Source organism: Nothobranchius furzeri, chromosome 12 (assembly GCF_043380555.1).
Source record: "Nothobranchius furzeri strain GRZ-AD chromosome 12, NfurGRZ-RIMD1, whole genome shotgun sequence".
Classification (NCBI taxonomy): domain Eukaryota; kingdom Metazoa; phylum Chordata; class Actinopteri; order Cyprinodontiformes; family Nothobranchiidae; genus Nothobranchius; species Nothobranchius furzeri.
Window position 1 is genome coordinate 46,601,532 of NC_091752.1, and position 552,634 is coordinate 47,154,165.

At 43.3% G+C, this 552,634-nt stretch overlaps 10 protein-coding genes and 3 long non-coding RNA genes across 25 annotated transcripts in view; 8 read left to right on the forward strand and 5 right to left on the reverse strand.

The window, feature by feature from the left end:
* Positions 1-23,012: 23,012 nt before the first annotated feature.
* On the reverse strand, positions 23,013-150,116 carry hectd2 (HECT domain containing 2). Of its 2 annotated transcripts, XM_054734781.2 has the most exons (22): positions 149,367-150,116; positions 141,957-142,098; positions 124,463-124,601; positions 124,265-124,367; positions 124,082-124,171; positions 121,982-122,046; positions 121,220-121,265; positions 117,982-118,091; positions 104,802-104,950; positions 104,605-104,728; positions 103,594-103,690; positions 103,345-103,452; positions 102,237-102,369; positions 96,323-96,411; positions 92,560-92,624; positions 91,836-91,929; positions 89,820-89,894; positions 76,254-76,341; positions 75,389-75,495; positions 31,062-31,177; positions 30,053-30,196; positions 23,013-23,825 (listed from the first exon to the last, which is right to left on the reverse strand). In XM_054734781.2, the coding sequence occupies exons 1-22, from the start codon at positions 149,448-149,450 to the stop codon at positions 23,705-23,707; spliced, it is 2,289 nt and encodes a 762-aa protein (XP_054590756.2). In that variant the 5' UTR covers positions 149,451-150,116; the 3' UTR covers positions 23,013-23,704. The 2 variants fall into 2 exon arrangements, with proteins under 2 accessions (XP_054590756.2, XP_070398746.1); XM_070542645.1 differs by lacking the exons at positions 23,013-23,825; positions 30,053-30,196; positions 31,062-31,177 and adding an exon at positions 57,898-64,535.
* On the reverse strand, positions 65,239-75,374 carry LOC107396985 (uncharacterized). 3 transcript variants are annotated; one of them, XR_001574433.3, is made up of 4 exons: positions 72,072-75,374; positions 71,736-71,893; positions 67,426-67,669; positions 65,239-67,332 (listed from the first exon to the last, which is right to left on the reverse strand). It is a non-coding gene; the product is annotated as an uncharacterized lncRNA (long non-coding RNA). The 3 variants fall into 3 exon arrangements; XR_008559963.2 differs by having other exon boundaries at positions 65,239-65,816; positions 65,980-67,332; positions 71,736-75,374; XR_001574432.3 differs by having other exon boundaries at positions 71,736-75,374.
* A 17,932-nt stretch (positions 150,117-168,048) lies between the features above and the next one.
* Positions 168,049-203,700, reverse strand: pcgf5b (polycomb group ring finger 5b). The gene is made up of 9 exons (XM_054734776.2): positions 203,546-203,700; positions 187,024-187,553; positions 185,132-185,228; positions 180,174-180,229; positions 179,750-179,809; positions 179,467-179,636; positions 179,278-179,376; positions 176,863-176,952; positions 168,049-168,449 (listed from the first exon to the last, which is right to left on the reverse strand). Exons 2-9 carry the CDS (start codon positions 187,139-187,141, stop codon positions 168,402-168,404), a joined length of 738 nt encoding a protein of 245 aa, XP_054590751.1. The 5' UTR covers positions 187,142-187,553; positions 203,546-203,700; the 3' UTR covers positions 168,049-168,401.
* On the forward strand, positions 170,604-176,866 carry LOC129154711 (uncharacterized). 2 transcript variants are annotated; one of them, XR_011515735.1, is made up of 4 exons: positions 170,604-174,575; positions 174,792-175,348; positions 175,453-175,570; positions 176,317-176,866. It is a non-coding gene; the product is annotated as an uncharacterized lncRNA (long non-coding RNA). The 2 variants fall into 2 exon arrangements; XR_008559962.2 differs by having other exon boundaries at positions 175,453-176,866.
* An 11,378-nt stretch (positions 203,701-215,078) lies between the features above and the next one.
* On the reverse strand, positions 215,079-226,640 carry LOC139062147 (brain acid soluble protein 1-like). The gene is made up of 2 exons (XM_070542646.1): positions 224,300-226,640; positions 215,079-223,602 (listed from the first exon to the last, which is right to left on the reverse strand). The coding sequence occupies exon 2, from the start codon at positions 216,042-216,044 to the stop codon at positions 215,169-215,171; it is 876 nt and encodes a 291-aa protein (XP_070398747.1). The 5' UTR covers positions 216,045-223,602; positions 224,300-226,640; the 3' UTR covers positions 215,079-215,168.
* Positions 226,641-237,211: 10,571 nt separating this feature from the next.
* LOC139062148 (uncharacterized) lies at positions 237,212-276,142 on the forward strand. The gene is made up of 2 exons (XM_070542647.1): positions 237,212-237,665; positions 272,705-276,142. The coding sequence occupies exon 2, from the start codon at positions 275,369-275,371 to the stop codon at positions 276,140-276,142; it is 774 nt and encodes a 257-aa protein (XP_070398748.1). The 5' UTR covers positions 237,212-237,665; positions 272,705-275,368.
* LOC129162779 (uncharacterized) lies at positions 252,079-257,240 on the forward strand. The gene is made up of 2 exons (XM_054738888.2): positions 252,079-254,508; positions 256,182-257,240. Exons 1-2 carry the CDS (start codon positions 254,189-254,191, stop codon positions 257,077-257,079), a joined length of 1,218 nt encoding a protein of 405 aa, XP_054594863.2. The 5' UTR covers positions 252,079-254,188; the 3' UTR covers positions 257,080-257,240.
* A 3,488-nt stretch (positions 276,143-279,630) lies between the features above and the next one.
* On the forward strand, positions 279,631-286,147 carry ankrd1a (ankyrin repeat domain 1a (cardiac muscle)). Its single transcript, XM_015945997.3, has 9 exons — positions 279,631-281,411; positions 282,174-282,359; positions 282,749-282,871; positions 283,219-283,326; positions 283,406-283,504; positions 283,587-283,685; positions 283,780-283,878; positions 284,361-284,459; positions 285,411-286,147. Exons 1-9 carry the CDS (start codon positions 281,385-281,387, stop codon positions 285,510-285,512), a joined length of 942 nt encoding a protein of 313 aa, XP_015801483.3. The 5' UTR covers positions 279,631-281,384; the 3' UTR covers positions 285,513-286,147.
* Positions 286,148-293,559: 7,412 nt separating this feature from the next.
* kif20ba (kinesin family member 20Ba) lies at positions 293,560-387,369 on the forward strand. Of its 2 annotated transcripts, XM_070542643.1 has the most exons (34): positions 293,560-294,133; positions 294,571-294,664; positions 302,742-302,831; positions 305,897-306,019; positions 306,148-306,286; positions 312,110-312,294; positions 318,375-318,426; positions 318,504-318,710; positions 318,898-319,009; positions 319,322-319,393; positions 321,558-321,704; positions 321,780-321,942; positions 322,052-322,183; positions 322,266-322,382; positions 327,756-327,895; positions 333,637-333,757; positions 337,698-337,854; positions 338,013-338,167; positions 338,726-339,115; positions 341,437-342,500; positions 343,291-343,429; positions 343,658-343,780; positions 343,880-343,937; positions 345,377-345,502; positions 349,006-349,109; positions 352,748-352,903; positions 362,422-362,583; positions 365,024-365,152; positions 367,783-367,887; positions 369,520-369,729; positions 372,150-372,224; positions 381,243-381,348; positions 382,623-382,768; positions 387,270-387,369. In XM_070542643.1, exons 2-34 carry the CDS (start codon positions 294,575-294,577, stop codon positions 387,348-387,350), a joined length of 5,376 nt encoding a protein of 1,791 aa, XP_070398744.1. In that variant the 5' UTR covers positions 293,560-294,133; positions 294,571-294,574; the 3' UTR covers positions 387,351-387,369. The 2 variants fall into 2 exon arrangements, with proteins under 2 accessions (XP_070398744.1, XP_070398745.1); XM_070542644.1 differs by lacking the exons at positions 293,560-294,133; positions 294,571-294,664; positions 302,742-302,831 and adding an exon at positions 302,894-303,486.
* Positions 387,370-394,555: 7,186 nt separating this feature from the next.
* Positions 394,556-486,822, forward strand: arfgef3 (ARFGEF family member 3). 2 transcript variants are annotated; one of them, XM_070542642.1, is made up of 42 exons: positions 394,556-395,117; positions 398,633-398,684; positions 403,050-403,131; positions 404,221-404,361; positions 406,722-406,790; positions 408,638-408,754; positions 414,981-415,026; positions 415,761-415,845; positions 415,917-416,021; positions 424,090-424,214; positions 424,301-424,548; positions 427,596-427,708; positions 427,817-427,949; positions 428,040-428,620; positions 429,533-429,885; positions 435,200-435,366; positions 435,442-435,607; positions 436,239-436,346; positions 442,211-442,426; positions 443,120-443,227; positions 444,285-444,423; positions 444,534-444,848; positions 454,549-454,682; positions 454,938-455,083; positions 455,797-455,976; positions 456,041-456,182; positions 456,898-457,020; positions 457,178-457,281; positions 457,361-457,496; positions 457,575-457,703; positions 460,422-460,598; positions 465,444-465,558; positions 465,782-465,884; positions 466,346-466,477; positions 468,477-468,533; positions 472,521-472,651; positions 476,677-476,895; positions 476,972-477,143; positions 478,283-478,381; positions 482,201-482,574; positions 482,654-483,101; positions 485,703-486,822. In XM_070542642.1, exons 1-42 carry the CDS (start codon positions 395,030-395,032, stop codon positions 485,892-485,894), a joined length of 6,870 nt encoding a protein of 2,289 aa, XP_070398743.1. In that variant the 5' UTR covers positions 394,556-395,029; the 3' UTR covers positions 485,895-486,822. The 2 variants fall into 2 exon arrangements, with proteins under 2 accessions (XP_070398743.1, XP_054606409.2); XM_054750434.2 differs by lacking the exon at positions 468,477-468,533 and having other exon boundaries at positions 394,565-395,117.
* Positions 395,125-397,001, forward strand: LOC139062149 (uncharacterized). Its single transcript, XR_011515736.1, has 2 exons — positions 395,125-395,394; positions 395,444-397,001. It is a non-coding gene; the product is annotated as an uncharacterized lncRNA (long non-coding RNA).
* Positions 486,823-503,730: 16,908 nt separating the features above from the next.
* LOC139062001 (uncharacterized) lies at positions 503,731-519,745 on the forward strand. The gene is made up of 2 exons (XM_070542032.1): positions 503,731-503,846; positions 518,599-519,745. Exons 1-2 carry the CDS (start codon positions 503,736-503,738, stop codon positions 519,046-519,048), a joined length of 561 nt encoding a protein of 186 aa, XP_070398133.1. The 5' UTR covers positions 503,731-503,735; the 3' UTR covers positions 519,049-519,745.
* Positions 519,746-530,035: 10,290 nt separating this feature from the next.
* Positions 530,036-552,634, reverse strand: part of nfkb2 (nuclear factor of kappa light polypeptide gene enhancer in B-cells 2 (p49/p100)) — a 53,144-nt gene continuing 30,545 nt past the window's right edge. For all 7 annotated transcript variants that reach the window (XM_054750436.2, XM_054750438.2, XM_015945992.3 and 4 more), the window contains 16 exons: positions 549,323-549,481; positions 549,020-549,124; positions 548,855-548,943; positions 548,446-548,584; positions 548,233-548,364; positions 546,946-547,137; positions 546,738-546,879; positions 546,547-546,661; positions 544,079-544,286; positions 543,838-544,007; positions 543,656-543,758; positions 543,235-543,413; positions 543,037-543,118; positions 540,933-541,108; positions 540,035-540,146; positions 530,036-530,313 (listed from right to left, as the gene is read on the reverse strand). In XM_054750436.2, coding sequence (XP_054606411.2) covers positions 530,237-530,313; positions 540,035-540,146; positions 540,933-541,108; positions 543,037-543,118; positions 543,235-543,413; positions 543,656-543,758; positions 543,838-544,007; positions 544,079-544,286; positions 546,547-546,661; positions 546,738-546,879; positions 546,946-547,137; positions 548,233-548,364; positions 548,446-548,584; positions 548,855-548,943; positions 549,020-549,124; positions 549,323-549,481 — 2,180 coding nt within the window. In that variant the 3' untranslated portion in view covers positions 530,036-530,236. The remainder of the gene's footprint in view (positions 530,314-540,034; positions 540,147-540,932; positions 541,109-543,036; positions 543,119-543,234; positions 543,414-543,655; positions 543,759-543,837; positions 544,008-544,078; positions 544,287-546,546; positions 546,662-546,737; positions 546,880-546,945; positions 547,138-548,232; positions 548,365-548,445; positions 548,585-548,854; positions 548,944-549,019; positions 549,125-549,322; positions 549,482-552,634) is intronic.

Here is a 552,634-nt window from a genome sequence, read left to right on the forward strand (position 1 = left end):
ATGCATACCAAAGTTCCACAATATTAGCCCGGCTTGATGACATTTCTGTGGTCATTTATTTAGAAAGATCTCAATAGAAATGCATGTATGTTTGAGCCAGGTACTGATGATGATCATCATTAGCAGCCGCTGCATTATAGTCAGCAGCATATAGGCGTGTGTTCACACAGTACTAAAAAAGAACAGAAAGCTAGCAGGAAATCCAAAAGGGTTCAAATGAATGCAACTGGACTTCTTTGGTTCCTCCAAGTCTCCAAGTCCAGTTGCCTTCATTTGAACCATTTTGAATTATCATGACCTAGATGACTGAGAACCTTCACTAGCATAAAGCAAGCAGGAGTTGGTGTCTTAGCAGGTTCATCCTAGGGTTAGAGGTCAGTGTAAATCAGAAAACACAGACAGCTCCATCTCAGACCTTCAGTTAGCAGGTCAAACAGGCCCAGAGACTCAAGGTCAGCAGGAGAAAGTTGCTGCTCTGTAGAAGAACTGAAACATCAGCTTGTGTTGGTAAAGCTTCATCTGAAGGAACCACAAGCCTTCAGCAAAAGTTGAACCAAAGTGGAGATCTTTACCCACAATGCACTGCAGCACAAACACCTTAAACCAACTGCGCGGCTGAGGAGCATGCGCTGACGCTGACGGCCGAGCACCGGACACACGGCAGCGTTTGAAGCAGATGGCAGCTCGTTAACAAACATCCACACTTAAGACGCATTTTCGCCTAAATTATCTACTGACAACTCAAAAAATAATCTGGTAATTATAACTCACTCAACCTGGAGGTAAGTGAAGATAATTTAGAAAGTTTACAAAACTATATTGATGGAGTTTTTGAGTTTTTCGTTATGGGTCCGAAGAAATCAGCAGCTGAGCCTGAAACACGTGGGACCAAGAGGAGCCGTCCTCAGGACTCGCCTGAGGCCTCATCTCCCCGTAAGGACATATTAGAATTATTTGATTCTATAGATAAACGACTTGTGGGAATTGAGGGACGACTTCATCTGCTTGAGGTTCTACACCAGGAGTTTCAGAACCTCCGTCAGTCTCTGGAGTTCAGCCAGGAGCAGGTGGAGCGGCTCGCTGCTGAGAACGCGTCTCTGCGGGAGTCCGTTTCTTCCCTGGAAGAGGGAATGACGCAGATCACCCAGGACAACAAGATTCCGAAGGAGACGGTTTTGGACCTTCAAGCCCGTAGCATGAGGGATAATCTGGTGTTCGCAGGCCTACTGTGATAATGTGTTGATTCCTTGCATTATCAGTCAGGTTAGGCATTACACCTTTAGTTCATGTGCACTTGTAACAGGGGTGATGGCTGGGAGTCAGAGCATATGAGGATGTCTCTGTTTACTCAAGATGGATATCAGCTGGGTTTATTCTGAAGCTCAGGCATGCTTCTGCAGCCAGAGGAGTTGAGCTGAGGACAGCAGCACCCTGCAGAAAGATTGTGTGTGTGTGTGTGTGTGTGTGTGTGTGTGTGTGTGTGTGTGTGTGTGTGTGTGTGTGTGTGTGTGTGTGTGTGTGTGTGTGTGTGTGTGTGTGTGTGTGTGTGTGTGTGTGTGTGTGTGTGTGTGTGTTGGTGTGTGTGTAATAGTATCTTCATGTGTCTGGTTGGTAGTTGGTTTCATTTACTCATCTCTTGAACAGTTGCAGTTTAACAATCTAAAGCTCTACTTTGAATCTCTAAGAAGCAGAATAAAATTTCTTTACAGTTTCATCTGTTCCAGGAGCCCTGATACAGGACATTCTAACCCCCTAAATTAGCCTTGCTGTAAAAAGAGCTGTTTACCCCTCCCACTTGGCCAGGACATGAATATGCTAATTCAATTCAATTCAATTCAATTCAAAAATACTTTATTTAATCCCAGAGGGAAATTGATTGCTGTAGTAGCTCAAAATAATGATAACCAAGTCATCAAAGAGTTATTGTATATTACAATGGCTGTTGGCAGAAAGGATCTCCAGCAGCGGTCAGTGTTGCAGCGAAACTGAAGAAGCCTCTGACTGAAGACACTCTTCCGTTGTCGGACAGTCTTGTGAAGAGAATGCTCAGGGTTGTCCATAATTTTCTTGATTCGCTGGAGAATCCTTCTCTGCATTATCTCCTCCAGTGGTTCCACAGTCATTCCCAGAACAGAACCAGCCTTTGTTATTAGGCTGTTGAGCCTTTTCAGGTCCCTGCTTCTGATGCTGCTACCCCAACAGACGATGGCTGAAGAGATTACACTCTCAACAACAGACTTGTAGAAGATCTGCAGCATCTTGCTACAGACATTGAAGGACCTAAGTGTCCTCAAGAAGTGCAGTCTGCTGTGTCCCTTCTTGTAAACGCTTTGCTGTTCTTTCTCCAGTCCAGTCTGTTGTCCAGGTAAACTCCAAGGTATTTGTATTCCTCAACCACCTCCACTTCTTCTCCCATGACGGAAACAGTGTTTGACTCCACCCTGTTTCTTCTGAAGTCTAAAATCATCACCTTTGTTTTGTTCACATTCAAGGTCAGATGATTGTTTCCACACCATGCCACAAAGCACTCCACCAGCTCTCTGTACTCAGCTTCCTGTCCATCTCTGATACACCCGACAACTGCAGAGTCATCTGAGTATTTCTGTAGATGACAGGTCTCTGATTTGTACTGGAAGTCTGAGGTGTACAGGGTGAAAGGAATGGTGAGAGTACAGTCCCCTGTGGTGCTCCAATGTCACTGATCGCCTGGTTTGATGTGCAGTTCTTCAGCCTCCCAAACTATGGTCTGTTTGTCAGGTAGTCTTTAATCCAGGCGATAGTTGAGGCCCCCACCTGTGTCTTCTTGAGTTTCTGGCAAAGTATCTCAGGCTGGATTGTGTTAAATGCCCTGGAGAAATCAGAGAACATGACCCTGACAGTGCTGCCTGCTTTGTCCAGATGACAGTGGGTTGGCTGAAGCAGCTGGATGATGGCATCTTCAACTCCAACTCCATGGCGATAAGCAAACTGCAGCGGGTCCTGATATGTTCTAGTTTGCTTATTCAATTGGACCAACAGGAGTCTCTCCAGGACCTTCATGATGTGGGATGTCAGGGCAACCGGTCTGTAGTCGTCATTGACTGATGGGCGAGTTTTCTTTGGAACTGGAACAAGGCAGGATGTCTTCCACAGGACTGGAACCTTCTCCTGGGCCAGGCTGGGGTTGAAGAGGTGCTGCAGAATCCCACAGAGCTGCTCTGCACAAGCCTTCAGTACTCTGGGGCTGACACCATCTGGACCTGCAGCCTTGTTCCTGTTCAGTCTCTCCAGCTGCTTCTTCACCTGACTTCTAGAGACAGATAGGTGGGAGGGGGAGGTAATTGGGAAGCAGTATCTCCTGACTTGGTTGAAGACGGATTTATAGAACCAGAAGAGTCCATGACTGTGTTAGAGGACAAAAGAGCTGGCGTGTGACAGGAAAATGTTGGATCAGAGGAGGATGGGATGTCTGATTGGCTGGGGACAGGTGAGGAGGATGCTGGGTTTGTTCCTGAACTGAACCTATTGAAGAACTTGTTCAGTTCATTGGCTGTGTCCAGGCTGCCATCTGCGCAATCCTTCTTCTGCTTGAAGCCTGTGATCTTCTTCATTCCTGACCAGACATCTCTAATATTGTTCCTCTGTAGTTTGTTCTCCAGCTTTTTCCTGTATGCCTCCTTGCTGTCTCTGATCTTGATTCAGTTCAATTCATTTCAATTCAAGTTTATTTATATAGCGCCAAATCACGACAAGAGTCGTCTCAAGGCACTTCACATAATAAACATTCCAATTCAGGTCAGTTCATTAAGCCAATCAGAAATAATGTTTCCCATATAAGGAACCCAGCAAATTGCATCAAGTCACTGACAAGTGTCAGTGACTATACAGCAATCCTCATAACAAGCAAGCATAAAGCGACAGTGGAGAGGAAAACTCCCTTTTAACAGGAAGAAACCTCCAGAGAATCCTGGCTCGGTATAAGCAGCCATCCTCCACGACTCACTGGGGATCGAGAAGACAGAACAGACACAGACACACACACACACACACACACACACACACACACACACACACACACACACACACACACACACACACACACACACACACACGGACAAGTAATGTGTCTACAGTTATATTGTGATGTCTTAGTAAATATTCTATTTGGTGAAAGATAAACTTTGTTGTATTTATCCTGGTGGATCTATAATTCAACGGATGAACTAGTATTAGCACATCAAAAGTCAAGGAAACCAAAAAGTTATTATCAGGAGAGAGAGAATGTTTAAGTGGTTAGCAGCAGTGTGCTAGTCGATGGCCCCCTCCATGAAGCCACCACAGCTCAGCAGAACGTCATTGTCGCTTCTTCTGGGGAGAAAAACACTTACAGAGAAAATAAAGTTAACAGCTGAAATTGCACAAAATAGTACAGTTAAAGAGCAGACTGTAGAAGAAAGCAGTAGAGTGTGAGAAGTGGTCAGTGTATCCTCCAGCAGTCTAAGCCTATAGCAGCATAACTACAGAGATAACTCTGGATAATCTATCCTATTTAGATGTAGGCATGTTGGAGGCAGGGCAAGGGAGAGCCGTCTTTACCGACTGTACACTCCACCTCCCTGTACTCCCCCACTTGTCCAGATTTAGGCTAACATCAGATTTTAACCATAAGCCCTATCAAATAAAAATGTTTTAAGCCTATTCTTAAAAGTAGACAAAGTGTCTGCCTCACGGACTAAGGCTGGGAGCTGGTTCCACAGGAGAGGAGCCTGATAGCTAAAAGATCTGCCTCCCATCCTAATTTTAGATATTCTTGGAACCACCAGTAGACCTGCAGTCTGAGAGCGAAGTGCTCGGTTAGGAACATATGCAACAATCAGATTCCTAATGTTTGATTGACCTTGATTATTAAGAGCTTTATATGTGAGAAGAAGGATCTTAAAATCTATTCTGAATTAAACAGGTAGCCAATGTAGGGAAGCTAAGACAGGAGAGATGTGATCTCTCTTTTTAATTCTCATCAGAACTCTAGCTGCAGCATTTTGGACAAGCTGAAGACTTTGAATTACATTCTGTGGACTTCCTGAGAGTAATGAATTACAGTAATCCAGTCTTGATGTAATAAATGCATGAACTAGTTTTTCAGCATCACTCCTGGAAAGTATGCTTCTAATCTTAGCAATATTCCGAAGGTGGAAAAAGGAAATCCTACAAACTTGTGAAACCTGGGATTTGAATGACATGTCCTGGTCAAAGATAACACCAAGGTTCCTTGCTTTGTTCGCGGAGATTAATGTAATGCCATTAAGGTCAGACGATTGGCTAAGCAATTTCCTTTTCTGGATTTCTGGTCCAAAGATGAGAACTTCCGTCTTGTCTTGATTTAAAAGCAAAAAGTTTAGAGTCATCCAATTTTTTATGTCCTCAAGACAAGTCTGTAATGTACCTAACCGATTAGGTTAATCGGGGTTAATGGATAAATATAAATGAGTATCGTCAGCATAACAGTGGAAGTTTATCCCATGCTGTCTAATGATTTTACCAATTGGGAGCATATATATAGTAAAAAGAATTGGTCCAAGCACTGAACCCTGTGGTACTCCACAAGTAACCCTGGAGTATGAAGATGATTTGTCATGTATGTTTACAAAATGAAATCTGTCAGACAGGTAGGATTTAAACCAGCCTAACGCTGCTCCTTTGATCCCTACAACATGTTCAAGTCTTTCTAAAAGAACATTGTGATCAACTGTGTCAAGGGCAGCACTGAGATCTAACAAGACTAGAACAGACACAAGATTCTTATCTGAGGCCATGAGAATATCATTTGTAACTCTCACTAATGCAGTTTCAGTGCTGTGATACTCTCTAAAACCAGACTGAAATTCCTCAAACAGAGCATTAGTGTTTAAATGCTGACATACTTGGATGGCCACTATTTTCTCCAGGACTTTGGATAAAAATGGAAGGTTAGATATTGGTCTATAATTCATTGGGTCATCTGGATCCAGAGAAGGCTTCTTAAGTGAAGGTTTGATTACAGCAACCTTAAAATCATGCGGTACATATCCATTTACTAAGGATAGATTGATTGTATCTAGAATGGGGGCAGTAACCAAAGGAAATGCATCTTTAAATAATTTGGTTGGGATTGGATCCAAAATGCAAGTTGAAGGTTTAGATGAAGCTAATATTTTTGATAACTCTGAAAGCTCAACTGGATCAAAACGGCTCAAGCACAGATGAGGCTCCAAAGTCACCCCCGATGCCGCCTCACTCACCGAGGAAGAAGAAATCGCATTAGGGAGAATGCTAAAGATTTTGTTTCTAATAGAATTAATTTTACTTGTAAAAAAATCCCATGAAGTCATTGCTGCTGAGGGCTAAGGGAATAGATGGCTCAGAGCTATGATTCTGTGTAAGTTTAGCAACTGTACTGAAAAGAAATTTAGTATTATGCTCATTCTCCTCAATTAATGCTGAGAAATAAGCAGTTCTAGTTTGTCTAAGCTTTTTATAAAGCACAAGAGTATTTTTCCAGGATAGGTAGGCCTCCTCATGGTGCGTAGAGCACCATGTTCTCTCCAATTTCCTAGAGTTTTGTTTTAAGGCTCGTAAATGAGAATTAAACCAGGGAGCCAACTTCCTGTCCCTAATTACCTTCTTTTTTAAAGGGGCAACATCATCTAATGCCACACGTAAAGAGGAATTAACATGATGAACTAAGGCATCAATTTGTGAGGGGTTAGAACTAAAAATATTGCCCTTTGCTACGTTCCTCTGAGATGCTGAGGACAGAAAAGATGGAACAGTTGATTTAAAAGATGCAACTGCATTGTCAGATAGAGACCGACTATAGTGAAATTTACTTTCATGTCTCGAAAACTCAGTTATAAAAAACTCAAAGGTTATCAGAAAGTGGTCCGAGAGGACTGGATTATGTGGAAAGATCGTTATTTCCTCACACTCTATGCCATAAGTCAGCACAAGGTCTAAGGTATGATGGCAGGAGTGGGTGGAGCTATGTATTCTTTGAGTAAAACCAATTGAGTCCAAGATATTACTAAAGGCTACATTGAGGCTATCATTTTCAATGTCCACATGAATATTAAAATCCCCCACTACAATGACCTTATCAGTATTTAGCACCAAATCTGATAAAAAAAATCCGAGATTTGATCCAAAAACTCAGAGTATTATGACATGGAGCATTATCCTGCTGGTGTAGCCATCAGAAAATGGGTACTCTGTGGTCATAAAGGGATGGACATGGACAGCAACAATACTCAAGTAGACTGTGGCGTTGCAACAATGTTCAATTGGCACTAATGGGCCCAAAGTGTTCAAAGAAAATGTTCCCCACACCATGACTCCACCAGCCTGAACCGTTGACACAAGGCAGGATGGATCCATGCTTTCATGTTGTTGACGCCAAATTCTGACCCTACCATCCAAATGCTGTAGCAGAAATCGAAACTCATCAGACAAGGTAACATTTTTCGAATCTTCTATTGTCCAGTTTTGGTGAGTCAGAGGGATTTGTAGCCTCAGTGTTCTATTAGCTGGCAGGGTAGTCTTCTGCTGCTGTAGCCCACCTGCCTCAAGGTTCCACATGTTGTTGATGCTCTTCTGTACACCATGGTTGCAAAGCATGGGGAACAAGTTCTATATTGGAGGGGGGGTTGACACGGGCCCGTTATTGACATAACTGCTGATGGTGTTTGTGTCATGTCTCCCAAGCTGCCATCCTCTGCTTCCTCTGCCAGGCCCTCATCAACCTAATTCACCTCACCTGCACCTGTAATCATGTCATCCTGTTCACCTCTCTCAACAGCTATATATTCCCCAGCCAGCCAACAATTCTTGCCAGATTATTGAACACCACAGCAAGTAGCTTCTCCAGCCTTCTCATTGTTACTTGACTCGGACATCGACCCTGTTCTGGATCCTGGATTTCTGCCTTGCCTTGCCCTTGTTTGGATCCCTGCCTCGTTATTGGATTTCCTGAATTTTTTACCTCAGACCTGTCTTCTGACTTCAAGCCTCTTGCCTGCCTCCTCTTATCCCTCGCTGCTTTCTCCAGTTCTGACCCACGATTCTACGTAACCATGCCCCTAACTTCTTTCTGGATTTTGGGTAGTAAATACCTGATAAATTTCTTACTGTGTTTAGTGGTCCTTACGGGTCTTCCATCCAAGATCTTTACAGTTTGAGCACATGCTGAGGGGGGTCTAATTGGTTGATGCACCCCTGGTCACTTGGTGTCCTACACTGAGTGATGTGCACAGACTGAACACCGGATTTAATGACTTGAACAAAACTTTGTCTTAAATTAACAACATTGGAGAAAAATCACCAATTTACTTATCCTACAAGAAATATGCAATTGTAAAGGGGAAAAAAAACCTTTTGAACGCATTCATTAATTTGAGTGCCATGTGGGGTTTTTTTGTTCAGTGTTCCTCTTCTTCTTTGTGTGTGTGGATGTGTTGGTGTGAACTTTGTCACCATCAGGGGACTCCATTGTCCTGCCGGGGGACTTCAATCCTCATGTGGGCAATGACAGCTTGACCTGGAGGGGTGTGATTGGGAGTAACGGCCCGCCTGATCTCAACTCGAGTGGTGTTTCGTTATTGGACTTCTGTGCAAGCCGCAGTTTGGCCATAGCGAACACGATGTTTGAACATAAGGATGCTCATCGGTACACTTGGTACCAGGGCAACCTAGGTCGCAGGTCGATGATAGACTTTCTAGTCATATCATCTGACCTGCGGCCTTACAGTATGTTTTGGACACCTGAGTGAAGAGAGGAGCGGAGCTGTCAACTGATCACCACCTGGTGGTGAGTTGGATCAGATGGCAGGGGAAGATGCCGCATAGACCAGGCAGACCCGAACGCATAGTGAGGATCTGCTGGGAACGCCTGGCAGAAGAACCTGTCAAGATAGTCTTCAACTCCCACCTCCGGCAGAGCTTTGACCGCATCCTGAGAGCAGTGAGGGACATTGACTCCGAGTGGGCCTTGTTCCACTCTGCGATTGTTGAGGCGGCTGTTGCTAGCTGTGGTCGCAAGGTGGCAGGTGCCAGTTGTGGTGGCAAGGCCCGTACCCGCTGTTGGACACCAGAGGTTCGGGGAGCCGTCAGGCTGAAGAAGGAGGCCTACAGGGCGTGGCTGGTCTGTGGGTCTCCGGAGGCAGCAGACAGGTACTGGATAGCCAAGCGGGGTGCAGCAGTGACAGTTGCAGAGGCAAAATCTCAGGCATGGGAGGAGTTTGGTGAGGCCATGGAGAAAGACTATCAATCAGCTCCAAAGAGATTCAGGTAAACTGTCCGGCGCCTCGGGAGAGGAAGGCAGCAACTCGCTCACACTGTTTGCTGTGGGGATGGGGAGCTGCTGACGTCAAATGGGGCTATAGTCGGACGGTGGAAGGAATACTTTGAGGAGCTTCTCAATCCCACCTATGCGCATTCCGAGAAGGAACCAGAGCCGGGAGACTTGGGGATGGACTGTCCAATCTCAGGGGCAGAAGTTGCTGAGGTAGTCAAACAACTGCACAGCGGCGGAGCCCCAGGGGCGGATGAGATTCGTCCTGGGTATCTCAAGGCTATGGATGTTGTAGGGCTTTCATGGTTGACACGTCTCTGCAACATTGCGTGGTCACTGGGGGCAGTTCCTGTGGAGTGGCAGACCGGGGTGGTGGTCCCCATCTTTAAGAAGGGTGACCTGAGGGTGTGTTCCAACTATAGGGGGATCACACTCCTCAGCCTGCCTGGAAAGGTCTACTCCAAGGTACTGGAGAGGAGGGTCCAATCGATAGTTGAATCTCAGATTGAGGAGGAGCAATGTGGTTTTCGTCCTGGTCGTGGAACTGTGGACCAGCTCTATACCCTTGCAAGGGTGATGGAGGGGGCATGGGAGTTTGCCCAACCAATCCACATGTATTTTGTGGATTTGGAGAAGGCTTATGACCGTTTCCCCACGGGCACCCTGTGGGGGAGGCTCCAGAAGTATGGGGTGAGTGGCTTTCTGTTAAGGGCCATTCAGTCCTTTACCAGAGGAGCATGAGTTTAGACTGCATAGTAAGTCAGACCTGTTCCCGGTGAGGGTTGGACTCAGCCAGGGCTGCCCTTTGTCACTGGTTCTGTTCATAACCTTTATGGAAAGAATTTCTAGGCATAGCCATGGTGTGGAGTGTGTCGACTTTGGTGGCAGGAGAATCTCATCTCTGCTTTTTGCGGATGATGTGGTCCTCCTAGCTTCATCCAGCTCTGACCTTCAGCTCTTGCTGGGTAGGTTCGCGGCCGAGTGTGAAGCGGCTGGGATGAGGATCAGCACCTCCAAATCTGAGACCATGGTTCTCAACCGGAAAAGGGTGGTTTGCAAACTCCGGGTTGGGGGAGAGGTCCTACCTCAAGTGGAGGAGTTTAAGTATCTCGGGATCTTGTTCAAGAGTGAGGGTAGGAGGAATCGGGAGATCGACAGGTGGATTGGTTCAGCATCTGCAGTGATGCGGACCCTGAGCCGAACTGTCGTGGTGAAGAGGGAGCTGAGCCAGAAAGCCAGGCTCTCGATTTACCGGTCGATCTACGTCCCAATCCTCACCTATGGTCATGAGCTTTGGGTAATGACCAAAAGAATGAGATCGCGGATACAAGCGGCCAAAATGAGTTTCCTCCGTAGGGTGGCCGGGCTCAGCCTTAGAGATAGGGTGATGAGCTCGGACATTCGGGAGAGACTCGGAGTAGAACCGCTGCTCCTCCGGATCGAAAGGAGTCAGCTGAGGTGGTTTGGGCATCTGGTCAGGATGCCCCCTGGACGCCTCCCTGGGGAGGTGTTTCAGGCATGCCCTGCCAGCAGGAGTTCCCCGGGTCGACCCAGGACACGTTGGAGAGGTTACATCTCCAATCTGGTCCAGGAATGCCTTGGGGTCCTGCCGGAGGAGCTGGTGGAGGTGGCCGGGGAGAGGATGGTCTGGCGCTCCCTAGTTGGGATGCTGCCCCCGCGACCTGGACCCGGATAAGCGGAGGAAGACGACGATGACGACCTTTCTATTATACTGACAATTTTTTAAAGTAACCACTAACAAAATATTACAATGTTGATATTTGTTAAATATGATTATGTTAATAATTGCAGCCCCATTTGACACCAAATTGAGTCAAACACTGCCAGAATCACTTTTAGTACATCCTTAAATGCTATTTTGTTCTCTTATCCTAATGTACTCACAAATGATTTAGTAAAGACTTTGTTCTGGGTCTTGCATTTAGGAATCTAAAACAAATTAGGAGTGCTCTGAAATTACATGGGTTCTCTATTTTAGTTCCCATAATAAAAAAATCCCTCCTTCACTCCTGGATTGAATGATCCTACCTACAAACAATGGTTTGACGTTGGTCTGCATACTATTAAGGACCTTTATATTAATAATGGTTTTGCTTAATTCTCTCAGTTATAATCTAAATAGAATCTTCCCTCCACTCATTTTTTTGTTACTTGCAGGTTTCATTAATACAATTCATAGATTTATATAGCACCAAATCATAACAAGAGTCGTCTCAAGACACTTCACACAGTTAACATTCCAATACAGTTCATTAAGCCAATCAGAAAAAAAAGTTTCCTTTATAAGGAACCCAGCAAATTCGGACTCTACTTATCCTCATACTAAGCATTTAGCGACAGTAGCGACGGTGGAGAGGAAGACTCCCCTTCAACAGGAAGAAACCTCCAGAGGATCCTGGCTCATTATAATCAGCCATCCACCATGACTCACTGGGAATCGAGAAGACAGAGCAGACACACGCACACACCAACACCCAGCACACACACACACACACACACACACACACACACACACACACACACACACACACACACCATATATACCAAGTAGTGTTTCTATGGTTACATTGTGATTTCTTAGTAATTATTCTTTTTGGTGAGAGATAAACTTTATTGTATTTATTCTAGTGAATCTAAAATTAAATGGATAAACTAGTAGTAGCACATTCAATGTCAAAGAAAGTAAAATGTTATCATCAGGAGAGGGAGAATGTTTAAGTGGTTAGCAGTAATGTGCTAGACGATGGCCCCCTCCATGAGGCCACCACAGCTCAGCAGAACATCATTGTAGCTTCTTCTGGGGAGAAAAACACTTAGAAAAAAATAAAGTTAGCATAACTACAGAGATAACTCTGGATAACGTAGCCTTTTAGATGGAGGCAGGGCAAGGGAGAGCCATCTTTACCAACTGTACTCTACTCCTCCACTTGTCCGGATCCGACAACATCCATCCTCCTGCCTGGATCAGCCCCCAGAGCATAATGATTTTTTTTTTCGATTACTTAAGAAAAATCCCCATGACTGATGGAGACCTGGAACTTGACTTTGTTGCTCAATGTGAATGGGTAAAAGACTGATTGTGTTGTGAGCACCTTGGGGGATATAGAACCTTGAGAAGGTGCTATACAAATGTATTTACCATTTTGATGAAGTAATTAATAACTATAACTAACTACTTTTTACAAATAACATTCCCAAAACTGCTCCCAGATGACCAAGCTTCTCACCATTTCTCCAAGGGAGAGCCCAGCCACCCTGTGGAGAAAACACTTTTCCAGCCGCTTGAATCCACAATCTCGGGACATGTCACTAAACCCAAAAAAAACCTCTGCAGCATTGGTCACCAAAGCCTCAACCAGAAAAGTCAAAAATTTTCTCTTATCCCTCACAACCACTACACACTTGCACGTTTGCCCTCATGGTCACCCCCGCGCCACCAACACCACACATCCACCACACAGGCATTGGCCACATGACCAAAGCCCTGACACTCTGAAAGCACCTCAAAGGAGGCTCCCCATATGCACTGGCCAAGAATCTAAAGTAACCTAACAGGACTTGAGTAGGGAGCTCCACCGCATACTCAACAGCAGAGAGGATCCATGTGCGTCAAACCCCAGATGTGGAACAGCCACCACTGCTACCCCAAGATACCGTACACCACCCCCTTAGCCAAACAATCAGAACACAACTCAGTAACCACCACTTCCATCCCCAAAAACTCCTCAAGCCTCAGCTCCTTGAGGCACTGGGCCTTCGTCCAACACACCACCGACAACAGTCCACTAAACACAACAGTAGCGTCAAGCACATCCCCTATTGCCTTACTCAGTTTCCTGGACATGGCAAACAGGTTAGATGTAGCAAATCACACACCACCCACTGCCCTGTTATGGACCACAAAGCTGCCCTCCTCAATCCTCTGCTGCTTCTCCTGTGCATCCCAATCATTATCTGATGCGTCACTGCCACCCCCACTGCCCCCTTTTAGCAGCCTCTGTCTCAGCCGACGGTACGACCGCACCGGCCTTATCCGCTCCTTTCTTGCCCATCCTCCTCTGCAAACGAGGTGGACTCAAAGCAAAGCTGGATCGACCACCGGAACAACCCCTAAAGCCAACCTAAACTGAGCAGCCTCCAACGGACATCAAAGAAGCACGACCTATGCTGAGGTCTTCTCTTCTTTACATCTAGGTCAAAGTTCCTTTGAGAGCCTGAAATAAACAGAAACAGCAAATATGTGTCATGGTTCTGCTGTCTTCTGCTGTGGTTTGTCCTTCATTGTTTGCAGGTGAGTGTGTTGGGGAGTTGCAGCTGAAGCCACTTAACTCCAGCTTGGCCAGAGGATTTAAGGAACAGCGCTCCCACATCTCAATACTCAATTGTTGGGTAGATCCTGTCCAATCCTGTCCTAAATCAGAGATACCTGAAAATTAGTTTGTCTGTTCTAACCTGATCTGCGTTTTTGTCTGCCCCAGTCCTGGATACTCTCCGCCTGCCTGAGGTGTGTGTTTTTTCATCTCGGCGGTGTTCAGTCCTCTGGCCTCTGCTCTCCACCGCTCACCTGCCTTCCTGGATCCAACCCTTCTCCTTCGACAACCTCCACCCTGCATCTGCCTGACTTGCCTCTCCCTCCAGCTCGTACCCTGCTCATCTCAGTAAGCCCGTTCCTCTAATCTTATACTTTCCTGGTTCTCGGTTTCTGCCACTCACACCATTGTGTTTTTTCTTATAGTCAGAGTCGTCCCGTTTTCCTGTCCCTTTGGATCAGCGCTCTTATTTATTATTCTTTGGTTTCTTTGTTTTCCTTCATAATAAAGACATTTATGTCATCGCTCACCTTATCCGTGTGTGATTCTCTCATGTGGGTTAAGAGACTTCAGCCCATCATGACAATATGTGCTTGGGGTATACCACGTAGCGAGGTGAGAACATCAGCGACTTCCTGATAAAACTCTGCTTCACAAATCACACCTGTTCACTCAAGGAATTGTTAATACTGCCAACAATGCTCAGGTGGATTCAATCTTCTAATTAAGCGAAGCAAGGATTGGCAAGTGAGGCTCACGCGGGTCCGTAGGCAGCCCCATTAATCGATGCTAGATAAATGATAAAGGAGAGAAAGGACAGTGTCCCGTTCTATCAAGCGGAACAAGAATTAATATTCCATGACTACAAGGACTAGAAATGTCCAGGAGAAGACATCAACAGGCCATGTTTTTATAAGTCCAGATGTTCTTTTTACCTTTTCTCTTGTTGACACCTGGTTTCAACACCTCGTCTGTGATGAAACAGATGGTTACTGTCGATCAGAACTAAACACAGTTTGCATGGTTAAACATTGCAGATGTGCAGGATTCAGATGAAAGGTGAGAGGTCCCGATGTGCCAAGATTTCATCAGTTTTAGTAACTTTCCACATGTATCCACCATATCAGCTGTTTGTAGACCACCTGGTTTTGTAAGGCCAAAGTCACACTTAAAACAGCCAAAGATCGCACAGTGGAGGGGGAGGGGCCAACGGTAAACATAATGAATACAGATGTAGAAAAAATACGTAAAAATGATGGTGTTTATGCTAATTGCATCACCATGGTAATGCCAAATGCCAAGATTAGTGCTAGCACACCTCTCCAGACTGAGCATGTGCGTGAGAACGCTTGAGCTGCTTTCAGTTTGTTGGAGGAATAATAAATAAACTGCTATAGAGATGGAGAACAGTCAGGTGCCTGTGTTAGTGCAGGACACTAATTAAAAGATGCTTTAAAAATCTGAGCTGATAATTTTAGAAATGTCTAAGTTGTTCAGACCAATCTTCACCTGTTTGATAAATTATTTCCTTTTATTTAACATCTTTGGTGCCAGACTGAAGCATGCAGCGCTGCATTAACACCATGGTTCATAGTGACTTTTGTTGTGCTGATAAAACATTTTTGTCGCCAGACAAACAAAAAAGAAAAAAGTTGAGTCTCTTTTTGTTTCTTTAACCCTCCTGCATTTTTAACGGGGTCAGATGGGCCTCATGTGCTTTTTTGAGGAGAGTGCACCACTACACCCTTGCCAAGGGATAAACTATCAACCATGTTTAACCTCCTGCTTTCCTGGAGGGGTCACCTAATAGGACAGTGGAAGGGTTAAAAAACTAAAGCAACAAAAACAAGCTAGCTGATTTGACCAAGAGGCCTCCTCCTCCTCCCTTATGGCTCTGACTCAGACACAGAAGCTCTGTGTTTGATTTGATGAAAGGCTGAGCGATGATCCAAAAGGGGCCAACTTCAGGTCTCGGCCCCAGCATTTGGCACTAATGTGTGATTATTTTTGACAATAAAGGAACTAAAATCTGTCAGTCAGCACGTCTCCAGTCTTGTTAAAAGGATAATGGTGGCCTGTTGGCTGACTGGCAGAGCAGAGCTAGTTATGGCGGATGTTTTTGCTGGATGATGAGATCTAGTCGTAAATGTAGGAAATCTACAGAGATGAAAAATGAGACAAAGCACTAAAATACAAAGTGTGTACATGATGCATCCACTACTGTATATGCAGTATTGTATATGGGCTGGTGGATATAAGCAGGGCCATCGTGGTCAACAGTATGGGAATCAGAATCATCAGGTTCTCATGGGGCTCCTATAAGCACACAGCAGCAATAAAAAGAATCCTACATAGTTTGTGAACTCATCGTGGTTAAGCGCTAATTCATGCTAGCTACAGATCTTTTAGGTGAAGGTTTTTACTGACAGAATCATAATTATATATATATATATATATATATATATATATATATATATATATAAATATATAAATATGTGTGTGTGTGTGTGTGTCATTTATATACAACATACATAAAATGTGGGCTGTTACTCAACAATATAACTGACCATTTACCAGTCTTTGTGTCTTATAATTGCCATCATAAAGTGAACAATGATGGGCACAAGATTATGTACAAAAGAATAAGAACAGTGAGGACATTAAACTGTCTTAGGAATGAACTCTTAAAACAAGATTGGAAAATGTTATATGAACAAACAGAAGTTAACGAAGTGTATTAAGTGTTTTTAAGAACATTTAACACATTACTTGATAAAAACTGGCCAATAATTGAAATCAACAGGAAACACAACTATGCAGGAAGACCGTGGATGACTAAAGGACTACAAAATGCCAGCAAATAAAGAATACCCTATATCGAGAATTCATGAAAAAGAGAACAATAGAAACTGAAAGGAAGTATAAAAATTATAAAAATAAATGTAACGTGATGACGGAGCTATTCCACCGAAGGTTATTTACCCTCTCTCCTCAGATGTCTCTGACACAGAACTAATCTGCATGAGATATGGCTCAAGGTCATGCAGTTGCTTCTAAAACTGCCTTCCTTCCAGCTCAAGAGAAGAATGAAGACAAAGAAATCTTTCTTTTAAAAAATCAGAAGAACTCTTATTTTTAATAAAGCTAATCAAACAAAGTGTTAGCCAATAATAAGATGTGAACCAATCTGTGAAATGAAAATATTAATTACTTGATATTATAATCCTATAGAATATAATAAGTAATATACCTTTAAATATTCCCACTAGAGACTAATCACACGTAATGTAAGAAGTCACATACTGATCGATTCAGAACCTTCCAGGTCTGATGCGAGGCGTGGTTTTGGTGGTGCTTGGTAAATCTGTCCTTTTTTGATTCGACCGTAAATCAAAACATCCAAATTATAAAACTATGCCCATGTCATCTTTAACTCCAGTTCAAAGCTTTCTAGAGAAGTTGTCGGAGTGGCCAATCCGTAACTTTCCTCTTCAGCCGAAAGAACCTGACGATAAACTGGATTAAATCTGTTGCTGTTCTACCTGCTGCAACAGTTCCTTTCAGAATAAAAGCTGAACCATCGACCCCTTTTTGGGTCTTGCTAGATGCCGATAGAACTGTCGAAGTATCTCAAGACTGGTCTGGTCAGCAACCGTTGCTTTTCCTACTGGCTTCGGTTCCAGAAAAGATCAAGCTGGACCTCGACATTCCTGATCTAACGGGGACTTCCGCAAAGGGTATGTAGGCTGGCAGAATAGCGTCTCAATGTGTGTTATAAATCTCCAAACCAAGCCTAGGGCGAAACATCAAGTCTTCACTCCCATCAGAACTAATCGTTTCTCCGGATCTGCTGGTTCTGAAATATTCACACATACACCATTCTCAGTCTTACCTCACCTTAGTTACACCATATACCTAGTGTTAAAGTTAGTCTAGTTTAATCTGTTTAGTAATAAATCTTTAAACTTTTAAAACTTGACTCACTCTCTTTTCTTGAAGTTAATACAAAGTGTTGCTCAATCCTTGCAATAAAAAGATCCGATCTTCTGATTAAATTTACTTAAAGATCCATTAAGGTGATATTTCATACTTCGTGATTTTTCACATTTTATGGTTTCTAATTAAATACAGGAACATCTTCGCTACATAAATTAACTAATATAATGAGATCTTGTGAAAGAGAGTATTTCATTAAAAGGTTACAACATAATAAAGATAACACAAGAGATACATGAAAGGTATTATGGAAAGGACAAGAAGCATTAATAATAGGAAGGAGATAGTAAATGGTTTTAATGAATTCTTTGTAAACAAAGGGCCAAACCTGGCAGAAGAAATAAAGGTTGAAGGAATAGAAAGGGACTTCGGTGAAAATATTGAAAGGAATAGAAGCTCAATGTTTTTGAGAGCAGTGGAAGAGAAAGAGATCTATGACATAGTTAGAGGACTTAAGAACAAAACCAGCACAGATTGGAATGATATTGATATGGTAACAGTAAAAACAGTCATTGATGGTGTTGTAAAACCATTAACATATATATTCAATTTGTCATATCAAAAAGGGATTTTCCACAAGATATGAAAGTTGCTAAAGTTATTCCCATTTACAAAACCGGTGAAAGGCATCATTTTACAAACTGTAGACCAGTGTCGAAACTCTCCCAGTTCTCTAAGATACTGGAAAAACTGTTCATAAAAAGATTTGACAGTTTTGTGGAAAAATATGAATTACTGACATATAGTCAATTTGGGTTCAGAAGCAACAGATCAACAGCTTTCGCATTGATAGATTTAATGGAAAAGATAACTGACTGTATGGATAATAAGAGGTATGCACTCTGAGTTTTTTAGACCTTAAAAAGGCGTTTGATACTGTTAATCATGAAATTCTATTTAAAAAATGGAAAGGTACGGGTTTCGGGGAATTGTTGGGGACTGGTTAAAAAGCTATAGGGAATGGGAAACAATATAGCCTGGCAAGCCAGACTAAATAAATGTATTATTTAGTCTGGCCACGCTCCATTGACGGCTCTCGGTTGTGGGGCGTGTTCTACCGTTGTCTTTCAAATGATCTCCGCATTCCACTGGACAATGAATGTGACATACTCTTGTTTCACTCTGTTGCATCATCCCACCCACCAGGCATATAGAGTGCCCTGATTGGCCCACAAAGCGGATAAAGCTCTGTGATTTGTTCACTAAGCAGATAGAGCACTATGATTGGCCCACCATTATGGACCAATCACAGCTCTTTATGTGTTTGAAACCCCTCTAGAGAGCTGTGATTGGCTAGCCAGAGTCCTGGTAGGAGCTGCTGAGGTTCCAATGGAGCATGCCTAGACCATTCTTTGCAAAGCAAGAATTTGGTCTAGTTCACTAGGCTAGAAACAATATGTACAAATAAATGAATACAAATCTGATTTGATGGATATAGCTTGTGGAGTACCTCAAGGTTCAGTACTGGGACCAAAATTGTTTATTATGTACTTAAATGATATCTGCAGAGTATCAAAAATTTTAAAGTTTGTAATATTTGCAGATGACACAAATATACTGTGTTCAGGGGTGGAATTGCCACAGGTCTTGGAGTTGATCACACAGGAATTAACGATATTAAAAAAGTGGTTTGATATAAATAAAATATCATTGAATCTTGATAAAACCAGATTTATGTTATTTGGTAACCAAAATAAAAACATCAAAATAGAAATTTGTGTGGATAATGTATATTTAGAAAGAGTAAATGAAATAAAATTTCTTGGTGTGATCATTGACCATAAGCTCTGTTGGAAGCCACACATTACTTATTTTCGGGGGAAATTGGCACGGGTCGTTGCCATCCTGGGGAAAGCTAAGAATATGCTGGATCAGAAAGCACTGCACATATTATACTGTGCTGTACTACTGCCATATATGAGTTACTGTGTAGAGGTCTGGGGAAACACATACAAAAGTAACATACAGAAGATAACTATAATACAGAAAAAGGCCATTAGAATAATAAATAATGTGGGGTACAGGGACCATACAAATGCACTCTTTGTCGAAATGCAAGCTATTAAATTCCAAGACTTGGTGAAGCTCAAAACAGCACAAATAATGTATAAAGTAAGAAATAAATTGCTTCCTAAAGAAATCTGTTTATTGTTCAAAGAAAGAGAAGGTGGGTATAACTTAAGAGGGAAATGGAATTTAAAAATACAAAGTGCTAGAACAACTTTAAAAACAATGCCAATCGCAAGTTAAATTATGGAACAGTCTAATAGAAGAGATAAAATAAAGTAAAAACATAAACCAGTTTGAAGTAAAATATAAAAACCTAATTTTAAATAAGTATAAGAATGAAGAAAACAGGGTTAACCCAGGACGGTAATGCGGCTGGTTATGTATGCTGTTGTGCTTCTTTTTGGGTGTTTTTTTTTTTGGTTTGTTTGATTTTCCTTTTTTTCTCTTTAACTGGTGAATCTGCAAATTTACACATTCCCTGTTTTCCATATATTGTTTTGTTATTTTACACACACACACACACACACACACACACACACACACACACACACACACACACACACACACACACACACACACACACACACACACATATATATATATACATATACATATATATATATATATATAGTAGTTTCCCTTCTCTTTGAAATTTCTCTGAAGAGTGACCTGAATTAATGCTTACTGTGAGAAGTGCCTAGAGACGACTCATGCTGTGATTTGGTGCTATATAAATAAACTTGAATTGAATTGAATTGATACCTGCCCTGTAAACAAAAGCTGTTCTCCATCATGGTCTAGGGGAAGGATCCAGAAAGCCGTCTCAGAGATTTCAGCTGTCTGGTTCCACAGTTAGGAACATAGTGAGGAAATGGGGGACCACAGGCACAGTTCAAGCTAAGGCTCCAAGTGGCAGACCAAGGAAGATCCCTGATAAACAGAAGTGAAGAATGGTGAGACCAGCCAGAGTCAACCCACAGACCAGCACCAAAGACCTACTACAAGGAGTGTTATGCATGGAGGAAGAAGAGCACAGATTTCCAAGAAAAACACCTGCTACCTGCAGTAAAACATGGTGGTGGTTCCTTCATGCTGTGGGCTGTGTGGCTAGTATAGGGACTGAGAATATTGTTAAAGTTGAGGGACGTATGGATTCCATTCAGTATCAGCAGATTCTAGACACCAAGGTCCAGGAATCTGTGACATAACTGAAGCTGCACTGGGGCTGGATCTGTCAACAAGACAACAACTCCAAACATTGCTCAACATCAACAAAGGCATTCATGCAGAGGAACAGGTAGAACGTTCTGGAATGGCTATCTCAGTCCCCAGACCTGATTATTACTGAACATCTGTGGTGTGAGTTAAAGAGCAAGTCACCCCCAAATAAACTTTTTTTTTGCTGATAAACTAAATAAACGAGTGTCTAATCGTGCTGCAGACACGTGTAGTCAACAATTTGTTACTTCAGTGCATCTTAGTTAAATTTAAATATTCTGCCTAAAACTGTCAGTGTTGTGCCGTTGTCAGGTAAAAACTTTGCACTGTATTTGAATTTAAATCTGCCACCGCTATTGGCTAACAGGTATGCTATGATGTAAACTGGTACATTATGATGTCACAATGCTGTCGTGAGCCTGTGTGTGTGTGTGTGTGTGTGTATTTGTTAGTGGCTGCGCCCTCTCGGTCTGCCTGGCTACAGCATTTGTTGCATTTTTCAAACATGAAGTGGGAGTGGAGTTAGACTCTGGTAGGGGTTGACTTGCTCTTTAAAGAGAGCTGTTCATGCTCAGGAGCATCAGACCTGAATGAACTAGAGATGTTTTGTAAAGAAGAATGGTCCAAAACACCTTCAACCAGAATCCAGACTCTCATTGGAAGCTACAGGAAGAGTTTAGAGGCTGTTATTTCAGCAAAAGGAGGATCGACAAAATATTTAGTTTATTTTTTTTGTGGTGCCCACATTCATGCACCATAAATGCACCTCTTGATGGTTTATCCCTTGAGGTCCACGTGGCAGGGGTGAGGTGGTGCTCACTCTTCACCCCTGCCACATGGACCCAGGGGATAAACCATCAACCCTGCTCAGTGGTCACCTTTCCTGGAGGGGTCACCCGATAGGACAGTGGAAGGGTTAAACTATTATTGCGCACTTTCTGTGAATCCTATAAACTTTGCTTCACATCTCAGATACCCCTGTGTGTGTCTCCTATGTCATATATGTAACTGAAATGTTTTATCTTAACAACAATGATTTATACAAGGTGCAGAGGTTTATACAAGGTTTATGAAGGTGGTTTTGTAGCAGAAGCAGCTCGTGGTTCCTGCTGCTGGAGCCATCATTACATTACATAAAGGATTCATTGTTGAGCGTCTGATTTTTTTTGGACAGCACCGACACTCGGGCCGAGTGAATGAGAGACCCGGATTAAACCCGTGTAAATTTGGACAGAGAAGCTGCTCGTCTGTTGCTGGGTGACTTTAATTTGCTCTGCAGGACTTTAAACAAGACAGCAGCTCTGTGGGTTTCAAACCATCACCTAAAAAAAGAGATATGAGGGTGAGAGTAAAATCAGCTGAATGAGTTCTGCTCTGGGGCAGACTGAAGGACTTACACTGTTTCTGGGTTTGGACCCGTAAAACCGAGTGAAAGCCTGCTTTGTTCTCGACGAGCAGTTTGAGTCCTCAGACAGTCGCTTGGCGGCCTGCATTACAGACATTTCTGGGGTGTTACTTGGTTACCTCAGTTTTCATCATGTTTTCCTCTGGAAACTTCCATAAGATAGAAAGGGTTAAATCCCAGCTGACTGGTTTGGTTTTAAAGCTGCAGCTGGTGTTTATTTCTCGTGAGCAGCCGAGCTGGACCAAAACCATTTTCTACAACTTAAACATTTAATCAGATCATTCCCTGCAGGGAGAAGCTGGTGACACCGCTTGATTAGGCTAAAACATTCCTGAAGAAACTCTGATGGGGCCACTGGCAGCAGGTATGGAGACAGTCTTAGCCAATTAGAGAGCTGGGATTTTCCCGCCTTGTGAGGAGCAGACAGCAGGACGTGTGAGACGAACTAAAGGAAACCAACTCATGAATTAGTCAGTTAATCAGTTTGACTTCTTCAGCAGAATTATCAGAGCTCTGATGTCATAGAGGCAAAGGGGAGGAGCCAGTTAGCCTTATTAAATTGTTCAAACAAAAAATAAAATTGGAATGTTTAGCTAGCTAGTTTTCCATGACGACTGGAAAGAACAGTAACAGCACCCCGCCACATGTGAGGAGAGGAAGCGGAGAACCTTCGTAAACATTTGGAGGCGTTTTCAAAGCTCCCTCTGAGGGAGGGATTCATCCGTGACAGGAAGTAAAGAGCATTTGCAAGTTTGTGTTTATTCATTTATTTGGGTTGTGGAGAACACTACAGCATAGTCATGACAGCACAGCAGCGTGTGAAGCAGGGCGTAATAATTTAAAAAAGCATTTAACACACATCTCTCAGCACCTCTAAACCCCCTGAGGACGGCCCCTCTGACCATCCCGAGTCACCTTCAGAAACAAAACCACTCCAGTAAGACCAGATACCCTCACCCAAACTGCTCTGCTGCTGCAGCCTGGTTCCACCAAACGGGCAGCAATGTCAAACACCAAAAAACTATGTAACCCAACCCTAACGCAGACCCGAGCATTGCAGGACGTGCACTTCATCCCAAACCTGTTAATAACGAACTGAGCCAGTTACCTGAGAAACAAACAACATTTAACATCTTTAACTGATTTAGAAGACTTGTAGAGCTTTTTACAAACTAAAAGCAGCAGAGTTTGTGTTTAATGATCTAAGGAAGCAGCTTCCGTACTCAGAACCTTCAGAAGGAATTACACTGTGCTGTATTTACAATCAGAACCTCTTCATCTAGTGTCCATCTGCTTGGGTTGTCCAGTAGCAGAACCAGACTGGGTGAGTTCTGGCGCTGATGTTGGGTCAGAACTCCCATTTGTTCTGCAGCTGAGAGACGATGGCATGGATCGGTTCCATCTCAGATCTGGTATCGGTGCTGGTTCTGGGAGCAGGTTTGCTTACTCCAGACCAAAGCCTTCAGCGTTGGAGATGGCGATGGTGAGTTTGTGTTTGAGCTCCTTCCGGGTTCGATATGGAGGCAGACAGATCTGATTAAAGCAGGTGTGGGAGATGGGCAGCCTGTGGAGACAGAACCAGGGAGGATGAGTTAAACCAGGCTCACACCAGCTGTTCCCCCTCTGCGCTCCAGCACAAAAACAACCACAAGACCAGGAATGTTCGAAGTTCTGATAGGAGCGTTGGGTTATGGTTTCTGGTCCCAGAAAGTGTGAAACGTTCCTCAGGAGGTTCTACAAACAATAACATGTAGGAAACAATAACATTCAGGATTTTGCAAATTTCATGTTCTTCAAAAATAAATAAATAAATTAATGAGATAAAAACCAGAAAATGAAATAAGGCCTGAAATCCTTCATCACTGTCTCCTCATCATCAGAACGTATGTTAGAGTAGGAGGATAGAAGGATAATAATAATAATAATAATTTTTTAATCCTTTATTTTTAGTTCCACAACCAACACATGCAATAAATGTATTAATACTTTGAGATGTAGCATTGCAGCATGACCTACACTACCCACAATGCCCTATGGTATGTATGTATGAACTACGATGACTATACTTTTAATACATAAGAAACCCTCACATGACATGAATGTGGGTCTGAACACAACATCTCAGCTGGGTTGCTGCTGTTTGAGACTCACTGAAGATCTTCAGGTCTAAAATGTTTCATTTTGAGTTGAGAAAACTTTGAATGAGGTGCTAAATATTTTTCAAAAAAGAGAAGCCATCCTTATCGAACATTAGGTCCTGGGAAGATGAAGCTCCAGTAGAACTTGAAATCATGTTAGGAGAGTTTACAGAAGCTTCTCTTATTATTTCTGTTTTTCTCAGCGTGGACACAAAGGTCAAAACTCATTTTCCTGCCCCACATTCCCAAACACACCCTCCTCATCCCTCCATGGACCGGAGCTGATAAGAGTGTGACAGGAAGCAGCTTGAGTTTAATAATAGCTTTAAAGATTTCCTTGTCTAAAGTGCAAATATGCCCAGAGCTGGTCTGACTGACCATGATGGGCTACTGGCCGTCCTCTCCACAGTGGAGGTGTTTACCTATAATGCACACCAGCACAAATAACAGATTCCAGCTCTAAGCATGGTGGTGAGGCATTGATGATTTGGGCTGGGCTCTGGGAAAATATCTGTTCTGTTGTGTTTGGGATTAAAAACTTCCATTGAAGAAATGGGTCAAAGTGTTTCTGGGGAATGGAGCCTGGAGCTGTCAACAGCTGGGTTAGTGAGTTCAAGGCCGCCCACTTTAGCCATGAACCCACTGAACATAGTTCTCTTTAGATTTGACACAATGGCCCTGCCCATCCCCCTCCTGTTTCCCAAACACCAGACTCTACTGGCCCCTCTCAGATCAGGTCATGTGAGGGCCCCTAAAAGCGAGCTCACGTGAGGGGGTTGTGAAGCTTTTCCACTAGAAACAACCACTTTGCTGCAGCTTCAAGTATCAACAGAAAACATTGCAGGAAAACATGATCTACCCCCCCCCCCCCCCCCCCCCACCACCACCACCAACAACACACACACAAAAAAAAACTCTATCCAACCTAGCCCTACTGTTGACTGTTTGTCAAGTCTGTGTGAAAATCAAGCTGTTGTTTGTGAATGTGGTGTGTGTGAGAAAGTGTTGAACCCAAGTAACCCAGCAAAGTAGAAACACACACACACACACACACACACACACACACACACACACATTTCACAGCCCCTCACAGCTGAAATAATACCAGCCTGGGCCCTGGTGGGGCCCCTAGAGCTCAGGGGCCCAAACTATTCCGTCTGTTTAATTCAAATGAACTAATTAGGCATGGGAAACATAGGGTGGCAAACCAGCAGTGACAGAAAAAAGTCAAAAATTCTTTATTCCAGCTTTTTTGTCCAATTCAGAGAAGTAGAAAAACATTGTACACGTAAAAGGCAATGAGCACAATATGACACGCTTAAGAGACCAAATAATCACAAGAGCAAGAACAAGAGACAATAATAAAAGCAGTGTGAAAATAAAATATAAATACAGTTACCCACTAGTCTAAAAAAGAAAACAACTGTTATTCCAGTGTTTCCACATCTGCACAGGCACTGGTTAGGTTTAAAACAACCACGAAAGATTTAGCCTACACATTAAATTCTGTTCTTTAGACAGCTTGTAGGGTGCTCACCCTCCCATTTACAAAAGTCTTACTGCACTTGTCCATCTAGGCTTCTTTGGAGTTAAACGCAGAGCACCATTATAGGCGACCTGCAGCCTAGCATACCACACTAGTCCATAGGTGGGCCATGGACAGCGACAGGCCTTAAACAGGATTATCTTTACCTTTGCATGAATGCCCCCCCTCCCCTACCTCACCCTCTGCATCATTCTTACCTCACCACCTTTTACCCTTTAGTTTAATCAATGCTTTCACATACTCAGTAATGCCAGATACTTTTGTTATCTACTCCGTGCCTCAAACACTTAGTAGCTCCTGGTTAGCCTTCCTACCTACTCGAAGTACGGAATCTCTGTTAGTTTGCTAATCTATTCTACCCCTAGCTTATTCAGTGTTTTAACCATCGACATAGAAATATATGGACAATGGGTTTCCATAGACTCCAATGACATGTTTTTGAGGAGAAACGGGAGGTGGCCACCACTGCAATTTTAACCGTGTCACAGGTTCCGTCAAGCCCAGACAATTCCACAAAAGGGAAGAGAGGTGGAGATGAGGGTGGGGCTGTAAGGCTGGGATCAACTGACGACACCCGGTCGAACTAGCTACAAGCTAACCTGAAGCTAATCCAAAGCTAACACGGAGGTGGGAGCTAAGCTAATGGAGGTAGCTACCTAGCTACATCCGGAGCTAACTCTGTGGAAGAACAGCGACCTGAAGCTCACACGGATTTTGTGTGGAGGTTTGCGGCGCTTTTCCATGAAAACTATCTTTCTGTGAATATAAAAGAATTAAATTGGTAAGTTTATAAGTTATTTCCCTAATGAAAATTAATTTTCCTTTGAGCAAGTTTTCAATATTTTTAACGTACTGTATTTTGCGGACTATAAGTCACTCCGGAGTATAAGTCGCACCAGACATAAAATGTTTCATGAAGAAGAAAAAAACATATATAAGTCGCACTGGACGTCACATTTTGGGGGGAAATTTTATTATTTTTCTTACAAAATCTGAGACCAAGCATTTCACATTGCAAGACAAGTACCAGTAACAATAACAGAATAAACAACGCGGGCGCAGCAGCGCGCCACGGTCTCCAGTAGAGGATGGCGGTGTTTGAAACCCTCCCAGCGGGCCAGGGGAGCTCATTCCTGGGTCGGAGCCGGCCCGCAGCAGCGCACCACAGGCTGCAGCAGGTGATGGCGGGGTGGAGGAGCTGAAAACTGGGCCGGATCCAGTGTGCAACAGGCTCCAGCAGGTGATGGCTGTGTGTTTTTAATTCCCAGCGGGGCAGGGGAGCTCATTCCTGGTCCGGAGCCGGCCCGCAGAAGCATCCATCGACATATACCCTATTAATTATTTTACCGTATTACATTTAAATTTCATGGTTAAACAGTACATGTTAAAATGGTACTTAGCTAGCTACTTTGATAAGCTCAGCTAGTGCAAAAGCGGCAATGACCTAAAATACATAAAATTAATTTTACTTACCGAAAATAATGGAGTGGAGACTCCTTGGACGCTCTATTAGTGCAATTAATGCCACAGCAAGTCATTTTGTCCAACAATTGCACAAATAATATCCAAAAAAGAATACACAAATGCTACAACTACTGGTCTAATTTCAGAGACTAAAAATTGCTGAACAGTTTACAGGCGAGACCGAGGCTCTACTGAGGCCTTTCCAAGGAGCTAGCTCTGCGGTCACATGGGTCTGAGGCGGCGATCACGTGGGTCGGATGCTCATTAATTATACATTTTTAGGCTTTTAATACACTTAAACAGAAGAGTGAGAAAAAAATTCACCCCCCTCAGAGTTGTCATGAGTATAAACTAGATCTATTAAACCAAAAACATGTTTTGGTACCAGGCTGTAAACATGTTTATTTCTGCTGTGAAATTGGTATTTTTAACATGGGAGTCAATGAGGATTTGCTTGTTTCTGACACCAGCCCCCAGCGGATGAGGGTGGAACTGCAATTTATTTCACTTCTGCGTTGGCCTCAATTTCTGTCCCGCATTGTGGGGGCTTGGTTTTAAAGTCACTTAGAAATTCCAGGCTCCCCACATTTAGATTTCTACTCAATGTTTATCACACAAGTTCTGCTGTTTGGTTTATACTTTTCTGTTTTGCCCAGTCTGGACACCTACGCCCTCCCCAAACAGGTTATAACTCACCTTTAATCTCCTAGCTCTAGTTTAGGCTGTCTTTTCCATAATCCCTCCCCACCAATAGTTTCCTAACATTTATAGTTTATTGTTTTTCCATAATCCACTAGTCACCTACCACTTTTATTGAAAATGGATAATTTATTGTAATGCTCATCTTTCTTATGTTCATACTGTGTTTGTTATCCAATTTTCTTCTGTTCTTTATTAAACACAGAGTTATGAGAGTTTGCTGACATGTTTCAACATTTCATTGCCGCTGTCGTCAGAGCAACCGCCGGATGTTGGTGGCGTCACTTCGATATCGATATCGTCCTCTGCTGTCCTCGCCTTCTCCGCTGATCACTGTGTCCCACGAGCAAAGTTAACAACAAACCCTTCTAGCTCTGTGTATAATGAAGAACAAAGGAAAATGTTACTGTAATGTTTTAGTTAAAGAGCAAGTCACCCCCAAATCTACTTTTTTTTCTGATAAACTATATAAACGAGGGTCTAATTGAGCTGTACACACGTGTAGTCATAAGAAACAAAGCCAGATGGAGTCAGAGAGAGCTTCATTATGTCTTTTTAAGAAGCAGTAATAGGTCAGACAAACAGGAAGTTTCTTCCTGGCACTCGCGGAGTACAGACGCTTTTCTTTTCGCTCCCTTTTGTTTTTTTTTTCCCAAGGCTCTTTGTCCTGTCTGCCCACAGAGTGCTTCTCTGCATTTCTTCTGAAAAACCCTATTTTAACCATGGATTTGATAAATTGGTCATTCAACGGGATTGATAAGATTTTTTCAACAATGAGAACGGAGCAGGGGGCTCCCACATGCCCACAGGGGACACACCCGGTGGGGTATATGCTGGATTCCTGGAAGGAATGGAAGATCATATGCCTCTCCCAGCTGTCCATTGAGGATATCGAAGACATGTGGATATTCGGTCTGATGATCACTGGATTTCTCCTGATTGGAGTGGGAGGATATCTGGTTTTCTGGAAATTTGGGAAGACGGGAGTGATTGGAGGGCGACCTGCACCCAGGGAAAGCACCGTCCGTGTGGAGGCTTCACAGACTGGGATGTTACTCGAGGTGAATCGTAAGCTGGACAATGTTCTAGCTGCGATACCGGTATTAGTGCGCAAAATGGATGTCATCTCGGAGAGAGTCACTGGATGGTATGGACAGGTTTAAAAACCCAAAATTAGCTTCACTGAAGGACTGGAATGATCAGTTTAAAGACTGAAGGCAGAGAGGAAAATGATCTCAGCTTGACCCAAACAAAGTCTCGTTATCCGAATCTGACGCCCTGGTAGCCTTGAGCGGCAACAAACCCCTATGAAGGAATGCAGACAGATACTTTGAAAGGGAAATGGAGGAAAAGGTAGCGATGTCTGTCATTCTGCTCAGTCTGTTGCTTTTTCGGTTGGCACCACAGCAAAGGTTGTTCTAAAAAAGTGGCTGCAACCTGGTACTGGTTCCTTATGGAAAAGCTTTGGAACCGTGTAGAACGGAGTGGAGCCATGCTGGGTAGGTGCTAGTGGAAAAGGGCCATAAGTGGCCCTTGTTTTGGCTCCATTCTAACAAACTTCCATCTAGTCATGTCATGTTGTTTCATAATATTTATGTTATTGAATTTTGACATTTACATCTGTGTTTAGATTGTGAAGTTGTCAACATGAACATCTGTGGTGATTTTCCAGCAGCAGCAAACTAAAATTCGTAGCTAATCCAGGTGTCAAGGGTACACAGCTGCTTAGGCCACAATGTAAGAATAATAAATACAGAGGTGCTTCAGAGGTGGAGAACAACAAAGAGCCTGATAACAAAATTGATATGAAGGCTAATCAAAGCAAAGTCATATTTAATCAGCAAAATTAGGAATCTTCTCCAGATGTTTTTAGTTTCTCTGAAAACTACACATTAACCTGCTGCTGGTGACACCTGGAATCCAGGATCAGAGTTCTGGACCTACCAGTCAGCTGGAACATCGATCTTAGAGATTTTAAAGTTGAGGTCGGCCATTCCTCCAACGGGAACACGGTCGCTTCCTGTGGCGAAGTGGAGGAGTTTCTTCTGCAGCTCCAGAGGGAAGGCTAACACCACATCCCAGAAACACCTGGAAGATCACAGAGATGCAGCGTTAATGAGAAACACACAGATCTGCTGTCCTCTCCAAACAGGTCAGCTGCATCCATGGTCATTTTTACAGCATTCTAAATCAGGTCAAAGTAAGTTTATTTGTAGCACTTTCCCGTTACACGAGTAAAGAACAGAATAAGAATCAGCATAAAAACAAACTGTCCAGTATAGTAAAACAGATAAAAACACAAAACATAATAGTGCAACAAACCAAAACCATTAATAGTAAAAGCTTTCAACTCAAATTTACCCTGCCATCAAAGCCAGTTCATGTAAGCATGTCTTAAGGAAGGATTTGAAATCTTCCAAACTCTGTGCAGTTTTTACCTGCCACTGAAAACTCTCCATCTCCCCTAGTTTTCTAAATACTCTTAGAAATTTCTAAGAGGAATTGAGAGCTAGACCTTGTATTCTTTGCCTGAGTATAGGGGTTTACAGTTCATCAATATACAGAGAAGCCAACCCATTTTAAATCAGGTTAGCTCCCTGTGCTTTTCCCTCCTTTTGTAGGTCAGCTGTTTGAGGAGAAACCACCTGTGGAAGAGAGCAATCATGAGCCATAGCCCCGTTGTCCTCATGTAGGTCCATAAGGAGCTGAAACCTCAACAGGAAGCAACTGAGACGTCAAAAATCTTATTCAAATGCAAGGCAGAGGTTATTAATTCCAGACATGTTTAATCCCAGATATTTGAAGATCTAAAATGAATCAGAAAAATCAGGACCAACTGGATTCAGACCAATCGTAAAGCTCTTCCCCACATGTAAACAGATAAAAAATCATTCATGGGCTTTATTTCTGTCTGACTGCTCCATCCAGAGAGGATGTTAGGGAGACATCTTGCCTGACGGGGGTGTCCGTCTTGCTGTATCCTTCATACTGAGCCGCTTTCTGCATCGCCACCATGTCGAGCTCTGGACTCCCACAAACCAACATCTCCACCTCTTCTGGCCGCAGCAACTACAACAACAAGGAATTACTGAGTTACTGACCTTTTCATTACTTTAGCTCACACAGCAGATATATGGGATGGTTCATGGCATTGTTTCACATCACCCTCAGCATGGTATTCTGAGTGACTGTGGTGTGATGTCAGAGAGAGGAGGCATTCTCAGGACAAGCATAGACAAGGAGAGAAAACTGAAAAAGGAAAGCAGCATAAATGGTGAGAAGATGTCAAAGAAGGCCAGGCTCTGTTATTTTTAGGAGAAGAAGCTGATTAAAGATGAAATTACAGAAAGGCATGAAGATTTACAACAAGGACCACAAATTCATCTTCAACATGAGAGTGAGTGTAAACAGAAAATGAGTTTGATTTAAACAGGGTTCTGGTTCTGTGCTCCTCTTCAGTCATGTAGGGAATCTACGTGGGCGTCACAAGCAACGAAAGACTCAAAACAAAAATACAATTATGTGGTCAGTCCACAGGTATGGGTGAACCAGAGGATGGCAGATGTTTCGATCCAGGGGACTGTCAGGATGCGCTGGGAATCGTTTGTCAGGAAACAGATTATTGGTAAGAATCAAGAAACAGGAGAAGCTTTTGATATCCATCATGGATAATGAAGCAGCAATGACTCTAGAACAAGCTCCATCGTACATCAGTCATCTGATTTTTCCATGTTCCTAACCGAGCACTTCATTCTCAGACTGCAGGGTTACTGATGGTTCCCAGAATATCTGAAAATAGGATGGGAGGCAGATCTTTTAGCTATCAGGCTCCTCTCCCGTGGAACCAGCTCTCAGTTGGAGTATTGAGGCTAACCCTAACCCAGCTTTTTTATTTGATAGGGCCTATGGTTAAAATCTGATGTTAGCCTAGATCTGGACAAGTGGGGGAGTAGAGGGAGGTGGAGTGTACAGTCGGTAAAGACGGCTCTCCCTTGTCCTGCCTCCAACATGCCACCATCTAAAAGGCTAGGTTATCCAGAGTTATCTCTGCAGTTATGCTGCTATAGGCTTAGACTGCTGGAGGACACACTGACCACTTTCCACTCTCGACTACTTTCTTTTACAATTTCTCTCTTAATTGTATTATTTCCTGTTATTTCAGCTGTTACCTTTATTTTCTGCCTAAGTGTTTTTCTCCCCAGAAGAAGCTACAATGATGTTCTGCTGAGCTGTGGTAGCCTCATGGAGTGGGCCATCGGCTTGAACACTGTTGCTAACCACTTAAACATTCTCCCTCTCCTGATATTAAAACTTTACTTTTTTGACATTGAATGTGCTACTACTAGTTTACCTGTTTATTAGGCCCGAGCAGTGAAGCTGCGAAGGCCTATTGTATCTGCTCCGTTTATTATTACGCTTTCTTTCTTTCTTTTTTCTTCCGCGTCTTTGACTGGCCTTTAGGGGGTCTTAGCATATCCAAAAAGTCACCAAATTCTGGCCCAATATTGAAAGTGCGTGAAATTTACGTATTTCACTGGCAATGTGAAAGTTCATAAAAGAATGGCTGAACAGCGCCCCCTAGAAAGTGAAAAATACCCCTCTCCATAAAGCTTAGTTTATCGTACAGTTATGAAATTTGGTACACTTGTAGAACTCAACAATACGCACAGAAAAGCCTCTTGCATCCATGGTCAATATCAAACAGGAAGTCGGCCATTTTGGACTAAAGTGGCCATTTTGACCCTGTTTCGGCCATTTCTTGGGTCTATATTTGGTTGAACAGTTTGGTCATTTTTCGCACGATCGTCTCAAAAATAGTGTGCGATCGAACAGAAGCGACGGACGATTAAAATGAGACAATAAAATTGACTTTTCGTAAATACTGAAGGGGCGGGACCAGGCCTCAAAGTTCGAGCACTCGCCAAAAAAATTCAAATTGCTATAATTTCATAAATGAAAGAATTACAGTTAAAGTAACTTTCTATGGACAATCATCATCGCCCCCCGAAGACAAATGAATGGTCAATTGATGATGTCACATAAGCCCCGCCCCTTCAGGACTTAAAAGGTCAAGTTTTACTGGGAAATTTTCCAAAATTTGCCCTTTCAAATAATCATCCCAAATTTGTATCAGGTAACTGAAGACAAGTTGGGGTTGCTTGGCGTCACTTTATGGGAGTTTTCTGCAGAAGGCGGGGCTGTGGCGGCGCGGCGAACTCAGGCGTACCACTTAGGCCTTACGTTTGCCTCCCATTTCGTCATTTCTAGAGATATCGCCACGAAACTTCTTGTGAGTGATGCTAGTCCGGCCCCCCAAAAAATCTGATGTGACATTCCGGTGGGCGTGGTCTATTTGTTGAAATAGCGCCCCCTAGGACCATTAAAACTGACAGCCCCAAGCCATGCTTTGACTGAGGATTACGAAATGTGGTACACTAATGTGGTGTCTCAGGACCTACAAAAAAGTCTCTTGGAGCCAAGTGCAAAGTCGCACAGGAAGTCGGCCATTTTGGTCCAAGTGCGTGATTTAGTGGTTTTCGCACACGTTGTTTGGAGAGTGATGCTCCGTCGCCCTTTTCACCAATCGCCTTCACACTTCTGCTATATACTCTTAAGACATAGATGAAAAAATTCAACCGTCGGATTTTAAATAAGTATAAAGGTGTGGGCGTGGCTAAGCCTCAAACTCTGACTTGTCGCCACGCCACTCTTTTTTTCACAGTTCCCTATTGGACTCCTTTTATCCAATCACCACCAAACAGTGGCAAATAGCAGCAGACAAGTTGAGGTCACTAGGTCTATAGTACTGGCAGGTTTCGAATAAAGGCGGGGCTTTGGGAGCATGGCGAAATTCGCCATCACGCCATGGAAATACGTTTGTCTCTCATTTCTTCAATCATTGTGACATTGCCACACAATTTCTGATGAGTGATCCTACTCTGACCCCTAATATAATTGGACAGCTGAAGTTTGTGGGCGTGGCCTATTTTCCAAAACAGTGCCCCCTAGGACCATTAAAACAGTCAGCCCCAAGCCATGCTTTGACTGAGGATCACAAAATTTGGCACACTAATGTAGTGTCTCAGGACCTACAAAAAAGTCTCTTGGAGCCAAGCGCAATGTCGCACAGGAGGTCGGCCATTTTGGTGCAATTACTCAATTAAGTGGTTTTCGCACACGTTATAAGGAGAATGATATCTCCTCGCCCTTTCCACCGATCACCTTCAAACTCCTGCTATATACTCTTAAGACATAGAGGAAAAAATTCAACCGTCGGATTTTAAATAAGTATAAAGGTATGGGCGTGGCTAAGCCTCAAACTTTGACCAGTCGCCATTACTTTATTTGACTTAATAACTCCCATGTGCATGATCAGATCAATTTCATACTTTGTCTGTGTGATCACTGACCACATCTGAAGACAGTGACAATGTGGACAGCTGACATCACCTAAGCCCCGCCCCCTGACTAAAGGAAGTCTATTGTTTTATGGTGAACTGCCCATATTTGTCCCCTCTAATTTAGTCAAGATGACACTAAGGTCATGCACTGTCTTCATGATGTTGTAATGACCATTCAGATCTGATAGCTTTTCAGAAAGTGAGGGGCTTTGATGCCATGGCGATTTCTGGCGTGACGCTGTGACCTTACGTTTGACTGTAACTTCCACAAACAGCCTCCGATTTGCCCGAGACTGAACATCACATCACCAGTGTGGTAAAGATAGAGTATCTCCTAGGGGTGAGACATGTAATGGTGGGCTCAGAAGGGATGCTGAGTCAGGGTGAGGTGTGGACGAGGAGGCCTTTCACGGTTTCCGGTGTTGGGGTGGCTGACTTTCTGTTCCGACAGGCATGCCCTGATGCCCTCGGCTGCCGGCCAGGATGGAGAAGCGCGGAGCCGGGTTTGGAGAGCGTCGGGGATGGAGCGGAGGGGGTGCTGAAGGAGGGCGAGCAGCTTCGCTGCGAGGGCCGAACGACGCTGCTTGCAGCTTTAATTAGGCCCGAGCAGTGAAGCTGCGAAGGCCTATTGTATCTGCTCCGTTTATTATTTTTTTTCTTTTTTTTTTTCTTTCTTTTTTTTTCTTCCGCGTCTTTGGATGGCCTTTAGGGGGTCTTAGCATATCCAAAAACTCACCAAATTCTGGCCCAATATAGAAAGTGCGTGAAATTTACGTATTTCACTGGCAACGTGAAAGTTGGTAAAAAATTGTTTCAACAGCGCCCCCTGGAAAATTAAAAATACCCCTCCGCTTTGACCTCTTTTCATAGTAGAGTGATGAAAATTGGTATACTTGTAGAACTCAACAATACGCACAGAAAAGCCTCTTGCACCCATGGTCAATATCAAACAGGAAGTCGGCCATTTTGGACTAAAGTGGCCATTTTGACCCCATTTTGGCCATTTCTAGGGTCTATATTTGGTTGAACAGTTTGGTCATTTTTCGCACGATCGTCTCAAAAATAGTGTGCGATCGAACAGAAGCGATGGACGATTAAAATGAGACAATAAAATTGACTTTTCGTAAATACTGAAGGGGCGGGACCAGGCCTCAAAGTTCGAGCACTCGCCAAAAAAATTCAAATTGCTATAGATTCATAAATGAAAGAATTACAGTTAAAGAAATGTTCTATGGACAATTGTCGTCGCCCTCCGAAGACAAATGAATGGTCGATTGATGATGTCACATAAGCCCCGCCCTCTCAGGACTTAAAAGGTCAAGTTTTACTAGGAAATTTCCCAAAATTCGCCCTTTCAAATAATCACCCCAAATTTGTAGCAGGTAACTGAAGACAAGTTGGGGTTGCTTGGCGTCACTTTATGGGAGTTTTCTGCAGAAGGCGGGGCTGTGGCGGCGCGGCGAAGTCAGGCGTACCGACGTGGCCTTACGTTTGCCTCCCATTTCGTCATTTCTAGAGATATCGCCACGAAACGTCTTGGGAGTAATCCTAGTCCGGCCCCCCCAAAAATGTGATGTGAACATCTGGTGGGCGTGGCCTATTTTATGAAATAGCGCCCTCTAGGACCATTAAAACTGCCAGCCCCAAGCCATGCTTTGACTGACTAGTACAAAATTTGGTACACTAATGTGGTGTCTCAGGACCTACAAAAAAGTCTCTTGGAGCCAAGTGCAATGTCGCACAGGAAGTCAGCCATTTTGGTCCAAGTGCGCGATTTAGTGGTTTTCGCACACGTTGTTTGGAGAGTGATGCTCCATCGCCCTTTTCACCAATTGCCTTCACACTTCTGCTATATACTCTTAAGACATAGATGAAAAAATTCAGCCGTCGGATTTTAAATAAGTATAAAGGTGTGGGCGTGGCTAAGCCTCAAACTTTGACCTGTCGCCACACCACTCTTTTTTTCACAACTCCCTATTGGACTCCTTTTAACCTATCACCAGCAATCTCTGGCAAATAGCAGCAGACAAGTTGAGGTCACTTGGTCTATAGTACTGGCAGGTTTAGAATAAAGGCGGGGCTTTGGGAGCATGGCGAAATTCGCCATCACGCCATGGAAATACGTTTGTCTCTCATTTCTTCAATCATTGTGACATCGCCACACAATTTCTGATGAGTGATCTTACTCTGACCCCTAATAGAATTGGACAGTTGAAGTTTGTGGGCGTGGCCGATTTTCTGAAATAGCGCCCCCTAGGACCATTAAAACTATCAGCCCCAAGCAATGCTTTGACTGAGGATCACGAAATTTGGCACACTAATGTAGTGTCTCAGGACCTACAAAAAAGTCTCTTGGAGCCAAGTACAATGTCGCACAGGAGGTCGGCCATTTTGGTCAGAGTACTCGATTTAGTGGTTTTCGCACACGTTATTAGGAGAATGATGTCTTGTCGTCCTTTCCACCGATCACCTTCAAACTCCTGCTATATACTCTTAAGACATAGAGGAAAAAATTCAACCGTCGGATTTTAAATAAGTATAAAGGTGTGGGCGTGGCTAAGCCTCAAACTTTGACCAGTCGCCATTACGTTACTTGACTTAATAACTCCCATGTGCATGATCAGATCAATTTCAAACTTTGTCTGTGTGATCACTGACCACATCTGAAGACAGTGACAATGTGGACAGCTGACATCACCTAAGCCCCGCCCCCTGACTACAGGAAGTCTATTTTTTTATGGTGAAATGCCCATATTTGTCCCCTCTAATTTAGTCAACATGACACTAAGGTCATACACTGTCTTCATAATGTTGTAATGACCATTCAGATCTGCTAGCTTTTCAGAAAGGGAGGGGCTTTGATGCCATGGCGAATTCTGGCGTGACGCCGTGACCTTACGTTTGACTGTAACTTCCACAAACAGCCTCCGATTTGCCCGAGACTGAACATCACATCACCAGTGTGGTAAAGATAGAGTATCTCCTAGTGGTGAGACGCGTAATGCTGGGCTCAGAGGGGATGCTGAGTCAGGGTGAGGTGTGGACGAGGAGGCCGTTCACGGTTTCTGGTGTCGGGGTGGTTGACGTTTCTGTTCTGGCAGACGTGCCCTGGTGCCCCCGGCTGCCGACCAGGATGGAGCGGCGCGGAGCTGGGTTTGGAGAGCGTCGGGGATGGAGCGGAGGGGGTGCGGACGGAGGGCGAGCAGCTTCGCTGCGAGGGCCGAACGACGCTGCTTGCAGCTTTAATTAGGCCCGAGCAGTGAAGCTGCGAAGGCCTATTGTATCTGCTCCGTTTCTTCTTATTATTATTCTTTTTTCTTCCGCGTCTTTGAATGGCCTTTAGGGGGTCTTAGCATATCCAAAAAGTCACCAAATTCTGGCCCAATATAGAAAGTGCGTGAAATTTACGTATTTCACTGGCGATGTGAAAGTTCGTCAAAAAGTGACTGAACAGCGCCCCCTAGAAAGTGAAAAATACCCCTCTCCATAAAGCTTAGTTTATCGTACAGTTATGAAATTTGGTATACTTGTAGTACTCAACAGTCCGCACAGAAAAGTCTCTTGCAACCATGGTCAATATCAAACAGGAAGTCGGCCATTTTGGAGTAAAGTGGCCATTTTGACCCCGTTTTGGCCATTTCTAGGGTCTATATTTGGTTGAACAGTTTGGTCATTTTTCGCACCATCGTCTCAAAAATTGTGCGAGATCGAACAGAAGCGATGGACGATTCAAATGAGACAATAAAATTGACTTTTCGTAAATACTGAAGGGGCGGGGCCAGGCCTCAAAGTTCGAGCACTCGCCAAAAAAATTCAAATTGCTATAATTTCATAAATGAAAGAATTACAGTTAAAGAAATGTTCTGTGGACAATTGTCATCGCCCTCCGAAGACAAATGAATGGTCGATTGATGATGTCACATAAGCCCCGCCCCCTCAGGACTTAAAAGGTCAAGTTTTACTGGGAAATTTTCCAAAATTCGCCCTTTCCAATAATCACCCCAAATTTGTAGTGGGTAACTGAAGACAAGTTGGGGTTGCTTGGCTTCACTTTATGGGAGTTTTCTGCAGAAGGCGGGGCTGTGGCGGCACGGCGAATTCAGGCGTACCGCTTAGGCCTTACGTTTGCCTCCCATTTCGTCATTTCTAGAGATATCGCCACGAAGCTTCTTGTGAGTGATCCTAGTCTGGCCCCCCAAAAGATCTGATGTGAAATTCCGGTGGGCGTGGTCTATTTTCTGAAATAGCGCCCCCTAGGACCATTAAAACTGACAGCCCCAAGCCATGCTTTGACTGAGGATTACGAAATTTGGTACACTAATGTGGTGTCTCAGGACCTATAAAAAAGTCTCTTGGAGCCAAGTGCATTGTCGCACAGGAAGTTGGCCATTTTGGTCCAAGTGCGCAATTTAGTGGTTTTCGCACACGTTGTTTGGAGAGTGATGCTCCGTCGCCCTTTTCACCAATTGCCTTCACACTTCGGCTACATACTCTTAAGACATAGATGAAAAAATTCAACCGTCGGATTTTAAATAAGTATAAAGGTGTGGGCGTGGCTAAGCCTCAAACTTTGACCTGTCGCCACGCCACTCTTTTTTTCACAGCTCCCTATTGGACTCCTTTTAACCAATCACCACCAAACAGTGGCGAATAGCAGCAGACAAGTTGAGGTCACTTGGTCTATAGTACTGGCAGGTTTCGAATAAAGGCGGGGCTTTGGGAGAATGGCGAAATTCGCCATCACGACATGGAAATACGTTTGTCTCTCATTTCTTCAGTCATTGTGACATCGCCATACAAGTTCTGATGAGTGATCCTACTCTGACCCCTAATAGAATTGGACAGCTGAAGTTTGTGGGCGTGGCCTATTTTCTGAAACAGCGCCCCCTAGGACCATTAAAACAGTCAGCCCCAAGCCATGCTTTGACTGAGGATCACAAAATTTGGCACACTAATGTAGTGCACCAGGACCTACAAAAAAGTCTCTTGGAGCCAAGCACAATGTCGCACAGGAGGTCGGCCATTTTGGTCCAAGTACTCAATTTAGTGGTTTTCGCACACGTTATTAGGAGAATGATATCTCCTCGCCCTTTCCACCGATCACCTTCAAACCTCTGCTATATACTCTTAAGACATAGAGGAAAAAATTCAACCGTCGGATTTTAAATAAGTATAAAGGTGTGGGCGTGGCTAAGCCTCAAACTTTGACCAGTCGCCATTACCTTATTTGACTTAACTCCCATGTGCATGATCAGATCAATTTCATACTTTGTCTGTGTGATCACTGACCACATCTGAAGACAGTGACAATGTGGACAGCTGACATCACCTAAGCCCCGCCCCCTGACTACAGGAAGTCAACTGTTTTATGGTGAAATGCCCATATTTGTTCCCTCTAATTTAGTCAAGATGACACTAAGGTCATGTACTGTCTTCCTGATGTTGTAATGACCATTCAGATCTGATAGCTTTTCAGAAAGGCAGGGGCATGGCGATTTCTGGCATGACGCTGTGACCTTACGTTTGACTGTAACTTCCACAAACAGCCTCCGACTTGCCCGAGACTGAACATCACATCACCAGTGTGGTAAAGATAGAGTATGCCCTAGTAGTGAGACGTTTCTGAGTGCTGTGCGAATGCAATGTGAAAATGTTCTTACTGGAGGGATGGTTCTAGGAACTTATGCAGTTGGTAAGCGCCTATAAATGCAGCCTCTAACTGAACTATGTGAAAATTGTTAAAGCATGTGATCCATTTTCTCTAGAGTGCTACCTACAAACTTTTAAAAGTGTAATAATTTGTACAGACAATTGGCTTTGAGCAGTGAAGCTGCGAAGGCCTATTGTATCTGCTCCGTTTCTTCTTATTATTAGGCCCGAGCAGCGAAAGCGCTGCGAAGGCCTCTTGTTTTTGCTCTGATTAGGCCCGAGCAGCGAAAGCGCTGCGAAGGCCTCTTGTTTTTGCTCTGATTATTATTAGGCCCGAGCAGCGAAAGCGCTGCGAAGGCCTCTTGTTTTTGCTCTGATTATTAGGCCCGAGCAGCGAAAGCGCTGCGAAGGCCTCTTGTTTTTGCTCTGATTATTATTAGGCCCGAGCAGCGAAAGCGCTGCGAAGGCCTCTTGTTTTTGCTCTGATTATTATTATTTTTTGTTATTCCGTGCCCCCTTTGAACAGCTTTTTGGGGACCTTAACATACCCCAAAACTCACAATATTTTGCACACTTGTCAGGCCTGGTGAAAAATTTGATATTTTAAAGGTCCCAAAAAAATCGCAAAGAAAATGGCTGAACAGCGCCCCCTACAAAGTGAAAAAAACCCCTCTCCATAAAGCTTAGTTTATCGTACAGTTATGAAATTTGGTACACTTGTAGTACTCAACAGTCCGCACAGAAAAGTCTCTTGCAACCATGGTCAATATCAAACAGGAAGTCGGCCATTTTGGGTTGAAATGGCGATTTTTTGCCGTTTTTGCCGTTTTTAGGGTCCGTTTCTGATTGGATTGCTCGATCATTTTTCGCACGATCGTCTCAAAAATTGTGTAAAATTGCTCAGAAGGGATGGGCGAACAAAATGAGATAAGGATTCTGAGTTTTCGTATATGTTGAAGGGGCGGAGCCAGGCCTCGAAGTTTGACTACTCGCCAAAAATATTTAAATTGCTATAACTTCATAACTGAATGGAATAGAGTTACCAAACTTTCTGTGGTCATTCGTCATCCACCCACAAAGTAAATTGAAAGGTCGGATGATGACATCACACAAGCCCCGCCCCCTCAGGACCAAAAAGATCAAGTTTTACTGTGAAAGGTCCCAAATTGCCCCATTTCACTTAATCACCACAAATTTGTAGCTGGTAACTCAAGACAAGTGGGGGTTGCTTGGCGTCACTTTATGGGAGTTTTCGGCAGAGGGCGGGGCTGTGGTGGCGCGGCGAATTCAGGCGTACCGCCTTGGCCTTACGTTTGCCTCCCATTTCGTCATTTCCAAAGATATCGTCACGAAACTTCTTGTGAGTGATCCTAGTCCGGCCCCCCAAAAGATCTGATGTGAACATCTGGTGGGCGTGGCCTATTTTCTGAAATAGCGCCCCCTAGGACCATTAAAACTATTAGCCCCAAGCCATGCTTTGACTGAGGATTACGAAATTTGGTACACTAATGTGGTGTCTCAGGACCTACAAAAAAGTCTCTTGGAGTCAAGTTCAAAGTCGCACAGGAAGTCGGCCATTTTGGATCAAGTACGCGATTTAGTGGTTTTCGCACACGTTGTTTGGAGAGTGATGCTCCGTCGCCCTTTTCACCAATCTCCTTCAAACTTCTGCTATATACCCTTAAGACATAGGGGAAAAAATTCAACCGTCGGATTTTTCAAAAGTTGAAAGGTGTGGGCGTGGCTAAGCCTCAAACTTTGACCTGTCGCCACGCTACTCTTTTTTTCACAGCTCCCTACTGGACTCCTTTTACCCAATCACCAGGATTCTGTGGCAAACAGCAGTAGACAAGTTGAGGTTACTTGGTCTCCAGTACTGGCAGGTTTTGAAAAAAGGCGGGGCTTTGGGACCATGGCGAAAATCGCCATCACGCCATGGAAATACGTTTGTCTCTCATTTCTTCAGTTATCGTGATATTGCTACGAAACTTCTGGTGAGTGATCCTAGTCTGAGCTCCAAGAGAAATAGACAGCTGAATTTTGTGGGCGTGGCCTATGTTTTGAAATAGCGCCCCCTAGGACCATTTAAACTATTAGCCCCAAGCCATGCTTTGACTGAGGATTACGAAATTTGGTACACTAATGTGGTGTCTCAGGACCTACAAAAAAGTCTCTTGGAGTCAAGTTCAAAGTCGCACAGGAAGTCGGCCATTTTGGATCAAGTACGCGATTTAGTGGTTTTCGCACACGTTGTTTGGAGAGTGATGCTCCGTCGCCCTTTTCACCAATCTCCTTCAAACTTCTGCTATATACCCTTAAGACATAGGGGAAAAAATTTAACCGTCGGATTTTTCAAAAGTTGAAAGGTGTGGGCGTGGCTAAGCCTCAAACTTTGACCTGTCGCCACGCTACTCTTTTTTTCACAGCTCCCTACTGGACTCCTTTTACCCAATCACCAGGATTCTGTGGCAAACAGCAGTAGACAAGTTGAGGTTACTTGGTCTCCAGTACTGGCAGGTTTTGAAAAAAGGCGGGGCTTTGGGACCATGGCGAAAATCGCCATCACGCCATGGAAATACGTTTGTCTCATTTCTTCAGTTATCGTGATATTGCTACGAAACTTCTGGTGAGTGATCCTAGTCTGAGCTCCAAGAGAAATAGACAGCTGAAGTTTGTGGGCGTGGCCTATATTCTTAAATAGCGCCCCCTAGAGCCATTAAAACTTTCAGCCCCAAGCCATGCTTTGACTGAGGATTACGAAATTTGGTACACTAATGTGGGGTCTCAGGACCTACAAAAAAGTCTCTTGGAGCCAAGCGTAAAGTCGCACAGGAAGTCGGCCATTTTGGTGCAAGTACGTGATTTAGTGGTTTTCGCACACATTGTTTGGAGAGTGATGCTCCGTCGCCCTTTTCACCAATCACCTTCAAACTTCTGCAATACACTCTTAAGACATAGGGGAAAAAATTCAACCGTCGGATTTTTCAAAAGTTGAAAGGTGTGGGCGTGGCTAAGCCTCAAACGTTGACCTTTCGCCATTACTTTACTTGACTTAATAACTCCCATGTGCATGATCAGATCTTTTTCGAACTTTGTCTGTGTGATCATTGACCATATCTGTAAACAATGACAATGTGGACAGCTGACATCACCTAAGCCCCGCCCCCTGACTACAGGAATTTATTTTTTATGCTGAAATGCCCATATTTGTCCCCTCTAATTTAGTCAACATGACCCTAAGGTCATGCACTGTCTTCATGATGCTGTAATGACCATTCAGATCTGATAGCTTTCCAGAAAGGGAGGGGCTTTGATGCCATGGCGAATTCTGGCGTAACGCCGTAATCTTAATATTCAATTTAATGGTGAGCTCAGAGGGGATGCTGAGTCAGGGTGAGGTGCAGACTAGGAGGCCATTCGCGGTTTCTGGTGTCGGGGTGGTTGACGTTTCTGTTCTGTCAGACGTGCACTGGTGCGACGGCAGACCGGAGCGGCGCGGAGCTGCGAGGGCCGAACGACGCTGCTTGCAGCTTTAATTAGGCCCGAGCAGCGAAAGCGCTGCGAAGGCCTCTTGTTTTTGCTCTGATTATTATTATTTTTTGTTATTCCGTGCCCCCTTTGAACAGCTTTTTGGGGACCTTAACATACCCCAAAACTCACAATATTTTGCACACTTGTCAGGCCTGGTGAAAAATTTGATATTTTAAAGGTCCCAAAAAAATCGCAAAGAAAATGGCTGAACAGCGCCCCCTACAAAGTGAAAAAAACCCCTCTCCATAAAGCTTAGTTTATCGTACAGTTATGAAATTTGGTACACTTGTAGTACTCAACAGTCCGCACAGAAAAGTCTCTTGCAACCATGGTCAATATCAAACAGGAAGTCGGCCATTTTGGGTTGAAATGGCGATTTTTTGCCGTTTTTGCCGTTTTTAGGGTCCGTTTCTGATTGGATTGCTCGATCATTTTTCGCACGATCGTCTCAAAAATTGTGTAAAATTGCTCAGAAGGGATGGGCGAACAAAATGAGATAAGGATTCTGAGTTTTCGTATATGTTGAAGGGGCGGAGCCAGGCCTCGAAGTTTGACTACTCGCCAAAAATATTTAAATTGCTATAACTTCATAACTGAATGGAATAGAGTTACCAAACTTTCTGTGGTCATTCGTCATCCACCCACAAAGTAAATTGAAAGGTCGGATGATGACATCACACAAGCCCCGCCCCCTCAGGACCAAAAAGATCAAGTTTTACTGTGAAAGGTCCCAAATTGCCCCATTTCACTTAATCACCACAAATTTGTAGCTGGTAACTCAAGACAAGTGGGGGTTGCTTGGCGTCACTTTATGGGAGTTTTCGGCAGAGGGCGGGGCTGTGGCGGCGCGGCGAATTCAGGCGTACCGCCTTGGCCTTACGTTTGCCTCCCATTTCGTCATTTCCAAAGATATCGTCACGAAACTTCTTGTGAGTGATCCTAGTCCGGCCCCCCAAAAGATCTGATGTGAACATCTGGTGGGCGTGGCCTATTTTCTGAAATAGCGCCCCCTAGGACCATTAAAACTGTCAGCCCCAAGCCATGCTTTAACTGAGGATTACGAAATTTGGTACACTAATGTGGTGTCTCAGGACCTACAAAAAAGTCTCTTGAAGCCAAGTGCAAAGTCGCACAGGAAGTCGGCCATTTTGGTCCAAGTGCGCGATTTAGTGGTTTTCACACACGTTGTTTGGAGAGTGATACTCCGTCGCCCTTTTCACCAATCACTTTCAAACTTCTGCTATATAGTCTTAAGACATAGAGGAAAAAATTCAACCGTCGGATTTTAAATAAGTATAAAGGTGTGGGCGTGGCTAAGCCTCAAACTTTGACCAGTCGCCATTATGTTACTTGACTTAATCACTTCCATGTGCATGATCAGATCAAATTCAAACTTTGTCTGTGTGATCACTGACTACATCTGAAGACAGCGACAATGTGGACAGCTGACATCACCTAAGCCCCGCCCCCTGACTACAGGAAGTCTACTGTTTTATGGTGAACTGCCCATATTTGTCCCCTCTAATTTAGTCAACATGACACTAAGGTCATGCATTGTCTTCATGATGTTGTAATGACCATTCAGATCTGCTAGCTTTTCAGAAAGGGAGGGGCTTTGATGCCATGGCAAATTCTGGCGTGACGCTGTGACCTTACGTTTGACTGTAACTTCCACAAACAGCCTCCGATTTGCCCGAGACTGAACATCACATCACCAGTGTGGTAAAGATAGAGTATCTCCTAGTGGTGAGACGTGTAATGCTGGGCTCAAAGGGGATGCTGAGTCAGGGTGAGGTGTGGACGAGGAGGCCGTTCACGGTTTCTGGTGTCGGGGTGGTTGATGTTTTTGTTCCGCCAGACGTGCCCTGGTGCCCCCGGCTGCCGGCCAGAACGGAGCGGCGCGGAGCTGGGTTTGGAGAGCATCGGGGATGGAGCGGAGGGGGTGCGGACAGAGGGCGAGCAGCTTCACTGCGAGGGCCGAACGACGCTGCTTGCAGCTTTAATTATTTTTTGTTATTCCGTGCCCCCTTTGAACAGCTTTTTGGGGACCTTAACATACCCCAAAACTCACAATATTTTGCACACTTGTCAGGCCTGGTGAAAAATTTGATATTTTAAAGGTCCCAAAAAAATCGCAAAGAAAATGGCTGAACAGCGCCCCCTACAAAGTGAAAAAAACCCCTCTCCATAAAGCTTAGTTTATCGTACAGTTATGAAATTTGGTACACTTGTAGTACTCAACAGTCCGCACAGAAAAGTCTCTTGCAACCATGGTCAATATCAAACAGGAAGTCGGCCATTTTGGGTTGAAATGGCGATTTTTTGCCGTTTTTGCCGTTTTTAGGGTCCGTTTCTGATTGGATTGCTCGATCATTTTTCGCACGATCGTCTCAAAAATTGTGTAAAATTGCTCAGAAGGGATGGGCGAACAAAATGAGATAAGGATTCTGAGTTTTCGTATATGTTGAAGGGGCGGAGCCAGGCCTCGAAGTTTGACTACTCGCCAAAAATATTTAAATTGCTATAACTTCATAACTGAATGGAATAGAGTTACCAAACTTTCTGTGGTCATTCGTCATCCACCCACAAAGTAAATTGAAAGGTCGGATGATGACATCACACAAGCCCCGCCCCCTCAGGACCAAAAAGATCAAGTTTTACTGTGAAAGGTCCCAAATTGCCCCATTTCACTTAATCACCACAAATTTGTAGCTGGTAACTCAAGACAAGTGGGGGTTGCTTGGCGTCACTTTATGGGAGTTTTCGGCAGAGGGCGGGGCTGTGGTGGCGCGGCGAATTCAGGCGTACCGCCTTGGCCTTACGTTTGCCTCCCATTTCGTCATTTCCAAAGATATCGTCACGAAACTTCTTGTGAGTGATCCTAGTCCGGCCCCCCAAAAGATCTGATGTGAACATCTGGTGGGCGTGGCCTATTTTCTGAAATAGCGCCCCCTAGGACCATTAAAACTATTAGCCCCAAGCCATGCTTTGACTGAGGATTACGAAATTTGGTACACTAATGTGGTGTCTCAGGACCTACAAAAAAGTCTCTTGGAGTCAAGTTCAAAGTCGCACAGGAAGTCGGCCATTTTGGATCAAGTACGCGATTTAGTGGTTTTCGCACACGTTGTTTGGAGAGTGATGCTCCGTCGCCCTTTTCACCAATCTCCTTCAAACTTCTGCTATATACCCTTAAGACATAGGGGAAAAAATTCAACCGTCGGATTTTTCAAAAGTTGAAAGGTGTGGGCGTGGCTAAGCCTCAAACTTTGACCTGTCGCCACGCTACTCTTTTTTTCACAGCTCCCTACTGGACTCCTTTTACCCAATCACCAGGATTCTGTGGCAAACAGCAGTAGACAAGTTGAGGTTACTTGGTCTCCAGTACTGGCAGGTTTTGAAAAAAGGCGGGGCTTTGGGACCATGGCGAAAATCGCCATCACGCCATGGAAATACGTTTGTCTCTCATTTCTTCAGTTATCGTGATATTGCTACGAAACTTCTGGTGAGTGATCCTAGTCTGAGCTCCAAGAGAAATAGACAGCTGAATTTTGTGGGCGTGGCCTATGTTTTGAAATAGCGCCCCCTAGGACCATTTAAACTATTAGCCCCAAGCCATGCTTTGACTGAGGATTACGAAATTTGGTACACTAATGTGGTGTCTCAGGACCTACAAAAAAGTCTCTTGGAGTCAAGTTCAAAGTCGCACAGGAAGTCGGCCATTTTGGATCAAGTACGCGATTTAGTGGTTTTCGCACACGTTGTTTGGAGAGTGATGCTCCGTCGCCCTTTTCACCAATCTCCTTCAAACTTCTGCTATATACCCTTAAGACATAGGGGAAAAAATTTAACCGTCGGATTTTTCAAAAGTTGAAAGGTGTGGGCGTGGCTAAGCCTCAAACTTTGACCTGTCGCCACGCTACTCTTTTTTTCACAGCTCCCTACTGGACTCCTTTTACCCAATCACCAGGATTCTGTGGCAAACAGCAGTAGACAAGTTGAGGTTACTTGGTCTCCAGTACTGGCAGGTTTTGAAAAAAGGCGGGGCTTTGGGACCATGGCGAAAATCGCCATCACGCCATGGAAATACGTTTGTCTCATTTCTTCAGTTATCGTGATATTGCTACGAAACTTCTGGTGAGTGATCCTAGTCTGAGCTCCAAGAGAAATAGACAGCTGAAGTTTGTGGGCGTGGCCTATATTCTTAAATAGCGCCCCCTAGAGCCATTAAAACTTTCAGCCCCAAGCCATGCTTTGACTGAGGATTACGAAATTTGGTACACTAATGTGGGGTCTCAGGACCTACAAAAAAGTCTCTTGGAGCCAAGCGTAAAGTCGCACAGGAAGTCGGCCATTTTGGTGCAAGTACGTGATTTAGTGGTTTTCGCACACATTGTTTGGAGAGTGATGCTCCGTCGCCCTTTTCACCAATCACCTTCAAACTTCTGCAATACACTCTTAAGACATAGGGGAAAAAATTCAACCGTCGGATTTTTCAAAAGTTGAAAGGTGTGGGCGTGGCTAAGCCTCAAACGTTGACCTTTCGCCATTACTTTACTTGACTTAATAACTCCCATGTGCATGATCAGATCTTTTTCGAACTTTGTCTGTGTGATCATTGACCATATCTGTAAACAATGACAATGTGGACAGCTGACATCACCTAAGCCCCGCCCCCTGACTACAGGAATTTATTTTTTATGCTGAAATGCCCATATTTGTCCCCTCTAATTTAGTCAACATGACCCTAAGGTCATGCACTGTCTTCATGATGCTGTAATGACCATTCAGATCTGATAGCTTTCCAGAAAGGGAGGGGCTTTGATGCCATGGCGAATTCTGGCGTAACGCCGTAATCTTAATATTCAATTTAATGGTGAGCTCAGAGGGGATGCTGAGTCAGGGTGAGGTGCAGACTAGGAGGCCATTCGCGGTTTCTGGTGTCGGGGTGGTTGACGTTTCTGTTCTGTCAGACGTGCACTGGTGCGACGGCAGACCGGAGCGGCGCGGAGCTGCGAGGGCCGAACGACGCTGCTTGCAGCTTTAATTAGGCCCGAGCAGCGAAAGCGCTGCGAAGGCCTCTTGTTTTTGCTCTGATTATTATTATTTTTTGTTATTCCGTGCCCCCTTTGAACAGCTTTTTGGGGACCTTAACATACCCCAAAACTCACAATATTTTGCACACTTGTCAGGCCTGGTGAAAAATTTGATATTTTAAAGGTCCCAAAAAAATCGCAAAGAAAATGGCTGAACAGCGCCCCCTACAAAGTGAAAAAAAACCCTCTCCATAAAGCTTAGTTTATCGTACAGTTATGAAATTTGGTACACTTGTAGTACTCAACAGTCCGCACAGAAAAGTCTCTTGCAACCATGGTCAATATCAAACAGGAAGTCGGCCATTTTGGGTTGAAATGGCGATTTTTTGCCGTTTTTGCCGTTTTTAGGGTCCGTTTCTGATTGGATTGCTCGATCATTTTTCGCACGATCGTCTCAAAAATTGTGTAAAATTGCTCAGAAGGGATGGGCGAACAAAATGAGATAAGGATTCTGAGTTTTCGTATATGTTGAAGGGGCGGAGCCAGGCCTCGAAGTTTGACTACTCGCCAAAAATATTTAAATTGCTATAACTTCATAACTGAATGGAATAGAGTTACCAAACTTTCTGTGGTCATTCGTCATCCACCCACAAAGTAAATTGAAAGGTCGGATGATGACATCACACAAGCCCCGCCCCCTCAGGACCAAAAAGATCAAGTTTTACTGTGAAAGGTCCCAAATTGCCCCATTTCACTTAATCACCACAAATTTGTAGCTGGTAACTCAAGACAAGTGGGGGTTGCTTGGCGTCACTTTATGGGAGTTTTCGGCAGAGGGCGGGGCTGTGGTGGCGCGGCGAATTCAGGCGTACCGCCTTGGCCTTACGTTTGCCTCCCATTTCGTCATTTCCAAAGATATCGTCACGAAACTTCTTGTGAGTGATCCTAGTCCGGCCCCCCAAAAGATCTGATGTGAACATCTGGTGGGCGTGGCCTATTTTCTGAAATAGCGCCCCCTAGGACCATTAAAACTATTAGCCCCAAGCCATGCTTTGACTGAGGATTACGAAATTTGGTACACTAATGTGGTGTCTCAGGACCTACAAAAAAGTCTCTTGGAGTCAAGTTCAAAGTCGCACAGGAAGTCGGCCATTTTGGATCAAGTACGCGATTTAGTGGTTTTCGCACACGTTGTTTGGAGAGTGATGCTCCGTCGCCCTTTTCACCAATCTCCTTCAAACTTCTGCTATATACCCTTAAGACATAGGGGAAAAAATTCAACCGTCGGATTTTTCAAAAGTTGAAAGGTGTGGGCGTGGCTAAGCCTCAAACTTTGACCTGTCGCCACGCTACTCTTTTTTTCACAGCTCCCTACTGGACTCCTTTTACCCAATCACCAGGATTCTGTGGCAAACAGCAGTAGACAAGTTGAGGTTACTTGGTCTCCAGTACTGGCAGGTTTTGAAAAAAGGCGGGGCTTTGGGACCATGGCGAAAATCGCCATCACGCCATGGAAATACGTTTGTCTCTCATTTCTTCAGTTATCGTGATATTGCTACGAAACTTCTGGTGAGTGATCCTAGTCTGAGCTCCAAGAGAAATAGACAGCTGAATTTTGTGGGCGTGGCCTATGTTTTGAAATAGCGCCCCCTAGGACCATTTAAACTATTAGCCCCAAGCCATGCTTTGACTGAGGATTACGAAATTTGGTACACTAATGTGGTGTCTCAGGACCTACAAAAAAGTCTCTTGGAGTCAAGTTCAAAGTCGCACAGGAAGTCGGCCATTTTGGATCAAGTACGCGATTTAGTGGTTTTCGCACACGTTGTTTGGAGAGTGATGCTCCGTCGCCCTTTTCACCAATCTCCTTCAAACTTCTGCTATATACCCTTAAGACATAGGGGAAAAAATTTAACCGTCGGATTTTTCAAAAGTTGAAAGGTGTGGGCGTGGCTAAGCCTCAAACTTTGACCTGTCGCCACGCTACTCTTTTTTTCACAGCTCCCTACTGGACTCCTTTTACCCAATCACCAGGATTCTGTGGCAAACAGCAGTAGACAAGTTGAGGTTACTTGGTCTCCAGTACTGGCAGGTTTTGAAAAAAGGCGGGGCTTTGGGACCATGGCGAAAATCGCCATCACGCCATGGAAATACGTTTGTCTCATTTCTTCAGTTATCGTGATATTGCTACGAAACTTCTGGTGAGTGATCCTAGTCTGAGCTCCAAGAGAAATAGACAGCTGAAGTTTGTGGGCGTGGCCTATATTCTTAAATAGCGCCCCCTAGAGCCATTAAAACTTTCAGCCCCAAGCCATGCTTTGACTGAGGATTACGAAATTTGGTACACTAATGTGGGGTCTCAGGACCTACAAAAAAGTCTCTTGGAGCCAAGCGTAAAGTCGCACAGGAAGTCGGCCATTTTGGTGCAAGTACGTGATTTAGTGGTTTTCGCACACATTGTTTGGAGAGTGATGCTCCGTCGCCCTTTTCACCAATCACCTTCAAACTTCTGCAATACACTCTTAAGACATAGGGGAAAAAATTCAACCGTCGGATTTTTCAAAAGTTGAAAGGTGTGGGCGTGGCTAAGCCTCAAACGTTGACCTTTCGCCATTACTTTACTTGACTTAATAACTCCCATGTGCATGATCAGATCTTTTTCGAACTTTGTCTGTGTGATCATTGACCATATCTGTAAACAATGACAATGTGGACAGCTGACATCACCTAAGCCCCGCCCCCTGACTACAGGAATTTATTTTTTATGCTGAAATGCCCATATTTGTCCCCTCTAATTTAGTCAACATGACCCTAAGGTCATGCACTGTCTTCATGATGCTGTAATGACCATTCAGATCTGATAGCTTTCCAGAAAGGGAGGGGCTTTGATGCCATGGCGAATTCTGGCGTAACGCCGTAATCTTAATATTCAATTTAATGGTGAGCTCAGAGGGGATGCTGAGTCAGGGTGAGGTGCAGACTAGGAGGCCATTCGCGGTTTCTGGTGTCGGGGTGGTTGACGTTTCTGTTCTGTCAGACGTGCACTGGTGCCCCGGGCTGCCGTCCAGACCGGAGCGGCGCGGAGCTGCGAGGGCCGAACGACGCTGCTTGCAGCTTTAATTAGGCCCGAGCAGCGAAAGCGCTGCGAAGGCCTCTTGTTTTTGCTCTGATTATTATTATTTTTTGTTATTCCGTGCCCCCTTTGAACAGCTTTTTGGGGACCTTAACATACCCCAAAACTCACAATATTTTGCACACTTGTCAGGCCTGGTGAAAAATTTGATATTTTAAAGGTCCCAAAAAAATCGCAAAGAAAATGGCTGAACAGCGCCCCCTACAAAGTGAAAAAAAACCCTCTCCATAAAGCTTAGTTTATCGTACAGTTATGAAATTTGGTACACTTGTAGTACTCAACAGTCCGCACAGAAAAGTCTCTTGCAACCATGGTCAATATCAAACAGGAAGTCGGCCATTTTGGGTTGAAATGGCGATTTTTTGCCGTTTTTGCCGTTTTTAGGGTCCGTTTCTGATTGGATTGCTCGATCATTTTTCGCACGATCGTCTCAAAAATTGTGTAAAATTGCTCAGAAGGGATGGGCGAACAAAATGAGATAAGGATTCTGAGTTTTCGTATATGTTGAAGGGGCGGAGCCAGGCCTCGAAGTTTGACTACTCGCCAAAAATATTTAAATTGCTATAACTTCATAACTGAATGGAATAGAGTTACCAAACTTTCTGTGGTCATTCGTCATCCACCCACAAAGTAAATTGAAAGGTCGGATGATGACATCACACAAGCCCCGCCCCCTCAGGACCAAAAAGATCAAGTTTTACTGTGAAAGGTCCCAAATTGCCCCATTTCACTTAATCACCACAAATTTGTAGCTGGTAACTCAAGACAAGTGGGGGTTGCTTGGCGTCACTTTATGGGAGTTTTCGGCAGAGGGCGGGGCTGTGGTGGCGCGGCGAATTCAGGCGTACCGCCTTGGCCTTACGTTTGCCTCCCATTTCGTCATTTCCAAAGATATCGTCACGAAACTTCTTGTGAGTGATCCTAGTCCGGCCCCCCAAAAGATCTGATGTGAACATCTGGTGGGCGTGGCCTATTTTCTGAAATAGCGCCCCCTAGGACCATTAAAACTATTAGCCCCAAGCCATGCTTTGACTGAGGATTACGAAATTTGGTACACTAATGTGGTGTCTCAGGACCTACAAAAAAGTCTCTTGGAGTCAAGTTCAAAGTCGCACAGGAAGTCGGCCATTTTGGATCAAGTACGCGATTTAGTGGTTTTCGCACACGTTGTTTGGAGAGTGATGCTCCGTCGCCCTTTTCACCAATCTCCTTCAAACTTCTGCTATATACCCTTAAGACATAGGGGAAAAAATTCAACCGTCGGATTTTTCAAAAGTTGAAAGGTGTGGGCGTGGCTAAGCCTCAAACTTTGACCTGTCGCCACGCTACTCTTTTTTTCACAGCTCCCTACTGGACTCCTTTTACCCAATCACCAGGATTCTGTGGCAAACAGCAGTAGACAAGTTGAGGTTACTTGGTCTCCAGTACTGGCAGGTTTTGAAAAAAGGCGGGGCTTTGGGACCATGGCGAAAATCGCCATCACGCTATGGAAATACGTTTGTCTCTCATTTCTTCAGTTATCGTGATATTGCTACGAAACTTCTGGTGAGTGATCCTAGTCTGAGCTCCAAGAGAAATAGACAGCTGAATTTTGTGGGCGTGGCCTATGTTTTGAAATAGCGCCCCCTAGGACCATTTAAACTATTAGCCCCAAGCCATGCTTTGACTGAGGATTACGAAATTTGGTACACTAATGTGGTGTCTCAGGACCTACAAAAAAGTCTCTTGGAGTCAAGTTCAAAGTCGCACAGGAAGTCGGCCATTTTGGATCAAGTACGCGATTTAGTGGTTTTCGCACACGTTGTTTGGAGAGTGATGCTCCGTCGCCCTTTTCACCAATCTCCTTCAAACTTCTGCTATATACCCTTAAGACATAGGGGAAAAAATTTAACCGTCGGATTTTTCAAAAGTTGAAAGGTGTGGGCGTGGCTAAGCCTCAAACTTTGACCTGTCGCCACGCTACTCTTTTTTTCACAGCTCCCTACTGGACTCCTTTTACCCAATCACCAGGATTCTGTGGCAAACAGCAGTAGACAAGTTGAGGTTACTTGGTCTCCAGTACTGGCAGGTTTTGAAAAAAGGCGGGGCTTTGGGACCATGGCGAAAATCGCCATCACGCCATGGAAATACGTTTGTCTCATTTCTTCAGTTATCGTGATATTGCTACGAAACTTCTGGTGAGTGATCCTAGTCTGAGCTCCAAGAGAAATAGACAGCTGAAGTTTGTGGGCGTGGCCTATATTCTTAAATAGCGCCCCCTAGAGCCATTAAAACTTTCAGCCCCAAGCCATGCTTTGACTGAGGATTACGAAATTTGGTACACTAATGTGGGGTCTCAGGACCTACAAAAAAGTATCTTGGAGCCAAGCGTAAAGTCGCACAGGAAGTCGGCCATTTTGGTGCAAGTACGTGATTTAGTGGTTTTCGCACACATTGTTTGGAGAGTGATGCTCCGTCGCCCTTTTCACCAATCACCTTCAAACTTCTGCAATACACTCTTAAGACATAGGGGAAAAAATTCAACCGTCGGATTTTTCAAAAGTTGAAAGGTGTGGGCGTGGCTAAGCCTCAAACGTTGACCTTTCGCCATTACTTTACTTGACTTAATAACTCCCATGTGCATGATCAGATCTTTTTCGAACTTTGTCTGTGTGATCATTGACCATATCTGTAAACAATGACAATGTGGACAGCTGACATCACCTAAGCCCCGCCCCCTGACTACAGGAATTTATTTTTTATGCTGAAATGCCCATATTTGTCCCCTCTAATTTAGTCAACATGACCCTAAGGTCATGCACTGTCTTCATGATGCTGTAATGACCATTCAGATCTGATAGCTTTCCAGAAAGGGAGGGGCTTTGATGCCATGGCGAATTCTGGCGTAACGCCGTAATCTTAATATTCAATTTAATGGTGAGCTCAGAGGGGATGCTGAGTCAGGGTGAGGTGCAGACTAGGAGGCCATTCGCGGTTTCTGGTGTCGGGGTGGTTGACGTTTCTGTTCTGTCAGACGTGCACTGGTGCGACGGCAGACCGGAGCGGCGCGGAGCTGCGAGGGCCGAACGACGCTGCTTGCAGCTTTAATTATTTTTTGTTATTCCGTGCCCCCTTTGAACAGCTTTTTGGGGACCTTAACATACCCCAAAACTCACAATATTTTGCAAACTTGTCAGGCCTGGTGAAAAATTTGATATTTTAAAGGTCACAAAAAAATCGCAAAGAAAATGGCTGAACAGCGCCCCCTACAAAGTGAAAAAAACCCCTCTCCATAAAGCTTAGTTTATCGTACAGTTATGAAATTTGGTACATTTATAGTACTAAACTGTCCGCACAGAAAAGTCTCTTGCATGCATGGTCAATATCAAACAGGAAGTCGGCCATTTTGGGTTGAAATGGCGATTTTTTGCCGTTTTGGCCCTTTTTAGGGTCCGTTTCTGATTGGATTGCTCGATCATTTTTTGCACGATCGTCTCAAAAATTGTGTAAAATTGCTCAGAAGGGATGGGCGAACAAAATGAGACAAAGATTCTGACTTTTCGTACATGTTGAAGGGGCGGGGCCAGGCCTCGAAGTTTGACTACTCGCCAAAAAATTTTAAATTGCTATAACTTCATAACTGAAAGGAATAGAATTACCAAACTTTCTGTGGTCATTCGTCATCCAGCCACAAAGTAAATTGAATGGTCGGATGATGACATCACACAAGCCCCGCCCCCTCAGGACCAAAAAGGTCAAGTTTTACTGTGAAAGGTCCCAAATTGCCCCATTTCACTTAATCACCACAAACTTGTAGCTGTTAACTCAAGACAAGTGGAGGTTGCTTGGCGTCACTTTATGGGAGTTTTCGGCAGAAGGTGGGGCTGTGGCGGCGCGGCGAAGTCAGGCGTACCGCCATGGCCTTACGTTTGCCTTCCATTTCGTCATTTCTAAAGATATCGTCACGAAACTTGTTGTGAGTGATCCTAGTCCGGCCCCTCAAAAGATCTGATGTGAACATCCGGTGGGCGTGGCCTATTTTCTGAAATAGCGCCCCCTAGGACCATTAAAACTGTCAGCCCCAAGCCATGCTTTGACTGAGGAGTACGAAATTTGGTACACTAATGTGGTGTCTCAGGACCTACAAAAAAGTCTCTTGGAGCCAAGTGCAAAGTTGCACAGGAAGTCGGCCATTTTGGTCCAAGTACGCAATTTAGTGGTTTTCGCACACGTTGTTTGGAGAGTGATGCTCCGTCGCCATTTTCACCAATCTCCTTCAAACTTCTGCCATCTGCTCTTAAGACATAGAGGAAAAAATTCAACCGTCGGATTTTTCAAAAGTTGAAAGGTGTGGGCGTGGCTAAGCCTCAAACTTTGACCTGTCGCCGCGCCACTCTTTTTTTCACAGCTCCCTACTGGACTCCTTTTACCCAATCAGCAGGAGTCTCTGGCAAATAGCAGTAGACAACTTGAGGTCACTTGGTCTCCAGTACTGGAAGGTTTCAAAAAAAGGCAGGGCTTTGGGAGCATGGCGAAAATCGCCATCACGCCATGGAAATACGTTTGCCTCTCATTTCTTCATTTATCGTGATATCATTACGAAACTTCTGGTGAGTGATCCTAGTCTGACCCCAAAGAGACATAGACAGCTGAAATATGTGGGCGTGGCCTAATTTCTGAAATAGCGCCCCCTAGGACCATTTAAACTAATAGCCCCAAGCCATGCTTTGACTGAGGATTACGAAATTTGGTACACTAATGTGGTGTCCCAGGGCCTACAAAAAAGTCTCTTGGAGCCAAGCACAAAATTGCACAGGAAGTCGGCCATTTTGGTCCAAGTACGCGATTTAGTGGTTTTCGCACACGTTGTTTGGAGAGTGATGCTCCGTCGCCCTTTTCACCAATCGCCTTCAAACTTCTGCTATATACTCTTAAGGCATAGGGGAAAAAATTCAACCGTCGGATTTTTCAAAAGTTGAAAGGTGTGGGCGTGGCTAAGCCTCAAACTTTGACCTGTCGCCGCGCCACTCTTTTTTTCACAGCTCCCTACTGGACTCCTTTTACCCAATCAGCAGGAGTCTCTGGCAAATAGCAGTAGACAACTTGAGGTCACTTGGTATCCAGTACTGGAAGGTTTCAAAAAAAGGCGGGGCTTTGGGAGCATGGCGAAAATCGCCATCACGCCATGGAAATACGTTTGCCTCTCATTTCTTCATTTATCGTGATATCGTTACGAAACTTCTGGTGAGTGATCCTAGTCTGACCCCAAAGAGACATAGACAGCTGAAATATGTGGGCGTGGCCTAATTTCTGAAATAGCGCCCCCTAGGACCATTTAAACTAATAGCCCCAAGCCATGCTTTCACTGAGGATTACGAAATTTGGTACACTAATGTGGTGTCCCAGGACCTACAAAAAAGTCTCTTGGAGCCAAGCACAAAATTGCACAGGAAGTCGGCCATTTTGGTCCAAGTACGCGATTTAGTGGTTTTCGCACACGTTGTTTGGAGAGTGATGCTCCGTCGCCCTTTTCACCAATCGCCTTCAAACTTCTGCTATATACTCTTAAGGCATAGGGGAAAAAATTCAACCGTCGGATTTTTCAAAAGTTGAAAGGTGTGGGCGTGGCTAAGCCTCAAACTTTGACCTTTCGCCATTACTTGACTTAATAACTCCCATGTGCATGATCAGATCTTTTTCGAACTTTGTCTGTGTGATCATTGACCATATCTGTAAACAATGACAATGTGGACAGCTGACATCATCTAAGCCCCGCCCCCTGACTAAAGGAAGTTATTATTTTATGCTGAAATGCCCATATTTGTCCACTCTAATTTAGTCAACATGACACCTAGGTCATGCACTGTCTTCATGATGCTGTAATGGCCATTCAAATCTGATAGCTTTCCAGAAAGGGAGGGGCTTTGATGCCATGGCGAATTCTTGCGTATGCCGTAACCTTACAATTCAATTTAATGGTGAGCTCAGAGGGGATGCTTAGTCAGGGTGAGGTGCGGACTAGGAGGCCATTTGCTGTTTCCGGTGACGGGATGATTGACGTTTCTGTTCTGCCAGACATGCCCTGGTGCCCCGGGCTGCCGGCCAGGCCGGAGCGGCGCGGAGCTGCGAGGGCCGAACGACGCTGCTTGCAGCTTTAATTTTTCTTTCTTTCTTCTTTTTTTTTCTTTTTTTTTCTTCCGCGTCTTTGGACGGCCTTTAGGGGGTCTTAGCATATCCAAAAACTCACCAAATTCTGGCCCAATATAGAAAGTGCGTGAAATTTACGTATTTCACTGGCAATGTGAAAGTTGGTATAAAAGTGTTTCAACAGCGCCCCCTGGAAAATTAAAAATACCCCTCCGCATTGACCTTTTTTCATAGTAGAGTGATAAAATTTGGTACACCTGTAGAATTCAACAATACGCACAGAAAAGCCTCTTGCACCCATGGTCAATATCAAACAGGAAGTCGGCCATTTTGGACTAAAGTGGCCATTTTTACCCCATTTTGGCCATTTCTAGGCTCTATATTTGGTTAAACAGTTTGGTCATTTTTCGCACGATTGTCTCAAAAATAATGTGCGATTGAACAGAAGCGATGGACGAATCAAATGAGAAAATAAAACTGACTTTTCGTAAATACTGAAGAGGCGGGGCCAGGCCTCAAAGTTCGAGCACTCGCCAAAAAAATTCAAATTGCTATAATTTCATAAATGAAAGAATTACAGTTAAAGTAATTTTCTATGGACAATCGTCATCGCCCCCCGAAGACAAATGAATGGTTGATTGATGATGTCACATAAGCCCCGCCCCCTCACGCCTTAAAAGGTCAAGTTTTACTGGGAAATTGTCCAAAATTCGCCCTTTCAACTAATCACCCCATATTTCTAGCAGGAAACTGAAGACAAGTTGGGGTTGCTTGGCGTCACTTTATGGGAGTTTTCTCCAGAAGGCGGGGCTGTGGCGGCGCGGCGAAGTCAGGCGTACCGACGTGGCCTTACGTTTGCCTACCATTTCGTCATTTCTAGAGATATCGCCACAAAACCTCTTGTGAGTGATCCTAGTCCAGCCTCCAAAAAAAATTGATGTGAACATCCGGTGGGCGTGGCCTATTTTCTGAAATAGCGCCCCCTAGGACCATTAAAACTGTCAGCCCCAAGCCATGCTTTGACTGAGGATTTCGAAATTTGGTACACTAATGTGGTGTCTCAGGACCTACAAAAAAGTCTCTTGGAGCCAAGTGCAAAGTTGCACAGGAAGTCAGCCATTTTGGTCCAAGTACTCGATTTACTGGTTTTCGCACACGTTGTTTGGAGAGTGATGCTCCATCGCCCTTTTCACCAATCGCCTTCAAGCTTCTGCTATATACTCTTAAGACATAAAGGAAAATTTTCAACCGTCGGATTTTAAATAAGTATAAAGGTGTGGGCGTGGCTAAGCCTCAAACTTTGACCTGTCGCCACGCCACTCTTTTTTTCACAGCTCCCTATTGGATTCCTTTTACCCAATCAACAGCAATCTCTGGCAAATAGCAGCTGACAAGTTGAGGTCACTTGGTCTGCAGTACTGGCAGGTTTCGAAAAAAGGCAGGGCTTTGGGAGCATGGCGAAATTTGCCATCACGCCATGGCAATACGTTTGCCTCTCATTTCTTCAATTATCGTAACATCGCCACAAAATGTCTGGTGAGTGATCTGAGTCTGACCCCCAATAGAACTGGACAGCTGAAGTTTGTGGGCGTGGCCTATTTTCTGAAATAGCGCCCCCTAGGACCATTAAAACTGTCAGCCCCAAGCCAAGCTTTGACTGAGGATCACGAAATTTGGTACACTAATGTAGTGTCTCAGGACCTACAAAAAAGTCTCTTGGAGCCAAGTGCAAAGTCGCACAGGAGGTCGGCCATTTTGGTCCAAGTACTTGATTTAGTGGTTTTCGCACATGTTGTTTGGACCTTGATGCCCCGTCGCCCTTTTCACCGATCACCTTCAAACATCTGCTATGTGCTCTTAAGACAAAGGGGAAAAAATTCAACCGTCGGATTTTAAATAAGTATCAAGGTGTGGGCGTGGCTAAGCCTCAAACTTTGACCTTTCGCCATTACATTACTTGACTTAACTCCCATGTGCATGATCAGATCGTATATCAAACGTTGTCTGTGTGATCACTGACCACATCTGAAGACAATGATAATGTGGACAGCTGACATCACCTATGCCCCGCCCCCTGACTATTGGAAGTCTAGTTTTATGGTGAAATGCCCATATTTGTCCCCTCTAATTTAGTCAACATGACACTAAGGTCATGCACTGTCTTCATGATGTTGTAATGACCATTCAGATCTGCTAGCTTTTCAGAAAGGGAGGGGCTTTGATGCCATGGCGAATTCTGGCATGACGCCGTGACCTTACAATTCAATTTAATGGTGAGCTCAGAGGGGATGCTGAGTCAGGGTGAGGTGCGGACTAGGAGGCCATTTGCGGTTTCTGGTGTCGGGGTGGTTGACGTTTCTGTTCTGCCAGACGTGCCCTGGTGCCCCGGGCTGCCGGCCAGGCCGGAGCGGCGCGGAGCTGCGAGGGCCGAACGACGCTGCTTGCAGCTTTAATTTTCTTTGTATCTGCTGTCTCTTCTCAAAACCCTGAGGAGTCATGACAGATGGCTGCTAATACTGCTCCAGGTTCTGTTGGAGGTTTCTTAGTTACTCTGTTAGAGGGGAGTCTTCCTGCCCACTGACAATACATGCTTGCTTAGTATGGAGACTGTTGTAAAGTCATGAATAAGGTGGGCTCAGAAACAAAAGAAGAGCAGATTACGACATAAAGATTATTCTGAACTTCTGACCCTGACTGGCCCTTTTCTCAGCTCATTGTGTAAAACAGACAAAGAGGAAGAGTTTAATCCAACAGCTGGGAAGCTGCAACACTCGCCTGTCTGCTAAAGTTCCACTAAAACACAACTTCAGTTCAATGCAACAACTGCTTCCCCTGATCAGATGGTAAAGTCAAGCACCACCAGTAGACAAGGAGGAAGAGGAGGTACAGTCTCTTCTCACATCATTTGTCAGAACAAAAATTCTAATTCTCAGGAATTTAGTAAAAATCAAGGTCACCATACCAAAATAAGTAAACAAAAAAAACCCTCATATAAATAATGAAAAGAAATGTGATGCTATTGTCTAACACCACAGTGACTAAATAACCTAAATTTCCCACCATACGCAACACACACACACACACACACACACACACACACACACACACACACACACACACATGACCAAAAACCTGCCTTATCACATCCTGGAGACATCATCATGTGGACGTGCTGGATTGGCTGTACGAACACACACCTGCACACACACACGTTTTATTTTTTCAAGAAAATCGTCTGAAACATTTTCCTGTCCAAACAGGAGGGATGAGTCTGATCCAGGGCTGCCGCTTGTTTTTCAGCTCATTTCATTTTTATTTCTCCAAACCAAACCAACTGCTGGAAAGCATCATAGTATGAGACTGTCTGATTGTGGATTTCTTATTCTGAAACTGCTTTTAATCTTGGGTTGTTTGTGTTTGTAGGTGTTGGAGGCAGGTTGACCCATGTGTGTTCTGACCCACAGCCAGGCTCAGGACCAGACTTTTAACTCCAGGGAGATTCGATGTGCTGCGAAGCAGAAATCCAACTCCCAACATCTCTGAACAAAGGCTGAAAGCTATTCATAAAGTGACAGTTGTGACGTTTAACCTTAAGCTATAAAGAGAGTAGGTCATGACCCAGAGGGTCAAGGGTCAAACATGATAACTTCTTAGACTATTTGCATTAGGATTCATTTAGCTCATTTTCTCTCCTTCTCTGTTTGATTTCCTTGGCTGTGGTCAGGTCAGCTTTAATGTCTGTGAAGAAACAAAAATTGGATATAAATATTGTTTTTGTCAGAAACTGTTGCTACACAGGAAGTGGTTCTGAAACACTGACATGACTGCTGTGTTGGAGCAGGAAGTGACTGTCAGGAGATTGTGAAACAGCCAATGGGAGGGTGACGGAAGTCAGTCACTAACTGTTGCTTAACTCCTACAAGTCAAACCTGTGAAAAATCTCACTTCAGTGACATAACTACTGAAACTATTAGCCTCATCAGTATAATGCCGTAGGAATGTGTTTGAGACTAATGAGCCTTAGTGAAGCAAGACTGTCTCTAGGGACTCATGCGGACAGACTGATGTCATAATCTAGACTCTGCTCCACATATTTAACAAAACAAGAAGAAACAAAATCTGCAAATTAAAACGGGCGACCAGAAGAAATATGCTGTGAGTTCTGCTCGTGGGTGAAGCTCTCCAGTTCAGGTGGACTTCCCACCAGAAACGGGTCTCAGTCTGGTGTTTGACGTCTTAGATGGTTTTTACACCATGATGGTTTAGTGGGGGTGGGGGTGATGCCATTCCAGATATTTTCATAACTCTCTTCTTCCACACCTTTTCTTTAGTTTGAATACAAAATCAAAATGAAAACCTCATTGCTGTTCTCTCCTTCCACCTGCTGTCTCACTGCTGCAGGGCTGAGGCCTCTGATGTTCTCCTCCAAACAGGAAGTAAAAGGTGCTTTTAACTCCTCCATAAAGCATTCACATTTGCCCACCACAGCTTCTCGGGGAGACGGTAGCTCAGGGGTCGGGTGTTTACTCTGATGTTGGGTCGCCGTAACAAACCCAGTCCGTGTCAGTCGTTGTGCCCTTAGGAAAGACACTTCACCCTCCCTATCTCCTAGTGGTGGTCAGAGGGTGGCGCTAGTGGTCAGCATGCTCCAGAGCAGCTGCAGCTACGATATAGCTCATCACCATTAGTGTGAATGATTGAAAAGGCCAGGCCATGAAAACAGATAAATGTATGAATTTTATGACAATAAGATGTGTTTCTAGTTTTCTCTCCCATTATGATCAATATTGAACCCACTGAATGTTTCTAAAGTCTATCCATGTCTGTTTTACTCAGTCAACACAGGCACGTGGACACACACACACAAACAATCGCATGCGCAGGCACGCACACACACATTCTCGTCTAGCATTTGTTGTGAGGACCGTCACTGACTTCCATTCATTTCGCTTGTGACTGGATTGTGCCTAACCCTTAACTTAAAGGCTATTTTCTACCTTAAACCCATCTAAGCATTTTTTAATAGCTTGACCTATAAGAAGTGTTTTGAATGTAATTATGACTGAGTTCTAATTATAAAAGCATGTTTTGGTGCCTCCTAGTGGGTTTCTCATGACCTGCTAGAAGCACCTACTGGTAAAAAACTTGAAGTGACGTAGGAGGGAGAAGACGTTCGCTTCATTAGTGGCAGTTTACACGGAGCTTTACTGGGAGATGTCGCCAGAGTCGGAGCAAGAAATCGCCCACAATTTCAGTGCTGAAGGACCACAAACATAATTTTGGGCCAGCAGCGACACCTAGTGCTGGCAGTCAAGAGAGCGATTATTTAAACATGTTAGAGGGGAAATTAAGTCGTGGGAAAGTCAAAATGCACACAGACTGGGTACCGTGAACTGGTAGGTGAATTTCCAAAACATAGTTTTATTTAGAAGTAAGTAGTTGCCTAATGTCATTAAATATGTATAAACACTGCTAAATAAAGCATGGGGACAGGGAAGTTTATTAAGTTAGGCAGCTGAAGAGCTTACTGTTTTAATAATCGTACAACCGAGTTGTTTTATTTTAGCTAGATGCTACTCAATTAAGTTCAAGTGTTGGTCAAAAACCGCTTTCCCAGTAATTAGACAGGTCCATCCTAACCTAAAGAAGATTCCAACAGACAAGGTGCTGCGGTTGTTGTTTCAGGTGCATACAGGCTAAACCCTTTAGGCACGTCTTCCCTACGTTACATAAGAGATTTGAAATCAAGAAGAAAAACTTGCAAAACAGTATGGATCTGTTCTTAATGAGATGTTATTAGTGGAGAATAAACATAAATAGCCTCTCCCTGGGCTGCCACCTTACCGTGGTGGAGGGGTTTGAGTGTCTCAATGATCCTAGGAGCTAAGTTGTCTGAGGCTTTCTGCCTCTGGTAGGGTCACCCATGGCAAACAGGTCCTAGGTGAGGGATCAGACAAAGAGCAGCCCGAAGACCTCTTATGATGAATTATATAAATGGAAACTGTGTTCCCTCACCCTGAATTTGGTCACCAGGCCCCCCTCTGGAGCCAGGCCTGGAGGTGGGGCATGTTGGCGAGTGCCTGGTGGCCGGGCTTTCACCCATGGAGCCCGTCCGGGCACAGCCCGAAGAGGAAAAGTGGGCCCCCCTTCCCATGGGCTCACCACTCATGGGAGGGGCCAAAGGGGTCAGGTGCAGTGTGTGATGGTTGGTAGTCGAGGGCGGAGACCTTGGCGGTCTGATCCTCGGCTACAGAAGCTGGCTCTTGGCACATGGAATGTCACCTCTCTGATGGGGAAGGAGCCTGGTTGGTGTGTGAGGTTGAGAGGTTCCGACTAGATATAGTCGGACTGACTTCAATGCATGGCTCTGGCTCTGGAACCAGTTTCCTTGAGAGGGGTGGGACTTTCTACCACTCTGGAGTTGCTCCCACTGAGGCGCCGAGAAGGGGTGGGCATACTAGTTGCCCCCCATCTTGGTGTCTGTACGTTGGAGCTGACAGCACACACTATGAATGATGTTGTCCATTGCTCCACTGCTGCCACACTAACACCTAAACAAGAGAGATAACATAAATTGGAAAGTAAAGTTATGAAAAGCTAGGTGATGATTACTGAGCATTAGCGTATAGCTAATATAGCTAATAGCTAAATATAGCTGTAACATCACGAAATGGCCTGATTTTGAGACCCACAGGTCAAGTCCACAGCCGGGTCATTTTTCCCTGGCTACGACTACAACCTACAATATTTTACCTCACAGGACACTAAAAGCCGGACGCCCTGAAAGAGATAATAAAATCACACAATAACATTCTCTCCTACCAAGGTCCCTTTGCAGAGGAACTCATTAAATGACCTCCTCGATTCACAGAAAAAAAGAAGGAAAAAAAAAGATTTTAAAATTAAACATAATCGTTAAATAAACTTTTTTTTGCAACTCATAATAATTATAAAACTATGAAACGCTTCATTAATCTGTGCTTAATGATATATGTTTAGCAACCCTTCAGGCATCTGCTGACTGCAGCCACCTGTAGCTCATATCCAGAGTGTAACAGGCCACCCTGGATTTGAGGGCTGCTGTTTGAACCCCTTTATTCTAAGGCTGACATACCACATGTTTAAACAGCAACATGGGCCCATAAATCTGCAGTTTACTGAGTAAGGACACATTATTTATGAAAATGAAATGTGTTGTAATTTGTATACCGGTAATTTGTAAAAAAAAATAAAAATAAAACTGGACAACAAATCTTTGGTTTTCATAGAACAGATTTAATGTCTCAAACGATAAATTTAGTGTCAAGGATAACTAGCAATATTACTTCACTAGTAATTCTTCCATTTTTGTTATGAAGTTTTAAAACATTTTAATATCATGCTTTGTTTACACAATCACACATTCTTACAAACCTGGTCTACAATAATACATCAATTAAAGGAGTAAAGCTCCAGCACCTCTGAACTTTTACTATCAAAGGTAGGGGTGAGACACAACATTAGTGAAATTAATACATACATAAACAGCATAGTATAATATAGTACACAATAAATGTATAAATATATATGGAACAGAATATATAAAAGTAACAGAAATAATTTTGAAAAGTAATAAGCTTTTCAGGTGAGATCATCTTTTTATAATGTTTACATAGCAGGCGGTATCTCTATGTAGCCTACAGGCAGATGATCCGATGGGCACATGACATCATTGGGCGACTCATCCACAAGCCTCCACCATCATGTGTGGTGAACGCCATCAGAGCAGCCTTTCCAGGTGAAGATGACCAGTACAGAGGCTTCCACTGGCCTGATCTGAACTAGTGTGGTGTCTGTAAAAAAATGTAAATCAATGTTTGCATGAACTGATAAAAATGTATTAAAATTGTGAAAGAACTTGTTGTTTGGTTTTTAATGATTATTAAATATTATTCCACACAAAAAGGTGACTACCGAAAAATCTACCCAGTGTAAATAAAAGCTACAGAAATGTACTTGTGCTGAAAACCGTGACTTTCTGACATGCTGTGCAATGGCGTCATTCTGGCCCACTCGGTCATACATGGCTGTCACTGGTTCAGGATCAGCTGATTTGATTCCAGATGTTGCTCTGTTTAGTCCTGTTGGGTTGTTGGCGTAGGCGTCCCGCACCCGGCTGAGAAGTGCTGTGGCATAATCTGCTATTGTAGTCATTTCAATATGATGAACATGCATGTAAAAGTATGCATCCACACACATATTAAGAAATGCATTTACCATATGTTGGTTCCACTTTGACAGGGTGCACGGACCAGCCACCTTCCTTAAAATGAGGGTAACACACAACATACCCTCCTTGGTTCTGGCCAGTTCCTGTACCTGTTGCTGTTGTAATGAACGGCTGATAGCAACAGTCTGAAATATTTAACAGTTTTAGAAACAGTTTGAAACTGCAGAATACAAATATGTTTTAATTGATTAAATAATGACTTGTGTGGAGGTTCCTCCAGCCATTTCTCAGTGTTAGTATTTAAATATTTTTTTCCACACGCTGGTTTATTATTTCATTTTGTTGCAATATTGTAAGATGTTTACTAATGGGTGCACACATTTAGTAATTTATCTTATACATAGTTTATTTGATCATTAACTATTTTCATTTGTTCTGCTGAGATTGGATGAACTAGCAGAGAGAGAGAGGACACGCCCAGTGTAACTCCAGGCAGGAAGTGGAACATTCCATCTGGCTGCTGGAAGCAGGGGACTTGATACTGAAGAAACTAGAAACCAGATGTTCTGAAGCTCTAATTGAGTTTACCAGATTTTGTTAGGATGTATTAGTAAAACTTTTGTGGTAGTTATATTTTGTTGACTTAGTTTCCTAGGTTTATTTACTGTTTGTCTTAGTGTTTCCCCGTCTCTCCCCTCCTCGTTGTCTGTAGGCTAGCCTGTGTGTATAAATTCCCCGGTGTGTCTCAGTTTTAGAGACAGTCTTGCTTGTTACTTTTAGTTAAGGTTATTTTTGTTGCCATTTTTTCCTTTGGGCCCATTTTTGTTTTGATTTTGGTTAATTATTTTTGAAATAAATGGAGAAGATATTCTTTTTAAACCATTGTCCTGGAGTTTTACTGCTCAGTCCCTGACAACTTGCAATATAACCCCTTTGAGTAATATATAACAAAATGAAATTCTAGCTGAATAAAACTTGCCTGGTGTTCATACCAAGGTATGAGAACCTGTATGCTTAGGAGTAAATGTCAGGATGAGGGAGTGGAACACCTCTAGTGAGTGTGTTTGGTGCTGAGGGTACAGCTGCCTCACATCCTAGCTGAAATGTTGCCTTCTCCAACTTGACTGCTGAAGTTGATCCTGTAGACAAACAAGACATATAAACTACACATTAAATTTACTTCCAGGAAAATTAAAGTGTAGTTCAAACACCCACGAGACTTCCATAATTACCTGGAACCAGACACTGCTTGTTCCTGCTTCCAGTGGAGGATGGAGACAAATGGGAAATTCAGGTGTCTCATGTTCATGGATGTCCTGAACATGATTAATTTCCATTTTGCCTCCAACATGTCATCGTTGCCATCAGGCGTGGAAGCAGCGGCCCAGTACAGATAGTTCACTATGGACTGCATCCACAGAGCCACATCATCCCAATGCCGCTCTCAGATGACTGTGTCAAGTTTCTTGGACAGACCTGGACAAGAGGAAATGGAATATTGAGTACTCCAGAAAAAAACTGCATAAACAAATAATAGCATTTAAAATATTACTTTTCCACAGTGCCAGAGTCATAGAAGTGTTTTGTACCCTGTGGTACAAGATGGCCTTTGGCCCACTTTACCACCTGACGACTGCAATCAGTCACTAGAACATCCACCTTCACTTCTGCGTCCGTAAAGCCCGGATCACACTGTGTGATTTCCAGCCGTCTTAGTCATATCCCTCACCCGAAGCAAAATTGTGTAAAGAAATGATGAACGTGAGGGTGATTTGCATATCTGTGGTCGTCCAGTCTGACTGGTTCTGCGACAGCTTTCTGAGCCATTTCACGACCAGAGACAGCCTCCGACCGTCTACAGGCATGCTTGAAAACCTACAACTCCTGTCTGCAACCGACCAATGAAAACAAACCTTTGGGACGCCGCAGCAGCAAGACTCCGCCTCTCTGAGCTTCGGCTTCAATTTATGTTTAAAATGTGCATCATAAACTACAGTTTATATTTCAGTTAACAGCCCAAGTTAAACCTGAATTATACAAAAATAATTACCACATTTTAGACCATCAGCTGAATTGTGAAAACCTTGTTTACAGAATCAAGATTTTCACAACAACAACAAAAAAAAACAGTTTTCACAGATCACAGAATCCGTGAGAGCTGAGAGGAGATGTGCTCATGAACATAGAACATTGAGATCCCTTTTCTGTAGGTGGAAACCCATAATGATGGTTCAGTAGCGTTTTGCTGCAGGGGGACAGAGGAAGCTGTATGGCGTTTAAAGCGTGCCACAACCCGTGCACGCGCATTGGGTCCACAGCGCGCGTGTGAACGGGACTCGCGAGCGAAAATATACATGGCAGCGCGCGTGTGAACGGGACTCGCGAGCGGAAATATACATGGCGAGAGGTCATTTGTGCACTGAGAGGGAGCAAACTGTGTCTGTGAGCGCACAAGGATGTGCACAAGTGACAAACCTGCGTGCGCGCGTTGCCAACGAGCACACGGCAGAGGAAAACGTGCGCGCGCGGCAGCCTCTCTGCGCGCTCGGCAGCCTCTGCGCGCTCGGTTTCTAATTCCGCTCGCTCGGCTGTGAGGGCTTTTGGCACTCTGGAGGCGCGGCCTGTGGCAGATCTTCCCTGTCCTCTGATGCGTTAGTTTACCCCGCACTTTACTCTCTACCTATCTATATAAAAAAATCTGAGATTCAGCAGTTGCTGTCATGGCTCAGCTGGGAGAGCGGGTGACTCTCACTCTGGAGGATCCAGGTTCGAGTCCGGCCAAGGAACATAGAGTTGATGTCATATTATTCTTTCCTAATTCCTGTGATATTATTTTACAGTTGTGACCGTTCAACTGTCATTAAACGTCCGAATGTTTGCTGGGCAGTGTTTTAAAAAGTGCACATAAGCTAGATGGTTTTAACCAGGTAAAAATAGACTTGTGGGTGTAGGTATGCTCAAGTTTAAAAAGTTCTTGCCTCATTAATGTATTGTTTATTTTTTTCAGCATTTAATTGACAAATTATCCTTTCAAATAATTAATTGATGAGTTACATAATTGTTCATTTAGAATTGTTGAATGGACTGAGTCAAGTTTGGTGCACTTTATATATTTCAAAACATGTTTTTTTATTTTAATTATGCATATAAATAATTTTAATGTTAATTTATTGAAATATTTCTATTTTTTCATTACCTCACCCTTGTTTTGACAAAAACAAGACCTTGCTGGATAATATCACGGAGAAACTATTTGTTCACAGTACATGGCTCAGTGAGGATCTGTATACCAAAGGAGGAGATACTCAGAAATCTGTCTGCAGATTGTTACAACCCAGACTGGAAGTGGTGGGCTGTAATAAGAAAGGAGACCAAACAGAGGAGTGAAGAAAAACACAATTAAACACAAATGAAAACCCAATGAGACGGTGGGGGCATCACAACACGTTCAGGACCATTCATCTGGTCCAAGAGCACTAGGTTTTTGATTGTTATTCCCCTCCTTGCATTTGTAAACAATCAGCTATATGCTGTGGTTTTTCTCCTTACCAACTTTTAAAATAGCCCACTAGTGAAGGCCTGGGCAAAGAAGCCTGATGTCTGAGAACCTCAACATATGTACGGCAACCACACTGTATCATAAAGAAGCTGCATATCAAGCTTTCATTCAGATGACCTTCAACAGTGCTGCACCCTGCTGAGGGACAACTGAGTAAAACCTTGAGATGGCCATTTTCTGTTCACTAACTTGCTTTAGTAAATCCTTACTTTGGTTAAATAAATCAGTTGTTGAACCCCCCACTCCTCTGTTTGGTCTCCTTTCTTATTACAGCCCACCACTTCCAGTCCCGTTCACACGCGCGCTGTGGACCCAATGCGCGTGCACGGGTTGTGGCACGGGTCTGACGCGATAAAGCTGCGCTCCGTGACAGTGAGTGTGATGAGATTAGGGTTGTCACGATACTAAAATTTCAAACTCGATTCGATACTGGGGGAAAAAACTCGATACTCGATTTCGATACTATTTAAATACACTAATTTATTGAAAAAGTTTATTCAAAAAATAACATTCATCAATTTATATTGCAAAAATTAAATGTTAAGAATTAAGTGTATAAAGTGCTTAAACCTTTCAAGTATCAGCATTTTTTTAAACGCGCATACAAAAACTGGTGAAAGTTAACACTTTAAATCATGAATTGTCTCACTATATATACACTATTTGCAGAGTGATGTTTTGCTGCTTAAACTCTGTTTAAGGTGCATTTTTGTCATAAGATGTAATGCCATATGTTTTGTTCTGTACTTTTGAACAACTCTGTTGGTCAATAAAGGGAGAAAACAAATTTCTCCACAGTAGGACAAAGGTACATCTACCGGTAATCTGAATAAAAACAGATTGGCGCACGGCAGTGACGTCATTAAAAGCGCCGGTTAGATTAGCCACGGCTAGTCTGTTCACGCCTAGAAATCCCAGACTCACTCCAAACAAGCAGGGGAATCACGTTAATGATTCCTAACAAAACCTTTCGACATGAAGATGTTTTGGTGCAGATAATGTCTTACTTCGAGGCTGCACCATGGGTGCCCGTCCGCACCCGTTATATGGATATACACTGATGGCGATTCGCCGATGGATCTAAATACCCCGGGGAATCCAAGTAGCACCAAAGTTGTCAGTGTGAGTAAACAAACGTACTGCATGCTAGAAATTAAGTCCGGGTTGCAATAAACGGGAGTTTTCCTTTAAGCACATAAGCGTGAATATACGTGTCGGACACGGTATGCTAATTAATTTGGGCTGCGAAGCGCCTCCCAAATTCGCTGTTTATGTTTTTGTTTATTTATTTGGCAGACAAAACTTGGATCGGAGACAACTCGCGTGGGAAATTGTAATGTAGCCATGCGGCGTCTTCTTCTTCTGTTTGTCTGGGAGGCGGAGGCTGCTTTACGGCATCTGGCTGTCGTGCGTGTCGGTGTACTTGAAGAAGGCTGTGTATAATAGTCCATAATATCGATACCACAGGGATGGAATATCTAATTTAGATACCACTTTTAGCATCGATTTATATCTAGGTATCGATTTTTTGGCAACACTAGATGAGATGTCACAGAGCCGCAGAGTAAATAGTGGGACAGATATTGCAGCGATCAGTGACAGATTGTTACTTCTCTGTAGTTTAAAAGGAGACCCATAGCCAGAGTCTGACGCCAAAGAGAGGGTTTTAAAAATAATCCTTTCTCTTTGAGGAAGATGAGCTGGGTCATGACCCACAGAAGATGAGCTGGGTTCCTGAGAAAATCAGGTCTTCTTTTAATAATATAAAAAAATAATTTATGAACATTTTCCTTTATTTTTCAGGAAAACTTTGAAAACACTTATTCGCTGATTCTCATGACAGAAAATACACATATGAGAATAAATAAATAAAAATATAAACTAGATTGGTACAATCTGTTAAACAAGCAGGATGACTGGTTCAGTCCCTCTGTCCATGTATGGTCCTATAACCTAGTTTGTGTTATGATGGTTGAAATTTACCTGATGATCGGAGACTAATGAGTTGCCTCTAGTTGCACAGTTCACCGAGGTCAGCTGGGGTCATCTGCAGACAGACTCTGTTCTGTCACATCCTCATGAGCTTCAGCAGCATCAGGAATGAGCTCTGCTTCCACTTGTGACGTTACATCTGCCATTATCTATAAAACACAAGTACAAATGTATATGGAAGAGTTATTTTCAAAATCTGAACATGTCAGCGAACATTATATAACAGTTTATAATGTTTCTAGCTGAGAAAAAAAGACCAACTACAACTATAGCAACAGAAAAAGACCTAGCTCTGTATGCACATTTACATGTGTAGGACCAGCTTACCAGGCCTTATCGGTCCTTGTCAGGTGACGTATCAGGTGCTGTAGCATGTTGCATGATGGGATAGCTAGGTGTATAAACAATGGAAGCACTGTTCACTTTGTGTTGTTGTGAGCTTCTTAAACTGCAGAAAATGGTACACTCCTGTTGTGAAGGGCTGCCATGCTGTCATCACATGAAGTTAAATGTAGGCTGGAGTTGCATTAACCAATGGCGCTAAGGGGGTGTGGTTGACATGCAGGTCACTTGTCTGACAAGGACCATTGTCAAAGATGCCATGCACTGTGTCCTCTGTTTTATTTCCCTTTTGGGCGCTAACCTGTTGTCTTTATTCACCAGTAGGGTTGTCACGGTAACCGGTATAGCGGTAAACCCCGGTAAAAAAGTTGACAATAAAAATAACCGTCCAGTTTTTAAAAAACTATATTATCTTGGTGGGTTTACCGTGGCCGCGGTTTCGGCGCGATGACCCTTACCAGCCACCGTCGCTTCAGCTGAAGTTCCCGCGGCGCGCACACGCGCTTTTTAGTTTGCAACGGCACCAAAACTTTGAAGCTGAAATAACGGCCGAAGGAGGAGACGGCAGCGCCCAGGACATCCATCCGCCCTCAAAGAAGACTAAATCGGAAGTATGGGCATATTTTGGATTTCTGAAAAATGCTGAGGGACAGTTAATAGAAGACGGCTATCCCGTTTGCAGAACGTGCAGGAAACAAGTGTCTGCAAAAGGCAGCAACACTTCGAATCTAAAGGCACATCTGCGTGACCATCACCCACGTCTCTACAGCCAGTGCAAGGTAGGTTAACATTAGCATTTTAGCTTAAATGCATGACGCGAGGACTTTTGGTTGAGGGAGAATGCAACGAGTCACTATATACTGCAGCCGCAGCGTCCTCTGGCAGCATTTAAACCGTGTCACGGACACCCTGTTGCTGGATGAAGCATCTTATTTGTTGATGAAGAGAAATATACAATTAGTTCCTTGTCATTGATTTGTTTACTTATTCAATGCCATTTATACTTGAACATTTGGATTTGATTACATAGTGTAGTAGTTATTTTAGTAATTTGTTTAAAGTGGCTGTTTGTTTTAAATACATATTTTTTTAAGGTTGACTTGTACAGTGCTCAAGTCAAGTGTGGACTGGAGTTTTAGATTTTCATTTTGATAATGAAGAAAACAAGTGTATGAGAAAACAAGTGGTGTTTATTTGATTTGTTTACATATTGTTTATGTTTCGAATGTTTGGATTTGTATAATTTAAACCTGCACTGACTACTGTAACATGTTCCAGAAAGAGAAGCTATTTGTTCCTTTACTTGTGAAAAGTTGCACTTTTGCTAAGGCTTTGTGTTATTTTAGGTTTAATAAACACTGTTAAACCTTTTCAGAACTATTTCAGTTTGTGTAGAACAGGACTATCAATGCTTTCTGAACATATGCAACACCGCTTAAAAAATACCGCGATAATACCGAAAACCGTGATAATTTTGGCCACAATAACCGTGAGGTTAAATTTTCATACCGTGACAACCCTATTCACCAGCCATGTCCTACAGGCTACAGCTACACAAACATTAGCCCTTAGCTGCTCACCCAGATGCTAATGAGCTTCTCTTCTGAGTAAACAGTAATAAACAGAGAGATTTCAAATTAAACTCATTGGAAAATCACACTTCTATGTTACTACAAAATCTCAGATGTGTAGATGTAAAAGTCATAATTACCAAACAAACTTCAAGTTTCCAAGCAGCAGTTCCTCGTGGAGTCTTGAATCTGCTGCGGCTCTACCCTGGAGTAGCCATTGTTGTGGACGCCATCTCACCTCCTTGTTGTGCCTCCCGCTGTCGACTGCCTCTGCTGTGTACTGATGATAATGCGGTGGGCTTCAGCCCGACCTTATCCTTGCTTTTGAAACCCATCTTCTGCTCACTCAAGTCACTTTCATTATAGTCCTCGCAAAAATGCTCGCCACACACTACAGAGCTAGAAGATGCACTCCTTGTGGTGAAATCTTGCCGTCCAACTTGAACAAACCTCACCCACGCTCGAAATAGAAATCGATGAACTCATGTCCAGACAGCCAGGGTTGGAATAACCTCCACATAAATAAACTTTTACCATTTATACTTTTGAGAACTTTGTGCTAACGCTGTGGTGAGTGATAGTCCCTGCTGTCTTGCCCCTCCTGCGTCACAACATCAAGTGACAGAAATGTTCTTAATTTTTGTTGAAGCAGCCTTTTTCCACAAGTAAAGACAAACTATAACATCTGAGTTATTCAGCACTGAAGTGTGATCAACTTTATTTTTTCACCAAATAAAAACATGTTTATGAAGATGGACTTTAACTAAATGTCCTCACTTCGCTACTAATGTCCTTAGTTTGCATGTAAAGCTTGTCATTGGTCCTCACTTTGATGTATAGACGAGTACACACACACACACACACACGTCTGTTTTTCTATCACAGTGAGGACCCTACATTGACTTCCATTCATTTTTGTGATTCCACTGTGCCTAAGTAAGTAAGTAAGTAAGTAAGTAAGTAAGTACGTGTTTATTTATAGAGCGCCTTTCACAGATATAAATCACAAAGCGCTGTACAAAATGATAAAGATCAGGACAAATACCTCTAACCAATAGAAACATCAGAAAAACAATAGCAGTGATAAAGTAGAAAATTAAATCATGAGTATAAACAAAGTGAAGGTGTGAACCCAAACAAAACCATCTTTTTGAAACATTTAGGGAGGGAACGCCTGGATGAAAAGGTGAGTTTTTGGATGATTTTTAAAAGACCTCTACAGTGTTGGAGAGACGGAGATTTGAAGGTAGACTGTTCCAAAGTCTGGGTGCAATAGTCTGAAAGGCCCTGTCCCCTTTGGTTTTCAGTCTGGTTCGAGGAACAGCCAGGAGGTTTTCAGATGTGGATCTAAGGTTCAGAGAGGTGGTGTGTGGGGATAAAAGCTCAGATAGGTAGCTTGGAGCCTGGTTGTTAAGAGCTCTATAGGTCAGGACTAAAACTTTAAACTGAATTCTATATTCTACCGGGAGCCAGCGGAGGGACTGTAAAACTGGAGTGATGTGAGCTCGTCTGCTGGATCCTAACCCTAACCAATGCTGACCTATGACTAACCCTAACCTAAACTAAAACGTAATTCACACCATACCTCTAACTAGTATAGTAAGCTTCTAAAAAAAAGTGAGGGCCAAAAAAAAAAGTCCTCACTTAGAAAATGTCCTGACATTGTAGGGAAAATGTTATGTAAACTAACACACACATGCACACACATTCACACACACCCTGCAGACTCACCATGAGGGCATCAGAGGCACACACGCTGTGGAAGCCATGATAGAAGGCAGCAAACTGCGTGTAAATGGATTTATTCAGCAGGAAGTCGATGTAGAGCTGGACATACTCTGTGGAAAGAACACAGTATCACTGTCAACATTCCACTTTTACCCACGAGCCTCCTGTGCTGGTGGAGAGTTGGACCCAACAGAAACTGTGTTGATGGATCTTCTCCAGCTGGGAGCAACACAACTTCTCACCAGAAGCAGGTTTGATTTGAGCTGCACACGTGGAGGAAAGGAAGTAACCATGTAAGCCATAAAGCCATGACCACAAATCCTTCTTTCTTCACAATCTCGGGTTTTTACACGTTTGTTTAGGTTTTCTTTGAAGAAGCAGAGCAACTGAGTTTGGAGAATAAGATGAAATCACTCCAAACTTTCCTGGCAGTTGGACTGTACGTTTAACACCTCGTCGTGTTTGGAGGAGAAGGTTGGCTCCGCAGGATTTTCTCTCCCAGCAGCACAGATGATTCCGACGACTCATTAGGCCTTCACACAGGCTGTTCTGTTTGCTGCTGATGGTGTCACACCACGAGAAACATAATAACCACAGTCTCCACATTTTATATAATAAAACACTATTTATGGAAACTATTTATCATCATTTAACATCTTTGCCTCTGTTGTTTGTTTCTTTTCATCTTCAGTGATCAATCCTGAGAAAGTAAAGCTTGTTAGAAACCAAACGCACTTTTAAGATGTGGCTGAAAAAGTCTTGATTCCTTTTTGAGACGAGGACTTTTGTTTCATGAGCCCGGATTGTCTATGAGGTCGCTCGGAGCTGACCTTCAACATTCCAGCCACAGTTCTGTGAGTTGACTCACCCTTCCGGTTCTGCTTGGTCACAGGGATTTTGTCTCCTCCAGCTTTCAGGTTGTAGGATTTGACCACGCCCATCTCCTCCTGGAACACCTGAAAAAACACAAAAACAGTAAAACCTACATTTATATGAATAAACACACTGATCTTTCCTGTGGAAACTCTGATGGGGTCACTTGCAGCATCATCTCTCTGTGGAGACAGTCTTAGCCAATCAGAGAGCTGGGATGGGAGCCTTGGGGGAAGCAGACAGGTTGAGAGACAGGCTGTGACAGCAGGACAGGTGAGACAACCAGTTGAAATCATCAACTAAGTACTTATTTTGAATGATTGGGCCAAATGCTTTGACCTCTTCTGACATAGAAGTGAGGAGGAGAAGCCAAAGCTATTTTTAGTTACTTTGCCATGGTAACTTGAAATGTCTGTATTGACATCTCCCCAGAACAACACGATGACAAGCGAGGAGAAAGATGGCAGTATGTATCCAGACGATTTGTGGTTAGTTTCCTGTTTGGTTTACTTCAGCCAAGGCAGCAATATAGTTAATCAGTAGGAAATCTGCACGCCTTTAATTTAGAAAGTTTCTGAACGCTTTACTCACTTCCATATCTGATTTGCTGTCTCGCTGGATCTGAACTGCTGAGCTTGATGCATTCAGGAAGGTGAGCACGTAAAACACAGAGCATAAATTTAGCAGAGTTCAGGCTTCTGAGACGCGTGAAACACACTGGTGACTAGAACGTAACTATTATCTGCACATTGCTCTTCTCAGATGTTAAGGGACACTGCTAGTGGAAAGCTGAGGTCTCTCCTCACCTGTCTGCTCACCTGAGCTTTGCCTCTTACGTTTAGGTTCTTGTGACCTGCCTGGTGAGTTTCAAACAAGCAGCTTTTAACAGCTCAGTGAAACGAGGACAGGAATGCAGCAGGTGGTTGTGACTGGACCAAAAGCGTCTGTATTTCTAAATGAAGTTGGTCTGTGACACCAAACACATAAATAACCCTAAGCCTAGAACACAAAACCATCACTAAGATACCGATTATGTGAGGGATTTTATGTGTGAGTGCAGAAATCTGAGTTTGTCCTGTCTTCATCCTGTCTAGCTGCTGTTCATTAAGGACACCATGTTTTCTAACCACTAAACCAGGGGCGTGTCCAGAGAGTGGGCCTGGGGGTCGGCATAGGCGCCACCCCAAAACCCGAGACAGTAAAACATCTAGAACACATATTTAATAAAAACATCAAATCTAAAACAAAAACAATAACATCAAATGTAAGATGGCACTTGGAAGTTTATTATTATTTTTTAATGTTTGTATTTTCAGCAATAAACTGAGCTTGGTTCATGCTCTAAAACCTTTCTGAAATTCAGATGAGACTATTGGGTTCGAAGAAAACAACAATCAGAGCCAGACATTTCTTTTCATGTTGATATTGTTTGATTGTTTTTTTTTTCCATTGATATTAGGTTTTAAAGTACATCTATTTCTGTTGTTAGTTGAAAAATATTTGAATAATTATAAATTAGGAACTCCTCCTTGAACCGTCACCTTATCGTGGTGGAGGAGTTTGAGTGCCCTAATGATCCTAGGAGCTATGTTGTCTGGGGCACTTGGTGCCCCTGGTAGGGTCTCCCATGACAAATTGGTCTTAGGTGAAGGGTGAGACAAAGAACGGTTCGAAGGATCTTTCATGGCGGTTAAAACGAAGAGTCGGAGTACCCGGCCCGGAGGGTTACCGGGGTCCCACCCTGGAGCCAGGCCTGGGGTTGGGGCCCGTGAGCGAGCGCCTGGTGGCCGGGCTTTCGCCCATGGGGCCCGGCCGGGCCCAGCCCGAACCGGATACATGGGCTCGTCCAACTGTGGACCCACCACCCGCAGGAGGAACATGAAGGGTCCGGTGCAATGCGAATCGGGTGGCAGACCAAGGCGGGAGCCTTGGCGGTCCAATCCCCGGACAAGAAAACTAGTTTTTGGGACATGGAACGTCACCTCGCTGGCGGGGAAGGAGCCGGAGCTTGTGGCAGAGGTTGAGCGGTACCGGCTAGATATAGTCGGACTCACCTCGACACATTGCATTGGCTCTGGAACCCGAGACCTGGAGAGGGGTTGGACACTCTACTTTGCTGGAGTTGCTCCGGGTGAGAGGCGGAGGGCTGGGGTTGGCTTTTTGTTAGCCCCGAGACTCTCTGCCTGTGTGCTGGGGTTTACCCCGGGGGACAAGAGGGTAGCTTCCTTGCGCCTTCGGGTCGGGGAACGGGTCCTGACTGTTGTTTGTGCTTATGGGCCAAATATCAGTTCAGAGTACCCACCCTTTTTGGAGTCCCTGGGACGAGTGCTAGATAGTGCTCCATCAGGGGACTCCATTGTCCTGCTGGGGGACTTCAATGCTCACGTGGGCAATGACAGCTTGACCTGGAGGGGTGTGATTGGGAGGAACGGCCCACCTAATCTGAACTCGAGCGGTGTTTTGTTATTGGACTTCTGTGCAAGCCGCAGTTTGGCCATAACGAACACCATGTTCGAACATAAGGATGCCCACCGGTACACTTGGTACCAGGGCAGCCTAGGTCACAGGTCGATGATAGATTTTGTAGTCGTATCATCTGACCTGCGGCCGTATGTTTTGGACACCCGAGTGAAGAGAGGGGCGGAGCTGTCAACTGATCACCACCTGGTGGTGAGTTGGATCAGATGGCAAGGGAACATGCCGCGTAGACCTGGCAGACCCAAACGCATAGTGAGGGTCTGCTGGGAACGCCTGGCAGAAGAACCTGTCAAGACGGTCTTCAACTCCCACCTCCGGCAGAGCTTTGACCACGTCCCGAGAGCAGTGGGGGACATTGAGTCCGAGTGGGCCTTGTTCCACTCTGCGATTGTCGAGGCGGCTGTTGCTAGCTGTGGTCGTAAGGTGGCCGGTGCCAGTCGTGGTGGCAACCCCCGTACCCGCTGGTGGACACCAGAGGTTCGGGGAGCCGTCAGGCTGAAGAAGGAGGCCTACAGGGCGTGGCTGGTCTGTGGGTCTCCGGAGGCAGCAGACAGGTACCGGATAGCCAAGCGGGGTGCAGCAGTGGCAGTTGCCGAGGCAAAATCTCGGGCGTGGGAGGAGTTTGGTGAGGCCATGGAGAAAGACTATCAATCGGCTCCAAAGAGGTTCTGGCAAACTGTCCGGCGCCTCAGGAGAGGAAGGCAGCAACTCGCTCACACTGTTTACAGTGGGGATGGGGAGCTGCTGACGTCAACTGGGGCTATAGTCGGACGGTGGAAGGAATACTTTGAGGAGCTCCTCAATCCCACCAATGCGCATTCCGAGGAGGAACCAGAGCTGGGAGGCCTGGGGATGGACTGTCCGATCTCGGGGGCAGAAGTTGCTGAGGTAGTCAAACAACTACACAGCGGCGGAGCCCCGGGGGCGGATGAGGTTCGTCCTGGGTATCTCAAGGCTATGGATGTTGTAGGGCTGTCATGGTTGACACGTCTCTACAACATTGCGTGGTCATCGGGGGCAGTTCCTAGGGAGTGGCAGACCGGGGTGGTGGTCCCCATCTTTAAGAAGGGTGACCTGAGGGTGTGTTCCAACTATAGGGGGATCACACTCCTCAGCCTCCCTGGAAAGGTCTACTCCAAGGTACTGGAGAGGAGGGTCCGATCGATAGTTGAATCTCAGATAGAGGAGGAGCAATGTGGTTTTCGTCCTGGCCGTGGAACTGTGGACCAGCTCTATACCCTTGCAAGGGTGATGGAGGGGGCATGGGAGTTTGCCCAACCAATCCACATGTGCTTTGTGGATTTGGAGAAGGCTTATGACCGTGTCCCCAGGGGCACCCTGTGGGGGACGCTCCAGGAGTATGGGGTGGGTGGCTTTCTGTTAAGGGCCATTCAGTCCCTTTACCAGAGCAGCGTGAGTTTGGTCCGCATAGCCGGTAGTAAGTCGGACCTGTTCCCAGTGAGGGTTGGACTCCGCCAGGGCTGCCCTTTGTCACCGGTTCTGTTCATCACTTTTATGGACAGAATTTCTAGACGCAGCCGTGGTGTGGAGTGTGTCGAGTTTGGTGGCAGGAGAATCTCGTCTCTGCTGTTTGCGGATGATGTGGTCCTCCTAGCTTCATCCAGCTCTGACCTTCAGCTCTTGCTGGGTAGGTTCGCGGCCGAATGTGAAGCGGCTGGGATGAGGATAAGCACCTCCAAATCTGAGACCATGGTTCTCGACCGGAAAAGGGTGGCTTGCCACCTCCGGGTCGGGGGAGAGGTCCTACCTCAAGTGGAGGAGTTTAAGTATCTCGGGGTCTTGTTCACGAGTGAGGGTAGGAGGGATCGGGAGATTGACAGGCGGATTGGTTCGGCGTCTGCAGTGATGCGGACGCTGAGCCGATCTGTCGTGGGGAAGAGGGAGCTGAGCCAGAAAGCCAGGCTCTCGATTTACCGGTCGATCTACGTCCCAATCCTCACCTATGGTCATGAGCTTTGGGTAATGACCGAAAGAACGAGATCGCGGATACAAGCGGCCGAAATGAGTTTCCTCCTTAGGGTGGCCGGGCTCAGCCTTAGAGATAGGGTGAGGAGCTCGGACATTCGGGAGGGGCTCGGAGTAGAACCGCTGCTCCTCCGGATCGAAAGGAGCCAGTTGAGGTGGTTTGGGCATCTGGTCAGGATGCCTCCTGGACGCCTCCCCGGGGAGGTGTTTCGGGCATGTCCTGCCGGCAGAAGGCCCCCGGGTCGACCCAGGACACGTTGGAGAGGTTACATCTCCAATCTGGTCCGGGAACGCCTTGGGGTCCTGCCGGAGGAGCTGGTGGACAAGGCCGGGGAGAGGACGGCCTGGAGCTCCCTAGTTGGGATGCTGCCCCCGCGACCCGGACCCGGATAAGCGGAGGAAGACGAGACGAGAGACGAGACGATAAATTAGGAAAAAAGTCCATCCATTTTCGGCCGCTTATCTGGAGTCAGGTCATGGGGGCAACAGCCTAAGCAGGGAGGCCCAGACTTCCCTCTCCCCAACCACATGGGCCAGCTCCTCCGGGTGAATCCTAAGGTGTTCCCTGGCTAGCCGAGAGACGTAGTCCCTCCAGTGTGTCCTGGGTCTTCCTTTAGACCTTCTCCTGGTTGAATATTTACCTCTTCACTCATGGCCAGTAATGAAAGGGAGTCAGATATGCTCGTCATTTTGCCGGAGGTTGCACTCCCAGGGATTTTTGACCCTAATGGCCATCCGTTGGTAAGGTCTTACTCAAACACAAAAATACAGCTTGCTTGCAACAATTTAGGTATGCACTGTCTGTCATGACTCCCATCCTTTACCCTCATCTGCCTTATCATTTCCTCCTCATTCAGCTCACCTTGTCCATGACACTGTCAGCGACCATGCTCCGGTTTCTTTAACTCTGGTAAACAAGAAGACAATCCCACCAAGCAAAAACTGGAGGTTTAATACATCACTGCTTCAAGACGAAGGTTTTATAGAATTTTTTTTAAAAAGGAGTGGGCTTTATATTTAGAACTTAATGACCTGCCTGGAACATCAGCATCTATTCTCTGGGAGGCAGGAAAGGCAGTGATGAGAGGTAAAATAATCTCTTTCTCGTCACATAAGAAAAAAAACGGAAAACAAACGTATTCAGGAGTTAGAGAAAATCATTAAGTCTTTAGAGGCATCCACAGAAGAAGAGTTACTGAGCAAATTACGTAAAGCTAAATTAGAACTTCATGGAATTATTGACAAAAAGACACAATTTTTAGCACAAAGACTGCGAATAGAAAACTTTGAACATAGTAATAAATCAGGTAAATTTTTACCTAACCAGTTAAAAATAAATAAAGAGAAAACTACCATATCTGCTGTTAAAGACTCAACCAAGAATATAGTATACGATCCTGAAAGAATAAACAACACTTTCAGAGACTTTTACCAAATTTTGTACTCACCACAGATAAACCCATCAGATCATGAGATCAATGAGTTCCTTGACAGGATAACACTTCCTAAATTATCAGACAGCCAAGTTACAGTCCTGGACTCGCCACTAACATCAGCTGAGCTCCACAAAGCCCTTAAATCCATGACTAATAGGAAAGCTCCAGGTCCAGATGGGTTTCCAGCAGAGTTCTACAAAGAATTCTGGTTCATTCTGGGTCCAGTATTTTTCAGAATGGTGAGGGAAATCGAAGAGAACGTCAGATTACAGCCAAACATGAACTCAGCCAATATTAGTCTTTTGTTAAAACCAGGCAAAGACCCAGCATTTCCTACCAGCTATCGCCCAATTTCCCTTATTAATGTTGATCTCAAAATAATTTGTAAAGCCCTGGCCAAAAGATTAGAGAAGGTAACCCCCTTCATAATACACCCTGACCAAACTGGTTTCATTAAGGGTAGACAGTCATCCACAAACTCACGTAGATTACTTAATTTGATAGATTTCTCTTACAGTAGAAACATAGAAACTAGTATATTATCTCTAGATGCAGAAAAAGCTTTTGATAGAGTTAACTGGAAGTTCTTATTTGCAGCTTTACATAAATTTGGTTTTGGGAACTTCTTCATAAACTGGCTAGAAACATTATACAGTTCACCAACTGCACATGCACGGTAGGGGGTGACTTGCTTTTTAAAGAAAGTGGAAGATGATCTTGCAAGATGGAAATCCTTGCCGATATCACTCAGGGAAAGGGTTGCAACAATTGAAATGATGATCTTACCCAGAATTAATTAATTATTTTCAGTTATCCCAAACAAGTCACCGTCTGACTGGTTTAGATCTCTGGACTTCTTAATCACTTAATTCCTTTGGCAGGATAAACCTTCACGAATTAGCTTAAAAACGCTTCAGAAGACCAAAGATGGAGAAGGACTGGATCTACACAACTTTTATTATTTCTTAGCCAACAGGCTGCAATTTATACCAAGATGGTTGCAACATAACCCACCAGATGAGTCCTGGTTAGATATAGAACAGACACTTTGCAATATGATAGAGCTTTCAGACTTACCATTTGTTAGCTCAAGCATAAGAAAAGATGAAGGCTTTAAAAGTACCTCTCTGACAGCATGGTGGGAGTATCTAAAAAGAGTCTTCACTAATACCATGCAGACGCATACCTATGAGGAATAATCTTGATATTTTGCAAAGTAACAAAATGATTAACCTTCCAGACTGGAAAAGTCAGGGAATCCTATACCTGGAACACATATATGAAGGATTGGACTTAATTCCATTTAACAGAATAGTGTCCCAATTTGGAATAGATAAGAATAGCTTTTTAGAAATCACCAAATTAAATCTGCAGTTAAACAAAAATTTAAGCTCAATAAAATAGAATTGCAAACACCACCAAGGCTATTAGGCTTCTGTAATCTCAACCCCCCCAACCTACTGTCTAAAGCAACGATACTTAATTGGCAGCCCATGGGCCATGTCCGGCCCGCGAGCCCTCTCTTTGTGGCCTCCAAACCCCGCGCGCACCCCCCACCCCCTTTCCTGACGACCGACTGGGAGGTGTAGGATAGATAGAGCTGAGAAAAATAATCAAATAATCAATGCATCGAGATGCGGGCATAAACGATACTGTATCCTAGAAGAGTACACCATAATCAATTATCGTGGAGTGTAGTTTTGTTATTTTAATGGCGGCACCAGCGTAGCATCCAAGTCTGTCAGAGCGTTTTTCTCCACATTTACCGGGTAGGAAACTTTGGTCTGCCTTTATGTGGTACGCAGGGTTGAGCGCTGGAGTTGTAACCTGAGACCGAACCGGAACCGAATCAGCCCGATCTGTTCTGTTGGATTTGGGCCGTTAATTATGTTAATTGAGCGGGTTGTCACGTGGCACACTCCTCTCGCTCGATCAGCGACTGAGAGAGAGAGAGCGGGAGATTGTCTGCTCACACAAGAGAGGATCGGAGGACGCTCCTCCAAACATGCATTATATTGTTTCTCCTGGAAGCGCTCAGTCAGACCGAGTGCTGTGATGTCGGGAGGACCGGTCTTGGGGAGGGAGTGGGGTGAGTGATGGCGGCTGCAGCATGATTATCCGTCTCTTTTATTTAGGGACACAGAGAAGTTAAAAGGAGAGAGAAATAGAAGATAGAAGTGTTTGTTCCACTTTATTCTTTTGTTTCATGATGATAAACAGATGTTAAATTCACCTTAAAGAGAAACTGGGAGGAAGCTTTGGTTCATTATAAGTTACAGGAGATCTTGTTTCCTATCTGCTCCTCCAGAGACAGCATGGACATGAGGGTTACATGGTGAGGGTCCCACAGGACAGGTTAGTGCAGTCACACAGCCGAGCTGGAGGGGGACATGTGTTGTCCTTCTTTATATTGCAAGCTTGTGTGATATGTGCATTACAGCCTGCGATCCAAACAGCAGCAGCAGCACTGTGCAAAATAGATGATAGAACAGCAATCCCTATTGAAAAATGGGAGGTGGATCTATCAGTCAGCGTTGACCAGAACTTCTGGTCCCAAACTGTTTAAAAGTTTTTAAAATGATCAGACACCCCAATTTACAACTAATTCTGTAAAAATTCTGCACAGAGTACACTATACAGGTCAGGATGGGGTTTGTGTCGTCTGACACCTGCACACACTGCACAAACAACATTCCTGACAATTACATCCACACATTGTGGTCCTGTCCACCTCTCCAGGAATTTTGGGGTAGAGTATGTGAAGAACTGTCAAAGTGTCTGAAATGTCATATCCCAAATTCCCCCTCTTTGTTTGCGGGATACCTGGATGATGTCCCGATTGTAACACCATTGGTTCACGTGGTTCTGACTGCCATATGCATCGCTAATGCCAGGCGGAAACTGTGCGACTTTTTCACTCGTAGCACTCAGCTTCAGCTCAAACTGTACGACTTCCTCGCAGGGCAGATCTCACGAGTCATGCGCTCACACTGTACGACCCAGTTCTCGGATGCGACCTGACTGCTCACACATTACGTCTGGTAGCAACACGTCGGACCTAAAAATATGCTAAAAATAGCAGTTTTTACACAACACGTCAGACTTTTTTTTGTCTTGTTTTGCCTGTTGTCCTTCAGGAGTGCTGCAGGAGGACACACAGGGATTTATGGGGGTTGGATGGCGAAAACGAAATAAAGAAAGTAAATCTGTGTTTTGTGATCAGTTGAATTTGACATGAACACGACAAACACGCTTTCTTGACAATCCTTGCCACTGTGTGTAAAAAAATGTGAAGAAATAGCGGGCGAGCGGTGTTGATGAATGATTGCGCATGCGCCGTGAGCGGTTCTGATACATTTTGGGTCGCAGCTGCTCGCAGCGCCGCTTCAACAGTGCAATACCCTCACGAGGCACGAGCAAAATATCAAACACGTCAGAAGTCTGTGCGAGCTCACGATTGCTGATCGGTAGCTGGTCACGTGGCGTTAATCACCTCTCGTAACCCCCTGTACATTACACAACGCTCAGCGCAAAACTCGCCCCTATCTTGTTGATTCTCGCAGGAGTGGAAAATCGGCTCAAAAAAGGGAAAAAGTCACACAGTGTACGCCCGGCTTAAGAAAACTATCCTCATGAATTGGAAAAATAGAGATACTCTTCACATTAACCAATATAGAAATCTTTTGTTAGATCATATTACAACCTCTGCTTCCACTTCAAGTCAATCTTTCTGGGCTCCTTTGATCGGTTCCATCACATAGCGATGATAGGGGGTTGCTGATATTGTTCTGCAGGATGATGTGGGTGATGGGGCGGAGGGTCTAAGTTTAGAGTATCCAGACGTTCCCTGGAGGTGGGTTCACTGGGGGTGTCTGGGGCTGGGGCGCTGCTGCCCCCCTCTGGAGGTGCTTGGGTTGCCTCGGGGGGTGGACTACTGGTGGTTGTGAGTGGTTGTGAGTGGGGCGCCTTGAAGGGTCTCGGCGGCGGCCATGGGTTGCTGCCTGGCGGCTGCATCGCCCCTGAGTAGGTCTGGGTGGGGGCCTGGGGGCTCGGGGTGTGGGGGCGGCGGGCCACTTGGGGATGGGGTCGTGACTCGTATGCTGCCAGAAAGAAGGCAGGAACAAGCGTCAGTACATGGCGCAGGCTCAGGGGTCTCAGGTGGACCTTGGCTCCTCTGAAATAATAACAACTCTGTCCCATCATGGGGGAGGGGGATGTCCTGGAGGGGGAGGGCCCAACCACCTGGATGTCTCATGTCTTACATGTTCTAGAAGTTGTGCTCCTGTATTGGATCAGGCAGAGGGAGACTAGGGGCCTTAGCATACCTCTGTTGTTGCTTGGCTTCCCGAGGCTGGAGGCTAGGAGGGGGAGCTGGACGTCTTGTTGGGGTCTGGGGTGGTGGGTTGCTTTGCTCAGCGTTGGGTGGGGGTGCCTGCTCATCAGCACCCCAGCAGAAAGGGGTGAACTCTGGGAACTGGTGATGGATGTACCCCTTGTGCAGCATTACTGGGACCAGAGTGAATGGGGTGTGTATGGGGAGCATGAGTGGGTGTCTGGTGTTCATTTTTGTAAGTCTTAGGTTGTATGTGTGAGCATGAGGGAGGGAGTGTGTGACTGTGTCTGTATATGACTGTATATGTCAGGTGGGGTCTTGGCCTCCTCCCCTCTCCTGGGACTTCTTGTGCTGCTACACATCTTCGCCTCCCCTTCCCTTGCCACATTTGGTGTGGAGTGTGGTGCCTTGGTCTGCCTGAGTGTTCGCGGCTCTCGGGTCAGGGGATTTAAATTTTTTGGCGTCTGCCTGATTGATCCCGGTGGCTGCCTGGTGGGATCTGAGTCACTGGGCTCTGTTGGGTCCTTGGCGAGGCTGGTCGCCCCTGCGTCCCGGGTCGCCGGGTTCAGTGCTCGGGGGTGGGGGGGTTGGGGGTGGGGAGGGTCGCTACCCGGCCCTACGCTACCCGGCCCGGGCCGACCCGGTACAGATGGGAATGGCCCATTATTATCAAGTGATTGTTCAATAAAACAATGTTGATTTTATATTTCTTCATCAAGTTGACGCAGTGATAGCTTGCTCTAGTTGTATTGTTGTGTGTCCTCTTTTTTTGGTTTGTTTCTCTCTTTCTCTTGTTCATTATTGATTGTTTATTTTTGTGGAAAATAAAGAAAGAGAGAGAGAGAGGCTTCTTAGTCGGGTTTTATTACTAAATGGGACAACTGGCTGAAATAACTGAGAGATGTGTGTTGAAACTAAATCACAGGAGATGTCCACAAAGTTTGGAAGCCTGTGTTCATCATGTGTTCATAAGCAAACTGCATTTTGATGTTAGGTGGGATGGCTCACTGGTTTCTTCCTGGCGAGTAACTTTCAGGTGCGCCAGGAGTGCGAGCGATGTACTGGAGACCCCTGCTTTACAGGGTAAATGAATCATCTCTCAGCCCTCTCTGCCACCTGTGGGCAGATTAATACGTTTGCACCTTTAGCCACCAGGCTGCTCTCCAGCAGTTCTCACTAAAAGCAGTAACCCATGTTTACACTTCAGGAAGGACGAGCTAGAGATGGTTGGTGTTGTTTGTATCGTGTGTTCATCACAAACTGTTATCTGATGAAGCTAAAAAGAAAAAATGGAGAGTTTTCTGAATAACACATGGATACTCTCTTAAGTACAACTTTAAAATGTTCTGTTTGTACACGATTTGCCGGTGTCTGCAAATATTCCTAAATATGTTTGTCAGGCGGATCACGTCCTGCTTTGTTACAATCATCCACACACATAAGTGTTTTTCTCTCACTCTGACACTTTTTGGTCTCTAATCGGGCTCCTCGAATTCTCACACAGCATCGATTCACGGCGAGCTGTGCTGCCAGCCGGTATTGTCTGTGAGCCGCGACCCAGCGACTTTGATGTCTGGGTTTATCGACATGCTACAGCATTTTCCTGCAGTCGCATGATTCCTCCTCTCAGGATCTTTCTTCAGTGTTGACTATTTTATTCACCAGTAACTCTGTTAGTCAATAATAAAGTGGTGAGCCCACAGACATGATTAAGTAAAGGGCCTATTACACGCAGGATCACTCTCCAGCTCGTGATAAGTTGTCTACGCATGTCTGTGGGCTGGAGACTGCTTCCAGCACATTTCATGTTTTAGATCCTGAACATGGCTGATTTGTTTAATTTAGTGACAAATCCCTCCTGTAGACACTAATGGAGGCTTGGAGATGTTTCAGCTGTTAGATTAAGGTTTTAAAAACACAAACACAAAGCAAGAAGATACCTTTTGCTTTGGTTCTACAAACAGACACTAGAGGGTGCTAAAAGCAAGCCAAACGTTTCTGGTTCCTCTGTTAAAAACACAAATGCAGTGAGGAGGAGAGGACAGCAGTTTGTTTTTACCAAGCCCCCACAATGCGGCTCAAAAATTGAGCCCAACCCGGAAGTACCAAAAATTGCAGTTCCACCCTCATCCACTGGGGGCTGGTGCCAGAAGCGAGCAAATCCTCATTGACTCCCATGTTAAAAATACCAATTTCACAGCAGAAATTTACAGTTTACAGCCTGGTACCAAAACATGTTTTTGGTTTAAATTATCTAGTTCACACTCATGACAACTCTGAGGGGGGTGAATTTTTTTTCTTACTCTTCTGTTTAAGTGTATTAAAAGCCTAAAATTCTGTGTAATAAATGAGCATCAGACCCACGTGACCACAGAGCTAGCTCCGTGGAAAGGCCTCAGTAGAGCCTCGGTCTGGCCTGGAAACTGTTCCAGGATTTTGAGTCTCTATGTGTGTGCATTATTTTTTGGATATTATTTGTGCAATTGTTGGACAAAATGACTTGCTGTGGCATTAATTGCACTAATAGAGCGTCCAAGGAGTCTCCACTTCATTTTTTTCGGTAAGTAAAATTATATTTATGTATTTTAGGTCACTGCCGAGCTGAGCTTAGATTTAAACATGCACTGTTTAACCATGAAATTTAAATGTAATAGGGTAAAACCCAGTGCATTTAACGTAATGCTGCACTTTAGAAAATGGGTTGAAATATAACATGTTGGTGGAGCTGGGTTCCAACTATCGGCTTGTGGAGCTCTCGGGAGACCTCTGTTTTCCACCCGGTTCTCCCCTCCCCGCAGCTCGGCGCATCTCTGTCTGATCGCGGCTTCTGTCTGCTGCGTGGGCTGCCGGCTTTCAGCAGCTTTCGGGAGACCTCTGTGTTCCACCCAGTTTTACCCAGCGGTCAGCCCAGCGTATCTCGGACTCAGAAGCTCTGGTGTTGTGCACAGTTAACTTTGGTTGTAGCTAGGTTGCTACCTCTGTTAGCTTAGCTCCCACCTCTGCGTTAGCTTTGGGTTAGCTTGTAGCTAGTTCGACCAGGTGTCGTCAGTTGATCCCAGCCTTACAGCCCCACCCTCAGCTCCACCTCTCTTCCCTTTTATGGAATTGTCTGGGTTTGACGGAACCTGTGACATGGTCAAAATGGCGGTGGTGGCCACCTCCCATTTTAGCACAAAAACGTGTTATTGGAGCCTATGGAAATGAATTGTCCAGTACATATGTCGATGGTTTTTACACTATACTCAGAGGACTAATACTATTTCTAAAACAACAAGTAAACAATGGTTTCTCAGTGAACTTGGCCTTTAAGTGAAGTGAAGCGTCTTACCTGGAAGGTGAGGTGGAAATCCTCCTCCACGTTTCCCTGGTAACTCAGCAGCTCTGATAAACCATGAGCCAGATCCTACAGACAGACACGTGGATGTTTTCATTTTGGTAAATAAAAGTTTTGATCTTTTTTTCATTTATTGGGTTGAAACTGTATGATCCTCCAGAGTCTGAGGTGCTGCATTGCCATCTCGGCTTAAACTACAGATGTGTTGGGTCCAGTTCAAACGGCAGGATTTAAAAGTTGTTGGACAATTTTCAAAACATAAGAAACCACAAGTAAGACAGTTGGAATGGAGTCAAAATCCATCATAAGTATCCCGTTGTGTGAACCGGGCCTTACTTGAAGAGACCGACTAATTTATTTTAAAGGAAAAATCATGACAAAGTCATTTTTAAAGTTTCTGATCAGAGCAAAAGTTCTGGTTCCACTTGGAGGACCTGTTAAAGCTAGCATTACAGGGATATTTTACAACAAATCATTTTCTTCAGCCAGTATGTGCTAAAACGACCCTTTACAGGGTTAATGAAAGGCCACCTGGCCCCTGTCGCCCCCTGTGGTCAGAATATCGCACTTGCAGCAGCTTCACAGTTGCCGGTCTGCTCTGTTGGACTTAGAAAACACTAAGCAGACCTATCTGACGCTGCTGTCTGGCGTCAGCACGCTTCCTGCATGTTTTAGATCATGAAGAGCTGATTTGTTGAATTTAGTGATGAATGACTCCGGTAGACACTTAGGAACGCTGGGAGACGTTTCAGCTGATAAGGTGTTAAAAAGACGAACGCACAGCAAGCAGATTATTTCGCTTCTACAAACAGACACTAGGGGGTGCTAAAAGCAAGCAAAACTGCCTAGTATCCCTTTAAGTGGTGCTTGGTCATGGTGTGTTCATGGAACAAAAAATAAATCTGACTTTCATGTTTTAGTTTAATCCATTAAACTGAGTCCGATCACCAGATGAATTCATGTCACCATTTTAAACTGTCAGAGCACCCTTGAGCTCTGTACCTGCACATCAATACATCATTTCCTTCCTTGACCTTCATAAGAGGCTTTCTGCAGGACAACAACCAAACCACACCTGCTGACTGTGACTTCAGTTGGGATCTTTCTGCAGAGTCACCAGCTGTACGCCCCACTTTTGATTCCCTGTAGTTACACAACAACATGGCTCATTATAGCTCCCCTCAGTGAGTCAGACTGTGTGTGTGTGTGTGTGTGTGTGTGTGTGTGTGTGTGTGTGTGTGTGTGTGTGTGTGTGTGTGTGTGTGTGTGTGTGTGTGTGTGTGTGTGTGTGTGTGCTCAGGTCCTTGACCTTCATATTCAGGACAGTGCTTACTGTGACACAGCAAGTAACTCAACAGTTCCTGATCTTTCTCTTAGTTTGTTCCTAAACTAGTTAAAACATAAAGTCAGTGTAAATTATTCTCTAGTTAAAAGCCTTAATCCTCCTGATAAAGAGCAAACTGCTTGATTGTGTTTGAATCAGGTCAGATTAATTGTTAGTTTCCTGTTCTTCTTTTGAAAGTTGCTAAAATATAAATCTGTGCATTAAATCAATGTTAAATACAGCTCAAAGGTCCAAAACGGACAAGAACATTTTAGTTATCTTTGCTTTTAATTAGCTTCATATTTGTGTTAATGGACATAAAATATGACTAAAGGAAGTTGTCTTATATTGACGAGTGTGTAACAAAACTTAATATAAAGACAAACAGAAAAAAATCTGTTTTGATTCAGTAAAATCCTTTTGCAGCCTGATCTTTGTTTATATCTGCTGATATAAAACCAGAATATTCTTATAACTGAGGTTTTTGGTCATATGGTCTATGTGCAATGAGTTAAACCAGAAGCTTCTGAGCAACAGATGAAGTAAAACTGATTATTGGAAGAGACGGTTCAGAAGAAGCAAAAGTTTCATTTTGCCTCCCTCTAGTGGGCTGAGACTGACAAGCAGCTAACCCTCACCTCTACAAAACAGTCTGAGTGGCTCCATCCCCAGGCTGAGATACTTACAGGCATGACCTGCTGCAGGTCATCCAAGGTGGCTGTTGCCATGCCAACCAGCACATTCTGGTCACATGGGACAGTAGGCGGAGTCAGGAGCTTCCTGTCTCGACAAAATAGAGTTAAAGTTACACTTTATTTTTCTAAAACCAACAAACAAAAGATTAGAGGCGGTGCAGCCCTCAAGGCCCAGGAGGAAAGGAGTGACACTGGTACCATGATGGACAGCAGGATTATCAGGATTAACAACCCCGTGAGTTGACAGTTCCTATGCACAGATGTACTTCAGCCAATCAAAACTATAAATGTATTTAAATCTAGCAGCAGCAGGAAGTGTTTTTCTTTCTTTTTTTTCTTTGAAAAGATCTGTGAGATTTTCTCAAGAGATATAATAATAACTAGAAAGTTCCTGCTGAAACCTTCTTTGAGTCACTTTCCACATAATTCCTCACAGACAAAAGACAGCAGAAGTTTAGAGACAGTCAACCAATCAGGGAGCTGGGGTTTTCACACCTTGCAGGGAGCAGACAGGTTGAGATGCAGAACATGACACAATATACGTACGACGTGTGGGGGTTCAGGCTGCATTACCTTTGTAATAAGTACTACAGAGACACTATAGAAATAAATAAGGTGGCTGCATCACTGCAAGGCAGTTCTGGAGCCTGGAGGCCTGGGGCTTCAAGTCTGCAAGGCCATGTGCACAAATGTTATGAGTGAAATGCAGTCTTACCTGTAACAGTAGAGAGGGAAGTGGATATCCAGAGCGATGCTGTTGTAAACAGCTAAGCCCATCAGCTGACACGGCATGTTAAGAAGAAAACATGCTTAAAGAGACAACGTGTAACTTTTACCATTAATCTCTACAAATATTGGTTGAAATGTTGTTGAAAATGAATTAAATGATGCCAATTGTTGAAAAATATATTGGCTGCTTCTAACATTAAACTATTGAAATTGGGTCTAAAAGACATGAGAGCGGGTCTAAGTCTCTGGACGACGCCATGTTAGACACCATGCTTCCTTCTATGGAAGCCCGTGAGGACAAAACACATTTACTGATTTGTAACAAATGGTTACAAAACTTTCACCAGTCATGAATGTTGTTGTTTTACACGTTTACCTCTTTGGTCATTGCCAGTGATGAAATGGAGTCTTGTGTGCTTGTCCCTTTTGCTGGAGGTTGCACTCCCAGGGCTTTTTGACCCTAATGGCCATTAGTTGGTAAGGTGTCACTCAAACACAAAAAAACTGCTTGCTGGCAACGATTTAGGTATGTACTGCCCCTATCGCTAGGGAAAATAGACATTGTCACTTAAAGGAAATCTCAAAGTCAGTAAAAAATTCTGTTTGCTACAAAAAATTACTGATTATCACCCATCCAGCTAATATGCACTACAATAACCATGGAAATGCAAACACACCAGTCGCAATCTTAACATGTGAAAAACAGTGATGCTATCAGACTACATATAATAACGAACAGAAATATTTGAACACTCAGCAATTTTACTGCCACAGAGAAATCATGGAGGGTCCTGAAATTCACATTTTTGGTGCATTCCCACCGTAAGAGATAGTATTTTAAAAATCAGGAATTCAGATTGTATGATTTGAAAAGTATTTGTTTATACTGCACTGTTGCACATACGTATCTGAAAACCAAATACTTACTACATTTCTGTTGTTTTTGGGAATAGTTCTTACTAAATTAAACATGTGGTAAATGTCCTTCTTTAAGACACAAAAGTCTAAGCTTTGGACTTCAGACCTGCAAACTTCCACATCTGCATGATCATTTATTTTCAATTAATAAAAAATTCCTCCTAAAATGTCATGCCACCTGCATCGACCTCCGACTGCTGGAAAGACGGAGAGACAGGTCTAGGAGACCCGCTCCACCTACCAGTCCCCGCTCTGCGCCCTCTGGCCCTGCAACTCCACCTGAACATTCAACTGTGAGTAACCACAACACGCCACAGTCCTCTCATGAAGAACCCATGCAAATTGGAAAGAGTAAGCTCTCAGAAAAAGAGAGAACTAGACAGTGGTTACTCAACCTATGTTTTTATTGTGGGGGCTCGGAAATAGCTTACGTAACTGCACTTTAAAAGGTCAGGCCCAATAGAGAAGAGGAGGGCTCAGTTGGGTCAGGTGGTCCCTAACACCCCACCACCACCACCACCACCCCCGTACGACCTTTTACCCCTGCTATGTTTTTGCATGCCAAACAGGAGCACAGATGTCCTGTGTTTATTGACTCTGGAGCTGACACAAACTTTATGGACATTTCTTTGCTAAGTCTATTGGCCTGCCCCTGCATCCCATCACCCAGACTCAAGAAGTGCAGGCCATCGATGGACACATCATCCACCAGGCCACCCATGAAACTGTCCTCATCACCATGAGGCTTGGGGGGAACCGTGTTGAAACCCTAAGTTTCCTGGCCATCCCCTCTCCTGACAACCCTGTCATCCTGGGGATCACGTGGTTGTGCACTCACAAACCACAGCTGGATTGGCTTAAGGGGGAGATTTTGGGATGGTCTGACCTATGTGTGTCCCGATGTTTGTCAAACGCCTCTCCTTGCGAAAAAATTAGAACAGACGCCGAAACGATTGCTGCACGGCGTGGGCTGGAGCGCCAGCGCGCGGCGCTTCGGCGGTCCATGTGGTCTATACAATAGAATAACAAGGGCGCCGAATGAAGGCGGTCCCCGTTTCGCGGTGCTTCGGTGGCCGGTGTGTCCCTGGCGTTAGGTGGAAAAAGTGGGCTGATCATTTTTAAAGCTGATATGTGGAAAATTGAAATATTTTAAGATGGTATGAGAAATACTGAACTGCTCTTAAGGTGGTATGATCTGATTTTTTAAGGTGCAAAAAAATCTCTCATGATCCACACATCATTTTTAGGGTGGTGAACTCATTACTGGATTTTTCTGACTTTGACTCTGGTTCCTTGCCCCCAACAATTAAAAACTGTGAAGACTTTCTCCATTTTTATTGATACAGTCACCACTATTGGAACTGCTATTGTGAATTCCCCTTCTGTTTCCATGGCCTCAGTGCTGCCGTGGGCCACACTGACAACATTTGAGACTCACTCAGAGCATCACAAGTCCTCCATAACCCGGTCACCTCCTACCTCCCTGACCTGCTCCACCACTGTGCCCCATACCACTTTCTCCTCTCCCTCCCCCACCTATGACCAAGTTCTGAACCTGGGGAGACACAGCTTTCTCCATTGCTGCCCCCACCCTCTGGAACTCACTCCTACAGCCCCTCCACAACTGCTGACCTCTCCACCTTCACTACTCTTCTCAAGACTCATTCTAAAACAGTTTAAAGTCTACTTCTGATTGCTGCATAATCTGTTTGTTTTATCTGGATTCTTACAGCATCTCTGAGTGTTTAGAAAAGAAATCAATTAATAAATGTGTTATTGTTCTATATAATGACCCTAAGACCCGTTCTACGGTGGTGTCCCACCTGAAGGCTGAGCTTCTGCTGCTGCAGCTCTCAGAGTCACTGGGGCATGTAAAAAAAAACTACAAATAAAATATTTCTCATCAGGTTTTAGCAATTAGAAACATGCAGACTCACACATGTGCTGTGCTTATTTTGTTTCAAATTTGAAATAATCATCTTCTGCACAAAAACACCACAGGACATCAGCAGGTAAATAAAGCAGCCGATCTCCAGCTGCTTTAGAGCAGGAATAAAGTAAAAAAAAAAAAAAAAAAAAAAAAAGCTAAATATAAAATTTGCCAGAACACTAAGTTGCTGTGTAGGTCCATAAGTGCATATACAAAGTTGCTCATGCACACACACACACACACACACACACACACACACACACACACAGACACACACACACACACACACACACACACACACCACAACACTGAGTTTCTCATAAACAACAAAGACTAAGCGGATTTCATTGCGGCTCTTTGTTCTAAATGACTTGAACACATATTTAAAACCACAACAAGGAGAAGCGCTAAAAGCCTTTCTTCTAAAAAAGATGTTTGCACCATCACCAGACGCTGTTTTTGACTACGTCGAAAAACTACAGCATTTCACGATACAGTCAGCATTTCCACCTTTTTTTGATTGGTTATTTTTGAGCTAGCTAGCCCCGCCCCTCATGTGCCTTTCTGCTTATGAGTGACCAGACTAGTTCTTTGTGTGGAATTAAACTGAGGACGAGACTGGCAGGCCAGGCTATCTTTTCTGCACAACGCCTGTTAAATTGCACCCCTCCAAAAAAATAAATAAATAAATGACCAGCCGCCACTGAGACGTCATTTTTTAAGTCAGGCCATCTAAATGATGGCCAGATGGCTCGCTGGCTATTACTATGCTTAGTGCTAACTTTGTGCAAAATGACATGTTTACTCTTCTGTTTGGCTGCAGCTAAGGCACAAACAATGAAAGAAACTAAACAGATATACATTTGCATACAAACCCTGGTTCTGATGTGGGGAAGGATACAGTCCCGACCATCTGAAACTCTGAATAGTTGTCAGACTTCCAGCTGCTGAACCAGTGGCAGTGCGAGTCCTTCATGTAGGTGAACATTCCTACAAGAGAAAACACTAACCTTAGATGTTTCACTGACAACTGGCAGGGCCGGATTATCATTGCAGGGGCCCCTGGGCACAATGTGCTTAGGGCCCCTTAATACTTAGGGCTTGTTGATCTTTATAATGCTGGTAGAAATGTAGCTACAGTTGTGATGAATGTTTATATTTATTTAAGGACCATGTACAATATTAAGCATAAATATTGAAATTTTATGCATTGTACCAGATTTAGCTTGAAGCTAATTCACATGTGCAGTCCTGAATGAGTGAGTATTACCTTATGTTTATTTTACTCCATGCTATTCTCTGAACTAGAGCATATACCTACCTGTGGTCACTGACAGGGCTGCAGTCAGGAATTTAGAAAATAGAAACCGTCATAAACAGGTCAACATGAGGCAGGGTTCACGCTTTGCAACACAGTTCAGAGTTTAAATTGTTCATTTGAAATGAGTCCTTTTGAAGTTCCTTTTTAGTAATAAATGTAAAAAAGGGAGCTAGACTTCCGTACAGCTTCGAGGAGATTCTGGTCCACCATCCGGCGCATCAGGGGGGGAAAGCAGTCCGCTACCAACACTATCTATAGTGGGGACGGTGTGCTGCTGACCTCTACTCAGGGCGTTGTGGATCGGTGGGCAGAATACTTCGAAGACCTCCTCAATCCCACCGACACGTCTTCCAGTGAGGAAGCAGAGTCTGGGGACTTTGAGTTTGCCTCTCAAATCTCTGGTGTTGAGGTCACTGAGGTGGTCAAAAAGCTCCTCTGTGGCAAGGCTCCAGGGGTGGATGAGATCTGCCCGGAGTTCCTTAAGGCTCTGGATGTTGTGGGGCTGTGTTGGCTGACACAACTCTGCAATATCACATGGACATCGGGGGCAGTCCCACTGGACTGGCAGGCCGGGGTGGTGGTCCACTTATTTACAAAGGGGGGCCGCAGGGTGTGCTCCAACTACAGGGGGATCACACTCCTGAGCTTTCCTGGTAAGGTCTATTCAGGGGTTCTGGAGAGGAGGGTCCAGCAGATTGTTGAACCTCAGATTCAGGAGGAGCAATGTGGTTTTCTTCCTGGCCATGGAACGCTGGACCAGCTCTATACCCTTAGGGGGATCCTGGAGGGTGCGTGGGAATTTGCCCAACCAGTCTACGTGTGTTTTGTGGATTTGGAGAAGGCGTTTGACCGCGTCTCTCGGGGGGCCCTGTAGGGGTGTACTCCGGGAATATGGGGTACCAGGCCCTCTGATACGGGCTGTTAGGTCACTGTATGACCGGTGTCAGAGCTTGGTCCGCATTGCCGGCACTAATTCGGGCTCGTTCCCAGTGAGAGTTGGACTCTGCCAAGGCTGCCCTTTGTCACCGATTCTGTTCATAACCTTTATGGACAGGATTTCTAGGCGCAGCCAAGGTGTGGAGGGCATCCGTTTTGGTGGCCTGAGGATCAGGTCTCTGCTTTTTGCAGATGATGTGGTCCTGTTGGCTTCATCAGAACGTGATCTTCAGCTTTCGCTGGAGCGGTTCGCAGCCGAGTGTGAAGCAGCTGGGATGAGAATCAGCTCCTCTAAATCTGAGACCATGGCCTTGATTCGGAAAAGGGTAGATTGCCTTCTCCGGGTCAAGGATGAAGTCCTGCCCCAAGTGGAGGAGTTTAAGTATCTCAGGGTCTTGTTCATGAGTGAGGGAAAACTGGAGCATGAGATCGATTGGCGGATTTGTGCTGCATCTGCAGTGATGCGGGCGTTGTACCGGTCTGTCGTGGTGAAGAGGGAGCTGTGCCAGAAGGCGAAGCTCTCGATTTACCGGTCGATCTGCGTTCCTACCCTCACCTATGGTCATGAGCTTTGGGTAGTGACCGAAAGAACGAGATTGCAGATACAAGCAGCCGAAATTAGTTTTCTCCGAAGAGTGGCTGGGCTCTCCCTCAGATATAGGGTGAGAAGTACGGTCATCCAGGAGGGGCTCGGAGTAGACACGCTGCTCCTCCACATCGAGGGGAGCCAGTTGAGGTGGCTCGGGCATCTGGTCAGGATGCCTCCTGGACGCCTCCCTGGTGAGGTTTTCCGTGCACGTCCATCCAGGAGGAAACCTAAAGGTAGACCCTGGACACGGTGGAGGGACTATGTCTCTCACCTGGCCAGGGAACACCTTGGGATTCCCCTGAAGGAGCTGGCCCAAGTAGCTGGGGAGAGGGAAGTCTGGGTCTCTCGCCTTAGGCTACTGCTCCCGTGACCCGACTCCGGATAAGCAGATGAAAATGAATGGATGGATGGATGTAAAAAAAAAAAAAAGAAGAAAATCTGTTTAATTTTTTTCCATTTAAGATGCATTTTTAAAGAGTTACAAACATTTAGCACTTTTTACTGCATTTTTACAGCCAAAGAACAAAAAAAAAAACAGGCAGCCCAGTTATATGGTCATAGAGGGTTAAACATGTGATGAGTGTTCTGCCACCCACGAAGACACGGTTCAAAGTGAATGAGAGAATAAATACATATGTTTTATTACTTTATTATGTATTTTTATTATTAACTATTACATTATTATTATAACACTAGAAATTAATAATGAGGGAAATCAGCACCATGAAGAAAACCTATGATTGTAGTATGTGCAGTATTCTGGAAATGGTATGAAATGTAACTCTGAGTGAATGTGTGTGTGTACTTGTTTTTTATGCTTACGTGGACAATTATTTACTGTAACATGTGGACAATTTTACATTGTGGGGACATTTTGCTGGTCCACACAATGCCAACTGTTCCAAAACTTGTTTTAGAGGTATGATGTGAATTAACCTTTAGTTTAGATTAGTTTAAGTTAGGGTTAGGAGTAGAACTCCATCAGTTAGAGTTAGGGTATGAGTTAGTGCAGTCACTAAAATGAATGGAAGTTAAAAGTGTGTGTGTGTGTGTGTGTGCGTGCGTGCGTGCGTGCGTGCGTGCGTGCGTGTGTGTGTGTGTGTGTGTGTGTGTGTGTGTGAAGGGGGATGCCATGGACAGGGTGCCAGTTCATCACACTCATTCACACCTAGAGACCATTTAGAGAAATGGTTTTGGTCAGTGGGAGGAAACTGCATAAGTCGGAGAATATCTGCACATGCATGTGGAGTATGTTCTAACCACACATTTCTGGGGAGAAAATGCTAGCTCCACACGTGTATGAGCAAAACATGCTAACTCCATAAAAGTATGGGCAGAATATGCTAGCTCGTCACTAGGGGTTGTATCAACTAGTCGACTAGTTGACTTCACTGCTCTATAGTGACTTTTTATGCCTTTCATAGACTAGTCGCTGTCACGTGATAATGACCGACAAGATGCAGTCCTCGGAAAAGTCAGCAGGTGATGAGCCCCTGCGTGTTGGGAGGCGACGCGCTGGTAAACGCCCGCGGTAAAATGGGCATTTGACCGAATTGTGACCTTTACCCTCTTGCAATTTAACCTTCCCCTCACCCCATCCTAATCTTAACCAGCTTGCACAAGCAAAGCTCTGATTGTTGATGTGCTCCAGACATCTGCATCCTGAGCACGGCCACAAGTAACATTATCAAATTAGGAGTCGCCACCTCAAAAACAAATTTAACACGCGATTGTTTATGTCGCCACATTTCCTTTTATGTTTTCTGTCTTTTATTTGTGCCTGATGCTTTTCGCTGCTGTGGAGCCAGGCGCATCACCTGTTTTGTCCTTCGGCGACTTCAACTCTCCGGTGCGGCCGGCGAGCAGCGGCACTCCACTGTTTTTGCGGTCGGTAAATCTTTTAGAAATGCAGTTCAAAGGTAACTCATAAGGTGAATATAAATGAACCCAGGTAGCAGTTTTTCTTTAGGATTGAGAGGAGATGCAGGAAGATAATAAACAGACAGGACAGAAAAATAGTCAAATAAAAACAAGTTAGTTTTTGTACCTGGTTGTTGCAACAAACAGAAACCATAGAAGGTAATCAGAAGTGAGGAACAGAAAACTAAATAATTATTTTAATGTTTAGAGCAGCAGGAACTCTGAGAGGCTGCAGGCGCATCAGTGAGTTTGCGGCCGCTGGGCAGGGGGAGGGGGAGAGGGCTGAAGCAGAAACTACCGTTGTTAAAAGAGATGTGTTTAACTTTGAAAGTGTGGGCGCAATTTTAATTGTCAAAAACTCCAGCGAACCAACCCGCTTCAGATGTATGACGTCATCAACGACTAGTCAAAGTCAACTCGATTTTCATTACTTGACTGTCGACTTTAAAAAAAATTAAGTCATGCAACCCCTACTCCTCACATGGACAAGCAGAACAAGCTAAAGCCACACATCTATGATCAAAACAAGCTAACTCAATACAAGTATGGGTAGAACAAAGTGGGTATGCAGTGTATGCAACACATGGGGCGTCAAGCTGGAGGGGCGCTAAAGCGACAATGCAAAAATATTTTTAGTCTGCATTTCCTGTGTTTAATAACAGTTGTGTTTTTGTCCACTTGTATATCCGCACATTATAAAACTAATAACAGAAACACATAAGTGATTAGCTGCCCCCTCCTGATCCCCTGGGACGTTACTCGAGGTGAATCATAAGCTGGACAATGTTCTAGCTGCGATACCGATATTAGTGCACAAAATGGATGTCATCTCGGAGGGAGTCACCGGACGGTATGGACAGGTTTAAAAACCCAAAATTGGCTTCACTAAAGGACTGGAATGATCAGTTTAAAGACTGAAGGCAGAGAGGAAAATTATCTCAGCCTGACCCAATCAAAGTCTTGTTATCCGAATCTGACGCCCTGGTAGCCTTGAGCGGCTAGCAACAGACCCCCTCGAAGGAATGCAGACAGATGCTGTGAAAACCCGACCTACTCCCCCACCCCCACCCCCCCCCAAAACACCCCACCCCCCGCCCCCGCCTTCAGATTGGTGAACTTCAGCCTGGCAAGGTCATCAATCTGCAGGAGTCAATGTGCTCTTTGCTTCTCCCAAGATCTCCCTCCCACCTGTGAATGTACAGTGACTGAGCGCCGTAGATGGCTGCTCTCGCTGGGGGAAACAGGAAGTCTGCTGCATATTTGTTGAGGTTTTTTTTGCAGAGCAAAGCTGCCCTCCGGACGAGAGGGTAACTCTGAAGAGGCTTTTTTCCCTCCACCTGATCCAACCCTCATGTAACCCTCTTATCTCTATTAAGGTAGCGCGACTTGGGTTGCGAATGACCACAGTCACCAATTCTTGTCACGTGTCTTGCCCATGTATGTCTGATCTCTGAACTGTGTGTACTGAAACTCTAATTTCCCTCTGGGATTAATATAGTATTGCTTGATTGATTGATTGATTGATTGATTGATTGATTTAAACTTCAATTCAGTGGTAAAAGGCAGATTTTCATGAATACATGTATTTTTATCACAGTTAACAGTGATGCCATCCAGCCTTTCTGTGAAGCAAGAAAATGTTTTATATTTTTTATTATCAAAAACAAGTGAGAGCAGGCTGTAAAGGTAACAGAAACACAAAAATCTGTTTCTAAAACCAACTGTGTCTACTTTCCCTCCTTACCAGAACTTCTTCTTTCTGCAGCATCACTGACCTGAGAACTGAGAGCACCTCCACAAGGCCTTCTAATAAAAAAGGACTTTCCACTTTCAGCCAGTACAAACACTCTTTTCTTTCCTCTTGTTTTCAATAAATCATCAGTTTCACTCTCCTCTGCATCAGGGAGGATTTGGCTTCCAGATTTCAGCACCACCACTAACTCCCTGAAACCCAGCAGGGCTCCTTTGGTCCAGCTGCTACATTAAACAGCTCATCACCAGTGATCAGAGCCAGGTGTGCAGGTCAGCCACCTGAGGGGAACCTCTCACCATAATCTGTATGGAAGATCTGCCGGACGAGCAGCAGGAACCACTCCTTCGTCAGGCCGCCCATGTCAAGCCCTGCCTCCCCAACAAAAGTCACCCGCAGCTTCTTTTTCAGGTCGCACCTCTTCCTCGTCAGCTACAGACAAACAACACAGATGAAGTTCAGTGTGGAATCCCAGAAGTGTAACTCATCAAGCTGTTTTCAAAGAAACAACCGGAGTGGAGCGGTCAGACGCTCACTGCACGAGAAGATTTCAGGGTTCACGTCAGATTTATGATCCGCTCTAGGGAGGATGCAGCGTCGGGGTTGATGCATGAATGAAGAACATTAAAGACATTCTCACACCCACAGTTCCCACACCACTAATTAGTCTGCTTCCCTTCAACAAAAACTCATTACAGTACATTTTTTGGATGTCATCAGACTCGAACAGTGCTAAATTCCAGCTGACACCCAGGACAGCCATCTGCATCGCTAAGATTCATTTCCTCCCCACTCCAAGTCTCATTTCTGGACTCTTGGTCTACGGTGCGTTTAAATCCAGAGCGGAGGTGATCAGGACCACGGAGCAAACCAACTCTGTGATTTGCGTGTTTATTAATGGAACTTTATTTTGTTCAGGACTTGTGTGAATGTTCAACTCTCAACTGTTTCTGCAGGTTGCATTCATAACTGTTCTCTTTAAGAGACTGATGATTGACAGTTAAGACCTACCTGATATATTAAAGAACGAGTTCACATTTTAAACAGAAATGGTCAGATTTCAGTTCTACGTTCATTCGTGTTTATAATGTAAACATCCCTTTATTAAAAACAGGATGTGTGGTTGATGACGTCATGTTCAACAGCAGGACAAGTGAGACACAGACTGAAGGAACCATAAACGCGAAGTTAGAAGTTAACGGTGCATTTCCAACAAAGAAAACGTTGGAAGGAGCAATTAATGAAGCTACAAAGTAACGGCTGGAGGTCATTTATGGGGTTGAGGAGCATCTGGTTAGGTTTCAGATGGTTTAAGGTCTAAAAGGGAGAAGATGAAACTGTTGATGGTGCTTTAAACTCAGTGGAGAGCGATTTGAATCCCCGTCTGTCATGAGTTTGTGCTCTGACCTCATCCAGCGAGTCGCTGAGGAGTTGTGCTCGTCGAACTTTAATGTTGAGAAACAGAAGATTCATGTCTACTCTCTGTCTCCGGGACACTTTACTGACCAGGCTTAGCTGTGAAACACACACACACACACACACACACACACACACACACACACACACACACACACACACACACACACACACACACACACACACACGGGTTAAAGATGTGTTTGAACCTGTTCAGCTCTCCGTGTATCCAAGCCTCACCCTGGCCTGACTGATCATCTGCTGCTCCGAGTCCTTCTGGATGATGGCTTTCTTCACCACGATTGGTAGGATGAATGGAAACTGGCAGAAAGAAAACCTGAAAGAGAAAAAACAACAAAAGCAGCAGTTAATCGTGCATCTCTTCAAAGACAACAGTGAGCTCTCTTCTCTTCTAGAGATGACTGACTGTGATCTACATGAGCTAACCCCTGAAGCAGCAGCCAAAGCGGGACGTTTGAGCTGCAGACTCTGGATCGTGTTCCTCTCTCCCACACTAACGAGGCATGACGCAGCCTGGAGCAGACTTCAAGGCTTCTGAGAGTCTTTTCACGGTTCTGAATAAACGGCAGCTGTGGGAACGTTTCCTCTGGAGGAAATGATCTGTCTGACTTCCAGACATCTTAAAAGGAGAGAGCATCTCTGTGGTCACGGAGCTGCAGTGAGCTAGTGATAATATTTAGATCTGCCACGATTTAATGAACAGAATCTGTCTGGACGGTCAAAGAAAATCAACCAACGAGGTGACCAGATGGCTCTGGGTGTGTGTGTGTGTGTGTGTGTGTGTGTGTGTGTGTGTGTGTGTGTGTGTGTGTGTGTGTGTGTGTGTGTGTGTGTGTGTGTGTGTCAATCTTCATCCTAATGCTCATCTCAGGTCATGAGCTGTGGGAAGTGACCAAAAGAACAAAAACAGGAACACGAGTGGCCAAAATGAGTGTCCTTCCCAAGGTGGCCGGGCTCGGCTTCAAAGTGTTCAGAAATCCAGGGAAGAGCCGCTGCTCTTTCTCATCAAGAGGAACAAGCTGAGGTGGTTAGGGGATGTGGTCAGATTGCCCCTTAAATATCCTCTCTGCCTATGTTTTGAGGCATAACCTGCTGGAAAAAGACACACGGGTCTCCTCAAGACACGCTGAAGCTGTTGTATTTCCAGGCTGGTCTTGGGATCTCAGCCTTGGCTGTCACCCCTCTAACCTCATGCTAGATGTGCCGATGAGATGAAACAACATTTCTGACCTATTTGAGTTGCCATAGTTCTGCCAGGTTCTGTAGTCCTCCATGAAGTCTATGTGCTCTAGAGTGATGTTGTAGAAGTCAGTGAAAGGCATGATGGGAGGACAGGAGACACTGTTGGCTGCATCTGAAAGACGATGAAGAGGAGGTGCAACATTCTGCAGCATGAACTCATCAAATCATTAGTCTGCTTGACTTACTGAACAGGCTCAGAACTTTGGTGGCAGAAGGAACCCACCAGGAGCACTTGGCTGAAGGAGGAAGTTCGTCTGTTTCTGCAGGAAACAGGCGGGTGGAGATGAATTGCAGGAGGCGCTCCACCAGCTGCCGGAACCGCCTCGCTGACAGCCTGCAGACAAAATCAACACAACGTCCCAGAGGAGTCAGACCTGAACAACGTGAACGTCCATGAGCACCAAAATAGACACTTCATAGGAAAAAGGAGAAAAAGCAGCGTCAGCTGGAAAAAGTGGCTTTCTGGATCTGAGCAGAACCAAACAGAACCTCTAATTTTCAGCAGCTGGCTAGTAAATCATCACCACAAAGAAAGAGCCTGTTTTCTAAAGTTCCTGACTCATGCTGAGTGACACAAACAGAAGCTGACTCACATCTGGACTCACAGGCTGCTTTAGGCATAAAAACCTAAAATCAAGCCAAGACCCGAGTCCTCCTCTTACAGACAGAAGAAACATTCTCATAAATATACACTTTTAAAGAGCAGCAATAATAAACGGTTTCTCCCCGAAGGGCAGTGAGTGTTTTCAACCAGACCATGTGAGTGGATTTGTATCCTTAACCCCGTTCTGGGGATTAAACATACACAAATGTTTCCTCATCCCAGGAAAACCTGGAGATAAAGACGTTAACATCCCTGGGTCAACAGCAGTGGAACTGAAACAAATTATAATAGCTGCTGTAACACAGTAACAGTAACGGCCTAAAAAAGTCTCCCCCCGCCTCGAGGGGTGGACTACTGGCGGTTGTGAGTGGGGCCGGGGGTCTTGGCGGCTGCAATGCCCCTGGGTAGGTCTGGGTGGGAGCCTGGGGGCTCGGGGTGTGGGGTTGGCTGGCCCCGTGTGGGGATCTAGGCGGGGCCTTGGGGGTCGGGTCCTGAAATGTATGCTGCCGGGAAGAAGGCGGAAACATGCGGCAGAGACTGGCCCGGGCTCAGGGATCTCGGGCAGACCTTGGCTCCTCTGCTGTCCATCATGGGGAGGGGGATGTCCAGGAGGGGGAGGACCCAACCTTACCTGGATGTCCTATGTCATATATAGTCTGGAAGCTCTGCAAATGCAGTGATGGGAGTAGATATTCTGCTGGGGTGGGGCTGTGTTGGTTCCCTTGGGCTCTGTGGAAATCTGCAATGCTGCTGCTTTGGGCCCTGGCAAGATGGGCTGGGGTCTCCATGCCCTGGGTGGCATTTTGGCAACGGAGGTGCCTATTGGGGACAGTGGGGGAGCTGGCTCCCTGGAGGGCTTCGGCCAACCAGCCATTCCTCCCCATCCCCACACATTTTTCTCCTCCTGTTCTCTCACATCATCACACAAACATGCACATAGGACTTTGGGGGGTGGACAAGTCAGAAGGTGCGGGTATGGACCCCATTTCCGCATTCCTGTGGCAGCCTGCCCCCCAATTTTATTTGCACATTAAACACTTCCACCAACGACATTCCACGCAAACATACCCTTAGGGCCTTGGGAGTGTGCACAAACAACGGCATTTGGCAAGGGGATCTTTCAGCCTCTTCCCAGGTGCCGGTGCCCACTTCCAATTTTAATCTGCACTTAGACACAGAGGGCTGTGGGGGGAAGAGGGGTAGGCTGGTGGCATCAGCTGGCATAGGCCAGACGATGCCTGCACTGCCCACTCACCACAGCCACGAATACACCTCATCAACACACCCTAACACTGCATTGGAGCAGGCGGAGGGTGACTAGGGGTCTTAGCACACCTCTGTTGTCGCTTGGCTTCCCGGGGCTGGAGGCTAGATGGGGGATCTGGCCGTCTGGCTGGGGTCTGGGTGGTGGGTCGCTTTGCTCGGCATTGGGCAGGGGAGCCTGCTCATCAGCACCCCAGCAGAAAGGGTCGAACTCTGGTAACCGGTGACGGTTGTACCCTTTGTGCAGCAGTACTGCAACCAGAGTGAATAGGGTGTGTATGGGGAGTATGAGTGAGTGTCTGCTGTGCATTTTTGTGAGTCTTAGGTTGTATGTGTATGTGTGTGCATGAGGGAGGAAGTGTGTGACTGTGTTTGTGTATGACTGTAAATGTCAGGTGGGGTCTTGGACTCCTCCCCTCTCCTGGGACTTCTTTTGCTGCTATACATCTTCACCTGCCCTCCCCCGTCACACTTGGTGTGGAGTGTTGTGCCTTGGTCTTTCTGAGTGTTCGCAGCTCCCGGGTAAGGGGGTTTAAGATTTTTAGCGTCTGCCTGATTAATCCCGATGGCTGCCTGGTGGGATCTGAGTCCCTGGGCTCTGTTGGGTCCTCGGCGGGGCTGGTTGCCCCTGGGTCCCAGGACACTGGGTTCCGGCCTCGGCCGGCTTGGGGGTGGGAGGCTGCGGGCGAGCCTGTGGGTTTGCCGCTGATATCCCCGGGACTCTGCCAGCTGCTAGTTGTGGCCCCCCAGGGCAATCCTCTGAGCCTCTCAAGGGGGGCAGGGGCTTTTCTGGTCGCGGTCTCCCTGGGGTCCCTGCGCTCTGGGGCAGCTCCTGGATCTCTGAGACTTGGAGCTCCTTCCATCTCCTACGCATCTTTGGGGGCAGATCTGTGGCCCCTCACACTCTCTATTGGACGCTCCTACAGAGAAAACGTACATATACAAGCGCGGGTATGCACACAGGTGCTCACGTGGTGCTCTCATAAGTATGGACTTGGGCACGTTCAACACATGTCAGCTGTGGTTGGCACTTAACGCACTGTGATTTATTATCGTGATTGTTCAGTAAAACAATGTTTTTATATTTCCTCATCAGGTTGACAAAGTGATAGCTTGCTCCTGTTGTATTGCTGTGTGTCCCTTTTCTTCTTTTTTTCTCTCTCCTTCTGCAGGTCTCGAAGCAGACTCTTGTTCATCATTGATTGTTTATTTGTTTCTAAAGTTATAGATAAACATGCACCATGGACTATAATTACAGTTAAGGGAAGACACCTTCCATGGATAAATGGTAATTTAATAAATTTATTTAAAAATTGAGATAATGCATGGAAAATATATCGTTTAACAACCAGTCTTCAGACTGGACCATTTATAAGAAATTAAGGAATGCATATTCAACTGAAATGCGAAATGCAAAAGCAAATTATTTTCAGGACTGCTTAGCAGCAGATTTTAAGAATCCAAAAGCATTTTGGAGTAGAATTAATAACTTAACAAATTTTTCCCCTGGGAAACAAAATACCTTTATACGAGTAGACAATGAAATTGTTAATTACTGCTCTAAAATTGCTGAAGCATTTAATCAACATTTTACTAAATGTGTTCCTTTATCCTCTGATTTTATAGATCCTAATATTAACTTTGACATTCTCAATCCTATTTGTGAAAATTCCATCTCCTTTAGACCTTTTAGTCCTATTGAAGCTCAACAAGTTATTGATAATCTAAATTCTGATTGCAGTGCTGGTCCAGATGGTTTAGAAATTACGTTTTTCAAAATGGCTTCATACGTCTTGGCATTTCCTTTTTCAGATTGATTTAATTTATCACTGACAACATGTAATGTTCCATTATCTCGGAAATGTACTAGAGTTATCCCACTTTATAAAAATGGTGACCAGTATGACATTAATAATTATAGACCAATTTCAATAATTAATAGCATGGTAAAAATATTAGAAAAACTTATCTTTAAACAATTATCTAATTATATTACTGATTCTAATATTCTATCTCCTTTTCAGTCTGGCTTTCACCCAAATTTTTCTACTACAATTGCACTTTTAAAATTTAGTAATGTTATGTCTTCTTTTGATTCAAATAAGTTAACTGGTGCCATATTTATTGATTTAATTAAAGCTTTTGACTTAGCTGACCATTGCCTTCTTTTAGATAATCTTCATGCTATTGGTTTTTCAAGAACCTCTTTACTTTGGTTTAACTCATATTTACACCATAGACAACAGTGTGTTCTTTATCAGGGAAGTTACTCAGATTTTACAATGGTCATCAGAGGAATACCACAAGGTTCATCTCTGGGGCCACTATTGTTTTCCATTTTTATAAATAATCTGTCTCAGGTATGCTCTAATTCTCAAATTAATTTATATGCGGATGATACAGTTCTTTATTTTTCTAGAAATAATACCTCTCATATTCAGTGCTCATTACAGTCTGACTGATCAAGTTCAAAATTGGTTTACATATAATAAACTTCTTTTAAACAAAAGTAAGTCTTATTATATGTTATTTAGTACAAAACAAAGTTCTTTACCAACTGATCATGTGATTACATTTACAGACGGCGCACCAGTGTTAACTGTAAATGAGTTTAAATATTTAGGACTTCTTTTAGATCCACAATTGTCATTTAGATCACATATTGACTTAGTGGTCAAGAAAATCTCATACCGACTTAAAATACTATACTCTTCTATCAATTGTTTTACTTTTCAGGTCAGACAAAGAATTATTACTCAGTTAATATTACCAATTCTTGACTACGCTGATATAGTTTATCAGAACACTCCCAACACAAATCTTCATTCTCTTAATGTTGTTTATAACAGTCTTTGCAGATTTATTTTGAGGTGTCCATACAAAACCCACCATTGTCATATGTATGAATCTTTAAACTGGCTATCGTTAAACTCAAAAAGGCATTTTCATTGGTTAGAGTTTATTTTTAAATGCCATTTCTTAAATTATCCTTATTATTTGAAACATTACTTAATCCTATTTAGTTCATCCTTTAGCTTAAGGCATACTGAACACTTATTTTTTTATGTTCCCAAAATGAATAAGGAAGTTGGTTGATGGGCATTTGAGTTTAAAGCACCGTCAGATTGGAATAAGTGACCTAATACAATTAGATCTATATTTTAATTCTTTTAAGGCTTATATATGTGATTATCAACAGAATGCATGTCAAAGTTTTTGATTTGACTCTGTAACTGTCTAATTCTTATTTTTACTTTTTATTTTTTGCATCAGTACATCTTGAGGGATTGTATTTGGAATACAGGTAAAGAGAGCAGTATGAATGTTTGTGTATGATTTTTTGTGTTGTATATTGTAACCTGAAGTTAGTTGTCTGTATCATCATTGTTATGCTTTTTCTCTTTAAGGACCCCCTTGAAAATGAGATGTTGCATCTCAAGGGGTTATTCTTTAAACAAATAAATACATTTCAAATACATATAGTAAAAAGAAAGGGTCCAAGCACTTAACCCTGTGGTCCTCCACAAGTAACCCTGGAGTATGATGAAGATTTGTCATGTGCATTTACAAAATGAAATCTAAAAGAGCATTGTGATAAACTGTGTCAAATGCAGCACTGAGATCTAACAAGACTAGAACAGACGCAAGATTCTTATCTGAGGCCGTGAGAAAATCATTTGTAACTTTCACCAATGCAGTTTCAGTGCTATGATACTCTAAAACCAGACTGAAATTCCCCAAACAGATCATTAGTGTTTAAATGCTCATGTATCTGCAAGCAAAAATCAAAGCAAGATTATTTGCCAAAAGCAGAGACCTGGGGTCTCATTTATCAAACATTGGGTAGAATTCTTACTAAAACCGTACTTAAGCTTAGCAAAAAAAAATACTTACGCCAAGAAGGTTTGTGATCTATCAAACAGGGAGTACGCACAGCTGCATGCAATTTCCGCTTCATAAATCAGAAACTATCTAGAAAGCTTCTCAGCTGCTTTTTAGTCACATTCCGCCCCCACCACGCCCACTTACTGCCATAAATAGTCAATGTGAAGTGTCTTGTGGATCTCAAGCATATACATAAGCCGGGTGTTGCAGCACTCCGCCAATGACGATGGCGACCGTAGATCAAGGCAGATCAAGGAAGCGCAATTTCATAGAAGCAGAAATTCAGGTACTTGTAGATGAGGTGGAGAAATGAAACTAAGTGCTTTTGCAAAACAAATAAGAGAAAATCCATGGAGTGGCACAGCGTTGCTGAAGCCGTCAATGTTGTGAGTTCTTCAGAGAGATCTGTGGCGGATATAAAAAAATGGTCCATTTGGGATTCTATTCCCAGACTCCCAGGTGAAAGTCACACGCACTAACCAGTCACCCAAATAGAGATCTCCCTTGTCCAAGTAGCCAGGGCGCATGATCAATTGGGTCACAGTGACAGGACGCTTAACTCATACTTACACCATAGACAACAGTGTGTTCTTTTTCAGGGAAGTTGCTTACACTGTCACTGATGCATGACATTCTGTCTCTATCTGTCCCCCTGCTGATATTCTGCGCTTCAAGCTGTGTGTGTGTGTGTGTGTGTGTGTGTGTGTGTGTGTGTGTGTGTGTGTGTGTGTGTGTGTGTGTGTGTGTGTGTGTGTGTGTGTGTGTGTGTGTGTGTGTGTGTGTGTGTGTGTGTGTGTGTGTGCGTGCGTGCGTGTGGGGGGTCTTGTTCTGTGTGAAAATGAAGCAGTACAAGTGATAATGCTGCAGGATATCATAATTTTATCCTTCTCAGCAGCAGCAGCACTGAATGTACTCTCCATGTCCAAAATGTGCGTAGGCCAGGTCCTTAGTCAACTTAAAGTTGCACACATTTTTCCGCTAAGTTTTCTTTCATAAATCCTAAAGTTTGCATGGAAAGTTGCTTACGCAGTTTTCCGACCCTGTTTTGTGCGTAAGCAAGCTTGATAAATGAGGTCCCTCACCCTTAGGCCGCCAAAACAGGTCCCTTCAACACAGTGACTGCTCCAAGAAATCCTGTCCATAAAAGTTCTGAACAGAATCGGTGATTGGGCAGCCTTGGCTGAGACAAACTCACCGGCAATGAGCTCAACTTACTGCCAGCAATGCAGACCAAGCTTTGACACTGGTCGTACAGGAACCTAACAGCCCGTATCAAACCACTGGTACGCCATACTCCCGAAGTACCGCCAGGGGGACGCGGTCAAACGCCTTCTCCAAATCCATAAAACGCATATAGATTGGTTTTGCAAACTCCCACGCACCCTTCAGGACCCCCTAAGGGTACAGAGCTGGTCCAGTGTTCCACAGCCAGGACGAAAACCACATTGCTCCTCCTGAAACCAATGTTCGACCATCCTCTGCAGAACCCCTGAATAGGCCTTAACAGGGAGGCTCAGAACACACTCTGCAGTCCCCCTTTTCAAATAGGGGGACCACTACCCCGGTATGACAGTCCAGTGGAACTGCCTCCGATGTCCATGCAATATTGCAGAGCCACATCAACCAATGCAACCCCACAACATTCAGAGTCTTAAGGTACTCTGGCCGGATCTCATCCATCCCGGAGTCTTGCTGCCGCAGAGTGTTTTAACCATTTCAGTGACCTCGGCTCCAGAGATTGGAGAATCCAACTCAAACTTCCCAGACTCTGCTTCGTCACTGGAAGACGTGCCGGTGGCATTGAGGAGGTCTTCAAAGTATTGCGCCCACTGATCCACAACATCCCGAGTAGAGATGAGCAGAAAATCATTACCGCTGTAAACAGTGTTGGTAGTGCATTGCTTTCCCCTCCTTAGACGCCGGATGGTGGACCAGAATCTCCTCAAAGCCATACGGAAGTCTTGCGCCATAGTCTCACCAAACTTCTACGACAGAGTTTTCGCCTCCACGATGACCTGAGCTGCATTCCGCTTGGACTGCTGGTACCCATCATCTCTGGAGTCCCACGGGCCAAAAAGACCCGATAGGACTCTTTCGACAGCATCCCTTCACATATTGGGTGACATAAGCCTTGAGTGACATAAGCCTTTTCAAAGTGTCTGACAAAAGGGGACGTCTGAGGACTCTTTGTTAACACCTCAAACATTCTGGATTCTCGTTGGTCCAAACTTAGAAAAAACGGACAATTAAAACAACAGAAATGAAACTGAAACTTCAGTTCAGTGAAAGGTTCAGCCTTTGCTAAATAATCTCTCCTTGGAGGATCAAATAGGAAAGAGCCACAGCAAACTCCACTTCAGATGGTATCTTTTTTTTTTTTTTTTAATCTTTTATTTCATTCACAATGTATAAAATAAACACAAACAAATACAACATACATTAACATATTGAAAAAAAAACATTTGAATGAAAAGGAGCAGATAGAAGAAAAAATCTTATGATTTCTGCCCCTTTTTACGAAATAAAATTATCCGCCAAACAAACACAGTGTAACCTCAGTCACTTTCTAATATTTTCACATCTAATCTTTGACATTATAATTCTCCTTTTCATAATTACTAAATACATTAGATTTTATACATTTTTTAAATATTGCAAGTGTAGTTGATTCTTTAAATTCCTTGTTAATGGCATTCCACAATCTTACACCATTTACACAAATGTTACATTCCCTCACTTTGGTTCTGAATCTAGGTTTCTCAAAGACATCAGTTCCTTTTAAAATGTACCCACTTACTCTCTTATGAAACATTTTCTGAATATTAGTTGGTAGATTACTCGTATTCGCTCTGTACATTATTTGCAATATTTTCCACTCTACCAAGTCAGGAAATTTCAGTATTTTGTATCTAATGAATAATTGATTAGTGTGAGCTCTATAGTTACTGTTATTAATGATTCTCAATGCTCTTTTTTGAAAAATGAACAATGGTTGTGTAAAAGTTTTGCAAGTGGCTCCCCAAATTTCTAAACAATAAAATAAATATGGTTCAATCAGTGAGTGATACAATGTTAACAACCCCGACAAATTTAGTAGAAACTTGACTCTATATAATACACCTATGGCTTTGGCGATTTTCCCCTTTATATAACCTACATGTGATTTCCACGTGAGACTCTCATCGAACATGACTCCAAGAAATTTGGTTTCTTTTACCCTTTGAATTTCCATTCCATCTATCATTAAAGATACATCACAGCTTCTTTTGTTATTAAACAGTATATAGTTTGTTTTGTTCAGGTTCAGTGACAGTCTATTTATATCAAACCATTTTTTAACTTTAATCAATTCACTGTTTATCACTTGAGTTACTTCATGTATATTTAATCCTGAATAAAACAATGTAGTATCATCCGCAAATAAAACTGTGCCAAGTAATTTCGACACATTTACCAGGTCATTAATAAACAATATGAACAGTTTAGATCCGAGGACTGACCCTTGTGGCACACCATAATAAATATCTTTTAATTCAGATTTAGCATTATTTATTTGAACAAACTGTTTTCTATTGCATAAATAACTATTAACCCATTGATGCGCCACCCCTCTTATTCCATAGCGTTGTAATTTAAGAAGTAACCTAGAATGATCAATGACATCAAATGCCTTTTTTAAGTCAATAAAAACACTAATGAAATGGTTTTTATTGTCAATTGCTGATGAAATTTTATCTACTAAATCCATAACTGCCATTGCTGTCGAATGTTTGGTCCTAAAGCCATACTGTTCATGATTTAAAATTGAATTTTCATCAATGAATTTGTCCAACCTTAATGCAAACACTTTTTCTAATATTTTGGAAAACTGTGGAAGCAGTGACACCGGCCTGTAATTAGTGAAACTCTGTTCATCACCGCTCTTAAATAATGGAACCACCTTGGCAATTTTCATTAAATCAGGGAAGACTCCTGTAGATAGTGACAGATTACAGATGTAAGTGAATGGTTCAATAACAGATTCAATTATAGCTTTTACAGTCACCATGTCCAGATCATCACAATCAGTTGATCTTTTGCTTCCCCAGTTTTTTACAATGTTTTTTATTTCTTGTTGATCTACTTTGTCAAGGAGAATACTATTGACATTTCTAGGTATTGTATTCATTGTATCGTGAATTATTGGTTTGCTTTCCACCAGACTCCTTCCTACATTTATAAAAAAATCATTGAATTCATTAGAAATTTCTTTAACTTCATAAATGTCTTTATTGTCCTTTACAAAGTAGTTTGGGAGCCTTGCATTTGTATTATCTCTGTTAATCACATTATTTATTATTCCCCAAGTAGTCTTGATGTTGTCTTTGTTCTTATTCAATAGCTCACCATAGTACTCTTTCTTCTGTTTTCTAATTATTGTTACTAATTTATTTTTATATTTTTTATATCTGTCTTCGGCTTCCTTTGTTTGTAACTTTAAGAATCTCATATACAGACTATTTTTTTTTGCACATGCATTTTTAATTCCATTAGTCATCCATGGTTGGTTGTCCCTTTTACCTGTTATTTTAATTAATTTACAACTACTGTTAAACGATTTCAGCAGTATTTTCATGAAGGATGTATATGCATTGTTCACATCACTGACATAGACTTCCGTCCAGTTCTGCATTTTAAGATCTTTATTTAGGTCCTCCAGGGCTTTAACTGATTTATTTCTTTTATAATTAATAAAATTATGTTTTATGATATTTTTATTGTTATTGTGATATTTAGACACTACGAAAATAGGTAAATGATCACTAATATCTGTCATCAATATCCCAGTTTTAACAACGTCCTGCTTTCTATTAGTGAATATATTATCAATTATTGTTGCACTTTGGGTTGTGATACTGGTAGGTTTGTTTATCAAAGGAACCAACCCTAAACTATAGATCATATCAAAAAAATCACTTGATGTTCTCAGAGCCACAGGATGTTCTAAGTTAATGTTAAAGTCCCCACACATAAACAATGTTTTGTTTTTAATATGATCCACAAACTCATTTATTTTATCTGTAAATGACCTGATGCAAGAACCGGGTGCTCTATATACACAACTGATTATTATATTTTTTGATGTGTCATTGATAATTTCCACTGTTACCATTTCCATAACATTATCTTCCATCATAGTCATTTTCTTATCTAATTTACATTTTAAATCATTGTTAATGTACAGGGCAACACCACCACCCCTTTTATTTATTCTATTTACAAAATGAAGTTCATACCCTTCTATTTGTACTTCAGTCATCCTTTCGTCATAAAGCCAAGTCTCAGTAATGGCAATGACTTTGAATTTACTTTTAAATTTACCTAAATAGTCCTTTATTGTTGACATCTTGGAAACTAAGCTTCTACTGTTTATGTGTATGATTGATAATGAGTCATTGTTAGTTAACCCACTATTTAGCTGATCTTCTGCATAATAATTACTATTTATATTTAACTCAAATAAACTTTCGTCTATTTTACTGTCAAGTTCATATATTTTCTCATGGGAATCCATTTATTTCTTTATGAATTCATTTGTACTTCCATATCCATTGTTAAACTGTTTCCACTATCCCTTATTTAGTCAGTGCTACACAATAAATCATCTTTTACCCTGCAACACTTCCAGATCTTTCAACTCTTTGATCATTTTTGCATTCAGACCTTCTTGCTCTCTAATCCATACAACACCATTTCTTGTCCACGTGGCTGTGATTTTTTTTTTTTTGTTTTCTCAGCACCCTTGCTTCTTTGGCTATTGTTTCATTCTTTTTCGTCAGGTGTTCATTTATGTACACATTTGTACCTTTCAGTTTTTTTGCTTGCCTCAACAACTCATTTCTTTACTTCCTACTGGTAAATCGCAATATGATGACTGGTTTTAATTTGTCTGCCTTTCTCGGAAGGGTATGACAGATTGATATTGCATCACTTTGGATATGAATGTTCTTACTGTGCAAGAAGCTCAACACTTGTTGTTCTAGTGACTGGAGTTCTTCCTGTGGAGCATCCTCAGTTGTGTTTCTATCTCCAGTAACTCTGGCATAAGTCCTATGTCTTGTTTCCAAACCAGTTATCACCAAGTCATCTCTTCTGGTATACTGCTCCAGTTCATCCACCCTCTGTTCCAATACCATGATCTTCTTGTCCTTTTCTGCAAGCTTGAATTTCAGTGTCTTGACCTCATCCATTAATGACAGTAGTTGATCCTGTTGTACTGTTAGCTTAGACAGCTCGGCTGACATAAAATTCAATGATTTTTTAATTTCCTCCATATCTTCCTCGAGTTTCTCTGTTTTTCTAGGAGGGGCCATTGCATTAGGCTTACCTCTCTCTCAGTCCTGGTTGCCGGTGAATCTGGAGCCTGGAGCCCCAGGCTGAGCCTGATTGTTGGATCAGGTGGCTGGTATTGAGGTGATGGTGGAACCTGGCTACTGTGCCTGGAGGCTGTTGGTGGAGCCTGGCTGCTGGGCGTGGAGGCTACTGGTGAGCCTGGCTGCTGGGCGTGGAGGCTACTGGTGAGCCTGGCTGCTGGGCCCGGAGGCTGTTGGTGGAGCCTGGCTGCTGGGCCTGGAGGCTACTGGTAGAGCCTGGCTGCTGGGCGTGGAGGCTACTGGTGGAGCCTGGCTGCTGGGCGTGGAGGCTACTGGTGGAGCCTGGCTGCTGGGCCTTGAGGCTGCTGGTGAGCCTGGCTGCTGGGCGTGGAGGCTGCTGGTGGAGCCTGGTTGATGAGCCTGGAGGCTGTGGTGGAGCCTGGCTGCTGGGCCTGAAGGCTGCTGGTGAAGCCTGGCTGCTGGGCCAGGAGGCTGCTGGTGGAGCCTGGCTGCTGGGCCAGGAAGCTGCTGGTAGAGCCTGGCTGCTGGGCCTGAAGGCTGCTGGTGAAGCCTGGCTGCTGGGCCAGGAGGCTGCTGGTGGAGCCTGGCTGCTGGGCCAGGAGGCTGCTGGTGGAGCCTGGCTGCTGGGCCAGGAAGCTGCTGGTAGAGCCTGGCTGCTGGGCCTGAAGGCTGCTGGTGAAGCCTGGCTGCTGGGCCAGGAGGCTGCTGGTGGAGCCTGGCTGCTGGGCCAGGAAGCTGCTGGTAGAGCCTGGCTGCTGGGCCTGAAGGCTGCTGGTGAAGCCTGGCTGCTGGGCCAGGAGGCTGCTGGTGGAGCCTTGATTTTATTTGCAGTTCAGTTCTCCACAGGGACTTGTCGGATCACCAGATTTTGCACATCACACATCTCGTATTCCTACATGAGATTACAGTGAAGTCCACTCGAAAACTGCAGAACTTTGTGCTGAAGTGCACAAATAAATAATAAATAAATAAATAAATAAATCTTCATTATTTATGAGAAAGTGAGCGTTGCTGTGTGTGACATATACTACTCAGCACTGACTGGCTTGGTTAGTATTCTCATGGGGTGGAGTTACTTGAATGGGAGTGTTACCAGGCTTCCCATAAGAAAGCACTGGCATGTCTGGCCAGGATTTTAGATCTGAGCAATAAACTCTGTGGAGGGACCCATTTGGTTCAGAAGAACATCAGAAGACAATAAAACATAACAGAAAGCAGATCACACCCATGAGGACTCACCTCTTGAGCCAGTGAACCAGGAAGTGGTGGTCGGCCTCAGACAGAGCTGCAATTTGCCTCAGCAAGTGGGCAAAGATGACATAGATGCTGCTGCTGGAGTACTGTGGGTTCTACAAGACAGAACCAGAACATTATCACATCAGCCACTGGCACATGTGGAACATGGAGCTCCATTGACCAGGACCTGTTGGCTCTATTTGTGGGCTTTCCTCTCAGACAAAATGATTGAATGAGAACTAAAATTAGCTGAGTGTGTTTTCTGATTGATGTGAGGATGAAGAACAGCAGGAAGAAGACGAACTGGGAGGAACCATCTGAGAACACCTATTAGTTTAGTTTAACTAAGTGTTTGATTCAGGAATGACCCGACTACACAGAAATGTTCTGAGTCCAAAAATCATAAGAGGTGTGTGTCTGCATGCGTGTTTGTGTGCGTGCGTGCATGTGTGTGTGTGTTTGTGTGTGTGCATGTGTGTGTATGTGTCTGTGTGTGTGTGTGTGTGCAAATTCTGATTCTGGAGGATTAGGTAAACTTCCACATGGAAACTTTCTTTATTGCTAGCCTTGAGTTCAGTGTCATGGAAATTTGTCAGGTTTTTATAAATGGTGCTTAAAGCAACTTTCCGGAGTTTTCCCCTGTGAGATATTATGTATGATCAGTCAGAAATCTGTAAAAGTTATTATCTTATAATGTACTGTGATTAAATGTAAGCAATACATCTTTTTTTTCTATTTTTGATAAGCACGCCCCCTGCCCCACAGAGCTCCGTGCAATAGGAAACTGGGTGCTGACCAGAACTAACCAACAGCGTTAGACTACCGCTTACTTGCTTTAAATTTAAGGAATACCTCGATTGATGTGGAGTTGATGAACTTTTCACGGACAAGTAAGTCTCTAAAATATAAATATATGAAAACGCAACATGACATGAGAATAATACTCGTAAAACAGCATGTTTTAGCAGTTTGTTGGCTACAGAAGCACATTTATAAACAGAAACGTGAAGTCGTCGTCTTAAAAAAAACAGAGCAACAGAGTTTTTGTGTGATATGCTTGTCAGTCACTAGATGATGCCATCGGATAAGAGGAATACTCCGGAAGGAAGCTTTAATTATTGTATGCTTGGGCCAGAGGCCTTTTTTTTTTTTGAGAAAGCTTAGCGAAAATTACATGCTGACACTTTATTGAATATGTATCTGTAACAACAAAGTCTAATTGATTATTTTTGGTCTCATTTTATATGGAACTCTTGGTATATTTATATGTGATTAAGGGTAAATTGACATGGAACTTTGTAATAAAGCAGTTTTTTTTTCTTTGCCGCCTGAAAAAATTTGATTCCAGGATGAATACCTCTTTGGAAAAAGGCAGCAGACGCTTCAAACATCAATTATTTCTAAGTATTCTTGACATTAACTATACAAAATTTGACTTTTGATCAAATAAAGAACAACAATTGTACAGAGGCTTATACACTTTAGGCGGGGTCTCCAATGTAACAGAAACAATATTACTCCTTTCATGGAATAGTTTTTTGTTGTCCAATCTTTTAGCTATCTTTGTTAAGATTGAAAAACGTTATTTGTCACTGAATTACTTTACAAATAGCAACTTTATGTGATGCTTCGTGACCAAGTTGGAACAACAGGTTCTCAGACCTGAAGCCAACACAGAAGTGGCAAAATGTGCAGTTCCACTCTTATCCACTAGGCGATGGCACCAGAAGTGAGCAAATCCTCAATGACTCCCATGTTAAAAAAGCCAATTTCACAGCAGAAATCAACATCCTGTTTACAGCCTAGCTAAAAAAAAAACATTTTAGGTTTAATAGATTGTTATGGAAATTTTATGTTTATTAATTCTTGATCATTGACCCAATCAACTGAATGTAATATGTATTGCTCTATGCCTCTTTGCATGCCCGCTTATTCAGACACACCCACACAAGTCTCACACACACACATTTTTGACTTCCCACACACACGCAATCTCTCTGTCTCATTCCCATCTCTCTATAAATAAACTCTGTGAACAGATGTTCGAGGCATTTTGCCTCGTGCATTATGCCACAGTTATAACTGTTTGACTTGTCTGCTCATTGTCTCCTTCTCTCTTCACTATAGGAAATGGGTTATTGATAAACATATTGATAAAATCCATGACATAGATCAAGTTTACATTCATGACAACTCTAAGGGGGTCAATTTCTTTTGTAACTCCTGTTTAAGTGGAATTACATGCTAAAAATTCTGAATAATTATTGAGCATCACTGTGGGAGCTAGTTCCAGGGAAAGGCTTCAGCCTGGGCCTCACATTAATAGATATTCGGCCACTGTGACTCTCTGAACTTTAGCTGTGTTCTCTGTGTGTTTGTGTTTGGATGTTAATCATGGAATTATTTGGGCACAGAGGGCAAGCTGTGGTTACTAACATACCATCCAAGCAATTTGTGTTTCTTTTTTATCAGTAAGTAAAATTATATTTCTGTACTTTTTTCCGCAGGTTGAATGGGGGTGGGGTGGGGGGTGGGGGGGTCTGTCATTGAACTGCTTGGTCAAACATGTTAGTGGGGATGCATCCAATCAACCATTTATCCATCAATCATCCATCTGTCCAACCATCCATCCATCCATCCATCCATCCATCGAAACCACAATCAATCCATCCAGCAATCATCCATCTTTCCAACTATCCATCCACACATCCATACAATCAACCATCCATCGATCATCGTCCATCCAGCCAGCCAGCCATCCATCCCATCCAACCATCCATCTATCTATGCATTCAACCAACCATCCATTTAACCATTCATCCATCAATCCTCCAGCCATCCATGCAATCAACCATCCATCAATTGTCCATCCAGCCAGCCATCCATCCATCTAATCAACCATCCATCAATCATCCATCCATCTATACATCCAACCAACCATCCATTTAACCATCCATCCATCTATGTAATCAACCATCCATCAATCAACCGTCCATCCAACCATCCATCCATCTATGCATCCAACCAACCATCCATTTAACCATTCATCCATCCATGCAATCAATCATCCATCCATACATTCGTCCAACCATCCGATAAACCTTTCGTCTGTCAATCATCTAGCCATCCAACCATCCAACTATCAATCATCCTTCTGTCCAACTATCCAACTATTCATCCATCCATCACCCATCCATCCATCCATTAATCTATCACCCATTCATCCAATAATGTATCTCACCTGGATGAGAATAAAATAAGCTCTCAGGTCGTTTTTCGTCCGAGGCCTGAAGACAAATCACAGAATAAAAAGCAGAAACTGCTGATGTTTAAACATTTTTGCATCAATAAGTTAGACCTTGCACACACGTAGACGGGTCTTCTACAAAACAACAAAAAATTATTTCAAAAACTTGGACCAAAGTGAAGATTTGTGAATTATTTGTTTCCGGCCTGTTCTTGTGGATGTAAATAACTGGGGTTTTATGTTTGGCAACATCGCTATCCATGACAAGAATGTTCTGACATCATAGGAGCGACTTGTGTTTACACTCACTAGCTCGTTTTTATAATTTAGTTACTGCTCCATGTAAAAGCCCTCAAGCGAATGACGTTAGAGACAGTTATTGTCCACCACCTATTTATTCCACATCCAAGGTATGTTTTTGAGCAAAGACTCGGATTTGGGGAACTACTGCCACCTGCTTGGCATGCCTATAAATGTCTTTCACAATGGACTGGACTGTTTATTTTTATTTTTTTTGCCAAAAAAAAAAAGGTGGTGAGGACCCAAGTATTTTTCCTAGATGGGCAGAGAGGATTTTAGGTTTTTCAGAAACCTGGCTACGTGTGTACATGTCCTCAGTGTCTCACTGAGAAGAACAAAAGTCACAATTAAGGTCGGTTAATGAGCTTATGCTGCTCTTCATGTCAAAAGGAGGATATCAGAGATGGGATCAGAAGTTTTATTGATCTTAAACACAGAGATGTGAAGTGTTCTCACCCTTTCCACTCCCTCAGCAGACTGTTGATGATCCCTTTCAGAACCGACTTCTGGATGTCCTGAGGCTGAACACACAATCAGAACCTTAGCTTTAACCAGAGACTACAGTTATTTTTTTTTAAATCAGGCATTTTCATAAAGTTTATTATTACAGTGTAAACACCAGTACTAAAAGTAACATTTTACCACCCTTCTGATCAGTAATAAAAATTATGGTGTTTTGTTTTTGTTTTTAACATTCAGTTACTTTATTTTTTTTACTCAGCTGTTGCACATCAAATCTGTGCACATTTAAGAATAAAAGCCCACTGAGGAAAAGGAGTGTTTTTATGCAGACACATTCAGTCAGATGATGGAAGTCTGCAGTAAGCATCTGAATGTGGTCAGTTTAACGCCTCCTCAGAAACAAGTTACATGCATCGGGTGCGGAAAGTAGTCAGACCCCCATCCATTTTTTACTCTTTGTTATGTTGCAGCCATTTGCTAAAATCAATTAAATTCCTTTTCTCCTCGTTAATATACACACAGCACCCCCTTTTGACAGAAAAACACAGAATTTGAGAAATGTATGCAGAGTTCTTAGAGAAGAAAAACTGAAATATCACATGGTCCTGAGTATTCAGACCCTTTGTTCAGTATTTAGTGGAAGCACGTTTTTGAGCTAATACAGCCATGCGTCTTCTTGGTAAAGATGCAACAAGTTCATAACACCTGGATTTGGGATCTTCTGTCATTCCTCCTTGCAGATTCTCTCCAGTTCTGTCAGCTTGGATGGTGAACGTTGGTGAAGCCATTTTTAGGTCTCTCCAGAGATGTTCAATTGGGTTTAAGTCAGGGCTCTGGCTGGGCCATTCAGGAACAGTCACAGAGTTTCAGTGAAGCCACTCCTTTGTTATTGTAGATGTGCTCTTAGGGTCATTGTCATGTTGGAACCGTTGGCCCAGTCTGAGGTCCTAAGCACTCTGGAGAAGGGTTTTGTCCAGGATATCCCTGTACTTGACTGCATTCATCATTGCCTCAATTGCAATCACCTTGCAGCTTAAAAACACCCCCACAGCATGATGCTGCCACTGCCATGCTTCACTGTGGGGACTGTATTGGACAAGTGATGAACAGTTCCTGGTTTTCTCCACACACATCACTTAGAATTAAGGCAAAAAATTCTATCTTGGTCTCATCAGACCAGAGAATCTTATTTCTCACCATCTCTGGGTCCTTCAGGTGTCTTTTGGCAAACTCCATGAGGGCTTTCAAGAGTCTTGCACTGAATAGAGGCTTCCGACAGGCCACTCTGCTATTAGGCCCTGACTGGTGGAGGGCTGCAGTGATAATTGACTTTCTACAACTTTCTCCCATCTCCTGACTGCATCTCTGGAGCTCAGCCACAGTGGTCTATGGGTTCTTCTTGTCCTCCCTCACAAAGGCTCTTCTCCCCTGGTAGCTCAGTTTGGTCAGACGGCCTGCTCTAGGAAGGGTTCTGGTTGTCCCAAATGTTTACCATTGAAGGATTATGGAGGTCACTGTGCCATTAGGAACCTTAAGTGCAGCAGAGATCTTTTGTAACCTTGGCCAGATCTGTTTCTTGCCACACTTCTGTCTCTGAGCTCTTCAGGCAGTTCCTTTGACCTCATCATTCTCATCTGCACCTGCATTGTGAGCTGTGAGGTCTTACATAGACAGGTGTGTGGCTTTCCTAATCAAGTCCAGTCGGTATAATCAAACACAGCTGGACTCCAGTGAAGGTGTAGGACCATCTCAAGAATTATCAGAAGAAATGGAAAGCACCTGAGTTACATATGTGAGTGTCACAGCAAAAGGTCTGAATACTTAGGCCCATGTAATATTTCAATTTGTCTTTTTAATAAATCTGCAGAAATTTCTATTATTTATATTATTATAATTCTGTATTTTCCCGTCGACATGGGGTGCTATGTGTACATTAATATGGACAAAAATGTATTTAATTGATTTTTGCAAAGGGCTGCAAAATAACAAAGAGTGAAAAAATAGGGATCTGAATACTTTCTGTACCCGCTGTGTCATGTGCACCACTTCCTGCTTGGAAGCTAAAATGTGTGTTTATGAGTTTATTTCTCTCACTGTGCTAAGCAGAGCGTCGTAAACGGTGCTGACGAATTTGGCATTAACTCCCGAGTCCTCAGTCGTGTTAAACAAGCCATTGGCCTCTCGCTGGACAGAAGACAGCAGCCATGTTAATGAGACAAGTAAACAGCTTTTCCATCAATGATCAGCAGATCAACTCCAGAGCTGCTCTGACTTTACCTTAAAGGCCGCGTTGATTTCTATGAAGGAGTTGAAGGTGGTCAGGTAAAACTCTCGGATCTCCCTCCAGTCACCGGATTGGATGGCGTGCTCCATGTCCCCCCTGTTACACAACACCAACAAAAGGTAAAACCTCCAGGAAGTTGTTCTCCTGTGACATTTAATGAGATCTATTTTCGGCACTTTCGTTGGACTCACTGGAACTCCTTGGTGGTTTTGGAACGAAGAGGGATGATGGGGTCACAAGGGAAAGGAGCTTTGACTTCCAGGGGCAGAGTGTCAATGGAGAGACGCTGCTTATGACGAATGTCGCTGCTGATTGGAGGCAACTCTCTCACTGGTGAAACACATACAAAAAACATCCAGCAGCCGGAAACAAGAAAGCGTAGTCAGACTGCTCTCCTCGTGGTCCTCAATGAGGCAAGTGACATGTGTGACGCTGTTGTTTTGTTGCTGCTGGATCTGTCTGTGGCCTTTGATACAGTCGATCATGACATCCTTCTGGATCGATGGCAGAGCTGTGTGGTGATCACTGACCAAGCCCTGTTTGCACAGGTTTGACTCCCAGTCTGAGCTGCAACTTTTTTCTTCGTTTTTTAGCTGCACTTGCCAATATTATATTTTCAACCCTTAATTGGTAAACAGTTTAAAAAATATGAGGATAATCTGTTTATTTATTATTTATTTTTTTCTACTTTCTTTGTGTTTTTAGCCAGTGTGAGTCCATGTGAGGTGAGCAGAGTAAATCAACTAAAATGCTTCTTGGAATTCAAAGACACAAAATATTTTGCTGAATATAATTTATCGTGTGCCCGTCCCATTTACCGGTTCCTTTAAAACCCAGTTCCGTTAGAACTTATGAGACGGTGCATCCATCAGGGTTCGATGGGGATGTCGGTGAGTATTATGGTATTAGATCCTGGTTTGGGCGTCCTAAGTTAGAATCATATCTTTTATTTTAAAGGTGAAATAATATGTAAGACCTTTCCTTCTGTAGTAGCTCACTTCTTTTTAAGCAATCCCGTTATCTTAAGGTTTCTTTATATTAATCTGTCACAAACCGTAAAGTAAGTCCTGATAATTCCAGAACCCATAATTAATGTGCTTACCTCTGTGCAATTAATGATCAGAGCCCCCCACTCGTGAAGCTTTAGAGAAAACCTGAAAGAATCAGGATTATGTTTCTTTTTCAAAAAAGGTTTATTACAAAATCAAAATACAAAAATTGGTAGATGAAAAAACAACCGCTATCCCCCACGGAGGAATTAGTTCAAAATGATTAAATAAGAGTTAGTTTACACCAACTCTTGTCTTCTCAGAATCTCCCCAAGAACTCTTTCTAGTCTCTCTCTCTCAGTCATCCCCCATCCAGGTTTGGACGGGGGATGACCCCTCCCCATCTGCTCTCCTCTCTGTCCTCTGCCCCAACTGCTGTCGAATCTCTCAAAAATCCCCCTCTGCTGTTCAGAGCTGTTCTTATATACCCTTCCTGGACCAGCTTAAGGTCAAGGGGTCATTTACCAGATACACACTTTGTAGCTCAACACAAAACATTTGGTGTCATTTTCCTTCTTAACACAGGTCATTGCATCATCTTTTGCAGCATTCTTCAGTTTCTCTCCAATGTTCCCGAGAGGGCTTCTGGATCTGATGGGCTTGTCTTCATTCTGTTCTCCTCCAATCCCATCTTTCCAAGCCAGGGGTGGGGCAAAGAGGTGGGGTCAGTCTCCTGACCCTTCGCCCAGTTCTGTCCTCTTGTCCCTGTGACCCTTGTGTGACCCTTGTTTCTGACCACAGTTTTTTTGACCTGCAGCCCAGCTCCTGTCGACTGGCTGATTTTGCTCGCACAAGCCAGTCCAGTATGGCTCACCTTTTGACCCCGTACTTGCCACTGTCTTTGGCACGTGGGACTCGCAACATCCCCCATGCGAGAAAAATCTAGCCAGGGGACTGCAACAGCCTTCTTTGGGGTGGGGCTGCCTCCTCCTCTGGATCATCTTCATCTCCAGTCTCAGACCCAGAGTCTGACTAGCTCAGAGTCCAGATACACACCATCATCATCATCATCATCACTCACTTCAGTCTCTGAAGAACCAGATGTTTGTTCATGAGGGTTCAGAACTGGGTTCCTGCTTCTCCACCAGTTTCTACTGCCATCTGGTCAGCTGAGCTGCTGGTTGGAACATCTCAGTCTCCACCTTCAAGCAGAGACTCTCTCCCTCCAGACTGAAGACATCTTTTACTGCAGAGCTTCAAATATTCTCCTCACACACCTGAACAGCAACAAGCTAACTCTGCTAGCAGCTGCAGGTGGGAAGCTTACGCTAAAAACTATAAAGTGTGGCAAGGTGGATTAATGAGGGCCCGGGCGGGATTCGATCCCAAGACACCCGGGGTGGGAGTCATACGCTCTAACCACTCAGCCAAAGGGACATCCCCTTAGCCAAATGGCCAGTATGCATTATCAATCAAGACATTGTGACAGAACGCTCACACTGTCACACCTTCCCCCCTCTTTCCACCAGCGCGTCCTCGTACTCCCGCGCAGGGTGCCACAAACTTCACATCCATGGACCTACTTGACAGCACTACATGGATCCTGCCTACAACACCATATGTAGCGAGGTTAAAAATGCTTACGCATTATTAGTGTAGCTGTCTGTCAGGTCAGAATCATACGGAGCTGTTAGTTCAGGACTCTCCCTTCTCAACAGAACTAGTAGGGGGAGGGGTGATGTCACCACATCCTGCTTGTCTGTTGTTGCTCAGCTGACTGGGTGCTTTTTCTCTGTTCAGCTGTGGCTTCTCATATCTGCAGGCTGCCGAGAGCGGAAGCTAGGTGCTTGTTTCAAGCAGATCCTCTAAAAACAAAGTTTAATTGGAGCAGAGTTCCAATGCTCCCAGTTATAAGTCCGTCCTTTACAGGCGGCACGGTTTCTCCCCTCACGGAGCCCTTAAGCACAGAGGTTCACACATTATACATGTTCCCGGCTTCTAGCCTCCATTGCGCGTGACGATGCCCGACATGAGATTCTATGAAGCTAGGAAACATGATTACTTTACAGTTCGTGACAAATACCTCCCCGTGTTACCAGAAACGAGGCCCAAGTCACACAGATTCTTACATATCAGTCCTTCACTAGATTTTGATCCAGCCATGACGTTTAATCGCATCTCACTTGTGCCTCAGCACCCGGACAGCGCCCCGCCGCAGCTCCATACTAGCTTTTCCAGCCTCATTCTGAAAGCTCCGGTTACAGGATTTTGAAAGATCTATCTGCCATGGCTGGTTAAAAGTTTTTCTTATTTTTATTTATTTTATTTTTATTCGTTTTCACGTTTTATTTTTTATTCTTATTCTTTATTTATTTTTATTTTTTGCCTAGCTTTTATCCTTGGCTTTTCTTGCGTCGGAATGCCGTATTTTCTTTATACCTTTTTAAGTTGATCGTCCGTTCTCCCAGATTTCTTTCTTTTTCGAGAAACTGGTGCGGTTTTCACTCCAAGGTTATAAGCTTAATAGGTCCTTAGCGCGCAAGCTTTTATCAGCCTAAAAGACAGTTCTACGTCGGATAGCCCGGTATCTAATATTTAGACCTTCACTCCGTAGCCCCACGTTTGGCGCGCCATATCGCGTGCCCGTCCCATTTACCGGTTCCTTTAAAACCCAGTTCCGTTAGAACTTATGAGACGGTGCATCCATCAGGGTTCGATGGGGATGTCGGTGAGTATTATGGTATTAGATCCTGGTTTGGGCGTCCAAAGTTAGAATCATATCTTTTATTTTAAAGGTGAAATAATATGTAAGACCTTTCCTTCTGTAGTAGCTCACTTCTTTTTAAGCAATCCCGTTGTCTTAAGGTTTCTTTATATTAATCTGTCACAAACCGTAAAGTAAGTCCTGATAATTCCAGAACCCATAATTAATGTGCTTACCTCTGTGCAATTAATGATCAGAGCCCCCCACTCGTGAAGCTTTAGAGAAAACCTGAAAGAATCAGGATTATGTTTCTTTTTCAAAAAAGGTTTATTACAAAATCAAAATACAAAAATTGGTAGATGAAAAAACAACCGCTATCCCCCATGGAGGAATTAGTTCAAAATGATTAAATAAGAGTTAGTTTACACCAACTCTTGTCTTCTCAGAATCTCCCCAAGAACTCTTTCTAGTCTCTCTCTCTCTGTCATCCCCCATCCAGGTTTGGACGGGGGATGACCCCTCCCCATCTGCTCTCCTCTCTGTCCTCTGCCCCAACTGCTGTCGAATCTCTCAAAAATCCCCCTCTGCTGTTCAGAGCTGTTCTTATATACCCTTCCTGGACCAGCTTAAGGTCAAGGGATCATTTACCAGATACACACTTTGTAGCTCAACACAAAACATTTGGTGTCATTTTCCTTCTTAACACAGGTCATTGCATCATCTTTTGCAGCATTCTTCAGTTTCTCTCCAATGTTCCCGAGAGGGCTTCTGGATCTGATGGGCTTGTCTTCATTCTGTTCTCCTCCAATCCCATCTTTCCAAGCCAGGGGTGGGGCAAAGAGGTGGGGTCAGTCTCCTGACCCTTCGCCCAGTTCTGTCCTCTTGTCCCTGTGACCCTTGTGTGACCCTTGTTTCTGACCACAGTTTTTTTGACCTGCAGCCCAGCTCCTGTCGACTGGCTGATTTTGCTCGCACAAGCCAGTCCAGTATGGCTCACCTTTTGACCCCGTACTTGCCACTGTCTTTGGCATGTGGGACTCGCAACAAATTAATAAAACTAAAATATAATTAAATCTGCTTCACCTGGTTTAATAAATTACTGCCGACATGGGGAGTCAAACCAGAGTCAGCACGTGGTAAAACAAGATGAAAGGCAGGCATTTAAACCACATTTGGGGTCTCGGAGGGGGCAGAGCCCCCCGGCCCAGGGCTTTGGAGGGGCCCACCCTTGGAATGAGGCTTTCTTTTTACTCTCACATGTAGCTTTATCACCTGCAAATACGGACCTTTTCAGACAAGCTGGACATCTTTACGAAAGGCCGCCCAATATCGACTTAGTCTTGGCCTACATGGCATATATGAGGACTTACTGATGGAACTACAACACCGAGACAGCTCTATGACAAAGTTACTGAAGTCTTCCTGCAGAGAGGAGGATGGTTTTCATCCATAAATAATCAGCAACTTTGGTGAAAGCCTTTTTACATATAAAACAAAATTATTAAATAAATGTTTTAGCTATTAATCATGAACTGTGGCCGGTAGTGGGGCAGTTACAGCTGTAATGCAGAAGGTCGTAACGGGTTTCTTATTGTCACATGGGTATTCCCTCACACAATCTGCTGCTACGTGATGATAAATGTGTGAAAAAAATAAATAAAACCTTACTGAAACCCCCTGAAGACAGTATTTCAACAGCCTCCTCTCTTTTTTTGTATAAAACACGATTAGTGAGTCCACATGAAGACAGAATTATCCTCTTTTCTGTCTCATGATCAGCAGCAGCTAGGATGTTTGTGACCACAAAGTTTTCTATGTTTTCAACATGCTCACTTTCAAATGAAGTACACTCCTCATTTTATTTCTTGTGCTTGCTCACATTTCCGTTTGGGTGCCATCTATCAAGCTCCGCCTGCCTATCGGTACATTTAACCACCGGTTGGTCAGATGCTGCTGTTGTCAGTCACTGCAGAAACAACACTTTCTGTCTATCTCTGCTACTTCCAAAAATGTCCAGCAGAAGACAGGATCAGGTTTAGCAAACCACAAAATTATTTACATATATACATATATTTACAAAGAAAGTGTCATGACAAAAGCCATGTGTGCCAAGCCTCAAAGGGGGAACACATGGGAACATCAGAGGCTATTCAAATCTGGGTGTTCATTCTGACTTTGTCCAACTGGAGGCAGCATCGAGCTCACTCTGTGAAGCAGAAAGTTTTCCCTGCCTGGCCTGCACCAAGGAAAGATTTCCGCATGATTTTGTGATTGGGTGAATTAATTATGAGTGCTTTTGTGATTGGGTAACTGGATTCGTATCTCAGCCTATAGGAAGAGCTTGGTCTTGTTTTTCTTCCTGACTCCAGAGTCCTATAGTGATTATCAATGCCAAGGAACCTTGCCTTGATGTCTTGGTCCCGCCCCGGTTTCCTAGGAGATGCATCATCAGGAACTGCGAAGGCGTGTTCCAATGCTCACGTTCTACCGAGACGTCTGTTCTCCGTTTGTTGGCCCTATAGCTAGCTGAGCAAGGATACATGGGAGGTGTTTTGTAGCCTAGCCTTGGTCAAAAATTCCCCAGAATACACCGCTGGATTTTCAAAAGGATGGCGGATCAGAAGCTGGCAGCTACAAGTTTAAATGTAAGTCAACTAATTGTAGCTATCAGGGTGATATCTGAAATGTTTTTTTTTTAGATCCAAAGAAGTTATCTATGGTTGGTTAGTTGCTTATTGGTTGCAGCTTTGGTAGCTAACAGGTACAGTAGTAACTCACTTATATATTTAATTTAACAAATATATACACAATTTAAACAAAAGGCTCGTTATCCATTTATATTGAAACTAATACGCATAAAATATAACGTTACCATGTGAAACAAAATAGGAGTTGAAAACTGTAGCCAATGCTTTTATCATCTCTAGGCTAGAGTACTGCAACTCCCTGTATGCTGGCTTGAGCCAGTCCTTAATGACTCGGCTCCAGCTGGTCCAAAACGCTGTTGCCAGACTTCTGTATGGAGCACGTAAGTGGGAGCATGTCACTCCCCTCCTGACAGCTTTGACTGGCTACCGGTGAGGAGTTGCATCTAGTTCAAAATCCCGGTCCTTGTTTTTCAATCCCTGTCTGGATCAGTGCCACCTTATTTATCCTCCCTGCTGACCCGTTACGCCCCTGCAGGTTCGCTACGTTCAGGTCAGAGTGGCCTTTTGTTGGTACCGCGATCAAAGCTAAGTCTAAGGGTGATCGTGCCTTTGCAGTTCTGGGTCCACGGCTTTGGAACCAACTCCCACAAAAAATCAAACAGTCCACATCGCTTCCCACTTTTAAAGCAAGGCTTAAAGGCCTCATGTGTGAAATCCATTGAAATCATGATGAAAAAATGTGACTTTAGCGCTGTGCAGTCCAGAGAAAGTATTGCAGCTACGGTGGCCCACTCATGAGTTTAACTGTATAATCAATTTCCAACCTGTGTAGCCTAACCCACACAAAGCTTAAAACAAGCTACTCGACCTCTTTAAAAAAGCATTTATAATCATGACTGTTTATCAACCTACCAGTTCTGAAGGAGGCAAGCTAGTTCTGTTAGATCTTGAAGCTGTCATCATTCACACACGGAGGAGGGGTGACGTCAGCCGGGAGGTCAGGTGTTGTGAGAAATTGTGTTCCCCTGAAATATTCTGTCCCCTCGTGTCGGGAGATCACACTTCTGGCTATCTTCACAACATTTGTGATCAACTTTTACGGGAAAATAATGTAATGTAATAATGTTATACTTGTGATTTTTTATCTATACGTCATCCTAAAAACAATAAAACAGATACAGTAAAAACATTCTTGTTAACTCTTTTGCAGCAAGCTTATGTATCATTTTTGAAAGTTATGTAAAAGGATGTAATCTCACTCAGTTTAACCATCTTTTATTTGAGGTAGTTTAGTCCTCATAATGGACAATAAGTTCTGTGGATTTGGAAATATTTGCTCTCGACTGTCTAAGGGAAACTGAATATTTCAGGGGAACATAATTTCCCACAACACCCGTTTCACGTGAATCACGGTGCCTCGATGTAAACAAACATGCTGCCGCTACAATCTATGGAGCGATCACTGGCTACTCGTTAGCTACGGCTGGTGAAGGAGTGTTGGTGAGCTGGGGACACGCTGTGGCGATCAAGTAAACAATGATGACTAGCTAATCGTGGCTCACGGCTGGCGTGGTGGAGATGGTCATCACGAGCTACTAGTAAGCCATGGCTAGAGCCGGGGGAGACGCTGTGTACGCTTTGTGTAAACTCCCACGGATTACCAGCAAAAAGGAGACCAAAGTCTAAATGTAATGTTTAAGAAGAAGTCCTCTGTGTCGGAGCATCTCTGTAACGTGTGGAGAACTACATCGCCATTAGTAAAGTGTTGTGAAGTTAAAGTAAACAATGCCGATTTAGCCACTGGCTAGCGGACGAGCGCTGGAGCATGTTGGGAGAGACGGCAGGCTGCAGGAAGAGAGGAGACTTGAGTACAAGTACTTTGGAACGGACACGTAGGGACCGGATCAGGAGTTCTGGTACTAGGAAAAGACGGATGAACAACTTGAGGTGAGTTTAGGAGTCAGAGACACTTATCGGAGGCTGGCGTCCGGATAATAGCGGGCGGGGATCGGAACACATGCCTCTTCATTGTGTTGGACATGATGACACACCCTTAGCTTACAGTGAAAAGCAGCAAAAGAGCTGATGGAGCAGACAGAGAGCTCCGTTGGTAGGATTTCGCTTTGCATCTGCCACAAATCGAATGTGCAAAAGCACCTTTATCTTGGCATGAATTATTTACCTTAAATGTTTTCCTTTTACTTCGAGAAACATGTTACATCTCAACGTGTATTTAGTTTTAATCCACCTTAGTCAAAACAATCTGTAATCATGACGCTAAGTGGTTTCCTGGTTGCATAATAACGGGAGTAATGCGACCAATGCTCCATCACTCACCACCGTGTGAATTGACTCCAGAGGGTTAAAGGGCCTGTCCATTTGCTCCACCCCCAGCCCGGCTCTGATTTGTTCCGCTAGTCCAATAGACTACCAAGGCCAATACCACAGCCGACTCACCTAACCCCGGTTTTACACAGAAAGCGCCAGCAGCGCGGAACGTCAGCGGAACATCACTGCTTCAAATAGAATCCATCATATTCTATGGATTGTTTCAAACCTGCAGCAACACTGCAATTTCCACACGCATCCTGGAAGCAGCACGCCACGCCACTAAAGATGGGATCAGGTTCTACTTTTGCCACAAGCCAATTTTGGGGCACGTCAATTTCTGCAGATAGCATAGGGCTAAAGTTAGCAAGTAGACCGGTCTGCTGCCGTTTCGCTCCGCTGATGCTTCCTGTGTGAAACCGGGGTAAGACGCTATTGTAGGATCGTTTTGTCCGAGCAGGAGTGGGTGGAGCTTCACTGAAACAGACCATCTTATTTGTAGGTATAAATTCAGGCTGATAAAAATAACTCGTATTTAAGATAAATTACATCTTAGTAGTGCCAGCGGTAATATTTTATCACATACTGTGCCCACATTTCCTCCCGAAGGTTAAAAAATAGCATGATACATTTAAAATAAACCTAAAAGATCAATATTTTAATCAAATGGTAAGAATTGTCATTTTTGCAATTACCTTATTATTACAATGAAATTAACACTTGCATTAATAAAAAATGGTTTTACTGGTTTCTCCAAAGTAACAAGGAGAGGGTTTAACAGTGACAGCTGCAAATTGTTGTCAGACGTACTTTTTTTACTGACTGTCTGTTGGGACAGAGACATCAGATCCAGCGATTAAAGGCCCTAAATAAGCAGATAAAAGCTGCTAGCTCTGAAGCTGTTAGCAGCTTCGACAAGAAACACAAAGGAACCACCTCAGATCATTTAATCAGAGTTCTTCAGGAACATGTCCTGAAACAACAGTCAAAGACCCAGAGCTGAGAGGAGGCATCATTCATCTACATTTTAAAAAGGGTTTTCCATTCATTTGTTTATTATTATTTTGTTATCAAAACAAACAAAAGCTTTTATTCAGGTTGTGATGACTGAGACACACTCATCCCTCCCCCACCCTTCCTCTCTCTGATGAGCCTCTTATTGTCTGTCTCCACGGTAACAGTGGTCACCAGGACACCTGTCCAGGTGCATTGTGGGTGCCTATTCTGAGACTCAAACAGGCTGCACAAGCAGATGACGAAAGGAGCAGAGATGCAGACTCAGTCAACAGAGAAGGGTCAAAGGTCACATGATTTTTCACATTAAAACAACTGCTTCATCAAAGTATGTTTTTGAGAGAGAATAATATTGTCCTAAAAATTAAAAGATCCTATATAATTTACGTCAATTTTTTTTTGTTTTTCACAGTTATATGAGACATATTATTGCTTATTAAAAGCTATGTATTTATTTGGTAGATAAAAAACATGTTATTAAAGTTTTTGTTGCACAAAATCCCTCTCACATAAAGTTATTTCAGTTGCTTATTCAGTTTCAGTCCCGTCCAGAATGAGTCATTTTAAGATCACTTTCCAAAAGAACAAGCAGCTGCTGGCCACGCCCACCTTTCCCCTGAATGGCTGCTGTGAGGTGAGAAGCTTGGATATTTGGGAGAGGGTCAAAGTAGAGCCGCTGCTCCATCATTTAAGTCATGCACACCATTGGAGAGGAGGACAATAGTGAGCTGGAAGCGCAACACTGCATAGCTGTGGATCTGTAGTGATCATTTAGAGTAAAGCTGCTACAAAAAGGGTTGGTCAGTGCAGAGGTTGGATCCAACAGATGATCTACGTTTTCCAACATTTCCTACAAGGACTGGTAAAACTACTGGACGTTAAGGCTGGAGAAGAAGCGGGGTGATGTGGGTGTGTTTGGAGGACTTGGTCAGAAGCCGAGCACAGACATCCTGAACCTCCATGTAGGGAAGTTTTGATCAGACACGTGACAAGAGAGTTCCAGTAGTCTAAGCGTGAGGAGAAGAAGGTGTAGAGGACAGTCTCAAGTTCAGAGCTGGACAGAATGGGACTCCATTTAGCAATGTTCCTGAGATGGAAGAAGGAAGAGCGAACAAAAGAACTGACATGAGAATCCAAGAAAGCTGACCAAGAGAGTCTCTGACTTTGGGAACCAACTTGTCTGGGGCACAGATGAGGATCTCAGTCTTCATTCACCTGTAGAAAGTTCCCAGCCATCCATGTTTTAATAGTCTAAGCAGGAGTGTAACAGCTGCAGCTTAGATATCGCATGGGGCTTAAAGGATATGTACAGTTGGATGTCATCTGCATAAAGATGGTAGGATATTCCTAAAAAGGAGCTCAGGGTGTGCTGAAGAGGAAGCAGATAGAGGAGGAAGAGTAGGGGCCCCAGGACAGAACCTTGTGGGACACCATGGGTGAGGGATGTGGTGGAGTGGCATGGTTTGGGGAATGCGTTTAACCCAAGACATGCAGAATCACACACTCACAGATCTCATGGTAAAAAAAAAGAATCTTTATTTTAAAACGGGAACTGAAGGTGCACTGGAAAAGCCCAGTGGAGATCAAGAATGGGAGCGCAGCGTTGGGAGTAGGGGAGCGTAGGAATGAGGGAGGGTAGGTTGGGTGCCGGGGTGAATCCAAGTGGGATGTCCAGGAGAGGGAGCGAGAGGAGAGCAGGAGAGCGGGCCGGCCGGGAGGAATGGAGAATGGTGAGAGCTGCGTCCGGAAATCCTATGGGGCACAGGTGAGTAATCCTGAGGAGTCGCAGAAAACCAGAGATGTAATCCAGAGAAGTCACAGAAGTCCAAAAATGTTCCAAAACCTGGTAACGAGTAAGCACAGGGAAAAGATCCAAAGGTTCACAAAAAAATCCTAGAAACACTAGAGCACAAAATCCGAGTCGCAAGACGGCAGGAAACTACCAAGCTGTAGTAATTATCCAGCGTCTAGGAGTGTTCTTTTGTAGCCAGACCCACTGATTACAAATTAGCTGCAGCTGGAGCCTCCCTCTCCTGAAACACACAACTCAAAGATGGGAAAATGAGAGGAGTACTCACCCCGGCACATGACATGGAGGACCAAAACTTGCAAACGGCCACAAAAAAGGAACACTCAGAAAGATAAGAGGAGAACCACTCCAGAGCAGATCCTGATAGGCCTACCCAGTCTCTCAGCCTTTCCAGTAGCAGGTGATGGTCAACAATGTTAAAGGCTGCAGTCAGGTCCAGCAGGACCAGAACAGAACAGTCCTCTGCATCACTGTGGATCAGGAGGTCATTAGAGACCCTAAGAAGAGCTGTTTCAATTTCAAACATCTTAATCATCACAGTCAGAAGAACACACATTCCCCCAAGACGTAATTTCTTAAACTGCTTCTTGTGAGCATTTTGGGGTTGATGAAACCAAGACGAAGCTTGCAGGTGACCTTTCTGGAACCGCTTATTGTTGAGCTCCCGGGGATGGTGCTGCAGCGGCAGCTGGAGGTTGGTTCCAAGGAGCCAGGCTCTTCTGGTCATTTGAAATAGCTCTGCTGACTGCAATGGTCATCCCTACCTCTGAAGGGATGGCTAATATGAGAAGAAGGTTGAGGTCGAACCAGGTCATGAACTGTGGCAGACAATTCTACTGCTTTCTGTGCTCTCTCAAAGGCGCTCCTGAAATGAGGACCAAATAGAACATCAAGGCTAATTGGACCTTCCAGCATGTTTTTCTGCAGGTGTACAGGAACAGAAGGTAGGGCTTTGAGCCACAAAGCACATTGGATGAGTGTCTGCAAAGAGGCAATGCGGGTAGACCCAACCAAAACAGCAAAGATTAAGGACGGCGTCGGCAGACTTGCAGATTATGCATTTAGACTTGTCGGGCACATCGAGCTCATCCACTTTTTCGGAGATGCTGAAAGTGAGGAGGGCAAGGTTGTTACCTGCTATGCCTGTCTGGAGAGCACATTGGTGTGAGCAGTCAGTGAGCCCCATCAGGAGATGGTCACGCTTGGCAGGAGCAGCATGCTGACAAGCTAGCTGATTCTTCGCCATAAAAAGCGACTCCAGGTCCGATTCCAGAGGTGGAATGTGAGGATAGCCCCAGTTAGAAAACCCTTCCACCTTCATTATGGCAGGTGGAGATTGGAGCCTTGAGCTTAGGAGGTTCAATCAAGGCATTTGACCAACAGTTCATGGCGGCTGGGAACCATGGCTAAATAGGATGTGAACCATGGACCTGTGTGGCACCAAATGTGGCACCAAACCTTCCTGCCAAGTTGTCTGACTGAAGCAGAGCCTGTTTGGGGACAATTAAGCCTTTGCGGTCAGCCGTTGCAAAGCTGATGGTTGGTAGCTCCTGAAGGAGCACTCTGAGAACTGGAACAAAGGAGGAGCAAGGATGGCTCGGAGAGGAGGCACCTGCTGGGAGTGGCTCATTGACCTCCACTGTCAAGGAGGTATGTGTTAGCAGGGCTGTGGCAGCCAGCCTCGTCATCATCATCATATTTGGTTTGAACAGAGTCACCCAACTCCTGACTAACACAGAAAAATTGAAGTGCCTTGTCCAACAAAAAGTTGTTGTCGGCCGTGGAGGTAAAGAACTCGACACGGCAGAGGTTTTCAGCCAAAGGCAGAGCGGCAAGGAAAGGCAGGGTGGCATGGTGTCAGGGCAAGGCCTGCATGGTGAGACCTGAGGCAGACCTCACATTTGGCGTAAAGGTTGTAATTTAACCCGTCTGACAGGAAGAGCAAATCCACACTGCGTTGCTGGACATAGTGAGTTTTCTTCCAGATAATTTACTCTTTGAAGGATTCTTTTAGCTTCTAGCATGAAGAGAAATTGGGAGACAAATGATGGGCGTATGCCCCTTATATACCAGAGCGGGCATATATTGAAAGCTCCTCAGTGGTTGTCTAATTGAGAGACCACTTAACCAATGGAATCCCTCAAAGGGAAAAGAATCTACAAAATACAACACGACTGACCATGAAGGAAAAGGATTTTGTGTTTTCATTTGTTTGGGAAATGGACAAAAACCAAAAAAAATAATAATAATCCACCAGAATGTGTAAACATATAGGCACAACTGTGAAAATGAAACTGTGATTACATGTCAAGGTGTGACCTGTAACTTCACAGACATAGGTTATATTCAGCTGGTATTTAGGCTACTGAAGCCTAACAAACATCACTATCAAATCCACATAAGTGGGTGGGGCTTTCACCGCATACTCTGCAAGACAATCTAGTGGCCAAGAGCTCCATCTCAGCCTCTACAGGCCACAGTTAGAAGGTCCAAAGTTAACAGCTGGATTTACATTTATGTCTGTTTTCACGTCTTCCTTCATTCTAGATATCTTTGAACTCTCGTGAACTCTTGTTCAGACTGCAGCTGCACACAGATGAAGTCAGCTGAGGGTTTAGTGGATTCAGGGTGGAGTCTGGGATGGGCTCGTCTCTGCTTCATGCAGTTTGGTCCAACAGCAATGCGCCTTGTTTCCATGACAGCTTTTATCATGAGTCACTTCCCCTCTGTTACCTCACCTCTTATCTGTCTAAGCTCTGATCATTTCTGAAACAGTACTTTACCCAAATAATCCCTGCTTTTTTTCCAGCTGAGCTTAAAGGAAACAAATCAGCAAGAGACTAGAGATCTCTGATTAATGAGAACACAAAAAGATAAACAGATTAGTGGATCAACATGAATGTAAGTGACTGAACAGCAGAAAACTCTCATTTAGAGTTGAAGGTCTTAGCAGCTGGTTGGGTGTAAAGCCCGAGTCATGCTTCTGCGTCAGTGCGGAGAGACACAACGCCATTATCCGTCCTTGCGGGTCTGTTGAGCCCCGCAAGGATGGACGGAGTCGAGCTCTCTTTTCTAAACTTCCGTCCGTCGATACAGAGAACGCAAGTTTGTAGTTGGTCATGGCACCGCTGTCGTCTGCACTGCCGCCATTGCGCCCTCAAAAACGTAGAGAGAGCCGAAGATAACTAGCGGCAGACACGGAGAAGCTTGAAGAATACCTCGCGAAAAAACTCTAAAAACATGAACGTTTATTTCCCCGTGACTGGAGGAGTGAAAAGATGTGCAGCAAGCGTTTTATTTGTGGACGGAAATGACAGGAAACGTGGGTTTAGAGGTGGGGAGCGCATGAAGAGGTGGAGGAGAATGAGAGACAAACATGTCCGTGTTAAAAGTCTCTTATATACACAAAACACAATATGAACACACGATCTTGAACCGATACATGACAGGATACCACAGAACAGCGCTACGCCCTCTGTTGTCCTGGCGGGGAATTGCTTTGCAACGCTCTCCAGGAGACTAAGTATGAGAGCAAAATGTCTCCGTCCGTGCGTGTGTGTCTCTCCCTTTTGGAGCTGACGGAGAAGATGACTCAGGCTTAACTCTTCAGATATCCCACAAAACAACTGGCATTTGTTAAGGTGAAAGCGTTGCTGGTGAAGAGGAATGGAAGGAAAATCAAATAAGCACCATTCACACGACTTTCAAATCGCTGTTACTAAACTCTCAACACCCCAAAATGCAGCAGAAATCCTCCAAAACAACGTAATTCACAGAGCTTTGTTTAAGATGAAGGTCATCGTCACCAGCATCCTCCTTTCACACGACTCCTCAACTGAATCTAGTTGGCAGACCAGAACCAAGCTAGCTTTTAACTAGCTTGTTCAGTCTTTTCTAGTCTCGGTCAGAGCTGCCTGCACCCCAACAGACCACAGCAGACTGGATAACAGAGCCAACAACTGAGCGCTTAAAGCCTTTTAGCAGATGTGAAAAAACTCAGAAGGACCTCAGCCTCCTCAGGAGGTGGAGGCAGCATTGGCCCTTCTTATGCAGAGTATCTGTGCTGTTGGACCGGTTCAGTTTGCTGTTGAACACCCAAGTACTTAAAGGTATCCACTATCTCAATGTCTGCTTCCTGGATGTTTACTGGTGAGTGAGGAGGAGTGTTTCTCTGGAAGTCAATCACCACTTCCTTTGTCTTACAGGTGTTCAAGCGAAGGTGCTTACACTCACACCAGTCAACATAGTCCACGATGGCTGTCCTGTACTCCAGGTCATTCCATTCAGACACACAGCAGACAATGTCTGAGTCATCTGAAAACGTCTGCAGGTGACAGCTGCTGGTGTTGCGGGTGAAGACCGAGCTGTAGAAGGTGAATGGAAAAGGTAAGAGCACCATACCCCACGGAGCTCCAGGACTGCACACAACCACTTCAGACATTCAGTTGTATGTACAGTTGAACTGTTGGTCAGCCAGACGTACTATGGCCTGCTGGTGAGGTAGTTGATGGTCCATGCAGTCCGATGATCATCCACTTCTGCACACCTCATCTGCTGCTGCAGTAGACACAGCTGGATGTGTTGAAAGCACTTAAGAAGTCGAAGAACATCATTCTCACAGTGTAGGATCAATGGGGCACTCAAACTCCTCCACCACGGCAAGGGGAAGATTCAAGGAGGAGAGGCCCAAAGTACTCAGATAAAATCTTCTTTTATATCATTTCAATCAATAAAACTGTGAGTTGCTGTCCCATGACTAGATTTTTAAACTTTTCCTGGGACTGCTTCTTTAATTAGAGAAGATTTGTGCTCTAGACCTTAGCATGTTTGCCTGCTGCTCTCACACGGATGTGTGTGAGAGCTTTCTGAACCAAACAGCGGATCCAACCAGCCTCACAACATAAAATCAGTAAATGAAATACTGCAGGCAGCAGGGAAGGCTGCAGTGTGTGCGTGTGCGTGTGCGTACACGTGTGCTTCCTTTTGCATGGTTTTCATTTTGGGTGGAGGTTTGCACAATAATTATGGCATCCCAAGCCGTGGTGACAATCCTGGCTGGCGAGCGCTGCACTGGCCTTCTTTCTCATGGCAGACAGAAATAACCTCACCTTTTGCTAGAACCAACATCCTCCTGGTCATTAAATCATCTTCAGTTAGAACATCATGTTAGTTTTCTGACTGAAATCGAGCAAACAAAGTGAAAACTTTTCTTCCACTTCCTCCATGGTAAAACGTTTTCTGCTCCACAGAAGTGAGTTGCATCGTTGTCTGCTGCAGCTCAGACTGAACAGAGACCGAGAGAACATATCACACATATGGTAAACACAGGAAGTAACACATCATTACATCCCAGATGAGATGCAGATTGGATCATCCTTGAGAACAAAGGCCTGAACAGATGGAGGTGAGCTGCTTTACAGCAAACAGCTGCTTTTACATCAGCAGATAGAAATCATAAAAGTGATGCTTTTTTCTGCATTTTAACAAGTCCTGGGGCTGAAAACAGCAGACCAGAGAGTTGGGTTTCTTCTTGAAACCTGTCAAAAGTAAACCTGTGCTGGGAGCCTTTTATAGCGGTACTTTAACAAAAACCTGGTTTTCAGTACAACTATCTGAACAATGCTTTTATCTGTACCTTCATTTTTAACTCTAACTTTAAGAGAGAAGTACTTAAGTGTTTATTTATACATATCACAGGATGGTTCATGTCTGCTCATATTCTCTGGTTCTTTCATTCGTGCTGGCGTGCTGCTCTGCTGTGGAGCTCATCACCTGTGCTTCAATGACGTCACCTTCAAAATTCTGTCACCCCCCCACCACACTCCACCCCACCCACCCCCACCGCCGGTCGCACACAGACTGTGTGAGTGAGCGTCCCCCAGTCAAGTGATGTGCAGCAGCAGGAAGAAAGAAGCTGTTTACTTTTTATTGGGAAAGCACCAACATTCGGTGATTTAGTGTTTTTGATCGGTACTGAAGAGGTACTAATTTTCAGTACCAATCCCTAAAGGCCCCAGATTCATATCAAATCAAATTCGCATGCACAAAGAGTGGCAAGGTATCTGGAGAAAATTAAACCAAGGACAGTGGTGCTGTATTCGGCCCACTAAAGATTTAATATTAAAAAAAAAAAGCTGAGGTGCAAGATTTGGAAAACTGTCACACATATATATGTGTCAAAGTCAAACTCACCATGTTTAAGCCCAGCGGGGTTTGTCAGGGACCCGGTGAAGCTGTCAGAGAAGCCCCGCCCCCCAGCTTCCCTCCTCTGGCTGAGCAAGGAGATGAAGGAACCCAGAGATGGGAACGGCTGCTTGGTTCCTCTACCCAGAACCTGCAACAGAAAGAACACCAATAAGAAGGATTTGTGAATGCTGAAAATGTTTTCTTTTTAATTTGACAAAACTAACATGACTCACTATTTTAAAAATTGTAAGAAAGAAATTCAGTCAGACACCAGAGTTCAGTTTTATAAACCAAGAATAGAACCTTAGGCTGCTAGCACTCAGCTTAACCCTCCCACTGTCTTTATGGGTGACCCCGCGAGGAAAGTTGACCATTGAGCAGGGTTGATGGTTTATCCCTTGAGGTCCACGTGGCAGGGGTGAGGTGGTGCTCACTTCTCACCCCTGCCACATGGACCCAAGGGATAAACCATCAACCCTGCTCAACAATCAACTTTCCTTGCGGGGTCACACCCATTAGGACAGTGGGAGGTTTAAGGCTCAGATAATCCCACAAGCAGATAGAACAGTTATTTGATACCTTATAATCACTTTTGAGTATTTTATAATTACTTAACCTCTTAAGCCCTAGGTCCTTTTACAGAGATTTTCTTGAAAAACACATGCCCAGAATGAATTTGAGTATATCTCATAAACTACAAGATTTATTAGAGCTGAGGTTAGACTCTAAAGTTTACTCTAAAATTCTAAAAAGCAGCACTTATGTCAAAGATTGAGAGTAACAAGATCTGGAACATAGCAGAAAGGAGAAAATAATCTGTTCCGCCTAAAAAAATTCCACTACCTAGTTGTAGCCTAAAACATCTAAAAATCTACAGAATAGGATCTGAACATTTGCTGATCCCAAATTCATGAAAAAGAAATTAAGTGTAGAGAAGTTAGAGAGGTTTTAGTTGATAGAAATCTAGGCGGACCTCAGCTTGGACCAATTTGGACATATTTGTACTGAATTAATTGTAAATTGGGGTGTCTGGTCATTTTTAAAGTTTTTAAACAAGTTTGGGACCAGAAGTTCTGGTCAAAGCTGACTGATAGATCCACCTCCCATTTTTCAATAGGGATTACTATTCTAATGTCTATTTTGGACATTGTCTTATATACTTTAGACAGTAGTTTGGGGGGTTTGAGATTATAAAAGTCTAATACCCTTGGTGGTGTTTTTAATTCTACTTTATTGAGCTTAATTTTTTGTTTAACTACAGATTTAATTTGGTGATATTCTAAAAAGCTATTCTTATCCATTCCAAATTGAGAGACTATTCTATTAAATGGGATGAAGTCCAATCCTTCATATATTTGTTCCAGGTATAGGATTCCTTTACTTTCCCAGTCCGGAAGGTTCATCATTTTGTTATTTTGCAAAATATCAGGATTCTTCCAGATGGGTGTGCGTCTGCATGGTACTAGTGAAGACTCTGTCATTTTTAGATACTCCCACCATGCTGTCAGAGAGGTGCTGATACTAATACTTTTGAAGCCTTCTTATTTTATTATGCTGAAGCTAATAAATGGTAAGTCTGAAAGATGTATCGTATTGTAAAGTGTCTGTTATATATATATATATATATATATATATATATATATATATATATATATATATATATATATATATATATATATATATATATATATATAACCAAGACTCATCTAGTGGGTTATCATTCATACTTCCCTGCTCCGTGTGTATTTCTTATATTTTTCTGTCGAACTGTGAATAGTTTTGCAATTGTTTTGTACTTTTACGTAAACGCTTATATAATTGTCAGTATGAATGAGGAGTCAGATTTGAAAGGTTTGAAGGCTGGTGGGCTCTGATGAGACCACAATTGTCCTTCTCTTTTTCTGTTAAAGAAAGAGTACATCAGCCCAGACTAGTGGGGGGTTTGTGGCGTAAGTGGAAGACAGAGAGCTTCATCCCTAAGAATGATAAGTTGTGTGATATGAACCTGGCTATGTTTGAGTTTGAAATGCCTCTGAGGGACAAACACAACCAGGTTGTAGTGGACGCAGTGAATAAGTTGAGTTTTGTGGCAAAGAGAAAGAATGAGAATAAGCTTCAGGAGTTAGATGATGAGAGACTGCATGTGCATTTAATCACAACAGCCGCAAAACTTGTTTCTGATGGCATCCGCAGTAAAAAACAAAATCACACAGAATCTGTTGATTATGTACACAGTACACACAGCTGAAAGTAAAGCCCTGCTGCTGCTAGACACACACTGGAGGGGTCTGCAACTCCTTCTGCTCCACCGTATCCCCTTCCCCCTCCCTACAGTCATGACAGCTCTGCAGGACGTGAGCCTGCACAAGCTCCTGTGTTCCAGGTCACTGGAGGCCTAACTGAGGCTCAACAGGTCGTTTCACCCACACCTGAGCAGTACCAAGTGTTAATTGACTTCAAATTGAGCCTTTAGAAACTTACTTAATTTTATTGGTAGATCCTCCTAGTGATTTAGACTATTTGGATTGTGGGCCCCGAAAGTAATTGATTTCTATCATTTGCTTGTTAAGGCCCATTCTAGAACCGCATAAAAATCCATTCATGATTGTCGATTATGGTTAAATTTAATTTCTTTTTCATATTAACATATTGGAAGAATGTTTCATCTATTTGGGGCTTGATTATAAATTTGACTCACAAGTTATATTATGATTGACTCATGCGTATTGTGTCAGTTTTCTCCTCAGTTCCCTTCAATTGGACCTGTATCAAAGGAAGACTGTCCTCCTACAGATGGAGACACCAAATGGTCCTTCTAAAGGTCATCAGAGGAAAGTGGGCAGAGCCGAGGTGGAGAGGACTAGTGTTTTCTGTTTTCATCTCTCTCTTGTTAGTCTGCTCTATTCTTGTTTTCTGTGGCTGTTGCTGTCTTCCTCTTGTCAGGTCCCGTTGCATGAGGTACATAACCACCACCGTGGAGGGTTTGTCTCAAGTCTCAATGGCTCTGATACCTGATGAATTGTTGGATGATGAATTTCTTTCTGTTTCAGCTTCTGTTTATCCTTCCTTGGACCCAGAGGGGTTCATCTCAACTAATGATGAGTATATGGAGATGATGGAGTCACGCTGATTTCATCACCTTTTGTTGGTCCCTAGTGTAATAGTGACCAAAATGGTAATTGTTAGGCTATAGCTCCTGCTAGCACTCAGCTTAAGGCTCAGATAATAACACAAGGAGATAAAATAGTTATTTGATATTTTATAGTTATTTAAGATTGATAAGTTTGGCTGATTTCGTATTTACACAATGCAATAAGGAATGCTGACTCTGTGACTCAATCATTTAATCAAAGTATTAAAGGCCTTTTATTCTGGAGTCTCCTATTTTATATAAGTGAATAGAGAATGCCTATTCTTGCATGCTATATAATGAAACCACCATTATTTACTCACCATGATTAGACAACTAATGCTTCACATAAGCATCCGTTAAAACACCTTTGACATATTATTATTAAAGCTGCTAATATGGTCACACCTTAAGGTTAAAGAAAAATACATGTTTAAAGGCTGCATGAGAAGTTACACTCTTGAACTCAGCAGCAAGGACCACTAGAGCATTACATGAGTTAATGGTGAGGTCAAAGTGCACAAAGAGATGGGCACCAGACCCCAGAAGGGACTGAGAGCCCCGATTAGGGCCGAGTGTCTCAGTTGGAAAAGAGCAATAAATAAAAGTAAGTGTGTTTTTTGTGCTGACATGATATTTGGCAGACTGCCTGGAAATTAGGTGATTTTCATCCTATAGAGAGACGGACACCAGCGGACCAATGGGAAGAGACCACATTTGCATAGTTCCTTAGTGATTGTAATAAAGCCCTGGGTCAGGAGACAGGCTTCAGTCGAACTCCCAAAGAGTCCTCTGAAGGTGATGTACTGTGGTCAGGGACTTAGACGGTGATCGACCCAGGATCCTGTAAACTGTTATCATTTTCTGTGGCTTAGAAATAAATTGTCAGGATTTAACTTTGAACAACTGTTTTCATTGTTGTTCATTGTTTTTTATTATTCACTACTCTGCCCAATCTTTTCCAGCTCAGCCTTGTTATTCACAGAGCTTCACAATAATTACATGGGCATACAAAGAACAAAACCAGTTCCTCATGGGTTTACACAGAACAGGACCAGTTCTACGTGATGCTTGTGCAGATAGAGTTTATCAGTGTGGAAGACCCAGCAGGTTTCATCACCACACATCAGGCTATGTTCTTCTTGTGGGAATTGTCTTGAAGTTGAAGAATTCCAACCCAGGAAGTGAGTCTTAAATAGCTATTAAGATGTTGGATAGCTGAAACAGTCAAAGAAGGGAAATTCCCAACACCCTATTACTTAGTAAACATAATGATAAAATACAAACTGTAGAAATAGTAATTAAAATAAACTAAAAAATAAGTGTCCAACACTCGCAGAGATAATTATGATTTTACATAAAATATAATCCACTGAACAGCAAAAAGAGAAAAATTGTGTTAAACGCTACATGGTTCTGTTCAGGCTGCAATAAGTTTAATGGAGGAATGGTAACTGAAGAATCGCTTTAGAGGTGGGTAACAATAAGGTGCCTGCAAGGCCCTAATTATAAACAAGAGTGAGTTTTAGTTTTGTCTCTGATACCAGGCATCTCCAGGCTCCTGAGGGGACTAAAACTGCCTCTCCAAACTTTCACATATTGTTTTCTGAGCAGACACTGATCCAGACTCTCGGCTGCATGAACAGACAGTGACAACATCACCAAAACTACACACACAACCTCAACATTCACTAAAGCATTTACCAGCCTCAACATCAGCAGTTCACAGCTTGTGTCTCAGTGAGCTGCGGGACGAGAAGGAGGAGGAGAGGAAGGATGGACAGAAAGAAGATTTCAGGATATATAGAGGGAAAGAAGGGGGGTTGGCAATGAAAAGTTGGAGAAAGAGAGGAAAATAGCAGGAGGACAAGAAGATCAGGGAGGAAAAGAAGGATCTGGAAAAGAGAAGATGAATTCAGATTAAAAAAAGGGGGGAAGTGAGAAAAAAACACAGAGGAAAATATAAAAGACATGAAGAACTGGAAATGAAAGAAAATCTGGATGAAGGGGAGATGAGAAGTGGAGGGAGAACAGCCGCTGCTTCCACCAGACTTGAACACAGAGACACAAAATGAGCAAAGTTGTGTTCAGGAGCCAAACATCACCAAGAAAAATCATGATAAACCTTCAAAGACATCTAGAAAGTATACCAATAAATTAGTGTAGAAAACCCAATTATCACGATGAAACACCTGAAATATTACGATGGTGAAAATGGTTAATGGCTTGTGATTATCTGGGGTTCTTCAGTACCACAAGTTCCAGCTAGGGTCCTAAAACTCCCAACACAGTCTTCCACACACACACACCGAACCACCGGGAAGTGTCACGCCCAAGGACACGATGTCCATGACAGACTGAGCCGTTATGAGATGGGTCTTCCCACCATAAAATATTGAGATGAATTGTGGAAAGTGTCAATATGAAACACCCATCGAGATAAAACATCAAAATATCAAGCTAAAGCACCAGAAATAACAAGATTAAAAACCAAAAATGTAAAAGAATTCAGCAACAACATGGGCCCAGACCATGGTGCCAGATGTCTTCCTGAAAATCCAGGATGAGCAGGTTATAGGGAGCAAAGGTCACGCCCATCTACTTCCAAACCACGGGTCCCGGGAAATAAGGAAAAATGAATGCATGTCCGTAGGGCTGTAAAAGCTCTTTTCTGTTCCCATTTGTTAAATGCAATGGATTTAACACAATCGTGAATTATAAAGGCACATTCTGATGCCAAAAACGCTTATTTTTGAACAGGGGCAAAAGTTATTTTAGTTTTGGTGTGAAAAGACGTCCAGGACTACAAATTGACATCATCAAACCAGACACGGGAAGAGGAGAAAATGAGGTTAGCGAGCTTCACATCCTTCTTCCATCAATGGGCTTTTCCTTCCCTGATGGCACAGGAATATTCCAAGATGACAATGCCAGGATTTATCAACCTCATAGAGTGAAAGCTGGGATCTGGTCACCCTGTTTGCATGTTTGACCCCGACGTAGCTGCACCGTTACAGCTTCCTAATGCACAAAATGAGCATTTTCGGGAGGGGTGGGACAGCACGCTGGGGGGACTGTGGATGGCTGATGTTTATTAGAAGACAGGCAGATGGTTTTTCAGAAATCTTGGAGATTTCGACTAATAAAGGACAAGAAAAACTGCCAGTACTCATTGTACCCTGGGAAAAGTCCCGGCACTAAAGAACTGGACGTCACAAAAGATTGGGTGTGAATGGGTGAATGACTGATTGTGTTGTAAAGTGCCTTGGGGGGTTATGAGACTTTAGAAAGCACTATATCAAATACAGGCCATTTACCATTTTACCCAAGGATTTAATCACCGGAGGGAGGGCCATCAAAAGCAGAGGGGGGGGATCCCCCCCCCCCCCCCCCATGGCTCACCCTGGGGATGTGTATGACTAGCTCTGGAGGAGAAAATGTAAATTTCTTGTATTTATAAATATAATTTGTCATGTTTTGACACTTGAAAATAAAAAGAGCCAAAACTGGAAAAACTAATAAACCGACCACATTAAAACTCCTAAAGTTTTGTGGTTTTATCAAAATGACATATATTATGAGAGTGGAATGGTTCTGGAATCAGATGATGAAGCACCAGATTTCCTTCTGGTTGTGCAGGTTTTCAGCTCGTTCTCCAGAACCTCCTCCAGACCACATTCAGCCTGAAGATTCTGCAGAAGGATGAAAACCAGACTGAAGCTCCAGAAGAGGTCCTGCGGCTTGTTTACGGCCTTTCCAGGCCTGAGCAGGGTGACAGACTGTGTATCGGTCAGAACCATCTGATGTGCACATTCCTGCTCCCTGACACAACGGAGATGACATCATCCGACCACCTCTCTGCTCTGAGGTGACACGGGCAACCAGAGTGAAGCTGGGATTACGTCAGCAGCTCCACTTGAGTCATTATGTAAAACAAAAACTTCACTTTCTCCAAAAGGAGAGAAAACAACTGGCTCTCTGCCAGAACTCAACCAAAAGCAGCAAATAACCCAGTCCAAACAGCAAGATCTGAGCTCAGATGGAGGAGTCTTCTGTCCTCCACAGGCTCGTGTAATTATGTGTTGCATTTTGGGTTTCTGTGGATCAAATCAGCAGGAAAAAAAACGTGAGGAAGATAACCCAGAAACAAAATTATAAACGATGGGGCTCACATTCTAATCACGGGGCTGCTGGTTGGAAAACAAGAACTTTCATTATTTTATGAAGCTTTTTTATTTCTAACTGGTGCTTTCTGCCCATCAGATCAGCAGGATTCATTTACTCACAGCTGGAGGGGAGCTGTTGTGGATGGGTGGAAGTCTGGCTCGCTCCCTCTCAACTCCTGACAGAGCAGAATGTTCTCCATCCATCCTCCCGGTGAAAGAGTGGAAAACTTGTTCTTTTTTTCTTTCTGAGGACTCACTCGTCCACCTCCTCCGTGCTCCTGCTGCTCATGTTCTCACAGCTGCTGCCAGACTTCCTGCTTCACTTTTAGAGATCAATCAGGGAGATTCACATCCTTAAAGTAACGGACTGAACTCTGCCTTCGTCGTCGGACAGGTGGGTTCTCCGTTACGCACACTTCGTGACGCACAAACGTCTCCAAAAGCTGCGCGTTAAAGTCTTCTTCGGACGCGTGCGGAGAGTGCGGAGTTGCGCTGGTTCCAGGAGTTTACGCGCTTCTTCTGCGCTTCTTTCTCTGCTTCTCTGCGTAGTCTGATGGGGAGGCAGCGCTGCTACGGGCCGGCGCCATGTTTGGAAGGAGAACTGGAGGAGAAGGAGGAGGAGGAGGCGCCTGGAAAATAAAGCGTCACACTCGAACGCGCACACGCACGTTAGAACAAGGAAGAGATGTCAGACAGGTCAATACGGAAAAAAATACAACATCTGGATGGAACTGAAGGTCCTTCAATTTTGTGTTGGACGATAAATTATTAAAGCTCATAAAATTACCAACATCCCATAATGATAATAAACAATAAATCGGTACAGGTGATGATTATAAAGCACCAACTTTATTACTATACAGTTATTCACAGTTAGCTCCCCCTAAAAATAGAGCACAGACATCCTCACATCATTTTTCTGAAAAATCAATCTTATTATTGAATATTTTAACATAAATTAAAACATTAATGTCTGTAGATATGGAAGCTTAACAGGCAGTGGCCTACCAAAATAAAAGCAGGGTGAAGGGATCCTTTCTAAAGCTTATTCAGTTGGTGGCGTACATATCTGGATTTCACCTGCAGCAAATGTGAGGATAGGTATCTTCTTATTTTTCTTGGAGTAAATAAACCCTGAGGCGTTGTTTCACCATGGGAGACAGAAAGTAGGGAGTAATGGCAGCTTTATTTGCTCGGCTCAATTTATACACAGAGGCAACTTCTTGTAGGCCCTACATCACGCTTCAGTCTAAGATCTGGGCAGCGGACCAACTTCCAGAGCGATAGATAGATAGATAGATAGATAGATAGATAGATAGATAGATAGATAGATGATAGATGATAGATAGATAGATAGATAGAGAGAGAGAGAGAGAGAGAGAGAGAGAGAGAGAGAGAGAGAGAGAGAGAGAGAGAGAGAGAGAGAGAGAGAGAGAGAGAGAGAGAGAGAGAGAGAGAGAGAGAGAGCGTGCGTGTGTGTGTGACTGAGCTTTTAGTTCGGGTGAGTTTAGGTTAGGGTTAGGCACAGTGGAGTCATTAAAATTAATGAGAGTCAATGGATGTCCACACATACATATTGCTGGGTTTCACATGATGTTGCATCTACGTCACAAAATGCAGATGGGGGTCCGGAAGTAGACAGTGCTGCACAAAACCCCATTTACTTTGGTGACTGGACATTAAAATGCTGAAATTCTATGCGATCTAAGGTTATTAGCCACCAATCTCTTATCAAGACAAAGACAAGTCCCAAATGTAGCAAAGGGACATAGGACTTAATTTTAAAAAATGTACTGAAAGAAGACAGCAGATGTGGATCAATAACCTATGGCTTAAAACAGGAGCTTAAACAGACAGTGCTGGAGTTTGCAGCAATCGCTTTCTAACAGGTATGAGGTGATTGAGTGTTTTATTAAACAGTTGCTTAGAAACAGCCATAAAAACATCAGGTTAACAGTTTTATATTGTTTTCACGTGTCCTCACTGCAAATAGCTGTCAGAGTGCTAATGTTTTTAGCAGTTAGCTTATTGTTGTAACATGGCGTTTATACCGTATTAAAATCAAACAAACAGAAATTTGTATTTAAAAGGCATAAAAGTTAGGTACAAGTAGACACACTGATTGTTAGCATTAGCAATAGCATTATCATCATGAGTAGTTAATGTAAAAATAGCACAACTCACTACTTACCTGAGCAAAAACAAGATGATCATAATTTAAAGCTTCTCCGGATCACCAAAAGGTTAACCAACCTAGGCTTCCAGGCTTGTAAAAGACTTTCGTTTGATTTGCAGTGTAATATGAGGCATACCAACACATTCTCAATCCAGCGCATCAAAAACAAACACTTGGTCAGCCACCCTCCGCGTCAGACCCCTGACTCCAAAAGTGCCCTTTTTCGTCACTTATGTGCGAAAAGGGTTTTTTCCCTTTTCTGACAGCAGATCCCAATGCAGCGTAAAGCTTGGTTTACGCTTGACGCATTTACTTAACGCTTGGTGATGCGGCTCGTTCATGCGGCTTGTCTCTGCGCTGAGCCAATATTCTCCTAAACTGTAGGGGGCAGCATGGAGCTCTACGGCATGCATCCAACACTACACCATAGTAGAAGTAGAAATTACTGTTGTTTATAACAGTTGTTAATGAAAGTTGAGAGCCAACTCAGCTCTTTTAGAATTGGTGGAGTGTTCTTGTTTAAACCAGGATCACCACTTGCTCCCCTTCCTTGCCTTCACATATCGGTCCCTCATGTTTTTCCAGCATTTTTTAACAGTGTCCTCATCTTTTCCAACAGTGAAAGCTATTTCTCTCCAAGAATTATTAACAAGATGTTGATCACAGTGATCTTTGAGAGCTGAGTCATACAAATGTCTGTATTTACGAACTCTGCCATAACTAGTTCTTGCCAGTCCGCCATGTTTTTCCATGTTTGAACGTCCGCGTGGTTAGAAAATTTCCTAGGTGCGCGGTGCGAAAATTTTGGGCCATGCGGAGGCCAGGTGGAGGGGTGTGGTTGTTAAAATGATGCAATTTTGCCGCGCGGAGCTGTGCGAACCTCGCGGACGCGTCAAGCATTAACCAACCTTAAAACTGACGTGATGGGATACCCGCTACTGTTGCACCCCCAATGCAGCGTAAAACTGACGCAACGGGATGTCCGCAGCCAGGGCACCAAACAAGCTCATTGTACCTCACCCTAACCTTATCCTCTTGTTATTTAACCTTCCCCTCACCCCTATCCTAACCTTAACCATCTTGCTAGCTAACACGTTAGTGATGTGTCGGTGGCTCTAAAAGCCGGCTCTACGAAGTGAGCAGCGGGATCCGCCTCGTCATTGGTCAGGTTTGGACCGAGGCAAGGAGAGGGGGAGGTTTCAACTACCAAGGTGGAGGTTAAAGGTAGAAGGTATTTGTAACCTCCCCCTCGCCAGATGTATGTTCTATCGTTCCCCTTGGGTGGCAGATACGAAAATTCAGTCAGAATGCAGTGAGAGTAACATTTTAGGTAGCAAGAGGGTTACGGTTAGGATGAGGGTGAGGGGAAGGTTATAAATAGCAAACCGTTAAGGTTTAGGTGCAGTTAAATGAGCTGGTTCGGCGCTGCATCAGCGGACATCCCATCGTGTCAGTTTTACGCTGCATTGGGATCTGCAGTCAGAAAAGATAAAAACTCCTTTTCGCACTTAAGTGACGAAAAAGGGCCCTTTTGGAGTCAGGGGTCTGACGCGGAGGGTGGCTGATCAAGCGTTTGTTTTTGACGCGCTGGGAGTGAGAATATGTTGGGCATACAGCAAGAACTTGCTTTGCCGATCGCTTCAGCGCTGTCAGACTGCTAATGTTTGTAGCAGTTAGCTTAGTGTTGTAACGTGGCATTTATACCTAATTAAAATCAAACAAAAATACCAGAAATTTAGATTTAAAAATGCATAAAAAGTTAGTTACAAGTAGGTCCCAGCACATACTGATCGTTAGCGTTAGCGATAGCATTAATATCATGAGTAATGTACCTGGGCAAAAACAAGACGATCATCATTTAAAGTTTCTCCGGATCACTAAAAGGTTAACCAACCTGAAAATAAGTAGATGTTAGCTTCCAGGCTTGTGAATGCTTTAGTTTGGTTTGCAGTGTAATATGAGGGAGGCAGCACAAGGTAGTTTGTTGTCGATCGCTTCAGCGCTGGTTAAATCCTTCAGTGTATGAAGATGTCGCGTCTGTGCTAGCTCATTTAAAGCCATTGTAAACTCCTTTTGATCCATCGCGCTGTGTTGTATGTCTGTGTTTCGTTGCAGAGCGAAACAATTCCTGTCCCTCATTTGAATTTTGCGCGGCTGCAGACGTCACATGAGTGAACCCCAACTATACACATACATACGTGTGTGCGTGTGTGTGTGTGTGTGTGTGTGTACTTGTACAGCTACCCTACCTAAGACCAGAAATGGCATATTCACTAATCTTCGGAAGACCGTTGGTCCGTGTTTGGACCAAAACCCGGTTCTAACACGGTGCACTCCCTCTTTTGGGCATAGGAGTGAGGTTTATACATAAGATGTGAATTGAGTTATTGTTACTTAACTTTAGAAACACACTGGTTAGGGTTTAGGTTAGGTATAAGTGCAGTTACTAAAATGAATGGAAGTCAATACAAAGTCCTAATAAGGATAGAAATACAAGATTGTGTGTGTGTGTGTGTGTGTGTGTGTGTGTGTGTGTGTGTGTGTGTGTGTGTGTGTGTGTGTGTGTGTGTGTGTGCCTAACCCTAAAAAGTTCATCATGTCCCCCTGAAGATAACCTCTGCTTCTCTTCTCCAGCTGGATGTTAAAGCTGAAGTTTCAACATAATCATCTCTGATTTAGATTTCACCAGAATAAAGTAAAACGTATTGAAGTTAAACAAAAAATCTAAACCAGCGTTACCTTTATTCGACTTGAATTGATTTTCCCATCTGAAGGTGTTAAAAGCAGCAGCTGTGAGCCGGTTCTGTCCGGCTGGGTGTGTTTTGGAGCTGAAGCTGGGTTCAGCAGGAGAAAACTGGTGTTGTTGGAATCCAGATGTGTTTTGCATCAGTTCAGAGGTTTTTACAGCTTCTGGGTCTCAAACATTGTCTCTGGTCTCACTGCAGTTTCTGACACTTTGTGTAAAAACACCAGAACAGTTCTACCAGAACCAAGAGGTTATGATTTAAATCTTCTTGTTTTTTTGGCTCCTTGGACGATGGAGGGACTGTTGCATTACAGGAGAGTTATGTAACAGCAGATGTGGCTGAATGGTGACTATTGAGCCAGATTTAGTTTTCACCTTTAACCTCCATAAAGTTCTCTTTCAGACTCAGAAAACAAACACCCTCTGTTCTAATGAACCCACATTCCAGGGAAATTGGCACAATATTTTTTAAAAATGTCACAATAGTTTAAATGTTCTTTTTAATGTTTATTTAGCAATCAAAGTGCTGCATTAAGATAAGTGTGATGGTTGGAATAATCCCTGGTTCAGATCACCTGTTTATATTTGTAATCTGAAGATTATATACAAATCAACTAATATTGACACAACAGCTATATCTATCCAAATGTGGATATTTCTGATGCTAAACCTTGTAAACAATGACTTGTAAAGAAAAGGGACAGAAACTGAGAATGAAACAAGAAAGAAAAAGTAGAAAAAATGTGTTTATCTAACGCATCTCAGGCTAACTTCCAAAGCCTTTCACAAGGACAAGTATATAATATAATAAAATGAAATAAAAATAACACTGATTAATTAAAAATGATTAAAACATCATAAAAATGGGATTGTGATTACAAAAAACACGACAACCATTCTACAATGTCAGATTCCTGTTGGGTGTTGTAGTACCAGTTATGTGACTCAGCTGTTTTTCCACAGAAATAATTATTTAATGGGTAAAATAATTTGTGGATGAGGAACATGTGTGGGTAACTGAGATCGTCAATGTTGCAGTTCCCCCGTTCTACCACTAGATGCTGTTCCCACACATGGTCTGAAGTTTTCTTACAGTACTTGGGAACATTTCCAGTTACAAAATGATGAATATACACAATGAGTAAATTATTTCCTACACACAATAAACACACGGATCTGTTCATAAGTACAGCTGATGAATGAGGCCCCAGATCTGATTTCATCTGAAGCACCGGAGCTGTAGTTTCACCCTCCTGTCTGCATGAAGAAAGCTACAATAATGATGCTGGTAGGCTAAAACCACCCACTGATGGGGGCTGACAGATGGAATAGAACCAACATCTGGAAGAGCCACAATCCTCTTCTACACACACAAACACACACGCGCACACACACACACACACGCACGCGCACGACTTTCCTCGGAAACCAAGAACGAAGTGGGGGAAAGGTTATTATAGTTCAGCTGAGATCCAGAGAGAGACAGGAAGGGGGTGGGCATTGCACACACACTCTTCCTACACATGATGGTGGACTCGTCCTGAACACCTTAGTTCTGATGTGTGAGCAGAACTGAGAAATGATTTCAACTTCTAAAGCTGCTGCAAGAAAGATAAACAGAATAAATGAGCAATTTTCTCTTTTTGTTGGGAAGTTAAGGAGGAAAAAAGATGCTGTTTACAGTTTTTCCACAACACAGTTCCTCATTCGTGTCGTCTGACACAATGTCTGCAACATGTAACTGATGCACCAACTTCCTGAACCAATTCTGCTAAACAACCACGATCTCTGCTTCACACCTACATTGCAGTTGAAAAACACACCTTAATCATAAAACTACACACAGTTCTTTGCTTTTGGCACAATTGTCATGAAGAAAATCTCTTGTTTTCACAACAAACACAGTCATTAAAACTGTAAAGTCAGTGGCCCTACTTTACAAATTAATTTATCAAAAGGGAAAAAACCTGTCACACATAATTACAATTAAGAAATAAGAGCGGCAATTTCCAACCATGGTGTCATCCATCACCATACTACCCCTGGCCCCTACAACACCACCCATCTGATCACATTCCCGGACATCCTACACACACTCCTTCCACCAGATCAGATAGATGGCCCAGAGCAGCTCTGGTTTGTGATTGGTTCACTGCCCACCCACGATTTTTAGTTGTTTATCTCTATTCATATTCTCGATTCCTCAACCCTATTGAGGAATTTTTATCTGAATGGAGATGGAAGTGTATGACTCAAATCCACACACCCCTTCTCCAAGCTATGGAAGAAACATGTGGAGATATAACAGTTGATGTTATTCATGGCTGGATTGGCCAAACGAAGAAAAATTTCTCCCGCTGCAGTCCCAGACCTTAACAGCCCAGGAACTTCAGTAACTCAAATGATTTAATTGTTTTACTGTAAGCATCAGATGGTGTGTTTTTACTGTGTGTATATTTACAGTCTTAGAATGTTTTACTGTTTTATGTGAGTGTGAACGATGATGTTGAACTCTGCCGAGTTTTGGTGTCAGACAAATAAAATGTTCTATTTAATTTTACATGGTAAGGAAGCACATTGCTTATGATGTAGATGAGGCGCAGTGGCCAGATGGAAACAGGAGAGAGGATGCAGCATATCTATTTATTTTGTTTGCTTGTTTAGACTAAACTGTCTGTATTCAGTAAATTCCTCTGTATATGTAAAATACATTTGGTAACAGGTATTTGTGTGTTTGCTATAGAACCATTCTGAAATCTTTCATGTACAATGCACTTATGTAGGCCTATGTCTGTAGTACAGTAAGTGTAACACTGAACACAAAAAGGCTGACAGTAAGTCATTATGATGACTAAAGAAGAAGAGGTCATAGTTTTTTTTACATTAAATGGTAAATGGCCTGTATTTGATATAGCGTCTTCTAGAGTCCTGGAACCCCACAATGTGCTTTAACACAATCAGTCATTCACCCATTCACACACACATTCCCACCCTGGTGGGGATTTTCTACGATGTAGGCAGAGCACAACACAGGGCACTTCAATGTAGACACAACAAAATGGCGTCTAATGTAAATCAATAAAGAAAAAGAAACCTATCAGTATGAGTACCTGCATGTACTATGTGAAGAAACTATGTGAATAGCCTTTAAGTGAAGAAATGGATGCAATACGCTACGTTTACTGGGAAAAAAAGTGGCGCGAAAAGAATAAATTTAATAAAACCCTATACTGCCTATGGGAGAGAAACAGAATCACTTTAATAAGCAAAACTATAATCAAAATGGAGGGCAAAAATGGTTGTAGCCCATAATGGTAAATTAGCAAAGTTAATCATAAAGTTTTCAAACTTAATCACTGTAGTAAAATTCTATAAAAAGATTGATATATGAGTGTCAAAGAGCACTAACAATGTAAATCAGTGAAGTTAGTAATCAACCTACATGTGATTGTACCCATAAGGAATTAAGATTAGTGAAAATAAAACTAATTTGGATAACAGTAATATGTGGACTAAACCCATCTACTGTTAACTAACTGATTACCTGACTTCAGGAACCCACAGCATGTTCATCTCAAATCACTCAAGTCTGCACGTCATGTATAAACAGGAAAGACAACCATGCACACACACAAACATGGACAAACTTGTGTAACTCGAGACAGAGAACCATGGAACCGACGTGGCGCAAAATCACCCCCCTTGTCAGCCACCTAGACAAGGGAACCTGTTTGTTGAGTAGGTGCTGTTGCAGGGTCGGATGATCCCTTTAGCCAAGAGGCTTTCAATGATTTCCTGGACTGGTCCGTGGGACGCCAGGGGAATCTTGTACTGACGCACAAAAGTCACCGCAGCGTGTGGCAGTGTAGGAATCCTGACTTCATGGATAGTGGTTAGACCACAGTCCAAGCAGTCAAGTGAAAGAAAATCTTTGTATTTCAACAAAAGTTGTCGTAGTTTGTCTCGCTCAACATCGTTGATAAGAGCATCTGCTTGGTCCACGACCTGTTCAATCTGAGAGAAAACATCAGTGGGAATCTCTGATGGCGTTGAGCCCGGCAGTGAGCATGCGGTTCCCCCACGCTCAGGACCACTTACCACAAGGCAGTGTGAGTCGGGGAAAGACGGTGGAATGAACGGTCGAGGTTTTCTAACACCTGCCCTCAGTTCCCCTTCTCCAAGATCGATAAAAGCTTCAAAGCGCTTCAAAAGATTGACGCCAATGAGCAAAGGCATGGTTCCACTCTCACAGATGTACACGGGGTGTGACAAACTCATAGGACTGATCGTGAATTGGAGCAGAGTCTTAGAAGACAAGAGCACTGTAGAGGGAGAGAAGACACGGATAGTTAATGCACAAGGGATCAGTTCTGGAGGGCGTACGCCTCCACCTACATCCAGGCAGACGCAGTCGAAAAGAGACTTGCTCATGATTGTAAAATCTGAACCAGTATCTAAAAGTGCATTGCAGGGATGTCCGTGTTGCAATATGACAGATACTGTGGGCTTACCACCCCTCCCCTGAGGCAGGAGAGGTCCCAACAGTAGTTTGTCAGGCTCGACACCAGGGGGCGCCGGGCCACTGTCCGTGGAGGTTGTACTTATTATCAGTGTGGATGGAGCGATATGGGACATGTTGTGTGTTTCCTGTAGTTCAGAGCCAATTAGTGCATCTGGTTGCAGCACTTCCATCTTATCTGGAGGCAAATCAGCAGAGCACAGGGTTAGAGCCCCTCCCACATGGGGGGCACGCTTGTGTACGTACGATTTCTCTATAGGAGCATCCAATAATGAGTGTGAGGGGCCACAGGTCTGCCCCAAAAGATGTGTAGAAGATGGAGTGACTTCCAAGCCCCAGAGATCCAGAAGCTGCCCCAGAGTGCAGGGACCCCAGGGAGACTGTAACCAGAGAAGCACCAATCACCTCTCGAGAGGCACAGAGGATTGCCCTGGGGGCCACAACCGGCAGCCGGCAGAGTCCCGGGGAGATATCAATGGCAAGCCCATAGGCCCCCACCCCAAGTGACCCCCCCCCCCCCCCCAACTTCCCCCCACAGCCCTCTGTGTCTTAGTGCAGTTTAAAATTGGAAGTGGGCACCGGCACTTGGGATGAGGCTGAAAGATCCCCTTGTCAAATGGCGTTGAGTGTGCTCACTCCCAAGGCCCAAAGTGTGTGTTTGCGTGGAATGTCATGGGTGGAAGTGTTTAATGTGCAAATAAAAATGGGGGGCAGGCTGCCAAAAGTGTTTCAATTGGGACATCATCCAGGTTTCCCAGCAAACAAAAAGTGGGGGAAGTCGGGATATGTTTATATTTGGGATATTTTAATTATTTTAAAAATATTTTTATAATAACATTTTTGGTTTTTGTGAAGCGCCTTGTGATTTCTATCTTGAGAGGCGCCATATAAAAGATTGTTTTCTTTCTTTCTTTCTTGTTTTCTTTCTTTCTTCTTTCTTTCTGATTTCCAGGCTGAAACTGGTGAAAGATCTTCAGACTCAAGGTCCCACTCGACCTAGGGGCAGTATGGATGTTGAGCAGTGGCTGCTGAGTTTGTTTGCAGCGGGTTGGCTCTTGCTAAAGATGATTTACTCACCAGACAAGCCGATCACTCTGAGATGTAATTCTAAGGAGGCCAGGGCATCTACGTATTTGTACTTCAGTTGAGGGCTTTGGATGCTATGTAGGCGGGTACCACCGACCCAGTATGATTGTGTTGGTGATTGTTAGAAAGAAGTCGGGGATCTAAGGATCTGCAGTGATTTCCACTGGATTAATACCCACAGTGTTAAAGATGCTTACCCGCTCCCGCATCCAGCAGGTGCGCTGACGGCCCTGGGTGGCAGTGCCCTCTTCTCAACAATGGTCTTGACCTCCGGCTACTACAATTTTCAGGTGAAGGAGGCTGACTGTGAGTACACTGCCTTTTTATCACTGTTTGGATTGTATGAGTACAATAGAATGCCTCAAGGACTTTATTACAGCCCAGCAACATTCTTGAGGATGATGTTGAACATCTTCGGTGATCAGAATTTCACGAGCTTGCTATGTCATCTGGATGATTTCTTGGTGTTTGCTCCGACTGAGGACTTGATGCTTGAGCAGTTACACATGGTCTTCCAAAGGCTCCAACCTTATGTTTGTGCCAAAAAAATGCCACTTTCTGAGAAGGTCAGTAAAGTTCCTTGGCCATATCATTTGCGCTGATGGTATTCAGTCTGACCCAAACAAGGTGGCTGCCCTCAATTTACGAAATTAGATGGATCTCACGGAGAATGGCACAAATATCCCTTCACAGCAGAAGATTCACTCCTTTCCAGGGATGGTTGTTTATTAGCAACAGTTTATCGAAAACTGCTCTACTACAGCCAGACCACTATTCCAGTTAACCTCAGACTCCAAGTGCCCTCATGGAGTTGGGAAGAAACATTGTCAGGCTCGTAGACGACTCTGTGCTGAGGATTGGACTCCTGAATGTAGTGAAGCTTGTGCTAGCCCACCCAAACTTTAGTGAGCCCTATTTGCAGTCAGTGGATGTTACTTGCCTCTATGGGTTCGTATTTTTTGTGAGGAGACTTGTTTTTAGCTCGCCCACTCCAGAAGACACCATCATTCATCCTCTGGGGACCTGGACGGATATTGGGAGCCCACATCTCTTCCTGTTGGATCCGCCTGGGTTGCTACGCAACAGACTCACAACTTCCTGTTGGGCCGCCGAGTTTGGCCGCCACTTCAGCTGTGGACAATCGGGATGATTATGCTTCTGGATTAAAAGGGACGCTTCATCCAGCAGTACGGGGGGAGCTGCTTTGAACAGTGAGCTGTCTCTCCCTTGCTGGGTCTGTGTTTTGTCTTGGCTCTGTACGCTGTCTCTCCCTTGCTGGGTTTTGGTGCCTTGACTTGGCATTTGTGTTTGGGTTAGAACAACCGTAAGCTAAGCTGTTAGTGACCTGATGTTAAGCTGAGAGTTGCTCGGACCAGTGAGCTGTTTTTCCTTACTGGGTTTTGTGTTTTGCCTTGGCTCTGAGTTTGTGTGCGTGACCAACCGTCAGCAAATGTTGTCAGCTTAGGCTGCGTAGTTTAGCCACAGTAGCTCCCTGAGTGGTAACCCACTTACTTACTGTAACTTTTAGCGTTTCCGCTATCCTTGTGGTATCGAGACAGGCATGTATTCGATGGACCTTTATTATTAGTCACCTCTTTTCTTTTCCTCCCCAAAGCTGTGTTAGTTTGGTTTTGTTAGATTCCCCGGCTTTTGGACGATAGGTTTGTAGTCTTTAATTTTATTTCAAATAAACCTGAGCATTCCTGCACTTGAAAATCTGGTTTTTAAGACTGTGTTATTTCCCCATCTTTCTCCTCGAGTTCTCCATCCTTAAGATAGGTTGTAACAGTGGATGCTTCCACTAACGAGTTAGGGGCGGTGTTGTCCCAGGTGCCTGTTGGTGGCTCGACAGCCAGACCGATCAGCTTTGCTAGCAAATTACTCAGTTATGCCCAATCAAAGTATCCAGCACACAGGCTGGAGTTTTTTCCTTGAAGTGGGCAGTTTGTGACAAATTCCATCACTGGTTGAGAGGTCAACAGTTCACTTTGTGGCTGGACAATAATCATTTGATCGACTTGTCTAAAGCTCAGTTGGATCTAAAAGATGATCCCCATAGTTCAACAATAGAACCTTCTGGGACAGATAGAACCTCCGTTCCATTCTGGATTAATAACTGGATACGAGCCAAGCTAGCAAGTTACTCCAGAAACTTGAAAATTTATTCTGGTAAGCTATCAGTTAAACATGATCCAGAGTTATGTAAAAAAAAAAAACACAGGCAGCGGTAAAACTGGTAGCAAATTATTTTATTTATCTATAGATTATTGAATTATATTGGGACAAATGATGGAGCTAAGACCAGCTGAGAACCTGTTGGCGTACAAGCTCGAGCACAGAAATTAAATATATAACAAAAGTTAAAAGTTTGGTTCTGAAGACGAACAGAATCCTCCTCTATGTCCAATCAGTTCATGGGTCTTCTAAGCCAAATGGTCTAAACCATGTCTGCACCTCCGTTACTAACATCGCGCGAGCGGGTTCGGAGTTCAGTTGAACTTCTCCAGTAATCCAATATCCGTTCTCGTCGCCGTATCCCAGAGAAAAAAACAAATGAGACCGACTAGCAGAGGCTTCAGAAGCTACATCTGATTGATGACAAATTGTTCTCTGCTATAACGCGGAAACACTGGAGTCGTAGGTTGTTTACTATCGCTGTTTCAGCAGATCTCTAGGTGAAACGTCACCAGCTGCCCAGGGCTAGACCAGAAGCTAGTTTATTTTTTTCCCACACCAGTACATTGCTAAGCTGAGTCCCATTCTGTCCCACTCTGAACTTGAGACAGTTCTCCACACCTTCATCTCCTCATGCTTAGACAACTGTAACTCTCTTTTCACGTGTCTGAGCAGAACCTCCCTGAACCATCTACAGGTGGTTCAGAACGCCTGTGCTCGGCTTCTGACCAAGTCCTCCAAACACACCCACATCACCCCGCTTCTCCTCCAGCTTCACTGGCTGCCAGTCAACTTCAGGGTTCATTTCAAGATCCTGGTTCTGGTCTATAGGGCCTTACATGGACAAGCACCATCTTACATTGGTGATCTTTGTCCCTACACCCCCAGCAGGTCCCTGAGGTCCAGTGATCAAAGCCTACTGGTTGTGCAGCACCAGGCTAAAGGTCAAAGGTGACAGATCATTTGCTGCTGTGGCCCCCAGACTCTGGAACTCACTCCCCCTGAGCCTGAGATCAGTGGACTCAGTGGTCTCCTTTAAAAAGCAGCTGAAGACTCACTTGTTCAAGCTGGCTTTTGTATGACCATCTTCACCACTCTCTCTTTATTCTGCTCTCCCCACTTATTCCACCTTCCTCAGGATCCACTGATTTCCCTCTTTCCTATTCACTCTCTCTCTCTTTCTTAACATTTTTTAAATCACAATTGCCTATTTTTGCTCATTTTAAATATATAGGTCACAAAAACATATTTTAGGTTTAATAAATCTCATGACAACTCTGAGGGGGATACATTTTTTCTTAGTCTTCTGTTTAAGTGTATTCAATGCCGAAAAATCTGAATGAGCATCCACCCGACTTCAGAGCTAACTCCGAAGAAAGGCTTCAGTCTCACGTTAATAGATGTTCGGCTATTTCGACTCTCAGAATTTTAGTTTTGTCTGTGTGTTTGTGTTCTTGTTTGGATGTTAATCATGGGATTAGTTGCACAAAAGGGCAAGCAGTGGTTACTAACAGACCATCCAAGCAGTTTCTGCTTCTTTTTATCAGAAAGTAGAATAATATTTCTTAATAGTTGATGTAATATTCCTTTAGTTTCTTTGATTTATTCAGGGAACACACACACACTTCATATTAATTCAGAGTCAAGAATATAGTTTATAAAAATGATTTTAATTCTTTTTTCCAAAACTAAATGATTATACATGACAAAGTGTGAATGAAATGAAAGTTGTAAAGATGACAGACAATGGATGGAATGAAGGAATGTGAGCTAGATGTTTTAGCAAAACCTTTCTTGAGTATCTGATAGATTGTGGAATTTGGGTGGTAAAATCAGTTTGGCTGTATGGTTTGATAAGCTAGAGATTGTTTTTAAAAACCATCCGACGCCATTTGTGCTGAGTCTATGGACCCTTGTGTGGCGATCCCCTGGCGATCCAGGCGGTAGAGTGAACCTCTAGCTATGGAACTCGTAGACAGCTTCGATACAACCCGTCTAGGCTGACATACCTCCAGGTGAGGGTAGGAAGCTGGAATGCTTATTTTGCATCTAAGGCTGTTCGGTGGCTCTTAAAAGAGCCATTGTGTCTGAAATCACTCGCAAGTGTTGCAGAGAGGCTTTGACCTTGAGGTCAAAAATAGAATGGTCTTAAATACTTGCTCACCAGTTTGGCAGTACCAGGAGGCAGCTGGAGAACTGCTTGATCAGGAAGAGATTCTTGTATGTACTAAATTTTGTTTACAAATTCTAGACAAATCAGAACTTGACACGTTTAAAAGGGCGTCAACAAAGATACCTCATAAATGACGCCTTCACTCAGATATTCAGAGGTTAACTTAGTGTGAGGTGGAAAAGTTTTTACACATTTATGTGAAGAGAATGTTAAACATTAATAATAATTTTATTATAGTGTGTATGAGTATACTGATATATTAACTTGTTAAGTCAACAAATGCTGATCTGGTGTAATTTAAGATCTGACATGAATCATTGCAGGAAAAATATAAATTTTAACACATCGTTGATTAGTGCACAAATTATTCAAACACTTTGGGATTTAAACATCTTGTTCAATCAACACAATTGATTATATCAACCTATAAAGTTGTAAAGTCATTTATAATTCAAGGAAGATGAACTTTATTCAGAGCGAAAGTGCAGAAAGTCTCTTCTTCCACATGAGACCATGAGCAAAGATATTATGGCTTCCTTGTTCGGTAACTAGGTCTTGTACAGTGCTTTCTTGTTTGGAGGCCAGAAAAATGGGGTGACTGTGTCTGTAAATTAAAAAGTTAATTTCTGGTCATTTTGATGAAAACTTCACCTTTGGGCATGCTACACCTGTAACTACGAGTGGCTATTTCATTTAGCAGCAAACCGTCTTCCCATGCAAAGTGCAGACTGTTCTCCTGCCATCACCACAAACAGAAAGCTGTGTTGGGGAGTTTTGTAAAGAAAATGTGAACTTAGCGCTTTCCTGGGTGCTCACTCCTCACCCCTGCTACATGGACCTCAAGGGATAAAGCATCAACCCTGCTCAAAGGTCACCATTCCAGTAGGGGTCAACTGATAAGACAGTGGGAGGGTTAAGTAAGTTAAATCAAGTGGGGAACCTGTTTTGTCCATTCTTTAATGAAAAAAAGTAACAAAATAGTTATTTTTCTTGGTAATTCTTTACTTTTATAATCTTGTAACTCGGTAAGTAAGTGAGATACTTTTTTGACAAAGTAATCAGTAATTACTTTTTAAAAGTATCATTCCAAATACTGGTCACATGTAAGCTTAATTTATATGAAATAGCATCACTGCAATACTTTCATTTTGAAAATTACCAGGGATTTTACACTGAAACCACGTGTGATTTCCTGTCTAACTCTATGTCGATTGCGGTAATTGATGCATCCCAGAAGCGGCTCATGAAAAAAAATAGAACCTGATCCTATACTTAGTGGCGTGGTGTGCCGCTTCTGAAAACTGCCGCGTCACGGCTGGTTTGTTACACTCCATAGACTATAATGGATTCTATATGGAGCGGTGCAGTTTCGCTGTCGTTCCGCACCACTTTTGTTTCCAGTGTGCAGTAGAGGTAAGTAGAGCCCAGACACCCTCCAGAGAAAACTCAGTTCAGCTGCTTGATCTGTGATCTCATTGTTTTGGTGGTTAGGTGAGGATAAACTCACTAAACTCCTGAAGGAAAGAACTGTTTGGACCAGGTGGATGATAAACCACAACACAGTAGGATTGGAACTTACACCCGACTTTATTCAGCTGCAGCTCAAAGGAAGAACAGTGACCAGAGGCTGTGGAGCTACAAGAAAGATGGTCCTTACAGACAATAACTAGGTCTCCACCTCGACCAGAACCACAGGGCTGGCTAAGGAAGGAAGAACCACTCAGGCAGCGTTCGATCAGATCAGAATAATGAGAGGTTTGCTGATCAGAGTGGTTTATGATCCACTGTGGTTCTGGTCTATCCTAGACCGAGTCTAGAGAAGCTGCTGCAGCCTCTTGAACCAGTCAATATCTATATCTAACTCTTTTTTGTAGGAAGTAAGTCCTGGTCCATGTGGTTCTGCCAGGTGGTGATGAAGTTCTGGTTCTGGTGCCATCTGGCCTGTTCCTACAGATTTGTTATAAAATGTTCTGAATCAGAGTTCATTTGGTTCCCATCTGGTAGGGCTGGGCAATAAATCGAAAATTTATCGTTATCAAAATTTCTGACTCTTATTGTGATAATTTTTCCCATGTCAAAAAATTTGATGGTAAAATTTTTAAAAGATGTGTGTAGGTTGGCAAGGATCATGTCCCTTTAAGAAGCTGTACCACCTTGAGTCAGGTAGAAATTTGACTCGTGATACATGTGACAGCCCCATCTAGTGGACAACTTTTGTTTCTGTACCTGTAGTTATCTATTAATCGTTATCAAGGTGAAATCGTCAATATATTGTGATATTGATTTTAGGCCATATCGCCCAGCCCTTCCACCTAGAGATCCTTAGAACATATCCGACCATTAAATCTGAGTCCTGAGGGTGAAGCTGAAGAATGTTGACCTCACGATTCTTATATTAATGCTAGTAACAAATAGAAATGACTATTATGTCAGTTCATGGAAATGTAGAATTTGAATGTTCACCAAGGACATATTGTTTAATCTGATTATTATTTAGTGATATGAGAGTATTTTCTGATTTGAAATGAGTTAAGAGGCTCAGTATTGTGTAACCTTTAAAAACTTCATTACCCATGAGACTTAGCGTGTTTCCCAGAAGGCTTAGCAAGAAAACGAGAAAGTGAGAAAAACTGGCGCTAAGTGCAGACATGTGATTTTCCTGTAAGGTGTTCTAATTCACTAAAGTTTGAGTTCAACTGCAAGAAAAGGTCTCATTCTTTATTTTGAAGAAGCTCTGCTGAGCTACAATAGATTCAGACCCCACCTGGTGCTGCTGATCCACAATCCGGTCATCAGCAGAACATTTCATAAACACGTGGACTGTCCCTGTTTCTATTGGCTGGGCTTTCCCCAACCTCTAAAGGCATTTTTACTCCTCCAGAGAGCAAAAGCAGAACCTGGAGATGTGGAGGTCTTCAATATTTACAGCTCAAAAGTCAGACTGCTAAGGCCTGATCATTTCAGCGCTGCACATCATCAGATCAGAAAGTGTAAAAACAATATGTACTGTATTTGTAATAGTAAGTTACAAAAGTACTTTTTTACAAAGTGAAGAAGTTGCATGTGACACTGTTCTCAAGTTCTCAGCATGACTTTCAGCTTTAAGCTTTAACTTTAACCAAATCTAAGTTAGTCAGGTCAGTGCTGTGGTCAAATCAAGCTTCTTTCATCTGAGGCAGTTAGCGAAGGTAAAAAACATTTTATCTACAGAGGATTTTGAAACTGTAGTCCATGCCTTTAGTACAACTAGACTGGATTACTGTAATTCTTTGTATTTTGCCATTAGCCAGTCCTTACTGTCTCAACTTCAGCTAGCGCAAAACACAGCTGCTCAGCTCTTCACTGGCACACATACAAAGAACCCTCCTGTTTTATCCTCACTGCACTGGCTGCATGTCCATTTTAAACAGTCCTTCCCCACCCTATCTCTCCAAGCGAATACACATTCCTTCTTCTTCTCGGTTAATCAGGTCATCTGACCGCTTGGTCCTGGACGTACAGATAACACAACATTAGCTCAGAGGGAACGGGGCCTTCGCTTTCGCTGCTCCTGAAATGTGGAACTCGTTGCCGGCACAGATTAGGCAGGCCCCCTCGCTGGAAACGTTTAAATCTCTTTTAAAGACCCATCTCTTTAGCTTGGCCTTTGACCCAGTATGAGTGTAGTCATGGTACTGTTTTTACTTGTATTTTTTATTTTTTTTTACATTGTATTCTGTTTATTACTTTTATGTTCAGCGCTTTGGTCAGCGTGGCTTTAATATTCCTGCCTCTTACCTGTTCACTAAGCTGAAATGATCAAATATGAGGTCTGACTTACAAGCACAAAATAATTGAATGTGTGCCTGTACAGCTGGAACTCCAACATCTGTCTAACATCAGCCAGCTGCTGCAGCAAAAATCAGACACACATAAAACAAGATAACATCCAAGTAGAAAATCAACATTTAATCTACAGTTAGCGAAACAGGCAGATCGGAGATAGGGCTCATCTGAGCCAAACAGGTTTTAGGCACAGGGACAGACATTTAAAAATATTATATATTACAGCATATATTATTACTATTATTATTATTCTATAGAGCAGAAAAGCTTCTTACCGCAACAACAAATGCACTTCGTCATTGGCTGTACAAAAATACATCTGAATCTTTCTTTATCTGCACATTTTAGGCCTTTCTGATTGTGTGTGTGTGTGTGTGTGTGTGTGTGTGTGTGTGTGTGTGTGTGTGTGTGTGTGTGTGTGTGTGTGTGTGTGTGTGTGCTCTTTCTTTTGTAGCTCAGCCGAAGTCGATGCGTGGCCGATACTCGAGAACCATGGGATATGTCTGAGGGAGACAGAAAAAGGAGAGAAATCCGTTTTCAGGTTTAAAATCCAAACGGCACAGAGAAACCACATGGCTGCTCTAGTAATAATAATAATAATGCAGTGAACTTATATAGCGCTTTTCAAGTGTGGGAACATTACACACTGGACCACCGCAGCAGAAGGCTCTGTGTTCAGCTCACATCAGTTTATTCAGTAGAAACTCAGATCTAAACTTTAGTTTGAACCAAAGCAAAATGTGTGCTGCAGTTTGACTGGCAAAGATGAAACTGTTAAATATTAGGATATAGTGCAACAGTTCATTTATGTCAGTAAATCAACCTAAAAGGTGGAACTAATCTATGAGACAGACTCATGCATGCAAACCCAGATACTTCCGCCCTTATTTGTTGTAATTGTGATGATTAAGGCTTAGTTTATGAAAACCCCACTTTCAAAATCTCAGACAATTAGAATATTGTGAAAAGGTTCAAAATTCTAGACTCAAAGTGTCACATTCTAATCAGCTAATGAATCCAGAAGGGTTCCTGAGCTTTTAGGTGGTCTCTCAGTCTGAGCTGGATTACTGGCATTAATGGACTTTTGCTCCATATTCTCACTTTTACTGTTACACCTGTAAGCTGCTGTTAGTTAGCTCAGCCCACCACCTTTATATGACATAAAGCAATGGTTTGGTTGGTTGGACAACCCGTCTACTACCCAGTGGGTAAAAAATAATCCAGAGACCTATGAGGGACCCTGGACCGGTTGTTGGGGACCACTGAATTAAAGGTGAGCAGCAATTTATTTGTGAAAACTCAAACTGATTTGGTCAACCCCAATCCGTGTATAGTTTGTTCTATTTTTGATTGAAAAATAAAAGGAAAATTTAAATTTTTTTGTTTGTTTCATCAACAGATTTTTTTTTAATCGTGTTTTTCGTATTTTCTATTTTAGCCTCTGATCAAAAAGGAAAAATGGCTGTAGGACCGAATTTGGTTTTAATATTTAATTTCTTGGGTTCATGTAGGGCTGGGCGATATGGACCAAAAAGTATATCTCGATATCTTTTAGCTGAATTTCCGATATATATATATATCTCGATATTCTTCCTCCTGTAAAATATTTACAAGTTAACTCACTTCAAGCTGTCTTGAGAAATTATAAACATAAATCAGTAGATTAAATGCATAAAAATGTATTGATTCTTGCCAAACTTTAACCTTAGTACCTATTCTCAACCAGTCTGAGCTTTAGAAACACTGGTAGAGCTGTCTGCTAACACACACACACACACACACACACACACACACACACACACACACACACACACACACACACACACACACACACACACACACACACACACACACACACACACACACACACACACACAGTAGAGAGCTAGAGGTGTATCAAATGTCCCACAGGCACTTTTAAAATATGTATTTATAATTAATGTAAAATTATTAAAATTTCATCTACAGGTTGGCCGTTTCCATAATTTCTTGTCCCAAGAAAAATATCAATCATGTTAAACTAAATTTATGATGATGTAATTGCATCTACTGAAGATCCCATGGGTCATGCACTGTGGAGTTATCAGGGCAAACATGGCTGGAGTTTAACAGTGTTGGCTCATATCAGCGATTATACTGTAATGACTCAGAGTCTCTGGTTGCTCTTTTATCAGTATTATTTTTGGGCTACTGTCGCCGTAACCCACGCCTTACAAACTCTTAACTTTTTCAACAGAATTGCTCGTAACGGAGTATTTACTAGCATAGCAAACCAGAGCGGAAAATAATGGAACATTTCTCACCTGTTGAACTAGTCTTCAAAATGATTAGTTAACCCTATAGTTTACTATGCAAACCCTTACTATATGTCTGAGGTAATTTGGCCATTCCGGCAACACATTCTCACACCCAAAGTGTCGAAAAATTATGCGTGTGACCAAGCGTCAAAATATGACGATTCAGGGTGCCCCAGCGCGTCAGGAGAGGACGCGCTGTCCCAGAGCGTTGGTGTCCGACACTTGCGGTTACACAGACATTTGACCGAGTTGTGACCTACTTAACCTTCCCCTCACCCCCATTCTAACCTTAACCAGCTTATGCATGCAAAGCTTAATTGAAAATTACTGAGTTAAGGTTAGGATGGGGGTGAGGGGAAGGTTAAATCGCTAGACGTTCGAGGTGAAATGTCCGTGTCACAGCGGGCGTCTAACCCTAACCCTAACGCACAGCCAAAAAATCACGTGTGATCTCGTGAGAAAACATCCTTTACAAAAAACAGGTCAGAAAGCACTAGCATGGCCTAAAACACTATGTATGTATGTATGTATGGTAGTAACAGGTGATGACTCCTTTAATTGTGAAGAATCAGAAAATGGCGGAATGTAGCGTCTTAGACAAAACAGTCAGGAATCAGCTCAGTGTGACACTGGGACAATGGATTACACAAACTAAGAGTTTTTTAAACTATAAAACAGATTATTATGACCATAAACCAGTAAATGTAAGACTGAATTTAAGCTTTTAACTTCATGAAACTAGCTTTGTTTGTTTTGCTGCTGAGTTCCTTGAGTTTTGCAAGTAGAGTAATGGTACTTTTCTATTTGTAAAGAGGAGAGTCTGGGCTTTAATTTAAATGGCTGCTTCTGTGGAAAGGATAATGTTGCATTGGTGCTACTGTGTTTTTCTCGATTTTTTATTGTCCTTATTGTCAGTGGGAGTTGTAGAGGTAGAAAGGGTGCATTTTATGGTGTAGATGAGCCTCTTCCCATTAAGTACATGTGCAGTTTGCATATATCATTGGTTAACATTAAGAATGTTTTTGACACAACTTTGTTGCCGGAAGTGCTCACTGACCCGGTACAGGGCCTGTCAAGTTCAAGTTGTGTGACGCATAATGGTAATTTGATGTCCCCTAGTGGTGATATGTGGTTAGTGCATCTGAAAACAAATGGCAAAAAAAAATTTGAATGTGATCTCAGGAGTTATATCCTTGACATTTTTAATACCTTCCGGAATGAGTTGTTTTAGGGCTCTGTCACTTTAATGCTAAAAAACTGTTTGTTATGGAAATTTTATGTTTATCATTTCTTGATCATTGATTCATGTAATATGTATTTCTCTATGCCTAAATGCATGCTCATTTATTCAGACACACCCACACTCACACAGACATTTCCACACACACACACATTTTCTTATCTCATGTTATAAATAAACTGAGAATTCAGGAGCTCGGGGCAGTAGCCTTGTAGCTTCTGCCTCCTCATTGCAATCTGGATACTTGTCTGTCATTTGTTTATTTTTCTCTGGTTGCAGGCACTGGGTTGTTGATAAAATCCTTGACATTATTTGGTCCTTCGAGCCGAGGCCCCGGTTTCCTCTCGATGCCAAAAACCACCACCGGATACCTGCCGCGACACCTCCAAAAGCCTCCAGTGCTGGCTTTCACTGGAGGTCGGTGCTTGGATCTTGACGTAGCTGCAGGGAACCATATGGATCAACGAACTCAAGGCCTGCGCCGAGAGATCTGGTGAGACAAGTTGTTTGTTGTTTGTTTTGTGGTGCTGAGAGAAATCCTCGGTGACTAAAGATTCAAATTTTGATGACGTCCGCCGTGAATAGGGTGGTTTTGACAGGTTCTTTGAATGCTGTCTGTATTGGCTTGGTTTTCTGCATTTTAGCCGAAATTAGAAATGCAACTCTGGTGTAAGAAATGAAGTAGACCGGTGTGGTAACTATGAGATTATAAAGTGTTGCATTGATTCTGCTGAAAACCTACCCTTTCTGACACACAATAGACATCTCACGTATGTTTCTACATTTTTGTCGCAGTCACATGTTGAAATAGTGCGCTGTGGTAGCTTGAAACCTGCTTCGCTCTTACCTACTGACATAGATGGAGAACAACATTGCTGCAAAACACTCACCAATGAAATGACAAAACCATGTGTTGACATTTTAGACATTCCTTAGCCTGACTGCATCTCTCTTTATGTTGATGGGTCGGCTACTAAAGATGCTTCTGGAAAAAACCTGGTTGGTTATGCAGTGACCACTCAAACATCAGTTATGGAGGCTAAACCATTGCCCTCTCATTGCTCTGCCCAGGTAGCTGAACTGGTGGCTGTGACTAGAGCCTGCCAGCTGCTCTCAGGACAAGACATAAGCATTTTCACTGATAGTATGTGTATGCTTCAGTGCACCACTTTGTCCAGATTTGGAAAAACAAGGGCATGGTCACATCCACTGGTAAACAGCTGACTCACGCTTCAAGGCTCTTGGAGCTGTTGGAAGCTGTACAACTCCCATGCAAATTGTCTCTGTGCAAATGCCCTGCACATCAGACAGACGACTCTGACATCACAAGAGGCAATAATTTTGCAGATAAAGCAGCTAAATCTGCGGCCCTCATGCCGCCCACCCTTGGAGCTTCATGCTACTGCTCTGACACAATCTCACGTGACATCCTACATGAGGCTCAGACTTCTGTGCCCGATCAGGAACAGCGGTCCTGGCTTAGATTTAAACCTGTGAATATTGATATGTCTTGCATGTAAATAACAAACCTATTTTGCCTAAGTCTTTGTTTCCCACTGCTGTCCTTATGAGTCATGGGTTGACCCATGTCTCAAAGGGGGGGATGTCTCAGTTAATCAATATTAATATTCCACAATATTAATTTTTCTACTTTTGCTAATTACGTTTGCTGAAAATGTTTAATCTGCATGAAAAACAACACTCAAGGGCATTTAAGACCAAAACGGGGACAATTTCCAACACCTGCTTATCCATTTCACACAATACACATGGACTTTATTGAACTATCACAGATGCAAGGAACAAGATATTGCTTGGTGGTAATAGATGCTTTATCCAAGTGGCCAGAAATATATCCTACAAAGAAAAACGATGCTTTAACAGTGGCAAAGGTGTTGTTTTTTCCCCACTTATGGAATCCCATCGTTTATTAGATGAGATAATGGGATATATTTTGTGAATGAGGTATTGACCAGGTGCTCTGAAACCTTAGGGTTTGAGCTGAAACATTGTTCTTATCACCCATCTTCAGCTGGCTTAGTTGAACGTACGAACGGGACAATTAAAAATAGGCTGGCTAAAACAGTGGCTGAGACAGGACGTCCATGGCCAGAGAGCCTATCATTAGTAAAACTGTGGATGAGGGTAACGGCTCCCTCTGGTGGACCAACACCATTTGAGTGGTTTATGGAAGAAGATTCCTTTTTCCCTACATCACGGATCCTGTGGTTCACAGTGACAGAGAAAATACTTTGGCAGATTGGATGGTTTAACTGTTTACTGATAAACAAGTCAAGATAAACAATGATCTCCCAGAACCCTCTTGTGCTTTTTCGCCCACACAGGTCGTGAAACCAGGAAATTGGGTTCTGATCAAGGTGCTGAAACGAGACAACTGGCGCTGCCCGAGGTGGGAAGGCCCGTTCCAAGTTCTCCTAACCACCCCCACTGCCGTGAAAATTGCTGAGAGGCCATCTTGGATTCATCTATCCTACTGCAAGCTCATCGATGTCAACTAACTGCATTTAGGGCACAATGAAGTCCGGCTGCAAAGGGGTGGGCCACCACTAGGGTGCCACGTCTCAAACCCGGTGAAGATGTAGGTCCGCTTCAAGATCATTGGTTTCACCACATTGTTGATGTTGGTGGTCGCAGTGAACCCTGCCATCGGAACATCAAGCACGCTTCAAAAATCGTTTGGATCGCCTGCGGCGCTTCAGGCAGAGGTGCTCTGGTGTCTGAACACTGCCGTGCAGCACCACTCCTACGCATCCAATGAAGGTGTTTCGGAGTTGTTCCAGGCAATGTTTTCGGATACTGAAATAGCTAAATCTTTCAACTGAGGAAAGGACAAGACAAGCTACGTTTTAAAGTTTGGACTCGCCCCACATGTCAAAAAAGAACTGATTTCTGCAGCTAACAACGCTGGACCATTTGTGCTGATGTTTGATGAAAGCTTCAACCAGTCCACAAAAAATAAACAACTAGACGTCCATATTCGATTTTGGGAGGCGGGTGCTGTCCAGTCACGTTATCTTGGATCACAGTTTATGGGCCATTCAAAGGCTAAAGATTTGCTGCACCATTTCAAAGTGAATATATTTGTACTTTTTGTTTATGAAGTGGTATTCAGATGAATTAAAGAGACAAGATGTGTTCATTTTATTGAGGCTTTTTGCTTTTAGATAGTTTTAATAAGCTTATTTTTAAATTACTATAAGCAAATTTCAAATCAAACATGTTGGTGTAATGTTTTCAGGTTTTCTTTTTCATATCAGATAATAACATTTATTTTATTGTATTCATAGGATTGTGTGTGTCTGCTAGACATGAAGAACCTCCTTTCCATCAGTATGGATGGGCCAAATGTGAACTTAAAGTTTTTAAATGATTTCCAGCAAGAGCATGCTGAACTACATGGAGGCCGCCAATTAATTAATGTTGGAAGCTGTGGACTGCACACTCTGCACAATTCATTCAAGACTGGCTTCTCCACATGGAATATTGAGAAACTGTTAAGAGCAATGTCCCTGCGAGAAGAGAAGATTTTACTAAACTTACAGGCTCATCTCTTTTTCCACTCCCATTCTGTGGACACAGATGGGTGGAAAATCTTCCTGTTGCAGAGAGAGCTATTGAAGTATGGCCAAAGCTTAAAGATGTGAAGGCAGTCCATAGAAAATAACTCCCAAACCCTGGAACCTCTTCTTTTGACACTATTCAAGCAGCAAATGAAGATCCCCTGATTTCAGCCAAACTTCCGTTTTTCATGGCAATCTCCAGAACGTTTAGTCCATTTAAGAAATACCAAACAGATGAGCCAGTCCTGCCATTCCTGTGCAGCGACTTGACAGAGTTGTTGATGGTAATAATCTGCTTCATTTATTGAAATTTCTCAGTTTTAAAGTGGGTAATCTACAAATATCTGTTTTCATTTGATAAGAGTCTAATGAGACGTTTCATCCAAAGGGAGCTGCTACAAGACGTCATCCCCTTTCAGTTGGCCAAACTGGACACCAATGACCAGAGAAACTGGGTCAATGCGAGCCGTGTTGACATTGGTTTGGGTGCTGAGTCTGCCATTAAGGTATTGTTTATTTTTTATATGTATATTTAAAAAAAACTTAAAACACACTGCATTAATTCCCTATGTATTAATTACTTGATGCTATCCCTCCTTGGTAGGCTCTCCAGAGCAAACCTAACAACAGAGTAGGTGACCTCACTGCCCTCGAATTTAGAAAGGACTGCATAAGATGCCTCTCAAGCATTGTTAATAAAGTGCAAAAGAGCCCTTTGAAATACCCCACTGTCAGGCAGGTTGCATGCTTGGACCGCTCCATCATGAGCAGAGACCCAGAATGGTGCAAGGGAAAGATGAAGTCTCTAGTTCAGAGATTTCTGCAGGACAAGCAGTTGACAGGAGGGATCCCTTGTGGACAAAATACTCATTTGCCTAATAATTCTGCACTCCCTGTATATCCATGGATTCTCACGTGTGTTTGTTTATGGCATTAAAAAGGTTAAAAATGCCATTAAAAAGCATTAAATTTGTTTTGTTGATTTCTGCAGAAACCCTGGCTCCCTTCATGGTGGGAAAATCCCAGCTCTCTGATTAGCTAGGACTATCTTTAAATGGCTGCTGCAGTTTTTCTGTAGGAGATGATGCTGCTGTTGATGATGGGTCATCTGAGTTTCTGCAGAAACTTTCTAGAAGTTCTGTGCTTGTCCAACCGTTGTGTTTGACTTAATTTTTAATCTATTTTCTGTTTGGACAACAGGCACCATTTCCAGAAACCAGAATCATTTAGGTGACAGTGTCTTCATTCACAGGAAACAGGATCAGAAACTCCCTGGACTACAGCTGCAAACAGCCTTCAAGGAGATGGCTTTCTAAGGTGCCTCTAAGGTGGCTGGCTGGCCATTTCTAAAGCTACAGGCCTGTCAGGCTGATTCTCTACTGCTCTACTCTGATATGCGATGATTTAAGATAATAAATAAAAAAAATAATACATGGTTTCAACCAAAATAAAAGTAACTTTGATTTAAGTATCTTATTTTGGAAATCCAGGTAGAAGAACATGTTGAGGAAGCTCAGCTGCATCTCACCAGCAACACTGTGAGACGTTTCTTATCACCAGATCTTCTCTCAGCAGAGCAGCACCTGAAATGCTCAGCCTGAAAACTGAACAACTTCCTGTTGGCACACCAGTTTCTGTGTCACACCACTCAGAATCAACCCTACAAACATTTGTTTAACTTTCTGGCCCTGCAACACAACCTCAGTCACAGCCAGGAGGCTGTTTGGGGTTTTTACTCGCCTCTGCAGCAACACACACGCAAACACATAAACAGAAACGGGAAGTGTGACAGCCTCACGTTCTCTCCATGGAGTCTCCATCGGGTCATGTAGATGAACTCCAGCGTGTGATCCCTGCCCATGATCTCCCCGTTACAGAGAACGTCCAGCTGGGAGAGGGACAGAAACCAGATGTAAAGTGACTTTACAGTAACCCCCGTACTAATTGAGCATGTAGCGACAGTGAAGAGCAAAACTCCCTTTAACAGGAAGTAACCTCCAACAGAACCTGGCTCTGTTCAAGCAGCCATCTGCCGCAGCTCATTGGGGGTTTGAGAAGACAGAGTAGACACCATCGACATATATACAGACACACATAAAAAACTATGAACTAGTAGTAGCACATTCTATAGTAAAAAAAAGTACAACCTAAGTACATTAATAGCTCTGGTGTATCAAAATATCTGAGAATGTGTGTGTGTGTGTCAGTGCATGTGTGTGTGTGTGTGCGTGCGTGCGTGCGTGCGTGCGTGCGTGCGTGTGTGTGTGTGTGTGTGTGTGTGTGTGTGTGTGTGTGTGTGCTTTTCAATAAAAAGCAGTGTGCCGGTAGTCTGGGGGCCAAGAGGGGGCTTGCGGGCCACCTACTGAGTACCACGGCTCTAGCATGTACTGTTTTCCCTCATCTCCTCACCTTTCTGAAGTGCTGTTTGTTCTTTCTTCCTTTTATTAATTTGTCTCCACCAATATTTACAGATCCCATAACATTAACGTAATAATTGTCCCAGTCATTTTGCCCACGCCAACCCCCTCCCTTCTTTCATGGTGATCAGAGACAAGTGTGCACACAGCACACACTCGTCTCTGATCTGCAAACAAACACCCTAATGTGTTCGGTGCTGTGTTCAATTTTTGCCATTTTTAACACTGGCTTGAGATAGGATGAGGGGGTGCAGGTACAGCCAGTGTCACTCTCTCCGGCCAGCACATGTCAGACAGCCTGACAACCGTTGTGCTTCATTCAACCACATCATACTAACACACCACTTTATATGCCCAGTAACAGAGTTGCAGCGATGAGAAACAATTAATTAGATTAAACTATTACCTAAAAAATAATGCTGTTAATAATGGCGTTATACCTAAATGCTGTTACTCCCAACACTGCTTGTGTTATGCTCCACTACAGATGAGTGTTTCCATCACCATGACAACAGCTCCTTTCATGGTTTTGTGTTTTTACTGATCATCCTGTTGGATCTCGTTTTACTTGCGGCTTTTAACTCCTCTGGTTTGACCTTTGACCTAAAGAGGAGTGACCAGTAACATGTCAAGGGATGGGTACAGTACCTTTCACATTTGGATTGATTCGGTACCAATTCCTGGTACCTAGAAATCGATACTGGTACTTAATGGTACCAATTTGCAATACTTTTGAGTGTTTAATAATTAATTAATCCTCTTTTTTAATTTATATATATATATATATAACTATATAACCATATTTGATAAATATAATGATAAATAACATACAAACTGTATTTTATCATCTTAGTGTTGTACAAACTTCTTCACTATGGAAACCTTTAACCACAACCATTTCTAAATGATACAAAAACTAAACCCAGCTCCATGTATTCCTTTTCCTCTCCTGTCACCTCTGGACAAACTGTTTGATGGTGGGTTCTTGTAGTTTTATGAACTGCAAATTAAACTGAAGCAAACATCTTTGCTGTGAACTAAATTAATTGTGTATCTTCATTCCTTTGGCTGTTCATTTTCAAACAGTTGACTTTTTCCCTACTCGGAAGTCGGAATTTCCAAGTACTGATCAGAAAGCGAACGCACCATTAGCTGCTAGCAACGAAAGCTAAAGTATCGAGCTAATGTAATCTTAAACTGTATATTTACCTGCTGGAGCTGCTGAAGATGATGATGGCTCATTTAGATCGTTGTAGATAGCATCACCCATCGCATTTAGTAAAGTGGGCCCAAACTAGAGCGCGTTCTTTCCACCATACTGCTTGCTCTGTTGACATCTCGCCCACAGCGACTGACAACATAACACTCTTGCACTGCTGCCTATCTTGATAAATCAGGTACCGAACGCTAGTGTGTACATGGCAAAAAGCACTGTTTCATATCACGTGAATCAGTCCTTGGTCTGTACCACGGAATTAGGTCTGTGCCTTAAAAAGTACCAAATACGGTACCCATCCTTAAACGAGTCTGCACGATGGTTATTTCTAATTCATATAAAATAATAGAATTTGCAAAAACAAATGAAAAAATTAATTGCTTTGAATGACTGCACTGATCAGTAGGTTCAGCTGGAATGTTGACTTTGTGAAGTGCCTTGAGACAGACGTCTCTAGTTGTGATTTGGTGCTTTCTTTATGAACTGAATTGAACTAAATCAAATCTTTCTTTAGTTCTGTGAAACATCTGTGAAAGTTTCTGTTTTATTTTCAAACCTGAGATCTAGCAACTTCTCTGACCTCATAAGAGCTTGGCAGCTTCAGTTTGAGACTGAGAAACTTCTTAATGGTTCCCACGGTGACCCTACTGGAGCAGCGGATAAACCTCTTCATCAGGTCCTGAGGGAAACATCAAAGATTCACAGAGAAGCCTCACAGAGCTGAACGGCTAGCAGATCTTTAAAGTTTTGTTTTTCCTTGGAGCTTCACCGTTACAGAGCTATCTGCAGACTGTCCCGTGTTCTGGAGGCAGTCCAAGCAGACAGCGATCTGAGGGTCACTCCTGTGGTAGTCTCTATCTTCACAATTGTGGCCTCCATCCTCAGCACCAACATCCCCATAACCACCTCCGTCAGGAAGCCGCTGATGCCGCAGGCTTTCTGTCAGGAAAACAAACAATGCCCCGACAGTGATCTCAAACAAAAACAACAGAATTTGGATGAAGTCAGATCCTAGATCATCCTGACCGGGAAGTCTGGGACGAACAGCTCACCTTGGCCGTATTCTTTGGGCTGGTTCTTTCTCCAGAACTCCAGCTCCTGCTGCTCCTCTTCTAGTTCCCATCAACACACAAAAAAGACCCCTTCAGACTAAATAAAACAGACTTCATGTTGGGATTTAAGTTTTAGTCCTTCTGTTGCTTCCTGTTCTAATGTCTTCTTCATTTCCTGCTTTTTGTAAAAGACAGTGTTCTCTCAGTTAAGCTACAAATATCCCAGAAGGTTTTCTCCCTAAAACGTTTCAGAGGTCCGTGATAGGGTCATCAGCATGAGCCAATGTTGATCATTATTTTAAAACTAGGCCGATATCAACAACCTGTGTTTATTTCCACCATGTTGTAGTTTGTGTCACTGTTTCAGGAGAGGTCAGTCAGGCTGCTCATGTGACTGATGTCATCAACTTATAAATAAACTCACTTTCTCTGAGTCCAGGCACCAGCTTGAAAATAATCTCCTCCAATGTATTGTCCAGTCTGGAGGTACGATGGAGGAGGCGGCGAGAAAAGGGAGGGATCAGGAAAAGAAGATGTCAAACAGTCAAAATACACATTACACAGATAAAACAGACAACCAGTTATGTTTATCAGGCCCTCCTAAAGAGGCTTCTCCACTACAACGCCCTGAATCTTAGCAGCAGCACTAGCGGTGAGTTTGATAGCTGGCATTCTGACCATTGGAATGTGAGGCTGGTGATGACATTGTGGAGTAAAATGATTCTAGTGTACTATAACTCATTGTGGATATGTAAACCCAATAAAACAGTAAGAAAATATCATTGTAATCCAAATCTTGCTTTGTATGTCGTATCTATATGTTTATCCATCCGTCCATTCTTATCCGCTTATCCAGGGTCGGGTCACGGGGGCAGCAGCCTAATCAGGGAGGCCCAGACTTCCCTCTCCCCAGCGACTTGGGCCAGCTCCTCAAGGGGAATCCGTTCCCTGGCCAGCCGATAAAACATAGTCTTTCAGCTTGTCCTGGGTCTTGCTTAAGGTTTCCTCCTGGCTGGACGTGCCCAGAAAACCTCACCAGTAAGGTGTCCAAGAGGCATCCTAAGCAGCTACCAGCACTGGCTCCTCGCCATGTGGAGGAGCAGCAGGTCTTCTCCAAGCCCCTCTCGGATGACTGAGCTTCTCGCCCCATCTCTAAGGGAGAGCCCAGACACCCTGCAGAGAAAACTCATTTCGGCCTCTTGTATCCACAATCTCGTTCTTTCGGTCACTACCCAAAGCTCGTGACCATAGGTGAGGGTAGGAACATAGCTCTATCGGTAAATCGAGAGCTTTACTATCCGGCTCAGCTATTTCTTCACCAAGACAGACCAGTACAATGCTCTAAAAACTGCAGACGCAGCACCAATCTGTCTATCGATCTCGTGCTCCATCTTTCCCTCAGTAGTGAACAAGACCCCAAGATACTTAAACTCCTCCACTTGAGGCAGGACCTCATCTCTGACCTAGAGAAGGCATTCTACCCTTTTCCAATTCAAGACCATGATCTTAGATTTAGAGGAGTTGATTCTCATCCCAGCTGTTTCACACTCAGCTTAGAACCACTCCAGCGAAAGCCGGAGATCATGGTCTGATGAAGCCAACAGGACCACATCATCTGCAAAAAAGTAGAGACCTGATCCTCAGGCCACCGAAACTGATCCCTCACCACCTTGGCTGCACCTAGAACTCCTGTCCATAAGAGTTAAGAACAGAATCGGTGACAAAGTGCTAGGGTTGCAGGGATAAACCATTTTGACTATTAACCCTGGTTAACCCAACATAAAGATGTCTCCAATGTCGCCTTTAAAAGGTGAAAGGATAATAGTGCGACCCACACAGAACCAGTGACAACAACCATCAGGACTGCTTCATTTCCACCTAGAAAGCAGTTGAAGTCTCCTGTGTGGGAATATGTCTAATATATCTAAAATTCCCACACAGGAGAGTTCATCCGCTTCCTAGGTGGGAATGGAGCAGTCCCGATGGTTGTTGCTCACACCACAGATTTTCAATAATATTCAGGTCTGGTGTCTGAGATGGTCATTCCAATACTTGTTCCTCTGCATGTTTAGGGTCGTTGTCTTGTTGACAGATCCAGCCCCAGTGCAGCTTCACCTTTGTCACGGATTCCTGGACCTTGGTGTCCAGAATCTGCTGATACTGAGTGGAATCCACACGTCCCTCAACTTTAACAAGATTCCCAGTCCCTGCACTGGCCACAGCCCCACAGCATGATGGAACCACCACCATGTTTTACTGCAGGTAGCAGGTGTTATTTATTTATTTATTTGGAATGCTGTGTAACTTTTTTTAAGTGGGGTTCTTTTTCCTCCGTGCATAACGCCCATGTCTGTCCAAAATTTTGCTTCCCACTATATACCAAGAAGTTTTTCTATGGCTGTTCCTGTGGAGTGGCAGACCGGGGTGGTGGTCCAAATTTTTAAAAAGGGGACCAGAGGGTGTGTTCCAACTATAGGGGGATCACACTCCTCAGCCGCCCGGAAAAGGTCTACTCCAGGGTACTGGAGAGAAGGGTCGTGTCGATAGTTGAATCTCAGATAAAAGAGGAGCAATGTGGTTTTCGTCCTGGCCATGGAACTGAGGACCAACTCTTTACCCTTGCTAGGGTGATGGAGGGGTCATTGGAGTTTGTACAACCAATCCACGTGTTTCTCGGGGTCTTGTTCACGAGTGAGGGAAGGAGGGAGCGGGAGATCAACAGGTGGATTGGGGCAGCATCTGCAGTGATGCAGACGCTGAACCGGTCTGTTGTGGTGAAGAAGGAGCTGAGCCAGAAAGCAAGGTTCTCGATTTACCAGTTGATCTACCGCCCAGTCCTCACCTATGGTCATGAGCTGTGGGTGATGACCGAAAGAACAAGATCGTGGATACGAGCGGCCGAAATGAGTTTTCTCTGCGGGGTGGCTGGGCTCAGCCTTAGGTATATGGTGAGGAGCTCGGACATTCAGGAGAGACTCGGAGTACAGCCGCTGCTCCTCCATATCGAGAAGAGTCAGTTGAGGTGGTTTGGGCATCTTGGTAGGATGTTTCCTGGATGCCTCCCCAGGGAGGTGTTTCAGGCATGTCCTGCAGGAAGGAGGCCCCCTGTTCGACCCAGGACACGTTGGAGAAAGTACATCTCCAATCTGGCCCAGGAACACCTTGGGGTCCTGCCAGAGAAGCTAGTAAAGGTGGCCGGGGAGAGGATGGTCTGGAGCTCCCTAGTTGGGATGCTGCCCCGGTGACCCGGACCCGGATAGGTGGAAGAAGACGAGATGAGACGATAAACTGTGCCCGGCGGGGCTTCATGGGTAAAAGCCTGGCCACCAGGCCTGGCTCCAGAGTGGGGCCCAGGTGACCCGCATCTGGGCGAGGTAACAACATTTCCATTTATGTCTGTCGTCATGGTGGTCTTTGAGCTGCAATTTGTCTGATCTCTCACCTAGTACCTGTTTGATATGGGTCACCCTATCAGAGGCATAAAGCCTCAGACAACTTAGCTCCTAGGACCACTGGGACGCCCAAATCCCTCCACCATGGTAAGGTGGCAGCCCTATGTGTTTGTTGCTTTTTACTATTTTATAGCCAATGTCTGTCCAGACTGTTCTAATCTAACTAAAAACAAATTAAGAGTTAATTCATTCATTCTTTCATCGGTGTGAATCTGCAGAAAGTAGAAAAGGTAAAAGTAGAACTTAACAACTTAAAGCAGACCTGCCAACCTTGTCAAAAAAAATTTCACAGCCAGACAGGACACACAAAAAAACATAATAAATAAATAAATAAAATTTTTGAGTACCACTTGTGCGGTGTTTTTTGCGGACTTTTGCAACTCCATTGCTTTTCACGCTGTAATCTCCTTATTCACTGGATGGAAAATTTTACACACACACACATACTTGTTCATAGTTCTTATTTTGACTAGTAAGGTTATAGACATTTTTACAGTTTGACCTGACTCCAAAGTATCGTGTATTTTAATATTAAACAGTAAAACTCTAAAGTTTCCTTATATAATAGTTGTGCTTAAACAAGTTACTTGCATTAAATTATTTCAATACAAATTAATAAAAAATACATTTATATGTATTTAATGGAAATTATTTATTTTGTAAATTGCAATAGGTGTTTCTGTTCTCAAGAATGTAAGATTGAATTGGCTTAAAGCACATATACACATCACCAGGGCTGATTTACTAATTACCTGCAGCTCCCTGGTGGCTTACCGTATGTCCACATCATAATTGCAGATTGTGCAAAACGCATGGTGAGGTTGTTTAGAGGGTCGCAAGCATGGCCACTGTTCTTGATATTTGGACAAAAACTTCTGAGACACATGGACCCTCTTCTTTTTGGCAGATCTGCTAACAAATCCCTCCCTGTCTGCTTCTCCCTCATCTGCCATAGAATGAGTTGCAAAACGAGCTGCGAAAAAAAATAATGGCTGCATGTTTGAACTGTATAAATAATCACATTCCTCCTTATATACTGGCCAAATCTATCTGTAATGGATAGGCAAAAATACACACACACACACACACACACACACACACACACACACACACACACACACACACACACAGCTGCCTTTCTCTTTAGTCTCTTTGTTTTTTATTTTTTTACTCAGATTTCGGCTTGAATATTCAACAGTGAAAGTAACGTTACGCGTTCACATTCACCAAAAGACGGCCGGTCCGGCCCGCTGACACACACACACATTTACCTTACCAGAACAGCAGCGAGTGGCGACCTGGAGGGAGAGAGGAGCAGCAGGCAGGATGAAGCAGGGAGGAGGGGGGCGGGGTGTTACGCTATAGGTTAGGCAGGATAGTTTTACTCTGCTTTTCTACGATTGGCTTAAACTTCTTCACCAAGCTGCTGAGTCGTGTTGTCTGACATGTGTACCACACACGCATATTTGCCACAGAACTCAACTCACGTATCCGCAGTTTTTTGCGTAGTTTAGAGGGGTGAGTCGTACCAGCGTAAATAGATGCCAAATTACGTATTAGCTACGCAAAATGCATACAGGTTGGCAGGTCTGTTAACCCTCCCACTGTCTTTATGGTGACCCCGCAAGGAAAGTTGACCATTGAGCAGGAATGATGGTTTATCCCTTGAGGTCCATGTGGCAGGGGTGAGGTGGTGGTGCTTACTCCTCACCCCTGCCATATGGACCCAAAGGATAAACCACCAACCCTGCTCAATGGTCAATTTTCCTCGCGGGGTCACCCATAAAGACAGTGGTAGGGTTAAAGGTTTAAAACTCTGATTTTACCCAAAGAAAGGGAATCAAGAAGAAAGAGAGAAGAAAATTATAAGACAAGTGTGACTGATGACCAGTTTAAAGAAACTCATTAGGGAGAGAAGAGCTGATGTTACCTGAGCATCTCCAGAGGGTTGGTCTCATGAACCTGGATGCCACATTTAGGACAGTCATTACTCTCCTCAAAGTGCTGCACAATGCAGCTCTTGCAGACTGCAAGGAAAAACCAGGTGAGACCATTTTAGTCACCCCATAGACGCAAAACATCCCATTACATCCAGGACTTAATAAACCCTGATCCTGAGTGGAACCATGACCAACGGTAGCTGGACTTTTACCGTCCTCTGAGTCTCCAACTTGTCCCACAACAATCTGCAATATGAAAACTCCAGATAAAGTCACATAAAAATAGAAATTAGAGCATAAAGATTAGCATTAGCCTATGGTGGCCTGGTAGGGTTAGGCTTCAGCACTAGTCTGACATGTTTAACTTTCCATAAATGTTTAATTATGAATCCACATCTTCCCATAAGGGTCCTGCAATGTTGCAGGCACCTCTGAAGTTTATCTTTATTTATTATTCCTCTGATAAACTTAATGCCCAAAGAGATGCATGAAGTGCACACACACACACACACACACACACACACACACACACACACACACACACACACATTTCAAATCAGCTTGGTGGGCTCTGACTGCTCTTGGTGTTTTGAGTTTCAACAGTGAGATAATTAGCAGAAAATTAGCAAAACATTTCTATTCATTTTCTGTGTATTCAGATAAATGTATTTACTTCTAAAGTTGGCTCCTCCGCCTTGCATCTATTACATCAGAGTTGTGAGCATCTTGCCTAAGAATAAAATTATCATTATTTAATACATTTGTGTTTTTCTGGTTCAATCAGGTCATGTCTCACATGTCCTGCTGTTGCAGCCTGCCTCCCAAGCAGGCGGGAAAATTCCAGCTCTCTGATTGGCTAAGACTGTAAGAAATTCCAGGAGAAGTTTTGCAATTATCAGTTTGTGGTGTTAAAATATGGAACGGATTTGAGCAAGAATTAAAACGTTGTAGAAATTATTTTCAGTTCAAATCTCTTTTTAAAATACACGTTTGGTCACAATACAAAAATATAGGTGGCTAAACACATAATACATTATTCTGTTTGCTGCAGGTTACTATAATTCAATTAAATTCAATTCAATTCAAAAATACTTTATTAATCCCAGAGGGAAATTGATAGCTGCAGTCGCTCAGAATAACAATAATAATCGAGTCATCAAACAGTTATTGTATATTACAATAGTTGTTGGCAGGAAGGATCTCCAGTAGCGGTCATTTCTTTCTAAGTGTAGTATAATTATTGTTACCTATTTAATAAGCTATATTTGTATGTAAGCATGGGCATATGCACAAATGTTTACCAATCATTTTGCTGAAGTACCTTAAGTTGAAAAATATTTAGAAGGACTGTTAATATTTTGATTTGAATGTATTGATTTTGGATAAACTGGGGTGAGGTTTAATAAGGTTATTTCCTTCTCCTGACTCCATTTCGAGTGTTAATGTAATACATTACTTGTTGTAAAGCATGATTTAAGTTCAACTATAGTTGGCTGTGTGGAAGCCAAATTGTGTGATTTTGGTTTTAACTGTTGTTGTAGTTGTTCAAAATAAACTTTTGATTTGACTGTCTCCACACGCTATTTTCTGTAAAACATTAGTGTCATGCCCACACCCCATTAAAGTTTTTTTTAACATGTAGGGCAAAACAAAATCAGCATCCTGCAGTTTTATTGTCAGCAAATCTAAAACATATGAATAATTAGACCAGGGTTAGGATTAGTTTCAAATAATTAAACATTTTTGGAGGAAGAATTAGCTTTGTTTTTTTAGCAGAAGTCGGTAACAGGTGATTTGTTTCCCTTCTCTGTCTGTCTGTACTCTATAAAGAAAGAGGATTGATGACTTTTTGTGCGTGTGTGCCTAGTTGGGTTCCACTCACATGTGTGCAGGCACTCGGTGACTGTGGTGGGTTTGATCAGGTAGCCTCTGCACAGGTAGCAGGTTATAAAATGGTTGAAATCTCTCACTGGGAGGTGTTTCCTCCCTGTAGCAGCCATGTTTGGGATAATTTTGCAGTAAGAATCCAAAGCTGAAGGGAGCGAGCGTTCCCTTTGAGCTTCAGGAGCGCTGGAACTTCATTCACAGCAGGATAAAGTCTCTGAATGCAGAATCGGGAGCCTGGACGGTCCTACTGTGTGAAATCCTGCTCCATTCTCAGCTTTAGTTTTTAATCACTTCTTCTGAGTAAAAGTCTCCTGCATGGGATTGAATCCAACTTCATTAAACCCCATTTAGTCAAAGATAAAACCAAACTTGTCTCAAACCAAATCCTGATGAGGAGTCTCAGAGGGAAAAGGGATGTATCCACTTCCTTTCTGTCTCTGCCTAAGTGCCATTTTTATTCCATAAAGAATTAAAGTTCAGTAGCAGGTTCCTCCCAGATGACCTTTAATCTCAAAGTGATGTCACCTAGAGAGAATTGAAACAGAAAAAAAAGTCAGCTAAAGCAGGAAGTAAACACAAAAAGCATCAGAGACTGTTTTTCACTCGAACAAACCAACAGGCTCACTCGGAACCCAACCAGAGTCCCGGGTGGATGATGCAGACCAACTAGATCACAATATAAACTGTTCTAGAGCAGGAAAAACATTAAACTTGCTGCACAACAAGGGTAATAAATAAGCACATTCAGGTGACTTCATACCCCAGATGTGATGAGAAGCTGTTTATTTTACCCCACCAATAGTGAAATATTATATTCAGCATCCTGCTGGGTTTTTAGGAAGTAGGCCGAAACAGGCCATCAGGTAAAACCTGTTTTCATTTCATCTCGCTCCGTCCTCATGTGGCTACTTGCTCTTTACTTCATAGTAATCATGCATTCGTACTGATTTTGAAAGTAACGTTTTTTTCCCCTTTTAGTAATGCCGTTTTATTACGGTCGCTGGAAGATTCATATCAATTATGTGATGCACTTTTTACTTTCAGTTTTGTGCTGACCGCGTCTGCCCTGTGTTTTTTTTCCCTTCTTTTACATTCCCATTATTAGCTAGGGATGGACAATATATCGGCATCAATATCGGTATCCGCCGATGTTAGTCCTTTTTTAATATATCGGTTTCGGTTTGATAAATGAAACCGGGCCAATGTTACCAACCGATATTTTTTCCATCTCGTCTCCATTGTTTGCCTGTTTCAGAGGGTGGGTAGGTGGGGGGTCTGGGGGTGATGTTTAATTGTTCAGTCATGTGAACTGTGAATGAAATCATCTCAGAATCTCAGAAATGTGTGTGTTGTGTGTACAAAACATAAATTCAGCTTTAATTATTTTCATCCTACACAAAATCTTTTGAATTTAGAAGCATTAATCTCAGTATATCTGTATCGGCAAATATCGGTTATCAGCCATAACAGTGATCTCAATATCGGATATCGGCATCAGCCAAAAAAATTCATATAGGTGCATCACTAAAATTAGCGGTTGTTACGGCCCTGTTTTTGTCATCTTTCTACATCCACGACGAGGAAATAAGCTTTGGATCATGTTTTGACTAGAGGCCGATATATTCAACTTTTTCTATATCGGCCATCGGCCGAAATTCTTTTAACAGCAGATGAAATAATAAAATAAAAATTAGGCACCTGTGTGGCCAACTGCTGCCACTACTAAACTGAAGATAGGACCCGAAGGACCCCAACATACCTGAGCTGATAAAGGATAGAAAGATTCTAGAACCTTCCTTTTACTTACATTAGTCACATTTACATGCGACAAATTTCCCCGACCCGATTCAAATCTTGGTTGATCGGAAATCCAGAATCTCTGTTTTATATGGACACTAACTAAAATGATCCGATCATGCCGTGAGTTTATATGCACCAAGTATTCAATAGGATTAAATAGGCTGAGCATGCACAGAGCTGTCTTTCCTGGAAAAAATAAGTAAACAAATATCATGAAATGAAATGAAAAATGTAAAAACGTCCTGCTTTCCTAATTCATTTAATCATTTTAATGATTTTATTTTGCTCATAGAAGTTACGTTGTCTTCAGTAAATTACTGCAGGTTTATGCTTAGCTGTGTTTTATTGTTGACAATATTAAAATAAGGGAGGGTTATGTCTCTGCTTCTTGATCAGCTGGTCCGCAGCTCTGACGTGACGCCTGGGCGCAGCGCTGCGCGGAGCGGGAGTGGGGGGGTTCAGACTTATGTTTTATTACTGAGCTCTGTTGTGACTTATTATTAATAAAATGTGACAATCAGCTGAATCTGTTGAGAAAATGTGGTTCAAACTAAATAACAGGAGACGTTAAGAAAGTCTGGAAGCCTGTGTTCATCATGTGTTAATAGACGAACCCATCTCATCTCATCTGTGTTAACGTGTTTTTCAACAGATAGTTGGATTTAACTGAAGATATTTTTCTACTCAACATTAGCCTCCTTAAACTCAAACCAGGTCTATGTAACCGATGTTACCCTGTCTTCTTTACGAGCACGTCTCCATCCATCTGCTGCAGAAACAGCTGCTGCATTCACAGAAACAGGGATCTGTGCTGCAAACCCGAAATGAATGTGCATGTTTCCAGTACAGACTTGGACATGTTAGTTAATAGTTTGTGCAATAATCAGATTTTTATTTTACTGCCACAAAATGCAGGTTCTGGATTAGATATTACTGAAACAGGGATGGCCTGCCATCATATTTAAAAAACGGCCCTCGTTAATTAGGCCGTCATTTATTTAACTCAGGCAGTCTAAAAGATGGTGGGGAGGCTTGCTAGCTGTTTTACACATGCGCAGTGTGTGCACGTTATTTTGCTCCAACAATCCGAATGGCTGTGTACAAGCACATCAATCGGAATGATGATCGGACAAAACCACCTCTCTCAGTTGGATTGAAATTTCATTCCGATCGGCCGAATCGGAACATTCCCATTGACGTGTTAACATGCTGAATTTTTTATCTGATTGGGCGTTCAATCCGATTAAATGTGCACATGTAAATGTGGCTATGGTTTTCTGTGAAGCTAAAGCAAAACTTACTGCTTCCAGATCAGGAGAGTGACTGAGCTTGTTAGCTACAAATTCCTTTTTCTCACTTGCCTAACTCTGGAAAATCTAACAGACAAAATTATGTCTGAGTAAAATATCCCTTTAAGTTTGGTTAATGTTTGCTCTATTTCACTGTATAGTTTAGATTTAATTTTTTTTTACCACAACGTGTTAGTGCACTTTACTTTTTTTTATTTTAAGATTCTACGTCGACCAGCCAGTTTTACACCATTATACTGGGTCCTGTTTGATTTTCTTTATTTAAAACACAAAAATAAATAAACTTGAATCTGTTTTATTTTCTATTGTTCTGAAACAGTTTGCACATTGTTAATGTTTTGAGTTTGTTTTATATTTGAAGTTCAATATATATTAAGAGATTTACTGACTTATTTAATTTATATTAAACACAGTGAATGTTCAGTTGTCTTTCACAATCAATGTACTGCTTGCACGTATATATTGGCCTTAATACTTAGCTTTACATATTGGCCATCGACAACATAATTCTTTTAAGGAATTGTCAAGCCTGCCTCAGAGTCCTTCTCCACCCACATATCAATTTTGAAAAGTGCAACATTAGTTGGCGTTGCCTGGCGGACCGAGAGGGTGGAGCCGCGGCAGTGACGAAGATGGATGGGTAACAAGACGAAGCTAGCTTTTTTTTCCACTCTGAGCAGTCATAAGAAGTGGAGGACATTTCTCACCCTCCTTACCCAGACAATCAAGAAGAATGGGACCAAGTCTATTTGGAGGAGACAAGTGGACCTGAGCCTTATTGTTTTGAGCTTGTGAGTTGCCTGAAACCACCGGAGCTGACTCAACAGAACCAGCTCTGAATGGTAAGTAGCCATAGCATTTGCTTAGCTGCAGGGTTCGGCTACACGGCCCTAGAGTGCTATTATTCAGCATGTTTTAGAGGTTTGTCTGCTTAAACACACCTGGTTTTAATCAGCAGCAAATTGCTGAGCTGCTGAACAGCTAATCCAACATGTTAAAGCAGGAAAACCACTGAAACGTGCTGGATAGCAGCTCTCTAGGACATGGCCACATACCCTGAGCTGAAGTTACTGTCTGCTGCAGAGAAAATAATAAAACTACCCCATGAGAAAATTATTCTGTAATGTATTCATTTATGTTACACAATCACAAACATCCCACTAAAACTGCCCTGATTTCATTATTTAGTTACTGATTCCAGCTGTTCTCTTGGTCGTAGGTGATCCTCTGGTGTCAGCAGCTCTTGTGCTGTCGTGAAGAGCTTCCAGAAGAATGTGCCTACATTTTATTTCAACAGCGCCTTTCTAAACACTCAAGGACACTTTACAGACAGAGATAAAATACACACCAAAAAAAGACAGAACAGCATAAAACAAACAGACAGATTGGAGCAAAGAGAGTAATTATTGGAATGCTATAGGAACAGGTGGGTTTTGAGTCTGGTTTTAAAGAGAGTGAGGGTGTCAATGTTAGGGAGGTCAGGAGGGAGTGAGTTCCAGAGCTGGGGAGCAGAGCGACTGAAGGCCCTGCTCCCCGTAGTGACCAGACGGAAAGGTGGGACAGAGAGGTGGATGGAGGAGGAGGACTTGAGGGAACGGGTGGAGGTTGAGGGATGAAGGAGGTCTGAGAGGTACGGGGGAGCTAGGTTATGGATGGCTTTGAATGTATATAGCAGAATTTTTAATTGGATTCTGTAAGTGACTGGGAGCCAGTGGAGCTGCTGAAGAACAGGGGTGATGTGGTGGAAGGAGGGAGTTCTGGTAATTATGCGGGCTGCCGAGTTCTGGAGAAGTTGGAGTTTATGGAGGGATTTGTGAGGAAGACCAAAGAGAAGAGAGTTGCAGTAGTCAATACGGGAAGTGATGAGGCTTTTGACAAGGATGGCGACCGAGTGAGTAGTGAGGGAGGGGCGTAGGCAGTTAATGTTGCGTAGATGGAAGTAGGCAGACCGGGTAATATTGTTTATGTGGGACTGGAAGGATAGTGAGGAGTCGAGGATGACACCCAGAGTCTTGACCAGAGGGGAGGGGAAAACTAAGTAGTTGTCTACAGGAAGTGTAAAGCTGTGGATTTTGGATAGTAAGGATTTAGTGCCGACAAGTAACATTTCTGTTTTATCACTGTTGAGTTTGAGAAAGTTTGATGTGAACCAGTCTTTGATTTCAGATAAACAGTTGGTGAGGGAGGAAGGAGGGAGTGAAGAGGAGGGTTTGGAGGATACATAGAGCTGGGTGTCATCTGCATAACAATGAAAATGGATGTCAAATTTACAGAAAATATTTCCCAGGGGAAGAAGGTAAGTGATGAAAAGAAGTGGACCGAGAACTGAGCCTTGGGGGATGCCGGTAGTGACAGGGAAGGGATGGGAAGTGAATGATTTGAGTTGAATAAACTGAGTACAGCCAGAGAGATATGAATGGAACCAATCAAGCGGGGTATGAGAAATGTCAAGGGAAGACAATCTATGGAGGAGGATGGTGTGAGAGATGGTATCGAAGGCCGAACTCAAGTTGAGGAGGATGAGGATGGGGAGCAGTCCAGCATCGGCAGCAGTGAGGAGGTCATTAATGATTTTTATGAGTGCAGTTTCTGTACTGTGGCCAGGGCGAAAACCAGACTGGAAGGGCTCATAGAGGCTATTGAGGGTGAGATGAGCATGGAGTTGAACAGATTATTGTTTCTAGTATTTTTGAAAGAAAGGGAAGATTTGAGATGGGACGAAGATTATGGAAATTATTGGGCTCAGTGCTGGGTTTTTTTAATATTGGAGTAATAGATGCAGTTTTGAAAAGTGAGGGAACAACACTGGTAGAGAGGGAGGAGTGGATTATGGCGGTTATGAGTGGGAGAAGGGAGGTGAGACATGTTTTAACCAAAACTGTAGGGAGGGGGTCGAGAGAACAGGTGGAGGGCTGCCTGAAGAGGGCGCTAGACTGACATTTTTAGACAGAATTTAGAGTTTTCAAAGAAAATACATCAAAATGCAAAAATAATGACTACATGTCTAACAACACTATTAGACACCATTAGGGCCAGACAGGATGTCAAACAAGAAATTAGTGTAAAACATCCTGAAAACTTTTCAAAATAAGTCGTGCTGTATATCATTTCCTGTGAAACCTCCATAGCCACTGTTAACAGAACAGAAAAAAAATATGTCCCTTTTGGATAAATGCAGCTGTCTTTCTCCTTGCTTGTTATTGTGTGGACATCTGAAATGGTGTTGCAATTCTCCGATGAAGTATTTGGTCCCGTTTTGCTTCAGAATCGCTCCCGGCTGGAAGAGAGCTTGCAAGTAAACGCCACTATTTCGTTACCTGCCGCTTTCACAGCCAGTGGAAAGAAGGGGCCAGTGTCAAGTCAGCTGAGAGATGTAAGAATGTAAAGGTGTTTCTATCACAGTGAACTAGCTTTGCTCGAGTTTTTTCAGGGTATATGCAGGAATCTCAAAATTAAATTTAAGACTTTTTCAAGACTTTTTAAAGACCTTGTAAAAATAAAATTAAGACTATCGCAAAGAACTTATCAACTGTTAAACACTCATATTGTTTTTAAATACTGCATCGCGTGGTTTTCCACTTCATGTTGGGTTACGTTGTAACGTCCAGCAATGGTCGGTTTTTAGGCACAGTTTGACCATTCAACATCTGGTCAAAAAGGAGACACAAGACTTCATGTGTCCCCTCTAAATCAGCCTGCCTTCATCCCACCAGCTGGAGCTCAGAGCCTGCAGCTCTTAACACAGATAATGAAAAGTCAACAATAACATTTTCTCCTCAAGGTCCAATCTTTCAGGACTCTTCATGCCTCCATATATGGAACACTCGCAGCCCGGATTTCCTAAATCAGATATGAACTTCTGCAACTTATAAGCTAGATAATCATTAAATAAATGTTTGTTTATTGCTACTTATAATAATTATAATATAATGAAATGTTTCATTAATCTGTGCTCAATGATTGAACTTTGAAATGAATGTTATGTTATGATTACAGTGATTGAAATACGCTTCAGCATGTTAATTTGACAAGGTCATAACCATTTGCACTCACACAAGAACAAGTAAGGGAAAGTTAAACTTATGACACATAGATAGTCCTTTACCCAGATCAGAGCATCCGGTATCAAAGAAGGCGTGTGTTTCTGAGATTCTTGGTAATATTCTTCAAACTTGCCAACCTCTGGTTGGCTACACAATCATAACATGAGAACATTAAAACCAGATTACTCGGGTTTCTCCTCAGTTCTAGAGAAAGCTTCAGACTGGCCACCTGAAGCAAAATCCTCTGTGTTTTCCTTACATAGGGGTAGCCGAGGCAGCCCGCCACGGCTGAAATCCCTACAAGATCCCAAGTTTTATTGATTTTTTTTTTGCGCCGTTTCCCAAAGAAGCCGCGGGAACTACTCTGTTGTTGCTTGTGATCACAGCTGGCAGGCAGCAAGGAGGAGGAGGCAGGGCAGGGTGGTTGCAGCTAGGGATGAGCCGGATACTCATTTCAGACTAGTTTATATTTATGTTTATTTATTTGGCAGACACTTTTATCCAAAGCGACTTACAATTTATAACCTAAAGGGCATGTTGTGATCTGTGGGGGAAACCGGAGTACCCGGAGGAAACCCACGCATGCATGGGGAGAACACGCAACTCCACGCAGAAAGGCCGCAGCTAAGTTTCGAACCAGAAACCTTTGTGCTGCGAGGCAACAGTGCTAATAACTGCGCCACCATGCAGCCCAGTATCCGGTACAGATAAAGCATTTTTGAAGACTACGAGCATGAAACGAGTAAAACTTGTACCGTATTTTCACGACCATAGGGCGCACCGTATTATAGGGCGCAGCTTCAGTTATGGGTGTCTTTTGGTATTTAACACATACAAAAGGCGCACCGGGTTACAGGGCACGGGCAAATGTACCGGTAAAACATATGTGCGGGCTCGGGACTCGGAACATATCAGTGCAAACCAGACATTGTGAAAATTATAAACAGCCAAAAGCATGTTTCACTTTACTGGTTTAGTCCTGGTTCAGACCTGGTTTAGAGCGCACGTGCACTTCCTCATTGCGTGCGCTGACAGCTTGTGCTCTTCTTAAGTGCTGATGCGCTGTGTTGTTCAGAATGTGTTTACCGGTAGTTGGTAGATTTAACCACATAAACTTTTCACATGAACAAAATCATATGTGTGTTATTAATAGGCCTAAGAAAGTAATGTGATTTAAATTGTGTTTTATCAAAAAAGGCAGCGGGAGCAAATATGAGTTTGGTTGTGCTTGATTTGAGTGCTATTATTTAATCATCAAATCCATCAAAGTCATCTTCTGTATCTGATAAGAACAGCTGGGCTAGAGTACAGTCAAACACGCCAGGTTCTCTCTCGTCACAGTCAGTGTCTGTCTCGTTGCCGTCCGTCTCCTCGTGAATGATGCCGGCTTTTGCAAAAACCCGAACAACAGTACAAGTAGACACATTAGCCCAAGCATTTACAATCCATTCACAAACTGCGGCGTAACTCGCCCGGCGTTGCCTCCCAGTCTTCGTAAACGTGTGTTCGCCATCTGTCATCCATCGCTCCCACGCCGTTCGCAGCCTTACTTTGAATGTCCTGTTCACGCCAATGTCCAGCGGTTGGAGTTCCTTTGTCAAGCCTCCCGGAATGACAGCGAGCTCCGAGTTCATTTGCTTCACCTGTTTTTTCACACCGTCCGTGAGATGAGCGCGCATGGAGTCACAGATCAACAGGGACGGTGACGAGTAGAGTTGTCAAAAAAATTGATACCTAGATATAAATCGATGCTAAAAGTGGTATCTAAATTAGATATTCCATCCCTGTGGTATCGATATTATGGACTATTATACACAGCCTTCTTCAAGTACACCGACACGCACGACAGCCAGATACCGTAAAGCAAACTCCGCCTCCCAGACAAACAGAAGAAGACGTCGCATGGCTACATTGCAATTTCCCATGCGAGTTGTCTCCGATCCAAGTTTTGTCTGCCAAATAAATAAACAAAAACATAAACAGCGAATTTGGGAGGCGCTTCACAGCCCAACTTAATTAGCATACCAAGTCCGACACGTAGTTGTATATTCAAGCTTATGTGCTTATAGGAAAACTCCCGTTTATTGCAACCCGGACTTCATTTCTAGCATGCAGTACGTTTGTTTACTCACGCTGACAACTTTGGTGCTACTTGGATTCCCCGGGGTATTCCGATCCATCGGCGAATCGCCATCAGTGTATATCCATATAATGGGTGCGGATGGGCACCCATGGTGCAGCCTCGAAATAAGACATTATGTGCACCAAAACATCTCAATGTCGAAAAGTTTTGTTAGGAATCATTAACGTGATTCCTGTCATAATCCGCCCCAGCCTCCCTGACTGTGTCTCTCCTGCCCTGATTTGCCTGATTGTTCTCACCTGTCCCTGATTACTCTGCCCATGCGTTCCTGATTCCCTTGTGTATTTAAACCTCCCTCCTGGTTGTTGTCTTTGTCGGTTCATTGTCGTTGTGCATGTTCGTTCGTCCTGTTGCTCCCGTCCTACAATAAACATCTTTTTATTTTTTCATCCGTCTGCCTGATCTTCTTCCTCCTGGAACCCACCACCACACATGATCTGCCACCTCCACCCGCAGAACATGACAGAATGAACCGACCAAACCTGAACCTGTGGTGAGCTAACACATCTGTTCCTGGAGGATTATTTTTTCTTTTTTGCCCCTTTCAGCTGTGGGAGATTTCTGGCCTGGAGTTTGTGTGTTCGGCGCATCCTACCTGTTCTCAGGGTGGTCAAAGTTCCTCTGGGAGATCCTGGCGCATCCTATTTATCTTCGGGGTGGCCAGGGTCATTCTCCTCCAGCTGTTTTTGTCCCGTCCCATTCTTCTCCTGAAGCTGCGGATCCTGGAGCCTCAAGGGAATTACACCCCCTACGCACGCCATTATTCTCCGGTGTGGTAGGGCTGGTCTCCCCGCTCTTTTCCGGTGGATCCTGGAGCCTCAAGGGAGCTACAACCCCTGCGCACGCCATTGTTCTCCGGTGTGGTAGGGCTGGTCTCCCCGCTCTTCTCCGGCTTCCCTTCACCCGAGCCTCCGCCGATGGACCCAGCAGATCGGGATGTGCACCTGCTCTGATTGGGATGTCGAGTACCTGCCGCCGAGCTGGGCTTCCACGCGTCGCTCCCGCTGCTCTACCACTTCCTGGTCCATGCCTGCAGGTTCTGTGCCTGCAGGTTCTCCACGCAGCAGTTCCTGCTGGGGCCTATGCCTGCTGCTGCAGTTCCTGCTGGGTCCCACGCCTGCTGCTGCAGTTCGTCTCTGTGTTCCTGGTGTCCTGTATTCCTGGAGTCAAGTGTTCGTGTCTAGTCTACTCAAGTCTGCGTGTCAAGTCCAGTCTACTCAAGTCTGCGTGTTAAGTCTACTCAAGTCTGCGTGTCAAGTCAAGTCTACTCAAGTCTGCATGTCAAGTCAAGTCAAGTCTACGTGTCGTGTCAAGTCAAGTCATCGTGTCAAGTCAAGTCTGCGTGTCAAGTCAAGTCTACTCAGGTCTGCGTGTCAAGTCAAGTCTACGTGTTGTGTCAAGTCAAGTCATCGTGTCAAGTCAAGTCATCGTGTCAAGTCAAGTCTGCGTGTCAAGTCAAGTCATCGTGTCTACTCAAGTCTGCGTGTCAAGTCAAGTCAAGTCATCGTGTCAAGTCAAGTCTGCGTGTCAAGTCAAGTCTGCGTGTCAAGTCAAGTCAAGTCTACGTGTCGTGTCAAGTCAAGTCATCGTGTCAAGTCCAAGTCATCGTGTCAAGTCCAAGTCATCGTGTCAAGTCCAAGTCATCGTGTTCGAGTGCCCAAGTCATCGTGTTCGAGTGCCCAAGTCATCGTGTTCGAGTCCCTGTGCCCAAGTCCAAGTGTTCGAGTCCCTGTGCCCAGTCCTTGAGTCCCAAGTCTTCTGGTCCAAGTTTCCCTGGTCTAAGTTCTTGGACACATCTGTTTGGTCGTAAGACGGAGTGCCGCCTGAACCGAGAGGCCCCTGCTCCGCAGCCCTGGATGGTGTTCCTTGTTCCCTGGTCTCGTCTTCTGTGTTCCCTTGTCGTGTGTGCCCTGGTCTGGTCTTCGTTCATGCCCGTGTCTCCTGTGTTTTGTGGCTTGTGGGCGTCTGGTATCCGCCCCTTGAGGGGGGGGTACTGTCATGATCCGCCCCAGCCTCCCTGACTGTGTCTCTCCTGCCCTGATTTGCCTGATTGTTCTCACCTGTCCCTGATTACTCTGCCCATGCGTTCCTGATTCCCTTGTGTATTTAAACCTCCCTCCTGGTTGTTCTCTTTGTCGGTTCATTGTCGTTGTGCATGTTCTTTCGTCCTGTTGCTCCCGTCCTACAATAAACATCTTTTTATTTTTTCATCCGTCTGCCTGATCGTCTGCCTCCTGGAACCCACCACCACACATGGTCTGCCACCTCCACCCGCAGAACATGACAATTCCCCTGTTCGTTTGGAGCGAGTCTGGGATTTCTAGGCGTGAACAGACTAGCCGCTGCTAATCTAACCGGCGCTTTTAATGGCATCACTGCCGTGCGCCAATCTGTTTTTATTAAGATTACCGGTAGATATACCTTTGTCCTACTGTGGAGAAATTCGTTTTCTCCCTTTAATGACCAACAGAGTTTTTCAAAAGTACAGAACAAAACATATGGCATTACATCTTATGACAAAAATGCACCTTTAACAGAGTTTAAGCAGCAAAACATCACTCTGCAAATAGTGTATATATAGTGAGACAATTCATGATTTAAAGTGTTAACTTTCGCCAGTTTTTGTATGCACGTTTTAAAAAATGCTGATACTTGAAAGGTTTAAGCACTTTACACACTTAATTCTTAACATTTAATTTTTGCAATATAAATTGAGGAATTTTTTTTAATAAACTTGTTCAATAAATTGGTGTTTTTAAATAGTATCGAAATCGAGCATCGAGTTTTTTTTCCAGTATCGAATCGAGTTTGAAATTTTAGTATCGTGACAACCCTAGTGACGAGTGGAAAAAACCGCATGGTCTCTTCACATACACCTCATTCAGCCACTCTTTCATTCTGTCCTCATCCATCCAGCCCTTTTCGTTAGCCTTAACGATGACTCCAGCTGGAAATTTCTCTTTAGACAGTGTCTTCCTCTTAAAAATCACCATAGGTGGCAGTTTCTGTCCATTAGCATGGCAGCCAAGCACAACAGTAAAAGCAGATTTTTCGTGTCCCGTTGTGCGTATCGCTACCATGCTAGTCCCCTTCTTCTCAACAGTGTGATTCACTGGGATGCAGGGACGTAATTTTCACTTTAGAAGTGGGGGGGCCACGTGTGTGTGTGTGTGTGTGTTGGGGGGGGGTCTTTACAGTATGTTCTAATGGGAAACAGGCTTCGACACAAATGGTTGTTTTCTGCTTGGTCCTAGAGCTCAACCAGTGCCAATTTAATATAAAGTATTGGTAAAAAAGTGCAGAGGTGAAAACTTGACTTTGGAGAAAGTGGGAGGGACATGTCCCCCCGTCCCCCCCCAAAATTACGTCCATGCCGGGATGTCAAAAGTGAGCGGCACTTCGTCCATGTTGGTTATGTGGCTGGGCTGAATGTGTTTGTCGGCAATCTTCTTACTGCAGTAGGAGCGGAAGATGGACAGCTTTTCTTTGTAATCCACTGGAAGTTGCTGCACCACTGTAGTCCTTGCCCGGATGGAGAGATGGCGGCGTTTCATAAAACGAAAGCACCAAGATGCACCTCCTTGAAAATGTTCAATGTTCATTTCTTGTGCGAGCGTTACTGCTCTCAGACGAATGGTGACATAGAGACGCTTCTCCCAGCTGTCCTCTGCTCGTTAACCCATTGCTCGAGGCGGTCTTCCAGCTCAGGCCACCTGGCTTTGTGCCCGCGGAAACACAGCTGCGTCTTCTTTACTTGTCGGAGTTCGTTTTCCAACTTCCTCCACTTGCAAACCATGGACTCATTAATGCTGAATTCTCTCGCTGCTGCTCTATTCCCGTGTTTCTCCGCGTAGCTGATCACTTGCAGTTTAAACTGTGCTTCATAGGCGTGTCTCTTAGCAGGTGCCATTCTCAGGGTTGTCAGAACAATGTTCAGCATACTGCGCAGTGTTTCCCCTAGGAATTTTTCCAGTTGTGGCTGTGGGGCCTGGGGGGGGGGGGGTCCTTGGGGAGAAATTATGACACGTCTCTAAATAAAGTAAAATTTTCTAGCGCAGAGAGGACACAATCCATAGAAGCACTGATTTGATCTCATTTCAGAGAAAAATAGAACAGGTTAGATGCACCTAATAAATAAAATGGGCAAACTCAGGCATCTGTTTCTTTCCTTCATTGTTTTGGTGCTGAAAATATCACTAATGCGGATCGAAGTAGATACACAGATAAATGCACCTCTTATTTATTATTTGGAGACTACATTTACTGCAGCTGGCAGAGGCAGAGATTTTTTCTATTGATACACGGAATTTACAGAATCATTTTAAATTTTAATAGGGGAAGACTGCAGGAGGGAGCGGTAAAATACTGGGGGTCCCCAGCAAAAACAAGAAACTTTACGAGTCTGATGAAACCCGCTGGTTTTCCATCAGGCGGTCACGGGGCAGCTCCAACGACCCAGTGGCTGTGCTGGGTCAATGTTATCGAGCTCAGTCCGGCTCGGCAGAGGGTGAACGAGCCGAGGTGACGTTGTGCTCTGCTTAAGAAGTGTTATTTTCCCGCTTCAGAAGAAGCGTCCAACGTGTTTTTACGCTTTCTCCGAGACATGTCACGTCGCTAAGTTGTTAGCACCGAGCGCTAACACATCAATAGTGCAACGTAGCCTGCTGGAGGTTTTAAGGGTTCAGATGAAAACACCCGGCCTCTCAGGCTGCTCACACATCGATCTTAAGTTGTCGCTGTTGCGCTCATGCCGTAATACAGTATTAGATGCGGTTAAAGTCAGACATGAAAAAATAAATAAATTTTACATGAATAAGTGATGCTTAGCCTGGTGGGGGAGGAAAACCTGGCCTAATAAGTACTGGAGGAAACCCTGTCAAGATTATCAACACATGTTTATCTTAATGCTATTGAAACATGTAAACCAAAAAGCATTATATCCACTGCTACCTTTCTAATTTTAAACTCAGTAACTTATGCTGTAACTTCACCTTGCCCTGCCTGCTCCTCCTTGCTGCCGCCGGCTGTGATCACAAGCGACAAGATAGTAGTTTCCGCTGCTTCTTCAGGAAACTGCGCAAAAAAAAAAATAATACAAAACAAAACTTGGGATCTTGTAGGCGTGGCGGTGGGATTTCAGCCGTGGCGGCCCGCCAAGGCTACGCCTATGTAAGGGAAACCCTGCGCTTCCTATTCACATCAGTGTGTTTCCTTCTTTTCATTTCATCCACAATGATGGAGAAAAAGAAACAGATTACATGATGCCATCGGATTTTCACATGAACTGTAAGAACTTTAGTTGCAACAGCAAAATTACTGAGCACTGTGTGGCTTAAGACTGAGATAGCTAACATGTTATGCTAATTATTATTATCTGACTAAATGTTGTAACATGTAGTGATACTATAGTAGTATGGTACAGGAAAGTACTGGTACCATTTAGTTACGTTGTTGCAGACTTTTAACACATTACTATTAACCTGAAGCATTCTGTGGGTCGTTAAAAAATATTAAGAGAAGTGGTGAAACTGCTCTTTCAGTTGTAAATGAAGCAGACCCCTTCTCTGTTTTCCCTACCACCCAAGAGGCGTGTGCTCATTATAGTGCCTGACGTGCTCTGCTCATAACACAGAACCAGCGCTGCTTTTATTCACACCGAATCCCTCGCGTAACTCGTCGTTGTCTCGTCCATTTCTCAAAACCACAGTTTAACGTTTGGTTCATCCTCTTGACAATCATTTTTGTTTTGTGCCACCTGCTGAACAGCAGGAATGTAAAGCTACGCTGCTAATGTTGCTGTTCAGATCTTCTTCAAACAGAAATGTGTTGCTGCCCCCGTCAGGTCAGCTGCATAAACAACTCTGCTTTATCTTCACATTTGAGACCCACCACTGTGGCGTGTGTGTTGTGCCAATTTGTGAATTCAGCTGCATATGTCCAGTGTTGGGTGATAATTTCCACCCCGGTGTGTGTGTGTGTGTGTGTGTGTGGATATAGGACAAAACTAATTATTTATGGATTTGAATAATTTGGATGTGACACTATGCTTTATAACGCTGTTATGTGTGATAAACACCCAGCCAATCAGGGGATGGGTGGGTGTGGCCAACAACAGCTTGTTTTGTCTTGTAACTGAGCCCTGAAACGGCTAATTTTGTAAGGTACTGAAATAGCTAAGAATAATGCTATTGAGAAGGCTTTTAAACATAAAATTCATTAACATGTTTTGAACCGGGGATACCCAACCCTGGTCTTCATGGGCTTCCATCCAGCATGAGATGTTTCGCTACCCCTGATTTCAATCACCAGGTGATTAACGAGACTCTGCAAACCTTGATGAGTTGCTGCTTGATGAACAGGTGATGCAACCATTAAATCAGTTGTATTGGAACAGGGAAACAACTGCAACAGAGGACCCTCCAGGACTGGAGTTGGACACTCCTGAGACCATAACATTATTAAAACAAAATGGTCCCTTTAAATTGGCACAAAATAACTTTATTCTCTTATAAAGTTCAGAATTTAGGGCTGTGTGTGCGCGTGCGTGTGAGTAAGGAGTTACATTGCAAAGTATGTGTGAGCGAGAGAGAGTTAAAAGGAGGCATTTACTGTCAGGTGTGTGTGTGTGTGTGTGTGTGTGTGTGTGTGTGTGTGTGTGTGTGTGTGTGTGTGTGTGTGTGCTGTCCTTCCGTTGATCTGGATCCAGCCGGTTCTCCTACCGGTCAGACGAATCTCAGTTATTTTATTTATTTTTTCTAGAAGAATCTTAAGTGCGTAGATCAAAAATCCTACGTGTCCCGTACTAACACGCGCGCGCAGAGCAGAACCGCTAATCTCATCGAGGTGCGTCACGGTCTACGTCACCAGAGTCAAAACAACATCAACGGACGTTACACTCACATTTGTGACACGCGCTAGTGTGAGTGCGCGCGCCCGCGGCGGCTCTCCTACTGTATCACTATCACTGTAGCTTACATGCGCACACGCGCACGCAGCCCATGTCGTAGGTAAAAGTTCCGGAGCTCCGCGTCCCGGCCTCGGGCCGGAACCATAGCGCAGCGCACATTTTATGTTGCATGAGCTTATCGTGATCAGCGTATTTGCGAGGGCGCACTTTGCGTTTCGATTGGGGGGGGGGGGGGGGGGGGGAGGGGGGGATCCAGCAGCGTGAAAGTTTGACCGAAACGCAGCGAATTCAGCTGAACCGAAAAACGTTCTCACCTCTGTCTGGACCGGAAGGTCTTTCGTGACGCTGCCTGTTCCTCCCGTTCAGTCCGGCCCGAGTTCTGCTTGAGGAGGCAACGCGGAACTAGTCGGTTCGGATCTGCCCCAGTCCGCCCAGCAGCCAGGCAACAAGAAAGCGGCAGTGGGCGGGGAGCCACCAGGCAGTCAGGCTGGGCTTGAAACTGAAAGCGATTGTGTAACACAATGACTATTGGCCCGCAACACACGCGTGCACACACATACACACACACCGCCTGTCGGTTTATTAGGTTGTTCTCGCTGCTGTTGATTTTCTGCAATCTGATGTCAAATCGATTATACACCACCTAATGACATCACAGCTGATCAAGTGTCATGCTCGTGACGTCACTGGAGATTGAAAAAAAAACCGATTCTATTTCTCTTGGGTATGTGTAGGCCATACAGCAGTTGTGTGTGTTGTCTCTGTCACACAGGTATGTCTTTATCAGTGAGGACCAGCACTGACTTCCATCCATTTTTGTGGCTGTATTATGCCAAACCCATACCACAGTCAATGTTGATCTAATCCTAACGTCAACAAAAAAATGATAATTAAATTTTTATTTTGTAAGCACCTTTCAAGACTCTCAAGGTACCTCTAAAACCAACTGGTGTGTTTTTTTAAGTGAGGACCAGAAAAAATGCCCTTACATAGGGGGGGGGGGGGGGGGGGGGGTCCTCAGTACATAAAAGTATACACACACACACACACACACACACACGGATCGATAAACACTGGCTAATGAATGTCGAGACGCATCTCACTCCTCAGCTGTTACATGAACTTCCAGACTAAAGTAAAATGACAAATTTTGAAAATGAAAAGTTAGGAATGCTGCAAGGAGAGTCAGCTCCTCCAAGACTGAGGTTCTCGTTCTGACCCAGCTAGTAAAAGAGCTCCATCACCTAGAGTAAGCTATGTGCTAATGACATCTGATCAAAAAGCCTCCTGAAAATGTTCTGGGCACTAGGAGAATACACTGGGGCAGAACCAGAATGACCTGGATGGATTATCCATGTTTCCACTTTAGGAATTGTGGGAAATTTCTGGCAGGGGGGAAAGTTACAAGGAGATTGGATGACTTGGCTCTCGCAGACTTTAAGATATTAGCATATCGCCACTGCCCTGGCAATGAGTGATGTCACTGATGAACGCCAAAAGACATTCATAGTAACATTGAAAGTTTATGCTGTCAAAATACGCAGTAATCAAATCCATTCAGGGGGCAGGAGAGCTGCTGTGTGATGTAAAAAGTGGTATTTAAAGGCAGGACACTTAAGTCTTTCATTTTTTAAATTTTCTCATAAGTCCCGCTCCTGTATGGAAGCCCATTCCCGCCACTCAAATAAAAAAAATAATTATTATCTCATAATTATGACTTAGCTATCTCATAATAACATACTATCTCATTATTATGAGATACTATCTCATAATTATGAGATACTAAGTCATAATAATGATAGTATCTCATAATAATGAGATACTAAGTCATAATTATGAGATAGCTAAGTCAAAATAATGAGATAGTATCTCATAATTATGAGATACTAAGTCATAATTATGAGATAGCTAAGTCAAAATAATGAGATAGTATCTCATTATTATGAGATAGCTAAGTCATAATTATGAGATAATAATTTTTTTTTTATCTGAGTGGCGGGGATGGGCTTCCATACACCTGGCCTCTCCTGCTGAACAAATTTTTCTGCGAGCCTTGCGCATTGGCAAATGGCACTGCGTTTACACCAGGGGGAGCTGTCAGTTAACGAGACCGTGCCTTAGCAGTGTTCACAATGGTCTCACGCGCATCAGTCGGCTTATCATCCAGCAGGACCGAGCGCAATTTGTGGCAGCGGCAGCGCGAGTGGCACTTGCGGTGGCAGCTCTGACATTTTCGGGTGGTGCCAAGGCTTTTAGTGACACCTGCCACAGCTGCCACGGCCTCTGCCACTGCTGCCACAGCTGTCATGGTACCTGCCACGACCCCTGCCACTGCTGCCACAGCGGCAACGGCCCCTGCCACTGCTGCCACAGCTGCCATGGTACCTGCCATGGCTGCCACAGCCCCTGCCACGGCTGTTATGGTACCTGCCACAGCTGCCACGGTTGCCAAAGCCCCTGCCCCTGCTGCAACAGCCACAGCTGCCACTGTACCTGCCACAGCTGCCACGGCTTACAGTGGCACCTGCCATGGCTGCCACAGACTGTAGTGACACCTGCCAGAGAAACGATTGGCTCTACCAGCCTGGAGCGGCACCTCTGGCAGATCGGAGTGTCATCTCCTTGCCAGACAGAGCTGCAGTTACAGATAACACAATAATTGCAGCACTTATTGCATCATCGGCCTCATTGTGCCAATGTTTTTTTTTTACTTTATTAGCAAAACCAAAACAAACAAGGCTGTCACCGAAAATATTTGAAATATTATGCGGTGTGCAGAAAGGATTATTGGAGGTGAGCTTCCCTTCCTCCAAGACATCTACAGGAAGCGGTGCCTGAGGAAAGCGGGGAGGATCATCAAGGACTCAAGTCACCCCAGCCATAAACTGTTCAGACTACTTCCATCAGGAAGGAGGTTCTGCAGCATCCGGTCCAGAACCAGCAGACTGAGGGACAGCTTTTTCCATCAGGCCATCAGACTGCTGAACACTTCACAGACACCTCACCCTCACTACTGAAACTCCAACATTACACACTCCATACTGTACATTAATGCCACTGTTTTGCACATACCAACCACTGTATATTTTATATCTCTTATTTTATTGTTTATTTTATTCATTTGTTAAATATGTATATACGCATTATACACACACTCACATGCACACACGTAGAAAAATAAAGAATAAAACTGTTAGCACACACATTTAGGAATGTATATACCTTACATACTATATATATTATTACTTAGATTAGCCATTTTTATATTTTGCTTGTTTTTACGTTATTGTATTTTGCACAACTGTTGCTGTGAAGCTCGCACACAAGAATTTCACTCGCATGTACTGTACCAATGTACCTGCACATGTGACATGACAATAAAAGTGATTTGATTTGATAATATTTGAAATATTTTGAGCGGTTTACAAATACCTTACCTTACCTTTATTGTTGTAAAACCACAATATCTATTAACTTTAGACTACATCACCAAATCTGTTGTAGTGACACACTGCCTTTTTACTTCCAAGCTGTTTAAAATTTACTGTAATACCCATTTTAAGCCAAAAGATAGCGCTATATGCACCGATTGCAATGACAATATAGAGAAAACTAACAGTTTATCTCTTTTTATTCCACAATCCACATTGGTAGCAGTTGTCATAAATTATTTCAGAAATTGAGAACTGCTCTGGCGCTCTCCATCTGCCTCTGGTGCTCCACTTGCAGCCTGACTCCGTACCAGAGCCCGGTGACCCAACGCCGGGCCTTCAACCCGGAAGTGTCGGTGGATCTGCCACTAGAGCTGCCACGGATTTGTCTGGGGGAGCAATAAAAATGATGGAAAAAATATATGCATTAACGCTTCTGATTGCATTACACTGTATATGCATGGAGTGACTGGGAAAGGTATTTGTAAACCGCTCGAAATATTTCAAATATTTTCGGTGTCAGCCTTGCTTGTTTTGATTTTGTTAATAAAGTTTTTAAAAATAAATGTTGGCACGATGAGGCCAATGATGCAATAAGTGCTGCAATTATTGTGTTATGGGCTCGACACACAGGAGGCAACAAACGACCGCGATCAGTGAAATTTGTCGCCGTCGCTTTTATTATCTGACACACGGGAGGCGATCCGCGCCAGCGGCAAAGCCGTCTACGCGTTCTGCTCGATGGCGAAATCAAAACTTCCGTTGTTTTGTTTGGCTGTGTCAGGTTGGAGGGAATTAAGGTTATTTAAGCGGTTCAGAGTTAAAAAAGCGGTAGATATGATGTTTCACAGGGTGCTGCTAGAGTTATGTGAAATCTTACGTCTGATTTTACTATATAAAACATAATAATAATCAACTTCTCCTTCATGTTTGCTCGGAGATGTACGGAGCATCCTGTCCGCTCATTGGACAGTGAATGAAACATCCGTTGATTGGTCCTCGTCCGAGCGACAGCGATGAAAAGTTGAAAATGTTTCAACTTTCTGGGATCGCGTCGCTGGGTCGCCTGTGCACGACACGTGCACGAGCGCAAAATTTCACACGCACATTTTTCGCGTTTCGCTTAGTAGGAGGGAGACCCGCGATTATCGCTTTGTCGCGCATGTCTCATTGAAAATGAATGGAGGAGAGGCGATGTCGCCTCCCGTGTGTCGAGCCCATTATCCATAGCGGCAGCTCTGTCTGGCAAGGATCTCCGATCTGCCAGAGGTGCTGCTCCAGGCTGGTAGAGTCAATCATTTCACTGGCAGGTGTCACTACAGTCTGTGGCAGCCATGGCTGTCACGGGATGAGTAGGAGATGGTTAGGACCCAAAATGCAGATACCCCAGGATGACATGAGGTAGGAGATGATATCAAGAAAAATCCTTTATTTTGAAGGATGAACAAAAATAAATCCAAAAGCAGGGAGCCAAAAATCCAAAAACCCTGAATCAGGAGAACAAAAGCTCACTTAGAGCACAAACTGGGGACAAGACACCAAGCTCACACAGAGCACCAAAAACAACGCTGACAACAACAATGAACCGACAAGACAGTGAGACAAGACAGGGCTTATATACACTGGGACTGGAGTGATAGGAGACGAGGAGCAGGTGTGTGGGGACCAGGCACAGGTGAAATCAATAATTAGAGGAGGAGCAGAGAAGGACACCAGACCTGACTAGGGAAGGACTCTCTCTCTCTCTCTCACACACACACACACACACACACACACACACACACACACACACACACACACACACACACACACACACACACACACACGCACACACACACACACACACACACACACTGAAATAAAAGACCTATATAAACTGAGGTGGGGAGACTGAGACATGAAGAGAACCAGGAGGGAGCTGGGGACAAAAAGGCTGGAGCTACAAGAGAAGACACATACATGAGATGCAGACAAAGGACACCTAAGGGTGCTTATTAGAGGTGGGAAAATGTTTATGTTTATGTTTATGTATTTAGCAGACGCTTTTGTCCAAAGCGACTTACAAGTGATAATCGACATTTTGCCCTTGAGGCTAACAACAATAGTAACAACAACAAATTGACATCAGTCATAGAGAGGAGGGAACAAGGAGTGGACAGTAGAGAGGGGGGACGGGTGCAGGCAAGGTGCTAGTTAAGAAGATGCTCTCTGAAGAGCAGGGTCTTCAGGAGTTTCTTGAAAATTGAAAAGGAAGCCGCTGTTCTGGTAGTGCTAGGAAGGTCATTCCACATTTGTGGAACGATGCATGAGAAGAGTCTGGATTGTCCTGAGCATGGTGTAGGCACTGCTAGTCGACGATCCTGTGATGACCGGAGCGGCCGGGCCGAGACGTAAGCCTTTGCAAGAGGATTCAGGTAGATGGGAGCCGTACTGTCTCGGACTTTGTATGCTAATGTTAGCAATTTGAATTTGATGCGTGCTGCTAGCGGTAGCCAGTGGAGCTCAATGAACAGAGGGGTGACGTGTGCTCTTTTAGGCTGATTGAAGACCAGACGCGCCGCTGCGTTCTGGACCATTTGAAGAGGTTTCACAGTACAGCCTGGAAGACCAGTTAGAAGAGCATGACAGTAGTCGAGGCGGGAGATGACAGTAGATTGCTCCAGGAGCTGGGTGGCATGTTGTGTTAGGTATGGCCTGATCTTACGTATGTTGTACAGCGCAAAGCGGCATGAACGGGCAACAGAGGCAACATGATCTTTAAAGGCCAGGTGTTCATCAATCACAACACCCAGATTTTGAACTGCCTTTGAAGGAGCCAGAGATAGGAAGTCATTCTGGATTGAGATATTGTGCTGTATGGATGGTTTTGCTGGGATGACAAGCAGTTCACTTTTAGAGAGGTTGAGTTGGAGATAGTGGGATTTCATCCATTTTGAGATGTCAGAGAGACAGTTTGATATTCGTGCTGAGATAGTGTGGTCGTCCGGTGGAAATGACAGATAGAGCTGGGTGTCGTCTGCATAGCAGTGGTAGGAGAAGCCATGTGATCGAATGATCTCACCCAGTGAGGTGGTGTATATGGCAAAGAGAAGAGGTCCCAGTACAGAGCCCTGGGGGACTCCTGTGGCAAGGTGGTGCACGGTAGAGGACTGTCCAAGCCAAGATACGCTGAATGATTGTCCTGTGAGGTAAGATTCAAACCAGGCGTGTGCTTTCTCTGTGATGCCCATGCTAGAGAGTGTGGACAAAAGGAAGCCATGGTTGACAGTGTCAAATGCAGCCGATAAGTCGAGCAGAATAAGCGCTGAGGATTTGCCAGTCGCTCTAGCTTCTTTTAAGGATTCAGTCACTGCTAACAGAGCAGTTTCAGTGGAGTGGCCCTTTTTGAACCCAGATTGGTAAGGGTCAAGCAGACAGTTTTGTGAGAGGTATTCTGTAATCTGCTTGAAAGCCACCCTTTCAATGATTTTGGACAGAAAAGGGAGGAGAGAGAAAGGTCGGTAGTTCTCCACATGATTTGGAGGAAGAGATGGGTTTTTTTTAGCAGCGGTTTAACCTGAGCATGCTTGAGAGAGAAGGGAAATGTACCGGATGTCAGTGATGCATTGATCACATGTGTGACTGCTGCGGCTACTATGGGAGCAATAGCTTGGAGCAGCTTAGTTGGAATAGGGCCAAGTGGGCATGTAGTAGGGCGGCTGCACGTGAGAAGCTTGGACACACAGTTCTCAGTGATGGGGAAAAAGAGGAAAATGAAGCAGTAGGGCCTGAGATGGTTGGGCTTGAAGGAGATTGTGGTAGCGAATGTTCAGGAAAAATGATCGATTCTAAGATGCATCGCGATTCAGCCGTGCATGATTCTGCATCGATGCAGCAACGTGACATAATGAGATTCTCTCCCTATGTCTATGTCGGGGGTCGGCAACCGCGGCTTTGGAGCCGCATGCGGCTCTTCCATCCATCTGATGCGGCCCCCTGTGCTTGTAAAATAATGAATGGATATTTCAATAAAATGCTTTATATTTTACTGCATTAATTTTACATCTGTAAGCTAATTCTAAATGTAAAGACTGTCTGCGTAAACCTGAACAGTTCCAACCCGGTCTTACTGTGAGACCGGGTTGACGCGTCACGCTTGTGCGTAATCATAGGCGCATTCTGAGCTGACGAGGATGTGAGATTCTGGGATTCTCCTCAGCTCCTGGATGTGTCGCCACATTGGAGACAGGAACAAGCGCTATTCAGCCAAAGTTTCATAATCAGGGAACATTTTCTAAGTGACAAGTCTCGCTTCAGTCGGAGGAATGTTCCTGCATGCGCTCTGGTTCTGCGACGTGCTCCAAGCCCCTCTCCACAACTTCAGCTCGCTGTGCGCCATACGTACGCGCTGACAGCGAGCTGCGCTGAGCTCAGTGTCAAGCTCAGATGGGAATCATTTCTTAAGTGATTTAGCTACACCTGCGCGAAACGAATAAAGTGTCAGTTCGTCTGCTTGCATCTTTCTATTCTTTCTCCGTCAAAATAAACGGTTAAATACGGGAACTATCCGGTCAACACAAGCCCTGCTTTTAACTGTTCTGTTTTCTGGCGAAAATTGTTGCAAAGAGATCAAATTTAACTTGATTAACACCAGAGCCAGGCGCACTGCGCCGTTATCTCCGTCACTGTAAATGAGGGAAAAACAAATTGATCGGATCCTTTTCTGACCTTCCCCACCTACAAAGTTTAATTACAACAATCAAACGTGACAGAGCCTGGATTTGTATTCTGAACAGTCTAAACATGTTTTTAAAAGAAACGTATGACAAAAGTGGCACCTGCTCAGTAAAACCACCAACAGGGTGAAAAATATCAAAATATTGCAGGCAGAGACGGGCTACAACTTCTGGATCCACTTTATATAAATCGTTTTATTGATTATCGTCTTATGAAAGATAACTTTGACGTACACGAGCGACCGGTACCGGCTGCTGTCACCTGTTGTGATTGGTTAAAGCAGCGCTCTGCTGTCTGAGGGTAGGCCCCGCCCACAACGCCGCGGCTGCTGCGGTGTTTTCTTTACTGTAGGAAACGGGTAATAATGGCTCTTTGATGGGAACAGGTTGCCGACTCCTGGTCTATGTCTATGCAGGACAATAAAGTTTTGAGGTTTTATAATTACTTCTGGGGGCAGAGTTGCAATGACATGCGCACTGTGTTGCCCTAGCGCCAATTTAAAACAGAAAAGGCGGACAGGGATACAGGGCCAACATTACCAGTAATCAAAGATGTACCCGTTACATTTAAATTGGATGTCTGGGCTAATCTCTGTTTTGGGATCCTGGATGTGAAAGAATCACTTAACACAGTATTTGTTTACTATTTTAAAGTTCAGTAATATTCTATCTTAAAGCTGCTCTACCGAAAACATTATTTCTTATATTATTTAAGTAATTATAGGCAGCACACTTTAAAAATTATTGCTCACTATAGTGAATAGATGAATGTTCTGTTTTTCAGGGATTTCGAAATCAAAAAGAAATTGAAAACTATTCTACTGCTTTTATTAAGTAATGAAAATTTTTGTGTGAAGAATCGTGATGCATTTCAGACTCAAATCGAATCGTTAGGCAGATAATCGGAATTGGATCGAATCGTGAGGCAGGTAGAGGTGCACACCACTAGTGCTTATGAGACCCAAAATGGGAACCTAGAGGATGAGAACACGAGGGGAGACGCAGACGTGACACATGACAGTGGCAGCTGTGGCAGCCATGGCAGGTGCCACTGTAAGCCATGGCAGGGTCCGTGGCAGCAGTGGCAGGTGCCGTGGGAGCAGTGGCAGGGTCTGTGGCAGCAGTGGCAGGTGCCACTAAAAGTCGTGGCAGCTGTGGCAGGTCCTGTGGCAGTTGTGGCAGGTGCCACTAAAAGCCGTGGCACTACCCGGAAGTGTCGGCGGCTGCCACCGGAAGTGCCACTTGCACTGCCGCTGCCACAAATCGCTCCTGCTGTCTCTCTTATCACCCCAACAGAGCAAGAAATACTATTATATGTTCCTGAACTAGCTTAACTTCTGAAAAAATTTTAAAAGTTTAAACATGCTTTTTAAAAATTCCCCATGAAATGTTCTTGATGGTGAAGTAGAGTTTATTTTGTAGACACTTTCAAAAGAAGAAATCTTTGTGATCTACAAGGCCTCAAAACTGATGAACAGTTGGCAAAACAGCTTTTGGACAGGTAAATACTAAGTAAGCGATTGTATTTTAGAGAACTGTAACTGACTATTTTTTAATAAAATAAAAACATTTGAGTTTTGATGTGTTGGATGGTGCTAGCTAGAATGCTAACATAGCACCAAAGTTATGTCAGTCTGTAAAATAAAAGATAACTGTGGAAGAGGAGAGTTGAACGAAAGGGGACTTTCTAGTTTGGGTATTTGAGCCAGGAGTTAGTGTAGGGTTTAACCTTACGCCATATCATACTATTGGGTTAGCGGTTTGCATTGCCGTTGTTGCTTTATTTCCATTTTTAGACGTTCCGCAGTTAAAACGCTACAGATTTGATTAAACGAGTGATAAGCATGTCCTGTAGAGTTTTATAAAGACAGCTATTAGAATCGTTTGTTTGAGAAACGCATCATATACATCAGCTGTTTGTTAGTACCTCAATGCTATATCGGCCTTCTGTTAGCTTTTAGTTCTGGCTTGTGTCTGAGGTTTTTGCTGTTTAAACACTACAGATTTGATTAAAATGACTAGTCAGCAGCTCCTGCAGAGTTTAATGAAGACTTAGGAAGGCTGCTCAAGTATCGCCACCACAGAGATTAGCCAGTCATAGTTTATTATAAACAAAGTGTGTATCTGCTTAAAAAATAAAAAGTAAAACTGTCACGGCGTGTGGGCGAGGTGAGCGGAGGTGATGTGAGGATCCACATGTGGGGAGGAAGACAGGCAGACAGGTAAAAACTCTTAATCTTGGTTTATTAGAACACACGCTGGACAATGAAACAATGGACCGACACAAGACACAGAACAGAAGGGGCTTAAATACACAAGGGCAAGGAGCTAAGGTGATTGGGAAACGAGAGGCAGGTGGGAGCAATTAACGAGACACAAGGCTGAACCAAAATGGGGAGACAGGACAGGGTGTGACAGTAAAGCCCCCCCCCCCCCCCAAAAAAAATGGGCGGATCCCAGACGCCCACAGGAACAAGGAGCAGGGCGGGAGGAGGGGGACCCGGAGGGAAGGCCAAGAGGAACCGAGGGACCAACGGAGTCCGGGGGCCTGCGCCTGGGGCAGAGGAGGAGGCGACGGGCCCTTGGAGGCCTGCATCTGCGGCAGAGGAGGAGGCAACGGGCCCTTGGAGGCCTGCGTCTGCGGCAGAGGAGGAGGCAACGGGCCCTTTGAGGCCTGCGCCTGCGGCAGAGGAGGAGGCGACGGGTTCTTGGGGGCCTGCGCCTGCGGCAGAGAAGGCACAAACGATGGGCTCTTGGGGGCCTGCGTCTGCGGTAGAGGAGGCGGCGGCGGCGGCGACGGGCTCTTGGGGGCCTGCGTTTACGGTAGAGGGGCTCTGCAGGCTGGGCCGGTGGCAAAGTCTCTGCAGGCTGGGCTGGGGACACAGTCTCTGCAGGCTGGGCCGGGGACAAAGTCTCTGCAGGCTGGGCCGGGGACACAGTCTCTGCAGGCTGGACTGGGGATGAAGTCTGCAGGCTGGACCGGGGACAAAGTCTCTGCAGGCTGGACCGGGGACAAGGTCTCTTGGACGGGCTGGATCAGAGCCTCGTGGAAGGGCTGGACCAGATACGGTGCAACCTCCAGAACCACCACAGGAACCGGAGACGGCGTCAACCACGGCACTTGAGACGGCGGAGACGTCGGACCAGAAGGGATGTCGGCATCTGGAGTGGAACGAGCATCGACCTCTGGAGTGGAACGAGCGTCAACTTCAGATGAGGCGTCGACTTCAGATGAGGCGTCGACTTCAGATGAGGCTTCGACTTCAGATGAGGCTTCGACTTCAGATGAGGCATCGACTTCAGATGAGGCGTCGACCCTTGGACAGGAAGAGGCGTCGACCCTTAGACAGGACGAGGCGTCAACCCTTGGACAGGAAGAGGCGTCGACCCTTGGACTGGAAGAGGCGTCGACCCTTGGACAGGAAGAGGCGTCGACCCTTGGACAGGAAGAGGCGTCGACCCTTGGACTGGAAGAGGCGTCGACCCTTGGACTGGAAGAGGCGTCGACCTCAGAACACGAGGAGGCGTCGACCTCAGAACACGAGGAGGCGTCGACCTCAGAACACGAGGAGGCATCGACCTCAGAACACGAGGAGGAGTCGACTTCAGAACACGAGGAGGAGTCGACTTCAGAACACGAGGAGGAGTCGACTTCAGAACACGAGAAGGAGTCGACTTCAGAACACGAAGAGGCGTCGACTTCAGAACATTAAGAGGCGTCGACTTCAGAACTGGAAGAGGCGTCGACGTCAGAACTGGAAGAGACGTCGACCACAGGACAGGACAGGGCGTCAACCACCATCGACTTCTGGTTCGGGGGCGTCGGCTTCTGGTCCGGGAGCGTCGACTTCTGGTCCTTCGACTTCTGGACCGTCGACCTCTTGACCGCTGGCCTCTGGACCGGAACCGGAACCGTCTGCTTCTGGTCCGGGGGCGTCTGCTTCTGGTCCTTCGACTTCTGGACCGTCGACCTCTGGACCGGAACCGTCTGCTTCTGGTCCGGGGGTGTCGGATTCTGGTCCGGGGGAGTCGGCTTCTGGTCCGGGGGTGTCGACTTCTGGTCCGGGGGTGTCGACTTCTGGCCCTTCAACTTCTGGACCGTCGACTTCTGGACCGCCGACTTTTGGACCGGCGACTTTTGGACCGGAACCAAAACCGTCTGATTCTGGGCCGGTCCCGTCTGCTTCTGGGCCGGTACCATCTGCTTCTGGGCCCGAACCGTCTGCTTCTGGGCCCGAACTGTCTGCTTCTGGGCCCGAACCGTCTGCTTCTGGGCCCGACCCGTCTGCTTCTGGGCCGGATCCGTTGACGTCTGGAGTGGAGGCGGAGCAGCTGCGGGAGGGGCTGCCTGGACAGGCTGCATGTGATCTGGCGGTGCTTGGAACGGAGAGAGCAGGGAGGACAAACCGTCCAGCTGAAGCTCCCGAAGGCTGAGAGCCCGATGGAGCTGGGCCAGCCCAGAGACTGGTGAACTCCGCTGGGTGAGGTGAGGAGGATAGGGTGTCCAGGCGGGATTCCTGGGAGTTGATGAGCTGGCGGAACCGGCCAAGCTCCGCCGGGAGACTGACAAGCTCGGTCAGCTGGGCTGCGGCCAACGCTCCTCCCCCTGTAGATGACGGAGGCGCTGATTCGGCAGGAGACGGGACTGCTGGTCTGGCCGGGGGCATGTCCAAACTGCTGCGCCGGGCAGGGGCAGCGGCGAGCTCACAGCTCCGTCCGGCCAAAACATAGACCCAACACCGACACAGTACTCACATAGCAGTTTAGCCAACTTTCAATCTGACCTGTCATGGATCCAGCAGTGAAGTATCTCACGCTTCTTGAATTTATGGAGCTGGAAAAGGAACAGGAGTCACCGTTCTGGGGAACGCATCTGGCAATCAGGCCACTGCCACGCAGAGGTTCCACCCTACCGTCCAGGCCTGCTGCGGCCGTCTTGCGCATGCGGGCTCCTGACAATGCAACAGTGGCGGCCCCGGAGACCCTCTACTAATTCATGGCCTTCACAGATCCAAGGTTTAGCAGTCACGCCACTCAAGCCTCAAGTTCCTCCCTTCATGCTGTAACGTGAGGAAATATGGGTTTTCTGTCACAATGGTGGTGCTGGACGCAGCGAGGTCAAAGCTGGGTCATTGAGAACTTTCACCCACAGATTAAGACCTGAACGCCAGCGAGTCTGGGAGGAAACCATAACATCTGCCACCTGCGGTACCAGAAGAAGGAGTTCTCATGGACAAGTAGTCATAACAAATCAAAACTTAAAGTTTAAACTTCTTTTTCTTGATTTTAATGTTAAAGTAACCATTATCATTTTGCTCATTATAAATGTGTTTAATCAAATGAATGGTTCTTATGCTTTGGGGTAATTATAATGGTTTAATGAATCCATTCTTAAATAATGTTGAGAATGTTTGTTACTGACCTTCACACACACTCAAGCACAAACATTCACACACACCCACACACACCTGCTCACAGTAAACTCCAGACACATTTGATGACGCACGTTTGCTTTGAGAAGAGAAAGGTTTTTGGTAAGTTTCAGTCTTATGTTTATCAGTTCGTGCTTGACTACGAAAGAGAGAGGACGTGTAGACAATCACCAGGGGAACAGAGCCCATGGGCTCAATCCCCCCCCCCCCTCTCACGCTGTTTCTGCCAAGCCAGGCAGAATAGCTGAATCGCAACTTCTAACGCAGACTCATTACCGAGTCTTTTGATTTCTGAGTGAATTAACTTAAGAAAGCGCGTCGACAAAACGCTTTACCATCAACGTGTACCGAGGGCAACTCTGGACCGGTTCCGTTCGACACCTACGTCTCCTGTCAGCCGCCGGTGTCATCTGGATGAATCACAACATCCTCCACGGCCCGGATCCGAAAGAGGGTCCACAAGAATTCGGAGAGACAGAACACGGTGTTTAGCGTTTGGATGCATCTTTTCCAACTAAACCTAAGTTTATTCAAACCATCACTTCTCACTCAGACACCTGTTTCTTCCTGAAGCAAAATCAGATGCACACACGCATCCATCTCACCTCATATCACTCTCACAACTCACAACATTCTCAATCTTCATAAATTCACCAGAAGGTCTATTTGAGCAAGAACAGCATATAAACTGTTAAAAGATTGTCCCACAAAGTTGCCAATGTGATTGTTATTTCCTGTTCGTCAATTTTCAAAATCATTAGTTTAATTTGAAGAATTAAAACTTTTAATCCTTCAAACTGGTTTCCTCATTGAACTGAAACACAGACACTCAGATATTATCGGCAGTTTATCGATGAAAACAACCTTTGAGTCTTCTTTTGGTTATTGATTTATTAAAAATTAAAATTCCGAATTAATACGTAGCATGGTTCCTCTTTCATAAAAGAGCATAAAACCACTACGCTACAATGCCAAGTCCAGCGGTGGTCCCAGGAGTCGCGCCGCATCCACATCCTGCGGTGGTCCCAGGAGTCGCACCGTGTCCACGTCCTGCGGTGGTCCCAGGAGTCGCACCGCGTTCACGTCCAGCAGTGGCCCAGGAGTCGCACTGCATCCACGCTCAGCGGGGTTCCCACTTTTGCCTTTCCAAGAGGCTCCGCCTGTCCACGTCCAGCGGTGGTCCCATGGGTTGCACCGCATCCATGTCCCGCGGTGGTTCCAGGGGACGCATCGCATCCATGTCCAGTGGTGGTCCCAGAGGCCGCACCACATCCACGTCCAGCAGAGATTCCACCTTCGTCTTTCCAAGAGACAGAATGGACCGACCACACCTCAAACCAGCAGAAACCTGGACTCCACCAAAAACACTTCACTACAGGTACTGTGGAGACCCAGAGACTTGCCGTACCTACATCGAAGCCTGCGTTCGTTACATGGACCTGGCTTCCTCGGAGCATGACAAAGTCTCCTTCATGTCTAATTTGGGTGGTAGCGCCCTGGTGTGGGCCATGGACTATCTTGCTGTATGTCCATCCAGATAGGTGTCCTTCTGGGAGTTTGCCAGGCGTCTGCAGGAGACCTTTGGCCTTGCTTCATCTCCTGTTCATGCCTCCGACCCCACACCCCTGGGACACCAAGTCACCTCCGTGACACGCCCATGAGTCACGGGTGAGCACAGGTGAACGCCAAGCTCTGACAAATTTGTCAAATATTGTGGTGCTGGATTGAGATAAATGTTTTTCAGTAGGTGAAATCAACATATGTGGCAGTTGGCAGTATTATGCCCCCCAGGAAGGTGAAGCAGCAATCCAAACAAAACGAAAACGACGACGAGCTTCAGTACGTGGGACAAGGAGACATGGCAGGTGCGCATGGTGACAGAAAAGAAATATCAGAGTTGATACGCTCTGTCATAAAGGAAGAGATCAGCGTTGTGGTTAATAAACTGAACGCGATTATGGATGATATTTCTACTTGTGTGAGAAGACTGGGTGATGTGGAGGAGACTTTACCTAAACTGGACAGTCGGATGTCAAAGTTGGAGTCGGACAATGCAAGGCTGAACAAATCCAACGCCGAGCTGAGAGAGAGGACGGAGCGGCTTGAAATGCAGAGCCGCAAAAACAACCTTCGTGTGTTCGGATTATCTGGTGACATTGGAAAAACCGACCTGACTACTTATATGGACAAGCTGTTTAAAGATTTGTTTAGAGGAAAACTTCTGCGGGAGCCAGAAGTGGAGATGGCGCACTGGATTGGACCTAGGAGAGACGCAGGAAGAGCGATGATGGTGCGGCTGCGGAGGCTTACAACAAAGGAGGAGATTATAAAGATAGCCAGAGAAGAACGTGTTTTCCAACTGCATGGTATGAAGCTGAAGATTTTTCCAGATCTGACCAGTGAAATGGCGAAAAAACGAGCTGGCTTCTGGGAAATAAGGAGTAAGCTGAAGAAGGCTCAGGTGAGACATGGCCTAATTCATCCCGCTACCCTGATTCTGACTTTTAAAAATGAGACAAAAAGGTTCAATGAACCGAGTGAGGCTGAAGCCTACTACAAGACTGTGATTGAACCAGGGAAGAAGGATGGAGATTGAACCAGGGAAGAAGGATGGAGAATAATATGGACCAATTAAAAACGGTTTAATGAGTGTGAAGATGGACTGTGAGATTACTGTTTAGGTTATGTGAGGATTATGTTTAATTTTTATATAAGCATTAAATAACATCGCAAGATGGAAATGATAGCCCGCACAATAAGAGTTATATAATTTGGTTATTTATGTGTCTAGAGCTGGTGTGTAAAAATGTTTTATTTCATTACAGTGTTTGAGTTTGAGATGAATGACAGTATGAATGTGTTTGGTAAAATTATAAAAATGTTACAGGAAGCTCAGTATGATTTTTGCAGGCAGGAATTTATTCTAGATTTTGGATGACAGATCATGTTTGGTTGCGGGAAAAGGGGTTTAAAATAGCTCATTTGAATGTGTGCAGTTTGAGAAATAAGGTGGCGGATGTTCAAGAAATTTTGCTAAATTATAATTTACACGTGTTAGCAATATCAGAAACACATTTAGATGACACAATTAATAATGAAGTAGTAGAGGTTAGGGGCTATAATATTTATAGACTATATAGGAACTTGTATGGTGGAGGTGTGGCCTGTTATGTTCAAAATCACATACCAGTTAGAGTAAGAACAGATTTCATGGTAACTGAAGTTGAGACACTATGGTTAGAATTGCAGATTCCTCATTTAAAAGCTGTCATTATTGGATGTTGTTACAGACCACCAAATGCTCCTATATACCACTTGGATCAGATAGGAGGTATGTTGGATAAGGCATGTGATCTGAGAAAAGAAATTTTTTTCCTAGGTGACTTTAATATTGACTGGAAATCAGGAAATTGTCCATTGAGGAATAAATTGTTTTCATTTACCAACATTTGTAATTTATCACAACTCGTGCAGGCTGATACTAGAATTCAAATGAAAAGTAATGGCAAACTTTCTACAACTTTGATTGACTTAATTTTTACCAATATGACAAATTTATGTTCTAAAGCCGTTTCGATTCCAGTGGGCTGTAGCGACCATAATTTAATTGCGGTAACAAGGAAAACAAAGATGCCTAAAAAAGGCCAATTATTTGTGTGCAGACGGATGTTTAAAAACTTCAGTGAAGATGACTTCATAGAAGATGTGAGGAAAATAAGTTGGACACAGGTTTTAAGTGAAGATGATCCAGGCCAAGCAGTAGCAGTTTTCAATGAATTGTTCACAAAGGTGTTAGACAGACATGTTCCTGTGAGAAGGGTATCTGCTCCATGGTTGGATGAAGAATTAAAAGAATATATGAGGCAGAGGGATAAACTTAAAAATGAAGCAGTAAAAACTAATAGTCCAGATAAATGGAAAGAGTATCGTAGATCACGAAACTTTGTAACTAAATTAAATAATCATAAAAAACGGTTGTATTATCAAAAAAGACTAACTGATGCAAAATCGGATAGTGCAAGATTATGGGGTACATTGAATGAAATAATGGGTAGGCATAATAGGTCAGCTCCAACTTTTTTGGATGTAGGGGGAACTTATCTCACTAAACCAACAGAAATTGCTAATTATTTAAACCAGTTTTTAACTAATAAAATTAAGTTGTTACGAGATTCTATGGAAAATAGTCAAACCAAAAATATTTCCTATCAACTAATTAAACAAAAAATAATGTTAAATAAAAACTGCCAATTTCTATTTGATAAAGTGACTGAAGACAAGGTTAAGGAGATAATATTAAAAAGTAAAAATAAACCATCTGGCATAGATAATATTGATATAAAATGGTTAAAGTTAGTAGTAGATTTTATTTCATGTCCTATTGTTCATATAATAAATGGAAGTTTTAAAGAAGGTATTTTCCCATCTCAATGGAAAACAGCAAAAATAATACCTTTAATTAAGAACAATAGAGAACCACTGTCTGGTCAAAACAGTCGACCAATAAGTTTGCTACCAGCGTTAAGTAAAATCATGGAAAAAATTGCATATGATCAAATTCAAGATTATTTTGAGGTAAATGAATTGAACACAAAATATCAACATGCTTACAAAACAAATCACTCAACCACTACTGCACTTATTCAAATAACTGATTATTGCTTAGAGAATATCGATAATAATAAGCTACTTGGTTCTATATTTCTTGATTTAAGTGCGGCTTTTGATGTTTTATATCATGATATTTTATTACAAAAACTTAAACACTATGGATTTCATACATCTGCTCTTAACTGGACTAAAAGTTATCTTACTGACAGAGAATATCAATTTTATTTCAATGGCAGTTTTTCTGAAAAGGGTCTGATGGAATGTGGTGTTCCACAGGGAAGTTGTTTGGGACCACTTTTGTTTTCTATTTTTTTGAATGATTTTCCGTGGGTGCTGCAACATGCGACTACAGCAGTATATGCAGATGATATTACTGTTTTAGCTTCAGCACATACGGAGAGTGCATTGAATGAAATATTAAATGAAGAGTTAAGAACAGTCGAGCAGTGGATAACTGCTAACAAATTAGTGATTAATGCAGGAAAAACTAAATGCATGGTAGTTGGCTCCAAACATACTTTACAGACGATGCCAAAGTTACATTTAACCCTGAGTAACAACATAATAGAACAACTAGAAGAAGTAAAATTACTAGGAGTTATAGTTGATTGTAAATTATCATGGACAAGCCAGATTAATTATGTTTTACGCAAAATGGGGAGAGGTATGGGCATAATAAAATTTTGTTGCAAATTTATACCACAATATTTACTTAAATGCCTTGTTCAATCATTAGTGCTTTCTTGTGTAGATCAAGCATCTGTTATTTGGTCCAGTACAAGTGAAAATAATTTGCATAAGCTACAAGTTGCACAAAATAAAGCTGCTCGTATTGTTTTAGGCTGCCCTTACAGAACAAATGTGGGAACGATGCATGAAAAACTTGCTTGGCTTGATGTGAAGAGTAGATTAAAGTATTTCGTGGTAACAACTGTGAGGAAAATAATAATTACAAAAACACCAAAAATTATACATAGCAAATTAATGTTTTTTTCAGATAATCATACTTATAATACACGACAGATAAATGAGATGAAATGTATTTTACCACGCAGTAGAACAAATCAAATTCAACGATCTTTTCACTATAAAGCTATGCTTGCATGGAATGCATTACCTAGATTTTTAATTTTTGAAAGTAATAACATTTCTTTTCATAAGAAACTGAAAATTTTTTTGTTTACACACCTAATTGTATAGTGACTATGAACTCTGCAACGAAGGATTGAAAATCTGTGTTTGAGGTCGAGTACTGGATATCGATGAACTATGATACGAAACAATGGACATGATGTCACCATTCTGTTAAATTTTATTTTCAATCTTTATTGGTGTGATTAACTCCTTTCCCGATATTAGTTTATATATGTAATTTTGTTCTAGATATGTGATTTCATCTTGAGCTACTGGTATTATGGGAATTAGGGATGTGTGTGCGTGAATGTGTGTGTGTGTTTGTGTGTAAAGGGTATTATCTCATGTAAACAACTGTATGAAAATGTATGAGACCCCAGGAAGACTAGCATCTGCACTTAGGCAGAAGCTAATGAGGATCTCAATAAAACGAAACGAAACGAAACCTCTTCCAGACTCCGACTCTGTCGGCCCCGAGTCATCATTACCCTCCTGCTACCATCAGATCCGGTTTCCTCTCCTCTTCCCCTGTTCCTGTTGACGCTGACTCAACCTCCACATGACGACGATGCCGTAACTGTTGCCAACGACCTCAGTCCAAGCTCCACCCGCCCGCTCTACACCCAGGTCCCGCGGTGGTCCCAGAGGACGCTCCACATCCAGTTCCGGTGGGGGTCCCAGAGGACACTCTGGATCCCGTTCTGGTGGTGGTCCCAGAGGACACTCCGCATCCCGTTCCGTTGGTGGTCCCAGAGAATGCTCCACATCCCGTTCCGGTGGTGGTCCCAAAGGATGCTCCGCATCCTGTCACAGTCTGCCCTGCTCACTATTCATTTCACTTAATACACTGCAGTTGTCCCAGTTCTGTGTTAACAGGTGGGCGTGTCGGAGAGCCAGCTGTTCCTGATCTCCCTGATCAGAGGGCCAGGGGTACTCATTCTACCAGAGGCGAGATAAGAGGATGGAGAAACTGCTCAAAGCTTCAAGTTGTAGCGTCCAGCAATGGTCAGTTTAGGTACAGCCTGACCATCCACCATCTATTCAACACCTGGTCAGAGAGGAGACACAACATTGCATGTGTTCCCGTTAAACAAGTCTGCCCTCACACAAGCTGGGATTCAGACTCCACAAGTCTAAATCATAACATTAGCTTCCTTTCCTCAAGGTCTCAGCTGCAGAAGACAGAAGATCCAGCTCAAATCAGTGCTAATGTCAATAATGATTTTAATAAATCAATATGAACTCCTTCTATGACTTATAATCTAGATAATCATTAAATAAACATTTGCTTACTATAATGGTGATAATTATAGTATTATGAAATGAAATGATTCATTAATTGTGCTCATTGAGTGGATGTTGTCAATCCACTAGACTGCAATGTGTTCCCCATGTTTTGACGACAAGGTCCACACACCTGCACATCCACCATGACAAGTACGACTAAGTTAAAGTCCCATACACATAGCTAAAACCTTTTACCCAGATCAGGACTTCCATATTAAAGAAGGCGTGTTTCTGAGAGTTGCTTCGTAACATCTTCCTTTCTGTCAGCCTCTGACTGGCTGTGAAAACCATAACAAATAAACTTTAAAACTAAAGCCAGACAGAGATTCTTCAGTACTGGAGAGTTCCGAAAAATAGCTCAGATTGGCCACCTGTTGCAAGACTAAAACGTTTTGTGCACCTGCAAAGCTGATGAAAAACACTTCCTGCAGAACAAAGCTGAACTGTTCACTCCTTACGAGTTATCTCTGAGACGCAAGCTGATTCCATCCTGTGATGCCCGGTGACATCTCTTGAGACTGGAGAAAGTCGGTGCTTACGGTCAATCTACTGGTGCCCTGGGGTCTTCTCCGGATCCGGACGAGGGTCATCCAAAGGGTGAGAGTAGAACACAGAGAGACTGCGTCTGAATGTGCTTTGATAACAACCAACCTCATAGTTTATTGCAAACCAAATTCTTTTTCATCTGGAGACGTCGTTCTCTGAGATTACAGAAGTTCTGACCAACACCTCATTTACACATTAGCCTACATCACCTTTAGACCCATCCATTCACGGTAAATGCTTAGTTCACTTGTCGTGTTTTTCTTGTAATAAAATCATTTTTATTACAAACCTGACTCTTTCATGAATCAAAACGAAGTGTGTATAACTGCTTAATAAAGCAAATAATCTTAGATTCTTCTGATTAAGCCCTATAATTTTCTGATATTTACAATAAAGATCAAGCAAGGTAATATTGTATATGTATTCAGAATATCAAATAAATGATACACATTTGCCACCGCTACAAAGTCAAGCTGGAATTTTTATCTGATCTAGTTCATTGAGAAATCTTGTGGCGTTGTGGTGAACTGGAAGATAAAGGTGTTTTGAATATGCTCATGGAATCGTGGCAGCCTTCTGTATTTTAAAAGCTAGAATTTAGTCAATAGCTTAGCTACGAGAAAAGGATGTGGCGATATGCGCGCACTCAGACTCTGTCCAGTCAGACGGAATACCTGCATCAGACACGGGACGTATCTGGACAATTCACACCGTGAAAATGGAATGTGTCAGCCAGAATTAAAACACCGATCAGATCTGTTAAGATTAGCTCAGTTAATGTAAGCGTCCAAGTGTCCCTGGTCACAACCAGAGGTGGAAAGAGTACTAAAATGTTGTACTTAAGTACAAGTATAATTACTTTCATGAAATTTTACTCAATTACAAGTAAAATTACCTGCCTCAAAATGTACTCAAGTAAAAGTAAAAAGTAGCTTATTTCAAATGTAGTCAGAGTAAAAGTTACATAGTTACTTTTTTGACTGCGCAAGGACGGGCTCTTCTGAATAGTTAAAAAAAGACAATGGGGTATAAATGTCAAAGTGGCCATTTTTTTTTAAATGAAGAAATATGCATATTGAAGTACAAAGGCAGTTACACTGCAAACTAGTAACATAAATTAGGTTATAGTCACAAGCCCATGACTTTTCCCTGAACGACCCCCCCCCCGCCAGATCCTGATAGGCCTACCCAGTCTCTCAGCCTCTCCAGTAGCAGGTGATGGTCAACAGTGTCAAAGGCTGCAGTCAGGTCCAGCAGGACCAGAACAGAACAGTCCCCTGCATCACTGTGAGTCAGAAGGTCATTAGAGACCCTAAGAAGAGCTGTTTCAGTAGAATGAGCTCTACGAAAACCTGACTGGAAGCTATCATAGATGTTATGTTCATCAAGAGCAGCTGTGAGTTGTTTAGCCACAACCTTTTCCAAGATCTTGGAGATGAACGGAAGTTTAGAGATGGGTCTGAAACTGCTATGGAGAGAGGGGTCGAGACTCGTTTTTTTAAGAAGCGGGTGGATTACAGCATTCTTAAAGTAAGCAGGGACCTGACCAGAAACCAGAGAAGCATTAATTATAGAGAGCACGCTGGGACCGATGGACTGAAAAGCACTTTTAAACAAAGATGAGGGTAAGATGTGATGACTGTTGCTTGACTTAGTCCGCCCCAGCCTCTGCCATCTGGTCAAGATGTCTTCTCATATTGATCAAACCTGTTGAATGACAAATACATAACACATATTTAATATATCTGGCAATTAAGTTTTGATAGAAGATGCAAGAAGAATTGTTTTTCGTAATACATGCCTTACAAATACTATAATTTGTGTCGACAGACTCGTATAATTGAACTTTAAGTGTGTTGACAGGACTGAAATGAATAAGAAACAGATTAAAAACGTCGTCGTCGTCTTCCTCCGCTTATCCGGGTCCGGGTCGCGGGGGCAGCATCCCAACTAGGGAGCTCCAGGCCGTCCTCTCCCCGGCCTTGTCCACCAGCTCCTCCGGCAGGACCCCAAGGCGTTCCCGGACCAGATTGGAGATGTAACCTCTCCAACGTGTCCTGGGTCGACCCGGGGGCCTTCTGCCGGCAGGACATGCCCGAAATACCTCCCCGGGGAGGCGTCCAGGAGGCATCCTGACCAGATGCCCAAACCACCTCAACTGGCTCCTTTCGATCCGGAGGAGCAGCGGTTCTACTCCGAGTCCCTCCCGAATGTCCGAGCTCCTCACCCTATCTCTAAGGCTGAGCCCGGCCACCCTACGGAGGAAACTCATTTCGGCCGCTTGTATCCGCGATCTCGTTCTTTCGGTCATTACCCAAAGCTCATGACCATAGGTGAGGATTGGGACGTAGATCGACCGGTAAATCGAGAGCCTGGCTTTCTGGCTCAGCTCCCTCTTCCCCACGACAGATCGGCTCAGCGTCCGCATCACTGCAGACGCCGAACCAATCCGCCTGTCGATCTCCCGATCCCTCCTACCCTCACTCGTGAACAAGACCCCGAGATACTTAAACTCCTCCACTTGAGGTAGGACCTCTCCCCCGACCCGGAGGTGGCAAGCCACCCTTTTCCGGTCGAGAACCATGGTCTCAGATTTGGAGGTGCTGATCCTCATCCCAGCTGCTTCACATTCGGCCGCGAACCTACCCAGCAAGAGCTGAAGGTCAGAGCTGGATGAAGCTAGGAGGACCACATCATCCGCAAAAAGCAGAGACGAGATTCTCCTGCCACCAAACTCTACACACTCCACACCACGGCTGCGTCTAGAAATTCTGTCCATAAAAGTGATGAACAGAACCGGTGACAAAGGGCAGCCCTGGCGGAGTCCAACCCTCACTGGGAACAGGTCCGACTTACTACCGGCTATGCGGACCAAACTCACGCTCCTCTGGTAAAGGGACTGAATGGCCCTTAACAGAAAGCCACCCACCCCATACTCCTGGAGCGTCCCCCACAGGGTGCCCCTGGGGACACGGTCATAAGCCTTCTCCAAATCCACAAAGCACATGTGGATTGGTTGGGCAAACTCCCATGCCCCCTCCATCACCCTTGCAAGGGTATAGAGCTGGTCCACAGTTCCACGGCCAGGACGAAAACCACATTGCTCCTCCTCTATCTGAGATTCAACTATCGATCGGACCCTCCTCTCCAGTACCTTGGAGTAGACCTTTCCAGGGAGGCTGAGGAGTGTGATCCCCCTATAGTTGGAACACACCCTCAGGTCACCCTTCTTAAAGATGGGGACCACCACCCCGGTCTGCCACTCCCTAGGAACTGCCCCCGATGACCACGCAATGTTGTAGAGACGTGTCAACCATGACAGCCCTACAACATCCATAGCCTTGAGATACCCAGGACGAACCTCATCCGCCCCCGGGGCTCCGCCGCTGTGTAGTTGTTTGACTACCTCAGCAACTTCTGCCCCCGAGATCGGACAGTCCATCCCCAGGCCTCCCAGCTCTGGTTCCTCCTCGGAATGCGCATTGGTGGGATTGAGGAGCTCCTCAAAGTATTCCTTCCACCGTCCGACTATAGCCTCAGTTGACGTCAGCAGCTCCCCATCCCCACTGTAAACAGTGTGAGCGAGTTGCTGCCTTCCTCTCCTGAGGCGCCGGACAGTTTGCCAGAACCTCTTTGGAGCCGATCGATAGTCTTTCTCCATGGCCTCACCAAACTCCTCCCACGCCCGAGATTTTGCCTCGGCAACTGCCACTGCTGCACCCCGCTTGGCTATCCGGTACCTGTCTGCTGCCTCCGGAGACCCACTGACCAGCCACGCCCTGTAGGCCTCCTTCTTCAGCTTGACGGCTCCCCGAACCTCTGGTGTCCACCAGCGGGTACGGGGGTTGCCACCACGACTGGCACCGGCCACCTTACGACCACAGCTAGCAACAGCCGCCTCGACAATCGCAGAGTGGAACAAGGCCCACTCGGACTCAATGTCCCCCACTGCTCTCGGGACGTGGTCAAAGCTCTGCCGGAGGTGGGAGTTGAAGACCGTCTTGACAGGTTCTTCTGCCAGGCGTTCCCAGCAGACCCTCACTATGCGTTTGGGTCTGCCAGGTCTACGCGGCATGTTCCCTTGCCATCTGATCCAACTCACCACCAGGTGGTGATCAGTTGACAGCTCCGCCCCTCTCTTCACTCGGGTGTCCAAAACATATGGCCGCAGGTCAGATGATACGACTACAAAATCTATCATCGACCTGTGACCTAGGCTGCCCTGGTACCAAGTGTACCGGTGGGCATCCTTATGTTCGAACATGGTGTTCGTTATGGCCAAACTGCGGCTTGCACAGAAGTCCAATAACAAAACACCGCTCGAGTTCAGATTAGGTGGGCCGTTCCTCCCAATCACACCCCTCCAGGTCAAGCTGTCATTGCCCACGTGAGCATTGAAGTCCCCCAGCAGGACAATGGAGTCCCCTGATGGAGCACTATCTAGCACTCGTCCCAGGGACTCCAAAAAGGGTGGGTACTCTGAACTGATATTTGGCCCATAACCACAAACAACAGTCAGGACCCGTTCCCCGACCCGAAGGCGCAAGGAAGCTACCCTCTTGTCCCCCGGGGTAAACCCCAACACACAGGCAGAGAGTCTCGGGGCTAACAAAAAGCCAACCCCAGCCCTCCGCCTCTCACCCGGAGCAACTCCAGCAAAGTAGAGTGTCCAACCCCTCTCCAGGTCTCGGGTTCCAGAGCCAATGCAATGTGTCGAGGTGAGTCCGACTATATCTAGCCGGTACCGCTCAACCTCTGCCACAAGCTCCGGCTCCTTCCCCGCCAGCGAGGTGACATTCCATGTCCCAAAAACTAGTTTTCTTGTCCGGGGATTGGACCGCCAAGGCTCCCGCCTTGGTCTGCCACCCGATTCGCATTGCACCGGACCCTTCATGTTCCTCCTGCGGGTGGTGGGTCCACAGTTGGACGAGCCCATGTATACGGTTCGGGCTGGGCCCGGCCGGGCCCCATGGGCGAAAGCCCGGCCACCAGGCGCTCGCTCACGGGCCCCAACCCCAGGCCTGGCTCCAGGGTGGGACCCCAGTAACCCTCCGGGCCGGGTACTCCGACTCTTCGTTTTAACCGCCATGAAAGATCCTTCGAACCGTTCTTTGTCTCACCCTTCACCTAAGACCAATTTGTCATGGGAGACATTACCAGGGGCACTAAGTGCCCCAGACAACATAGCTCCTAGGATCATTAGGGCACTCAAACTCCTCCACCACGATAAGGTGACGATAAGGTATGATATTAAATTATTAAAAATTACCTGCTTCAATGATATCGTGCCTCTCAGTCCGGGTGTTCTTAAACTTTGGAAGAAGGATTGCAGCAGCGTCTTCCATCATCTCACCAAAGTGCTTTTGGACACCATCCTGAATGGCTCTGAAGAGTGGCAGACACATCTTGGAGACAGTCTCCAGTCTGCTGAGTTTTTCTTTTAGCTGGAAGATCACTTGAGGGGCGGGACTAGGAAGCTCAAAAATGACCAATCAGAAAAAAAGGAAATCCCGACTGTACCACACGACGTGGTAGATTTCTAGTTGTAGTAAAAAAAAAATAGCATCTGACAATGGCGCAAACATCTTTTATTTTTTAGAAGAAATGCTTTTAGCGCTTCTACTTGTGGTTTTAAAGACATCTGTGTCATTTAGAACAGAGGAAAGAGCCGCAGCGAACTCCGCCGCTGTCTTCGTTGTTAATGAGAAATTGAGCATCGCCGTGTATGACGTGAATTAAACAGGAGGAGTCTGGAAGGCCAGGCTATCTTTCTCGTACCATTAGCGCCTATTTTCTTCTCCTACCCACCATTCATTGCACTGTAAGGTCACTTAACACATGCTTCAAACTAAGAAGTTCAACTCACCTGTTGACCCCTCAGACATCTCTTCATTAATCCTTCTCACAAGCTTTGATCTTCTTAAGTGATCCTCCAGTCATCCGAATAGTCATTTAGTGTTTCTTATCCTTTCCTTCGTACTAGGGCTGGGCGATATGACGATTTTAGACCGTTTTACGATCTACACATCTGACGGTCTGTCATTTTTGAGAGACCGTTTTATCACGATTCACAGCGCTGCTGTTGAATTTCTGCCTCTGAATGAAAAGGGAACTTACCCCAGGCGAATGACACGCCTTTGTTTGACTCTTAACCAATCAGAGTGAGTCATAGTAATATATTAGTGCCCCGCTTGTTTTCACCTTCACCTGTGTGTGAACAAACATGGCTTCGCCGCGGCTGAGCGACAACAAGGTTTTCGTTCCGAAGAGGAACGCAGGGTTTCCTTAGCGTGCGGCGCTAACAACTTAGTGACGTGACATGTCTCGGAGAAAGCATAAAAACACGTTGGACGCTTCTTCTGAAGCAGGAAAATAACACCGCTTCTTAAGCAGAGCACGACGGCGCCTCGGCTCGTTCACCCTCTGCCGAGCCGGTGTCGGTACCGACTGAGCTCGGTCACTGGGTCGATGGAGCTGCCCCGTGACTGCCTGATGGAAAACCAGCGGGTTTCATCAGACTCGTAAAGTTTCTTGTTTTTGTTAGGGACCCCCTGTATTTTACCGCTCCCTCCTGCAGTCTTCCCCTATTAACATTTAAAATGATTCTGTAAACTCCGTGTATCAATAGAAACGATCTCTGCCAGCTGCAGTAAATGTAGTCTCCAAATAATAAGAGGTGCATTCATCTGTGTATCTCCTTTGATCCGCATTAGTGATATTCTCAGCACCAGAACAGTGAAGCAAAGAAACATTCCTGAGTTTGTTAGTAATTTTATTTATTAGGTGCATCTAACCTGTTCTATTTTTCTCTGAAATGAGATCAAATCAGTGCTTCTATGTGTTGTCTCCAATCTGCACTGGAAAATTTTACTTTATTTAGAGACTTGTTGCAGAAAATATTCAGAATGCGCAGTTATTTGCTACCACAAACGATCTCTGGTCCAGCCGCACATCAGAGCCGTATTTGAGCTTAACTGCCCACTACATGAGCAACTGGGAGCTACATAGTATTTTGAACAAGTTAATGTTTGCACAATACGTTTGCAATTGACATGTTTGCACTTTAAATATGTTTACGATTTTAATTTATGTTAAGTTACTTGAAAAATGAGAAAAACTGATTTTTGTAATTGTTTCTCTCAGGGCTTTTATCATCTCTGGTGTGAGTTTAAAATATAAGTGTGTTAGCACTGTGCTGATTATCCCTAATATGAATAAATGTCTATTTATTCAATGTTTCTCTTCTTTAATACGCAATTGAAGTTATGCTATTCATGGATAAAAAATCGTGATAAAATCGAAATCGTGATAAAATATTGGAAAAATCGTGATATTCGATTTTTGCCATATCGCCCAGCCCTACTTCGTACCCCGTAACACTCTCGTGACTTAAGCACTCAGTTCTTCTGGTGCGCGCCTTCAGCGTCGGCAGCACTTCCGTGTTTGGGTCTTACAGTATAGACATATATACATAGACACTTCATTAAGCGCTGGATCACTCTCGAGTGCGTTAAGACGCTTCTACATATGTATATGTTTATACTCTCGTCTCTCTTCTCTGTGGTTATGTCTGAATCCAGTGCGAACCGTGCCGACACAGTATTTTGCAATGTTGTTTTTTTTACTCGGTAATGGATAAGATAAAAATGTAGCGAAGTACAATACTTACAAAAAACAATACTTAAGTAAAAGTAAAATTACAGATTTTAAGAACTACTTAAAAATTATAAATGCGCAAAAAATCTACTCAATTACAGTAACGCAAGTAAATGTAATTCGTTACTTCCCACCTCTGGTCACAACTTATCACAAGCATGAACACAAAGAAAAGACAAAAACAATAACACAACCATTCACTCCTTTTTAGAAGGATTTGTTATTTGGTATTTGCCTCCATTCTCCTCCAGCTGCTAATCTTCAGCCATGGGAGCCTTTATTCCTCCTGGTTGGTTGAAACAGTGTTGTGGAGGGAATTGAAGCCAGCACACGAGCAGTACAGAAGGATTTTCTTGTAACCATAAGAAGCCTCCATCCTTCTTAATGACGGAAGAAAAACAGGAGAAATAAAACAAAGTGAAACAATGGAAACTATTTTCAAAGGTGGAGATGTTTGGACCAAATCAATTTCAGGAGGGATGCAGAGTTCTTCTAGACGGGTAAGAACTAGTATTTTGTTGTTTGACATCCTCTTCTGACTGATGGATAGTCCTGCTAGGGAAGCAGTCATCCATCGACAGACCAGACTTCCTTCATCGTGGGAACTACTGCCAGCTTCTATGAGGGTTTGTGATGTTGAGGGTAGGAGGTTTGGACCCAAAATGCAAGAACCCACAGCTACACAGGCAGTAGCAGTTGTAAAAATCAGAATCCTTCATTTAGGATGAGCTGCAAAAAATCCAAAAGGCTGGAGTCTAAGCCTCGCCTACAAAACACTGAGAGACAAAACAAAAGCTCAAACTTTTGAGCAGGAACCAGAGCACAGGAAGGAAAACCAGACCAATGCTGACAAAGACAATGGACCAACAAAACACTGAGAGACAAGACAGGGTTATATACACAGGGGCTGGGTGATTAAGGGAATTGTGCACAGGTGAGACTAATAAAACTGAGGAGGAGCAGAAACAAGCAGGGGAGAAAACCAGATGTAAATCCTGTAAAACAAAGCTACTAAACTAAAATAAACCTAAACACTGTAGGACTAAGACACAGGAGATCTAAAGATAAGTAAACTAATGACCTAAATGGAGAACACATACAAACTAGAGAATCTGAACATATAGAAAACTAAAAACAAGTGAAGTGACTAGGGGGAACCTGAGGGAAGCCAGGAGGGGTGGGGGTCCAAAGGGACACAGAACATGATGGGGGAATCTTGGGGTCTCCAGGCATGAAATGTAGTTCCTCATTTGACTCCTCACAGTACTAATTAGCAAATTTTGGACTTCTCATCTAATTTAGTTTTTTTTTTGTTCATCCTCTTTTTCGTACTGTTGTTTTTACAATTACAGTGTGTTTTGTTTGTGTTGTGATTCTCCAAGTGAAATCATTCCTTCTATTCAATATATAATAACTGTGTTCTGATGTAAAACTATACAGGTTTATACATTTATTAGGTTTGTGATTCTAACGTTGCCTGATTTTTTCTCCACTACATTATATATTACTATATTATTGTAGGAGCCATTATTGTTTTGATTTAGATTATATTATGGTCTAAGTTTATTTTGATAATGTTTTATGTACATTTCAGTTTATTGCACTATGGTTTGTATTTCCTTTGACCACTGGTGGCACTGCGGAGCCTATAAAGGTGTTGAGGCTGCAGTGCACTGGCGTTTTGTGGGTCACGGGAGGTCACACGGTTTTTACCGCTTCATTTGGTTTCATATGCCACATCTATTTGCCGTTATAATTTTCATCATTTACATAAACCTGGACAAGAAATAGCCATTGTGGACCCAGCTTGTGATCGTCATCATATTCAATAAATGGGACAATAAACCCAAACCCGCTTTCTGCCTGGACAATATTGTTGAAGCGAGTCATTGCCTCCACCCGCACCCAAGGGTGACTAAAAGTGGGACTTGATAGTCACTACAATTATATTATCTTGCTTTTGAACAGAGATAATTGTATCTTACTGTTTGATTTTTTTATGCTGTTCTTTCCTTTTTATCATTGCTGTGTCTTTGTTCATCACTTTGATCAGCTCCATCTTTTAGTTCTTTTGTAAGCACAGAAAGGTTTTATTTACCTGTGTAGCGTTATGAAGCTTATAATGGTCTGCCCTTAACAGCTGCCCCTTCACACAGTAACATCGCCAAGGTCGGACGCTTGGTTCAGTGTTTACATTCCAGGAGAAGAGACAGAAGAACAGAAGAAGAACGCTTTTCATTGATTAATCAAAGTACTTTATTTGTGATAAGCTAATTAAAGTATATGTTGATCATTAATAATCAGGTGCATGGACGTCACTAGGATTGAGATATAGGGGGGGCTTAGCCCCAGGAGCTTGACATTGAACGTTTTTTGTCACACTCTGCAAAAACTTTGTCAATTAATTCATTATATGAAGAACATTTAACAAAACCTATTATTTTATCACTTTCTTTTCCTTTCCTACCTTTGTGCACTTTCTCTCTTCTTTTTATAAAAATAACACTTAATCAGTTCATTAGTGGGGTCTGTGTTGAAGAAAGATTTTATGTAAGTCCATTAAAAATTAGATATGTTATATTTCCAAATAAAGCTATTCATTTCAGTCTACTGCACTTAACAGGGAGAAATGTTGTAGTCATTTATTTAATTACAACTTGTTTAATTATAAATGTTACTGAAATGTGACAATAAAGAACAAATGAATAATTGTCAAACTTTTATTCTGCCAAATGAGTGTGCAGTTGACAGTTTTAATATATGAATAACACTGCTATGATATGGAATAAAGGAGTGTGTAATTAACTATTACAAGACAAAATAACAGTATATATAAAAATATCCAGCAAGTAGTAGAACTTATAATACAGAAAGTCAACTATACAGATACAACTTGACATAAGGTTGCAGGCCAGATGATAATTATAGTTGTTTTTTTTCTCACGGTCTCTTACCTGTTCACTCCTAAACAGAAAACTGTTCAATTTTGCTTGGAAACTTTGTGCTCAGGTAAATGCTCATAACGGTGCACTCGCCCCTGTTTTCGCTGTAGATCACTGACCTCGACCATGCAGATCTCCTCAGCATCAACCACCTGGTCTCTCTCCTGTTCCTCATTCACTCTCTTAAAAAATCTTCGCATATCCATCTAGCCAACACATTGAAAAACATTTTCAGTTTCTAATGCCAAGACAAATGCTACTATGCCATCCAGTTTTCACTCACAATAACTGAAACAGCCACTGGTGGATAAATGGGACAGAATATGGACAACTGTTAGTCTAATATAGCCTATGTTTGGTTGCTCATGATGATGGCATTGTCCATAACGTCACATTGAGCTGCCAAAATTTATGTTAAAGTTAGATGAGTGCAATATCTCCTTTCTTTACCATAGGTAAACAAAGGAAATATTAAGCAATTGACAACCCACATGGAAAGAAGTCATATAAACATATAGGTTTTAATATATGTTTTGATATAGCTTTTGAATATATGTGACATATATAAAACTGGCTGTTTACTATATTATAGATACATATATGTACCTATAATATATTATATATATATTATAGAAAAATATATAATATGGAAAAATGGTCAATAATATACACATTTGGCCATATTCTGATTCAGGTTTTTAGTGTGGAGTGATTTTTGTGCCACCAACTGGAGCGTGCAGTGATAAATCTGCAAGAGTAACACCTGCTCTGCAGTCATATGCAAACCTCTCTCTGCATGCTCAACTCCGTCTCTGCCTGCACAAATCTCCCTGTTGTTGCTCAATTTGCAATTTTTAAAGCAATGTAGCCTCTCCGTCAGCCAATCAGACAGCTCTCCATTATGCAATCAAAGCATGCCCAGGAAATAATGCCAGGAAAATTGCACTTTTTTCAGATAAAGAGGACTTTATATAATTATATTTAATTAGGTTGATTAACCCTCCTCTTTTCCTGGGACATTTCCACTGTTCACTTCCTTTTACACATCAAGGGATCATTTATGTCTGACCAAACAGAGAAGAAACACTTTATATGTTGAAATTAAAAGTCCTCTTTAACTGAAAAGAGTGCAATTTAACAGTTTTAGGAATGGGCAATGTGTCTTTTCTGGAAGTCAAATATGGTCACCCTAATCATGACACATGAATTACAACAAAGTATTTTGCAGGCAGTGGATGGTGACTGGTAGCTAACCAGCAGCAGAAAGCAGTTTAATAAGCTGTTAAATGGGTGTTTTTCTGTAAAGCAGTATTTCCTGGACATGCTTTGATTGGATTAAACAGAGCTGTCTGTGATTGACTGCTGGAGAGGCTACTTGTTGAAAGAAGGGAGAGATTTGCATGCGCACAGAGTTGAGCCCACAGAGCCTGCTGCACACAAGCGCAGAGCAGGTTCTGTTTGTGCAGACTCATTACCGTACTCTCAAGTTGGTGGCACTAAGTCACTCAATGAAATGGCTGGCTCGTTAATCATGTCACTTCAGGGGAGTTTTCCGACCATTTTACTTGACATCAAAGCTTTTCGTTATGGTTTGCGGCATGTAAACATGCTAGCGGAGTTAGCGTTAGCATGTCGGTGCGGTAGCATTTTCCTCTCTCTGAAGTCTGAACTATTGAAATATTAACGGTGTGCTGCTGTTGCTGTCTTACCCTAATGTGATGCTGAGTGACTTACATGAGCGCTGAGCAGGGTTTGCTCAACGATATATAGGTTTTGCTGTTTCACCCCGCCCTCTGACTTGTCAACAAAGCTGCGGGAAGTGGAGGAAGTCCTTTCTTGATACTTCCTGTGTGCGACGGTGTAGTTCTATATTCATTAATTATTATTTCTGTTTCAGACTAAAAAACTCATGTACCAACTACACATGTCGCAATTGTGTTGAGCATGTAGATGTGAACAAATAAAAATAGTTAACTGAAAAAAATAAAATAAAATAAACCAAAATGATAGGGGGGCTTGTGATTATTTTAGGGGGGCTGAAGCCCCCCTAAAACGGACCTAACGACGTCAGCGATCAGGTGAATGATCTGTGAAATAAAGATGTCATGAGTTATGTGTTTAAATGAATAAACAGGGCTGCACCAGACAGACTGATATGCATTACCATGGAAACGCATGACACATTATTTTCAACCAATCAGAACTTTCCTCTGTCGTAGAGAGAATCTGGGATGTTTACTTAATGTGTCCAATCCGGTTTACTAAGATTCATAAACAACTGGGAGATATAAAAAGAAGGCAACGCCATTTTAAGTCAGTTCCACGTTAAGTTCCACGTTGACATCAGCTCTGTTCGATCCGAGCTCCAAGGAGTTACATCATACTCTCAACATTGTTTTCAACCAGCTCTCAATCCATCACCGCAAAGAGGAATACAGGCTGGCCAGCTGTATTTCCTGTTTTAAGCTGAGAACTGTTCAAGCTGGAGATTTCCGTCGTTTGTACCAACGAGACAACGTTCCTTCAAAATAAGAGTGAACTTGCTGACGCCTGCCGACTACTACCGGAGTCATCCTCAGACGGGCTTTGTAGTGCTACGACCGCTGTTTCACCAGCTCCAGTACAACCGAGGGTCCCAGGACCTGGCATTTCCTGATCTACACGGGAGACTCCATATACGGTAACGTGGTCACGGCAATATGGCGGCTCATGTCATCAGCTTCTGAAGCCTTGTGGTAGCCTAGTCATAACAAACCAGATTCGCTACGTCAGCCTAGAGATTCTGAACAAAACACACACACACACACCAACACGAAACATTCAAATCCATATGCATCCATCATTGAGATAGTCCTGGTAGATTGTTAGAATTCATAATTATAGAAATTAAAGATTCTTAAACGATCCCAACTCTCTCTCTTTTCTTGTCTCTCAGTCAATACAGAGTGTTTAAGTAAACTCCCTGATGATAAAAACAACCACTTCTGATTGATTACTGATTGTATAAATATACAAAATCAGATAATTAAATTATCTAATTGCAGTGTATAAATATACAACTTCAAATCACAACACCTGCAACGTTTCGTTTGCGGCTGCAAGGTAAATAAAACCTTTCTGTGTTTTAAAAAGAACTAAAAGATAGAATTAGAATTTAAACACAGCAACAACACACCAAAGACTTTGATCAGCTGTCATGCTGTTTTAAAATATAATCTAACATAATCTAGTCTTGGTTCTATGTAACTAGCTCTATGTAGTGTCCACCCCATCCTGCAGAGGTCTCTCTCTGTTTGTTGTAAAAACACTCAAAGAATCAAAACCTGAGGTCTGATTCATGCCAAACAGGTCAACCAGAGGAGTGGTCCAGCAGGAGAACTACGAACTAGTTTTGTCAAAGGGAAAACTAAAACAAAACTTTTGCACAAAACATCTTAGTTTTTACAGTTGAAAAAACACGATTTTAATGAGGATGTGTCTGAGCAGAAGCCTTTCCCTTCATCAGCACATTGTGACAGTATGTTGTGATTGGCATTAGCTGTCATTCCACCCGTCTCCTGTCTTTAAACTTGGCCCTGAGGATCAGATCATATTCCTCTGGAGCTTCTGTCTGCTGTTGGCACGTCTCCGTCTCTCCACCCTCTCCACCTGTTCACAGCCAACAGGTGGCATTCTATTGGACATGTTCATGAAAACACACAGGCACACACACACACGCACATGCACACACATTAAAATATGTCCCATTGAATTCTTGACTTAGCGTCTGGCGTGTCTCCAGTAAATTCACAAACAGAAACACCCATCAAGTACATGATCCTAATGGTTCTGTTGGCAGGTTTTCATGTGCAGGAGTCCCAGCGCTCTTTACAATGTCACGTTTATAGAAGCTGACACATTTTGAGGCTGATTCAGCTGCTACAGTTTTTACCTTTCTTCCCCGACACACTGACCCAACTGCGTGGTCAAGCTGCTCTAATGCTTTTCATGTTCAGCAGCACGTATCTGTGTGAGCGACTGTTGCCTGTGATGAAGATGAACCAACAACACAGGAGTCTCACTGATGAACTCCTTCCTCAGCTCAGAATCCAACCCCACAGATGCAGGTGTCAGGCTAGAACAGGCGAGCATCAGATTGGAGCAAACTGAGCTTGGATTATATTGCTTTCATGCACTTTTTCTGCTCCAAAACATGAAAGTTAATAGCTGAGATATTTTGATTGAAGATAATTACTCTTTTTTTTTTTTTGGCCTGTGAAAAAAAGATTGAACCTAGTTTAAAACAGGAACTGGAAGGATTATAGATAGATGAATAAAATAGAAACAAAATAGAAAATGTCTTTATTATACCTCATTGGGAACGTTTGATGTCACATCAGCAATTACATTTATTACAGGAGCAAAAAAGAGAGTAAAGCTTCTGATTGCGAGATAATTCCTTAAATGATAGGACAAAACTGACTCCAGCCTTTCTACTACCTATTTCAAACACAACTACAAGTTTTACTGGCAACAGCATGGATGCACTATGGGCCCCCCAGTATTACCTATTGTCACGGTCTGCCCCTGCCCTCCTGACTGTCTCTCTCCTGCCCTGATTAGTCCGTATTGTTCTCACCTGTCCCTCGTTAACCTGCCCATGTTTTCCTATTAGCCTTGTGTATTTATACCACCTGTTTTGCTCCTGTCCTTTGTCAGAGCATTGTATGTGCATGTCTCGTTTTGTCCTGTCGCTCCCGTTGCTATTAAATCCATTTTTATTTCATCCGTGCCTGCTCTTCTGCCTCCTGGAACCCTCCGCCACACTTGGTCCGCCATCTCCACCCTTCACATCATGACACCTATGGCTTGAGAGAGGAAGCCATCTAAGGCCCTGTCCACACGTAGCCGGGATCTGCCAAAACTTAGATATTTTTCTTCGTTTTGGCCTGTCATCCACACGAAAACGGAGTTTTTTAAAAACCTCGGCCAGAGTGAAGATCTGCGTTTTCTCTGTTTTGGGTGTCTGCGTGTGGACAGACAAAACCGGAGTTTTAAGGTCCGCAACGTCACTTTCCACGACAAAAAAATGCTGACATCACGTGTGCGACCTGTGTTTACACTAGCCGACAGCATGGATGCCCTCAGAGCTGCGCTCGCTTTATCAATTGTCCAAGCGCTTTTTGCTTGTTTGTTTTTGCAAGAGGAATTACTTCTCCTTGCGGAAGACCACAGACGAAGGACGAGGTTAAGAACGGGGGAAGTACTGCCGCCTACAGGTCTGGCATGTCCTTAACAACGTATTTATCCGGGTACGTGTGGACAGAGTTTTTTTTTTAAACGAGGTGGTGTGGATGCAAGTTTTTGGAGGGGCGGATATTCGTTTAAAAAAAAAACCGGCTACGTGTGGATTAGGTCTAAGTCAAACATAAAACACCTACTCTAAAAACGGGAGGGGGACTTAGGTTTCCTCTTTCCAGCACCTATTATCAGAATAAAAGTCAACTTTATTGTCCATGCCCCAGCATCCTGAAGCATAGAAATTAGTCTCTGCAGTGCAGCCTGACCAAGGTTACACGCACAAACATGTAGAGCAAAAGCAAATATAGGCAGACCACAAGAAGGGCCATCAAAGCGCTCATTTACAGTTAGATAGAAAAGGGTTACATGAGGATGAGAGGGGGAAGGAAAAAGGGTATTTCAGGGTTACTCCCAACAAGGGGTAGATTTTTTTTTATCTTTTGTGTATTAATTCTATGTGTTTCTTCTGATTACATCATTTGGTTCTTTTTAACACAAGAAAGGGTTGTTTTATCCTTTTTTGCTGACAGTTTCCTGCAGTGTTCTTCAGAGCTAACCGCTAATGGCGGTGTCACTTCCTTCTCCATTTATCCGTGGGTAGCAGAGGACGATGTCGCCCTCTGGTGCTCGTGCTCTCCTTGCTGATGACACTGTCCCATGTGTGATCCAACGTGTAAACCCCATCGTTTCTGTTCATGGTTGTGTGTCCATGTTTCCTTATTTCTATTACTTCCTTAATCCATCTTTATATTTTTGTTGTTCGGTGTTCATGATTTTTGTGTTGTCCCAGTCCATTATGTGGTTTTCTCTTGTGCAGTGGTCTGTTACTGCTGACGTCTTTATTGTGCGTTCTGCTTCTTGTTTTGCTGCTCATGTGTCTTCGTTTTGTTTCCGTCTCACACTTTTTTCTATATTCTATGTTTGTGTGTTGGGTCGGCGTCCGGTGTCTCCCATGTTTGTTTTATTGCAGAGTTTGCATGGTATTTCATAAATGACTCCATACTAATGTCCTGCTGATAACTTGTCCTTTGGATTTACTAGTCTTTTTACTACTGTTGTGTGTGATTTTGTCTGTGTGTTTTTGTTGTGTTTTTTCATTGTTGCTTTTCCTCATATGTAAATTTTATGTTGTTTGTCTCGTCAATATTTTTCTGGTGTGATTTCTAGTACGTCGTCCGCATAGCGTTTCCATAATTCTATAGTTTGAGGGGCAGTCCTCTGCTGCCGGCGGATAAACGGAGAAGGAATAGACGTCGCCATTAGCGGCCAGCTCTGTAGAAGCCCGCAGGAGTGGTTGAAGCTGTCAGCAAAAAAGGTAAAACAACCCTTTCCTGTGTAAAAAAAGAACCAAATAATGCAATCGGGGGGTAGCTTTGCTATGCCCTATGCTCTACAATGGCTAGCTCTGATGAAGACCGCAGGAGTGGCTGAAACTGTCAGAAAGTTAAATAAACCTTTTCTGTGTTATAAAAGAACCTAAAAATGTATACACATAAGAATACAAAAGATGATGCACTATTAGCTTTCTACAACTGATCACCCTTCTTAATCAGTCTCAACAATTTTTAGAAAATTATATTAAATATAATTTTTTGAAGCGCATTTTTTAAAAGTCTGAAATTCCTGTGGATTCGTGGCTGTTGCCACTCCAGACCGAGGTAAATACCTTTTATGTTTAGTAGCTCTGTGCCTTTTGGCAGCAGGTCACATTTATATCTAATGTGTGTGTGAGATGCAGCTCCTCAGACTCAGTAATGAAGGACAGGCTGGAGACAGAAGACAAATAGCTTTCTGAGTTACGACTGGATGGGTCCTCTCTGAGTGAAGGATTATCTTCATACGCTGACACACTCATAAAACATTGGGAGGTGATGTGAGCTCCCTGCACCCCACTGAACTAGGATTTCTGCTGCTAATATTAGAGCCGACTAGATTTATTTCCAGGGAGAGATTCTACAGGGGCCTATTTATAATTACAGCATTTGTAGATGCATCCATCGGGTTTAACACATCTAACCCATCTACTGGTTCACCGCTGACAAACACAGACACACACACACACACGCACATAGACATATAGGCACGCACGCACACACACACACACAGAAACACACATTCACAAACATGCAGGACACACACACGTGCACACACAGTGTGTGGGCCCAACCAAGGCACACCTATATCCACGCCCCTGACATACGCATGTACACACACATGCACACAAACGAACACACGCAAACACGCACACACACACACACACACACACACACAGAGCACACATGCACATTAATGTACAAGCACGCTAGCACGCACACAAACACACACACACACACATACACCCATAAAGAAGCTGAACCCAGCCTGATGGTTCTGTTCCTGATGGAGCTGTCAGCGGACACATCTCTCACCTCCTCATGGAGTAGAAATAACTGGATCAAAACTTGCTGCTGTTTAGAGCTGTTTACAGCTTCTGGGCAGAGATGTTAGAGGAGGACATACTAAACACACTATGCAACTTTTAACTCAAAGTAAAAACACAAAACAAAACATGTAATGAAGTAACATAACACCAAACTAACATTACCAAGCAAATGAAGTATACCGTAATGACTAAGTAACTGCAGATCAATACTTGATGAGTACACAGGCATGGAGTAAGTATTAGCTGTAAGACACAACTTGGATTGTGACGCCTTTAACCAACTCAACAATACACAAAAATGTACGCACACACTGTAAGAAGGCAAAAACCCTGTCCGCTGTTCTTAACAGGACAAATTCCTCCTTGACCTCCTGGCCCAAACAGGATGATCACATGAAGCACAGAATGAGCATACAAGGTTAGCCTAAGTACATGTGTGACATTAGGCAACACTGAACAACAAAAGAACACACATAGGAGAAAATAAACCTTTCAACAGAGAATAAAAAATTATGAGTATAATTGATTATGATTACCCTTAATAACATATCAACCAGTAACTGTATGTGAATATGCGTTCAACTATAAAACTATATATCTTGATGTCGATGGGGGCGGGGGGGTGTGGGGGGGTGGGGGGGGGCCGTAGTGAGACAAGTTTGTTGTTGTTCGTCTTTGTGATACCGAGAGAAAATCCTAGGTGACCAGAGAATAAAGTTTTCATGACTCCCAGTCTTTCACCCTCCTCTGCCTCTGCTGCCACCTCATTAAGCCCTCAGCCACTTCATTCATCTCACCTGTCCCTGTCACCAGCTCATTACACACACCTGCTCCCCCTGCTATACATCCACTAGCCAGCCACCAGTTCCCTGTCAGATTATTGAACGCTCTTTGCCAGTAAATCTTCCAGCCTTTCACCTTGCCTGATCACAGCCTCCGGACCTCGTTTTCACGCCTGACCCCTGCCTTGAACTCTGCCTGCCACCACGACCCTCGCCTGTCTTCTACCACGTCTCCAGCCTGTTCCCTGTACCTGCTTGTCCCGATCTGGCTTCGACCCGTGCCTGTCTTCGTCTCTGCTCTTACTTGAGTATTACCCCGGTAACACATCCATACCTTAGCTTCTGGCTAATAAAGACTTTTAAAGTGCTTACTGTGTTTGGAGTCCTCACAGGTCTTCCAAGTTCTGAACGTGACAAAAGTGGTGTCGTCCGCCATGAATAGGATGGTGTTGACGGGTTCTTTTGAATGCTATCTGTATTGGCTTGGTTTTCTGCATTTTAGCCGAAATTAGAAATGCAACTCTGGTGTAAGAAGTAGATGGTGTCATCTGCCTTGAATAGGATGGTTTTTACAGGTTCCGTGAATGCTGTAAAGTGGTGATGGTTTTAACAGATTCTCTGAACACTGAGTGCGATTGGAGGGCGACCCGCACCCACGGAAAGCACCGTCCGTGTGGAGACTTCACAGACTGGGACGTTACTCGAGGTGAATCGTAAGCTGGACAATGTTCTAGCTGCGATACCAGTATCAGTGCGCAAAATGGATGTCACCTCGGAGGGAGTCACCGGATGGTATGGACAGGTTTAAAAACCCAAATTGGCTTCACTGAAGGACTGGAATGATCAGTTTAAAGACTGAAGGCAGAGAGGAAAATTATCTCAGCCTGACCCCAACAAAGTCTTGTTATCCGAATCTGATGCCATAACAGTCTTGAGAGGCTAGCAACAAACCCCCACAAAGGGATGCAGACAGATGCTGTGAAAACCCAATCTATAATAAGTTCAATTTGATTGACCGTCAGAAGGTGGGAAAGTGCCCCGCTCCCTCCCATCTCCCTGATTGCTTGAGAGAGGTCAATCATCTTCTGGCTAAATGGAATTACACACCCACATGCATGTGAGAAATCAAACCGATCGGCTTGGCCTAAGGAATCCATCCATCTACATATAAATCCATACGTGCTTCTATCCATCCATCCATCCATCCAATAAACCATCTAACATCCATCCAACAATCCATCCATTATTTCATTCATCCAACCATTCATCCATCCCATATCAAATCTAAACACATGTTAATCTATCAGTTTCAGATATCAGCAAATATTTCTATATTCACACTTCAGCCAATTGTAAAAATGTACCCGTTGAACTATTCTCATTCAAATGCCAGCTGTTTAACATTTCAAATTTCGAGTTTTTAATTAATGTTCAAAGATTAAAGTTTTATGCTGTTTAGCATTTTTTATCCATTCTTCACCTATATTCTCCGCTTCATTACACTTGTTGGTTATTTTTGCTTCTAAATCTTTAAATACATTCAGCTCATTTTGACAGTTTAGCTTAGTTTCAGCTTCACTTCAGCTATTCAGCAGCTTCAGCAATCCGTTTCTGAATTTGGCTAATGCTACTCATTTCACGGTTCAACTAAATATAAAAATTAAACTGTTAAACTAGTCGTACTCAAACAACAAGTGTTTAGACATTTTTGCTGTACAGATTTTTAAATAATGTTCAGATTTCAGTTTTCTGCTGTTTAGGATTGTTTTCTCCGTTCTTCACTTTTTGTGCTTTATTTACATTTTGGTGCTTTTTGCTTCTAAATCTTTCAAAATATTCAGCTCATTTTAACAATTTTGCTTAGTTTCAGCTTCAGCAAATAGTTTCTGAATTCAGCATATGATGCTAATTTCACAGTTCAGCTAAATGTAAAAATTAAACAGTTAAACTAGTCCTACTGAAATAACAGGTGTTTAGACATTTTAGCTGTCCAATGTTTTTAAACAGTGATCACAGATTTGAGTTTTCTGCTATTTAGGATTAGTTTTCTTGATTCTTCACTGACTTTGTGTGCTTTTTTTGCTTCTTGGTGCTTTTTGCTTTCACATCTTTCACTACATTCAGCTCATTTGACAGTTTAGATTAGTTTCAGCTTCATTTCAGCTATTCAACAACTTCAGCAATCAGTTACCAAATTTAGCATATACTGCTAATTTCACAGTTCAGCTAAATGTAAAGATTAAACTGTTAAACTTGGCAAACTGAAATAACAGATGTTTAAACATTTAAAATGTCCAGATTTTTATACAATGTTCACAGATTTCAGTTTTTTGCTATTTAGCATTGTTTTTCTCTATTCTTCACTTACTTTTGTGCTTTATTTGCTTGTTGGTGCTTTTTGCTTCTACATCTTTCAATACATCAGCTCATTTTGACAGTTTTGCTTTGTTTCAGCTTAAGTTCAGCTGTTCAGCAGCTTCAGCTTACAGTTTCAGCTATCCAGCATTCAAACAGCATTTGTGCAATAAATGCAATTTTTCTAGTTTTATTTGTTCTTCTTATTTTGCTCATTTTGTATTGAACTTTGTATGCAATGATTCTTTGGACAAGTTAACAGGATTGAGATTACGATCCACAATAGATATATGATTGCAGCACCTCATGCTGTGTTTGCCTTATCGTGTTGATTCTGAACCTTGTATATCTGACCATAGTGTTCATTACTTTACTTATTATTTTTCTTGTTTTGATACTTATCATTTTTGTCTTGAGTTAATTGATTTGGAACCTATTGGCCCCTATGACTACTGAGATGATCACCTTCCCTGGGTTACCCCTTTTCTATTACTTGATTTGTGATTGATGTAGCTTTCATAGTTAGTGGTGACAAGTTATGGAAGTGGATAATATTTCTTATTACTTTACTTATTTTGTTTTCCTCCTGTGGTTTTGTTTTGTTGCTTCCTTTTGTTGGTTATCCTATTCATATAAACAGGAGGGAATGTTATGGAAAATTTATGTTTATTAATTCTTGATCATGGACTCAATCAACTGAATGTAAATGTATTGCTCTATGCCTCTCTGCATGCTCACTCATTCAGACACACACACACACACACACACACACACACACACACACACACACACACACACACACACACACACACACACTCTCTTGACTTCCCACACACAGACACAATCTCTCTCTCTCTCTCTCTCTCTCTCTCTCTCTCTCTCTCTCTCTCTCTCTCTCCCTCTCTTCCTCCACTCCCATCTCTACAAATAAAGTCTGTGACCGGACGTTCGGTGCATTATGCTTCGAGCATCTTGCCACAGTAATAACTGTTAAACTTGTTGTTCATTGTCTCCTTCTCTCTTCACTACAGTAAAAGGGTTATTGATAAACATATTGATAAAATCCATGACAAGTTCCCAAAACCAAATTTATGTAAAGTTGCAAGTAAGAACTTCCAGTTAACTCTATCAAAAGCCTTTTCTTTATCTAAAGATAATTTACTAGTTTCTATGTTTCTACTGTAAGAGAAATCTATCAAATTAAGTAATCTACGTGAGTTTGTGGATGACTGTCTACCCTTAATGAAACCAGTTTGGTCAGGGTGTATTATGAAGGGAGTTATCTTCTCTAATCTTTTTGCCAGGGCTTTACAAATTATTTTGAGATCAACATTAATAAGAGAAATTGGGCGATAGCTGGTAGGAAATACAGGGTCTTCGCCTGGTTTTAACAAGAGACTAATATTGGCTGAGTTCATGCTTGGCTGTAATCTGACGTTCTCTTCGATTTCCCTCACCATTCTGAAAAATACTGGACCCAGAATGATCCAGAATTCTTTGTAGAACTCTGCTGGAAACCCGTCTGGACCTGGAGCTTTCCTATTAGTCATGGATTTAAGGGCTTCCTGGAGCTCCGCTGGTGTTAGTGGCGAGTCCAGGACTGTAGCTTGGCTGTCTGATAATTTAGGAAGTGTTATCCTGTCAAGGAACTCATTGATCTCGTTATCCGATGGGTTTATCTGTGGTGAGTACAAAGTTTGGTAAAAGTCTCTGAAGGTGTTGTTTATTCTTTCAGGGTCATAAACTATATTCCCGGCTGAGTGTTTAACAGCAGATATGGTAGTTTTCTCTTTATTTATTTTTAACTGGTTAGCTAATAATTTACCTGATTTATTACTATGTTCAAAGTTTTCTATTCGTAGTCTTTGTGCTAAAAATTGTGTCTTTTTGTCAATAATTCCATGAAGTTCTAATTTAACTTTACGTAATTTGCTCAGTAACTCTTCTTCTGTGGATGCCTCTAAAGACTTAATGATTTCCTCTAACTCCTGAATACGTTTGTTTTCTGTTTTTTTCTTATGTGATGAGAAAGAGATTATTTTACCTCTCATCACTGCCTTTCCTGCCTCCCAGAGAATAGATGCTGATGTTCCAGGCAGGTCATTATGTTCTAAATATAAAGCCCACTCCTTTTTAAAAAATTCTATAAAACCTTCGTCTTTAAGCAGTGATGTATTAAACCTCCAGTTTTTGCTTGGTGGGATTGTCTTTCAGAGTTAAAGAAACCGGAGCATGGTCGCTGACAACTATGGGGTGTATCTCAGTGTCTGAAATGTCTGCCAACAATGAGCTGCTGACTAGAACATAATCCAAACATGAATGTGAGTGATGGACGTGTGAGAAAGAAGTATATTCTCTATGGTTAGGATGAAGAGATCGCCATGCATCACAAAGCCCATAATCACTCATGTACTGTTTAACTTTGTTAGTGGATTGCCAGTTGCGCTGAGTCCCAGCTGTTCTGGGCCTGTCTGTTAAAGTGTCCATCCAAAAATTTTAATCGCCTCGGAGTATAAGTGGACAGTCCAAGTGTTCGGAGAGTACAGAGAAAAAATTACGAAAGAATGAAGGGTCATCACTACCGTATTTGGACAGTACATGCTGACGATAAATAAGCTTTGTTTCTATACAGATATTTTTAGTATTATAAATATACCCTCTGGATCTGAAACCGTGTCCAAAACTGTGAAATGTATGTGTTTTTGTATTAAAATAGCTACACCTCTTTACCTAGAGTTATAGCAGGCAGAGAACATGCTGGGAAACTCAGGTGTTTTAAGTTCATCTGCAGATGTGGCAGATCTATGAGTCTCTTGTAATAATATTACATCTGCTTGCACTCTCTTTAGCTGATCAAAAATCTTTAATCTTTTTTCTATAGAGATAACTTATTCCTACTGGAAATGGTGTAAGACTTTTAGCTGGAAAACAGGATGTAGACATGCAGCACATCACGTACGCAAACACAGCTCTTAGCTCCAACATGCACACACACACGTGCACACACAGCGTGTGGGCCCAACAAAGACCCACCTATATCCACGCCCCTGACACACGCATGTTCACACACATGCACACACACACACACACACACACACACACACACACACACACACACACACACACACACACACACACACACACACACACACACACACACACACACACACAAAGAAGCTGATCCCTGCGTGATGGTTCTGTTCCTGATGGAGCTGTCAGCAGACACATCTCTCACCTTCTCATGGAGTAGAAATAACTGGATCAAAACTTGCTGCTGTTTAGAACTGTTTACAGCTTCTGGGCAGAGATGTTTGAGGAGGACATACTAAACACACTATGCAACATTATTATGACCATCAACTGTCATGTTGGGTACCAGGTGTTGGACCCACGACATACAGAATCACCACAAAAAACAGAAGGTGAGATAAATAAGATTTATTATAAAAATGATTAAACGAAGGGAAGAATAAACTGGAACTGAAGATGCTGTGAAAAAGGCAGGAATAACAGCAGACTCAGGGGACGAGTGCTCAGCGGGACGGAGAACAGAGGTGAGTATGCTGATGGATTTAGAGGCAGGAGGTAAGGACAGTCTCTTTGGCTTACATTTCTTCAGGCTGAAGGGAAGCAAGGAGGGAGGTGAGTCAGGTCTGGGTGAGTGGGAATTCCAACAGGTAGAAGCAGGTGGGGGACTGAGAGCAGGCGACCAGAGGGGAGCGGCGAGACGTAGATAGTCGTAGGAGTAGTTGGAAGCAGATGAGGACCTGAGCAGAGCGGAACCAGTGGGTTAAAATATCAATCAACAGAACACTTGGGTTAAGTGCAGGACTGGTGAACAGATCTACCCAAACTAATAATGATAATAATAATAATACATTTTATTTCAAGCGCCTTTCAAAGCTCTCAAGGTCACTGTACAGGACAAAATATAACAAGCAAGCAATATAAACAACAAGAAACAAATGCTAAAAGTAATTCCCAAAGGTAGAGTCGGAGCAGTGCGATGGATAATAGACTAAAAAGAGTAGATGGATGGAGGACAGTTACAGTGAGTAAGCCAGGCGGAACACGTGAGTTTTGAGTTGAGACTTGAAGGTTGAGAAGGAGTTTATATTGCGGAGGTCGGGCGGTAGAGTGTTCCAGAGTTTTGGAGCTGAGTGGCTGAAAGCTCTGGCTCCCATAGTACTAAGTCGAGCGCGAGGAACGGACAGGGAAGGTGAAGATGATGATCGGAGAGAGCGAGTGGGAGTGACAATGTGGAGGAGATCAGAAAGATATGGGGGAGCGAGATTATGGATGGCTTTAAAGGCATGAAGAAGTATCTTGTAGTCAATTCTGTATTTGACAGGGAGCCAGTGAAGTTGTTGCAGGACAGGGGTGATGTGATCAAAAGTTGTGGTCTTGGTGATTATCCGGGCAGCTGAATTTTGGACTAACTGTAACTTGTTGAGTGATTTTAAAGGGAGACCAGAGAGGAGGGCATTACAGTAATCAATGCGACTGGTGACCAGGCTGTGGACCAAAATAGCAGCGGAGTGCTGACTGAGGGAGCGGCGGAGCCGATTGATATTGCGAAGATGAAAATAAGCAGTTTTTATTGTGTTGTTAATATGAGGAATGAAAGATAAGGTGTTGTCTAAGATGACACCCAAGCTCTTAGCTTTGGCGGTGGGGAGAAGTGTGGTGTTGTCGAAGCTGAGTGAGAATGAACTGGTCTTGGATAGAGATGACTTGGTGCCAGTGAGGAGGATCTCAGTCTTATTACTGTTGAGCTGTAGAAAGTTAGAAGCAAACCAGGATTTGACTTCGGTGAGGCAACTGAGAAGGGAGGATGAAGGGAGCGGGGGGTTTGGTTGGGTAGAGAAGTAGAGCTGGGTGTCATCGGCGTAGCAGTGAAAATGAATATTAAATTTCCTGAAGATATTGCCAAGTGGGAGTAAGTAGATTATGAAAAGAAGGGGACCTAAGACTGAGCCCTGAGGAACTCCAGAGGTAACTGGCTTGGGGTTATAGTGGAAGGTGCGCAGTTGGACGAATTGAGTGCTATTAGATAGATATGATTTGAGCAAATTTAGAGGAGTTTTTGAAATGCCGATGGTGGATAGTCTATGGAGTAGAACTGTGTGTGAGATGGTGTCAAATGCTGCACTGAGATCGAGTAGGATGAGAATGGAAATCTGGCCTGAGTCTGCTGCAAGAAGGAGGTCGTTTGTAATAAACTGAGTAATCAACCAGCATGGAGAAGTGTCACGCTGGTCCTTAAATACTCTGGTGCCATGATGACGATGCCAGACAGCGGGGGAATCTCAGCCACACCCACCCTCAGGGAAAACAAACAGGAATAGTGCCCCAGACCGGGACATCAACAGGTGAGGGAAATGGTTTTATTTCTCCCAGAGCATGGTTCACTATACCGAGCTTAAGGCCGTTTGTGTGAACATGTTTGTTGTTTGATCATAAACATTTTTTTTAATGTCCACGATCGTACAGACTGAGTTTCTGATACACACATCAAGCAAAAGTGTGGCAGGGCGTCCAGCAGGTGACAAACTACTGAACCGTTCCCAGAGCTTAAGTGGACAACCTCGAACTGGTGGAGGAACTAAACATCTTTGCTCACTTCAAAGTCTCTGTCTTATAACAGCATCATCCTCACTTTAGAGGAACATGAAGTGAGGCGCACCCTGTCAACCCTAGGAAGGCGTCGGGGCCTGATGGTGTTCCAGGACCAGTGCTAAGCGGTTGTGTAGACCAAGACCAGCTGCCAGAGACCTTTACCAGAATCTTTAACCAATCCCTGGCACACTCAACTGTCCTAACCTGTCTCATGTCTTCAACCAAATTCTCTGTGCCTGTGGCTACTATCACACCTGTCACTATTGTGACTGACAAAGTGTTCATTTTGTACACACATCAAACCAATTTGATGAAAATATATTTTCTATGTTTATTTCAACATTCCCAAAGCCCTATAATAGAGAAAGTTTCAACGTGCTGTTTTGCCTTGAAACGGCCCTGGGTGTGGGACCGAGTGTTGAAGCTGATATGAATTCTATCAAATATATAAATACTAAGGATGCAACGATACCACTTTTTTCAAAACCGATATGATACCCATACTTGGATCTGAGTGCTCGCCGATACTTCTACCACACAAAAAAATGCTATGAATTGGAATATAGGTTTTATTTTCTTCTCTGCTTTCAAAAAGAAAAGACTGTGAGGTAGATAAAAAGTAAAATATGTGAATAGAAATTATCACAAAACTAAAATATTAGGTGAACTAAAATGACAAGTTACAGTGAAGCCACTTTCAAGCAACTGCAATGGTATCGGTTGCTGGTATCGGTTAACTTTTACCGATACTCATGCTGGTATTGGTATCTGTATTGGCACCAATATCGATACTAGTATTGATATAGATACCGGTATCGATACCGGTGCATCCCTAATAAATACTACATTTATATAAATTATTGCTTTACCAAAGGTTAAGAGACGTAGTGGGATAAGTCTACTTTCCTTTTCCTTTTCAAGCACTTTGTGTTGTTTTCTTGTTTTTTATGTGACATGAGGTGCTTGTTTAAGTTGCAGCTGGATGAGGTGGGCCTGGGAGCTCTGAATAGTCCGGTGAGGAACAGGAACAGAGCGAGCTGTGACCCTGTAATGAGATCAATAAGAGGGTAAATTGGATTAAAGGGACTATAAGGAAGTTTGACAGCCAAAACATGTATAGAAATAATACATTTCTCCTTCATACATTCTCCAGCAATGCCCTGGTCCTGTAGAATGAGCTCTGGCATTTTGACTGTGATTGCCTGTTTTTCTGTAAAATCACAGAAAAAGAGAGATGCTCGGGTCGAGCAGGCTGCTTCATGCGCGTTCACGCTCAGGCGTAGCCCGTAGCATTTGCTATCCATAGCTTTAGCAGCAGAGAGAGAGGCAGTGCCAACTCAGCAACGTTGTCGCTGTTCCTAACGCCTAGTGAGAAACCTAGCTACATTTCTGAGGACCCTTAGCTACTTTCTGTGGAACTTTCTTCTAGATATTTCCTGCAAATTAGCAATAAAATAGCCATTTTTGCTCTGATCTGTTCTTTGTTTTGACGTTGTTTCAGCTGTGATCAAGGATATAAATGCTACAGATAGATTGAACATCATAGGCACTTTAGCTCACCTAGTAAGGTGTCTGATTCTCATGCAAAAGTCCTGCGTTCGACTCCAGTTGTGAACATAATTTGTCATTTTGAGTTTCTTTTTTACATTAATGATTTTTTTTTTTACAGTGACAGGATGCCCAAATTTTTATTTGAGACTCGCCGAACGGCATTGAATTCACGGATAAAAAAGATGTGGGTTCGACTTTCATTTTGGAACAATTTTTCAAGCAAGGGAAGGGAATGATCTGAGCATGCAGGAGGACTGACCCATCATAAACCTTTGTCGGCTGTGCTGAAGAGAAAGGTACAGAACTAAATTATTTAATTAATTAGCTACATGTTCTCCTGTCCTCTGTCCTCCGGGCCACACACGCACACACACACACACACACACTGCACGTTCGGCCGACCGACGAGAAAGTGCAGCTGCAGAGAAAGAGGCACATTTTTTTTTATTAATTTGCTGTGTTCATCTGTCCTCCAGGCGACACACACACATGGGACTGTCTCAGCTGTCATTGTCGTTAAGGAGTGTGCATGTACAGCATGTACACCTCATGCACGAGCTTACTTTTGAAGCTGCAGTTACGCGTTAGGCCTGAGTGGTGATCACGAGCATAAAAACTTCAAACTTCCTTACAGTCCCTTTAAATAAATTGCTTAAAAGCTATTTATTTGTAATGTCATTACTTGTGACCCATAGCTGTGATAATCTATTAATTATAGAATATCACCTGCTTGGTCTTTAAGATGACTAGGCAGAAGATTCTAACCCCCAAATTCCACTACCTCCGCTCCGCTCCGCTCCGGTCCGCCCCCGCCTTCCGCAGCCGCTCGCTTCCGAACTCAATTTTTACTAGTCTTCGCTCCGCCCCGCTCCGCTCCGGTGCGAAGACCCAAGGTGCGCAAACAAGCATGCGCGGGATTTTCATGTCCTCGCGATACAGTCCGAAACAAATGCGGAAGTTTGAGCCAAACAAGTCATTGTGTGGGAGAAGCTTGGAGAAGAACTGTTTTATCTGCCGATCATTTGATTTAAGATATCAGCAAGTGTTTGGATCAACAATGGGTGAGTACGTTGACAGTAGAAACAATATTTATGGCTTATTTTTGTGCATTTACAGTCCAACCACCATTGATAGTTGTTACAAGAAAACGTTTAAATGTAATTGAACTAGATTGGAGCTTGTTTTTCTAGTCTAATGTGCATAATTGCTGTTGCAGAAGCACATGTTAGCCGAAGAAGAACTTTAGCTCTCCTTTTGCTACTGGATTTGGTTCATCAGAGAAGAAGGAGCAGGTTCTGGGTGCACCCACTGAACCAACAAAGAAGAAGCCAAGGGGACTTCTACCATCTTGTTGCAGAGCTGCGACTGGACAGCCAGAGGCACCACCAGTACTTCCGCATGTCTGCAGAGAAGATGGATGAGCTTCTGTCCCTTGTTGGACCAGAGTTGAGAAGACAGTCTACATCCTTCAGAGCAGCTATTGAACCTAAACAACGACTAGCTGTTGGAATAAGGTGAACATTTTGACTCATTCTCAAATGCAGAACTCAACTTTTATTTAACACAAACATTTCCAAAACAAGCACTTATAAAACAAAAAATATAAACATTTATAAAAATGAAAGAAAACAAAGAAATATTACCTCAAAAAGGAAAGGACAAATTGTCATAACCATGTAGCTATAAACATCAAACTGAAAACAGTAATATAAAAAAACTGGTCGAGGTAATAATCAAACACTCCAAGAAGTCAGTAGTACAGAAAAACAATACTTATTCCTGAGGCTCATCGACATCCCATTTATCTACCGCAGTAAGCAAGCCCATATATTCCCCAAACTGTCCTGCAGTTGAGGTAGATGGGACAAAGGCAGGATGAGTGGGGGTAGATGTCTGTGTAGGTTGTGATGGGGTGGGGGTTTGCATACTCGGCTGCTGCTGCTGGTATGGGGGATGGTGCTGCTGCTGGAGGCCCTGGTGCTGCTGGATGCCCTGCTGCTGGTGGAGGCCCTGGTGCTGCTGGAGGCCCTGCTGCTGGTGGAGGCCCTGGTGCTGCTGGAGGCCCTGCTGCTGGTGGAGGCCCTGGTGCTGCTGGAGGCCCTGCTGCTGGTGGAGGCCCTGCTGCTGGTGGAGGCCCTGCTGCGGCACCTGCTGGAGGCCCTGCAGCTGGTGGAGGCCCTGCTGCGGCAGCTGCTGGAGGCCCTGCAGCTGGTGGTGTTGCTGCTGCTGGTGTTGCTGCTGCTGGTGTTGCTGCTGCTGGTGTTGCTGCTGCTGCTGGTGGTGGCCCTGCTGAGGCTGCTGATGGTGCTGGTGCTTGCGGAGGCCCTGATGCTTGTGGTGCTTCTGCTGGTGGTGGCCCTGCTGCTGCTGGTTTTGCTCAAGCTGCTGGTGATGTTGTATCAACTGCATAATGCCTACTTTTGCATTTTGCCTGTTGTTCATCTCCATTCCACTGAGGAGTGGAACAATACTGAGGGCGAAGTGGTAGCACTCATCAGTTGCCCCTTCTGGCATGTACGGGCGCTGCAGTGGCTCTTTCAGGAGCTCTATCAGCTTGTCCCCAAACTCCACCCCTTTAGATGCCCCACCTCTATATGCCTTCCTTGACTGGCCGGTAGATTGTGGTGTCCGTTTCAATGGGCTACGCGACCGGCCTCTTGATGTGGAAGGTTCAGCAGCAGAAGCAGCAGCAGTGGAAGGGGTGAACATTCTTGAAGGACCTGCTGCCTCATCTGGTCCAGACAGGCTCAAAGGAGTTGGAGGTTGGTCCTCCTCTGTGTCCATCTGGGATGCAGAGTCCAAGCTACTTCTTGAGCTGTGTGAAAAAGGATTTATTCTAGTAAAAACACAAGCAACCGAAACTGAAAATGGCAATCTAATAACTGAAATTGTTTGACAGAATAACAAATTTAAGGCAATTTACCTGGCCATTTGTGAATAAACAGGTTTGCAGCAACTTACCTTCTTGGTTGCAGATATGGAATTAGAAAAGACATAATCTTTTCAAATTTCCACTCCTTTTGTGTCCCTGCAGCAGATCCACTGGGTAGGTCGGACTTTTTTCGGGACTTCACATAGCTGTCCCGAAGTGCCCTCCATTTGTTTTTACATTGATCACCTGAAAGAAGAAGAATTTGAAAATCAGTCAAAAATAACACAATTTTTTGCTTTGTTCTTCTGCATACAGGTTTTTGGCCTCCGGTGACTCCTTTGTCAGTCTGGCTTTCAGCTACCGTCTTGGCCAGACTACGGTCAGAAACTCTGTCCACATGGTGTGTGCTGCTATTGAGAAAGTGATGATGGGCCAATATCTGCCACCCCCAACTGATGAAATGTGGAAGACCATAGCACAAGGCTTCTGGGAGAAGTGGAATTTCCCTAACTGTTTGGGGGCATTGGATGGGAAACATATACACATTCAAGCTCCACCACGCTCTGGAAGCCAGTATTTCAACTATAAAAAGATCTTCTCCATTGTGCTGCTGGCTCTGGTGGATGCAGACTACAGATTTCGGGTGATCCAGGTGGGGGACTTTGGAAGAAGCAGTGATGGAGCTGTCTACGCTGGCTCAGCACTGGGGATTGGAATGGAGAGAAGAACGCTTCATGTGCCTCCCCATGCCCCCCTCCCTGGTGCTGCTGATGCTACCCCTGTGCCCCATGTCATGGTGGCGGATGCAGCTTTTCCACTGAAGCCGTACCTGATGAGGCCATACCCCGGGCATAATCTGACTCACAGGAAAAGAATCTTCAACTACAGGCTGTCAAGAGCACGTATGGTAGTTGAGAATGCATTTGGCATTCTTGCCTCTAGATGGAGGATTTTTTACAGGCGAATACACCTCCATCCTGACAAGGTGGACAGTGTTGTTCTTGCTGCATGCATTTTGCACAACTTCTTGATTGCACCAAGTGAGAACCAAGCAATCTTGGACGAAGCTAACCAACAGACCACACACATGGTACCAGTGAGAGACATGGGTCCAAATCGGGCATCCAGGGAGGCCTGCAACATCAGGGAGATTTTTTGTGACTTTTTCATGTCTCCTGAGGGCAGTTTGGCTTGGCAGGACAGAATGGTGTGAAATGGGAAATAAGTCCTGCAGCTGAAACAGTGTTGAGACACTGTGCAATCTGTGTGCATCTTATTTTTTTACAAGTTCTCAACTGTGTCGTGATTTTTAAAACTGTTTAACCACAAATAAATGTGTGCATGTTTCCTAAATAAAAGTATTATTTGACTTTGCCATTCTTTGTTTATTGTTATAATAAGCCAAAGGGATTAAATAAGTGGGATACTCGAGGAAAGGGTTATAGTTTTTTTCAGAAGAGGGAAGTTTACACCTTTGTGAACAGTAGCATGAGATTAGCACTGTTTGCATGTAAAGCACACTACAGGGTGCATTAAATTGCACATACAGCTATTTTTCCTCACTGCTGAAAGCAGAACATAGGAGTTATTTTGGAGTGATGCTTTAAGTATTTTCTACAGAATATTCTATGTCAAACAAATGGACAATATTTTTCTACAAATCTTTGCTACAATTTTGACCATATACAGAATCTTATTCTGCAAGTAGTACACATACATATCTTTAATACATGTATACTACTTGCTGAATATAATGTATAATATAATTTATAGTATATTAATGTAGACCTATTATGCATTGCTGAAATTGTCCTATAACTGACAGAGGGGATTTTCATTCCATGACTTTTTTTGGAAACTTTACAATACACGACCATGCATGTTACACGGTACTTACCAGTCATTTGTAAAACTTTGCCAATTTCTGCCCACGCATTGTCCTTCTTTTTGACATCCTTGTAAAATGGATGTGTGGTGTCATACAATATTTTGTACTTTTCCACTTCAAGGATGAGTTTTTCCTCGTCCATCTTCTGATCTTGCTCGTGTTTTTCTGCTGACTTTTTCCCGTAACTCGAGTGACGCAGGTATCGAGGAAATGGCTTTCAAATTAAAAGATAAGTTGAAGATCGTCAATATTATGTGTAAACACGCAAAAAATGTTTTGAGACACATATGTGTACATGTAATGGTCATTAGATAAACATACCTGTGCATATGAACCAAAGAAACGCTTGTTGTTTATCGTTTTATTGTGAAATAACGGAAGCTGTGCTTGCTCCTTTTCCTGTTTGGCGGTTGTGATTTCTGTCCATTGACTGCGGAGGTGCTCCGGCGTCCGGCAAAAATAGGATCGATTCTATTTTTGCCGGTCGCCGGAACAGAGGGCGGCGCACGGCGCCGCACTGCCGGAGCACGGCCGCAGTAGTGGAATTGCTCTGATTGACTAGAACGGGACCGATTTTGCTCCGGCGTTCGTGTCGGAGCGGAGCGGAGGTAGTGGAATTTGGGGGTAAGACTCTTTGTTTATTCAGGGACTGTCATCACTTCGTTTAGGATTCAAGAACCAGTCAGGTTTGCAAACAAATAATAATTTATTCTACAAACAATTTAAGACTTGACAAATGCTTTAAATTATTATTTACTGTGAGTGGATGCGAACTAAGAGATGGGTGTCTTGAACTGGGTGTGAATTATTTCAGAGTCGGTATCATGAGAAAGCTGAATCCTGGATGGAGGAAATTTGGTTTGCAAGTAAGCTACAAGCTGTTATTTATCAAACTGCATACAAACACTATCTGCGTGTCTACGTTACCCAAAGAGGCACCCTCTTGACGGATCCGAAAGTCAGACGGGGTCAGATGACCGCTGGTACCGGAGGGCTGTAGAGTACCGAGGTACCGTCCTTTCAGTCCTAGAGATGTGGCTCGGGTCATGCCAGATGGATGGAAACCACGCATCTTGGACTCTTAAGGAGTCTAAACAAATCAGCTTTTCTGCAGGAAAATACTTTCTTGTTGTTCGGCTTCGCAGGTGCAAAAGCTTAAGGTTTTGACTATGTCAAAATCCTTCTGGTGAAAGAGGCTTACTCAGACTGTCGTTCTGAGCTTCTCTGTCTGTCTGTCTGTCTGGCTTACTGAAACTGAGAGTGAAGCTCCTTTTAAGGCCTGGTGTTATCTCAGAAGTTCCCAAGCATCTCATAACATAGTCTCCGATTCTGAACTCTGAAATGTGGGACAAGGTTACTTATGTGTCATGTCTTTATCTTAGCCTTACTCTGTCTGCAAGTGTGATGACCTAAACCAGTAAACATACTTAGTATCATTGAAACAGATTCATGAAGCATTGCATCATTTATAATTATACAAGACAATATTTAGTGATTATTAATTATAAAATCTTCTTTCTTCAATGATTATTTTGAAATATAAAATGATTACTTTTAATTATGAAATCTTCTTTTCTTCTGGGAATAACAGTTTATCTAACAGAGCGCTGTGCAGAACCTTGGGGAAAAGAATGCTACTTGTTCATCTTTCGTTATCTGTTGAAGCTTCAGTTCAGCTGATGAAGTCTTCTGATTAAAGAGCCTGCGTGCAGACAATCCATCTCCTCTCAGGGTAAAATACAGCATAATGCGTGTAGCCAGGGTTATTTGCTCTGGCCGTGCATATTAACTGTGGGATCTCAAAATCAGTCCATTTGGTGACGTTACATCTCCCCCCCTTTTTACAAGGACACGGTAGTCTGACAGAAACCACCTGGCATTGTAACATCCTAGAGGCCCGAAGGACTCCGTCAAGAAATGGCAGGTGTCATGTCCCAGATTAAAGCAGAAGGAGTGAGGAAGCATTCCCCATGCCTGGTGGATAGTCACGGAACATGTCTTGAAGAATTGATTAAGTTAACACCTGTATATCATTTGTATATCCCCATGACGGGAAGAATTTCAACTGGTAATTCCTTGAAAATAATATTTCAAAAAGGATAAATGAGCACTGTGTTCCCACACAGTGTAGTCTGAAGAGTAGGGACCGGACCAGGCCCCAGGCGAACCGGAGAGCCCCGCAACCACGGCAGGAACCACAGGACGTTCAGACCCAAACGAACCGGACCCTCAGGCAGCAGGCAACCAAATCAGGCGATGGCGTAGAGAGGTCTTCCCAGGAAGCGAAGACCTATGGCGAAACTCAGAAGAGGAGAAGAGCAGACACAGGGCACTTCAAAGTAGACACACACAAATAGACGTTTGATGCAAAACAACAAACAAAAATAAGCCTAGCACTATATGCGCCTATGCGCTATGTGAAGCCAATTATGTGAACTTTATATGTGCTATGTGTAGCAAATTACGTGAACGGAGTTCAGGTGTAGGAAATGAATACAGTAATTTACGTGTTCTGGAAAAAGTGTTGCAAAAATAACAAAATGAATATAACCCTATGATATATGAGGGGAAATCAACTCTTTTGAGCAAAAATGTTATCAAACAGAAAGGCAAAAATAATTTGTAGCCCATAACTGGTAAAAATCAAAATAAATTGATTATGATAGAAATGACGAAAGAAATCAGCTGCAAATAAAATAATGCAGAAATGTATATCTGTGAATATCTTTCTAACAGAAATAATAATATAATTAATAAAATAATTACTAGTAATAGAAAGAACACCAGAAATGTAAATCAGTGATGTTAGTAAACAAACCTATATGTGAATGTACCCCATAAGGAATTAGTTAGTAGATAAAAAAATTAAAAATTAAATTTGGAAAAACATAACAGTTTGTGTAATACTCTGTTTACTGTTAGGACTTAACCATTATAGGACTCCAGGAACCCACAGTTTGACCACCCTAAGTCACTCCAAGTCTGCACGTAATGTATAGACAGGAAATACAACCATGCACACACACAAACAGACTAACTTGTGTAACCTGAAACAGAGAACTATGGGACTGACGAGTCGGGACCATAGAGATCACCCCACTTTCGAAGTGGAAGGTCAGGACTGGCCGGCGCAGGTGGAGACACCTGGGCAGCTGGGGCTTCACGAACAACCGGTACGAGAGCTCGAGATAGGCGGCCACTGATGTGGTGGACCGAGTCCCCTAGAGCGGTCAACCATGTGGAGAAGTGACGGAACAAGAAAAATGACAACCCCAAAGACAAACAAAGGTTTAGGCATGCAGTGAATAACACGACAGAATCAGCGGAGGACCAGGAGTAAGACACTGGTTGAAAACAGGATCTGCCGACAACTCACGCAGCACCTTGTTCACCGCACCAACCCGAACCATGGTTGGACCACTGAACGTAACACGATCCACCGTGGCTGGAGAGAGAGCAAAGGAGATGTTATCATAGAAAGGAGAAAACTCCATAACAGACTTATGCTCACCAGGATCCAAGTAATATAGAGAGACCTCACCTACATGGACCATAGTACTACGTGGAACTGTCACCCATAGGGTTTGAGACGGAAGCATTACACGTGTGGACACACCATGATACTCATAGAAAACATCCACTTCACGAGCTGGGGTATTAACCAACCAACGGTCACCAACAACAACAGCGGTAGTTTGAACAACATGCGAACGTGAAGTCACCGTCATAGGACATTTAGAATCACCTGACAACTCATCAATTCCACACACACTAGTGGCTCCGCCACGAAGAAAAGTTGTGCCTGGACACAAGAAGTGTAGGCCACGTGTGAGCGAACACACTCGCAGATCTGGAACCAATCGGACATGCGGCGTGTCCTCCTGGAATGCGACGACCGGAGGCCTATCTAACCTGACATGAGTGTCGTCAACCCAGTTACCTACATTTACCACATCCTTTAATCTATAGATGTCATTGGGAGACACAAAAGGAAAGTTGATGATGAAAGCTAGCTCTCTAGCATCTGGATTGACGCTTAGTTTGTTAGCACTGCCCAATGAGAAAGCCAAGTGAGTCTGAAGGGCCATCGGGTCCTTCCATGTCACCCGAGCAATCGCAGACCGGACCATGGACAGGGACACAAGGTACGGAGGGATCCTCCCAATGAGGAAGGTGTCAATCGAAGCGCTCACATCCCGGCCATAGTCGGACAGGCAAATGGTCAGCATCTGTGTATGAGCATAATCAACATTCACAAAAGAGCATAATTCGTTTACAGTGGAAGTTGGTTTACGCAAAATGTCACTATGAGTGTTGAGTACCACCATAGTCTCTTTTTCAGATGTGCCCAGCTGTCTCAAGGCATGTCGCTGCTCCAGTACCTGCTTACGCAGAGTCGGATATTCTCTGTTAAGCTCATCAATGTGTCGACGAACTGTGTTAATCTCAATCGAATTCACAGAAGAGAATCCAAAATTTAAAAGATTGCCAATTGCATTAGCTACTGAGAAAAGTCCATCTAGGAAACGCTTTGGTCTTATGCTGGTACCGGAAAGATCACAGTTTGAAACTGTGAATTTAAGCGCTTGGATTAGTATGTGACGGATGTCTGCTTCTTCTTCTTCTTCAGACCTTTCTCAGTGGCCTAGTGGTAGAGTGTCCGCCCTGAGACTGGGAGATCAGGGGTTCGATTCCTGGTCGGGTCATACCAAAGACTTTGAAAAAATGGGACCCAATGCCTCCCAGCTTGACACTCAGCATTAAGGGGTTGGATTGGGGGGTTAAACCACCAAAAAAATAGTTCCCGAGCACGGCTGTGTCTGCAGCTCACCGCTCCCCCAGGGGACGGGTCAAATGTGGAGAACAAATTTCGCACACACGCACCTGTGTGTGTGTGACAACTAACGGGACTTTTAACTTTAACTTTAACTTTTCTGCATGCTGTCAGGGTACTAGTCCAGCGGGCTCCCGTTTCCGAGAGGCTGGCAAAGTCATTCGTCAACTTATCAGTGCACGCCATAGCGGGGTCAAATTTGACAAAAATCTTTTGTGTGAATAGACGATAGTAAGTAATTAATAGACCTGGGCGGTCTCTGAGTGTGATACCCGAAGAGGGCCCAGGTTCGTACAGATGTGTTTGAGGAGGCTGAGAATGAATCTCAGCTGTGGTCGATATCAGACCGATGCACGCAACTAACAACATTTTGTCAGAGCTGAAAATGGAAACCATGAACGTTTTAGATTGTAGACTGGCACGGCCTTGTGAGGGTTCAGCGCAGGTGAGAGCTCTGGAAGGCCCTCGGTCGACGTGCAGGTGCAGTCAGAAAGATCAGGGTCAGCCAATAATGTTACAGGGTGCCCTTCAACCTCCCCCTTGGTAGGTGAGTCACCAACCTCAGGGCTAGAGGTCACCAGCGCCAACTGTAGTGCAGTAGTGTCAGTGATGTCATCAGCCCATCCTTCGGCAGGTGGAGTCCTCACCGCAAGGTGCTGGGCTTCAGTCGGAGTATCAGCGCCACCATCAATCCCCCATTTGGCAGGTGGTGTTCCCCCCTGGCCCTTCAGTCTCAGGCGGTGTGTCACCGCAACCGCTAACTCCCCTAGAGTAGGTGGTTTTCCCACTACACCGTGGGGTGGTCCTGCTGCAGAGACAATGCCAACACTGTGGAAGTCACGACGTCTGAGGTACTGGATCAACTGGTCAGACTGGCGCCGCCATCGTGGTTAACAACGCCTAAAGAGGTAATGATGTCCTCAAGAGACGCCAAGGGCGTCGGTTGAGTCAGTCGAGTTCGGAGTGTCCTATCACTGAGTGAAATGACAGCCTTAAAGCGTTGGAGCAGGTCCCCTCCTTAAAAGAAAGGAAAAGTATCAATGTTAGCTACAAACACTGGATGGCTCACGGACATGTCTCCCACTGTGAAGTTGCGGAACACCACATTCAGGTAAGTCCTTTTACCTGAAGAGAAAGGATGGATGTTCACAGCTCAGGGTGTGAGTCCTAAGACGCGACCTTGTGCAGCTGCAGCCATGCGGACCTGCTCCCAGAGAGAGCTGGACATGATGGTGAAATCAGAACCGGAGTCCATAATGCCCTCACAGACGTGAGCCCCCTCCAGGGTCACCAGGATGTGAGGTTTCTCATTAGGACCATCACGGATGATTTTGCAGAGAATCCTTAGTGGAAGTCTGATCGGAGATCTAGGCTCGCCAGGTCTGGTGGCAGGTTCTTTGGGTGCTAGAGGACCAGCACTGATGGAAGCGACCACTCCAGACCTCGCAAGGTCTCAGGTGTCAGCGGACACCCCGTTGTGGCAGGCTTCACCTCTGCAAGACCTGCTTCTCGGACCAAGTCACATGCTGGTTCAGGAGGTGGAGGAGGGTCTGCCGAAGAGATGGACAGAACTGACTCACCTACCGATGATTCTTTCAGCAGTGACCGAAGTGCAGCACTCAGTGCGGCGTGAGCTGCTTCAGGAGAATAGCGCCTGAAATAATCTCTCAGCCTTGGGGCAGGACTGCAGTCTCTGCGGCCACGACGCGGTGAGTACCGGTCAGAAGGAGATCGGCACTCGCCGGAGCGAGACAACTCTCTCCTGAAGGAGTATGTTGGACCCCCCTTTTCTCTAAAAGAAACACAATGTTTCTCACGACCAACTCATGGTGACTTGGCGTCCCCCTCACTGGCCGGTGGGGGGTCCCGGACTCTTGAGAAACCCTGAGACCTGTTAGTGAGAAGGCCTCGTGGCTTGGAGTTGTTATATGAGTTCTGGGCCTTTGATTTAGCACCAGGTTTGCTGTACTTAGTTTTACCAGTTCCTGATGTAGTCCCTTCGAGCCGCAGCGTGGAGGGATCTGCCTCCACCGCCAGGACGAACGGGGTATCCTTAGACTTTCTGGACTCTTTGAGCCGCCTGAAGCAATAACTTGCCATCATCCTGAGATCGTCCATAGTTTTGACTTGAAGGTCTACCGCGCCCATATATGGACCGTACTGAGGATGCAAATTATCAAGGAAGATCTCTTTAAAGCCTTTGTCATCTTCCATCCCCTTTTTGCATTCTGAACCAAAGTACGCGTCAAAGAGGCGTAGGTAGAAAGCTTGTGGGTCTTCATTACGACCCTGTTTGACTAACAAAGCTAACTTTAAACCAGCTTCTTTAGCATTGTAAGTGCATCCTCTTCGAATTGCAGCTTCTAGCCAGTCGTAATCATTTGCAATCGCACCATGCTGGCAATCAATGAATGAACCCACTGCATCAGAGGTTAATCTTATCAGAAAGAACTTGTCCTCGAGAGTTACTAGAGGAAATCTCTGAAAATGGTGTCGAAAGTCACTAAGATATGTATCAACTGGGTATGAATTACCTGGTCGAGGATTAAATCTTTTGACGCTCCGAGACATCCTATAGATCAGTGGTACTCAACCTTTTTTCACTGATGTACCCCCTGTGAAAAAATTTTTTCAGCCGAGTACCCCCTAATGAGCGCAAAAGCATTTTTGGTTGTAAAAAAACTAAAGACCTCAAATAGAGCACGGTGCCTTCAGTGACTGATTTATTCAATTTTGGAACTGATAAACAAGTACAAATTTCAACCATTTGAAAAAAAACTACTTCAAATATTTTAAATATTAATAATCCATTACTAAATGCCTTAAAACAAAACTCTAGGAAATTGGAGAGAACATGGCGCTCTACGCACCATGAGGAGGCCTACCTGTCCTGGAAAAATAGTCTTTTGCTTTATAAAAATAAGCTTCAACAAACTAGAACTGCTTATTTTTCAGCATTAATTGAGGAGAATAAGCATAATCCTAAATTTCTTTTCAGTACAGTTGCTAAACTTACACAGAATCGTAGCTCTGAGCCATCTATTCCCTTAGCCCTCAGCAGCAATGACTTCATGGGATTTTTTACAAGTAAAATTAATTCTATTAGAAACAAAATCTTTAGCATCCTCCCTAATGCGATTTCTTCTTCCTCAGTAAGTGAGGCAGCTTCAGAGGTGACTCTAGAACCTCATCTGTGCTTGAACCGTTTTGATCCAGTTGAGCTTTCAGAGTTATCAAAAATATTAGCTTCATCTAAACCTTCAACTTGCATTTTGGATCCAATCCCAACCAAATTATTTAAAGATGCATTTCCTTTGGTTACTGCCCCCATTCTAGATATAATCAATCTATCCTTAGTAAATGGGTATGTACCACAAGATTTTAAGGTTGCTGTAATCAAACCTTCACTTAAGAAGCCTTCTCTGGATCCAGATGACCCAATGAATTACAGACCAATATCTAACCTTCCATTTTTATCCAAAGTCCTGGAGAAAATAGTGGCCATCCAAGTATGTCAGCATTTAAACACTAATGCTCTGTTTGAGGAATTTCAGTCTGGTTTTAGAGAGTATCACAGCACTGAAACTGCATTAGTGAGAGTTACACATGATATTCTTATGGCCTCAGATAAGAATCTTGTGTCTGTTCTAGTCTTGTTAGATCTCAGTGCTGCTTTTGACACAGTTGATCACAATGTTCTTTTAGAAAGACTTGAACATGTTGTAGGGATCAAAGGAGCAGCGTTAGGCTGGTTTAAATCCTACCTGTCTGACAGATTTCATTTTGTAAATGTACATGACAAATCTTATTCATACTCCAGGGTTGCTTGCGGAGTACCACAGGGTTCAGTGCTTGGACCAATTCTTTTGACTATATATATGCTCCCAATTGGTAAAATCATTAGACAGCATGGGATAAACTTCCACTGTTATGCTGACGATACTCAGTTATATTTATCCATTAACCCTGATGAACCTAATCGGTTGGGTAGATTACAGGCTTGTCTTGAGGACATAAAAAATTGGATGACTCTTAACTTCTTGCTTTTAAATCAAGACAAGACGGAAGTTCTCTTAACTTCTTGCTTTTAAATTAAGACAAGACGGAAGTTCTCATATTTGGACCAGAAATCCTCGTCGTCGTCGTCGTCTTCCTCCGCTTATCCGGGTCCGGGTCGCGGGGGCAGCATCCCAACTAGGGAGCTCCAGGCCGTCCTCTCCCGGCCTTGTCCACCAGCTCCTCCGGCAGGACCCCAAGGCGTTCCCGGACCAGATTGGAGATGTAACCTCTCCAACGTGTCCTGGGTCGACCCGGGGGCCTTCTGCCGGCAGGACATGCCCGAAACACCTCCCCGGGGAGGCGTCCAGGAGGCATCCTGACCAGATGCCCAAACCACCTCAACTGGCTCCTTTCGATCCGGAGGAGCAGCGGTTCTACTCCGAGTCCCTCCCGAATGTCCGAGCTCCTCACCCTATCTCTAAGGCTGAGCCCGGCCACCCTACGGAGGAAACTCATTTCGGCCGCTTGTATCCGTGATCTCGTTCTTTCGGTCATTACCCAAAGCTCATGACCATAGGTGAGGATTGGGACGTAGATCGACCGGTAAATCGAGAGCCTGGCTTTCTGGCTCAGCTCCCTCTTCCCCACGACAGATCGGCTCAGCGTCCGCATCACTGCAGACGCCGAACCAATCCGCCTGTCGATCTCCCGATCCCTCCTACCCTCACTCGTGAACAAGACCCCGAGATACTTAAACTCCTCCACTTGAGGTAGGACCTCTCCCCCGACCCGGAGGTGGCAAGCCACCCTTTTCCGGTCGAGAACCATGGTCTCAGATTTGGAGGTGCTGATCCTCATCCCAGCCGCTTCACATTCGGCCGCGAATAGCCGACCAGAAATCCAGAAAAGGAAATTGCTTAGCCAATCGCCTGACCTTAATGGCATTACATTAATCTCCGAGAACAAAGCAAGGAACCTTGGTGTTATCTTTGACCAGGACATGTCATTCAAATCCCAGGTTTCACAAGTTTGTCGGATTTCCTTTTTCCACCTTCGGAATATTGCTAAGATTAGAAGCATACTTTCCAGGAGTGATGCTGAAAAACTAGTTCATGCTTTTATTACATCAAGACTGGATTACTGTAATTCATTACTCCCAGGAAGTCCACAGAATGTAGTTAAAAGTCTTCAGCTTGTCCAAAATGCTGCAGCTAGAGTTCTGATGAGAATTAAAAAGAGATCTCTCCTGTCTTAGCTTCCCTACATTGGCTACCTGTTAAATTCAGAATAGATTTTAAGATCCTTCTTCTGACATATAAAGCTCTTAATAATCAAGGTCCATCATACATCAGTAATCTGATTGTTCCATATGTTCCTAACCGAGCACTTCGCTCTCAGACTGCAGGTCTACTGGTGGTTCCAAGAATATCTAAACTTAGGATGGGAGGCAGATCTTTTAGTTATCAGGCTCCTCTCCTGTGGAACCAGCTCCCAGCTTTAGTCCGTGAGGCAGACACTTTGTCTACTTTTAAGAATAGGCTTAAAACATTTTTATTTGATAGGGCTTATAGTTAAAATCTGATGTTAGCCTAAATCTGGACAAGTGGGGGATTACAGGGAGGTGGAGTGTACAGTCGGTAAAGACGGCTCTCCCTTGCCCTGCCTCCAACATGCCTACATCTAAATAGGATAGGTTATCCAGAGTTAACTCTGTAGTTATGCTGCTATAGGCTTAGACTACTGGAGGACACACTGACCACTTTTCACACTCTACTGCTTTCTTCTACAGTCTGCTCTTTAACTGTACTATTTTGTGCAATTTCAGCTGTTAACTTTATTTTCTCTGTGAGTGTTTTTCTCCCCAGAAGAAGCTGCGATGACATTCTGCTGAGCTGTGGTGGCCTCATGGAGGGGGCCATCGACTAGCACACTGCTGCCAACCACTAATACATTCTCTCTCTCCTGATAATAACTTTTTGTTTTCGTTGACTTTTGATGTGCTAATACTAGTTTATCCATTTAATTATAGATCCACTAGGATAAATACAATAAAGTTTATCTTTCACCAAATACAATATTTACTAAGACATCACAATATAACTATAGACACATTACTTGTGTGTGTGTGTGTGTGTGTGTGTGTGTGTGTGTGTGTGTGTGTGTGTGTGTGTGTGTGTGTGTGTGTGTGTGTGTGTGTGTGTGTGTGTGTGTGTGTGTGTGTGTGTGTGTGTGTGTGTGTCTGCCTGCTCTGCCTTCTCGATCCCCAGTGAGTCGTGGAGGATGGCTGCTTATACTGAGCCAGGATTCTCTGGAGGTTTCTTCCTGTTAAAAGGGAGTTTTCCTCTCCACTGTCGCTGCATGCTTGCTTAGTATGAGGATTGCTGTATAGTCACTGACACTAGTCAGTGACTTGATGCAATTTGCTGGGTTCCTTATATAGGAAACATTATTTCTGATTGGCTTAATGAACTGTGAATTGGAATGTTTATTATGTGAAGTGCCTTGAGACGACTCTTGTCGTGATTTGGCGCTATATAAATAAACTTGAATTGAATTGAATTGAATTGGAAATATTTTTCATCGCTAAAATGTGACTCAAATTAATTAATTGAAAACAGTCACCACATAACTGAAATGAAAATGAATGAAAAGCTTTATTTGTCCCAGGAAGGGAAATTAGAGTTTCAGTACACACAATTCAGAGATCAGACATACTGGGCAAGACACATGACAAGAATTGGTGACTGTGGTCATTCGCAACCGAGTTGCGCTACTTTAATAGAGAGAGAAAAGGATAACAAGGAATGGATTCGGGAGGAGGGGAAAAAAAGGCACTTCACAGCATCTGTCTGCATTCCTTCCTTTGTGGGGGTTTGTTGCTAGCCTCTCAAGACTGTTATGGCGTCAGATTAGGATAACAAGACTTTGTTTCGGTCAGGCAGAGATAATTTTCCTCTCTGCCTTCAGTCTGTAACTGGTCATTCCAGTCCTTCAGTGAAGCCAATTTGGGTTTTTAAACTTGTCCATACCGTCTGGTGACCCTCTCCGAGATGACATCCATTTTGCGCACCGGTAATGCAGCTAGGACATTGTCCAGCTTACGATTCACCTCGAGTGAATATATATATATATATATATATATATATATATATATATATATATATATATATATATATATATATATATATATAACTAGAAATATTTAAAAAATAAATCAAATACAGGCCAAAGAAATTATTAAGCTAATTATAATTAAAGATTTGTGCACATTAAAAAACATATCAACATAAAGTGTCCTCTTTTGGGATCATAGTATATCTGTTCTCTAAAAAAATCATTAACTTAATTTTAAATAAAAACAATAATTGCTAAAAACAAATTTAAATCTCAAAATATATTTTTAAAAATCAAAAAGAAGACTGAAATCTTAACATTACTGCACTGAACGGAGTGTTTTTACAGACCTTTTAGTGAGACACTTGGGCTTGTGCTTCACTTTTTCATCCTTGGTGGCAGGGAGGCAACTGCTGTGATCAAGCTCTTTTCTAGTCTGCTTCTCTGCTTTGTCTTGATCAGTGTCATTGCAGAGAAGGAGGCCTCACATAAATATCTGGAGGCAAAGGGTAATAGCTGCTCCAAAGCTTTCTGTCCCATGTCATGTGCTTCTGCTTCACATACACCCAAAACTGTGAAAGAGTGCACATGGAAAACTTCATCTGGAGGCCATGGTCAAATTAGTTTTTCCTGACAGGTGACAGGGAGCTTTCTTCGGTTCGCTTCAGACAAGAGAAATTGGTTTCTCACCCAATCCAGCTGTGCAGATTTCTCCTCCATATCAGAAAAATAGGAATGGAAATCCTGAATCAACTTGGTCAAATGCTCCACGATGATCAACTTCACCTATGCTCTGTCCACATACTCACTAGAGAGAAAATCATCCAGCTGAGGAAAGCTGGTGAAATCCTCCTGTGCACAGGCCCTCCTCCACAGTTGTTTTCTTCTGGAAGCCACCCACCTTGTCATACAGGTTTAAAATGCTGGTGTTCTTGTCCTGCAGAGATGTATTCAGTTTGTTCAGTTTGCTGAATATATCTGCCAGATAACACAGCTTTGCGAGCCAATATGTGTCCTGGAACAAGGTGGCATGGGGAGATCTGAAGGAGTTTTGCGTCAGCTGGTTACAGGTGTCGTTTATTCGGAGCGATTCTATCGACGTAACAGAACAGCTTAGGTGGAGGCTTCAGGGCGGCCGACACTTATCCTCATGGACTCTCGTCGCCACGGAGAGTATCTGGTTGGTTCAAGAACTGGTTTGAACTGAGGAGTTTTTGGTTTTATTAAAACCTCAGGACACGCCCTCTCAGAGACAGAAAGCTTGTTGTTATGGAGCAAAGACATGTGACAGCAAGTTACCTTTACCCTGATTCAGTCCCTTCTGCATGGTGTGTACAAGTGCAAATGACCTTCTTCACACTGTTAAACATTACGGTTTATCATAAATAATAATTGTTATTAACCAAAGAATAATAAGTCATTTCAGTAATTAAATACATTTATAATGAACCATGATGATTATTTCTGAACCTTGTAATAAACAATGAAAAGAGTTTATTAAAAATTTTTTATTTTAAATCTTGAAGTGTCCTTCATCTTGGGACAGAACAGCAGACAGACAAAAGGCAGTCAAATTAAAGATGGTTTTAGCAGACTGTACATCTCCTGTGATGTATAATCTGTGGACAAAAGTTCAGCCAGGACAGCATGACCAAGCTGGGGAAGTGTGACCTAAGGGGCACAAATGAGGCCATTCATGTTGCTACACTAGTCACATGCTTCTGTCTGATCCTAAACGTGGCTGTGCTTCCTCCACAGCCTCCTCCAATACGACCAGATCTCTTGATGTTTAACCATCGCCTGCTGTTCCAGCCAGTTCAGTCTGGTGGCTCTGGGGCTTACACGAGCGAACAATATTTGCAGGACCTGAAGAACCATCTAACCGCAGCGTTCTCCTTTGCACAGACAAATCTGGAGAAATCAGCTGAGGGCAGGAAGGCTTATTATGATCAGAAGGCCTCACATTCTGAACTCAACATAGGTGATGAGGCCTGGTTCTACATTTTCGCTCCTAAAACTGCTAACACCAAGAACACCTCTTGGAAGCTGGCTAAGAAACTTTTGCCGAAGTGGTCAGGCCCATACCTGATAACTGATAAGCTCTCTCCAGTCGTGTATCAGATCAAGATTACCCAAACACACAAGGAGCCCATCTACAAATGGGTCCACAGGGACCAAATCAAACTGCACAAGGGTTCCACTAATTTGGTCAATGCTACCACCAACAACTTACCGACTTCGTGATTTCGCACCTCGTCGGTTCCATAGCTCTCTATCTCGAGTTACACAAGTTTGTCTATGTTTGTGTGCGTGCATGGTTGTCTTTCCTGTTTATACATGACGTGCAGATTTGGGTGATTTGAGATGAACATGCTGTGGGTTCCTGAAGTCAGGTAATCAGGTAGTTAACAGTAGATGGGTTTAGTCCACATATTACTGTTATTCAAAAAAAAAATTTTTTATTATATTCACTAATCGTGACTCCTTATGGGTACATTCACATGTAGGTTGATTACTAACTTCACTGATTTAAATTTTAGTGCTCTTTGACACTCATATATCTATCCTTTTATAGAACTTTACTACAGTGATTAAGTTTTGAAAACGTTATGATTAACTTTGTTAATTTACCATTATGGGCTACAACCAATTTTGCCCTTCATTTTGAAGACATTTTTACTTAGTGCAGTGATTTCTCCCATACACAGTATAGGGTTTTATTAATTTTATTCTTTTTGCACGACTTTTTCCATTACACGTAGTGTATTACACCCATTTCTTTGCTTAAATGCTAATTCACATAATTGCCTACACATAGTACATGCAGGTACTCACAGTGCTAGGTTTCGTTTTGTTTGTCAGTTTGCATTAGACGCCATTTTGTTGTGTCTACATTGAGGTGCCCTGTGCTGTGCTCTCTCTCCTCTCCTGAATTTCGCTGATGAACCTCGCTTCCTGGGGGTGGACCTATGACTCGTCATCGGATTCTGCTCCTCCTGATAGATGTTCCAGCTCGTAGGACCTGGACGTCCGTTTGTTCCGGCATGGCTGCTGGGATACTTCGCTCGCTGGGACCTGACCTGCCTGCTGGTCTTTCCCACATTGAATCACGATAAGTGCTATTACAAAGATCAATATACTATTTTGGAAGTATTCCCTACCCGTGGATATATAAAGTTTTGCTCCTACATCAAATTATTATCTCCACGTGGATACCTTAATAATCTGCTGACTTGTGTGCTTCCAAAGGGATTATGCAAGACTGTTGAAACCACAGACTGTTCTTCGGAGTGGGGTTCGTACCTCACCACTTTGGCCCCTTCCTGGGGAACTTCACCTTCCCCTGTCGTCGGAGTCCCTTTAGGACTCTGGTTTGTTCAACGCCAGGTGGTCTCTGTATGGACCACTGTGCCATTGAAAAGGGGAGATATGTAACGGAATGAAATGACCGTTTTTCACCAAAAGTCATGAGTAAAACTAGAGTAGTGTTTCTATTTTCGGCTAAAACGCCCAAAACCCAGCCAATACAGCTTTCCCGGAATCTGTTTATGCACCCTTTCACGGTGGATTAAACCTATTTATTTCTGGTCACTTAGGGTTTTCTATCGGTACAACAAGACCAACAAAGAACAAACTTGTCTCACCAAATCTCCACTCAGGTCTTGGGTTCGTGGATCCGCATTCCTCCTAGCGACGTCTAGACCCTCACCGACCCCCCAGCAAAACTCAGCGCTGGAGGAGATTTAGGTTGTCGACATTTCTCCGGTGTCGGCTCTTGGCGCCGTGAGGTGACGGGACCCTGGCTCTCGAATGACCAATATATGTCATGGATTTTACCAATATGTTTATCAGTAAACCCGTTTCCTGCAGCTAGAGAGAGGGACAAGAGACAATGAGGCAGTCATACAACCAAATCATGATTTGTGGCAAGAGCCCAGGGCAAATGCCCCAAACTCTGCTCACAGAGTTTATTTATTACAAAAGATAAGAAAGGAATGGAGGTGAGGGAGAGAGTGAGTGTGTGTGTGGGTATGGGAGGTTATGTGTGTGCACATGTGTGGGGTTCGTACCTCACCACTTTGGCCCCTTCCCGGGGAACTGCACCTTCCCCTGTCCTTGGAGTCCCTTTAGGACTCTGGTTTGTTCAACGCCAGGTGGTCTCTGCAGGACCACCGTACATTGAAAAGGGGGGATATGTAACGGTATGAAATGACTGTTTTCCACCAAAAGTCATTTTCCCCCTCTCCTCTGACACAGAACTAGTCTGCATTAGATATGGCCTCAAGGTCTCATGCATTTGTTACAACTGCTTCTTTCCAGCTCAAGAGAAGGAAGAAAGGACTCTCTCCTTTTAATAAATCAAATAACTTTATTTTAATAAAGCTAATCAAACAAAGTGTTAGTCAATAAATAAGATGTGACCAATCTGTGAAATCAAAATATTAATTACTTTATTATAATCCTATAGAATATAATTAGTAATATGACTTTAAATGTTTCCACTAGGACTGATCTCACGTAGTGTTAAAAGACATGACATATTGCATTCACTGATCCAATCAGAATCTGCCAGATCTGACGGAGGCGTGGTTTTGGTGGTGTTTGGTAAATCTGTCAACTTTTCATTCGACCATAAACCAAATTATCCGAAGTATAAAACTATGCCCACGTCATCTTTAACGCCAGTTCAAAGCGTTCTAGAGAAGTAGTCGGAGTGGCCAATCCGTAACTTTCCTCTTCAGCCAAAAGAACCAACGACAAGCTGGATAAAATCTGTTACTGTTCCAACTGCTGCAACGGTTCCTTTCAGAATAAAAGCTGAACCATCAAGACCCAGGTTTGGGTCTCACTTGATGTCAACAAAACCGTCGTGACCCGGAAGTATCTCAGAGACTGGTCTTGTCGGCAACCGCTGCTTTTCCTACCAGCTTCGGTTCCAGAGAAGGTCAAGCTGGACCTCGACATCATGTCACACCCTGTCCTGTCTCCCCGTTTTGGTTCAGCCTTGTGTCTCGTTAATTGCTCCCACCTGCCTCTCATTTCCCAATCACCTTAGCTCCTTGCCCTCGTGTATTTAAGCCCCTTCTGTTCTGTGTCTTGTGTCAGTCCATTGTTTCAGTGTCCAGCATGTTATTCATTAAAGTTCATCATAAAACGTCCTACCTGTCTGCCTGTCTTCCTCCCCGCGTGTGGATCCTCGCCTCATCTCCGCTCACCTCGCCCACATGCCGTGACAGAATGAACCGACCCGAACCCATTGAAGGATCCAGCGGGGAGAATCTACCCCGGTAGTGCCTGCTCCGATTCCTCTCCTCCGATCACCGGCCGGCCCCTTTTCCTCCAGCCTCGCCTCACCAAAGACACCGTCGCCGACCTTCGGCCGCGGAGTTCCTCCACGCCCTCCCAGAGCCAGAGGCGAGTTTGGACCGGGAGTGGCTTCCAGATCGCTCCAGTTTCGTTGGCACGAGCCTGGCTGTCTGTTCCCCCGCAGTTGGTCCACGGCATGGGGAGAAAAGCCGAGCTCCACCACCACCCTGTGTCACGGGACGGAGCTGCGGACTCGCCACTGCCCCTGCCCGACGCAGCAGCTTGGACCCTCCCCCAGCCAGATCAGCAGTCCCGTCACCGGCCCGATCGGCGCCCCCGTCATCTGCAGGCGGAGGAGCAATGCCTGCAGCCCAGCTGACTGAGCTTGTCAGTCTCCAGGCGGAACTTGGCCGGATCCGCCAGCTTGTCAGCCTCCAGGAGTCCCACCTGGACACTTTATCAGCCTCAAACCGCCAGAAAAGGGCCTCGGTCCAGCTGGCAGCTCCCTTATCTCAGAGCCAGTGGAGCGAGCTCGAGGTCCACCCAGCGGAGCTCGCCGGTCTCCGGGCTGAGCTGGCCCAGCTCCACTGGACCCTCAGCCTCCAGGAGCTTCAGCTGGACGGTCTGTCCTCCCTGTTATCCTGGTTTTCAGGACCACCAGGTCATATCGAGCCTGTCCAGGCAGCCCCTCCCGCTGCGGCTCCGTCTTCACTCCAGAAGCAGAAGGTTCGGGCCCAGAAGCAGATGGTTCCGGTTCCGGCCCAGAAGCCGACGCCCCCGGATCAGAAACAGGTGGTTCTGGTACCGGCCCAGAAGCAGACGGTTTCGGTACCGGCCAAGAAGCAGACGGTTTTGGTTCCGGTCCAGAGGCCGGCGGTCCAGAGGTCGACTGTCCAGAAGTCGAAGGGCCAGAAGTCGACGCCCCTCCAGAGGCCAGCGGTCCAGAGGTCGACGGTCCAGAAGTCGAAGGACCAGAAGTCGACGCTCCCGGACCAGACGCCGACGCCCCCAAGCCAGAAGCCGATGCCCCCGGACCAGAAGTCAACGCCTCCAGACCAGAAGACGATGGTGGTCGATGCCTCTTCCAGTTCTGACGTTGACGCCCCTTCCAGTCTTATGGTCGACGCCTCTTAGTGTTCTGAATTCGACGCCTCTTCGTGTTCTGGAGTCGATGCCTCCTCGTGTTCTGAAGTTGACTCCTCCCCGTGTTCTGAAGTCGACGCCTCCTCGTGTTCTGAAGTCGACACCTCCTCGTGTTCTGAAGTCGACGCCTCCTCGTGTTCTGAAGTCGACACCTCATCCAGTCCAAGGGTCGACGCCTCTTCCAGTCCAAGGGTCGTCGCCTCTTCTAGTCCAACGGTCGATTCCTCTTCCATTCCAAGGGTCAACGCCTCTTCCAGTCCAAGGGTCGACGCCTCTTCCTGTCCAAGGGTCGACCCCTCTTCCTGTCCAAGGATCGATGCCTCTTCCTGTCCAAGGGTCAACGCCTCTTCCAGTCCAAGGGTCGACGCCTCCTCTGAAGTCGACGCCTACTCTGAAGTCGACGCCTCTGCTGAAGTCGACGCCTCCTCTGAAGTTGACGCTCCTCTGAAGTCGACGCCTCCTCTAAAGTCGATGCCTCCTCTGGAGTTGACACCTCATCCGAAGTCGACGCCTCATCTGAAGTCGACGCCTCCTCTGAAGTCGACGCCTCATCCGAAGTTGACGCCTCATCCGAAGTCAACGCCTCATCCAAAGTCGACGCCTCTTCTGAAGTTGACGCCTCATCCGAAGTCGACGCCTCATCCGAAATCGACGCCTCATCTGAAGTCGACGCCTCATCCGAAGTCGGCGCCTCATCTGAAGTTGGCACCTCATCCAGTCTAGAGGTCGACGCTCTTTCCACTCCAGAGGTCGATGCTCTCTTGTGTCCAGAGGCCGACGTCCCCTCTGGTCCGCAGTCTCCGCTGTCTCCAGTCCCGTGGTTGACGCCATCTCCTGTTCCAGTGGTGGTTCCGGAGGTCGCACCGTATCCGGTCCAGCCCTTCCACGAGGCTCCGATCCAGCCCGTCCAAGAGACTTTGTCACCGGTCCAGCCTGCAGAGACTTTGTCCCTGGCCCAGCCTGCAGAGACTTTGTCCCCGGCCCAGCCTGCAGAGACTTTGTCCCCGGCCCAGCCTGCAGAGACTTTGTCCCCGGCCCAGCCTGCAGAGACTTTGTCACCGGCCCAGCCTGCAGAGACTTCGTCCCCGGCCCAGCCTGCAGAGACTTTGTCCCCGGTCCAGCCTGCAGAGCTCCTCTACCGTAAACGCAGGCCCTCAAGAGCCCGTCGTCGCCGCCTCCTCTGCCACAGACGCAGGCCCCCAAGAGCCCATCGTCACCGCCTTCTCTGCCACAGAGGCAGGCCCCCAAGAACCCGTCGCCTCCTGCTCTGCCACAGACCCAGGCCTCCAAGGGCCCATCACGTCCTCCTCTGCCGCAGACGCAGGCCTCCAAGGGCCTGTCGCCTCCTCCTCTGCCGCAGACGCAGGCCTCCAAGGGCCCGTCGCCTCCTCCTATGCCCCAGGCGCAGGCCTCCAAGAGCCCGTTGTCTCCTCCTCCTCTGCCCCAGGCGCAGGCCCACGGACTCTGCTGGTCCCTGCCTCCTCTCCATTGGTCCCTCGGTTCCTCTTGGCCCTCCCTCCGGGTCCCCCTCCTCCAGCCCTGCTCCTTGTTCCTGTGGGCATCTGGGATCCGCCCTTCGGGGGGGGGGGGGGGGGGGGGGGGGGGGTACTGTCACACCCTGTCCTGTCTCCAAGTTTTGGTTCAGCCTTGTGTCTCGTTAATTGCTGCCACCTGCCTCTCGTTTCTCAATCACCTTAGCTCCCTGCCCTCGTGTATTTAAGCCCCTTCTGTTCTGTGTCTTGTGTCGGTCCATTGTTTCAGTGTCCTGCGTGTTCTTCATTAAAGTTCATCATAAAACATCCTACCTGTCTGCCTGTCTTCCTCCCCGCGTGTGGATCCTCGCCTCACCTCCGCTCACCTCGCCCACATGCCGTGACACATCACCTTCAATTCCCATCAGAACTAATCGTTTCTTCGGATTTGCTGGTTCTGAGCAACATTCCACATTACAGCATTCTCCGTCTCATTCACCGTAGTTACACCATACATTTAGTGTTAAAGTTTGTCTAGTTTTTATTTGTTTAGTAATATATTTTTAAACTTTTAAACTCGACTCTCTCTCTTCTGTTGTCTCTGAGTGAATACAAAGCTGTTATCTAATCCCTGCAATAAAAAGTTCCAATCTCCTAGTTTAAAATAACCTCACAGATCCATAAGGTTGATTTCATATTTGCTATATAAGCTTTTTTCTTATGGCTCATTAAGTAACATGTAATTTAAATTATTACACACTGGAGCGACTGGTCACTCTGGCAGCGCCATTGTAGTTAACAACACCTAAAGACGTTACAGATACAAAGAGGGGTTAAATCGGGGGTCGGCAACCCGCGGCTCTGGAGCCGCATGCGGCTCTTCCATCCATTTGATGCGACTCTCTGTGCTTGTAAAATAATGAATAGATATTTAAATAAAATGCTTTATATTTTACTGCATTAATTTGACATCAGTATGCCAATTCTAAATGTAAAGATTGTCTGCGTAAACCTGAACAGTTCCAACCCGGTCTTACTGTGAGACCGGGTTGACGGGTCACGCTTGTGCGTAATCATAGGCGCTTTCTGAGCTGAAGACGATGTGAGATTCTGGGCTTCTCCTCAGACAGGCTCATGGATGCGTCGCCACATTGGAGACAGGAACAAGCACTATTCAGCCAAAGTTTCATAATCCGGGAACATTTTCTAAGTGACAAGTCTCGCTTCAGTGGGAGGAACCTTCCCGCATGCGCTCTGGTTCTGCGACGTGCTCCAAGCCCCTCTCCACATCTTCAGCTCACTGTGCACCGTACGTACGCGCTGACAGTGAGCTGCGCTGAGCAGTGTCCGGCTCAGATGTTCAGATGGGAATCTTTTCTTGAGTGATTTAGCTACATCTGCGATGTGCATAACGAGTGAAATGTCAGTTCGTCTGCATGCATCGGGGTAATTCTTTCTATTCTTTCTCTGTCAAAATAAACGGTCAAATACGGGAACTGTCCGGTCAACACAAGCCCACACATTATTCCCTTTGGGATTACTAAACTGTTCTGTTTTCTTATAAAAATTGTTGCAAAGAGATATAATTTAACTTGATTAACACCAGAGCCAGGCGCACCACGCCGTTATCTCAGTCACTGTAAATGAGGGAAAAACAAATTGATCGGATGCTTTTCTGACCTTCCCCACCTACAAAGTTTAATTACAACAATCAAACGTGACAGAGCCTGGATTTGTAATCTGAACAGTCTAAACATGTTTTAAAAAGAAACGTATGACAAAAGTGGCACCTGCTCAGTAAAACCACCAACAGGGTGAAAAATATCTAAATATTGTCGGCAGAGACGGGCTACAACTTCTGGATCCACTTTATATAAATCGTTTTATTGATTATCGTCTTATGAAAGATAACTGACGTACACGAGCGACCGGTACTGGCTGCTGTCACCTGTTGTGATTGGTTAAAGCAGCTCTCTGCTTTCTGGGGGTAGGCCCCGCCCACAACGCTGCGGCTGCTGTGGCTCCCAGTGTTTTCTTTACTGTGGGAAACGGGTAATAATGGCTCTTTGATGGGAACAGGTTGCCAACCCCTGGGTTAACTCTTTGTGTGAATGTTTTACACATTTATGTGAAGTGGATGTTAAAACCTTATTGTTATTCTTATGATGTATGAGTATACTGGTAGATTAACTTGTTAAATCAACAAATACTGATATGGTGTAGTTTAAGATCTGAAATTAATCATTGCAGGAAAAATATTCATTTTAACACATCATTGATTAATGCAAACATTATTCCCTTTGGGATTTAACAAGAGACGATTATATGACACTTGTGCAATTATCAAGTTTTAAAAAGTCATTTATGATTCATGGAAGATGAACTTTAATTAGAGTGGGAGTGCAGGAGTTTCTTCTTCTGCCTTAGACCTTGAGCAAAGATATTATGACTTCCTTGACTGGTTGCACGTCTCATATCCCTGTTTTTCTTTCTTGGAGGCCAGACAGATGTGATGCGTCCCTGGATGTGTGACGCAGTTTGTGGCTTCAAATTAAAAGTTAATTTCTGGTCATTTTGATAAAAACCTTCAACATTGGTACACTACAGATACATAATCAATAAACATTACCAAATGGGTTATGGGCATTTGTAAATGTTTACCTTGTCATTTGTTGTAGATATTTGTTAATGTCAACTCAAGCCTTCATAATGATTTGTTTTATATTACCTAATACCTTGTAAATGATCTGTTAATAACTTACTAAACACTTATAAATGTATTTGTAAACGTCATCAGATCCCTTCATAAATATTTTGTTCGTCATTATCCAAGACCTTGAAAATGATCTGTTAATGACTTACTAAACACTTATAAATGTTTAACAACAAAACATTATTATAAAGCATTACCGAAGATGAATCTGCCAGTTCCTTTCTGTTAGAGTATTATATTTTTATCAGAGTGACTTCATTTAGTTGAATGTTTCTGTGATAACCTAGCTTCTTCATCTTTGGCTCCATTCTCACATAGAGACAAAAACACTAAAAGATTTCTATTAATAGAGACTCACATCACAGAAACATAAACACATATGGAGAGGCCGCACACATGATCCAAATTCCTGATCTGGTTTAACATCAAATGGAATCTGAGTGTGTTCATTCAGGCATGGTTGAGGGATTTTAGAGGTAAATAAAAACAAAAAACCTCCACTTAGATGTGCACATCAAAACAAATTATTGTGTTATTAAAGGAAGATGAGGTAACCGAGGGTTAACTTACAGCTGGCTTAGGACTTAGTGCTTAAAATAGAAATGGCGTCATGTGTTTGGTTTGGTCATAAATTAGGAATTATGTATTTCTTGGGGCTTCTTTAGTCATATATCATATTGTTGGTATTCTATTTGTGTGATTTATGACTAAATACTGAAACTAGCTAAATAAAACAGAAAACTGATGTTTCATCATCACCAATCAGCATTCTTAGCAGAGGAACTCCTCTGACTCCCCTATCTTTGCATAACAGTGCCTAAACTGAGCTGGGCATTGGGGTGGGGGCTAGATCTGAGCACATGAGGACTGTAATGTGATCTTTTCTGTGTGACAGCAACCATTTTTCCTTCAGTGGTTTGGCAGAGGTATATAAGAGACAGTCGGGGACAAAGACGGCCACAGGGACAAGCAAGAGTACGCTCCGTGTCCCTGCCGGAGAGCAGTGGACTTAAATCTGCCTCCAGGTTTCCTCAAAGACAGAGAAGGAATGGGACTGCTCAGTGTCGAAGAGCTGGTAAGATCTGCTGATATGAACTTAAACCAGTGATGATGATGATGTAGACAAGTGAGATCAGGGAGCAAAAAAGACTCATCCTTTTAAATAAAACTCATTTTTGACTTTCCAGTGATTGATTTCTGAGTGTGAACGGTATTGATTATGGTCACACGTTGGTTCCTACTTTTTGGCAGCTTTGAGAGAAAACAGCAAATACAATACTAGAACTAAACTAGGAGCAGGTTTGGCTAATAAGTTTTACTTTTTTTCATTTAATGAGACTTTGTCTATGAAGTGAAGATTATTTTGACATGGAGATTAATTTACTTATAGCAATAGTACAAGTGTGTATTTTGTTGAGTCACTCGGGGTAGGATTTAATAAGCATTCTCTTCTTCCTACTCCATTTCGAACAGAATATGAGAGATTGTTTTTTTATTATATTTCGCAGACTTGAGAGCTATATCTGTTTTCTTTGTTATTTTCTGGTATGTTTTGTCTGTAAAAAAAATCTTTTATTTCTATTTTATTTTTAATGTTCAAATAAAAATCTAATCAATTGGTATTAAGTCTTCAGAGGCCTATCGAGGCCTACAGAAATCCTTCCTACATGATGAAGTTTATGAAATGTGAAACGCTTTTGGTTCAGTCAGCATGAACATGCTAGAGGGGAGTTTAAATCTGAAGCACAAAACCAAACAATTAATCCCAACAACAAACAACCTGAAGCAGGAGATCACCTGTATTTCTTGACCAATACCACAGATTTCTCTGTTGCAGGTGACCAGTAAGAGGTCAGAGGGCAAAGAGTATGGTGACTTCCAAGGGGGTGTGTATGAAGCAGCTGTCAATCAGGAGAAGCAGGATGACCTCAGGTCGCTCCAAGAGCTGGACGTTGGACGAGGAACACCAGAGGACATCCACAGCAGCAGAGAGCAGGAGGAAGTTGGGGTGGTGGTTCTGAATGTAAGTCAATCAACAGACCATTAGAGCTGCAGAGACATGCAGGGCCATGTCCAGACACGTGGAGACATTTAGAGACACAGAGACACGTGTAAGGGAATGAAGATCTCCGTTTCTATTTATGGAAAACTATCAACATTAAAATCTACAGCTGAAAAAAATCTAAATGTTTGTTTTCCTGGTAGCTTTTATTTGTTTGCATTTTGTTCAACAGTAAAACTGAAAAATCCCAGCTCTCTAATTGGCTAAGACTATCTCTACATTTCTGTGCGTGGCGAGCCCCATCAAAGCATCTACAGGAACTTCCTGATTTATTTGAAACCCCGGCACTTTAACTGCATTTAAAGGTGAAAGGTCACCTCTTCCTTTTGTTTTTTTCTTCATACTTTCAGACGGATGAAAACGGGAGGTTGAAGTTGGAGACGGTGGACGATCTGTTCAACATCCTGCAGCTGAAGAAGAGGAGGAGGGAGAGGAAGGTTCCACTCCAGATGATCAAAGAACCAGAGCTGGTGGTAAGGAGTGCTTCAGAACTTCAGTCCAGCCTTTGCAGAACCGTCGTGTGGGTTAAGAAGACAGTTAGACTGATTCTGTTCAACCGGAAGTCACAAGCTAATGTTTGTTGTATGTTGTTTAAGTGGCACCTGTACAAATGAAAGAAAACGAGATGATTTTGGCTCTACTAGGGGCAATAAATGACTAAATAAATATTATTCTGCATGACAAAATGAAATATTAACATTACAGCATGAGAATAAGCAAGGCAGATTTATTTGTGTAGCATGTTCAACGCAGAAGCAATTCACTGTGCTTTCCAGGTGCAAGATCAAGCGGGTCTGTTATGTTTATTCTCTGTGTTCAGCCAGAGATCGTGGACAAGCAGCTGTTTCTGTCGGCTGTCATGGAGAATAAATTTTCTGTGGTGGAGAAGTTCCTGAGAGACGGAGGAGACCCAAATGTGGCTGACAATGTGAGAGTCAGGCAGCGCTCAAGCACAAATGCATGAAGACACTCTGAAAATGAAACACTGTTTATTTTGTGTCCTCCAGTTCCAGAGGACGGCTCTGCACAAAGCATCTTTCAAAGGACACGTGGAGGTAATGAGGAGACTCCTGGAGGCTGGAGCTAGCATCAAGCAGAAAGACCAGGTGAAAGGACCTATCAGGTGATTTTCTCCCTCCTCTCTTGTCTTTTCTCTGGGTCTCTGACCGGGAGTTGTGTGTGTTCCAGCTGGAGGCCACGGCCGTCCACTGGGCCTGCAGAGGAGGCAGTCTGCCCGCGTTGGAGCTCCTCCTCAACCAGGGAGCAGAGATCAGCTCCAGAGACAAGGTTGGTCCTGAATCTGAAAGTGCTTCTTGATGCCACCTTGTGGTAGTAAAATACAGAAAAACTCCAGCAGAGATCAAACTTCTGGTCTTTGCAGCTTTTCAGCACACCTCTGCACGTAGCTGTGAGGACGGGACACTGCAAATGTGCTGAACATCTCATCCACTGTGGAGCAGACGTCAACGCCAAGGACAGAGTGAGCACTCCACCAGTGTGCAACTGTTGCTCTGGAGCTTCTGGAGCTGCTCCTTGTACCTGAACAAATCTAAGCTGGGACACGTTCATATATAAAGTTTCAACAGGAAAATGTTGTTTGTCATCAAGTGCATAAAGTTACCACAGTAGAATGACACGAAAACTGCAATTTCAAGGAAATAGTCATTTTATTTGTTGTGAAAAGAGATGGAATGTGGTTTTTATTCATGTGTGTTTTTAATCAGCTTTAATTTGGTAATAAAACAGTAATGATGATAAAACTATAATTTAAAAAAGTAAATAAACCAGACAAGTTTTTAAAAAGTAATACGAAGGAAAATATATTCAAAAACGATAAATAGATAAGTTACATTTGCTTTCTGAGAAGTAAATATAATAAACAGCACCGAGGTCAGACCTGATCCTGAATCAGTTCCAGACATATCAGACCTGTTGGTGGACCTGTTTGCTCTCTGACTGCAGGATGGAGACACACCAATGCACGACGCCGTCCGGATCAACAGATTCAAGATGATCAAGCTGCTAATGATGTATGGAGCCAGTCTCAGCACCAAAAACTGTGTAAGTACAGAACTGGACTAGGAACACCAGACCCTGCTAGGCTCCAGTTTCACTCAAACCTCCTGCTAATCACAACTGATCCAGAATGGTGGGGGTCTGACAGAGTTCCAGAACTCGGAGCTTCATCCTGCCACATGTTCATTTTGGTTTTCTAGGGATCCACTGATGGATAATTTAAAGCAAAACAGCAATAAAACCAGGAAGCTAATTTCAGTTTTATGAAAACTAATGGAGAAGTACTTGATTTATGCATTTATCTTCATAGATGAGGTCAGTTAACTCATTTGGAGTTTTAAATTCAAAGTGAAGGATATGGAACTACCGCAGGACTTGCATATTCTGAGACCTGACATGACCTAACTCCTCAGTTTACGCTGTACTGGCATTATCCTGTTGCACATTATCAACAATGCAATATTCATTACGTGTTCAATACTCGTTCAATAACAGATTTACGTTGCAGGTCCGTGTCTCTTGCAGTATGCTTCATTGTTCTGGAACCCAAAATCTTCAGATTTTATTCGTGTTTTTAGTGTTCGAAGGTTACAATACTTGATTAATACCTAATACCATAACATACATGTATCTTAGCTTTTTTTCCCTTCATATTACATATTCTCTTAAGTGCTGGTGCTGCTGGAACAAGTGAATTTCTTCACTGTGGGATCAATAAAGTCTATTCTCTTCAATTCCGTAACTGGACTTGACCCAGGACCGGAGTTGAATGACTTGAGACTCACTTTTGAATTGCAAAGCTGTGCTCTGCTCCACCTCTGTGATTTGATACAGCCGACGTGTGATTGGGAAAATGTTTTGCTCTCGTGTGCCTCTGAGTTAAGAGAAAACCTTTTGTCTACTTCCTTTCAAATGAGAGCGCTTTGGTGAAATGTCCTGAGGATGCTCGTGCCCTTCTGAAGAACTTTGATTTGTGGTCTTGTGTTGTTCCTGTAGGATGGAAAAACTCCACTGGAGACCCTGTATTCCTGGCAGAACGGAGCCAAAAGCCTCCTGAACAACTTGAATGAAGAGAAACCTGATCTGTCAAATTTCTAATTACCTGCCTTCATTCTTGTCTGCGATTTTGAACCAACAACCCGCCAGATTGATTGTTTTTATTAGCAGGCTGTTGTCTGGGATTAGTAACATCTGATCAATAATGTGAACTCCATTCAGGATGTTTTTGTGTAATGATGTGATTTTTGCTCAGATAAATATTGCTGGACAATATTTTAACTTTAGGCTGAGTTGAACTCAGGCGATTTGTTTATTAAACCAATGAGACGTGTGCTCGTCATCGGGTTTATTACGACTGATTGATTTATTTCAAAAACAAACACCTAAAGTCTGATAACCTTGCCCCGGGGTCGCTAGCCGTGCTCCGGAGCTGCGGGTTACCGAGCCCTGGTTTCATAAAGTTTTGTAATCAGGGAACATTTTCTAAGTGACAAGTCTCTCTGAGAGACGGGGTTTGGAAAACACTCGCTTCAGTGAGAGGAATCTTCCCGCATGCGGTCTGGTTCTGCTGCTGCCTGTGACAGAGGCTCTCCACATCTTCAGCTTGCTGTCCACATACGTGCGCGCTGACAGCGAGCTGCGCTGAGCAGTGTCCAGCTCAGATGTTCTGATGGGAATCTTTGCTTGATTTATTTAGCTACCTCCATGACGATTAAAATGTCAGTGCGTCTGCACACCTTGGCGTAATTCTTTCAAAACGACCAACATCCTTGAGGTTTCTCCGTCAAAACAAATGGCCAAATACAGGAAATATCCGGTCAATGTGAACCCTGACATTTAACTGTTTTGCCTTCTTGTGAAGATTGCTGCAAAGTGAAACAATTCAGTTTGATTAACACCAAAGCCATGCACACTGCACCGTTTTCTCATGAAAAAAAAAACCCTGAATTGATCGGATCCTTTTTTACCTTTTCAACATTGTTTCATGTAAAGTTTTGTTCAGTACAAAGTTTAATTACAACAATCCAACGAGACAGAGCCTGGATTTGTGCTCTGAACAGTTTAAACATGCTTTAAAGGAAGACGTGTGTGACACATCAAAATGCAACAGCTGCTCAGGCCCGGTAGGCCCACCCAAAACGCCGCGGCTGCTGTGGCTCTCTGTGTTTTCTTTACTGTGGGAAACAAGTAATAAGCTCATTGATTGTTGCCATGGTAGCAACCCCTGTTCTGGATTATTGCGAGTTGTAATCAGTGTTGCAACAGTTGCGTTGAAATTTTATAACGTGATGAATGTGGTTACATTCATTGAATGATCAATAAGACGTGATATTCCATTTAAATATGAATTATCAATCTGATTTGTCTTTGAATTTTGATTTAATATGAACTTAGGTTATTTAGACTACCAGGGAAACACATACTTCATATTAATTCAGACAGAGTCAAGAAAACAGTTTGTAAAAAGGAATTTAATACTATATTTCTAAACTGATGATTATACATGACAAATTGTGATAAATTATTGAACAAGATAACTGAGGCAATGAAAAAAAATGATGGATGTAAGCTTAGATGTTATGTTGCAAAATCTTTGTTAAGTATCTGATAAATTTGTGATGTCTGGGTTATAAAATCTGTCTGACTGTCAGTTATTCATAAAACCATCCAATGCAGTTCCTCTCATTGTGGATATCAAAGCTAGCAAACCGATTGAATTTAACTACCGTAATTTCCGGACTATAGAGCGCACCTCAATATAAGCTGCACCGGGCTAAAAGCCGCAGATATCTATGTCATGTTGTGAGGGTGGAGATGATGGACCATGTGTGGTGGAGCTGACCAGGAGGCAGGAATGCAGGCACGGATAAAGTAAAAATGGGTTTAATGACAGGATACGGCAGGAACAATGAGAACAACACGACAAACAACAATGATCTGACAAAGACTGGCACAAGGAGGGAGGTATAAATACACAGGGAAATCAGGAACACATGAACAGGTTAACGAGGGACAGGTGAGAACAATAAGGTTAATCAAGGCAGGAGAGAGACACAGTCAGGAAGGCAGGGGCAAATCGTGACAATCTACTAAATTGAAAACGTAGTTTAACTAAACGTAACTGAACTGATCAGTATCAAACAAAACAGAAAAGTTATTGATTAGTTTATTCATCGTCCTCCTGCGTACTGAAACCACTGAAGTCCTCTTCTTCAGTGCCGGAGTTGAACAGCCTCAGAAGAGCTTCGTCACATACCTTTTCTGTGGCGATGTCAGTGTCGCTGTCCGTGTTGCTGTCCTCATCCCCGGGTGAAGCTGGGAAAACAAGCAGCGCCGTTTTACTGTGAAAATAATCCTCCTGGACGTTTTCCGTAGTACTCCTTTAACCATTCCTTCATTAGACTGTCCAACATCCATCCTTTCTGGTTCAAAGCGTGGGAAAAAGTAACGGCTTATAGTCCGGAAAATACGGTACTCACTAACTAAACCCACCGTTCTTTGAGAAAAACTGACACCTTCTCTCCTCCCTGTCCTCTTTCTCCTGCCGTTCTCCCCTTTTCTGGGACCCAGACTTTGGTTTTCCAGACATAATTGCTGCAGTCTTTCTGCTGTCTGACTGCTGCGTGAACTTGCGCATCTGGCCTGCAACACAACTCAGGCCCACTCCCAATACACTTGCACCCTTGCACCTTTCATCTGCGTGTTCCCGGCCATGGGTGCGAGTGCGTAGGGTGCCCTGGCTTTCAAGTGTGGAAGTTGACCATGCCCCCATTGCACCCTTAATCTGCACTTCACCCAAGTCTGCAGCAATGCAGAATTCAGGCAAGGAAATTACCCACAAGTCATTGCTGCAGGAGAAAAGGCTCAAGTTCCTTTTCTGAAAATATGCATTTTCTAATGAAATTATTTAATTTTAGGATGATTAGTTGATGCTCTAAAACTTTTAGACAAAGCAGCAATAAATGTAAACTTTTTTAAAATAACTGTTTGGTTGTTTGTTTAAAAGGTTTTAATAAAGGTTTTTGAACAAAGTATCACAGCGACCAGCATCCCAGCATGCTTTGGGATTGATAACGCAACGCTCAATGTCTCAAATCTGCAATTACTTGCACACTTGTGTACTACGCACTCGAACCCTACTGCGCACTTTCTCCGAGTGCTCTTTGGCCTCACTGCGCCACTCGGACAGAAGGAGGACTGTGCCATTTAATGCATATGGGGGTGGGGTGGGAGGTGTGTGTGTGTGGGGGGGGGGGGGGGGGGAGTAAAATGAATTTGTCAAAATAAAGTAGAGACCTCTGAATAAATAGACATTTCATGAAGACAAAATATTGTTTGTTTACTTTCTTTAAAAAATACTGCAAAGTAAAGTACTTATGATTTTTTAACTTTTTTTTAATTCAAGTTTTCAACTTTTTGGTGGCCCCTGACAACCATGGGCCCTTAGGTTCGTCCTAACCCCCCCCCCCCCCCCCCCAACCCCCCCACCCCATGGCGCTCCTGGACTGGAATTACCCAGATGCATATAAGTACACAGACATTTTCATTTTAAATGTTATGCACAGAAAACATCATGGAGGTAGCTAAATCAATCATGAAAAGATTCTCATCAGAACATCATTAGGCTATCTCAGACTTGGACACCATGATCAGTGCAGCTTGCTATCAGCGCGCTGAAAGAGTAGCCCCTGACTGCAGTACGCAAGTGAAGTATTCCAGAGAGCAGTGAGCAGATGATAGAAAGGTTGGATGTGTTGTCAACATCATTCATGAACTGTTGGTTTGGGGAAACACGATGGAGCAACACGATGAGAGATTACAAAAGTTGCTTCAAAGAGCTGACGAACATGGACTAAGGTTCAACAAATCCAAGTGCAAGTTCAGGATGACGGAAGTCAAATACATCTGACACACTTTAAGTTCAGCAGGTCTGAGGCCAGATGACGAAAAGATCCAAGCCATAATCCAAATGCCGCCACCTACGGAAAAACAATCACTGATGCGGTTTATGAGAATGGTCCAACATCTGTCCAAGTTCATACCCAATCTAGCTGAAGTCTCTGCACCAATCAGGAAGCTGTTGCAAGCAGAAATCTCATGGCACTGGGAAGAGTCTCAACAGCAAAGCTTTGAACAGCTAAAAAAGCTGATCACTGAAGCTCCCACATTGAAGTTTTAAAACGTCAACAAAGCTGTGACACTCTCAGTAAATGCATGCTAAGAAGGCATTGGAGCAGTGATCATGCAAGGTGGACAGCCCGTGACATACGGCTCAAGAGTGCTCACAGAATGTCAGATAAGATACGCTCAAATAGAAAAGGAGCTCCTAGCCATAGACTACAGGTGTGAGAAGAGTGTGATCACAAACCGTTAGAGAGCATATTCAAAAAAACTCTATCAGGCATCCATGAGGCTACAAAGAATGCTACTGCAGCTGCAAATATATAATGTCAAAGTAACCTACAAGCCAGGAAAAGAGCTTCATGTTGCGGATGCATTAAGTCGTGCTTACCTGAATGAGCAAGAAGAGGATATTCTGGATGAGGAGCTGCAAATGAATAGGTCACATCACAGCTGCCAATCTCGGGGCAAAACCTGCAAATGTTCAAAGAGGCAATGGCAAAGGATGAGGTGTTGCAAGCTCTAAAAACAATGTCAACGCGAGGCTGACCAAGGGACAGATCTGCTGTGCCAGAGTGCATAAAACCCTTTTGGATGTTCAGGGAAGAGCTCAGTTTTTCTTCAGGGCTAATGTTCAAAGCAGATACGATCATAGTCCCACAGCAGCTGAGATCAGAGATGCTGAAAAAGATACATGAGTCACATCTGAGGGTCGTCAAATGCAAAGAAAGAGCAAGAGATGTGTTGTATTGGCCAGGAATGTCTTCTCAGTTAGAACATCTGGTGGCACAGTGCCCTACATGCAATGAATACAGGAACAAGAACCAAAAGGAGCCTATGATACCACACCCATTGCCACGACGACCATGGAAAAAAATAGGTACAGATTTGTTTCACAGCAATGATTCTATCTGCATTCGTTGTGTTGTCTACTTCTCCAAATACCCAGAAATCATGAAACTGACAGACACGACCAGCAAAGGAGTAATTACAGCAATGAAATCCACTTTCGCAAGGCATGGAATTCCTGATGTGCAGTGGTGTGGAAAACTATTTGCTCCCTTCCTGATTTCTTATTCTTTTGCATGTTTGTCACACAAAATGTTTCTGATCATCAAACACATTTAACCATTAGTCAAAGATAACACAAGTAAACACAAAATGCAGTTTTGAAATGATGGTTTTTATTATTTAGGGAGAGAACAAAATCCAAATCTACATTGCCCTGTGTGAAAAAGTAATTGCCCCCCTTGTTAAAAAATAACCCAACTGTGGTGTTTCACACCTGAGTTCAATTTCTGTAGCCACCCCCAAGCCTGATTACTGCCACACCTGTTTCAATCAAGACATCACTTAAATATGGACTTAAAAATTCTTTTTCTGAGCTTTAGATTAATGTAATGGTATTAACTTGACTTTTAAAGTATTTTTCTCAGTTGTACATTATTAAGATACTTTAAAAGTCTTATTCTGAGTCCTAGATTAATATAATAGCTGGCACGACGTACTGTTGATAAGAAATATAGCTTTGGGGAAAAATGTTATGTGAGAGTAGAACCCATCTATTCAGGTTTTTAGGGAGACTTTCATCATCCTATCTCAAAAGTGGTAGTTCTGTTTTAAACCACTTGTCCTTCTTTTGTTTTATTCAATGGTTCTGTTTTTATTTGATCTATAATATACCATGAATCAACTATTTTGATTCATGACACAGATGGAAACAGACCTACAGTGGTTCTGTTCATGCCCGTTCCAGGTTCCAACCTCTTATGTTTGCTAAAATGTTTGCTTGGTACATTAAAAACACAATATTTGCATCTGAAATTTGTATTCTGGGGGAATATTAATGGCATTAGTAAATTAACCGGTACCTCTTGACTTACAGTACGCACTGCACATAGTAATGGGGGCCAATTGTGACTTCAGAGCGGTATGTGAAAATTGTGTCACATTACACTTAGTACGCAAGGTCTTCTTCAACACAAATCTGAATCTTCCTGCATTTCCTTTTTCAAAGGAAAACATGCAGCAAATTAGGAGATGGTGGTGTCTTGTTCTCCTGCAAAACTTCCTCATGCCATAAGTGACTTTCATGATCACACTTTCTTTTATCAGATACTTTAAAAAACGGTTTTACTCACTGTTAAAAAAACAACAAAAACAATGTTTTCATAGAGACTGAATGTTGTCATTGCATCACCAAGGTCTGAGGAAGACAGATTGCAGGAAAGAAAAAGACGGAGGGAGCAAAAAGTAAAACAGGTGAGAGGTAATTGGATTTATTAATCTTGCAGTCAAACTATTGCTTGCAGACTAAAGCATAATCCGTTCACCTGTTTCAGGATCTGGAAGTGGTCCCTCCTAACAGTTTCAGGCTTTCAGAATCTGTCTGTGAAGCATCAGGTATTGTTCAAACCAGTATTATTACACACAACCCCCAAGGTTGTAGAAATGGGATGTGACAAAGCGGGTTTTGCTGTCAATACTCCACCTACATTAAACCAGTATGCTTAACATAAGCTAGTGATCTTTTATACATTTTGTATTGTTAATGTGCCTTTAAGAAGCACAATCTGTTTCCTTTCTAGCGGAGGCTGAGAACAGGCCAGAACGGTAAACAGGGAACCGAGTTACCTGTTGTGGGCTTTTCTAATTTCACTGTTTCTGCCTTCTCTAACTTGTATTTTAATATTTATTGTGTTTACTTTGATTAGGAGAATTCTCTGCTGAAGGACACCTTTGAGGCAGCAAGGTGGTGTGGCACCAGATCCTTCAAAGGAAAACTTTCCCTTCCCTAGGTCATCACCAAGGACAAGGAAGCTTCCTTGAGGGCAGTCCAGATGTTACACATGTGTGATGGCCTGGATGACAATGATGAGAAGCTTAAAGATGTGAGGGAACCGTTCCTGTTTGCTTTTAGTTTGCAGGAAGACTACGAGGAGTTCTGTGTTGAACTTTGTGACAAGAGGAAGATGCAGGTGTTTGCAGGATTTGACACCCCATAAAATCTTTTTCCCTGCAGGAATGTGTTTAGAGTGTTTGTGTCTGAGTGTTATGGTAATAATTGTTGTGTTCAGTTTCCTCAGTAAGTTGTTTTTTAGAGGCTTTTTTGTGTGTTTTTTGGTTCTTTTGTTTGTATTTATTGTACCTGTGTTCTACTGTTGGCTTTTTGTTTGAGTTATTAAATTTACCTTTTTAAAACATTAAGTCTGCATCCTTGGGTCCACTGTCTCACCACCCCACCTAAAACCCTGGCATGTTTTAATAAGTGTCAATGGCACAATTCAGTCTCTGTCCCCCTTAATGTAGCTGACATAACTGAGTGCACAATTTTTTTTTACATTTGTCTATATCTATACTGTTTTAACCATCACTTGTAAAATTAATACTTAAAAAAATATAATGGCAGCATGGATACAATACTGGACTTACAGTTAAAAAGACTTTAGACACGTTATAAGAATGTTTATGTGTATCAAATGCATGAACCTTGTTCATAGCTATTTCTGCTTTAATATAGTTAAGAGCCCAATATTAAATGTCAATTTCACTTCACTGTTCCTGTCCAGGTGGACTAGGTAATACGATTTTAGTTTAGTGGGAGATGAACCTCAGTAAATGGTTGTGAGGGCTCGTGAAAATGTAAACGTATTACCATTTTAGTACTGTTTTTTCTGTTAGAAGACCAGGAGTTTTTATTTTTACCTGGAACAGTTCATCGACCTTGCACTCTCAGATGGAAGCTGGGATCAGAAGTTCTCCACCACACTCCTGGGTCTGTTCAGGGGTGTAGGCATACAGTGGTGTGAAAAACTATTTGCCCCCTTCCTGATTTCTTATTCTTTTGCATGTTTGTCACACAAAATGTTTCTGATCATCAAACACATTTAACCATTAGTCAAAGATAACACAAGTAAACACAAAATGCAGTTTTGAAATGATGGTTTTTATTATTTAGGCAGAGAACAATATCCAAACCTACATTGCCCTGTGTGAAAAAGTAATTGCCCCCTGAACCTAATAACTGGTTGGGCCTCCCTTAGCAGCAATAACTGCAATCAAGTGTTTGCGATAACTTGCTACGAGTCTTTAACAGCGCTCTGGAGGAATTTTGGCCCACTCATCTTTGCAGAATTGTTGTAATTCAGCTTTATTTGAGGGTTTTCTAGCTTGAACCACCTTTTTAAGGTCATGCCATAGCATCTCAATAGGAATCAGGTCAGGACTTTGACTAGGCCGCTCCAAAGTCTTCATTTGTTGTTCTTCAGCCATTCAGAGGTGGATTTACTGGTGTGTTTTGGGTCATTGTCCTGCTGCAGCACCCAAGATCGCTTCAGCTTTAGTTGACCAACAGATCTCCTTCAGGATGTTTTGGTAGACAGTAGCGGCAGAAGATCATCCTGCTACAATGTTTGGGTTTAGATTATTCAAATTCCGAGCTCAGTCCGGTTCCTAAACACATCATTGATGACGCGTAGGTTAATCTGATTGGCCCATTTCAAAATCAGACCGCGGCTGTATTGTAGCTCAGCGTTTCTTATGTAGCACAATAACAAAAACATCGAACAGGAATATCTACCGTGTTGCCGCTAAGCTAGGTAAGTGCCTTTAGATTCAACGTCTTAAAGGACATTTAAACGTTATGTATTTTCTTCAGAAACGTTAACGCATTTGAGTGAAATTGAGTTGTTGACAGGTGGGTCTGCTGGCAGGTGAAAACACCAGCTAAATGCTAACTTAGCCTGGTGCTTAACTGCCGTCGTTTTCAAGTACAAACACACTTTACGTTCTGAATTTGAGCGTTATGATGCTGCGCAAGCCTAAAGCTGAGTCATGCTGACAAAACAACACAGCGGCACACTTGTTTTTTAATGACAAACTAAACATTTTAGGATTAAATTAGCAGATAAAAGAGAATTTATACTTTTTGGTCTATGGAAGTTGTCGTTTGATTGTACCGCTTATAGCCGTTGAGCTTTCCTCTTTAGTTATAATTTAATAGCAATGTATTATTTACGTGTTTTTTTTTAAATAGGAAGATGGACCCGTGTCTGAACAACAAACGAGGGCAGGTTGAAGATGTGAAGAGTGACCTCTCATTGGACTTGAGTTCATTACCTGACCCACAGGTAAGACCAGACGCATATCCTCCCTGACTGCTCATACCTCCTCTCTACTCACTATGAAAGTGATCCAGATATTTCCACCACCCTTATTCTGATTTATGCCTTCTAAATCTGATTTTACGATAGATGATTTGCATTTTTCCTCCGTTGCTTTATTTCTCTCAGCATCATTAACATTTGCACAATCAGTGGTTCATTTTACTACTTTTATCTAACATTTACAGTTTAGATTTAAACAAAACATTGAGAATAAAATTAACAAATTGTTTAAAGTGCTGAGAACATAACCAGCTCTTAATTAAAACTGACAAAAACAAGCCACAATCAAACACAAATGTCTGGCTGTGCAAGTGTGCTTAAGTACTGAGGGACATGTTTTTATGCAAGAGCATGGTCAACATGTTAAGATGCAAGTGCGCTGTACAGTAACAATATCTCCTGCTGTGAAGAAGACTCGCTCCGCAGAATCACTAGTGCCTGGAATGCACATGTATCTCTTTGCCACCTTCGATATCAGAGGAAACATTTTACACCAACTTAGAGGGCCCCCAGAAAGAGGGAGCGATGAAGAACCACAGTACTTGGTCACTTCCTCCTCAACTGTAGCACAGGCAGATGTAGGCTGCTTCTGGACTTTAGCATCAGTGTAGGTTTGCCCAGTAGATCCTCCAGCAGAGGGCGTTGCTGCTGCTCCACCTCCTCCTCCTCGATGGTGGGGCTGTTTTCTTTCAATCCAGTGTGCTCATTCTGGTCTTTTCTCAGTCTCGTCTCTTGCTGTAAATACATAAAATGAGAGTAACAAGATAAACCATATAAATAATTAGTTAAGCCCCTTGTTATGTTTAAATTAAAATTAATGAATGATAACTTACTTCTAAGGATGTAGCCTCAGCAATCAATCTTCCATACATCTCAGCTCGCTCCTCCTCAGAAAGGAAAGGTAGGCCCTTGAGTCTTGGGTCAAAGTGCAGAGACCACAAGAAGAAGGTTTCTCTCTTGTTCACTTGTGTATCTCTTGCTCAGATCCCCACGGATGGCTTGCTTTATCACCCGATCCACTGATGAGTCTCCCATGCTGTTCTTTGCATTCTGGTTGTGTTGGGCTTGCGAAGGAGCAATCAGACAGACTGTGGGGCTACTTTCTTCTGACAGGAGAGTAGTTGTATCTTTCATTTAAGGCCTTGATGATGTTCTGTGCATTGGAGATGCCTGCTTCACTGACAGTACAGATGTCAGACTCACCCTTCCTCACCTGGGCTGCACAGACTGCCGACTGTTGCTCTAGAAATCTGTTCAGCATCTCATAGGCACTATTCTACCTGGTGCTGACATCAGTTATTCGTATATGTTTTGGCAGCTCAAGTAACTTCTGCTTTTCTTCAAGCTGATGCTTTGCAGTGGTGCTCTGGTGGAAAAACGTAACATGCCGCACCCTCCCAAGACGTTTCGCCAAGGTGGGCAGCTTAGTGCTCGTTGGGAAGCCAGGTTTAGTGTGTGAGCGTAGCCTTTCACGTGTGGAAATCAGTTCAGCAGCAGCAGCCATGTTAGAAGTGTTGTCAGTGACTAAAACTAAATCCTTCTTGGTTGTCAGCCACTCTTCTGCCACAATCTTTAACAGCTCAGCCATATTTGCACCCATGTGGCTCTCATTAACAACTCTTGTTTGAAGCACACAAGATGCTAGCTGCCACTCATTTGTAATATAATGTGCAGTTACAGTGATGTAAGATTCTGTAGCAACAGAAGTCCACGTGTCACATGTTAGAGCAATCCTATCTGCTTTCTGCAGTGATTCAAGGACATTGGTTTTGGTCTCGGTGTGCAGTTTGGGGATGGCTGAGTCAGTAAAATACCTTCGAGAAAGTATGTTGTGTTGTGGCTCCAAAGCATGAAACAAAGAGCGAAAACCCTGGTTCTCCACAACTGAGTACAGATGCAAATCTTTCGCGATAAATCTTGCTATGGACTTTGTATTTCTGTTCGCCTTTTCCGAGTTTGATGAAAATTTTAACAACGTCTGATCAATAGTTCTCTGGTTGGTGGCCGCAGCCGCAGCTAGCTTTTTCTCCTCCGGGTGAAAACGATTAGCGTGGTTTCTTATGTTGTGTTTCTAAAATATTGCAGTTTTGTTTTACACAACTTTGATAACATATGGCTTTTGTCCAGGTCCCTTTTCTCTTGTTCTGTGTGAACACGAAGCGGTACAAGTGATAATGCTGCTGGAATTCATAATTTTATCCTTCTCAGCAGCAGCACTGCAGGTGCTCTCCATGTCCAAAATGTGTGTAAGCCAGGTCCTTAGTCAACTAACTGGTGTCAGTGACTTTACAGCAATCCTCATACTAAGCAAGCATATAGCGACTGTGGACAGGAAAACTCCCTTTTAACAGGAGGAAACCGCCAGAGGATCCTGGCTCAGTATAAGCAGCCATCCACCACAACTCACTGGGGATCGAGAAGACAGAGCAGACACACACACACACCAAGCAATGTGTCCATGGTTACACCGTGATTGCTTAGTAAATATTCTACTTGGCGAGATATAAACTTTATTGTATTTATCCTAGTGAATCTATTGTTCAATGGGTAAACTAGCAGTAACACATCCAACGTCAAGGAAATAAAAAGTTATTATCAGGAGAGGGAGAAAGTTTAAGTGGTTAGCAGCAGTGAGTTAGACGATGGCCCCCTCCATGAGGCCACCACAGCTCAGCAGAACATCACCGTAGCTTCCTCTGGGGAGAAAAACACTTAAGAGAAAAAATAAAGTTAATAGCTTAAATAGCAGGAAATAATACAGTTAAAGAGCAAATTGTAGAAGAAAGTAGTAGAGTGTGAAAAGTGGTCAGTGTGTCCTCCAGCAGTCTAAGCCTATAGCAGCATAACTACAGAGATAACTCTGGATAATCTATCCTATTTAGATGGAGGCATGTTGGAGGCAGGGCAAGGGAGAGCCGTCTTTACCAACTGTACACTCCACCTCCCTCTACTCCCCCACTTGTCCAGATTTAGGCTAACATCAGATTTTAACCATAGGCCCTATCAAATAAAAATGTTTTGAGCCTCGTCTTAAAAGTAGACAAGGTGTCTGCCTCACGGACTAAGGCTGGGAGCTGGTTCCACAGGAGAGAAGCCTGATAACTAAAAGATCTGCCTCCCATCCTAATTTCAGATATTCTGGGAACCACCAGTAAACCTGCAGTCTGGGAGCGAAGTGCTCTGTTAGGAACGTATGGAACAATCAGATCACTGATGTATGATGGAGCTTGATTATTAAGAGCTTTATATGTGAGAAGAAGGATCTTAAAATCTATTCTGAATTTAACAGGTATTCAATGTAGGGAAGCTAAGACAGGAGAGATATGATCTCTTTTTTTTAATTCTCATCAGAACTCTAGCTGCAGCATTTTGGACAAGCTGAAGACTTTTAACTACATTCTGTGGACTTCCTGAGAGTAATGAATTACAGTAATCCAGTCTTGATGTAATAAATGCATGAACTAGTTTTTCCAGCATCACTCCTGGAAAGGATGCTTCTAATCTTAGCAATATTCCGAAGGTGGAAAAAGGAAATCCTACAAACCTGTTTAACCTGGGATTTGAATGACATGTCCTGGTCAAAGATAACACCAAGGTTCCTTACTTTGTTCTCTGAGATTAATGTAATGCCATTCAGGTCAGGCGATTGGCTAAGCAATTTCCTTTCCTGGATTTCTGGTCCAAAGATGAGAACTTCCGTCTTGTCTTGATTTAAAAGCAAAAAGTTTAGAGTCATCCAATTTTTATGTCCTCAAGACAAGCCTGTAATCTACCCAACCGATTAGGTTCATCAGGGTTAATGGATAAATATAGCTGAGTATCGTCAGCATAACAGTGGAAGTTTATCCCATGCTGTCTAATGATTTTACCAATTGGGAGCACATACAGTACATAGTAAAAATAATTGGTCCAAGCACTGAACCCTGTGGTACTCCACAAGTAACCCTGGAGTATGAAGACGATTTGTCATGTACATTTACAAAAGGAAATCTATCAGACAGGTAAGATTTAAACCAGCCTAGCACTGTTCCTTTGATCCCTACAACATGTTCAAGTCTTTCTAAAAGAACATTGTGATCAACTGTGTCAAAAGCAGCACTGAGATCTAACAAGACTAGAACAGACACAAGATTCTTATCTGAGGCCATGAGAATATCATTTGTAACTCTCACTAACGCAGTTTTAGTGCTGTGATACTCTCTAAAACCAGACTGAAATTCCTCAAACAGAGCATTAGTGTTTAAATGCTGACATACTTGGATTGCCTCTATTTTCTCCAGGACTTTGGATAAAAATGGAAGGTTAGATATTGGTCTATAATTCATTGGGTCATCTGGATCCAGAGAAGGCTTCTTAAGTGAAGGTTTGATTACAGCAACCTTAAAATCCTGTGGTACATATCCATTTACTAAGGATAGATTGATTATACTTAGAATGGGGGCAGTAACCAAAGGAAATGCATCTTTAAATAATTTGGTTGGGATTGGATCTAAAATGCAAGTGGAAGGTTTAGATGAAGCTAATATTTTTGATAACTCTGAAAGCTCAACTGGATCAAAACGGTTCAAGCACAGATGAGGTTCTACAGTCACCTCTGATGCTGCCGCACTTACTGAGGAAGAAGAAATCACATTAGGGAGGATGCTAAAGATTTTGTTTCTTATAGAATTAATTTTACTTGTGAAAAATCCCATGAAGTCATTACTGCTGAGGGCTAAGGGAATAGATGGCTCAGAGCTATGATTCTGTGTAAGTTTGGCAGCTGTACTGAAAAGAAATTTAGGATTATTCTTATTCTCCTCAATTAACGCTGAGAAATAAGCAGTTCTAGTTTGTCGAAGCTTATTTTTATACAACTTCCACATAGAACCTTTAATGTTCCATTTTTGAAGGACTTATTGGTAAATCTAGTCTGAGACTGCACAAACTGGAAGAGGTTTAAACAAGATTTAGACAACCACCAGGACTGTTCAGTTTCCACCTAGGAAGTGCTTCAAGTCTCCTGTGAGGGAATATTTTACACTCCCAAAGCTGCTAAAAGAGAAATTCAGAACAATGTCTCGTCCATCTGCAGAGCTGGCAGAAAAAAAAGTTGCGACATTCCTAATATATCATCTGAGATTCTCACACACAGATTATCTCCAACTGAGTCAGATTACATTAGTGACAACAGATTTAACAGTAATTTTTGAACAATCCAGTGAACAACAGTTCATATTGTGGTGTTCTACGTTTCTCCTGACAAGCCATTTTAATATTTAATCAAAAACACCTCTCTGTAATTCGTGTTCTACATAGCAATAATATAATTTATCCTTGTCCAAATAATATTCTTACTGATTAAATAAAAAAAAGATATGAACAAGTAGTAATTACATTTAAGTTATAAGTAATATTACTCATCTCTAAGTAATATATCACAGCAGACCCGTGTCACCCTGGACACAGTCTCCTCGACTTGCTCCCATCTGGCAGGAGGCTCCGCCACAAAAACAGTTTCTTTCCCTCTGCGGTCGGACTCGTGAACGACAATCCTAGACCTGCCCACTCCAGCTGCTTTGTTCCAGTCACATGGCCCTAGTGTTGTTTGCACCTGAACTGACCAGGACCTACACTGACTTGTTTAAAGTAGCTGCTTCTCTAATTGTTGAGTTTGTATATTATCATTTCATTGTGTTTATTTATTTATTCTAATTTTGCTTATCATTTATTTTGTTCTTGCACCAAGTACCACAGCTATTTCCTTGCTCATAAGCAATAAAACCATTCTGATTCTGAATATTCATATTAACAACTGCACTAGTAGGAATTTAGCATCTTAATTTGTTAAGGTGTGACCATCCCGATCACCTGTTAACTCATTCACTACCAATGACGACTTAAGTTGTCATTTGCATATTTTTTTATTGTGTGGGCATCGGAATGAGCCCCCGCACCGTGAGAACAAACATTTCAGCTCTGAAGTCGATCTTCATCGTCACACGTCACATGATCAGGAAGCAGAAAATCCATGTGCTAGGAGATCGTTTTGGGCCGCTGCTGTAAAAAAAAAAGTGAGGCGCGAACCGGAAAAGCGTCTGCCGATCACAATTCGACAACGGATTATAAAAGAATGGATAACGCTCGAAACACGCGGATTCTTCCTGATGTAAGAGGTGAGTCTCTTCGTTGTTTTGGCTTCGACATCATCCTAACGCGCAACGTTCTGTCACTCTTAAAAAAACAGTAAAAATGTCAAGAAACGAAAGCAGCGAAGGCCTTTAGTGATCAGGAAACGGCTGGCAGTGAAGGAGTCAACCGTCCTTTTACAGAAACTCAAAAAAAGGCTTTTAGGCATCTATAATTAAAGGTGTGGAACACTGAAAAAACATGTTTTAGTGATTATTTCTGATAAATTACTGGGTTTTTCATACAGGCTGAACATGAAAATAGTCTCCTCCACCTTCCTCCTGCATTAGGTGCTGATAGAAAGTAGACGGTGAAACTCTAGGATTAGAAAATCCTGACAGATCTACATCACACTGTCACTCAACATTCATGGACTCACCCATCTGGACTCACATCGGAGAAGGCTGTTTAGCATCCAGGAAACATTAGAGACAAGCCTCGTTTTTAAGACACACCATGCCGGCAAATCGGCGTAATATTACCACAATGGTATGTCTATAAACATGTCATGCTGGCATGGCATTGCACCAATTTGTCGGCATTCGTTCCGCCTCGCTTGGTAGCAATATTGCTGTAATGGTCTGTCGTATGCACCCTGGCACAACAGGCAGATGTCATGATGACGTGGGGAGTTATTGCTGAGCTCCGGCTGGCAAATTGATTGAAAATGAAAGTAAACACAGGCAATAAGGTTTGCTTTTTGAACAAAATCAGCTGAGATGGCAAACTGGAGCGCCGCAGCGCTCCATGAGCCTCTCTTTTAGAGCTGAAGCTCAGATCACCAGAGACCGCACAGGGACTGATGGGGACAGACACATTTAGGAGCTGCTTGTTTAAAAAAAAAACGTAACAATCACGGCTTCAATCGCAATAAAAAGCAAGTTATGTCCAAGATAATTGGAAGTCTGCGGCAGCACAGAGACTGCCCCCATACCCCCTTTATGTCGCCATCACCTAATCTTTTATAAAATTGACATGATTGCGCCACATTTCCGCCATGGTCTGATCTTGTAAACAACCTTTATTCTCCCCAGGGAGCCGCGGCAAATCCCGGTTTGCAAACACTATGGTCCTGTAAAAACAGCTAAAGTCTTGACTAGTAGAAGCCAACTATTGGCATTAGCAACTCCACCAAACAGCAGAACTGCTCCAGGCTTGTGTTATTTGTGGAGGTAAAACATCAACATTGCAAATCAGTAGTACCGGTAGATAGAATTTTCCGAAGCAAAATCTCTGAAAAGGAACAACACATATTTTAGGGGTTCAAAACCTTTATAGAATGTAATCATGCCTTTAATCAATAATGTCCAGAGTATGTGTGTTATTTATATTTATATTAATACAGATGTGAAGTCAGTTCATGTAAAATAATCGTGGTAATTGTGATTATTTCTCAGACTATAATCGTATCACAACATTTATATTGTCTGTATACCAGGAGGTAGAGAGGTGACAGTAGACGGGGATGGGTTGTTAACTGGAGAACTAGAGACTGGCCGTGGGTAGGATTGAATGTTCCCAGAGATAAGTAACTATAAAAAAATGATAACCCGAATTTCAGAAGATTTAGTAGTGGAATGTGTCTCGCTCTTTGTGTCAAATATATGATCTTTTAGGAAATGTTGACAGCTTTATTGCAGCTTTATAACTGATGGGTGTCAGGATGGATTTAAAATAAATCTGTTTATTCATTTTTTGTTCTAATTAGTGTTCTCCTTCATTTGGTTCTCTTCACTTATAAATGATCCGTTTCATGGGCGTGCGTACACACACACACACACACGCATACACACACATGTGCGCGCACACACACACATATAATGAAGGTCCTATCTCCTTTTTCTGAATTATATATATGGTTTCTGTTCTGCAGCAGTCCTACATGGATGAAAGAGAACACCTAAAGGTTTTCCTCAGAGTCAGACCTTTCACCTCAGCAGAGCAGACCAGCGGGGAGTCGCAGGTAAAACTCAAGAAATTAACCAGAATTATTTTTGATCAGTTCTTATTTACAACGAAAGCTGCTTTAAAATACACCTTTCTGGTCTTTAGAGGGCCGCGATGTCATCAAGGAGAGAAGAAAAACGTTTTTTTATATAATGCCTCTCAGGATAAAAATCACAAGGAAAAACAAAAGTATAAAAATGACAACTAAAAAAAGTGTGATTTAAAAATAAGAATGTAAGGAAAAAGAGAGAAAATAGAAAAGAGGGAATTCAGTGTATTTGGAAAAGCCAAACAAGTAGAAGGAGCAGAATAAGGAAAGAGTGGTGACGAAGGTCACGCAAAAGCCAGCGAGTGAGTTTTCAGTTGCTGTTTGAAGATTTGTTGGATGTACATCCATGATGTGAATCTTCCTTCCCACTAGGGCTGAACGATCTACTGTTTTTGGACTGAAATTGCGATTTCAAACAGAATGATGACGTGACCGTCAAAGCTGCAGTTTTAGCGGCTTTGACTGATCCAGGGTCAGTTGTGTAACCTCTGTTTTTTTTTTTTTACATCCGGGGTCTTCCCCCTGTGTTATGGCGGCGGCAAAAGCCAGCGCGGAGGAGGGGGGTGGGGTGTACCGTCCAGAGCCAAACCCAACTCCACAGCTGACAGAGCTGCATGTTCAGGTTATTTTCCCTGTTTTATGTTCCCACACACAACGCTGCTAGAGCCGATAATAAAGGCACCGTAGGTGAGCCCGGGACAGAGAGAGAATGTAGGTGAGTAAACTTAGTAGTTGTAGTAGTAGCTGAGTAGTTGAGTTAAAGCTTAAGGGAGAGAGAGACTCCTCCCACATCAGCAGGTTCAGGCTGATTTCTAAAGCTTGGTTTATGCTTCATCAGCTCGAGTGCGCATTTTAGTTGACTTGAAAGCTCAACTTCTCTTTTAAAAATGGTTTGAATGTTTCTGATGGCACACATTAGTTCAAACAAGCTAACGTGTCAGAATGAGTGCGTCTCTCACAGAGCTGACATTTTAGTGAGGAAAAGCTATCAGACGGCTTCGGAAAACGTGCAGCCAGCCTGCCGCGGAAAACTGTGCATTTTTAATTGAATACATTTAAAAGCCGTTTGTCACGGCCTTTAAACTTCCAAAAAGGATTTCCAACTAAAGGCCGTTGGTGAGAACGGGTGATTTCCTTTAAGCACGCACTTTTAGACTTGATTTCTCGCAAATTTTATAAATGGTTTATTCTTCCAAAAAAAAGTTCAAAATTCATTCAAAATGTTCTACTTTTCATCCAACGAAAATTAACCTTAAATTAAATTATCAGGTCTAAAAAATGGTCAAAATCATTTAACCAAATCCTCCCATCTCCCCTGACACTTGGCAAACACGTCTCTAAATAAAGTAAAAATTTGTAGTGCAGAGTGGAGACAACCCATAGAAGCACTGATTTGATCTCAATTCAGAGAAAAATAGAACAGGTTAGATGCACCTAATAAATAAAATTACTAACAAACTCAGGAATCTTTCTTTGCTTCACTGTTCTGGTGCTGAAAACATCACTAATGCGGATCGAAGTAGATACACAGATGAATGCACCTCTTATTTATTATTTGGAAACTACATTTACTGCAGCTGGCAGAGGCAGAGATTTTTTCTATTGATACACGGCATTTACAGAATCATTTTAAATTTTAATAGGGGAAGACTGCAGGAGGGAGCGGTAAAATACAGGGGGTCCCAGCAAAAACAAGAAACTTTACGGGTCTCATGAAACCCGCTGGTTTTCCATCAGGCAGTCACGGGGCAGCTCCAACGACCCAGTGGCTGTGCTAGGTCAATGTTATCGACACCAGCTCGGCCGTGAATGAGCCGAGGCGACGTCCTGTTCTGCTTAAGAAGAAGTGTTATTTTCCTGCTTCAGAAGAAGCATCCAACGTGTTTTTACGCTTTCTCCGAGACATGTCACGTTGCCAAGTTGTTAGCGTCGCGCGCTAACACATCAATAGTGCAGCGTAGCCTGCTGGAGGTTTTAAGGGTTCAGATGAAAACACCCGACCTCTCAGGCTTCTCACACATCGATCTTAAGTTGTTGCTGTTGCGCTCACGCCGTAATACAGTATTAGATGCGGTTAAAGTCTGACATGAAAAACTAAATTTTACATGAAAAAGTGATGCTTAGCTTGGTGGGGGGAGGAAAACCTGGCCTAATAAGTACTGGAGGAAACCCTGTCAAGATCGTCCACACTCATTTATCTTAACGCTATTGAAACATGTAAACCAAAAAGCATTATATCCACTGTTACCTTTCTAATTTAAACTCAGTAACTTATGCTGTAACTTCACCTTGCCCTGCCTGCTCCTCCTTGCTGCCGCCGGCTGTGATCACAAGCGACAACATAGTAGTTCCCGCTGCTTCTTCGGGAAACAGCGCAAAAAAAAAAACTTGGGATCTTGTAGGCGTGGCGGTTGGATTTCAGCCGTGGCGGGCCGCCACGGCTACGCCTATGTAAGGGAAACCCTGGCTACAATCAATCAATCAATCAATCAGTCAATCATTGGCTCTAGCAATGCTATGTAAGGATAATAAAAAGGGAAAATAACGAATCGAGCTAATGCAAAAGTCTGATGTAGCATAAGGTTGAACGCTATGCTAACCACTTATTAGCTCCAACACACAACAGATAGATCCTTTTTTGTTCCCCTCCCTCCTCTTTAACAGTTAGCTTTAAGTTTATAGGCAGACTGACCTTAATTTAGCGTAGGTGCAGTTTGCATTAGAGCTTGGTCGGTGTGCTTAGCTCTGTCACCCTGTAGTGCATGTTGGGAACTGTGGCTCATTCCTATTTTTTGACCGCTTTCTCTTGTGGCTATGCAAATCTATTGGCCAATGCTCTAGGCTTACATAAATAATTAGTTTTGCTGTAGAGGCCGTGGGAGGGACTTAAGGCAAGTATAAATTATGAATTAAAGTTACTTTATTCATTACGTATCCCAGCTTTAAAGAATGTACCCCCAACTGCTGAGAAAATACCAAATGATAATAAAACAGACACAGATTATTTTATTGTATTTTTTTTTTTTTAACAGGACTGTGTCACCATCGAACCACCTGATACGGTTCTCCTAAAACCTCCCAATCTGTCTGCTCTGGCCAGACTCAGCTCTGAAAAGTTCCTCCCACAGACAGGACAGCGCTTCCAGTTCTCCTCGGTTAGTGTTTACCCACTGATCCAAACTCCAGTCAGCTGATTTTTGTGGAAACGATGTCACAGGATCAGGATTGGTAAAAATGCTCATGTTTCTTTTCTAATAATTGTTTCTCTTCTTGCTGCACAAAGGTGCACGGTCCACAGACCTCCCAGAAGGAGCTGTTTGATGGAACAGTGAGAGACTTGGTGAAAGATGTTCTTGATGGAGGACGCTCTCTGGTTTTTACTTATGGAGTCACAAACTCTGGGAAAACATTCACTTTCCTTGGTATGAAACTATTGCTTATTAATAACTGCAGCCTTTCTTCTGATATTTGTGAGCAGGTTTACAGGCCAGCGTAGATCCTCCTGAGGAATGAAGCACAGATGGCAGCTAGGCCGCAATACTGGAAGAAGATGTTCTGACAGTTCTACTCTGTATAGGCTTGCTCCTTTACGAGCAGATTGGGTACCCCATTTCTCAGTTAGCCACTCACTGAAGAACCTTTTTAATGTGCTCGCCTACTGGGTGGGTCCCACTCCAGTAAAAAAGGGGTGTGAACCCTTTATTTGTCTCCCACTTTCTCTTCATGCTTCACACTACAAGAGCAAATAATCCTCACGCACCCACACACCCTCTCTCGGTCTCACGACAATCAGGCACTGACACATCACAACATTGTTCCCTGTCCTAATGTCCGGAAGGACGGTCCAGAGCGTAGGCTGAGTGTTTTGCTAACCTGCAGAAAATTTCTACCACAGTTGACCAGACAGAAAGTAGCTATGGGTTACCAGAAATGTTTGTAGATTCTTCACTAGGTACTTTTAGGATTTAAAAAGTCAAGAAGGGGGTCTGAAAAGCTGTTCGAAATAGCAACAAAGTCGCTAAGCTAGTCACACTGTGTTCCTGAAGAGGAAGCAGATAGAGGAGAAAGAATAGAGGCCCCTGCACAGAGCCTTGCAGGACACCATGGGTAAGGAAGGTGGTGGAGTAAAGAGAGTTAAGAGCGTGAGGGACCTGGCTGTCCTCTGTGGCACCATCATGCCTTAAGATTTGGGATAACGGCGGCTCTGCCATGTTATGTCCTAACCCTGCTTTAATCCCTAAGAACATCACTAACTCTTTCAAATCCTGGACTATCACTGGAAGGGCTTTTCCCCTTCCTCATAATTCTGATGAGTAAGCTGTTCTCACCTACTCTGTCCAGTGCACACCTCACCCCGGTTTCACACTGAAATCAGAAGCGTGAAACATCACTGCTTCAAATAATCCATTATTGTCTATGGACTGTTTAAAACCAGCAGCAACACGACAATTTCAAGTTGCATCTAAATAAAAATACTACAGCAATGCAGTTTCATATATTTGAAGCTTACAAAGGTAGAAATTAACTACACCACCAACCAGCCAGCGGGGCCGGTAACTCTGAAAAGTTACTGGCCCCGTTGAGAATCTACAGGTCCCGCACTTGTTTTAGCAGGTCATCTGCTAAAACAAGTAAAAATCACAACTGAACCACCGTTTTAAACATAATAAACTTTTATTATGTTCACATTTCCAATCGACAAAGTGTCAGTCTCTGGCACCATAGTGTTTCAGGCTGATTATTTGGCTAGTGGTGGACTAGTGGTTTCTCTTAGTCTTTGGTTCCAGATATTACTCCACCTCAAAGTTTGTCTCAAGCTCGTCTCATACTTCTTGCTCCTCATTTTTGAGCAAGCGGGTCTGACCCACACACCTGAAGTCTTCCTCTGGCTCTTCGTCGATGATCTCTGGAGCAGTTCAAGTCTTTCTCCAGGAATCATTCCACCTATGTACACGCCTCTCTGTTTCATACCGTTTTGGACTGTCTGGCTTCTCACCAGTTTTAAATCTTGTCGTAGAAGGTATCATCATGAAATCCCATCCCTGTGGAGCTGCAATCTTCGTGAGTGTTTGGGTATTTTTAATGTGGTTCCACCCCATGTTTTATAGTGAACTCGCCTCTAGTCATGTCAACATGTGCAGTTCTGTGCTCAGTGGAATCGCAAATGGCAGCTTGCTACAGGGCGCGGCCACAATGTATCCCAGATGCGCGGACACAGGGGGAGGTGAATGCCGGTGTGTAAATGACAAACAAAGCTTTGGCGCCACCTGGGCGGTAAGTCATCAATTATTTACCGCCCGACAAGAAAATTTACCGCCAATGGCACTCGGGCAGTTCAAGTTTCCACACCTGGCTTACGTGTGACCCAACGGTTTATTTTCTCACAGCATCGTTCCAGAAGTGCAGCAGTGTTTTTTTTTTCATGGCTTTAATCCTGACGGTGGAGAGGAACAAAATCATATGACATCAAATGGCGATAACAACATGATTTCCTCTTTTTGGTTCTCTCACAACCTTCTCCAACTTCACGGAAAAAACCAAATCAAAATCCTCAATCTGTAAAACCCAAATTTTCTAATTCAATTGACTACTTACCTGTTCTCCCTTCATCACAGGTCAAGAGTTTGAGTGTCATTCTGGATAGCAACCTCTCCTCAGCTCATATAAACAATATCACCCGCTCCGCCCACTTTCATCTACGTATTATTCTTTTTTGTGCCTCCCTTACACCCACTGACACTGTAATTTTAGTTAAAGAGCAGGGGCCTCATTTATCAAGCTTGCTTACACACAAAACGGGGTTGGAAAACTGCGTAAGCAACTTTCCACACAAACTTTGGGATGTAAGAAAACTTAGCGGAAAAATGTGTGCAACTTTAAGTTGATTAAGGACCTGGCTTACGCACATGTTGGACATGGAGAGCACCTGCAGTGCTGCTGCTAAGAAGGATCAAATTATGAAATCCTGCAGCATTATCACTTGTACCTCTTCATGTTCACACAGAACAAGACCCTCCCCCACATGCACACACACACACACACAGCCTGAAGCGCAGAACACGGAATGCAGAATATCAGCAGGGGGACAGATTGAGACACAATGTCATTCGTCTGTGACCGTGTGTGTCCTGTCACTGTGACCCGATTGATCATGCTCCATTTGGCTGACTGGTTAGCGCGTGTGATTCTCACCTGGGAGTCTGGGGATTTAATCCCGATTGGACCTTTTTTTTTTTTGTATCACCACAGATCTCTGAAGAATTCACAACATTGACGGCTTCAGCAACGATCTGTCACTCCGTGGATTTTCTTCTATTTGTTTTGCAAAAGTACTTCCTTTCATTTCTCCACCTCACCCACATGTACTTCAATTTCTGCTTCTGTGAAATTGCGCTTCCTTGATCTGCCTTGATCTACGGTCAACATGTCATTGGCGGAGCGCTGCAACAGCCGGCTTATGTATTTGCATGAGATCCACAAGGCACTTTGCATTGACCATTTATGGCAGTAAGTGGGCGTGGTGAGGGCGGGATGTGACTAAAATGCAGCTGAGTAACATTCTCGTTATTCTCCGATTTACGAAGCGGAAATTGTGCGCAGCTGTGCATACTCCATGTTTGATAGATTACAAACCTGCTTGGCGCAAGTACGTTTTTTTGCTGAGCTTAAGTATGGTTTTAGTAAGGATTATACGCAATGTTTGATAAATGAGACCCCATGTCACTTCCAGTTTTTATTACTGTATCGTTCTACTCTCCGGCTTGCCACAAAGTGTACTCTACAAATTACAACTGGTTCAGAACTCAGCAGCCTGTATCATCTCAAGAACACCATCTTCACACCATATTGCACCTGTTCTTGAGCAGCTGCACTGGCTTCCAATCCACTTCCATATTGAGTTCAAAATCCTTTTGCTAACATTCAGAGCCCTGAATAACCTAGCCCCCCCATATCTTGCTCATCTCTACGTTTACACACTGTCTCGCACTCTTCGATCTTCCTCAGACTGTCTCCTCACCATTCCGTGCACCCTTCTCTCCACCATGGGACATGGGTCATTTGGGTCTGCTGCACCGCGGCTTTAGAACAAACTTCCTCTGGGTATTCGTAGAGCTTCATCTATCCAAACTTTCAAATCGCTATTTAAAGCTCATTTATTCAGGTGTGCATATTTTACTTGCTCTTTTTTTTCTTTTAATTTATTGTTATATCTGCCCTTACTTTTTAACCTGCTCTTATTCATTTTATGTGTTGCTCAGTCAGTTGCTGCTGTGTATTGCTTTTTTCTCTAATTGATTTGTTTGCATTGTTTTTAAACTGTAGTGTGTTTAGTGCGTGAGGGAGACACCTGTGTGAAGTGCCTTGAGACGACTTGTTGTGATTTGGCGCTATATAAACTTGAATTTAATTGGTACTTATGTTCATGCTTCCTGTTCAGTGACCTTGAGGGTCTAACGGCGCTTACAAATCAAATTTATTATTATTGCATAAACAGACCGTGATCTGAAGTCTTGAGGGATCGCGTGATCTCGCTAGTCCAGCGAAGAGCACAGCGAGGAAGCCGTGCTGCTGCCAAGTCTCCCAGTAAGGATTGCTTTAAAGTTTGCGAGTAAACAATTCTGCTGCCATTTTGCGCCGCTGATGCATCCAGTATGAAACCGGGGTCAGAGCTGTGATGCTCCCAGTCTGTTTGTGCATACAGGGACTGTCCCCTCAGACATTTGCTGTTGACCCAGTGCCTCTCATATTGGCTGTGCGAGATCATTTTGCTTGCTTATTTTCCTAGGGGCTGGAGCCCCTGGAGAAGCTGAAAACTCATTCCACCATAGGAATCTCCTTCCATGGTGCTGCGCAGAGGCGCATCAGGGGAGGGGATTTGTCTTGCCACATCTTGGTCCTCCCCTTGCACTTTTATCGCACTTTTATTTGTGGAACATTTCTTCAGCATCCTTACCTGACTCTGTACTTGGGGCTGTGATGAGCTGATTTCAGCTGGACTGTTGACAGCGCACCGGTTCGCTCTCCCACTGCGAGCGCCGCTGTCCCATTTTGACTGTTAATTGAAGTTGCGTGTCTTCTCCACCGTGCCTGATGGATTTGTTTTTCATGTAATTGTCTCCACTGCTCCCTTGTTATTGTCACTGGGGGCTTCTTCCCTGCACGATTATCCTCCCCCCGACCCCCATATCTGGGTTTTGGCAAACAGATGTGTTCTGATGGTTCGATCTGATCTAGTGACTTGAAACTTTTTTTAACAAGCCACTTCTTAAGGTGTCTGTCCCCAGCAGTCTCTTACGATCTAAGCTTCAGCTCTAACAGAGAGACGCTCAAGGAGCTTGCGGCGCTCCAGTTTGCCGTCTCTTATATGAAACTTATTGCTCGTGTTTACTTTCATTTTCAAAATATTTTCCGGCCGTAGCTCGGCATCAACTACCCACGTCATTGTGATACCTCCCTCTGTTGAGTCATGGCACATTAGCCGTTTATAAGACAGACCATTGCTGCAATACCACTACCAAGTGAGGCGGAACAAAAGCCGCAAAATTCACGCAGCTCCATGCTGGCACGACTCGTTTATAAGGCACACCATTGCGGTAACATTATGCTGATTTCCCGGCACGTTGTGTCTTGCAATAAGGGCTTATTATTGGGTTGTACTCATTTTTACAACATCGGCTTGAATGGATTTGTTAGGAAAATCACTTTTGTGTGTGTGAAAATTAACCAAATCTTGTCTGCAATCAATGGCCCTCATTTGTGGGAGTATTTTGTAGTATGCAACCTCATAGAAAATGTTGATTCTGAAAGGAAACTAAAGGTTTTCTGACAAATGTAATGGGGTGTACTTATTTATGCTGAGTACTGTATATTGTGGAGATGAATAGAAAAACAAAAATCTTACTGAAATGTTTCTCTTTTGTCTAAAACCTTCACCAGTAACACATTTCAGTTCTCAAACAAACATTGAACCATCCAGTTGTCAGACTCACCAAACCGCCACACTTCCCTAGGTCCTCCATTCATACACTTTCATATTTAGCAACAGAACACCTCTGGTGTGAGAGGTTCTCTACCCAACAACATCAAAGAATGAAAAACAGCTGGCTGTTACCACTTCAACTTTAGCCAGAAATAAGATATTTGCCATCACAAAAGTCATTAGCTGCGCTTTGAACACCGACATGTTTTTAGAGTAATTATAAACATGACTTACTGAGAGGAAACTTGTGTTTCTGTCTTTGAAGGCCCAGATAGTGATGCTGGAATTCTGCCCCGGTCTCTCGGGGTCATCTTTAGTAGCATCGGTGAGAAGATTTTCACCGGTATGTGCATCAAACCTCACCGCTGCAGAGAGTTCTCTAAACTCAGTTGGGAGCAGCAGGCAGAGGAGGCACTGTTCAAGAGAAGTCTCCTGAGACAGTTTAAAGAGGTAACCTGTTGAATCAATAACTCACCAGAGTGGAGAAGCTGCTGTCCTGCAGGCTCAATAAACACCATTAGAATGGTTGTATAAGCAGCTTGAAGGAATAATTAAACCATCTCTTTTTCTACAGGATTAGATCAACTCTGATAATCAGTTTAAAACACCTGAGACAGTCCAGCATACGGAAAGCAATATTTCAGACATTCTGATGTGTGTTTGTGTGTAAAAGTTATAAATACTTGCTATTTTATCCATTGTAGATGGCTTCCTGAGTGGCCTCTGTTAAGAGAAACTGTTTAATTCCTTCAGTTCTAGTCCAAGCTAATGGCAAGTATGAAATAGTCGCAACCTCCTGGTCCAGCTGGCCATTTTCTCTGTAAATTTGCGGAATTATTGTCATCAATGCTTAACCTAGAAAAGTTTTAATTCTAGGTGACTTTAACTTACACAATAATGATTCGGCTTGTAGCTCCACATTAGAGTTCATGTCTATGAGTGTTTGAACTTACTACAGCACGTTTCAGCTGATTTTTCAAACAAAAATAACCAGAAAGTTCTGTTTGACATCATAAACTAGATTGTTTCACCTCAAGCCCCTCGTGTATATGTGTGTATATGTATATGTGTGTGTGTATGTATATGTATATGTATATATATATATATATATATATATATATATATATATATATATATGCCTATCTAACAACTTTCTAACATTCTTTGAGAACAAAATTAGAAAAATCAGGGCAAGTTTTTCACCCCCATCCACTTGCTATTCTCCCATCCAACCATCATCTTCAGGACATTTGCCTCTTTTAGAATAACATGAAACCAACCACATGCACGCTTGACATTATTCCTACCACCTTGTTCATTACGATGTTTAACCAAATTGGCCCATGCATTGTAGATTTTATTAATTTATCTCTAAAATCTGGCTGTATTCCCCCTGTTTTCAAACATGCAGTCGTTGAACCTATCCATAAAAAAATGAAACAGTTTGGATTTTTCTCAGCCTCAAAATTACAGAACTATTTCTAAATTACCCTTTATCTCTAAAATATTGGAAACAGTTAATGATCTGTTCTCTGGGGTACCCCAAGGCTCTGTTTTGGGTTTTCTCTTAACGCCCGGAACACACCAGGTGCGAAAATGCGGTAAAATGCTCTGCAAAGCGCCGTGGAACAACGAGCGCTTCTAATCGGTGCCCTTGCTAACGTATGCTCTCGGTCACATCCTCTGCGAAGCGCCACAAAGGCTCACACTGAAGTGATCGTAACGATCGTAAGCTCAAATTTTTTCGTTAGCTGCGTCAATTCTGGCAGAAAATCAAACCAAAACAGAAGAGGCAGGTCGGTAAATTTAAAGAGCAAGCCACCCCCTACCATAGTCTTACTCCACTCCCAAATTCTGTTGCCTGGCAGTCCGTGAGAGTGGAGCCGCTAACAAATACACAGGCTCACAACGTCACTGTGATGTCATATGGTACCAGCTAACGTCATAATGTTAGCCAATAGTTGTGCTAGATTTAAATTCAAGTGCAGTGCAGAGTTTTTACCTGATGATGGCACAGCACTGACAGTTTTAGGCAGAATATTTAAATTTTAACTAAGATGCACTAAAGTGCTGAATTATTGACTACAAATTTCTACAGCACAATTAGACACAAATTTATATATATTATCAGCACCAAAATAAAGCAGATTTGGGGATGATTTGCTCTTTAACAAAATAATGAAAATTTTCTAAATAAAACACTGCAATTGATAAATGTGATCGTTTCTGTGTATCTAAACAGACTAGAGAGATGAAAATGAACAAACACTGGTTTATCTAATAATGTCAGAATTGATGCTTCTAGTGCCATGAGTCCATGTTAATCCTCTTAAGTAAAAGGGAAATCGGCATATTTTAATGTCTCAAAGCAGAAATTCTCGCCTGATGTGATTAGAGGAGGAACGGACAGTGCACGAATTTCATGAGCGATCCACCTCACGGTGCTTCGCAGCTGATGTGTTCCGGGCGTAATTCGACTGTACATACACCCTCTTGGACAAATGATTGATTCTTTTCACAACGTCTCTTATCACCTATATGCAGATGACATTCAGCTGAACTGCTCCTTTAAGATTTCTGAGTTTTATAAACTGTCTGAATTACTAGAGTGCAGGGTTTTCCCCAGCGCTCTCTAATTTCCCTCTGGGACTAATAAAGTATCTTTGAATTTGAATTGAATTGAATAAGCCTGGTGGCCCGCCAGGCTTTGCTTGGCCACCCGCCAGGCTAAGCGTCATGCCCCCCTCCCCGACCCTACTGTGTCCACTGACATGGACGGTGCAACAAAACTAGAGCCCTCCATCAGCTGATACTGGTGAGAAACGGCAGCAGAACGTGTGCAAACCCCCCCCCATTCCCACGGAGGAACGCTGCGGGACGGAGCTCCAACCCGCGCCCTCAGATCCACAAACCAGAACCTTCTAGAACGGGGCTATTCATTTCATTTCCAGCATGTTATGACTTTAACTCTGCTTCAACACACCTGATTTCAATTAGTAGGTGATTAACAGACTTCTGCAGAGCCTGATGAGCTGCTGCACAGGTGATTCAACCACTGAATCAAGTGTGTTGGACTGGAGAAACCACTAAAACCTGCTGCCCTCCAGGCCCGGAATTGAATAGCCCTGTTCTAGAAGTTCCAAAGACCAGATACAAAAGTCAAAGGAGCAAACGGTCATTCGAGGCCGTTAGCTCAGCCGATTGCTTTCGTGTGCGGCAGGCTTAACCTTGCCACAGAGATGAGTAAGCCATAACATTCCTCTCCCCCTCTCTTGCGTGCTGGAAGCTACAAGGTCTCATGAAGAAGTCGAGACTTACTCTTTAATAAAAGGATTCTTATTTTGTCTCATAAAATAATTTCTTTCAGTCTACAGGTTGTTTACAATCATATTCTGTGCAATTTACAATGAATGTTCTTTCTAAAGTGATTTAATATTAATTATTCAACATTAATGTTTATTATTTCATGACTTATTTCAGATTTTAAATACACTAAATGAGTCCATTTGATGATTTAATAATTAATTCTTATCGGTTACATTTACATATCAATATCAGTATATTAACAAATAAACGTTTAACAGATTTATTTCACATTAAGTGGAACCAACCTCTTCTGAGTGCCTGAGGGTCTTGGTAAACACCTATCCAGATTTCTCAGATCTGGTTGGTCCAAGTTTATAAACAACCATTTCATTCAAAGTGAACTCGCTTCCTTTTTTCCCCAGTCCCGCCAGAGCTCTAGACAAGCTCACAGCTCATGCTAAATGACCATTCTATTTGGAATCAACCCGATTTTTCAGTGGAATATTTTTAGCGGCGTAAAGAACCATCCTCTTTTGAATCAGTCAATAAATATTTGCTCAATCCACCACCCACTCATCAGATGCGAAACCGTCCGCCAGAAGGAGCATTAGCCTGTAGAGCCTGACAACATGCAACAAAATCTTAAAACTGTAGTCCAAAAGGCCACAGGACGCCAGTGCAGTGAGGCCAATGCAAGGGTGATGTGCTCCAAATCCCTGTCATTAGCCGAACTGCTGAATTCTGAACAAATTGTAAGTGCCCGAGTGTTGAAAGATACAGAGTTTAGACTCTCGTCTTGTGAGATTAAAAGCTCAACAAATTCAGCAACCCTATCAACAATTAGAACACAACAGCTTATTGACTGAGCATCCCTCTCTGCAGGGAGGGAAGGTAAAATAAATCACTAAAAATTGGTGAATGGTCAGAAAAACAGCCGAAACAATCTTGAGATTGACAGCCGGAAAACCAAAAGAAAGAACAAGATCCAATGTGTGCCCCTTAATGTGAGTCGTGACCCATTGAGTCAGATTAAAAGAACCCAATAGATTAAAAACAATCTCTAGCTAGTGGATTGTCACAACATCATACATGTATATTAAAATCACCAAGAAATTAAACATGATCATATTTTAAAAAGTTGTCCATCACTAGATCTGAGAGCCAAGTTCAAACAGGCACAATTCAAAGGAGGCAGGTGGCAATGGAGGAGTAAGCTGCCTGCATTTAAAACAGGATTTATAAATGACTAGGCTGCCCCGATGACCTGGGGACATTAAAACAACTGCAGATACCAGTTTCAGCAGTGCACTCCTGTCACCCAGAGGAATCCAAATTTTCACAGATGCACATAAAGCTCAGTTTGTGATCAATAAAAATGTCTTTCAAAAATAAACTCTTATTCAGTACTTACCTTGCATTTATCAGGCCAAATCGGGTACATTGCGATGCCTCCAACTGATTGTCCCTCGTCAATACTGTAGTCTTTCTTGTAGGTTCTGAAGCAAATCCAACACAACTCACAGGGCACAGATTCCCCAGCTAGCTCCTCTCCAACAAAACCACGGAAATACGCAGCAGGATCAACTTCCTATCAAAACCCACCAGTGGCACCAAACAGGGCGCTGGGAGGTCCAATGACTGCCGGGGGACAACAAGGCCAGCTCCAGATAGAACTGCCAGCTCCTTCCGAGATCAAGATAGCCAAGCTCTCAGCTCCATCTGGGATCCGCTACGCTTTCCTCACACACTTTACGGTGACTCAGTTCTAGAGAAAGCTTCGGACAGGCCCTCCGTAGTAAAATCTCTTTAACCCTGAGCAATTTTGGCAAGCTGCCAAAACCCTGCTAAAAGCTGCGTACAGCTGACACATCAAAACGGTTCCTTCAGAACCAAGCCGAGACAACTTCAACTCCTTAAGAGTTATTCCTGAGACACAAACTAGTTCCAACCTGTGTGCCTGGTGACATCTCTGGACTGGAGAAGTCGGTACAGAGGTCAATCTACTGGACCTGGGTGCCCAGAGGTCATCCGACCTCCCTGACCTCCAGATCCGCGACGAGGGTCTCCAAAAGGGTGAGGTAGAACACAGTGGGATTGCGTCTGATGTGTCTTTGATAAGAACTTCATAGTTTATGCAAACCAAATTCTTTTCACCCAGAACTCAAGTTCTTCTAGATACGAAGGTTCTGATAACCTCATTCACACATGGTGACCATACATCACATCCTCTCCACCTAGATTCATCCATCACAGTAGCCTTGGTTAACTTGTCATGTTTTTTAATTGTTTGGAAAATAAATTCTTACTTTTTATAAACTTGACTCTCTTCTTGAAGTAACACGAAGTGTGTTTGATCACTGAAAAAGCAAAGAATCCTAGAATCTTCTGATTAAACATTCAAAGACTAAGCAGGTTGATATTCTATATTTACTTAGAATATTACATATTCCTGGTCATAAGTAAAGGTAATATAAACTTAAAAGCAACACATTTACCATCTCTACATATTATATACACACACGTTCCACCTGGAACAATCCGATCCAACGCTTCACAACTGGCGGCGAGGAGAAGCACAAGAGGATTTGGATGTTTTCCCCATCATCCACAAATGTTGTTGGAAGCTGGTCAGCAGAGGATTGAGCTCCAACAATTATTCACGGTCATAAGTCACCAACATAAGTGCATCCCTCCCAAAAAATGCCAGAATTACTATAAAGACAAAAATAGAGGAGACGGACCGCAAGCTGCACACACTGGCGCCATCTTGACTTCACCCTTGCACTAGTTTAGACTAGCTGTTGGCTCAGAATAGCCATTCACTTGACCTAGCCGTTAGCTTATCAGTCCTGACTGTATTTCTCTGAACAGAGGCCCCTCAGGAAGCTATACTCAAGGTGTAAAAAGTAATGATTGCTAAGTTTTACACAGAAACAAACTTCAGCAGGAATGTAATGCCCCTTTTAAAAGATATTAAAACAAACCGTAAATGAGAAGTAATCAGTTAATTTTACCCACAATAATTAATTGCGTTTAAACTTTGTTTTGGTTTTCCTAAAACTGGAGATTTCTGGTTTTATTCCAAGTCTAAAGGTCAGTTCCATTGTTCCATTGTTGGTCCTGGTTCGGTTTTTTCTGATGGGTGATTGTTCCTCAGCATCCTGCTTCATTTAAGGTTTTGTATTTGAATCTGTAATAAAGCTTCATGAACATCTTTTTTTCAGAATGAGAAGAACATGAATTTGTTGAATATGACCAGTCAGACCCACCCTGATAGTGAGTGTTACTTTTTATTTGTCCTTTATTTCTATTTTTGCTATTGGTTAGGGCTCATGTGTGTGTTTTCTGTGCAGCCTCCACCATGATGGAGACTTTTGCAGCACCAGAAGATAAAATCAGCCTGAATGTTGAAACAAACACCAAGTTCTCCATTTGGGTTTCTTTCTGTGAAATCTACAATGAGAATATCCACGACCTCTTAGAGGTGGCGCCCAACGGCGCCCCGAGGAGAATCGCCCTGAGGCTGTCGCAGGATGTCAAGGGCAATGCTTTTGTCAAAGGTGTGAGGCATGGAGTAATGAACAGTCATAAAACACTGAAGTTTATAGTCTTTTATTCTGAGGTTTGGCATTCATCTATAAATGAAACATCATTTCCTGCACTTCTTAAATCGGTCTTTGCTTTAAACTCCCTCTGCAGGACATCCTACAGACTTCATTTAGTGACTGGTTGTTTATCTGCTGTTAGATCTGCGCTGGGTTCAGGTGAGCAGCACTGAGGAGGCGTGCAAAGTAGTGAAACTGGGCAGGAAGAACCAGAGCTTCTCCTCCACTCGACTCAATCAGCTCTCCAGCAGGAGGTAAAGACTTTCTGTTTTGACCAAAAACCACAGGAACCAGTAAAATGTATGTTTGTATTCAGATCATTTCCTGTTGTCCTGTACTGTTTCTGTGCATGGGTTTCTCATATCCCATACATATCTCAGATTGATCTAACACATACTTCCTGTTTACTAGAGATTTCACATTATGGGAAAATATTTTCGTTCATGGACACAAGCAGTGAATCAATTACCCTCTGGGATTAATAAAGCATTTTTGAATTGAATTGAATTGAAGAGTTCTGCTTTAACATGTTGGTTATTTATATATTTATTTTTTGCCGTCTGCAGCCACAGTCTGTTCTCTATTCGAGTTTTGAGGATTGAGGACATCGGCACTCCGAGAGTTCACACGATCAGCGAGTGAGTGAAGGGACATCTCCCTGAGACCAGCTCAGACATTGACCTGTTGGTTTGGTTTAAATGACTGCAGCTATCGATTATTTTAATAGATGTTTGATCTGCCTAAGTTATCAATTAATTAATCAGATAATTAGATAGGACTTTCTATAATTGTGATTAACAAGTTGATTTCTGTAACACTATTGAATTCATCCCATTAACTCTGATTCATAAGCCCTCCCCCAACTTTGACACTGCTTTGTTCACACCGACTGGAATGTGTTTGACCAACAGGACCTGGAGGCACACACAGAGACTATGCTCTCTTCCATCTCCACATGAGGTGAAAGTGTTAAAATAGCCAAACAAGCCCGAGTCTTGGCCCAAATTAGAGGGTGAACCTCTACTTTCAGAACAAGTGACCGAAAACTGTACAGCTCAATCAAGGTGCTATACTGAGTCAGGATCCTCTGGAGTTTTCTTCCTGTTAAAAGGGAGCTTTCCTCTCCACTGACTTGCTTCAAATCAGTGACTTGATGCAATTTACCTGGTTCCTTAAATAGGAAACTTTTTACTGATTGGCTTAACGAACTGACCTGTATTGGAATGTTTACTATGTGAAGTGCCTTGAGATGACTCTTGTCATGATTTGGCGCTATATTTAAAAAAATAAAATAAAATCAGGACCAGTCTGAGAAAAGCATTCCACCAGCTTGGGCATCATACCTGTCGGAAAGGGTTATAGTTATTGCAGTTCTAGAAGATCCATTTGTAAAGTTACCCCGCTCTTATTTTGGTGGTCCAGTTTGTGACGTCACTTCCTCTAGATAGTCACTTCCTGTAAAGCCGTTTCTACTATTTTGTCCAAGCTGTTGGTGGTGGCAGACAGCCTCGTGTGCATTCATGACTGATATACCACACGGAACCACAGAAATGTATAGATGTCCATACTTCTACTGTCAATAAATACGTTAAACTGTCTCTCCGTGCCCTGCTCTCTGACCGGAGTCCTTATCTTGAAGATGCTGTCAGATCAGTAAATAACTTCCAGAGTTCCCACTCTATCACATGGTGCTTCGAGCCGGATTCACAGTCATCTAGAGATATTATGGAGGAGCTAGGACAACCATCTGCAGACCCAGCAGTGCGTACTAGATCCCAGCGGGAGAGACGACTACCAACGTATTTGGAGGACTACGAAGTTGGATATCAACCTCAACTTCTCCATCATCCAGCAGCCCAAGCTCCAGCTGGGCATGAAGCTCATCCTCCAGATCAACCTGCAATGATGACAGTTGCCATCACTGGAGCCATACCTAGCCTACCTAGTAGGAGCGCATCATCAGATCGAAGCCAATCTGTCTCTCAACGCAGTAAAGCTAAGACCCAGGGCAGCATCAGTTCGTCAACAAGGAGGTCAATCATCGATGGGTTATCTGATATACAGACAGCCATGTTGGAGGAGAGAATAAAGCGCATGGAGTTGGCAGAGGTACAAAGACAGATAACGGAGGAAAGTCTGATGGATGAACAGTACCAGCATCTGGACCGGCAAACAAGAGAGGAACTCCTAAGAGAACAAGAAATACAGAGGCATAAGCTTGATGAAGAGGCGGAAATAGCATTAAAGGCAAAAGAGGCTATTACCAGACGGCTAATGCTGCAACGTAAAAACTAAAGGAAAAGGAAATAGAGTTAGAGAAGGTGACTCTCATTACATCCCTCCTAAAGGAGGAAACGAGTAGCTCTGTTGCCTCAAGACCGCAAAGCGGAGATTAATCCAACAAAGGGTCCCCAGCTGACGTCATGGGAGTACCACCACCCTCACAAGGTGCACATGGACCTGCACACTCTGCTCCTACAGTTATTGGCCCTCCACCAGCCTTTACAGCAGCAGTGACTAATCCTCCTGTCTCAACAAGTCAATTAACATCTAGAGCTTTGCCTATCCTTCAACCTTAACCTGCCATGGTAAACTTGCCGACCCAGCCACAATTCACATACTCCACGATAGCTCCGCCCACCACAGCGCATAATACCATCCCTCAGCCTGGTACGACACTATCAGTTGGTGCTATATTACAACTATAGGTTGTAAAACCAGGAAGTGAAAAATACAACAGGTAGTTGATTTAAAATAAATATTCTGTTTTCCTTCTCAGCCCTATTTTGTGTTTCTCTGCAGGTTGTGTGTCTGTGACTTGGCTGGCTCTGAGCGATGTGCAAAGACTCAAAACAAAGGAGAGCGTCTGAAAGAAGCTGGAAACATCAACACCTCGCTTCTCATTTTAGGAAAATGCATCAACGCACTTCGACACAACCAGCAGGCAAAGTGAGACTTGGATCTGCTTCAGATTCATTTTCATCTACAGACATGTCTCCAACTTTGTGTTGTTCTGGCGTCCAGGCTGGTTCAGCACGTTCCCTTCAGAGAAAGTAAGCTGACCCACTACCTGCAGAGCTTCTTCTGTGGTCAAGGTAAAGCCTGCATGATCGTCAACATCAACCAATGTGCCTCCATGTTGGACGAGACACTCAACGTTCTCAAGTTCTCTGCCGTGGCTCAGAAGGTTCATAAACTTTTATTTGCTTCTAAAAATGCTTTGTTATTTAGGTTCTCATGGAAAATTCTGGAAGTGTCTCATCATTAAGGACATCAGGTCTTCTCTCTGATTCCAGGTTGTAGTTTTGTCCTGCCGGCCTCTTCCCATCATGCTCCAGACTTCCAGCGGTGAAGTCACCCGGAACGCTGAGCGGAAGGCTCTTCTTCACAACAAGAGGAGCTGGGACAGTGGCCTGGAAGACGTCCAGGTGTTGTTGAAGTTTGACTTTTTAATGGGCTTCTTCTATTTCCACATGAACCTCATGCTGGTGTGAAAATATTCTTGTTCAGGAGGACAAAGACGACATAGAGGAAACCAGCCTGTTTGAGGCCACAACGGATCAGACAGTCAACGATGGAGAAAGTGATCAAAATGATAAAATGGTTGTCTCTAAGAAAACTCACCAGGTAGGTTGGATTTAGCAGAACAGCTAAAGGCAGGTTGATTTTACTGGACACAGTTAAACTACCTCAGCCATGAAAAAGAAGGAAACAGTCTTGTACATAGCACCTCAAGATATAAATCACAAGGTGCTTCACAAGAACAAATTTTAAAAATAAACATTGAAAGATAATTAAAAATATATAATGAAACTGGGAAAAGTAAAAATTGTGATTTCAAAAGATGTGATGAAAAAACAAAGAAAATGAATAAGAAAAAGGTTGTCACGCTGTGAGTGGGGGGGGGGGGGGGGGAGGTTAGGACCCAAGATGCGGAACCAGGGAGACACGAGGCAGGAGTTGGAATAAACGTAAAATCCTTTATTAGGAGCGATTGTCCAAAAGTAAATCCAAAAGGCAGGAAGCCAAAACCGAAATTCCAAAAATCCTAGTATGAAACTACCAAGAGACCTAGAGACAAAGAGCTCACTTTAAAAGGTGACCTGGAGACCTAGAGCGACCTAGAGACAACGCTGACACAAACAATGGACCAACAACACATCGTGATGCAGACAGGGTTTTATATACAGGGGCAGCATGATTGGGAGATGAGCTGCAGGTGCGTGGGGAGAGAGAAATCTGGTGAAATCAATGTACTAATCAGGGAGAGAAAACTAAGCTGAAGAGGGGAAATAAAACATGAATAATAACCAAACCTAAAGACTAGGAGAACAAGACAAATAACTAATGATCTAAGGAGGAAAGGAGAACTAATAAACCGGTGGGGAAGGGCCTTACGCATTTTTCTGACCCTGTTTTGTGCGTAAGCAAGCGTAATAAATGAGGCCCTAGAACCAGGATCTTGAAATGAACCCTGAGGTTGACTGGCAGCCAGTGAAGCTGGAGGAGAAGCGGGGTGATGTGGGTGTGTTAGGAGGACTTGGTCAGAAGCCGAGCACAGGCATTCTGAACCGTGAAAAGAGAGTTACAGTAGTCTAAGCGTGCAGAGATGAAGGTGTGGATAACAGTCAAGTTCAGAGCAGGGCAGAATGGGACTCAGCTTAGCAATGTTCCTGAGATGGAAGAAGGAAGAGCAAACAAGAGAACTGACATGAGCTAACTGTAGTTCGGATCAGGTCATGATTTAATTAATCTGTAAATTTTTTGTGGTCTGGTTTATTTTTACATAAACAACAACCCAGGTCAGGTCATCTGTGGGTGGGGCTACTAGAAGTAAACTCAGGATGACTGTTGTATATTGTGATCCTGAGTTTATTGTCAAAATACCCCAAATATCAATCAGCTAGTGATAGATGTTCCCCCTTGTATCCTTGTATCCCAGATTGCAACACAAACCTGCTACAGGAAGGCATTTGGCTCAAAACTGTGTGGTTGATGCCAGATTACAGTTGCACTATAAACGTACCAAGTAGAGGTAAAGGGATTAACCAGTTTGCCTATTAAGCCTGGTTAACTCCCCGTAAAGACATCTCCAACACCACCCATCAAAAACAGACAATAGGGCGACCCTCACGGACAAAGACAAAAGTGAAACTGAACACACGCACACAGCAGAAGCAGGGCCAGTGACAACAACCATTGGCACTGATCCATTTCCTCCTAGAAAGCTATTAGAGTATCTTGTGTGGGAATATGTCTAAATATTCCCACACAGCCAGAAGACTTCAACTAACCTTGTGCTGCAAGATGAATTCTCGCGAGATTTGGAGTTTTGCAAACTTAGGAGAATCCATCTTGTACTGCTGCAGTTCAAACTGTCCGACCTCCAGCCCAAAATAGGCTGATCCAATCGTATGTCAGCACTGTGCTGTAGGGTGGGAGTTAGTTTTCATGATTGCATCAAGCACCAGGCTAAGCAAAACAATTATGGCCCACGCAGGTTGATGGTCGTGTAGAAGTGGCTATTGAATCAGTTGTAGAGGAACTAGACAATTTCTTCATTAAAAAATGAGCAAAGGGAAGCACTTTGTGCATTTCTTGATGGTTAAGACGTGTGTTTTTTTTTTCCTGACTGGATTTGGCAAGAGCTTGATTTACCAGCTTGCACCACTCATGAAGAAACTTGCAAACTCCAGAAGACATGGTAATTGCAGAGTGAGTGAATGAATGAGGCTTGAGCGAGTAGTTGTTGTTTTCCAGGTGAACATGGTATACGTCGTTTGAGTTGTTACTGTGATTGGCTTATGACACAATATGGTAGCCAGTGCCAGCCAGGCATCACCTTGCGCATCCTCCAATAAGCTCAAACTATTCTAGCAGATAGCCCTCCCTCTTTCAGATGGTTTCTGCTGCAGAGATTCCATATCAAAATGTGTAGACTCGATACGGGGCGGGGCTACACACAGATCTGGCTGCAGCCAGGTTAGACTTCAACTGCCTCCTAGTTGGTAATGGAGCCATCCCAGGGGTTGTTGTCACTGGCCCTGCTACTGCTGCGCGTGCGTTCAGTTTCACTTTTGTCTTTGTCCATGCCGGTTGCGCTATTGTCTTTTTGTTTTTTTACTGGTGGTGTTGGAGATGTCTTTATGGGGGTAACCGGGGTTAATGGTCAAACCGGTTAATCCCTGCAACCCTAGTACCAAGACCCCTCCTTCACCGGGTCTGGGCACGGTTCTGTTAACACCGACAAACCAACCATGCTGAAGGTCTCTCTCACAAACACACATACACAGCTATGGTCTTCCCATTATTAAATTCTTTATGTATATAACATGTGCTTTTCTTCTGTTTTATGTAAATTCCCTTGATTCAGGATTCCCACGGGGTCTTAAAAAGTCATAAAATCATTGAATTTAGGAATTTGGAAATAATACCTTAAAAAGTCTTGAATTTTGACAACTGGGTCTTAAAATTTGCATGAAAAATCCCTGTACTGTCTTTGTCCTCTAAAATTTCATTTGTCAACCACAATCATTTTTATTAAATAATTATTAAATAAAGTAGCATAAATAGAGCACAGCCTCGGCCCAAAACACTCTGAACATGTGACGTATTCAGCTCCTGCGCTACAGCAGTGATACAAAATGGTAAACGGACCACGCAGACCTCCAGCAGAGGAGAAACGTGGAAAATCTCAGCAGACTATGAGGAAAGTTGACTGACGCCTAGGGCTGGGTGCCAGAACTCTGGACCTCTTTAGGACTGAGTGAAAATATTCGCTAGGTACCGAGATCAGAAAAGAAGTATTAAAATGTCCCAGTGTGCCACCGCGGGTCACATGACTGATCCCGAGTCTTGTTATGAGTGGCGGAGACTCGTATCCTGTCAACAACACTTGTCTGCAGTTTGCGGATGGAAATGGTAAAAAAAAAAAAGTCAAAAGTTTGGGTGCATTTAGCTAAAGTAAGCAGCAGCTAAGTGCAACACCAGCTAGAAGATTTGTGCTGTGAAAATCAGGAATAGCAGCAATAATGCACCTCATGCAGGGCATCATCTTTTAATGGTTTAATTTACATGTTATTTAATGAGCCATAAGACATAAGATTCCATAGTAAATATGAAATCAACCTTATGGATCTGTGGGTACTTTTTAACCAGAAGATTGGAACTTTTTATTGCAGGGATTATGCAACCACTTCGTATTAACTCAGATACAACAGAAGAGAGAGTCAAGTTTTAAAAGTTTAAAGATTTATTACTAAACAAATTAAAACTAAACTAACTTTAACGCTAAATGTATGGTGTAACTAAGGTGAAATGAGATGGAGAATGGTGTAGTATGGAATGTTGTTCAGAACCAGCAAATCCGAAGAAACCATTAGTTCTGGTGGGAGTGAAGGTGATGTCTTCACGCTAAGCTTTGGTTAGAAGATTCATAAACACATTTGGCGCCATTCTGTCGGTCTACGTACCCTTGGCGGAAGTCCCCGTCTAGATCAGGAGGTGTAGAGGTCCAGCTTGACCTTTGTGGAGCCGAAACCTGTAGAAACAGCCGCGGCAGCCGACCACCAGTCTTGAGATACTTCCGGGTCACGACAGTTTATCGGCATCTAACAAGACCCAAAACAGGGTCGTGGTGGCTCAGCTTTTATTCTTAAAGGAACCGTTGCAGCAGGTGGAACGGCAACAGGTTTTCCAGCTTGTCGTTGGTTCTTTTGGCTGAATAGGAAAGTTACGGATTGGCCACTCCGTCAACTTCTCTCTAACGCTTTGAACTGCCTTAAAGATGACGTGGACCTAGTTTTATACTTTGGATGTTTTGGTTTATGGTCGAATGAAAAGATGACAGATTTACCAAGTACCATCAAAACCACGCCTCCGTCAGATCTGGCAGATTCTGATTGGATCAGTAAAAGCAATGTGTCGTCTCTTAACGCTACATGAGATCAGTCTCTAGTAGAAACATTTAAAGTTATATTACTTATTATATTCTATAGGATTATAATAAAGTAATTAATATTTTGATTTCACAGATTGGTCACATCTTATTATTGACTAACACTTTGTTTGATTAGCTTTTTTAAAATAGAGTTCTTTGATTTATTTAAAGGAGAGAGTCCTTTCTTCATTCTTCTGTTGAGCTGGAAAGAAGCAGTTTAGAAGCAAATGCATGAGACCTTGAGGCCATATCTCATGCAGACTAGTACTGTGTCAGAGGCATCTGTGGAGAGAGGGTGAATAGCCTTCAATGGAATAGCACCTCCATCACGTTACAATATTGAGAGCTGAAACATGGAAAGTATTTGACTCCCAACAAACTAAACTCGAGTCCATCATCTTCCAAAACAGTGGAGGAGTATGAGGATGGAGGCTTATAAAAGCAGAAATAGGACATAAAACCAACTTAGCTGCTGTTAACCAGCATTTTAAATGCAGTTCAGCAGGGTTGTTATTACTGCTATTACTGACATGAAGTCAAGCAATACAAATATTTAAATTTTGTGCCTTTAAGGTTTTCACTGTAGCTTTTCTCTGTTTTGCTTAGAAAAAAATGAAATAAAGTTTGATCACAATAAATATAATAAAATTATATAAACAACAGAAAACCTTTAAGTAGTTTGTTATCCTCTCTTATAAAAATATTTATTTATAAATGTAAACAAAAGTATCGTTAAGGTACCGACATCAAAAACCAGTTATCGTTAAAGTAGTAGTATCAGAAGTATCTACTGGTACCCAGCTACCCTTTCTGTAAACGCTCAAACCACTCTGCTACTGTTCTCTTCTGAGGTATTTTGCAAAATATAATAAAACTTATTTTTATTTTTTCAGTAGGGCTGTGAAATAAGTATATATATATATATATATATATATATATATATATATATATACATTTTTTATTTTATTTACATAAGTGGTCTTGAAAAGGTGTTTAAAAGGCTTGAAGTTAACTTGATGAAACCAGTAGGAACCCTTTTGATTGCTGTTTACTGTTTTCAGAGGCAGGTGGCGCTGTTGAATCATCTGCAGGTCCAGCTGAAGAAGGAGCGAGCGGAGAATATGCTCCTGGAGGCTCGAGTCAGAGAGGAGATCTGCCAGGAGTTCACAGAGCTTTTCTCTAAGATGCAGAACGATTACAAGTGAGGTTCAGTTCCATGCTGAGTCACATGAGAAGGTTTTAACCATGGGGAGGGGGTTCCGTTTTCGTTCTAAAGATTAGTTCTTATTAGATGAAGTCCTGTTCTCTTCTAACTTCTTGCAGTTAAATGCCAATAAAACTGAGGTGCTTATGGGCACGAAATCTTCATTAGCGAAGGCATCAATGTTCTCAGTATTAATAGACAACACATCTGTTAATCAGATAAAAAGCCTTGGTGTAATTCTGGACAGCATGTTGCCTTTCCAATCTCACATCAGTTCTGACTTCCATCTGCAAAATATTAATTGCCTGTGTCCATTTCTGTCAAATCACTCTGTTGCCATTTTAGTCAACAGTTTGGTCTTTTCCCACCTGGACCTAGTGCAGCTCACTTCTCTTTGGTCTGCCCCAAAAGTTAATACACAAACTTCAAGTGGTTTAACATTTGGCTGCTCGTATGATCACCAGAACACCCTGCTTACCCTGCTTCATATATATATAAAGCTTTTATGTGACCCAGCAGCCTATTTACTCACAGCATTGTTCCAGAAGTACAGCAGTTTTTTTTTCATGCATAAACAAATCGTGACCTGGAGTCTCGAGGGATCGTGTGATCTTGCGAGTCCAGCCAAGAGACCAGCGAGGAGGCCGTGCTGCTGCCAAGACTTCCGGTCTGAAAAGGTCTGCTTTAGGTGGTTTTCCAGGAAAGCTACCCAGCCTAAAACAGCTCTGTACAACGTGGTTTGAATCAGTCCATCTGAGTGTAGTTTTGTTCCGATGCATGGGGTGCGCGATTTTTACTCGTGACAAAATAATGTGAAGTGATCAGTAAACAGTGCAAGGTAACCTGTATGCTCCACAGAACCGCAACTCAGCTGAAAAATGGTGGAATTTGCTCAGTTTTATGGCTTTTTGTCAGACTCTGAACCAGGAATTGAATGCAGGCAGTGAAACGGCAGGCAAAAAATTCCAGCGCAATCAGTGACTATCTAGCCGATCAGCGGCCAGAATCACTACGACTCAGCCTTGCCAGGTACTTCAAAGGAGCAGGGTCTAAAAATAAGGGAGAAAGTAGAGGGAGAATACCAAATCATGTCCTTGGAAACAGTGGTCGGGCCAAGCTGGTCTGAGTAGTGTTTCTGGAAAACCGGTACACAGAGCAAACAAACTTGACCCAGACGCTGCTCCATCGACACCTTTATCCTATACCTGTGATTACTGGCTTCAGAGGACAGTCACACACAGCAAACCGCTTTCGCAACCCTCAAAACCTCCGCTCGCTAAAACCAACTCCCCAAAAGACATCCACCTGTCTATGGGACTGTGGAACTGCCAATCAGCTGTAAACAAAGCTGACTTCATTACCGCATATGCAAACCACCTGTCACTCGATGCACTGGCTCTCACTGAGACCTGGATCAAACCATGTGACGATGCTACCCCATCTGCTCTCTCAGTTACCCACACTTCTCGTGCATCTGGGCCAAGGTGGTGGAACGGGCATGTTAATTTCCAACAAATGGATATACAGTCAGTTGCTACCCATCACTAAATACAACTCCTTTGAATACCATGCCATACAGGTAACTGTACCGAAAAATATTCTTTTTGGTTGTCATATATCGCCAGCCAGGTCAACTCAGAGATTTTCTTGATGAACTCGACACCCTGCTCTCCTCCATTCCTGAGCACGACTGTCCCACAATGGTCCTTGGAGACATGAATATTCACCTGGACAACCCCAGCTCATCAGGCTTCCTGTCACTTATGTCATCATTTGATCTAAAACTAGTACAAAGTCCTCCAGCTCACAAAGCTGGAAAAGCACTTGACCTCATTTTCACCAGAAACTGCCATAGACACGATCTCTGTCACACCGCTGCATCTTTCCGATCATTACTTCATCCGTTTCAGCACGACTCTACATGGAAGGTCCACTGCTTCCTCCCCAATGGTCTCATTCCGCCGCAACCTCTGCAATCTGGCACCCAACCACTTCTCTCTTGTTGCCTCCACTCTTCCATCTCTCAGCACATTCTCTGCTTATGAAGTGAATGATGCCACTGAGTTACTCAGCTCCACACTCTGCTCTTGTCTTAACAACTTGTGCCCTTTAGCCACTAGACCTGCTAGATCCTCTCAGCCGCACCCTTGGCTAAATGATACCCTCTGGTCTCTACGCACCAATCTCAGAGCTGCGGAACGGAAATGGCACCAAACAAAAGATCCTGGTGATCAACTGAAATTTCATGAATTACTGTCCTCATTCTCTGCCAGCATCACTGATGCAAAGCAGGCTTTCTACACTGACAAAACTCTCAGCTCTACCAACTCTCAGAAACTATTTGCAACATTCAAAACTCTGCTCAACCCTCCTTCTCCACCTCTTACCAACAATCTATCAGCTGACACCTTTGCCTCATTCTTCACTGACAAAGTGGCAGCTATAAGCAAACAGTTTACTCAACTGGCCACTCCTGAACATTCGCTTCGACAAACTCCTTCTTGCCCAACCATCTCAGGCCCTACTGCTTCATTTTCCTCTTTTTCCCGTCACTGAGAACTGTGTGTCCAAGCTTCTCACGTGCAGCCGCCCAACTACATGCCCACTGGACCCCATTCCGACTAAGCTGCTCCAAGCTATTGCTCCTAAAGTAGCCACAGCAGTCACACATGTGATCAACGCATCACTGGCATCCGGTACATTTCCCACCTCTCTCAAGCATGCTCAGGTTAAACCGCTGCAAAAAAAAACATCTCTTCCTCCAAATCATGTGGAGAACTACCGACCTATCTCTCTCCTCCCTTTTCTGTCCAAAATCATTGAAAGGGTGGCTTTCAAGCAGATCAAAGAATACCTCTCACAAAACTGTCTGCTTGACCCTTACCAATCTGGGTTCAAAAAGGGCCACTCCACTGAAACTACTCTGTTGGCAGTGACGGAATCCTTAAAAGAAGCTAGAGCGACTGCCAAATTCTCAGTGCTTATCTTCCTCAACTTATCGGCTGCATTTGACACTGTCAACCATGGCTTCCATTTGTCCACACTCTCTAGCATGGGCATCACAGAGAAAGCACACGCCTGGTTTGAATCATACCTCACAGGACAATCATTCAGTGTATCTTGGCTTGGACAATCCTCTACCGTACCATCTTGCCACAGGAGTCCCCCAGGGCTCTGTACTAGGACCTCTTCTCTTTGCCATATGCACCACCTCACTGGGTGAAATCATTCGATCACATGGCTTTTCCTACCACTGCTATGCAGACGACACCCAGCTCTATCTGCCATTTCCACCGGACGACCACACTGTCTCTGCACGAATATCAAACTGTCTCTCTGACATATCAAAATGGATGAAATCTCACCATCTCCAACTCAACCTCTCTAAAACTGAATTACTTGTCATCCCAGCAAAACCATCCATACAGCACAATATCTCAATCCAAAATGACTTCCCATCTCTGGCTCCTTCAAAGGCAGTTCGAAATCTGGGTGTTGTGATTGATGAACACCTGACCTTTAAAGATCATGTTGCCTCTGTTGCTCGTTCATGCCGCTTTGTGCTGAATAACATACGAAAGATCAGACCATACCTAACACAACATGCCACCCAGCTCCTGGTGCAATCTACTGTCATCTCCCGCCTTGACTACTGCAATGCTCTTCTAACTGGTCTTCCAGGCTGTACTGTGAGACCTCTTCAAATAGTCCAGAACGCAGCAGCGCGTCTGGTCTTCATTCAGCCAAAAAGAGCACACGTCACCCCTCTGTTCATTGAGCTCCTCTTGCTATCGCTAGCAGCAGGCATCAAATTCAAATTGCTAACACTAGCATGCAAAGTCAGAGATGGTACAGCTCCCATCTACCTGAATCCTCTTGCAAAGGCTTACGTCTCGGCCCGGCCGCTCCGGTCATCACAGGATCGTCGGCTAGCAGTGCCTACACCACCCTCAGGACAATCCAGACTCTTCTCATGCATCGTTCCGCAAATGTGGAATGACCTTCCAAGCACTACCAGAACAGTGGCTTCTTTTTCAATTTTCAAGAAAGTCCTGAAGACCCTGCTCTTCAGAGAGCATCTTCTAAACTAGCACCCTCCCTGCACCCGTCCCCCCCTCTACCGTCCACTCTTTTGTTCCCTCCTCTCCATGATTGATGCCAATTTGTTTTTGTTATTGTTGTTAGCCTCAAGGGCAACATGCCGATCATCACTTGTAAGTCGCTTTGGACAAAAGAGTCTGCTAAATACATAAACATAAACATAAAACCACCTTATGAAGTTCGCGAGTGAACACTTTCGTTGCCATTTCACACCGCTGATGCTTCCAGTGTGAAACAGGTCACACGTCAGTGACCCCGAGTACAAATCCAGTTTTGGACTTACGAGATTCTGACTTAGATGATATGCATAATTTTTGTATTCCAGCAATGATATTTTATTACAGTAATGATATATGTTTTTACAGTAATAAGAAGCCTAAATTTTTATTATTAAACATCCAAAAAAAGAGACTCTGAAGGACGTTTATGTCAGGGCCAGAAAAGACGTCGGTTCAACTCCCACTTTGGAACTGTTTTTCAACCATGACAGTTGGTTTGACGTTGTTTCAATGGTCGTTTAACGTCCGAATGTTTGCTGGGATACTATGTATAGTTTACCTTTGAATTAAACATATTTGTTGGCATTCACATTTATTAAATCCATCTTTTGCTGTAAAAACTGCCTTTAAAATTATGGAAACGTTACGTTTCTCCTCAGGTGTGTGTGTGTGTGTGTGTGTGTGTGTGTGTGTGTGTGTGTGTGTGTGTGTGTGTGTGTGTGTGTGTGTGTGTGTGTGTGTGTGTGTGTGAGAGAGAGAGCTTGTTTTTTGTTCATTTTCATCTCTTTAGTCTGTTTAGATACACAGAAATTATCACATTTATCAATCGCGGTGTTTAATTTTGAAAAATTTCTTATTCTATTAAATTTACTCGCCTGCCTCTTCTGTTTTGGTTTGACTTCCTGCCAGAATTGATGCGGCTCTCTCACGGAATCCACAATTAGCGCACACTCCGAAACAATCACTGCACAGCGCAAGCCTTTGTGGCGGTCCGCAGCCGATGTGACCGAGACCATAGGTTAACAAGGGCGCTGAATAGAAGCGCTCTTCACTCCACGCCACTTCGCGGCACATCGTTGCGCTTCTGCGTCTGATGCGATCTAGGGATAAGGCCATTCATAATCTTACCCCCTCTTATCTCTCACAGCTCCTACAAGTCACTAAACCCTCTTGCATGCTCAGATCCTCCTTTTCCATCAACCATCCATCACCAGCACTTTTGTCACAATTGGATACCGAGCATTTATCAGATTGGCATCCTCCCTATGGAACTCATTACCTGCTCACCTGACTACTCGTTACAATTTTCAGGCTAACCCCAAAACTCGTTTGTTTAAATAGCTTATTCACTGTAACTGTTATAGGTGTTTTATCCGATGTTTTATTCGGGTTAAAATTTTCTAGACAAGACAGCTTTATTTATGTAGCACATTTCCTACACACAGGCAACTCAATGGGCTTTACAGCATTAGACATTGAATGTTTAAAGTTTTTTTGACTTTTTTGATTTGGTTTTGTAACCAGATTGTACCTTGAGTTTTTACAAAGGCGTTACAAATAAAATGTATTATTATTATTATTATTATTATTATCACACCTGTGATGAGAATGTTTCTGCACCTTCTGTCTTTGTGTCAGTGAGCGTCTGTCGAGGGAACGAGATATTCTTGAGGAGCGAACCGAGCGTAGGCTGGAGATTTTCAAGAATCTCATTCGCAACATGTCTGCTGCTGCATCCAGTGGAAATGCAGAAACCATGGTGAGACAACCCCCCCCCCCCCCCACACACACACACACACACACAAACACACCACCACTTTCTCTCCCACCCCATGCTGGTTTGACTCAGACCTGACAAAATTTATACATTTTGCGTAGAAAGTATGCAATTTGGCATCTAATCGGTCTTTGTCAGACACGTGACTTGCATGTCAACCACACCCCCTTAGCGCCATTTTAGGTGTATGACTCGTGTTGCTAGGGGAAGCTGCAGCTGAAGCAGCACAAGAGTCAAAAGGATGGTTAAAAAGAACAAGGACGAACACGTCCCTTACAGGGATAAACTTCTGAAGGAGGCTGGAGATTGGTGTTTTCTTAAACTGTCTACAGTCGACATCGTGGAGCCCTACGACCTCGAAGGAAACAAACGGAGCTCAGACGTTTCATTACTGCTGAAAATATATCATCTGAATAAACGTAGCACTACTTCAGCATGTTCATAATCAAGTAAAGTAAAAACTAACCTTTGAAAAACATGACTCCACTAACAGGCGCTGCGCCAGGTTTTATTTCTGCATCATCCTTAAACAAGTTATTATTAATATAAGTTACAAGCAGGTACAGAAACATTACCAATATTAGATAGTTAGACATGTTTGTTTTCATTTTGACCGACAGTTTAAAAAACGGTCCTGATCGTTTTCTCCGTCATTTTCATTTCTCACATAATAATTAATAAAAATTCACAATTTAATTTTCATTAGTTTTTCATTAATATTTAGTCTAAAGATGCTGAGTAGCGTGTCCAGTATCGTATTAATGTTGCAATTAAACCGTTTCACTTAAACCTGCTGGTTCTGGTTCTGCTGGCCTGTGACCCACAGACAGAGCTGCTCTCACAGCTCCTCAAGGCGCTGATTACGAGCTGCTCTGATTATGGTGTCAGTCTGAGATTATGCTCAGATGTTCTGATGGGAATCTTTTCTTGATGTAATTTGTTACCTCTGTGATTTTCTCTGTGTGTAACGTAAATGTCTGCACACCTGTATGCCTCGGGGTAATTAAAGTCTGTCATAATGACCAACAGCCTTCAGATTTGTCCGTTAGTCAAAACGGAAAACCTCTGGTTAACGCGACTTCAGCCTACATTTAACTTCGTGTGAAGGTAGCGTGGCAGCCCTTCACACAACAGGAGTGTACCATTTTCTGCAGTTAAATAAGCTCGCAACACATTAAGTGAAAAGTGCTTCCATTGTTTATACACGTAGCTATCCCATCATGCAGCGCGCTGCTGCACCTGATACGCCACCGGACAAGGATTGATTACGCTGGTACGACTCACCCCTCTAAGCTGCGCAAAAAGCTGCAGACAAGTGAGTTCTGTAGCAAACATGCACGTCTGGTACTCGTGTCTGACAACATGACTCAGCAGCGTGGTGAAGAAGTTTTAGCCAATCATGGTAGGAAAAACTGAGAAAACCCATTCTGCCTAAGCTAAAGCACCCCCCCCCACCACCACCCCCACCCCCCTTGCTCCATCCTACTTCGTGCCCGCTGCCTCTCTCTCCGTCCTCCGGTTCCCACTCACTGCTTTTCTGGCATTAAAAAGGTAGACTTTCTCTCTGTGTGTCAGCAGACCGGACCAGCATTGGCGTAGCACCCGTGGGGGATTTGGACGTTTTAACGCCCACATTTTTTCTAATGAGGAGGTTAAACACCCACGCTTTACGGCAGTCCGCGCCCTCCATGTTCCTCGCTGTGTTTGCCCTCTCCCCCTCCCTCTCCTGCTGCTAGTCAAAACCCGCACGTTTTTGCACCAATGTTACGTCAGTATTCTGGTCAGTTCTGTTGTTGAAACCCTGGGCTGCATACTAATGAACTTTTCCATGTGTGAGACAGGTGCGTGTGTGCGCGTGCCGACTTTCATTATCCGTCATCGGTCTGACAGAGACTGATGCAACGCTACAGCACCCAATCTGACTCAGATGACATATCGGGTGCTGTAGCGTGCATCATGAGATAACTGTGTGTATAAATAATGGAAGCATTGGTCGCTTTGTGTGTTGTGAGCTTGCAGAAAATTGTACACTTGTGTTGTTTGAAGCGCTGCCATGCCAGATCACACAATTGCAAGAAGCAAAAACGTGATAATGACAAAAGATGTAGCACCTGTGCCTAAAATAATTAGATTTTATTTACCCTGTTAGTGGTTTTACTTTCCATAATAGTTGAGCAGGTGCAGCTTTTTGACCCGAGTCCCCATTTGGAGCATGCTTAAACGTTCAGAATACAAAGGCTCTGTCTCATTGGATTGTTGTCATTAAACTTTGTACTGAACAAAACTTTACAACAAACAATGTTGAAAGGATAAGAAAAGGATCTGATCAACTTTTAATTTTTTTTCCCATTTACAGTTAACGGCGCAGTGCGCCTCTGATGTTAATCGAGTTTAATTGTTCCGCTGTCTATACCTTTGTGAAATATCTTCACAAGAAAGCAAAAAAGTTAAATGTAGGCAGGGATCATGTTAATTAGATATTTTCTGTATTTGACCGTTTATTTTTGATGGAAAAGTCTCAAGGCTGTTGGTCATTCTGACAGACTGGAATTACCCTGAAGCGTTACGTTTCTCCTCAGGAGTGTGTGTGTGTGTGTGTGTGTGTGTGTGTGTGTGTGTGTGTGTGTGTGTGTGTGTGTGTGTGTGTGTGTGTGTGTGTGTGTGTGTGTGTGTGTGTGTGTGTGTGTGTGTGTGAGAAGCAGGCAGTCCTTTCCGTGACAGCGGGGGTGGGGGGGATGGTACATGCTCATGACCATCAGCTGATGGAGGGCTCTAGTTTTGTTGCGCTGTTCGTGTCAGCGGACATGGTAGGGTCGGGGAGGGGGTCGGTGCATGCCGCTTAGCCTGGCGGGCCACCAGGCTTATGAAGCACTGGGGGAAACCCTGGGTTTGTTCCCTATTTTAGTTTCAGTCAGAGAGGGCAGTTGCAACAAATCTTTGAACTCCCTGAGCATCTTTACTCTGCTCTCATTACAAATTCACTAAACTTAGACTCTTTAAACCTGGCCACTCCATTTGGTGCAAAATGTAAAAGAATACATAAAGCAATACAATAATGATATAAATGTAAAATCAACAATAATATGTACAAATACATACACACTAGCAGCATTTATATTGTAGCAGCACTAACTGAGTTCAGTGCGGGTCACTATTGTAAGCAGAATTTGACACACATGATCAATATTGATCAATAAATGTGTGGTTCGGGTTAGAGGCCGACCGGTATGCTTTTTGTTTTAAGGCCGATGCCAGTTGTTTAAGGATTTTGTTGCCGATGGCCGATATCTAAAGCCGATTATTAACGGTGACGAATTTACGTTTTAGTAGCTCATTGATTGTGACAACTGAACACTCACTGTGTGCAATATAAATTAAATAAGTCAATAAACATCTTAATATTTATTGAACTTCAAATACAAAACAAACTCAAAACATTAAAAAGCCGTTTTTTGGGGTCCTTTGGGCCCTTTCTTCAGTTTAGTAGTGGCGGCAGTTGGCCGCACAGGTGCCTGATTTTATTCATTTATGTTTCCGGCTTTAAAAATCATTTCAGCCAATGTCTGATATAGAAGAAACTGAATATATCGGCTGGCCTCTAGTTCGGGTTAACAGATGAATCTGGTTTTGTGTGACCTGTGCCGTCAGCCTGACGACCAGCTCGTATAAGCACACATACTATATACGGAAAGCAAGTGCAACTTTTGAGTTTTACTGTTTAATATTAAAATACATGATATTTTTGACTGTTAAGGAAAAGATGTTTCCAGCCAGTGAATGGGGTCATTGTAGCGTAGAAAGCTACTGAGCTACAAAAGTCTGCGAAAAAACGCCGCTTAAGTGGTACTCCAAAAACTTTGACAAGGTTGGCAGAACTGTTTGTCTCATATCTCTGACCTGTTCATGTTGCTTCCTGCTGCAGGTGAACCTCCTGGACTCTCGGGCGTCTGAACTAGCTGACTTAACCAAACCCACCAAGGTGGCTTGTGTGTGTTCGGTCTCAGTCCAAACTGTTCAACCAGCAGATGAGCTGGAGGGTGGGCATGATCAGCAACTGCAGGAGGCCCAAAGGCACACAGGTAAAACATCTATCTGGCCTTCAGTCATCACTTTTCTATGAACCACAAATATGAGCTTCATAGGCCTCCCTATGAGGAAGAGGATTTTTATAACGAGTTGATTCGCCCATCTCAAACTTAACTTCCTTTTCCTTTGCTGTTCTATTGGGTTGGTTAAGCTGATGAAGAGAAACAAGAACTTCTGCTTAAGCTCCAGGAGAAATCCTCAGAGGTTTGCTGGCTGCAGAAGCAGCTGGGAGATCTGCAGATGGAGTTTGACCCACGGGGTCACTCAGCTGAAGAGAGGAGACCATGTGACGGAGATCAGCGGCAGGTCAGAAACTCATGACAGGAGCATCATTTTATCATTCTGACCTCTAAGGTGGGATGGTGCTGTATGTTTTTGTTCTGACCTGAAGGGTGGCGGTTGAATTCTTTCAATGACTTTAATAATGTGGAAATTAGGAATTTAAAATTTTAAGAAGCTGTTAATTGCTGCACCAAATTTCTCAGTAGACTGCCTGTTTGCCTTTTCTTGTGATGGAAGTGCTGTTGTTTGCTACAGGAAGGCTACAATCCTACGTGTAGCTTTGGTATGTCAAGTACATTAATAGGCTGTTGATTTTAAATTTCAAAATTGTTTCATAATCCAGGGTTGAATAGTTTTACCTAGCCGATGATCGTCTGAGAGCCCACGGTCCCAAAACAGCTTCTGGTTCTTCCACAGTTTTCCTGTTTTATCCTTCAAATAGATTGTTTCAGACATATGAAGCTGTTTTTTTAAATGTTAAATACTGGCTAGAATAAATTGGGAAATGATGTGTTTGTTCTGTAGTTGGACATTTTTGAGTTTGCTGTTTTTCCTTTAGAATAATGGACTCTGATCCCACAGGAAACTCTGGCTGCACTTATCGAGGACACAAAAGAAAGAGAAGACTCCCATGATGCTTTAGAGTACCAGACTTTGGGGAAAGAGCAGGGTCTGGCCTCCTTAAAGGAGAAGAAAGCCAGGGAGGAGGCCTTTGTTGCAGCTGAAGAGCTGAGGTGGAGCAAAGAGGAAACACTAGCAATGCTTGAAAAAGAGAGAAGACACGAAGAAGAAGCCCTGGTAGTGATGGAACAGAAGAGACACAGCAGTGGGGAGGCCCTGTCTGTTCTCAAGCAGGAGAAGAAGGAGGTCAGTAGGCTGTCTGAAGAGAAAGACGAGAGGCAGCAAGAGGCTGACACACTCCGGCAGGAAATCAAAGATCTGACTGACAGGCTGGAGGCTGCAGAGAGTCTGGTGAGTTTCTAATGATTTTACCTTAAATCAAATCATTTTGAACAAGTACAGCAACATAAAACTCTCAGTGTTTGATGTTAGTGATGCATTAAACCAGAGTGTTTCAGAGTACTGGTACTTATGTGTGTGGAGAATTGATACATGTCATTACACTCCTAAAATTAACATGATTTATGTTCATTGGGAACATTAAACATTAATGACAATGACATTTATTTTCAAGATACAGCAAATCACACACACACACAAGCACACAAGCCATTTTTACAAAAAATGCTCATGAAGTTTTTGTTCACAAGCTGCTCCTAAAGGTCAGTCCTCCACAGTCCCTATCTGAGCTCCAGCTCTAATGGAGAGAAGCTTCATGAGCTTTGCAATGCTCCAGTTTGCCATCTCAGCTGATTTTGTTCAAAAAGCTAAACTTACTGCCTATGTTTACTTTCCTCATCGTTTTCATTAACGATGAGGAATCGATTTCGTTGACCTCTCCATTTCTGCAATTTAATTGGCAAACAAAAAACAGTTTCAATCGGACCTACGGTTCTCCCGGGACAATGCCAGAAATGGAGCAAGGGAGGGTCACCGCTCCTATCTTTCCCCATTATAATTTTTGAGATTTTTTCTGAAAATCTCACGCCGTACCTCAACTTCTACCTGTGATTTTAGAAAAACTGTAATAGATATCAAAAAGATTTTTTTAACCAGTAATAGCTGAAAGTCTTGTTTGGTGAAACTTGAATGAAGTCTCTAGAATAAAGTTAAACCATAAGAGTAAGAGTTCAAAAAGTGATAGGATTTAGCTGAAAATTGAGCAATCCCATTCATTTCAATGGGACCAAAAATCGCAGAAAAAGCTGAATATCTCAAAAGTATAAAATATTTTAATACCAAAAGTCATTGCCGGCATAAGCTGAACGAGCTGAACTTTTTGATACCAAAATTGTGTAAATAGTTGAAGAATTGTGGAAGTAGTTAAATGCTAAAAATGTACGGAAGCAGAATAATAAACCGACCAATAACTATACAGAGAAACAGGATCACTATATATACATAGGATATATATATATATATATATATATATATATATATATATATATATGAGATATAAGTTTCATTGCCAATTCGTTTGATCTTTCTCAGAATTTAACAAAGCTGAATAGCAGCAGCTTAACTTCTAGTTATGTAGATTATGAACGCTACACTGGGTTCCATGCTCGGCCGGCGTGGGGGTGGGAGGCTGCGGGGGGGCCTGTGGACTTGCCGCTGATATCTCCCGGGACTCTGCCAGCTGCTGGTTGTGGCCCCTCGGGGTAATCCTCTGCGCATCTCGAGGGGGGCTGGGGCTTTTCTGGTTACAGTCTCCCTGGGGTCCCTGCGCTGTGGGGCAGCTCCTGGATCTCTGGGACTTGGAGCTCCCTCCATCTCCTACACATCTTTGGGGGCAGATCTGTGGGCCCTCACACGGTCCATTGGATGCTCCTATACAGAAACCTTACATATACAAGTGGGTGTACGCACACAGGTGCTGACATGGTGCTCTCATAAGTATGGACTTGGGCGTTTTCAACACATGTCTTAAGGCTGTGGTTGGCACAAAATGCACTGTGATTTACTATCATGTGATTATTCAGTAAAACAATGCTGATTTTATATTTCCTCATTAGGTTGACACAGTGATAGCTTGCCCCTGTTGTATTGTTGTGTGTTGTTTTTCTTTTCTTTTCTTCTTTCTTTCTGCCGGTCTAGAAGCAGACTCTTGTTTATCATTGTTTATTTTTGTGGATCTCCCCCCCGCCTTTCTTTTGTCTCTTGCCTCTTTCACCTCTGTCTCCGTGTCTGGTCAGATTTAAAAAGCATCCGACAAACAACATTTTAAATATCAGGCGTGACATTAAAGCAGCAGCTTTTATGCTCCACCTGAGAGTAAATCTGAAAGGCTTGTCACCAGCATTCAGACATTAATTCTGTTTGCAGACAGCCAGAAAGGACACGGGAAAAAATAAATAAATAAACATGCTGCCGTTAAAGGGTTTGTTCAGCCCGATACTGGCACTGTATGTCATTGACTTGTTTTTTATGTGGCTTACATTCTTTTTATCATTATTCCTGAAACCTGAGTCATAAAAACTTAAACTGTGTGTTAGAGTGACCCAAAGCTGTCATCACTCTGGCATTGGTCTTTTAGTATCAGAGTACTTGTAAGAGTACAAGTACACACATGCGGAGTTGGCCTGATACCTGATGCTTGCATCTCTACTTGATATTGAGCATATGAAATAATCTGCATATTAACTAGTGTTAATCTGTCTAAATCATCACAGGCCTCATCTAAAACAGAAAGAGCTGAACAGACCTCCGTCCAACTACAAACTGTTCAGGCACTGCTGGAAGAAAGAACTCTAGAGGTCCAGGAGAAAACATCAAAGATCAGCGCTCTGACACAGGAAGTTCAACGGTTACAGCTAGAAGTGCAGCCCTCCAAGCTCAAGGATGGACTCAGAAAGCTCCTAACAGAAGAAAAGGAGGAAAATCAGATCAAACAAGCACAGATCAAGGAGCTGGAGCATCAGCTGGAGAAGATCAAACAGCAGCTGGAGCACAAACTGGTTTCAGACCAGCAGCTGAATCAGAATGAACAAGCTTCAAAACAGCAAATTGAAGAGCTGAGAAAGAAGCTTCAGAAGCAAGAAACGGTGTCGCAGAAGCAACTGGAGGAGCTCAGGGTCCAGCTGGGATCCCAGCAGCATGATTCTACCGCACAAGTAGAACAGCTGACAGAGAAACTTCTGCAGCAAACACAAGCCTCAGAAAAGCAGATCAAACAACTCAAAGAGCAGCTCCGAGAACAGGAGGTGTTCTTCAGACAGCAGCTGGAGGAGCTGGAACTGAAACTGGGTCAAAAACAAACAACCTCCAGCAACCTGTTAGATCAGGAACATTCTGTAGAGCAGCTCAGGGCTGAGTTAGAAGAAGCTCAACACAACAGCACCAGCATCTCCTCTGCCACCAAAGATCTAACGAGAATCAACTCTGACCTTCAGACCAGAGTAGCATCTCTGACAGAGAAGCTCACCAGCATGAATGAGTTGAAGCAGGTGATGGAAGAAAAGAACCAACAGCTGGAGGAAAAGCTAGCTGATCTGTTGACGGCCTCTGCACAGAAAGAGGCAAAGCTTCACAAAAAGCTGCAGGACATGGAGGAACAGGTCACGTCTCTGCAGAGGAGCCTACAGAAAGCACAGGAACAGCGTGAAGAGGAGAGCCAGGCGATGCAGGACGCCCGACGCAGGGAGGTGGAGAGACGCAGGGAGCTGCTGGCCGTGGCGCATGAAGCCATAGCTCAGAAAGATGCTGAGCTGGAGAAGAGAGCCATGGAGATCAGCAGGTAACAAGTTGATCCACCTTAGAACAGCTACTGGCTTCAGCTGGAGCTCAAATGTGATTTTCCTGTGAGTCAGAGCAAGCTTTCAAAGGTTCTAAATTTAAACATGTTGATATTCTTTAACATTAACCAGAAACGATCTGAAATCAGCAGCTGAACATTCAGCCGTTTCTGTTTTTTGGTCCATAGATGTACTATTAGTAGACAACAATAAGAAATCCTACTTTTTCCCAGTTCTTTACCTCAACATTAATAGCTTAACCATTTTTTAGGGCTGACCCAATTTTCATTTCCTTTCGACTTTAAAAGTTACGTACCAGTAAAAAAAAAATACTAGATTAAAAATGTTTTACAGGTTTTTTCACTCGTCATCCAACAAACAGGAAATATATTGCGTAAGCTACACTTCATTTAGGTCTTGCTAAGACCCCAACGCCGTTGCCTACCTGCAAACACACATTAGACGTGAATAATTACAGAAGTCTTTTACAGAGTTTTGATTATACTATTGAGTGTGTTATTGGAATTTTATACATGTAACTTTCACAAATATAATCTTGGTAATCTTACACCCTCAGTACATACAATACTTTGGGGACCCCCTTGGGGGGGTCATGAACCCCAGGCTGGGAGCCACTGATTTACATAACTCAGGAGCTGAACAAGGATCTGAAATCGCTGTTAGTCTTCAAAACCAGGATTGCTTTATTGTATGTAATTTCTGTTAAATCATCTAAAACTTCTGTGTCAACCTGCTGCTAATGAAGCTGATGTATTTGTCACACCTTCCCAGGCTGAAGGAGAACTCTAAGCAGAGCGCAGAGACGATAAATAGCCTCAGCCTGGAGCTTCAGAGGAAAGAAGACGACTCTTCAGACTTCCGAGAGAAACTAGCCGACTACAAGAAGCAGGTTCAGCAGGTTCAGAAGGAGGTACACACCTGGTCATAATGTGGATCTTTGTCAGAAACTTTAATCTGTAGTAAGTCAGTAACATTTATTTTAGTTGGACTGGAATGATATTTTAGTGAATCTTTGATTGTAAAATCATCAAAGCAAACAAGCTTTCTGTTAGCGTGACGAAGCTCTTGGCTGTGGCTTTAAGGTTAGGCTCGACTGTGGTTTCTTCAGAGCTTTTGGATGTTGTTTTTTTCTTTGAAGATATCAGCCATGAGGGAAGAGGAGAAGATTTTGAGGCAGAAGCTGTCTGATATGGATAAATCCAAGAAGCAGCTTCAGGTGGACCTGGCCAACCGAGACAGAACCATCCTGCAGCTCAGAGCGGTAACATCAGCTTTGATCTGATGCTGTTAGACTTTATCATCATGTGCTATTTTAATTGCTTTTTATTCATTGTGTTTTTATTTATTTTTTTCATTTCAGGAAAAATCGAACTCAAAATCTGACCACAATCTGGAGCTCTACCAGAAGGCCTGTCAAGGTGGAACGTTAGCTTTTGTAGTCAGAAATATGGTTGCAAGTAGGGATGCAATGATGCCACTTTTTTCCAAACCGATACGATACTGGTACTTGGATCTGAGTACTCGCCGATAGTGATTACAGATACTTCTACCACACAAAAAATGCAATGACTTGGACTACAGGTTTTATTTTCTTCTCTGTTTTCAATAGGAAAAGACTGTGAGGTAGATAAAAAGTAAAATATGTTCATATAAATGATCACAAAACTAAAATATTAGGTGAACAGAAATGACAAGTTACAGTGAAGTCACTTTCAAGCAACTGCATTGGTATCCGTTACTGGTATCTGTTAACTTTTACCAATCCCGATACTGGTATCAGTATCTGTATCGGCACAGATACCAGTATCGGTATCGGTGCATCCCTAGTTGCAAGGGTTAACCACAGTGTGAAACGCTGCGGTTAACCCACCGTGAAGACGTCTCCAACACCGCAAAAAATAAATAAAATTAGCAGACCAAAGTGAAAGTGAAAGAACGCATGCAGCACTACCAGCATCAACAACCACCGGAACTGTTCCGTTTCCACCTAGGAAGTGCATAAACTCCTGTGAGGGGATAGTTTAGACTCCCAAAGCTGCTAAAAGAGAAATTCAGAATGATGTGTCATCCATCTACAGAGCTGGCAGAAAACAAAGTTGCAACATTCCCGGTTTATCGTCTGATATTATCACACAGACAAATTAACCAACTCAGATTACGTTAGTGATTTAATGGATTTAACAGAAAATTTTGAATGATCCAGTGAACGACGGTTAATAGCGTTGTTCTACGTTTCCCCCTGTATCTGTGTAACAAGCCAGTGCGACAAGCCATTTTAATATTTAATCAACAACACCTCTCTCTTAATTCCTGTTCTACATAGCAATAATATAATTTATCCATGTCCAAATAATATTCTTACTGATGAAATTTGAAAATATATGAACAAGTAGAAATTACATTTAAGTAATAAATAATATTCAAAACAACTGCACTAGTAGGAATTTAGCATCAATTTTTTTTTTGTTCTTACAGTTTTACAAGATTAAAAATAGTTTTTTTCCCTGACATGTTTCAGCTAGTATCTCTAGCCGTCATCGGAGATCGCCGGTGTTGGTGGCGTCGCTTCCTTTTATCCGCGGGTAGCAGAGGACGATGTCGCCCTTTTTTTTACTGCTTTTAATCAATTAGAGGGCAATAAAATAATGTTGTGAATAATGAGTGTATTCAGTATTCAGAACACTCAGATACCCTGGATAAGAAGTTCTCTTTTATCTCAGAAGCAAATAAAATAAACACAAAAAGCCAGTAATTTTTTTGTTACTTGTAAACTCCCAAAATCTTTAAATGTAATTTCATACCATGAACCGGTCTTAACTTTTAAGCCTGTGATGTTGCCTGTGCATGGTGGTTGTAGATCTGGAGGCTAAAGAGCGTGTGATGGAGGAAATGCGTCTAACTCTGATGGAGCAGGAGGACACGCAGGAGCAGATGGAACAGGCCCTGGAGCAGAAACTGGGTCTCATCCAGGAGCTCTCCACTGGTGAGGACTTTCATCTAATGAATCAGGAAGGAACACAGTCTAAAGTAGGGATGTTCCAATCACGTTTTTTGCTCCCGATCCTTTTCTGAGTCATTTGATTTTTAGTATCTGCCGGTACCGAGTCCCAAATTGATACTTTTCAGGAAAGCGTTAAAATACGAAGAATAAAGGAAATATTCTTCTGGAAAGCTTTAAAATAAGAAGAAAGCACATCCAAGTTATTCTTTATTTGTTTATTTTTATTTGAAACGTTTATATGAACATAAGAAAACAAATTTTAAAAACCATATAAAAATAAACACTAAGAAAGAAAAAGCCCATGTCCAAAGGGAGTGGGCAGAAGCCAGATACAGAAGGGACACAGCAGACTGCAATTCTTGAGGACGCTTAGGTCCTTCAATGTCTGTAGCAAGATGCTGCACATCTTCTACAAGTCTGTTGTTGAGAGTGTAATCTCCTCAGCTATCGTCTGTTGGGGTAGCAGCATCAGAAGCAGGGACCTGAAAAGGCTCAACAGCCTAATAACAAAGGCTGGTTCTGTTCTGGGGACGACTGTGGAACCACTGGAGGAGATAATGCAAAGAAGGATTCTCCAGAGAATCAAGAAAATTATGGACAACCCGGAGCATTCTCTTCACAAGACTGTCCGACAACGGAAGAGTGTCTTCAGTCAGAGGCTTCTTCAGTTTCGCTGCAGTACTGACCGCTACTGGAGATCCCTCCTGCCAACAGCCATTGTAATATACAATAACTCTTTGATGACTTGATTATTATTATTATTCTGAGTTACTACAGCAATCAATTTCCCTCTGAGATTAATAAAGTGTTTTTGAATTTAATTGAATATAATTGAATACCTGTGGACGGGGGAGTCCTGTGACTAAGTCTAAGGCGATATGGGACCATGGTCTCTTGGCAGTCGGCAGAGGGTGAAGCAATCTTGAGAGTGGTCTATTGTTGGTCCTGTTGCGAGCACACGACACACACAAACTGACCCATATTCCTTGATGTCCTTGTGTAAGGACGGTCACCAGTATTTGCTTTTGAGCAGGGCTAAAGTGCCACTGGTCCTGGCGTGACAGGTGAATCTCGAGGCATGGATCCAGTGATGAGTTTCGAACGCACTGTGGGGGGCACATAGGTTCGATTTGATGGTCCGGTGCCAGGGTCTGGTTCGTTTTTCAGGGCTTGTCAAATGCTACTCTCTGAAGAAATTTTATTACTAACAATTTTAAACTTAAAGATTTGAAACGACAATTATAAATGACAATTCATGAAAGACAATTTAATGACAATTTTTAACAACTTTGACATTAAACTTGTTTTAAAAAGCAAACCTGTGGCTGGATGGAAGCTAAATTGGGAATACGAGTTTGGATGCGTGAATGGAATTATCAGAAGATTTCTTTCAGAGAGAGAAAAAGCATTCTGGATGGAAATGATGTTTTGCAGCTAACTGTTGTTTACTTAGAGAGAACAGCATCAAACGTCATCTGTCGATTAGTGTCTACCTCACCCAGTTTCCGGAGACCCCCTTTAGGATCCGAGATGTCAAGTGGAGATGATTTCCTCCAGGCACGAGGATGGTAGAAGGACCTCTATGTGACCAAATCAGTCCTGGGTTGTCTCCGTGGGTCACACGACTGATGAACTATCGGCGTCTCAAAGTCCGTAACTCTGAAGGAGTTTTTCGTCTTAACTCAAAAATCAATAACTCTGTCAGGAGTTTTTATGTACGCTGGTTAAGGTTTCGTTTATTCTTAGCTATTCTTATCGGCGTGACAGAACAGCAGGTGGGGGTTTAGGGACGGCCGTTCCCTTCCTCCGTGATGTTGGTTCAAGAACTGAACGTGAAGCTGTGATGGTTAGTTTACAAAAGCTCTCAGGACACTCCCACTCTCTCAGCAAGAAAGCTTGGTCATGCGTCAAAAACATGTGATGCAGTTATCGTTTATCTGGACTCTGTGTTAGATGGATAAGGTGAAACTGACCTTCTTTGCTGAACACCTTTTACTGTCATCAACCATAATCATCTTAATCATTATTATACCCAAAGCAGAAATTCATTTCATGTATTTAAAATACCTTTATATTGAACCAAGTGATCATTTATGATGATTTTCATAAAAGTAATAAAATCAAATATATTTTATTAATATTATCATTTAATTATTATCATCCTGAACTTGAAGTGTCCTCCTCCTGGGATGGAACAGCAGCAGATAGGTGATATGTTCTTCCAGACATCATGGCTCCTTGGTTAATCTGTGGATGTAAAAGTACTGTTTGCCCCAGCTTGACCCAGCTGGGTAGATGTGACCTTTGCCACAAATTAGAGAACCTTGATGATGCTACACACCAGAATGTATTTTGGAAAAGGATGCTTCTTATGCCTCTAAAATTATTCCGTTGAAACACGGGCCTGATTCCCCAACAAGATATTATTTAGCATAAATGCTGGACCTTTGGATGAATTTAAGTTTCAATTCCGTGCCTATTGTTAGTTTTTTTCTAAGTTTGGATTAACCAGAAGTCAGAAAGTTTGAGGCGTTAACAAAGAGTCCTCAGACATTCCCTTTTCTCAGACACTTAAAGCCTTGTTTCAATTAATATGTGAAGCAAATATTATATTACAATAATTTGTTAATATACTGATATTAAAATGTGACATAACTTATAAGTAATCATTAAATCATCAAGTAAGCTTATTTAATGTATTTAGGATCTGAAATAAGGCATTTCAAGAATAAACAATTATGTTGATTCATTCATTACTGTCAAGACATTATTAAATAACTTTAGATAAAACACAATATACTTGTAATTAACCTGTAAAGTGATTAAATCATTTTATGAGACAAAATAAGATTTTTTATTAAAGCTGGAAAGGATCACGTGTTCTCTTGGAGCCATGTGTGTCTTGGGCGGAAAGGAAGCTTGTTATGACGATGTCTCCAGATGGCAAGGCTAGAGGGACGGAAACATAATGTGTTATGGTATGAAAAGCACACTGCAGTCCGGTCAGATGAATAAGAGTAAGAATACCTTTATTAGTCCCTCAGTGGAGAAATTGCAGTATTGCAACAGCACAAGTACAGTTAAGTAAAATAGAAGTAGTACACCAAAAATACCACGCAAAAAAGATTTAAATTACTTACTTATAATTGAAAAAGTGTTGAATTGTGAGTTTGATAGTTGTTGCACATAACGGTTGTTGTTGTAAATATTGCATGTGTATTGAATGGTGATGACAGTTGTGACATTGTTACAGATACATGAGTTGTTAAAGATGGACAGTTCAATGTCTAGTGACCTCTGACATTAAGGCCTTTCCTACAGGACACTCCTGATCCTGATCCTTTTAAAATCACATGATCGGTCCCACGGATCGGAGCATCCTTAGTTTATTATAACACTGAGAAACATTCAGAGTTACATTCTACACAAATTTAAATTACAACTGCAAATTGGAAATGTTGTGTTTGCATGTTTACCCTTTTCAGAGTTGGAGAACCATCGAAATAACTCACATCAACACATCCAAAAACTTCCAGAAGACCTCAAAGTGGCTAAAGAGGAAACTTCACAAGCTGAAGAAAACTTGAAGGTAAAGAGTGATGGAACTTCAGGTGGTCCAGGTTCAAATATATAACTGCTGAGTCCTAAAGGACACATTAACCTGTAGAAGTGGGTAAATTGAGTGCTTTAAGAGTTCAATATATTACCTCTACTTATGACCAAAAAGCTGTGATACTCTGTATAAATATAGAATATCAACCTGCTTGGTCTTTGTATGTTTAATCAGAAGATTCTAGGATTTTTTGTTTATTCAGGGATTGTAAACACTTCGTTCTGATTCAAGGAAGAGTCAGTTTTGTAAAAGTAAGAATTTATTTTCCAAACAATTAAAACATGACAAGTTAACTAATATTTACTGTGATGGATAAATCTAGATGGAGGGGATGTGGTATATGGTGCTTATGTGTGAATGTGATGTTATCAGAACTTTCATATCTAGGAAAGCTGAGTTCTGGGTGTAAAGGAAAATAATTTGATTTGCGCTAAGCAATGAAGTTGATTATTATCAAAAAGCATCAGACGCAATCACACTGTTCTACCTCACCCTTCTCGGAGACCCTCCTTGCGGATCCAGAGGTCATCGAGGTCAGGTGACTTCTGGGCACCCAGGTCCAGTAGATTGACCACAGCGCCGACTTCTCCAGTCCAGAGGTGTCGCCAGGCACGCAGGTTGGATGGAAGCGTTTGCGTCTAGACCCTTAAAGGGGCATTATGGAAGTTTGACAGCCAAAACGTGTAGAAATAATAAATTTCTTCTTCATACATTCTCTTGCAATGCCCTGGTCCTGTAGAATGAGCCCTGGTATTTTTACTGTGATTGCCTGTTTTTCTGTAAAATCACAGAAAAAGAGAGCTGCTCGGGTCGAGCAGGCTGCTTCATGCGCGTTCACGCTCAGGCATAGCCCATAGCATTTGCTATCCGTAGCTTTAGCTGTTCCTAACGCCTAGTGTCAAGGCTAGCTACATTTCTGAGGACCTTGGCTACTTTCTTCTAGATATTTCCTGCAAATTAGCAACAAAATTGCCATTTTCGCTTCGAACCGTTCTTTGAACGTTGTTTCAGTTGTCATCAAGGATATAAATGTTACAGATGCAAAGGACGTCAATGGCTCACCTAGTAAAACGTCGGACTCCCGTGCAGAGGTCCTGGGTTTGATTCTGACTGTGAACATAGTTTATTTAGTTTCTGTTTTACATTGTTTTGTTTTTTTTTTTTGTTTTTTTTACGGTAAGATGCCCAAATTTTTATTTGAGACTCGCCGAACAGCATTGAATTCACAGATAAAAACGATGTGGGTTCAACTTTCATTTTGGAACAATTTTTCAAGCAGGGGAAGGGAATGATCTGAGCATGCAGGAGGACTGACCCATCATAAACCTTTGTCGGCTGTGCTGAAGAGAAAGGTACAGAACCAAATTATTTAATTAATTAGCTGCGCGTTCTCCTGTCCTCTGTCCTCCGGGCCACACACACACACACACGGGGCTGACTGTCTCAGCTGTTATTTTCGTTAAGGAGTGTGCACGTACAGCATGCGCGCCTCGTGCATGAGCCTACTATTGAAGCTACCATTACGCTTTTGGCCTGAGGGGGCAATCACGAGCATAAAAATTCAAAACTCTGTAAAGTCCCTTTAAGGAGTTGGAACAAAATCAGCTTTGCTCCGCAGGAACCGTTTGCTGTCAGCTTTGCAGCAACCTTGACGGCGTGTCAAAGGCTGCTTCTTAGTTAAAGAGACTTCATTACGGACGGCCGTTTCCATAGCTTCCTCTAGAACTCTGTAGAACTGGAACACTGACTCACCGTGAAGTGAGTACTGTTTTTATATTCTCATATTAATTTCTTAACAAATCACAGTTTGCCATGTTAAGGGCTATTACCAAGAATCTCAGAAACACACCTTCTTTCAGAAACAGAGGTTCTGATTTGTGGGTAAGAAAATATATATGTGTCACGCGTTTGACCTAACTTTACTTTGTCCTTGTGTGAGTGTGGATGGTGATGGCCTTGCCATATCAAACATTACTGATCCCTATATAAATCAATGTAATACTTCATTTCACAGATTAGTCAAAACATTTCATTTAGTGTTCATATAACATTTGTTCATCAACCAAATTATTCTTTAATGATTAATTACCCTATAAGTTTTAAATGTTCACATCAAGTTCCTATGCTCTGGTTCGCTGGAGCGCTGGCAATAAAGCTTTTTCTGATTCTGATATTTAAGAGTTCATTCTTTGATTAAGCAACCCTTACGAGCTGAGAGTATTCACTTTATTCAGAGGCATGAAGAGTCCTGTAGAACGATAAGGGAAGCTTGAGTTCTTGAGGAGGGAACCTGATTGTTGACAATATGTTATCATGTGTTCAGAGCTGTAGAGAGGCTCTGAACTCCAGCTGATTGGATGCAGGATCCGGCAGATTAAAGGAAACACATGCAGACTCGTGTCTCAATGTCGACCAGATATTGAAGGGTCAAACCATACTTAAAACTGACCATTACTGGACATTACAGCAGGTTAAACCTGTCAAATGTTTGATTCGTGAATGTTTTATCTTATATTGCATTTCAGGGCTGCACAATACATTGCAAATGTATAACTATTGTGATATCTGCATGTGCAGTAGACATCAAAAAACAGAAAAAAACACAATGAATGGTCAGCTCAAATGTTGGCTACACATAAGGCATTTTGTCAATCAAACAGAAGCATTAAGTTTTTGACAAATCAAATAGAGCCGTTCACTCATTTCGCCATTGTGGTGGGTTCTTATAGGTTAGATACTCGCCCCTTAGGTGGACAGATCTTAATTTGGGTGGCTAGCAAACACCTGAGTTAGCTTGGAGAGCGTCCTAATGATTGTGGGTAAGATATGTGCAGAAAATGTTAGCGAACTTATGTTTGAAACAGCATGTCTCTTATTTGGGGATATTGTGGTTACAAGAGAGTCGTTCAACAAACACAAGTACTTTGCAAGACATGCTGAACACTTGTGACAACTATGAGGGAAACACAACAAATCTGTTCGCTCATGTCCCTGTAAGAAGCTGTACCACCTTGAGTCACATAAAAATGTGACTCAACGTAATACATGTGACATCCCCTTCTAGTGGACAACTTTTGTTTTGGCGCATACCTGTAGCTATCTTCCATTTATCGTTATCGAGGCGAAATCCTCAATATATTGTGATATTGATTTTAGGCCATATTGCCCAGCTCTACAATGAATACAATGAACTGAGAGCCAACAAACTGAACAGCTGGGTCAGGGTGCACAGTGCAGTCGATAAGTGTATTAATGGCCATGGGAGTAAAACTATCCGTTTAGCTCTATAAATGTTCTAAAGTATTGTCCTATTCTTATACATAGCTCCATTAGATTAAAATTATTTTTTCCAAAAATATTGAAACAGATCATGCATATTGTGTGATGTAAACTTGCATGATTTTCTTTTGTTACAGTGTTAATACTAATGAGAGGATGGAGTGGTGTGTTTAAAGTATGAAGAGATTAAATACAAACATTGTAAATTTAAGTGTTCATTTATCACACGCCATATTGTCATCACATTATTAATCACTGTTATCACGCATCTCAAGTTTTCCTGATGTCGTGCAGCCCTATTTAATACTCATATTTGCATCGCATTGTGTCTGCAGGTGTTTATAGAGAAACACCAGGCTGAACGGAAAAAGTGGCTGGAGGAGAAACTGTTCCTGATCAGCCAAGCTAAAGAGGCAGAAGACAAGAGGAATCAAGAGATGAGGAAGTTTGCAGAAGACCGCGAGCGCTATACTCATCAGCATAGCCACCTGGTAAGAAGATAACATGTCAGATTATGTCTCACTATGCATTCAGGTCCATGTCCACTCTTGTCACTTCTGGTGATCCCCAAGTTTCTTTATCTGAGCCTCCTCTGTCTATAATTCATGTCCTTCCACCATTTTGGTATACATTTTCATTTTTACATGGGTGACACCCAACTCTATGTAGCACCTGTGCTATTAAACAGAGGGCAATAAACTACTGGACCAGATCTAGGTTCTGAAGGAGTGGTGAGTAAGTAAAATGACGGTCAGAGATTGTGGCTTTCAAATGGAAAAGCTGGCAATTTAAACACAACAGATAAATAAAGACAAACCATAAAGAAATAAATGCCACTTCTGTTATCGGAAGTATGCTTTAGAATTATCCCTTTGTAATTTTTACTTTTACCCTTTGGGTTAAAGATCTATTAAAGGTCGAATTCTTAATTCCTAGTCTAAACTTCACGTTTTACATTATGACCAGTCATCTAATTTTGAGAGTCTGGAATTTAAACTTACTTTGAATCGCATACATTTATGTTTGAGTTTGAATTAAGTTTGTACAATTAATTTCTTTCAGTTTATACAATTCACTGCATTTAATTTCAAGGACTTTTTGTCACTTTAAAATCACACAGGTACCTTTTTAAAGTACTAAACAAAACCAATAATGTTCACATGGACAATTACACAGCAATATAAATACAAAGCGTCAGAGGTTTTGTGCTTAAGGTTAGCGACGTCTCAATTGTCCATTAGCAATATGAACGACTTGGGATGTGGTCCTTAGGTCAACAAATCCCTCTCCAACCTAGGAACTGTATGGAGTCAAGTTGGTGTAAGCAAGACCCCGAGTGTGCCTCTATGAAGCTCCACTGATCCTGAATGTTCTATTAAGTTGTACTGGCTTGTCTCGATCCTCATTTCAGGCCCAAGTCAGATTCAGAATCCAGATATGAAAACTTGAGTGGTTTCCGGGATGGATAACAAAAAAAAACCTTGACCAGGCCAACAAAAATCTAATTTAACTTAAAAAACTAACATTTAGCATTTAAATATTTACACTTACTGTTAAACACATGAACCCTTTAATAAGACTGCAGAGGCTATGTAACTAGCAGTGAACAGAGGATAGTAACTGTTAACAACCGTTAACCACGTGCAGTTACACAAAAAATTATACCTCATTTAAGCATAAAATAAATCACCGAAGCTAAAACAATCTACACAATGAATATTACAGTAGAAAATAACAGTATATTATAGGGCTTTTTACCGTTATCTGTTGTGTACTGGTAGTTTACCGTCTGGGGCAGAGGTTAATTGCCATGTTGTTGTTACTGTAGCAAAACAATGCTGTACAGAAGGTACGCCTGTGTTAGTTCTGTAGCAACGTTATGTAAAATGAGTATTTACCACTACAAACAACTCACCAAAACTTCTTCTCAAAGCTAATAAACTCCCAAGTGTACTGAAACTGCCCAGGTTACAAGTTTTTTTTATATCGTTTAAGGCAGGGGTGTCAAACTCGCACTGGGCCAAAAATGAAGAACTGGGACAACGACGCGGGCCAAATTCAGTTTATTTATTAAGTGACTGCAAATGTGCACATTTTATTTTATCTACAGATAAGTACTGTTGACGAACCTTTTCATTAGGAAACAAACTTATCTTTGCACTAACACTGAATATGGAATAACCAAATTACACATGAGCAAGTCAATTTTAAATAAAACCTGTCAGTGGTATTTTTACTTACCCCCAAATTCCACTACCTCCGCTCCGCTCCGACACGGACGACGGAGCAAAATCGGTCCCGTTGTAATCAATCAGAGCAATTCCACTACTGCGGTCGTGCTCCGGCAGTGCGGCGCCGTGCGCCGCCCTCTGTTCCGGCGTCCGGCAAAAATAGAATCTATCCTATTTTCGCCGGACGCCGGAGCACCTCCGCAGTAAATGGACAGAAATCACAACGGCCCAACAGGAAAAGGAGCAAGCACAACTTCCGATTTTCACAATAAATCGATAAACAAAAGGCGTTTTTTGTTTCATATGCACAGGTTTAACAACTTTTAACAACTATCAATGGCGGCTGAACTTTAAATGCACAAAAGTAAGCCATAAATACAGTTTCTACTATCAAAGTAGTCACACTTTGTTGATCCAAACACTGCTGATCTCTCAACACAAATGATGGCAGATTAAACAGTTCATTTCGATGCTTCTCCCACACAACGGGTGTTTGGATCTAACTTCCGCGTTTATTGCTCGGACTGTATCGCAAGATCTCGGAAATCCCGCGCATGCTTGTTTGCCCACCTCAGGTCTCCGCACCGGAGCGGAGCCGTTGTAGAGCGGGTACCAGTAAAAATTGAGTTCGGAAGCGAGTGGCTGCGGAAGGCGGGGGCGGACCGGAGCGGAGCGGAGGTAGTGGAATTTGGGGGTCATGTTTCAATTTTTTTATTTATTTATTTTTTATTCCTTAAAATGTGTATAAATTCAGCAATTTATTTTTAATCTTTTGAATCTTCTAAGTAATTCTATTTTAAGCTTGACTCTCCTTTTTGCTCTTGTAATAAATGTAATTGCTGATGTGACACCAAGTGTTCCCCACTGAGGCATAATATAGAGATTTTCTATTCTATTTGTCTCTCTGCAATCTTTCCAGTTTTAAAATAGGTTAAATCTTTTTCACAGGCCAACAACTAAAATCCAGAAATAATAATTATCTTCACTGAAAATGTCTCAGCTATTAACATTCATGCTTTGGAGCAGAAAAAGTGCATAAAACCAAAATTATCCAAGCTCAGTTTGCTTCACTCTGATTTACTCTGATGCTCACCTGTTCCAGCCAAACACCTGCATCTGTGGGGTTGGGCTCTGAGCTGAGGAGGGAGTTTATCAGTGAGACTCCTGTGTTGTTGGTTCATCTTCATCGCAGACAACAGTTACTTTTATACAGGGTGGGCCATTTATATGGATACACCTTAATAAAAGGGGAATGGTTGGTGATATTAACGCCCTGTTTGTGGCACATTAGTATACGTGAAGGGGCAAACTTTTCAAGATAGGTGGTGACCATGGTGGCCATTTTGAAGTCTGCCATCTTGGATCTAACTTTTGTTTTTTCAACAGAAAGAGGGTCATGTGACACATCAAGCTTATTGGGAATTTCACAAGAAAAACAATGGTGTGCTTGGTTTGAATGTAACTTTATTCTTTCATGAGTTATTTACAAGTTTCTCTTTGTTCACAGCCAATGACGTGTCGAAGAGGTTAACACTTGAGGAGCGGATGGAAATTGTGTTGATATCTGGTGAATTCAGTAACTGGGTCGTTGCAGCAGACTTCAATGCAAGGCACCATACGAGACCACCCATCTCCCATGCTACAGTTAGCAAACTGCTTGCTAAGTTTTGTGAAACTAGTTCAGTGTTGGATTTGCCAAAATGTGGACACATGAAAACTGTCACTAATGAAGAAACATCAGTGGCTGTCCTAGCTTCATTCAGCAAGAGCCCACGGTGTAGCACTCAACGCATGTCACTGGAGAGTGGCATTAGTCGAACATCCCTTCAGCGGATATTAGCTACTCACAAATGGCACCCTTACAAACTCCAACTACTGCAGCATCTCAATGAGGATGACCCAGATCGGCACACAGAATTTGCAGAATGGGCAAAACAAAAATTGGAACAGGATCCTCAGTTCACGCAGAAGATTTTGTTCAGTGATGAGGCAAACTTTTATGTGAACGGTGAAGTTAACAAAACCACCACTATTGGTCTGACACTAACCCACATTAGATAAATCCCTCTAAGACTGTTGGAACAAAACAAGTGATGGTATGGTGTGGTATATGGGGTCCAAAGATAGTGGGGCCATTCTTCATCAATGGAAACCTCAAGGCCGCTGGATGTTTGAAATTGCTATAAGACCATGTGTTTCCTTCTTTTTGCACTGAAGCTGGCACGTTCCCTGAGTTTTTCCAGCAAGATGGTGCACCACCACATTATGGGTGTCAGGTCCGAGCATTCCTTGATGAACCGTTTTCTGGAAAGTGGACTGGTCGTCATGGGCCAGTTAAATGGCCCCCAAGGTCTCCCGATCTGTTGCGTTGCATACAGAACGTTGCGTGCTAGGATGATGTCGATGCTAAAACTACCAAAACAATGCGGACACTCACCTCTTACATCAGGAAGAATCTGTGCCTTTCGAGTGTCATCCGTTCTTTCATAATCTGTTGTCGAGTTGCGATCGGCAGTAGCTTTTCCGGTTCGCGTGTCACTTTTTTTTATAGCAGCGGCCCAAAACGATCTCCTAACACATGGATTTTCTGCTTCCTGATCACGTGATGCGTTACGTACACGGATGAAGATCGGCTTTAGAGCTGGGATGTTTGTTCTCATGGTGCGGGGGCTCGTTCCGACGCCCAAACAGTAAAAAAAATAATAAAAATACAAAGGACAACTTTAGTCATCATTTGCAGTGAATGAGTTAAGGTGTATCCATATAAATGGCCCACCCTGTAGATACATACTGTTGAACATGAAGAGCATTAGAGCTGCTTGACCACGCAGTTGGGTCAGTGTGTTGGGGAAGAAAGATAAAAACTACAGCAGCTACAGAGTCATACTCTGACTTGAGCGTGTCGCTACACTGGAGTTAAATCAGCTCCACCTGGATGATGGTTGGGGAGCTTTCTATGTTGGCCATGAACAGACTACTGAGCAGTTGAAATTTCCATTTTGGGGCTTCAAAGTTGGCAAATCGCTGAGTAAACTGCACTGAGTAAACTCTGCACTGAGTAGGAAGAGTGTTTTCAGTTTGTCCAAGACTGAGGACTGTAACGCTGCTGATGCCGATGCTAGTAGCATGGACGCTAATGACTAAAGACATACTGGTTTTTCTCCTTGAAGCATAATATGTATTCACCTTCCCATCTTTCTTGAAAAACCCTTCTTTCTGCATCTATTTTTCTTTTCCTGGACATTTTGGGATAATGTGTGGATAGTTATTTTCACCTGTCGCACACGGAAGTGGATACACTGCAGCCTAGTAGCAGAATACTGTCACTGCACTGATAACACAATCACCTTGCATTGTGGGAAATGTAGTTTATAGTCAATGTACGCTTTGAAGTGGCTTAGACTTATTTTAAGACACTTGAAGCTCTTGCAGATGTACACAAAAGTATGTGGCGGGCCATATCTGGCTCACAGGCCTCAAATCTGGCATGTGGTTTATGGGTCAAAAACATCATTTTTATTGAATGCAACAATTGCTTTGCTATTTCTGCTCTAGCGGTCTGTCAAAGCTTCGGCAGGTACTCAGTCTCGGTCATTGGGGAGAGGCGTCCTGTAGTGTGGTTAACCACATACTAGGATTTAACACTTTGCTGTCAATTTGGTTAGATCCTGAGAAAAGATCAAACAAGTTAACAAATGAAGCTTCTATCATATATAAATATCTAGGATATTATATATTCGATAGAAGTTCATATGCCAACGAGCTTGGTCTATTTTTAATCCAAAGATTAATTTTTAATTTTAAGATAATTAAATTTAATAGCAAAGTTTATTTATTGAATCAGAAGTTTAAAGGAATCTTTGCTTATTCAATAACCAAAAATATATACATTGGGGCAAAAAAAGTATTTAGTCAGCCACCGATTGTGCAAGTTCTCCCACTTAAAATGATGACAGAGATCAGTAATTTACATCATAGGTACACTTCAACTGTGAGAGACAGAATGTGAAAATAAATCCATGAAATCACATGGCAGGATTTTTAAAGAATTCATTTGTAAATCAGGGTGGAAAATAAGTATTTGGTCAATAACAAAAATTCAACTCAATACTTTGTAACATAACCTTTGTTAGCAATAACAGAGGTCAAACGATTACTATAGGTCTTTACCAGGTTTGCACACACAGTAGCTGGTATTTTGGCCCATTCCTCCATGCAGATCTTCTCGAGAGCAGTGATGTTTTGGGGCTGTCGCCGAGCAACACGGACTTTCAACTCCCTCCACAGATTTTCCATGGGGTTGAGGTCTGGAGACTGGCTAGGCCACTCCAGGACTTTCAAATGCTTCTTACGGAGCCACTCCTTTGTTGTCCGGGCGGTGTGTTTGGGATCATTGTCGTGTTGGAAGACCCAGCTACGTTTCATCTTCAAAGCTCTCACTGATGGAAGGAGCTTTTGGCTCAGAATCTCACGATACATGGCCCCATTCATTCTGTCCTTAACACGGATCAGTCGTCCTGTCCCCTTAGCAGAAAAACAGCCCCAAAGCACGATGTTCCCACCCCCATGCTTCACAGTAGGTATGGTGTTCTTGGGATGCAACTCAGTATTCTTCTTCCTCCAAACACGATGAGTTGAGTTTATACCAAAAAGTTCTACTTTGGTTTCATCTGACCACATGACATTCTCCCAATCCTCTGCTGTATCATCTATGTGCTCTCTGGCAAACTTCAGACGGGCCTGGACATGCACTGGCTTCAACAGTGGAACACATCTGGCACTGCAGGATTTGATTCCCTGCTGTTGTAGTGTGTTACTGATGGTGACCTTTGTTACTGTGGTCCCAGCTCTCTGCAGGTCATTCACCAGGTCCCCCCGTGTGGTTCTGGGATTCTTGCTCACCGTTCTCATGATCATTTTGACCCCACAGGATGAGATCTTGCGTGGAGCCCCAGATCGAAGGAGATTATCAGTGGTCTTGTATGTCTTCCATTTTCTGAGAATTGCTCCCACAGTTGATTTTTTCACACCAAGCTGCTTGCCTATTGTAGACTCACTCTTCCCAGTCTGGTGCAGGTCTACAATTCTTTTCCTGGTGTCCTTCGAAAGCTCTTTGGTCTTGGCCATAGTGGAGTTTGGAGTCTGACTGTTTGAGGCTGTGGACAGGTGTCTTTTATACAGATAATGAGTTCAAACAGGTGCCATTAATACAGGTAACGAGTGGAGGACAGAAAAGCTTCTTAAAGAAGACGTTACAGGTCTGTGAGAGCCAGAGATTTTCCTTGTTTGAAGTGACCAAATACTTATTTTCCACCCTGATTTACAAATAAATTCTTTAAAAATCCTGCCATGTGAATTCATGGATTTTTTTTCACATTCTGTTTCTCACAGTTGAAGTGTACCTATGATGTAAATTACTGACCTCTGTCATCATTTTAAGTGGGAGAACTTGCACAATCGGTGGCTGACTAAATACTTTTTTGCCCCACTGTACCATTCTGTGTTCCATTTCAAAGAAGAGTCAGAGTTTTTAAAAAGTTAAGAATTTGTTACTAACACTTTTAAAATGACAATTTGAAATGACAATTTAGAAATGACCATTTTTAACAGCTTTGATATTAAAACTTGTTTTAAAAAGCAAACCTGTGACTGAATGGAAACTAAAATGAAATGCGAGGTTTTGGATGCGTGAATGAATCTCAGAAGGCTTCTTTCAGCAAGAGAAGCATTCTGGGTGGAAAGTGTTTTGCAGCTAACTGATGTTACTTAGAGAAAACAGCATCGGACACCATCTGTGTGCTACCTCACCCAACAGATGACCCTCTGTGCGGATCCGGAGGTCAAGGAGGATGTTATCAGCCTCAGAGGTACTCGGTCCGGTAGAGAAGACCCGAGTGGAACCGACCCTCTGGTCCAGAGATGTCGCAGGGTACACGGTGTCGAGGGTCTGGTGTAACTCTGAAGTAGTTTTGCGCCAGCTGGTTACAGTTGCGTTTATTTGAAGCAATTCTATCGGCGTGACAGAATGCTTAGTAGAGACTTGGGTGGCTGTCCCTCGTCTCCTGGTATGGTTCAAGAACAGATTTTTTGCTGCGGAGATTTTGGTTTTAACAAAACTCAGAACACGCCCTCTCAGCATCAGAAAGCTTGGTCACAGCATCAGAAAGCTTGGTCACAGCATCAGAAAGCTTGGTCACAGCATCAGAAAGCTTGGTCATGAAATAAAGGTGAGATGGTTTACCCTTACAGAAAGTAACAGAGAATAGACCTCTTATTTGTTTACAAACACTGCAGATGTGGGCGCATCACGTAGGCAGAAAGAGACGCCGGCCCTTTAAGACTGTTGTTTTCAGCGATCATTGTGTTGGAATTGTGTCATTTGTTGTTAGTTAGCTATGTTTTCAGCAGTTTCAGCGGATTTCAGTAGTTTGTCATGTCTGCTTAGGACATGCGCAGAAGGGCGGAATGTGACGGGTCGTGACGTCGGCTGATAGGGATCTATATGAACAGACATGAAAGATCGTGTGTTAAATATATTTTTGGTGGCGCCATTTTGAGAATTTTACTGTGTCCCCTATGCAGGACGCAGCTGCTTGGAGTGCATGAATTATCAGCCCTCTGTCACTCACGGTATGCTGAGAGTCCTTAGAAATATTGTAATATAGGAAACTGGATCTTTTTTCAGGCTCTGCCAGGGTGTGTAAGTTGAGGGTTTGTAGGGTAGCCCATCAGCCTTTCAGGAGAAGCAGGTTCTCCTTAGCTCCCCTTAATTCGGATCCTCTATCTGAATCCAGATTGGGAAGTAATGTCAGATTATGATTGAGTCTGAAACCACGTGATCAGATCTGAACATCGCTAGTAAATTATTTTTTCAAACCATTCAGAAATGCAAAGTAATGTCTAGCTCACCCTTAGCATACGCATTATGACAGAACAGAGCCATGCCAAACTAAAATTGTCTTTTTGTGTTCATATGGGTCCAATTAATGTCCTCCAGTAAAATAGTTAGTCCACATATAAACCGCTGACAACCTTCTAAATTACCTTCAGATGCATCTCTTTTGCATCGTTAAAGTTAATCAAACCCCAGTAAGCATCCTCAAATTGGCTTTAGATTTCGGATTGACATTTTACCCAATCCAATAAAGGTCCCCCCCCCCCCCCCCACACACACACACACACACTGAAGTACATCTTGAGTTATTGGCTGTTACGTGAAAGTGCTTCCCCCTATTATTGTGTGTGTGTAGCTGGAAATAGTTGCAGTTGAAATTCTAATTGTTTTATCAAAGGTGATGACGTTCGGAAAACAGTAACATCTCACATGAAGTCTTGGGTTGTGGGTGGATGGCTGCATGTCGAGTACTCGTAACAAGATGAGGACAAATGAAGTTCATTTGTCTCCAGCGTGGCAGCAGTATGTGACCATAACATACACACCACATACTCATGGACATTGTGTTGTTGATGCTCAAAAGTAATATCATGCAGCTCCACCCCTCCTCCATCTCAGCCAAATCTGAGAGCATCGCCTATATAATCGAGAACTCCTCTTCAGTCCATTGCCTCAGGTTCATAGTATGGGGACCCCCCCACCACAACAGCTAATATTAATTGTTTTATTTTATTTTTCATGTCACCTTGAGTGTCTTAAAAGGTGCCCATAAATATGGGTTATTGATATTGTTGGCAGTAATGCTGCAGCAGCAGCATCATGTAAATACTGTGATAGTAATTTGGTTTCCACTTGCTTCCTCAAACATCTCCTCCTCCTGTAGGAGTCCCAGCTTGTGCAGGAGAAGAAGACTATGGAGAGCTGGAGAAAAGACAGAGACACTCTGGTAGCAGCTTTAGAGGTCCAGTTAAAGAAGCTGCTCTCCGACCAGGCTGAAAAGGATAAACTCATCCAAAAGCTACAAGAACAAAAGCCACCACAGGAGGTCAGTGTACCACATATCAGAAAACTATCTAGCTCACATCGGCATCTGTTACAGCTCAGGTTAGGAAAACACTTGATCTCCACTGAGCAGTCCCGGTGGTTGTTGACGCTGGTTCTGCTGCGCACGTTAGTTCAGTTTCACTTGCACTTTGTTTTGCTAATGTTTTATTTATTTATTTATTTTTATTATTATTTTTATTTATTTATTTATTTTTGCGTGTTGGAGACGTCTTTACAGTGGATTAACCACAGCATTTCACACCGTGGTTAGTAGTCAAACTGGTTAATCCATGCGAACCTAAATACAAGTTCATTAGAAAATGACAGGGGCCTTAGTGAGGTTTCTACAGGTGTTACCTTTTTCATCTGGTTTTATTAAAGTGGACACTGAAGTAATCAGAGTCTTTATCCAGACTAACTGATCAAAATGTTTTAGGCACACATTTTGACTTCAGGCTTCATTGCTACAGTTAAAAAAATTGAGTTTAAAAAGCAACTCGACTCTACCATTGACTCTGTTTACTTTGCAGCGTTGATGTTTTATCTCCACAAACAGTACAAGTCTGAAGGAGTTCTGCTGGGTTGGAAGTTTTCTAATTTAGGTAGCCTTGAATTTTCCCAAGTGCAGCCGAACGTCTTTTCAGCCCTCTTCTCGAATAGCTCTGCATAGAGCCAAACAGGGCCGACACCAATCACAAACTTGCGTTCTCCTTCTCGACGGACGGATGTTTAAAAAAGTGGGCTCGACTCCGCACGTACTTGCGTGCCTGCCGGGGCCCTACGCAAGGACAGATAATGGCGTTGCATGTCTCTGCACTGACGCAGACGGAGAAGCATGACTCAGGATTAACTCAATGTCCCCCACTACCCTCAGGATATGTTTGATGTTCCGTCGGAGGTGGGAATTGAAGCTCCTTCTGACAGGAGACTCCGCCAGACTTTACCAGCAGACCCGCATAAAATGTTTGGGCCTGCCAGGTCTGACCGGCTTTCTCCTACACCATCAAAGCCAACTCACCACCAGGTAGTGGTCAGTTGACGGCTCCGCCCCTCTCTTCACTAGAGTGTTCAGGACATGCAGCCGCAGTTCAGGTGAAACAACAACAAAGTCAATCATCGAACGGCCTAAGATGTCCTGGTGCCAAGAGCACATATGGACACCTTTATGCTTGAATGTGGTGTTTGTTATGGACAATCAATGATGTGCACAGAAGTCCAATGACAAAACACCATTCCAATTCAGATAAGGAGGGCCATTCCTCCCGATCACATCTCTCCAAGTCTCACAGTCATTGCCCAGATGAGCGTTAAAGTTCCCCAGCAGAACGAGGGAGTCACTTGAAGGGGCGCTCTCCAGCACCACCTCCAAGGACTCCAAAAGGGGGGGGGGGGGGGGGGGGGTCCGTCTGAACTGCAGTTTGATGCATAAGCACAAACCACAGTAAGGACCCGTACCCCAAACAAAGGCGGAGGGAGGCTACTGTCTTGTTCACCGGGGTAAACCCCAATGTACCGACACCATGATGGGGCAACAAGTATGCCCACCCTTGCTCAGCGCCTCTCAGTGGGAGCAACTCCAGAGTGGTAGAAAGTCCAACCCCTTTCTAAGACACTGGTTCCAGAACCATGCGTTGAGGTGACTCCAACTATATCTAGCCAGAACCTCTCCGCCTCAACCACCAACTCTGGCTCTTTACCCACCAGAGAGGTGACATTCAGTGTACCAAGCGCTAGTTTTCGTAGTTGAGGATCAGACCGCAAAGATCCCTGCCTTCGGCTACCACCTGACACACACAGCACCGGACCCCTTTGGCCCCTCCCACGAGTTGTGAGCTCATGGAAATGGGGACCCATGTCTCTTCTTCTTCTACATTATATATATATATATATATATATATATATATATATATATATATATATATATATATATATATATATGGAAAGTAAAACTACTAAACCTGTATGATATCCAGCTCCAAAAATAAACATTAAGCGGATTCATGTGACTTTTGGTCAAAGTTATGTCATGTCAAAGGGTCTGAAGAGGCTCTCATGGCTCCAAAGGCACAGCCAACATCTGAGAAAAAACATTTTTCTGATGGACTAAACAGAGTTTTAATTTAAGATCTGGGCAGCATTATGTCAGGTTCAACAGCAGCCAGTAAGAGTTTTTCACATGAAAGTCATCTTAACTAAATATGACAATAGTCACTTTTTAATTTAGGCTTGGGTGCTGCTCTATTTGCCACACATCACTTGTCAGCTCAACATCATACCGCTCAAGTCAGTGGGATGCAGACTTCTGTTCCTGAACTAGCTTTGGGTTCCTTCAAGAAAAGGGAAGAAAGTGATTTTAGCTTTTTTTGGTCTATTTTTAAGGGACACATAATTTAAAGTCCAGAGAAAACTAAGCAAACCTAACAAGTGTAAATGTACCCTAGGTTGATGATGGAGGTGCTCCCAGCGTGGCTGTTCTGCAGGCTGCGCTGAAAGAGATGGAGGCTGAAGTCCTGCAGCTGAAGGGCATGCTCGAGGCCTCAGCAGCTAAACAAAACCAGATGATGACACAGGTTTGTCTGAAAGCAAGAGTTCAGCCTAAGTGGGGCCTAAAAATGACTTGGTACACAGTAAAAAGCTGTGTGCAACCAGAAAGCTCTTCGCCTACAGAAACACCCGAAGTTAAAGAGTCCGGTTCGTAAGCTAATTCCATTTTTGGTTGTTTTTTAAAACACAGAAAAGTTTTTTTTTTTTACCTTGCTGACAGTTTTGTTTGCCGACTGCAAAACTTACTCAGAGCTGACGCTGATGGTGACGTCACTTCCTACTCCATTTATCCACTGGCAGCAGAGGACGTTGTCACCCTCTGCTGCCCACTCTCCCCTCACCGATGATGCAGTCCCATGCATGATCCAATGTGTAAACCCCATCGTCTCTGTTCATGGTCCCGTATCCACGTCTCCTTATCTCTATGGCTTCCTCTATCCATCTTTTGTATTTCTGTTGTTCAGTGTTTATGATCCTTGTGTTGTCCCAGTCCAGGACTTCCGCCATTTGGAAGGTTTATATCAAAAACAAGCACGTCTAAGGAACCACCTTCGCTTCAATTCAAGATGCCGGTAAGAAAACATCACGCCAATAAGCCTGCAGCCGAAAACACCGATCCCGACCAAGACAGCACAGAACATAATGGAAAGAACACAGAGAGCGCTACTCAAAGAAAGGATAAGAAACGTTGCAACCAGACAGAAACAAGTGGAAAACGAATTGGAAAGAAGACACCTGGACTTAAAAAGGAACTACAAACTTGATGAAAAAACGGAGGAACAAATAAAAGGACACATGATGGAACAACAGGAAAAAGAGTTCATAAAAGTAAAAGAAAGACAAAGAAAAAGAGAAAAGATAAACAAGATAACATCACACAAAGTACATGGGTATGTAACCTTTCACAATACAAACTGACAGAAGCAGAAGAAAGCATATTAAAAAAAGGTTTAAATTTAGCAGTAACACCAAAGAAAATACCGTATGATGAATTTATTGTAGCAACAGAATTAGCATGTCAACAGATTACAGATGAGGGAAAGAAAGCAGAACTCAGAAATAATGTTGTTGGGATAATAAAGAACAGCCAAATTCAACACAGCAATATTACAAAAGAAGAACAATCAGCCATGACAGCTTTATCCAAAAATGAACAGATAATTATTCTACCGGCAGATAAAGGAAGAACCACAGTGGTAATGGACAGAGAAAAATATAAACAATAGATGAAACAGATGCTAGAAGACAAAAATACATATGAAATACTTAAAAAAAAAAAGACCCAACAGAAAACATTAAGAAAAACATGAAAAAATTACTGAAGCCGCTACAAGAAAAAGGCAAAATAACAGAAAAAATGTACAAACACTGGATTCCTACAGCAAACATAATACCAAGAATCTACAGAACTCCAAAAATACACAAACAAAACACCCCACTTAGACCAATAGTTGACAGCATAGGTACACCAACATACAACATGGCAAAAGAAATCAGCAAAATCATCAGCCCGTTATTAGGTAACACAGATCAACACAGCAAAAATAGCTTAGAACTGGCAAAAGAACTAAAAAAGATTACAACTGAAAATAACGACATACTCCTCTCACATGACGTCACATCCCTGTTCACAAAAACACAAAAATCAGCAAAACCATACACAACAGTTAGAAGCAGACTAGTACAACCAAAAGACAAAATACCATCAGGACATTAATGTGGAATCGTTTACGAAATCCCATGCAAACTCTGCAATAACACATACATAGGAGAAACCGGACACCAACTCAACACACGAACAATAGAACATAGAAAGACATGCGAGAGAGAAACAAGTCGAAGACACAAAAGAGCAGCAAAACAAGAAGCAGAAAGCACAATAAAGAAGTCAGCCGTCACAGATCACTGCACAAGAGAAAACCATATAATGGACTGGGACAACACAAGGATCTTATGTTTATGTTTATTTATTTAGTAGACGCTTTTATCCAAAGCGACTCACAATTTATAACCTATAGGGCATGTTGTGAATCTTAAACACAGAACAACAGAAATACAAAAGATGGATAAAGGAAGCCATAGAGATAAGGCGACATGGATACGGGACCATGAACAGAGACGATGGGGTTTACACATTGGATCGTGCATGGGACTGCATCATCGGTGAGGGGAGAGCTGGCAGCAGAGGGTGACAACGTCCTCTGCTGCCAGCGGATAAATGGAGTAGGAAGTGATGCACCACCATCAGCATCAGCTCTGAGGATGTTTTGCAGTTGGCAAACAAAACTGTCAGCAAGGTTAAAAAAAAAACTTTTCTGTGTTTTAAAAAAGAACCAAAAATGGAATAAGAAACTTGACACAGCAAGAACATACCAAAGACGGCTCATAAGCTATTGGTTAAATGCAAAAAAGAACATTTAGGGTTTTCAGATCTGAGGCATTTACAGAAAAACTAACTCTAAAAGCAACCAAAGGTGTTGCTAATAGGAAACAGTATTTTATCACAAAGTTTCAAATTCTTACTTATCTGAATTATTTGACCATCTAGATTTTATCCTAGCACCAAATCTGAAACTCCTGAGATGCTGATGTTCATTTTTAAGCGATGGATAAAAAAATGATCTAAACTATTTTCTGTGTGACTTTTTATTTTCAGACTAAAAGCAACATAAGCCCTGTTACATCACCTGGGAAACCAGAGAGTGAAACTGTTGACAGAAAACCAGAAAAGAGGACCACCAGAGTATCAGCCAGCAGTCAGGTAATCTCCTGGTGTAGTATGAATCACGATTACAGGTGAGGATGGAGCACTTTAGAAATGAACTGGCTTGTCCTGCAGATGTCTGGAAACATCCATGGTTTGTTAAAAGTCTCTGACGTGTAAAAACAGCTAGTACAACAATAGGCCAGAGTTTAGAGTTCACTACTGTACATAAAATCCTGATTTGGCTCATTTTCAGTACAGTGATGGAACAAAGTGGGAAAATTTGTTTTTCCTTTTTGTGCACGACTACAGCTTACATGAAATCTAAAAAAAATTACTTGCATTAAATTCTATAATGAAATAATGTTTAACAAAAGAAATGAGCAGCTATGATCAGTTAGTCAGTATTTGAGTGGCTTTTTACCAAATAGTTTTTGAATCTCCCTCGAATTTTAGTTTTTTGTTTTCTTTTTACTTTTTTTAACTTCTACTAAAGTTAAACTACCGTCTGTTATTTTTGCTCGAGTACAACCTCTGAATACTCTGTTGGGCCTTCCCTCTCTGCCAGAAACAGCTGAACATTCCTGAATCAAGAAAGACCTTTTGAAATAGGTGTGTCTTTGAGGACTCGTTTAAATTGGCACCAAGCTACATTACTGCTGGATGTTGGGTTCATGTTTATATTTAAAATTGATTTCAAACTCCTTTTGCATTATTGTAGGCAACGTTAAACTTCCAGGTCTCTCAAGTGTATAATGTCAATGTTTATCTTAACTCTGAATCCTGAATTTGGAATAACCCAAGGTTTCTTATTAATAAACATTCCTTATTACGGAAAGACTGGATAGGAAAAGAAATCACTGCAATAGCAAACCTATACGAGAAGGAGAATATAAAATCATTTGAGAGGCTGACTGAAGAATAAGGCATACCCAGGAATAAATGCTGGAGGTACCTGCAATTGCAATTTCTGTTAATTAGTATTATAGGGTTTCTCATCCCCAGAGTGTTCTGCAGCATAATCAGCACGTTCTCTTTGAACTTGATATCAAATTTTCGTCTCCTCTTCGTCTCCGCACGGTTAAAGTTACCCTCGCGGTCTATCACTGGCAAATCAAAAGTGAGACGGATGACACAACCGCCCCCCCGTACTTGCTTGTTACCACATTCCACCCGGCCACAATAAAAAAAAACGGCCATTATTCACCTCCGCCAACTCCGACCAAAATATGATACCCGGCAGTTAATTAAATACAGGCTAATATTAGAGGATTTACGGTAATTACTGGTAATATTGTGAAAGACATGATATGATCCACCTCTAGATGGAATTTAAATTTTACATAAATTTTAAATATGGGACATTTGAGACATCTCTAGGTCTGGTTGTGGGTTTTCATTCCCAATATGTTCATGTCACTAGTATCTTTTGGGTTGTTCCCAAAATAACGAATATTTGTGAATCTAAAATTTTTGCAAATTTTTATTAATTAATGCACTGAAAACAGAAGTATTTTGAGCTGCCTGTTATATAACTTATGTGAGAACCTTTTAGATGAATCTGGTTCTGAATGATTCTGAGACGGGTGTGGCAGCAGACAGGCTCCTTCCATCCAAAATTTTTGGCGCATTTCTCTGTAAGTGACAGTGATGCAACCCTTGACCTTCATCTCATGCGTGTTCCCGCAGGGTTCAGCTGGCTTCCCATCTGTTCTCGAATCCTCTGAGATTTCCACAGAGAATGGCAGAACGAGCCGCTTTCCCAGGCCGGAGCTGGAGATTTCCTTCAGCCCTCTGCAGCCAAACCGAATGGCTCTGCGGCGCCAGGGAGAGGAGAGCGCTGTCACAGTCAAAATCAACCGAGCAGCACGCAAGAGGAAGAGCAGCGAGATGGAGAAGGTAGAAAATTGCCATCTGCTGTTCAGACAACTCCCTCCTTCAACCTTAAAGAGGGTCTGCACACCATCAGAAAACGTAACTCCGCCTCAGTCAAGATTTGAAAAATGCCATGAAAGTGGGCGTTGCCAGGAAGCACAGAGTGGCATTGCAAAGTGTTGGGAATTTCCATCCTGGGAGGGAGGGGGAGTGGGAGGAGACTGTTACGATGATGTGAAATTGTTCCAGCCCCAGTCAATCACAAGTTTAAAATGCATTAGCTGCTGTTCTGCCACAGGGGGCAGCACTAAGACGTTTTTAGACCGATTCTAGATTTAGTCATGTTTACACAAACATGTCAAAAAATGCACAGAAACCAAAAGGATTATATTTGTAAAGACCCAATTATACAGTTAAGTAGCAAAATGAATGTTATTTTGGGGCTTAGTTACTCTTTAAACACAATCAAAATGAGATTACACTGTTAATAAATCCAACCAGCTTGACTGCAGAGTGTAAATGCTGTTTTCAGGTCACCGTCTCACTGGATTTGATTTTATGCAACAGAGAAGCTGCTCTTCTGGTAATTTGTTTACTAGAAAAGGAGGTTAATGCCTCTGGCCACTTTGGCTCCCAGAGGCATGTGACTTGTAGAATTCTACTCTTGAAAATCATCCGAACCATAGAAATCTGTTCACATGGTGAATATTTTTTAAACAGAAATTAACTAGTCTATTTGTTGAGAATAATGTTATTAATTATTATTGTCTCTAGATTCAATGCTATTTCTATAAAAGTTATGACTTTCATTGCATGATTTACTGATCAATTTATTTTAAAATCATCCCAAACTTACCAAAATATTCTCACATGGCAATGTCAACTAACTGACTAAACTGACTAAAATGCTGATGTTTTTTGTGTCAGTAGATTCAAAGCTTTTTTCAAGAAAATATGGTAAATTTAATTTTAATGGTCATGCCCAAATTTAAATTATTCATAAAATAATAATGCTATATTATAAAGTTAATAGAGAATTCTCAGATCACCATCGATGCATGTGGAATGTCATTTTCCACAACACACACAAGGATTTTTCATTATTCATTACCTGCTGACAATTTCATAATTTGCTCAACTTTGCCATACGAGGCTGCTTTGCTGGAGAATGGGTCTGCAGAAGTAACATTTCTCTCCAACCAACTCCTTCCCAGTCACATGTCTATATCTGATTTTCCACAAGGTCTCATTACAGCTATATCTGTTAGCAAGATAAATGTCAAAGTAATGAAAACATTTAGAATACAAATTATTTGTTTAAGTACATTGTTAATGGTCAGCATGGCATTTTCTACACAAAAGATTTCTAAAGATTGTGCATAGAAATCCACAGCATTGTCTGTAATGTCTATAAAATAGTTCAGCCCTACTTCCTTCACACGCTCACATCACACATCTTCTCCGTTCCTTATCACTCATCATATTTTAACTCCTAGAAATCATTTTATGCGCTTAAATTTCACGGAGTAGGTTTCTTCTCTTCCTCCCTGAATCATCAATGGCTCCATGTACTGGGACCTCTGGACTGTCTCTAAGCAGTTTTTCTTGCTTTTAGCACCCAGTCATTCACTGTGGTTATACCGAAAATGGAAGTTCTTTCCTCGCTGTGAGTTAGTATTTTTAACAACCTAATCTAACTGCTGAAATGTCTCATCAGCCTTCATTAGTGTCTACAGGAGTTCATCACTAAAACAAACAAATCAGCTGAGTTCACCATCTATAACATGCAGGAAACAGACTCCAGCTCCACTCTACATCTCTCCACCAGCAGGGAGTGACCCACCAACTCTGAAGTTGCAAGTGTGATATTCTGGTCCTTGAGGCAATGGGAGCTGGGTGGCATTTCACTAACCCTGTAAAGGGTCGTTTTAGCACGCACTGGCTCAAGAAAATGATTAAAAAATATGAAAAGTTGCATTGTTTTCCTTTAATGCATTCCTGAGGTATTAGATCAGAACTCTCCATTATCAGATAATTAAATGACTCAGACTCATATCAGGGGCAAAAAAAAGAACAGAACACCCCTACTAGTAGCATATTCTCAGTGTAACTGAAGTAAAACGGAACAATAGTCATGTGTGACATTAGATAGAATATAAAATGAAGCTTTTTGTTTTAAGAATTTCCTCATTTGGGGTCACGCTTATTTGCCTTTATTCCTGGGTCAGAAGCAGAAAGGTTTCACAACAACTGCTTCAGGAGTTGGTGTCAGCTTGGTGAGTCCCCACTGGGGTCAGCGGGTGTGATTCTTATTTCCAACGACCTCCACCTCCTCCAGACAGTCAAGTCATGAAACATTTAGGCAGTAGGGACTCGCTCCTCGTACTCTCTGGTGGGTCAGTGAACACCCAGTGATGGTGTGTTTTCATCTTCTGTGTTAACAGGGAGAAGTGGAGGCAGAGAAAAAAAGGAACACAAGGAGCAAACTCACACCCAAGCTGACCCCACAGAAGGAAGAGGTAAAAACAGGACACCCCCCCCCCCCCACACACACACACACACACACACACGCTCTGAGCACTGAAACATTTAAAGCTGCTAACCCTAATGCTGTAGCTCACTAGAATGAGTCCCAATAAGTCCATTTCTGTTTTTGAATTAAAGGAGACATATTCTTTTAAATTCTTATTTTGCATCTAAATCATTCAGTTGTGGTCTAAGTACAATGAAACTGCAATTCTTGGGTCTGATTTGTTCATTTGCCCTTTTTACAAGACACACCGTGCCGGCAAATTGGCGTAATATTACTGCAACGGTGTGTCTCATGAACTCACCATGCTGGCATGACGTTGCGAGAATTTTGCGGCATTCGTTCCACCTCACTTGGTAGTAATATTGTGGTTATGGTCTGTCTTCTAAACAGCTAATATATTGAAAATTAAAGTAAACACGGGCAATAAGTTTTGCTTTTTGAACAAAGTCAGCTGAGACGGTAGGCTGGAGTGCCACAGCGCTCCATGAGCTTCTCTGTGGTTGTTAGCCATCCTCTGCTACCAATGTTACTCAATAAACTAGACTGATACTTGGTTCAGAACTTCTCCTTTATTCCGCCATGACACCATCGAACTCCCGCACAAAAAGGCCATTCCTCCGGAAGCAACCACACACTTTCAGAATAAAAGCATATATGCCAACAGGACATTTGTTTAACATAAAAGCATTATTAACACTGCAGAGAAATTCCCAATATCATTCTGCTTTGCTAGCAAATATAGTTAAATCTTACCTGCATTCTAAATAAATACCGTTAGCTTAAAGCCAGAATGGAGGAAGGATGGAGCCAAATGAAAAGCATGCTGGATCATTCGAGCCTGTCCTGTTATTTAACTACAGGATGCAATAAATGTTTACATGGCCAAGTTTGGACCAGTACATCTAAGACAGTACATCTAACCCTAACCCGGAGAAGGGTGGCTTGCCAACTCCAGGTCGGGGGAGAGGGAAGAGGTCCTACCTCAAGTGGAGGAGTTTAAGTATCTCAGGGTCTTGTTCACGAGTGAGGGTAGGAGGGATCGGGAGATCGACAGGCGGATTGGTTCAGCATCTGCAGTGATGCAGACGCTGAGCCGATCTGTCGTGGTGAAGATGGAGCTGAGCCAGAAAGCCAGGCTCTCGATTTACCGGTCGATCTACGTCCCAATCCTCACCTATGGTCATGAGCTTTGGGTAATGACCAAAAGAACGAGATCGCGGATACAAGCGGCTAAAATGAGTTTCCTCCGTAGGGTGGCCGGGCTCAGCCTTAGAGATGGGGTGAGGAGCTCGGACATTTGGGAGATACTCGGAGTAGAACCGCTGCTCCTCCGTATCGAAAGGAGCCAGTTGAGGTGGTTTGGGCATCTGGTCAGGATGCCTCCTGGACGCCTCCCCGGGGAGGTGTTTCGGGCATGTCCTGCCGGCAGGAGGCCCCCGGGTCGACCCAGGACACATTGGAGAGGTTACATCTCCAATCTGGTCCGGGAACGCCTTGGGGTCCTGCCGGAGGAGCTGGTGGAGAAAGCCGGGGAGAGGACAGTCTGGAGCTCCCTAGTTGGGATGCTGCCCCGAGACCCGCACCCGGATAAGCGGAGGAAGACGACGACATCTAAGACAAAAATGTACAATCAGTGATTTTTTTCATTTATTGTTGGTTTATATTAATATACAAATTTACAAAGTATTAATCTCACAGCAAACAAGTAGAACAATATAATAAATAGAAAAAAATTACTAAAATATTTGGATAAGTGGTATTGGACATAGTAATGTCCCACGTTTTGGCTTTAGCTGTTAAACAGGCATTGTGCACACAGATGTTTGTGTCCTGGTGCTTGTGGTGTAACGAGTAGTCAGCTGGCTCGGTTGTGGGTCTGGCCCTCCGTATATTCCCGCAAAGGTGGCCTCTTAAACCTGGGCTCTTCTGGATGTCTCTACCAATTAGGGTTGGACATCGAGCATCGATTAGAACCGGAACCAACTGTTAGGTTTTCTCGGAATCGTTCAAAGTGTTTTTTATTTCGATTCCTAATATGCCGACCAGAAGAGGAATCCATGGCCGATCTCCGTGAAAAATGAACGTGATCTGCTAATTGTGATCAACGCTGTCATGAAATCCCACTGACTCACGGAATTATTCTTTGGAACTAGGGCTGCACGATATTAGGAAAACCTGCGATATTCGATAACAGTCCTTAATATTGCGTTACTCAGCATAAATGAACAAATACTAAAGTATGCAGTGTTGATGTTGTCTGGCGTGTGATGTCTGCTCTGGGTTCAAAGCAAACAAAAACTAATGCATGAATTCCATTACAACATAACATTTTTATTGCTCAAATATGCAGCTGCACCTGCTACTGTGTTAGCAGCAAAACAACAAACTGCATGCATGCAGTTTCTCAGTGACTTTAAAACATCACCTCCACCATAAAACTTTTTCTGATGCTCCAAATACAGAAAAACATCCCTTACCAGGGTTTTTTGAATAAATAAAAAAAATTAGAAAATAAGTTTAAATGTTAAATAATAGTTAACATCACTTAAGTGCAACTGCAAATTCTCTCATTGCTACTGAACATTTTCTCCACTTATGTGGTTATGATAGAAGGCTGTTGCTGTAATTGGGAAGTGAACTGTGCTGGGCCAAACTAGGAGAATATTAAGATTTTCTGAGGGAAAGAGAAAAACAATTGTCTACCTTTCAGAAGAGGAACTGGCAAAAAAAAAAAAAAAAAACTACATGGAAAATATGTGAAAACGTTTGGTTTTAACCCCAAATTGAACAAGTTTACCTGGATCTTAAAAAGCAGCTCAGATGATGAAACTGCAACTATGATTCTGATAACAAGCTAACAAATTGAACAAGCTCCTCTTAAGATAACTGGCTAGCAGAGCTTCTGACTGACAGTTTATGTGCAGCAGCAAATCAACGATCCTGATTAACAAGGTTATAAAAGCTCATAAATGAAAAATCACTTTGATGTGTGGGGGAACTTTTCCAGGCCCTCTTTAGCAGGGTGGGACTGGGAGGAGAGTGCTGTAGCCTTTTAGCTGGAAGCTAACCGGAGCCTGGGGCTAACATCACCACCCGGTGGAACACTTGCGACATGATGTGGGTTGGTTCGCCGGCACGTGTCGGAGTCAGCCCAGTTATTATCAGCTGCTTAACGACACCGAGCGGACTCACGTCCACGTTTAAAAGCAGCGCTGATTCCAGAAACCTCAGCACAAAGTGCGTTCGTTGCACTGAGCCAGGATGACGAAGAAGGGAACGGCGCCACTAACTCAGTTCAAGTGTTGCTTTCCATCCTAAGGGTCTACGTAGGGGGCGGGCGTATTACGTGAACGGACCCATCTGATTGGCCGCATATCAGAGGGGCTACATTTGATTGGTCAAATAATACTTCCGCGTAAAAAACAGAGCTGGTTTACAAAAAGCTGATGTATGACACGGATGGAAATGTTTGAAGCAAACATTTATCGCCGTTTTTGACGTGCTTTGCAGTGGGCCAATCTTACGTCCTGTTATTGCAATGATGATAATTTTTCGATATATTGTGCAGCCCATTATCCCCCACCTAGCAAAGATCGACTTTAAGTGTGCAATAACTTGTAGGCTAGTCATGGAGTGTAAATCTGAGATCTCAAGGTTGCATGAAAAGTAATCAACAATGACTTAAAAGTTTTTCCCATTGTGAACACAAATGTCTGCTGCAGCCTTCTGCCCTGGACCATCCAGCAGAGGAGTTGGCATCAAAGGCTCTTTCCTTTGAGAAGACTTGTGTTCTTGACAGAATCCGCGTGACTTGACCATTTTGGTGATGTGTCCTCCAATCCCAGGCCACCACACAGACATGTTGGCTCTGAGTCTGCATTTCGTGAGGCCCTGATGACCCTCTTGTATCTGAGACAGCACTTGTTGTCTTAACACATCAGGAACAACAATCCTGTCATCATAGAGTAAAAGTCCATCCGCTGCTGACAGATGAGCTCTGGCTGCATAGAAGCTCTGCAGAGTGTTTGGAAGCTTTGATGATTCTTTGGGCCAACCATTAACAACATATTAAAAGATGGTTTGTACATCCCCATCCCGGTTGGTAGCTTGTCTGATGGCGTCAAGTCTGTCCTGTGTTATTGGTCTTGTCTCCATCACTGCACGGACATATGCTGTGACATCATCCCCCATGTCGGATCCACTGTAGTCTGGCAAGGGTCGTCGTGACAATGTGTCAGCCACAACAAGTTGTTTCCCTGGAACATATCAATCAATCAACTGTATTTATATAGCACTTAATCTTACAATACATGCAACTCAAAGTGCTTAACAAATTAAAAAGGCCCCACATTCCATCCCATCCCCAGAATTTTAAAATCAGTCTGACAGTAAAAAAACCCTTCACAACAGTCCTCCACCGACACACACATGCACACACACATACATACATGCCCCCTTCCCATGGTAAAAAGCACGATTGGCTGAGATCAGATGAGCTAGACCAGCTAAAATAAGGATAAGGAAACGCCAATCAGGGGAGCCATCCACCCCGACAGCAGCAGATCCACAGCAGCAGCCGAGGCACTGACACCGAGCGCCCAGGGCATGGAGGGCAGAGACCCCCACCACCACCCAGGCACACATGGAAAGCACCCAGGTTGCCACAGCCGACCACCGCCGCCGGGGCAGAGGGCTCCCACAGAGGAAGTACTGGAAAAAGGTTAAATTAGGGTTAAAATATAAAATCCAAAGAGCTAAAATGAGAATTTTAATATAAAAAGTTATATAGATTTTAAAATAATGTTGATCATAAATCATGGTAAAAAAAAACTGTTTAAAAAGCATGTATAAAGAAAGAATACATTAAATAAATAAAATAATTAGATAAAATAAATAAATAAACTAATTAATTAATTTAAAAAGTGAGAGTATTCAGTTAAAAGCTAAGCTAAAAATGGGCCATTCCCATCTGTACCGGGTCGGCCCGGGCCGGGTAGCCCCAGTCGGCCCCAGCCTGGCCCGGTTGATTCCACACATCCTTGCCTTAAGCCCATGTGGGCTGATTCTACCCACCAATCAGAGGCTTGCTCTAATGGAAGGTGTGAATGGGCTGTCAGCAGTGGGTGTGTTGGCCCTGGTCGGCCTGAAGCAGACCCCCTCGAGAAGAGGGCTGAGAATGAGCCTTGGTTGGCCCGGAAAAATACCAGGCCACCCAGATATGTAAACAACCTACGCTACCCGGCCCGGGCCGACCCGGTACAGATGGGAATGGCCCATAAGATGGGTCTCGACTCGAGCCTGTTTCTAAAAACATGAATGTTCTTAGCAGCCCTGAGGTCCCCTGGCAGCCCGTTCCAGAGGCGAGGATCATAGTACTTGAAAGACTCCTTGCCGTGAATATGCTTCCTAACTTTAGGGATGACAAGGAGACGGGCTGCCAGAGGAGCACAGAGACCGCGTGGGTTCATACGGTAAAAGCAGTTCTGAAAGATAAGGCCCAAGACCATTAAGACACTTAAAAACCGTTAAAAGTATTTTGAAATGGATCCTGAAACATACGGGGAGCCAATGCAGTGATTCTAAAACTGGAGTAATGTGCTCCCGCCTCCTGGTCTTCGTCAGGACACGTGCTGCTGAATTTTGTAATTGATGTAGACCTGAAATCCTCTTTAGGAAGACCAGAAAGCAGGGCATTGCAGTAGTCTATTCTACTGGTGATAAAAGTGTGCATCAGAGTCTCCGTATTGGCCCAAGAGACAATGGGGCGGACTCTGGCGATGCTCTTTAGATGATAAAAACCAATTTTGGTGATATTTTTAAAATGATGGATAAAAGTCAGTTCAGAGTCAAAGATGACACCCAGGTTTTTCACTTGTGAAGATGGATTAAGAGACAGTGATTGTAATATTGGTAAAAGCTTCTCTCTCTGGGCCTCAGAACCGATAACTAAAACTTCAGTTTTGTCCTGGTTGAGCTGGAGAAAGTTTTCTGCCATCCAGGATTTGATGTCAAAAATGCAATTAAAAAGTGTGTCCATTGACCGTGTGTCATCAGGAGACACAGAGATGTACAGCTGTGTATCATCAGCGTAACTGTGGAAATTCACCCCGTGTCTCCTGATGACACTGCCAAGAGGGAGCATATAAAGGTTAAAAAGCACTGGGCCTAAAATTTAACCCTGGGGCACACCACATGTAATCCCATGAACCCTAGAGGAACAGGTATCCAAACTCACCATAAAAGTCCTGTCTGTGATGTAGGATGTGAACCATCTATGTACAGCACCAGAGAGGCCGATCCATTTCAAACGAGTTAAAAGAATAGTGTGGTCTACTGTATCAAAGGCAGCACTTGGATCCAGTAGAACCTACACTGTTGCCTTCTGTTTGCCATAATTTACTCTAAAATTATTTAAAATCTTCAGAAGGGCTGTCTCTGTGCTGTGGTTCACCCTAAAACCAGACTGAAATTTTTCTAAAACATTATGGGTGTTGATAAAATCATTGAGTTGGATTAAAACAAGCTTTTCTGAAATTTTGCTTTAAAATGGTAAGTTGGATACCAGTCGATAATTGTTTAAATCATTAAAATCTAAATTGCTCTTCAGCAGGGGCCTCACCACCAGCCGTTTAAAAGCAGCAGGAAAGACCCCCGTCTGAAGTGAGCAATTCATCATAGTTAAAACCTCATCTTTAAAAGAATCATAAAATTATTTAAAAAAAAACTAGTGGAAATAGGGTACAGGACACATGTGGTGGGTCTCACCGAGGAGAAAACTTTATCAAGAGTCTCAGCTTCAACCAGAACAAAACTGTCCAGTGTTTCCTCAGGTATAGACACACTCTCAGATGCGTCTAAAACCACGTTACGTTGAGAGGATGAAATGTTACATCTGATGGTGTCTACCTTCCCTCTGAAGTGGGCTGCAAACTCCTCACTCCGAGTGTTTGAGGTGGTTTTCTGAGTTGAGTTTGTGTTGGAGTTGAGAATATTATTGATTGTGGAGAAAAGAATTTTAGGGTTATTTTTTATTGTCTGAGGATTTAGGAAAAATATGCATTTCTTGAATTTCTTATGGCATTATATGTTTTAAGCAGTTCCAAATATATCTGATGATTTATTGTTCATCTGTTTTTCCTCCATCTCCTCTCCGCCACTCTGCAGTTTCTCTTTAGTTTTCTTAGGTTTTCATTTCTCCAGGGTGATGTTTGATTTGACTGTAATTTTTTGGTTTTGAGTGGCGCAATCAAGTTAAGAGCCGACTCTAGTCTTCTGTTAAAATCATTAAAAATGGCATCACAAGGGGCGGAGACATTGTTAAAAGCTTCAAGAAAACCAGCAGCCACTTCAGGGGTTAGATGACGCTTCCTTCCATAACGCTGGTGATGTTAAAAAATATGCAATAGTGATCGGAGACTGTCAAGTCGACAACAGAGGACACACCAGTGGACAGGCCATACGTGATGACCAAGTCCAGGGTGTGTCCTCTGTTGGCTGTGTGACATGTTGGGTAAAATCCATATAATTCCAGATGTTTAAAAAAATCTGTAAAGGGTCTAAAAGGTTATCCACGTGCAGATTAAAATCTCCAGCTAAAATAATCCTATCAAAGGAGTTGTGTAAAATTGCTAAAAACTCTGAAAACTCTTGAATAAAAGGTGCACTCTGTCTAGGAGGCCTGTAAACAGTGACACATAACATCTGAGGAATGCCAACAGCGGCTGCAGTGTATTCAAAAGTGTTAAAATTATCAAATAAAACAGGTTTTGCTATAAGTGTTGATGAACTTATAAAAGCAGTCCCGCCTCCCCTTTTACCATTCCTCGTTGAAAATTTGAAATTGAAATTGGATGGGGAGGCCTCTGTGAGAACAGCAGAGGCATCTGAACTCAGCCATGGCATGCATCTGCATTGAATTTCATCAGCCTCATCAGGAGTCTCTGGCATCTGATCGGCGCTTCGTCCAGGTCATATGAGTTTATTAATGGAACGAGTGGCTTGTGATCCGTCTGAAGACAGAACTTGTCCGTGCCCTGCAGGCATCTTGAAAACCTTTCACATGCCCACACACTGGCAAGGCGGTCTTTTTCTATTTGTGACTATCTTTTTTCAGTCTCAGTCAACGTTCTGGAACAATAGGCCACCGGTCTGAGTCCTCCATCCTCCTGATATAAGGCAGCACCCAGCCTGAAGCTGCTAGCATCAGCGCTAACAACCGTCGGCTCTTTAGCGTCATAATACTCAAGGACAGGAGTTGATGTCAACAACACCTTCACTCTCCTGAAGGCTTCTTCCTGTGGATCTCCCCAGGCCCATGCCATGTCTTGTTTCAGTAGGCTGTTTATTGGATGCATGACAGAGGAGAGATCAGGCAGAAACCTCCCTAAGTAGTTGATCATGCCCTGCTGAAGTATCGGGTGTTTCTCGATTTATTTTGACTCCGTTTGTTAAAAGGCTGGCAGTGTTTCAGCTTCTGGCTCACAGCATACACTTCACATTCGGTCGTCCTGACATCCACATTTTGTGATTTAACCAGCTCAGACTGGTGGCCAATACTAATCGCTTTCTCAAGCGTCAAGTTTGCTTCGAGTTTCAGGTTTTGTGAAACGTCATTGTCTAATATGACAATGCGGTCATGGATCTGCTCATCCTTGGAAGCTCCAAAATCAGAATATTCAGCTAACACGTAAAGATGTCTGACAAAAGATCAAAGCTGGAGACATAGGCGGGGACTTCTGTTGTCTGAATACCGAGACCAGAAGGTTGGTGGGATGCCGATCTTTTCAACCTCACTAGAAACGGAGTTGGTTCAGGGAAAACTTTTCCAAACACCAGTTCCATGATGTCATCAACATATTCTGCAATCATAGAGAATAACTTTAATGGCATGGTTTATTTACAAGCAGCTTTAGGAAGGTTGGTTGGCATTTCATAATATGTCTCCTTTAAAACTTGACAGAGAACTTTCCAGCAGACTGACAGCATCTCTTTGCTCTGTGAACAGAGCTCTTCTCCTGTAGGTTCATTCAACTCTTACAACAGGAAGGAAGGAACGCTGCAGAAGATTGGAGACTTCCTGCAGAGCTCTCCAACACTGCTCGGCACCAAAGGTCAGAGAATAACTCCAACATATGAGGTGTTTTTGTGTTATTTGTTAGGGAATTCAGACTGAAGAGAGGTGAAGCCAAAGGGTCGGTAGGACATTACAAAATAATAAACACAGTAAGATGATGAAAGGACGGTCAGAGGAGCAGGTTGATGGATGGATCAGGACAATGGGACATTCACAATGATTGGACAAAGTTTTACCAGGACATTTCAGACATAAATAAATTATTCATATTTTGTTAACAAAACATTGAATCTATTGTTCAAATACAATACATACTATGTGATGAGCCTTTCCAGAATAACATCTGCTGCTGCACCTGTTAAAGGTGTGCTGCAACATTTTGAACAAGCTGGGGGTGCCTAACCCTAACCCTTACTTCACACTGGAGGCATCAGCGGCACAGAACAGCACTGGGACAATTTACTTGTGAGCATCGCTGCGTGCCAGTAAACACAGGGAGAATTTCAGCCATGAAGCGGGTTCTCCACCATGCTCTTTGCAGGACTCGTGAAATTACAAGATCCCTCAAGACTTCGAAGGTCGCCGTTTGTGTTTCCCATTAAACCAAAAGGAAGTAATCATGTTTGATACTACTAGTAGATGTCATATATGATGTGGTTCCTCTCCACTGGCAGGATTAAAGCCATGACAAACACGCCGTTGCCCTTCTCGAACGATGCAGGGAGTAAATAAGCCGTGACGTCTCTTGTATAGATGTAATCTACGTAGATATGAAAGTGCATTGCTGCCATAGACTTTTATTCTCGCTGCAAGCCGCTTCTGGGACACGCCTGAATATTTCCACGTCACGGCCAGTTTGAATTAACCTCATTGACTTTAATGGATTCTGTTTGAAGTAGCGATGTTCCGCGCTGCTGATGAAGTTGGGGGAATCCTTTGATTTCAGCCTCAAGTGAAAAAAAAACCAACTTTTTGTTGTTCTTGAGTTATTTAATGAATGTAAGACGGGTCTGATTGAATATTTTGTTGAAGGTTATTTCAGGTCTTGTTTCTAACTGCAGAGAAATTCCTTACTTCTGTTTTTATTTTTTTCTGAACCTCTTGATAAAGATCATTTTCTATCTCATTGTGTTTTTTTCCCTGATTGAATATTTAGCTGAAGGTTATTTAGAACCAGTGTTTTTGTGGAGTTTCTACATAAAAAGTGAACTTTCTGACAAGCTTGTTGCATCTGATATTGTTTTGATTAGCGATAATTTGACAACAATATATCTTATGGCATTTTTCTGTATACCTTTTCTTTTCCTACAGCCAAAAAGATGATGAGTCTGATGAGCGGTCGGGTGGATGCGGATTCAGCAGCCTCCTCTTCCTCTCTTCGTCAGAAAGTAAAGAACAACAAAAGGAAACTGTTCAGGCCTGAAATTTCTGGGCCAATGGAGATGTCCTCCCACCCAGTAAGTGTCACAAGATGATCAGCTGGTTTAACAGCTTAGTTCACCACTCAAGCCACCAATGTTCTACAAACGTAATATGGTTTTACAAAGGTTCTGTTCAGACCACATGGGTATATATTCAATATTTTATAGCAGAATGATTGGGGAGGGAGTGCATAATTCATTACTAAATAAATACATGTTGAGAGTGAATATCGTTAAGAGAATCCCAGTTAAGACAACCTCAAAATTTCTACACTGCAGTTGTAGCTAATCCATATATATCTACAGTTAATAATCCGATATTACATATTTTATTTATAATTTCATACTTATATATGTAATAAAATACAGAATATTCACAAGTGATGCTGGTTCCATCCATTCTCCCTCCTCCCTTTAAGCAGGAATACTTGATACATTTTTTGTACGTGTTTCACCAAACAGCAGCATTTATTTTAAGAAAATCAAGTTTATCTAAATAGTTTGCCTTGAAAGCAGATTTTATTGTTATTCAGGGTATTTCCTGGCTCAAATTGAGGCAGAGGTGGTATCATCCTGACCATGCACTAGCACATACAGTGGGGCAAAAAAGTATTTAGTCAGCCACCGATTGTGCAAGTTCTCCCACTTAAAATGATGACAGAGGTCAGTAATTTACATCATAGGTACACTTCAACTGTGAGAGACAGAATGTGAAAAAAAATCCATGAATTCACATGGCAGGGGAGGGGGGACTTGGTGCTGCAGACAGACAGCTGGTGTGATCAGCTCTGAAAAGCTTTGATCACAATTTACAGATCACGTTTATTTTTCACGGAGATCGGCCGCGGATTCCTCTTCCATCAGCATTCTAGGAATCGAAATAAAAACCGTTGAACGATTCCGGGAAAAATGAACAGTTGGAACCGGTTCCAATCGATTCTCGATGCCCAACCCTACTGACACTAGTCAGTGACTCGATGCAATTTGCTCGGTTCCTTATATGGGAAACTTTTTTCTGATTGGCTTGAGACGACTCGTCGTGATTTGGCGCTATATAAATAAATAAACTTGAATAGACAATATTACACAACAGTTAGTTTCGACTGAGTGATTTGATTGGTCAAGAGACTTTCCAAGACTGCTGATATTGGACTATAATAACACTGGGACTGTTTACAAACAGTATCACTCCGCTGTGCACAGGCGTTCTAACCGTTATTGTAGAAAATGTTTGTGTTGCCTAGCAACAGCCTTGTCTGAGTCTCTGCTTCGTGTTGTGTTGGCAGAGCCGGATAAATGATTATATAAATGAACAAATCATAACCTGCTGTTTCTTATTGTTGTTATAAAATAAAATGAGCAGGTAAAACTGTTGTATAAAAGCAATATCACACTCGAGGTCGTGCGTTGTTGCTGAATATCAGCACTAGTGTGATTATCTACGGCACTCGGCCTGCCGCCTCGTGTCTACGACTGAATCACACCAGTGCTGATATTCAGCAACAACGCACTCACTCTCATGTGATATTGCTTATACATCATATCTAGCAAACACCATTTTGGCCCAAATATTGTCTTTGTCAAAGCTGAAGAAGAGTAGCCTGGCCTGCCAGACTCCTCCTCTGTTTAATTCTGCACAGAGAAACGGTCTGGGAACTCTCCTATTCAAATAACTCCACCCCCTGAGAATTCTAACCGAGCCAATCAGCGCTGAGTAGCGTATGTCACACACCATAATGCCGAGTTGGTCATAAACAACAAAGACAGCCGCGGTGATCCCTGCGGCTCTTTCCTCTGTTCTAAATGACTTGAATGTCTTTTAAACCACAACAAGTAGAAGCGCTAACAGCATTTCTTCTATAAAAAAAGAAGAAATGCATTTCTTCTGCTTCTAGACCTGCAGAAAGAGAAAAACAACAATACAACAAGAGCAAACTATCACTGCGTCAACTTGATGAGGAAATATAAAATCAACATTGTTTCACTGAACAATCTCACGATAGTAAATCACAGTGCATTTAGTGCCAACCACAGCCTTAAGACATGTGTTGAAAATGCCCAAGTCCATACTTATGAGAGCACCATGTGAGCACCTGTGTGTGTACACGCGCTTGTTTATGTAAGGCTTCTCAATATGCATTAATGGTTTTTAAAACTTCAAGGACAACTCTAGTGTGCTCTTTTTTTCTTGAGATCTCACTAGAGTTCCTTTTTTTTTTCTTCATGCATTTCTAAAGTATCGGATCCCAACTCTGTACTGGAAGATTCTTAAACTCAAGTGACTCTGAATCAGATTGGGAGCAAATATATGTGATCTGGACATCCCTATTGAGTTGGTTTTTCTAGCAGAAATTAAGATTTCCATTCAGTCCATGATTTTCTTCAAATCAAGGTTCAACTGCATCACAATATTTACAATATACCGTGATACTTACAAACATGAAATGAAATAACTTCAAACATTCCTGCTTTTACTAATTTCTTAACTTTTCTGTAGCACTGTTTATTTTTTTCCTCCCTATTCTACAGATTTGTCCCGACTAATATTTACAGGTCCTTTCACATTAATGTAATAATTGCTCCTGGCATTCCGCACATGCGTCACCCCATTTCACGGTGTTCGGAAGCACGCTGTCTGTCTCTGTGTGTGTAACTCACTTTCACTCCTTCATCTGTGGGTCACATTTGGCTTTCCACATGTTCACACACACATCTCGGGAATGTGAAAATCTCCGAGCGTGTGGGGGAAGCAACAGACGCGCGGAGAAGTCCGTGCTGTCTTCCTTTATTTAAACAAAGGCGGGCGTGAGCAGTTATGCTGTTGGAGACTTATGATATGAAGGACGCTGCTTCCTACCCTCTCTCAGTGACACCCTCTCCAGAGCTGGCTCTATTAAGACCCATCTCGTTCGTGACCGATACATCAATGTTATCGGCAGAGAGTGACAGCCAGCCAGCCACAGCCCTGAAACAGCACTACGGAAGGGGAAGAAAAAGCAAGAAAATAAACAAATGTACAACTCTGTCAGCTGAAGAACTAACCTCAGCTACCTTAATAAATTTAGCTAAAAACTTGTAAAAACCAAAATATTCTTTGGGGAAATGTCCTCTGCCTCTCCTTGCTGTGACATCTCGTTTAAGTCACGTGCTGTCTGTTTCGGTCTGAGAGGGGTGGGGCTTAGTGACTGAGCGTGTCTAGATCTGTGTTGTTGATCGGTTGGGAGTCTAGTATTAAGCTACCTGATTGGCTATAATGGAAAAATGAAATCAATTTTTTATCAAAGTTTCTATCAACCCATTTTTTCTATGGCTCGACACATGATATGATGTATTGATATAATTATATATTCTGTACATCATTATTGATCCTTTGCACCGACGTCACCTAATCACGTGGGTCCACCATGCTGGACGGCAAAAGCATGTTAACAGTGAGCGACACGAGTACTAAACTAAGGGAAAAGTAGAGCCTGAAATTGTTTTTGCGATCAAAACAAAAACAAAACTCCTCCAGCATTCCTTCAACTAGTTCGTGCCCAGTTCAGTTATCAGAAGAAGTAGCGCATCTAGCCGGGGCTCATAGAGAGCGGTATGTTAACTAGCTTACAAGCGTTAGCTTACGTTCTCTCTGCAGCTGTTCACCGATGTAAACATGTTGCTGACTTTGCCTAAATTCACCCCACTGGATTAATAACTTTATGTGGTAAACAGCGTTTCACTTTACACCAAAGCTGATTTTTAAAAAGTCTGGATCTCTACTAGTTTCTGTTGCTGGTGGTGTTACCGGGTTCAGCTGCTGCTCTCACACCAGAATGAGAAGATCTCTGAACGCTGACGCTCATATAAATAAATAATGTAATTTTAACACACGTAGTCATACATCAGAGCTTTAATATTGTTGATAATTATATCTCTTTACACGACAGTGGATGGAGCGCAGTGTCCGTGGTGAAATACCCATCCATCAGGATTATCAACAACTAGTATAAACAAACGCATCACATTTATCCCTGTCCCTGTCTTCCTCGTGAAATAAATTAACATTAATCTTACCCGGTAAAAACATGTTCACTGCAAATCTGAGGGCTAGTCCACTTGATTGATCGCTGCAGTTCATCTCCATCCTCAGTCTCCATCAAAGTTATTAAAAAAACAAAACGAGTTGAGTTTACATCCTTGTCTGTTAGTGCAGCCAACTACGCAGCAAGCTAAAACCATTTTACTGTCAAATCAACTAAATAAAAGCAATAAAAGGCTACAAACTGGCTTGTTATGACTAGCTTCACTTGAATTTCAACGGGTGTAAACAGTTTTTTTGCCGTCCATCATGGCAAAGGGGGCGGTCACATGAGTGGCGTGAAGTCACGTCCAAAGGGTCAATTGAATTATTCCAGCCCTAGTACGATGTCATTTACTGCCTTGTTTGTAGTTGTTACTTTACATTGTGAATATTGTGAAGCTTGAATGGAAGCAAATTAAGTCAAAAGTAATAGTGAAATTCATCCTTCCCCTATAAACCTTTGGTTGTGTGTTTCAGATCATTAGCAGAGAGACGGAGGAGACGGAGAGCGACCACAGGATCATAAAGAGGTGTCTTCGCTCCAGAGTGGCTAAATAAATCAATTCTCCTCTCATGATTTAACTGTCTGAACTAATGAAGGAGCCGTGTAATGTGGCACACACATGTAAACATATATTTAGTTGATATATTGTTATTTTTTACTATTCTGAAACATGCTTTTATTTTCATTTAAACAAAAACACCTGAGTCTTAATGTGTGCATCCTAAAGACACATTAACTCACATTTACTCTATATCCACTACATTGTTCCTCTGAATCAGAAGCACTCCATTTAAACACTTTATAGCCACAAGGTTTATTCTTTTTAAGTGCAATTGTTTCTCTGGGTTGTGCAAAATTCAGTTTGTTCATTTTTACTTTTCGTTATGATTCCTCTGTAACGTAGGAAGTCTCAGTAAACTAGTAAATGATTTATCTTAGAGCTGCTGTTATTCAACGTTTCAAACAGAATTTCTGTTTTTAGTGTTCTATTTTAATCTGCAGGATAATATTTGTCCTTGAATGTTTGACAGAATCTTAATGCCTCTCGGTTATTCCCATGTTTAACTAATGATCGGTTTAAATGATATAGCTGATTTGGGGTGGGGTGGGGGGGGGGGTGATGCTACACTGCTGTGATTAAAACAAGTTCATATTTCTAAGCATATTACGTTTGTGTGTAATTATTTTCTAATGTTGAACTTCTGTAACAGCTGAATAAATCTAGCAGCTCTGTGGCCTCTTCACATGTCTAGGGAGCCATATCATGCTTTTGAATTCTTCCTTTTTGCATCTAAATTAGAGGTCGATCGATATTGTTTTTTATGTTGCCAATACTGAAATGAGGTGGCTGTGGTCATCTGATAAGTGCTGCCGATTTTTTGGGCCAATTTCATGGCCAATATCTCGATGTTTGGCACCTTATCAGAATGCTTAATTATCACTAATAACTGGATGCACAAGATTTCTGAACCTAATCTGTTTTTAAACACTGAATTTAACCAACAATCTTAATTTTTTGAACTGCTCAGTGGTAAAATCAAACATAACAAAGCTTAATAAATAATACCAATAAACTGACCCAAGTATTGTCAAAAATAAACGATAACGAACAAGAATCTGCTTCTAGACCAGCAGAAAGAGAAGGAAAAAAAGCAAAAAATAAACAAAAGAATGGGACACAACAACAATACAAGATCAAGTTATCACTGCATCAACTTGATGAAGAAATATATAATCAACATTGTTTAACTGAACAATCACACGATAATAAATGACAGTGCTTTAAGTGCCCACCATAGCCTAAAGACATGTGTTGAACGTGCCCAAGTCCATACTTATGAGAGCACCATGTGAGCACCTGTGTGTACACGCACTTGTTTATGTTTCTATAGGAGCGTCATATAGAGAGTGTGGGGGGCCACAGATCTGCCCCCAAAGATATGCAGGAGACGGAGGGAGCTCCAAGTCCCAGAGATCCAGGGGTTGCCCCAGAGCATAGGAACTCCAGGGAGACTGTGACATACACAAACGCAGTCACACACTCCCTCCCTCATGCTCACACATACACATACAACCAAAGACTTACAAAAATGCACGCCGGACACCCACTCATGCTCCCCATACACACCCTATTCACTCTGGTTCTGGTACTGCTGCACATGGGGTACAACCATTACCGGTTACAAGAGTTCGACCCTTTCTGCTGGGGTGCTGATGAGCAGGCTCCCCCACCCAACGCTGAGCACAGCAATCCACCACCCCAGACCCCAACCGGATGGCCAGATCTCCCTTCTAGCCTCCAGCCCCAGGAAGCCAAGCAACAACAGAGGTGTGCTAAGACCCCTAGTCTCCCTCCGCCTGCTCCAATATGGTGTTATTGAGTGTTGATGAGGTGTATTCCATGGCTGTAGTGAGCGGGCATCGTCTGGCCAATGCCAGCTGATGCCACCACACCACCCCACTTGCACCCATAGCCCTCAGTGTCTAAATGCAGTTTAAAATTGGAAGTGGGCACCGACACTTGGGATGAGGCTGAGAAATCCCCCTGCCAAATGCCGTTGGATGTGCTCACTCCCAAGGCCCTAAGTGTGTGTTTGCGTGGAATGTCGTTGGTGGAAGTGGTTAAGGTGCAGATAAGATTGGGGGGCAGGTTGCCACAGGAATGCGGAAATGGGGTCCACACCCGCACTCCCTGACTTGTCCACCCCCCAAGGTCCTATGTGCATGTTTGTGATGATGATGATGTGAGGGAGCAGGAGGAGAGAAATGTGTGGGGATTGGGAGGAATGGCTGGTTGGACTTAGCCCTCCAGGGAGCCAGCTCCCCCACGGGCCCCAATAGGCACCTCTGTTGTCAAAATGCCACCCAGAGCATGAAGACCCCAGCCCATCCTGCCAGGGCCCGAAGCAGAAGTATCACAGAGCCTCACGGAGTCCGAGGGCACCACCCCAGCACAACTTCCGGACTATAAAAGACATAGGACATCCAGGAAAGGTTGGGTTCCCCCCCCCCCCCCCCGCTGCTAGTGGTTCAATAAAGATAGCAAACAGTGAGGGGGAGAGTGGGCATCTCACATATGCATATATTTTTCTAAGTGTTGAACAGATTGACCAGACGTACCAGACTTGATTTGGAGTACCAGACTGCTGGAAGTCCAGCCGGTGCAGGAGTTGGGGCTTAGTGGGCTGCAAGGTTCAACTGGTGCACAAGTCCTCCATGCACATTCCTACATGCTTGCTTTGAAACATTTTTGGGGTCACGTGCACAAGAACGTTTGGTTCACATTCATTGCCCTGACAAATGACTTCTTCCATGTTTTGATAACTCCAAAACAATGGAAATCACTGTTTTTTGTTCAAAATGAGTCCATTGTCATGGCTCTGTCATTTATGAGACTATTGGACAGTGGGCTGGTGGCCCACACGGTGGTTCCGCTTGGTTAATTTCACTCGAAACTACTCGGCGATTGTTCGCTCACCTTTGAGTGAAATTGATGCATATAAGAGGTGCTTGCTTCCAGTTCCTGCTTCAATGGGAGGAATCTTCATATACTGGGAATTCCCAGCATTATGACTGAAGGGATCTCCCTCGCTTATCTGATGTCACGCATTCCTGTGCTGACAGACACCTCCCTGCTGGGTTGAAATAAACAAATAACATTTCAAAGGGGGGGGGGGGGGGGGGGCATGCCCTTATCCCTTATCCCATACAGTGGTATTTCATTGGCCTCTCCATACATTTTCCCACAGAAACATGCTGGGACTAAATGTGATAAAACATTTCGTTATTCTGCTTCATGCATCATGTCATGGGCCAGGGGCTTATGGTTGGCAGCTGAAATGGCAGCTTTGGGAGGGTTAGGGTTAGGTATTTTGGGGGGAGCAGGGCAGAGCCCTAACGAACCTGGTTTTCACTCAGGTGCTTGTCGCTCACAACTGCTTTGCTACTGACTCTAATTGGCATCTCAGTGGCTGTGTCACGCCTCAGGATTTTGGTTGATGGCTGTCCTATCATCTCAGGCCCTAACCTGGCTTCATGCATAAAAGCATCACTGGCCATTTCAGATCCAGGACTCTTACCTGGATGGAGGTTTTCCTCCTCCAGACTATCCTGATGAGGAGGCCACTTTTCATGTACTCTGTCTGGTGAGCGTTTTCATTGCTATGTCTCATGCACCATGGAGGTGCAGCGCTCACAGGGGTTGTTTGTGTATTACAGGGACTGTTCCGTCGGATGTCCTCTGTTGACCCAGTGACTTCACAATGCCTGTGTAAGTCTGTTTTTACTCACTTACACGTCTTCAGGTTGTAGCTGAGAGCGCACTCCACCATAGGGTTTTTTCCTGTTCTATGGTGCTGAGCAGAGGTGGAAAGTAACAAATTACATTTACTTTGTGTTACTGTAATTGAGTAGCTTTTTGTGTGTTTATACTTTTTAAGTCATTTTTAAAGTCTGTATTTTTACTTTTACTTGAATATGTTTTTTAAAGAATTCTACTTTGCTACATTTTCAAACATGATTGGTCTGTATTTGTATAATGCCTTCTAGGGTTTTACAACCCCCAAGGAACTTGGGCTACATTCAGACTGCAGGCAAATCCGCATCAAATCCGATTTTTTTTTTCTCCACATGCGACCCATATCTGATTTTTTTATGACAGTCTGAACAGCACAGATCTGATTTTTTCAAATTCGTTTCTTGTGTAGTACTGATTCTGATACATATCTGATGTGTTTGAAAGCGACTGCAGTCTGAACAGTCATGTCGCTGTTACGGTAGCTGCTGTTTTTGAGTTTCTGAGATGTGCATCCACCACTTTCTTGTGCAGCACCTAGGACAGCTGCTTCCCTAAAGGCTCTGATCCAGGACCATGGACAGCGCCAGAGCTGGAGTCACTCACAGCTGGGCTGCATTCCCTGATTGGCCTGTTCCTCTTTAAAAGCAGCCAGCTGCAGATCATCGGGGGAGAGGGGGAATGCTTGGTTGTTGCAGTAGCTTTGCTGTTCTTGACTTTGGTCTGAGGTTGTGATAAGCTTCTAGGTAACTTTTAACTCACATGAGTTTAGCGTTTTGTTGCCTTTAGTTTGTTTGTGATAACTTTTGTGAGTTTAGTCATTTCAGTTTTCTTGTCTTTTATAGAAGCTTTGTTTTGGTCACCATTTAGAACAGCATTTTGTTGACACAGAGACAATTTTGGGTTAATGTTGCTCCAGAGGGAGTTCAGTTATTTTGGGGTTGCTTGTCAGGCCTTTGATAACTCCTGTGCTAAGGATCGTTTGTTTGGTTTTGCCTCTGCCCTTTTGGCATTTGAACGTAATTAGTCCTTTGATTTTATTGCCCCCCCCCCCCCACACACACACACACACACACACACACACTCACACACACACACACACACACACTTTGGGTCAATTTCAGTTGACCATTATTACATTTAGGTTTAGTTCAGGCTTTTTAGAAGGAGTTCAACTTATCTCCCTTTTAGGATAAAGTAAAACCTAGCTGAGCCTACAGAGGGGGTGTAGCAGTCGTGTTAAATCCATCTCCTACATCATTGAGTCAGCGGAGGTGAGCGTCGTGTGTTGACGTTACGGAGAAGTGCTGACTGAAGGATTCAGAAGTAAGTCTGAACATCCTGTTTTGTTTAGGAATTAAAAATACAGGAAAGCATGAGAACGGGAGCGAGAGGTGCTGTTGGAGTAAAGCTTCTCACCGGTCTCAGTCTCTGTGAAGACAGGGGTGGGGGTCACCGTGAGAACAGGGGTTTCTCTGTTAATTAACAAATCCTCCATAATTCTGCTATGAAATTGAAGCCAACAAGGAAGTGGTAAAAATTGCATTTCAACTCTCATCCGCTAGGGGCTGGTCCCAGAAGTGAGCAAATCCTCAGTGAAGCACAAGCCCAAGTGGCTCACTAATGGGCCATTCCCATCTGTACCGGGTCGGCCCGGGCCGGGTAGCGTAGGTTGTTTACATATCTGGGTGGCCTGGTATTTTTCTGGGCAAACCAAGGCTCATTCTCAGCCCTCTTCTCGAGGGGGTCTGCTTCAGGCCGACCAGGGCCAACACACCCACTGCTGACAGCAAATTCACACCTTCCATTAGAGCAAGCCTCTGATTGGTGGGTAGAATCAGCCCACATGGGCTTAAGACAAGGATGTGTGGAATCAACCGGGCCAGGCTGGGGCCGACTGGGGCTACCCGGCCCGGGCCGACCCGGTACAGATGGGAATTGCCCATAAAAGGTCTGTAAAAACACTCCATTCAGTGCATTAATGTTATAAAAATATATTTACAAATGCACATCACGAAAGTGACATCATCAAACCAGACACGGATAAAAACAGGGAAAAAAGGCTTTAAGTTCAGCGAACTTCAAATCCTTCCTTCAGGAGGAAGGAAACACCATTAATCTGGCCACGTGATAAGTAGCAGTTATGCTAGGGCAGAGGAGATTCTGGGGTGACGTCACATATGCGACGTACCGATGTCCAATTTGTAGTCATGATAATTACAAACATTTACAAGCTGATAAATTTCAAAGTACGTGACAGGTGTGGTCAAAACACACGTCATCATTTTTCATTTAAAATGAAGTACAACAGCTGTGCGATACAGGGCGTAAGACAGAGCGGATTCGAAAACAGCTCTTTTAACCCATTAACTTGCAAAGTTTTTTTTTTTTTTTTTTGGGGGGGGGGGGGGGGGGGTCTTCCAGGGACCCATGACCCGACCGGAAAGGAAGGAGACTTGGGCTTCCTATATGGAAGAGAATGAGCCTCAGTTCTTAAAGATAATATGACACCACTAGCCATTGGATAACTACTCTGATGACATTTCATTTCTCATCTCATCTACCTACATAGGAGTGGAGTTTCCCCAAGGGATAAAAAATGTGTTTTGGGCGTTGGTCAGGAGGATATCAGGCTGGGCTTAAATGTCCTCCAGACGCATGCATGAATCTGTACTGACATGGACTGGAATGAAATAATTGTGTTACCTTTTTTAATTTAAACTTTATCATTGAGTCACAGCTCATCATGAAAATTAACCACAACAGGATGGATGGATGGATGGATATTTATTCCACATACATATTTTCTTCTATGAGCTGAGCTGAACTCTCTCTGATTTGTGTGACTGACTGACTGAATGAATAACATCCTGTCAGACTAGACTTGGGTATATATCCTGTGTTTTTAGAGTCTGACAACTGAATCTGTCTGTGAACGTTACTGACCTCCAAATGGGCTTTGGTCTCAGATCCTGAACCAGAATATGGCCTCTTGAGTTTCTACCCACCCTAACCTCAGTGATTCTTGTAGGCCAAGTAAATTATAATGTAATGATATAACATGTGACACATGTTATAAACTATAAAATAGTTTTAAAATCTGAATCAAATAAACTGAAACATCTATGTTTTGATTTCCTAAAAAAAATCGTATTTTATTGTGAAAGGAAAAAGCTGAGATCTGCTTCCGGTACACACCTGCTCGAGACCGGAAGTCCTACTCCAGGTAGTTCCTCCACCTTTTGATGCCTCCTCTCACACCAGATGAGTTTAATAAAAACACAAAATATAAAAACATATAGAACGAGTCTTTAAATGTTGGTTAATTATTTCTGTGGTTTTTAGTTAATGCAGGTGGTATTTTCCTTTTCTTGTGTTTTTATGTCAGCTGACGACATGTTTTTCTGTTCAGTTGGTGTTTAAGTTTTCTTATAATAATAATAATAATAATAATAATAATAATAATAATAATAATAATGATAATTATGATAATTATAATAATAATACGTTAATGATAACAACAGGCCAAATTGCAGACGTTGGCAGGTGAGTCCGGGTCCGGTTCCGCCCTCAGCTGATGACGCTTCTCGTGCCTGACGTGCAGGAAGTTCGGCTTAAGGATTTGACAGAACCGGATCTGGTCTCCGAAGAGCTCCAGCATCTGGAACAGAGATCATCAACCCGCCTCAGACCGAAAAAAAGGATCCCGGTGGACAAAGGAGCGGTTCAAGCGAGGTCTAGTTCCGATCGGAGACTGTGGTTCTTTGACCAGAACCAGAACTGGCCCTCCTTGGATTATCTGGCCTGACATCACCGGGATGAATCATCTTCATCTTGCTCATCACCAGGGTGGTTCGGAGATGCTGTAACGGAACCTTCAGAATAGACCTGCGAGGCCCAACGCAGGTGGTCCGGTCTGACTAAACCCGGTTCGGCTCTATGATGGAGGAGATCCTCCGAAAGCTGCAGAAGGAGGCGTCCGGTCACAAAAACAAAGGGATCCGAGACGCGTGCGGGTTCGCCTGCGGTGAGTCTTGTCTGCGGTTCCGGTATCGGTAATAGCGGGCTTTGGGGGACCACAACATGATTTAGAGGGTTCCAAACATTCTGTTTGGTCCAAATGGGCTCAGCTGAGCAACTGTGAGTCACACACAGCAACAGCCCAAGTTGTCTCTGAAACCCAACTGGGTTCGGTTCGGTTCATTAGAACTTCTCCAGGTAAAACATTTGGCGGTTTGGCTTATTTACTTTAAATCAGAACCAAACCAAGGGCCCATTTTGGTCTGCGTTTTCCGAAGCAGAGAGTGAATGGCTATTGCAGTCCCACCTTCATCCACTCCCTAGTGGATGAAGGTGGGACTGCACCAGATCTGAGCAAATCCCAGTTTCACAGCAGAAATAAACATGTTTACAACCTGGTCCAAAAACCCATTTCAGATTTAATAGATCTAGTTTACATGCATGACAACTCTGAGGGGGCGTTTTTTTCTAACTCTTTAAGTGTAATTAAATGCTTAAAAATCTGAATAATTAATGTGCATTAAACGTCTGTTTCATTGTAGATTGTAGATTTTGGTTCCTTTGGCATATTTCACTTTCAGCCTGGCTGTTTATAAAATTACAAACCTTAAAGTTCAAAGATTTGATAGAATTTAGGACTGCATTATTTATGTACAAAGTTAAAAAAAGTTACTGCCTGAAAATATTTTAAATCTGTTTGCAGAAAGACGAGGTGAATATAGGGTTGAGAAGGGAATTAAATTTGAAGCAGCATTATGCTCGAACAAAATTGAAAAGTATGTGTATTTCAATTAGTGGAGTTATTTTATGGAATACTCTTGAGGAAAGAATAAAAGAAAATTTAAATATAGTGCAATTTAAGAAATTATATAAAGAATTTTTTCTAAATGTAGCGTTATGGATTTATGCTCTTTTATGAAAGAGGAACCATGCTACGTATTAATTCGGAATATTAATTTTAATAAATCAATAACCAAATTTTATATTGTTCAGAAGACTCAAAGGTTGTTTTCATCCATAAACTGCCGATAATATCTGAGTGTCTGTGTTTCAGTTCAATGAGGAAACAAGTTTGAAGGATTAAAAGTTTTAATTCTTCAAATTAAACTAATGATTTTTAAAACTGACAAACAGGAAATACAATCAACATTAGTAACTTTGTGGGACAATCTCTTTAACAGTTGATATGCTGTTCTGGCTCAAATAGACCTTCTGATGAATTTATGAAGATTGAGAATGTTGTGATGGTGAGAGTGATATGAGCTGGGATGGGTGCGTGAGTGCATCTGATTTTGCTTCAGGAAGAACCAGGTGTCTGAGTGAAAAGTGATGGTTTGAATAAACTTAGGCTCTTAGTTGGAAAAGATGCATCAAAACGCTAAACACCGTGTTCTGTCTCACCGAATTCTTTTGGACCCTCTTTCGGATCCGGGGCGTCACCTTAGGATGTTTCATCCAGGGCACCTTGGCTGGCAGAAAAGACAAAGATGCGCTGCGACCCGGTCCAGAGTTGTCCTCGGTACACGTTGATGGTAAAGCGTTTTGTCGACGCGCTTTCTTAAGTTAATTCACTCAGAAATCAAAAGACTCGGTAATGAGTCTGCGTTAGAAGTTGCGATTCAGCTATTCTGCCTGGCGTGGCAGAAACAGCGTGAGAGGAGGGGGGGAGGATTGAGCCCATGGGCTCCGTTCCCCGTTAGCGGTTGTTCACAAGTCCTCTCTCTATCGTGGCCCAACACGAACTGAATCATAAGACTGAAAACTTACCAAAAACCTTTCTCTTCTCAAAGCAAACGTGCGTCATCAAATGTGTCTGGAGTTTACTGTGAGCAGGTGTGTGTGGATGTGTGTGAATGTTTGTGCTTGAGTGTGTGTGAAGGTCAGTAACAAACATTCTCAACATTATTTAAGAATGGATTCATTAAACCATTATAATTACCCCAAAGCTAAATAGTCATTCATTTGATTAATCACATTTATAATGAGCAAAATGATAATGGTTACTTTAACATTAAAATCAAGAAAAAGAAGTTTAAACTTTATGTTTTGACTTGGTCTGGGTACAACTCATGTAAACACATCTTCTGGTAGACTGCAGGTGGTTGATGTTATGGTTTCCTCCCAGACTCGCTGGCGTTCAGGTCTTAATCTGTGGGTGAAAGTTCTCAGCGACCCAGCTTTGACACAGCTGAGTCCAACACCACCGTTGTGACAGAAAACCCATATTTCCTCACGTTACACAGACAAGACGATCACATGTTTGTAAATGTACTAGTGATAATATATATTAACGTTTTTGTAATTGATGTTGATACTTTTGAGTTGTTGTATTGTGATGTTGTGTTCAGAAGTTGTTGTATTCTGATATTTTAATTTTTTTAAGTATGAGCAAATTGATTTAGGGATAGGTGAAATAAGCTATGCTTCCTATTCCTTTTCAATCAGTTATGGTTGTGATAAGTTGTCTAAGTTGGAAATTATTATATGTATTGTTGTATTTGTTTGAAATAAAGAAGTCAGTTTAGTTTATTTTCACATTATTAGCACCTAGCTTAGCCTACATGTGGTGATAAATGCATAAACTCGCTTTAAACACAAGAAATCATTCATTTTGTTTTCCAACGTAACTCGACAACTACATTTAGTTTTGAAAGTTTGGTAAGATCTCCAGGCTGCCATGGATATTCTATAGGTGCGCACAAGTCGCCATTGTAATGAACGGAGGAACCAGGGAAATGAGGAAGTGTGGCAGTTCAGCGAAACAACCGCATGGTTCTTTCTCTGCTTTTGGTTTGAAGTGTTATTGGTGGAAGTTTTTAGACAAATGCGAGAAAACAACTTCATTCATTTTTTCAAAAATTTTCTTCTTTCCACAATATGTTTATAGCCATAAAATGTCAGAATATTTTTAATAATAATAATAATACATCAAACTTGTATAGAGCTTTTTAGGACACTCCGAAACGCTTCCATGCACTCTTACATTCACACACTGCCAGTGATGGTAAGCTACTTTGTAGCCACAGCCGCCCCGGGGCGGTCTGACAGAGGAGAGGATGCCATTTGGTGCCATCGGCCTCTCTGACCACCACCAACACCGGTAAGTTGGGTGAAGTGTCTTGCCCAAGGACACAACAGCAGGATACCCCTGGTGGGAGCTGGAATCGAACCCATGACCCTCCGATCATGAGGCAACCTGCTCTACCTCCTGAGCTACTGCTGCTCCTCACACTGTCCTATCGGGTGACCCCTCCAGGAAAGGTGACCGTTGACCCGGTCTGATGGTTTATCCCTCGACGTCCATGTGGCGGGGGGGAGGTGGTGCTCACTTCTCACCCCTGCCACGTGGACCTCAAGGGATAAACCATCAGCCTGGGTCAACGGTCACCTTTCCTGGAGGGTTAGGTTTAAGAGACATGAAAAATGTTTCAGTCTAATTTGTTTTCTAAATTAGTCATTGCAGCTGCAATATGAACAGTCAGTCATTGCAACATTTTCCAATTTTTTTCTGTTTAATTACAGAAACTCTGGAGTCTCACAACGAATCAACCAGGATTTCCTCCTCACAGCTCCGGTGAGTTTCACATTCATCCTCATTCTTTCGGAGCACTTATTTTACTCTTTATTTATTATTTATACATGAACACAGTAAACAAAAAAAAAAGGTCATTAACAGGAACAAAAACAAAACGTAGGGGTATCAACTATCATGTCGTCAGTTAGTTTCTCACAGGGTCTATTTCTTCAAACACTTATCAAAGGTGTTCATTTTGAGTCTCCGCTTAAAAGTCAGCTCTTCCCTTCTATATATTTCGGCCACAATCTCCTTCCACTGACTTGCTCCTGGTGGGTTTGTTTTATGCCAGGTCCTGGTGACGGCTTTCTTAGCGAACGCAGTCATTATTTTAAAGGTGCAGATGTCCTCCCTTCTTATCAGCCTGTCTGGAATCAGGCCACGATGTAGCAGACGAGGATCCCTGGGTCGTTGCGGGAGCTCCTCTATCGATTCAATAACTTCAGACCAAAAGGGGTGTAATTTGTCACATGACCAGAAAACATGTGGGGGATTTACATTGATGTGTCCACACTCCCTCCAACATTGCTGTACCACTTTAGTCTGTTTATTTTTTATGGGGTGTGAGGAAACGCCTTATTCAATTCTTCCATCGATCTTCTCTCCAGGATCTAGAGCCGGTAGAGCTAGAATGCGTTTTACACATCAAATTCATTCTCTGAAATCCCATCTTGTAGTTTCCTCTCCCATTTGATTTTAATTTGGATTGATTTATTTCCATTACAATCTTGAATATCACTACAGTGTTTTGAAACTTTCATCTTCGACGGGTTTGTGATTTATTGAGTCTAATAAGGCTTTTACTAGCTTATTACATGCAGACGGTTGCTGCAGTTTTCCCTCAGTGTTACAGAAATGTGTAATGTCTCGTCTCGTCTCGTCTCGTCTCGTCTTCCTCCGCTTATCCGGGTCCGGGTCGCGGGGGCAGCATCCCAACTAGGGAGCTCCAGGCCGTCCTCTCCCCGGCCTTGTCCACCAGCTCCTCCGGCAGGACCCCAAGGCGTTCCCGGACCAGATTGGAGATGTAACCTCTCCAACGTGTCCTGGGTCGACCCGGGGGCCTTCTGCCGGCAGGACATGCCCGAAACACCTCCCCGGGGAGGCGTCCAGGAGGCATCCTGACCAGATGCCCAAACCACCTCAACTGGCTCCTTTCGATCCGGAGGAGCAGCGGTTCTACTCCGAGTCCCTCCCGAATGTCCGAGCTCCTCACCCTATCTCTAAGGCTGAGCCCGGCCACCCTACGGAGGAAACTCATTTCGGCCGCTTGTATCCGCGATCTCGTTGAACCGTCACCTTATCGTGGTGGAGGAGTTTGAGTGCCCTAATGATCCTAGGAGCTATGTTGTCTGGGGCACTTAGTGCCCCTGGTAGGGTCTCCCATGACAAATTGGTCTTAGGTGAAGGGTGAGACAAAGAACGGTTCGAAGGATCTTTCATGGCGGTTAAAATGAAGAGTCGGAGTACCCGGCCCGGAGGGTTACCGGGGTCCCACCCTGGAGCCAGGCCTGGGGTTGGGGCCCGTGAGCGAGCGCCTGGTGGCCGGGCTTTCGCCCATGGGGCCCGGCCGGGCCCAGCCCGAACCGGATACATGGGCTCGTCCAACTGTGGACCCACCACCCGCAGGAGGAACATGAAGGGTCCGGTGCAATGCGAATCGGGTGGCAGACCAAGGCGGGAGCCTTGGCGGTCCAATCCCCGGACAAGAATGTGTAATGTAACAAGGCTAAAGGCCTGTAGTTCATCAAATTGCTGAAAGTTAACTTTCTCAAACATACAGGTTGTGACAGCCTGACACAGGAGATGTTGATTATGAAAAACGCATCCATTATTCAGTACCTCCAGACTCCTGATGCCTCTGAGGACACAATAATCTCTATCTATCTCCTTTTAATGAAGTTACCTTTTGTTTTTGGCTCATAGAATAACTTTTCTAATTTTAAAAGGTCTTTACAATCATAATCCTGTGGTACCTACAGTATGTCAGTCTGCCTCACTGAAATCTTGTGGCGTACAATGTGCCGCCTTTCTGGAATTCTCACAGTGTGACCTGAACAATCCTGTGCGACAGCCAAAAACAGCATAGTGTGATCTGGGCATTACTCAGTGTAGGTATTTGGCTGTGGCTCCTTTTCTTGCAGCTTCATCAAGGTGTAGCATAGCTCAAGGCATGTATTTAATCGAAAGTGCTTGTGGGATACTGAGGTACTTTTAGCTGTCCTCGATGTCTGCTGTTGTTCCTTGTGGGAGTAAGACCCCTTCTTCTCCTTTTGCCCTGCCACTTTAGCTGGTTGGGTCGAGAAGAGCCGGTTTATTCATCTGGCTTCACTTACTCTCGTGTATCTCTTTAGGCGACTGGCCAAGGCTTGGAGTCTTTGTTGGGCAGTTTCCAGTGCTTCAGAATAGAATAGAAGAAGAATAGAATAGACTTCATTGATCCCACAGTGGGGAAAATCACTTGTTACAGCAGCACCCGCACTTAAGGGAATAATCAGAAGAAAAACGATAACAAAGGTACATGTGTGCACACATAGGCAGTAGTCTAGAATTGTAACCTTCGACCGCTAAAAACCACAAATAAAAAAGGAAAAAACTTTGGTTCCTACACTCTGCAACATACTGCAAGAGACATGGACACACTATGTAAATTAGTATTATTCCTTATATAGGAAACCTTTTTTCTGATTGGCTGAATGAACTGACCTGAATTGGAATGTTTATTATGTGAAGTGCCTTGAGATGACTCTTGTTGTGATTTGGCGCTATATAAATAAACTTGAATAGAAAATTGCATGTAAAGCTGGTATTGAACGAGTACTGAACACATACTGAATATTGCATTGGTGTTATTGTGTAACAGGATAATGCCAGTACGCCTTAAACTAAGGAGTTATACACTCTTACTGCAGAGGGGATGAATGATCTACGGTAGCAGATGGCTCAGTCTTCCCCTGAAGGAGCTGTCCATGGTCTCCACAGTGGAATGCAGTGGGTGGGAGTTTTTTTAAGATTGTGGTCATCTTCCCCAGCGTCCTCCTTTCACACGTCTCCTTAACTGTATCCAGTGACTAGATAGATAGATAGATAGATAGATAGATAGATAGATAGATAGATAGATAGATAGATAGATAGATGATTGATAGATGGAAAGCTTCAGGTATGGGTATCTGGCTGCAGCTCTTGAGCCCTGGTTTTCTCATTTAACCTTGCTGACACCTGGCTCACTTCTCTCTGTGTTGCCTCCAACCTTCTCTTCTATGGTGGGTTTCACATGGTTGCTCTTGCACTTATAGCCAGGCATCTCAAGGATCATTGCTGCTGAAGTGTATATCAGCTCATTGGTTTCAGTGATGTTGGTTGTAGGAATTGTTCTCAATTATTCACATCTTCAAGGATTTCGGATGGTACTTATCTCAGCCGTTGTAGTTGCCGTTGAGGTTGCCTGGTGTCCATTTGTGCCATTACCCTGTCTCTCAGTTCAGTTGCTGCCTCCTTTGGTGTTGTTTCACTCATTGGGGCTTCATACCCAGTCTCTGGATGGGGAGTTGATGTTAACTCAACTGAGATAAACTTGATCCAACATTCTTAGCAAATCCTGCGTGAGTATTACTCATGTATTCCTGCATGAGTCCTCAAGGCTGCAAGATGCAGGCCTCCTTATCTTTTACCCTCTGAATAAAATCTTCCCTGACATAAATGACTTTAAAACTTCATATTCTGTTGGATGAACAATTTGTTTAAAACCAAAGTGATTCATTAATGTGTCCTATACTTTACAGTGTGGGTTAAAATGAATATTTTCCTGTAATGATCTTAAATTACACCAGATTATTATTTGTTGATTTATTGTTAATCTATCAGTATATTCTCACCTCATAATATTAATAATGTTAAAACATTTGTGCTTCTTATAATCTGTTTAAAATTTTCACTTTACATAACTGTTATAATATTTGAACTTCACACTAAGAGTTAACTTATCTGAGTGAGGGAGTGATTCTTAGAGGGACTACTGGTAAGCCCTTTAAACTTCTCAAATGCAGCTTTGTCTAAATTTGTCAACAACAGTTGATAGGGATCAGGAAGTGATACCCCCAAGGCACTTGGGCAGTCATTCACCCATTCACACACACATTCACATGCTAGTGGGGATGTGCTACAATGTAGCCACAACTCCCCTGGGGCACACTGACGGAGGCGAGCAGCTCTTTGTCTTACTCTTTGTTGGACTCATGAAATGACAAAAGTCTTACGCCATCCTCCTCACCAAATCAACACTGGCTCATGATCAGTTTATCAGTGGAGAATGGACAGGTTTTCCTCATAATAACAGTTTTGGTGGCTCTGATCTGTGTTTGTCTTCAGAGGACGATGTCTGCTGCCTCTCCAGATGGCTCTGGAGTCCAGGAACACCAAACTGGGACAGACAGCTCTGGCTGGCATGCAGGTTCAGGATAACCCCACATCTCTCCTTTCATCTGAACTACCGTAATTTCCGGACTATAGAGCACACCTCAATAAAAGCCGCACCAACAAAAAAAAAGGGGTTTTCTATACACACACGCCGCACTCGAATACAAGCCGCGGCGCAGCAGCCACATGCGGGTCTCCGGTGCACAGCGCATGTACGGCCATAACATAAGATAATTAGACAGAAAAACGCTACACAAGTTTTTCGTTGTTTTAATTCAACAAAACAAATTTTAAACACGGGTGAACGTGCCTGCAAGTTTAGAAAAGAAAACAGCACTGATAGCATTCATATTTCTGGATGGTTATAAAATAAAAACAGAACTGACACGTTATTACCGGTAATTTGCATGTTTAGAAGAAAAGAATAGCGCTGACACAGCATTAGTAAGCCCTGGATGATTAGAAAATAAAAACTGCACACAAAACATGCCTGGTTAGTAAATAAAACACACTTGCCTACCAGAAGAAGTTATTCGCTCTCATCTTCCTCTTGCGCACTAAAGCCATTAAAGTCCTCTTCTTCAGTGTCGGAGTTGAACAGCCTCAGAAGAGCTTCGTCACATACCTTTTCTGTGGCGATGTCAGTGTCGCTGTCCGTGTTGCTGTCATCATCCCCGGGTGAAGCTGGCTTGAATGAGTTCTTCCCGCTGCCGTCTCCAGCGCCGAACCATGGATTCATTCATGCCAAGCTTACGTGCGGCAGCACTGTTTCCCTCCTTTACTGCCAGATCGATGGCCTTCAACTTAAATGCGGCAACATATGAACTCATACGTGTAGTTTCCATGATGAGGGGGGTATGGATTTAAAAAAAAATCTTCGTCGTGCCGGCTGCTTGCATGTGCTAAATTAAAATGAGCACTTTCTTCGATTTCCACTTTTGACTTCCACCTGTTTCACTTTCTGCTACAGCGCCCCCTGGCAGGTGAAAGAAAATATTCAGTAAAGCCGCACCTCATTATAAGCCGCATGGTTCAAAGCGTGGGAAAAAAGTAGCGGCTAATAGTCCGGAATATACGGTACATCAACTCCTAGCGTTAAGTGTGATCTGTGTGTCTCCATCAGAAGCTCCTGTGTGATGACCGGTTCCTGGGCGGGGTTGGGTCTGAGGTGGAGCTTCTGGAGAAACAGTTGCTCAGCCAGATGTTGGAGGCTCTCAGAGTCACGCCCACTCTCCATGAGGACCTGCAGGTGGAGGTCATGAAGGTGAGATCTGCAACCAGGGAAGTGATGAGACAGGATAATGTAATGTGGGCTCATAGATTCCAGGTTCTGGGCCCCTTAAGGTCCGATTTAAAGTTCAGTTTGTCTTTCACTCAGTGTGTCTGTGTGCGTGTGTGTGTGCGCGTGTGTGTGCGCGCGTGTGTGTGTGTGTGTGTGTGTGTGTGTGTGTGTGTGTGTGTGTGTGTGTGTGTGTGTGTGTGCGTGCGCGCGCGCGCGTGTGTGCGTGTGCGCGCTTGTTTAAGTGGACAAATTTTGACTTTAACCTGTAACGTGTGAACATTTTTACATTGTGGGGACATTTTACTGATCCACACTGAATCACCCTAAAAGCTGGTTCTAGAGGTTTGGTGTGTATTAATTCTTAGTTGAAGTTAGTTAGGGTTAGGAATAGAACCACAGTGGGTGAAGGGATATTCCACCCCAAAGTCAAATGTTGTCTGTTGACATATTTTCCAGAGTTAGGTAATTGGGAAAAAATAATGTTTAACCAGCCCTGTCATTCTCCTGACCCGGCTGTACTCCTTTCAGTTTAGCTTAGTATAGCTAACAGCATGTGCATCTGTGTTTAGAAACAATTGTCTTTGGGACTGCCAGCGGAGGCTTACAGCTGTGCTTTGTCATAATGTAGTCCCAAGTCTAAAATGGCACCTATGATTCCTTTAGGCTACTTATTATTTTCACTTGCAGTCAGTCTGATTTATTTAAATCACTAAGCAGAGTTGGGACACTACAGTAGATTTTAGAGATTTTTTTTACTCACAATGCTAGTTGGAGCCATTCAATGTTTCATACTAAGCTAAACTGAAGGGAGTAAAGCCGGGTCAGGGGAATGATTGGGCTGGTTAGATACGTGTTTTTTCCCACTTATCTAACGCTGGGGAATACCGTGAATCCTCTTAATACAGGCCCGGTCTTTATTTGCGCAAGTGCATCCTGGTTCAGGCCTTTATTGGAAGGGGACCAGAATTAGAGGCAGGCCTCAATTTCCATTTGGGCTAAATAAACGACCAGTAGAATGGATAAAAACAAGATTTTGTATTTACTTCAAACTATAAAACAGGTTTGTTTATTGAAAATGTACAGTACATATGCATATAGAACATTTACAACAAACTGTTGTTTCAGGATAAATGCCACTATGTTAACATAGCAAACATGCCAGTAGTGCATTGTAAACACTTGGTGATAATTGGGTTGATTCACAACAAAAGGCAACAGACACCTTAATGCTGCAAAGTTTAACCGTTCGTGTCTCGTTTGGTTTGAAGTAAAATAATCTTCCTTTAGTAAGCTTTACCTGTGATGAAATGATCACTGCTAGCTGTAGCATTTTCTGTTTCGTTTCTGCTCATCTTACAGAGACCATGATTCACTATTCCGTCTTCGTCCAGTAAGTTAAGTCCTTTGTGGGGCACTACTTTCGGGACACGAAAACAAGAACGTTTGTTTTTGTCCTGATCGCACGGAATTTGGCTATTTTTACACCCAGTCAACAAAGTAAACACAACCTGGGGTAAACCGGAGGCAGTATTGAGAAGTGAAGTGGTCTCACACGACGTGCCGCACCGCGCCACTGAGCGCTACTTGGAAAGTCACGCGATAGTCACGACATCACGCGGGACTTGAAAACAGGAAGCGGGAAGTGACTCTATTGTTTATATGTGATCAGACTTGCCGTTGTGTTTTGTGAGACTAATTTATTAACAGTGGGAAAGTATGCTATTTATTAAAATATTTTAAAATCAGTCGTACTTTAAAGTTATCAAAATTGCTGTTAGGTTAGTGCCGTAAAGCCGGCCACCATTAGAGCCCGGCCTTTATTTACCCTCCCTGAAAGTGAGACCGGTTAATGTAGGAGAGTTGGCCGGTAAGGGAGTGCAGGCCAATATTAGAGGATTTATGGTATGTCAACAGACAACATTTCAAATTTGGGTGGAATTTCCCTTTAAGGTTATGGTTAGGGTCGGGCATAGGAGTCACTTGTTACAACCCGATCTAGGAGTTGATTCAACAAACTGATTTATTTAACAAAACTAAGGATTGACTAGTTCAGTTATTAAACAGAAATAATGGCCAGTGAGGACTCTCCACCCAACAGGCTCACACACTAAACTGAATGCAAGTCAGTGGAGGTCTACACAGTCATATAAATACAAGTATGCGTGCCTGTGTGTCTCTACTCAAGGTTTGTGTGTGTGTGTGTGTGTGTGTGTTGTGTGTGTGTGTGTGTGTTTTGTGTGTGCGTCTACTCAGGGTTTGTGTTTGTGTGATTACTCAGGGTGTGTGTCTATTTGTGTTTGGATCTTTGGTGTGTGTATCTTACTTGTTTGCTGTGTGTTCAGGTCCTGCTGTGCATCACCTACTCACCAAGGTTTGACATCAACGGAGAATCCATCCTGCGGCTCTCTCAGGTAAAATCTTCAGAGTTCATAAAACTCTCCAGCTCCACTTCAGCTGCTGAGTCAGCAGAACTGATCTGATATTCCTCAAACAGACCAGTCATCACTAACCAGTGTATTTATTACCTGTCAGCATCAGAACCTCCAGCTGGATCTCTTTGTTTTCTCTATAATATCAAACAGTTTTATTTAAAGGTTCCATATAATGGAAAATCCACTTTTTGTCATTTCCTCATTAAAAATACCCCCACACCCATTTTTGGCTTTATTCAAGCATTTTCCTGTGTCATTTGCAAATTTTCAGATTCTGAGGATGGACCTGCAGACACGAGGAGGGGAAGCTAGTCTCGGCAATTTAGGTCAACTGCGACTGTGCATGATTTTTGTTAAGCTACTTAAGCTTTAAACTAGAGGCTGCTGTTGCAGCCTCTAGGGTGGCCTTTTATTGTGGGCAGTATAAGGTACACCTGTGCACTACTCATGATGTCGGATCAGCATCTTGATGTGGCACACATGTGAGGTGGGATGGATTATCTCCGCAAAGCAGAAGTGCTCACTATCACACATTTAGATGTGATTTGTGAATAATGTTTGAGAGAAATGGTAATATTGTGTATCTGGAATGAATTTTAGATCTTTAAGTCCATCTCATGAAAAATCAGACCAGAAACAAAGGTGTTGTGTTTATATTTTTGTTTAGTGTATAAAGCTTACAGCAGCTCTGGATGCTAATATTCTCCCAAATCATTCATAATAGATTAAGTTTGATCACACGATAGTTTACTGTTAACTTCTGTTGACAAAAATGTGAGCTCTTGACAACAAACGCTCTCCCTCTCGGTTACCATTGAGACCCATTTGCAGCACACCCACCACCGGTTTTGTCCTGCACTCGCTTCATCCCGCCCTTCTTGCTCTTCATGTTGATGCTCGTTTTGTGAAACATCATCAGTGATGTCCTCATTCATGTTTCACTCTGGTTCAAAGTGAAAAGGCTGAACAGATGACATGTTGATGTCGCTGAACAGTCACTACAGGGTCCCAAAGCCGGCCGGTGAAACTAAGGTACAACAATATGATGTCACTACCCAGAGTGCAGTGCGGCGCTAACAACAATGGTGACCTACGAGTTAAACTATTTTACAATTTAAAAAAAAATATAGACATTAAGTTTTTTTACACGCTTAAGATGCGTTACCAAAATACCTCAGAAATCACACCCACACTCAGATCCTCAGAGAGGTTAGTTCTCAGTGTGAAGTGGAAATGTTTTAAACATTTATGTGAAGTGAATGTTAAAACCTTAATATTAGTCTTATGATGTATGAGTACGCTGATAGATTAACTTGTTAACTCAACAAACACTGATCCGGTGTAGTTTAAGATCTGAAATGGATCAATACAGGAAAAATATTCATTTTAACACATCATTGATTAATGCACACATAATTAAACACTTCGGGATTTAACAAGAGATGATTATATGACATTTATGCACTTCTTGTTTGGAGGCCAGACAGATGGGATGTTTGTGTTTGCAAATTAAAAGTAAATACTGGCCTTTGGATATGTTGCACTGTTGGTGCCATATTTGTTTTCTGTGGGACCTTCTGGCCTGGTACATCTTGTTACTGCTGCTCTCATGTCTGGTCACCATATCAATCTGTGACTCCATAGAAACTTCATATCAATCTTCCAGATGGTTCAGACCTCACAGTGAAATGCCCACTGATTGACTCTCTCTCTCTCTCTCTCTCTCTCTCTCTCTCTCTCTCTGTCTCTGTGTGTGTGTGTGTGTGTGTGTGTGTGTGTGTGTGTGTGTGTGTGTGTGTGTGTGTGTGTGTGTGTGGTTGTCCCAGGTGTGTATTGAGACCTACATGTCCAGCTGTCACCAGCGCAGCATCAACACAGCAGTGAGGGCCACGCTCAGCCAGATACTGGGAGACCTAACGCTACAGCTGCGGCACAGACAAGAGGTCAGATGGGACACATTCTGTACAAAACAACTTACAGCATAAAACAAGATGTGGTTGATAACAATCACACAGGATGAATCATTCGCTGCACACCATGAAATAACCACTCGTTACAACCGAGGAATGCACCTTGTTGAATCAATGCCACGTAGAATTAAGGCAGTTCTGAAGGCGAAAGGGGGTCAAACACAGTATTAGTATGGTGTTCCTAATAATCCTTTAGGTGAGTGTAGGTGTCAGGTTGCTGCAGAAAATGTTTTCAGAAAAAATTGTACAGCAGCAGCATTCCATTGAGGACTGAAGTGAGCTTTCAAAGCCTTAACGGCGTCCTCCATAGTAGTAACTTCATCTAGTAGCTTGTAAAGCAGACGTCCCACGGTCCCAAGCATGCGCAGGAGAAGCCGTTGTTTTCTCTCCTCAAGCCGTCATCTCTCAGCACAGAAAGCACCAACAAGTAATTTCACAACATTTGCTCCCATTTTTCCAGCAGTATGGTACGATCACCCAGACATGGCAGGAAGGGGTTGTAGGGACAAAAGTCTATTGTTGCAGAACTTTGTTGATGTAGAATGTCGCCTTTTTAGCCCCATTGCCAATTATTATGTTTTGCAGTAGGTGAGGAGCAGGAACTGTATTTACAGTCGGAGGAAAGCGGCTCATGTAATCATTCATGACATCATGATGGTGGGTGTACCAAAACGCTGGGCTGACCTGTGTCACAGAGACTTGGCTGGATAACACTATCGCAGATTCACAGCTCTCCCTCAGCGGCTTCGGGACTCCAGTATGCCTGGACCGAGACGTCGGGAACAGTCAGAAAAGACATGGGGGCGGGGTCTGTGTGTACATCAATCAGGCGTGGAGCAGAACAGCCACTGTAGCCGACTCTGCCTGTACAATGCTGGCACTAACTTTTAGACCCAAGTATCTCCCCCCGCGAGTTTGGTCAGCTCACCTTAGTGCTTGTTTATGTCCCTCCATCGGGTAATGTGTTGCGCGCATCAGAGACCATCACATCATGTGTTCAAAGGCTGGAAGGTGCCTCCCCCGACTCACCCGTGTTTGTCCTTGGGGACTACAATGGCTGTAGACCGAATAAAACTCTCTCAACCTAACAACAGCATGTCACCTGTGCCACCTCGCTAACTCCTGTGCAGGGGCAACGGTGGCACAGGAGTTAAGTGCTCGCCCCGTAATCGGAAGGTTGCAGGTTCGAGCCCCGCTCAGTCTGTCGCTGTCGTTGTGTCCTTGGGCAAGACACTCAACCCACGTTGCCTGCTGGTGGTGGTCGGAGGGACCGATGGCGCCTGTGCTCGGCAGCCTCGCCTCTGTCAGTACGCCCCAGGGCAGCTGTGGCTACATTGTAGCTCATCCCCACCAGCGTGTGAATGTGTGTGTGAATGGGTGAATGACTGATTGTGTTGTAAAGCGTCTTGGGAGGTTCCAGGACTCTAGAAGGCGCTATATCAAATACAGGCCATTTACTAGAGGCGATAAAACAATCGACCTCTGTTATGGCAATATTAAGGACGCATTCAGAGCCTATAAGAAGCCACCACTCAGCACAGCAGACCATAATATCATCCACCTAGTCCCAGCATATCGCACCAAGCTACAGAGAGAGGGTGTTGTGAAAAAGCACATCCAACAGTGGAATAGTGAGGTGCCGGACACTCTTCAGGCTTGTTCTGATTGTACTCTGTGGGAGGAGCTGACCACAGGCAACACCTTAGAGGAAGCTACACATGTAGTATCATCTTACATCTCCTTTTATGTGGACATGCTGGTTCCCATGACGGCAATTAAAATGTTTTCAAATAATAAGCCCTGGATCACTAAATCACTTAAAACTACTCTGAATCAAAAGAAAGTAGTTTTTAACTCGGGGAACAGACTAGAGGGTAAACTTATCCAAAACAAACTGAACAAGGAAATCAAAGCGGCTAAAAGGGTCTGTAAAGACCGGGTGGAGAGGCTTTTTAACCACGGTAGAGCCAGGGATGCTTGGCAGGGGGTGAAAACCCTGGCTGGGCTCCCTTCTAGAGTGACATCATCTGGGCTCCCTGCAGAGGCGTGCGTTCGCATGGCAGACCACTTAAATAACTTTTTCTGCAGGTTTGATCAACATGACTTTACCCAGGAGAGGGAGCAGCTTGTGGCAGAGCTAGCCACTTTGTCCCAAACCGTTGAGAACCTGCAGCTCCTGCCTGTGGACATGGAGAGCACACTAAAGAGGATCAACCCCAACAAGGCCTCAGGACCAAACAGGATCTCTGGTCGTCTGCTGAAGGTCTGTGGCAGTCAGCTGGCTGGAGTTTTCTGCTCCCTGTTTAACCGTTCGCTAGCTGAGCACTCCATCCCCTCCATCTGGAAGTCCTCTATCATCTGCCCCTTGGCAAAGAAGAACAGCCCAGGCATCAACAGTGACTTTTGACCTGTAGCCCTAACATCACTGGTCATGAAGACCTTTGAGAGGCTCGTAATGGCCCAGCTGCTGGTTAATGTGGGTGCATGTTTGGACCCAGTGCAGTTTGCATACCAACCACACAGAGGGGTGGATGATGCTGTACTAACTATGCTGCATGTGACCCTCACCCACCTGGAAAAGCCAAAGTCACTTGTCAACCTGGTCTTTGTGGATTTCTCTAGTGCATTTAAAACAGTACAGCCACATCTTATGGGACGTAAACTGCTGAACCTGAATTTTAACCCTCATCTCATCCTCTGGGTCCTCGCCTTTCTAACAGGGAGGGAGCAGAGGGTCAGGGTGAACGACCATCACAGTACTGTCAGGTCACTCTCCACTGGTTCCCCACAAGGTTCAGTCATCTCTCCACTCCTGTTCATCTTATACACCAATGACTGCAGGAGCACAACCCCAGGAATCACCTACATTAAATATTCAACGACACACTGATCATGGACACTACTGACACTGAAGGAATGCTGCAAAAAGAGCTGGACTCTTTCTCACTTTGGTGTACAGTGAACTGCCTGGACCTAAACATCTCCAAGACCAAAGAAATAGTCATTAACTTCAACCGTGGCCCTTCTCCATCCATCCCTGCACTCACTGTTAACAGCCAAATTGTTGAAAAGGTTCACTCATACAAATATCTCGGTTGCATATAAGACGACAAACTCACATTCCAACACAATACTGAACACATTTTTGCTAAATGTCAACGGCGCCTCTATTTTCTACGAAAACTCTGCAAACTTCAGGTCCACCAAACCATCCTTGCTGCGTTCTATAGATGCTTTATCGAACCAATTCTTACATTCAACATTTCTGCCTGGTTTGGTTCACTCACAATTGCTCAGCGTGACATGCTCAATAAAATAATCAGGATAAGCAGTAAACTCATCGGTCAGGAGCAGCAGTCCCTTACCAGCACACACAACACTTCAGTTCTCAGAAAAGGCACATAGATCTCCACAGACCCGTCACATGCTCTCCACTCCCATTACACCCAGTTAACATCAGGCCGGCGGTTCAGGGCCCTCCCAGCGAAGACAAGAAGGGCCTCCTCCAGCTTCCTTCCCTCTTCAATCCGCCTGTTAAATAGCATGCCCCAGCAAAAAAGACTGTGACCAACACTACGGTAAATCTAGATTGAACTGGTAACCTTTTATTATCATATTCCTTATTTAAATTCCTTTAAGTGTATGTAGATGTGAGTAGTCTTTTAAATTGAGTGTATGTGTATGAGTGTTTTGATGCTGTTTTTATGTGTTGTGCTGACACTCTGACTGCAAATGAAGTTCCTAACGGATAAATAAAGTGAATTGAATTCAGCATCACCAGGGTGTTGTCTGCAGTGATTCAGATATGAAACCAGTCTGTTGGGGTGAAGAGGAAGATGAGCCAGAAAACGCATCTCTCAATTTGCTGGGTGATTTTTCACCATAATTCTTATCTATGGTCATGAGCATTGACCTCTAACCTCAGAAGGAACCTGCTGCAATGTTCACAGTAGCTGTCTGAAATGTTGTCTACATCTGGAATTCTACAAAATAATTAGAAAAGTGACCTTTGACCATTCCTAACTTGATGGCATGGCTAATTGTCATGCTGAGCTGGTCCTGAATCTTGGAGTGATGTGACTCACTAATGACAACGTTTAAATGAAAAAAGTTAACAGGTTTATTACAATCCAGGTCATGTCGATACAGATTCATGCATACTCTCCTCAGAGTAGCTAACCAATGGCTCATTGTGTCATATGAGAATTGAGGCTCATTTTATTCCACATAAGGTCATTCTGCATCAGAGTAGCCGTTTCAGCCAGAGCTGATCATCTGGCCACGTAAGGTAAACAAGTTCTGCAGTCGCAGCCTTATCTTAGATGCTACATGTGGTTTGGAAAACAACAGATTCCTGAAGCCTGCCGCACACGAGAGCAATCTGCTGAGCAAACGGCCTCGAAGGACCGTTTGCTCAGCAGATTGCTCGCTGTGTGCGCCTGAGTTTTCCACCTCACGAGACGCTGAGGTGAATATCTAACCAGTCAGATATTTTCCGCCTCACGGGGGGTAGAAACTCGCCGTGTGCGCTCTACGTGAGCTGCCGGCTGAGCTGAATTATTCTAGTGACCTATCAAAGCGTGTTCTCTGATCACATGATTCCAAGAAGGCAGCCCCCCGTCTGCACGTCAGAAAATAAACAAAATGGAAGAAATGCCTCTACTTGTTTTGTTGATGAAGCGCCGCAGCCACCGGCATTTCAAGGTTAGGAAAGTGTGGGAACGGTGGCTGGAAGACTGGGTCAAGCAAGGAGTTTATGCCAATTTACTCCCAAGAGATGCGCCTGGAAGACCCAGAATTCTTCCGACAGTACCGCCGCCCGGATCCTTCGAGAGGGTAAAGGAAACAGTGGGCCCATCGACCCGCAAGGTACCGTTTTGTTTCTTTTTCAGACACACAGACAAGGCAGGGGCCTGCATCCGAATACATCTTGGGGTCATGTGAGCAGAGAACGCGTTTTGATTGGCCACTAAAATAGTTAAGCTCAGCCAGCAGCTCACGTAGTGCGCACATGGTGAGTGTCTACCCTCTGTGAGGCGGAAAATATCTGACTGGTCAGATATTTGGCTCAGCCTCTCATGAGGCAGAAAACAGTGAAAATCAGGCGCACACAGCGAGCAATCTGCTGAGCAAACAGCCTCGAAGGACCGTTTGCTCAGCAGATTGCTCTCGTGTGCGGCAGGCTTTAGGATGCTTTTTCCATGTGCCTATGAGGTCAAAGGTTATCTTGAGAGGTAGACAATGCCCTTCTGTTGGCTTGCCAGACTGAAATGCTTCATTTGACTCTCAATAATTTTATAATTCAAAACCCAATACAGAAACACAATATTATGTTATTCTTTCATAGATGCATTATTATATATTGTTTACAACAGACACTACAATGGACAGCCACAGCTGCATATCTGAGGCCACTGTTGACAGCTACTCGGATGCTCCGGAGCAGCAAACTGGCTTAAAGGTGGAATATAGAACACGAACACGAAAGGGACATCTAGTGTGTGAAAATTGTAGTTGCATCAATATAACAAGGCCTCCAGCCATCGGGATACCAGGTTTGCTGCCAAAATGTGATATTTTTATTTGGGTTCACCTGTTGTCATCTTCACCTAAACTCACTCTGGTTTTAGATCTTCTATAGTTGCGTCTCTTCTGACAAGGATAACATCTTCTGGGCTCAGAACCAGCTGCTTGACTTGCTGAGTTCACCAATTTCCACAGTGCCAGCCTTGCTGTGCTGAACGAATTGTTTGGCAACCTGCTATGGTGCCCTCCCTTGGCTGGTAGATTTAAACATAAACCCAGTGTCTAAATAAAAATGTGATTAGTTTTTATTTAAAATATAGCTTTTAAAAGAAATACTGTACCTCTATTTTGCACACCTTTAAACGCCCTGTGGCAGTATTAGTTATTTGAATATATCTTTTTTTTATTGTTTCATATTCTACCTTTAACTTTTGCTCTTCTGTTGCTCACTCTGATGAGTCAGTCTGCACATCTGATCTGCATTTGATCCTAAAGTTTTGTCTCATGAAAAAGAATCAGTAAAACCCGATTTTTTTTATCAAAATCACTTGTTTACAATAGCTGGACTTCTAATGCCTAGTTTTTCTAGCAGCAGTTAGACAATTCTCATTTTTTACATCAAAACCCCCAAAAGCCATAAACATAAGAATCTTTGTATTTCTTTGTTCTTCAGGGTGCAGAAGGTGATGAAGTGACTGCAACGCCTCTGCAGAAAAAAGGTACTTCATTTTTGTTTATGAAAATATTTCTGCAGGTGTGTGTGTGTGTGTGTGTGTGTGTTTGTGCGTGTGTGTGTGTGTGTGTGTGTGTGTGTGTGTGTGTGTGTGTGTGTGTGTGTGTGTGTGTGTGTGTGTGTGTGTGTGTGTGTGTGTGTGTGTGTGTGTGTGTGTGTGTGTGTGTGTGTGTGTGTGTGTGTGTGTGTGTGTGTGTGTGTGTGTGTGTGTGTGTGTGTGTGTGTGTGTGTGTGTGTGTGTGTGTGTGTGTGTGTGTGTGTGTGTGTGTGTGTGTGTGTGTGTGTGTGTGTGTGTGTGTGTGTGTGTGTGTGTGAGAGAGAGAGAGAGAGAGACTGGGGATGTTAGATCTCTTCATTCTGAGGTTGATATCAGGAGACTTGCTAACATCTCTGACAGTAAAGTTGGTTCCTTTGGTAGACACACATTTAGCAATAACCATGAATCTCGTGTGTTTACTTGTGATTGGAAATTGTGCTAGAAGAAAATCAATATTGATACTTTTATAGAATCCTTTCAGTAATTGCCTTTATTTCCCAGTGGTTGCTGAATAATGTATAAATGAATGCTAAATGTGTGTGTGTGTGTGTGTGTGTGTGTGTGTGTGTGTGTGTGTGTGTGTGTGTGTGTGTGTGTGTGTGTGTGTGTGTGTGTGTGTGTGTGTGTGTGTGTGTGTGTGTGTGCGTGCGTGCGTGCGTGCGTGCGTGCGTGTGTGCATGCAGATGTTTCCCCCACCAGCCAGGCTCTGTGGGAAGATGTGGTGACAGTTCTGACAGTTTTCTGTGAAAAGCTGGAGTTTGTGGACAGGTACGACAGCAGATTTGGACCTGAACGCTGTATCGACTTCCTGCATGTCTAATTTAGCATTTATACTTTAGTGACAATCAGCTCCTGCAGCTGCTGTACCTGGAGTGTATCCTGTCCATGCTGAGCAGCTGTCCTCCCACTATCCACCTGTCCAGAGGTTTCACCGACCTTGTGTGGTACGAGTACTTATCCAGTGTTTTTGTTTTTTTGTGCCGGCACATGTTAGAAAGGCCTCCTCACGGGATACTTTTAAATCATCTTTAAAGACCCACAATTTTAGCTTGGCTTTTGTCACCATATAAAGTTTTGGATTTCTATTTGATTTTAGTGTTTTATTTTAGTGTGCTTTTAACCTTATGCTGTATTCTATTTTATTCTGATTTATGCTTTTATGTTTTTATGTTCAGCACTTTGGTCAGTGAGGGCTGTTTTTAAAGTGCTTTATAAATAAAGTTGGCTTAGCTTGGCTTAGGAGGGAAACTAGATCTTCTTCTTCTTCTCAGAAACACTCTCTGGTAGGGATGAACGATTTAAGGACAATTTCTAAACAAGATTTGTTTGGCAAAAATAGAGATTTCAATTTGCTTCATGAATTTTTTTTTTCAAATCAAGCTTCAGCGCATTGTTTCAATATATAAAGTAATATTTACAAACGTGACAGAAAATGAGATAACAAAATAAATGAAGGGTGGCTTGCCACCTCCGGGTCGGGGGAGAGGTCCTTCCTCAAGTGGAGGAGTTTAAGTATCTCGGGGTCTTGTTCACGAGTGAGGGTAGGAGGGATCGGGAGATCGACAGGCGGATTGGTTCGGCGTCTGCAGTGATGCGGACGCTGAGCCGATCTGTCATGGGGAAGAGGGAGCTGAGCCAGAAAGCCAGGCTCTCGATTTACCGGTCGATCTACGTCCCAATCCTCACCTATGGTCATGAGCTTTGGGTAATGACCGAAAGAACGAGATCGCGGATACAAGCGGCCGAAATGAGTTTCCTCCGTAGGGTGGCCGGGCTCAGCCTTAGAGATAGGGTGAGGAGCTCGGACATTCGGGAGGGACTCGGAGTAGAACCGCTGCTCCTCCGGATCGAAAGGAGCCAGTTGAGGTGGTTTGGGCATCTGGTCAGGATGCCTCCTGGACGCCTCCCCGGGGAGGTGTTTCGGGCATGTCCTGCCGGCAGAAGGCCCCCGGGTCGACCCAGGACACGTTGGAGAGGTTACATCTCCAATCTGGTCCGGGAACGCCTTGGGGTCCTGCCGGAGGAGCTGGTGGACAAGGCCGGGGAGAGGATGGCCTGGAGCTCCCTAATTGGGATGCTGCCCCCGCGACCCGGACCCGGATAAGCGGAGGAAGACGAAGACGAAGACGAATAATCTAAATGGTTCTGAAAGAAGGAAAGTAGAAAATCGCACTCTTGCACCACTGTAAACTCAAATGTCCGTCTCCCGCAAAACTCTTCCCCAAACTGACAATTTGTTTTGCTTTCAATTTATTTTTAATCCCAAAACAGATGGAGATGGAAATGAAAAAGAAAGAATGGAGAGGAAAGGAAGAGAGGTGGGGGAAAAGTTCCTAAAAACGAATGCTACAGGATGTTCAACAATCCGCTTCTAGACTTGCAGAAAGAGAGAGAAAAGAAGGCACACCAGTTGTAGTTTTTGAGCTGGACCAGTTCCTACATGGTCCAGATGCAAAACAAATAGGCCTAAATAAATAAATAAAGTGCTGAAATCAATGTTCTGACTTACACAAATTAGACAAAAGTTTCACAAATAATCAACTATGTTTTAAGGATTCTGCCATTAGTGGGAAATGAGCTAGTTCGAGTTGTTATTGTTTTACAATAAAGAACAGATTAAAGGTGCTTGGAGGTAAAGTAAGTAAATCAATTTTATTTATCTAGCACTCATCACAGACAGAAAATCACAAAGTGCTCCACATAGATCAAAACAAAACATCATAAAGTCGTCAAATCATATTGATCTTAAAACAGAAATACATTAAAAAAAATCAAGTCATAAAATTATAAAATACCATAAAACAAATGAACAATGATTACAAATTTGAGTTAAATATAAGAAAATAAAAGATTTAGGTAAAAGCAACTTTTAATAAAAGGGTCTTTAGCTGTTTTTAAAAAAGTGTCCAGACTGTCAATCCTTCTGGCTGGCTCGCCAAATATGTAGGGTTAGACTACACGTGTATTTTGGGTTTTAATTATGATCAATATGATGTGATGATTCCATATATATATATATATATATATATATATATATATATATATATATATATATATATATATATATATAATCATTACCCTGATTGATCTTTGAAAGTTTAACCAGAAGAATTAAGATTCTTTGTTTATTCAGGGATCGTAACACACTTCGTATTAATTCAGATAGTCAAGTTTATAAAATGTAAGAAATTTATTTTCTAAACAATTAAAAACATGACAACTAAGAAACACTTTATGTGATGAATGAATCTAAGTGGATGGAATGTGAGGTGTGATGATGTGTGAATGTGATGTTATCAGAACCCTCGTATCTGGAGAAACTTTTGAGTTCTGAGTGGGATTGAATTTGGTCTGCATTAAACTAGAAAGTTGATTTCTAATAAAATGGCATCAGACGCAATCTGTTGTGTCTACGTACCCTTTCGGGGACCCCCGTTGTAGATCCGGAATGTCAGGAAGTCCGTGGACCCCAAAGGTACCGAAGTCCGTAAGAGAAACTGCAGCACCACTAGACCAGTCTCGAGATGTCTCCAGGTCACAACAGGTAGTTGTTTGCGTCTGTTGAAGGACTCTTAAGGAGTCGGAGCTATGTCAGCTTTATTCTGAAGGAACCATTCTTTGGCACATTCATTCTTTGGCACAAAAGATGGATGCCATCAAGGAGAGAGTGGACAAATCAGCACGGATTGGGATAGATTAACGTCCATTATTGGGATTTTGAGAGGTTGAGGACCAACAAACTGTAAGACAGAGAGGAAATTATCTCTGTCTGGCCCCAAAACAATTTCTAATCAGAATCTTGTGCCCTTGAGCCTGCAAGGCTCCAACGAAAACTCCCCCCTCAGAAGATATGTGGAATGTGCCGTCGCTATGGCAACTCAATTCTGTCTCCTTTCCCAGCCTGGGCGGGACTGCGGGAAGGCCGCTGAAGCATCCAGGGTCACTGCAACCCTCCAACCCTCAATGCTCCTCCCCCTATCCACACTGAGGTGACATGCGCTGCTTCACCGTGGCTGCAGGACCTGAAATGGGGATATTCCCAACCCACCACCCCACCTAGTGGACACTTAATGTTGTGATGTCTGAAGTCTGTTGCATATCTGTCTGAGGTGTTTTTTTGCAGAGCAAAGCTGCCCTCCTGGTGGGAGGGTAACTGAAGTGCCTTTTTTCCCTCCACCTGAACCAATCCTCATATAACCCCTCTTATCTCTATTAAGGTAGTGCGACTCAGGGTTGCAAATGACCACCATCACCAATTCTTGTCATGTGTCTTGCCCATGTATGTCTGATCTCTGAATTGTGTGTACTGAAACTCTAATTTCCCTCTGGGATTAATAAAGTATCTTTGATTTGATTTTGATTGATTGATGGCACTGATCACTCATCAGAACTCTCATATCCAGAGAAGCAAGTCTGAGTGATGAAGTGATATTTTGCTCTTAAGCTATGATCAGAGTTTCATAAACACATAAGATGCCATTTTGTCGCTCTACACATACCCTTAGGATGAGACCTCGGTACAGATCCAGAATGCCAGGTCCTCGGACCCCCCTTCGGTACCGGAGCTGATGAAACAACGTCAGCAGTACGACAGACTAGTCTTTGGATTGTCTCCAGGTAAAAAGCGACAGTTGGTTGACAGCGTCAGATGGACCCGGAGGGTCAGTGAGTTCAGCTTTTATTCTGAAAGGAACAGTTGCTTGGTTGGTAAAGTGCAACAGATGTTATCCAGCTTGTTGGTTCTTTGCTTAAAAAGGAAGTCCGTGTGGCCGGTCCGATACTTCTCTTAGAATGCGGTGAACTGATCTAAGATGGCGTGGGGACTGGTTTTTATTAATCTGGATGTTTTGATTTACGGTCGAATCAAAGTTGGACAGATTTATAAACACAACAGAGACTGTGCCACGCTTCAGAAAGGAAGGTTCCGATTGGATGAGCAAAAGCAACGTGTCATGCGTTTACATTACGTATAATCAGGATGTCTAGTGCAGCTAGATTAAAGTCATATTACTTAGTAAAACTTTACTAATCATAACAGTGTTATTTCACAGATTGGTCAACATCTTATTATTGACTAACAATTGGTTTGATTAGCTTTATTAAAAATAGAAAAAGTTCTTCTTTCTTCTCTTGGGCTGTAAAGGAAAACCGTTTAGAAGCAAATGCATGAGACCTTGAACAATATCTCATGCAGATTAGTTCCTGCTGAGGAGAGGGGGAAATGACTTTTAGGTGGAAAACAGTCATTTCATTCCGTTACATATGCTTTTCACAAAAACCAGATTGGAATTTGTCAAAACTGTTGTGTAGTTCCAGAAAAGTAATCAGTTGATCTGCCAAAACCTTTTCCAATATGTTAAAGATAAAGGGTCATTTAGAAATGGGTCTGTAATGTTTAAGCTGACATGAGTCCAAACTTGGTTTTTTAAGGACAGGTTCAACAACTGCATGTTTGAAAACAGATGGATCTGAGCCAAATTGTAGTGATAAATTTTAAAAAAGTGTGACCAAGTCACTGCTTTGCAAGTCACAAGTAAAGCCTGATTTATGCTTCTCCGTCTGCGTCAGTGCGGAGACACGCAACGCCATTATCCGTCCTTGCGTAGGGCACGCAAGTACGTACGGAGTCGAGCCCACTTTTTTAAACATCCGTCGAATGAGACGGATTACGCAAGCTTGTGATTGGTCAGGACGCCGCTGTTGTTTACAGCGCCGCCATTGCAAAGAGAGCCGAGTTTAACTAGCGGCAGACACGGAGAAGCTTGAAGAATACCTCGCGAAAAAACTCTAAAAACATGAACGTTTAATTCTCCCGTGACTGGAGGAGTGAAAAGATGCGCAGCAAGCGTTTTATTTGTGGAAGAAAATGACATGAAACGTGGGTTTAGAGGTGGGGAGCGCATGAAGCGGTGGGAGAATGAGAGACAAATATGTCCGTGTTAAAAGTCTCTTATATACACAAAAAACACAAAATAAACACACGATCTTGGACCGATACATGACAGGATACCAAAGAACAGCACTATGCCCTCTGTTGTCCTGCCGGGCAATTGCTTTGCAACGCTCTCCAGGAGACGGAGAAGTAAAAGAGCAAAACGCTTCCGTCAATCCGTGCGTGTCTGTCCCTTGCGGAGCTGACGGAGAAGCATAAACCAGGCTTAAGTCACAAGTCTTTCCAGTCAAGTCTCGAGTCAAGTCCAAGCCCTTAGCTTTGAATTTTCAAGTCATAATCAAGTCATCTGTCCAACTTCAATGATAATAAATCAATTCCAAAAATAAAGCTTCTTAAAGCTTAATTTATTTGCTCAAACAAGCAGAAAGTACAACTGAAATAGATTCTAAACAAAGTGCTGATTCATTTAGCAGTAAATCAAACCCAGAACCAAGAATGGTTTATGATTTTTGTCCATGTCGTGCCACTTTTGTGCTAAAATATCAAATATGCTTAAGTCATCAAGTCAACAGATCCAAGTCGATTCAGTCATTGGCGTTCAAGTCCAAATAAAGTCGTTAGTCTTTATAGATTTTATCAAGTCAAGTCAGAAGTGTCTGGCTCGAGTCCAGGTCGTGACTCGAGTCCACACCTATGTAAATTAATAAAATCGAAAATGCATGGGCCAATTTGGTCAAATATCTTATTGAACAAGGTGAAACGGATAATATCAAGGGAACATTGGTTTGCATCGTCACTAAAAGTACCAGTAATAATTTTGGTTTATTTATGTGTGTTTTACCTAATTTTCTACTAATCAACAGCCCATTGTAAAAAAATAAAAATCGCTCTTTTTCTGCAAAAGTTTTTTTTTCTCCTTAATTTTTAAACCAAATAAAAACAAAATGATGAATTTTTCAAAAATAACAAATCTCATTTTGTAGATATTTAGGGAGGAGGAATAAAGAGATCACTATAACCTCCGAAAAAAAGTAAAATAAATCTGATGTTGGAGTTCTGACATTATTTCTTAGAATTCTAAAAAGAATAAGCAATCAAAGATTCAATTAAATTATAACTGTTCTTTAATGTGCTTTAAAAGAGTTTGATTTGGTAAATGGCCTGTATTTGATACAGCGCCTTCTAGAGTCCTGGAACCCCCCAAGGCGCTTTACAACACAACCAGTCATTCACCCATTCACACACTGGTGGGGATGAGCTACAATGTAGCCACAGCTGCCCTGGGGCGCACTGACAGAGGCGAGGCTGCCAAGCACTGGCGCCACCGGTCCCTCCGACCACCACCAGCAGGCAACGTGGGTTAAGTGTCTTGCCCAAGGACACAACGACAGCGACAGACTGAGTGCGGCTCGAACCTGCAACCTTCCGATTACGAGGCGAGCACTTAACTCCTGTGCCACCGTCGCCCCAAGGGCATGGATTTGCATGTATCAGAAAAAACACAACCCCAGCACCTTGTCTGTAGAAACTTCTTTGGCTGGGAAAAATTACTCAGACTGTCAGTCGCCCTGAAAAGCTTTAACCCACAAGTAAATGCCTCCAGTCTTTATGAAACTGAGTTTTCTCCACTGTGCTCATCTGTCTTACCTCTGCACACTCTCTCTGTGTCTTTCCTTTCTTTGTTGTGGTTCCTGCGCGGGCCGCGCTCCAGACCTGCATAAAGTCCCGTCACTTTGCTGGACTGACAGCCACTGCTTTCTCCTCACAGTTTATGTAAGATTTAAATATGAAATGGAAAACTGTCAACAACAAGGGACAGCGGGTGATCTGGTCTCATATAACTACAGCATATCAGCCACTCAGGGTGGCACACGGAGGCTCAGAGCCCGACTCTGGGAAAGGTGAACAGGATCAAACCACTTTTGAGGCGGGGGAGGTTTGCTGCATTTTTGTTGTTGAAATATAACGTTTCAACCAAGCACTGTTTGTTTTTAATATTTTACAAGTGGTTTTAAAAAACATATAGAAAAAATAAATGTTTTTCTAATCAATTTCCCTCTGGGATTAATAAAGTATTTTTGAATTGAATTGAATTTAAATTCTCAATTTTTGGGGGGTGGTGGAAGTTGATTTAGGGGTGCTTCAGCACCCCCAAAAATGGGCTTAAAACACCCATGAGGGACACACAAAAATACAGCAGAAAAGAGATACCAAACAACATAAGGACAGTAACAATGTATACTGAAAGACACACAGTAATAATTAGTTCATGGTGAATTTATTGCCAACCACCGCCCAAGTTAATGTGTCAAAACACTGAGTCCTTACCTGTGAGAACACCTTGTGAGAATCTGTGTGTGGGGGGTCAACCAGCAGCTGTCCAAGAGACCAAGGAGACCATAATGGCAAGCTCTCAGGCCTTGCTTACACCAGGGTGGATCAATGGGTGCTCAGACCCCGGCCCAAGGGCCCAGGCCCCACCAGGCAGCGCCAGGAGCTAGCCGGCAGATGCCACAACAACCGGACCCCAGACATGAGAGCCACCAATATTCAGGCAGATGAAAGCCCCACTCACTGTCAAGATGTGGCAGGGTGACATTTTTTTTTCCAGATGTCCCAGTATAGGGCGGCGTCCAAGACCAAACCTGACAGATATGCAGTCACACCTTTCCACTTTCCTGCTCACTCATAAACAAATCCAATCTAATGATACACAAAAATGAATGCCACACAGCCACTTCACACTCTACACACACACACACACACACACACACTACACACTCTGGTCTACGTACTGCTGCATAGAGGGCACAGCCGGTCCTGGACCCAGGAGATGGTCCAGTTTTACTGAGGTAGCGATGAGCGGGTCACCCTGCCCAACAAGCATCCTTGTCATTAGGTCACGTAACCAGAGGGGGTTGTAAAACCTGGAAGTGATCAATATGACAAAGTGTTGATTTGGAAAAATATAAATTAAACTTTTGTTATCAGTTTATTCATATTATTAGGTTTTTCCTTTTAGCCCTACTGCATACCATCACAGATGCATTTTGTTCTAGTTTGTTGTGCTTCTCCATGTTTTGATGTTCTCCAAAAATTAATAGCATTTCTTTACTCAGGAAGCAGCTGTGTCCATCACTGGTGGCTATCATGGGGAACCCGATTAACGATAAAACCATTACCTCTCACCATGGCTTCATTGGGGCACCAAACCGAGACCGGACCTCAGAGAGACTCAGTCAAGGTAAACCAGACCAGCTGGAACCCCAGAGGGTTCCTCCTGTTGGAGTCTTTCTGGTCTCTGCTGGTCTGACCCTCTTCTCTCATCAGGATTCAGCCAGGAGGTGGACTGCTCTGGTGGCGGAGTATCTGATCAAGGCAGAGGCTCTGGCTGCTCCTCTAATGCCCCTGCCAGGATAGCTCCTGTTGTTCGGACGGTTTGTTACATCGCGGCTGAACTAGTACGTCTAGTGAGCTGTGTGGAGTCGATGAAACCGGTCCTCCAGTCACTGTACCACAGGATCCTGCTGTACCCACCCCCCCAGCACCGAACTGAAGCCATCCGCATCATGAAAGAGGTAAGAGATGGAAGTTTTTCTATCGTTGACAAGATTAGAAGTGACCCTTAGAGCAGTGTTTCCCAACACTTTGCAGCTTGCTGACCCCCTGAGCCCTTTTCTCATACCACGAGCACCCCCTTAGTCAAACGTGCTGACAATTCCCCAACAGTAAAATGTACAACTGATTATTAAATGAAAATTATTTCATTAAATCTCCTAATGCTGAACCTTCACTTGGGGAAGGGAGGTGGTCATAACTGACCCAGTGTCACTTCTTGTGTGGCTCAGGCATAGTATTAGCCAGCAAGCCGTCTTGCTGTCATTTGGACGACCTGACTTCAAAAATGGCGACCTAAATACTGAGGGACGGCATTTAAGTTTGATGGCAAGCTGCCCCCATTTTCTGTAAATATCTAATCTCAAATTTGCATTTTGTGGAGGTATAATAAAAAGCAGACCATTGCACAAATCATTTGGCAAACATGTTCAAGCCTGTACTACTGGACATACTCATTGCAGGGGTTAACCCAGTGCAGGGTTCAAATTATAGGAGAGTCTCAACTGAAAAGATGACAGGCTCCCCTAGAAGCCCTCAACTCACACACCCAGGGAGAGCCCAGAAAAAGGACTAGTTTCTACCTATATTACATTATTTATATGGACTCTCAGCATTGAGGATTCTTTTTAAGCAGTGGGTTGATTTTTCATGTGCTCCGCATCCACAGGCAGCTGCGTCCTGCACATGGCCACCCAAAAAACATAAGACACAATTGCTCATATGTTCTGGAAATTTCTGTCTTTTATTCGTGCCTGACATGCCCCATTGCAGAGTATATTACCCGTGTTCAGGTGACTTAACCTCACTGGCACGACGATGCAATGTGCACTGATGCACTCCAATATTTTTGTGGTTGTTTGAACCCTTTGGTCTGCTTCTTCTCTCAGAAGCGTTTTCCTAACAGGAAGTGTGGATGAAATACATCTCCACCATCGACATATAAATATTGGACAATGGGTTTCCATAAGCTCCAAAGGAAGAAAAATGGGAAGTGGCCACCACCGCCATTTTGACCGTGTCACAGGTTCCGTCAAGCCCAGACAATTCCACAAAAGGGAAGAGAGGTGGAGCTGAGGGCGGGGCTGTAAGGCTGGGATCAACTGAAGACACCCAGTCGAACTAGCTACAAGCTAACCTAAAGCTAACCCAAAGCTAACGCAGAGGTGGGAGCTAAGCTAATGGTAGCAACCTAACTACAACCGGAGTTAACTGTGCACAACACCAGAGCTTCTGAGGCAGAGATACGCCGGGCTGACTGCTGGGTAAAACCGGGTGGAACACAGAGGTCTCCCGAGAGCTCCACAAGCCGACAGCCCGCACAGCAGACAAGCGCCGCTGCAATCTGAGATGCGCAGAGCTGCCGCTGGGGAGACCCGGGTGGAAAGGTTTCCATCCCAGAGCTCCACAAGCCGTCAGCCCGCGCAGCAGACAGAAGCCGCAATCAGACAGAGATGCGCCGAGCTGCGGGGAGGGGAGAACCGGGTGGAAATCATCGGTCTCTTCCATCCATCTGATGCGGCTCTCTGTGCTTGTAAAATAATGACTGGATATTTAAATAAAATGCTTTATAGTTTACTGCATTAATTTTACATCTGTATGCTAATTCTAAATGTAAAGATTGTCTGCGTAAACCTGAACAGTTCCAACCCGGTCTTACTGTGAGACCGGGCTGACGGGTCACGCTTGTGCGTAATCATAGGCGCTTTCTGAGCTGAAGAGGATGTGAGATTCTGGGCTTCTCCTCAGATGGCTCCTGGATGTGTCGCCACATTGGAGACAGGAACAAGCACTATTCAGCCAAAGTTTCATAATCAGGGAACATTTTCTAAGTGACAAGTCTCGCTTCAGTCGGAGGAATCTTCCTGCATGCGCTCTGGTTCTGCGACGTGCTCCAAGCCCCTCTCCACATCTTCAGCTCGCTGTGCGCCGTACGTACGCGCTGACAGTGAGCTGCGCTGAGCAGTGTCCAGCTCAGATGTTGAGATGGGAATCTTTTCTTGAGTGATTTAGCTACATCTGCGATGTGCGAAACGAATAAAATGTCAGTTCGTCTGCATGCGTCGGGGTAATTCTTTCTATTCTTTCTCCGTCAAAATAAACGGTCAAATACGGGAACTGTCCGGTCAACACAAGCCCTGTTTTTAACTGTTCTGTTTTCTTGTGAAAATTGTTGCAAAGAGATATAATTTAACTTGATTAACACCAGAGCCAGGAGCACTGCACCGTTATCTCCGTCGCTGTAAATGAGGGAAAAACAAATTGATCTGATCCTTTTCTGACCTTCCCCACCTACAAAGTTTAATTACAACAATCAAACGTGACAGAGCCTGGATTTGTATTCTGAACAGTCTAAACATGTTTTTAAAAGAAACGTATGACAAAAGTGGCACCTGCTCAGTAAAACCACCAACAGGGTGAAAAATATCAAAATATTGTCGGCAGAGACGGGCTACAACTTCTGGATCCACTTTATATACATCGTTTTATTGATTATCGACTTATGAAAGATAGCTTTGACGTACACGAGCGACCGGTACTGGCTGCTGTCACCTGTTGTGAGCAGCGCTCTGCTGTCTGTAGGCCCCGCCCACAACGCCGCGGCTGCTGCTGTGTTTTCTTTACTGTGGGAAACGGGTAATAATGGCTTTTTGATGGGAACAGGTTGCCGACCCCTGCCTTAAACCCAAACTAGGTCTGTGTAGCCAATGTTACCCCGTCATCAGTACTGCTGCTCTGCGCTGCAGTCTCTAGTCCAAAGCTAACGCAGCTCGACAAAAATCTTGCAGTCACTGTTGGCCTAAACAGAATATGGTCTCAACCATATATTACTTTGTATGATTTTATTTGAGTTTTCATTCAGCACAACACATCCCAGTTTAATGTTGATAAAATGGTTGATAAAATATAAATGTTCCCACTCACAGAATCGCTGCCTTAGAGGAACAGGCCTGCAGCTATTTATAGAATCAAACCTAACTGGTAGAATGAATGTTTTTGTCTGTGTTAGATTTTAGGCTGCCCTCAGCGGCTCTATGACCTGGTCGGACCCTGTGCAGCTGAGCCTGAAACCAGGAAGCGCTCCTTCTCAAAGAGGAAATCCTACCTGGACCTGTTGAAACTGTTGGTTTGATCTTTGTGGTTATTAAGTAAAAGTTATTTATGTTTCGATTTTTAATAAATTAGACTGTGTGTGGATGCATCCGTGTGTGTGTTTTCCTGATGAGACAGAGTGATGGATGGGATGACTGAGGCTTGTATGAAGGGTGGCATCGAGGCCTGTTACTCCTCCGTTTCCTGTGCCTGTGCTCTTCTTGGAGCTCTGGATGAGCTGTCTCAGGGCCGCGGTGTCACACCTGAGCAGGTACGTTTTTGAAGTGAAGCCTGACTCCTTTTCCAGCAGAGAATTGCAGCAGATTCAAATACCATAATCCTAGAATGTTTCCTGCTGCAGGCTCAGCTCCTTCTCAGGAGAATGGACGACCTGAAGGAAGGGTCTGAGTCCACCCGGGAGTCCATGGAGATCAATGAAGCGGACTTCAGGTGGCAGAGACGCATCCTATCCTCAGAGCAGTCCCCATGGGACCACAGCTCCTCCTCCTCCAACATGGTGACCGCCAGGGCCAGTGAACGCAGCCCTGACATCAGCATCAGCATCACTACGGAAACGGGACAAACCACCTTGGACTTGGAGATGGGGGACCTGGGCCTGGGTGAGGGCCACACCACCCCAGAGGCGCTCATCCAGGACCCTTGCTTTCATTCTTCTCTCTTTGGAGGTCAGGAGGGCACCAAATGTGACATGAGCCTCCGTGATAAAGGAAGAGAGAGGGAGGAGGGGGGAGGCAGTATGAGAGAGGTTGAAGTTCAAGGAGAAAAAGTAAAAAGAGATGCAGAAAGAGGAGGAGTTGTTCCTCCTGATGTGGTACAGAGGAGTCATGCACTCATTTATCCTGACATTACCAACTTCCTGTCAGTAGAATCCAGGACGAGGTCCCATCATGGTGGCTCCCGGTACAGCGAAAGCAACTTCAGGTAGGGCTGCTGGTACCGGCTTTTTCACTGAGTTTAATGTTCGGGTATTTGACTTTAGCATCCTTTGGTGTCGGTTTTAAATAATTCCTAATGGTTTTAGTTTGACAACAAAAGACCTACTAAATTTTAAAGGTGTAGAAAACTGAAAAAACTTTTTATAAGTATAATTTTTATGAGTATAATTTGTTACTCTTGAGTATTTCATGCACATGAACATGAAAAAAGTCTCCTAGACCTATCTCCTGCATTAGCTTCTGATGAAAAATATGGTGAAACGCAGATCTACGTCACACTGTCACTAAACATTCATGGACTCACTCATCTCGTCTCACAGCGTGGAAGGCTGCTGTCGTTTTAGCATCCAGGAAACAGAAAATCGCGACATAATTGATGCAAACTGCTACTATTAGCTAAACTCCTCTAGGCTTGTGTTATTTGTCGAGATAAAACATCAATGTTGCAAAGTAAACAGTCAGTTGAAGAGTCACATGGCTGTTAGCCAATCAGAGGTGAGATGTCCAAATATCAGGAAGTAAGACTCAAACTCTTGCTGTCTGAAGCTCTCCTCTGATCTAGCGATCTTCTAGATCAGGGGTGTCCAAACCTGGTCCTGGAGGGCCAGTAACCAGCAGGTTTTGTGGTTTTTCTGCTTCAACACGCTTGATTAGCTGGTTGAATCACCTGTGCAGCAGCTCATCAGGCTCTGCAGAAGCCTGTTAATCACCTGCTGATTGAAATCAGGTGTGTTGAAGCAGGTTAAAACGAAAACGTGCTGGATACCGGCCCTCGAGGACCAGGATTGGACCCCCCTGTTCTAGATCCTGAAACAGGCACACCAGGGCTATTTGCACTGCACTGATGTGAATAGCAAATCGTTTTTGTTTAATTTTGACTCAGTCTGTTTTCATTTAGCATGGAGGAGCAGGAATTGTCTCGAACAGAGCTTGACTCATGTGATCAGTACTCCATGGCTGCTGAGAAGGATTCCGGACGCTCCGACGTGTCCGACATTGGCTCTGACAACGTCTCTCTAGTTGATGAGGAGCAGCAGACGCCTCGGGACTGCCCGGGCCACCGCTCCCTACGCACTGCCGCCCTGTCCCTCAAACTACTCCACAACCAGGAGGCCGACCAGCAAAGCGCCAGGCTGTTTATCCAATCCCTGGCCGCTCTGCTGCCCCGCCTGCTGGGACTGACTACTGCCCCTGAGGTGGACCTGGCGCTGCAGAACTTCTCCTCCAGATCCTGCTCTGGAATGCAGGCTGGTGAGATGGGGGTGGGGTGTGTGTGTGTGTGTGTGTGTGGGGGGGGGGGGGGGGGGGGGGATTTTTTGATAGCCAGCCAGGTGTGTAGCACTCAACCAGTCCACTTACCAGCTTTTACTCAATCACTGACTGCACTATCAGGTTCCATCAACCTGGTCGTTGCTCATCACTATTCATGATCAGTCCATCTGAAAGCATGAAGATGGACATAATTGCAAAGGCAGCAGAATGACCTGTAACTGTTTAGTTGCTGTTCTACAGATCTGGATTGATGCTGATATTTTATTGTTAATATCTTTTGTGTGTTTATTCTGTGTGTTTCCTCTAACTGCCCCCAAAACCGTCAAAATAGACAACCAGAACACCCCATCATGGCAAAAGAAATCAGCTAAATCATCAGCCCACTATTAGGCAACACAGAACAACATTACAAAAATAGCACAGAACTGGCAAAAGAACAACAAAAGATTACAATATTACAATTACAACGTCGTTCTAATCGCAAACAATGTTACATCCCTGTTTACAAAACCACCAACACCAAAAGCCATTGACATAGTAGTTAACAGAATTAGACGGGACAAAACTTTACACTAAAGAATACACCTCACTGCAAACAACATAGCACAACTAGTAAAGCTGGTAGCAAACTCCACATGCTTCACATACGATGGAACAAAATACACTCACCTAAAGGATTATTAGGAACACCTGTTCAAATTCCCCTTAATGTAATTATCTAATCAGCCAATCACATGGCAGTTGCTTCAGTGCATGTAGGGGTGTGATCCTCATCAAGACAATTTCCTGAACTCCAAACTGTGGGTGAAAATGCCTTGTTGATGCTAGAGGTCAGAGGAGAATGGGCCGACTGATTCAAGCTGATAGAAGAGCAACTTGGACTGAAATAACCACTCGTTACAACCGAGGAATGCATCAAAGCATTTGTGAAGCCACAACACGCACAACCTTGAGGCGGATGGGCTACAACAGCAGTAGACCCCACCGGGTACCACTCGTCTCCACTACAAATAGGAAAAAGAGGCTACCATTTGCACAAGCTCACCAAAAGTGGACAGTGTAAGACTGGAAAAATGTTGCCCGGTCTGACGAGTCGATTTCAGTTCAGACATTCAAATGGTAGAGTCAGAATTTGGTGGAAACAGAATGAGAGCATGGATCTATCATGCATTGTTACCACTGTGCAGGCTGCTGGTGGTGTAATGGTGTGGGGAATGTTTTCTTGGCACACTTTAGGCCCCTTAGTGCCAATTGGGCATCATTTAAATGCCACGGGCTACCTGAGCATTGTTTCTGACCTTGTCCATCCCTTCATGACCACCATGAACCCATCCTCTGATGGCTACTTCCAGCAGGATAATGCACCATGTCATAAAGCTCCAATCATTTCAAATTGGTTTCTTAAACATGACGATGAGTTCACTGCACTACAAAGGCCCCCACAGTCACCAGATCTCAACCCGATAGAGCATCTTTGGGATGTGGTGGAACGGGAGCTTCGTGCCCTCGATGTGCATCCCACACATCTCTATCAACCGTAAGATGCTATCCTATCAATGTGGGCCAACATTTCTAAAAAAGGCTTTCAGCACCTTGTTGAATTAATGCCACGTAGAATTAATGTAGTTCTGGAGGAGAAAGGGGGTCAAACACCGTATCAGTATGGTGTTCCTAATAATCCTTCAGATGAGTGTAGAAACAACTGGAAGGCTTCGCCATGGGTAACCAGTTATCAGCCACCATTTGCGAGTTTTTCATAGAGAACCTAGAACAAAAAGCCATAGCCACTGCCCCCCTAAAATGCAAAATAAAACGTTGGACACACTATGTGGACGACATTCTAGAAATCATACCAAAAGGACAAACATGGAACACTTGCACAATATCGACGACACAGACAACATAAATTTTCATATGAGGAAGAAATAGAAGGCAGCATAGCCTTCATGGACATTAAAATAAGCAAACAAAAAGTTGGGATCCTGAATATAAACACATACAGGAAACCAACACACACACTGACCAATATTTATTATGGACATCAAAACACCCTACTGTACATAAAATGTCAGTAATCAGAACATTATACCACCGAGCAAAGATAATAACAGAAGAACAAGACTTTAAATAATCAATCAATAAATCAATCAATACTTTATTAATCCCAGAGGGAAATTAGAGTTTCAGTACACACAATTCAGAGATCAGACATACATGGGCAAGACACATGACAAGAATTGGTGATGTCAAAAACTCTAAACACAAAATACTTCAATAAACGGGACACACGTCTTTCCTGCAAATTCAATTTCACTGGTGTTGCTAATACCTATGGTCCTTCAAGGGATGTGCTCAAAGAAGAGTTCAACATTATGAATACAATATACAGGTGCTGGCCAGTAAATTAGAATATCATCAAAAGGTTGAAAATATTTCAGTAATTCCATTCAAAACGTGAAACTTGTACATTATATTCATGCAATGCACACAGACCAATGTATTTCCAATGTTCATTACATTTAAATTTGATATTCATAAGTGACAACTAATGAAAACTCCAAATTTGGTATCTCAAAAAATTAGAATATTCTGAAAAGGCTGAATATAGAAGACACCTGCTGCCACTCTAATCAGCTGATTTACTCAAAACACCTGCAAAGGCCTTTAAAAGGTCCCTCAGTCTTGTTTTGAAGGCCCCACAATCATGGGGAAGACTTCTGACTTAACAGCTGTCCAAAAGACAATCATTGACACCTTGCACAAGGAGGGCAAGACACAAAAGGTGATTGCTAAAGAAGCTGGCTGTTCGCAGAGCTCTGTGTCCAAGCACATTAACAGACAGGCGAAGGGACGGAAAAAATGTGGTAGAAAAAAGTGTACAAGCTCTAGGGATAACCGCACCCTGCAGAGAATTGTGACGACAAACCCATTCAAAAATGTGGGGGAGATCCACAAAGAGTGGACTGCAGCTGGAGTCAGCGCTTCAAGAACCACCACGAGGAGACTCATGAAAGACATGGGATTCAGGTGTCGCATTCCGTGTGTCAAGCCACTCTTGAACAAGAAACAGCGCAAGAAGCGTCTCGCCTGGGCCAAGGACAAAAAGGACTGGACTGATGCTGAGTGGTCCAAAGTTATGTTTTCTGATGAAAGCAAGTTCTGCATTTCCTTTGGAAATCAAGGACCCAGAGTCTGGAGGAAGAGCGGAGAAGCACAGAATCCACGTTGCATGAGGTCCAGTGTAAAGTTTCCACCGTCAGTGATGGTGTGGGGTGCCATGTCATCTGTCGGTGTTGGCCCACTCTGTTTCCTGAGGTCCAGGGTCAATGCGGCCGTCTACCAGGAAGTTTTAGAGCACTTCATGCTTCCTGCTGCTGACCAACTTTATGGGGATGCAGACTTCACCTTTCAACAGGACTTGGCACCTGCACACAGTGCCAAAACCACCAGCACCTGGTTCAAGGACCATGGTATCCCTGTCCTTGATTGGCCAGCAAACTCGCCTGACCTTAACCCCATAGAAAATCTATGGGGTATTGTGAAGCGGAGGATGCAATACGCTAGACCCAACAATGCAGAGGAGCTGAAGACGACTATCAGAGCAACCTGGGCTCTCATAACACCTGAGCAGTGCCACAGACTGATCGAGTCCATGCCACGCCGCATTACTGCAGTTATTGAGGCAAAAGGAGCCCCGACTAAGTATTGAGTGCTATACATGCACATTCTTTTCATGTTCATTCTTTTCAGTTGGCCAACATTAGAGAAACAAACATTTTTTCATTGGCCTTTAGAATATTCTAATTTTCTGAGATACCAGATTTGATGTTTTCATTGGTTGTCACCTATAAATATCAAAATTAAACGTAATAAACATCGGAAATACATTGGTCTGTGTGCATTGCATGAATATAATGTACAAGTTTCACGTTTTGAATGGAATTACTGAAATATTTTCAACCTTTTGATGATATTCTAATTTACTGGCCAGCTCCTGTAGTGTTTCATTTTACAAATACCATTATAAACACAAACTTACGTCTTAAGAAACATTATTTTAATAACGAAACTGCTAAATTCTTTCCAACAGTATAGATGTGTAGTGTATTTTGTCCGAGTGGGTTTGCCGTACTTTGACGTCATCGGCATTCGAAGGACCCCGAGCCGATTTTGCACCTGAGCAGATCTTGTACCGACACCGGCACGCCAGCCTGCGCTGTGCAGCGATCATTTCGCCGTCTGCTCTATTTTTTCACGAGCCGCGGGTGAATCGCGTCAATTCTGGCAGGAAGTCAAACCTAGACATAAGAGGCAGGCCGGTAAATTTAACAAAATAATGCATTTCAAAATAAAATTCTGCAATGGTCAAATGTGTTTGTAATCAGACACTGCAGAAAAACCACACGAACACCACACACACATACACACTCATCGAACTTGTGTGCGTGTGTGACCACGTGAAAGGGTGTGGTTTTGGGTATCTTTTTTTCCGGAGCAAACAGGACAGAGAGGCAGAAAGTCTGAGGCAAGCAGTTAAGATGGATGACTTTAAATTAATTATGGAAGTTGAGAAACACAAGGAGCTGTACGACCCCCGAAAAACATGGTTATTTACGTACCCATTTCGGAAGAAACTGCTAGGATACAGCTGCAGAATTGGAGCGGGTTCCAAGAGATTCAACTGCATGGACGTAATTTTGGGGGGGGGGGGGGGGGGACATGTCCCCCCCACTTTTTCCAAAGTTAAGCTTTGACCCCTGCACTTTTTACCATCCAAAAAGAATATTACGCTATTTTAAATTGACACTGGCCGAGCTCTAGGACCAAGCGTAAAACAACCATTTGTGTTGAAGCCTGTTTCCCATTAGAACATACTGTAAAGATCCCCCCATGCCCCCCCCCCCCACACACACACACACACACACACTTCTAAAGTGAAAATTACGTCCATGCAACTGGCAGAAACAACTGGTTCATACCATAGGTTCACACGCACACACACACACGTACAAACACTCAAACGTAGAGGAAAAGAGCTGAGAAAAGGCAGAGAGGAAATGGAGGACACCAAGTGTTTAAAAGAAAAACTACAGCTGAGCCGAGGCGCGCCTCGACTGGGGCGCGTCTGATCTGAACTGAGGAGCAGCGAGCAGCGGCCGAATTTCGTGAGCGATTCGCTTCTCGGCGCTTCCGCAGCCGGTGTGTCTATATTTTTACCATCCTTCTGACAGGCAGAGATTAGTTTGAGTTCTAAGATGCAAATGTTTTTAATTCGTAAAGTTTTGTTTCTCAGGTGGGATCCATTCTCCTGGTTTTGAAACGAGCAACTCTCTGAGCTGCCAGTCTCTGATGAACGCCGACGGGCTCTACCTGGTGTCGTACTACTCTCTACTGCTCAGCCTGAAGCTGTACTACTCTGACTACTTCAGATGCAGAGAGCTTCCCCCGGGCCTCGGCCTGGTGAGGGGCCTGTAAACACCTCACGCCTTTCAGTCACTTGAGCTCAGCTGAAAGGATTGTGTTGGTCTTGTGCAGAAGGAGTTTGTGCATGTGATCCAGAGCAGCGGCGTGCTGGTGGTCCTGTCTCAGGCCTGGATTGAGGAGCTGTACCAGCAGGTGTTGGAACGGAACCTGCTGGCCGAAGCTGGGTACTGGGGCTCTCCAGAGGACCGGACCCTTCCACTCATCACCATGCTGACAGGTCAGAACCGTCCTCTGCAAACTGAAACACTTTGAGCACAAGCTGAAAACCAAAAATTAAGAAAATGAGAATTACGATGTTTTTATGTTTGAATTGGAAACAAAAAAAGATTTTTTTTATTTAGGTCTTATTCAGAGTGTTTTTACTGAACACCTCACCAAACTCAGTAGATGGAACAAAGTTTGTTTTAGCGATCCCTCCTTTACCCACCTGTTGCACCAGTACAGTCACACATTAGATAAGCTGTTAATCAAACATCAGAGGAGAGAAATTGTGTGTGTGTGTGTGTGTGTGTGTGTGTGTGTGTGTGTGTGTGTGTGTGTGTGTGTGTGTGTGTGTGTGTGTGTGTGTGTGTGTGTGTGTGTGTGTGTGTGTGTGTGTGTGTGTGTGTGTGTGTGTGTGTGTGTGAAAACAAAACATTGAGATGATTTTATTCCCCATAACATTTGAGGAAATGATGAATCATTTAAATGACCCCAAATACATGGCCGAACAAAAAAGACCAAAGATTTTTTTTTTCCACAGAACCATCTCACTAAGAGCTCATCAAGTCCAGATTCTGTAGAAATGTTCTGGATTAACTATACAGAATGTATTATCAGATGTTTTTCTCCTCTGTTTCTTCCTTCAGAAATTGACGGGCTGGGCAGCAGCACAATCGGAGGTCAGCTGATCAGAAGGCCATCCAGCCAATCAGCACTCAGCAGTGAGAAGTCAAGCCGTGATGCCATGGCAGCAGGTCAGAACGCATCGCAGAGACCTGCTTATCATGTTGTGGGTGTGCAGCCAGTCATATGTCTGTCTGCTGCTGCAGATCGATTAAGTCCCAGATTGTCTTTCTCTCCACAGAGAGACTCTCGTGTGGAGCTAGTGTTTCGATTTGTGCGTGTGCACCACATGATCTATAACTTGTGTTTACCTTTTGTGTGAAACGTCAGCTCCTACACCTACAAGTATGCATGCAAGAATCCCCTCATTCACACTGACAAAACCATACTTTGTGTCTGCCAGAGGATTAGTGCATGTGTAATTAATGAATTTCTAAGTATTTCTTGTACATATGGTTTATGATCAGTGAACCGCATTTTACTTTTAATTTTGTGTTCTTCTCTGCTCCTGTTGTGAATCTGCTTTGCTGCATGAGATGTCCAAGCTGCAGCTGTTCTGTGGTATCCTGTCATGTATCCGGTCCATAATAGTGTGTTTATATTGTTTTTTTCTATTTGAGACTTTCTAACACGGACAAATTTGTCACTCATTCTCCTCCACCTCTTCATGTCCTCACCACCTCTAAACCCATGTTTCCCGTAATTTCCGTCCACAAATAAAATGCTTATCTTTTTACTCCTCCAGTCACGGGGAATTAAACGTTCATATTTTTAGACTTTTTCTGCGGGGTATTCTTTAAGCTTCACCGTGTCTGCCGCTAGATATCCTCGGCTCTCTTTATGTTTTTGAGGTTGCAATGGTGGCGCTGTAGACAAGAGCGGCATCCCGACCAATCACAAGCTTGTGTTCTCTGTCTTGTTGAATGGATGTTTAGAAAAGAGAGCTCGACTCCGTCCGTCCTTGCGAGCCTGTCGGAGAGCCCTCGAAAGTATAATGGCATTGCGTGTGTCCATCCTGACGCAGAGAAGTTTAAATTAGACTTCACAGTGACTCCTAAATACTTGAATCCAGAGGTGCTAAGCTTAAAAGGGGTATCAGATTGTTTAATTGCAATACCTAATGGATTTATTGGGAAACATTTGCTCCTAGAGGGATTCATCTTGTAGCCAGATAAAGAGCCAAATCTTTAAACCAAAGACACCATCAGTGGTACACAGGACAGGGGATCAGAAACATACAAAAGCAGGTCATCCACGTATAGGGAAAGTTTTATTTCAAGGTTTGATCAAAAAATACCACTAAAATGAGAAAGGGACTTTAAGACCACCAATAGGGGTTCAATGACAATAGCAAAAAGTAAAGGGGACAATGGACAACCTTGACTTGTGCCATGTGACAATGTGAAATAGGTGGCGAAAACACCATTCATGCACACACTGGCCTGGGATGACTCATACAACATTCGGATGCATAAAATAAATTTTCTCACTAAGGTTGCACTTTTGATTGAGAGGACTGAGCCTGCGCTGACGTTCAATCATCGGACACACGGCAGCGTTTGAAGCAGATGGCAGCTCGTTAACCAAATTCCACAAACAATTAAGATGCATTTTCGCCTAATTTATTCACTGGCAAAAAATTAATAAATCTGGTAAATATAACACACTCAACCTGGAGGTAAGTGGAGAAAATTTAGAAAGTTTGCAAACATATGTTGACAAAGTTTTTGAGTTTTTTGTCATGGGACCGAAGAAATCAGCAGCTGAGACGGAAACACCTGGGACCAAGAGGAGCCGTCCCCTGGACTCGCCCGAAGCCTCATCTCCTCGTAAGGATGTCTTAGATTTACTAGAATCCATAGATAAACGGCTGCTGGGATTTGAGGGACAACTCCAGCTGCTAGAGGTGCTTCACAAGGAGTTCCAGGACCTCCGAACATCTCTGGAGTTTAGCCAGGAGCAGGTGGAGCGACTCGCGGCAGAGAACGCGTCTCTGCGGGAATCGGTTTCCTCCTTGACTGCAGGATTAGATTGGATCTCCCAGGACAACAAAGCTCTAAAGGAGACGGTTCTGTATCTCCAGGCACACAGCATGAGAGACAACCTGGTGTTTGCAGGCCTTCCAGAGCAGACCGGAGGAGAAGCAGAGGATTGCGAACAAACCATCAAGAACTTTCTCCACACCCACATTAAGATACCTGAGGAAACAGTTAAAAGCATCACCTTTCATCGGGTACATCACCTTGGAGCCAGGAGAACAGACAGCAGAAGACCTCGCCCCATCGTGGCTAAATTTGAGCATTTCAAGCAGAAAGATCTTGTTAAAAGCCGCGGGAAAGAGCTTAAAGGTAAAGATTACAGCGTGAATGATCAGTTTCCCAAGGAAATTCTGGATCGCCATCAAGTTCTCTTCCTGCTGCGCAAGAAGTTCATCCAGGATGGGAAGCGGGCTGTGATCTCCATAGATAAACTGTTTGTGGATAGTAAGATCTACAAAGAACGAGGAGTCACAGACTGGCTTTATTAGACAAACATCAGGTACAACTTTATTATTATTAACAGCATTCACTGGGTTTGAACACGTCAGGATTTATTAGCTGCTAGATCCGTGTTTAGATATGTTCACCTGTTCCCTCACCACCTCCCACCCACAACAATTTTTCTTTTCTTTTTTTTTTTTCTTTTTCTTAACCTTTATAATTCCTTTCTTTCCCTATTTTATCTGCTTCTGGATCTTTACATCTGCATGGCACAATTAGCTTTTTTTTCTCTACACTGCAGCAACACACACACAACGTGCGCGCGCACACACGCACACAACGTGCATGCGCACACAGGCACACACACACAAACACATATAGAATCCATACGCACAGTCACTCAAAATAAGTAGCCTAAGGCATTTCATTGCATCAAAACACACTTGGGCTTGTCTTATTATTACTATTATTATTTATACTTTATCATTATCAGCATTAATATTGTAAAAATATCATCAGTATTTTTAATATTGCTACTATTATTTATTATTAATATTGCAAATGATAATAATGATTATAATGATACCCTTATTATTTATTCTCTATTATTTACTATCAGATTAATGTATGTGTTTAATTACTTATTTTATCTCATACACATGAAGGCATCATATTCTAGCTACTCACACACACATTTATAGGTGCACTAAGGTTTTTCTCATGGAAAGTACATGGAGCTGGCTCCAGAGAGAAGAGATTACAACTTTTTGATCAGATAAAAAGAGTGTGGGAACGAGCCCGACTTACTGCCGGCAATGCGGACCAAGCTCTGACACCGGTCATACAGGAACCTAACAGCTCGTATCAGAGGGCCTGGTACCCCATACTCCCGGAGTACCCCCCCCCCACAGGGCCCCCTGAGGGACGTGGTCAAACGCCTTTTCCAAATCTACAAACCACATGTAGACTGATTGGGCAAATTCCCCCACACCCTCCAGGATCCCCCTAAGGGTATAGAGCTGGTCCAGTGTTCCACAGCCAGGACGAAAACCACATTGCTCCTCCTGAATCTGAGGTTCAACAATCTGATGGACCCTCCTCTCCAGAACCCTTGAATAGACCTTATCAGCAAGGCTCAGAAGTGTGGTCCCCCTGTAGTTGGAGCACACCCTGCGGTCCCCCTTTTTAAATAAGGGGACCACCACCCCGGTCTGCCAGTCCAGTGGGACTGCCCCCGATGTCCATGCGATATTGCAGAGCTGTGTCAGCCAACACAGCCCCACAACATCCAGAGCCTTGAGGAACTCCGGGCGGATCTCATCCACCCCTGGAGCCTTGCCATGGAGGAGCTTTTTAACCACCTCAGTGATCTCAGCACCAGAGATTTGAGAGGCCAACCCAAAGTCCCCAGACTCTGCTTCCTCACTGGAAGACGTGTCGGGGGGGATTGAGGAGGTCTTCGAAGTATTCTGCCCACCGATCCACAACGTCCTGAGTAGAGGTCAGCAGCACACCGTCCCCACTATAGATAGTGTTGGTAGCGCACTGCCAACCCCCCCCCCCCCCCCCCCCCCCCCCCCCGGGGCGCTGGATGGTGGACCAGAATCTCCTCAAAGCCATACGGAAGTCTTGCTCCATGGTCTCACCGAACTCCTCCCATGCCCGGGTTTTTGCCTTGGCAACCACCCGAGCCGCGTTTCATTTGGACTGCTGGTACCCGTCAGCTGCCTCTGGAGTCCCACAGGCCAAAAATACCTGATAGGACTCTTTCTTAAGCTTGACAGCATCCCTAACCACCAGTGTCCACCAGCGGGTTCGGAGGTTGCCACCAGACAGGCACCGACAATCCTGCGACCACAGCTCCGGTCGGCCGCCTCAACAATGGAAGCACAGAATAGGGTCCATTCAGACTCAATGTTCCCCGCCTCCCCCGGAACATTTTGGAAGTTCTGTCGGAGGTGGGAATTGAAGCTCCTTCTGACAGGAGACTCTGCCAGACGTTCCCAGCAGACCCTCGTGATACGTTTGGGCCTGCCTGGTCTGTCCGGCATCCTCCCCCACCGTCTGATCCAACTCACCACCAGGTAGTGGTCAGTTGACAGCTCCACCCCTCTCTTCACCCTAGTGTCCAAGACATGTGGCCGCAGGTCAGATGAAACAACAACAAAGTCGATCATCGAGCTGCGGCCTAAGGTATCCTGGAGCCGAAAGCACATATGGACACCTTTATGTCTGAACATGGTGTTCATTATGGACAATCCATTGCTGGCACAGAAGTCCAATAACAAAACACCACTCAAATTCAGATCGGGGGCCGTTCCTCCCAACCACACCTCTGCAGGTCTCACTGTCGTTGCCCACGTGAGCATTAAAGTCCCCCAGCAGAGCGAGGGAGTCACCGGAAGGAGCACTTTCCAGCACCCCCTCCAAGGTCTCCAAAAAGGGTGGGTAGTCTGAACTGTAGTTTGATGCATAAGCACAGACCACAGTCAGAACATGTCCCCCCACACGTAGGTGGAGGGAGGCTAGTCCCTCATTCACTGGGGTAAACCCCAACGTACAGACACCAAGATGGGGGGCAACTAGTATGCCCACCCCTGCTCGGCGCCCCTCAGTGTGAGCTCCAGAGGGGGGCCCCGGTGACCCCCGTCCGGGTGAGGGAACACGGTTTCCATTTATATAATTCATCATAAGAGGTCTTTGGGCTGCTCTTTGTCTGATCCCTCACCTAGGACCTGTTTGCCATGGGTAATCCCACCAGAGGCAGAAAGCCTCAGACAACTTAGCTCCTAGGATCATTGAGACACTCAAACCCCTCCACCACGATAAGGTGGCAGCCCAGGGAGAGGTTAATTTCAGTAATTAAACTACACTGAGAGACCAATTAAGGACTCAGAATCCCTTTACAGGTTTTTCTATTTGCAATTATACATTTTTGTTGATTGGGGTCATGTTTTATATTAGAATAGTGTAATGTTTTCTTATAGATCCTCCTTGTAAGTGCCCATTTATTTAACTTTTTCTGTTTTATAATAAACATTTGGACACATTTTGTCACGTTCAAATCTTTTTAGTCCTTTATATTTAAGTATTACAGTAATTTTTACTAAATTAAATAAGTTTAATTGGGGGAAACCCATTTTTCTTTCATTGTTTTGTAAAAAAAAGTAACAAAATTGTTATTTTTCTGGTAATTAGTTACTTTTATTATCTTGTAACTCAGTAAGTAACTGAGCTGATTTTTAGACAAAGTAATCAGTAAAGATCTTAACACTGGTCGTCATTAAATGTGATAAAGTTGTTGAATGTGGATTTAATAAAGGTAATAAAACTGTCATGTGAGAGTGGAGAGCCCTGAGTTAAATGATCTATTTGTAATTAACAGAAAGGAGCAAACACAGCTAATTGTGTTTTCTCAGTGGGACAAAAAAAGAGCTCAGAAGTGACAGTGTGGATAGAGGGTGTTACCATGGTAACTGCTGCTAACGATGCAAATGATGCTCTGTGTATTTTAGGATCAGTGTTCTCTCGTTTCATCCTGACTGGCGTGTGGAAGAACCTGATCGATGTTCTGTCCACGCCGCTGACGGGCCGCATGGCGGGCAGCTCCAAGGGTTTGGCCTTTATCCTGGGAACAGAGGGGCTGAAAGAGCAGAGCCAAAGAGAGAGAGACACCATCTGTCTGAGTTTAGATGGACTACGGAAAGCTGCTGCACTCAGCTGTGCTCTGGGTGGGTGGAACCAGCTATCTGTCTGCAAAGACAAGAGGAACCGTTCATTAAATCAAATGTTATTTAGGTTCAAATCACCTGGCCATACACTGAAAACCCAGTAATCCAGATTAAAAGATGTGAAAGGTTTTGTAGTTTTGTTATTAGGAGCCTGCCTCTGACCTACACAGGGAGAAAGCCCATGCACTAAGGGGTATTCAATTCTAGGTCTGGAGGTCCGATATCCAGCCCATTTTAGTGGTTTCTCCAATTCAACACACTTGATTCATCTGTTGCAGCAGCTCATCAGGCTCTGCAGAAGCCTGTTAATCACCTGCTGATTGAAATCAGGTGTGTTGAAGCAGAGTTAAAACTAAAACGTGCTGGATACCAGACCTCGGCCTGATTATTCTGTTTTATTTATTTATTTTTTTTATTATCTTTTATAATAGAAATTTTCTAAAATGATGAAAATGTAGCTTGTAAATAAAAGGGGCTCAAACCAAAGGAGCAGAATGAGGGAAAGCAAAGGATTTAAAATAATAACTGACGTAGTTTATCTATCGATCTATCTGTCTGTCTGTCTGTCTGTCTGTCTGTCTGGATTAAGACCAATAGCACCTTTCAAGACCAATGAAGAAACTTTTCATTGATGGTTGAAGTCCTATCGGGGTTTCACAGCTATGCACTGATAGTAGTCTGTCTGTGTTTCAGGTGTTGCTGCTAACTGTGCTTCAGCTTTAGCCCAAATGGCTGCTGCTTCCTGTGTGCAGGAGGACAAGGAGAAGGAGGTGGTCGAAGTGGGAGGCACCATCACACAGGGTACGCACAACAACGGCTACAAAACAACCGCTACACTAAAGCTACATAACAACTGCACACTACAGCCACACCAGTACAACCATTACACACAAAAATCACTCTACAACAACCCCTAAATAGCAACACTACACACAACGACTACTACAAAAACTGCCACACAACCACAACACACAGAAAGCTACACAACAACTGCCACACAACGCCTCACTATTGTAACATCTGTTTGAGTCATTGTACCCTGAGAGATGACTGTCAGGTTCAAGGCTTCTAATCACAATGTCACAAAATAAAAATGGTAAATGGCCTGTATTTTAAAGTCTTGGAACCCCCAAGGCACTTTACAGCACAATCAGTCATTCACACACACATTCACACCCAAGTGGGGATGAGCTACAGTATAGCCACAGCTGCCCTGGGGCACACTGACAGAGGCGAGGCTGCCGAGTCACCGCCACCGGTCTCTCCGACCACCACCAGCAGGCAAGGGGGGTTAAGTGTCTTGCCCAAGGACACAATGACAGCGACAGACTAAGCAAGGCTTGAACCTTCAACCTTCCGATTACAGGATGAGCACATAACTCCTGTGCCACCGTCGCCCCTCCACAAAGTCCAAATTAAAAACTCTCAGCTCTGATGGAGTCAGAAATGAACCTTTACTGACATTTACTGGTCACTTTGTGAATCTACACTTCTGAATACTGAACACTCGTAGCCAGTAGAATGTAGAATATTTGCCTTTAGACAACTGTGCAGTAAATCACTGTGTTTAATGTAATAAAGGCTGAATCCTGGTTTGGATGGATCTACCTGATGAGGTTTTTCAGCAATTAATAAAGATAAAAATAAAATGAGGTTTTTTTCTGAGTAAACAACAAAACCTGTAAACTAAATAAAGTGGAACCAAAGCCTGAAGGTTCTTCATATACTCTACATGTTACAGAATAAGTGTACATGTACCGTGGCACCTTTAGTCAAAAAAAAGTGTGTGTGCGTGTGTGTGTGTGTGTGTGTGTGTGTGTGTGCGTGTGCGTGCGTGTGTGTGTGTGTGTGTGTGTAGTAAAGCAGCGTATAGAGCAGATCAGAATGCCTCCGGGCATTCGTCTCCACACGGCTCACGTCTTGTGCATGGATGCAATCCTACACGTGGGGCTGGAGATGGGCAGCCACAACCACGACTGCTGGCCACATGTCTTCAGGTACACACACACACACACACACACACACACACACACACACACACACACACACACACACACACACACACACACAAGTTATAATATTGTCTACCTGTGTAATTTTCCTTCAGAGTGACTGAGTACATCAGCTCCCTGGAGCACACACACTTCAGTGACGGTTCCTCACAGACGTCCTCTCTCACCACCATCACACAGCAGAACCAGCAGGCGGCTGGCATCGACCAGGGCCTGGAGCTGAGCTGTGAGCCTAGTTCAGACGCTGGAGAACTAGGCCTTAGCCAGCCTGTCATCCAGCCATTGTCCATTCAGGAGCTGCTGAAGGAGAGCAGCAGGGGGGGTCGTGGTCTTGACCTGAAGAGTGGCAGCCTGATGACTGGAACAAGCGCCGCCAAGGCTGTGTGCATGCTGTCCACGCAGGTAGACAGGTAGGTCAGAACACACCTGGCGGAGGAGCAACACAGAGAGGGAGAATAACTACTTTACTTCTGGTTCAGTCAGTCATTAGATTCATGTGTCAGAAATTATGTTGAGTTCTTCTAAACTGAACTTTTGTTTCATTAACTTCAGAGTTCCTTAAAGAGCAAGTAACGCCTGAATGAACTTGTTTTGCTGATAACCTGTATAGACGAGTGTCTAATAGTGCTGTACACATGTGTAATCATTAGTGTGGCAGTTTAGTGCAACTTACTTTACATTTAATATTTCAGCCCAAAACCATAATTATAACTCCATCTTCAGGTTAAAACTCTGCTCCATATTTATGCAGAACCAGCTGTGGCTGATGGCCAAGCTGAAAAATGGTGTCAGCAGGTTACTACGTGGCTGCACTGCACTGGTCTCCAGGTGAGGCAGCGGCACCTCCACCTGGCTCAGCCACTCACCTGCTGATATGATACATTAGCGCTCGGAGCTGCTTGCCTCCGTGAAAAAAATGCCCTCCTCCCCCTTTCATCTAATGATCGTGGTTAACATGAAATCCTCCAGAATGCTGCAGAATCTGTGTCTGCTCTTCTCCTGAGCGGTAAGTCTGCTGTTAGTGTGTGCTTGCATGCACTCACGAGTGCGCACGCGCTTGTGAACAATTTTTTTTTGACTGAGAAACTTCGACAGCACATGCAGGGGGGTTGAGTGGGGTGCTGTCTATCACTGCCTCAGTGCCGCTCTCTTGGTCCACCAGGCGACACCTCATTCAGAAGCATTTTCCTAACAGGAAGTATGGATGAGATAAGGAGAAGAAGAAGAAGAAAATATCATTTCTATTGCGCCTCTCAAGATAAAGATCACGAGGCACTTCACAAAAACAAAAAATGTAAAAAAGAATTTAGAAAATTGTTAAAAATATATTTAAAATGAGCAAAAAAATAGACAATTGTGGCTTAGATGAGTAAAATAGAAGTTAAATTCAAGTAAATGTAATTTAAAACTGGGTGTTACTATTACCAGTAGACGGTACCACACTGCAGACACATTCAGTAACACAGAACTGTGTTAAATCGATTCTAATTTCAGGCAGGCTAAGCATCTAAAATGTGTCACCTGCTTTGTCTCTCCTCATTGCAGAAATACATTCCTCAGACAAGTTATGCTGACTTAAAAAGGCACCAAGTGGTTCCATTGAAGTCTCCGTCTCTTCTCCCTCCGTTTCCTCCTGTAGAGACTCAAACATCCCGCGAGATGTTGCCGTTTTACCGTTATTATTCATGTCATTATTACAAGTTATAGAACACGTTATTTTGAAAAACGTTCTTGTTAAAATGTGAAATAAATCAGGTTTTAATGAGAGTTTCTAATTTCAACAAGAAAGTATTTCGTAATAACGAGAAACTTTGTCGTTAAAACGATATTTATTTCACGTTTTAACGAGAACATCTCTCGTGATTACGAGATACTGGTCCTGAGTTTTTTCCCCCGCACTGATGGTAATACGCTTCCGTAATTTTTTCATAACGTCACGTTTCACATTTCTGTTTGTGTAGCATTAGCATTGCGTGCAATAAGTGCTAACAAAGGAAGGTGCAAATATAGACATGCACAAGTATGAAACAAAGCAGCAATCCAGTTCAGTCTTTCTAACCAAACAATAAAACGTGGCCCAGCCAGCTGGGGATGTGGCCGAGACACAGCTGAAGTCCAGTGCAACCATGTAGTATGGCACAGACGTCACCCTTCACCTCTACAGTCATCAGCTGTGACTGATTCTACATCAGTGTGGGGCGGAGTTTTACCCTGAAGATGGAGGTACAATTACGGCTTTGGCTGGAATACTAAACAGCACTATTAGACACTCATCTTATGTGTTATCAGCAAAAAAAAGTTAATTAAGTGTTACTCACTCTTGAAACAAACACTTTACCATTTTGGCTTGCTTTTATCAACCCCTAGTGTCCGCTTTAATTCACTATAATAAAACTAAAACGCTCCTCCTCACTGTCCATTCCAGTGATGGTAAACTCTGTTATTTTCACTGAATCATGTTATTGAGTCTCTCGCCAAAATTAATCAGGCTTTTTTGAGTCCCTAAATCAGTTGCCCAGAGTGCAAAATAAATAAATAAAAACTACATTTTTGCTCAAACATGGGTGACTAAAAAAAGACAACTTTCCATTTTAAGCTTAAAAAAACACCCCTGAACTGAGTGAAACTAGTGAGTCCGATGGAAGAAATTAACTGTACACACACAATCACATACACATTGCCAACAGCATCAAAGAACACTAAGACACACACTTACACAGAGTCTAAGACACTGTGTAACCATACAGTTAGATGTAGACACAAAACCACTATGTGATAGAAGTCGCAGCTCAGCAAATACTGGGTTCACCTTTGGGTTTGAAAGCTAAGTGATAAAAGTGGGCATTTCAGGTGAGATTTAAAGAGAGGAAGTGACATGGCCTGCCTGATCTGCCAGCAGAGCATTTCACAACCTGTGCCCTGAGAATACAAAGACCTTTTACCCTCTTGTTACGCAATGCACTTTTGGGACCTCGAGTAATGACTGATCTGCTGATCTCAGACAACAACTCTGTGTGTCAGGCTGAATGATGTCCTAATGATAGGATGGGGCCATGAAGTGTAATGCTTTAAACACAAATGAAAGAATCTTAGATTTGATCTTAAACTTGATTTTCCAGTCAGGAAACGTGCTGCAGTATTTTGCACCAGTTGCAGGCGTTCCAGTATAGCTTTCAGCCCCCCTCACTTTGAGTAAGAAGCTGAAATGCTATATATGCACAATGGGTACTCTGAATGCCCTAAATTAAATTACACGGTCAACAGAAATCATTCTGTCATCCATGGCACTAATCAGCCTCCATACGAGCATAAGATAAGTCACCCAGTTCAACTATAATTTTGTTTCCACTTGCATTCACAGGAAAATTAAAACATTGTAACTTTTAATAAATTGTCAATAGAATATAAATGTATTCAATAAAATGTAATATTCCATGAAAATATGGATTATCAATAATATTGACCCTTTAATATTCAATTGATGATGAAACTAGGTACTTTGGTTAATCCAGGGAAACAACACTTTATAATAATTTGACACAGAGACAAAAATATAGTTTATAAAAATCTATTTATTACTATATTAATGATGATGAAAGGCTAATGATTATTAATGATGATTCAAAGTGATTTTAAATGAGACAATGAATGAACTCTGTTGAAACATGGAGATCCGGTCTGCAGGCGAAGCCGTCTCTCAGAGCAAGTGAGTGGACTTCTGATGTATCTGATGATCGTAGGCACCCTCAGCATACGCACGACTGGTCAAAAGATACTTTCCAGGTGGCTTCTGGCAGACAATTTCACGTAACCCTAACCCTAACCCATCCCCCACCAGTGTGTGAATGTGTGTGTGAATGGGTGAATGACTGATTGTGTTGTAAAGCGCCTTGGGGGGTTCCAGGACTCTAGAAGGCGCTATATCAAATACAGGCCAGGCCATTTTAATGAGTGTGTGGTTGATTGAGAAAATAATAATTGTTCATTCAAAAAGGATGTGCAAATGCCGCTAAAATTGTTCCACTGAAAAATCTGGTTTGATTCCCCTTAGAAAGATCATGAGCTGTGAGCTTTGGATGAACTCTGAGCTCTGGCAGAACTGAGTTCACTTTTAATGAAATAGTTGTTTATAAATTTTGACCAACCAGAGAAATTTGTATAGGTGTTTACCAAGACCCTCAGGCACTCCCCTTTCTGTGATGCTTAGAAAGCTCATTGCATTTAGTATATGCAGTAAATCTGTTCAACATTCATTTGTTAACACAGAATATGATTGTAAACCTATAGATTGAAAGAGATTTTTATGAGACCAAACTAACAATTGTTTTATTAAATTGAGTAAGAGTCTCGTCTTCTGCATTAGACCTTGGAGTTGCAGCTTTTTGTAAATAGTGGCAGAAAAGAAGTCAGGCGATGGAATTGTTTTGACTACCTTCTCAAACAGCAAGGTTAGAAGCGGTGTGTTTTCTGCTTTGGAGACCAGACAGTTGAGATGTGGCACAATGTCTGTTGACCTCTGACACTGCTGTGGAAAAATAACTTTGTTTGCCATTTCCAACGTTACAACATAAATTCCAACTGTATCCCTTTGACATGGAACCTCAACAAAATACCCCCCTGAAAGTCCATCTATAGCACCAGAACACATTTTAAAAGTCTCTGATTGGTGCACTCTCTCTCACCCACACACAACCAAATAGTCCACAAAAAAAGTAACATAAAAAATGCAGCCGTTAGCAAAAGGAAACAAGTGCTATACCACCAAACAAAGGATGGATCTCACCGGGTTCCACAGGTATCAACCCCAGTCAGCCTTCAATCTGGCTCTACTGCACCACAGTCAGACAGGTAATCCCCAAAGGCATCCTCATATGACAGAAATGTTCCGTCACTCGGCACTGTCTGTCAGGTATTTCCTCTTTTTAATCTCTAGGTTTAAATTTTTAACAGTCCCTTGTTCAGATTTTTTACTCTCAGGTAACATAGGAGACTTTTTGGATCAAATAGTCTTTAGCAAGACCCCCTGACACCTGCACCACACCCCCGCATGCTCAGGTTTTGTGTTTCTCTCTCCTCTCTCCCCCACCTGACGCAGCCCTCTTATTAGCTCGGAGCGTGGTAAGCAAAGGGGATAAAAAGAAAATGAACAAACCTGGTCTATTACAGAAAATCACTGCTGTAGGGTTTACATTTACACTCCTGGATAATTGATAAACATAACTAATATGCTCTGTGTAACAATATATTTCCTAGAATATTTTATTCTTTTTGGACCTGCCTAATGTGGCGGTGTCACACCTGTGAAATCCCATAAATCAACACGTCCAGTCATCCATTCTTTATGTTACAAAGTCATGGACTATGGTCTGAAAGCTGCATCTAGAAAGAATCTATTTTACTTAGGCTAGATGCCTCAACTGTAAGAAACAACATTTAACCACCGAGTTCCCCTGATTCTCCAGTTTCAGCTGCAGGTCAATCTTAACTCCCAAGTTTGTTATGGTGATCTTCTCTAATGCTGCAAATACATGAAAACAGTTTAATCCACAAAGTGGCAGCATCCACACAGAGGTGTGCGTGCGTATGTGTGTACTCATCTTTATATGGTTAGGTGGACAGATTTGAACTTTAAAGGTGCAGTATGTAAGAATATAGTGAGAACTTTACAGTGAGAAAATCCCAAAAGAGTCTAATGTTTCGGTCATTTAGAAAGGAAGCTTATACTGAAACATTTCATATCCAGCTGGCTGCGGGGATTGTCAGTTTTTCTCATTTCAAAACAAAGGAATGAGGGACATGGGGTTGCCGTCTCTCTTACGAGCCAATACTGCAGCGCCGACTACTGTATTTTGAAAATGACCAGCAAAAAGCTCCTAGTTATTTAACGTGGTTGTAGTAACCAACATGATGTCATTTTTACTTCATTTCTACACAGTGCACCTTTAATCTGTAATGTAGCATGTGGACATTTTTACATTGTGGGGACATTTTGCTGGTCCACAGTAGAGCATCCTAAAACATGGTTTTAGTGGATTAGTTTAGCATAGGATTAGGAAGAGAACAACATTGGTTATGGTTAGAGTCAGGGTATGGGTTAGGCATAGTGGAGTCACTAAAATGAATGGAAGTCAATGGAGGTCCACACAAACACATAAATACAAGTGTGTGTGTGTGTGTGTGTGCATGCGCGTGCGTGTGTGTTATGAGGATCATCTCTTATGTAAGCTCTTATCTGGGCTGCATTGGGAGAGAATAAAGCCGTTCTTTTTCTGATTTTTTGGAACAGATGGACAGAACACTTTTAAGCTGGAAATGGTGGCAGAACATAGTAAACACCTCACAGCCCCAACCCAATAAGCCCGGCTTTGCACGCAGTGCTGTTAGGCTTCAGCTGACTGTTACTCATAAGCTCTTTCTGTTTCATAATTTTTATTTAAAGTATGCATACAGAGTAACAGGAAATATACTTTCGTATTTGTTGTAACTGTATACCACCTTGTTTTCACATTCTGTGGTAAATGTTGAGATGAGAAAAGAAAAAACAAAACAAGAAAAGCAAACAAAAATACTATATGTATTTTTTATAATTATATACAATTGCAAGAAAGTGTGTATGTTCACATATCTAAAGTATAATGCCATTTCCACCTGAGAAAACTCTTAGAACATATCTCTGTACATAAATCTTACAACATACACAATGTGCCTGGTTACTGCACGGCAAAACTCAAACCTTGAAGTAGAAGCATTAATAGAATAAATTGGTAAAAAAGAGAAATGAAGAGGTGAAGAGAAAAGAAAGGAAAGAAAAGTCCAGAAAAAGAGGTATCAAGAGGAAGTTGGAGGGGAGGTGCCAGGTGGATTTAAAAAGATCAATAAATGTTTGTCATTTTCTGAAGAATTTTTTCAGACTGCGCTGTCTTGAATACCATAGTTTTTCAACTTTTAAATAGGACACAACCTCGTTCATCCACAGTGTGCGGTACGGCAGCGTGGTAGATTCCCACTTCAGGAGGAGATGTTGTCTCACCATCAGGAAAGTGAAAGCCAGAACCTCGAGTTGTATTGATGAGAAATTGGTGTATTTCTCAGGAAGTCCAAAGATTGCTACATGAGGGGAGATATTAACAGTTTTAGGAAGTACCTTTGACATCAAAGTAAAACCACCAAACATTCCCTACAGCTGGACAGGAATAAACCATGTGGGTAAGATTGCAGGGCGAACTGGAACATCGATCACAGATATCAACGGCATTAGGGAAAATTTGAGCCAGTTTAGTTTGAAAATAATGGCATCACATTTTTGGTAGTTAGATGACAATCATAAGATTTTATAGTGCCATTGGCTATGTTGGTATGCTCCTGCTTTATTCATTTGCGTCGCCTAGCTAAAATTAAGCCATTGCTATCACAGACCCACTTGGAACAAGTGCTCCATGCCCTTGTGATATCAAGGCTGGATTACTGTAAGGAACCGAACTGTATTAGAATGTTTACTGTGTGAAGTGCCTTGAGACGACCCTTGTCCTGATTTGGCATTATATAAATAAACTTGAATAGAATTTAATTGTGCTAGTATTACTTGGTAGATCTTTCCACATCTGTGGAATGACACATGAAAAGAGTCTGGATTGTCCTGAGCGTGGTGTAGGCACTGCTAGTCGACAATCCTTCGATGACCGGAGTGGCCGGGCCGTGATGTAAGCCTTTGCAAGAGGATTCAGGTAGATGACAGTTGTACCATCCAGGACTTTGTATGCTAATGCTAACATTTTGAATTTGATGCGTGCTGCTAGCAGTAGCCAATGGAGCTCAATGAACAAAGGGGTGACATGCTATTTTAGGCTGATTGAAGACCAGATGCGCCGCTGCCTTCCGGATCGTTTGAAGAGGTCTCACAGTACAGGCTGGAAGACCAGTGTTATAGAAATTTTATGTTTTATTATTTTACGTATTTGTTCTTTGTTTTGTTGTTTTCTATTTGTTTGGTTACCCTATTCGGATAAACAGGAGGGATTACGTTATAGAAGTGGAGTAATCATTAATCAAATAAATCCTCATTCGTTTCTCATTAGTTGCTCATTAGGTAGGCCAATTTTGAGACCATTATTGTAAAATATTCCAGATTATTGTCACAATAAAAAATATGTGTAACATGTAATGGTCAGAGTTCACTTAAAACTGTCAGTTAAATAAATACAAAACTGAAGCCCACAAGGACAAGACCAAAATATTTTTTGTTAAGTGCTTCTTTAGATGAAAATCATAAGTTGCTTCACAAACACATTAAAAAATTTAAAAAAAGTTTTAATAAGTTAATAATGGGAGAACATTAATAGCTTTAAATGGTTTTATGCTGTGTGTATTGTTGGAGAAGGCCATAGAATGCAAAGGTTAACACAATGTCCACAGACTGCTTCATCAGTGTGTCACACATTAACTGTCTGGTCTCCAAACCAGAAAACAGCTCGTGACCTGGCCAACGGGAGGTACAGTCATAACAGAATCTGAGCTTCAAGTCAGAGACAATTTATTAAAAGTAACCACTTATAAAATGTTACATATGATTTTTATGTGACTATACTGTATATAATGTGTTGAACCTTGATTTGAAGAAAATCATGAATCAAACTGAAATCACAATTTCTCCTGGAAATGTTTTTCTTTTTCTAAAATCGTTCGGCCCTAGTAAGATATTGGTTTTCATTTTTGATAGAACATTCTGTTTATTTTATTAGGTTATAAAGTTGACAAAGGAAAACCTGTTTACTGATGTGTTTAATATGGAGGTTTGATGTTTGTTGACAATGAAGTAAAAATTCATTAATAGATCTAAAAATAATTCTGCTGCTTGCTTTGGGTGTTTTTCCCTTATTGTAATTTGATGCATTTTATTCTATGAAATTAAAAAAAGAATTTTTATTCTATCTACATATAAAACACACATTAGTTTTAGGAGTAATAGGGACTATTGTTAAAACTTCTAAAGAGCGACTTATGGCTCCAGACATGCATGTTGCAGACCCCTGATATATTCAAACTGCTTTTCTGGGTTACAAATGCTCTAAATGTGTGCAATAAAGTTGTCACGTTTAGGAGGGTAGGACCCAAATTGCAGAACCCAGGATGACACGAGGCAGGAGTGGATATGTAAAGTAAAAATCCTTTATTTGGAGGAAGAACAAAAATAAATCCAAATGTGAGGGAGCCAAAATCCAAAAATCCAGGGAGTCAAAAAACACCAGAGGAACGAGCAGACTGACAGAACAAATAACGCTGACAAACAACAATGGACCGACAAGAACAATGAGACAAGGAGGGCTTATATAGACAGGGAGGAGCAATTAGGGAAACAGGAAGCAGGTGTGTGGAGTGAGGCTGGAGGGAAGGCAGGTGACAGCAATTATCTGGATAGGGAAGAGAACCAGTGGAGGGCAGATAAACTTAACACTATATAAAAAACAAAACTAAACCTAAAGACTAAGGGAAGAACTCACAAAAACACGTACACATAATGACACACACAAACTCATACATACATACAATGAACTGGGGAACAAGAGGCTGTGGCTATAACTTAAGACACACAACAGAGATGCAGACAAAGGACACATGAGGGCGCGAAGAGAACACAAAAGGGAATCCAGAGAGGGATGGAGAAACATTAGGAGACACATGGGGAAAGACGCAGACAAAGGACACATGAGGGCGCCATGAGAACACAAAAGGAGAACCTGGAGTGGGAACTGGAGGGGCTGGGGAACAAAGGGACACAGAACATGACAAAAGTAATATCTGCAATAGCTCCTCATCACACCAACAACATCTCACTAAAACTTTAATCTATAAACCTCAATAATATCAGAAATCTTCATGTGACAGAAACAGACTAGACCTAATATTTCTAATAACTCTCTCTCTCTCCCTCTTTGTGTGTGTGTGTGTGTGTGTGTGTGTGTTTGTGTGTGTGTGTGTGTGTGTGTGTGTGTGTGTGTGTGTGTGTGTGTGTGTGTGTGTGTGTGTGTGCGCATGCACGTGTGTGTGTGTGTGTGTGTGTGTGTGTGTGTGTGTGTGTGTGTGTGTGTGCGCATGCACATGTGTGTGTGTCAGGTTATTTGAAGAAGCAGTTACGAAGCTGAACTTGGTCAGTCTGGTTGGGTTCCTGCAGCAGCTCAGAAAAGCTTCTCAGTCGCAGCTGTTTGACTCTGTTACAGAAACTGGAGATTACTCTCTGGCAATGCCAGGTACACTTGTGCACGCACACACACACACATACACACACACGCACACACACAAAAATCTATACATTTTTACATCAATGTTTGTGAGGAAATCACAGATCAGATTTTCAAGCCTAATCTCATATTAAAAATGAGTTGTCATATCATTTATTTGTTGGAAATAATAAATATTTTCCCAGTTTTGGAAATAATATTTGTATTTTTCTTCTGACTACAGAGCCCTTCATATCCAGACTGAACCTTCTCTGTTGGTTACAGGAGAAGCCAAGTCCACGTTGGACCGACGCTGCGCTCTGCATCTCTTTCGTCTGGGTGAGGCCATGCTCCGGGTCGTCAGGAACAAGAACCGGCCCCTGCTGCACATGATGAGGTCCTGGAGCGTGGTGGCGCCCCATCTAGTGGAGGTCAGGAACTGCTAACCTGATGCTCCAGCTCCATGTTTATTAGTTTATTAATACATTCATCTTTGCACTTTTGAAACCCCATCTTTATTTTTTGTTGTTTGTTCATATTTATTAAAAGTTCTGTTTTCGGCTCTGGACCTTTTTTAAATACAGTGCAAAAAAGAATTAAACCTTAAACCTTTGATGCATAATGGTCGTTACAGTTGACGGGTATTCAAAATTGTTATTTACTTACTTATTTTTTGCTGTTAAGCACAACTGTTGAAGACTTTATTGCATTTGAGCCCCTCCTTTTGGACTTCAGTACGTCAAGCCAACATGTTTCATGTTCAGAATGCACGCTGTCCACTGAGGTGGACATGTAATAAATTATTTGTAAACTATTAAATGTTACAAAAAATATTTGTTGAAATTTGTTTCATTCACACCTAAAGATGAATGAAAAAAATAGTTAAAAATATCATGGTTGAAGATTTCATAATTCATGCGTCAGAGGGTTAAAGGCCAGAATTATGCTGGAGTCAGGAAAACAAAACAAAACAAAAGAAATAAACAGCTGTTTTCACTGATGGTTCTGGTGAGACCCGTCTCCTTGGTAACAGTCATGTCTGCTTTCGTGTTTGTTTCTTGTTATCTTCCTGCTGACGGGCCTTCCTGTGAGATCCGTGTTTTGTTTTCCTCATGGTGACTCTAATCATTTGGATTCCTTCCAGGCTGCATGTCACAAAGAGCGCCACGTGTCCCAGAAGGCCGTTTCCTTCATCCATGACGTGCTGACCGAGGTCCTGACGAGCTGGGCTGAGCTGCCTCATTTCCACTTCAACGAGGCACTCTTCAGACCTTTTGAGCACATCATGCAGCTTGAGCTGTGTGACGAGGATGTGCAGGACCAGGTACCAGACCCCGGCTCATCCCCAGGGTTTAATTCTACTCACTGACCCGTTTGTGTCGCGCTAGGTGGTGACATCAATCGGCGAATTGGTGGAGATGTGCTCCCCCCAGATCCTGTCGGGTTGGAGGCCCCTGTTCAGCGCTCTGAGGACCGTGCATGGCAGCAAGACAGACACCAAAGACTACCTGCTGGGGGAGTATTCCATGGGTGAGTCTTGTTCTACAAACAAACATTTGACCTGCATTTTTCTCATTCATTAAATCTTTATGTGCTGCTTGTTGTATTAATTTTATTTTCTTGTTCCTGATTAAAATAAATAAATTCATCATCATATTTCTTTGGTTCCAACGAACATGTGAGTTGATACAAACTCAGGGCAGGTCCTGTTGTACCAGCAAGCACATTTTTGTCTTTGATGGTGCTGAGCGTTAGAAGAAATGACGTAATCGAGGGGAACACTGACGTGTCATTGGTGCGCCGAGGGGGAGGTGCCAACACAGCGAGCACAGTATTAAGGGATCAGACTAGTGGTGCAGGCGGTCCCTCCCACCACCACCAGGGGCATGGGGGTTGTAAAGTGTCTTGCCCCAGGACACAACAACAACAAACTGAGTGGGGAGCAATCCTGCAACCCACCTGTTAAGTGGTGGGCACTAAACTCATGGCCTGGCATTCCAGGCAGAGTGCAGCACACAGAACAACCTTTTGACTTCATACTAAGAAAGTGCCTTTTGTTTACAAATCAGATGGCTTTAGAGAATTTTGGAGCGTTAGCCTCCTTTACCTTATTTTTATTGGCATGTGTTTTTTTATTCCTAGCATTCGATCGTATGTTATTGACAATAACAGCGTCTACAGCTAAAGCTGCTCGGATGCTTTTCTAAAGCAGAAATCTGGTTTTCTCTAACATGTTACTCCATAGGCCAGTCCCAGGCGCCGGTGTTCGATGTCTTTGAGGCATTCATCAACACCGACAACATCCAGGTCTTTGCCAACGCAGCCACCGACTACATCATGTGCCTGATGAAGTTCGTGAAAGGCTTGGGTTTGTCTTTTTACTGATTCGTTCACATTTCAGGCTCTTCTGAGTCTTCCAGGCCTCTGGTTTCATTGGTAACTCTCATGCTGCCTGTATTTCAGAGGACTTCTGTGCTGTTTGTTGCTAGTTTTTTGTGTTTCTGTCTCCTGATCGCTACATGCAGGAGAAGTGGACTATAAAGAGATTGGAGACTGTGTTAACATGTCCGGTTACTCCTCCACCGACCTCTGTGTTCCTGCTCTCGACTACCTGCACAAATGTTCACAGGTGCTCATAGGTCAACCATGTTACCTGCCTTTTACTCTCTTCCCTCCCTTCTGTAAATTAACTAATATAATATCTTCAGCTGCTTGCAAAGATCTACAAGATGCCATCCAAACCAGTGTTTCTTGGCGCTCGGCTGGCGAACCTGCCACAGCAGCGCTCCATCAGCAGTGAGGATGAGGTCGACTGCTTCATCCAGGAGTTTGATGATGACACAGGTGAAGAGGAGTACCCTTTCCTCCATCAGACTATTCTCAGCTTCTCTAAGCTCCGGTCTATCCCATGTGATCCGGCAGGTCTAATTCAGGTGTGGATTTTATTACTGGAGCAGCTCACGGCCGCCGTGTCAAACTGCCCCCGACAGCACCAGCCTCCAACCCTGGAGCTGCTCTTCATCCTGCTCAGAGAGGTCACCATTGTACCAGGTGACACACACACACACACACACACACACACACACACACACACACACACACACACACACACACACACACACACACACACACACACACACACACACACACACACACACACACACACACACACACACACACACACACACACACACACACACACACACACACACACACACACACACACACACACACACACACACACACACACACACACACACACACACACACACACACACACACACACACACACACACACACACACACACACACACACACACACACACACACACACACACACACACACACACCACTTCTCTCTTATGGAAAGTTGTTTACACCAGATGTTGCCCTCTGGATGAGAGGCTGAGTGAGCTGTGATGCATTTAGAGGCACCTGGGAGAAACTTCTTCCTAATAATTGCATGTAGACTCTGAAAGTTCATTAAACATATATTTGGTAGCTGTGAGTCAGTCAAAGGTACAAATTGAGTTCCTGAAAAAGCTGTTACCTTTTGAACACTCATAGTCTAATGGATTGAGTGAGGTTTTTCCAGGATTGTACATTTCAAAAGCAATTACATTTTTCTTGACCAAACGTTTGATAAAAATAGTTGCCATTGGAATTTGAAGAGTAGGGCTGGATGATATAAAAAATAAACATACTGAATAAAAAATTCATCCATTTTTATCCACTTATCCGGAGTCGGGTCGCGGGGGCAGTAGCCTAAGGCGAGAGGCCCAGACTTCCCTCTTCCCAGCCACTTGGGCCAGCTCCTCTGAGGGAATCCCAAGGCGTTCCCTGGCCAGGTGAGAGACATAGTCCCTCCACCGTGGCCTGGGTCTACCTTTAGGTCTCCTCCCGGTTGGACGTGCCTGAAAAACCTCACCAGAGAGGCGTCCAGGAGGCATTCTGACCAGATGCCTGAGCCACCTCAACTGGCTCCTCTCGATGTGGATGCCAAAAATCCTAAGCCCCCCAACACGGGAGCCACGAACCAAGGCACCACACTCCACATCAAATGTGGCAGGGGGAGGGTCGGCGAAGATGTGTAGCAGCACAAGAAGTCCCAGGAGAGGGGAGGAGTCAAAGACCCCACCTGACATATACAGTCATACACAAACACAGTCACACACTCCATTCCTCATGCTCTCACACACACAACCTAAGACTTACAAAAATGAATGCTAGACACCCACTCACTCTCCCCATACACACCCTATTCACTCTGGTCCTGGTACTGCTGCACAAAGGGTACAACCATCACCGGTTACCAGAGTTAGCCCCTTTCTGCTCGGGTGGTGATGAGCAGGCACCCCCACCTAACGCCGAGCAAAGCAACCCACCACCCCAGACCCCAACCAGATGGCCAGCTCCCCCTCCTAGCCTCCAGCCCCGGGAAGCCAAGCAACGAGAGGTGTGCTAAGACCCCTAGTCTCCCTTCGCCTGCCCAAATCCAGTGTTGATGCATGTTGATGAGGTGTATTCCATGGCTGGGGGGAGTGGGCAGTGCAGGCATCGTCTGACCTATGCCAGTTGATGCCACCACACAGCCCCACTTCCCCCCACAGCCCTCGGTGTCTAATTGTAGTTTAAAATTGAAAGTGGGCACCAGCACTCTAGGTGAGGCTGAAAGATCTCCCTGCCAAATGCCGTTGAGTGTACTCACTCCCAAGGCCCTAAGTGTGTGTTTGTGTGAAATGACGTTGGTGGAAGTGTTTAAATGCAAATAAAACTGGGGGGCAGGCTGCCACAGGACTGCAGAAATGGGATCCATACCCAGGCCCCCTGATTTGCCCACCCCCCAAGGTCCTATGTGCATGCTTGTGTGATGGTGTGAGGGAGCAGGAGGAGGAAAATGTTTGGGGATGGGGAGGATTGGAGCCAGCTCCCCCACTTGCCTCAATAGGCACCTCCATTCCCAAAATGCCACCCAGGACATAGAAACCCCAGCCCATCTAGCCAGGGCCCAAAGTAGCAGCATCGCAGAACCCCACGGAGCCCGAGGGCACCCTCCAAGCCCCACCCCAGCAGAATATCTACTCCCATCCCTGCATTTTCACAACTTCCAGAATATGTAAGACAAAAGACATCCAGGTAAGGTTGGGTCCTCCCCCTCCTGGACATCCCCCTCCTCCATGATGGGACAGAATTGTTATTATTTCAGAGGAGCCAAGGTCCACCTGAGGCCCCTGAGCCTGGGCCAGGCACTGCCACGTGTTCCCGCCTTGATAATAAATATCTCTGAACTTGACCATTATCCATATCACAAGACACATGTGAAGACACAACACTCCATCTAAATCCTTTTAATAAAATATATTTTCTGTCTCATGAATTGACTTTCTAACTTTACAAGTTATTACAATCATATTCGGTGGTACCTACAATATGTTTTTACATCTAAAGTGTTTTAATAATGTTGAATATTCTAAAGTAATGAATAATGACTTAACAAATGTTCATTCCTATAATGATTTATTCCAGATCTTAAATTACACCAGACTAGTCTATTTGTTGCGTTTAATTGATTTTTATAAACTATATGTTTGCCTCTGACTCAAATTGTTATGAATGTGTGATTTCCCTGAACTACCAAAAAAACCTGGTTTCATCTTAAATCAAATAGCAAAAGCTCAATAATTCATATTTATATGGAATATCACATCTTATTGAACATTTATTGTAAGTAACCACTTACATCATGTTGCACCTGACTCTTCCCTTCAGGTCCCGGGTTTGCCATCTTTGCTGTCATCCAACTCCTACTTCCTGTGATGTCATTATGGCTGCAGCGTAGTCATGGCGACCACTCATACTGGGACATGGCAGCGGCAAACTTTAAGCATGCGATCGGCCTGTCATGTGAGCTGGTGGTGGAGCACATCAACAGCTTCATTCACTCAGGTAAGACCACCATAATGGTGGTTACCATGGTGATCATAATTAGTTACAGTTGGTTTCCATGGTGATCCTAATTAGCTACTGGTAGTTACTATGGTGACACATTTCTACTACCGATTTAATCAGCCAAACATTTAGTCGGATTTTCACTGAGCTGTCATAATCCCAGTCAGCTGCTACATGCCTTTAATACAGTGGGTACGGAAAGCATTCAGACCACCATCAATTATTGCATTTTTTCCCTCATTAATGTACACACAGCACCCCGTATTGACAGAAAAACACAGAATTTTAGAAATATATGCAGATTTATTAAAAAAGATCAACTGAAATATCACATGGTTCTAAGTAGCAAAAGCAACCTTTTGGGCTAACACAGGCATGAGTAAAGATGCAACAAGTTTATTACACCTCAATTTCAAATTCTTTTCAAATTCAAAAATACTTTATTAATCCCAGAGGGAAACTGATTGCTGTAGTAGCTAAGAATAATAATAATAATCAAGAACAATAACAATAGTAATCATAATAATCAATCATTTGGAGATCCTCTGCCATTTCTCTTTGCAAATCCTCTCCAGTTATGTCATATTGGATAGTGAATGTTGGCAGACAGCTATTCTCCAGAGAAAACCCTGGGCCATTCAGGAATAGTCACAGAGGTGCAGGGAAGCCACTCCATTATTTTAGCTGTGTTCTTAGGGTCATTGTCATGCTGGAAGGTAAACCTTTGGCCCAGTTTGAGGTCCTGAGCACTCTGGAGAAGGGTCTTGTCCAGGATATCCCTGTACTTGCAATCAGTTGTCCTGTCTCTGCAGCTAAAAAACACCCCCATGCTGCCACCACCATGCTTCACTGTGGAGACTGTATTAGTGTTAATTTTGACAAGGATTTTTAATTTAGTTTTAGTCTTTCGACTAAAATTCTTTTTAATTTGAGTCATCCAATTTGTTTTAGTCTCATTTTAGTCGACTAAAATACATGAATTTTTCTTTTGATGCAATAATTTTGGTAAATGGCCTGTATTTGATATAGCACCTTCTAGAGTCCTGGAACCCCCCAAGGTGCTTTACAACACAATCAGTCATTCACCCATTCGCACACACATTCACATGCTGGTGGTGATCAAATCAAATCTCAGAAACAGATAAGATAAAAACAAACAAGATAAAAATAAGATAAAACAATTAGACGTTTTTATTGGATAGAGCCTAAGGTTAAAATCTGATGTTAGCCCAGATCTAGACAAGTGGGGGAGTAGAGGAAGGTGGAGTGTACAGTCGGTAAAGACGGCTCTCCCTTGCCCTGCCACATACCTCCATTTAAAAGGCTAGGTTATCCAGAGTTATCTCTGTAGTTATGCTGCTATAGGCTTAGACTGCTGGAGGACATACTGAAGGGAGTGTTTTTCTCCTCAGAAGAAGCTACAATGATGTTCTGCTGAGCTGTGGTGGCCTCAAGGAGAGGGCCATTGGCTTGAACACTGTTGCTAACCACTTAAACATTCTCCCTCTCCTGATAATAACTTTTACTTTCTTTGACATTGAATGTGCTACTGCTAGATTATCCATTTAATTATAGATTCACTAGGATAAGTAGTTTATCTCTCACCAAATAGAATATTTACTAAGAAATCAGAATGTAACCATAGAAACACTATATGGTATATATGTTGTGTGTGTGTGTGTGTGTGTGTGTGTGTGTGTGTGTGTGTGTGTGTGTGGGTGTGGGTGTGGGTGTGGGTGTGGGTGTGTGGGTGGGCTGGTGTTGGTCTGTGCGTGTGCTTGCTCTGTCTTCTCGATCCCCAGTGAGTCGTGGTGGATGGCTGCTTATACTGAGCCAGGATTCTCTGGAGGTTTCTTCCTGTTAAAAGGAAGTTTTCCTCTCCACTGTCACTAAATGCTTGCTTAGTATGAGGATTGCTGTAAAGACACCGACACTAGTCAGTAACTTGATGCAATCTGCTGGGTTCCTTATATAGGAAACTTTTTACTGATTGGCTTAATGAACTGACCTGTATTGGAATGTTTATTATGTGAAGTGCCTTGAGACGAGTCTTGTCGTGATTTGGCGCTATATAAATAAACTTGAATTGAAGTCAATTAGACATAAAGGCAAAGGACTGTTCTCATATATAATATGTACAAGCAATCAAAACAGACTTAAAACAGTTTTTAAGTCATCAGAAGCAGGTACATTCTACATGAAGGCAGATAATGGAATGTAGCTTCAGTGGTTTCTGCAGCTCATTCCAGTCATTGGAAGCAGCAAACTGGAACGAGGAGTGGCCAAAAGAGGTGCGAACTTTGGGAATAACCATAGAGATTAAGCTACTGGAACGTGAATTGTGCTGATTGTTGGAAGTGATGAGTAATGAGCGAAGATGTGATGGGGTTCTACTGATGATTGTTTTGTATATGAAATGATACCAATGTAACAACCTGCAGGAATGGAGTTATAACCAGTTAACGAGTGAGTACTGATCACAATGATGAGTAGTGAAAGGGGCACCAGTTACGAAACAGATTGCTGAGTGATAAATGGCATTGAGTTTATGAAGAAGTTTTTTGGAATCAGTCTTATAAATGATGTCACCATAATCTAAGATGGGAAATGATTCTTATTTTGACCAAGGCTTGCTTTGCAGAATGAGTAATGGATGACCAGTTGCAGTAAAGAAACTCAATTCTTGACTTGACTTTAGAATGTAATGAATTAATGTGAATGTCAAATGACAGTGTGCTGTCATCAGGAGTCACCAAGATGTGTTCCAATGTTTGTGTTCTACCGAGACGTGTGTTCTCCGTTTGTTAGCCGTTTAGCTAGCTGAGCAAGGATACACGGGATGTATCTTGTAGCCTAGCCTTGGTCAAAAATTTCCCAGAATGCACCGCAGTATTTTCTAAAGGATGGCAGATCAGAAGCCGGCAGCTACTTCGGGGCAAATTTCTAGTTTAAAAGTATGTCAACTAATTTAAAATGTTTTTTTTAATCCAAAGTAGTTATCTATGGTTGGTTAGTTGCTTATTAATTGCAGCTTCGGTGGCTAGTGAATATATATTTAAGTTAACAAATATATACACCATTTAAAAAGTTAAATGTTCGTTATATATTTATATTGAAACTAATACGTATAGCAACCATTTTTCATTCAGACCTATTAATCAATCCCTTACCATTTAATAGTTTCCATTCTTTTGAACATCTTATTCTTAGTTTTCCTAATCCAGATTTCTAAAATGTAAAACCACTCGTTAGTAGTTTTGTATCGTCCACCAGGCCCTTACTCTGAGTTTTTGGATCAGATCTCTGATTTTTTATCTGATTTGGTGCTAAATACTGATAAGGTCATTGTAGTGGGGGATTTTAACATTTATGTGGACACTGAAACTGATAGCCTCAATGTAGCCTTTAGTAATATCTTAGACTCAATTGGTTTTACCCAAAGAATACATAGCTCCACCCACTTCTGCCATCATACATTGGACCTTGTGCTGACTTATGGCATAGAGTGTGAGGAAATAACGATCTTTCCACATAATCCAGTCCTCTCGGACCACTTTTTGATAATCTTTGAGTTTATCATAACTGAGTTCTCGAGACATGAAAGTCAATTTCACTATAGTCTGTCTCTATCTGACAATGCAGTTGCATCTTTTAAATCAACTGTTCCATCTTTACTGCCTTCAGTATCTCAGAGGAATGTAGCAGAGGGCAATATTTTCCTTTCTAGCCCTTCTCAAATTGATGAGTTAGTTTATAATAATACTTCTTCTTTGCATGTGGCATTAGAAGATGTTGCCTTACAGGAAGTTGGCTCCCTGGTTTAATTCTGATCTACAAACTTAAAAACAAAACTCTAGAAAATTGGAGCGAACATGGCGCTCTACACACCGGGAGGAATCGTACTTATCCTGGAAAAACAGTCTTGTGCTTTATAAAAATAAGCTTCAACAAGCTAGAACCGCATATTTTCCATGGCTAATTGAGAAGAATAAGAATAATCCAAAATTAATTTTCAAACTTACACAGAATCATAGCTCTGAACCATCTGATCCCTTAGCCCTTGTTGTGGAATTTATTTTAGAGACTTAATAAAAGAATGAGAAAGCTGTCCATGATTCAAAAGGGTTTAATTTCTATTTTGCAATATCGAAATGAGGAGACAGTCACAGAGGCTCTTCCCAAAGCAGCCTCCGGAGTAAGTCCTCCTCAGTAGAGGCCCCCACACTCTATAAGCCCCCCTTGAAACCCCCCTCACCCAATGGGTGAGAACAAAGAAAGGCTCTACGGTTTCCACTTTTGGTTAAGCTCTGAAGATGTTTGCAGCCGCAAACAAAACGTCAGCAAGGTAAAGAAAAACCTTGTCTGTGTTTAAAAAAGAACCAAAAATGGAATTTGAAGACAAACACAGCAAGAACTTACAAAAGCTGTTTAGGGCTCTACACAGTGTTATCTGTAGGTGTGATCTGGACCCAGACCTTAGGGCTGTGCTTACAAGAGATGAGGGTGTAAACAATGTTTCTCCTGCCCTTTGAAGCAAAACTCTCAGGAAACTGTAGCTAAAAAGAAAAACTTTTATGGCTGTCATAAAACCAACTCCTCTGGCCCCACTGTAAGTTTGTAAGGGTCAAATAAGTAAGAGAGATCAAATGTATCCATTACACCCTCAGCAGCAACGACTTTATGGGATTTTTCACGAATAAAATTGGTTCTATTGAAACAAAGTCTGTTACATCCTCCCTAATGTGATTTCTTCTTCCTCAGTAAGTTATGCAGCATCAAGCTGTAATATTCCTTTTAGTCGAGTTGATACACAGTCCATCCTGTGCTAAATTCTCTCTGCAGACATCGGGCACGAGTCTCTGATCAACCTGATGCTAAAGGATCTCTTCAAGCTGCTGGTGGCTTGTGTTTCTGAACCAGCAGAGACCATATCCAGAGTGGGCTGTTCCTGCATCAGGTCATCACACACATGTTGAAGAAATAAATTACAACTTTTTTTATAGGCATCTTATTAAAAGCACAATTCCCTTCCTTTATATTGTTTCTCTTATTCTCGTACTTGTCGTCTTATTTTCATGCATGTTTGGGGCTGAGATTCAACTGTCCTAGCACAAAGCCCAGTCCACTACCACCCAACCCCTCATGAGGCCTCCTTTCACTGAAATGTTTTTGTTCTCAAGGTACGTGTTGGTCACTGTGGGTCCCGTCTTCACAGAAGAAATGTGGAGGCTGGCCTGCTGTGCTCTGCAGGATGCTTTCTCTGCTACGTTAGAGCCTGTGAAGGTACGAAGAAACACACACACACACACTTAGTCTGCAGTTAGGGCAGTTATGTTGTTCTTTTTCTCATCTCTCCTGATTTAAAGTGGAAGGAGCCTAATTTAATCTTAAATCTGAGTTTTTTCGAATTTTATGAGTTTTTGATGAAAAAACAGGTTTAATGTGACTCTTAACTGAGACCACAGATGGAATTGAGTCACTGTTCGGGTATGGGATGGAACCAGAACCAGTCAGCTCCATGAAAAAAAAGTGTGTGTGTATATGTATATATATATTATACACACACACAAATCTTTAAAATAACATTTATTAACAGCAGAGTCAGTCGACTGATATCAGTTTGTGTTGTGAATGTAAAAATGTATCTGATTACTTCATCCACTGTAACAATCATATTGATTATTTAGTAAGCCCTTTGATCAAAAGCCAGCACTAAAGCATTTTGGTCTTTTGTTTTTTTCCAGAACCTCCTAGCGTGTTTTCACAGTGGCTCAGACAGTTTTTCTGGAGATGCCTGTGAGGTGAAAGTGGCGGCTCCGTCTCATTCTCCGTCAGCTGAAGCAGAGTACTGGAGGATCAGAGCCATGGCTCAGCAGGTCAGTCAGAATTTTTTTGTGTTTGTTTAACTACTTTATTGACCTAAACTCATTGGAGTTTAGCATGATTGTAGAAAGTTCCTGAAGTAGCCGAATGTGTAAAATCCCACATCTTGTTACTCCGTTTAATCAGAGGTAGATGTGCCTCAAGCACAGAGAGGGGAGCAGGCTGAAAAACAGGAGGAGGAGGAAGGCAGAAGGAGAATTTTGTTTAAAGATGTGGTTGCCTAACATTCATTAAAACCATTTTATTGATTGTTCCTTATTATAATTATTCAGTGAATTTTTCATGAAGGCTGAAGTCGAGGGCCTTACTTCTGACCTACCTCGTGGATTAGCTTGTGATAGAATAGTTTGTGAGACTCTAGGATTTTAAAAGCTTGACAGAGCTGTGTCACACTGTGATATAGCATTCACGGACTCACTCATCTTGACTCACAACGGGGAAGGCTGTTGTTGGTTTGATGTTCAGGAATAAGCAGACAGCGTTTCGACCTGCAGAAGCTAACCACTAGCATTAGCAACTCTAAAACATGGCAAAGCTTTTTCAGCCTATGGAGATAAAACATCCATGTTGCAAGTCAGTGATAGAGACACATTGCTGTTATCCAATCCGAGGATAGATGTCCAAAATATCAGGAAATAAGAGTCCCAAACCTGCCATCTGAAGCTCAGCTGTGATGTGGGAACATTTCAGTTTCTGGTAATGGTGCACCAGTATGTTGTTTTCCTTTGAGACTTACGAGGCATTTTTTCCTACTAGAGACCAATGCAAATGTATTGATTAAATAAATCACCCTCAACCATGTATATAGCTGGATGCCGCTTCAGCCAATCAGAGAGATTGATTATTTTTTTGACCTCTCTGGGGTTGGTAACTAGATGGCACCTGTACTTGGAATAGCCACGGTTACCGGCTACCGGTTACTTTTCCTAACTTTTCTCTGCTAGTAGGGCTGCAACAAATGATTATTTGGATCATTGATGATTTGAAAATTTGTTTTGAGATCATTATGATTTTATGACTATTTATTTAGTTTGGATCTATGTGAAGCACTTTGTGATTCTATGTCTGTGATAACTGCGATATAAATAAAATGTACTTACATATGTAACGTCCAGAAATGGTCAGTTTTCACCTACATATTGACCGACACAATGTCCGGTCACCTACAGACCTAATTCCACTATCTGAGTGGAGTTTCTATCCCGCCTTCTAAAGCCCAGAAGATTCTGCAGCCCTTGTTGACATTCAGGGGGAACAAGATGTCAGCCTATGTTCCCAAACAAAGCCTTTTGATAAGACCACAGGATTGCTCACTCTCATGAAAGAACTTTTACAACTCATAAGTTAAATAATCATTAAATAATAATATGGTTGAATGAACCAATGTTATATGAATAACTAATCATATTGTAACAAATCTGCAATTGGCATGACAATGCAGAGCTAAGCACTCCACCGCTCCTCTCAGCTTCACTCTCTTGATTATAAATCCGCTGCACCTGTGCGCACTCGGCTGCCGCACCCTAAAAGGAAAAAAAAAAAGAAAATGCCTTCAAGCTCCATGGACTCTCTTTCACCTGTGAACAGAGTGGCGTGAACACAGGCGCACGTAGTGATTTCTACCGAGTGAACAGGCTGTTTTTCTAACCAAAGAGGCTGTTAATCCCTCAAGGATTTGAGACAGACAGATCTGGAAGTTCAATATTTTCAACAGTGATGTCGTCTGGACGCACTATATTCACTTCAACTTGACAACTGATGTAAGTTCCTACCGACTGTACTGAAAAGAAAAAGAAATGAAACCAAAACTTATCTGAAAATTATTTTAAAAGGGATTGCTTACCGTCACCGGATTACCAATTGAAGAGATTCTTCTGTCACGTAAACGATTTACTAAAACGTGAGTTTAAGAAACTAAACTCAGAATTTGGGTTTGCTCAATGACAGGATGAATATGGAAACGATTATTTAAAAAAATTATTTTCTTTGTAGTGGGAACGTGTTTTTCAAACTGCTCATCACTCTGATTTATTAAACGACCCCTGTCAAGTAAGTTTATTTGAATATTTTGTGTATATGTGTGTATATAGAAAAATGAATGTATTATAAATACAATTTCTTTGTGTGTTAATAGCTTTTTCTATACGAGAGTAAAATTCTTCACTCACCTGAAAGCACCGCTTCTCCTTTATGGATGAAGACAGCTCAATAAACTGAATCTGTGAAACTGCCCAACCTGATTTTCCTCTGGACTATTACTTACATTCATTTCTTGGCCAAACAACTTAACATAAGGGTATATGTCTGGTAATATACAGTGGGGCAAAAAAGTATTTAGTCAGCTACCGAATGTGCAAGTTCTCCCACTTAAAATGATGACAGAGGTCAGTAATTTACATCATAGGTACACTTCAACTGTGAGAGACAGAATGTGAAAAAAAATCCATGAATTCACATGGCAAGATTTTTAAAGAATTTATTTGTAAATCAGGGTGGAAAATAAGTATTGTCACTTCAAACAAGGAAAATCTCTGGCTCTCCACAGACCTGTAACGTCTTCTTTAAGAAGCTTTTCTGTCCTCCACTCGTTACCTGTATTAATGGCACCTGTTTGAACACATTATCTGTATAAAAGACACCTGTCCACAGCCTCAAACAGTCAGACTCCAAACTCCACTATGGCCAAGACCAAAGAGCTTTCGAAGGACACCAGGAAAAGAATTGTAGACCTGCACCAGACTGGGAAGAGTGAATCTACAATAGGCAAGCAGCTTGGTGTGAAAAAATCAACTGTGGGAGCAATTATCAGAAAATGGAAGACATACAAGACCACTGATAATCTCCCTCGATCTGGGGCTCCACGCAAGATCTCATCCCGTGGGGTCAAAATGATCATGAGAACGGTGAGAAAGAATCCCAGAACCACATGGGGGGACCTGGTGAATGACCTGCAGAGAGCTGAGACCACAGTAACAAAGGTCAGTAACACACTACAATGGCAGGGAATCAAATGCTGCAGTGCCAGACGTGTTCCGCTGCTGAAGCCAGTGCATGTCCAGGCCCGTCTGAAGTTTGCCAGAGAGCACATGGATGATACAGCAGAGGATTGGGAGAATGTCATGTGGTCAGATGAAACCAAAGTAGAACTTTTTGGTATAAACTCAACTCGTCATGTTTGGAGGAAGAAGAATACTGAGTTGCATCCCAAGAACACCATACCTACTGTGAAGCATGGGGGGTGGGAACATCATGCTTTGGGGCTGTTTTTCTGCTAAGGGGACAGGACGACTGATCCGTGTTAAGGACAGAATGAATGGGGCCATGTATCGTGAGATTCTGAGCCAAAACCTCCTTCCATCAGTGAGAGCTTTGAAGATGAAATGTGGCTGGGTCTTCCAACACGACAATGATCCCAAACACACCGCCCGGGCAACAAAGGAGTGGCTCCGTAAGAAGCATTTGAAAGTCCTGGAGTGGCCTAGCCAGTCTCCAGACCTCAACCCCATAGAAAATCTGTGGAGGGAGTTGAAAGTCTGTGTTGCTCGGCGACAGCCCCAAAACATCACTGCTCTCGAGAAAATCTGCATGGAGGAATGGGCCAAAATACAAGCTACTGTGTGTGCAAACCTGGTAAAGACCTATAGTAATCGTTTGACCTCTGTTATTGCCAACAAAGGTTATGTTACAAAGTATTGAGTTGAATTTTTGTTATTGACCAAATACTTATTTTCCACCCTGATTTACAAATAAATTCTTTAAAAATCCTGCCATGTGAATTCATGGATTTTTTTTCACATTCTGTCTCTCACAGTTGAAGTGTACCTATGATGTAAATTACTGACCTCTGTCATCATTTTAAGTGGGAGAACTTGCACAATCGGTGGCTGACTAAATACTTTTTTGCCCCAATGTATATATTTTTGGTTATTGAATAAGCAAAGATTCCTTTAAACTTCTGATTCAATAAATAAACTTTGCTATTAAATTTAATTATCTTAAAATTAAAAATTAATCTTTGGATTAAAAATAGACCAAGCTGGGACTTGATTAAAAATTTTAATCTAATTAATTACAGGCTTTGTAATTAATTAATCTAAATTAATCGCATTTTAATCATTCAGGGAAATGTGCTCTCAAAGTAAAACTTAATTAAAATTATGAGGCAGAGAATCAAACATTAGACATGGTTATTACTGTAAACTAAAGCTTTTAGTAAAAAATGCATTTTAATTATTCAAATGTCACTGTGTGATATGAAACAAAACCCAAATCAACTAAAATTTATAATTACAAATGGAAAACACCTGCAAAGGGTTCCTGAGCCTTTAAATAGTCTCTCTGTCTAGTTGAATTACTGAAATAAATTTGACTTTGCACCAGATTCTAATTTTTCCAGTTTCACTTGTTTGTATAATTGGGAGTTTTTATTAGCATTTCTACTCGTAATGTAGTAAAACACATAAATAATAATCCTTCAAAATGACAGTAGAACAGGCACAAATATGATCTAGGACTTAAATGTACTAACTTTTAACACCAGAGCAGGCATGGCATATTCTGAGAATTATCACGAACACTAACTGGTTCCAGTTGGATGACTGGAGGAGGATGGGATGATAAAAGATCATGGCGAGGAAATAATGATGTGACGAACAGGTGAGCGGACCTTCCTTACATGGGAAGTCCTGATGTCACGTTAAGAAGGGGATGCTGCAGACCCGCAGATTCACGCCTGCTGCAGCGAATCTGGTGTGATCTCCAGCCTGATCACAACTTCCTCGTTCCTCGCTGCCCCTGATACACTTAAGCATCCGCCCCTTAGCTGATGACAGCTTCAACACACCTCGCTGCTTAATGATAGTAATGCATGTGATGTTAGACAGTGACTCGTCTCAGAAACATATAACTCCCCAACAGAATTGTTTAGAAAATCATCAGAAAAGTTTCAGAGTGTTTCTGTTTTAACTTAAACTTCTGTTTTCAACTTTAAGACACGTTGTTTGTGATTGTTTACAGAGTAGTGAGAACACGGAGCGTTCTCCCAGCGGCAGCCAGGTGCCTCTCGTTTGTCTGACTACTTTCATAAACTACTGTTAGGACACAGAATTATTCTGTCTGGTGCTTTCAGCGCTACACAGATGTTACGTAAATGTTAAAAATATAGCTTACCACTACTTTTGTAAAGTTTCCTGTGCCACCGGGCAGCTGCAGCAGAGACGATCTCTGAAAAATGTCCGCGACACGGACTCCGTTGTTGTCTGGAAGTTTTTTTTTCCAAGTTAAGAAAAGAGGCGGACGTGTTTCCTAAATCCTGCATCAGTCCAAGCAAGGCAACTTCTTTCTCTTTTAATTCCGTTTTAGTAGCCATTAGCACTGTGCATTGTTGTGTGCGTCAGTGATATTCGGTCTACGAGGAAATCGTGCAATGACAAAGGTTCCGCCATGCTTGAAATGCAAGCTGCGATTAAATGCGTTAATTATTTTAACGCGTTATTTTTTCTAATTAATTAATCGTAATTAACGCGTTAAAGTCCCGGCCCTAGTAAATATGTGAGATAAAAATATGTTTCATGCCACTGTTCTGAAATCTGTCTCTCTCTCCAGACAATTACAATTTTTTTCTCTGAAGCTGAAGGCGCTAAAGGGAAGTTTCTTCGCTGTGGTTGGTTGCTATAAACCTCCCTCATCAAATACTGTATCATCCCTTATTAGCATCATGTTCAGGGGGAATGCACACCTTCCTACAGATGTTCAGAGTCAGAGATATATGCATGGCATATGTTGCGTCTTTGGTGGATTAAGCTGGTTCTGACTGCATCACTGGACCAGTCGATCTACCACCAGTCTGTGTGCAGGCTTGTCACTGTCCTGCATTAAACCTGACAGTGGTCCTGATGTCATGTGGGTAAGAGTTCTGGTGTGTTAGGTTATGTGATGTTCAGCAGTCATGAAAGCAAATGTCTCTGCAGATCACATCGACGGGATCCACAAAGATTTTATTACTATTAGCAGCTAGCATGTCCCTTTCTGTCCCAGGTCTTCATGTTGGATACCCAGTGCTCTCCAAAGACTCCAAACAACAAGGATGGCTTTGAGCATGCTCAGTCCTGTGTGCTCATCATTGAGCTGCCATCTGACCAGCAGTCCAATGGACACGCTCAGAAGAGGTGGACACACACGCACACACACACACACACACACACACACACTTGTGCTGGTTTGTCTCTCTGGTTTAAGATTGTGTGAATTATTTTACAGACTAAATCATTATAAAGTCACATTAACTGTCTCTGCTTCTGTCTCTGTTGCTGCGACGCAGGAAAATTGGGTAAGGCTGTTTTCTGTGACCTTGTGACTGCATGTGTGTGTGTGGGGGGGGGTGCATTAGTGCAACAGATGTTCACATGCAGCAGCAACATCTGCAGCAGATTCATAATCAGACCACATAAAGGGGCTAAAAATACAGCGATTGGATGCATTATTAAACAGATTTAGATTGATAACGAGTCAAACATCACCTGCTTTTTAGTGAACCTGTTTTATTATTTAATGTACAAATTATTTTCCCTTTAACCAATAAAGCGTAAAAGATCCGTAATCCTTCCTCCACCAGTCCAACTAAATTGGACTGCTCAAGCCTGGCGTAAAAAGACTTTTCATTTTTTATTAATTTTCTGCAGAACTATGCAAAACAATCACACGTTGGTGTTCAGAACTGTTGTTAATTATGTTGATTTTACTCATGGTTAGCCTAGTTAGAGAAAAGTTAAGCATTAGGTCACATTCTAAGTTCTCTAAACCTGTTAGAAAAATGCATTTGTAAAATTTGTATTCTTACTGTTAGTCTGCACTTTAATTGTTAAGCTCCGGGGGCCTCATTTATCAAGCTTGCTTACACACAAAACGGGGTCGGAAAACTGCGTAAGCAACTTTCCATGCAAACTTCGGGATTTATGACAAACTTAGCGGGAAAATGTGGCAACTTTAAGCTGACTAAGGACCTGGCCTACGCACATTTTGGACATGGAAAGCACCTGCAGTGCTACTGCTGAGAAGATACAATTATGAATTCCAGCAACATTACTACTTGTACCGCTTTGTGTGCACACATAACAAGCCCCCCCCCCCCCCCCCCCCAAAATCAGTCACAAAGCAATCAAATGTCTCTTCTTGTTGCTGCATCCGAGAGTGGAAGACGTACCTTTCATACACAGTGTTTTTCTGTGGCGAGCAGTGTCCATCAGACTTCTCAATCACCTTGTCATACTTGGTTCTGTCCGCTGCTTCTTCAAATTCAAAGGTGTTGAAGACTTCAATGGCTTGAGGACCAGCTACAGTGAGTCGGTCCTGCAATCTTTCTTGCATCTGGTTTGGAGTCTAGCCCCATGGCAGCCATATACAGCTCAAACTGCTGCTTAAAACACCTCCAGTTGCTGTCGACATTTCCCACCAGCTTCAGTCCTTCCGGTGGCTTCAAACTTTCCATCTTGATAGGAACTGTTGCCTGGTATCTCTGTCGGCCTTCACCTTCACAATCCCACTCCTCACACCATGTTTTGTCCTTTAAGGGTTAGTGAAGGATCACATAGCAGACCATTCCGTGCCTCTGAGCCTCCAGCTCAAACAAACATTTCTTTATTATATCAACACCACCTGTGGTCTTCTTCCTTGTGCTACCCTAATGTGCTCTTTAAAAAAACAGCGATCTCTGCGATTTGGAAACAATTTTTTAAAATGAAAACTTTTGTCTGAGTTGTCTACTAGCACATAAGTGGAAAAGTAGCATTAGTACGTTGCGATTATTTTTTTATTGTGAGTCGAAAATGGCATTGATATACCGTAAATCCTCTAATACAGGCCCGGGCCTGTATTTGACTCAAGCTCATCAAGCACCAGGCCTTTATTGGAAGGAGGGCCAGTATTAGAGGCAGGCCTCTATTTCTATTTGAGCAAAATGAACTAATGGTTCGCTGGAGTTTTTGACAATTAAAATTGCGCCCACATTTTCAAAGTTAAACACATTTCTTTTAACAACGGTAGTTTCTGCTTCAGCCCTCTCCCCCCTCCCCCTGCGCAGCGGCCGCAAACTCACTGATGCGCCTGCAGCCTCTCGGAGTTCCTGCTGCTCTAAACATTAAAATAATTATTTAATTTTCTGTTCCTCACTTCTGATTACCTTCAATGGTGTCTGTTTGTTGCAACAGCAGGTACAAAAACTAACTTGTTTTTATTTGACTATTTTTCTGTCCTGCCTGTTATCTTCCTGCATCTCCTCTCAATCCTAAAGAAAAACTGCTACCAGGGTTCATATATATTCACCTTATGAGTTACCTTTGAACTGCAGTTCTAAAAGATCTACCGACCGCAAAAACAGTGGAGTGCTCGCTGCTTGGCGGCCGCATCAGTGATCGGTGCGTCGGAGGACAAGGTGATGCGCCCCGCTCCACAGCATGCAGCGAAACACATCAGGTGCAAATAAAAGACAGAAAACATTAAAGGAAATGAACCGACATGAACGATCGCGTGTCAGTACCGACGCTCTGGCACCCCCCCCCCACCTCCCCCCCCCCCCCCCACCCACCCCCAGCGCAGGGGCTTGTCACCTGCTGACAGCAGGCTGCTGTCTTTTCCGAGGGCTGCATCTTGCCGGTCATTATCACGTGACAGTGACTAGTCGACGACAGGCATAAAATGTCACTATAGAGCTGTGAAGTCGACTAGTGACTAGTTCATACAACCCCTACTACTGCTCCCCAGAGTGTTCTGCAGCATAATCAGCACGTTCTCTTTGAACTTGATATCAAATTTTCGCCTCCTCTTCGTCTCCGCACGGTTAAAGTTACCCTCGCGGTCCATCACCGGCAAATCAAAAGTGAGACAGATGACACAACCGCCCCCCGTACTTGCTTGTTACCACATTCCACCCGGCCACAATAAGAGACCGGCCATTATTCACCTCCGCCGACACCGGCCAAAATTGGAGACCCGGCCTTTAATTGAATACCGGCCTGTATTAGAGGATTTACGGTAGTTGGCAACAGCTGTTGCCAGTGGGGCCAACAGCAAACTTGTTAAAAACTCGAGACGTTTGTAGGTTAATTCTCTGTGTCTGTACCGGTTGTTTGTGTCACTCCACTGTGGAAACATCAAAGTGTATCAGTGAAACAGTTGAGCATAATTTATATTTCTCCCATCTGCAGGAGACATGCCCACATTTTTAACTATCCTTCGAAAGTGACACAGACCGCAAACTTGTGATCGGTCTCACGTCGCTTCCTTTTAAATTAGTCAACAGCACCGCCATTGCCCCATATGAAAGTCAAAAAGCAACAGACATGGAACAGATTCAAGAACGCCTTGCAGAAAACGTCCGAAAATATGCATGTAGCGTTTATTAACCTGTGGCTGAAGGAGTACAAAGATATAGAGCAAAAATTTGATTTGTGGACAGAAATGTCAAAAAATGTGGGTTTATAGGAATCGATTGCATGAAGAGGTGGAGGAAAAGAGGGTCAAACTCATTAGTGTTTAAAAGGTGTCTGAAATACATTAAAACAATGTAAACACATAACAAGATGGGTTACATTGTCTTGGACAGGATACGTGACTGGGCCACATATGGCCCTAGAGCCACAGATTTCAGACCCCTGATTTGATCAGTGTAACGGTATGAAATTACTGTTTTCCACCAAAAGTCATTTTTCCCCTCTCCTCTGACACAGAACTAGTCTGCATGAGATATGGCCTCAAGGTCTCATGCATTTGCTTCTAAACTGCTTCTTTCCAGCTCAACAGAAGAATGAAGAAAAGGACTCTCTCCTTTAAATAAATCAAGGAACTTTATTTTTAATAAAGCTAATCAAACAAAGTGTTAGTCAATAATAAGATGTGACTGATCTGTGAAATCAAAATATTAATTACTTTATTATAATCCTATAGAATATAATAAGTAATATGACTTTAAATGTTTCCACTAGGACTGATCACACGTAGCGTTAAAAGACGACACATTGCTTTTACCGATCCAATCAGAATCTGCCAGATCTGACGGAGGCGTGGTTTTGCTTAAAAAGGAGGTCCGGATCCTTTTTAGCTTTGAGTTGAATTATTGCCAGTGTGTGATGTTTATAGAAGACTCTAAAGATGTTTGTGAGTTTTTAAAGCCCCTAAAAGTGGTCTGACCTCCGTTCAGGATCCCGTTCCGGACCATTGTGGTGAGCCTGCTTTCCCACCAGGTTCTGCTCCAAAACCTCCACGACATTCTGCTGGAGGAATTTGTCAAGAATCCCGAAGGCAGCGAGAGGATCACTCCTATGACCTCTGACCCCGGCAGACCCACAGCCAGCTTCCTGCGCTACATCTCCATGACAAACCTGGCCATAATCCTGGACCTGCTACTGGACTCTTACAGGTTCTGGCTGATTTCCTGCGTTATTCCAGATGTTTCATCCTGTTGCTCGGTTTTGAGTGTTGGGTTTTATCTGCAGGACGGCACGCGACTTCGACACCCGGCTGGGTTTGAAGTACCTGCTGATGAAGGTGTCAGGTGTTTGCGGAGCAGCTAATCTGTACCGTCAGTCCGCCATGAGCTTTAACCTGTATTTCCAGGCACTGCTGTGTGCCACGTTGAGTCAGGCTGAAAGCATGACAGCTCAGCAGGTAGGAACCAATCAGATCCACTGGTCCAGACCACTAATCAGATCCACCAATCAGATCCATTTATCATATCCAGATTTTCTTCTTTCTGCTCTCAGCATCATGTTTTACTGAATGGCTTAAGTTTAATTCATTAATTAATTAATGTATTTATTTATTAGCTTAACCCAACCAGCCATCCCTCCAATTAAAAATAAATAAAAATGTTTTATTTATTGTTCTAATTTCAGTCTCAGCCACAGTTTCCATGATGAAGCAAATTTAAACTGTTTAATTAAACCAAATAATCACGAAGGAACAGAGTAGTACACGTGGAATTTCATCCAGGGAAAGAGCTCCAATGCGAACAGGCGCACGCACACTCACACACAGAGAGCTACTCTCTTCTCCCGTTCCCACACTGGTCGGCAGCTCCGTAACGGCAGCTCCGTGCTACAGACAGAGGTTTACTCATCAACACCCAGCATGAAAAATGAATCGGGCATCCGGGAAACCCCCCGCTGACTCTTTCCTCTCGCAGATCAGAGGCGGTAGGTGTAATTTCAGCTGGCCAATCAATCTGTAGTGTCGCCTCGGTCCTAGTCTCACCGCTGGGGAGAAGGTCTGAGAAAGAGAGTCGCCTCGGCACCGAAAACGCGAATCTGACCGGTGTGTGAAACCAAATTCCGATGCAGTCCGATACCTTTTGGGGCCGTGCCGACGCTAATGTGTACGCACCAAAAGTCTTTGGTATGACCCAACCAGGAATTGAACCCTGATCTTCCAGTCTCAGGGCAGACACTCTACCAGTAGTCCACTGAGCTGGTTAAGTTCTGTTTGGATTTTAGCATCAAAGAATTAACAGATTAACATGAATTTATCAAATTTTATTAAAACTTCTAATTATATGTAGGACCTTTAGCTTGACGAGCACTTGCGCCAAAGGTCCCTCCAACCACCACCAGCAGACAAGGTGGGTTAAGTGCCTTGCCCAAGGACACAACAGCAGCATTCTTTGGTCGGAGCCGTTATTGAACCTGCAACCTTCCGATTCCTGTAAAACCCGCTCAGCCTCCTGAGCTACTGCTTTACTGTCAACACAGCTGTCTAAGATAAGGTAAGGAAGACTGACTCCTAATTTTTAAGTGTTTTCTTGTGTTCAGGTGAAGAGGATCCTGTATGAGGAGGAGGGGAGCTCCGACTCCTCTCATCCTGGATCCGCCTCCTCCGAGGATGAGGATATCTTTGAAGAAACAGCACAGGCGAGTCAAACATAGGGAAACAAACCTTGATGGCAGTTCAAACTTACTCTCAGTTAAAATACTGTCAAGAAACCAAAGACCCTGGTTTTGTAGATTTGCCCATTAAGACAGAAATGATCCCTCTATAATTCCAATGGTAGGGTTATCTGAACAGTGGTAGAACAATAACCCCAAATCCAAAAGTTATGAATGAAATGAGTGTTTGATCCCTTTGCAAGATGTGCTTTAGATCTTGATGGACAGACATGTCCTGTAGTTCTCACGAGTTTGGTACACAACTCTCCAAGTCCACAGGTTTTCTGTGGGATTAAGAATCAGGCCCAAAGATTTTAGTTTGCTTCTTCCTGTTGCCTCGGCCGAGTGTTTTGGATCATTGTCACGCAGGAAGCACCACCACCACCACTCCAAGCCCATGTCCAATGCCCTTGCTGAGGGAAGCAGCTTCCCACCCACAAAATCTGATAGTAAATGGCCCCAGCAGAGACAGTGGGGACAGAGGGGATGGTGTCTTAGCAGTGTTCCTCCCCCTCCGAACATGAAGAGTTGGGCTGATGCCAAAGCACAGGATTTTGTTCTGACCACAGCACTTTCACCTGGTTCTCTGAATCATTAGATGTTTGGTGGCAAATGTCAGACAGGCCTGTCCCCGTGTCCTCTGGAGTTTGTGCTTGTTGTTCTGTCTCTCACTGTTAAAAAAAAACAGATCACTGAGATCTGAGGAAACTTAACTGATGCCGAAATGTTTGTCTCTTACCTGCATCATTTTGCCCATGTTAACATATTGACTGTTTTAAAGGTAGTGGCCAGACTCAGCATTAAAATTGTAGAAATACAGTATAACTACACTTAACCATCTATATAAATATGAACTGGGTTCAGTTTTCATTTTGTTAAGGAATTTAGTCATAAATCATTACAGAAAATCAAAAATCTCTCCTCCAGGCAGTGAAGAACTGTGTTCAGCATACGTCACTCACACACGTCATACTAGGTAGCTGCTGTTGCTAGCATGGTAAATCACTGTATTTTGTTTACCATCTTGTTCCTAATTAAAACAGAAAATTGCGTTTACAGCTGCAGCTAAAGGTCTGAGCCATATGTCCGTGTCCTACACGTATTTTTAACTAACATAGGTTTAATCTAAAATAATAACCTACATCTATAAATCCATTTAGAACCGCACCCGTATTTCTGGACTCCAGCAGGCGAGTCCCGTTATCATGACTGCCGCAGCACTAACTGTGTTAATGGAGTTCAGTTGAGCGTCTCCGGTAATCCAATATCCGTTCTCGTCGCCGTATCCCAGAGAAAATCCAAATCTGACCGACTAGCGAGGCTTCAGAAGCTACATCTGACTGATGACACATTGTTCTCTGCTATTACGCTACCGCAGAAACACCGGAGTCAGGCGTTGTTTACTATCGCTGTTTCAGCAGGTCTCCTTGTGAAACGTCACCAGCTGCCCAGGGCTTAGACCGGAAGTTAGTTCCTGTTTTTCCCACGCCAGTAAAAAACGTCAGATTTTCTTTAAATTCCAGCCGTGAAAATCCAAAAACCTGTTTCATCTGAGGTTTTAATACTTCTTTACACATGCCATTGAATGGAATTTTGCCTCTGGCCAATATCTTTAAAAAAATGAAAGGGTATGTTGATGATTGTAGCGTATGACAGCCATGGATAGGAAAGGTCATGATACTGGCCAGAAGCCCTGCTTTCCAAACCAAAACACCGGCACTGTTTATGGCCTCGTCTTCTGGAAACCCTCATGACAAAGCCTTTTCTTGTTCCCTTTACTTGCAGTCACAAAACTCCTGGAGGACGGGACTTTTCTCTTAACCTTCATAAAAGGATCACATTCTTTCTATTCTAATATTTCCTCACTTTACAGATTGTTACAATCATAGACCAATTAATGTTTAATCTAAAGTCACTTTAATTAGACCTGATTGCTTTACAGTAATATTGAATCAAGATAACTATTTATTGTTGAAATGCAAATGAGTCTACTTGATTATTTAATAATGATTTTATTATCAGTTATGTCACATATCATTTCAGTATATTAATAATGACACATATTTAGATCTCGCATATTTAGATCTCGCATAGTAAGAGTAATATTTTTAATAGCCTCTTACGAAGGATGTGATGTCAAGGGACTTTAACACCTCCTACATTTTCTGACCTCTGATTGGTCCAACACAGACCCTTAAGAGAGGGAGTCACTTCCTCAATAATTCAGTTCTTGCAAAACGCTGAATGAGAATCTCTTGTGAGATCCAGCAGATCTCACACTTTTTAGTGGCATAGAACCACCCTTTTTCAGAGCCAAAACTACTATTATTTGTTTTAATCTGCAAAACTTCATCAGACGCAAACAAGCCAGCAGGAATACCAGAGGGTATGTCACTGACCAGCCGTGCGGATTCAGGGGAGAACTCTCATCACACGGGTACCGTTGCGCTGCACTCTGGCGTTGGATGGGTTAAGATTAATTTGATAACTAATCAAACATCACTTAATTCAGCTAGATTATTCTTATTATTCCAGACATCACGTTCTTTTCCAAGACACTGAGACTCTTAATAACATCCAAGGTCATGTTTCTTCAGAGTAAGTTACTATCTTAGTTGATTTCACCTTGAATAATCATTTAACTACAGTTATTCTGTATAATCGTTAGTCGTAGAAATATACCGTAATTTCCAGACTATAGAGCGCACCTCAATATAAGCCGCACCGGGCTAAAAGCCACAGATATCTACTGAATTGAAAACATAGTTTAACTAAACGTAACTGAACTGATCAGTATCAAACAAAACAGAAAAGTTATTGATTAGTTTATTCATCGTCCTCCTGCGCACTGAAACCACTGAAGTCATCTTCTTCAGTGTCGGAGTTGAACAGCCTCAGAAGACCTTTGTCACATACCTTTTCTGTGGCGATGTCGGTGTCGCTCTCCATGTTGCTGTCGTCATCCCGGGGTGAAGCTGGGAAAACAAGCAGCGCCGTTTTACTGTGAAAATAATCCTCCTGGGCGCTTTCCGTAGTACTCCTTTAACCATTCCTTCATTAGACTGTCCAGCATCCATCCTTCCTGGTTGACTAAAGCCGCACCTCATTATAAGCCGCATTATTCAAAGCGTGAGAAAAAATAGTGGCATATAGTCCGGGAAATACGGTAGTACTAAATGTGTTCAGTCCTCACAGGCTACCGTAGAAGGAAACACGGCGTCTAATATGGCGTTGCCCAGAGACTCGTATCTTAGACCTGATTTTTATGGTTATATGCTATGAAGCCACCAATATTTTCTAACAACTGGGCATCATATAATTCATTTCCAACAAAATTTAGAGGAAAATGTCAAGAGATTAAAGGTGAAACTACACATTGTCACTTTAAGATGCTGAGTTACCAACTGGATGGGTTGGAGTGACTTGACTGCCCATTCCCGGTATTTAACAAGAAGGGAAAGAAAGTGAGGAAATGGAAGATGGTTCAAATGATAAAGAAGTGGGCGGAAGCCAGTGGCTGCCACTGACTTTGGAACCGGAAAAAGGCTTCTCCACAACCAAATCTATCACCGCTACCACTCCCTCTAACTGCCGCTGTACCAGTAGTTATTGAGTTCTAATTGATTTGAGGTCAGATCGCCCAGCCCTGATTAAAATTATGGGGTGATCATTTATGAGTTTGTAGGCAAAGGGACAAAATCAACAGGGGGTCTGATTATGTTTGTCAGCAGAAAAGTCGCTGTAGAGATTGATCCTTCAAGACTGCAATATAGTTGAGTCTCTCTTCCTCTTTTCTCCGTGTAGGTCAGTCCCCCTCGCGGTCGGGAGAAGCGCCACCCCTGGCAGGCGCCAGTCCCATTGCTCAGCGTTCAGCCACTGGGCAGCGCTGACTGGGCCTGGCTCGTCAAGCGTCTCTACAAAGTGTGCATGGATCTGTGCAACAGCTACATCCAGATGCACCGGGACCTGGAGAGTACTCTGGAGGAGACACCACTCCCCAGAGGAGGAAGAGGAGATCACGTCTTCCTCTTGCCTCTGTTCCAGTCTGAGACTTCCACACCAACGTCAGCAGGTGGGCTCTCAGCGAAGGGGACACCCTTAGAGGAAGGAGGGTTCAGGTGTCAGGGGATGGACCTGAGTTCACCTGGAGAAACACATACACAGAGTCCCAGTTTCAGGTCTGAGATCTGTCATAATCAGTTCTAGCAAAAATCATCATCATCATCACTAAAATCAGCTGTTTGTTCCGGTTCTCAGCTTCACAGGAAGTTTGCCTCATCACTTCCAGATCAGTGGAGACAGGAGGGACTCCATTACAGCGGGAAGCTCGGTGGGAGGAGCTTCCAGCACAGGAAGGAGGAAGGAATGGTGGGAAAGTGCCGGAAACAAACTGTACACCATCGCTACAGACAAAACCATCAACAAGCTGATGATGGAATACAAACGCAGGAAGCAGGCACCACAGCAGGTTCAGCAGAGCCACATCAACCTATTCATGAAGGAGCAGGGTCGGGCGGCAACAGGAGACAGGAGGGACCCCGTGGAGCTGCAACGGCCCCAGCAGCTGGTGGATCAGCAGGGGCCCCCTCTGAGGCACTCAGTCAGTGCAGGGCCTGAGGTGCTGAGGCAGGAGAAAAGGCCACGGTCCGGCTCTACCATCAGCTCCCATAGCATCTCTCTGAAAGACTCAGAAGCTAAGATCCAGGTTGGTGCCCTGGAGTAGCATCAAAAACCACTTCCTGGTTTGGTCTCAGCTTAATGTTCTGCTTTTAGTTTTTTTACTCAGATTTCAGACATGAAACCAAACTTATACGTGAAACTGTCAAATAATTTTATTTTATTACAGTTATAGCAAATCTACAGAACAAGCTAGGTTTTAAACGCAAACACGGTCACGGAGCACTCACCCCTCCCCTCGGGTATCTTCCCTGAGATGCTTCTGCCAGAACCGGAAACCCACAATGCCAGAGGAAACGAGAAAATGCAAACACCAGTCACCGTTTTCTAGGTCCGTCTTTGTTGTCCGTGACTTCAAGTGGCTTTTTGAAGTAGTTTAAGCTAGCTGTTTGTCCTTAGATGATATTATTGAGCAGACACATAATAGCACATTTATTAACTCACTATTAGTTATAAAATGGGGCAGCAGTAGCTCAGGAGGTAGAGCGGGTTGCCTCATTATCAGAGGGTTATGGTTTCAACTCCAGCTCCCGCCAGGGGTACTCTGTTGTTGTGTCCTTGGGCAAGACACGTCAGCCAACTTGCCTATGTTGGTGGTGGTCAGAGGGACCAACGGCACCAAATGGCAGCCTCGCCTCTGTCAGACCGCCCCAGGACGGCTATGGCTACAACGTAGCTTACCATCACTAGCAGTGTGTGAATGTGAGTGTGTGTGAAAACGTCTTTGAGTGTCCTAAAAAAGCGCTATATACGTTTGATGCATTATTATTACAATTATAATTATTATTATTATTATTATACAAACATACATACAATAGAGCCGTAGCGAAGCGTCCATGATGTTTACGGCTTGATTCTAAAAATTCGTCGACGTCAGATCCGGTAGTCGACACACCACGCCCACTTGTTGCATCCCCAGGAGTTTGTAAATAGAGGAGGAATCTGCCTGTTTTTCCTCTAGTTCGCCCTCTTCTCCGCCTTCACTAACATCTCCACCAAATACCGAAGACCCGGAACAATGTCCGTCCGCTACTAGGTTCCTTTCCTGTTTTTCCCGCCTTCATTTCCCGGCAATGGACAACAACTTCCGGGGTCAAATGCGCTGCTCCGTCTCTATCGCAGATGCAGAAAATCACCGGGAGCATTTCTTTCTTCATAAAGAAGCTTCTTTCAGACATTAGGAGAGCTGTTTTGGTGGTAGCAGTCTCTCCTCCGTGCTGGTCTGTTTGCTGCTGGGTGTTTTTGGTTTATTTAAACTTGGTAACTTGAACTTAACATTGGTAAAGCTACTGTTAGTATCTTCGCTAACAGCTTCTTGCGTTGGGATAAGCTGTTACGTTTTGGTTTAGAGTTCATCGTTTTTGTGGTGTAGATCTCCCTTTTATTACATTTAGAGTGTTGTTGGTTTTCGGTTTAGTTTAAAATATCACCTTGAGTTTGGTTTAACCACCCAGTTTAGAGTTTGGACCTTTGGAGATCCTTACTTTGGTCCAGAACCCTGTAATCTTTGCCCAGTGAGACATCCCTACTTATTTGTACTTTTGTTTTAATTCCCCATAGGCAGAATTAGTTTTATTATTCCCAACCTGTGGATGGAAAGATTTATGGGGTTTTTTGTAGTGTAAATAAACCTGATCATCATTTAAACTTTTAAATCCCGTTATTGTCCCTTCCTTTTTGCACACGAGCCAAACTCCCCAGAAAGGGTCGTAAGACCACTCGCCTCACGCACATAAGTGACCAAAACAAAGCAGCATGGAGACATTCCGTCTTCTACCACCTCTCAGGCAGCAGCCTGCACTCCCAAGTTCTACATGTCACCAGAACATAACCAACCGCAACACAATAAAAGCAGTGTTATACAAAATGGAAGGCCTGGAGTGTTTATTCTCTTACAGTAACAATTTATCAATTTTTTGAGGGATTTATTAGAGATTTTTTGGTTTTTATTAATTGTGCAATAGAAAAATAATTGTTTGATATTATTGTCTAAGTAGTCATTAGAATAGTCAACTATTCGATCAAATAATCGTCAGAATAATCGTTTTAAAAATAATCGTTTACCTCCAGCCCTATCTGGGCATAGGAAGTGTTTCTAGTTGAGCTAAAGCTGTTTGGCAGCAGCTCACCTGTTCCACACTGATCGGAGAAATGCTCTCATCAGCAGCAACAGACACCAGCCCCAAAAAACCAAAAAGACAACTAAAACCGCCAACCTCAGAGCGGCCCATTGGGCACTGCGCCGAACGGAGCCTGGTTACGCCTGCCATTCTCGTTAGACAGGAGCAGCCCATCACGTTAACTCTCTAACTGCTTATTAGTGTGACTAGATTCTACAAAGTTTTCATGAATAAACACACGTGTGTGTGTGTGTGTGTGTGTGTGTGTGTGTGTGTGTGTGTGTGTGTGTGTGTGTGTGTGTGTGTGTGTGTGTGTGTGTGTGTGTGTGTGTGTGTGTGTGTGTGTGTGTGTGTGTGTGTGTGTGTGGTTAAGAAGTGGAGGGGCGTCTAATTACTAATGTGCTTCTCTATGTTGATATGAACTTTCTATGACTAAACTGTTATAAAGGTTCTAGGGTGAAACGTGATGACATCTGTTTGATCTGGTTCTGATGCGTGTTCTTCTGCAGGCCTGGACCAACATGGTGCTGACCTTGCTGAACCAGGTTCTCCTTCTGTCCGACTCGTCTTTCCTGGCCCTGCAGCCGGTGTTCTATCCCTGCCTCAGCCAGCTCTCCTGTCATGTGACCGACAGGCGCGTCCGCCACGCCCTGAGGGAGTGGCTCAGCCGTGTTGGCAGACTCTATGACATCATTGTGTGACATCACAGCGATGGAGGCTGCTTAGTGGAGGACAGGCAGGAAGAGACGGTGTTTTGTGGTCCTGCTGATGTCTGTTTACTGATCAATCTGTTTGTGAATGTTTCTGCTGTTGTTCCTCTTTAAACCACGCTCTCATCAACCCATAGCTCCATGATGATCATCATAATTCATTCATTCTGATATGAAGGTTTTTTTGTTTTTAGATTTGCTGCTAGTTTTCTTTGTGCATTGCTGAGTATTTTGGTGTCAGGAAGACAAAGTCAGATTTCTCTTCTGTGACTGAGACGCTTTCCTTCTGCATGTCCAGACTAAAACCAGCTCATTTCCTTTGTAACGGGACTAAAGCTCCTTGAGGTGCCTTTAGGTTGGTTTAACCCTCCCACTGTCTTTATAAGTGACCCCGCGAGGAAAGTTGAGGTGGTGCTTACTCCTCACCCTTCCCACATGGACCCAAGGGATAAACCATCAATCCTGCTCAATGGTCAACTTTCCTTGCGGGGTCACACCCATCAGGACAGTGGGAGGGTTAACTGCTTCTGTTCAGCCACGTTTGTCCAATAGAAAAAGGACTGAACGGAATCAAATATTTTATTAGTTAATTTTCTTTGGAATAAGATTGAGATGAAAAGGATGAAATGTAATCAGCTAATGTTTAAAGGTGTCTCTGTGTAATGGTCTTCTGTGCTGCAGCGTCTTTCAGTTGAATCGTCTTATTTATTTTAGCCAAATTCACCTACGTGGTAGACGTAGTTAAAGACTAAGACTCTCTTTTCCTTCTGTTTGTGTCGGAATGTTTCTGCTTGTGTTTCAGCTGAGACCCTCTGTGTCCTCATGATGAACAGCAGCTCAGACACAACTGGTACAAACATCTTTGAGTCCTGAATGAGTGTCTTCAAATAAAATAAAACCAAATACTGTGGAAACAACAGGTTTCTCTCTGTCTGTCTGTCTGTGTGTGTGTGTGCGTGCGCGTGTGTGTGTGTGTGTGTGAGAGAGAGAGGGAGGAATGGTTCAAATGGTAAGATAATCATGCCGATTTCTAACTCCATTCTCTTCTTCTGATAATCTTAAACTGTCATGTTCTGTGTCCCTTTGGTCCCCAGCTCCCTCCTGGCTTCCCTCAGGTTCCCCCTAGTCACTTCACTTGTTTTTAGTTTTCTATATGTTCAGATTCTCTAGTTCGTATCTGTGTTCTCCATTTAGGTCATTAGTTTACTTATCTTTAGCTCCCCTGTGTCTTAGTCCTACAGTGTTTAGGTTTATTTTAGGACTTGTCCACACGTAGCCGGGGATCTGCCAAAACGTAGATATTTTTCTACGTTTTGGCCTGTCATCCACAAGAAAACAGAGTTTTTTCACACGAAAACGGGTCTTTTTAAAAACTCCGGCCAAAGTGAAGATCTGCGTTTTCTCCATTTTGGGTGTCTGCGTGTGGACAGACAAAACCGGAGTTTTAAGGTCCGCAACGTCACTTTCCGCGACAAAAAATGCTGACATCATGTGTGCGACCTGTGTTTACACTAGCTGACAGCATGGAAGCCCTCAGAGCTGCGCTCTGTCACTACCCGATCCATCAATTGTCCAAGCGCTTTCTGCTTGTTTGTTTTTGCAAGCGGAATTACTGCTCCTTGAGGAAGACCACAGACGAAGGACGAGATTAAGAACGGGGGAAGTACTGCCGCCTACAGGTTTGGCATGTCCTTAACAACGTATTTATCTGTGTACGTGTGGACAGAGTTTTTTTTTTAAATGCGGTGGTGTGGATGCAAGTTTTTGGAGGGGCGGATATTCGTTTTTAAAAAACCCCGGCTACGTGTGGACTAGGCCTTAGTTTAGTAGCTTTGTTTTACAGGATTTACATCTGGTTTTCTCCCCTGCTTGTTTCTACTCCTCCTCAGTTTATTAGTCTCACCTGTGCACAATTCCCTTAATCACCCAGCCCCTGTGTATATAACCCTGTCTTGTCTCTCAGTGTTTTGTTGGTCCATTGTCTTTGTCAGCATTGGTCTGGTTAACTTCCTGTGTGCTCTAGGTTCCTGCTCATAAGTTTGAGCTTTATTGAGGCTTTCAGTGTTTTGTATGCGAGGCTTAGATTCAAGCCCTTCGGATTTTTTTTACAACTCCTCTTAATTAAAGGATTCTTATTTTTTGCAACCGCTCCTGCCTGTGTATCTCTGAGTTCTTGCATTTTGGGTTCAAGCCTCCTACCCCCAACGTCACAAACACCCTAAATACTAAAGATAATTTTATTAGGGTTGGACGATTTGTATAATTTTTCCCACTGCCAGTTGTCAGTCAAAAAAAGATGGACGATTAATTTGAGCATGTGACGCCATGATGCACGGACAGATTTGCAAACACAGAAGAAGCCCAAAACAAATATGTTTTAATGGAGGGAACGAAGGTTGAGACTAAAGAGGAAATACTCCGACGAATCACCAGATCAGAGCTGATAAAGCACTTTGAATCTGTTTCTTACCCATTAATTCAGGAAGCGATAGTACTCTCATGTGAAAATTATTATTATAAATTTTTTAATGTATTTTTGTCTTTTGGGTGAGTTATTTAGCTAGATCAAAGTAAAATGTAGAATGTATTAGAAAGCAGATAAGATGAATACAGAGAAAGCTTGTCAGAACTACAGTGGGGCAAAAAAGTATTTAGTCAACCACCGATTGTGCAAGTTCTCCCACTTAACATGATGACAGAGGTCAGTAATTTACATCATAGGTACACTTCAACTGTGAGAGACAGAATGTGGAAAAAAATCCATGAATTCACATGGCAGGATTTTTAAAGAATTTATTTGTAAATCAGGGTTGAAAATAAGTATTTGGTCAGTAACAAAAATTCAACTCAATACTTTGTAACATAACCTTTGTTGGCAATAACAGAGGTCAAACGATTACTATTGGTCTTTACTAGGTTTGCACACACAGTAGCTGGTATTTTGGCCCATTCCTCCATGCAGATCTTCTCGAGAGCAGTGATGTTTTGGGGCTGTCGCCGAGCAACACGGACTTTCAAATCCCTCCACAGATTTTCTATGGGGTTGAGGTCTGGAGACTGGCTAGGCCACTCCAGGACTTTCAAATGCTTCTTACGGAGCCACTCCTTTATTGCCCGGGCGGTGTGTTTGGGATCATTGTCGTGTTGGAAGACCCAGCCACGTTTCATCTTCAAAGCTCTCACTGATGGAAGGAGGTTTTGGCTCAGAATCTCACGATACATGGCCCCATTCATTCTGTCCTTAACAAAGATCAGTCGTCCTGTCCCCTTAGCAGAAAAACAGCCCCAAAGCATGATGTTCCCACCCCCATGCTTCACAGTAGGTATGGTGTTCTTGTGATGCAACTCAGTATTCTTCTTCCTCCAAACACAACGAGTTGAGTTTGTACCAAAAAGTTCTACTTTGGTTTCATCTGACCACATGACATTCTCCCAATCCTCTGCTGTATCATCCATGTGCTCTCTGGCAAACTTCAGACGGGCCTGGACATGCACTGGCTTCAGCAGCGGAACACGTCTGGCACTGCAGGATTTGATTCCCTGCCGTTGTAGTGTGTTACTGATGGTGACCTTTGTTACTGTGGTCCCAGCTCTCTGCAGGTCATTCACCAGGTCCCCCCGTGTGGTTCTGGGATTCTTGCTCACCGTTCTCATGATCATTTTGACCCCACGGGATGAGATCTTGCGTGGAGCCCCAGATCGAGGGAGATTATCAGTGGTCTTGTATGTCTTCCATTTTCTGATAATTGCTCCTACAGTTGATTTTTTCACACCAAGCTGCTTGCCTATTGTAGATTCACTCTTCCCAGTCTGGTGCAGGTCTACAATTCTTTTCCTGGTGCCCTTCGAAAGCTCTTTGGTCTTGGCCATGGTGGAGTTTGGAGTCTGACTGTTTGAGGCTGTGGACAGGTGTGTTTTATACAGATAATGAGTTCAAACTGGTGCCATTAATACAGGTAATGAGTGGAGGACAGAAAAGCTTCTTAAAGAAGACATTACAGGTCTGTGAGAGCCAGAGATTTTCCTTGTTTGAAGTGACCAAATACTTATTTTCCACCCTGATTTACAAATAGATTCTTTAAAAATCCAGCCACGTGAATTCATGGATTTTTTTCACATTCTGTCTCTCACAGTTTAAGTGTACCTACGATGTAAATTACTGACCTCTGTCATCATTTTAAGTGGGATAACTTGCACAATCGGTGGCTGACTAAATACTTTTTTGCCCCACTGTATATGTACTGATTGGTGATTTGGTTAAGTTGTATAGATCTTATGGCCACAAGGAAATTCGAACTTTGTTCAGGGAAACACTGCCCTGGAGAGGGGAAGAAAAAACGCAAATGCATCTCCATGTAAATGTTGTCGTTCTAATTCAAAAATAAAAAGTTCCAAATATATATATATATATATACATATATATATATATATATATATATATATATATATATATATATATATATAATATATATATAACATATATATATTATATATAAAACATATTATAATATATTATATAAATATAACAACACTAAGAGAACTTTAATCAATCATAAATAACGTTGTTACCATGTTCCGAGAATGTGGTTCTAAAAATGTTCTCTAACAACGTTATGAGAACTTTCATCAATCATGAATAACGTTGTACAGACATTATAAGAACGTGGTTCTAAGAATGTTTTCTAACAACACTAAGAGAACTTTCATCAATCATAAATAACGTTGTGACCATGTTCCGAGAATCTGGTTCTAAAAATGTTTTCTATCAATGTTATGAGAACTTTCATCAATCATGAATAACGTTGTACAGACATTATAAGAACATGGTTCTAAGAATGTTTTCTAACAACACTAAGAGAACTTTAATCAATCATAAATAATGTTGTTACCATGTTTTGAGATTCTGGTTCTAAAAATTTTCTCTAACAAGGTTATGAGAACTTTCATCAATCATGAATAACGTTGTACAGACATTATAAGAATGTGGTTCTAGGAATGTTTTCTAACAACACTAAGAGAACTTTAATCAATCATAAATAATGTTGTTACCATGTTCCGAGAATCTGGTTCTAAAAATGTTCTCTAACAACGTTATGAGAACTTTCATCAATCATGAATAACGTTGTACAGACATTATAAGATTGTGGTTCTAAGAATGTTTTCTAACAACACTAAGAGAACTTTAATCAATCATAAATAACGTTGTTCCCATGTTCCGAGAATGTGGTTCTTAAAATGTTTTCTATCAACGTTATGAGAACTTTCATCAATCATGAATAAAGTTGTAAAAACATTATAAGAACATGGTTCTAAGAATGTTTTCTAACAACACTAAGAGAACTTTAATCAATCATAAATAACGTTGTCACCATGTTCCGAGAATCTGGTTCTAAAAATGTTCTCTAACAACGTTATGAGAACTTTCATCAATCATGAATAACATTGTACAGACATTATAAGAACACGGTTCTAAGAATGTTTTCTAACAACACTAAGAGAACTTTAATCAATCATAAACAACGTTGTTACCATGTTCCGATAATCTGGTTCTAAAAATGTTCTATAACAACGTTATGAGAACTTTCATCAATCATGAATAACATTTTACAGACATTATAAGAACGTGGTTCTAAGAATGTTTTCTAACAACACTAAGAGAACTTTAATTAATCATAAATAACGTTGTTACCATGTTCCGAGGATCTGGTTCTAAAAATGTTCTCTATCAACGTTATGAGAATTTTCATCAATCATAAATAACGTTGTTACCATGTTCCGAGAATGTGTTTCTTAAAATGTTCTCTAACAACGTAATGAGAACTTTCATCAATCATGAATAAAGTTGTAAAGACATTATAAGAACATGGTTCTAAGAATGTTTTCGAACAACACTAAGAGAAATTTAATCAATCATAAATAACGTTGTTACCATGTTCTGAGAATGTGTTTCTAAAAATGTTCTCTATCAATATTATTAGAACTTTCGTCAATCATGAATAACGTTGTAAAGACATTATAAGAACGTGGTTCTAAAAATGTTTTCTAACAACACTAAGAGAACTTTCATCAGTCATAAATAACGTTGTTACCATGTTCCGAGAATGTGGTTCTTAAAATGTTTTCTATCAACATTATGAGAACTTTCATCAATCAATAATAAAGTTGTAAAGACATTATAAGAATGTGGTTCTAAGAATGTTTTCTAACAACACTAAGAGAACTTTCATCAATTAAAATAACGTTGTTACCATGTTTCGAGAATGTGGTTCTAAAAATGTTCTCTATAAACATTATTAGAACTTTCGTCAATCATGAATAACGTAAAGACATTATAAGAACGTGGTTCTAAAAATGTTTTCTAACAACACTAAGAGAACTTTCATCAATCATGAATAACATTGTACAGACATTATAAGAACGTGGTCCTAAGAATGTTTTCCAACAACACTAAGAGAACTTTAATTAATCATAAATAACGTTGTTACCATGTTTCGAGAATGTGGTTCTAAAAATGTTCTCTATCAACATTATTAGAACTTTCATTAATCATGAATAACGTTGTAAAGACATTATAAGAACGTGGTTCTAAAAATGTTTTCTAACAACACTAAGAGAACTTTCATCAGTCATAAATAACGTTGTTACCAGGTTCCGAGAAAGGGGTTCTAAAAATGTTCTCTAACAACGTTATGACAACTTTCATCAATCATGAATAACGTTGTACAGACATTATAAGAATGTGGTTCTAAGAATGTTTTCTAACAACACGAAGAGAACTTTAATCAATCATAAATAACGTTGTTACCATGTTCCGTGAATCTGGTTCTAAATATGTTCTCTAACAACGTTATGAGAACTTTCATCAATCATGAATAACGTTGTACAGACATTATAAGAATGTGGTTCTAAGAATGTTTTCTAACAACACTAAGAGAACTTTAATCAATCATAAATAACGTTTTTACCATCTTCCGAGAATGTGGTTCTAAAAATGTTCTCTATCAACATTATTAGAACTTTCGTCAATCATGAATAACGTTGTAAAGACATTATAAGAACGTGGTTCTAAGAATGTTTTCTAACAACACTAAGAGAACTTGCATCAATCATAAATAATGTTGTTACCATGTTCCGAGAATCTGGTTCTTAAAATGTTCTCTATCAACATTATTAGAACTTTCGTCAATCATGAATAACGTTGTAAAGACATTATAAGAACGTGGTTCTAAGAATGTTTTCTAACAACACTAAGAGAACTTTAATCAATCATAAATAACGTTTTACCATGTTCCGAGAATCTGGTTCTAAAAATGTTCTATAACAACGTTATGAGAACTTTCATCAATCATGAATAACATTGTACAGACATTATAAGAACGTGGTCCTAAGAATGTTTTCCAACAACACTAAGAGAACTTTAATTAATCATAAATAACGTTGTTACCATGTTTCGAGAATGTGGTTCTAAAAATGTTCTCTATCAACATTATTAGAACTTTCATTAATCATGAATAACGTTGTAAAGACATTATAAGAACGTGGTTCTAAAAATGTTTTCTAACAACACTAAGAGAACTTTCATCAGTCATAAATAACGTTGTTACCAGGTTCCGAGAAAGGGGTTCTAAAAATGTTCTCTAACAACGTTATGACAACTTTCATCAATCATGAATAACGTTGTACAGACATTATAAGAATGTGGTTCTAAGAATGTTTTCTAACAACACGAAGAGAACTTTAATCAATCTTAAATAACGTTGTTACCATGTTCCGAGAATCTGGTTCTAAATATGTTCTCTAACAACGTTATGAGAACTTTCATCAATCATGAATAACGTTGTAAACACATTATAAGAACATGGTTCTAAGAATGTTTTCTAGCAACACTAAGAGAACTTTCATCAGTCATAAATAACGTTGTTACCATGTTCCGAGAAAGGGGTTCTTAAAATGTTCTCTAACAACGTTATGAGAACTTTCATCAATCATGAATAAAGTTTTACAGACATTATAAGAATGTGGTTCTAAGAATGTTTTCTAACAACACTAAGAGAACTTTAATCTATCATAAATAACGTTGTTACCATGTTCCGAGAATGTGGTTCTAAAAATGTTGTCTATCAACATTATTAGAACTTTTGTCAATCATGAATAACGTTGTAAATACATTATAAGAACGTGGTTCTAAGAATGTTTTCTAACAACACTTAGAGAACTTTCATCAATCATAAATAACGTTGTGACCATGTTCCGAGAATCTGGTTCTAAAAATGTTCTCTAACAACGTTATGAGAACTTTCATCAATCATGAATAACGTTGTAAAGACATTATAAGAACATGGTTCTAAGAATGTTTTCTAGCAACACTAAGAGAACTTTCATCAGTCATAAATAACGTTGTTACCATGTTCCGAGAAAGGGGTTCTTAAAATGTTCTCTAACAACGTTATGAGAACTTTCATCAATCATGAATAACGTTTTACAGACATTATAAGAACGTGGTTCTAAGAATGTTTTCTAACAACACTTAGAGAACTTTCATCAATCATAAATAACGTTGTGACCGTGTTCCGAGAATCTGGTTCTAAAAATGTTCTCTAACAACGTTATGAGAACTTTCATCAATCATGAATAACGTTGTACAGACATTATAAGAACGTGGTTCTAAGAATGTTTTCTAACAACACTAAGAGAACTTTAATCTATCATAAATAACGTTGTTACCATGTTCCGAAAATGTGGTTCTAAAAATGTTCTCTATCAACATTATTAGAACTTTCGTCAATCATGAATAACGTTGTACAGACATTATAAGAACGTGGTTCTAAGAATGTTTTCTAACAACACTAAGAGAACTTTAATCAATCATAAATAACGTTGTTACCATGTTCCGAGAATGTGGTTCTAAAAATGTTCTCTATCAACATTATTAGGACTTTCGTCAATCATGAATAATGTTGTAAATACATAATAAGAACGTGGTTCTAAGAATGTTTTCTAACAACACTAAGAGAACTTTCATCAATCATAAATAACGTTGTTACCATGTTCCGAGAATCTGGTTCTAAAAATGTTCTCTAACAACGTTATGAGAACTTTCATCAATCATGAATAACGTTGTACAGACATTATAAGAATGTGGTTCTAAGAATGTTTTCTAACAACACTAAGAGAACTTTAATCAATCATAAATAACGTTTTTACCATCTTCCGAGAATGTGGTTCTAAAAATGTTCTCTATCAACATTATTAGAACTTTCGTCAATCATGAATAACGTTGTAAAGACATTATAAGAACGTGGTTCTAAGAATGTTTTCTAACAACACTAAGAGAACTTGCATCAATCATAAATAATGTTGTTACCATGTTCCGAGAATCTGTTTCTAAAAATGTTCTCTATCAACATTCTTAGAACTTTCGTCAATCATGAATAACGTTGTAAAGACATTATAAGAACGTGGTTCTAAGAATGTTTTCTAACAACACTAAGAGAACTTTAATCAGTCATAAATAACGTTGTTACCATGTTCCGAGAATGTGGTTCTAAAAATGTTCTCTATCAACATTATGAGAACTTTCATCAATCATGAATAACGTTGTACAGACATTATAAGAACGTGGTTCTAAGAATGTTTTCTAACAACACTAAGAGAACTTTCATCAATCATAAATAACGTTGTTACCATGTTCCGAGAATGTGGTTCTAAAATTGTTCTCTAACAACGTAATGACAACTTCCATCAATCATGAATAACGTTGTACAGACATTATAAGAACGTGGTTCTAAGAATGTTTTCTAACAACACTAAGAGAACTTTCATCAATCATAAATAACGTTGTTACCATGTTCCGAGAATGTGGTTCTAAAATTGTTCTCTAACAACGTAATGACAACTTCCATCAATCATGAATAACGTTGTAAAGACATTATAAGAATGTGGTTCTGAAAATGTTTTCCAGCAACATTGTGAGAACTTTCATCTATCACAGATAATGTTGTGAAAACGTTCCGAGTATAAGGTTCTATGAATGTTTTCAAACAACATAATGAGAACTTTCATCAGTCATGAATAACGTTGTTAAGACGTTCCAATAATGTGGTTCAAAGAATGTTTTCTAACAAACATTGTTAGAACTTTCATCAACCATAAATAACGTTGTAAAGACGTTACAAGAACATGGTTCTAGGAATGTTTTCTTTCAGCATTTTGAGAACTTTGATCAATCACAAAAACATTATATACACGTTCAGAGAACATTGTTATAAAAACGTTTCCTATCACCGTTATGAGAACTTTCATCATGCAGAAATAATGTTGTTACAACGTTCTTATAACAATCTTCTAAGAACATTTTCTATCAACGTTACAGCAACATTAATAACGTTCAAAGAACATTTTGAAAACATTACTTTAGCAACGTTATGTACTAACATTAAAAAAACTTTTAAAGAATGTTAGCGAAAGTTATGGGAACGTTCCCTGTTAGCTGGGTAGACTCCCCTGCACACTTTCTCATTTCAGGGAGCGACAAGGAAGAGCTGAGTGGTGTTGGATTTTTACCTCCAAGGGTAACTATGTACAAGAACGCAACGAGCCGGAGACGGTACTGGTGCCTGTACCAGTACCGGTTCCAGTACCAGAACCAAGACCAGCACCTGTGGTTGACCTCAATGAACCCCTCCCAGAACTACCAAGTTTTCTTCCTTCAGACGCCAACGGGCCAGTGTGGGTGAGAGCTGTGCCTGCTCCGAGAACACAGCAGATGAGTGTCTGGCCGGGACGCATGCAGTACCTCCCCCAACTTGCCCCTCTGCCTGGTCCGTGGTTTCCAGGGTCATGTTGAGAGGAGGCTCGGGGCAGATTTGCTGATAACATGGATTCAAGCCTGAGCCGAGCTCCTCTGTGTGGAAACCTCTGACCTCCAGCTCTACTGACCCACTCTCTCCTGCACCCAGTTCTGTGGAAGAGAGCAAGCTGACAAGGTTTATCGGAACCAAGACGCCAAAAGTGTGCACATATGACTTCTCAGAAGCCACAGCAGGGAATCTAAAAGGTCAACTGAAGGGAGCTGCATGTGTGAAGAGGACAGGAAGAAAAGAAGATGGGGCCCTGGGTTGCCTGGGCGTAGAGGCGTTAAACCACAAAGATCAAGAATGGACCTGCAAAGGTGGAGGGAGAGTAGTTTCTGCTGGGTCTAAAAGGTGTGTGTGTAAACACAGAGAGCGTGTTCTCCTCGGATCTGCTAGAATTCTGTTTTTTTTTTAATAAGAACTTTTCCTATTTAGACTAAGCTGTTCTTCCTTGTGTTGGATTACCTTTTTTCCTTTTTGAGTGTGAAATGAACTTTTCCCTCCTTCGGGAAGAAATTAAAAGTAGTTTGTGCTGGCCTCCTTTCCTTCTCTGGCACAGCAAAAGGTGAGTTTGCTGGTTGCTTCATTCCATCCCAGGTTATTACATCAGCATTCACCTGATTAGAGGAGAAGCTGACGAGGGTCTGTTCTGGGCGTGATGAGCTCATGCAGTGTGTTCTGATCAAGAGTCTTCCTACAGCAAAATAATGTGATTTTACCAGTAATAAGACGGTTGCACAAGGTAAAATATCTACAGAGTAAGGGTGATCGTCAGGAGGAGTCTGAGGTCAAGCCCACCATGAGCCTTGAGATTTAACACCTAGAGTAAAGGTTGGTTTATGCTTGACGCGTCCGCGAGGTTCGTACGGCTCCGCGTGGCAAAATTGCATAATTTTAACAACCACGCCCCTCCACCGCACCTCCACCCGGCCCAAACTTTCTGCACCGCGCACCTAGGAAATTTTCTAACCACGCGGACGGTCGGACACGGAAAAACATGGCGGACTGGCAAGAACTAGTACGGCAGAGGTTCGTAAATACAGACATTTGTATGATTCAGCTCTCAGAGATCACCGAGATCAACATGTTGTTAATAATTCTTGGAGAGAAATAGCTCGCACTGTCGGAAAAGACGAGGACGCTGTTAAAAATGCTGGAATGCCATGTTGTAAACAACAGTAATTTTTACTCCTACTACGGTGTAGTGTTGGCGTGTTAAGGTGTGTGCTCTATTTTTTTCGCGAGCCACATCAATTCTGACAGGAAGTCAAATCAAAAAAGAGGCAGACCGGTAAATTTAACAAAATAAAAATAATTTTTTCTAAATAGAACACTGTGATTGGTCATTTTTGTGTATCTAAACAGACTAGAGGGATGAAAATGAACACAAACACACAGTCCTGCAGAAAAACTTAGTGTTTCCATAATTTTAAATACAGTTTTTTACAACAAATGTGAATACAAACAAATAATTTTACTCCAAAGGTAAAATATACAGTAGCATTGCACACTACCACAAACACTAGTTATTTACTTACCAATTTAGAAAGGAATTAGTCTACAAAACTGCTGATTTGTAGATCTGCAGGATCAGCGCAGATTCTGATATTGACGAGTAGGGCAAACTGGGTACACACTTCCTGTAGTTGCCCACTTCCATTATGTTTTATCAATAGGAGCAGTGTTCGCCATTATTGCTGCATTCATTTACTGATTCCCATTGACCAACAAATTAACACACATTAAATGAACAAATTAAACCTATCGATACCACAGGGATGGAATATCTAATTTAGATACCACTTTAAGCATCAATTTATATCTAGGCATCGATTTTTTGATAACACTAGCTGCTAGAGTTATGTGAAATCTTACTTCTGATTTTAATATATAAAACATAATAATAATCAACTTCTCCTTCATGTTTGCTCGGAGGTGTACGGAGCATCCTGTCCGCTCATTGGAATGAAACCTCCCTTGATTGGTCCTTGTCCGAGTGACAGCGATGAAAAGTTGAAAATATTTCAACTTTCTGGGATTGCGTCGCTGGGTCGCCTGTGCACGACACGTGCACGAGCGCAAAATTTCACATGAACGATTTTCGCGTTTCGCCGCGATTATCGCTTTGTCGCGCATGTCTCATTGAAAATGAATGGAGGAGAGGCGATGTCGCCTCCCATGTGTCGAGCCCATAAATGATCTCTGCATGACGTGAGCCTTCATTGCGCTTCGCAGCGGATGTGATCGAGACCATAGGATAACAAGGGCACCAAATAGAAGCGCTATTTGTTTGACGTGTTTCATGGCGCATCATCCCGCTTTGGCGTCTGAGTTTAACCAGGAGTAATGCAGAGTCCAATAGAAAAGGTCGGTATTTTCCCCCAACTTTTCAGTACCTTCTTCATAAACTGGTACTAGTGTACCGAGCTGTTCTGAAATTACGATGTGAAGCACAGCCTGTAAATAAAAACAAAGAAACACAATGACCCGAACCTGCTCCGGGTCATGACGAGTCAGAATAAAGTCCACCAGACTGGACCTGATTAAAGACGGGGATGGGGCTTATGTTGGGAGATTTACTCTTCTGTTTACAGTTAGATTACTTTCCTCTGTTCCTACACATTCAGTAATTCTTAATGTTGATCTTTGTCTTTGTTTCTGCATCAAAGAAAAGTGTTAAATCAGTCCTGATGTATTCAGATTAAAGCAGAAAGGCTGGATGTTTATCAGCAGAACACTGTCCACTTTGGTCTAAGTTTTGGTCCAATGGGATGACTAGGGTTGGGCAACGAGCATCGATTGGAACCAGGACCAACTGTTAGTTTTTCCCGAAATCATTCCGTTTTCAATTTCAATCCTAGTTTCGATTCCTAGTATGACGACCGGAAGAGGAATCTGCGGTCGATCTCTGTGAAAAATAAATGTGATCTGCAAATTCTGATCAACGCGTTTCAGAGCATGATCACAGCAGCTGTCTGTATGCATGCACCGAGCCCTCCCCCCACCCGGCGCACAGCGGCCAAATATAAACAAACATGTCTGCCGAACTTTTACTCCATAATGTAAACTTTAACTCCTGCAGCGTAGAGGAAACTTGTTAAAATACGTCAACATGGTGGATTTAGTAAAAGCTTTAAAGAACAAACTCTGGACGGTGTGAGGTGAAAACACACACGGAGCGTCAGCAGTCAGACGCAGCCGCTCACCAACACTCGTGTGTGTGTGTGTGTGTGAGTGTCAGAAGGCTGAACAATAACCTGTAGAATAATTAAAGTCATCATGCTAGAGCAGCTTTCTCTGTGGTGGACCACACCAGCTTCTGCCACAATAAATAATAATAATAAATCACACACAAAGTTGTGAACATTTTAATTTCCTTTCTGAACTATTTCTGTTGAGTTTTAACGTTTAAAATCTATTAGATTGTTACTGACAGCAGCTACATTTAAGATTCACTTTCTGTTCTGACTGAATGCTGCTGCAGCATGGAGGTGTAGTTCTCAGCCATCCTGGACATGATCATCCTGAGAGTTTTAGCTAAAAACAGCTGGACGTTTCTGGATATGTTGGAGACATTTAGCCTCTCATCCCAGAGGCTTCTTCCAGACTTTGGTTGCGGTCAGAAACAAACACACTGGTTGTGCTGCAAGTCTTTTTCTTTTATTCTCCAAAACATGTTTTTGTCTAAATGAAGGTGATGATATTCATAGAATTAAAATTCATGTTGAAGTTAAGATTATTTCATCAAGTAGGACCTGTGGTTAGCTGGCTCGTGTAAAGCATGTCATGTCTTGAAAGAATCAGAATCGAGGAATTGGAACCAGAATCGGAATCGTTCAAAATCAAACAATGCCCTAGAATGACTGAAGTCTGGTCAAGTCTGGTGGGTTGGACTGGATCCACCCGAAAGGACCACAAACAGCTGAACAGATCCGTGCTGTGAGACTTTGGTTTTGAAATGATCTTGTATGAAATCTGATCCACAACAAAATCCCAAACTGGACTCTCGTTTCCCTGAACTGTCCCGTCCTCTCTCTGGACTCTCTGTTGTCTCTCAGCCCCTCCCTGTGTCCCTGACCTGTTTCAAGTCCAGCTGTTTAGGAACGAGCAGTGGGGACAGATGTTTTCAGCCATCAGAGTGATCAGCTGAGAAGGGACGGATTTATTTGGTGTTAAATCTGACTGACGCTTCATTGCACCATTTGCTCTAATTTTCTGTGTTCAGTCCTTCTGTGCGTCTTTGGAGACATTCCCTGTATCAGCTTCACATGAGACATACATGTGTCTCTGCTGATGTCCAAAATATAGTTGTCTGGATGTAGAACCTGGTGGAGAAGGTTGATCTGATCTGTAATCAGATTTGAAGCTTTCAGATAATTCTCACTTCAGGCATCAAGCTGTCCTCTTTTGTCTCGTGAAGTTTCGATCAAATTTAATCTTTGGTGCTTCTGCCATGTCTAGATTTGTCCTCTTGCCAGGAAAATCTAATCCTGATAACGAACATGAACATCATCTATAGTTTGGTCACTTTAATGGAGGATTAACGAGAACAGAAAGCTGTGTTTGACCCAGAAGACCTGATGGACCGAGACCCTGTTCCGTTTGTAGAAGAACTCTAAACATGAAAAACAGAGAAATCACAATCCATGACCCAGATGTGGGAACATGCTGACTCTACATAATTGGTTCCCAGGCGTATTGTTATGATTTCATCTCCTGAGACTACGTTTACATTGGAAGCCACGGTCCTATGAGGACCCAGTGTCTCAGTAGAAGATAGTTGGGGAAACCGGACGGCTGCAGAGGTGAAGAGGGACAAACATCTGTCCAGCTCGAGGACACCCTGCCAGGATGATCCATCAGGGTGTTTCAACAAGACATCCCACCAAAACGTTCCCCTAGACCTCATTTATAAAGCTGCTTAAGCACAGAACGGGGTCGGCAAACTGCCATCAGCACATCTGTTGTTAATAACTGCTTCTGCAACATAGACTGAGGGGAATCAAACCACTGCACTCGTGCACCTGCAGCTGCTGCATTCTGTTTTCCTGCATCCAGTTCCTTCCAACAGGATTTTGCAGACATGCAGGCTGATATTTGCTGCATCTGGGTTAAATTATATGTTTTCATCAAATGATAGGCGTAGGTCTGCAATTTCCTGGCGATCCCTGAGCTTCATAGTGCAGCTGGTTTTGGATGGTATCAGTAAATACTGACCTCTTGCTTTTGGCTTCCATCTGACCTTTGATTTTTACATCCATTGCGATTGCTCTGCTGAGTCACCAGACTTTGCCACTCTGACAAGAAAATGTTTTTTGTGCCTTTACCTCACTCACAAGCACCACAATTTCAGTCTCAGTGATATTGCGTTTTCTGCAGCTCCCGGTTGCTGTGGTTACCCATGAAATGCCACAGATGTGTATGTAGAATATTCATAGCGTAGTATGCATTGACCATTTATGGCAGACAGTAGGTGTGTAGGAAGTGATGTGCTCCAGAAACACCTGAGCACATATAGGACAGGTGTGAATTATTAAGCAGGAATTGTGTTATGCATCCACGCATGAGCAAAGTGTTAAATGAGTCTGCAGCAGAACTTGTTTGGCTTTACTTGTGGAGTTTTAATGAGTATTCAATATAAAGTTTAATAAATGAGACCCCTGTCTTTGAGTTTCTCAGGAAGTATGAAACATCCTAAAAGGAAGAAGTTTGTTAAGATCTGTGCATATTTCATGAGTAGGACCAATTTTACGCATTGTGTGGTATTTACCAATGTGTACTTATGATTATGTTTGTAAATATAAGAGCAGCTCTGACCATGCGTACGAACAGCATCCGGTGGTAGAATGGGGGAACCGCAGTACTGAAGGTCTCAGTCGCCCACACGTCTCATCCATAAAGTATTTTACCCAATAAATAATTATATCTGTGGAAATTCAGGTCTTTCACATAATTTGTGCTAAAACCAATAAAAGGCACGTGACCGAGAGGAATCAGACATTATATCATGGCTGTTCTGTGCTGAAGAATTTGGCCGAGCATGCACTCTGAAGGGAACGCGTCCTCCGTGAGCGCTCTGATGATTGGGACTCATTGTGGAGCGACAAACTGCATAAATCTGATTCCATTTTCTGTATGTAAATGACTGAGAACGGACATGAGCACCTGGATACTCACAGGTGGAATGTGTCATCAGGCGATTGCGGAGGACCATGCACACAAGAGGCCACCTCATATTTCATAGATCAGGATTTTGACTGTTCGTGCACACACACTCTAAATTACATTCGTAGGAAGGGATATTGGACAGTTTCTATGAACATTTAATAAATGACGGCCGTGGAGAGCAGCTTTTTGGATTAGTGGGAACTCTAGAATAAAAAAAATTAGTTTTTTAGTAAGTCTAGTTTAAAAGTTTGAAACGTTTTATTACATTTGTTAACCTAAAGCGAAGTTCTGATTTGAATCAGCAATTTGTTTTTTGAGATAACAGCTGTCGAGTGTGAATAAATAGTAGTTTCCAAAAATATGTTTAAGTGTGCCATTCACATCAGAGAACAACAGCCGTAACAGCTCCTCCAGATGTTTCTGATCCAGATATCCCACAGAACTTCCAGCTCAGAACTGGTTGTGAGGCCATGCCACTTCTAGCTCATCAGAAAACACCAACGTCACATCATCACTGAAGTTTTTTTTTGTCAGGCCCAGGGCAGAGCCTGATGCACAGCTAAACACACACACTCGCGCACACAGCAGCTATAAATCCAACTATCAGGACTAGTGACGATGTCTGTCTGCTGACCTCATTTCTTCCTCCCTCCTCCTCCTCCTCTCTGTTATTATTTCAGCCTGATCGGTCCTGAGCTGCAGTCACTGAGTCCCACAGAGAGGATAAGTCCTCCTCTTTGCCTTTGTGTATTTCTCTGAGCACCTGTGGCCTCTGGTTCCTGCTAGACCTAGGCTCTTCTCCTGGTCCACCATGCGATCACTGCTGGAGAGCAGCTGGATGAGGTTTGGACCGGCTGGCCGGGATTCTCTGGACTGGTCAATTGTTCCTTCAGCACTGCCCTCCACTGACAAACAGGAGACGGTGAGTTCCTGCAAATGTTTCATGTTCTGTTTTAATACTTATTAGTCTCAGCCTAAATAATAGAAACACTTCAGCAGATTTAAGGAGCTGACTTTTTAGTCTCCAGATTTTGAGGCTTTGATAGTTTCAGAGAACTAATTCCTGTCATTAATCTGACCTGAGTTCACACCAGGCCCCCACAAAGCTGCTCAAAAATTGAAGCAATCCCTGAAGTACCAAAAATTGCAGTTCCACTCTCATCCGCTGGGGGCTGGTGTCAGAAGCGAGCAAATCCTCATTGACTCCCATGTTAAAAATACCAATTTCACAGCAGAAATAAACATGTTTACAGCCTGGTACCAAAACATGTTTTTGGTTTAAATGATCTAGTTTACACTCATGACAACTCTGAGGGGGGTGAATTTTTTTCTCACTCTTCTGTTTAAGTGTATTAAAAGCCTAAAATTCTGTATAATTAATGAGCATCAGACCCACGTGACCACAGAGCTAGCTCCGTGGAAAGGCCTCAGTAGAGCCTCGGTCTGGTCTGGAAACTGTTCTGGGATTTTGAGTCTCTCTGTGTGTGTATTATTTTTTGGATATTATTTGTGCAATTGTTGGACAAAATGACTTGCTGTGGCATTAATTGCACTAATAGAGCGTCCAAGGAGACTCCACTTCATTTTTTTCGGTAAGTAAAATTATATTTATGTATTTTAGGTCACTGCCGAGCTGAGCTTAGATTTTAACATGTACTGTTTAACCATGAAATTTAAATGTAATAGGGTAAAACCCAGAACATTTAACACAATGCTGCACTTTAGAAAATGGGTTTAAATATAACATGTTGGTGGAGCTCTCGGGAGACCTCTGTTTTCCACCCCGTTCTCCCCTCCCCGCAGCTCGGCCCACCTCTGTCTGATCGCGGCTTCTGTCTGCTGTGCGGCTGCCGGCTTGTGGAGGTCTCGGAGACCTCTGTGTTACACCCGGTTTTACCCAGCGGTCAGCCCAGCGTATCTCTGACTCAGAAGCTCTGGTGTTGTGCACAGTTAACTCCAGTTGTAGCTAGGTTGCTACCTCCGTTAGCTTAGCTCCCACCTCCGCGTTAGCTTTGGGTTAGCTTCAGGTTAGCTTGTAGCTAGTTCGACCGGGTGTCGTCAGTTGATCCCAGCCTTACAGCCACACCCTCAGCTCCACCTCTCTTCCCTTTTGTGGAATTGTCTGGGCATGACGGAACCTGTGACACGGTCAAAATGGCGGTGGTGGCCACCTCCCATTTATCTTTAAAAATGTGTTATTGGAGCCTATGGAAACCCAGTGGACAATATTTTTATGTCGATGGTTCAGACTGTTTGTCCTTAAAGTGAAGGATTACGATCTGGAGTTGCATTTATAAAGCTTGCTTATTCTTGAAACAGGACCTGATAGGTACAGGGGTTCCCTAAGTGTGGTGCACACACCCCTGGGAGTGCGAGAGCTGCCGCTAGGGGGTACGCGAGGTAAAAAGTGTAATGGCTGCAGAGCTCAGAGAAGTCTGTCATATGTCACCATTAGCGTAGCCAGAAACTCATTTGTGGGTGGGCCTAAGAAAAAGTAAGTGGACACAATAAATGTAATTGAAAACAAGTATATTTTGTGTGTGTGTGTGTGCGTGTGCGTGTGTGTGTGTGTGTCCTCTGCATGTGCCCTAGCTTCATGATAATAATGACCGAGCTTCAGCGCTCTGGCCTGCGCAAACTGTTAATAGCAAGATATGTTCCGTATTTGATCATTTTTAACGATGTTGGAGGAATCTGAAGGTGGTGAGTCATTCTGGCAGATTGTAATTAACACCCTGTCTCATGCAGGTGTTCTGACATTGTAAACCTCACACACAGAACATTGTGGATGTAACTAAATAAATGAGCATTTTAGCATTATTATATTATTATATTAGCACACTGACTGTGGGACAGCATTCTAAACGTGTCATCTGAAGTTCAGAGTGCGTCTGTCAGAGGTCAGACGCTTTCCAGCGGAGCCACGACTCATGGGTGCACTTGTGAGCACATCTGGGCTGGGCAGAAGTAATTTTACAACATTGGTTTAAATAGCGCCAATAACGAGATGCGGTGACTGGAGGCTCATGGAGGTGTGCCGCATACACACAAACACACATACACACACAGATTAAATAAGTGCACGCTGCGCAAACTCCGGCGTTGAGCCGCGCTGTGCCGTCAGACTGAAGGCAGAAATGAGCGCTGCCTCCTCCCTGATAAAAAAAACTTTTAAGAGGTTTTATAACATTTTTCATTCAATGTCAGATGAAGATATTAGCTTCTATTTTGGGATGACGTATGAAATTCGAGTCCGCTCCAGCCAGTGACTCCCCATGAACCTGACCACAACTCATGTTACTGAAGCATTTGTTATTCCAGTCCGAATCACAGATTCAGCCACACCATAAAACAGCAATAAGTCGGTCTGAGGCAAAAGTGAACCTCATGGTTATATCGTTTCCATCTTGTCCCCTATAGACATAGATTACGCACAAGTAGCTGATCAGTTCAGGTTTACGCAGAGCAGAAGGAAGGAGAGAGCTCTGGCCACACAGGTTAAACGTTCCTACTTTAAGAAAACCGTTAAATTGCATTTTTTATGTGCTACCTGGGCACTCTAAATATTTATTTAAAATAAATCAAAGGAAATTGTAATGGTATTGATTGTTTATTAATTACTATTTAAAAAATGAAAGTGATGGGGAAAAAGGTCGATCATATTTTTTTTTACCCTGTCTGTCAATATCCATGCCCTGATGTGGGGCTGGGGGGTGCGTGGACATGGTCGGGACATAGAAGGGGGTGCGCGGCTAAATACGTTTGGGAACCACTGTTCTACACAAACTTTGTGATTCTTAACTTGCAACTCAGATCAGACCCTGGTATAAGCACATGTGGGAGATGGGGAAACTGATGAAATGGTTGCTTTCATTTATTTGACTAATGATTCCTACATTTACTGTAGGCCTAATTACGAACAAGGTTGTACCGTTCATTAGCAGCAATAATGTCAGTGTGGCTGAACTTACCTGCTTCAGGGTGGTGTTGGTGTGGATGTTTCATCAGAAGCTTCAGCAGCTGTTAGGGTACATCTAGAGCAGGGGTTGGCAACCTTTTTCCATCAAAGAGCCATTATTATTCGTTTCCCACAGTAAAGAAGACCCTGGGAGCCACAGCAGCTGCGTTGTGGGTGGGCCTACAAGGTCTAAGCCCATGCACTTGCATTTGGGTCCACCCTAAAACAGCCAAGAGCTGCTTTAATCCTCTCAGGCTCAAAATAAGTTTTGATAAAAGGACGAACAACTAAGTCCTTCAGGGGTACTTCTGAGTTAAAAATGCTCATGAAATACGTATGTGGAGGAACCAGGTAGGTAGGTTTTAACGCTTGCCTCCAGAGGGTTAACCGATCACAACAGGTGACAGTCCTCAGTCTTTCCATCCTGGGGTCGTTTATGCAGGTTTTTCTCCTCGTGTTCTCCCTGTGGAGAGGCAGAGGGCGCTACTATAGCTCCCCAGTGTACAAACCACAATCATTTTTATTTTTGCAAACCTTAATTTTTTCAGCTCCTGCCTGAGTTGGGCCTTCTCATGCTCATCCACCTCTGCTTTCTGTACCACTCTTTCAAGCTCCTTATTCACATCTACTGAATCTCCTTTAACCACTACCTGATGGTCGCCTTTAGCAGTACGAATCTCTGGACGACTGAAATCCGGCAGGTTATGTTTTACCAACTCGACCAAGTCTGAGAGGCACAACCAGCTGGCTCTCTTTGGTGCAGGCAGACACTGTGATACCATATCGGGGTGAAGTACAGGTTTGAAACCTACTTTTGACCCGTCAGCCAGGAGTACAGAGAATAAATAATTAATTTCAATAGTGTTGTGGTTTTTTTCCATTCCTGATATATTAGCTCCTGTATCAATCATGTATTTATGTCCTCTGAAAACACAAAACAGCCAGGGATATTCTAATTGTGCCACCTTTGGTAAAGCATCTATGGCTTCTGAGAGTGTGAAGGGGTGGTTGGGAAATTCCCGAGGGATTGTTGGGCTCCCGCTGGAGCTAGTGTTCTCTCCTCCCAGGTCTTCCGCCGTGCATCCCGCTGCTCTGGTGTTAACTTCGCATATTCCTCTGCAGGAAGCCAGCTGTTTGGCATCCTCTGCGTTGCAGAGCACTGTCTGTACATCTCGCGGTTCCCATGGGTTTTCTCGGGAGCCCTGAGTACACACTACCCCTCCTGCACTTGCCTAGAGCTCAATCAATCTGGTACCGCCATCTACTGGCGTGTTTTAATCCGGCATCTTCAGCAAAAGCTTATTAAATCCAGCTTTCCACTGATTTTATCACAAAATTACTGTTTTGTGGCATCACCAAGATGGCCACAGACAGGGACAAAATGGCTGAGTGGTACTTTCTGCTTCTCTATCGTGTGTGTGTGTGTGTGTGTGTGTGTGTGTGTGTGTGTGTGTGTGTGTGTGTGTGCGTGCGTGCGTGCGTGCGTGCGTGCGATACAAATGGCAGCATACAAGCGAGATGTAAACATGTCGAGGACCAGTATGATATGATGTTTAAATGCTCACATCATCAGGCTGAGGCTGGAGTCAGGAGGTCACAGACAGGCTTTCTTCAGCTCATCTGGAAGTGGATGTAGAAGTGTGCTTTTCTGGCTAAAATGAAGAAGCATAACATTTGAAAATAATTTAATTTTCATAGTACACACCTGTGGCTGTCAGTAGAGATGAGGGGCACACCCAGATGTGATCCTTATTAAGTTAACTGGAATAAATGAAAACAACTAAAGTTTTGAGACATGAGATAAAAACACGTTATGCAGCGATAAGTATTACACACTGCCCTGTGATTGACACAGGCATATTTACATGTACGAATGTTGATGGCCTTAAATAAAATTTCATTTCTTGAACCATTAATGAACCTGAATGAACTCCTGAAAAGGCAGAACCCAAAAATGGTCCTCTTCAGCCTGTTAGTATGGTAGCTAGTTAGCTCTCCAGTCAGACGGAAGGGTCTGAGACATGAGAAATGTCTAATACCAGTAATATTTGTTTTATTTCAGCAGCAGTACTCTTGTATCTGCTGTGATCTAAGTCAGTGTTTTGGAATAAATGATTAATAAAGTCTGTTAGCCCTCACAGTCAGGAGACCACCATCAGCGAACATGAAGCTAACGTTAGCTGGCTAAGACGTGCTGGTGGACACTTCTACAGTACAGTAATATATTATATTCATAAAACACAAACAATAAAAATGCTCAACCTTACTTGAGACCAGGGCTCGGGGGATTACCTTCCACTACAGTCCAAGGGAACCGGTCCAAGATTGCGGCTGCATTTCCTGTTCTCACGCAGCTAAAGCAGGGCATTTCCTTTGTGTCTGTGTATACACCACCCCCTAGTGTACTAAACACGTAGTGCGGTGAGGTCAAACTGGGTTCAGAACATTGACATATATATATATATATATATATATATATATATATATATATATATATATATATATATATATATATATATATATATATATATGGACAATGGGTTTCCACAGGCTCCAATAACACATTTTTGAGGAAAAATTGGAGGTGGCCACCACCGCCATTTTGACCGTATCACAGGTTCCGTCAAGCCCAGACAATTCCGCAAAAGGGAAGAGAGGTGGAGCTGAGGGTGGGGCTGTAAGGATCAAATGACGACACCCGTCAAACTGAAGCTAATGTACCTATAAGCTAACCTGAAGCTAACCCAAAGCTAACGCGGAGGTGGGAGCTAAGCTAACGGAGATAGCAACCTAGCTACAACCAGAGCTAACTGTGCACAACACCAGAGCTTCTGAGTCACAGACACGCCGGGCTGACCGCTGGGTAAAACCGGGAACACAGAGGTCTCCCGAGAGCTTCACAAGCCGGCAGCCACGAAGCAGACAAGCGCCGCGGGCCTGCGGCGATCAGAGATGCGCCGAGCTGCGGAGAGGGGACCATACTGATAGCCGGAACCCAGCTCCACCAACATGTTATATTTCAACCCATTTTCTAAAATGCAGCGTTATGTTAAATGCACTGGGTTTTACCCTATTGCATTTAAATTTCATCGTTAAACAGTACATGTTTAAATCTAAGCTCAGCTAGCGCAAGAGCAGCAGACCTGAAATCATCGACATAAATACATAAATATAATTTTACTTACCGGAAAAAAATGAAGTGGAGACTCCTTGGACGCTCTATTAGTGCAGTTAATACCACAGCAAGTCATTTTGTCCAACAATTGCACAAATAATATCCAAAAAATAATACACAAACGCTACAACTACTGGTTTAAGTTCAGAGACTAAAAATCGTGGAACAGTTTTCAGGCGAGACCGCTCAGACTGAGGCCTTTCTCCGTACTAGCTCTGTGGTCATGTGGGCCTGATGCTCATAAAGTAGTCAGAATTTTAGGCTTTTAATACACTTAAACAGAAGAGTGACAAAAAAAATTCACCCCATCAGAGTTGTCATGAGTGTAAACTAGATCTATTAAACCAAAAACATGTTTTGCAACCAGGCTGTAAACATGTTTATTTCTGCTGTGAAATTGGTATTTTTAACATGGGAGTCAATGAGGATTTGATCGTTTCTGACACCAGCCCCCAGAGGTTTTTTGGCTTATGCCCTACTAGGTTTTCTTTGGCTCTGCCCTACTTGGTATTTTTGGCTTCGTACCACTCTTTGTTTTTCATTGGACTCATCATCTTAATAAAGATGTTTCATTTTACATCCTCTCCTGCTCCGTGTCGTGTCTGCACATCGGGTCCCACTCCTCCACTTCTCAAAGTGACAGCGGTAATATGAAAATGAAATATCATTTCTGCTACTGCATGATAATATGATTTTTGTTACACATACAAGGGCTTTTGCAGCCACATTCATGGTGTGCACCCAGACTGCCAGCTCAGTTACTCTGTCTGTCCAGGAGCTGGTGCATGAATCATGGCGTCTCTGTGTGTCCGCAGCTTCCCATTTTTTACACTCCAGAGGTAATAAACCGTCCGGGTGGGGTTCAGCTCTGCGGCCTGCACGGCTCTTTCTGCTTGTATTCTCCAGCGTTTTCACTTGCTGCAGGGAGTTGAGCCTGTTGCATGAGAAATTACAACTATTGCTTTTACTGCCAGGTCTTCTGGATCCAGCCATATGGGGGTTCCGCCTGCTGGCTCATAGGCTCTCCACATTTTAACAACTTTTCTCCCTGCTAGGTGCCTTAGGGGTGCCAGCGCAGGGTCCCGTCGGAGATCTGTCCCTGGCTTTACCAGGACAGACATCACCCAGTCAGGAACTAGTAGGGTTCTGGCACCCAGGTCTCCTTCCAGCATCGTTACACCAGAGGAAAGGCAGGCGGTACTTTCTCCCTGCATTATCTGTGCTTCTAATGCAGACACATTTGTCACCCATTCACTGGTTGGGTCGTCCGACTCATGGTCTTCACTGCTTTCTGACCCGCGTCCCCGGCTCTCTAGGAGAGATGAGGAGGGGAGTAATAAAATTGGTGTGTGGGTTAAACAATAACAGAGTGCAGTGTCACTTAAAAAACAAGAATTTTATTACAAAAAAATGAGGGAATATTTACAAAGGATCTTAACAATACTATATACAAAAACAAAAGAAGCTATATTCAAAAAGGAGATACGAAAAACGCCACCCCAGAAGGGGGTGGGAATTTAACAACCGAGAATATAAATATATAAATACAAAAGGGGAGATCCGAGGTCAAAAGTCTAAAGCCGGTCCAAACTCTAATTACCAATGGGTCTAATCCTAAATCCAAATCCAAATCCAAAAAGTGAGCCAAATACCAAAGTCTAGTGAGCGAACCGAATATTATCTAAAGAGCGACCGAGGAGAAGAGAATAGCATAAACTGTTACCAGTCTACACTACCATTGGACCTTCTCACTGAACTGGTGGCTGGAAGCAGCTTTCAACTGCTGCCAAGTGATCATCAATGATTTGGAACAGCTGGGAGACAGGTAACACAAAGGCCACAGAGGCCTCCTTGTGGCCGAAAAGGGGTACGGCATGTAACACCCGCTTTCAACCTCCTCAGAGGATGGGATATCATCTCTGATATCTGTTCATAGGTTCAAACCTTGTGGGTGCCCTCTCATACGAGGGTGGGGGATTCAAAACAGGGTAAAGTGGTGAGTTTGGGGGTGCAGTAGCCCCCCAGGGTGGCCAGTCCTTCAGGGTGAGTGCCTGGCATGCCGCCCTGTGTTTAGAGCGACCGTCTACTGAGTATCTGTAAACAGGCCTATTATTGTTTTTAATGCCTCCAGTGAGGCTTTGACTGTGTATTTAAATTCTGCTGTTCCCTGTAAGCAGGTGGCTACATGCCCTGCGGAGCAGGCTCCCCATACACTGTCATACCAGCTGGCCAATTATTCAACCTGCACCCCATGGGGGGTTTCTGATGCACATGGGGTGGTCACCAGGTTTAGTATTTCATACACTCCATCTGTAGCCTCAACTTCAGGCCTTCTGTAAATCAGCACCCGCCCTATTTCAAATGGTGGGCTCTGATCCATTGTTGCCGCATGGCAGTGATGGTACCTGCGCTTTAACGTCAGTGTTACCCCGTCCCCGAAGTACAGTTTTCATTTACTGAGTTCACTAGAGATGCTGGGGGTGCAAAGCACACTCAAGAATAATCTGATATTGTTGCTCGAACTCTCCCTCTGTCATCACAGGCCAGTGGGTCCTCGTGATCTGCCTGCTTGGGTCCATGTTTATCACCCGGTCCATATTCATTCATGTCTGCCATGCCTAAATTTTCCTCTGTTACGCTTGCCCCTTCTGCATGAGGGGTCACCAGTGTTAGGACCAGGGTCCTTTAAAAACACGGTGTGTGTCGACTCACACCAGCAACAACTTAGCTTTTTCGAATCGGATTATGACCCGAGGTCAGGAATTGAAACCTGTGGCCTCATTCTATTTGTGAGAATCCTTAACAAGGCTACTCACTTTCCTTTTGATGAGAATCTTTAATGAGGCCACTCACGTTCCTCATGAACCTGGTGCCCTTGGTCAAGCCGGACTACACTCCCTTTCTATGTTTAGCTGCTAAATCAAATAAAATCAAACTTTATTTATATAGCGCTTTTCATACACAGGAAGCAACACAAAGTGCTTAACAGATTAAAATAACCCATATAACCCGCATTCCCTCCCTTTCCCTCACTTAAAACAACTGTGACAGTTTCACCCCAATCCACAAACCATTCCCAGACACACACACACACACACACACACACACACACACACACACACACACACACACACACACACACACACACATACACACACACACACACACACACACAAATACACACACACACACACACACACACACACACATAACATATTAAAAGACCACTGTAAACACTAGGCTGAGCTCAGATTGGACAGGTAAGGAAAGACACGCCATCAAGGGAGCCATCTGCCTCGACAGCAGCAGATCGACGACAGCAGCCAAGACACCAATCCAGGGTGCCATGGGAGGGAGGGTGGAAACCCCCACCACTACCTGGGCACTACCCAAGGAGCGCCCCCAGCTGCCGCCACCAACCACCAGTCCCAAGGCAGAGTGTTCCACAGAGGAAACACTGGAAGGATTAAAATACGTGACATGTAAAATAACAAGAGCTAATATGGAAAATATGTAAAATGTATGATGTAAAATATCCAATAAAATGTGATTATACAAATAAAACAACATAATGTGTAACACAACAGTAATTAAAAATAAATAAATAAGTTAAACAAGCAATGCAATAAATAGTAATCAGTTAAAAGCTAAACTAAAAAGATGGGTCTTGAGCCTGATCTTAAAAACATGAACGTTCTCTGTGGCCCTGAGATCCTCCGGCAGCCCATTCCAGAGGCGAGGGACGTAATAACTAAAAGATGCCTCACCGTGAGTGTGTGTCCTGACTTTAGGAATGACAAGGAGACGGCTGCCAGAGGAGCGCAGGGGCAGCGAGGGTTCGTATGGTAAAAGTAGTTGTGAGAGATAAGACGGGCCAAGACCATTAAGACACTTAAAAACCATTAAGAGTATCTTAAAATCGATCCTGAAACATACAGGGAGCCAATGCAGTGATTCTAAAACCGGAGTGATGTGCTCCCGCTTCCTGGTCTTTGTCAGGACACGAGCTGCTGAGTTTGGTAAAAGTTGTAGACCTGAAGTGCTCTTTTTAGGAAGACCAGGAAGCAGGGCATGGCAGTAGTCTATCCTACTGGTGATAAAAGCATGCATCAGCGTCTCCGTATTGGCCCGAGCGAGAATGGGGCAGACTCTGGAGATGTTCTTGAGATGATAAAAACCTATTTTAGTAATGTTTTTAATGTGGGGTATAAAAGTCAGCTCAGTCAAAAATCACGCCCAGGTTCTTCACTTGTGAAGAAGGATTAAAAGACATTGATTGTAGTTTTGTAAAAGTTTCTCTCTCTGGGCCTCAGGACCGATGACTAACACTTCAGTTTTGTCCCAGTTGAGCTGGAGAAAGCTTTCTGCCATCCAGGATTTGATGTCTAAAATGTAGTTAAAAAGTGCATCCATTGACCGTGTGTCATCAGGAGACACAGAGATGCACAGCTGTGTATCATCAGCGTAACTGTGGAAATTTACTCCATGCCACCTGATGGTGCCGCCAAGAGGGAGCACATAGAGGTTAAAAAGTGCTGGGCCTAAAACTGAACCTTGGGGCACACCACATGTAATCCCATGAAGCAAGGGCGTCAGTTTGTTTCCAGAATTGCTGGGGACAATAACCATACACTTGAGTGGGGTTTAAAAATTGCTGGGGACAATAAAGTAGGCTAGCACAGGGGTCGGCGGCTCTGGAGCCGCATGCGGCTCTTCCATCCATCTGATGCAACTCTCTGTGTTTGTAAAATAATGAATGGATATTTAAATAAAATGCTTTATATTTTACTGCATTAATTTTACATCTGTATGCCAATTCTAAATGTAAAGATTGTCTGCGTAAATCTGAACAGGTCCAACCTGGTCTTACTGTGAGACCGGGTTGACGCGTCACGCTTGTGCGTAATCATAGGCGCTTTATTAGCTGAAGACGATGTGAGATTCTGGGATTCTCCTCAGACGGCTCCTGGATGTGTCGCCACATTGGAGACGGGAACAAGCGCTATTCAGCCAAAGTTTCATCATCAGGGAACATTTTCTAAGTGACAAGTCTCTCTGAGAGACCGGGTTTGGAAAACACTCGCTTCAGTGGGAGGAACCTTCCCACATGCGCTCTGGGTGGCTCTGGGGTTAATCAAGTTTAATTGTTTCTCTTTGCAACAATCTTCACAAGAAGGCAAAACAGTTAAACGGCAGGTTACATATATTTCCATTTGACTGTTTATTTTGACAGATGAACTCAAGGATGTTGCTTGGTTTGAAAGAATTACCCCCACGCACACTGATGCACATGGATGAGCTGACATTTTAATCGTTAACGCACATCGCGGAGGTAAAAGATTCCCATCAGAACATCAGAGCTTTATACTGGACACTGTGTTCAGCGCGGCTCGGAGCGCCCACGGTGGACAGTGAGCTGAAGATCTGAGGGGTTCGCAGCGCAGCGCAGAACCATGGTGCATGCAATGATTTCCTCCCACTGAAGCGGTCTGGAAACCCGGTCTCTCTGAGGGATGTGTCACTTGGAAAAATGTTCTTTTTATGAAATTATGAAACTGGCTGAACAGCGCTTGTTCCCGTCTCTAATATGGAGACGCATGATGCGTAGAGACATTTGATCACGCACAAAGTTCGTGTGGAGCAGAAGCGGTCGGGCCACGGCAGGTGAAATGTTCCTAGCCTACATGAAGGGAAACTGTTTAATTGTAACATTAATACGTTACTGGACACGCTGGTCTGGTTGGTTAGACCAGTGTTTGAAGTGGAAAACACACACACACACACACACACACCAATTAAAATATATGCTGATAGCATGGACTAGAAGACAGGTGATGGTTTACGTATTTAAATGATGATCAGGCTGCTGTAAAATGTAATCTCCATCCACATCCAGACAGAATCATCCTCTATTCTGTCTCTATTTGCTCTGCTCTTGTCTGGGCTGATCAGCTGATGGTGCGCCTAACTAGCGGCTGATGCACATTTTACGCATTTGGAGAGGTGGGCTGGATGCTGTGCGTTTACTGGAAGATGGTTAACGCACGGGTGTAGACTACATATTAATGACAAATGAATGAAAATTAAATTGTGAGTTTTTACTTCATATTTTATAAATAAAAATGACGGGGGAAAACATTTATGACGTCTTTTTAAACTAAATTTTCTAGCGCGACCTGCCTGCTTCACTTAAGTCACTGCTTATTAAGGTCCGTCCAGAATTACTGTGGGAAACGGGTAATAATGGCTCTTTGATGGGAATAGGTTGCCGACCCCTGGATAAGATCTGAGCTGGTAAAACAAAAATCCTCATCAGCAGGCGTTTTTGAAAGTGGGGGGGACACAGCTGCCAATCACAAATTTTGCCGGGGACATGTCCCCGGCGTCCCCGGTTAAAATGACGCCTATGCCATGAAGCCTAGAGGAACAGGTATCCAAACTCACCATAAAAGTCCTGTCTGTGAGGTAGTAAGTGAACCATCTATGTTCATTACCAGAGAGGCCGATCTCTTTTACACAAGTTAAAAGTATAGTGTGGTCCACTGTATCAAAGGCAGCACTTAGATCCAGTAGAACCAACACTGTCACCCTCCGGGCATCATAATTTATTCTAAAATCATTTAAAATCTTCAGAAAGGCCGTCTCGGTGCTCTGGTTCACCCTAAAACCAGACTGAAATTTCTCTAGGACATCATTAGTATTAATAAAATCGTTAAGTTGATTGAACACAAGCTTTTCTAAAATTTTGCTTAAAAATGGCAAGTTGGACACCGGTGAAAAGTTGTTTACATCATTACAATCTAAATTGCTCTTCTTCAACAGGGGTCTCACCACCGCCCGTTTAAAAGCAGCAGGAAAGACCCATGTCTGAAGTGAGCAATTCATCAGAGTTAAAATATCATCTTTAAAAGAATCATAAAATTGTTTTAAAAACCTAGTGGAAATAGGGTCCAGGACACATGTGGTGTGCCTCACTGAGGAGAAAATTTTATCAAGAATCTCGGCTTCCACCGAGACAAAACTGTCCAAAGTTTCCTCAGGTAGACATACACTGTCAGATTGATCTGAAGCAGTATTGCTTTGTGAGGATAAAATGTTACGTCTGATGGTGTCTACCTTTTATCTGAAGTGGGCTGCAAACTCCTCGCAGAGAATGTCTGAGGGGGTTTTCTGGAAAGAATTAGAATCACCATTTAAAATATTAGCAATTGTAGAAAAAAGTACTTTAGAATTATTTCTGTTTTCTTTAACGATTTTGGAAAAGTAATTGTTTCAGGAGTCTCTAACTGCTTTATTGTATAATTGTAACAGTTGATTATTTATTTGCTTATTTATTGTGATCTTGTTTTTCCTCCATCTCCTCTCTGCCACCCTGCAAGTTCTCTTTAGCTGCTTTAGATTTTCATTTCTCCAAGGAGATGTATGTTTTGACTTTGGTTTTTTGATTTTGGATGGGGCAAGCAAGTCCAGAGTAGGTTTGAGTCTTCTGTTAAAATCATTGAGAATAAGATCACAGGGGGCAGTTGAAATAATAGGATGGATCTTTTTAAAAGCTTCCAGAAAACCAGCAGCCACTTCAGGGGTTAGATGGCGTTTCATTACAGTTCTCAAAGAGGTCTCCTGATACTGGTAATGTTAAAAAACACACAGAAATGATCGGAGATGGCTAAATCCATGACAGAGGACACACCAGTGGACAGGCCATACGTGATGACCAAGTCCAGGGTGTGTCCTCTGTCGTGAGTCGGCTGTGCGACATGTTGAATAAAATCCGTATAGTTCAAGATGTTTAAAAATTCTGTGGCTAAAGGGTCTGAAAGGTTATCTACATGTATATTAAAATCACCAGCTAAAATAATCCTATCAAAGGAGTTGTGCAGAAATGATAAAAACTCTGAAAATTCTTGAAGTGCACTGTGCTTCGGAGGCCTATAAACTGTAACACATAAAATCTGAGGAATGTTAAAAACAGCTGCACAATATTCAAAAGTGTTAAAATTATGAAATAAAACAGGTTTTGCAGAAAGGGTAGAAGAACATATAAATGCGGTTCCACCTCCCTTTTTCCCATTCCTGGTAGAACAAATAAAATTAAAGGTTGGTGGGGAGGCCTCTGTGAGAACAACAGGAGCATCCGAACTCAACCAGGTCTCTGTTAAAAATAAACCTTGAAGATTATTGTCTAGAATAATTTACACAGCTTTCATTCAAGCACTTGTTTTCTAGACCCTTCTGGCGTCATTATTTCAGCAATGAAACATCTTCTTTTAGTCCTCCTAGGTTGATTGATTTGATCATTTAGTCAACAGATGGCTGCGGTTCTGGTTCCAGTCCAGTTTTAAATGAACTGATTAATTCCAGCAGATGACTAACAGATGTTTGATTGACAGCCCCCTATGTTGGACAGATGTTAGTCTTAATCAGAAAAATACAATTATTTTCTCTAATTTAGGGATTTGGAGGAACAATAACATCTTCTCTCCCTGCTGACCTGATTAACCTACTTTTAGAAAAACTGATTTAAATTTTTTTCTGTCACAGGGTCAGGGGTCAGGTGAGGTCATCTTCAGCACCTACATTGCCATAGCAGCCGTCTCCTTCCTACTCCTCCTCCTCAGCATTTTGTGTTTTGTGATCTTCCGGCCCCGGCGAGGCTTCAGCCTTGACAAGCTGGACCTGGCCAATGTGATCCCCCTGGAAGACCTGCAGGACCCAGAGAAGAACTGTGAGCTGCTCTCCTCCCTCCGCCGCGGCAGGGGGCAGCTTCCCAGCAGCAGCTCAAAACAGGATGTGACGGATGGAGTCTTCCTCATGGTCTACCTGCCCTCGCCTTACGAACAGACCCTGACTCGGATCGCCAGAGCTGCCAGCACAAGCAGCTCCAAAGACCTGGAGCTGCCTCCTAGTCCTGGACCTGAGACAATCTGGAGGGAGGAGGAAGGTGGAAGGAAGATGAGTGATGGAGAGATGAAGGAGGAGATGAACAACTGAAAACCGGAATGTGTGAATGTTACTTACTACTAAGGAACCCATCAGATTGCATTGAGTCATTTTGAGACTTGTGTCAGACTTTTCAGCAATCCCCTAAGCAAGCATGTAGTGAAAGTGGAGAGGAAAACTCCCTTTTAACAGGAAGAAACCTCCAGAGGATCCAGACACACACACACATGCACGCAATCACACAATCCAGTCTGAATTTAATAGGCAGCCAATCGAAGGAAGCTCCTCATAAAAAACTCTCTCTGAGAGAAAAAATAAAGTTAACAGCTGAAATTGTGGGAAATTATGCAATTACGAGAGAAATTGTAGAAGTAGTACAGTCTGGAAAGTGGTCAGTATGTCCTCCAGCAGTCTATGCCTATAGCAGCATAACTACAGAGATAACCCTGGATAACATAGTCTTTGAGATGGAAGCATGTTGGAGGCAGGGCAAGGGAGAACTGTACTCTCCACTGTACTCTCCACTGTACTCTCCACTGTACCCTAACCCCACACACACACACACTGGTCCAGATCTTGGCTAACATCAGATTTTAACCATAGACCCTATCAAATAATTTTTTAAGCCTAATCTTAAAAGTAGACAAGGTTCCTGTCTCATGGACTAAAGCTGGGAGCTGGTTCCACAAGAGAGGAGCCTGATAGCTAAAAGATCTGCCTCTCATTCTATTTTTAAATATTCTAGGAACCAACAGTCTGAGAGTCTGCTTCAGTCTGAGAGCAAAGTATTATGTTAGGAATGTATGGAACAATCAGAAATCAGGTGGATGGAGCTTGATTATTAGAAGAAGAAGAAAATATCATTTCTATAGCGCCTCTCAAGATAAAAATCACGAGGCGCTTCACAAAAAAAAGTGAAAATATAAAAAGGCATTTAGAAAATGTTTAAAAATATATTTAAAATGAGCAGAAATAGGCAATTGGGATTTAAAAGAAAAAATGTTAAGAAAGAGAGAGAGTGAATAGGAAAGAGGGAAATCAGTGGATCTTGAGGAAGGTGGAATAGGTGGGGAGAGCAGAATAAAGAGAGAGTGGTGAAGAAGGTCATACAAAAGCCAGCTTGAACAAGTGTCTTCAGCTGCTTTTTGAAGGAGATCACTGAGTCCACTGATCTCAGGCTCAGGGGAGAGAGTTCCAGAGTCTGGGGGCCACAGCAGCAGATGATCTGTCACCTTTGGTCTTTAGCCTGGTGCTGCACAACCAGTAGGCTTTGATCACTGGACCTCAGGGACCTGCTGGGGGTGCAGGGACTAAGAAGATCACCAATGTAAGATGGTGCTTGTCCATGTAAGGCCCTATAGACCAGAACCAGGATCTTGAAATGAACCCTGAAGTTGACTGGCAGCCAGTGGAGCTAGAGGAGAAGCGGGGTGATGTGGGTGTGTTTGGAGGACTTGGTCAGAAGCCGAGCACAGGCGTTCTGAACCACCTGTAGACGGTTCAGGGAGGTTCTGCTCAGACACGTGAAAAGAGAGTTACAGCAGTCTAAGCGTGAGGAGATGAAGGTGTGGAGAACCGTCTCAAGTTCAGAGCGAGACAGAATGGGACTCAGCTTAGCAATGTTCCTGAGATGGAAGAAGGAAGAGCGAACAAGAGAACTGACATGAGAATCCAGGGTGAGAGCTGGGTCAAAGGTCACGCCAAGATTCCTGACAGAGGGTTTGGTGTGAGAAGCAAGCTGACCAAGAGATTCTCTGACTTTGGGAACCAGCTTGTCTGGGGCACAGATGAGGATCTCAGTCTGATCTTCATTCAGCTGAAGAAAGCTCCCAGCCATCCAGGTTTTGATAGAGTCTAAGCAGGTGTGTAACAGCTGCAGCTTAGACATCTCATGGAGCTTAAAGGAGATGTACAGTTGGATGTCATCTGTATAAAGATGGTAGGAGATTCCTTTGAAGGAGCTCAGGATGTGCTGAAGAGGAAGCAGATAGAGGAGCTTTATATGTGAGAAGGCAATACATTATCACACCTGAAGCATTGAAAAATGACTATGGGTGACCAAGCATTTGATTTCACTGCGTTGGGATCCCCAGCGCGTTGGGAGGCTGTGCCAGAGCGCCGTTTTCCGACTGCAGCAGTAAAACGGAGATTTCACCGAATTCTGACCTTTACATTCTTGCTATTTAACCTTCCCCTCACCCCCATTCTAACATTTGTTTTTAGTTGTAACACCCTTCTCCAACACGGTTAATGGGAAGTTTAGAATGAGAAACTGGGTTAGGGTTATGAAGTGGGTGAGAGGAAGGTTAAATAGCAAGAAGTTAGAGGTTAAATGTTGGTTGAATATGCATTAACCAACGCTCTGGCACCGGGGCTCCCAACACATCCGAAACAAACACTTGGTCACCCATCGTCGTTTTTCAATGCTTCAGGTGTGAGAATGTGTTAGAGAAGGAGGATCTTAAAATCTATTCTGACTTTAACAGGCAGCCAATGTGGGGAAGCTAAGACAGGAGAGATATGATCTCTTTTAAATTCTCATCAGAACTCTGGTGACAAGAAAAGAATCAACTAAAGTTTTTGAACACCATTTTGAAAACACATAATTAGTGAAAATGTAAATTTGCACTAAACTATTTTTGTTTTAGTACTTTTCTGTGTGTTTTATCACTTGTAATATATCTATAATTTACCCATAAAATCTCAACATTCGGATTTTATCACACGTTGTATATTCATATTGTGATATTTGTCATGTATGTTAAACCGTAATGGGCAAAATCTGACAATAAAGTGAAATGTGCTGAAACACTGTCTGTTTTTGTCTTCTTAAGTAAGACCAGCAAATGTGATAAAAATCAGATTATGCATCAACGAGGTATAGCTGGTTAGAAAATCATTGGGTGTGATGTTTTCAAATCTAATCTAATTAAATCGAGCTGTTTATAGGTTGATTGTTTTGTGGTAGTTTGTTGTGAATCAGATGTTGTGTATGTTATCTAGAGCCAAAGGGCTGTAAGAGGGCAGAGTTAAAGTGATTTGAACCAATGAGCACATTTTACCTCAACACATGAGTGTTGAGGTCATTTGCATGATGACACAAACAAAGTTTGATGCTATTATGATCTTGTTTGTAGAAGTTATTAAAGTTTGAACCTATCTAGGGCCACTGTGACTGATTATATGAAAACCCCATTGAGTCCATCTTAGGTTGACAAAGATGGTTTTGTGTTAGTTTGGTGTCAATCAGAGGTGGTGTATGGTGGTGGATGGAGTCTTCCTCATGGTCTATTACCTGGAGACAACGGAGAGTAAGTGGGTAGAGCTAAAGGGATTTGAACCAACAACCACTTAAATGTGTTCAATACAAGTTGTGTGATGACAAAGTGTTATGCCATTCTGATCTTGTTTTTAAAGTTATTAAAGTTTGAACTTATCTAGGGGAAACTGACTGTTTAGTTTAAAATCCCTTGGAGGCCATCTTAGGTCAATGAAGATGGCTTCTTGTAGTTTGACGTCAATCAGATGTTGCTTGTGTTATCTAGAGTCAAAGGGTTTTAAGGGGGTGGAGTTAAAGTGACTTCAACCAATGAGCACATAAATGTGTTGAGTAGAGTTGTGTAATGACACCCACCAAGTTGGTTACAGTTTGGAGCTTTTTCAGAGAAGGTGTTAAAATTTTTATTGCATCTAGGTGGCACTTCCAAAAATGTATTAAAAATCTCATTGAGCATTTTGCAGGTTAACAGGAATCAGGAATCATTTGTGTGCAGTTTGGTGTGAATGGCATCATGAATGTGTTATTCAGGTCCCAGTATCTCTGAGAGGCGGAAATAACATCGTCATAAACACGGCCGTTGCAGTTGGATTTACAGTGAAGATGACGGAGGCAGCATAAGGTGGAGGTAGCAACAGTTTATTCCAGCACATGCCAAACAAAACACCCCTAATCTATTTCTGCAGCCTTAAATAGTTTCAGCTGTCACCTGGACTAAACCATCTTCCACCCACAGGGGTGTTTAACCACTACCTCTTCAATCTATTATACCACCTATTCAACCATTTTAAATACAAAACATTTTTCTAGCTATTTTTATTAAGATTTTTAAAACATAGCACCTATACATTTTACAACAACAACAAACTACATACAAAACACACCACACCCTTCTCCTATGGCCTCTCCCGGAACCTTAAGAGTGTCTGGACCCTGAAGGAAACAATTGCCCAAACACCCTGTAGAGGACAAAGAAACAGGTGAGAAACACTGTAGAAACCTCTGTGCACTCACTTCCAAAATTCTAATTTACACTGCTTTTGCTTAAAGCTGAAAATCAGTAGACCTTTTTCCCCCATTAACTCACCCTGTCCTTTCATTTTGTGTTGCTGGTTTGATTTTAGCGCGCTCCATGCTCAAAAAATTTACTCGAAACTGGGAGACTTTTCTCCTCTCCTTCGGCCATGAGAAGCCAGTGGCTTTTCAAAATAAATTAAACTTAAACGTTTCATGATATTTAAATTAATTTCAAACTACAATTATGTGATCGTCTGAGGGAGGGAAGTCAAAATTAATTTCAAAAATCTCACCAACATCAGGGGGCCTTCTGCCTGGCCCACCCCCAAGTGCCCCCCCGATCAGCTGACTCCTGCTGGATGTCACTCTACACCTTTTGTCTGGTGGCTCATTTGGTGTCAGACCAGCAAAGAGATTTTAAAACCAACTTTTGGGGAACTGTCTAAACATGACGCCTACATTTCCAAATGGTACTGCACCACCGCCTCTGCCTCCAATTCCACATCCATCTCTCGTCGTACCTGCAGCGGCATTTAGGGGTGATGATTTTTACCTTCCCATTGCATTTAATACCATTGATTTCTTCATCACACACCTTTTATTTTACTTTCGTTTCAATTTTTGTCGGTTATGAGCTACTGATTAATTTGCTCTTCCATTTTTGACTTCTATTAATTACTTTTACAAGCTTTCAGTTTTTTGTTTTGTGTTTTTCTGCACCTTTTTGGTACACGTAGTTTACTACATCCACATCTTTCAGCTGACCTCCATTCACATAATCCCCATATACATAGCGCATGTAGGGTACATATAGTCCTAGAGTTTTATTTGTTCATTTCCATCAGACGCCATCTGCGAGGGTCTATGATCAAATTCAATTCAGTTCAATTCAATTCAAAAATACTTTGCCCTGTTTGTGTGTTTTGATGCTTTGCTGGGTTCCACCAGATGTCCTCCTTGCCTTGGACTGACATCACTACCATTTCCTGGCATATGCTTCCTCCTAGTCTGGGTTCTGGTTCTTCTGGACATTCTCTGGGGATTCCTATTTTCTGGATTTGCTGTGGTTCACTATGGTCTGGCTCATTCTCATGGCTCTGGCTTCCTTCTCATCGTGGTCCCTGCCTGCGGATTTTGCTAAGTGGGATTTTATAATTTGCTGATTGGAATAAATACAGGGTGGGCCATTTCTGTGGATACACCTTAATAAAATGGGAATGGTTGGTGATGTTAATGTCCTGTTTTTGGCACATTAGTATATGTGAGGGAGCAAACTTTTCAAAATGGATGGTGACCATGGTGGCCATTTTGAAGTTGGCCATCTTGGATCCAACTTTTGTTTTTTCAGTAGGAAGAGGGTCATGTGACCAGTAGCGGTTTTAGGCACGGGCAGACAGGGCAGTTGCCCGGGGCGGCATTTTTTCATGACACAAAAAGGGCGCACAAGCGCTGAGTAAAAAAAAAAAAAAAAAAAGGAAATCTGCGCCGCACCGAGGTTTTCTATTATCTGTCATATGACCGTGTCTGGATTGGAAACAGCACGTTGGCGCCCCCTGCAGCTGCAGGCGCTCCGTGCGCCGTGTGTGTATGAAGAAGAGGTTGGGGAGGGGTGCGGCGGGGGAATTCACCTCTGGGTGGGTCCAAATGAAATGAGCGGGTAGGGGCTGAATCAACTATCAACATGGCTAAAGTCGATCACATCTTGATGTTCTTCCACATTTCATTCATAATATCATAAACACAGGCGTATCATTCTTTCAGGTGTTTCTGAATTGTGTGAAATGGCCGAATAAAAAAAGGAAAAACAAAACGATTTTGTGGTCACCCCCCATCAAGGTCAAATTGTTTAGTCCTGACTAAAGGAAACTTATTGAGTCAAGAGCCAAACAGAAGAGATGAACATAAAAAGGCTAAAACCAACAGGTGCCCGATTCAGGAATAAAAAAGAAAAAAAGAGGAGAAAAATAAAGGTATGTACGCTCTCATGATGAATGTTTTCAATTTTTTGAACCAGTTAACCGAGATTTTAACGGTTAAATTCGGTCAACTAGTTGCTAACAGAGCTAATAGGGCTGAAATATTGAAACGAATATTCAAATGGTTCGAATAAATTCCTTGGATCGTTTTTTACTGATTCAAACTAGGATTTGTTAAATGCTCGCTGCAGCCTGTGGCCTGCCTGAACAACAACAAACACATGTTGATCAAGTTCACGTAATAATAAATAAAACAACTCTACAAGCAGAAGAAAACTCCCCAGTCACCACTAACTATCCTGTTTATTTATTGCAGATGGCTGCACTGATTATTTTTTACCTGGTTTGTTCTGTAAAAGTTGGCATTTTTGGTAGTCTACAGTTTTTTTATGTCAGTTTAAATTACAATTTCAGAGGCAATTCTAAAATATTATGGATCATGATAAAGATCTATTGGAGATCTACCCCAACTTTTGGACTGCTCTGCCAGTCACTGTGGCTCAAGCTGAGAGGAGCTTTTCAAAACTTGATCGTCGTACCTGAGGTCAGCTATGTTTCAGGGGCGGCTCACTAACCTGGCTCTGATTCGTATCAATCACTCAGTAGGGGAGCAGATTTCATATGATGACATTATTGATGACTTTGCATCAAAGTTAGGTTTTAATTTTAGTTTGTGTTTTCTGTTCTAAGTGCAGTGCTGTAGCGATTATCTTTAGTTTGTTATGTGTGAAATATTTTTGCTATTTAGAATATTTATTATATATTATGTGCATATATTCTTAATATTTAGTTAGTTTAGTTGTTTTTGTATATTTGATTCTATATATTTTGATACAGTATATAATGTATATTGCTTTACATTCTGACAACTTCATAGTAATTAATGTAAATATGTGCAACTTAGAAAAATGAATGTTCAATAGTCGTTCTAATAAAACATGCCTGTTTGTAGAAAACGTGTGTGTTCGTGCAGGTGGGGTGGTGTGGTGGTGGTGGTGAGGGCGGTTGGGGGGGCGCTCAAAGGGGGCCTCGCCCGGGGAGTAATTCCATGTAGAACCACCACTGCTCATGATGAATGTTTTCAATTTTTTGAACCAGTTAACCGAGATTTTAACGGTTAAATTCGGTCAACTAGTTGCTAACAGAGCTAATAGGGCTGAAATATTGAAACGAATATTCAAATGGTTCGAATAAATTCCTTGGATCGTTTTTTACTGATTCAAACTAGGATTTGTTAAATGCTCGCTGCAGCCTGTGGCCTGCCTGAACAACAACAAACACATGTTGATCAAGTTCACGTAATAATAAATAAAACAACTCTACAAGCAGAAGAAAACTCCCCAGTCACCACTAACTATCCTGTTTATTTATTGCAGATGGCTGCACTGATTATTTTTTACCTGGTTTGTTCTGTAAAAGTTGGCATTTTTGGTAGTCTACAGTTTTTTTATGTCAGTTTAAATTACAATTTCAGAGGCAATTCTAAAATATTATGGATCATGATAAAGATCTATTGGAGATCTACCCCAACTTTTGGACTGCTCTGCCAGTCACTGTGGCTCAAGCTGAGAGGAGCTTTTCAAAACTTGATCGTCGTACCTGAGGTCAGCTATGTTTCAGGGGCGGCTCACTAACCTGGCTCTGATTCGTATCAATCACTCAGTAGGGGAGCAGATTTCATATGATGACATTATTGATGACTTTGCATCAAAGTTAGGTTTTAATTTTAGTTTGTGTTTTCTGTTCTAAGTGCAGTGCTGTAGCGATTATCTTTAGTTTGTTATGTGTGAAATATTTTTGCTATTTAGAATATTTATTATATATTATGTGCATATATTCTTAATATTTAGTTAGTTTAGTTGTTTTTGTATATTTGATTCTATATATTTTGATACAGTATATAATGTATATTGCTTTACATTCTGACAACTTCATAGTAATTAATGTAAATATGTGCAACTTAGAAAAATGAATGTTCAATAGTCGTTCTAATAAAACATGCCTGTTTGTAGAAAACGTGTGTGTTCGTGCAGGTGGGGTGGTGTGGTGGTGGTGGTGAGGGCGGTTGGGGGGGCGCTCAAAGGGGGCCTCGCCCGGGGAGTAATTCCATGTAGAACCACCACTGCATGTGACAGATCAAACTTGTTGGTAATTTCACAAGAAAAACAATGTTGTGCTTGGTTTTAATGTAACTTTATTATTTCATGAGTTATTTACAAGTTTCTGACCACTTATAAAATGTGTTTTATGTGCTGCTCGTTGTGTTGGATTGTCCATGCAACCCCCTTCTCCCACTCTTCATAGCAACACTGGGAGTTCACTTCCTGAACTGGCAGTTCTCCGCCACCTCCCGGTTCGGCCGACCGGGTTAGCAAAGCATTTGGGATCATCATCTCTTTGGACCTCAAGGTCACCACCTCTCTGCAATGCTTGCGAGTGTTTCAGATGCTACAGCACCTCCGACGTGAAACGTCTAACCTGCAGACCCTGGTAGCATCTCATGGCCAGTGATGTCTGAACTCAAAGGGGGCTGCAACTCTTTGAGACTCCAGTAGCCACTGTGTCCAGTGAACTCACCACCTTGGCTGCCTCTTCTCCGGACCTCCGAGAGCGATCGTCACACAAGAGTATCGTAGACTTGCACACTGGCGTCAGATGAGTTTATGAATGATCTGTAGCTTGTTCAAACTGATTTTACAACCCAGACATCACAATATCTCTGATACTTTTTGCTACATAAACATTTGGCTTACATTCCATCACTTCATTATCTGTTATCTGTACAACCATCTTTTCATTCATAATTTGTCATGTGTAATCACTAGTTTAGAAAGATGGAATTACATTTATTTTCATCAACGATATCCTTGACTGTCTGAATTATTATGAAGTGTGTGCTCCCTGAATAGTTCAAAGAACGTAAGGTAATATTAAATCAAATAAATATTCAAAAATCAATCAGATTGAAATTTGATATTTATATGGAATATCACATCTTATTGATCATTTAATAATTATGTAGTACAATCTTTCACACTACAAAAGGTAAGAGATCACTGAGTGTTTCGTTAAACAGTTGCTTAGAAACAGCAACAAAAATGCCAGGTTAACAGTTTTATACTGTTTTCACGTGTCCTCACTACAAATAGCTTTCAGAGTGCTAATGTTTTTAGCAGTTAGCTTAGTGTTGTAATGTGGCATTTATACCTTATTTAAATCAAACCAGAAGTTTTTTTTTTATTTAAAAGGGCATAAAAAGTTAGTTACAAGTTAGGGCCGGGCAATATGGCCTAAAATCAATATCACCATATATTGAGGATTTCACCTCGATAAAGATAAGTGGACGATAACTACAGTTATGCACAGAAACAAGTTATCCACTAGATGGGGCTGTCACGTGTATTACACTGAGTCACATTTTTGTATGACTCAAGGTGGTACAGCTTCTTAAATGGACATGAATGTTGCCAGCTTATACACATATTTTCATTTTTTTATTATCAAATTTATTGACATGGAAAATTTTCTTGATAAGAGTCAGAAATTTCGATAACAATAAATTTTCAATTTATTGCCCAGCCCTATTACAAGTAGATCCTGGTACGTACTGATTTTTAGCATTAGCGATAGCATTATTATCATGAGCTAATGAATTAAAATGGCACAACTCACTACCAAGCAAAGACGATGGTTAAAGCTCCTCTGGATCACTAACAGGTTAACCAACCTAATATAAAATAGCTGTAGGCTTCCAGGCTTGCAAAAGGCTTTAGTTTGGTTTGCAGTGTAATATGAGGAAGGCAGCACAAGGTAGTTTGTTGCAGATCGCTTCAGCGCTGGGTAAATCCTCCACAGTGTATGAAAAGTGTAACTTTAAAAACTAAATGGGTCATAACCTAAAAAAAGATGTATTTTTTGGCGATATCGCATCTGTGCCAGCTCATTTAAAGCCTTAGTAGAATCGCTTTCATCCATCGCGCCGTGTTGGATCTCTGTTTTGTTGCAGAGCAAAACACTTCCTGTCCCCCATTTAAGTTTCATGTGGCTACAGACGCCACGTGAGTGAAACCCAGCAATAGGCACCCCTTTTCCCAAAACCTACCCAGGGCGTGGAGACCCCAACTCATCTAGCCAGGGCCGACAGTTTCAGCATCAAAGAACTCCACGAAGGCAGAGGTCATCAACTCAACCCCACCCCTGCATTTGATTTTCCAGACCCCGTTATGCATCAGACACCCAGATAAAGTTAGATCCTCCCTCTCCCAGAGATCCCCCTCTCGCGTGACAGAATAGAAGTGTCCCTGCCAGTTCAGGGGGTACCAAGGTCCACCCGAGGCACAGCCCCCATATCCCAAGCCACCTGGCCCTTCCCCAGACCCACCCAGGGGCAATATGGCTGTCAAGCAGCGACCTGTGGCCGCCATCAAAGACCTTTCAAGGCCCCACACAAGGCCGCAAGTCGGACACCCCACAAGGTCACCCAAGCACCACCAGGACGAGGCAGCAGCCCCCAGCACCAGACCCCCCAGTGAAACCACTCCTTTATGATTTTACTCAAGTAGATACAAATAAACACCTCTCATTAGCATCTTTAGGTGATGTCATCTCTAGACTCCTCACTGTTAAATGTCCAGCAGCTTTTATGTGGTCAGGTTTACAGAAAGCGTTCTGGTTCTGTTGGATCCCCATACATTTGAAGTGAGTGGACGGAAGTCGAGATGGGCTGCCACCCTCAAGACGAAGTTCACGATGAAACTAAAAGACTCAATCACACATGAAGTAACCTTTTATTGAAGAAAACAAGAAGTATAAATTACACAAAGAAGTTAAGTTTGAGGGTTGTTTTATGTTACAGTTCTTATCCACAGTTGCCAGTTCAGTTTTTCTCCTTTTATTCTGGTTTCCACCCCAGAAGGTCTGAGATCTTGACTATCACATGTTGACTTTCATCAGATAATGATCCAGCTCATCACTGATTGGCCACAGCTGGCTCCTCCTCCTGATCCTCCATTGGCTGGCTGCTGAAACCACTGTCAACTGTAGCGTCTGATTGGACAGAAAACATAAACCAGATGAGTTTTTTCATAATTGCTTATTTTTAAATGAATCCTGAAATGCAGGCAGCTCTGACCTAGACAGGAAGAAACAGAACAAACTACCGTATTTTCCGGACTATAAGCCGCTACTTTTTTCCCACGTTTTGAACCATGCGGCTTATAATGAGGTGCGGCTTTACTGAAGATTTTCCTTCACCTGCCAGGGGGCGCTTTAGCAGAAAGTGAAACAGGTGGAAGTCAAAAGTGGAAATCGAAGAAAGTGCTCATTTTAAAACTCTAGGACATCTCCTCACTGGATTCAGTTGAGGAGATGTGTGAAAGGAGGATGCTGGGGAAGATGACCACCATCTTAAAAACCCTCCCACCCACTGCATTCCACTGTGGAGACCATGGACAGCTCCTTCAGAAGCAGACTGAGACGTCCCAGATGAAGAACAGAACGCTACTGTAGGTCATTCACCCCCTCGGCAGTAAGAGTGTATAACTCCTCAGTTTAACTGGTACAGGCGTTATCCTAGTACACAATACCACCAATACAATATTCAGTATGTGCTCAGTACTTATGTTGTTTATGTTTATGTGCTTAGCAGACGCTTTTTCCCAAAGCGACTTACAATTTTTTTTTTTTTTTTTTACCTATAGGGCATGTTGTGATCTGTGGGGGAAACCGGAGTACCCGGAGAAAACCCACGCATGCATGGGGAGAACACGCAACTCCACGCAGAAAGGCGAGTTTTGAACCTGCAACCTTCGTGCTGCGAGGCAACAGTGCTAACCACTGCGCCACCATGCAGCCCTGGTACTTGTTCAGTACCAGATTTACATAGTATGTCTGTGTCCCTTACAGTATGCTGCAGTTCTAGAACCCAAGTTCTTCATTTTTTTATCTGCGTTTTTTTGTGGTTGAACCTCAAACTGTAAAACTTCCCCAGCAAAGCAAATCTCATGAGTCCTGTATTCACACTGTACATCTGGTAGCAACAGGTCAAACCTAACAATATGCTAAAAATAGCCATTTTTACAAAGCACGCCAGACTTTTTTTGTGTTGTTATTGATGTCTGTCGTCCTACGGGAGTGCTGTAGGACACACAGGGATTTATGTGGGTTGGATGAGGAAGATGAAAGGAAGTGTGAGGAACCCAGAGGTTCTGCTCCCTGATAACCTGGAGATCTCCTGCTGCAGGCCCCAAGTCCTGCAACCCAGTCGCACACCACCAGAGTCCAGCAGAGAGTGTTGTGGAGCAGCTGCATCCAATTACTCATAAGCCGCTCCTGGAGCCTTTTTAAGCCTCCCAACTTCATCATTCAGGGAGACACAGCTACAGAGGAGACTCAGTGTTAAAACTGTGATCTCTCAGAGACTCTGTATCTAGTTACTGTGATCTCCATTCATAGGTTTTGGCTTGCTGTCAGTGTCCTAGAGTTTTTGATATAGATATTGGTTGGCTGGTAGTATCCCTGAGTTAATAGTGTTTGATATAGTTAAATGATATAGATGAATTGTGCTTTTTGCCTCCTGTTATTGTTTAATCTCCCAATCCTCAGTTTAGCTTGACTTTGTTTTGTTTTGGAGGATTTTTAGTTAAGGAGATTTCTAGCTTCTGTTTTGTAGGTTGTTGTAGTGTTGGTTATGGTTTAGGTTTATTCTTTGTTTCTTTAGTGGTCAGTTTAGTTTAAAATAGGCGTGTTTTCCCTTCTTGGACTCCTCTCTCTGGTCAACGCCAGAAAGAGCGCTTTAAGTTGTTGTTGGTTTGCTGCTCCCTGTTTTAAGCAGAGGGAGTTTATTTAGTTTGTTTGTTAAATACCTCCTATCCCACTTTTGTAAATAAAACTTTTGAAAAACAACCATTTAATTTAAATCCTTCCATTCACTTATTTCCCATCACAAACAGACACCATCCATCATTGTCCATTCCTTTTTATTGTACATTATTTTATTTTACTCCGTGTTCTCCCCTCACCACTCCTGGACGCCAGAGGGGACGTAACAGGAAGAAAGACAATTATTCAATGTTTTGTGATCAGTTTAATTTATCAAACATGCTTTCTTGATAACCCTTGTCATTGTGTGTGTAAAAAAAGTGCAGAGATAAAAATGAATGATGCGTGTTAATAGGGAAATAGCTGTCAAGCCATGTTGACGCATATGCCGTGAGCGGTTCTGGTACGTTTTGGGTTGCAGCTGCTCGAAGCGCCACCACAGTGCAATGCACTCACAAGGGACGAGCAAATCATGATGCAAGCTCACGACTGCTAATCGGTAGCTGGTCACGTGGTGTTAATCGCCTCTCGTAACCCCCTGTATACTACAAGACGCACAGCGCAAAACTCACCTCGATCTTGTGGATTCTCACTCGAGAGGAAAATCTGCTCAAAAAAGTTAAAAAGTCATACGGTGTATGTCTGGCTTAAGTGTTGGTACTGCTAGAACTGTATTTATCCACTGTAAACTCTAAATCTGACAAACAGCAACACTTTGACAAGATTTTCTTAAAATTTGGCCTTTTGGGTTTTTATGGAACCAGGTTGAACTTTTCTGTCTGGCCTCCAAAAAGGCTGTGAAGCAACTGCAGCTCATTCAGAACACAGCTGCTGGAGTCTAAACAAGGACCAAGAGAACCGAGCACATCACTCCCAGTGTTTGTCCACATGTCCAAACATTTGACTTTTTTTTGTTGGACGTTTTCAGACGCTTCTCTTCTCTTAACTTGTAAAAATGATAAAAAATACTTCCCACAAATTGCAGAATCTTGTCCCTGCTGCTCCTTTTTGATCTATCTGCACCAGAAGCTGCAGTACAAATGCCATCGTCATCGTCTTCCTCCGCTTATCCGGGTCCGGGTCGCGGGGGCAGCATCCCAACTAGGGTGCTCCAGACCGTCCTCTCCCCAGCCACCTCCACCAGTTCCTCCGGCAGGACCCCAAGGCGTTCCCGGACCAGATTGGAGATTTAACTTCTCCAACGTGTCCTGGGTTGACCAGGGGGTCTCCTGCCGGCAGGACATGCCTGAAACACCTCCCTAGGGAGGCGTCCTGACGAGATGCCCAAACCACCTCAACTGACTCCTTTCAATCCGGAGGAGCAGCGGTTCTACTCCGAGTCCCTCCTGAATGTCCGAGCTCCTCACCCTATCTCTGAGGCTGAGCCCGGCCACCCTACGGAGGAAACTCATTTCGGCCGCTTGTATCCGCGATCTCGTTCTTTCGGTCATTACCCAAAGCTCATGACCATAGGTGAGGATTGGGGCGTAGATCGACCGGTAAATCGAGAGCCTGGCTTTATGGCTCAGCTCCTTCTTCACCATGACAGATTGGCTCAGCGTCCGCATCACTGCAGATGCCGAACAATCTGCCTGTCGATCTCCCGATCCCTCCTACCCTCACCCATGAGCAAGACCCAGAGATACTTAAACTCCTCCACTTGAGGTAGGACCTCTCTCTCGACCCGGAGTTGGCAAGTCACCCTTTCCCGGTCGAGAACCATTGTCTCAGATTTGGAGGTGCTGATCTTCATCCCAGCCGCTTCAAACTCGACCGTGAACCTACCCAACAAGAACTGAAGGTCAGAGCTGGGACCACATCATCCGCAAAAAGCAGAGACGAGATTCTCCTGCCACCAAACTCGACACACTCCACACCACGGCTGCACCTAGAAATTCTGTCCATGAAGGTTACGAACGGAACCGGTGACAAAGGGCAACCCTGGCGGAGTCCAACCCTCACCGGGAACAGGTCCAACTTACTACCAGCTATGCGGACCAAACTCACACTCCTCTGGTTAAGGGACTGAATGGCCCTTAACAAAAGGCCACCCACCCCATACTCCTGGAGCGTCCCCCACAGGGTGCCCCTGGGGACACGGTCATAAGCCTTCTCCAAATCCACAAAACACATGTGGATTGGTTGGGCAAACTCCCATGCCCCCTCCATCGCCCTTGCAAGGGTATTGAGCTGGTCAACAGTTCCACGGCCAGGACGAAAACCACATTGCTCCTCTTCAATCTGAGATTTGACTATCGATCAGACCCTCCTCTCCAGTACCTTGGAGTAGACCTTTCCAGGGAGGCTGAGGAGTGTGATCCCCCTATAGTTGGAACACACCCTCCGGTCACCCTTTTTAAAGATGGGGACCACCACCCCGGTCTGTCACTCCACAGGAACTGCCCCCGATGACCATGCAGTGTTGCAGAGATGAGTCAACCACGACAACCCTACCACATCCATAGCCTTGAGATACCCAGGTTGAATCTCATCCACCCCCGGGGCTCCGCCGCTGTGTAGTTGTTTGATTACCTCAGCAACTTCTGCCCCAGAAATTGGACAGTCCATCCCCAGGTCTCCCGGCTCTGTCCTCAAAATGCGCGTAGGTTGGATTGAGGAGCTCCTCAAAGTATTCCTTCCACCGTCCGACTATAGCCCCAGTTGACATCAGCAGCTCCCCATCCCCACTGTAAACAGTGTGAGCGAGTTGCTGCTTCCCTCTCCTGAGGCGCCGGACAGTTTGCCAGAACCTCCTTGGCACTGATCGATAGTCTTTCTCCATGGCCTCATCAAACTCCTCCCACGCCCGAGATTTTGCCTCGGCAACTGCCACTGCTGCACCCTGCTTGGCTATCCGGTACCCGTCTGCTGCCTCCGGAGACCCACAGACCAGCCACGCCATGTAGGCCTCCTTCTTCAGCCTGACGGCTCCCCGAACCTCTGGTGTCCACCAGTGGGTACGGGGGTTGTCACCACGACTGGCACCGGCCACCTTGCGACCACAGCTAGCAACTCAACAATCACAGAGTGGAACAAGGCCCACTCGGAGTAGATGTCCCCCACTGCTCACGGGATGCAGTCAAAGCTCTGCCGGAGGTGGGAGATGAAGACCGTCTTGACAGGTTCTTCTGCCAAGCATTCCCAGCAGACCCTCACTATGTGTTTGGGTCTGCCAGATCTACGCAGCATCTTCCCCTGCCATCTGATCCAACTCACCACCAGGTGTTCGTTATGGCCAAACTGCGGCTTGCACAGATGTCCAATAACGAAACACCACTCGAGTTCAGATCAGGCGAGCCGTTCCTCCCAATCACACCCCTCCAGGTCATGCGGTCATTGTCCACGTGAGCATTGAAGTCCCGCAGCAGGACAATGGAGTCCCCTTGATGGAGCACTATCTAGCACTCGTCCCAGGGACTCCAAAAAGGGTGGGTAATCTGAACTGAAATGGGAAATTAAATATAAAGTGATGGCAAGTATTCACCCTTTTAGACAGTATCTCTCATTTCCTTAGGACTTCTCTCAATAAAATGCACATCCTATATTGTAATCAACAGTGTTGGGCATCTTACGTTAAAAAAGTAATTATTTATAATTACAAATGACTTTTTCCCAAAAGTAATAGAGTTAGTAACTCAGTTAACACATTGTGAAGGTAATTAGCTACCTAGCAAAGTCCCAGTGACATTACTTGTATGTTCTATAATGCAGTCATGTTCGATAATATCTTTTACGTCAAAGATGTTTATAACTGTATGATTCTTACTACCTAGGATGAACATGGCAGATATCTGAAATGTTCATTCAGTAAGAAGGTTCTCGTGGATGTCTGGAATGCTAATTTCAACCAGGAACAATAGAATTATAGATATCAGCAACACCTATACAGTCTGCCTAATACATTTTTAAAAGGCCACCGTAGGTTTTCAGGGATTCTGAGATTTATCAAACCTAATTCCTACTAGTGCTGTTGTTCTTATGGAAACCTTAATTATAATTTCTATAGTAACAACATAGCTGTCGATGTCTTCGTCTGCAGGTTTGACTAAGACGAATACAATTAGTACTAGGATACATTAAATAATTGCTATATAAAAAAATAAATACAAAATTTGGTAGCCCGTTCTGTTTTCACTCATCTCCTCACCTTTCTGAAGCGCTGTTTATTTCCTTTTTTCCTCTACAGGTCCATCACCTTCCTGTAGTAATTGTCCCAGGCATTTGGCATGTGCCACCCCTACCCTCCTTTCATACTGATTGTAGGTAAGTGTGTGCAATGCAGCGCCATCAGACTGGAGGTGTACATGAGTGTGTATGCTTATTTTTGCCATTTGTTACTAGCTTGGGTTAAGGTGGGGAGAGTGTGTCACTCACTTCGGCTCCGCTGAGAAGGAGCCAGCACTGATCAACTCTAAGAGCAGTTTCTTTCACAACTGACACATCGCTAGTGTGTCTGTCAGAAAGCCCGACAGTGCTGGCAGCCTTCATTCAACCACATCGTAGCAATGCACCACTTTCCATGCCCAGTAACGGTAACAGCGTTGCTAAGATGGGAAAAGCAATTAATTATATTACCCCATTACCTAAAAAATAACTCAGTTACTTCCAACAATTACTTTTGATCCAGTCTCTTTAGCTGAGTTGGGAGGGCTAGTCGCTCATCAAAAGTCTGCTGGCTCGCCTTCTCCACACTGGGTCCATTTATTTTAATCATCATAAATGGTAGCTTGCACTCGGGTTCTGTTCCATCTTTAATGAAAGATGCAGTAGTCATACCGATACTAAAGAAGTCAGGTTCTGACATGTCTGTTCTGGCAAATTATCGGCCCATCTCCAAACTTCCTTTCATTTCCAAACTGTTGGAATAGGTTGTCTATCAGCAGCTGGTGTCTTTATTGGATGATTCCAATATACTTGAGATTTTCCTATCTGGTTTTAGGGCTGGACACAGCACACGGGCTGCACTGTTGATGGTTTAAATGGCGTCTTTATAGCCATGGACCAGGGAGCAGCTGTGGTTCTGTTGTTATTGGACCTAACAGCAGCCTTTGACATGGTTAACCATGAGATTCTGCTGGATCGCCTGGAGTGATGGGTGGGGATCACAGGGTCTGCCCTTCAGTAGCTGCGCTCTTATCCTTTGGGTAGGAGGTTCTGTGTCACCTTGGGAAGACTTATGATGAGGAGTACCTCAGGGTTCTGTCTTGGGGCCACTCCTATTTTCTCATTTACTTCCGCTGAGGGCTACCCTGTGTAAAGATGGTGTTAAGTTTCATCTGTATGCAGATGATTGCCAGATCTATGTTCCTGTTTGTCCAGGAGAGAGGAGCTCCATTGTTAATCTCCTGGCTTGTCTAAAGGATGTTGTCATGGCTAGCAGCTAATCACCTTCACGCGAATGATACAAAGACTGAGCTTATTACATTTCTCCCTAGTGAGTTCTGCCTCTGATCTAGTTGCTCTCTCACCCTACCAGAAGTCAGTTGTCACCAGCCTGGGGGTGCAGGACTCAAACTGGAGTCTCACATCAATGTGATTGTAAGAGCCTGCTTCTTTAACCTGCAACAGGTGGAAAAAATCAAGCCCATGCTGTCCCGAGCACATCTGGAGTCATCGCTCCACACCTTTGCTTTTTCTAGGCTCGACTATTGTAATGCTCTATATGTTGAGTTGAGCCAGGCAGTAATGAATTGTTTCCAGTTGGTTCAGAACTCAGCAGCCAGGTTTCTGACAGGGACAAGGAAAACAAGCACATATTACTCCTGTGCTGGCATTGTTACACTGGCTTCCAGTGGTCTTTCGGGCAAAATTTAAGGTCCTTTGCTTTGTCTTAAATATCCAAAAAGTCTCCTTCTGATTTAGCTGTCTCAACTAGAGACAGAGTGTTAGAGACAGCTAAATCAGAAGGAGACTTTTTGGATATTTAAACTGCAGGCTACTAAACATCCAGGCATTAATGATGACATAGACTTAAGAGTTTTTGTTTGGTTTAGTCTGTTTGAAGTTTTGGCATTATTCTTATCCCTTTTGCTCTTGATATTATAATTTTACTTCTATTGGGTGCATTTTAACCATTTGTATATAATGTATGATATTTGGTGTATTTTATTTACTATGTCCGTTTCTTTCTATTTAGTAAGGACGATACCTGCTGGTGATTGTTGACACTTGTCACCTGTCTAACACATCTGCTATGTGGAGCTTTCTGATTGGTGCTTGTATAGGTTAAGAACTTCTCCTTACTGCTGAGAACCATTGACTCCTTGACGAAGGCTACACTTGCCGAAACGCGTTTGGAGTTTGGGGCTGGAGGCTAGGAGGGTGTGCTGGCCATCATGTTGGGGTCTGGGGTGGTGGGATGCTTTGCTCAGCGTTGGGCGGGGGAGCCTGCTCATCAGCACCCCAGCAGAAAGGGGCAAACTCTGGGAACCGATGATGGTTGGAACCATTGTGCAGCAGTACCAGGATCAGAGTGAATAGGGTGTATATGGGGAGCGTGAGTGGGTTTCTAGCGTTCATTTTTGTAAATCTTAGGTTGATGTGGAATGTGGTGCCTTGGTCTGCCTGAGTGTTCGTGGCTCCCAGGTAAGGGGGTTTCAGATTTTTGGAGTCTGCCTGATTGATCCTGGTGGCTGCCTGGTGGGATCTGAGTCCCCGAGCTCTGTTGGGTCCCCGGCGGGGCTGGTCGCCCCTGGGTCCCGGGTCGCTGGGTTCCGGGCTCGGCCGGCTTGGGGGTGGGAGGTTGTGGGCGGGCCTATGGGCTTGCCACTGATATCTCCTGGGACTCTGCTGGCTGCTGGTTGTGACCCCCTGGGGCAATCCTCTGCGCCTCTTGAGAGGGGGCAGGGGCTTTTCTAGTTACAGTCTCCCCGGGGTCCCTGTGCTCTGGGACAGCTCCTGGAACTCTGGGACTTGGCGTTCCCTCCATCTCCTACACATCTCTGGGTGCAGATCTGTGACCCCTCACGCTCTCTATTGGACGCTCCTATAGAGAAACCTTACATATATAAGTGCGTGTACATACACAGGTGCTCACATAAGTATGGATTGGGCACATTCAACACATGTCTTAAGGCTGTGGTTGGCACTACATGCACTGTGATTCATTATCGTGTGATTGTTCAGTAAAACAATGTTGATTTTATATTTCCTCATCAAGTTGATGCAGTGATAGCTTGCTCCTGTTGTATTGTGGTGTGTTGTTTTTCTCTATCTGCAAGTCTAGAAGCAGACTCTTGTTCATCATTGATTGTTTATTTTTGGGGACCCCCCTCCACCTCTGTCTCCGTGTCTGGTCAGAATTACAAAGGATTAAAAAAAAACAATAACAATAACGTTTTAAGTATCAGGCATGACATTAAAGCAGAAGCTTTGATGCTCCACCTGAGAGTAAATCTGTAAGGCTCGTCACCGACATTCAGACATTAATTCTGTTTGCTTCACAGCCAGTAAGGACACAGGAAAAATAAATAAATAAATTAACAAATTTTAAAAAAGAAACGCATTTGGAGTTTTAAAAAGGCCATATGTGACCTAGCCAATAAAATAAAGGCTTTTTAACTTTTTCTATTTGAGAGTGCCTTGGAGTGTCTCTTGTTTTTTCGACTGTATCTTCCCATACAAAGAGCACCTCAAACCAACTTATGTTGAGTCCAGGAAGTGCTCCTTTATAAAAGTTCTTTATAATCCAGGTGGTGAGACAATGTTCTACTACATATTGAAACTGTTGCATTGGAAGCCCCTGTCAATTTTTTTTCAGGAACTTCTTAGTTTTAATTTTATGGCCCTGTTGTCTGACTCATGAAGCTAAGAGCTGCTTACTAGAGCACCCCCTAGTGGCCCATTGAAATTGAATTGAAACTGGTTAATCTGACAGGTAGGCCCAAAATGTTTTGTTTTGTTCTGGACCGTTAGTGTTGTTGGAAAAGAACAGCCTGACAGGAGTTACCTGTGTTGTGTTTGTCATCTTGTAGCTGGGTGCTCCTCAGCAGTCGGACTCCTTCTGTCAGACCCAAAGACTTAAGAGCTTCCATCAAAACCTCAACAGGACCTCCACCCACCTGAAAACACACACACGCACGCACGCACACACACACACACACACACACACACGCACGCACGCACGCACACACACACACACACACAAACACACACACACACACACACACACACACACACAGAAGTTATATAAGTAGACACATTGTTTGACGGAGGCGTGTTTGAATGCTACGTTCTCACTGATGCGTCGTCTTATTTTGTGTTTTTTATTTAAGCGCTTGTCATGACACTACACCTGCTGGCCCAGTCAACAGATTACCTGTCTTGTGTGGAACTGCTATTTGTGATTAGCACCCGTTGGCCAAAGGAGTGAGGTACACCGAAAATAGTGAATTATATTTTCCTTTACTTAAATTATGGTGTTGAGTGGTGTTTTATGTATATTTCCTTTTATGTATTTCCTTTTCACTTCTAGGAATCTTGCCGCGGCGTTTTGCACAAGCTGCAGACGTGCTACTGTACTCTGTCTCACACCAGATCATGTTTCATCAGAGTTCATTCATTGTCTCATTTAACATCACTGAGTCACCATTTATAATCATTTACCTTTCATCATCATTACTCTAGTAATAAATAGATTTTTATAAACTTTATTTTTGTCTCTGAGTCTAATTAATATAAAGTGTTATTTCCCTGGATTAACCAAAGTACCTAGTTTCATCAGCAATCCAATATTAAAGGTTCAATAATATTGATGATCCATATTTTTATGGAATATTACATTTTATTGGATACCTTTGTATTATATTGACTATTTATGAAAAAGTAACCAATAGATCAGGTATTACCTTATAATGCTGCAGCAGCTGTTGGCATGGAGTCGGGCTGTCCTGGTACAGATGGGTCAACGTCATCATTCCCAGTTTCTCAGCCAGATTCATCCAAGAAACATCTCCTACACTCAGAACCTCCACCAGCCGGGACAAAGTGTCCTCGTCCAGCGCTGAATGCTCAAAATCTGGAACTTAGGAATGAAGGGGGTCACACCACCAGACATGCAAGGGTCACAGATACCCGCCGGAATCAGAGAGACACGCCGGGGAGAGAAAGACACGCTAGGTGAGAGAGACATGCCGGGATCAGAGAGACATGCTGGGAGCAGAAAGACACGCCGAGAGAAGAAAGACACGCCGGGATCAGAGAGACACACCAGGGGGGGAAAAAACGTGTCGGGAGCAGAGAGACACGTCAGGAGCAGAGAGACACGCCGGGGGAGAAAGACACGCCAGGAGCAGAGAGACACGCCATGGTCAGTGATACATGTCGGGGTAAGAGGGACACGCCGGGGGGAGAAAGACATGCTGGGGGGAGAGAGACACGTCAGGAGCAGAGAGACACGCCGGGAGCAGAGAGACACCCCGGGATCAGACAGACACGTGGGGAGCAGAGAGACACCCCGGGAGCAGAGAGACACCCCGGGAGCAGAGAGACACCCCGGGATCAGAGAGACACGTGGGGAGCAGAGAGACACACCGGATCAGAGACACACCAGGATCAGAAAGACACGCCAGGCTCAGAGAGACACGCGGGGAGCAGAAAGACAGAACAAGCTCAAAGAGACACGTGGGGAGCAAAGAGACACGCGGGGAGCAGAGAGACATGCTGGGATCAGAGAGACACGGGGAGGGCAGAGAGACACGCTGGGAGCAGAGAGACACGCTGGGAGCAGAGAGACACGCCAGGGGGAAAAAACATGCCGAGAGAAGAGAGATGAGCCCGGAGCACAGAGACATGCCAGGGGCAGAGATACGCCGGGGGAGAAAGACACAGTGAGAGCAACGAGACATGTTGGGAGCAGAAAGACATGCCGGGATCAGAGAGACACCCGGAGAGCAGAGAGACAAGCCAGGGGGAGAAAGACACGGCAGAGAGACACGCTGGGGGGGGGGGGGGGGGGGGGAGACATGCCAGGAGCAGAGAGACACACCATGGTCAGTGATACACGTCACGGTAAGAGGGACACGCTGGAGGGAGAAAGACACGCCGGGAAGAGAGAGACACACTGGGATCAGAGAGACACGCGGAGAGCAGAGAGACACGCCAGGGAGAAATAAACATGCCGAGAGCAGAGAGACATGCCGGGATCAGAGAGACACGCGGAGAGCAGAGAGACACGCCAGGGAGAAATAAACATGCCGAGAGCAGAGAGATAAGCCCGGAACAGAGAGATACGTCGGGAGAGAAAGACACGGAGAGAGCAGAGAGACACATTGGGAGCAGAAAGACATGCCGGGATCAGAGAGACACGCGGAGAGCAGAGAGACACGCGGAGAGCAGAGAGACACGCCAGGGAGAAATAAACATGCCGAGAGCAGAGAAACACGCCGGGGTAAGAGAGACAGGCCAGGGAGAAAAAACATGCCGAGAACAGAGAGACAAGCCCGGAGCAGAGAGATACGCTGGGGGAGAAAGACACGGCGAGAGCAGAGAGACACGTCGGAAGCAAAGAGACACGCTGGAAGCAGAGAATCACGCCGGGGGAAGAAAGACACGGCCAGAGCAGAGAGACAGACAAGCCGGAAGCAGAGAGACACATTGGGGAGGGGGGGGGGGGGGGGGGGCAGGCCTGGAGCAGAGAGACACACCGTGGTCAGTGATACACATCAGGGTAAGAGGGACACGCCGAGGGGGGAGAAAGACACGCCAGGCTCAGAGAGACACACGGGATGCAGAGAGACACACGGGATGCAGAGAGACACACGGGATGCAGAGAAACACGCCGGGATCAGAGAGACATGCCAGGAGCAGTGAGACACGTTGGAAGCAGAGAGACACACCATGGTCAGTGAGACACGTCAGGGTAAGAGGGATTCCCCGGGGGGGAGAAAGACACGCGGGGAGCAGAGAGACAAGCTGGCGTCAGAGAGACATACGTGTCAGAGCTCAACAAACCTTCACTGCTGCTCGGTCTGATCTTCTTGGCACTGCGATGACTGGACCTTGGACTCTGACGGTTAATCAAAACATTCCGCACCTGACAGGATAAGACAAGCAGACAGGAGACACTTAACACCAACTAATAATGGAACACTGTTGGATATGTGGAGAACTTGCATTGGTTTTGCTCTAGGCTATAATTTATGTTAATACCTTCTGACATGTAGCGAGATCTAGAGGTGTGTGTCCTCCTGAAGACCTCTTCCGAGATTTGATTGGCTGTGCGGCAGCAACTCGCTCTGAAAGCCCCTCACTCATTGGTTCTGTTTCCTCCTCATCTGAGGAGGAGCTGAAGAAGAGCGGTTCATCGTTCTCCATGGTCTTATCAGCACCTGTAAAAGCACTTCCTGTTTAACACCTGTTGTGCGACTTCTTAGGAGTAAAGTTTATTATCCTACATCTTCAGACCTACGGTCCCAAACCTCTAAGAGATAAATTAACATATCAGCAAAAAGACAAACAATAGATTTCAACTCAATAATTAACGCATTAAATAAACATTATATTAAATTATTGTAATATAAGATAATTAACTAATTTTCATCTAATCCAAATGTGACGACGTGTGTCTCACCTGCTGCAATGAGCATAGCGCAGAACGTTGGCGAACCCAGGCTGGAAGCCAGGTGTAGTGCGGTGTTTCCACCAAAGGTGCAGGTGTTAACGTCAGCCTTCAGCTGCAGAAGAAAAATGTGATATTAGTCTAACCCAGGTGAGAACAGGCCCTGCCTAAATGCCGCTGTGACTGTTTATTACCTCTGTTATGAGTGTGCAGGCAACCTTGAAGAGGTTTTCTCTGACAGCCAGGTGCAGCGCCGTATGTCCACTCTTCAGCTCCTGGGCATTGATTTTGGCCCCGCCTTCCACTAGCAGTCGGAGGCAGCTCTCACCATCCCTCTTCACAGCTAGGTGGAGTGGCTGAAGACCTAAGGGACATAAACACAGCACTAAGCTCACATTTAACCCTCATCTCAAAGAAACTGCGCCCCCTCCTTACCGTGGTAATCCGTTGTATTGATCAGGTGTGTGTGGCTTTCTCCAAGGTGAGTCAGCAGGAGACGGAGAATGTCTGTGTCTCCACCCAAAGCTGCCAGGTGTAATGGGGTGCGGCCGTCTTTGTCCACGAGGCTAGGGTCGGCCCCTGCCCTCAACAAAAGCTCTGTCACCTTTGGCTGACGTGTGATCACCGCCAGATGGAGAGGAGACTGAGGGAAGAGACATCACATAATCCCAAGTGTACCTGCTGCAGCTGTGTAGTTGTGTACCTGCTGCAGGTGTCTGGTTGTGTACCTGCTGCAGGTGTCTGGTTGTGTACCTGCTGCAGGTGTCTGGTTGTGTACCTGCTGCAGGTGTCTGGTTGTGTACCTGCTGCAGCTGTGTAGTTGTGTACCTGCTGCAGGTGTCTGGTTGTGTACCTTCTGCAGGTGTCTGGTTGTGTACCTGCTGCAGCTGTGTAGTTGTGTACCTGCTGCAGGTGTGTAGTTGTGTACCTGCTGCAGCTGTGTAGTTGTGTACCTGCTGCAGCTGTGTAGTTGTGTACCTGCTGCAGCTGTGTAGTTGTGTACCTGCTGCAGGTGTGTAGTTGTGTACCTGCTGCAGGTGTGTAGTTGTGTACCTGCTGCAGGTGTGTAGTTGTGTACCTGCTGCAGCTGTGTAGTTGTGTACCTGCTGCAGCTGTGTAGTTGTGTACCTGCTGCAGGTGTCTGGTTGTGTACCTGCTGCAGCTGTGTAGTTGTGTACCTGCTGCAGGTGTGTAGATGTGTACCTGCTGCAGGTGTGTAGTTGCGTACCTGCTGCAGGTGTGTAGTTGTGTACCTGCTGCAGGTGTGTAGTTGTGTACCTGCTGCAGGTGTCTGGTTGTGTACCTGCTGCAGCTGTGTAGTTGTGTACCTGCTGCAGGTGTCTGGTTGTGTACCTGCTGCAGGTGTCTGGTTGTGTACCTGCTGCAGCTGTGTAGTTGTGTACCTGCTGCAGCTGTGTAGTTGTGTAACTGCTGCAGCTGTGTAGTTGTGTACCTGCTGCAGCTGTGTAGTTGTGTACCTGCTGCAGGTGTGTAGTTGTGTACCTGCTGCAGCTGTGTAGTTGTGTACCTGCTGCAGCTGTGTAGTTGTGTACCTGCTGCAGCTGTGTAGTTGTGTAACTGCTGCAGCTGTGTAGTTGTGTAACTGCTGCAGCTGTGTAGTTGTGTAACTGCTGTAGCTGTGTAATTGTGTACCTGCTGCAGGTGTGTAGTTGTGTACCTGCTGCAGCTGTGTAGTTGTGTACCTGCTGCAGATGTGTAATTGTGTACCTGCTGCAGCTGTGTAGTTGTGTACCTGCTGCAGCTGTGTAGTTGTGTAACTGCTGCAGCTGTGTAGTTGTGTAACTGCTGCAGCTGTGTAATTGTGTACCTGCTGCAGGTGTGTAGTTGTGTACCTGCTGCAGCTGTGTAGTTGTGTAACTGCTGTAGCTGTGTAGTTGTGTACCTGCTGCAGCTGTGTAGATGTGTACCTGCTGCAGCTGTGTAGTTGTGTACCTGCTGCAGCTGTGTAGTTGTGTACCTGCTGCAGCTGTGTAGTTGTGTACCTGCTGCAGCTGTGTAGTTGTGTACCTGCTGCAGGTGTGTAGTTGTGTACCTGCTGCAGCTGTGTAGTTGTGTACCTGCTGCAGCTGTGTAGATGTGTACCTGCTGCAGCTGTGTAGTTGTGTACCTGCTGCAGCTGTGTAGTTGGGTACCTGCTGCAGCTGTGTAGTTGTGTACCTGCTGCAGGTGTGTAGTTGTGTACCTGCTGCAGCTGTGTAGTTGTGTACCTGCTGCAGGTGTGTAGTTGTGTACCTGCTGCAGGTGTGTAGTTGTGTACCTGCTGCAGCTGTGTAGTTGTGTACCTGCTGCAGCTGTGTAGTTGTGTACCTGCTGCAGCTGTGTAGTTGTGTACCTGCTGCAGCTGTGTAGTTGTGTACCTGCTGCAGCTGTGTAGTTGTGTACCTGCTGCAGGTGTGTAGTTGTGTACCTGCTGCAGCTGTGTAGTTGTGTACCTGCTGCAGCTGTGTAGATGTGTACCTGCTGCAGCTGTGTAGTTGTGTACCTGCTGCAGCTGTGTAGTTGGGTACCTGCTGCAGCTGTGTAGTTGTGTACCTGCTGCAGCTGTGTAGTTGTGTACCTGCTGCAGCTGTGTAGTTGTGTACCTGCTGCAGCTGTGTAGTTGTGTACCTGCTGCAGCTGTGTAGTTGTGTACCTGCTGCAGCTGTGTAGTTGTGTACCTGCTGCAGGTGTGTAGTTGTGTACCTGCTGCAGCTGTGTAGATGTGTACCTGCTGCAGCTGTGTAGTTGTGTACCTGCTGCAGCTGTGTAGTTGGGTACCTGCTGCAGCTGTGTAGTTGTGTACCTGCTGCAGGTGTGTAGTTGTGTACCTGCTGCAGCTGTGTAGTTGGGTACCTGCTGCAGATGTGTAGTTGTGTACCTGCTGCAGGTGTGTAGTTGTGTACCTGCTGCAGGTGGTTTGCTGTATTCAGAACACGATTCTGCTGGGTGCTCAGCAGGGTTTGGATCAGCTGCTGGATGACGGTGGTCTGCTGGTGGATGATGGCGAGGTGTAACGGACTGAAGGAAACAAAGCAGGTAAACTTGTTTTAATTCCAACAAAACCTAATCAGGATCTAGAGATAGGTGGACGCACGTGTCTCCATTGGTGTCCTGGATGCCACACAGGTGTCTCTGCAGGGCAAGAAGGACTTTGGCATCCCCAGTGCTGCAGTACTGCAGCAGGGCAGCAGCTGTCTGCCGAGCACTCTGAGACGCTCGACAGCTGAGTGTCGCCGCTGGAAACAGCATCAAAAGTAAATATAAAACATTCACAAGATACAAACATTTGTTTGACATCTCACCGATTTGAAGCAGCTGCTGCTGCAGGGGCAAACTCATCTGCCCATCACTTCGCTGTTGGGAGACTTCTGTCTGAGGGGTGGAGCCTGACATCTGAGCTCCTCCCCCCGAGTTAAAACCCATGAAGCTTTCTGCATAAAAAGGTCCGGCTCCTCCACCCGAACCTCCGTTTGTCTGCTGATAGAACTGGAAACCTGCCGAGACACGAGCGGCTGCTGATCAGCAAAAACTACTCTGATTAGGTGCGTTTCTAGAGTCGGAGCTGCAGGGGAATTAATCAGAAGATATGAAGCCTACGTCCTCTAAGCTGTTGTGTCTCCATTCAAATCCACAACTTTGCACAGACGTCAGCGTACCACCACTGCATCGGCAGTGAGTGATGTCACTGATCAGCGCCAAAAAGCGTCCACAGTAAAGCTAATTACATTAAAAGTTTCATTCTGTTGAAGTACGTCATCGTTTAATCCATCCGGGGGACGAGTGCAGCTGCATCATGTAAAATGTGGCATTCAATGACCGGAAGAAGCTGTTTTTCACAGTGCTCTGCGAGGCAACACAGCCCACTGAGTTATGGGGGGATTCCGCCGTGATTTTCTGCTTCACCAGTAACTTTTCTAATTTTTACTAATGCTGGTCGTTTGGATGGCGTCTGCTGATGTCATTTCTACTGAGTTTCAACCAATCAGCATGAGTTACCCAAAGGTTCCACTCAGCTACTCCACCGGGCCGTTCCGAGTAAATATCATTGCTCAGGTACTCAGAAAGTTCCTGAAAACGGCCCGGCAAACAGCGTGGTGAAGTGGACACACGCATGCCAGTGTTCCCATCATATCTCCATCATGTTTCCATATACATGTCCAGGTCCTGCCCACCTGCCTTCTGAGGTTTGTGGTTAAACACCACTACAGTGGTCCCTCGTTTATCGCGGTAGATGCGTTCCAGACCTGGCCGCAATAGGTGAAAATCCGTGAAGTAGGGACACCATATTTACAGTATTTATTTAACAGGTATTCAGTATTCAGACTTTTAAAACCCTCCCTTTACATAGTACTGTATTTTTACTTGATTTTTTTATAGTTTTATTACAAAAAGTGCATTTTATGATGAAATTGATGAAAAAAAAAAAACAGGAATTTCTTGATATTTCGCATAGAAAAATAACGCGAATCGGCGAATTTCCCTTGAATAAGGCTCCAAAGAAAAAATCTGCGAAGTCGTGAATCCGCGATAAATGAACCGCGAAGTAGCAAGGGATCACTGTATTACTGATACAATCGAATGATCAATACCTCCTCCTGTTCCTCCTGCAGCTCCTCCAAAGCCCCCTGCTCCTCCGCCTCTTCCTCCTGCCTCTCCTCCTCCTCTCCAGGATTCATAGTGAGGCAGCAGCTTCTGCTTCTTCCTTAGCACCTCCTCTTTATCTGAAACAGAGCAGGGGAACAGATCTCTGAGGGGTTAAGCCCAGACCCACAACCTCCTCCTGCCGTGTGGCTTAGACTCACCTTGGACCTGAGGGATGTAGGTGAACGGTTTGGGATCGCTGCTGTCGCCGGCCTTCTTCCTCCTGAGTTGTAGGAAGACGGTGGCAGGCCGCTCAATCTCTGCGCTGTGATAGGCTGGTGTTTTAAACACGATGGCGTACTGAAGAGAGATGTAACTTTAGAACTACAACCAGGATGCTGCTGACATCTGAAACATCTAAACTTGTGGGAATGCTCCAGGGATTGCTGTCTAAGAGACAGAGCATTCATTCATTAACAAACATGCATGCAGAGTCTCAGGCTCCTGCTTGGTTTGCATGGGGATTCTGAATCCGAGGCTTAGTGGAGTGTCGGTGGCTGTTGACATGAAGGGATTACCCCGCCAGCGGCCACACGACTCAGACTCCATTCACTGAGTTCAGACTCTAACCTGTTTATGAACATCGGTGGGTGAGAAGTCCCCGAATGCCTCCCAGCCGCCTTCGTCGTCCTCCTCATAGAAACGGATCTCTATGTCATCTGAAGAGGAGCAAAGAGGCATGGTGGGATATTCCACATACGCAAAAAAACAATGTTGAAGAATGAACCTGCTGACCTTTCTGGACTTTGTCGCAGAGCAGAAAGATCTCGTCTCCTCCCAGAACTGAGCCGCAGGTCTTATCCATCCTGGAGATTTTCAGGTTGGAGGCGTTGGGTGACTCTGCAGGTGAAACAACCCTGAATTACCTGAGCCCGCTCAATTCAGAGTCTCACCCAAAACAAGCCCAGTTTCTTCCTGCTGAACCGCAAACTGAGACCTGAACAAACAAGTCTTTCATGCCCTAATACCAGAATGCCCGCATAGTCTCTGATCCTTTTAAAAAACCCAGGAAAGGTTCAGGTTCTGGTGCAAACTCACTGCTGTCGTAGATTGGGTTGGACACAACAGGTTTCAAAGCTCTAGTGAAGCCCCCGTTGCTGTCCTGCAGGTAGGCGGTGAACCTCAGCCGGACTATGTTCAGGTCCATGCTCTTCCCCAGCTCCTTGGCCTCTTTCATTATGGAGGTTTCTTCAGCGTCTACAGAGTAACATCATCATCATCATCATCATCATCAACAACATCAACACCATAAGGAGCAATTCTAGCCTGTTTGGTGCCCTGGGCGCACGCACGCGCACGCGCACACACACACACTAACCCACCCTACCTCACGACAAGGCTGGGGAGTTAACTTGGAGACGTCATTTACAAGTGTGTTATTCTCCGTGGTCACTGGAGCACTAAGGGCAGTAACCCCCAGACTGGAGGAGTGGCTAAAGCAGATCCCTGGAAAAACACCAGACAACTGAGTCCAGAAAAGAGCAGTTCTAGAAACAGCTAAGATACTGCAGAGCCCTCAAGCTCCCAGGCCTCTGTTAGAGGACCCAAGCTTGGAAGGATGAGAACACCCATGGAGGGTGAGACGGGAATTTTTTTTAACTGTAAGAAAAGATGGACAAAATCCCACCCATAGATTTCTGTGGGGCTAATTTGAAATCAAATGGGTGGTTCCCACTTCCCACCACTGCCATCTTGGCTGAGTAACTCAAGTATTCACTACCGCCAAACCCCAAAATGGGGAAATACGTAAAGCTGAGATCGAGGCTGTACCGGTGGGAGCTAGTGATTGACACTAATCAAACTCTGAACCAATGTAGCTACGACCTAACATGGAATTAGGAGCCAACGGATGTAGCCAACCAAAGCCAACAGAGGTTTTCGGGCACTTTTAGCCGGAAAAAAACTCTTAAGAGCTGTGGTGTTTCTACCATGCTGAAATGCACAGTATAGACCAGCAAACTGAACTTTATAGAAATAAAGCAAGACAATAAAAAATTCAGCTTGCATAGTTTTCACTCAATACAAAATTTGCTGATTTCAGAAAAGTAAATGTCAGAATGTATATCGGTATCGGCAAATATCTGTAATCGGCCATAACAGCGATATTAATATCGGACATTGGTATCGGCCCAAAATTTCTCTGATCCCTAAAAATGACCCTGACAGGGTTAATGAAAGGTCACTCAGACCTCTATCGCCCCCTGTGGCCAGAATATCAGACAACTTTAGAGTGGCAGTGGTTCCCCTACATAGACTCAGAAATTCCAGCACCACGGCTATGCTACACACCTGCTTAGACTCTATCAGAACCTGGATGGCTGGGAACTTTCTACAGCTGAATGAAGATAAGACTGAGATCCTCGTCTGTGCCCCAGACAAGCTGGTTCCCAAAGTAAGAGACTCTCTTGGTCAGCTTGCTCCTCACACCAAACTCTCCGTCAGGAATCTTGGTGTGACCTTTGACCCAGCTCTCACCCTGGATTCTCATGTCAGTTCTCTTGTTCTCTCTTCCTTCTTCCATCTCAGGAACATTGCTAAGCTGAGTCCCATTCTGTCTCGCTCTGAACTTGAGACAGTTCTCCACACCTTCATCTCCTCACACTTAGACTACTGTAACTCTCTTTTCACGTGTCTGAGCAGAGCCTCCCTGAACCGTCTACAGGTGGTTCAGAATGCCTGTGCTCTGCTTCTGACCAAGTCCTCCAAACACACCCACATCACCCCGCTTCTCCTCCAGCTTCACTGGCTGCCAGTCAACGTCAGGGTTCATTTCATGATCCTGGTTCTAGGGCCTCATTTATTACGCTTGCTTACGCACAAAACAGGGTCAGAAAACTGCGTAAGCAACTTTCCACTCAAACTTTGGGATTTATAAAAGAAAATGTAGCGGAAAAATGTGCGCAACTTTAAGTTGATTAAGGACGTGGCTTATGCACATTTTGGACATGGAGAGCACCTGCAGTGCTGCTGCTGAGAAGGAATCAATTATGAATTCCAGCAGCATTATCACTTGTACCTCCCCCCCCCCCCCCACCACCACACACACACACACACACACACACACACACACACACACAGCCTGAAGCACAGAATGCAGAATATCAGCAGGGGGGCAGAATGTGAGTGTGAGCGTCCTGTCACAGTGACCTGATTGATCATGCACCCTGGCTACTTGGCCAAGGGGGGTGTCCCTTTGGCTGACTGGTTAGCGTGCGTGACTCTCACTCGGGAGTCTGGGGATCAAATCCCAATTAGACAATTTTTTTATATCCGCCACAGATCTCTCTGAAAAACTCACAGCATTGACCGCTTCAGCAACGCTGTGCCACTCCGTGAATTTTCTCTTATTTGTTTTGCAAAAGCTCTTCCTTTCATTTCTCCACCTCACCCACAAGTACCTCAATTTCTGCTTTGGTGAAATTGTGCTTCCTTGATCTGCGGTCACCATCGTTAACGGTGAAATGCTGCAGCGAGCCGGCTTATGCATATGCATGAGATCCACACGGCACTTTGCATTGACCATTTATGGCAGAAAGTGGGCGTGTTGAGGTCGGGATGTGATCCAGAAACACCTGAGAACACTTCTAGTTAGAGTGTGATTTATAAAGCGGAGATTGCGTGCAGCTGTGTGTACGTGTTTTATAGGTCACAAACCCATCATCTTCCTCATTATCATTACCACCATCATCATCATCTTAATCATCATCGTCATCACCACCACCATCATCTTCATCATCATCACCACCACCATCATCATCATCTTCTTCATCATCATCATCATCACCACCACCACCACCATCACCACCATCATCTTCATCAACATCACCACCACCACATCATCATCTTCCTCATCATCATTACCACCATCATCATCATCTTCATCACCACCACCACCACCATCATCATCATCTTCATCATCACCACCACCACCACCACCACCATCATCTTCCTTATCATCATTACCACCATCATCATCATCTTCATCTTCATCATCATCTTCATCATCACCACCACCATCATCTTCCTTATCATCATTACCACCATCATCATCATCTTCATCATCACCACCACCACCACCACCATCATCTTCCTTATCATCATTACCACACCATCATCATCATCTTCATCTTCATCATCATCTTCATCATCACCACCACCATCATTTTCATCAACATCACCACCACCACATCATCATCTTCCTCATCATCATAACCACCATCATCTTCATCTTCATCACCACCACCACCAGCACCATCACCACCATCATCTTCATCTTCATCACCACCACCATCATCATCACCTTCATCATCACCACCACCACATCATCATCTTCATCATCATCATCACCAC

Bases quoted from the DNA above. Each gene is read 5' to 3' on its own strand.
- arfgef3 (XM_070542642.1), top strand. From the start codon at position 395,030: ATGATGGAGGAGATCCTCCGAAAGCTGCAGAAGGAGGCGTCCGGTCAC. The intron at 455,977-456,040 runs GTACCAGACCCC...GTGTCGCGCTAG, and splicing joins ACGAGGATGTGCAGGACCAG to GTGGTGACATCAATCGGCGA. The intron at 465,559-465,781 runs GTCATCACACAC...TTTGTTCTCAAG, and splicing joins GTGGGCTGTTCCTGCATCAG to GTACGTGTTGGTCACTGTGG.
- LOC139062147 (XM_070542646.1), bottom strand. From the start codon at position 216,044: ATGCCCCCGGCCAGACCAGCAGTCCCGTCTCCTGCCGAATCAGCGCCT.
- LOC139062001 (XM_070542032.1), top strand. From the start codon at position 503,736: ATGCGATCACTGCTGGAGAGCAGCTGGATGAGGTTTGGACCGGCTGGC. The intron at 503,847-518,598 runs GTGAGTTCCTGC...TTTCTGTCACAG, and splicing joins CCACTGACAAACAGGAGACG to GGTCAGGGGTCAGGTGAGGT.
- LOC139062148 (XM_070542647.1), top strand. From the start codon at position 275,369: ATGCCTGCAGCCCAGCTGACTGAGCTTGTCAGTCTCCAGGCGGAACTT.
- kif20ba (XM_070542643.1), top strand. From the start codon at position 294,575: ATGGACCCGTGTCTGAACAACAAACGAGGGCAGGTTGAAGATGTGAAG. The intron at 337,855-338,012 runs GTAAAACATCTA...GGGTTGGTTAAG, and splicing joins GGAGGCCCAAAGGCACACAG to CTGATGAAGAGAAACAAGAA. The intron at 369,730-372,149 runs GTAGAAAATTGC...CTGTGTTAACAG, and splicing joins AGAGCAGCGAGATGGAGAAG to GGAGAAGTGGAGGCAGAGAA.
- LOC129162779 (XM_054738888.2), top strand. From the start codon at position 254,189: ATGTGCATAATTGCTGTTGCAGAAGCACATGTTAGCCGAAGAAGAACT. The intron at 254,509-256,181 runs GTGAACATTTTG...TTCTGCATACAG, and splicing joins CGACTAGCTGTTGGAATAAG to GTTTTTGGCCTCCGGTGACT.
- ankrd1a (XM_015945997.3), top strand. From the start codon at position 281,385: ATGGGACTGCTCAGTGTCGAAGAGCTG. The intron at 281,412-282,173 runs GTAAGATCTGCT...TCTCTGTTGCAG, and splicing joins TGCTCAGTGTCGAAGAGCTG to GTGACCAGTAAGAGGTCAGA. The intron at 283,686-283,779 runs GTTGGTCCTGAA...TGGTCTTTGCAG, and splicing joins AGATCAGCTCCAGAGACAAG to CTTTTCAGCACACCTCTGCA.
- pcgf5b (XM_054734776.2), bottom strand. From the start codon at position 187,141: ATGGCTGCTACAGGGAGGAAACACCTCCCAGTGAGAGATTTCAACCAT. The intron at 180,230-185,131 runs GTAACATCAGCT...TCGTACCTCCAG, and splicing joins AACCCTCTGGAGATGCTCAG to ACTGGACAATACATTGGAGG. The intron at 179,637-179,749 runs GTGAGCTGTTCG...TTTTCCTGACAG, and splicing joins GCCCAAAGAATACGGCCAAG to AAAGCCTGCGGCATCAGCGG.
- hectd2 (XM_054734781.2), bottom strand. From the start codon at position 149,450: ATGGATGGAGAACATTCTGCTCTGTCAGGAGTTGAGAGGGAGCGAGCC. The intron at 122,047-124,081 runs GTGAGAGAAATA...TTGTGTGTTCAG, and splicing joins ACGACGCTCTGCTTAGCACA to CCTCAGGACATCCAGAAGTC. The intron at 103,691-104,604 runs GTCAGAAATGTT...TTTCTCTTTCAG, and splicing joins AACTATGGCAACTCAAATAG to GTTTTCTTTCTGCCAGTTTC.